The sequence below is a fragment of the Pezoporus occidentalis genome, unplaced genomic scaffold (assembly GCF_034315485.1).
Source record: "Pezoporus occidentalis ecotype Australia unplaced genomic scaffold, CSIRO_AGI_Poc_V1 ctg97, whole genome shotgun sequence".
Lineage (NCBI taxonomy): Eukaryota > Metazoa > Chordata > Aves > Psittaciformes > Psittacidae > Pezoporus > Pezoporus occidentalis.
Window position 1 is genome coordinate 1,554,644 of NW_026916336.1, and position 460,222 is coordinate 2,014,865.

At 43.1% G+C, this 460,222-nt stretch overlaps 13 protein-coding genes and 3 long non-coding RNA genes across 51 annotated transcripts; 8 read left to right on the forward strand and 8 right to left on the reverse strand.

Annotated features, from left to right (window-relative positions):
- Positions 1-6,938: 6,938 nt before the first annotated feature.
- Positions 6,939-15,723, reverse strand: LOC134157512 (uncharacterized). Its single transcript, XR_009962348.1, has 3 exons — positions 15,636-15,723; positions 15,137-15,526; positions 6,939-7,422 (listed from the first exon to the last, which is right to left on the reverse strand). It is a non-coding gene; the product is annotated as an uncharacterized LOC134157512 (long non-coding RNA).
- A 9,293-nt stretch (positions 15,724-25,016) lies between these two features.
- Positions 25,017-43,186, forward strand: KY (kyphoscoliosis peptidase). Its single transcript, XM_062606593.1, has 12 exons — positions 25,017-25,243; positions 26,214-26,276; positions 28,424-28,486; positions 30,484-30,558; positions 30,685-30,726; positions 31,398-31,448; positions 32,483-32,565; positions 32,930-33,038; positions 35,354-35,471; positions 39,973-40,161; positions 40,739-40,929; positions 42,014-43,186. The coding sequence occupies exons 1-12, from the start codon at positions 25,111-25,113 to the stop codon at positions 42,910-42,912; spliced, it is 2,016 nt and encodes a 671-aa protein (XP_062462577.1). The 5' UTR covers positions 25,017-25,110; the 3' UTR covers positions 42,913-43,186.
- A 4,599-nt stretch (positions 43,187-47,785) lies between these two features.
- Positions 47,786-73,315, reverse strand: CEP63 (centrosomal protein 63). Of its 2 annotated transcripts, XM_062606503.1 has the most exons (14): positions 70,323-71,585; positions 68,512-68,692; positions 66,545-66,640; positions 64,179-64,304; positions 63,183-63,296; positions 60,541-60,774; positions 57,624-57,769; positions 56,708-56,842; positions 55,965-56,079; positions 53,799-53,996; positions 53,278-53,364; positions 51,255-51,454; positions 50,376-50,682; positions 47,786-48,315 (listed from the first exon to the last, which is right to left on the reverse strand). In XM_062606503.1, exons 1-14 carry the CDS (start codon positions 70,364-70,366, stop codon positions 48,157-48,159), a joined length of 2,142 nt encoding a protein of 713 aa, XP_062462487.1. In that variant the 5' UTR covers positions 70,367-71,585; the 3' UTR covers positions 47,786-48,156. The 2 variants fall into 2 exon arrangements, with proteins under 2 accessions (XP_062462487.1, XP_062462486.1); XM_062606502.1 differs by lacking the exons at positions 47,786-48,315; positions 50,376-50,682; positions 51,255-51,454 and adding an exon at positions 73,229-73,315 and having other exon boundaries at positions 53,069-53,364; positions 70,323-70,459.
- On the forward strand, positions 73,245-77,081 carry ANAPC13 (anaphase promoting complex subunit 13). Its single transcript, XM_062606506.1, has 3 exons — positions 73,245-73,326; positions 74,363-74,488; positions 76,638-77,081. Exons 2-3 carry the CDS (start codon positions 74,390-74,392, stop codon positions 76,761-76,763), a joined length of 225 nt encoding a protein of 74 aa, XP_062462490.1. The 5' UTR covers positions 73,245-73,326; positions 74,363-74,389; the 3' UTR covers positions 76,764-77,081.
- On the reverse strand, positions 74,889-78,323 carry LOC134157509 (uncharacterized). Its single transcript, XR_009962347.1, has 3 exons — positions 78,256-78,323; positions 77,646-77,801; positions 74,889-76,194 (listed from the first exon to the last, which is right to left on the reverse strand). It is a non-coding gene; the product is annotated as an uncharacterized LOC134157509 (long non-coding RNA).
- Positions 78,020-92,503, forward strand: LIPH (lipase H). The gene is made up of 10 exons (XM_062606504.1): positions 78,020-79,405; positions 83,243-83,610; positions 84,288-84,396; positions 84,499-84,600; positions 85,567-85,656; positions 86,665-86,832; positions 87,745-87,840; positions 88,824-88,935; positions 90,422-90,595; positions 92,152-92,503. The coding sequence occupies exons 1-10, from the start codon at positions 79,354-79,356 to the stop codon at positions 92,222-92,224; spliced, it is 1,344 nt and encodes a 447-aa protein (XP_062462488.1). The 5' UTR covers positions 78,020-79,353; the 3' UTR covers positions 92,225-92,503.
- On the forward strand, positions 92,495-94,758 carry TMEM41A (transmembrane protein 41A). Its single transcript, XM_062606505.1, has 5 exons — positions 92,495-92,648; positions 92,724-92,877; positions 93,051-93,212; positions 93,864-94,002; positions 94,321-94,758. Exons 1-5 carry the CDS (start codon positions 92,551-92,553, stop codon positions 94,539-94,541), a joined length of 774 nt encoding a protein of 257 aa, XP_062462489.1. The 5' UTR covers positions 92,495-92,550; the 3' UTR covers positions 94,542-94,758.
- Positions 94,759-96,085: 1,327 nt separating this feature from the next.
- MAP3K13 (mitogen-activated protein kinase kinase kinase 13) lies at positions 96,086-175,854 on the reverse strand. Of its 6 annotated transcripts, none has more exons than XM_062606507.1 (17): positions 175,726-175,854; positions 167,332-167,420; positions 146,360-146,505; positions 122,808-123,382; positions 116,350-116,533; positions 115,713-115,904; positions 114,905-115,063; positions 111,760-111,918; positions 109,633-109,741; positions 108,565-108,674; positions 107,253-107,369; positions 106,590-106,727; positions 104,893-105,637; positions 103,431-103,501; positions 100,657-100,954; positions 99,889-99,986; positions 96,086-99,800 (listed from the first exon to the last, which is right to left on the reverse strand). In XM_062606507.1, the coding sequence occupies exons 4-17, from the start codon at positions 123,307-123,309 to the stop codon at positions 99,764-99,766; spliced, it is 2,919 nt and encodes a 972-aa protein (XP_062462491.1). In that variant the 5' UTR covers positions 123,310-123,382; positions 146,360-146,505; positions 167,332-167,420; positions 175,726-175,854; the 3' UTR covers positions 96,086-99,763. The 6 variants fall into 6 exon arrangements, with proteins under 6 accessions (XP_062462491.1, XP_062462492.1, XP_062462494.1 ...); XM_062606508.1 differs by lacking the exon at positions 175,726-175,854 and adding an exon at positions 174,327-174,345; XM_062606510.1 differs by lacking the exon at positions 146,360-146,505.
- A 7,456-nt stretch (positions 175,855-183,310) lies between these two features.
- EHHADH (enoyl-CoA hydratase and 3-hydroxyacyl CoA dehydrogenase) lies at positions 183,311-209,254 on the forward strand. The gene is made up of 7 exons (XM_062606560.1): positions 183,311-183,424; positions 190,764-190,867; positions 191,234-191,406; positions 192,788-192,899; positions 193,185-193,289; positions 199,045-199,386; positions 206,756-209,254. Exons 1-7 carry the CDS (start codon positions 183,351-183,353, stop codon positions 208,024-208,026), a joined length of 2,181 nt encoding a protein of 726 aa, XP_062462544.1. The 5' UTR covers positions 183,311-183,350; the 3' UTR covers positions 208,027-209,254.
- LOC134157534 (uncharacterized) lies at positions 193,298-194,758 on the forward strand. 2 transcript variants are annotated; one of them, XR_009962362.1, is made up of 2 exons: positions 193,298-194,075; positions 194,225-194,758. It is a non-coding gene; the product is annotated as an uncharacterized LOC134157534 (long non-coding RNA). The 2 variants fall into 2 exon arrangements; XR_009962361.1 differs by having other exon boundaries at positions 194,230-194,758.
- Positions 209,255-213,589: 4,335 nt separating the features above from the next.
- CUNH3orf70 (chromosome unknown C3orf70 homolog) lies at positions 213,590-234,763 on the forward strand. The gene is made up of 2 exons (XM_062606461.1): positions 213,590-213,950; positions 231,556-234,763. Exons 1-2 carry the CDS (start codon positions 213,773-213,775, stop codon positions 232,110-232,112), a joined length of 735 nt encoding a protein of 244 aa, XP_062462445.1. The 5' UTR covers positions 213,590-213,772; the 3' UTR covers positions 232,113-234,763.
- A 675-nt stretch (positions 234,764-235,438) lies between these two features.
- On the reverse strand, positions 235,439-311,438 carry VPS8 (VPS8 subunit of CORVET complex). Of its 4 annotated transcripts, none has more exons than XM_062606457.1 (45): positions 311,228-311,438; positions 310,467-310,535; positions 308,275-308,405; positions 306,157-306,250; positions 305,104-305,136; positions 303,658-303,707; positions 297,467-297,602; positions 296,191-296,277; positions 295,337-295,404; positions 294,566-294,719; positions 294,404-294,463; positions 293,446-293,553; positions 291,933-292,013; positions 290,658-290,828; positions 288,566-288,640; positions 287,646-287,681; positions 286,712-286,802; positions 285,578-285,624; positions 284,609-284,698; positions 284,175-284,221; positions 283,443-283,665; positions 283,084-283,173; positions 281,808-281,859; positions 281,499-281,541; positions 280,686-280,758; positions 277,375-277,494; positions 276,754-276,825; positions 274,035-274,154; positions 273,287-273,343; positions 272,809-272,891; positions 271,404-271,488; positions 270,294-270,392; positions 266,289-266,378; positions 265,780-265,826; positions 261,862-262,003; positions 261,077-261,166; positions 260,622-260,664; positions 259,755-259,858; positions 258,279-258,357; positions 256,726-256,808; positions 250,642-250,722; positions 249,108-249,277; positions 248,278-248,446; positions 236,767-236,847; positions 235,439-236,109 (listed from the first exon to the last, which is right to left on the reverse strand). In XM_062606457.1, the coding sequence occupies exons 1-45, from the start codon at positions 311,351-311,353 to the stop codon at positions 235,960-235,962; spliced, it is 4,200 nt and encodes a 1,399-aa protein (XP_062462441.1). In that variant the 5' UTR covers positions 311,354-311,438; the 3' UTR covers positions 235,439-235,959. The 4 variants fall into 4 exon arrangements, with proteins under 4 accessions (XP_062462441.1, XP_062462442.1, XP_062462443.1 ...); XM_062606458.1 differs by having other exon boundaries at positions 297,467-297,591; positions 303,653-303,707; XM_062606459.1 differs by lacking the exons at positions 295,337-295,404; positions 303,658-303,707; positions 305,104-305,136; ... (2 more) ...; positions 310,467-310,535; positions 311,228-311,438 and having other exon boundaries at positions 297,467-297,591.
- A 103-nt stretch (positions 311,439-311,541) lies between these two features.
- NME9 (NME/NM23 family member 9) lies at positions 311,542-319,353 on the reverse strand. 6 transcript variants are annotated; one of them, XM_062606465.1, is made up of 8 exons: positions 318,967-319,353; positions 318,620-318,745; positions 315,420-315,477; positions 314,711-314,814; positions 313,495-313,566; positions 313,006-313,122; positions 312,314-312,390; positions 311,542-311,620 (listed from the first exon to the last, which is right to left on the reverse strand). In XM_062606465.1, the coding sequence occupies exons 2-7, from the start codon at positions 318,650-318,652 to the stop codon at positions 312,319-312,321; spliced, it is 456 nt and encodes a 151-aa protein (XP_062462449.1). In that variant the 5' UTR covers positions 318,653-318,745; positions 318,967-319,353; the 3' UTR covers positions 311,542-311,620; positions 312,314-312,318. The 6 variants fall into 6 exon arrangements, with proteins under 6 accessions (XP_062462449.1, XP_062462447.1, XP_062462446.1 ...); XM_062606463.1 differs by having other exon boundaries at positions 318,881-318,982; XM_062606462.1 differs by lacking the exon at positions 318,967-319,353 and having other exon boundaries at positions 318,620-318,960.
- A 1,135-nt stretch (positions 319,354-320,488) lies between these two features.
- ARMC8 (armadillo repeat containing 8) lies at positions 320,489-388,306 on the reverse strand. 12 transcript variants are annotated; one of them, XM_062606526.1, is made up of 24 exons: positions 388,047-388,303; positions 385,599-385,675; positions 372,583-372,654; positions 366,077-366,163; positions 355,335-355,477; positions 355,137-355,234; positions 350,658-350,750; positions 346,173-346,232; positions 344,895-344,975; positions 341,957-342,032; positions 341,776-341,866; positions 338,198-338,258; positions 335,944-336,144; positions 335,051-335,146; positions 333,467-333,549; positions 333,094-333,175; positions 332,214-332,300; positions 331,261-331,353; positions 330,645-330,794; positions 328,840-328,935; positions 326,933-327,028; positions 326,365-326,437; positions 324,999-325,092; positions 320,489-323,104 (listed from the first exon to the last, which is right to left on the reverse strand). In XM_062606526.1, the coding sequence occupies exons 1-24, from the start codon at positions 388,089-388,091 to the stop codon at positions 323,071-323,073; spliced, it is 2,169 nt and encodes a 722-aa protein (XP_062462510.1). In that variant the 5' UTR covers positions 388,092-388,303; the 3' UTR covers positions 320,489-323,070. The 12 variants fall into 12 exon arrangements, 11 of the variants coding, with proteins under 11 accessions (XP_062462510.1, XP_062462513.1, XP_062462512.1 ...); XM_062606529.1 differs by lacking the exon at positions 328,840-328,935 and having other exon boundaries at positions 388,047-388,305; XM_062606528.1 differs by lacking the exon at positions 366,077-366,163 and having other exon boundaries at positions 388,047-388,302.
- A 1,634-nt stretch (positions 388,307-389,940) lies between these two features.
- On the reverse strand, positions 389,941-402,147 carry DBR1 (debranching RNA lariats 1). Of its 5 annotated transcripts, XM_062606545.1 has the most exons (10): positions 401,765-402,147; positions 401,583-401,653; positions 400,306-400,410; positions 398,557-398,652; positions 398,362-398,442; positions 396,997-397,082; positions 395,518-395,742; positions 394,577-394,657; positions 393,031-393,176; positions 389,941-392,487 (listed from the first exon to the last, which is right to left on the reverse strand). In XM_062606545.1, the coding sequence occupies exons 1-10, from the start codon at positions 402,145-402,147 to the stop codon at positions 391,809-391,811; spliced, it is 1,953 nt and encodes a 650-aa protein (XP_062462529.1). In that variant the 3' UTR covers positions 389,941-391,808. The 5 variants fall into 5 exon arrangements, with proteins under 5 accessions (XP_062462529.1, XP_062462530.1, XP_062462533.1 ...); XM_062606546.1 differs by lacking the exon at positions 400,306-400,410; XM_062606549.1 differs by lacking the exons at positions 401,583-401,653; positions 401,765-402,147 and adding an exon at positions 399,767-399,844 and having other exon boundaries at positions 398,528-398,652; positions 400,306-400,387.
- Positions 402,148-402,171: 24 nt separating this feature from the next.
- Positions 402,172-459,921, forward strand: PPP2R3A (protein phosphatase 2 regulatory subunit B''alpha). Of its 6 annotated transcripts, none has more exons than XM_062606540.1 (14): positions 402,172-402,304; positions 412,725-415,171; positions 429,462-429,722; positions 431,385-431,488; positions 432,916-433,018; positions 434,795-434,869; positions 440,057-440,143; positions 442,865-443,021; positions 444,860-444,908; positions 445,907-445,996; positions 446,983-447,158; positions 447,688-447,806; positions 450,721-450,827; positions 452,534-459,921. In XM_062606540.1, exons 2-14 carry the CDS (start codon positions 413,168-413,170, stop codon positions 452,547-452,549), a joined length of 3,348 nt encoding a protein of 1,115 aa, XP_062462524.1. In that variant the 5' UTR covers positions 402,172-402,304; positions 412,725-413,167; the 3' UTR covers positions 452,550-459,921. The 6 variants fall into 6 exon arrangements, with proteins under 6 accessions (XP_062462524.1, XP_062462522.1, XP_062462525.1 ...); XM_062606538.1 differs by having other exon boundaries at positions 455,174-459,921; XM_062606541.1 differs by having other exon boundaries at positions 456,864-459,921.
- Positions 459,922-460,222: the final 301 nt, after the last annotated feature.

Genomic DNA, 460,222 nt, shown 5'->3' on the forward strand with positions numbered 1-460,222 from the left:
TCTACGCCCCCTTCCTCTCCCTGCCCTTTCATTTCTCTCATCAAAGTTTCTTTTCATCTCCCACCTTCTTGCCTCGGGGGGCTATTGTTCACCTCTCGGCAGCCCACAGAGCCATGCTGCTGTGCTAGGAAGGGCTCTGCACCCAGCACGGAGCTGGGGAGCGGGCACCAGTGTGGTGCCTTTCCAGGGGGGAGCAAACACCAGCACCAAAGCGGCTCAAAGCGCCCCTGAGCCTCAGGAGCTCCCCATGAAACCAGCAGGGTTACAACAGGGTTATGTGGGATGAAGTGCCTCTCTGTCAGACAAGCACATGCATAGGAAGAGGAAGGCATGTAGTAAAGTATGTTTTAGCGCAGGCTCAAAACATTAAATCTGTGGGAGCCTACACGCCCACAAACTCAGGTTGTGTCAGCACAGTGAAGCACAGTGATCCTAAATGCAAAAGGAATAAATGAGGACAAATATCCCCCAGGATGGACGGGCAGACACAGCCAGAGGCGCAAAGGTTATCTCCAGATTACAGACGTGATACTCCCAACATTAAGGTGCAGAGACAGCACAACACGAGCAAGACCTGAGAGAGGGAGAAGAGATAACAGCTTGAGTGAAGCAACACTTTGCAGCCTCTTTGGCAACAGCAAAACCATCCCTTCATTTCAGATTAGCTGATTTTTGTGCCTGTTTAGTTTCTTCTAAAGGTCAGAACATCTGCACAGGTTTGTGTGAGTGTGCACGCGTGTGTTTGAAGCAAAACACTGACTCCTTTTGAGGCTATTCAGTGTTACATTCAGTTTATTCCCTTCATCTCTTATGAAGTAATTTGGGAAAATCTTTAAAATTGCTCACACTCAAAACCAAACTGTTCACTGAAATGTCTTTGTTTGGTTTTTAACTGTCCATTGTTCCTTGTACACAAGGGCATCACCAGGAGCCCCCAGACTAATACAAGCCTCCTTCATAGAATCATAAAATCGTTAGGGTTGGAAAGGACCTTAAGATCATCTAGTTCCAACCCCCCTGCCGTGGGCAGGGACACCTCACGCTAAACCATATCACCCAAGGCCTCATCCAACCTGGTCTTGAACACTGCCAGGGATGGAGCATTCACCACCTCCCTGGGCAACCTATTCCAGTGCCTCACCACCCTAACGGGAAAGAATTTCCTCCTTATATCCAATCTAAACTTCCCCTGTTTAAGTTTGAACCCGTTACCCCTTGTCCTATCATTACAGTCCCTAATGAAGAGTCCCTCCCCAGCATCCCTATAGGCCCCCTTCAGATACTGGAAGGCTGCTATGAGGTCTCCACGCAGCCTTCTCTTCTCCAGGCTGAACAGCCCCAACTTCCTCAGCCTGTCTTCATATGGAAGGTGCTCCAGTCCCCTGATCATCCTCGTGGCCCTTCTCTGGACTTGTTCCAACAGTTCCATGTCCTTTTTATGTTGAGGACACCAGAACTGCACACAATACTCCAGGTGAGGTCTCACAAGAGCAGAGTAGAGGGGCAGGATCACCTCCTTCGACCTGCTGGTTACACTCCTTTTGATGCAGCCCAGGATTTGGTTGGCTTTCTGGGCTGCAAGCACACACTGAAGCTGGCTCATGTTCATTTTCTCATCAACCAACACCCCCAAGTCCTTCTCCGCAGGGCTGCTCTGAATCTCTTCTCTGCCCAACCTGTAGCTGTGCCTGACCCAGGTGTAGGACCTTGCACTTGGCATGGTTAAACCTCATGAGGTTGGCATCAGCCCACCTCACAATCGTGTCGAGGTCCTTCTGGATGGCATTCCTTCCCTCCAGGGTATCAACCGAACCACACAGCTTGGTGTCATCGGCAAACTTGCTGAGGGCGCACTCAATCCCACTGTGCATGTCAGCGACAAAGATGTTGAACAAGACCGGTCCCAACATCGATCCCTGAGGAACATCACTCGTTACTGGTCTCCAGCCGGACATTGAGCCATTGACCACAACTCTGCGTGTGGCCATCCAGCCAGTTCTTTATCCACCGAGTGGTCCATCCATCAAATTGATGTCGCTCCAATTTAGAGACAAAGATGTCGTGTAGGACAGTGTCGAATGCTTTTCACAAGTCCAGGTAGATGACATCAACTGTTCTACCCCTGTCCATCAGTTCCGTAGCCCCATCATAGAAGGCCACCAAATTGGTCAGGCAGGATTTCCCCTTAGTGAAGCCATGCTGGCTGTCACCAAGCACCTTGTTGATTTTCATGTGCCTTAGCATGCCTTCCAGGAGAATCTGCTCCAAGATTTTGCCAGGCACAGAGGTGAGACTGACTGCTCTGTAATTCCCCGGGTCATCCATTTTGCCCTTCTTGAAAATGGGGGTTATATTTCCCTTTTTCCAGTCATCGGGAACTTCACCTGACTTCCATGATTTTTCAAATTTGATGGCCAGTGGCTTCGCAACTTCATTCACCAGCTCCTTCAGGACCCGCGGATGGATCTCATCAGGACCCATGGACTTGTGCACATTCAGATTTTTAAGATGGTCTCGAACCAGATCCTCTCCTACAGTGGGCCCACGGTCTTCGTTCTCACAGTCCCTGCATCTGCCTTCCAAGACTCGGGTGGTTTGGTCAGAGCCTTTGCCAGTGAAGACCGAGGCAAAGAAGTCATTCAGAACCTCAGCCTTCTCCAAATCCTGTGTAGCCAGTTCTCCCGAGAGCTTCCTGAGGGGGCCTACGTTGTCCCTAGTCTGTTTTTTTAGTTGCTATGTACCTGTAGAATCCCTTCCTGTTATCTTTAATACCTCTAGCTAAGTTTAATTCTAACTGAGGCTTAGCTTTCCTAACCTGGTCCCTAGCTTCCCGGACAACATCCCTGTACTCTTCCCAGGATGCCTGTCCTTGCTTCCACTTTTTATAAGCCTCTTTTTTTCATTTGAATTTTCCTCAGCAGCTCCTTATGCATCCAAGGAGGTCTCCTGGCCCTCCTGCTGCACTTCCTTCTGGTTGGGATGCAACACTCCTGAGCTTGTATTAGGTGATCCTGGAATATCAACCAAGAGTCTTGGGCCCCCCTGCCCCCTAGAGCTATATCCCATGGAACCTTACTAAGCAGGTTCCTGAAGAGGCAAAGTCTGCTCTTTTGAAGTCCAGGGCAGTGAGCTTACTGCACGCTCTTCCAACTGTCCTGAGGATCTCGAACTCAGCCATCTCATGATCACTGCATCCAAGGATGCCCTGGAGCCTCACATTTCCAACCAGCCCTTCCCTGTTGGTGAGCACAAGGTCAAGCATGGCACCTCTCCTTGTCAGCTCCTCTATTACTTGCAGAATGAAGTTGTCTTCCACGCAATCGAGGAACCTCCTGGATTGCTTGTGCCGGGCTGTACCGTCGTTCAGCAGATGTCAGGGTAGTTGAAGTCACCCATGAGAACAAGGGCCTGTGAGCGTGATGCTTTTCCTATCTGTCTATGGAGTGCTTCATCCACAGGCTCTCCTTGATCAGGCGGTCTGTAACAGATCCCCACAGTAATGTCTCCCATAGCTATATTCCCTTTAACCCTGACCCACAAACTCTCTGTTGACTGCTCACCTGTCCCCAGACAGAGTTCCATACTCTCCAGCCTATCCCTAACATAAAGGGCAACTCCCCCTCCCCGCCTGCCAGGCCTGTCTTTCCTAAAGAGCCTGTAACCTTCCATTCCAACACTTCCATTCAGTTCTTGGCTGCCTATCTCCGCCTTGTCCAAGAGAGATGAGGCTTTCCACACACATGGTGCTTTCTGCAGAGTCACATACACTGTGGGCTGACCCAAAGCCACCAGCAAAGCCCTGCTGTGCCATCCCAAGGGCAGTGCTCAACACAAACAGCCCACAGCTGGGAAAACATAGATGAAGAATGCAAGATGTGCTGGTTTGGAAGCTCAAGAGGGTTGATGCTGTGCAGAGACATTCCTCTTTTCAGCTAGAAGTGTCCCCTGCACTCAGCTCACAGCATGCCTACTTGCAAAGCATGCCCAAGCCCCACAGTCTCTGCCCTACTTGAGCTGCTCCAGCCCATATGGCTGGCAGCACACAGGCTAGACTGAACTGAGGCTTCTGGGACAAAAATACACTTTTTCCCCATCACACTGAATGCTGACATTTTGCCAGCATCCAAGCCCCCACAGCTGGTTGTAAATCATCCATCAATCACTAAATAAAACAACCCCAACCCTTTACCATCCCTCATCCCCACTAGCAAGCCAGGGCAACGCATGCCAGAGCATGGGGATGGGCACAATGCTGCTGCCTCAGGGCCAGGCAGCACCTTGGGGCTGACACACACCAGCCTTAACTATACCTACAGTTGTAAGAACTGCATAAATGTATGTATAAAATAACCTACTTAGCTCTTAAAATATAATAAAAATCAACAAGTTGAGAGCCACAGCACAACAGACAACCTTATCTGTGAGCCCTTTATTTTTATGATATATCCAAATATGATGATGCGATGAGCGGAATATACCAACTTGGGTAATTGGTGATGGCCTGAGCACATGTATGCACTGCTGATCTGGTTGCCTTAAAGTCTATGTATATTTACAGTGCCAGCTTGTTTGCATTTCTGATGATTTGAAACACTGAGAAGGTAATCAGCTCCTCTAGTGCATGCAATCAACTCCGCGGCATTCCTTGCTCTGTTGTGGGTGAAGCCACTAAGACTGTAATTTCGGAGCTGACAAACGCCATTAAGCTGTTAAACGGAGCAGGGGAAGGCTGCTGTTGGGACCAAGCACTGAGCTGCAAGGACACCGGGTGCTGCAGGGAGATGGAAGCAGTGAGGAGCAACACCAGGATCCAAGGCTGCCCAGCAACCATGATGGGACTGTGTTGACACTTGGAGGCTGGCTGCAATTTAAGTCTGAGCATTGGCTCAACTCTTTTCACTGGATGTTAGCATTCCCATTTCTTCACCTAAAATCCACTTGAGTAATCAGCCACAAAGCTAATGACTCGGGCCCCAAATCAGCAAAGTACTTGAGCACATGCTGAAGTCCCATTGAAAGAAATTAGACATAAGCAGACTCTTTGCTCCAAAGGGAGGGGGCTTTCTGTAAAAAGAAGTAAGAAGGAGGTTCCAAATAGGCGAAATATTCTATGGAAGCAATCCATGCTCACTTGAGTAACCTCCAAGCACCCTGCTCAGTGTTTGTAAGGACCCATCTGAAGCACGGGAAACCTACAGCCCTAGACCTGGCTTTATTTTATTGGCAGCCAAACTTGAATAGTCTTCAGAGGGTAGCCCTTGGACTTGCAGGCTGCTCCCAGATCATGTGCATCCCACACTCACGTGCTGCAAGAACACCTCCTGGTGTGCCCTGAAACAGCAGCCAGGGTGGGGAAGAAGGGATGAAGGGCACAGCATACACAGTCACCCAGGCAGGACCAGCATCTCTGCATGATGCCACACTGGGTTTCCCCAGCAAGCTGCAGACAGGCTCTGAGCACCACCAGTGATCAACAGGTTACAGCCCAGGGACCCCAAAACAAGCCCCCTCTTGTTATTGCAAGGATGAGTGCCCAAGCAGGACTGAGTGTGCACATTCCCACAGCCATGCTCCCACCCCGATGATCCCCCTCACACCTGCTTGCCAGTGGGTTCACAGAAACCCATCATCTCAGCCCCCCCAGCCTCCTCCCTCCCAGTCACGCTCTGAAGTGACGGGAAGAGCAGCGATCAAATTTCCCCATGCACCAGAGAACAGGAATAGCATTCACTCCTGCCAAGGACAACACCTCGCTCTGGCAGGTTGCACAGGTATCCACCCAGAGCAGTTGAAATCCAGCTATAACTTGCCTTAAATATGGAATCTTACAGCCTGACATGGTGTTAATGCATACATATCGATATTCATGCAGATCGGCAACCAACCTGATCAAAGGAGAAGGTTTCACTGGAAGTTTTCCAGCATCTGGATATCTTTATTGCAGTGAATTACTTAGGTCAAAGCCCTAACTTGTGTAAACTGGCACAGCTCTGCTGAAATCAATACCCTTACGCCAGTTTCTGCTACTTGATGAGGTGGCCTAGGATCTCTGTATTGGTTTTACTGTCTTCTGCCATCATCTGCTTAGTTCCCATTTCAGGGCCTCTTGCTGAAGTTTGTGAAGAAATACAGCCAGCAAGCACATATTCAGACTAAAACAAACTGTAAATAGGCCTCAGAGAGGGTAAAGAGCAGACACGCTGAAGTAGGTGGTGATTTGCTGGAGCCACTTGATGCTGAGTATCATGCTCAGCCCTCTGCTAGTCACCAAGAGAACTACTGAGCATACCCCAGCTCTTGGGAGCTAGTTCTGCTCAGAGATAACAGGGAGGCTTTTAGAAGTGATAACAAGGACTGAGATACTTGTTGGGTAGGCTGAGCAGAGCTGGTGCCTGGCTATAGCAGGATGTAGCTGAGAGCTTGTGCCAGGGCAGTTCCTGCATTCCAGCAAACTAAGAGGACTTGTGCCCTGCACCATCACAGTGGCTTCTGGTGCTCTGCTTTTTCCTTCATGGAGTAAAAAGGAAAATGCAACCCCATTCATTCAGCTAATCCATCCATAATAGCTCTAAGAAAACAGAGAGGCTGAACTTTTAGTTGACAATTTTTAAAAGATACTCAATACTTCTATTTTCAGCTCATTTTGGTTTTGCTTGCAGAATCCTGGGGAGAGGGTTAATTCTGCAAGTGAGAGGGTGCACCAGAACAGCTTTACTTGTAACTGAGTAGCTCAGTGGTGTTAGCTGTCTCAGGAAGGGTTTGCTTTCTTTAGGTCTCACAGTGCTTTGGAGATTACTCCTTGGTTTCCTGGAGATCCCCCTGTCTTCCCCTTAATCCATTCTAAAGAGGTGTCCAATAGAGGGCCAGCCTGAGACCAGGTGGACCAAGAGGCATTCATGCCCTTCCACATGCACAGAGCGCGAAAAGAAAGGAAAAAACCTTTTATTATAACAGCCTTTTGCAGAAAGTCAAAAGCAAAGTCATATCAGACACCTTTTACAGAGGCAACAGCAGCCAGAGGGGTAAAAGAGAAGGCCATGCTCGGCTTCTCTGGTGGGACTGGACCAGTTTACGTGCTAATCCCAGTGTGAGCAACCAGAGCTGTCTCCAGCCGGAGCCAGTTGTCTGACTTCAGCACTTGGCAGAGATGAACAGAGATCTGTAGCGCAGGCGCTGGCTGCCTGAAGCCATGGGCTGCTCGGTGTCAGCAAATGGAGCTAGATGGAAAAATAAATACAGAGAACATCTTGAATTTGGAGAGTGATTCCTGCACCACTACAGGGCTCAGCAATACCGCTGCCTTGGCTTTTTAGTGCCTGCAGCATGCTTTATGGTGTGGCCAATGGCAGGGAGGAAGCTGCCATCCCTCCCGCAGCTTGTGCAATGCCTGCAAGCTCAGGGATATTTCAGCATTTGTTGTCCCTGAAAAAGAAAAGAAAAAGCCCATAATTCTGAGGCCAAAGCAGAGAACTGACGGCAAAGAAGGGATTTTGGCAGGAAGGCACTGGAGGATGGTGCTGCGGATGGGTTATATTCTAGGGGATAGCAGCTCGATGCTCCCATGGAACAGCCAGTGCTGTCCTCGCTGACAGCCCAGGATCCAAGCATCCATCCCCAGATGCTTTTGGAAATGCCACCTGTATATGTGTAACATCATGACACTACATGCCGCTGTGACAGGGCTGGCAGTGCAGAGGGCACCAGTGGGGAGGGAGCGGGGGATGCGAGGCAGCGTACAGATCTAAATAAGGCCAGAGAAGTAAGGGCAGGATCATTTTAATCAGTTAAAGTTTCATTACCATGGATACCACAAGGGGGGAAACATTCCCTATAGGAAAGGGTGAAGCATGTACTTTCTTTTCCCAGATGGCAGGTCTTGCAGCCAGCCTCCCTGATGAAATGAAGCATGTCTGCATCCATGTCCCCTTCCTAACCCTCAGTTTTAGAACCTGTTGGTTAATTTTAGCCAGGTCATATCTGGGGATGTCTCAGGGGACTTCTGCTCCTATGCCTTCTAGGAAGTGGAGACGGAGAGCCGTGGACAGTCCCCCTCACAAATCCCACAGGGGAGATGCTGCTACCGCAGGACACAGAGTTCACTCATGCCCTCTGAGCAGTAGCTGCATAAGCATGTGTCCTTTATACCCATATATAGTTTAGGTTCAAGTGAAAACAAAGTAGAAATGGCTAAATACTAACCCTGATCCTCCTCCCAGCAATGCACTCAGCAAAGCCCCCCCTCCTTCCCTCCCCAGGGAGAGCCAGGCAGCAGGGAGTGCTCAATGGGGCACAGCACACTCTATTCTTTGGTCGATATTTCAGCCTGCAGATCAAAAGCCTCAATTTCCAGCCAGCTTCCCTAGAGGGCACAGGTAGTTAAGGCAGTACTTTCTCCCCTGCTCAACTTCCCATTTTTTTTGGAGAAAAGTGGCAGTGCTACTTGTTCAAAAGCTTATAATATCCTTTCAACCAAAAAAAAAGAGAATTAAAAATACTTCTGCTAGTGCAGCTGAATGGCCAAACCCCAGCCAAGCTCACTGAGCTCACTTCTCATTCAAACTTTACCTATTATCTTGTCCAGCTTGAACAGCACAGATTTACACACACCTAGCAGGGGTGTACCCCATTTCCACCCCCACCCCCCAGAAAAAAAAGGTCATTAGCATCAGCATTTCTGAGACCAGTTGAGACAGCTCTCTGCTTGGAAATAATCAAAGGCAGAAGCTGTTGGTGCCTTGGCACACCAGACACCTCATCCAGCCTCGTTTTGTGAGTCTGTGCTTTGCATCAGGGTAAACTCACTGCCACCTAAGCAGGTTGCTTCAGGGACAGCTACTTAAATAAGGCCAAGCAAATCAGCCATTGGAAATAACAGCTCTAGTGAGCCTCACACCTTCTCGTTCCAGTGAAGTGCTCATGAGCCGGTCAGTTCTCTCATGTGTTCGCTAGGGAAAACAGAATATACAGTTTTCCACAGCATGTGGCCTCAGGCCTTCCCAAGCATTTGCTGGCAAACCATGGCACTGGGTGCATCCACTCCGAACACAGCAGGTAAAACTTTTCTCTTTCTACAAGGACCCATGTCAGAGAACAGAAGGCTTTTCTCACTCCTTCTGAGGCAGGCAGGATTCTGGTATCACCCATGGACTCCAGCATCCCACACTGTCAGAGTGAGGAAGATTCTGGGTAAAACCCCTGTGTTTTAACTAAGCAGAATCACAGCGGTGATTGCTTCACTGTTTTTTCCTGGTCTATTCTGAATTTCAATTGGATTTGGGGCTGGAGGGACAGCAGCTTGGTCCTGCTCCTGTTGCAATCCCAGTGGCTCTCCCATGGCATGGGGGGATTAAATCAAATTACACATGGGCCAGGTGAGGAGTAGTGGGATTAGAAGGCAGCTATGATATTTCCCTTTTAAAGACCAGCAAGGCAGGGGATGGAAGCTAAGTGGCAATTGATCTGACTCCTGAAGAACAGCATTTCAAAGTAAATTGTTAAGGATGAACCAGTCATTGCCATTTACATTTCCCATGGTTGATAACAGGTTCCAGCTGCCCCAGAGACAGGAGAAACAGCACAGCCCACCTAGCAAAATGCCAAAGAGCACAAACCATCCCAGCAGCAGTATATTCATGGGTGGAAAAGACCCTTCCCAGACAGCTGGACAGAGCCAGTGCCCTGCCAAAGTACCTCTTGGAAATCTCCACCAAAAACCATGCCTGAGCCTCTTAACCATTCCCTCCACTGTCACAGTGGATTTGCTCCACTAAGTTAGGCAGCCCCAGGACTGGCTACCGGCATGTGCTTCAGCATGTCTGCAAGTACCAGGCTGGCCTCAGATCTGAGCCACAGAGTTCTCATAAGTATTAATAAACCTAGGTTCATCATCCTGACTTTAGCCACTGACCCAAAGCTGATGGGTCCCTTTTAGTATGGTGTACAGGCTGCTCTTACCTCTCTGCATGTGGACACCAAGTGGAAACTCAGAGAGATATCACCATGTTTTAAACCTGATAGATCGTGGCGCAAGCATCACCCTTCGCGCTTGTAACAGCCGTGCACCTCTCTGGGTGTCTGTGCGCAAAGACAGGCAATGTTATTTCCCGCGGCTCTCTTAACTGCTTATCGATCCCAGAGAGCCTCCAAATGGATTTCTGCAGCTAGCTATCATCCTCCATAGCCTGGGAGATCCCTTCTATATCATAAAGTAGACATCTCAGTTACAGCTTTATTTACTGCAAAAGAGCAATTAAGCCATCCCAATTCGATTTATGGCTAGCACAGATAACTCTTCTTAACACAGGCCAAGACCAGCTTAACTTTTGGATGCTTACCTCTTGCTAAGTGAAAGAAAAAACAAAAACCCAGCTTCATTTGTGCATTTTTTGCATCTCTAGCCCAAATTCAAGCCTCACCTGTGATCAATCATGTACAAGCTGGGAAAACATCCACTAGAAGTGCATTTAATAGATTTCCACTGTGTTCATTGCACAGTCACAAAGTCAGAGCTCAGCTCATCTAGCTTTATTTTCTGAAAGCTGCATCCTGAAGCTGGTATTCAGGACATGGTGGGTTTGATACCCAAAGCTATTTAAACATACAGCTTCATACCCAGGGCAGCACAACAAAGCCATGGGGCAATAAGGTACGTAAGGAGAAAGGCATACACAGCCAAGCCCAGGATGATGCTCCACTTTACATATGAGAAAGACACAGTCACCAGGGCAAGGCCACCCGACTGGGGATGCAGTGGCCCAGCCAAATGTCCAGCCAGTATGGCAGGGGGCTGGAAGCCAGGACATCCCTCCCAGCCCCTTCCTGACCCTCTCTGGGGGTGCACCGTGACAGTCATCACCCCAGCACACAAAGCCTCTTGTGGGTTTGAGCCTTAGCTGCTATTGCAACAGTTTTCAATGGATAATGTTCATGCTTTACAGCTTTACAGAAAAGAGCACTGAGATTGATACAGATCTGCACTTTATTAATTTTTCCAGCTACCAGCACTGAACTAATCCAGTTGGAGACTAATCTAATTTCTCAATAACGTGTAGATTTTCCACATTATCAAATTCATTTCTCATTACCCATTAGGGCAAGTGGAGTTTCCGTAGCAAGGTGGATACCTCAGCATCGCTGCGTAATGCTCCTTCCAATAATCCACTCGGCTAATGGATATCCTCTCTGGGTGAGAGTCTGTGGTATTTAAAGACATTCTCTTTTTAACTGATTTTATGTCTAGGCAGGACAGAGCATTAAGACTGGGGAGCCCAGGGTGAGCAGTAAATGTCTCAAGGTGCTGCTTTTGCTTAATCATACACTTAGAAAGGTTCTAAATAATACATAAATAAATAAAGATATCAACAATAATAGCCTGGCTATTTTTGAGCTAATCCTTGCAAACAAAAATGGGCTAGGCTCTGCATGCCAGCCCTGCTTTCCTGGTGCATTCACACATGTGCCTTCAGTCACAAAACCCCATCTCAGCCTGTACATTTGCACCACACTTTGCAGGTAAAGGGACCTGCTCCTTTGCCAGCTCATGTCAATAGTACTGCCACTGTGACTCAAGCTCACAGGTACAGAGATCAGCCCCAGCAGGAGTACATACTTCATCTCATTTCCTCCTTTTTCCATAAATCGTCCCATTTACCCTAAGGAAAGCAGACCTGCAACCTGTTTCACCAAGTCCCAGAAGCCGGAGGTTTGCTCTCATCCTCACCTGTATGGGAAACATCAGGCAGGTTTATATGCTCACTTGCCTGTTTGTTCTCGGACATAGCAAAGACAAGAAGGGAAAAAAAATAAGGACCCATGCCCTTTCTATTTGTTTCCCCTTCAGCACTTCAGACAATGTCTGAATGTTAATTTAACAACTTCTGGACAGGACAGTAGCCTTATTTAATGTATGGTGACAAATTAATTTACAAGGACAAGAAAAACAACCAAAGCCGTTCAGCATCTGAAATACAGCATTATTTCCTGCAGCATTAATTGGTGGCATCAGTACTGTGCAATTTGTTACTGGTGGCACATTTCTGTATGGCTTCATTTCCTTAAAAGCGTGGGAATTAATTAGGGCTTTGTGGCAGCATGGGACTGGCAGGCACCAAGCATAATGTGGGCAATCACCAGAGAGGCTTCCTCGCTGCACGTGTGCATTAAAGGTTAGCAAACCACTGGTGTAAATACCACAGCTCCCCTGACTTACGGGGATTCATTTACTCTGAGGCAGATGTGTTTACACCAGCTGAGCACTTGCACCCCTGTGTTTAAGCGCAGAACAAGAATTCACCTCTTCTAAGTGATATATGGCAATGTTTAATCATCGGTGTTTGTTTCTAAGTAGCAGGGTTACTGAGGCTGCCTTTTCCCAGTTAGCTGTTATCCTCAGTAATTTCTGCTGACAAGAAATTCAACCAGGCAGCTCCAGCGCTGAGATGTCACTGTCCCTTCTGCTGACACCATAATTGTATTTCACCTCCATTTCTTTTATATGCTGAGTAACTCCAAGGGGGAAAATAGAAGCACAGCCCATGCCATTCTGTCCAGGCGTCATCAGCAAACTTGCCGAGGGTGCGTCAATCCCACTGTCCATGTCACCAACAAAGATGTTGGACAGTGCTGGTCCCAATACTGACCCCTGAGGAACATCACTCGTCACTGTTCTCCACTGCAACATTGAGATGTTGACCACAATACTGTGAGTGCAACCATCCAGCCATTTCCTTATCCACCAAGTGGTCCTTCCATCAAATCCATGTCTCTCCAGTTTAGAGACAAGGATGTCATGCACAACAGTGTCAAATGCTTCTGCACAAGTCCAGGTCCAGAGGACAAGATCAATCTGTATTGGTGCTATGAGATGGATGAGGCTGGGGAGGGAGGATAAGGTGCTCCACAAGAAGATTCATGCTCCGCAAGTCAAAGAACATTGCAGGGCTGCAAAAAACAGAACTGTGGGCACGCTGCATGCCTGGAGAGCAGAGGCTCATCCTTACCTGGTTCCTCAGCAGAGGCTGAGGAGGCCACACTTATGGGCACAGCCAGCCCTGCTGCAGCTCCGAGAGCTGCATTGATGCCAGGTTCCTCACCGCATGCTTTGGGCTCCCCAACACTGCAGCAGAATTACTGCTGCTGGTGTCAGGCAACATTCCTTGAAAACACTAATCACCTTTTACCACTTCAAGTAGTGCAATACGCCATAAAACCAGGGCATAAGTTTGGCTGGAAGCTCATAAGACTCCCCAGCATGTGAGCAATGCTGGGGTTTGATAGCCCCGATGTACGGCTTGAGCACCAACAATTCAAACTCCATTTTGACTTCAACACATGGCCAGAAAAGCTTATAAATCAAAACATAGTGTGTCCAGGGGTCCTCTGACCTAGCACTGAAATTGGTTACCCCAAGAAAACCTTCCCATGTCTTCCAGTGGTTCAGAATTTATTCTAAAATTATGTATTTTATACATATGCATTAGATATTTATATAAACCTGACCTTTAAAGAGCTGCCCTGAGCACTACATATAAACCAAATATAAAATATTTCAACCAACAGCTTCAAGATGACATGTGGGTAAAATTCAGGGCTGGGGAAAGGAGAAAAGAGGCAGGCTCTAAAAATCGAATACTGCAGAAAAATGTGCTTCTAACCTTGGCTCTGCACCAGGTTCACGAGATGTGTCACCCCCAGACCTCGGTCCTCACTCTCCAAGACACAGGCATGAGCTCAGATGACCTATTTAAGGTATGCTGAGATCCCAGAGGACAAAAACTAGAGATGCAATGGTGACATTTAGCTGCCCAAATCCTAAATAACTAATGAACACTCTGGGGGCTGGTCAGCAAAAGCAGTAAAGTTGTAAGAATTCAGGAAAAAATACTCAGTTTCATACTTTCTCATGGGCCTTGTTTAAAAGACCTTTCCTACAGGTAACCTGATAACCCTGTCATCAAACCTTCACTAAAGCAGATCAGAAACAACTTGAGTCTCCAAGTCATAGCTGATGACTAGTGGCAGTGCATCTCCTAACACAGGGCTTGCAGTATTAACATTTACAAAATCACAAGACCCTGACGCTAAGTCTCCTGACCTTTAAGTCAACTAGATTCAGATTTCTTTTTTCTTTCACTCTCACTGCACTTTTGGGATGGATTTAGGGAACATTGCAAGGAGTCACCATCACCCATTTCTTCTGACATTTACATTTCTGGTCCCCTAAATTCAGGTACTGTAAGCACTGATTTATTCTTCAATAGTTCTTTTCAATTGGTGCATTTTGATAATCCCTGGATTTAGGCCAATTCATGAAAGATTTTAGAGCTTGGTTGAAATATATCTCCCTTTGAAACTCAGTCTGACCCAAACCAGCATTAAACAGGTCCTGAAGGTTGTCCAAATTGGCTCACAAAGAAAACCTCTTTCCACTGAGCTAGGAGTGACCTTATGCATTTTACAGGTCACAAGGAAAGGAGAAGGACTAAGATTCAAAGAGAGGATAATAGAAAATTCCCTAACACTGAGCCTGCACCATGGCCCTAGGTGTGCAATACGAGAGCAGTCCTTATTCAATCCTTTTGCCACATTTCTGCCTTTGATAACACATTCCCCTGGAAAGTGAAAACCAAGTTCAGAGAAAGCTTTGCACTGGACTGCATTTATGTGGTTGGCTAAAATAAAAAAGCAGAGTCAGGTGTTTGATGGCTGCTCTATGGCACTGAGTGAAAGCCCTGCTTCTTTCTTTTGCATTGCTAAGGTGTGCATTGTAGATAAAAGTCCCATTTCTGACTGAGGCACTCACTGCTGCTCCCATTAGTGAAAGAACTGGGTCTGCTCCTGCTCTGCCCCGTCTTGCTCACCACCACAGGATGACTCTTGGCTTTACTGGCTGCCATGAGCAAGTGGGAACCCCTGACATCCCTTCTCCGTGTTGCAAACAGGCACCAAAACTCACGCAATCCTCCTGCCCACTTTTGGCGACTCCAGCTTTCTGCCTCGCTGGCTGCTGCCCTGTGAGCCTTTTGGCTCAGCAAGGCTGGATGGAGGTGAAGGCACAGTGACACTGTAAGCCAGCTCAGCATGGCCCAGCACAGCTTAGCAACACCCAACCGCCTCAGCTGGCTCTATTTGTACATACAGATAAATATACATTAGACAGAGCTGAAAAGACAGAGTCAGCTCCTCTCTGAGGTCCTTCAGCTCCTGTTACCAACAGATCCCCCACGCTCTGTGGCACGCACGCTCTTTATAGCAGCCATCAGCCTGGCACAGCATAGAGCAGATGGTCATAACGACTTGGCCCACGGCCGCTGTCAGCCCCCAGCTCCTTGCCTCACATGATGTTCAATGGGCCACCTGGGCCTCCTGCATGCCTGTGGGGCCGGGCAGGACACAGTGCAACCGGGGACAATGCTGCAGCAGTTGCTGGCATGGCAGGGGTTAACACCGGATGGTCCCAGAAATTATTGGCTCATGCTGCCCTGGCATCTCCACCTACCACTGATGATACTGCTCCTGCTCGGGGTAGCTGTGGGCAGAAATTGGCAGGGAGAGATGCTCTGAGCAACACTGAATGGCAGAGAGAATGCAGGACCTCCGGCTAAACCTCAAAAGTCTTATTACCACCCATTAATTACCTGCTCTTGGTGCTCATTGCTGATGCAGCTTCATCCTGCTGATGTGGCCGCACAAAGGTCCCCAGGAAGCGTCCACTGCCACTGTTTGCACCTAAGACGAGGGCACAAGGGGTAGCGTGCGGCACATGGCCAGCTCTGCAGGAGAGAGGCAGCAACAGCAGGGGCAGAAACCACATGCTTTACCCCTCAAAGCACATGTATTACCCCCAAAGGTGTAAGGAGACAAGGGGCAGCCTGGGCACAGCCACAACCCATCACCTCCATGGGGCTGGGGACATGGGCAAGAGACAGGTCTTCCAGCTTGGCTGTAGGGAGCCTTGGGCAGGAAGAAACCATGTGCAGAGACTGGCTTTGTGCATTGGTCAGGTGTTTCCCCCACAGCTGGAGGTTTTGCACTGTCACCAGTAAACTGTTGTTTGTTTTTCAGCCAAGAACAATAGCCATTCCAGGAGGCTCCATGAGAGAGCCCTCGTGGTACTGGTAAAGCAGGGGCCCAGCAATGTACTGGTTGCAGGGAGTTAGTGCAGTGTCAGTACAGCCCTGAGCACGTGAGACCCTGCAGAGCTTCTCCTCCAAACTTTGCTTGGAGGAGCCCCACTCAGCGAGCAGCCGGGCTGCACAAGTCCATAAAGAGGAGAGGCAGCAGCGCTCCAACTTCCTGGCACTCGGGGAATCTTCCTGGATCACATTACATTCATGTGTCCTTGGCTCATCTCTGTACAGTTGAAAAACACTGTAAGGGGAGACAGTTAATTGAGACAGAGCAAACCCCAAGGTAACAGTTCCTCTCCATTATGCTCAACTGGAGACCTGCTGCTTTAACCAAACCAGCCTATTTGCTTCTGGAGATGATCCTCAGCTTGCATTAGTTTGTGGGTCAGGATCAGAGGGACCGTGCTGCCTGCTAAAGCTTCACATTGCTCCCAAGGAGCAGTCAGTTCCCTAAGATTTTGGCTTAGCAAATTAACTAGAGTCAAGGAAGGAATTAACAGTGATGCTACCCTGAGCTGACACTGAAGCAGGGTGATGAGGATGGTGGTGAGGCGGTGTCACTGCGATGACACTCAGTGTTTACTCCACTGGTGATGCATGTCACAACCTGCGCTGTGTTTGCCTGCAGCATGAAAGGCTCCCGGTCCATGGCGGAGATGTTCCTAGGCACTGCCACAACACAAATAAATAACAGTAGTAATACTCGGGATGAGGGGAAAGCTCTTATCTGACCCAGGAGGACAGGGCATGCTGCTGGCACCCACACCGCGCTGGACATTACTGGTGCAAACTGCTCCAAACACCATCTGCACTGTGCACAGCCCTCATGTGCAACACCCAGGAGCGCTTATCTTACCTTTTTAATGGATGCTTGTTTAAAGGGATGCTTTCAGAGCAATGAAGATGCTTTGTCACTTCAGCAAAGTGATTTCCCTTGTTGAACAGGGAGCAGTGCTTGTGTCCTCAGCTCTGCAGGGTAGTCACAGGGGCTGAGTCTTCTTTTGTTTGAATGCTAAAGCAGACAGGCACAGAAATGAGGAAAACAAGACATGCCTTTGGCACAAAGGGGCACAGGCTCCTAACACAGCCCTGACCTGAGGGGTAGGGAGCAGGCAGAAGGCTCTTATTTTACCTTTCTAGAAGTATGTCAATATTACATGGCATAGCAAAGTATTTTTGGAAAGGAAAAAAAAGCAAAAGAAAATTAAGAAAGGAAAAAAAAACCAAGAGAAAATTAAGAAAGAAACAAAACAAGCAAAAAAACCCCAAACATACAAAAAAAAACAAAACCACAAACAAAAAAACCCGAACATATAAAAAACCCAAACAAACCTATTCTTGCTAAGCAATGACTGGTATTCTTCCCACCCAGTTTGGCTGCACTGAACCTAAGCACATCTACTCTTGCCTTTAGTCATGATATGTGTCCTTGGCTGGATGAACAGGGAAAGGAGGGTGGTTGGTACGCACCAGCTCATCTTTGAAAGAGCCAAATTACAGGCTTTGCTGAGCACAGTGGCTGTTTCAGCACTATGGTAAACCTGGGACTTCTCTGGGCAATCTGAAGGAGCTGGCAGGAGAGAGAAGGCAAAGCAGAGCATCATTCCTGGGGTAACAGCCCATGCACACTTCTTCCCCAAAGCTCAGGCTTAGCAGGAGCCTCCAGGAATTGAGCCCATCACATTTCCAATAGGAAAGCAGAGTGAACAGCACTGTCCTTGCAAGCGTCTCAATGACACGAATAATGTGCCACAGAGCTAAGAGGGACAAATGGTAAATCTCCAGCTAAGACAATGATAATGGAAGTACAGAAGTGAAAAATCATTACCTGAGTCTGCTCTGGAGCTATCCTGAGGGACCCCCGTAGGCTTTCTGGGTTAATTTAACCCTTTGGTTCTCATTCCAATATTCAGGCTGATGTGCTGTGCACTGACTGTGCTCAGTCAGGTTTTTCCCATTTCTTCACCAAAACAACTTTCTCCTTCTCCAAACAAAGCACCATGCACCTCACCAGACCAGCAGCATCATGCCATTTGGTGCTCAGCTTCCCTAAACTATGCAAGCAGAACAAAAAGCATAATGTTATTTCTAGCCAGCTGCTCAAGGAAAGAGCCTAATAATGATTCTCCTATTTCTAACAGCTCACATTGGTGAGGTGGGAGCAGTGACTGGACAAGAGAGCCCAGCTCCACAGGTAAGCTCATTCCCTCCCAAGTAGGGAAGTCTTTCCTGACTGCTTTTTGGACTCCTGGAGTGGAAGGGAACTATTTCAGCCCTGCTAACATTGCTTAGTGTGCCCCAGCATCCTGCCAGCTCTCTGAAAAGTTAGAGATGCCCATCAAGCATCTCCATGGCAACCCCAGAATGCTCATTCCAGCCAGGACCAGTGTCCGTGTCAGAGCTGCAGGTTGCCAAGTTCATCTTCCTCCTTCTGGAAGGGCAATGGGAACCAAGAGGGTATCTGCTTCCTCTTGGTGAGCTACCAGGCTGATGGGAAGCAGTGCACCAGACGCCTGGGGGGCATTGACCTGAAGAACTGACCAACCAGCTCCTCCGAGCTGGTAGCAAAACGCCTTGCAAAGCATGAAGATATGGGCTGGAGGACTCTCAGCTATACAATCTCTGCCAGACACAGAGTCATAGAATTGCTTGTGTTGGGAGGGACATGCACAGCACAAGAGCCAGAATTTCAGAGGAGGGACATGTTGGGAAAGCCAGCCTGCCCCAGGGAAGAGACCCACTTCATATTTACTACTGGTTTAAGTAGAAATAATGTTTTCTACCCACCCACCCTCATGTCTTCATTTATGTCTCATAAAACATTTGTAAGTGTACTACCCATCCCAGATGCATTTTGTATTGCACATTAACCCCACTTGTCTGAGAGCAATTTTATGGTAAGTGGTTAACAATAAAGCACGTCGCCCAAGGGCATGGCTAACTCATAATTCACGTTACTGGGACACCTTAACAAATGATCCCCAAGCCCTCTGCAGGGTACCCACAGGCTAACACAGACTGTCCCTGGAAAAGCTGAAAGAGCCATTTTGAGAGGTGGTCTTGTGGTGGTTGGGAGAGGACAAAACCTCAACCAGCAGAAGCCAGGAAAGCTCACTGGCCTCCCAGAAAGGTCAGGGGCATTGCACTTGCCCCCACTGCCTTCAAAGCCTCAGTTATTTGAAGATCACAAAAGGATCAGTGCCTTAATGACCACACACAGCCTGACCAGAAGCACTCTCCTCATCTAGAAACACCAGCAACAACACATAAGCCAAGCAGCATGCTGAAGGTCAATATATCCATGCTTGGACAGACAAGACAACATAGCTCTGCAGCCCTGGCAACCTCTGGTGGTGAATATCCTGCCAAGAGCACCCCTCCTTCCCTTCCTCCAGCAGCCCTGTGTGCTGGGGACAGAGGTTGCTTTGCCTTCAGCTGCTGGTGCTGCAGGCAGAGAATCCAGCCACCATGCAAGACAAGGAGGAGCAGCCTGCCAGAGCAACCACAAGTGGCTGAGGACACAGGGCCACCCCTCCAGACCTCTGCCACAGGGCATCAACATTGGGTTTTTCATTTTTAAGAAAACTTAGCTAAACTTCTGCTGACTCTTCAGTTCCTGAAGGCTTGGTCTTCAAGGAGCAGTGATCATCACGGCTGTATTGGTTTTCACTGAAAAAGAAGGGAAAGTAGCAGAAACCTTCTATTTGCAGTCCTCTCTCTGAGCACAGGGATGTGACACTCATATTCCCTGAGCCACAGCTCTGCTTCTCACCCTGCTCCCCACTCATCATATGGCTGCTTCCAGCATCGCTGTGTGGGCAACCAGGGCAAAGCTGTCCACACACTCCGCAGTGCAATGAGTGCTGTGCTGTACCACTGGCCAGATGCCAACCAGGCTTGGCTTTTATGAACCAGCAATCCCATCCAAGATGCTTTACCTACTGCCAGAGGCTCATCCACCTGGGGACAGCTATTTCTCCCAGGCAGGTAGACTCAAGCTTCAAAGCATCGCCCCCAGCATGTCTCTTCCTGGGGGTCATGGCATTCAATTCAGTTCTGCAGCAGCCCTCATTGTCTCCCTGCAAACTGAATACGTCCTTGACCTCTCCTTACAGGACTTTCCCAGCCATCAATTAGCTTCCCCGTTGTGTGGATACCAGGAAACTGAATACATGGTTTTATAGTTCAGTGGAAAGTTCTGCTGCTGTCTTAAATCATAAAGCACAGCTGCTGACACAGCAGAAGCTGCAAAATGAACAGAGCATCTGAGCAAGCTGTGGTTTGGAAGCCGCTGGGAGGAGAACAAGTCTTGCAGCTCTGCTGGAGGCAGGAAGAAAGGACAGGCAGGCCAAAAGAGTAGATTAAAACTCATCAGAATGCAATTGTAATGCATTATACAACATGAACGCGTCCTGGTGTTCCAAAGTTAACTTGCAATTGAGAGAGAAAATGGCAGCTGAGATTCAGTGTCTACAAATGCAAAGTAAAGCCAGGGGAGGGGGGGGAAGAGGAAAAAAACCACCTCCAAATATATACGCACACAATAATGGGCTCTAAATGAGCTATTCTGAGTTGGGAGACAGATCTTGGGAGTCTATGTGGATAGTTCTGTGAAAACACCCGCCCATGGTGAGTGAACAAAGGAAAGCTAATGCTGGGAAAGCACTTGAACAGGAAGGGCACGGAGAGCAAGACAGGAATCACTGGTATGCGTGCACATGGAGCAGCATGTCTAGCCCTGGTCCTCCATCTCAAAAGGGGTACAGTAGAACTTACAAGGGCACAGAAGAGGAGCAGCAGCAACAGAGAACAACTCCTGCACAAAGGCTCTGAAGCTTGGAGGTGACTGCTTATGGATGGCGCAAGTAGGAGAAACCAGGATATTATTTGTCAGAACCCAAGAACCAGTAAGTATCAAATGGAAGGCAAAAGTTTTAAAGCAGTGAGTATAGCCAGTTACCAAAGGTGTCATCAAGGGCATGTTGCCTGGGTTATTGCTGCGTCCAGCTCTGGAGGGATGTGGAGTTGTCGAAACAAGTCCAGAGGAGTCCATGAAGATGCTCCAAGGGCTGGAGCAGTTCTGCTCTGGAGACAGGCTGAGAGAGCTGGGCTGGTTCAGCCTGGAGAAGAGAAGGCTCCTTAAGGGGAGACCTTAGAGCAGCTGCCAGTGCATAAAGGGGCTACAAGAAATCTTGTCAAATGCCTGATGAGGGCATGGAGTGACAGGACAAGGGGGAATGGCTTTAAACTGACAGAGGGGAGACTGAGACACTAGAAAGTTCTTCCCTGTGAGGGTGCTGAGGCGCTGGCACAGGGTGCCCAGAGAAGCTGTGGCTGCCCCATCCCTGGCAGTGTTCAAGGCCAGGTTGGACAGGGCTTGGAGCAACCTGGTCTAGTGGAAGGTGTCCCTGCCCATGGCAGGGGAACTTGAACTAGATGAGCTTCAAGATCCCTTCAACCCAAACCATTCCATGATTCTGTGTTAGTTCCAAACTAAGTTAAAGGGTCTGACATTCATCTGTAGGTGACCTTGACATTGGCCCAGGCCTTCCTCTCCAGACAGCGGAGAAGATCCTGTACCACCAGGGTGTAAGCCATTGCCTCCAAGCTAGCCAGGTCAACAGAACGTACCCTGTCTGCACCGAGGAGAAGGCAGCCCTAGCACTTTTTCCAGGTGCAGACATCTACAGCAGTCTTGGAAAAGCATTTAGGTCTCCTCACCCATGGCCCTAGCAGGACCGAGGCTTCCAGCAGCCACCCTTCAGCACAGGGCATCTTCCCACCACATCTTCTCCTGGAGCGTTTATGGACCACAGTGAAGGCAAAACACCTGCAGAAGAGTTTAAATGCTTTCCCAGGGAACACAGCCTGCAATTTTCCCTTCTACCCAATGGGATTCAAATAATCTAATTCTTCCTCTACATCTGTACAGTCTCACTCTCCCCCAGATCACCCCTGGAGAAATGACAGCCATGTGGTAAATACCTGTAATCATGACACTCTGATAGCTTCTCTTGTTCTCCGGCCATTAATTCATCTCCCTGGGACTTAGGTGAATATTTTAAACCCTACAGCAAATTCAAAGGGCTTCCTTTATTTTAAAATCAACACAGCAATAAAAGGCTTTCTCCTTTTCCTCCTCAAAATGTAAATTATGGTGGTTTTATAAGGTTCAAAAATATCCTTACACACAGACAGATGCTGCTGGTTGTGACCCTATCTCAGGCCAGTGACAGGCTTTCTATGCATGAGAAACCACATGGACATATAAACCTCTCAAATAAGGAGAGCTTGCTGCTGCAAGGGGGAGGTGGCAGCACCCACCCCAAGCAAAGCCTTTGCCTTCATGCTCATGGCACTGTCATAAAAGCACAATCAGAAACCTTCCCTTTCCCCTCTCAAGGTACCCTTTTGTTCAGAAAAAAATAGAATACAAGAACTGAAAATGCAAAAGAGCCCTCCAAAACCAGCCACCTTCTCCCTGGTATCGTTATTTCTAGAAAGCAGAAACTTCCTGCAAATGTTTCCATTGTGCTGGAAGCACATTTTGCCTGAATTTAAAGCAATGAGGCTATCAGAAGAAAGACAACGGCATGGTGCTGGGGAAGCTGGGCCAGGAGCAGCCAGTTCACCATTAGGAGAAAGAAAATAAGGCTCTAGTACTTTTTTACATCCCACCAGGAAGGAAAACACCAGCAGCAACCACCACGTGCTCAGCTGTGGAGGCTCCAGCTCAGAGCTGCCAGGGAAGAAATGCATCAGCTTAACATCAGCTGGTGCCACCACATGTACTTGGATGTCTGCACTGAGTTCAGCTTGTGTTCTCAGTGTGACTTGGGTTGCACCACTGAAACCTTCTTCTACCAATGTCCCCAGCCACAGCTTTATTCTTTCTTGTCACTGAGCCACCACCTTGCTGGAACTGGAGAGGAATGAGGTTAAGAGCAGACCTGGAGGAGCAGCAAGCTGCTTTGCTGGAGGAGCAAGGCCAGGACATGCAGGGAAATCACTGCGGATAGCAGGCAGTAGCAGAGTAAGTGGGATGGTGGGAAGAAGCATTTGTTGGAGCAGAGCTTGGTACAGGACCTGTGCAACACCAGAATCAGGATTGAGCCATGCCAATGAGTGATTTAGGAGATCAGAGTGTCCCACCTGGGAAGATGAGGTAGAAGGGACCTGCAGGAAGAAGGGCTGCACCTTGGATGAGTGGCTGGGGCAATGGGGAGGAAAGGGTGCTCCTCGCTGGGCACACAGGCAGAGAGATGGGACTGGTGACAGGTGAGAAGGGGTGCTAAAGGCCAGCGGGCAGATGGAGAAACTGTGATTAGAAAGTCACTCCAGCCATAAATCCTGGGACCTGAACAGGAGACGGGCAAGCCCCAGATGGCTTGGAAAGTCTGTCTGGCAGAGCCCAGCACGCCTCAGGGTGCATCTGTCCTTCCTCCTCCTCCTCTTCAGGTTTAACCACCTACAGCTAGCTCCTTATAGCCAGAGCTGAACCAGGCACCCCTAGTGAACCTAAAGCAACTCAAATACATGAACTATAGAGCAAAATCACTACCTAAACCCCTACAACATTATCCACCCCCAGCACAGGACTCCTGCTGCATTATTGGGGGTTACATTCAATGTCTCATCCCTGACGATCCTCTCTTGGCAGGGATGCTGCAGGCACCATCCAGGGCATCACAGTGTGTGCAAGGCCATATAAATGTGCACCAGCAAGGGTGAATGGAGGAAGGCTCCCCACAGCCACATAGGCTATTTCTGGTTACACTGAGGAGCTGTTTAGGGCTGGATTTGCAGGCAAGCACGGGGCCAGACCGGCTGTCCGTGCTTTGGAAGGGGCTCAGGAACAGAAAAGGGCCAGGAGATGGGGAGGGAACAGGATTTATATAGAGATCCACTGGGAAAAACCATGTCTCCAAACACAAGTAACCTAACACCAAGCAGTAGTATCAGCTCCTGCACACAGACCCCGGACAACAACTCTGGCTGTGGGCTGGGGAGAAGAACCCTCCAGCCCCAAAAGCACCCTTGACACCTGCATAAAGGCACCTTGCTCGTGCCAAGCACCCAAGCCCCCTCCTCTGCCAGCAGAGCCTCCTGTGCCCCCAGAGCCCTTCCCAACACTGCTGAGAGCCCTTCAGCCCGCAGGTGCTGTTGCTCCCTGAGGACCACCGGCCAAGCCGGGCCAGCGGCCAGCAGTAAAATTAGAACGTGTGTCCCTGCCAGCCCCTTCTGCGAGCTGCAGGGACCAGCTGAGCCCCGCTGCGAACCCGCACTGCAGCCCTTCTTGTACCCCATTTTCTTAGCTGGGAGAGTACATTAGCTGGCTTCCTTGGGACACAGCATGGATTGCACCCTGCAACTCGCTTTGCTGCTGACACTGTGCGCAACCAGCAACGCTGTGAAGGCTGATCGTCCCCATCACATGAGGCTGGTCATGCCCCGTTTCTAGCCCCTTTTCCCCCACTGCAGCTGCTGCCCTCATCCTGCAGCGGTTATTATTTACACTCCTAAGTATCCCTCCAGTGTCAGCCGGGGCAGAGGATCAAAAGAGAAAGCCTTTTAAGGATTTCTGCCAGAGCTGGAAAGCAAATCCCCCCCAGCCAACAGTGCTGATGGGGGATTTGAGTGTAGACAAGTGTTTAAAGCCAAAAAGGGCATCGAGAAGGGAGGGGGAGCTGGGGCACTCTCTGAAACCAGACACACACACAACTCCCCCCCACACCGAAACCAAGCTCTTTCCTCTGCTTTAGGAAACGGATCCCTCCCGTGATTTCCTTTCAAAGGTGACCAGTAACCTCTTCATTAGGGTTGGCTTTGGCAGGGCTCTCATGGTGCAGTTGGCAGGGCCAGCCCGCCGGTGCTGCGGCTTGGGGGGGGAGAGCACTCGCCTTTCCCCAAGGGTGGAAAATAAACAGGGCAGCTCGCAGCAGCGGCAGCTCGGCGACAGGACCAGCACCCTGGCCATGCTCTGATGGGTACCATGGACTTTAAGACAGATCCAAGCGCGGTAACCATCAATTTGCTGCTTATCGTCCACCCTGAGGAGGCAGTGAGCAAGCAGAAAGGGCAGAAGGAGAGGCCAACAGACAACGACGGAAGCACAGGTAACCTCCGTTTGGTGCCAGGGAGGGTAGGGCAGTGTGTGTCTCAGACAGTGAACTGAAGCAGCAGCTTTGGAGCATGCATTGGACTTCCCCCCAGTCCCACCACCCTTCTCCTCTTTTCCTTTGCAGATGTGCTGCAAAGCCCTAGACTTCAAGCTCTGCCCGTAGAAACCCAGTGTGCCTTCCCTGGTCCTGATGCAGGACAGTCCTTGCTTGTGTAACACTGCATGTCGCGCTCTGTGCATGCAACCCATGGTGCAGGAGGTGACATACACACAGATACTAAACCAAGGGCCATGTTTGCACCTTGCTTTGCCATGCCCTGAGGTGCCTCCACAGCCTCTGTGGCTGTGCAAAGGGAACAGGGTGAGAGCTCTGCAGTTTCACCCCAGAGCAGTGCCTACTACACCGGAGTACAGGGGCAAAGCTGTTGGAAGCATGTCCAGGCTTTGTCTCCAGGGATGACTGCCCTGAGCCATTTATAGCTACAGTTTGAGACAGTGTCCCTGTCCCTCCAGGGGATGTTCCAAAAAGCTAAGGCTGTGCTCTGCAACTGTGGGGGGACCCTCTCAGCAGAAATAAAAGGAGAAAAAGGAGCACTCCTGCTCTAAAACACTGTTGAAAACCTAGGTTTGCAGACAATCAGTTCCAGGCTAACAAGGGCAGGCAAAGCTAACGCAGAGGTTGTGTTTATGCTTCATCTAACATAGCATCCACCGCATACCCAAAGAAGAGCAAACCCTATCAAAACAACTTAGGCCTAGAATTATGCTCTTTCTTCCTCCTGGTATTTCCTATTCTAGCAACAGGGGCTGCAACAAATGCTGCAGACAAGACAGGGAAGGTGGAATCCTGGTAGATCAGCTGGAATGATGGGTTACATGAAAGGCTTGGGTGTGCTTGGCCTCCAGGCAGTGCCAGAACCTCCCTGCAGGAGGACAGCCTATGATCTCACCTTTATGTTTTATAGGTCTGCAGGATGATGGAAATGGAAACAGCAGGTCACAGCCACCTCAGGGGAGAGACCTTAACGGTATGATGTCTTCTCACTCTACTGATAAACTAACCACAGCACACAAAACCCATCTGCAAGCTTTTAGCACCCAGCTGTGCCTCTAGAACATAAACATGCTTGAAACAGCTCATCCCTTTCCAGAGCTTTGAGGGGCTTCAACGGAGACAAGCAGAGGGCATCAGGCCTTGTACCCTGGGAAGCATCCCCTCCTCTGCCCCATGGCCAGGATGCACGTGAGTGGCACCGCAGAGCCCTATGCAAGCAGACATGCAGCTCAGCCCTACTTCAGGTGCTCAGAGCTCTTGCATTTCACAGTCAGCTGATGACAAGGTAAATTCAGTGCCCTAAATCACTCAGGCTGCAGATAGAGCTTCCAGAGTCTTCCCCAGCACTCACACAGCTCAAGCAGGGTCTGGGGTGTGCAAGAAACCTTTCAATGCATCTATTCACCAATCCTTTCTCCATCTCCCCTGCTCACCTTGCTGAGTGCAAGGCAAGTTGATTGCTATCCAGGAATGATGTGGCTGTTAGTCTTGAGTGTTCCCCTGCCAATTCCTCACCCATCTGCCCTGAAACAGTTCAGAAGGAACATCTGAAAATGCTACCCCAGGCTGCACACAGCCAGGCTGCAGGACTGCAATGCAACGGGACAGAGCAGCTCCCAGGAAAGGAAATCAGACCATCTGACTTGCTTTCTTGGTAGCCTAAGCCTAACGGTGTGTCTAGCAGAGAAAGACAGAGGGCGAAGGTAGGGCAAAGGTAATTCTCATGGTACCAGTGGATTCTAGTTATACAGAACAGGAGCTCTGTTTCCACGGGCCAAGCAATAGCAGCATACAAAAGCCACGGCTGTGCCCTGTACTATGCTCAACAGGAGCCCTGATCAAAGCCCCTCTGAAATCAGCAGTGGCTGGATGGTTCTCACAGACTGTGAGCAGCAACATTTCATGGCAAGATACACCTCTGGGTTTGTCTTTTTACAAATCTGATAGTCTCAGACACCAGGTAACAAAAACCTCCACTCTGGGAAGCAGATAAATATTCAACACTCTATGCTCCTCTGTCACACTCAACAGGGTCTGCAACCAGAGCTGCAGAGCACAAGTCAAAGCCTCCATTACGAGAGAATGGTATCAGTCTTTTACCACCCTGAACTAACGTTAAGAGTATTTAGTATGCATATGGAAAATCTACCCTTACAGCTCTACCTAAGGCACAATCTAAATCCCTGCGAGGATTACTAAGGAATTCCTACACTGGAGAAGCAAGCAGAGCTTTTGCTCCTCTAGCACCGGAGGGGTTAATAAATTCCCCTTTAATCAGCTGTGTTAGCATCTTGATGAAACCTCTGATACCACAGAGCAGCTGGTGCTGCCGCAGTATTTACAAACTGGATGACATAAGCCTCGTCCCAGCCTCACTGAGGCAAACAGGCTGCAGCCCTGCATTGTGCCACAGAACCCCATCCTTGTCCCAGCCACAAGGTACAGATGATATCCGGCCTTCGGGACTAGCCATGGTCTCCTTGCTCTGGTCTCTGGTGGCTGGCAGGACAGTGATCCCACGACACTTTGAGAAGAGAGCAAGGGATCACCTTGGCCAGTGTCCACCGCAAGGCTGGAACATCCAGCCCTGGCATCTGCTGCCTGCCCTGGCGTGTCAGTGGAGCCCAGGGGAGCGGACCTGTGCTGCCTGCAGCTGCATAGATCTCCACACTTCCCTCTGCTCCAAGGACCCCAGGGCTAGCTGGCGTAGCTGAGATGGTCAGGGGCTCCCAGAGCACAGAGGGGAGAGGTGAGTATGAGGATGAGATAATGACAACCACAATGCTCCCTCTCAGGGACCAAATCACCTCCAAGCCTTCTTGTGCTGCCCTTCCCTCCCACCCACCTCCCCAAACAGTGACCTGCTGGTCTAAAACCCCTAACTCCTCACCCTGAGCAGCAGCACCCACTCCAGCCCTTCCTGGTCTGGAGCATCCCTCTGGAGTGAGGCCAGGCACCCCAGGACCCTGACCAATTGGGCATCAAAGCTGGAGAATAAGGTCAAACTCCTTGTGTCATTACTTACTTGGCTGCTGAGCAAAGGCACAGATTTAATCAATTTCCACACCAGGCACCTCCACTGTCTTCAAGGCGCTGAAATGTTTTTCTTTGTGCAACCAGGCTGTCATGTCTCCAAGGAGCCCTGCAAGCAGACACAAGCCCTTACTTCATACTCCAATGAAGGTAAGTGGTATCCCAAAGGATATCAGTTTTTAAGAGCAGGGCTCCAGTGAGTTCTCTGTCAAGTTTTTGCTGTAATAAACCAACCTCAGAATGTCCCCAAAGAGGGGAAGAGCCCTACCCTGACAATTTTGTGATCTTAAGCCTGAGGAATTAAAAGTTCCAAAATCCCTGGAGAATCCTCAGGTCTTTCAGTGTGGGTGCATGGAGGTGGATCCTGAAGCACCAGGGGTCCCATCAACCCCCTTGACATAGAATAGGTGTAATCGGAAAGCATGGTAAGAACATAAAGCTGCTAATGTCAGATATCCCAGTGCTGATGGAAGGGTGCAAAGGCTGGGAAATAATTTTGGTAGAATAGCTTGAGATGATTGCAGAAGTCCTTTCATAAGGACTTGCAAGGAGCCATCCCTGCACTAGAACAGGGGCACTGCTGAGCCAGCTGGATCCCAAGGCACTTGCTGGCAAAGAACCACAGAGAAGGAGGAGAAGAACCAGTGTTTCTTTATGAGAGATATCTTGATTAGGAACAGTAAAATAAGTCATAAAATCTGCAGTAAGCATTTCATAGCATTAGTTTTCAAAGCAATGGATGTAGCACTTTGGAAAATTTCCATGGAATTACAGTTCTAGTCATTTGGTCAATGCCTTTTAAGCTAACTAGAAGGTGGCATTCCTTGCCATTAAATTTGTTTCTTGAAAAAGTAGAATCTTAATTTATGGGGAAAAATGGAGGAGGTGGAAGTTGGCAACAAAACCCAGAAACCCCAAACCAAAAAATAATCTTGGGAAACAAACAAAAAAAAAAAGACTCCTGAAAATATAAAAATCCTAAGGAAATGATACCATTTGCACAAAGGCATCCCTTTGAGAAGCAATTTCATTTTACCTTTGAGTTAACTGACAAAATACAGCAGCCAGCTCTAGTCTTGCCATCCCAATACCTGCAGTCATCACAGACTTAGAGTCAAGCTCTAGAATTTAAAAGGAGGGGTTTTACAGGTTTCTGGCTTTCTGTTTTGTGGGCTTAAAGGACATGGAACCTTCCTGCATAATCACAGGGGATGCTTAACTTCTACTGAAGTTAAATGCCATGGAAAAACTTCGTGCTGAAAGTGCAGATTCCCCCTAATTAGCTGGTTCCAAGAGCTGGCTTTCAAGGAAAACCACAAATGTCATGAGACTTTTGATAACATTGGTAACATATGTGGTTGGACGGCAGCCCCAAGCGCATTAACATCTTGACCTTCAGTCTCCAAAGCAGCCTCTGTCTGATCCAAAACAGGGAGCCGACGAGTGCACTGAGTTCCCCAGGGAGCCTCGGTGGTTGCAAAGCCTCCTGAAATGCTTGCCCAAAAGAATGTAGTCTCTTTCAGTAAGTTCAGGTAATTCCTTCAAGACAATTCCAAACTTCTTCCCTTGTACTTCCCTTTGTGAAACTTTAAACACAAGACCCCCAGCTTTCCAGTGAGGTTGCTCTATAGCATCATGGCATGCAGAGTGCAAGCCTCAGCCTGGACCTGGACTCTGCCTCTGACAGGGAATGGCCCTTTCCAAGCATTTTAATATCACAAGTCAAACCATTTTCATAGCTCTGAGCCATTTTTTTGTTTGATTCCAAGAAAAATCAATGAAAGAAATTAAGTCTCCGATTACCGTATCTCCATCAATAGTTATTTAATATGGTGATAAACGCGGGGTTTTTAAGCTGCCACATAATCCTCACTGAGGACCTCTGCTTTATTTATGATCCCCTTTATCACCTGTGAGGCTCTTATGGGCTGTCTTGTGTTTTTTGAGAGCTACAAATTACACCAGAGGCGACCCCAGGCTTTCTGAGTGCACAGTTTATCTTATGGGTGCTTTGTTTTGCCTGGAAACCCAAGTGTTTTGATACCTTCACAGTCACCAACTTAAGAGTCAGCTCTTAAGTCTTCCCCTCTCCTCCACGTCTGGGTTAGTTTTGCCTTTCTTAGGGAGTCTGTCATCGTTTCTTGCAGGAACCCAAATGACAGTGGAGATTCATCCCAAGGACACCACCCCACAACTCTTCAAGAAACTCTCCTTTGGAAAAGGTACAGCCTGGGTTTTCCATCCTAACAAAGCAGGCCAAGGGTGGGAGGGCAAAGGGGCTGCATCCTTCCCTTTGCATCCGGGGTGGGTGTTGGGGTGATTGCACTAACCATGCTGGGGTATTGCAGGTCCCTGGAGGCTGCCCAGACTGAGAGGTCAGGACAACAAAGGTGAGTCACTGCTCTACCACAGCACGTATCTCACCTAGGAGAAGACACGGGTCCCTTCTCCCCATGGAGCCTGAGGCTCTTTAGAGGATGCCAACCCCTGTACCCACTCTCCCTGCAGGGCAGATGCTGCTGGACCCTGGGTTTTGAGGAACGAAATCCTTCTTCTCCTAGGGCAGGGGGGGTCTTCTCCTCCAGCCCTGCGATAATGAAGGTGGTGACAGTCAGGCCCACAGCATCCCTCAGCAATCCTGCAGTTGCCACAGAGCTCTCTGCAGGGTGATCATCTGACAGCTCTGGAGCTCAGCGCTCCCTTCTTCCCTGCCTGGGGGGTGTTTGGCTGCGTGGTGGGCAGGGGGTTTGATGTCCCCAGCCCTCTGGCTAGAACAGGAGATGCCTGACTGCTGGGGAATGTGGCCTCTGCAGAGCCACAGGACTGCAGGGAGAGGACACAGCCCACCGCGGTTCAGGCAGCTTGCTTCATCCCACTCCCCTCCACACACGCGCTCTGCAGGGTGTTGACATCCATACCAAATGCAAGAGAACAAGGCAAAGAAAAGCCTCAACTTCAGCTTTTCCCACCCAGTCCTGCTCCCCAGAATCACTTATTTCTGTTTGTCTTTTCCCACCTGCCAACAACTGCTCATCTCCCTTTCCCTTCTCCACTGTGCCAGGTTTCCAAAGGACTGAAGCCCCGCGGCCGCCAGGGAAAAAGGACCTGCATGGTAACACTCAGTTGTCCCCGTACCACTGGCACAATGGGCACAATGCAAGGCAGCCCTAGATAGGGAGCCCATCACTCCTAGGAACATGGCTTGCCCTGCCTCAATACTAGACTGAAGCACACTGGCAAGGGATTTACTTTATATTGCCACAATTAGCGTTCCGCTTCCCAACCCTCCGTTCATTGGGTCAGTGGATGGGGAGAGCTTGGGGTATATCAGAAGAGCAGGGCTTATGTTAACAAAACACCTTTACAAGTCAGGAACAGACCTTCTGGCCACCTCCCCAGTAGGACAGAGCCCTGTTTGAGGGTGATGGGGAAGCAGTGGGTGATGAATACAGATCTCGGAAGTACTGCTGGCTTTTCAGCTAGGATAGGGTGGAACTGGATGAGCTTTAAGGTCCCTTCCAATCCAAACCATACCATAATTCTATGAGAAGTTAGTAACCCTTTGTTCACACCAAGTAGAATCAGGAGCCTGGAGCCTGCAAAGATGCAGACAGAGAGGTAGACACAGCAGTTTCAGTCCAGCCGCTTCCTGTGTTATATTTCTCATGTGCTTGAATTTGTGCAGAATTTTCCACCCAAAATACTCATCTCTATCAGCAAAACTGCTGCAGAAACCAGCTCTTTTGTGGGTTTTGTTTGGTTTTGTTTGTTTTTTCTTTTTTGGAAGGTCACACTTTTGCCAGGTCTTTCACCATGCAGATTTTCCCTGATGCTTCTGCATTTTTTCTCCTAAATATAATATCCTGGGATTTTCTATGCTGTTGTACAGTGCCAAAGACAGGGGGGCACCTCCCACTCCAGCATTGTCCAGATTACACCAGACTAGACAGGATGGCTCCTGCTTTCCATGCAGCTGGCAGGGACCTTCTGCAAATGCCCTCATGTCCTCTGCTCCCTAAGCACCTGCTGATGGATCCCTCCACGGGTCAGGCAGGAGCTCTACAGCATCCACTTATTCAAGCATACAGCCAGGAAAAATACCCCCTCCCTCCCTTTCCGAGACAACAACAACTCATTTCTTCCCAGCATATCCATGGGACAAATCCTCTCTGAAGTCCATGCCAGTAGATCTGCAGCAATTTGAGAAGCTGGATGCCTACGCATTAAAAGTAAGTCTCTCTTTTGCCTCTGTCCTCCCCCTCAGCTCCCCTCTGGGGATGATCTTTGAAACCCAGCTATCAGCACTAACACCAGCTTAGCCTGAGATACTGGGGCCAGTGCCTCGGAACCTCCCAATTTCCTTAGAAAGATCAGCAATGTAGATCCCACTCTAGGGGGGGAAACTATGATCAAAAATACTTCCTCAAACATATAATACAGCTCTGTATTTCTATGTTAAGGAAGCTTGAGTCAGATCAGTCTCCCAGCAGGAGGGTTCTCACTAGCTTTAAAAGAATAAGGACGTGGGGAGGAAGGGAGTTGTACCATAGCCATTTCTTCACCATGCTTGCAATGATTCCCCCTCTCAAACAGGTAAACGTCAAGAACAGCGTAGAAGAACTGGTTAAAGCCCTGCTTAAACAAGCCCGGACTGATCTGGAAAAAGTCCGAGCCATATGGATGTGGATATGCCATCACATAGGTAGGTTTTGATCTTCAGTTGAAAAGATAAGGCTGTTGCTATCAGGCCTGTTACACCACCATTGTGGTTGACTATACATCCTGTGGGTTAGCTTCACGGGGTGGGTATGAGGGAGGAAGGTTTTCTGTATGTATTTATCCAGAAATGTATTCAGAGGTTGTCTCACCCGATACATCCAACAGAGATATCTCACATCTCTGTCTCCATAGTCCCTCTCCCAGCACTGACGGGCTCTATGAGGTTTTGTGTGTAAATGATTTCATTCCACATGGTGAATCTGTAACTCCTACCCAACTCATCCAAAAGTGTAACCATAAAAGTCCCTATGAACTCGATGAGCTTGAAGGTCCTTTCCAACCCAAACCATTCCATGATTCTATGACAGTCTGATGGCTGTCCTGCTGCACCTTTGCCCCTGTGTTTTGTGGATACATGCTGTGGTGCAGTTTCTAGCTGGTACCTTAACTGCATTCATCCTGTTGACACATCCATCACTCGTGTCAGTGCAGCACACTGGAGAGGCCAGCCTTGGTAAAACATGCTGTCATCTGTGTGACTGCCATTCCTGCCTGTACAGGCACCTATTCAATCCTGATGACAACTGCAATGACCCAGTGATATACATACACAAAAATGTTTGTTTCCCATTAACTCCTGGGGATGGAGGGGGAAAGCACAGCTATTCCTCTCCTCACCTCTTCAGCATCCTGATGGGCTTTTGGTGAGGTGCAATTCTCTGGCTGAAGCTGCCACCTGACAGAGAGCAGTGGAGCAATTTGGGAAACACTGGCCTAATCTCACACCCACTGCAGTCAGCAGAGCCTTGCCAGCAGCTGCATGGTTAGCATAGTGAGGTCAACCCCGAGCAGCTTTAATCTTCCCCTGCACTACGCAGGCTGCTGATTTCCTGAAACCCAGCATTTGACTCATCCCAGCACTGCTGACCATTCAGCCTTTACTCTGTTAACTCATTTCTGCCTGCCACTGCCTGGGCTGGGTCCTGCTCAGGGCAGATGGTCTGCTTTGAGCTGGTCCGTTTACACATGCATGGCAGGTGTCTGATCCCTGACAGGTAGGCTGCAAAAATCTTCACAGGTTTTTTCACCATCTCAGCCCCAGTTCTCCTTCATCCCTGCAGAAACTGACCCCCATTTACGGGTATGGGAAATAAACACAGTGCTAGGGATGTAAACTGGTGAGCAAAACCTCAGTGTGTCTATCCTAGAAGAGCACTGATTATATAAACTCTTACCTTGGATGGATTTTAAGTGAGAGCACTGCTCTCTGGGTATTAATTCCCACCCAGTTCAACTCCCTGCCTCTGATGGACTGTTACCTCCATGAAGCAGCAGCACTAAAAGAAACGTTAGCAACCATTTCCAGCATGAATATGGAGCCACACGCAGCCAGATATCCCTCCATACCCCTCAGAGTGCCCTGCAGCTTTGCTGGTGGCCCAGTGAAGAGCCCCAGTGGAGAAAGCCAGCCCTTCCCTACAGCCCCACAGGCTGACCCACAGGCAGCTGCCATCTGAGCCCTTCACATACAAGCCAAGCAGCCGCAGCATTTCATCAAAGCACAAATACAGCATGTTGCCAGCTTTCTTTTCCTCTCCCACAGCATTAAAAGGAGGATAAATCAGCTGATGCAGCATTCCTTAGAGCTTTGTCAGAAAAATATGTTCGTATTTTAAGAGGTTACGGACATGGCCAAGGTTGGTCAGTATTGAATTAACCTTCCCAGGCCAGTTCCTCAAGCTCTGCCTGAAGAAACCCCTCTGTGCCACTTTTCTGTATTCATTCAAAGTACTTAAGATTTCCTACACTTCCAGGTATTGATATGACTCACTTGCATCAAGTCATTTCAGGTATTTCTCGATGAGTTACTTCACAGGTATTTTTAATACAAATTGCTTGTAAAGAGTGCAAAACGTTCAGCGTCTTCCTTTGACAGTAACAGCAGTCCAACTCCTCCTAATGCGGAGCACTCTGGCTTTTACCGGGAGCTCCTCAGATGATAGATCCCCCTGCACAAGTGCCACCCCTGGGGAGACTCTCTGTAAAAAAGCAGAGTTCTCCTCTCATTTCAATTCAACTGCTGAACCCAGGCTTAAAACAAACTGTGAGGAGAGATAAGACTTTGTCCCTCTCCCCCCAACCACCATCCACAGCATCCTTGTGCAGCACATGCCATGGCTCATTTCCCCTTGCTCATGCTCATGGAGATGAAAAGCAATCCAAGTGTGGCTCCCACTACCCATCGATTCCATTGCCTCAGGCTTTTGGATGAACCTTTGTCTGTGTTCCTTCCCGCAGAATACGACGTAGTGGGCTACCATAACAAAAGCCAGCTGTCAAGCAAGCCCATAGATGTGCTTCAGATGGGGAAGAGCATTTGTGAGGGATACGCTGGGCTCTTTGAACACATGTGCAGGTAAATTAAGTTCAGAAACATTCAATGCCAGGGAGAGTTAATATTCATTGTCATCGCTGTGCCTCTTCTGTCTGCCTTTGCATTGACTGATGTGACTCTAAGCAGGATGTAGAACTTTAGCTTTCAAATACATGCTGTGGAAAACCAGCAAGCCCCAGAAAGGTCAATTTTGCCTCCTCCTCCACTCCCTCCACCCTCCCTCCCCAGCATAATTTACTTTGTGCCATCTGCTGAGCTTCGCGTTGCATTAACATAATGGCAGATGAAAACACTGAGCTAATTCAGTTAGAAGAAGCTGTGTTTTTCCTTTGATATCTGTATGTGAAGGTTAAAAGCATGGCAAGACTTAAACAAGGAGTATTGTCTCCAGCATGCTCCCACGCAAGTGGTAGGCACAGGCCCAAAAGGAGCTCCCCCAAAACCTTCTGGAGATGCCCTCTCCCCTCCATTACCAAAGCACCATCTCACACTTACCACACTGTTTTATGCCGTCAATCTCAAGGTCCATCACCCTGGAGGCCAACATTGCAGTTTCCATTTTATAGCTACGTGGGCATTTAGTGACTAAAATCCATTCTCCTGCCTACAAAACTGTGTTGGCTTCACTGGGGATCCAGTGGGGTTTCCCCCACAAAGCAGGATTTACAATCACAAAGCCATTTCATGGAAAAGGCAGCCCTTTCTTCAGTGGGGAGCACAGTGCCTTGCATGTGAACAGAGCATAAATCCCTTCTCCCTCATTTTTTCTCCAACCCAGTAAAGGAAAGAGGTGGCCTTTGTGCAAGGCAACCCTCAAGCACCACAGCAAGAAGCAGCACCTCACCTCTCACAGCTCTATGCAGTAGTTCAGCTTAGATTAGCAAAGGCCGTGAGGGTGCTTGTCAAGTTTGGGACCAGCCTTATGTAGAAGGGATGTCCAAGGGGAGAAAACTGGACCTGACAATTCAGAGACACAAGGTTGGAAAGGTCTTCCTAACACCAGAAAGCAATGGTGTGCTTTCCTAAGGGCATGGGCTTGCAAGGTGGCTCTCCTAGGGAGCACCCTCTCAGCAGAGCAGCTGCCATGTACAAGATAGCTTTGGGAAAAATTAAAGACCAGTTACTAACTGCCATGTGTAAGTTAACAATTGGCTTTCCACAACATCCAACAAAACTTGGGAAGGTTTTCACCATGAAACAAACAAAATAAACAGGGAAAAGGACAGATCTATAAAGAAATACCATGCCAGACTCTAAAGTGGTGAATGCTTCCAACCAGTGACATATCCCTCGATACTGCATCTTGCTTTCTGAACAGTAACATAAAGAAATAGGGTAATGAAGTATGAATTTATAACTGCATCTTATGAAACAGTTATTAGCACTTAGAAGTGGGAAAAATTTGCATCTGTTCATTAAAAAGCATATGTTTCATTCATTAACAAATCTTTCCAAGGATATTTTTTCCTATTGAAAGGCTCGGTTGATTTACTCTTAATTCTGCAGTTCCACGTCGATTATGCATTTCGTGATTTGGGAAACCTCCCAGTCATCCAAGCCTATCGCTTTTTCAAATATTAGCTAGATGTTTAGCTCCTTTCCTTGCAAAATTGTAACCAAAGACAACAACGCTTTCCTGCAAGGGGATCTCCTCATTGCTGCTTCTTGTGCACTGTTCAAGTCTGATGCTGAGTCTAGGCATAAAAGCAAGAGCAAAGGTTTGCAAGAGCCAAGATTTTGAGGGAAAAAGGCCTTTTAAAGTGCCCTTTCTTTCTAGCTCCCACTGAGGCAACTTAAAAAACTCAATTTACCAGTCACCAGTAATTCCCCCAATACTCATGGTGGTCAATGGCTGACACCGGCCGAGTCCCACTATGTCCTTACTCATAATTAGTCTGCAAATTATCCAGGTTTCACATCCTCTTGCTTTTCCTGTTTACTACAGTCAGTAGCCTTCCTTCTTTTTAGGCACGCTGTACACTTACGTAATACAAGTATAAACCATTCTGTCTCCCTCTGGAGAAGCCAGACTTGCCTTTTAAGATGAAATCATCAAAGTCAATCTGAAATCAAAGGGAAAAAGGTGCCGTTGAATTCCAATGACACCTATAGCAAGATCCAGATTATTTCCCTACTCTTTTTGGGGCAGAAAAGCAACTTAGCTTTTAACCTCTGTGCTGCACCAAGCAGATGTTGCCAACTGTTTCCAAACTCAGTTGTTCCAGTCCACCTTGTATTTAGGTTATCTGCTGCCATCACATTGCCACTTCAAGCATTTCTGGAGATATTCTCAATCTTTCCTTTCCCTGGTTAATTTATATGCATAAAGTAATTTAAATGAGAACAGAGAGATGATCACTCTTTTAACTAGTACAGGATTGCTCTTTTACAGGATGTTTAGAACAAACTCTTCCTGTTGCTTTGCGTATGTTAACTGTGAGAGTACAGAGAGAACGAAAGGCAGAACTTGCCCCTTAATGTTCTCACCAAACATCCCAGCTAACAGGAATGTCTAGAGAAGCCTAGAAGGATTAGATGCCAAATCCCCATGAAATTAGTGGGAATTTGGTATTTAGCTCTTGTTAGGCCCCTTGGAAACTCCTAGGATCAAATCTTCCTTGAAGATCCCAGGATCCCAGTCTCAGTTACATCATGTAAATCCAAGCTCTCACCAGTCTTGTCAGAGGAGTTGCTCCAGTTACCACCCAGCTCCACGTTAGAATTTGGCTCACAGGCGGCTGCTGGCTGGCAGGGACTTTATAGACCACCCATGACACCAGGTTTCTCAATGGCATTCCTTCCAGCCTGGCCACGTTCACTCTGAATACCTCCTGTGACAGGCACTGCCTCGCTCACACTACAAACAGCCCACGCTCTATGAGAGCTGGATTGAACGCTCCCTCCTCTTCTTTGCTGGCCATCTTCAGCAGGGATGGGGTCCTGCCATGTTTCTCCTCTCTATGGGTTGTCTTCTCTCTGCAGACTACACAGCTGGCTCTCAATCAACCCTTTGCAGCAGTGATTCTACCCTTTTACACTCTTTCTTAAAGAATTTTGGAAAGAATATAAGAATACTCTTCAAGAGTATCAAATAACTAAGTAGTACAAAGACATCCAGGTTTAGAGCTTAGTAAATCCTATGAGAAGCTGAAGTTGCCACCTTCCCTTTAAACCAGCATCATCTGTGTAAAGAAAGCAGTCCTCCCTGCAAGCACTGCTGCACTGCCAATTACCTGATGCAATGATAACAGATACTGCCAGTATCTGTTATCAGACCTCGACTTCCACAACCATGCTAATTATCTTCCCCATAAATACCACTTTTCCTCTGAGTTAAACCCACATTATGCAGACAGCCTTGCTCTTGAAGCATGCACAGTTTATTACTTTAGGTAGTTGATCCATTTAATGTACCTTTCAATGAAGAAGAAAAATGTCAATACCATCCTACATGAAAGACAATCCTCTAAGCAAAGCAGTTTTAGATTAATGCTGAAATACGACACCAATGATAAAATCCTATCAACAGCAGATAGCTTATTACATGGTGCTTATTTAAGTCTTATTTACACTTCAACACAGGTATTCATTATATTTCTTTCAAAAGAGACCAATCATTTGTACCCTGGGCAAGCACAAGCTCACTCTTTAAGGAAACTAAATCAGCATTCACGGTCCCATGAGGTCTAAGATACCTTAGCGGGTGTCAAACACCAGGCCTGCCACCAAAGAGAGAACACAAGCATGAACAGGCGCACTTTTAATTTCTAATTACACAGGCTAATTGTGGACAGCTTCAAAGGGATTCCACTGAGTAAGAAGGCAGAGAGCAATTAAGCACACTTCATCTCTGTCATCCTCCTCTAATAACGCTGAATTGATGGTGCATCAGGCAAAAAGAGAGAGAATATGCAAAACCTGGAAAAGGAAAGCCCCTTCCTCCAGTGGGATGCTCTCTCAAAGTCCCTGTGCAAAGACTACAAGAAAACAAACGGCCCCTACCCAACACCTTGGCATCATCACCTTGGGTCACTCTTGCATGCCCACCCCATATGAAGCCATTCACTAGCACAGCTGAGAAAAGCAGTCTTTACATGATGTCAGTGGTAAAGGGGAGAACTCGCCTGTCTCTGGATGTGCTGACAGGCTGCTATGGGAAGGCAGTTAGAGGAAAGCTGTACGAAGTACAGAGATTCCGCCAACAAGAAAAGTAGAGGGGCCCAGCTAACAGCAAGCTTTCCAAAGCATGAAGAAGCACAGTAACCTAGGCATTTAGCACAGCGTCTGTCACCACGAGCAGAAGCTGGAGTTTTCAAAGAACACAAGCACACTTGGACATATAAAACCCTTAACTCCCTTGGGACTCAGCTGTAAGGAAGCACCCGAGGAGCTGATGGAGCTGGTCCATTTGACTACAGGATTGAAGTTCTGTAGGCCTTGCCCCTCCTTTTGTCCTTCCACAAAAGTACACCAACAGGTTTAAAACAGAAGTCTCCTGCTGCATCTTACTGTTTCCTTTTAGTATTGCAGGAATCCAGTGCATGAAGCTATCGGGACACTCTAAGGGGAATGGGTATAAGATGGGACAGACCTTTACAGGGGACTCTGACCATACCTGGAATGCTGTTTATCTTGATGGAAGGTGGCATTTACTCGATAGCACCTGGGGAAGTGGTGCTGTTGATGACTCTTTCACCAAGTTCACCTTCAGGTAAAGAACCATCCTCTATGTTAATACATAACAAACCTACCACAAAGGCAGAAGGAAAGCTGATGGGTTTGGCCCACCAAGCAGTGACAAATATTAGGTCTCACAGCAAGACCCAAACCCCTGAGCAAAGTATTGAGGTTGCCTATACAAGGGATGGAGCATGTACCTGTAGAAAGGCAGTGACTCTGAGCAACAAACTGTAACTGCTAAAAGTGACCTTGTTTTGTGCATCACACCCTCAGTTTACACAATAGTAGCTGTCACTTGATTCATAGCCTTCACCTGCCTGAGAGTGGGTGCCTCAAACAACAAGCAGTGCCTCCCTCTGCAGAAGCCCATGGTTGCAGAGGGTAGTGCAGACACCCTGGTTTTATACAAAAGCTCTGCATTTGCCCTGGAAATGGAAGATCAAAGATCAGGTTCCTTCTCTGCCCAGGAAATTTCAAGCCCACCAATCTCAGTTTCTCAGCAGCCCAAAACATTCCAACTTGCTCCTGCTGAAACCACCACCACTGCGCAGGGGAAGAATTAACTATTTATAATAACTCATTTTCCTTTAATCCCTTCTTTCTTCCAGATACAATGAGTTTTATTTTCTGACTCACCCAGCCCTGTTCATTAACAATCACTTCCCAGACAACAGTAACTGGCAGCTTCTTAAACCAGCCCTGACGCTGAAAGACTTTGAGAACAACATGCTGCACAACAGCAACTTTTACATGTTGGGCCTGCTGACAGCACACCCGGAGACGGCTGTCATCCAAACAGGTAACAACACTCTGGGAGGGAACCTGCAGAGCATCCTCCTTTATGTAGCCCCGCTTCCTCCACACTCTGTTGTGCATGCAGCACATTACATTTCCATCTTGGTTCTGGCAAGCAGAGTGCACTCAAAGCACTTGGGGCAGAGGCGGGTATGTTGTATTCGTTTTGGTTTGATTTGTTGGGGTTTTGGGTTTCTGTTGTTATTGTTGTCCAAGCCACGAAAATCTGTAGTAGCCGCTGGGTCTAAAAGAAAGCCTCAGTCAGCAGCTGAAGCTGAACTACTCTATCAATCGGCATCAGCAGTGTAAAATTAGAAGTATTGCCATTATATAGTGGCAACTCTGGCTTGGAAAAAAAAAAAAAAAAAAGAGATTAAAGCCTTTTACAGTGTTCCATAAGTTTGAATTAGTGAACAACACATAAAGGGGCACTTCTATGCGGCATCCTGAGTAAGTCCACAGCAGCCCTTTCCACATAAAACTATTCAGGTAACACTATAGAACTACAGGGCCCACATTTAAGATCCCTTCCCAAGATTTTTCAAGAGAACTGCAGGAATTCAACTATATCACAAATGCTAAGAACATAGAGTTAAAACTTGAAGGCAGCAGCATTTTAGGACTTCATGTTGTCTTCAAGCTGTTTGGGAACAGGCTCATAGGGAGGTAGATTATCTCCTATCTACATAATGGAGGGTTCCTGCACTTTTCTCTGAAGCTTCTTGGAACAGCTACTAGACTAGTAATGGTACTAATCACATCTAATTAAGCCCTTCTCGAGGACACAAGCTGACAGTACTTTCAGTTATATTAACTATTCTATAGGACCGCAGTGCATATCAAATATAGCGTGTATCAAAATAGGATGAATGCACATCTCTAAAACAAAGGCCACTTTTCACTTCATTCTTTTTGAGACACTGGCCTAAGCAGACAGGTGACAAGCTATGACCTGGCAATTGCAGCTCTTTATTTCATTATTAGTGAAGCAGCAATTTACTGGGACAGATTAGTCCCCCCAGAACACAGTGCACATGGAAAAATGTACTGAAACTCCTATGCAGTTTCTTTTCTTTTGTATTTCATAGTCAATGGAAAAGCCTCTGTATCAGTGGATTGCCGCTCTGCCACACTATTCACGTTTAAGCTGAAGGGAACAGATGAACATGGTTTAATGACTTTGAAAAAACACGGAATGAAGCTGGATCTCTATCCACAGAAGACAGGGAGTCACAAGCTGCAGATCTTTGCCAAGTCCTCCAAAGCCTCAGATGTCTACAACTGCGTGTTAGAGTATGTGGTAGAGTGCAAGTCTGTGGACAAGGCCATGCGCTTCCCAAAGGACCTACATCAGCCTGTTGGACCCAGCTGGTTCACGGAGCGGCAAGGGTTCCTAAGGCCATCCCACCCCGACCCCATCATTCACACCAATGATGGGCGGTGTTCTGTCACCTTCACCCTGGGCAAAGACATAAGCGTCTTGGCCTCTCTGCACTGTGATAGCAGCAGCCTGACAGAGGACATGGGAAGGCGGCACATCATGCAAATCCATCGTGGGAACCAGATTGAGTTGAAGATCCATCTCCCCCACGCAGGGAACTTTGTTCTGAAAATCTATGCCAGGAAAAAGTCAGATCCCGGCAATTACGACTATATCTTCAACTACCTCATCACCTGCCTGAACACTGAAGTGAAGTGGCCAGCTTTCCCTCAGAGTTACAGCAAGTGGGTGGAAGACTATGAAATACTGGAGCCGCTCTCCGGCTTGCTGCCAGCCAATCGCAATGTTCAGTTTAAACTCAAAATGCACGGGATAGCAAAGGTGCTAGTTCAAGCTGAGAACGCTTACCCCCTCACCCAGAGCAGAGGCTACTGGGAGGGAACCTGCAACACCTCAGGATGCAGAGAGGTGTTTGTGATGGTGCACGAGAACGCCAACCACAGCTTTTATTCACATGTCCTGAAATACGAAGTTGAGAGCCAGTAACACCCCTTCCTTGTTCTTTCACCGACCTGCATGAACCAACCTTTCCAACATGCCCAAAACCAACACAGCTTTAGAAGATTGCTCATTCTCTCAATCAGACCTGTTCTTTCAAATGAATACAGGACAACACTTGCAGGCTTTTGCAAGACCATGGGCTCAAAAGTTTAAAGAAGCAGAAAATCCTGTTAAGAAGGGAGCAGCAGAGGAAGAAATGAAATGAAACCCTCACCTATGTTTCAGCAATACTGCCCAGGCAAACACTTTGAAGAAAACAAATATCTGGCCATAGGTCATTCTGTGCCAGCAGTGGTTGCTGGCTTCCAAGTTATGGACCATCAGAAAAGTCTTACAATGGCTACTCCAAGAAGAATCCACCTAGTTACAGGGCAGGATGAAGAAAGTACACCCTGGTTTTGAGCAGCAATATTGGACACAGGGAACTTCAGGATATTTAAACCAAGTTTCTGTTTATCTTCAGACAAGCTGCAAAATACAGCGCAGGAGAGACAAGCATTAAGAAGAAGATACAACATGAAGTTTTCTTGTGCACTTCATTGTCTTACAAATTTAAGCAATACTGCGAAATTACTTTTTACACTGACTCTTAAATACAATAAACAAAATCATTTTTACCTTTTTATATTAGAGTATGTGAATTGTAAACACTTTTTCTGTGATATCAGCACTATTATCATATCTCAAGAATATAGGTGTTTCCATAACTAAAACAACAGTAAAGTGGAGAATAAAGTTCTCAAACGAAATCACTCCTTACTCCAACTTGTCTATGCAACACTGCAACTGAAAAACCAAAGGTGTTATGTGGAATAGCTGGCTGAGTGAGATTATTATCATGTAAAAACCTACTTGGTGCTGTACTCTTGGAAAACCCCTACATGCACAAGGCAAAGGTGGTCGTCTAGCGAATCTCACCACAAGTACACATCAAAAGATCAAGCAACGCTTTTGTAACCGACTGAGATGTCTGTATTAGCATGGCCCGAGAGATACTATGTTTGAGCTTGAATTTACAATAAACCTGTTATGTTTTTGCATTCTGTTTCATTGACCACACGATACGAATCCCTCTTCACAAAGCTGCTGCATTTTCCACACAAAGTATGGGTGCTGTTCCCACGATTCTCTTCTTCTCAGCAAGCGGGTGGCAGTTCTACACGATAGCAAAGGGCTGCCCAGATGCAGCAGGCTCACTGCCTCCACATCCCTCCTACTTAACTTCCTCTACCTCAACACCCAGGATTGAGTCCCCATTTTAAGTTGAGTGAGTATCTGGAGCTGTATTCAAGTAGCAGAACTCCCAGTGGGGATGCAGGCTACTGCAGACACAAGTTGCAAGTACAAACACAAGACGTAAGCTAATAAAGCTTACTCTAGTATGCCAGGAGTACAGCAATGCTGTAGGGTCTTTTTGTACTTGGAGACCAGGAGGCTCCATATGTGACATAAAAGTAGGTTTTAACTCCTTCTCCAAACAGCTGAGTGTCTTTGCCCTCAAAAACTGGCAGCAGCAGCAGCTCCTCCCTGCAGGAACACTAACAAGCCTTGTAGCCCAGCAGGCATCTGCTCCCTGGACAGCAACACATACTGAACAGCACAGATGCAGACGCAAGAAAGACTTAGGGATTTTTTGATTGACTGGGACCTTGAAGGCTAAAGCAAGCCTTGTCCATAAGCACAGACAGCCCTGGCTTATTCTGGCGCCTAGCAGAAGAATTCTTTCTTCTTAGACCCCATTTTTTCCACATCAAGGAGGACACATTTCAGCAATTTACAGGTCAAGCTGATACAGTCAAATATGTCACCTTCTTACAATGGGAAGATAAGGCCGTACCCCAGAGTTTAGGAGCTAAAGAAAACTACTTTTTCCACATAATAGAGCCAAGGATATCAAACTATATACACCTTTTATGCAAACAAATACTTGATGTTCACTTACATGCATATAAACAGGCACAACTATTGGGCAGCTATAGTAAAGCCTCTCTGAAGGATGACACCAGGATGAATGCAGTTGTGCTCCTCCTCTCAAAGACTCCCTGTTGCAAGGTCTCTCTCAGCCCACGTGCTCTATTTCCATATCCAAAAGGCTGAGGAGTCGGGGGTGGAAATTATCCCAGGGGAGTAGAGAGAACAGTTTATACACTTTTGCCTCCTACCTAGTAAGATCTCCAGTATTCTCCCCTACACAGCACTGCAGACCCCAGGCACCTGCAATTACACACATCATACAGGCACAAACTCATTTAACCTCTCATAGTAAAGACTGACCCAATGTACTGTCACACCCATGGAAGAACATGTGTAGTACGCTGATGAAAGAGCCTGCAACAGCCTCCTACTTTTTTGATGCTAGGCTGGTCCCAACAGAAGCACTGAAAGTCAAGTTCCACATTTTTGTTTCAAAGAGGAAACAAACGTCTGCCTCAGCCCTGCAAATGTGTGAGAAATTTTTTAGTGTTATCGAAGACATGAGTTCAAAGACATAAAAAAAAGAACCCTCTACAGCTTCATTAATTATAAAGCTTCCAGGACCAGGTGATTATTCCAAGGGATGTTTGACACTGCAAAGGCAGAGAACACCCAAGAAACCCTGCAGCCCTAGATAAAAGCATCTCAGAAGTCTGTGCTTGTTATGACATCTCCCTCCAGGATAAACAAGCCTTTTTCCTCCCAATCATATAAAAAAATGCACATTCTTCACTGCAGCCAAGACTCTTAACACCAGGAGAACATCACTGGAACAGACTTCGTTATCTCAGCACTACCAGCTCTCCCATTTCAGTCAGAGCTCTCCTTTGGCAGGCCTTCAGACTGAACAGGTTTTGTAATCCTTACCCCACCAAGAGGTGCAATTACTTAGCACTATGAATTCAGGTCACTCAGTTTTGCAAACATCTTGTTTCTCAGGGAAGGTAAATAAACTATGTGTAGAACAAGCTCTTCTCTCAGGCAAGTACATCTCTGCACTTCCATCTACCCACAAGCTAACTTCCTCACCCATGGAACAAATCTGGTTAGCATACAACCAGATGCTCTGCTGTTTCCATGTTGTCTGTTAGAAAGGCAGGTGAGTAAAAATAAGTAATGCAGAGAAACTGTTCAACTCATCACACCGCCCTGCTCAACCTCTGTTCTCTCCTGTTGTCTGAGCACAGCACCTCCAGAAACAGCAGGCACACAGCAATCCATGGCACTCTGCTTCTGCAAAGAGAGAAGGTGGCACAGACAGGGTACATACACCAGCACAGAGAAGTAATTCAGCAGCTGCCCTGTTGCAAATTTTACTCTTTTGATCACTTTAGATCAAATCTTGACATCATACTCCCTGAATGGAGGTGCTTATTACATGTATTAGAAGTCGACAAATACTGTAGGGTTACAGCTGCTAATTAAACAAATGGATCATCTGCAGTTTCGCTCTTCACTTCTGCCAACATGAAATGCCAAGTATCTCTAAAAGCAAGGAATACGAAAGCAAACATCACTAACGACCCAAAACATCTTCTGAACTTCTGGAAACTCTTCGTGCATGATGCAACTCAGTAACTTATTTAAAAAATCTTCAAGAAATATGGTTTGTAAAGTATCATTTAAAATATGGTATTGCTGTCACCACTGAAGGACAAGGGGAATCCCTAAGAGTTCCAGCATACCACACTCAGTGGACCTATAGTTTCACCCTGCGAGAGAAAGCAAGTTTGATCTATCCTATTTTGCTGTCCAGCTTTTGTCAAAAAACCCCATGACCAGCAACCCCTTACTTGAGATCTGCATAGTTAAGGTAGACATTCCAAAAACACTTGCCTGTGGACAGCTCTGGAGAGGAACCAAGGCCAGTGCTGCAAAACACACAACCAGAGTTTATTTCCAGTTGTGGGCAGCTCAAACCTTCATGACAAAGACTGCACAATGAGAATCCAGACTGGATCTGAAGGTTTTATCCTTCTGGAGTTAGAAGGACTTCATTCAAATGGCTTTGAACTCTGGAATGCAGAACTGCTTGACCAAGTGCAATTCCATTTTCTGGCATGCTGAAGAGGCTGCAGTCTGCAGACAGGCATCACCTTTACTGAACTCATCTGTCTAATCGCATGGCTGGGTTTTGCATGCATATGTTGGTTTTGATTCCTGTTTCTTGACAGCATTAAGACAAGATGAAACTGATGGAAAGGAACAGGAAACTTACAGACATGGACAAGGGGTGTCTCTGTTCCTAGATTTACCCATACAAAAGTTGTAAAGGCTCAGCCAGAGAACTGCAGAGTGCACCTGGAAGATTGAGTCCATAGGAACAGGTTCCGTTCACTCATTAAAAACTTCCTTTCCTTGAAGGACTGAATATATTCCTCTGAACAGGCCACAGATGCATTTTAAGAAAGCATTTCAACTTGACTGGATAGCATCTGAAACTGCCTAGATTCAAAACAGGCTGATACCAGCTTACACAGCAGCTGCAACTACATCTGCCATCCAGATGAATCTCACTTGTTTGCAGGTTTCCTCCCATTCAATTTCATTTCCAGTTCCAGCTACTCTCTTTTATAAGAACTATGTCCATAATAAGAATTCAGGCATTCATTCCGCAGCTATTTTGTAGTACTTCAAGCAATGTGCAAGGCAAGATAAAGACACCAAATACTACACAAACAGTAAAAGGAAGAAGTTGGAAGAACCAGGAAATACTATGAAATTCCACTAAGGGGAAATTAGCTGGAGAAAATATAGGTAGCCTAAAGGAAACACGAATTATATTACATGCTCTTTGAAGAAGATGTTGATTAAAGTTCCTGAGAAAAGGCAAGATAAGCCACAAGAGATTTACTCTGTATATCTGCATGAACAAGAAAAGAGGTGGAGTTTTAATTCTCTTTTATTTCAATGCTTTTAACATGTATAAAATATACTTAAAATACTTTACATTAAAATTAGCAAATAGTTTGCTTCTAAAAAAACACCACTATGTCTTTATGAGTGCACAAACACAACTGATGCACCTTTCTGACCTACAGCAAGCTATCTAAAGCGTTTGTGGGGTAGTATCGTCCATGAGATGAAACGTTAGAAAGGAGTTTCCTTTCCTCAATATCCATCCTGCTGATTCAGCTCAAAGTGAGAGATGCAGCCTCTCACTCTAGCTCCAATGGCACCTAGTTTATAGGTAACCTTCCCAGTCACAGTTTGGAACTATGTAAGCATACAAGCACTCAAATTCAGTAAGAAGCATTATTCCTGGTGTCCAAATTGTCTCACTATCTTTTCACTCTCCTTTTTCAGCTCCTCAACGTGAGCATTTAGGCACTCCAAGATGTGCTGGGATCTCAGTTCTTCCTCTTCCAAGTATCTTGCAGCTATCGATCCAACTGAAGCTGTAGGCAGGGGGTACTAAAAGGGAAACAAAAGGACACCACGCATTCTTTCATTCCAAGTTTCAGCAGAAATACTACTGATCCACTAACCATACCAACAAATATGCCTCTAAAGGGCTCTTGTGTCATTTCTCTTATTAGGCAGACTATGCACCCAGATTTCATGCTTTTATCATAGGTAAATGTCCCTCCCAACAGTCTCCAACCAACAGCAAAAGCCTCCCAATTCCACAAAGGAAGTACAGACCAAACTCCCATGGCAAAGGCAGCTCACTGAACACTTCAGTTCAGCCAGCAATGGTCAATAAACTACCCCAGATTCTTTTCTTTACAGTCAAGAACTATTCCTGCTACTCGCATCACTTAACCACAAGATCTTAACTTACAAAAATAAGACTGTAAACTAGGCTTAATTTATGAGTTGATGAAGAGAAGCTTCCTGCACAGGGCCTGGCAGGTGAATTATAAAGTTACTAAGGGGCTGCTTTCCATTACAGAAATCTTGCCTTAGTGTCTTGGCAAGAGAACAACATAACTGGTTATTTCCAACTGGAGTCTTATGGGTTTTTTTTGATCTTTTATCAACAGCCAAGAACAAAGGAACACAGAAAATAGGCTGTAGATAACAAGCAAATCTCTCCTACCCCACTACTGTCTGCTGACTAGAAATCTCTTTAATAAGTTCCTGGTAATTAGCTCTCTTAATTCTCCTCTCGATGTTAAAGGAACTGATTTAAAGACACTGGAGCCTGATCATGAGCAAGGAATCCCAATCAACACCAAGAGAAATAACCTGCATTTCCTTACAAACCTTATTTCTACCTCTCAGAACAAGAAGTAACACATTCTTTTCTACCAAACATCAAGTCCAAGAGCTCCTCAGGCCCTTAAGTGGAACTGTTTGCCCTTCATTTCTAATCCTGCAACCTGAAGAGTTTCCATTTGGAATATTACAGGTCCCTAAGCTCCCAACATGTGTTTTCTGGACATGCCACCAAGCTAATTTAGTCTTGAAATAATCAAGACCTATTCTTGGTAGTAACCCTCACCAAGATCTACAAATCTGACAAGTCTCCACTTATCTGTGCACCAGCCTTGCTCTTCTCCGATCTCCCCACAAAATTAACTGTTGTCACTGCTAACAACACACAACCAGAGGAGAAAAGACTGCTATAGGAACACATCTGGAGCAAGGTCCAGTACTCGGGATTCTCCCCTCCCTGAACTACTACAGTCCTGTCTCACTCAGAGTATGACAATCACTCTTGCTATCCCTCTTCCATTCCCCTCCCTGCACAGGTCAGCATACAGCCTGGTCATTACAGTGGGTACTAGGATAAATGGTCTTAAACACTAAGGAAGAAGTGATTGAGTCCAAGTTTCCTATATCTTGGGCAGCTGAGCTGAGGTAAAAGAGCAGATAAGGTGCCAACACTGCTCTCTACTTAAAAAGGTATGATTAGTGACTGAGAAAAATAATAGCTTCCCCTTTTGCAGTGAAGCACTGATTTCAAGCTTTCCTGTCAGCCAGCATAAGTGGTTCTAAGTTCAGTGTGCTGACTACTGCAGTCCCATACAGAGGGGTCAAACTCACCCCATGCATTACAGTGAACATAAACGCGCATGCAGCACTAGCTTTCAGATTCACCCAGAAATTCTTATGTTGAAATACTCGGCACTCTGTATCCCCCTCTGAGCCTCTACCAAGCCAAAAGCTGAAGGAGAATTCTGAAGTGGCATAAGCAGGTAATGGTACATGCTGTGCATGATGTACAGCACCAGGACAGAGAACACCATGAGCTTCTGGATTTAGCTTAGCAATTACACCAAACCCAAAGCCCTTCCCCAGAGACTTCTGAAGAATAACCACATGGCTCTCATTGTCCAAGTATTACCCACCCAGCAGTGGTTTCTCCTCCCTATTTAATGTTTGATATATGCTTACAGAATCACTCATATCATGCAGCCAGATTGTACATTCAAAAACCTGGCTCCTTTTGCCAGGCAAGAGCCCAGCTATATCCTCAGCTGTCCAACAGCAACCAGCTCACCTCTGTTGTCTGTACAATGACTTACCAGGGGCACAGATTCTCTCTGATGATTTGAGATGGACTGCTGAGATGCTTCATCTGCAAAATCTTTGTTCCCATCCAGCACATGGAACAAAGAAACCATTCCTGGCAAGATGCCCAAAGAATGTGACTCCATGGAGTTCTTCCTGCTGGTCTGGGTGGGAAGTTCACCCATCTCAGGGGTCACAGTTCTTATTTCATCAGTCCCACACCTCTGGAGCTCCCCTTGATGATGCTGAACAGATCCACCAGGCTGGCGATGTGCTCTCTCTGCTTGTTCGTTATGTTTGTGCTGTGCTTCCTGAGTTGTCCTGGAAGGCAGGTTTGAACACGTAACTGTTTGACAGTTCGCCTCTTAGCAGCTGAACTTTAGCAAACACTTGCACAGAGATAACAATCAACATACAGGTTACTAATAGCCCTAACAATCCACAAACTGGCTGCTGTTTCCATAGCAGTTCCAGATGCTCATTCAGCATCTACAGAGTCATTTCTCATTCTTCTGCTATTGTAGATGCCACAAACTACAGTCTGTACATGCCAGTAATGCAAAAGAATGGAGCACAGCTACCTGGGCCACAAGTAACTCCTTCACCAAATAGGGCACATGCTGCTCTTCAATCAAAGAAAAAGGCAAAGGCAGTCAAAAGATAGTTAAATGCTAGCTAGCTTTGCAGAACACGAACCAGCTGGGACTAAAAGCTACTGCACTACTTAAAGCATAAAGGCAGATTCCAAAACACTCCTTGTGTTCTCCCACACATACTATATGCTGGAGATAGATACTATACATAAAGCATGTCATTAAAACCCCACACATCCCTATGTCTCTGTTCTCCTCCATAATAAGGAAGCAGCATCCTGCGATTAATGCAACACTCACCTGTGCTGCACATCCTTGGCCTCAGACTCTCCCCCTTGCATCTGCTGAGGGGTGCCCTCAGGTTCATCCTGGCATACCTGCCAAGGGAGCTCCAGTTTCCCTCTGGCCTCTGCAAGATCCTTCCGCAACTGCTGGTTCTCAGATTTTAACTTCTTTATTTCAGCAGCATAGTCTTCAGTGAGTGTTCTGACATCTTTTTCCTGATAGACAGAGAAAGGCTGAAGCTGAAACTTCTGATTTGCAAAACACCATAGTCAAATCCAGAGCAAAGGCTGTCAAGCGATTCCTTCAGGCATATTCTCTAATGTCAATTCTGACTGGCAAGATTTTCAAGGGTTTCATAAGAGTAGATCAATTATATATGCCTTGTTGTGTTTGCATCCAGACAAGCTGTGCTGATCTGCCTAGGAAAGGAAGTTTCTCTCACCACTGGATGCTTTTGAACACACGAAAATATAGACTGAGAATAGGTCACAGATACCTCCCTCTGGCCTTGGGATAATGAGAAAGACTACATCACCTCGAGTTCTCCTCCAGCTGTATATTCTCAGATTCCCCACCTAGCTAGAGGTGCAAGCCCCTCAGTCAAAGCTGGGAACACTCAGGTGGCACCCCAATAAACTGTCTCAATCTGAGCAACACTCCAGGTAACAGAGTAGCAGGTTTCTCATAGAGGCTGAAGAAACACATAGCCCAGTGGCTAAATATGCAAGCAAAGATGTTTGCAAGAACGTTTCTAGATCCCTTCACTCAAATTAGCAAAGGCCTATGGCAGTAGTTACAGAAGGCCGTGCATATACCTCTCCACCTGGGATGACCCATATTCCCTTGGAAACTGTCACCAGTTAAAGAGAATTTACTTGTGTTTTCTTTTTGGAACTCTGAACGAATTGCTTTTCCCGGTCTCCTTACCAGTGGATATAATTTCCATTGTTTCTACTCCTGCAACAGTCCTGCTTTCATTTTGCCAATTCTATTCAATTTAGATGCATTATCATCACTGCTGTATCTAAGGACTTTCCAAATGTGCATTAGAAGAACCTGGCCTAGATCTTCTTTTGCACTGTGCTATGAAGTTTTCGGTAAGTCAGGCAGGCAAAAGCTCACTCAGCACTTCAAGCAGAAAGTAATGGGCCTTAGGTCATTCTAGTCTCAAATCAGCCATTCAGAAAGCTTTGGGTTTTTCTCTATCTCACCAGCCACAAGTTTTCATTCAACACTATCCCCAAGAACCTGGCACATTTGGCAATCACCCCAAACTAATACGAAGAGCTGAGTATTTCCCTCCCACAGACTGACAGGATAAAACCTCTGACATTATATTCCCATCAGGTTTTCAGCTGTCTGAATCCAGTCCTTTCCCTCATAAGGCATCCATTTTTGTTTATGTGAGACAGAACTTGCAAACTAGATGTCTCTTGCTTCCTGCAGGCACTAAAATGAATCACCTTCAAGGTATTATTCTGAGAAGACTGAACCTCTTCCATTGGGGCTCCACTTCTCCCCTATGGACAAAGTGACCTCACCTAGCGACAGTGCCTCTTCTCAGTGCACTGTCCCAAAGCATCCAGCCCATATTCCCAGCCTGCAACCTCCCTGTAGAGTGCAAAGGACAGCCCTGTTGAATGGCTCCTCACCAGCAGGGAAACATGCTCTCACCCCAGAAACTGCAAGGACCACAGCAGTTACAGCTCTGAGACAGAGCAAAAGGATATCACAGATTTAGAATCAGGAGTGAAATGGCATAAAATGGAAACGTAACAAAATGTACTAAAAAAAAAAAAAAAAAACACTGACCAGACCCCATGGAGAAGAAACTGAGAAGATGGCTCTGTTTGTGAAGTTTTCCTCACTACTCTCTGACCAAATAAGATGCTCAGTGTTTCTGTGCCTTAATTGCTCAGAAATTTTAAAGTTCACTGAACTGTACCAAGCATTTTGAGAAGCCTGGGCGAAGATTACTGTTCCCTGGTAGGGAAAACACAATACTAGCCCCTTCCCATCTTTGGTGCCCCATGCATACTTCTAGTATACCGCACTCTGCTTTTTTCAGCATCTCTGAGAGATGACGGTTTTCCAGCCTCAAGGTTTCCAGCTGGACCAGAATTACCTGAGGGGACAGAGGCAAACAACAAGCTCACAATAAAGAACACAACACATGCCCGCAACACCCTACAGGCATTTCGCACCCTCAATTCAAGCACAAGTACAAAGCAAGTTTTGGGCTGTTAGTTCTACACAGACCCTATAGAGAAAGCCATGCAAATAACCAGTCATTTACTTTAATTTCCAAAGATGTCATCATGAGACCTAGTAAACATAAGCCATCTCAAAGAATTCCGATGGATTGTCAGTTACTGGCTGGAAAAGACATAACAAGACAGATTCAGTGACCGCCATAAATTTGGAGGTTTCATCAGAAGGGTCTCAAAGTCTTTGTCCAAAGGCTGAAAAGGGAGCTATTAACATAACTAAAAGCTAGGATAGTATTCCAACCTTCATATCCCTTAAAGAGACAGCATAAAAGTCTTTTGCCTTTTTTACCCTGTGTTCCACTGCTTTCCTCTCTGCTCTTTCAATCTCTGTTCTCAGCCGTTGTTCTAGGTCTGATGTGGAGCCACTTGCAGACGCAATTGTGATGTCTCGCTGGTGTAACTCTTGTGTCAGCCTGGAGATTTCCCTTTTCATCCCTTCTAGCTCACTGCTGTGAGTCTGCTCAGCTTGAGAGAGCTGCTCTTTCAGCTGGAGGAAGATATGCACACACCACCCATAACTTTTAAAAGATGTTTCAGCAAAAAAGCAAAAGTATTGCACATGGTTATGTGAAATCTAAGTATTGGAAACAAAAAGCGCTATGTAACAAGCAATCTGTGCAAGCTTGTCCTTCTTGATTGACAACTACCTCATCACAAACCTTTTCCACACTGTAAACTGCCAACTGGGACACCGTATCAGTTACATGCTGTGGAGCACTCAAGAAGACCCATAACTGATCAAATCACAGTCTGTTTAGCTCACCATTTACCCTCCACGGCCAACAACAGATACCCAAAGGTTTACCATCACTGGACAAGCACAGTAACACTTCCATAACATAACTTTGCAATGTGCCATTCTGCCTTCCTGAGGCAGAGATGGTATCTTTAAATAGCTCTAGCCAGACTTTTCTTCCTTGAATTTCTCCTAAGCCTTTTGAATCAATATTAGCTTGTAGCAACTAAAGCTACCATGGCAAACTTCCATAAGCTAGCTATGCACAGGGTAAAAATACACCTCTTTGTTTTTGTAACTCCATTTGATGACCACTGGTCCCTGCATTATGAGAGAATAATCATTCCCTATTTACTTTGCACATGACAGGCATTTTATTTTTAGTATATTCAATCTCATATATCTCTTTTCTAATCTGGTAAATCCTATTCCATTCAGCTGTTCCTTGTATAAAAACATCCCATGCCATCCTTTCGGTCATCTTTTTCCATCTCTGATCTTCTTTTATACAATCTTTTTTGAGATGGCAGACCTGCACTGCATACAATATGCTGGTAAGCACACTGTATATTTATTCAGTGACAGAACAACAACATAGCATAATTTCTTCCCTAGCATTCCATTAGCCAGAAATATTAACTACCCAAAACACCAGGATTTTTCTAAGAATTACAAGCATTTTAGCAAAGTGAACCAGATGATCTCTGCCTAGCCATGTAAATACTATACATATAGTGATTTATCTCCATGTCACCCCAATGCCTCCCAAGCATATAAAACAGAACCATAATAAATCTCCCTTTCCTTCCCAGCAGCCTGTAGGAGACTCATTTATTGTGGGGTTGTTTAAATGTGCAACCAGGCACACATCTCCAACAAGACCTGCACCTCTGTACATTCAGAATAAAGGATTAAAAGACTTTCAGCGAAGTGAAGTTTTTCACTCAGGCCAATGAGGTTTCTACTCTAACCAGGCTCCAGTGAAGTCTCCTATCCTAATTTATCTTGACCATTATTAAAAGTCAAGCTTTTTGGAAGGCTATGACATTTTACAAGGTCCTGTCATGACAGGACAAGGGGAATGGCTTCAAGCTGACAGAGAGAAGATGTAGGTGAGATCTTTGGCAGAAATTCTTCCCTGTGAGGGTGCTGAGGCGCTGGCACAGGTGCCCAGAGAAGCTGTGGCTGCCCCATCCCTGGCAGTGCTCAAGGCCAGGCTGGACAGGGATTGGAGCAACCTGGTCTAGTGGAAGGTGTCCCTGCCCATGGCAGGGGGGTTGGAAATGGATGAGCTTTAAGGTCCCTTCGAATCCAAGCCATTCTGTGAAAACCCATTCACCCCCTCTTCTTCACTCTGTTGGGATCCTGTATTAGGTTCAAACTTGGCATTCCAGGCCTTAATTTCTTTGCATACTTGTCCCTCCAGCACTAATTCAAGTATCTCCACACTGTAGAGAAGTGCTGCATGACACAGAGGCAGGCCTGAGAGATGCTCATGAAGTAAGCCACAAAGCCAAGAACCTCTAAACCTATCCTCTCAAGTCCACCTTTGGCAGACCTCCTCCTTACCCTTCAGCATACCACAGCCTCCATAAGACTCCCAGCCTTTGGTCCCATTTGGAGCTTTGCTAACCATACACTACTGAGACACATGACACACAGAAGAACAGCTGACTCCACAAGTGCTTTTCCCACTCTCCAGGAACAAAGCAGCATTACCTTTTTAATCTCTGCCTTTGACTCAGTATGGTGCTCTTCCATTGACTGCAGCTCTTTGATATTCTCATCCAGCTCTTCGCTCAGCTGTACACACCTTGCATTTGAAGACACCAGGCTGGGTGCCAAATGTAAAACTACAGATTAGAATACCCCAAGGAGGAGGACATGGTCAGAGAAACTTTGATCTTTCAAGCAGCCTCCTATATCCGTCATAACAGAAACTGGACTCTTAACCTAGAACTTCCTACCAATCCTTTGGTTTTGTTTACCAAATCATTTCAAAAGAGATCAGGAAACTGATATAACAGATAATAGCTGTTTCTTGTTTGTTTCTTTACCATACTAAGATTACAAACTTCCCCTGCAAACGTTAGTCTGAAAGCCACAAACTCAGAAAGGAAGACTTGTTTATAATTCTTTTTTCACAGGAAGGTTTAGATCTGGTTCTTACCAGCTGACTAACAAAGACTCCTTAATCTATTAGGAATGAAGGTGCTAAGCCTAAGCAAGCCAGAACATGGAGAACACCCACAGTGTGCAGTGAAAAGCAGCCAACCAATTAGCAAAACAGCCTCACTATTAAACTGCAAAATGAATAGCTTTTGATTTCTTTAGCCTTTTTATATTTAAAATAAGACTATAAAAATCAGCGGGACTGGTTAACTTAATGAATACAATATATTAGCTGTTGTATTATTATCTGAATTTTACTGCACATTCACTGGAAGCAAGCAGTCAACTACCTGCTCTCAAGATGAGTCACCTCTGACTGCAAGTGCTGCTCCTTCTCCTGGGCAATATCCAGCTGCAGTAGTATATGCTCCAGCTCTAGCCCCGGAGAAGACAATTGTTTCTCTTGCAAACGCTCTTCCAAGGCCCTAAGCAGAAACAGGAACTTTAATCTCAGCACAGAAATACTATGTCTGAGTTCACAGGGAATATAATCACTAATTTTTCTGGAATTCTCTGAAAAATATGCAAAACCTAACAGTAGGTGACACCTGTGTGTATCGTGAATATGCAAACATACCTGCCGGATGACAGCCCCCTGTTTAAATTCAGGCTGATTGAAAAAGATTACATCCTTTTGTGATGGCCTCCCTGCCCCAGACAGTCTCCCTGACATTAGCAGACATGCAGCCTGCAAGAAACAGTGTGGCTGTTAGGTAACATAAGCCAAAAGTTTTGACACAGCCATCAGAACAGCATGTTGTCAGCGCAGAAGGCCAAGATGATTCTGTCACACAGGTTGTTACCTTATCAATACCCTAACCTGACAACATTAAATCGCTGAGAACTTTTACTTATGTTAATAAGCACATGACCAAATCTTGACAGGCCTCCAGCACTTGACTAAAAATGCCTGGGGAAAGCAAAAGAAATAAAAATCAAAAGCCCTATGCTGCCTCCAGAAACCTAGCTGAGCAGAAAGCTGATTCCTTGACACTCTTCACTGAGTATCAGTTGATTTCAAAAGCAATGCAATTTGGCAAATGCTGCAAGGAAGCACAGCACTTGTGAGAAACTACAGTATATCATTCTATAGATCAACCAATACAGACCCAGCTGTATGAAAATACTTCTACCATCTTCAGTGGGAGATCCTGAACTATAAATTTGGATCCAAGAGCATGAACACCAGTGAGGCACAGATGCTACCTGATCAGGAGTTCTTTTGTGCAAAGAGTTTCCGTCGCCCTGGCCAGCTCACTCTGTAACTGTTCCTGGTGCAGCTTGGAGCTGTCAATGAAATCTTCTTGAGACTGCAAGGTGGCTCTAAGTTCCATCTTCTCATCCTGTAGCACCTGCATGGGAGGAAGAAGGAATGACTGTTGCAAGATGGACCAGCAAAATCAGTCTGCTGTAATGCACTGAGAGGTTGACCAGATTTTTAAGGAATCCTTGGAAATACTGCAGAGCACAACATGGGTGCAAAGGCAGCTTTGAGGCCAATCAGGAACTTTACAAAAGCTCTAGAAAGAGACAAGAGCTCTGGGATGAAGAGCCTTCCTGCTACTTCTCACAGCATTGCTTTATATTTGATCAAGAAGAGCCTGTGGATGAAGCATTCTATAGACAGATAGGAAAAGCCTCACGCTCACAGGCCCTTGTTCTCATGGGTGACTTCAACTACCCTGACATCTGCTGAACGACGGTACGGCCCGGCACAAGCAATCCAGGAGGTTCCTCGATTGTGTGGAAGACAACTTCCTTCTGCAAGTAAGAGGAGCCGACAAGGAGAGGTGCCATGCTTGACCTCGTGCTCACCAACAGGGAAGGGCTCGTTGGAAATGTGACGCTCCAGGGCTGCCTTGGATGCAGCGATCACGAGATGGTCGAATTCGAGATCCTCAGGACAGTGAGAAGAGTGTGCAGCAAGCTCACTGCCCTGGACGTCAAAAGAGCAGACTTCAGCCTCTTCAGGAACCTGCTTCGGAAGGTTCCATGGGATACAGCTCTAGGGGGCAGGGGGGCCCAAGACTCTTGGTTGATATTCCAGGATCACCTAATACAAGCTCAGGAGTGTTGCATCCCAACCAGAAGGAAGTGCAGCAGGAGGGCCAGGAGACCTCCTTGGATGTATAAGGAGCTGCTGAGGAAAATTCAAATGAAAAAAGGAGGCTTATAAAAGGTGGAAGCAAGGACAGGCATCCTGGGAAGAGTACAGGGATGTCGTCCAGGAAACTAGGGACCAGGTCAGGAAAGATAAGGCCCAGTTAGAATTAAACTTGGCTAGGGATGTTAAGGCTAACAGGAAGGGATTCTACAGGTACATAGCAACTAAAAAACAGACTAGGGACAACATAGGCCCCCTCTGGAAGCTCTCGGGAGAACTGGCTACACAGGATTTGGAGAAGGCTGAGGTTCTGAATGACTTCTTTGCCTCGGTCTTCACTGGCAAAGGCTCTGACCAAACCACCCGAGTCTTGGAAAGCAGATGCAGGGACTGTGAGAATGAAGACCGTGGGCCCACTGTAGGAGAGGATCTGGTTCGAGACCATCTTAAAAATCTGAATGTGCACAAGTCCATGGGTCCTGATGAGATCCATCTGCGGGTCCTGAAGGAGCTGGAGAATGAAGTTACAAAGCCGCTGGCCATCATATTTGAGAAATCATGGCAGTCAGGTGAAGTTCCCAATGACTGGAAAAAGGGAAATATAACCCCCATTTTCAAGAAGGGGAAAATGGATGACCCAGGGAATTACAGAGCAGTCAGTCTCACCTCTGTGCCTGGCAAAATCTTGGAGCAGATTCTCCCGGAAGGCATGCTAAGGCACATGAAAATCAACAAGGTGCTTGGTGACAGCCAGCATGGCTTCACTAAGGGGAAATCCTGCCTGACCAATTTGGTGGCCTTCTATGATGGGGCTACAGAACTGATGGACAGGGGTAGAACAGTTGATGTCATCTACCTGGACTTGTGAAAAGTGTTCGACACTGTCCCACATGACATCCTTGTCTCTAAATTGGAGAGACATCAATTTGATGGATGGACCACTCAGTGGATAAAGAAGTTGTGGTGAATGGCTCAATGTCCGGCTGGAGACCAGTAACGAGTGGTGTCCCTCAGGGATCGGTGTTGGGACCGCTCTTGTTCAAAATCTTTGTCATTGACATGGACAGTGGGATTGAGTGTGCCCTCACCACGTTTGCCGATGACACCAAGCTGTGTGGTTCGGTTGATACGCTGGAGGGAAGGAATGCCATCCAGAAGGACCTCGACACGATTGTGAGGTGGGCTGATGGCAACCTCATGAGGTTTAACCATGTCAAGTGCAAGGTCCTACACCTGGGTCGGAGCAATCCCAGGCACAGCTACAGGTTGGGCAGAGAAGAGATTCAGAGCAGCCCTGCGGAGAAGGACTTGGGGGTGTTGGTTGATGAGAAAATGAACATGGGCTGGCAGCGTGCACTTGCAGCCCAGAAAGACAACCAAATCCTGGGCTGCATCAAAAGGAGTGTGACCAGCAGGTCAAAGGAGGTGATCCTGCCCCTCTACTCTGCTCTTGTGAGACCTCACCTGGAGTATTGTGTGCAGTTCTGGTGTCCTCAACATAAAAAGGACATGGAACTGTTGGAACAAGTCCAGAGAAGGGCCACGAGGATGATCAGGGGACTGGAGCACCTCCCGTATGAAGATAGGCTGAGAGAGTTGGGGCTGTTCAGCCTGGAGAAGAGAAGGCTGCGTGGAGACCTCACAGCAGCCTTCCAGTATCTGAAGGGGGCCTATAGGGACGCTGGGGACGGACTCTTCATTAGGGACAGTAGTGACAGGACAAGGGGTAACGGGTTCAAACTTAAACAGGGGAAGTTTAGATTGGATATAAGGAGGAAATTCTTTCCTGTTAGGGTGGTGAGGCACTGGAATGGGTTGCCCAGGGAGGTTGTGAATGCTCCATCTCTGACAGCGTTCAAGGCCAGACTGGACAAAGCCTTGGGTGAGATGGTTTAGTGTGAGGTGTCCCTGCCCATGGCAGGGGGGCTGGAACTAGACGATCTTAAGATCCTTTCCAACCCTAACTATTCTATGATTCTATGATTCTATATTCCATTTCCTAACAGCTCCTCCACTGACCTCCAACATTTTCTTGGATTGCCTTAACTCTTCTTGAACTCGTTGCTGATCTTCCAGAATCATCCGATTGTTTTTGGTCAGGTCATCCACCCTCATATTCAGCCTCTCCACCTCCAGCTCATTGGCACAGATAGCATCATTTGCCCTCTCCAGCTTGCTGGTTAAATGCTGGATTTCCGATCGGCTGGCCAGCTCCACAGACTCCAGAATCTGCTTCCGATTGGCAAGCTGAGTCTGCAGAGAGCAATTGGTTTGCGTTAAAGCTGAACTACAGAAAACACTGCATATCAAAACTACATTCAAAACAACTACCCATTTCTTTGTGTAACACTACCTTGCAGGGAATTAGGGGAGTTACAATGGGTAAAACTTCTGAGGGCAAACAGAATTCATTCAAAGAAAAAAAGGAAGAGGGAAAGGAGGAATCTCCAATTCCAAAAGGGGTGAAAGAGAATTTGGGTAGAGAGGATGTCAAATCACTCAAGTTCTCTGAGTATGAGCTATCTCAGAACAAATCTAACTACTACTTTTTTGCTCCTTAACCTAAGGCTAGACCAGGACAAAGGGCAGTATGTAAGAAGGTTTGTAAATACCATACACAAGTAGAGATTGTTAACAGATTGTTAATTCCACACCAGGATAAAAAGCAGCTCTTGGTGCACAGGGGAAAAAACAAACCCACAACCATCACATAGACCCAAAAACCAAACTGCCTGTAACAGTCAATTATCTTTTGCTTTATGCAGTAAATATCTGGTTCTAACAGCTTGCGAGAATGCTCACTTTGAATGTGTCATTGTTTTAATGGCAGACAAAAAAAGTTACAAGGAACATATGACTAGCAAACAATACATGCTCTATTATTTATAGGCACAATATTTCATAGCATTTCTTTCCATGTAGCTAGCTGGTGAAATTTAATAAGCTAGCTCTCATATAAAGCTTCCAAGAATATTCATTTCATATACTCCCTTTCTGTATAGTACCTTATAATTTTTAAAGGCTGAAACAAAATATTTGAGCACTCTTTTACTCCCAATTTTTAAGAGTACCAATTCCTTCCAGCTTCAGAATCACCAGATGCCTTGATTTATTGCCTGACACGTAATGCCTCGTAACTGAGAAAACTATAGGAACTGTGCATTTGGAAGACTATCATACAATTTTGATTACAGCCTTTTCATTATTTGAATAGTCATGACAGAAAATGTAACCAGGAGGGGCAAGAGTTTAAAGCACAGCCTTTCTCCACCCAAGAAAAAGGAGTACTAGACTACCTGAATATTTATTTCTGCATTAAGAAAATATTTAAGCTATCTCTTATTTCCAACCACAGAATATGCAGGATAGCCCAGAATTCCAAGTTTCCCATGTTGGCTTTCGAACCTGCAGGTGCTACAGCAGTAAGAATGCCAGGCTTCCCAAAGCTGAATTGAAAGATATGAGGGGAAGCCAGCTGAAAGTAAAGAAAGGGGAAGTACTCCATGGTCACAGATCTCAGCTTGACCTTGTGCCAGAAAAAAAAAAATCAAGCATACAAAACGCACAGAAACATCCAAGGCAAAAATTTAGCACTTTCATGTTTGTCTTTTCAAAGAAATTGAGGATTCAGGCAGTCTGCTCACAGTACCTCTGCACCAAAGTCATCTGCACCACTCAGGAAAATCTCCCCAAATCCCTCTTTTTCTGCTGCACAGTAAGAAGAGTTCCTCTGCACTCCAGTTACCAGCCTGCACTCCAAGGACACATCTGTTCTCAAACAATTGAGCTATCAATGATACAAAGACAGCAGAGCAGCAAGACCTTCCGCTTAAGGACTCTCTGCATTTGTAGATCTACCAGTGTCAGCCTCTCACAAAGCCGCTGTCAGAGTCAGCTTCAATCCTGTCATCACAAACTTCCTCCTTGCAGGAGCTCCCACTCAAGAGCAACTCAGGAGCCCATTAAGTGTAAAGCCCCCAGCAAGAGCTTCTTATCAGTGTCTGCTGTGATTGTGTCAGTGTGACTTCACAGCTGTGCTCTAGGTCAATTCATCTTGCTCTGCTTCAGCAATACTAACTCACTGAATGATTAGCTTTTCAGGAACTGCAGTCCCACTACTTCTTGTTTTTAAGAGACATAGAAAAAGAAACATAAAAGAGACATAAGAAAGAGAAAGGGGGGCTGGAGGGAGGGGCTGAAAACTGCTATTACTGCAGTACTTTGCAGAAGTAAGTGCCTGTTGTAGGGGAGGACTATCTTCCAACATCATCCTCTGAGCTGGACCCACAAGGTACATACTTAGCAACTGGCAGGTGCACAGCTTTGAACTAGGTGACATGATGTAACAACTATTTTAAAGTGTCACGTGCTGTGGTCTCTGCCTCCAAGTGAAAGCTTCACCCTACTATCTTCTCTACTAATTGGAGGGATGGTAGGGAGAACTGCAGAAGGTTGATCCAATCTCTGTTGACAGACTCCAGATCTTTTTTTCCACACAGCACTTATACAAGTAAACCTTATTCCACCAGGACATTAAAAGTCATTTCAATAGCAACTTAAACTGGATTCAAGCCTGAGAGTTTTCATTAGACTCTCCACCTTCCCCCCTCCCTTCTGCTGCCACAAACAAAACAAAAACTTTCAGCAGATATTAACTGTACCTGAATGAGCTCAGACTGCTCAGCCAAAGCCTTCCTCTGTGCTTCCAGTGATGCCACCTGCTGCTGGTAAAGCAAGCGCTGTTTCTCCCAGTCAAGTGATTTTTGCCGAAACTCCTGCAAGGACAGCAGGGGTGGGTTGGAGCAGTATGTCCATGCAGTTGACAAGAAGACCCCCTTCTAGTTCATATCTGCGTTTGCTTTCCCTCTCCACCATATCCTCATGCACCTTTCCCCACAGCAGGGAAACCATTAGCTAGTCATTTGATGCAACAACTCAGCAGTACAAAACCCCCCTCATACTGTGCTTGCTGTATTTCTTCCCCCCCCCGAGTTAAAGCATCAGTGTCAGTTATTGCTGTTTACAAATGTTAAGTGCTAAAAGATTCATGGCTAATTTCATGGATTTGCTGTCAGAGGTTTAACAACTGGCTTTAGCTTCCAAAACATGCTGCTACTGAAATCACCAAGATGACAAGTATGAATTACAGAATTTTAATGCTAATCTCTGCTCCAGAAATTGGACACTACATCAGTGCGTTTGTGTGTTTGACACTACAGTCAGATGTGTTTGTTGGCCACATCTTCAGGGCACAGTAGAAGAAAATTGAGTGCGGTTGAGCTCCGTGTAGCAGGAAGATTAAAAGATGAGACAGAGTTGAGAAGTGTGACACATAGCTCCCTCCTCCTCAAAGAAGTGAGATGACAACCTCACCACACTGGAATTCATTCCATTCACATAATTAATTACTCTTCCAGCACCTTCTTCCTTTTATTTAGTCTAAAAACAGCAGCACAGTCTATCCTGTGTTCTGAGTGCAGTGCAGGAAATCACCTTTATTACACAACCAGTTGAGAAGAGCTACACCTTGAGTAGAGAGGGAGTACTTCTTAAGCAGGATTAACAGTCCTCTTCCTAGGTGACTATTGAGTCACCATTGAAGCCCAGTCAGTTAACGCATACAAACTCCGGTTAGCACTTGCTTTTTCACTACATACCTCCAGCTTCCTGGTCAGTCGGCTTATTTCAAAATGGTCCTCCCCTTGTCCCTTGCTAGCTTCTCCTCTAGCTTCTCTTAGCTGTTTCTTCTGCAGCTTCTCATAGCTCCTCCTCAGCCTAGACAACTGCAAAGTGAAAGAGCCAACTTTGTTTGAGGCCTCAAGGCAAGAATTAAACAGCAATTTAAAGGAAGGCACACAAAATGGCTTCACACAAGCAATTCCCCTAATCAAGGCCACACAGCTTGCAAGTGAAGACTTCTAGATGTATAATGAGCCTATTATACCAACAGAACTGAAAAATACGCCAATTTGTATCAGGGTAGCAAGATGCCATTGAAGTCATGATATCAGCAGCTCTAGTTAGACCTCTGTCTTAGCACTATTAAAACACGACTGTAATATTGATAAGATGGAGGTTTACATGTAACTGTTACTGCAGCAAGAGCATGGTACCCCTCTCTCTGGCTCCCAGCCACAGTAATTGCAGGTAGTACCTGTGATTGCTCTCTTCATACAGAGGAGCATGTCACACCACACATGGGGTGGGGGGTAGTTCTACCCAGAGATACAGTTTCTTATGTGATTAAAACACACTTGTGAAGCTCAGGTGGGAAACGGAACTCTTCTGCTCAGTGGGAGAAGGAAGATTTGAGAATTGCCATTATACATAATATTAACACTACTTCATGTGTTATTTTCTACTTAGATACACTATGTATTTCACAATGAGTGCAGAATGCCAACAGAAAATATCACACCTATGCCTACTGCTAGAATGCCAAAGTCATATCAGAAGCAGGAATGAGAAGAAAACTCTTGACATTTAAATGACCTGCTGTGCAAATAAGCACTTGCAACTTGTATGGAATTTTCCATCTGATAAGCTCTCCCAAATCAACTATAAAATAAAAAGTTTCCATATAGCCACATGGATTTGAGAAGTCACCATTCCAATTTTACTTGATGGAGAAAGCTTAGTCCACGGATGACAAGAAGGACCATGAGAAGAAAAAGCATCTCAATCAAGACCTCATGAACTGGTCACAAAAGGTTCTCCAGTGCCCTGAGTCAGCAAACTACTTAAGCATGTTCCATGGGAATGGACAGACATACAGGCTTAGAGTTAATATACCAACATCTTTTGCTAAACACAACAGATTACAGAGATGGTTGAAAGAATAAACCTGTGAGTTGGACACTGTACCTGTAATTTTACAGTTAATGGTGGTAAACCGAGACCACAAGAATTTTCCCCAACAGTACTAAGAATAGAAGACTGAGGAATATTGGAGCTTAATGTCTTCCACATTAGTACTGTGTGGGTAATACAACAACACATTGCAATTCTGACCACAACACACACACTGTATTTTAGCCTTAGCAATTCAGGCAGACCTGCCAATGCAACTCAGCTTTGCTTTGCAGCTTATTCACAATACCAGTGGGAATGCCTAGTGAATGAAGGCTGTTAGTCATACTGAATAGTAAGGTGTTTTAAATAAGGACAGATGGCTTCTGTCATCAAAGCTGAGACTACCAAATTAGTTTAACTTATGCCTTATAGTGAGCATGAACTAGGCACAACCTTCCAGAGAAAACAGGTCAGTGCTCTACTAGCTGCTCATGCCATTTAACTCCCTGCTACTGACAAGCAAATGGAGGCAGGCAAAGAGTTAAGGCATAAACATGGAATGCTGTTATACCACCTGCAGGACATTCCTCATGCACCACCATGGAGTGAATAAGAAGCTTTTTGAGATGAAAGCTATTAAAAAATATTTTCTAGTTATACTTAGTTTTTATTAAGTGTATTAAGATTAATATGCCTTGAGAGAACAAAATCTTTACCAACAAAATCAGAGTCAATGGAGGCAAAAAGAAGACAAGCTACGTTCCATTCTTATTTCTTGATCTCATATGATCCAGACCAGCTACACCACCACCCCTTTTTAATGTCATAAAATGCTGAACGAGCAAAATGCTGCTTCCTGTACCCATGGCAACTTCAGAATAAGCACAATGGTGACTAGGGTGGATGAACACAGGACATTTTTGCAGTAAACTTCTGCAGATGTCTAACAGATGAAAACTCCAACACCACATCTGCTACACATCTCTACTCCAAGAGCTTTCTGTTTGCCACCAAGTTCCTCCAAAGCACAAAAAATGGGTCTAATGAAGCATAAAAATATTACTTTGCCTGTATTCAATGCTCTTTTTTTCTTTTTCTAAGAACATAAAAATTAAGAGTGGGAAGTTTTAAAACCATGGCATTAAATAAAAGTAATACCACAAAGTGTATCACCCATTACATTTTATATCAACTGGGAACTAAAACCCAGTCTTTTCTTTTTGCAACTCACCTCCTCCTGAAATTTCTTCAGCTGTTGTTCATATTCTCTAGCCATGTCCAGTTTGGCCTTTTCCATGTCTTCTACCTGGTGACGCAACATGTCAACCTGAATAAAGAGTTAAAAAGCGAATAAATACAATACAACTGGACCTTATTGTCAGTAGGTACTAGGATCAGTTTTGATTTCATAAATATAAATTACAGTAGGAGTGGGGACTATTAAAGGATCCTAATTCTGTTAGCAATTGCACCTTTCAGTGGGGTCACTCACTATGAATCAGATTAAGTCTATGCCTAAATCTTTGGTAGGCTACAGGCAGAACTGTTTGTGTTCTGGCCTCGTTTTGAGCTAGTTTCTGGCTTTCATTTTTTGAGGATGAAACCTACAGTTTTGGCTTGCATCAAAAAGCTATTGCTATCTGGTATTTTCATCAAATTCCTTACAAGCATGAATTATGATTTCAAGCTATCTATCAAGAGAAAGGATGGCCATGTCATTACCTTAAAAAGCTCAGGTGAAGCAAAGATTCGACATAACACATGGCAATGAGAGGAACAAAGTAAAAATAGGGCTCTGAAACTCATGGGGAAGATTTCTCTTCCATTGATTCAAGTGCTCCTGTGACTCTTGTCTTCCTTCTTTCCCCCCCCCCACCTGTTTCCCATCCCCAACTATGAGTGGGCACCTTTCTAACTGCAGGTCCAAAGGACAGCAAGCGAGCAAACACAGAAAATTCATGAGTGTATTCAGAAGTGTGAATATACTCCAGCAGTGACTTTACCCATAGTCTACAGTTCAGTTTTTAAATCAATGTTTGCCTGTGGTGGTAAGAAATATTTCAACAGTGTCTTGAGAAAACACAATTGATAATAACAACGATAACCTACATGATAAAAAACACCGTTCTTGCAAGTGTCCTGTGGCATGACTGCAGATTTAATAACTCTGTAGCAAAGACATTCATCCCAAAACTTACTGTGCAGACCAGTAGTAGCACCTGACCCTATCAACAAGAAACTATAGCTTTCTTAACCCACTGCTGCTACAACCTATCACACTACCAAAAGCTACACAGCAGTACTTGAGTAATTTTGAGGATGTAACATAGATGCACAGGCACCAAGAAAACCCAACTACTTGTGCAGTTATCAGCTGGCTTTCAACCCAAGAAGTCAAAGCAACTTCACAGAGTTGCCAAAAACACAGTTTGTAGTACAGAGTCTGCCAAAATAAATGACACAGCAGCTATAAATAGAAGGACAAATTTTAAGTGCTTTCAGAAAATGTCAATGTGGCTAGATCTTAAGATACAGCCACCCAGACTCCTGCTGATTTCCTCTGATCCAAGAAAAGATACATCACTTCATTTGCACAAGTGCAAGTTTATGGTCCTCATCCTGTGCAAAATCGTCACTTACTGGTACTTCTCCGTCAATACAGAAATTTTTGCAGTTGCCCTAGGCCTTTAAAGGCTACAAAATCTTGGGCTGCAAAAAATAGCCCTTGGAGAATCAACCAGCAATATCTTGCTGTAGTTCACACCACCAAATGACTGCAGGTTGCTGGGCTGTCCATTACTGCTATAGCCAGATTCTGGGTTCTCTCCAGAAACTCTGACAATTCAATCTGTGGGTTTCCACCAACCCTTAGGGAGTTGATCACTTGACTTTGATTGAATTATGAATCAGACACCTTGCTCCTACAGGCTCCTTTGTAAATGCTGTTCCTGATTTCCAACTATGAGACAGGCTCCTGTTTCACTTAGCACAGCTATTTGCCAAAGTGAAATTTAAATATTAAAGAAAAAAAAAACAAACCTCACAACCAAAAATACGACCCCAAACTAACGAAACAATCCCAAAACACATGCCCATTCAAAGGCAAACTCTTAAAATCCGGGTTCAGTCATTATATTGCAGTACAGTATGTAAAACACACAGGCTGATACCAATCAGAACAGTATGGACCTAAGGTACCTCCTTATACTTTTCCTGCAGAGCCACCCTGGCAGAGGAAAGTTCCTGCTCCCGAACACTCAGGCAAGCTTCCAAAGCCTGTGTCTGTCCTTCCCATTCAGTTTTCTTGTGAGCCACCATAATGTCAATCTGCTTCATCAGCTCTTGCAGCTCAGCCTCACAGGAAGTCAAGAACCCACCACTGGAAAAGAAGAGGTTGAAGTCACAAAGCAGGCACCAACCAACACAGGCCCAGTGTCCCATCCCAACAAAGTCAGCAGAATAAACTGACTTGCACCAAGGGACCAACTCTGCATTTGCAGTGTTCTGACCTCTATGAAATTAGCCGGCAGAGAAATACATTTAATACTTGCTTTAATCCCATTCTCCAATGCAGCATCTCACACGTTATGTTCATATCTCTGGGCAGAGATCTAAATTTGATAATGGCCAACAAAGAATACTTGTGAAATCCCAGCAAGAACAAATGACCTACACACTTTAAATGTAGGGGGTTTGTCTTCTACACAGAGAACATTACAAGCACCTATAAACACTCCTCTCTGTCTCAGTACTATGCATTATCTAAGTAAACTGGAGCATGCTTTATCCATTTTTTATTTGCCTTAATTGCTCTCCAGGCAGAGGCGTTTTATACCAAGTTTCAGTCAACACAGAATTCTTAGAGCCAACCTATCAGCTCCTGAAAACAGAAGCTTATCACAAATGCAGACAAAGCCCTGAGTAGAGGCGGCTGGATGACAACACGATAATGAAGAATAAACCATTTGCAATCCATTGGGAGAGTATGCTCCCTAGCTACCCTGCACTTTCTAATTTGGTACAGTAATTATTGAAGCTAATTCAACTAACTCCTCTAAAACTTCACCAGCTGCTAAGCCAGGGCCAATATTAAGGCTGCAATGTACAGCCCTAGAGGCCGGTGAACTCCATGATGATCTGTACCCCTTTAATTTGCCTGTCAAACAGGAAGCACTGAAAAGAAATGGAAATCAATAGGTTAAGGAATTGAAATTTCTCTGTTCTCCCAGAGCATATGCACACTTCACAAGTTAGCAGTTTTTTGGGAAAGAAATATCTCTTAAAGGAGCTAAAATCAGTTAAAGTTCACTCTGTCCCGTGAGTTAACCAAAAATTAGCAGCTATTATGCAGAGCAGTATTTCCTTCACAGCATCTGCTAACATAAAGTTAAGTCTAAACTTGATTTCTGCAAACAGCTCTCTACCAGTAAACTTGTCACGTTCTCAAAGATGACTATGAAAATAGCATCAGTGACATTTGCTTAACACACCAAACATTTTATTTCCATTACTGGCACTACAGTCACTCTCAGAGATCCAAAAGTCTAAGACAGAACATTAAGGATTCTTCAGAGATGAATGGGACTCTGCAATTTCAACACAAGCAGGAAATAATCAGATGTTTTCAATAAAAAAAGGTAACAGTCATGTCCCATTAACCTTGCAAGGCTGTTTTATTCACACTTTTGATTACTACTGCTCCTGCCGTTGGATGGTAAGAAGAGTTCACAGCAAGAAAAACAAAAAAAGGGAGGTAGGGTTTTCAGGAAGATGTAAAACTAAATTAAGACTATAATAACTAACAAGGGATTATTGCAAAGCCAGCTAACTCAGTGACTTTGCTTCTGCACCAGCTGAAGGCCACTGCACCAGTGTTTATCCACCATCATGCGCTAGTGGACAAATTCCAAAGCCCTTACTTAAGCAATGGAAGTCTTGTCTGATACCACAGGATTTGATTCCAAATAAGAAGGAATGTTAATACTTCAATGATACTGTCACATACATACCTCCCCTGCCCATTTCTTTGCATTCCTTCCAGCAAAGCCTCCATCACTAAATCCTGGTGACTTTAGCAGCTAGGAACATACACAACTGCAGTGGTCACCCATCGCAGTGTAGGAAACAAGGCTACTTCTCCATCCTGCTGCAGAACAAGCAGAAGCCCACAGATAAGTTTGAAAAATTACAGTTAGCACACAATTTCAGGTGAGGAAAAGAATGGTCATCTTCATGAACCTGCAAGCCAAGTTATCTGCCAAACAAAGGAAACCAGATTTTTCTAGCAAACCCAGCATTATCAAACTGCAGTAATAGAACTGTGTGATCTAATAAATGGAATAACTCAGCAGCAGTGAAAGAGAAGCTGCACTTCAGCAAATGGGCAAATTCAATCCCCTGGGACTGACAGATCTCCTGACTCCTATATGCACTTGGGAACTTCCAAATGGGCCAGCCCAAGACCTACCACTGACAGGGACATTCGTCAGTCAAGGGAAAAACCATAAGTGGCAGTAAGGATATATCCATAAATTAGATCTCTCCTGGGTCTCTTTTGACAGACTAGGCTAAAGAGACTCCCTATAGTGATGAGTTCTGAATGCAAGCTCATGATCACATTCAGAATGCATCACTAGTTCATATGGTTGTGAGGATTTTCTTTTAAGATAGCACTAACCCTTTAAAAATTCATGTGGTGCCCTAAGATATGAAAATAAGTTGCAGAGGTTTTCAGTAGCAGTACATTGTCTTAGTCAAAAATGACATTCTTTACGTCACAAACATGTATGCAGGCACACAGAAGTTTCATGTATTTGTGAAGCAAGAAAGGTTTACGTTGAAGGCAAAAATGGGGAACAAAAGAGTTACGATTTATTTCAGTGGCTCCTACATGAAACTGTGGCTCTAACAGAAAAAATGGTTATACTTTTGTACCTGAGGGTACAAAACTACACTTCAGTTTCAGTCTGTGGAGGTATTCACACAATCTTGTTTTCAAAACATCTGTGCACTTTCTCAAGTATTTAGAGATGGAACCTCACAGCATCTTTCCTCAAAGATCAATATGGCATTATTAAGCAATCAACAAAAGGGGCAGCAGGTCACAGAAACTGAGACCTTCGGAAGCACAGACTCAGTTTTGCTTCCTTTCACTTCCATCAGAGCTTCTATCCTGCTCCCACAGCTTTTTAAACCCATTCAGAGAATCAAGCCTGTCTCCTGCTAGGAATTCAGCTGTATTTAAACCACATACAGAAAATACATACTTCACTGAGGAAAAAAAAAATAACCCCTATCCCTACACTGATAGCGTTTTGTCTCTCTTTGGTCCTGCCTGCACTTAAGAAAACTTTAATCCATATGCAGAACATGTTTGCTGTACTGCTGATGGCAAGAGCTGCTGAGGAGAGGAGATGAGCAAATCCCCTGAGCTGCTGACAGCTGTCCAAGAGAGCTCTCCAGGTGCCAAGAGCAGACATTAGCCAGTTGCTGTTTCATTCTAAGCACCCCTACTTAGAATCAGTTTTCAGTGGGTAGCAGAGAGATTTCACTGTCCACTACAGAGATGTTCTGCTAAAATTCAGAAAGGAAATCCAGAGAGAAATCCAGGTCCTTTACCAGCAGCTCCTTCCACGAGAAGCTAGGATCAGTTCAACACTGAAAGCTTTAATGCTACAAGGAGCCAGACGGCATCCCCTTTTGCTTCTGCTAGGCTTTAAGCAGGGTCCCCAAGGTAAGACACCTGAATCTGCCAGCCCTGCATACTTGCCAGCCCATCTGGGTTTGGGAGAAGAGCCTCAAAATCTGACACCTCTGAACAGTTATGCTACGCAGAATCATGGAATGGTTTGGGTTGGAAAGGGCCTTAAGGCTCATCCAGTTCCAACCCCTGCCATGGGCAGGGACACCTTCCACTAGACCAGGTTGTTCCAAGCCCCATCCAACCTGGCCTTGAACACTGCCAGGGATGGGCAGCCACAGTAAAAACCCCCTCTCCAGATTTCTTGTGAGCCCCTTTATGTACTGGCAGCTGCTCTAAGGTCTCACCAGAGCCTTCTCTTCTCCAGGCTGAACCAGCCCAGCTCTCTCAGCCTGTCTCAGAGCAGAGCTGCTCCAGCCCTCGCAGTATTTCTGTGGCCTCCTCTGGACTCTCTCCAACAGCTCCACATCCCCCTTGTGTTGTTGCCTCAGAGCTGGATTCAGGCCTGCATGGGGGGGTCTCACCAGAGCACAGCAGAGGCAAAGAATCCCCTCCCTCGACCTGCTGGTCACACTGCTGGGGATGCAGCATAGAACATGGGAGGTTTGTGGGCTTAAGCACACACTGCTGGGTCATGGAGTGCTTCTTGTCAGTGAACACCCCCAAGTCCTCCTCTAGGCTGTTCTCTATCCACTCATCAGGTTTAAGTCGCTATTATATCCTGACCTCCCAAGCTTGCAAGTCACTATGTGCACGTTACAGGCAACTGAGTGAAGACCCCACACGGACACCAGAGGACGAAACAATCTGCCATCAACTACAGGTGAAGCAAGAAGAGCTGGCCCGTTACTTCTGAAATTGACATAAAAGTATTTGAAAAACAAACCAACCCAAAACAAACAAACAAAGCAAAACAAAAAACGTTTAAAACCCAACAATTCACGAACGCATCACATCCACTGAGTCGAGCGCACTCCGGCCCGCAGGCCCCCGCTCCCCAGGGAGAATCCCCCGCCCGTCCCGCGGGGCCGACCTGCGCTCCGGGCTCCCCGGGAGGCCCCGGCCTCTGATCAGCGATGGGGCCTCGCCGCGAGGGGCCACGGTCCAGCGGCGGCCCCTACCGACTGTGTCCGCGGCCCGCCCGCCATCGGGCCGGCACGGCGCCTCCCCGCCACCAGCGCCCGCCCCCCCTCCCTCCCAGCACCGCTGACCTACCGGCGCAGCCAAGCCGCGGCCTCGGCGGCTGGAGGCCGCTACGCCTGCGCAGGGTCCGCGCCTGCGCACTGCCGCGCCGCCGAGCCGGAATGGGCAGGGTATGGGGGAATGGGCCGCGGTGGTCGGGGAGCGGTGGGGCTGGAGGGGCGGTGGGGAACAGAGAGGTCTCCCCCGGGAGCGGGGCGGGGGGGGCCGGGGCCTTATCGCACTGCACCGGTCGTCTGTGCTCCCTTCGGGGCCGCCTCGCTGATTGTAGAGGCGAGGCCTGTGCAACATACAGCTCTGGAGCCAGGCATGGCCGCGGGGCTCCTGCACCCCCCGAGACACCCGGGTTCGGTACCCTCCAGCCCTGGCTGTTGCCCCGAGTGCCTGCGGGGACGTGTTAAAGAGGACAGAGTAGTAACAAAATGATGACAGGAAACCCCTGGAGTGATAACAGTGGCTGAGGGGGAAGGCAGGTCTCTCTTGCCCACAGAAGCTGTGGCTGCCCCATCCCTGGCAGTGTTCAAGGCCAGGCTGGACGGGGCTTGGAGCCGCCTGGTCCAGTGGAAGGTGTCTCTGCCTGTGGCAGGGGGTGGGAACTGAATGAGCTTTGAGGTCAAATTCCAACCTAAACCGTTCTTAATTCTCTGATTTTTCTCGTTTCACCAATTTCCTGGCTGTACGGGTTTGTCAGTATTTTGGGTGCCTTTGTTCTGACTTTCCCAGACTCACAAAGGTGTGGATGAGTTACAGCACTGAGCAGGGACAGAAAGTGAGCAGGCACCAAACACAAGCAACAGTTCTGTGCAGAGTAAGAGGGGACAGGGAAGCTCTAGGTCCTTAAGCTTACCCAAAAGAGATTTCTGAGGGTCGGCAACTATAAACATATGTAAATCTATAATTAATAATAAGAGGCTAGTTTTCGATATGCATTAGAGATGAATGTATGTATCTGCAGTTCAGTTTGATAGTGTGCTTTCCAGGTGTAGTTCTCCTGTGTTATAACCACATAGCCCTTTTTCAGTGGATTAGGAAAATCAAGGTTTTCCATAAAAGCTTAATAGAAATTGGATCAGAACTGGAGCAAGCCTGTACTCCAACTACTTGGTTAGAGATGTGGTTGTTAGCAGTACTGCCTGCTTTGTGTCACAGATTTAGCTGTCCTCACCTTCTACAACGATGGACAGTGAAGTGCTAAGGGATGGCAGAATCCTGGATTTGATCGACGATGCATGGAGGGAAGATAAATTACCGTACGAGGATGTAGCTATCCCTGTGGTAGGTGAACTGCTCTTATCAATCACAGTTAAGGCTGATGTGTTTATCACAGCCACTTCCAAGAAACAGCACAAAGAGTATTGCTCGTGGTACAGCTTATGTGTGCAAAAGATTCCCAGGATAGATGTGACTCACTCATGTCCTGTATGCCAGTCATTCCTGTGGGCATACAAGGATGTGGATGTTTCTCTCCCCCACTCCCCTGTGGGGAAAAATCTCACAACTTGAGTGTTCTTCCCATGGCACAATTCTCGGTTTGGCACCAGGGAGAAGCAGAAGTGCCTTTTCTCTGTGTTTCCCCTTCCTGTTGCTAGTGTTTGAAGTGGTTTCCCAGTTGGTTAGTAGAACAGAGGAACAGTCACATGCTGAGAGTCTTGGTTACTCTTTATTTTCTGAAATTCCATTTTAAAAAGCCAAAATTTTCTCAGATATCTTCCTAAACAGTCTATTCAGATACAGTGTTTCTGTGGCCAGTTCAAGGGTAGTAGTGAACAAACTGGCATCTGTAGTATGACTCGTTTGTAGCACTGCATCCAATGCATGGCACCTGTCTTTTCATCCAATGTACAGCTTGTTGTACAGCTACAAGACCAGAGAGGTGCAGCTGGAAAAAGGTTACTTCTGATCCCATAAAGCCCACAACTGAAACTTCAGATCTCCCACAATGACACCTTTCCTTAGCCATCTTGAAACTACCAGGGCAGTGGGAGATATCCGAGGAGTTTCCTTTTCCTTGTTCTCTCTGGTACACAAGCTTTGCCCTGGCTAGCATTCACAAAGCAGTCATGCTAAGGTCACAGGGACTTGATAGGCTGCTAGTTTCTAGAGAGACATTTCCACATTGCTGGTGACATAGCTCAAGCTTTAGCCCTTACACTGCTGCATTTTCAGAGAGGGCAAGGAGCAGCTACACACCTCCAAAATCCATATATACAGCATACAAGTTATATCCTGCCAAGATTTGGGCTTGAGGGAATGATCTTGGAGAGCTGTGATTCTCAGATACAGGAGCCCAAACCCCTCTTTGCTTGGACTAACCTTTATTAGACAGGCTAATAATTACAAACTTGTTCCTTGCTGACAGTTGCCTTTACCCTGTGCCCAAACATTGCTGTGTCTTTCCTTACAGTCATTTCTTGAGCTACTTACAGTCACATACAGAAGGCAGCCTCAAAGCAGGAAGCTTCATTAAATAACAATGGAAAGAAAGGACTGGCTGTGGATATAAAGATCCCCAGGGATAGGATTGGCTCTGATCACATAGAAAAACCAGCACAAAATCACAGATTTACTCAGTGGTATTGTCAAGGAGCAAATAGAATGGCTGCAGAGTGGTATTTGAGCCTGTCCTGAGCATCTGATCGTAGTGCTCACTTGAGAGATTCCTATGAACTCAAAGGGGCTCAAACCATATGCTGCTTTCAAAACTGAAACGTTTTATTGAGCTCATGCTGGGGTTTCCAGAGATCTAGAACTCCCAATTCTTGCCCAAGTGGTATCTAGCAGAAACAACAAGCACTCCTTATGACTGCACCAATACATCAGCGCAGAGAACAAATAATATGAGGGAGGAAAATGAAATCTCAGTTAAACTGTACCTCCTTCTTACTGTGTTGTGAGCAGCTCTATGTTGCACCTGACTTCTACTACTGATACAGCACAGCCACACCTGAGTTCTGAATGCAGAAAGAGGAAGGATTTCTCACCTGCCATAGGAAAGTAACATATTACAGAACCACTTGTCTTAATAAGAGCTATAATAAATACAGTATCTGTATGCTTGGCAACAGCAGAAGAAACACATTGGAAACAAACAATAGAATAATTGCATTATACTATTATTATTTTGCATTTGCTGTATATTCTCCTTCACTGCATGTGCAGTCGGAGTATATAGCAACACCCCAGGGGCCTGGAAAACCAATTTACCTTTCAGATTAAGCACCATATTCATGTGAAGAGAATATTGTTCACAACTGGGCTTAGTAATATTTTTAAGTGGCTCAGTATGTATGATATGTATTGTTCAGATACACCCTCTGGTCTTGTTTGTGGATTTGTGTATTTACCCATATGAAGTCTTAGTAACCTACTCCTTTCAGGAAGTGTATTATGTGTGAAATGCAGTGTATCTCTGTTTGGTTCTCAGAATGAGCTTCCTGAACCTGAGCAAGACAATGGTGGAACAACTGAGTCTGTGAAAGAGCAAGAAATGAAGTGGACAGATTTGGCTCTCCAGTATCTCCATGAAAATGTTCCTCCCACGGGAAACTAGTGAATCAGTGAGATTTCATGCTGTGGATGCATGAATGCAATATAAAGAATATTTTTCAGCTGACCATCGCTGTCAAAGGCTTCTCTAAGGAAGAAACAGCACTTCTGAAAAAGCCTCAAACAGTGGCCACACACAGTTTAAAATGCTTCTGTAATAAGTGTGAAATAACAGTGGCTGCCTGACACCTCAGAGCTAATATAAAAAATGTTTCTCTTATGTAAAATTATTTCCTATCTTCTGTTAAATTGTTCTTAAGTTGGTGCCAGTTTCAATCTTAAATGTTTTCTACATGTAATAAAAGAAGTTGTTTTTACTGTCTCAAGTTGGTTTTGATTTCAAAACTCACAATGGGATCATTTCTGACTGAAGGTTTATGTCCCAAGAAGTATTCCTGTGTGTTCTGTGGTGAGAGTTCAGTGTACAAAACCCAATATCCCTAAGTCAGTTGTTACCATCTTTAACGAGTGTGTGGCTGAGGAAGGTTGCGTGGGGCAGGCATGACAGATTGGTCAACAGGATTCAAGAGCTGGAAGTAACTTGTAAACATATGTGGTTATTTGAACGCCTCATCTCATGGTTTGATGGCGGTGGTAATACTGGCATTTCCAGTGCTGACATGCTGGGTATGTTTGCCAGTACATGTACTGCAAACAGACAGTCTGATTTGTGCTAAAAAAATAGCATATTTTTGAGTAGTTACTCAAAATCATTGTCTTTTGAGGGAAGATTGAGGCTGACAAGGAAGAGCCTGCCAGTCCCAGTGTACCACCTATTGAATTGATAGCCACTTGGATGTGCTATCTCAGATGGGAAATAGAAATCTGAGGAAAACAATGGGGAAAAGAAACAAGCAGGCCTTAGCTTGAGGCAATAAATTGTTACCTCTTTTTGTGCTGAGAAGAAAGGCAATGCCTTCTTGATTTCTTCCTCTCATTTTATCTCTGACTCTGACATGTCTTTTGCAATAGGTAAAAGCCTTCTGTTCATCTTGCCTGTTTCACTGTTGGACCAATTCCTTCACATCATTGGCAGAACTTGCTAAGGAGCAAATATTTTGACAGAGTTTAGGATTACTGGTAGAGGTGAGAAAGGAACTGGAAGGAAAACAATATTCCAAGTTACTTTCTTTTGCCAGTGCATCAGAAAAAGCACTTCCCTGGATCCTGCAGCTTTCACTCCAGTGTTTTTGGTGTCTTTTCTCAATGTGTAACCTCTTCAAAATAACATGGCTTTTGCCTGTGTGATTACCAAATGGCATCATAGCACATGTCCTGTAAGACTGATTGCTGAACTGCATGAGGATGGAGAGCTCAAGGTGCTTGTGAAGCAAACATGTATGTTACTGGGCTTGCACCCGTGGCTGCAGCGTAACCTGTGCCTGCACCAGGGAAGCAGCAGGCACTTGTCTGAACAAGAAAGAGCAGCAGCCAGCCAGCAGGCAGAGCTAAGGATTAACCCAAGAATTAGCAAAGTCAAAATGCTTAATACATACAGCAGGGACCAAAGAAACAGTTATGCCACTGGGAACTCTAAGAGTTCAGTTCCTCACTGGATCATCACCGGGGGAAAGTAAGCAGAGCCTGTGCTTAATGAGGTGTTTCTGATCCTCCCCATGTTCCCTGTCCCTGGTCTGTGTTAGAAGAATTTGCTAAGGAAACATTAGGAAAAGCTACCACATAGCTTCTACACAGCAGCCATCCCTGCTCTCCGCTCCCCTCTCACCTCTTAACAAACTTCCCACCACCTCATGTTTCCAATTCTGCCACTAGATCTTCCAGCTCCAGCTTCAGACTTCCTTTCCTGCCCGACAGTGGTCTTTACATCTGTCATCTTCCTGCCATCCAGCACGGGAAAAAGAAAACCCTTTCTTACTTAAATTAGAGCTGGATTCATGAGGTTCCAGCAGGTCTGCAGGAAAATATGGATCTGGTGAGGGTGCCAGATGTAGTGTCATCCAACACAGCAGTCACTTGACAGCCCAGTGGAGACCCAGACTGTCTCAAACTGGTACCTTCTCTTGGTCACACCATAGTGCTGTGCCTCCTGCTTGAGGTGACAGGGTCTCATAGGTTAGAAGGGATGCTGGGCCAGAGTGCTCAGCACAGCTGGAGGGATGTGGGAGAGTATGAATCCTACAATGTAGGGCCCTGTGAAACCAGGCGCTTGCCCTGCCCAGATGCTTATCACACTTGCAGTGACACACAGGTTCTCCACTGCCTATTGACATTCTTTGCAACAGACAGACATGCAATAATTCCCTTAGTTTCAACACCTGTAGTCAAATTGCTGCTTACAGTGATACCAAACCATTTGTGTCTTGGATTAGTCATTTCCCAGGGCAAACTAGATTTAAAATAAGGAGACCTGGTAAAATACAAGGTGCCCCACCTTTTTCAGAAGAAGCTTTAGTTGTATAACTAAAGACTGGTCTTCATTTCTTGGCTGGTAACTTCCTCCTTTCACCACACCTACGGTTACTGGCAGGGAAAAAAAAGAGAGCAAACTGTTGTCAGAGACAGAAGATACGTGCCAAAGAAATTGTGGGATCCTTCAAACCTTTTACCTGCAGAAGTTCCATGTGGGAATCCATATGCTGAGGCTGTGCGTTGTGTTGATCTACCTTTTGTATGCGGTGAAAACAGGTAAGAAACCAACCATTTGTTTTCAATGTTTCTGTCAAATATAACACGCTTTCTGTGCTTTGCAGAAGCATGAATATATCTACTCTCTGCATTACAGTTACTGCGTAGGGTTTTTCACCAGCATTATTTATTCTGGCAAAGCAAATTATACGGGTTACATGAATGTAGTCAGCTCTAAGAGTTCCAAATATAAAACCAGCAGTCATTTTTATTATCTTTTCCTCCCTTTGCAAACATTCCTCTTATATAAGTACTATCCATCCACACTGAAAATGTCATTTGAAATCTTCAGAGAAGAGTGATTTCTTCTCAGCAGTGTCTGATATGACAGACGCAAAGGATGAATTACCATTCGTGAACATAAGCTTCATTTGATATCCTCACAGCCCTACCAAGAATCAACCTGTGTAACAATAAACAAATGTACTGCCTTGTGCTACCATACTCATGGGAGCAAGTCAAGTTATAGCTCTCTGCTTTATAGGAAAAAGATAGGATTAAAGAAACCCTAGAAGAATTCTTGTAAATAATAACTTGTATTTCTGGGTTCTCTGGAGTAATCCTGGGGTCGCATTTTGCTTGGTTTGTTAAATATGCTTTAGGAAATGTAGTCGTAAGAGGTGGAAAAAAGGCACCAAGGAAACCCAGTGAGATACTGAAGACCAGTTTAAGAGGTAGAGGGCATGCTCCCCCTTTGGAAAAGTGATAGAAACATTCACTCATGCTACTGGGATTTGCTGTATGGTAGTGAAATGTGCTTAAAGCTGAAGGCTCATTATTGATGCACAGGACAAATCTGTTGGAACACATTGTAAAGAGCCCAGGCAAGGTGACAGTGTTTTCAGTGTCAGTGAAACTGCAGGCAGGCACAGAAGCAGCAACATGCTTATCTGAGATCCATGCAAAGCATTGACTGGGAGAGCAGCCCCCTTCACAGGCTCTTTGTGGAAATACAGTCTTCCAAGGACCACAGCTAGGACAACTGCAAATCTGACCCTCTGAAGTGAAAATCTGTTGGAACTTCACTTTGCAAGAGGACAGACCGGTGGAGTTAAAAAATTCAGCTGCTATTCTATTCATGCAGACAGCCTCCAGATCACAGCCCTGAAAATGCCACTATTGCAAACCCTGCCTGTGCGCAGGGTGAGCATCCTGGACAGATACATCCAGGGCAGAAGAACATCCAGGACAGAAGGAAGAAAAAGCCTGGTTCTGAAGCTACATACATATATAATGTGGTTCTGAAGTTACACATATATATATAGATATATTCATATTCATATATGTAACTTCAGAACTTCAGAATCCTGCTGCATTAGCACCTCTGAGGCTGATCTCAAGCTTGTGAGGAAACTAGTGTTTGCCATCCTATTTTACACACCAGAAAACTGAGCAGACAGAGGAAAGTGAATTGCCTGAGGCTGTTCAGCAAGCTAATGGCCTAGACAGGGCTGGAAGCTAGTTAATGGGACACTGAGTTAATTGTCACATTTATTCACCTTTCCTTGAGGGAAGAGGACTGTTGGACATGGGTTAAGTACAGTGGTCTGTTTCCACCTCACTTACTTGCTTGCAGAGTTAAGCTCAATCAGCCTCTTGTCCATCAGAGAAATCATGCTGGAGTTTCAAAGACAATTCCAGCCATTTGGGTAGGATTCGCTGTGCTTATCAGCATGAAGAGCAAATCCAGGATCACTGGCGGTCCTCATGTGTCAGCTTTTGTAACACATGGTGGATGAGTCTGGGATATGCACCAGCCTGCCTGAAGAGAAGCTGGCAGGTTTCCCCCCACTATTAGCACTGATCTGATTTTGTTAATCAAAATAGTACAAATCTAACAGACTTGGTGCAGATATAACAAGGCTTTTCAAACAGTTCCTGTGTTAGGTATTAGCAAATGCTGATCAGATCCTTAAAACCTCCTCTTCAGCAGAAGGTTTGGGCTGTTCTGGTGACAAACATAGCGCTCCTGTGGGCAAGTCTCAGCACAATGCAGGAGATACAGAAACAAATGAAGCAATCAGTGCGATCTTGCACCATGTAGAAGTAATTCTTGCCTGCATTTCTGCCTGTACTCCTACAGCTTCAGCGGTGGTAAAGACGACTAACAAGACTATATAAAAATACCATAGAATAAAACAATGGTTATTAATGAAAAAGAAATATTGTATTATTTATGTGGCAGTAGCACCTAAAGGACAGTCGCTGAGAATCACTGTGAATGCTGGTGTATAGCAGCAAAAAATGATGCCTTTTCTCTGCTAGCTACTTTGAGATCTCCATGTGAGCAGTGTCACAGGGGAGCTCTTACTGCTGCTTCTCTGGAGCATCTTAGCACTGTAAGAGCAAGGTGAGAGCAAGCTGCTCAGGAGACAGCCATGCAGGTCACCTTTACTCTTGCAGGCAGGACCCAGAGTCCCACTGCCCCTGTGAGCCCTGATTGAAGCATTACAGAGGCAGAACACCCTCAATTCAAAGGCCACTGATTTCAACTGAGGTTCACTGGGCCTGGCTGAGGGCTCATTTTCTACCACTCCTCTCCCACTTAGTCATATTTTACCGTAGGCTTTATACAGGAAGGACTCCATGGGTTTCTAGCGCTAAAATTTATTTCTGAATTTATGGTAGCAATTTAAAATATCCAGTTGGACTTAACTGCAACATACTTCCAGCCTATTAACTTTTATTTCTGGAGCTCCTGGGAATTCTACAAAGTAATTAGCAGAACTATGGCAACTGAGCAATCATTTTATGTGCTGGGCACATAGCATTTATATCACTCTTACGCTTCTGATTTCCATAGGAGGAGAACAAGGAAAGTTGCTCATAGAAACTGTGAGAGTTTCATCATTTAGAAATTGAAATGCACAGAGCAATGGAGATTTGCTCGAGCTCAATTAGCTTACAGCTGTGGGGTTTCTAAACCCTTCTACCTACTGCACAGCCCTTCAAACAACAAAGCTCAGGAAGATTTCTCTAGCAACTGCAGCCTGAACAGTTAATTGCAGCCCAGGCTGTATGTGTGAGAGACTCACTCTCCCACAGGGTTCTTCAATCAGATTAAGGGGATTTGCAGAAAAGGACTGTGACGCAGGAAGAGGCTACAAAACCTGAGAGAGCCTTCATAAGCAGTGTCTGTCTGGAGACAGTTACTCCATTCCCTCCCAGTGCCCTGCTGGAGATAGCATTGGACTCTGAAGGCTCAGCTGGTGTTCTGCTGGAAAAGCAAGGAACAAAGACAGGCTTTCAAATGGCAGAGGCCATCCCATAAAGCAGCACTTACATAAATCTCAGTTACTCTTCAGCTGTGTATGAAACAGTATCAGTACCGTATCTCATGCGGTCAAAGGGTGTCCCATTTTGCAGTCTGAAACAGCAGGCTGCATCTGCAAACACAAATGAAGGACTGAGCTGTCCCTCACAACAGCAAGATCCTCTGCAGCTTGTCAGCTCCAGTTACAAACAAACCATGAAGGTATCTCTTTACTCTAGAAGCCGTCCGGAGCACCTGGGTCTGCTCTCAAACCAATACAACAATTGGTTGTCAGTCTCTAATTTTTTTCCTCACACCAGAGGGATTCTTGGAGAGAGTATATGCCATCTCCCAGATGCTAGTGGAAGCAGGACTGTGCTGCTCCAAGATGGTACACCTGCTGTCTTTGTTCCAACATGACAAGAAAGCCTAAGGTTCAGGGTAGCTCCAGCCATGAACATGATGGAGAGGAAAGAGGTAGCTCACAACATATATTCCTGTGCCTGTGCAGGCTGGCAGGAAGAAGGGATCAAAGCAAATGCATTGGTGCTAACCTCAGGATTGCCCCACTGTGCTCTTTTCAGATCCCGAGGAGACATGCCCTGCATTCACAACTCTCAGCATCGGCAATGCTTTGGTAGGGACACACCTGAACGTGAAGCTGCTGCTCTACACCAGACAGAACCCAACCTGTGCTGAAAAGCTCAATTCACCAGCCTCCAAGTATCTAGATGTGACCAAGAAAACTACCTTCATCATCCATGGGTACCGATTCACAGGCTCTGCCCCCGTCTGGATCCCAGACTTGGTGCACCTCCTGCTTTCTGTAGAAGACATGAATGTCATCGTTGTGGACTGGAACCATGGGGCAACAACTCTCATCTACAGCCATGCTTCCAGAAACTGCAAAAGAGTTGCTGAGATTCTGAAGAAACTGATTGATGAGACGTTGGTAAGTTGAACACTCACACTATGATACAGTCATTAAGGCACCGTATGGAGAGGGCACAAAGGAAGTGGTTAAAACAGCAGCAGTTCTGGGAAAATAAACTCCTAAAAGGAAATATATTAATTTTTTCGAAGTGCAGCTGTACTTGCAGTGCCAAACTCTACCCTCAGTCTTGGTACAATGGTATTTTGTTGCAATATTCAGTTTATATAAAAAAAAAAAACTCTACAGATATGTTTTCCCATACATAGAAACTCTATTTCCACTTAATGTATGTCCAAAAGTAAGCTTGTGGGCATCCACTAGAGTTTGCAACTCCTCTAAGATGTTGCACAGGTACAGACAATGATGACACTGGAATTCTTGCAGGAACTACATGTGGGGCTAATGGAATCGTTCTCATGGGGCTGATGAATATTCTCTCCTTCCATACTTGTAGTCACTGCCACAGTAAAATACAACCATTGCCTGAGCAGCTCTCATCACAGCTCTGTCAGATGTGGGCCTCAAACATGAGCGCTGGTGGTACTGTGGGATCATCAAAGGGGGAATATTCACAGAATGGAACACACCAAGGGAGAATGTGGGAAAAGTAGCGAGATACATTTACATTCCTTCTAATACTGTTTGTGCCTTTCATGTGCCTAAAATCTGTGACCACGAGTACTTTTAAATCTCAGATTGATGGAGCATCCCTTAACTCCATGCACATGATAGGAGTGAGCCTGGGAGCACACATCTCTGGCTTTGTGGGGCAGCTGTTTGATGGTGCACTTGGAAGAATCACGGGTAAGCTCTTCCTCCTGTCAGTCCTTTTGCCGCAAGGATAGCTGTTCACCATGACCACAGTCAGTGCTCAAGTGACACCAAGTGCCTGGCTTTGTGTTGCAGGTCTTGACCCAGCAGGCCCATTGTACCGAGGAAAACCACCCAGTGAGAGGCTGGACCCTACAGATGCACAGTTTGTTGATGTCATTCATTCAGACACGGATGGTACCTGATATTTGTCCTCTTTACCATAACAAAGAAACCTAGAGGCTGATAGGGAGCATGGAAAGCAGGGGCTCTGGTAGGCAGCAGTGATCCTTGCTCCCCTATCCCAGGAGAGCAGCAGTCTCCTTCAGTGGTGCTGTGAAGGGCTCTGTGTCCCTGCCTTGTCCTCACTGTCATCAGCACTCCCTCGGGAGCTGCTGTTTTATTTGCATTTCAAACATGCCGCAGGTTTATAGCAATTACAACCTCATGGCCCGTGAATAGCAAGGACTTAGGCACTGGTGCAGCAGTCCCCTGTTGAGACCAGCACACAGTCCTGCCGGAGCAGTTCCCCACTAACCTCACACTGGGGGGTCATCCCAAAAGCTAGTCACACCGCTGAATGCCTTGCATAGCAGATCAATTATTCCCAACCCAGTGGCTCCCTGCACTCTTCATCCCACCTCCCATAGGCTAAACCCTCCTCCAGGGTGAATCTGGAATCTCCTCCAGCCCTCTCCTTTCCCAGCCGGTGCACAGCACATCTCCAAACCCACAGCCAGGGCAGCAGTGCAATGCAAGCCCTCCGCTCTGCTCACACTGGCATCCGGACCCACTGGGCTCGGCTTTCCGACCTCATCTTCTCCCAGCCCTTCCAAGAACTCAGACTTCAGCAGCACAGTGATACACAGTGTTTCACATCCCTTTTCCTCTCCCACACACAATGACACAAAAAGCCAGAGTTTGTACTGTCGCATGCACTGACTTATTTTAGGTATTTGATAGCATTGCTAAGCTGACACAGCTGGGTCACAACCATTTGGCCTGCTGCCTAAACAGATGAATGACATTAATATTCCTGCACAGGCAGGCATCCTAAAGCTAAATAACTATTTTTTTCCCCCTAGTTGTTTTCTTATGTTTCCTTCTTCTGCATTTTATGATTCAATATTCCCACCCCACACCTCTCATATTTTCTTTTATCAGGACTAGGTTACAGAGAAGCATTAGGCCACATTGACTTCTACCCCAACGGTGGGACCGACCAGCCTGGCTGCCCACTGACAATATTTTCTGGTAATTCATTCTGCCTTGAATTGCACAAACACTGACAGAAAGAGAGGAGAAGGACAGAGAAACATCATCATTGCTTAGAAAATACATGAAGCCCAATTCTGGGAAAACCATAACAGCAGTCTCTTCCCAGCACTGACGTGGCCCAGAGATGGAAGAGGGGGTTAGCTGATGTGTATCAGGAAGCCATACGAATCAGGATTAATCCTGTTCTGTCACAAATGCAAATAGGATAATTGTCCATACACTGAGTTATAAGGTGGATTTGTGCCTTTATTTTGTGAATATATTTAGAAAACCTGTGGGGTTATTATTATTATTACTACTAATAACAATATTATTATTACTTCTTAGAACACACACAAACTCCAAAGACAAGCAATAGCAAGAACCTGTTCAGAAAACAGGTTCAAGATGAATGGGGTTATAATGACCCCAATGCCCCATTCTTGGCAGTGACAGGCAGTGCAGTCTGGAAGGCAGAGGCCTGGTCTTGAGTGCAAGAAAGCTTTTACCCTTTCCAGCCTGGCAGCAATGGTTTTGTGGAAGTTGGGTGAAGAAGGTACCTCATGGAAGAAAAGGCAGTAATGTGAACTCAACCCTTTCAAGACCCAAAAGGATCTGCATAGAAAACAAACCTGAAACAAATATCCATAGGAAATATGGATTTTTTTTTTTAATGGGAATGAGGCTTCACCCATTTTGCTGCTCATGCAACACCTCATTTTATTTGTTATGTCTTTCTAAAGAGTTTTTTACACCAAAAAGAAGAGAACACCTGACACTGAATAGTGTCTACAGCTGGATCCTCTGAAATTGCACCAGTAGACACAGGCAGAGCTGAGTGCACTCAAAGGGAGAGGCCAGTGCCCACTTAGTGTTCTGCCACAGCCCCATGCAATCTGCTGTTCAGGCTGGTCAGTGATTGTCCCTTTTAGCTAGTGCATTGATGCTGTTTTCCGGAAGCACGAGGGTTGCTAACAAAATGTTTCTTCCCTGTGTATGATTAAGGATTGCAGTATTTTAAATGTGACCACCAGAGGTCTGTTTTCCTGTTCATGTCATCCCTGAAACAGAGCTGCAATATCACGGCGTACCCGTGTGACTCCTACAGGAATTACCGGAATGGCAAGTGTGCCAGCTGCAAAACCTTCTGGCCTATGTCGTGCCCCATCCTAGGTGAGGATCCAGGGAATGTAAATACATCCTGAACACACGTGTCTGACAGAGCTGCTCACTGTTACTGAGACTTGGAGTGTGACAAGTGTTTTGCTGAAGGGCTAACACCACATGGTGCTTTGCGAAAGCATGTCAGTTATTCCCGCTGAAGCTGTTGAGACGGTGTCTCACTGACATCTGCAGGGCCACAAACCTCTGCTGCAGGCAAAACAGGCCTGAGAAACGTCCCTGCTCTTTGTGCAGTCACATCACACTACAGTCTAGAACACAATGCACGTGTAAAGGATTCTAGAACTGGAAAAGCCAAAACAAGATGGGATCTTTACACAAAAGTCTCAGAAACAATGAATTAAGGTCCATTAGTTGCAGAGTTTGAGGGATAGGGACATGTTCTTACTACAACAGAATCTTTTCTAAGAAATCTTCAGCTCCACAAAGCCCTCTTGACTGTAAAAGGAATGGCAGTGGGATGGACAAAGGGTATTCTGGGTGTTTGACCCACAGAGGTGTCCCAGCCTGGATGTGACAGGCTGCCATTTCTGAAATGCTGATGTTAAACCCCCTGACAGTTCCAGAAATGAGCTCACAAAAAAGGGGATGATTTTCATTCTGCACTGCAAAATGAAATCCTTTTTGACCATGGATGGTCATCAGATGTGGAAAAAAGACTGACCTTAAAATAAGCATTGAGCAGTAACCAGGCATATTTAGACACTCAGCTGGCTTTAGTTACACAAGTCAAACCCAGCCCTGGTACAAGTCTGCAGAGCCCAGGAGCATGTGTCACAGCACCACCTCACAGCTGGCAAGCAATATGCTATTTCTTAAATACTTGCTTTGTTACTTTCAGCAATTTAGTTGCTTACATACCTGTGCAGTAACTCTGTTTCCTCTACAAACTGTCATCTATAGGTTATTATGCCCATGAGTGGAAAAGCTATTTAACACAACAGAGCCATCCAGTGACAAGTATGTTTTTTGATACGGCAGACAAAGAGCCATTCTGCAGTAAGTGACTAAGATTTCTGAGATCGTTTTTCTCTGCGTATTGCCTCCTTCCACAGCAGCTGAGCAGGGACGTTTAGTTGCAATTGGCATCATAGGCAGCATTTTAGAAGCAAAGGCAGCAGCTGCTGGGTAGAATTGTGTCCATCTGCAGCCTTGCCATTACGTTCTTTATCTGCAAACCTGCCCGGTGCTGTGGAAAGCCAGTTGCTTGCTAGAGATGTGTTAAGAACAGGCTCATCTTGCTTACGGTGCTAGGAAATTTGCTGAGAACACGCAAATGAAACATGAAAGGGTAGTTCCTAAGCTGTGTTTCAAAACAACACACCACAAGGTGTGGTGCAAGGAAAAGTTGTGTGGGAACAATGGGAGTCAAAGGCATGCTCTGAGCTGAACAGGTGAAAGAGCTACCATGGACAAAAGCAAAAGGCACAGGGAAAGGGCCCAGGCAAGGGAGAATTGGTGTAAAAAAAGGTTTCCCCAAGATTTCTCCTCATCTCAGTGGCCACCAACATACCAAGCCACGGGCAGGGATTATGGCTGGTCAGCAAGTGAATTCTGTGACTGACAGAGCAGAGGAAAGAACAGACAATTCTGCTCTAAGACGGAGAAGACAAATGAAAGATGGTAAAAAAGAAATGAAGGGGTTCAGGAGTGGACATTCAGAGGCAGACAGGACAAAGAAAAGGCAATCTGAAAATGAATGAAGAAGGCAGGGAGTGAGAGGGCGTGTGCTGAAAGGCCATCTTGCATGCCATTTGTGTAACCCTTGCTGCAGGGCTTTCCCACATCTCTTAATATTTCTGTTAGCAATCTCTGCAAAGGGAGGTGGAAAAAGGGATGGAGAAAGAGGTTTTAGAGATGAACTGAATGGGAAGAAGTCATCCTCTGACTGCAGTTCAGCTCCAGACAGGCACAGAGCTGGGCTGGAAAGCAGAGCAAGCATGCAGACTCTGACCAAGCTTGTGCTCTCTCTCTCTCCTCAGTTTATCACTACTTTGTGGATATAACTACATGGAACAAAGACACCAGAAGAGGCACCTTCAGCATTGTACTAGCTGATGAAACTGGGAAGGAGGCAGAATCTAAAGTTAACCCGTAAGTCTTACCCATCTATGGTCCGTAAATGTTAGCAAACCACTTGGTATGACTTGCATATGCGAGGAGGCAAGATACCCTCCTCTCATTTCCCTGCTGATCCTTGGCGGGGTACATGCCTTAGGGCTTTCCTGGCCCTACGCAATCCTCACAGGCTTCCCTGCCGCAGAGCAGCTGACAGCCCAGGCATTTGGTTTGGGCTCTTCTCAGTCGTCTAAAGGACTGAAGTGGACAATCTCAGCCAGGGGCACAGCTGTCCTGCACTTCCACTAAAGCAGGAGGAAAAAACACATCTCCCCCTCTTTCCTTCCCCTTCCAGGGAGTATTCCGTTGCAGCTCTGCGTGCCCAAGACAGCTGGGATGAACCTGAGCCTGACTATGTAACACCCAAATCAATTCATTTCACTTGGAGAGGCAAATTAATGACTGGTGCTTATGTTGACATACAAATTCCCAATTGATCATAACACGCTTCAGTCAAACAAGTCCTGCTCAACTAGTTTTCTCTATCTGTATACTCTCTCAGCCATATCTGCTTGCACTGGAGCAATCTGCATAGCTCCCTGGGGCTGCACAACAGGACCAGCGAGTGTGTGGCAGCCCACCAGGCAGCTTGCCTACGCACACACGCATCGGAAACACCTTTGGCAGGTTAAAACCTGCCCTGTTGTGTCAGACTGCTAAAACTTCTCAACAAGACCAGGCATTTTGAGCATTGCAACCAGGATACACTTCCATCACAACTGCACTCTTCACCTTCCTAAGGGAAAACTTTAAACAATGGCCATACAACCAGAGATATAAAGAATGTGTTGTGTGGTCATGGCCACGGTTGTGCTGCTTCTGCACCAAGACAGGTTCCGTTTTCATGCATATATCAAAGTGGAACTGGCCATCCTGTCAAACCCCAGCCCTGCAAGTTTTCATGTCTCTAAGCCTGTGCTTAAAGCTGGATTACTTTCCATTCATTCCACTCAACACTGCACTGTTTCACAGATGCTTCTGCTGCATTTGCCGGAAGAGACCTACCAGAAATTTAGCTAGGGGCATTAATACCCCCAAGGTACAGTCTTCCATTTGTAGAGCTTCCTCAGCCATACAGTGTTGTTACAAACAGATGTCTATATACAGCAATGTATTCTCCAGACTCCACAAGTGACTCAGTGTTCAGGTCTGCACACACAGCCAGGTACAAACATCATTCGAGTCTGGGCCACTTGGATTCAAAACAGCATCACAGTGGGGATTCTGGTTTGGGACCAGAGCAAATGACATCAGACCTCTGTGTCCCCACTCTCACCCCGAATAACTGAGTGCAAAAGTGGCTGAGCAGGTTCACACCTGGAGACCTGAATTTCCTGTAAATCAGAAGCTGATTGTGAGTTCAGTCCTCACCCCAGCACTGTTCCTAATATCACACTGAATGTATTACAAGTGGTGCTATTCCCTTAGTGACTCTCCAACACCTTGTCTGCTTTATCTTTAGAGAAGTTTCAGCCTTTCAGCGTTACAACCAAATCACTTTGCTAGTCGGATTTGACCAGGATTTTGAAAATATAGAAAGGATTTCCCTGACGTTTTCCACAGGATCTGTCATTGGCCCAAAATTCAAACTCAGGATTCTCCAAATGAGGTTCCGGTCACTTACAAATCCAGAAAGGTAAGCAGAGGTTTAGAAGCCATTGCAGACTGGACAGAAGTGAATCAATCTCCCACATTCCTGGCCTGGCTAAGTCTGTCCAGAAGAATTAGTTTTATTTCACATTTCACTCTTGTACACCTGCCTTGGGAATAAATGCTGTCTTTAGTGCCTACACACAAATCCCATAGGTGAGCATGCACCTGAACACAGACTTTGTCTTATTGTACTGAACACATGTACTTAGTGGCCCAACTCTGATGTGGCCTGACCTTTGTACCTTTGGTCAGGAAAACAACTGTTGAGAAGCTGCCCGGACGTGAACTCTAGACTGCAGGTAAATCTAATACAGATATCCAGTCCCAAATACACATTTTATAACCCAGCCAATTTCTAAGTCCAGCCAAGCAGGGAGATTAATTTACTCCTGGAATTCCAGGAAGTGGGAGCTGCTTGCCGCTATGCCCTAACGCACTGACTACCGTCCACATCGTGAGGCACCTGCCAGGTTATTTGCAGATGAGACCTCTACAGCTGCTTCAGTCACCTCTGCTCTGGAGTCCTACCCTTAAGCTTCCCTGATTTCTAGGGCACCTTTGCAGGATGGGATCTCTACCTGAGCTCAGCAAGTACATAATCTCTTAGGTTGACCCTATGTTGCTATGTGAACATCAATCCATACCATGCTTTAAATTTGGGTTAAACAAGGATTGCATATCACAGAGTGAGGAGGGTGAAGCAAAAACAAAAGGACAGGGCTGCGGAACATGTTTGCTTGCAGATGATGAAGGTCAGCTTATCTTAGCCTTGCAATAAGGAAAAGATGGTGTATATACCTAATAAGCAAAGTCCTTCTGCAGCTCCCCCTTGCTGACACTCACTTTCTCCTGTTCCCTATCTCCACAGTCACTTCCAGCCCAAGAGCCACATACAACCTTTTAAAAAGCAGGTGCAAATGCCCTAACCTTTCATCAGAGGCTGTCTAGTGTCTCCTAGGCGGAGCTGCTACAGACTATGAGCACAGTTACATGACTGTTTTAACACCATTATGTGTCGCTGTCACATGGAGGGATGTCCTGCCCTGTCTTTTTCTTACTTCAGTGCTAATTAACAATGCTCACGTGGCCCCAGGTGAAACCGTAAGTGTTTCCACTGTTTTTTGGCTGGTCTAGCTCTAAGCCAGATCAATGCCTGGTCCCAGCTCCAAGTGCCAGCACAATCCCTAACATTGGCACCAGGGAATTGGTGCGCTGGAAGGACCACCCTGCTCAGGGAGCACACAAGTGTAGACTGGCTCAGAGGGAACCATGAACTCCACAGCCTCAGTTTGCTTGCTGACTTTTGTGTTGCTTTTTCCACAAGGAAATGCCAAAGATAACAAAGAACAGAATGATCAAGGTATCCCTGACATCGGTAAGGCTTGAACTCAACCTCACTTTAGGTGGAATTCAAGCTAGCTGTCCTGAGAACATGACCGATTAAATGTGAGCCTCCAGCATGCTGGGAGACTTGACTGGGAGGTGATACAAGAAAGGCTGATCTTTCACTTTCTGGCTTGCATTACTGTGTTTATGCAGACCACAGCTGTGCAGGTACGACCTTGTGCTGATGGAGAACACCAAACACACCTTCAAGCCTATCCCATGCTGAGGTAGGAGCTAAGACCTGCATGTGTCACATCTGACGGTGACAGCCGTTCACAGCCGTCTGGGGACTCACCCGAAAGCTCCACGGCACCTCCTGCGGAGACCAGACGACAGCGCGGCAGGGCACTTGTATCAATGACCTGATTTATAAACGGGGCTGTGGAACTGACACAAGAAACACGAGGTCCTGCCGTGCTTCTGGGATTCGGGACCGCCTTTGTGCCCCGGGGAGGAGGCGGGTCCCTCGGGGCGGCCGCGCTGCGCTCCGCCCCGCGCCTGCGCGGCGTGTGAGGCCGCACCGCACCGCACGGCGCCGCAGCGCACCGCGGGATGTGGCGGCGGCTGGCGGGGCTGCTGCTCGCCTTCGCGGCCGCCACGGCCGGGTTGTGGCTGCTGTCGTCGCGGCTGAGCGCCGGGCAGGCGCGCAGGTGGGTACGGCGGGGGTGATGCGGGTCTGCGCCCCGGCGTTCCCCGTGCTCTTCCTTCCCATCCTTCCCCTCCAGGCCACTGCGGTTCCCGTCGGACCTGGAGGAGCTGCGGGAGTTGGCCGAGGCGCTGCGGGACTACGAGCGGCAGCACCGGGGCGCGGCGCTGGCCTTGTTTTGCGCCGCGTACCTCTACAAGCAGAGCTTCGCCATCCCGGGCTCCAGCCTCCTGGTACGGGAGCGGGGCGGGGGGGCTTGCAGGGCGGGAGCCGGTACCAACCTCTTAGAGGAGCCCTGTGCCCGCAGCTGGTGCTGGGTGAGGAACAGGGCTATCGCCTGAAGGCAGCGGGTGTGAGGGCACACGCGTTTGTCCCGTCCGGCTCTCAGTCTGTTGTGCCCCGGCAGAACGTCCTGGCTGGAGCGCTGTTCGGGCCGTGGACCGGGCTGGTGCTGTGCTCAGCCCTAACGTCTGTGGGAGCGACCTTCTGCTACCTGATCTCTGCCGCGTTCGGGAAGCAGCTCATCGTCTACTACTTTCCTGACAAAGTGGCTCTGCTGCAAGGAAAGGTAAGAACGGGGCTGGCTGTGCAGACACGCAGAGCAGCCCCTGGTTGAGGCTGCCTTGTGGGCTGACTTTGTGAAACAATGAAAGCACATAGGTCTGTAAGAGACCTCTGGCACAACCTAAGAGCAGATTGCTTTCTTGGGAGCAAGCCTGATTGCAAAGAGGGTGCATGGAAAATCCCAGATCCTCCCAAAAAAATCCCAGACTGGTTTGGTTTGGAAAGGACCTTAAAGCTCATCCAGTTCCAACCCCCTGCCACAGCAGGGACACCTTCCACTAGACCAGGCTGCTCCAAGTCCCATCCAACCTGGCCTTGAGCACTGCCAGGGATCAAAAGTAACATCAAATGGATTGGCTGGGAAGCCCCTATGCTCCAGAGCTGCCTCTTGCCCATTTTGTGCTACGTTGTACAGCTCGAGGTGGTTCTGCCATTGACTTCCTGATGTCATGCAGGTTACAGCCCATTTTCACCACTTGAATGGAAGGGGCTGCCTTATCATTAGGCACACATACATACATAAATTTGATGCTTTTCATCAGTTCTGGACTGGTGTAATGGCATGTTAGAAGAAAACTTCACTTTAGTATTGTTGCCATTCAGATATTACTTGTGTCTGAAGGGCAGAAATAATTTGGAACGTTTCTCTTGGCAGGTAGAAGAGAACAGGAGCTGCTTATTTTTCTTCTTGTTGTTCCTGAGGCTGTTCCCCATGACACCAAACTGGTTTCTGAATCTCTCAGCTCCCATTTTAAACATCCCTGTGTCCCAGTTCTTCTTCTCTGTCCTCATTGGTAAGGCCTGGGGAGACTGTCTGAGGGGGTAGTGTGACACTGCCTGTCTCCTCATCATCAAGCCTTGGGCAGTACACTGGGCTCTGGAAGGCAGAGCACCAGGGTCATAGCTGGGACTCTGCCCCATTGAACTGTTTGCCTTTGTGCTGCCCTTACACTTGGAGGTCTTGAGCATTTTACAGATACCAGTGGAGAAAGAACCCCATTCTTTCCATTATGAACACAGACTCCTGTGTCTGGCCTTGGGCAAGGGTGTACTTGAGATAATTTTACGTAGGTGCGATGCTAACAGGGTTTTTTCTGCTCTGATTCTTTCAGGTCTTACCCCGTATAATTTCATCTGTGTGCAGACAGGAGCCATTCTGTCACAAATCACCTCTTTGGATGCCATTTTCTCCTGGGACACATTGCTCAAACTGCTCGCAATGGCTGTGGCAGCACTGATACCAGGGACCCTTATCAAGAAGTACAGCAAGAAGCGCTTGAAGCTGGATGACAACAAGCACACTCAGATACTCAACGGCAAAAAGAGCTTGTGATGGCCCAGGTGCCCCAGATGTTGGGGCCTCACAACAGGTCTCTGTCTCGGGGGCTATATTCTGCATGCTCTGTGCCAGCGTGGACCAAGGACAATTGCAGTTTTTAAATCATTTTTCTTGTCAAAGAGGAGGTATAAGGATCTTTATTTTTAATTAATGTTTTAACTGTGCATGTATCTGCACGGAGAGCACTATACAGGGGCTCTGTGAATACTTCGGTTAATGTGCCTGTTTTGTTTAAATTGGCCTGTGCCTCCAGCGTGCCTGAGGATATTGACAACCCCCTGCAAATGTATCAGCACGGGGATGAAAAACAGGGAGTATTAGCATCCCATGAGGAAGGCAAATCAGAACCCCTTAGTTCCTCCCGGCTCTTGAACAGAGGGAGCCCACCACACTCTCCCTCCCATGTCAAGACAGGCTTCCACTGGGCTCCCATCCTTCCCTCCAAATCCAGCTCCATAAGCCCAGCTTGTCTCACTGGTGTGACTGATGTGGCAGCAGACAGCTGGGTTTCTGCCCAGCCTCATCCCTTGGCGCTTGGGAGGCCACAGCACATAGGGCTGTGTCAAGCTGCAACAGCAGCTAGTTTGCAGCAGCATTTCCCAGCTCTAGGCAGGCCCTGCTCCCTCCTCCCCCTGTCCTCTCCAAACCCATATTTGTTCAGCATTTTTGGCCTGAAATGAAAAATCATGCACTTCTGTGCTGTTAGGTACAGTAGTACAAGGACCAAGTTGAGAAGAAAGTAATCATGTTTCTGCACCTTCTGTAGGAGAGCTTGCACAGTTGTAAAAGACTTTTCCTCTATCATTCAGATGTTAAGTGCACCCTGCAGCAAAATCATTCAGGATTTGGGACCAGCTGTGAGCTGCTGGTATGTACCATTCATATGTCAGAACTCAGGAGATTGCTTCTGTCAGTGGCTGCTACTCCCCACAAAGTCTAAGGGTGGGGGGAAGAAATAAAGAACTTGATGTGCCCAGCTGGCAGTACCTTTAAAACCTACACATTTGTTCATGTGTAACTAGAAGGTTTCCAAATAAGCAGGTTAAGTCTTTGTTCCATTGCTGAAGGTCATATTATCTTATTAGATACTCTGCTTCTGGGGTTTTGGTATTTGCACCTCCTTGCTCTACTCTTCATGAGTCTGCCCTCCACTCAGAGGATAAAGTAAACTTTCTGGCATGGAAGAGGGCAGATGGGAGCACTCAGGAAGATGAGACAGTGAATGCTTCATCCCCACCAGTAGGGCTGAAACTGAGTGGGACAGCAAGGTTCCCAGGATGAAAAGTCATGGCTGCAGATTCAGTCCCCAGTTCACATTGCAAAAAAATCACTCATTTGACAAGAGCAAAAGCCAATGCTTTCGTGCACGGATAGGCTACATGTGTCCAACCAAGGCTTCCCTGCTACTTGGAGCTCCTGGTAGTTCCAGTTGAGCTGTGTTCAGAGATACGTAACAATTAGTTATTAAAAGGCTTCATGACATTGTCCCAAAGTACACAAGAAACCATTCCCACATCACCAAACCAGCCTGAGAAGCATTGAAGTACACTGGCTTTTTATTCCATGCATTGTTTGCTTTGATAGTCATTCTTGTTTCCATCACTGTACACTGTTCAATACAAAAAAAAAAAAAAGTCAAGTTTGTATCAGGAATCCACAGAGCAGGGAGGAGGGAGATGAACACTACTGGACAGGGCCAAGATGAAATGGTTACTTAGAACACGACAGTGGGGAACGCAACATTCAGCTCTGAGAGAAAATCTAGGCTAGTGTTCAGGAGCTGTCAGCAGCCGTGAGAACTGGATCAGGGTAGTCAGGATGCTGAAAAAGGAACCTACAGTTTACTTCTGCCCTGCAAATACAGTGTTGCTGAGAGGAGAAAGCAGGCTGACTTACACCTCTCAGCCCCATACCCTGCTAGGGGAGAACATGTGAGGAACCGCAGCAGAAGTGCCCATACAGCAACATGGAGATCATGTCTATGTGCAGATCTAGGGAGGTTTCATTAAGGAAAATGCCTATATAACCCCCTGAAAAACTGCCAAGAATGCAGGGGAATGCTCAGCCACTCCTGCCTGCACACAGCCAAGGGCATGGGATGTGCGCAGCGGGAGCCTGGGATTACGTCTCCATGGGTACAGTGTTATGTGTTTAGGCAAGGGGGGGATGCCCTAGTGGCAGTCCCAAAGGGACACTGCATAGTAGGCAGCAGTTGGGATGAGCGACACTGGACTGCAACAACGCAATGACTGGGGCATGTAAAGAAACTAGAGCTAAGTGTGGCAGCAGATAACCTGAAGGGTTCAGCTCTGCTTTTCCGGGCTGCAGAATGGGCCAGTGTCCCCAGGCAAGGATGGGGAGGAATCAGCACACACCTGGGACCACCTGGCCCAGAAGGGTCCCAAAATCCCACACATCAAAGTTTCTCTGCACGCCCAGAGGAATTTCATTATATGGTGGAAGAGGGCTAAGCAGAGACCACAGCTACCAAAACCCCTCTGGGATCTTTGTTAGGGACTGAATCATTGCAGACAAGTCCCTGCACAGAGACTCTGACAGGCCTGAGCTGGAGGCAGCTCTCCTTTGGCTGTAAGGCTGCCCTAGGACACCAGTGCTGCCCCGGCTGGGAATAGCCCTGCCTGCTGGAGCTCAAGAAGCCTGTCAAATCTGAGCAGCAGAGTGTCTCCAGGGGCATAAGGTCTGGCATCTTCTGCTGTGGGGGACATTTGATGGCAGTTCTCAACCTCTGTATGCAATTGTTCAGTCTCTCTCTTTGTGTGCGTAGGTTAAGTGCACACAGTTCTCCATTGCTAAATTCCTGCACCCCGGCCTCTAGCCTCCTGAGTGACCATCTGCACCACCTATTCCACACCAAAATCACACACACACCATGACAGCTAAGCCTTCCACCTCCTCCTGCCGCTGGCCAATAAACAGAGAACATCTGGGGGAGAAATGAGGGATGAGAAGAGTGAGGAAACAAGAAACAAGCCAGGAAAGAGCTTCACTCCCCAATGGCATTCTGCTTCCACCCAGAGCTGAGTATTGCTGCTGCACGCAGGTATGAGCTGGTTGCTCCCTCTCCAGCAACCTCTTTGGTCCGACACGGATAATCCACCATGTGGATCCACTGCTGGCCACCCCAATCTCGTACCTGCTGCCCAGAGCAACTGCCCTCCTCTCTGCTTGTCCTTTTGAGTGCTCTTGCCAGGGATCTTGTTCATTTTGTGACCAGTTCAGAAGCCACTCACTCCCTGATCACCATTCCCCATGAGATCAGGAGCTGTCAACTCTACCAGCAAAATGAGCACATTGCAGCATTAACCACGAGGAGTACCATGAGGCTGACTGCATCCACCTCTCAGAACAGCCTTGACAGGTTCTCTGGCCCGGTGTAACAGCATCCTTAGAAACCACGAGAGGCAGCCACTACTGACAGCTGCTGAGACCAGCTCTGCTCCCATTCCCCCCCAGCTACCAGGGAGAAGGTAACATCACACAAACAGATTACAATTGTGCTAGCAGTGAAGCCAACCTTCTGATCTACAGAAATGATAATAAATAATAAAATAACATCATAACTTAAGATCTGTGTGTAGTCCAGCTACAAAAATTTAAAAATATGGGATAATTTAAACTCATACAATACTGCTCTCTGTATAAGTAAGACATTTTCCTTCACTTTGCCATGAGGCTATAAATTACCACAGTTAAATTCAAACCAGTATTTTAACATAAAATGTAAACAAACAAAGCAACAAAAGTACCTGTCCATGGTCCATTCCTGCCGTTCAGCTCAGGCTGGTGTGCCAGTCTGCAGAGCAGCACCCAGCACGCTAGGAAGGGCAGAGTGAAAGCTCTTGCAGGGCAACATCAGCTAAAGGGGTAGGGGGGGAATCGTGCTCTATCGTTTTGTTCTCTTTAAATATTGTTTTAGAAGAGTAGTGTTTGAAGGGAAGGCACTATGAGTTCTATCAGAAAACAAATTTTTCTCATCTGCCAATGCCTCGGCCTGTCACATAGCAGTACTATTCTCACTTTCACCTGCAGAGTTTCAGCTTAAAGGAGAAACAGAGGCCTCAGGGTACACCTGAGACACAGCTGTGACACAGCTACCATGGAGATTCCCTGTGCAACCCGTTTTGCACAAAGCCTGACATGAAGGGCAGGCAGCTGTTAATGCTTTCAAGAATGTACAGTGAATAAGGAGACAGAGCAGGGCTGATGCTCTTAACCTAGGCCAGTGATTCCCAGTCTTCCCCCTCAACGCACAGCTCTCTGCTGGTTATTGATGCTGTTGTAGGTGAGAGACTGCTTCTCCAAGTCCAGCACAGGCATCTCCAGTTTCCTCCCCAGAAGAGTGCTCAGGCTCTGCAGAATGTGCTTTCCACGGTTTGCAAGTTCTTGCTTTTCCAACACTGATTTGATTGATTATTTTGACTGACTGAAACAGACAGGAGGTAAGAGAAGGAAGTAAACTGGGAAATGGCACACTGCATCTGAAAGAGGTTTCCCTGCTCAACTGGAGATCGACATTGCCAGAGTGAAGCAAGGACGATGTTAAGAAGTGCTCTTATACCAATTCTCGAGAGGACGAGGTTAGAATACATTTGCAGGGTCTCACAACAAAATGCTGATTAAAAAAAGAAACTAAAAATCTTTAAAATAAAACCCACTATTACATTCCTGGGGATGTATCAACTCAGAAGATCCTGGAAGTTAGCACCTCGGTACCAATATTCTCCAGGAACACGTCCAACCTTCTGATTAAAAATGACCCAGCTGGTTATACTGAATACGCTTTGTTCACAGGTTACCCTATACTAAGGTCTTTTTATGCTTCCTCATTTGGTAAGACTGAGTGGTTTAGTTTTCTTGATCTGTTCTCCAATCTTCAGGGCCATGAGGCCTGGTCCCCTGTGAAAGCAGCAAGAGAAGCCCCTCACGTCTGTACACATAGCTGTCCAGGCAGGACTCCCAGGATGTTTCTCTGTAATGTGCTTGCTTTCTGAACTTAATTTTTTTGCAACAAGTCTGTGTGTCTATAAATACAATCCACTCTTTACAGTAAAAAGTGTTAAAATGTCAAAAAAATAAATATCCATGTTACAGTAACTAGATTATTCAATAAAATACATCCCTGCCATTCTTGATTGAAATGCTCAAAGAGAATTAATTTCATTTGGACATTTTCCAGAGATTCGGGTTATTGCAAATCACTCCTGGGGTGGGAAGGAGAAGCATCTTCTCTTCCTGTAAAGTGTGATGAAGGGGAATGAAGTGGAATCTCAGGGAAATCAAAATGCCAGTATCAGGAAGCTTTGGGGGAGATCTGTTTTACCAAGTAGCAGAGCTGCAGGGCTTATTGGTCCTGACTGTGGCATCAGAACACTCCCCTTCAGAAGAGTCACAGTCTGATTCTCCAAACTGTGCTGGGTTCTGCAAAGCAAAAGGAAAAGTGGAGACCTGAGCAACATTCCTGCACCGCAGATCAACCACACCATCCCAACCTGTCACAGCAGACAGGCAAAGGTCACCACCAGCAGAGAGATTAGCAGCACACAGGAGATAACAACAGTGCACAATCACCCTGCCAAAGGTCACTTGTCTCAACAAGGGTACAGCAGAAAAGTATCTGGTCAGAGCATTACCAAGGACACATGGAGTTATGAGAAGATAGCACAGCAGGCTCTGCCCTACCCCTCCCAAATACTTGGCAGACAGTAAAAGGATGAAAATCATTCTAGCTTCGCCAGCAAGACTGCCAATGGGTAAGCTTGAGGCAAACAGTTTATATCCATTCCATTTCATTATCTATGTACTATTTTTATTCCACTTAATGCAACTGCAAACCTGATGGCCTCCCAGCATCATGCTCATCTTGACCAGGAAATTTTGTACAGGTTGCTTTGTGCTACTTTTTCCCCCAGCTACTCATCTGGCCAGTTATAAGAAAGACCTATTTAAGCAGTTGCTTTTCTATAGTACATCTACCACAGCATTTCTTAGACAGTCACCCAAATTTCTGGCCTTTGGATTCATTTCCATAACATTTATGGGGGTTTTTACTCAACAGAAAGAAGAGGGGAGAACTAAACTTACAACTCACCTCACAGCTGTGTTCATCTGCACAAAGTTTGCCCAGAGACATCTGAGTCTTGACTCTCCGCACTGCACACTCTTTGTCTGAAAGCCCATCAGACTGGGTAGAGATTTCAATGGGGATCTCTGGAGTCTGGGACAACATGTCCTCCAGCTTCTCAGCCAGCTCATCTTCCAGCTTGGCTGCCACCTCATCCGGACTGTTTGAATGATCACTTGTGTTCCCCTCCTCTCCATCTGACACAGAGAAGTTCTCCGAGCTGAAGGTTGAGTAGGACTGGCAGCTACTGATGCAGCGGTGAGGTCTGCAAACCAGGAAAGTAGATCAGCATGCAGCTTGTATCACAGTATCTCTGACTGCAGAGAGTTTCCCAGGTGCTGTGCTTGGCTATTCTGTTATACCTGGTCTTGACAGACTCCACTGCTGGTGCCTGTTCAGCCCTTGGTGAGCTTTTCCCCAGGAGCACACTGCCAGCCAGAACAGTTACAGCTTCTCAGTGGGCAGGTTTCCACACGTGCTCTCACTGAACAGAGTAAGAATGAGCTAGAGAGCCAGCACAGCCTTACAGTTCAAATATCAGGAACTCTGTTTCTGACATGTAGCAAGAGCAGCCCTCTTTTGGAACATATATCACAATCTAACCCCTCACAGCATTAGTAGTGCAGTGAATGCAGAGTGGCTGCTACATTCTACACAGGTTTCCCCACCAAAATTCTCGTCCTCCTTTCTGAAGCATGACATGCAGAGCAGAGTTTTGCACCTGTACTTTTAACTGGCATCTTCAGCACAACATGAACAGGGCTTCCCTGCTGTAACAGGCAGCCTGGGCTGCTCAATCCCCTTCTCCCTAGAAGACATCACTCAGGCACAGCACATGCAATACTGCCTGGTTGCTTCTCCACACTGGGCTGAGGACTTGATGCTTCCAAAAACATCTTTGAGCAAACAAGCTTCTATCCCTTTCCAGGGGATAGAAGGCTTCACATCAACTCTCTGAGAGTCTCTTCCCACTCTAAGAACACTCCTGCAGCTGCATCATAACTGATCTGCAAGGCTGGCAGCAAGAGCTCTGCAAAGTGCGGGGCTGCCTTTCTTATCTTGAAGCTATGGAAACCTACCACTGTTTGAATGATGTAGTTCAATATCTGCATCTTTAAAATTCATATGTTTCTATTCTGGCTTGTCTGCTACATGTTCATACTAGCTGATCTGCTCTGGAGCATAGTCTTCTTTAACAGTCCTTTGTCCTAAAGCAAGACTGTACTTTAATATACAAACCTAAACTGTATTAGGTTTCAAGCTAATTCAGTTGGGAAAAACAGTGATCTCAACAGCCAGGCTAGAATTTAGATATGTGCACTCGAAAGTCCTCAGTTACCTGAATGTGGAAATTGCTTCATACCAGGATTGAACAGTAATAGCACAAATTATCAGTTGGCTGATCATGCCAGGAGACCCACAACAGGTCATCACATTGAATTTAGGAAAGGCAATTTGTCTTCCAAGTTAGTAAATCACAGAAGTGGCAACTATCACACAAGGACTGTATGAGTGAGCAAGCTCCTCTAGTTCAGTGTTGTCTTTGACCCTAGGCAGGAAGACATAATCTGGGTAAAGTATGACAAAACAGAGCATGCAGACAGAGCCTGCTTTCTCCTGGCATATCTTCTTGGTTTGTATCACTCAGCAAATCTAACTTCTGAGCTGAAGATCAAACCTGCAGTGCCAATAGACACCAATGGATCTATACTCCATAAATTTAGCACTTATTCTTGTTTATGTTTTGATTTCCACAGCATACCTAGACAAAGAGCTCCACATATGAAAGCACTTTCTTTTTTTCATTTTAAGCCCCCGTTTGCTTCATGAAATGTCTCTAACACAAACCGTATCGTTGTTTGTCCATTTTTTCCACATCAATTACAATTTCATGCACCTCCAGTACCATCTCCCCTCCTGCTAGACAAGTATTTTTCATGGACGTAATCTCTTTTTTTCTATGGAAACCACCTCTAACCATTCTTGTCAGACATTCTCAGTACCTTTTCAAGTTTTACCATGGTCTTTGAGCTGGGGCAATGCAGTTGGCATTCAGGAGTCAAGCTGCGTGATGTGCTGTGAATGTACACAACAGCAGATACAATTTTATTTTCTTCTCTGCTTTCTTCCTAACAGCCTTTAACCTGTTTGCCCACTGTATCACTTCTGCACTTCAAGCAGCTGCTTTCATAAAGCCACAGCACCAATTCTATGATCTATTTCCTGAGCACAGGACTGTAAAGCCCACTATTACATAGGCTTCAGTAAGAATGCCCCTGCAAGTCTTATTTTACAAGCAACACCATCAAATTTGATCTCCCTTGTTGTCACCTAGCTCTTCAATCCTACTTGAACTCAACGACAAAGGTGCTGGAGTCTGCTCCACTGCAGCAACAGTTAATAAACATTTGAGAGAGCCCACAAAGGGTCCCAACATTCAGGAAGCCTGAATCTGGTGAAACAGATGTAGCAGCTTATTATTACAGGCTGAATAATGTCATCAAGTGTGATCCAACTGTGCTATAAAAAGCCTGCAGAAGAAAGGCTGTGCTGAAGATACCACCTCAGAACAGGCTGAAAACAGCGAGCGAACATGGGGGAAAAACAGTGTGGACGGGACACACTGAACGCAGTTCTATTCTTTTGTCAGCGCCTCTTACAGTTTCAGTCCTGGTGCTACAACAGTTCTCCTCCTGAATTTTGTCCCAACAGAGACTGATTAGAGTGAATTCACCTTTTACCTTTGTCTACGAGGGAACTCCACTTCACTGTCTACTTCGCCCTCTTCCTCTTCTGAAGAGTCATCACCACTCTGGCAGAAAACAAGGACAGGAATGGTATCATTTTGGTGAAAGAACAAACATGCAACTACATGGTTGCCCTTTGGTCCTCCAGGACAAAGTCACAGTGTCAGCAGCCTGCAACAAGAGGAAAATAACCTGCACATCAGTGAAAACTGGCTCAGGCATCTTCTCACCAGGAAATCCAGCAGTCTTCATGCTGCCATTTCTGAATTTGGAGTGACTGGCTTTGAAATACACTGGAGTACTTCAGCAGGTATTGAGTACATAACATTCCAGATTTTTACAGAAGCAAATTAAGTAGTTAATACCATTCTGAAACCCACATAAATTACTGAGGTTATCTAGCACTCTCGGCTTTACAACGTCAACCCTCTTCTGCATGAGCCCACCATGGAGCAGGACGGGGGATGACATAGCCTTTGCTGGTGTGTTTCACCATCTAGGAAAACTTGAGTTTTGTTCCATTCTCTGCCTCAGCAATCAGAGCCCTTTATTCTCCTTTTCTCATCCAAATCCACCTCCTGCGCTCTTAGTTTTTGCAGCCTTGTCCTAGCCTACCCAACCTGCCAACCCTTCATTCAGAATCAGTCTCTTATTTCATCCCATCCCATTGTAATGTGAGGTCCTCCTCCCTTCATTCATGACGCAAACCACACTCTTGGTCTCATCCTCCTTTTCCTTCAGTTTTACACCCAGACCCAGTTTTCCTACTCTTTGAACTCACTCAGACTGGTTCCTACTTCTCTCACCACCTGGTGGATGGAAGCAGGAAGAATGAACTGTTTCTGTACAACTGTGCTGTAACATCTTTTCGAACTCCTGCAAAACCTTCACAAACACACAAGAACTATGACTTTCAGTCAAGGAGATAGTTTCTGGCAGGTGCAGCAAAAGGCATGTCCCCAAGATGATGGCAAACGTTGAATTCCTGTTCCAAGACACAGCAGTGCTACAGATTCTCAATGAAACTGTTACAGGATATTTAACATCTCCAAAACAATGCAGTTACCCCCTCCTTTGTTTTGAGAAAGGCTTGAAAACATTTTGAGACAGTTGCAACAACAAAAATTCAGTAGACTAAGTTTCAGCTCAAACAAAAACTCACTGAATTGCAAGTAACAGACCTAGGCCCTATCAAAACCCCATTTGACAGCCCTCATTATTAGCAGTATGCTCCAATATGCCTACAGTACTTCTGACATTAAATGCATGTCCAGATCACAAAGTGAAGTTCAGATAGGCATTATTTCTTTAAGATGAAGTTGTACATATAACTCTACTGCTATGTGCACGGGCAACATGGCTTTGCTACTATCCTATATCCAGACACCTCCTTTTGGTGGAGAGGGAAAAGAGGAACAAACTTCGGATTTTCTAAATCACTATGTTTTGTCCTTACCTTCTGAAGGGGTCTTGGTTTGCAAGGTAGCACTGAGGAAGCCATGTGCTGAGGAGTACCTAGGGCAGATGCTGACTTACAGCTGTCAAAGCCCTCTTCATCCATCTTCTCAATGAACTGAGCGTTTTCATATAGGGAAACGGATGTTGGTGATTGAGAATGGCTCATCCCTGTTTCAACAGATGACATCTGCACCTGACCACTGTCCTCTTCCCTGCACTCTAGACAGGAATTATATGGATCTGTTTTGCAACACTCCCAATGATCAGCTTTGCTTTCGTTGCTCTCCAGGTTCCTTCGGCAATCTGCTTCCATGGCAGCAGAGATGAGGTCAGGGCTAGAACCAGACATCCGCCTTTGCGCATGGTTACTGAGAGGGCTCCGCAGCGCTGCTGCAGGGCCGAAGTACCTTAAGTTGTTTGCACAATTGGCAATATCTTGTCCGTGGGCATGAAGCCGTGAGTGATGGCCATGTGGATGGCTGTGGCCAGGTTGCTGTGGTAGGCTGGAGTGATGAGAAGGATTATGAGGTGGAGGAGGAGGTGCATCGTCTTGCACTGGCTGGTTTTTCAAGATCCCTGCAAATTCATTGTAGCTGCCTTTGCTGTTCCCTCGGCGGTGACGTGGCTTACTGCGGTAGCGGCTTTTGCCACTCAGCGTGGACATTTTGGGACTTCCTGAGACTGGTGAGCCATTGGATGCTGCTTCTGTGCTGGGTATGCCCTCTGACTTCAGTAGATCTGGCCTGGGAGACAGTCAGCAGAAGTTATTCATTAAACCACACTCAGACATGACATCAGCTTGGAGTCAAGATGAAGAGGCAGCTGTAGCCATAAGCACACCCCACTTTTTAAAATCTACAGGCTACCCTCTTATTCAGCTGTTTGACTTGTGCATTTTAGGTTTATTTAATTCTCTCCACTCAATGTCCTTTCTGTTCAGCTTATGCTCTACACTTTTTTCTTGGTGATTTTTCCAATATATGCCACATACTCTCCTTTTTCCACTCTTATTTTGATGTTCTGTTCCCAAAATAGCTCCTTCCTAAGACCTTGGTGCAGGGCACGTCTTTTACTATGCACTCAGCATGGTAGGATCCCAATCTGCTCATGGTTACCAGCCTGCTCATTTCAGAAGCATGTGTGGCTATTATTTCAGAGTGATTATTTACTGTTAATCAGGACTCTCTAACTTCTGGAAATCCCAGAAAATAAAGAAGAATAAGATAGAAAGCTCCCATTAAAAAAAAAAAAAAAAAAAAATCACTTACTGAAAGTCATGCAAAAGAGACACAGCTGAAGAAGACAGCATGAATTCCCAAATCTCTCATCCCAGTTTAATTCCTCAGTAATGAAACCATCCTCTCTGAGGACTGGTTTATTCCCACAATTCCTTACCCCGCTTAGAAATTTGAGACAATACATTAGACACCTCCTGTCAAAGCAACATCATCTGCAAAAAAATTATATGGGCCAAACAGCTCCAGAAAGCTGCCCAGGTAGAAGGGACGACAGAATTCATTCCTTCTACCTTCAGATAATTAAACAGATGTGGTTCTGAGGATCAGATCACGCCCAAGAGTGAACATCCCTTTGGCCTGTTCTTTGTTGTCATCAGACTCAAAGGCAAGTAAGCTGCCTGCTTATCTCAGAGGGGATCTACTGCTGGTTCCCGGCACAGGGCTAGGTTGCTCTTACCGTTTAGTCTGGCTGCCTGGTTTATGGGAGACCCCTTTCCTCTTCATCAGCTTCTCCACCGTATTGGGGTGGATTATTGGTCTAACTGGGTGGCGTTTATAAGTCCCAGGGTATTTCTTTTCTACTGCTTGTTCCCTCCTGAAACACAGGGAAGAAAACCAAACCCCATAAAACAGATCAATTCTCTCTTTATCCAAGTGCAGCTCCTGCACGGCAGAAGCACAGCTCCACTGCGAGCACACTGTGTGCCTGTTTCTCAGCTATGGCTGGGTGCAACACAACATGCAGCATGAAAGGGTACAATCCTTTTCTATATACTCTCTGCAGAGATCAGGCAGTTGGAACAGGGCCCTAGCACACAGTCCTGAAACAACACTGCTTTTTTCTTTACAAAGGGGCCAAAGGATGCCAGCATCACAAGGGAAAGGTGCCTTTCTCCCAGTCAGTGGACACTGGGTAAAGATATGTGCACTAAGTGGTCTGCAGTAATCTCCTCTTAAGGGGCCTCTCTCTGCTTGTCAGCTCTTCACTTACCCTGTGAGCTTGTCGGGGGCACTAAATCTACAAGTACCACTGTGCAGTTTAGATGTAAAGCACTCGTTTTTTGATCCTGTATGCATACTGCCACATGCATGGCATGCCATTAGGCCTAGAAATACATACTTTATGAGCTCCTTCTCACGGACCTCCAGCTGCAGCATAATAGCACTGAGCTCCATGTATAAGTTATTGGCTCGTTCCAGTTTCCTCTCATAGTGTTCACGGATATCTAGTGCATGTCTGAAAAACAGAAAAGTTGTTATTCCACAGTTCACAGACCAAGAGAGGAGGATAAGTATAGGTGCTTTAGGAAAAAAACTTTTAAAAGCTCAATTTTCCAGCTGTATTGCACTGAACCTCAGATAGAGGTAACAGTGAACAATAACTAAGAGCTTGATACAGCAATGAATCATTGTGTGACTTAGAAAGCATTTCAGTCTTGAAAGAGTGGCAACACTTCTCACTAGAGAAGCTGGAAATGCCTCACATGCGTCCTTTGGCCAAGCCCTGAACATCCTGTTTGCACAGAGAAGGGGCTAAATCAGCTTCTAAAGAAACAGGGAAAGAAGTCATCCCTTTGTATTTCACAAAAAGCAGTATTACCCTATAACTACTATATAGCTGCAGAAGACATCTTGACCCACAGCTGAAAGATGTGACTATCAAAAGCTCCCTAGGGCTAGGGAACACTCATCAACAACTACATAAAACTGCTAAACAAGGTTTTCTTTAGACTCTCAAGTTTGACATAGAACTGCTACTCAGTGGTTCATGTTTCTCTGTCACAACTACACTGCAAATGTTATCACAGAAGATAACACTTTCTTAAATAAACATTCCGCTTTCATTGTTAAGCTGGTGTAATGTTCAAAACGAATTTCAGTAGGCTGGTAAATTGGAGTGTGCTCACTTCTCTGGAAATAACTAATCCAAAGAAAGTACCAGGGCAGAGACAGCTCACAGCAAACTGCAAGATGTGTTTTCCACCGAGATGGATGTACAGGCTTGAGTGCTGTCAACACACACATCAAAACTCAGGCAGAAACATTCTGTGGTAAACACACAGGCCTTTGCACATCTTGCCTGGAGCAAACTGCTCGGACTGCCCAAAAGCAGGCAGAGTTTCTACTGTTCTGTTCTCTCTCTCTCTCTCTCTCACTAGATTCCCATCTGCCAAGCAGCGCTCAAGGCCTAGGGCACGTCCATGGGAACTTCAGTTTCTGGACTCACAAGGAATTTAGGCTGCCCAAATTTATACCATCAGGAATACTGCATTCTGTTTTGAGGTCATCAGTAAAAGAGGAGCATGAAAACATTTGGGGGCTAGAGCACATGCCCTGTGAAGAGAAGCTGAGGGAGCTGGGCTCATTTAGCTGGAGAAGAGAAGGGCTGGGTGGGAAAAGTGAGCAGTAAACATAAAAGTCTGTCAACAGACCTCAGCTCTTCTCTTCGACGACGAATCAATTCTTCATCTAGCCGGTGGATACAAGTTCCTTCACTTTTAATTTTCTCAAAATGTTTCTTCACTTCTTCTCTCCATTCAGCCTAGGAAAGCAATTTACTTTTAGGTATTTACAATGAATTGGGAACCCTAGCTGCACCAAAGAAACACTCTCGGGCAACATTCTTTGTGTCTGCAGAAAATTACAGGTTTGGGTTGAAAACATGTTTCTGGTAATTCAACTATTTGGGTAACAACATTGCAGCATGTTCAGCTTTTTCTAATGGTGTTTTCATTTGTGCTCCAATTAGTTTAAAATATAACTGCATTTTTTAAAATATATATTTTTAAGAATTCCTAAAGCTCTTTTCATCTTAACACAACATTTTGTCCCTTTTGCCATTTAAAGTAAACATAAAGGCTTATGATTTGGAAAGCTGTATTCATAACAATGACTGTCATTAGGGTGATACCAGCTCTGTTTTCCCCTTAAAGCCCTGGTGCTTGCAGGTTGAATAAATACACCTGCTTCCTCACATAAACCCTAACACCATATAGATCCTCTCTACTGGAGGCAAGGTTTCATTCTCATTCCCTCCTTGGAAGTAGACAATAGCACACTGGGTAGGACTCAGAGGAATCTTTGAGAACATACTTTCAAATCTTTTCTGGAAGTCCCAGAATCCCTTCACTGCCCTGTAACAGCTCTTTGTTCCACTGGCTGCCTGCTCATCTTCACTATGAATGCAATGGTTCCGCTCTCAGCAGTCTCATGGTCTCCTGTACAACAGTACTGGGAGAACAGCTGGGAGCAGAACATCTAAAGTCAGCAGTCTGAGGGAGAAGTGAATGAGACAATGCTGAGTTTCTGACTCACGTCAGCAGCTGTCTTAGTTTGCGAAAGTTTGGGGAAAAGATTTTCAAATACTCATCAGTTTGCTTCTCCCTAGGAGTCAAACTGAAATCACGGATCCAGATTTCTGCTGTATTCAGTGCAGCCTCTGAAATCAGATCCTTGGAGCTAACTCTTGTACTCATGGGCTACAGCCATTCTACAGTTACCTGCGATTTGAAATAGGTTTCCTGAGGAGTAGCCAGCACATCAGCAGATGCAATATCCAGGTGCATCAGTGTTTGCCGGAAAGAGGGACGATTCCGGGGCTTGCTCTGCCTGAAGCAAAACAAATACCCAAGCATTAGGTGAGGTTAATACTGCTAGCTTCTCTTACCACTCCAAAGGCTTTCTCACTAGACCATGTTTTCTGTATTGTGTGGCTGACAGATTAGAGCAAAGGAGATTTTGTAGCTTTCTCTTTTTCTGAATATGAGTTGCTTTATAATCATCTTTGGTTTGTGATGATCTATTCTGAAGACACACAGAGATGAAAATCATCTAAAATAGAAAAATGTGTTTACAAAGTAGAAGATAGGATACAAACTGAAACTGTTCCTAACTTGTTTGTCAAGACCAAACAGGTGTAAATTCACTATCATGGTAATTTCCAAATTTTCGAATGGTAATACTCAATCTAGTAGAGATGATAATTTACATTCAACTAAACAGGGTGTTTATAAACACCAATGTCTCTATGTTGCCACATAGTACATGCCTGAGCCTACAAGTATTGTAATGCACTAAACATCTAAGATCACATTCAAGTACAAAAGCATTTGTATCTTTGAGAAAAAACACCAGCACTTGAGCTTCAGGACCAAACCCACCAGGACTTGTTGCATGGATTCGGTGCCCAGGACAAAAAAAAAACAGCTTCTACAGATTACCTACTCCCACTAGGTGGAGGTAAAAGTGTATGTACTCGGTGTTGGGAGCCTGCCTTTTGCAGCCATGCCTAGAAGCACAGCCAGGCAGAGCAGTCTCAGCACAGATCCTGCAACAGCATGACCTGCTGCAGCTCAGGGTCGGGGGGTAAGCAGTCACCTGAAAAGATCCATAAAAGCTCTCACCTATTTTTCCCTTTGTGCCATCAAAAGGATGGCTGGTAAAATTCATGGAGTGGGAAAACGCTGAAGACCCCTTACACTCCATGTCAAATCCAATTACAAGGACAAAGAATTTTCCATATCTATCCCTGTAAAATACCAGTTCCATAAAGAAAGCTTTAATTTCTCTTCGTCCAGTTTAAAACCCAGTCACTTACAAGGGGGTTTCAGAGTGAAAAAATCATTTCCTTTAACCCTGGAGGCAGCCTATAGAAATTTTACCCCTACTCTCCTTCTATCTCCTTTTCTCTTTGCACAGAGCTACCTTTTATCACCTACTTTGCTACAACAAAGCACCCACCTCTGTGAAGGCTACTAAAGATGACCTTTATGCTGCCTGACCTTGTATCATAGAATTAACTAGGGTGGAAAAGAACTTTAAGATCATCGAGTCTAACCTTTATTCCAGGACTGCCAAGAGCACCACTGAATCATGTCACTAAGGCCCTCATCTGCACGGTCTGTGAACACTTCCAGGGACTGTGACTACCACTGCCCTGGGCAGACTGTTCCAATGTCTGACCACCCTTTTGGTGAAGAAATTTTTCCCAATATACAATCTAAACCTCCCCCGCTGCAACTTGAGGCCATTTCCTCTTGTCCTATCACTTGTTACTTCAGAGAAGAGACCAGCCACCTCCTCTCTCTGTCCTCCTTTCAGGTAGCTGTAGAGAGAGATAAGTTCCCTTCCTTTTCTCCAGCCTAAAACCCCCCAGTTCCCTCAGCCATTCCTTATAAGACATGTGCTTCCAGACCCTCCATCAGCTCTTCTCTGGACTCCAAATCCTGATTCACACTGGTCAGCCAACTCAGAAGTAATCATCACCCTGCTGGGGCTCCCATCAAGTTCTACTCCCCCATTTCCCTCCTGTTGAATTCCTTCCCCCTCACTAGCCTGTCTCAACAGCATCCCCCACTCCCTCCCCCACCCATCTGCCCAGCAAACCAGACAGGTTGCTTCCTGCTTCCCCTAAGCAACAAACATCCTCCTGGAGTCCAAGCCTGCTGCCACAAGGATGCAGAATCAAAACGTTAAAACTTACTGCTCTCATGACAAGTGTGAGAGTATTCAAGAGCCCTCTGCTCTGGGCTCAACACCCTGACTCTGGTTTCACTGGTTTTACTGGGAGTCTCGCAAGAGCAGGGAGCCAGCCCTGGGTCTGTGCAGTGTGGGGTTCAGGCTCTTACCAAGTCTGCTTCATGAGGATTTTGAAACCATCTGGGCAGGTAGAAGGGACTGGAAGGTGCAGGCTGTTGCTGCCCACACCCCAAATGATGGCCGAAGAGTCCACATCCTTGTAGGGTATCTCTCCTGTAAGCAGCTCCCACAAAACTACCCCAAACGACCTGATGAAGAAATAAATCAGGATAAAAGCTTCTGTGTGAATTCAATTTAACAGAAACACATGGAGCTTGAAAAAAAAACTCCACTGTTTGATCTGAAATTGCAAGTAGGTGCAAGTGTGTTTACATACTAATTTTTACCAAAGAGTACCTATTTCACCTACCAGGTAACTCTTCCTCCTCTGCCCCAGCACTGGGCTGAACACCAAATCACACTGGTTTTCACCCACCCTTCCCTACTTGTGAGATTTTAAAGAACCTGAAAGCACATTTTCTGCACAGATTAAAGCTCACTCCTGGTAAATGAAAAGGAAAGTTAGCTTTCCTCAGATAGACTTTTGACTATTCTTATTGTTAAGAACAGTTATTCTGTTGTTCTACTAGTTACTCGGTTATTTCTAACTGGTAAGTGTCTTACAGAGAAAACACAAAGGTTTTCTGTTGTTTTTTTTTTTTTAAACACTTCAACTTTGTTTTCCCTAGACAAAAGCTCCCTCTGCTGTTACAGATACTCCTAGGTGAGTTTCGCAGGCTTGAGACTCAGCGCTACAACTACTGCAACATAGAAACTAAGAAGCAAATGCAACATGTCTAAGTGACAGTATCATAAGCATATGCAGTCTCATCCAGTATTTATTTTGTGCTGAAGAAAGGTAGGCTGAAAGGTGAAAAAAATAATTAAGAGAACTCTTCCTGGAAAAGAGCCTCCTATTACAAGAACTGAAAGGCAAAGGTGAAGAAACTCCCTCTGTTTCTCTTCCTTAGATCAACAGGGACCAAAACCTAAATTTATAACAGGAAACAGCTACTTGGTTTATTTACAATCTTCACTCAGTAAAACACCAAAGACATCTCAAACCAGTCAATAAGGAAGTAATCAAAATGCTGCTGAGAGCCAACACCACTCTTACTGTACGTAAACAACCACCTACGATGCAAGCTGAGGTACAGCCCTCTCAATTTCAAACCCAGATATATCACCTTACCTGCCTGCCCCATCCATCTGTGGGACACCAGCCCTGCCAAGCTTGCTTCACCAGGTGAAAAGTGAGAAGTGAGTTTCTGGCTTGTACTAATATCAAGTTGCTTTTAGCAAGTACAGATGAACCGACTGGGTCTGGACAACCAGTCAGGAAACAGAACTTCATGTGAAAAATGCTGCACTTCCAAAGCCCATCGGCTTCAAATCTTGGGGGGGGAGAAGGACCAAAAAGCAAATCTGAACATTTTTTCCCTCAAAACATTTTCCCCTGGGCTGCAGGAAAGCATACGGGACAAACTATGAGGACACCCTATCTGGTTTCAGCTTTGTTATGATTAAGAACTGACAAAGGATTTGTTTATGATTAAGACAAAGGATTTTCAAGACTCCTGGTAAGATTATAGATGTCTTTATTTTTTTAGCATGCTGTTAAAGAGGAAAGAGAGCAGACATATATAAGCAGCTCAGGAGCTGTTCTCATTTGTTGTCAGCATTCATGAACATCACTTTTACTCATATTGGAGATGGAACGGATATCAAGGAGGAGTTTGAGCAATTGTGACTGCAGCGAACTCAAGAAGAACTTGCACCAAAGAACCTATAGCTTTGCAACAAGAAGCAACATCTCTAAGTCACTGAGGAAAGGAGGAAGGGAGGGCCCTGATCTTCAACACAGCAAGCACGTGGTTTTTATTGCACATGGTACTCCACACAATATTCCTTAACCTAAGCCACTCTAAAGGACAGAAAGATGAGAGTGGAAATCCAGCACTATGCCTCCTCATGAGCCTGTGATTCAAAGGAAGGAGCCTCAAAAGACAAATGGCAAGTGTATTTTCTTTCCAAAACTACCCATGAGTTTCTCCTTGAAGTGCTGGCTCTGCTAAAGCCTGCTACATCCACATAAAATGAACATACAAAACACTGTGGGTGCAAGAAGATCTGTATACTGAAGATTACAAGACTTTCCCTGTCCCTTCAGGAAATCTTAACTTAAAGTCATGACCTAGCTCTGAGCTACAACACCAGCAGCAGCCTGCTGTGTGACTCCACTTGCACTCTGAACCACCCATGCCTTTGACCTGCAGCTTCATGCTGCATGAGGGAGATGACAGCATTTGAAGCTGAAAAAACACAAGAAAGAAAATTCATCTCGGCTAGCAAGCAGGGAAAGGGCATCCACCCTGGCTACTGACATTCAGCATGCAGAAATAACAAGGCAGAAACATAGTTGCAGTTCCCTTGAGGATCCCAAATGCTGTGAAGAGGAGCTCCAAAGGAGCTCCAGGGCTGAGTCCTCTCTCAAGCATGGTTAATAGCATGGAGATCTGAACCTTTCCTGTGTTCCCTTGTACACAGGACATTTCATGAGGGATAGAAAGAGGCATTCAAAAAACTCTTACGATATATCCTGGTTTCATTCCTCTCAGTCCCAGCGTTAGGGGTTAGATTGACTGGACTATAATCCTGTGGCTGTACATACAACAGGAGAGACCAGTATAAGGAAGGCAAAAGCTGGCTGGACCCTTCAAGCCAGCAGAGTAGAGGGCTACCTTCAGCTCAAGCGTGGCCCTAAAGAGGGTAGAAAGCAAGTGAAAAAAAATCTGGCTGCAGAAGTTGAGGTGGCTTCTGAGCACCAGGAGTGGAAGAAAGCTCTGGCCTGAATAATGACGCAGGGAAGAGCTGTTGCATTTGCTTACTGCAAGACACGGATAGTCTGCACTGAGTCTCGCTAGGTATCTTCAGATCTCAACACACAGCTTTTACACATGTATGTCATTTCTCTTCCCATTATAGCCATTATAGCTCATTCCATTACAGTTCAATAACAGAGTTCAGTGCACTAGGGAGGTGGAAAAAAAGAATAATCTACCACAGAGCAAACTGTCCCCATGCTTAGGATGAGAAAAGAGCACTGAATATGTAAAGTGCTAGGAAACCAAGTGGCTTTTAAAACCTTGGCCAGGAAACAGAAGGTGAAGATACTTAAATGTTAATACTACTCACCAGATATCCACCTTTTCAGAGACGGGCTCATTGCGTATCACCTCTGGGGCCATCCAAGCCACAGTTCCCGCAAAAGACATTTTGGTACTTTTATCACTGAGTTCTTTAGATGTACCAAAATCTGAAATTTTTACTGCATCTGTGTGTGTAACTAAAACACTAGAGAGAGGAGAGGGAAGAAAAAACAAAACCAAGAGAAATCAGCGTTTACACTGGGAGAAAAATCCCTTCTTCATCAACACAGTTGATATGGGCACCCTGTTCACAACTGCAGTACCAGAAGAAAGACTATGCATTTTCAGCAATGAAAACACTCACTTTCTTTGGGGCAGTTGTGTTTTGTGCCTCAAATGCATTTCTAAATGTGACTAGTCAAAAATCAATCTTGATAAAATTGCAAATTAACAAGTCACTGAAGAGCCACTGTATCTGGGGACATTTGAGAATTGCAGTAAAGCTGTCCTTTGAACCACACTTTAAAGCATCTAAAAGTATGCTCTTAACACACTGTCACAGTCATGTTATAGGCTAAAGAAGTGATAAACGTCTAGGGAATAAGAATATAAGCAGACAGATAGTTTTAGTCAGACAGCAACAGAGAAATGAAAAAGATGGGTTAAAAAAAAAAACAGGGAGATAACAAAAGAGCAAATAAGAAGGAAAAATAAAAAAGCAGAAAACAACAGAATATCCCATTTTCAAAAAGGAAAAAAAGTAATGGGGATTTTGACCTAACTTTAAATTATTCCTCAAGGAAAACAAAAAAGACAACCACAACTGGAGGATGTTCAAGTAGCTAGAGTCTCACTTTGGTGACTTGAGGTCTCGATGGATGATTTTGTGAAGGTGCAGATAATTCATCCCACTTGCGATCCCTGTGGACCAATCCACAAGCAGCCGAGGGGTGACTTTCCGCCCTGCTCGCAGGACTTCGTAGAGCTGTCCATGTGCACAGTACTCCATGATAATACAGTAGCATGGGGCTTGAGTGCAAACTCCCCTGTCAAAGGAAACACACAGCTAGTGAGGACCACAGTAAAAGTCCCAGAGCAGCTCTCAAAGGTGGCAGCCAAAGGGCAGGAGAGTAGCCTATTCAGTCTGCCTGGCCAAGGCTCTGCTAACAGCTCTCCTTCCTGAACAGGAAGGGGAATGTTCCTGCATGCTTTGGACAGGAGAAAGCTCATTTATGACAGGGATGGGTTTCCTTTAACTTTCACACCACGCGGATTTGTAGGGTTCACTGCATGCAAAGTACAGCATTAGGTGAGAATGGTGTCCACAGCTTTGTTTTCACCAAAATGTGTGACAACTGAAGAGGAAGGATGACCACCCATCTTTTTCTATAGACAGCTTAGTTCCTGGGTTTTAAAAACCTTAGTCAGGATACATAACCAAATAGCTCTTCCCGTGATAAAGGTATATTTCTAACAAGTTTCATAACCTACTTGAATGCAATGATGTTCGGATGTTTGAGTTTCCGCAAGTGCTTGATATCCGTTTCATTCTGATCTCTCACTTTCTTGATGGCCACCTCCTCCGCCCGGAATTTGCCCAGGAAGACAGCTCCCTGTGCACCACTGCCCAGCCACTGCAGCTCCGAGATCTCCTCAAATGGGACCTCCCATGTATCTAGGCACAGGCAAGCAAAGGGGATAAAAGATCAAGACCACACAAATGTTCTGCTTTAAGATCACACCAGGACAGCACCTACCATCTCCCATGCTAAATCTCAAAGGTGGACTTTTTTGGAGGTAGTAGACGGCATCTCCTCCCATTAGAGGTACAGCTGAGGCATGCACCACACACACTCACCCCCAGCATCCCTTTCATCTAGCTCCTCTCCCCCACCTTCCCCACCACAGTCACGCCCAGCCTGCTCCTTCCCATTCTCCCACCTGCTTTTTCAACAGAGCTCACCACCACCGCTAACCACTCAGGTGAGCTGCTTCCACTTAGCAGGCAGCAATTTAATGTACCAGGGACACTGGATTAACAATTTAGGGAGGACTGCTCCAAAACTGAACGAGGATGGTATCTCTTATGAAGTACTTGACTCCGTTGAGATGAGAAGACATATTTAATATTCACAACCGACAGAAAAAATATTGAGGATTGTCCATCCCTCACCCAAGATAGGGCAAAAATAGAAAATAAAAGTCAGAGATAGAAAGTTATAAACCACAGACCAGCAACCACCAAGTTACCCAACACAAAGCACATTAATCACCACTACCAGTCACAGAAACAGGCCTTTCCCGCACCAACATTGGGTATATCAGTGTCAAATAGGCTAAAAAATCTTAAGTGATTTTTACTCTTAGCACCCAAATGCCTCTTCAGAGGATACTGCCAGAGTTGTCCAGAGGCACTATATAAACTGTTTCAAGACAGCTGTGCCCATCAGAACAAAAAGCCTTGTTGGCTGGGAGTCACCTTGAAATTACCTTAACATACCCCAAACAGCAAGATAAAAGGCAGGCAATGGTTTATTTACTGTAACTCAATAAATGTCTAAGTTAAGAGAATAAATTATTTAGCAGCAAAACCAACAAGCAACCCTCTGATTTCCGAAATAAAAGCAAGTTGCACCTGTACAGATCCCTCTTTCAGATGTTTACAAAGATGTGTCTTCTTGTTTCATACAGTTTCCAAGCCATTGGGGTGTTCCCAGGACTGTAACTGGGATGATGCAGAAGTGTCCCTTTTAGCTACTGTCACCACTGAAGGGAAAGTTATATACCAAACTGCCTCTGGACTGATCTCAATTCACATCTTCCCCTGAGATCATTCCTGCAGCAGTCAGCCACTAGCTGGATGTCTCCTGCCAAATGCCTGGTCTCCAAGCATGGCCAGGGAAAGACATAGGCTCCCATCTGGAGCCAGATCCCAGCACTCTGCTCACTGAGCTAGAAAAAAACATGTTTATCTACAGCAAAAATTTCCTTCAACTTGGCAGGGCAAAGTTCAGTCCTCAGCAAGTTTCCTCACAGACACAAATCTATTTCTCATACTGATACATCCACTTGCAACCTTACATCATATACAAATATTAAGAGTGCATGCAGCTCTCAACTGAAAAAGCATTAGAACTAACCAACCCCAGTAACCATGGACTGGGCATGGATTATCCCTATCCTCAGTTTTCCATAATGACACTGTGAAGGTGATATTGTGTACCAGGCAACTTCTCTAAGGCACCCAAAGCATGGGAGTAGTGATGGGTAACTATATTGCTGTCACCTAGGAGCCCTAATTTGCTCTTAATATTACCTATTAACCTCTGCAATGAGAAAGGCTGAGGAAGACTGTAAACAAAGTAAGTGCAAGTTCATGCACTTCTTCCTGCAAAGCCATCTGTCATCTTGTGTTTATTCAGTAAGACAGATACTTTCCCATATCCCTCTCACACCCTGATCATCAGGGGCACGATTCAGGGAAGGGGATTCAGTGCAGCAACAACCAGTGAAACATGGTACATCTTAGGGAATTTTAAGAAGAAAAAAGAGCCAAATTATATGGAACATCAAACGCAACAGTAAGACAAAAGTAAAATTAAAACACCTCCACTGAATAGGAGCATGTTCCTACATTACAAGGCTGCCAGCATCAGCGATTTCATTGGGACCCATAACATAGCAGGCACTGAAAAGCTTCCTAAAGAAAGTGATGCTGGTGGAGAAAAGCACTGGACTGCGTTCAGTTGAAAACCAGGGTTTGAGAGCATTTCCTACTACAACCCAAACCCACCTACTAAAATATGTAAATTACCCTGCATATGTGCTCCCTATGGCTGCCTGGGACCACCCTCAAGGCCAACAGGCTGACAAGGGTCAGAAAGACAAAGTTAGTCTTATCAGCCCTGCAGAGGGGCAATGGGCAAGGCTGGAAAAGGGAGGACTCAACACACCACCAGGTGAATACAGATGAAAGTTGAGAGCATGCACATCACCCAGACAGCAGGTCTAAAGCTCTGCCCACTGCCTGTATGGATCTGTTCTGAACAGCCCACAACACCTTGAAGCAAAGACTGGTGAATTATTGCTGTCCCATCTACACAGCAGGTACAATGAGAAACTGAGATCTCTGTCACCTCAACCAACAGCTCGAAACAGAAACGGACATGCATAAACCAGCTGCAATAACTTGGGTGCCTGGCTATGATAATTCACCATAGTTATGTCAAAGAGCCTGTCCAGAAGAGTAACACCTCAGATGATCAGCAGGGTGACTAGGAAACACATCTGGACACACTAATCAAGACCAGGCTGCACCAGCAGCCTTGTTCAAAAAAGACCATTACCATTGCTTGCCTAAACATCCTTTGAGATTGCACAGACCTTGAATACAGCACTCCTCTTCCACCAGCATACGACAGATGAAGTTGCCTCCTGCCAGGATGGAGCAGTTTTTATTCCAGACTCTTCTGGGCCTAAAGAGAACTGTGGGATACCTCCCCTAAATAAATTAAAGTGTAATAGAAGCAGGAATTACGCAAGAGCTTGTGTTTCTAAGGTGATTAAGAGCCATTTGAGTATAATGATGGGAATCTGTTTCCCATGGGGAAGAAACACAGGAGCAGCCTGAGCCAATCTACTTGAAGCAAATTTTGCCATTTGCCAGCGCTGGCTGCTCACCAGCACTGGCGTTTTGACAAGAAGCATCTAGGGTTTACAAAAACCCCCACAAACACAAGCACACTTTGTAAAGCACCTCACTGCCCAGGTTGACACAAAAACACACACACTGGTGGTAAACACATAACTTGTGAAAGGGAAGGTGAAAGCAGCTCCTGAAGACAGATTCTTAACCCAAAGGAAATAGCTTGGTAGTCTAATGAGTCTGTAAAAACGCAAGTCAATATAAAGTGCTAGAGTCCCAACAATCCAAATTAAATAACTGGTAGACACAAATTAAAGAACAAAGTATATCTTCCTGAAAGCACTCACCAACAGCCTTCAGAAATCAGGGTAAACAACTGGAAAACATCATCAGGAGTGATTTTATGGGTCAAACACAAAATACTTAAAACTCAGATAATCAACCTACAGCCACTGAACAATACAGAAGCAAACACTCCCTGCAGGAATAACTGCTCACCGAGCAGACAGAGCATTTAACAGCAGCAACTGGCACTGCTTCGTCAAACAGTGGACCACCCTGCAGCAAATGCCAGTTGGCCAAAGCTCTGCCCAGTGTGGGTCCTCAAGGGGAGCACAGAAATGCATTCCTTCTGATGACCACCTCAGGTGTTGAGAAGCAAACTCAAGTACTAATTTCAACACAAAGATAATTTGGAATCTTGAAAAAGTTGTTCTTATCTTTACCCCATTCACCAAGTTACAAGCCAAGCCTTTCTGGGCAATACGGACTCAAGTATCAGACACCTGCAAAGGGCATGAAACCTATTTATATTCTGCTACTTGCAACCACACCACAACCTCACAGACACCACATCCTAAAGTCTGGGCCTGCAGGAGATCCAAAGCAAGTGAGCAGGGATGCCAGCAAGCAGCACAAACTACTAGGAAGCATCTGCAGGCAATGTGAAGTCCCCCACGGCTTCAGGTCCAAACTGGTCTCCCACCCCAGCTGCTGATTCAGGCCAACATAAAGGATTGCTCCTGGATAAGGCTTAAAGTATTTGTTTCATGAAAAGGGGAAAAAAAAAATAAAAAAAATCACCTGCACAGATCGGTGGCACCAGCCCAAAGCTGTAAATAAACTCCCATGGGAATGAAAGGCTACCACAAGCCTCCATTTACTGCTGAAAGAGCCAGAGACATTTCCTCAGCCTGTCCCCTCCAAGTGCATAGCACGTGCACAAACACAAACCTTGCAATGCCGACAGCAAACTCAAAGCATCCATGAGTCTATGGCTCTGAACATGTGACGACACTGAGAACAGCAAGATACTTATGTGTGCACAAATTGGAGCTCTGCATGTACCCTCCAAACACAACAATGCTCTCAGCTGCTCCGTTTCATTAGTTAGCATGTCAATCTTTTTTATTAGTTACTTTCACACAAAAGAAAGTGTCCCATGTGAGCCATTCAAAGCACATATTAAACTGTGATCTCCCATGCACCTGCTGTCCCAATTATACATGAAATACAAGCTTTTCATCTCACAGGTAGCTTTCCTGAAGCTACCCATCTAAGCCCACAGGCACAGGCAAGCACTCCACAGCAGGCAGCAGGGAACACTGACCAGGTGAGATAGTGCCTGTATGGAACAGTCACAGAGCTGCTGGAAGCAGCCAATGTAACTCTGTATCTGTAAACTATTCAAGGAAAGTTTTAGCTTCACTTAAAACCATGAGCATCCAAACCAAAGCAGTATAACACAGGCATATTGACACCACACCTCCTTTGAATGCTATCCAACGGCTCTGAAGTTTCTTTTCCTTCACAAGGGAGACTCCCCAGCCAGATGCAGTCTCTTCCAAAACTCACCACATCTGACTCCACATACTGTGCAATCCCCCCAGTAAGTGCTAATTCCCCAAGGAGTTTTCAGTCACTTTTTTTATTTATAGACTCAACCATGCGTGACATGCTGATTTTACAACATGCAGACAAAACTTCGAACCAACTTTGCCAAAGGATGTCAAAATCAAGTCAACTCTTGCTGAGCACACAGAATCATAGAATGGTGTGGACTCGAAGACACCTTAAAGATTATTCAGTTCCAGCCCCCTGCCACAGGCAGGGACACCTTCCACTAGACCAGGCTGTTCAAAGCCCTGTGCAACCTGGCCTTAAAAACTGCCAGGGATGGGGCAGCCACAGCTTCTCTGGGCACCCTGTGCCAGCGCCTCAGCACCCTCATAGGGAAAAGCTTCTGCCTAAGGTCTAATCTCACCCTCCCCTCTGTCAAGTTAAAGCCATTCCCCCTTGTTCTGTCCCTACAGGCCCTTGTAAAAAGCCCCAACATGTCATTTTACAGCTCTGTTCCTTCGTATTAGGAACTGTTCCTTCATATTAGGAACTGTTCCCCTACTCTGGGGCTTAGATATGAATCACTCAGATGGGTTTTCTAATCACGTATCTTACGATTTGCCTATCCAGGAAACTATTTGGTTAATACCGAGTCATGATCACGGCAATACAGGAGAATTCTACCCCATGGATTACAATGGTGGCCAGGCTGTTCCCATTTATAAGCCTCAACCATTTTGGCTCCTTAATTCTTATGACAGCTTGTTCTCTCCCCATCTGCCACTTCCCTCCCCCTTGTGCTAGGGGAGAAATTAGACACCAAAGGCAAAGCATACTCTGCTCTTTAGCTTTCAGTAACCCCTAAAGATATATGTATGCCACTGACTGGGACAGCACTTATTCCCAAACTAAACTTATACATGTATACATCTAAGTGAAAAATATATAAATGTTAAAGGACATATTTCTGGCATAATAAGTACCAAATGATATTTTAAAGAATAAAATTACTCCTGAACAAAAGTTCATGTAATATGCCCACAGAGAAATAGTACTGCTATTCAGTGATCAGCTGGAGATAGCCTTCACACATCCGTACAGGAATACAAATGCCTTCATCAATGTTTTTCATCTGGCATGAAAAAAAAGAAGATATGAAGTAGCTGTCTTCAACACAAGTATTTCTGATCCTCACTTACACAAATACTCGGTTCAGATTCAGACCTTGTTACAATGGTCCAAGGCATGGTTCAGAACAGGCAATTGTTTCTGAGTTCATTACAAGCTTTCTTTGCTACAAATGATAGCCTTTGGCTATACAGTGCAGGAGTTCTCTTTGCAAACCCGTATTAGGGCTACACAAGACAAAAAGTGGTCACATGAGAAGTTTAGGAAAAGCCATGGGTTGCTCTTCTCACCTTCACACATTCCCCCTAAAGCAATAAAGGTTTGCTTCCCTACTTACCTTGCTGTTGCAGTTTGTAGTCTGTGGAGTATGCCTTGCCTATGATGTTCCACACAGGCCGCAGACAACCAAAAAGTCCCTCAAGAAACCCACCGCTCCCACTGCCTGATCTGTTGAACTGGACTTTAACATCATCCGCTCCACTGTTGCTCTCTCCATCCATAGTGTTCCTGTTGCCCTGAGGAATGGCTGTTTCAGACTCATCCTGCTCTCGCAGCTGCAGCACACTGTTCTCAAATTGGTCCCTAGAGTCCTCGCTGATGCTGGTCAGCACTGCTGCAGTGACCGGGCTGCTCACATTTTCAATGAGGTCTGCCTGCAGTAAGCCCTTCTCACGCACATCCTCTATGAGCTCCGGGGATGGGTGGTTTCCAGCAGGTGCATGTTCATCATGTAACCTACTAAAGTCTTTGTCTTCACAGAAAGCTTTACTGATCGAGTTTGGAGAGGAAGACAAGCTCAGGCGCTCCTGAGTACTGGCCATGATGCAGTGAGTGTGCATCAAGGAGATGGTCTGAGCTGGTACTTAGAGAATGAGTACAACATAATTCAGATGTGACACATGGAGCCAGTACCTGAAACGAGAGGACGAAGAGCAACTTTCACATTTTCAGGTAAGTATTCTCACTAAGTGCACTTTCACCGAGGCGAGCTGATAATTAACCAGACATTCCAGACAACTGCTGATAGTTAGTAATTACTGCCCTGAAAGAAGTAAATAAATTATTCCAACAGAAACTCCACTCAGACTATAGTCTTGGTAACTCACGACATGAATTACTTTGTAAAAAAACACCACAAGTTTTAAACAAAGGCCTAAAGGTCAAAACCATGAAAATGTGTTTGCAGTAAAGACCTATTTCTTCATGGTTAACCATGGTTACAGCATTTATCAGACTCAAGCTGAGCCCCAGATGTTTCCCCGCTCAGGTATGGTTGAGTCCAGTCACTGTTTCTGGGTCTGGCACAGTCCACAAGTTCAGGATTCCTCTTCAAACCCTTGAGACAAGGCATTAGAAAACCAAAGCACAGTGACAAAAGTACCTTGAGTCCACCAAGAGATGGTTTGGAGCTGTCCCTTCAGAGCACCACCTAGTTATAACCATACTGGTCCTTTATTTTAATCCTTTCAAGTTCAAGGTAGCAAGGTAAGTTACACTCTCTGACCATGTAAATGTCACTCTCCTGAACAACTAAGACTCGGAGAGCTTACGGGAACAATCTTCTCTGATCTCCCTCCTTCAACAAGCCTGAAGAGCATCTCCTCACATTGCTCTCTGCTTTCTTCATGCATGAAATTCCTGGTAGGTTGCATATCAGAGCTGGTGTCCCATTTAAAAAGTTTCCCCATCTCTTGCTACATGCTCCACTGAAAGATCCTTTTTCCACTATCCAGCATAGCACCAAATTTCTACAGTGCCAGGGGTCACACTGCAAAAGCTGCCCACAGCCAAAGCACATTCCTGGGGTACAGCCACTTCTGAAATAAGAGTCTCTAGTTTTGCACCAGGAGTAATCAAGCACCTTCAGCCTGTAGCACAAAACACAGTTCAATTTAGAGTTCCATATGAGGTTGAAAGGGAGGAAAAAACCTAGCATTAACAGAAACTACTTTGTTAAAAAGCAAGCTCAGTTACACTGGTGCAAAGTCCCAGGATCTGCAAACAGCCACTGAAAGGAAGAAAGAGGTGGCCAGACAGCCCACAGCCAATTGAAAGGGAACAGCTCAGCCCCATAACTTCTCAAGATGAGGTCACTACAGAGATGAGAGATAAATCCCTCAGCCAGGTGTATGAGAAGCTTACGCCCTGGGCTTCAGTCCCTCTCTGACAGCAGAAGCAGCAAATGGGAACAGCCAGGAGCCTCTTATGTTCCCATATTTCTGCCTGATCACACCGGATATGCATAAAGCTTTATTAGAACATTGTTTAGCCTGTAAACTTTGTTCTTTGAAGGGAAACAAAACAGCAAGTGAGACAAAAACTGCAGCACAGTCCATACTAGTAAAGGAGCTGAGTTAGACTAGCACGGAAAGTTCAAGAGTTGGTTATTCCTGGCCTACCTGTAACCAGCACTACAGTAATCGATTCCCAGCACGGGAAGCTGTAGGGTGACTACACTAGTGTGGGTATGGTTACCTGTAGTAGCAATTACATGATCACAGATTTTGTTGTTGATAGAAAGAACAGCAAGAAGTTTCAGATCTGAACAGAATTTAAGACCTAAAGAGATATCAAACCAACTCTAATCCAGCATTTGTGAGCACTGCCCCTGCTCATTTCCAAAAGTCTGAGACAGGAGATTCTTTGAACAAAAATAATGAGACCAGTGTTCCTACAGAGAAATCTGCTTTGCATGCCATCTTGTTAAGCAACATAAATAAAACAGCAGTCAGTTTTCCCTGCAAGAAAGCTTAGAGTAAGAGGCGAAACAAGAATCTGAGGTAATGGTGTCATGAAGTATCTCAAATTTAAACAGATGGTAATTGCATTAAGGACTAAATCAGACTTAAAGGATAAAATTGTTTTGTTGTTACATGACTCTCAGAGTACACTAACTGTCTAGGATTTGGCTTTTAGCTTTCTATGTAGTTTTCAGACTTGGGAATGTTTGTGTAGATTTAACAGGGAAAGAACAGCTTCTCCTGTACATATTCCGTATTTTCCTAGTTTCTAAATGGATTATCAGCAGCATGTGTGTCTCCTCCTCTCCCCATGCATTTCTCAGTATTGCCTGGAAAGTTAAGCCCCTCTCTTCCATCCTGCTCCTGAAGCACCACAACATATATATATTCTGCTGCTAATAGCTACTAGACCACCCTGACCCTCAAGTTCACTTCTACTCTGATATCATTTGCCCTAGAGAAAACTACTTTCCCCCCATGACTGGGGCTCAGTCCAGGGCTCACAAGTGTACAGAGATCCCTCTCTTCGATTTCAATAAAAAGATCAGGTTTAGGAAATCTTGGATGTTCCAAATAAAAAGTCTTTAAGCACAGTGCCCTGCCGCATTATGTGCCACTGTGTGTGCTTCATGAGAAGAGGAGGCATGCAAAAGTTACACAATTATTTCCAAATTGTCATGGTACAGCCTTACTGAGGTACTTGCATCAGCAGCCTGAGTTTTCAGAGGTTTTGAGAGCATGAGACAGCAGCCTTCATTTGAAAATAACTTCATATCAAGACAACTTGAAGCGGTTCAGATATGTTGGGGGGGAGGGTAGAAGGCAGCTTCTGCCACAACGCATGGATGCTGACTTATTGAGGAAATTTAATTTTTTTAATTATCTTCCATTACAGTAAAGTCTACAATGTGCAGCCTCTTGTCTTAGCAAAGTCTGATCTAACACAGACAAATAAGGTTGTCTTTGACCTTGCCATCTCTTCAAGCAAGGGATGAAGAACATGTATCAAGCTTTACCGTCATGCCTCCCCTACTCTTTTGGTGAGAGTACCAAAGATATGGCTGATTGTGTTCATGTTGAACTCCTCCCAATAAAATAAATCTTAGTTTCATTCGATGCAAAGAAAACATTTTCTTGAAAGTTTAAAGTTTCTCTATAAATAGACTGTTTCTCAGCTGGAATGTTTATGACCTGTATGTGCTTCCTTAACTTTTACAGTGAAGACTGTAGTGAAGCAGTGTTCTATCTTTGCACTGTTTCTGCTGTAGCAGTCTTCAAGTCAAAAGCTGAGCACTGTGTGTGGAGGAATATTGTGTGCTTATTGAAGAAACTCAGATTTCACAATGTGCTGCTGCAAAAGCAGACTTCAAGGCAGACTCTGAACTATTTTGATGAGTTCATGCACTCTGAAGCTAACGAATTTATAAGGAAATTAGAGGCTCGGTGTAATTTTGCATGGCTACAACTTCTTGTAAATTATTCCATTTCCAGGGCAAAGCATTCTTCCAGGCAAACTCCCACCGTACCCAGACAAAAGGAGCACAAAGTGCACCTCTTCCAGTAAGAGCTGAAACTGTACCTCAATACATCAGACAGCCTGAACTGCAGTTCAAAACTATTAGGAAAGTGACAGCTTACCCAAATCAGCACCAGAGCAGGTGAGTAAGTTCTCACAATGCATTTTGCTTGATACTGTGTCTGCCAGTAAGTGTTCTCACACACACACAGAAACCAAAGCCCGCTATTTATGAGTGTGTCAAAGCAATGGTCAGGTTTGAAGACATGTGGCATGGGCCACAATGGAAGTTTATCCTTTAAAGAGCTGTGCTAAAAATAGAGCAACAAATCACAATTCCAGACACAGCATGCCAACAGACTGTATGCTGTAAAGGTTGCATAAGTACAAAGCGGTTGCCGCTCAGTTTCCTAATAGCACTAATGTCTAGTAATATTATTTTCTTTGAAGCATTAGTTTCTATATTACCCAGTCAAGCATATTCTATGCTTGCACTTCCAATATACAAAGGAAATAAAAGCAACTGTCTGATCCACGATTAAGGGCTGAAAAACAGCAGCTGGCAGAAACTAACCAGCTGATAAATGGCAAATATCAAGGACAGAATAAATTCCTGTCCATATCACTATTTGCATTTGAGCTCTGAAGTTCCCTGGATTTTTCCTGGTACTCAGTGTGATTTCCTTCTGGCTCCATTAGGTACAGCAAGGTAACAACAAACACCTTTCTGCACTGGTAAACGTGCAATTTACGTGTGTATCATCTCAAGACTACTGCAATACTCCTGGCTTAGGACAATACTTAAAACTGTTCTAGAATCTAACAAAAATACAAACAGCATGCTTATAAAGTGTATTTATCTTGCTACACAGATCCTGCAGCTCTGTTACCCTGCCCTTTGTGATTATTTCTCCATATCTACAAGGAATTTTTACAACAAGTTGACACCCAGTCCTCTTCCATCTCTTGACCTTCCACACTGTACAATGTCAGCACAGGAAAGCACTCAGAGTTGCTGAGCTGGCAAGTACCACCGTTTGCTGTCTCTTCTGACCTTTGTGTTTTGAAATCACATGATTTTATTACAAAGGATTCCAATAAACTCTCTTTTTCTGGTCTCCTGGTGAGGAAAGTGCTGTATGAGTGGATCTCATACTCCTCTTATGCTGCACTTTTATGGTTTTACAGTACTTGGAATATGTGTTTTGCATGGTTGTGTTGAACACAAACCATAATAGCAGATTTACTACTAGAGAATAAGTTACACATCATCAAAATGCAGCCTCTTTGTTTTCAGAGATTTTGGTTTAGGTTTCTGATTGGGATTTTTTTCTTTCCCTTCTCCAGGAAGGGGAATAGCTTGGGGTTTTTTAAAACAACCAACCTCTTGATCTCAAGATGCATTGCTCCTTCAAGGAAGCATGTTTCTTCCACATCACGACATAGATCCCACCTCTCGCCTGCATGAATGCTCAGCCACAATACAGCATCATTTTTAAATATTATAATTATGACACTGTCCAAGCATAATTAAACTATTACAAAACAGTTAAAAATGCTTCACCGGACCCACTTGAGATTTTCTGTCACTACACAGCTCTGAACACATCTGCACATATACCTTAACCCACTCTACAAGAAAACAGCAGATTTACCTGGGAATCCTCCAGTGTTATAACACTGGCTTTTTTGTGCTTTACCTTGCTCTTTCTTGTTGTCAAATAAATACTACATTACTCTGTCCCTCCTGCAGAATGCTAGCTGGAATATGTACTTCAAATTCCTTTCTCCAGTAATTATTTGGATGCCACTTCAACATAAGGTGAGTAACTTTCACAGATATCAAAATCATCACCTGAGCTATGTAGTAGCAAATGCTTAGGGTCCACAGCTATCAGGATCACTCTAAAATGTAAACAGAATATTTTAACATGACCATGGGCATTAAGCACACGAGAGCACAGACATGTAACTGCTGTATGTAGCTATGTCCATATTATCACAACAGAAGCTTGAATTCATGTGTCTACTGATGTAAATTAGCCTTTATTTAATATAGCCTAAGTTAGGGAGACATAATTTTTGGCAAAAAGTTATTTTACAATTGTAACATACTTTTGTCTGTCTCTGTGTCAGTGAGAAAGAGAATTATGTCTAGCTTTCTGATCTGAACCCTTTCTGACAATGACAAAAATAGTACAGTCTACCAGCCAAGAAATATTCATAATGGCTGAATTCAAGCTCTCCGCACAAAGCCAAAGCCAGCTGGAGGCTTGATATGCACCTTACCTATTCCAACTAAGCCTGTTAGAGCAGAAATAAGTGGCACCTAGACTACAGAATAAGAAGAAACCATACCACACCACAATGACAGGTTCATCTATCCCTATTTCCAGTCTCCAAAACCTAAGGAAAGGATCTGCATGCAGCAAAACCTCACTAGTGCAGTGCCATCCATGATCTGCAGCTCACTGACTTCTCCATCAGCAGCACACAGGGGTATTTTTACATTCTTTAGCCCACAGAGTATTGTTCCTGTGCAAATGTGTCACAGAATTTTTTTAACCAGAACACTTTGGCAACCACTGTGCTGTGGCAAGGAGTTCTGTAGCCTAACTGTATGATGCATAAGGTAATACCAACTATACTCCTCTTTGTACCTCTCATCCAGTTCCTTTCTTCAAACCACCAGTTGGTCATTGTTTCAATGACACCTGAACCCTTACTTATCTTCTCAGTGCCAGCTGTGATTTTATGAACTCTCATTCTCCACTCCAACATCTTTTCTCAAGTTTAAAAATCCCCACTCTACCTTCTCATTCACCATATGAAAGCTGCTCTGTATCTTTAATCACCTCTCTACATACTTTCCATTTCTCCTACTCCCCCAACTGTAACTTACATCACTGTAAGGGGATACAAGACCACAGAGAGAATCCCCAATGTGGGCACACCACAGGAACGTACAAAGGCATAACGATCATTTTTGTTCTTTGTTGCTTTCCTAACTATTCCTCTAATGCTGCTTGGTGTTTAAGCATACTGAGCTAACTTCTATGGATCTTTTACAACCTTAAAACCTCTCTCCTGAGCAGTAAAAGCTAGGTCAGAGACCAGTTTCTACATATAGGGTGCTAAGATTAAATTGTATTTAATCAACAATAAATCTGACTGATGTTTTATCATACAAGCTCACAAGAGCTTTCCAGTACTCTCTGCCATTCTCTTACATGTTTATTATCCTCAACACCTTACTACTGTAGTCTCACAGCCTAAATGCTCCTGCTTCAGAATATTCCTACAATATCGAGTCAAGGGATGAAAAGGTGGATAAAGTATGAATAGTGTCATCAAAGCAGAGCCATATGACAGTTGCTTTTAGAGAAAAATGTTTCAAAGTTGATTTATACCTGCTTAGTTTCTGTAAGAGCCTCCGGTAAGTATTCTTGCCAAAATCCCAACAGATTGTATCAACCAGGTCCCCTTTTCTTACATGCTCTTGACTCCTCCAAAGGAATTTAATAGATTTACCTTAACAGAATTGTGTTGACTGTTATCCCCCACATGAAACGTGTGCATCTGCACTGGCTCTCAGCATAGGAATGGATTTCTACCTCCACAAACACTAGGCAAATATTTAACTAGGAAATCCTTCAACACACAAATTTGTAGGGGGTGGAGAAGTGGTGCTTGAATTGGAAAAAGAAATCAAGCACCTACTTCTATTTTCAGCACAAGGAACAAACAGAGCAGGGGGGGGAAACAAAATCACCTCTGCAAACAACACAGACAAAGAACCAAACTGCCCCCCCTCATGTTTCAGGAGACCTCTTCAACTGATTTCAATGGAAGCAAGCTGGATTCCCATTCCACCTGCTAGCCATCTACGCAAGGTGCAGTTTGGGAACTAAGCACCTTACGTAACTGCGTATTTTCAGCCCTACATACATAAATGCTTCCTCTATCATGCAGAAGATATTTTTGGATCTGCTAAAATGCTACTGTGTTCTTCCAGGGCTTTGCATTCTTCTGCTCAGAAATTGCATAATCTGATGCCATAGGAAATAAGTGATGTTGCATAATGATTCTTCTATTCACTGCAGGATTTTGGTGCTCCACGTTTCTGGGGCACAGCGGGCCTTCTCTGTGTTCCTGACTTTAGGTCCTTGGTTTTTGAAGGACAATCCATCAGCTACATGCCTTTGGGAGGCGGAGGGTAAAAAACTAAGGACCACCTTACACTGCATTGTTACAAGAATTTCTCTTCACAAAAGTCAGTTTAACTCTGTACACTCATTTGCTACTTCTGTTTTCCCTCACCCTGGTTGTTTGCATGCCTTGAGCTATGACCATACATAAAGCACAGGGAGTTTCATATACAATGTCCTGAAGTCTAATTGTCCATAGATACCCTCCATCACAGCCTCATCAATACTATAGTAAAACATTTAGCTTGCATAAAAGACAGACTAAACTCTGATTAGCTTTTCATACTACTGAATTATGATTGGAATCTGCTCAAAATTTAGAAATGACCTTAAGTTACATTCTCCTCTTTCATCTTTCCAGCTGTCTTCATAGTATGAAACAACATTTAAAGTCCAGTCACAGACTTCAGGCTCGGCTCTGCTCTTTTCTTCTCTTCATCCTTCAGAATTCTGCACTTTTTTCTTACTTCATTCAAAAGCCACATTATTTTACTAAATAACAATAATAGGTTAAGGGATTTAAATTCAAATATTTTAAAACTACAAATCCCAGGAAAATCTCAAAGTTAAGTTCACAGACACTTCACAGCCTCATTGACATTGCCACATGAAGCCATTAAAATGCTCCAGTACTACCAGTGAACAGTACCTTGTAATTTTCCCCACTTTCAGAACTGAAACATCATATTTTCCTCCAAGGAATAGCATTAAGATTAATTAATGTCTGAAAGACCTTTGAGGATGAAGATCAATATCAAAGTGCTATTTTCAGGAATCCAGTGAATGAATCAAGCTCTCACTTTAATTCATGTGAGGCATCCGCCTGGTCTCAGGTAAACTCACTCACACGCTTGTTCTTGTTTTTGTAGTAGATATGAATTATTCAGTACTTGCAAAGCACACACAGCTACACACATAAGCTTCTCAGCACTAACAACTTACATGCTTCATACCTAGTACTAAAGTAATAAATAACTTTTCATAAAAGTACAAAAATTACTGGGGTACATGCACTGCTTTGGCCTCTATCAAAACTATACGAGAGAGTGTGTGCACCTGATGCAAAGGGGACAGTTGAAATCCAGCTGGCAGATCTCTCAGATGAGAAATGACAGTAGTATTAAGTTGCATTTAGCAAGCTCCATACATGAGCAAAGAGGATTACTCCTTGATAGAGAAGCAAGCACAATGACTTGCTCAGGAGCCTCTATTAAGCCTGTATTACTGACACAGCGTTAAGGGGTTAGAGCAACATCTGAGAGGCGTGATCCTCTTCTTAGGCCACTAGAGCTTTACATGATGGTAACACGATCAAGACAGCACACACAAAACATGGTCATGGGCTGAGAAACCGTAGAGGAGCCTCCAGAGGCCTGATATCACATGTGCCACCCAACACCCTGCAGAAACCTTCTTCCAAAGCAGCACTCAGCCCCTTGGCTCTTGGCTCACCCCTAAATACACCACATTTAGCTACAGTTGATAACCCAACATTTGAGAATCTCCTCAGACAGATAAGGATGGTGAGGTTTGATTTTCTGTGTTTCAGCAGGAAAGTCACATGTCTACAGCTGCATCCCTGGTTCTGGTGCCCTCCTGAGATATCAGAGTAAGGGGTTGGGGACAGAAACGGACAAACATGCTAGGAGTTAATAAAATGTCCAATGCAGAGAGACCTCCATTCCACTATGCTGAAGCCCAGCTTCCCACCCACACCCCATCAAGACTTTCTCCTTCCTTCCCTTACAGCACCTCTCACACTGAGTTAGCAAGAAGAAACAGAACAATTACAGGGTCACAGGAGGATTATAAAACCCATGTGCTTCACACCAGAAAGCTATTCTTCACCCTGGCCTACACCCAACTGTTGCTAATGTTTTTGAACCCACTCCAACAACCAACTTTTCAGTTGAAGCAGCAAACAGAGAAAGAGAACAGAGGTCAAAATGCTTGTTGAGTATTTACAGGGGTGGGAGTAAGTACACACAGCGTTTCTGTTCCCAGCCCACCTTGGTATTCCTGACGCAGCTGCCAATTTATCATTCAAAACTCAATCCAAAGTGGATTGTGTTTTAGGTGAAATATTTACTTCCTTCTCCCCAGGAGAGGAGAGTGATTTGCTGTAATGTCACAAACTCAGCAGCCTGAGCCCCTGCACAGGACATATTTGCCAAGGAGGGATAAAGAAATCCCCAAACAAACCACCAAACAAGAAGCTGGCCACAGCTTGCTGAAGTGCCAGCTGTCCAAGAGCTTCAGCCCTCTCTGAGGTTGCAGAGGTAATATTTGCCTCAGGTGACACATTCTGATTCAGTAATGGCTGAGAAACTCGCTGGCAGCTGTAAGGCACTAAGTCTGCTGCTGCTGTTTTCCTCCAAACACAGGACCTCAGGTGAGAGCTTGGCTACAATGCTTTATGCACATCAAGGTGTGGCCACCTTTCCCTGCCTACCCCGGCCCCAAGGACCACTGCTGAAGAGGAACCTGCACTGATTTTAATCTGCTCATATGATCAATGTCAAACTTCTTTAGTTTGATATATAGAAGCTTTATTTTAAAACTACCATCTTAAGAAGTCCTGCTATTTGAAATCAAATCCACACATCAAGACTGCAGAAAACCTGGAATGGGTACCAGATATGGACAACTCCAGTCCAATCAGTCACCATCTCACATTTGTCGTTAAGAAAGTCATGAGAACATAGGAAATAACTGTAAACCCTGCCACTGCTTAGAGCAGAACCATTTTCTAATAACTACTAATTGTGAAACAGCTTACTTAGGAAGAGATTGTCCAATAAATCACTAGTCAATTTTCTGATCCACTGGAGATAAGCCATTTACCAAACCTTTACAATAGGAAACAAAAGAGGAAGGTTAAAAATGCAACCAAAAAAACCCAAACCCAAACATTCTTAAACACAAGTTCACATACAGCTGAGAAGTTTAAGAGTCTCTACCATATATTCTGTGCTAGAAGTTATTTCCTAATTCCAGGCACAGGGGTCAAAACGAATGCCAGCTATAAATTTAACTATCAGGCAGCAAGGGACAAAGACAAATCTGAATGACAGAACCATTCCAGATCAAAGAATCAGACTGGCGGACCAAAATACAGGAAACAAAACTGGTGGTAAAGCAAAACAAACAAACAAAAACCACTACCACATCAAAATCAGGATTTATTTGTGTTTCACAGCTGAGCTCTACTACAGAAACAGAGGTTCAAAGGGTTGCCTCTCTCTGCAAACAAAAACCCTCATACATTTGGGGACACAACAAAAAGGATAGTAACAAAAACTTTCAAAGCACTGGCAACTTTCACCTCCACGTTCTAGGCCATCCCAGGATGTCTGTGGCTACACACACACACCCACACACACTGTGACAAGTGCCCACACTGGGAAGTCAGACTGGCGGACTCTTTGCACTTTACCTCAGCCATTTGTTTTTTATTTCAAATATTCCCATAATTTCTCCTTCAAAACTATCAATCTAAATATATTCCTCCAGATTCTTCTGTTGAACAGACTATTAGTAAAAATCGGTATATCGAAACACATAGGCCTGATGTCATCTTTCTCCAGATCAACTTAAAATACCCAGTTTTTCATTTACATGAGAGGCATGTGGCTTGCTGTGATGAAGCTATTGCAGTATTTAAACCACCCCCCCAAAACAGAAAAAAAAGAGCATCTGCACCCACTTCATGGGAAGAAAACATGACATCATGCCCCATTAAGCTAAGCAAGAATATGACAAATCTTGCCCCAGTGAACAGTATCCTTTACTCCTAGCTTCCTCATCTATTAGGAAAATGAGAGCTAAAAATCATGTGTTCAGCACAAAAGAGACAGCTCAAACTCCTATTTTCAATAATAATAATGGAACAAATTCCTACCCGGCTGATAGGAAGAAAACCACATCTCTTCTTCATCTCAAAAATAAAATTCAGTTATTGATTACTGTAATACAACAGAGGAATTGTTTGATTAGACCACAAGGGGAAAAAAATTATGATTGCCTAGAAGGCAAAAAATACAGTTCTGCTTCTTGATATTATCTTCAGCAATTCTTATGTCATTCCCTGTATATTCCATATATATCCATTCTCCATTGCCATTCCCTTCCCCTTTAAAAGGGGGGCACAAGAAGATAACGTGCAAAATTGCAACTGAAAAATGTCTAGCACACCGACACGCAAAAGGACAGGCCAGCTATCAGATCTATGTGCACTGATGGATAAATCCAGGTTTATGTTTCCTGCTCCCTTCTTTCAGCATCATTTTTTCCCCAGCCCTTTCACATCACAAATGCAACATCCATCTGTCCTTCTGATATAAATGGTGAAAGGGTAAAGCTGACCATTAAACACACACACACACAAACCCACATGCTTAATGAGAAAAAGACATTTTCATCTAGGTACTCACAAGGATGAAGATTCCCAATGTGATGCTCCATTTTCTTGTTTTAAAAAAGATGGAAGGCAAAAAAAAAAAAAAGAAGAAAAAAAGAAAAAAAAAAAGGAAAGGAAGTGTTGCAAAATAAAAGGAAATTCCACCCACACAACCCTGCAGCCTGCTGCAAAGAAGCACCGAAGCGTGCTGACGTCAGGATTCATGAATGGATGTAAATCGGGCTGTTCCCAGATTCGGTGAGCGGGAGCAGGGAGCAGGGGGGCAGCCAATCGGCGTGGGCACCGCCGGCAGCCTTCTGCCACCACAGAGCTGGGTACCCACTATCCAGAGCCCAGCGCGGAGCCGCCCCAAGGGGCCAGGCCGTGGTGCTCCCCCACGAGCAGGAAGGGCTGCGATGTGCAGGAGAGGACACTGGAAACAAGTTGTTCATGACCCAAGTGAAGCTGTTGGGTAAAATGGCATCGCTGCTGCCATTCCACAGAGAGGAGCGGGTGAGGACATCCTCTAATGCCTTCAAGTCATTGCTCCAGTGAATCTCTGCCCCTCCGTACGGCTTGGATAACAACAGCCTATCAAATAACAGCCATCTGTTATATGAATCAAATGTATTTAGTAATCAGCAAAGGAGTTTATCATCTCACTGGCTGCTTGCAGGATTACAAACCCTGGGTGTTATTATTAAAATAACTAAATATAAGCATGTACCGGAGGAAGCTGCAGGGAGAACAATAGGAGGCTTGTGTTTGATTAGTGATGCAAAAGCACCAACAAAATAAAAATAGGAGCGCTAACAAAATCACGCATTCAGCTCTCCTCAAACGTTCCCAACAGTGGGCAGACAAGCTCACAACATTGCACACATTCAGAAACAAGAACTGGAGCATGTACAGTTTCACGCTTACAGCTACGTAATAAATGATGGGTACAACATAACCACAGAGCAGCCTACCAGCCATTTTCATTTCATTTTCAATTCCATACCAATGGACATACTTAAAACTGCACAGCAGATGTAAGGAGGCAGGGTGTCATTTTGGGACACTCAAATAGATGGCAATGTCGTGGTGAATGCACAAGAACAGCTATGATTAACTTGGACCTCGACAGGGTAAGAGCATGAGTTTTGCCTTATTTTTGTAGCTTTGAAATATGAGGGAAGGACTGGAGGGATGAGCATAACTAGGAATTAAGGTTAAGGTTTAAAGAAGAATGTAGGCTGTAAGATATGCAATTACACCACCCCAGGGTTTACCAGAATTCACCAATTTGGCCTTTAAAACTCAATCTAAACAATTATTGAGCCAGAATTTCCATACTTTCACCACCTCTTTTGCTAGCAAGTAGGAAGCAGTTATACCAAAATAGGATGTCCCAAAAAGCTACTCTGGTGGAGCACATCTCAGGAGAGCGTCTGAGAGAATCCCTCCTTTCCTTATGAAAACTGGGTAACATCCCAAAATAAACCAGGACTGGATGTAACAACACTGCAGATCTGGGTTTAGAAACCAAGGATTTTGTGCTATGTGAGTGATATCATGTGAGCCAGCACCAGTTATTCCAGTTTGTGTGAAGGGAGAAGGAGGGCAGGATGCAAAAGCCTTCCTGGAGGCCAATACAGCCACCCCTACGGAGACAATGCCTAGCTAAAAATGTATGTGTATGAGAAGATATGTGGGGTTTACATATATTAAGGCAGTAGTTTATATTTTTAATGCATATTTGACATGAAACAAGGAAAGGGACAGCCAGAGCAGTAGTTCTGCATGCAGTTCTTCTCCAGTTATGTTATGTCAAAAGATGCTGCCTGGGAGCTGTTGAACTTCTACATGTGCTTCTTTGCACATCTTCATGTATTAGTTGTACCATAGTGTATTATTCAATACTATCACCCACAAAAAAGTTGCAATGATGGAAATGCATCAGTGTGCTCTAAATTTGACAGCAGCCACAATAAATTGAGCTTTGATTTTGGACTTGGATTTTTTAATTGGGCTTTATAAAGCTGGCCAGAGAAAATTAAAATTAATGCAAATTTCTTGTTATCTACTTTGGAAGCCAAAGAAAGCACAAGTTAGCTTTAGTTGAAGAAATATCCACTGTTTAAGAACTAAAAGTCACAAAACACTAGGCATAAGATTTCTATCCAGGCAATACAACTGCAGACTGAGCACTACTATACAAAAGGAGAAGCAGACGTGCAGGTATGGTGAGACATCTCCTCTTCAAAGGCATCATTTCGCGTCACTATTTCAAACCCCAGTTGCACCAGGGTACTTAGACCTGCTCTGATTCCCTGCTTTCCTTTCCCTTCAGAGCCCAACACTGCTTTTAACTGCCATCACCACGGTGGCACAAGAACAACAGTTTCCAGATTTCCCTGGCATTTTCGGACCAGAAACAAAAATGTTAATGTACTCTCTTACCCTAAAGCAAAAAGGGGTAAGTTCAGGAACTAGAAGGGGGAGCACAGTACCACATGCAATAAGTGGAACAAAAAGAGAAATATTGCTATAGAACAAGAAAAGTCAGAATAAAAATAGAAAGGAAAATAATTTTTGGAGGATTACAACAGTTAATTGCAGTGACATTTAAAAAAAAACAACAACAACAACAAAAAAAAAAACAACAAAAAAACAATCACCCAGCTGGGGAAATAAGTGGGAACAAAACTCCAGGAAGACTCCAGCAGGAGAAAAGAGCTTGCACATACAACTCAGATTTTAATCCTCCATGGTGACTTGGTTCAACATACCAACACTCAATTTCATCTGTGTCTCAACAGCTCAGGTTAAAATCTCCAAACACAAAGGTCCTGAATGTAAAGCAAGCCAACTACTTTAACTTGTGATGGAAAAGGAAAAACAATCATTGGCCTAAAATTGGTGGCCGTCAAAAGATCATGTTGGTAGCCAAATAATATTAGCATTAGAAAACAGGATGGTTGCAACTGATTACATATTTTAACAGTACACATTACATAGTGCATTCAGTGGCAACTAAGTGGATCAGTATCACAAAGAGTAATTATTTTCCTCCTCCTCATTTAGACAAAACCACTAGTAGATGCAGGGAACTGTAGCTATCAGACACCCAAACACAATCCTGTGGGTAAGTTTAGCTCAGTATCAATGTGAAAATGGGAAAAAAGTACAAAGTACAGCAAGGATATTAAAGAAACCCCAAACTTCATGAGGGACCACACAAGTGCCAGTGAACAGTTCAGAGGCAGCAGGATTTCGGAAAGAATACATGAGTAACTAAGTAACTAGACCACTAAGAGACATAGTAGGTAAAAGTGGCAGTAAGGGGTGCAAAAAGGAAAGCTACAAGTAGCTAAAAAGTATCTGTTTGCCACTTTTGAAAAAGAAGATAATTAAGTGCTTTCAAGCCAATTAGCAACTCCAAGGAATGTTATACAGCATCTGCTAGACATAACGTTTCAAGTTGGCACATCATAGTAATTTCAGCCCAGTCCTAAAATAATCATTTAACAAGTTCTCCAACCCCCGTGACCTTCAATTTTAATACCCCTGAAAACTACTAAAATTGCAGAAGACTGAGAATAACAATATTGTGCCAATATTAAAAAGTAGCATACGTTTGCTATTTGTAGTCCTTGGTAACTTGATGCTGAATCCTGGGCAAAAATCCTAATAGCACCTCTGATTGGAAAAGTTCTGCTGCATCACAGCAAAGTCCCATTCATCCCAGTGTCCTGTCTCTGATGGTGACCAGTAACAGACACAAAGGGAAGCAAAGAAAAAAAAATCAAAGTAAATGCCTAACACTTACTGTTGCATATTCCACTAACAAAAGCAGAAAATTAGAAAAGCGATGAAAGTGACTCAAAGGCTAATTCCATAATCATGCATCAATAAGGCTGCTTAGAAACTTATCTGACACACACCTGAAGGTGCAAGAGGGACTCCACTGTAAAAGCTTTCTACCTAGATTAGTAAATAGGTGAGGTGAAACAGCAAATGATTCTCTAACAGGAGAAAGCCTAGGTAAATATTTGCACGGATAGGGTAGCTAGTGGGACATTTTACTGTCAAGTTCTAAAACTCCATGAAATCTTTGATCCGCTCTTCCAAACCTGTAGGCGTACATTCCTCTTCTGAATGTCCTAACCCTTAGCAGTGGGGTGGGCAACGGAAAGGAAAAGGATCATACTGAAACCTTTCACCATCAGATCTTCAGGCTTCTAACCAGGATCTCCCTGGATCTGGAACTTTGAGAAGTCCTCCCTGCACAGGCAGGTGAAGAGGAACTACAATTTGACAGGACCATCACCAAGAGTTAGGAGTCAAGAATTGTGACCAAAGGACAAAAAGACACTCAAAAAGCCCCAAATCTTTTGGCATGTGCAATACCATGAGAACAGGTGAGTTGTAATTTCAGCCAGGGCCATAACTATGAGCCCTGTTTTGAAAGGGAGTCCATTTACAACAGGACAGACATAGTGATTCCAGACCCTGGCTCTGCCTTGCTGCTCCTGTGGCAGCTAAACAGCCACCACCTGGAAGATGAACCCTACACCCATTAAGAGGCTGCCTTTGGAGTAGGATAAATCTAGGATGTACATTTGGGTGACCAAGTTGCTGCTCCACAGGCAATAGGACTATCCCTGGAACAAGGCTTGGACCCTTTCAGATCAGAAACATCAGAGCTTCCTCAGCTCACAAGACAGCATAATAAGTGAGCCATGATGAGAGGTTTACATCTGCTTAAAAATGAAAGCAGAGAGCTTGAGATGGCTGCAAACTCATAGATGTGCAATAGCTTGAGAGAAAGCTACCCGTATAGTCAACTGTCTGCCCAAAAGCTATTCAAACAAACTCACGGACACTTGTACCACCACCCTACAGTCTTCAAATGAAATTGTTACCAAATTCTGTGACTAAAGAGAGGCTTCTTACAACAAAAAGGTCATTCACACAGTTGCCAGTTGTTGGGGGTTTTCTGACTGAGTGTGCCCTGCAAGATATGATGGGTAGGAGCACATAAGACTATATGATGACTTCCTTTAACCTTGTATCGCCTTTATCAACACTCCAGGAACTAAGAGGGAAAAAAATTACACTAAAGGCACTAGAATGACAAGACAAAATGCGTTATCACAGAATGGTTTGGGTTGGAAGGGACCTTAAAGCTCATCCAGTTCCAACCCCCCACCATGGGCAGGGACACCCTCCACTAGAGCAGCTTGCTTGCTTCAAGCCCTGTCCAACCTGACCTTGAACACTGCCAGGGAAGGGGCAGCCACAGCTTCTCTGGGCAACCTGAGCCAGCACCTCACCACCCTCACAGGGAAGAATTTCTTCCTAATATATAATCTAAATCTCTCTTTCAGCTTAAAGTCATTAACGCCTTTCCTTCGTTAAGCCTGAGGCTGGTATACATTCTTTTTTAAGGAGTTTCCGGGTGATTTTCCCAGCACATCTACTCTTTCCAGAGGTGCCCTGATTTTCAGGTTCCTCACAAAGACAGAAGTCTGTGCAGTTTTAGGAAAAGGCATGCCACTACAACAAAAGCAACATGCACTGATAAGGCTGGGGAAGCTCAAAAGACTACCTTTGCAGATTTTTATCTTCCTGAAGGAAGATGGCCTGGTTCCACCATAAAGAAAAGCTCTGGAACTCCATCAGGAAAGAAAGCACTACTACAGAAGAGACATGACAGCCTATTTCCTTGCTGCTAAAAAGGCAGTTAATGCAGCAAGTGAACAACAGTCTTTCCAGATTTACAGTCATCATGGCCAGCTGGCAGGAAGCACAGAGGAGACACATAAAGCAGAACGTGCACATAGACAGCACCCTTGTGTCTGGGGAAGCTGCTAACTAAGGTGTTCCTCCTTGAGGGAAGTCTCTGACACCTGAAACTACATGGACTCTGGCCACGTGCTTTCCCTTAGTCAGGGGTGTGTGAGGGCACTTCATTTATCTCTTTCCAAGCTCCCCATCTGTTTGTGCAAAACCTGTTGGAATTTCATTATCTTAAAACCTCCATCTCTAACATGTGGTTGAAATCAGACAATGGGCTGTACAATTATCAAGGAGAGGATGAACAAACAGGAAGTCAGCCTGAATACAGATAGTCAGGAGTAGGGTAATACAACTAGAAAAATGAAAAATGTGTTTCTCTGCTGTTTTTTTTCCTCTAGAAATCATTTGCAGAATCATTAGCAGAGGCCATGTGAAAAAAGCAGATCTATTTGTTCTAGAGAACATGCCAAAATGAAGTCTTCCGTAACAATAATTGACTCTAGTAGAATTGTCAGCAGTGAGAAATACTGCAAGTAAAAATAAGTATGCATAATTAGCTGTTCTAAGGGACACATTTAAAGCCAACTGAGCTACAGCCACCTTTCCTCTCCCAGGTTAGGAGCCTGCAAAAGAAATGAGAGACCTGACAACGAAGCCTCAATATTAGTGCCATCTGGAAAGAAAAGTCCTGTAATTTATGTTATTCCCATAAAACAACATATTCCTATAAAAAGGCATGCATAAATGGGAAGCTATTGCAGGGAGGAATTAATGAAACTGAAGAAGTGATTAAAAAATGTGGTACAATTCCCTAAGGTCAAGTTCTGTTCAGAGGAAAAAAAATCACCTGAATAAATATAGAATCAGCTGCTGAGCAGCTGGTGTGTAGATAAGGATTCAAGGTAGAGAGGATCACAGACTGAGCACAAATTATGAATACCAAGTTGTCACAAACAAGGCAACTTCTATCCTTTGAAGAAGCAGAAATTCCCAATCTACTTAGTTTTTATAAGGCCTTTGGTAAAGTCCATTTATGGGTCAGGCTTGTCAAGAAAGAGAGAAACCATGCCAGAAGTACAAGAAGACAGTAAGGAGAGCTATGAGGGATGAGTGAGCTAACTCACTGGGGTTACTCCATCTGAACAGAGTAAAAAAAGAAGCTAAGATTGAGGTATGATGTATTCTTTAAAGATAAAAACCAGTTTCTGCAAAGAAAGAGGAAATCTATCCTCCACATCTGTGCTGAGTAGGAAGAGCACTGGACCCAAAATGCAACAAGAAAAATTTACCTAGGCCACTAGAAGAACTTTTCTAAATGGTAAACAGTGAAAACAGCAGCTCAAGGAAGTCACACTGCCTCCCACTATGAGGTAAAAGAAAAATCATCTTAAGAACTGCCCAGTAATAGTGATGATGATTTAATGCAAAAGGTCAAGATGATCTTTTGGAACCTTTCAGGCCTCTTCTATGAAGATATCAAAATACTGAAAGCTTTGCAGCAAGACCAGAAGCTAAAAAATTAATCTGATCTTTTGCAGTATAAGGTCTTGCCAAATTAAATCCTTCATCCTTGTTACTGTTACACAACCTCTCTGAGGAATATTATTCAGATTTCTACCAAAAAAAAAAACAACAAAAAAACCACCATCCTACAAAAACTGCTGACAGCAGAATTCAAGCATTTGTAAGTCAGAGACTGCCAGAATTAGGCACTATATTTAGTACTAACAGTCTTCTCTGTAGTCCTGTGATACAATTCTTTCAGGAACAGTGGATCAGCTTTACATAAATATTCTCAAGACAAATAAAACCAGCTGAGCATCTTCCTCCAAGACTAGCATCAGTCACGAGGCTATCAGTAGCTTTTGCTTCAGAGCTTTCTGCTTGTCTTTCCTCTATCGCAAAAAAACCTGTTCTGTTCCGCTGCTGCTAAATGCAGACCCTAAAAGAATCCTCTTGATTCTTGACACAGAATTACTCGTTTCATGAAGTTATGACAACACCTTATACAGTTACAATCATGATTAACAGATTTTTAGTCCAGAATATTCAGATAGAGAACATTAAACTTGTTGGCAGTGGTGATTTTGATCAATGTTGGACAATGCAGCAAGATGTAGAAGGCACCCCAAATCAGGACTCTTTCAGGAGACACTGTATGAGATACTGAACACTTGCTTTCTGAATTAAGTCACAGAACTGACTTTAAGGGACAAGCAAATTTAAACAGCCTTCATCAAAAGGGCACATAAAAGTTAGCTGATTTCCTAATACTCCAACCAACTCAATCAAATCGTCAGCATTGCAATGCACAGGTTTTGCCTATCCAGGGAAAATAAGCACCACATTAGTGAAGTCAAGTAATGGCTAAGAGAGAAAGCATGAGAGGCACGTTCAAAAACATGTCAGCTGAAGCATTAACCCCAAGACCTTCCAGGACAACCCTTTCACAAGAGTGGTTTATAACCTATAGGCCTCCATAAACAGAGTGAAAAAAGTGACTGCACTTCTTTTCAAGCAGACAGATGTGAGCCTGCTCAAGCTCTAATTTCCCCCTTATTAATAAGAAAAGGTTTACAGGATACACATGTATACTTTTCACAAAAAATTAATATACTGGAGGAAAGAACCATGACAAGCTACATAATTAGAAGCTTGCCTGGTTCAGTTGCTCTCCCATTACATACCATCTATAAATGTCAGACCCCCTTACAAGCCACACTTTCTATCCTTAAGCCACCTCTATTACACTGCTGCTATGCATATGGCACTGCAATATAGAGTGCCTTGTCTATTAACTGAAAAAAATAAGCTAAATAAGAAGCAGCAATGCCAATGAAGTAACTGATGAAGTGTCGTTGATGAAGAAAGGACAGGGTAGCTCATGCAACTAATTGCTTTCATTGAGATGAAACCACATTCACATCAAGGGAGAATTCAATTCTTCAGTAAAATACTTCACCTTATTTATAGCTCTTAATGAGAGACAGCTAAAGTCTAAATATATGGATGCTCTACCTCTACAGCACCCACCACTCCTCATAGAACAGATAAAAATTGACAGCTTTTATATTAAGAAATTAATCCCAAAATGTAGCTCTATCTCATTTCTTCTTGCAACCCCACTCAAAAGTGGCTCAGACACCTCTTAAAACTTACATAGCTGTAGCCTTCTCTGCATGAAGTTATCTCCTTATGACAAAGATCATACAACCATAAGAATATTTACAGAACAAAACCATTTTTAGTCTCCTTAAGCGAAGCACATAAATGTTTTCTTCTATTATGCATATATCCATTCACTAACTGAAGAAAACTTTACACGATTTTACAGTTAGAGACAAGGATAAGAGATTTTTCAGCTAACATCTATAAAGAAAACAAGAAACAATTTTTTAAAAATATTCCTCTAAACTTAATTCCCAAAAGATTACAGAATTTTTATACGTTTTGCTCCTTTTCAGTTCTTTACAGAGATATATGAACATTTGCTAACTAACAAATTTTGCAATACATAAAATAGGTGTAGTTAAACTAAAAAACCCACATTCAACAGGTGGTATATTCCTTGAAAGAGCAATATCCATAACACAGGAAGTGTCCTGCTAACACCAACAGTGATCTCCGTTACAAAAAATATTACAAGCTCACACTGATACATTAGACTATTAGAGAATATGAGACAAAGAAAGAAACCTCGAGCCATTTACATCATGTTTCAAAAGTGCCAGCAGACCACAGTGACTCACTCAGAGGGCAAAGAGAAAGAACAGTACACTTGAAGGACAACAGCCCTCTTAAAGCCCCTAACCTGTGTCCTAAGTGGTCGCTCTATCATGCCCAAGGGTGCTCTTACATGGCTGGCCACTCCTCAGAAAATGAAATTTTCTGGATCCACCTGCCTGAGCCTGGACTCCTTTTCAGTTAAAACTTTTTGCCACAGATCTTGCAGGAAGTTCCTTGAAGAAAAGAGCCAAGTTTTCTTAGACTATGAACTAGAATGTTTTCCATAAGGGAAACTCAGAGGGAGTAGGTCAGTCAGACTAGAAATAGGAAGGGTTTATATAGACCCCCCCTGCCTGCTTCGCCTTGTTCCCAGGCTTCCATTTGGCCCTCAATGTTCCAATTGCAGCAAACTCTGCCCAGTGCTGTCTGATCCCTAGGGAAGTTTGTCATCACCTCTGAGAACTGCTTCTCAGTGTTACCCTACACGAGTGGCAGACTCCTGGCTGCCTACTGCATCTCTCACTCCCTGCCTCTTCCTTGCACTGCTCAGCCTCCCACAGCTCCTCTCCTGAAGCTAAACCTGGCTGCTCCCCGATAGTAGTCACCTCCTCCGTGATGCAGGCTCTTTCTTCCCAAAGACAGACAGCACAACTGTGAACAGAAGTACAAAACAAATTCTGTCTACCGCAGAAGTGCCAAGCTACTTTTAATGAATCCCCCCCTTTACTATAACAAAATGGGCTGGGAGCTTGCTAAAGCACATCCCTGATCATGGCTGATAATTGCCAAAGGGAAGTATCAGAGGTAGGACACCAGATGTGCACAAGCTCTGTACTACCTATAGCAACAGACATCAGACACAGAATCAGCACGAGAGCCAGCTAAACAAAGTATCTACTCAGAGCACTCACCTCCAATAGCAAAGTCTGATACTACTCCAGACATTTGACATCATTTTTGAATCATGAACAGCTGCCTGAAAACAAATAGCTAAAACCATTGAGTTCTTACCTCACTAAACCAATAACCTGCTCAGATTTCAAAATGAACCACAACACTGCATTTTCTGGAGCTTTGCTGGTGTCTCCACTCTAGCTACAAGAGCCTGGATTCCTGTAAGGATATCTGCATTCTCCAGCCAGTCACCAAAGGACAATGAAAAATATCAAAATTATCCCCTCTCAGAATTAATAAACCTGAATTAAGAGATTCAAACGCTTTCAAAGTCCAAGTTATATTTAAAAAAATCTGAACACTGTAAGATTAACTTCAATCTACAGAAACACCTCTTTGGCACTTGCCCACATCTGAACTGGATCCCATTAGGTGTCTGCAATTGAGCTATGGACACAGTATAACATGAGAAGAGGTGAACTCACCTCATTCCCTAACCTCAAAAGGAAAGCATACCTAAAATTTAAGGACAACTGCAGGAGTGAGTATGTTACCGCTTCATGCCTTCTCCAGCTTCTGACTGGTTACTACAGTTTAAATGTCAACAACTGCTGATACCTGATCATTTTTCCAGATGCACTGAAAGCCCATGTCCTCTTGGCTTACTGCACACGTGCTTCCTCTTCAAGTCAGATAAATCAAGCTGTTCTCTGAAGTTGCACCATAGGTAATGTTTAGGACAATCCAGCACCGAAATCTTCTCCCTAGAAAGAACAAGAAAACTCAAAATCCTACTACCAAAGATGCACTTAAATAAATGCTCCTAAGATCAACCTGAAACATCCCATTAGCACAGCCTGATGTTACTTGGCACATTAAAACGCAGCAGAAAACATCCCAAATTAAGTAGGCACATTCAAAAAAGAGGCTTGGAGTAGAAAAATGCCTCAAAACATTTAGTACATCCTTTCTAAGCACAGGCATACACTCTCTAATCCTTTTGTGGCACAATTTTAATCTAAATTAAGCAAGCAGCTCCAGTAAAAGAGCTCAAGGCTTTCCTTATTACAAATTACACCATTCAGGATTGGATTAGACTTCAAAATAACATGCTTCAAGATAATCTGCTAATGATTTTTCGCACTTAGTGTTTTACCTGAACTCCACATTATTTGTTTTCTCCCTTTCAAGCAAATTTTAGGAAAAGCATAGGTTATTACAGTCCTCCTATGTATATACAACTCATAATACCATTATTCCTCTTGCTATCAGAAATATGCAAGCAAAGAGACAACGAATACTGAGACCGCCAACCCTGAGCCTACTGCATCTTCTTCCCACTCCTCAAAAATCTACAAGGCTACAAAGACTAAAGCCAGTTATGCATAAAATTAAAGATAATCAACACCTTTAAATTACGCAACTGGCTAATGCTAGTCTTTAATGCAAAACACTAAACTAACTGATCTTAAGTAAGGATTACCTCTACCCTCAAACATTGCTTTCCATATATCCTTAATCATCATGGACACAACAAGGCTACTACAACACTGAAGAAGGGATTCAGTAATACCAGCACAACTGTTTTGCCAGCATGAAGAGACTTTAGACAACATAAGCTGAGTGGCCTTGCAAAAATATAGGCACTATCTGCCTCATGTGATCCAACTGGTCTCAAAACCACTCCCCAAGTTTGGGAAGTTTAGTGTATTTCTATTTTGCAGAAGAAGGAGCAAGCATTGCTCATTCCCCTAACACGTTAACACTGCATACTTTGATTTAACCCAAGATTAACTTTCAGGATTATTTAATAAATTATGGAGGAAACAAGAAGGGGATGTATAACACCAGTCCTCAGCAAGAAAGAAGGTGCCACCAGCACTCTTGTATGGGAGACAGCAATGACTATCAGTGGGAGCTGGTTTTATTCTTAGGGGTCCCTCCCACAGAGCAATCCACCCCACACTCTTCACAACTTTTTCTGATATTCTTTTATTCTCATACATTAAATTATCAGCAGTCACACCTTCTGAAACAGTCACTTTCAATGGTAGCAGGAAAACAATCTCAGAAGGAGTTAGGACTTGGTCATTACAATTATACACACAATTTAAGAGAATAACAGTTACACTCTGTTACAGGAAAGAAATGTGAAGATCTGCAGTTGAGAAAAAACAGTTCACAATTACAGAAGATGAATAATTTCTATTGAATATGCCTTAAAAACTACTAACCGAGGAGTAATGAAAACAAGTCCTACAAACCAAATCCCTGTCACTCATAGCTCAGCCCAGCACACATTTGCTGGTTTTCTACCAAGAACACTAAGTCTTGTCACCACTGCCATTTTATTTTAATCTGTATTAGTTCTCTTACCTTCTCTAATTTGCCACACAACCAGGAAAGGTAATTACACATTCCCAGTAGGAAGTCAAGGTTAGGCTACATACACTGTATTTGGGAATAGAAAGAGGGACATAGAAATATTCTTTGCAGGAGAAACTACTGACCTGCAGCCGCTATTGCCCCATATTAACCGTTTATTTACAGACTAATTTCCAGGTCAATCACTTTCCTGGAAGCAATACATCAATATTGGCAATGACAGATACACAACTGTAGTGAATCTGTTCATCCATTTACACTGCTCCACCATCAGGAGCAGAAGGTATTTCCACCAATGCATTAAAGCCTCTTGCTGTGCCTTCATACTGCGTTACCTAAAGCAAGTGACAATGCTCCTCAGGGAGGACTTCACCCATTTTAGTCAGCAGTTTGCAGAGAACAAGCAAATCTCCAAATGAGATAAGCCAGCCCAGCTCTGGTGTGCACTGCCTGAAGTTGAAACCACTGGCCACCAGCACCAGCACTATTCTAGTAGGAGCTGGTGCCCAAGTAGTTTTACAAAAGCACACAGCCAGCAGCTCGGTGGCACCAGTAGAGCAGCCTCACAGACGCATCCTGAGATCAAGATGGGGATACAACAGAGAAACATAAGAGACGTGCTATCCAAATTCCTTACAAGTGTAGACATTTGACCACTCCAAAGCAGATGAACATGTATATACATTGTTACAGATCACATCACTTAGCAAACACACCCAGAAATTGGGAACATAGCACATAGATACGTAGTTTAATTCCTAATGAGCACACCACTGAGAAGTGTATTTATTAAGCAGTTAAGAACTCCTTCCTGATAAGGAGGTAAGGAGGGATTACTTTAAGATAAAACCCAGAGTAAATATACATATACTTTAACAGGTTTATTTGACAAACTTCAGAGTTTATAATTTTTATCTATTAAAAACAGAAATACTTGCCTTTGTTTGTAATAAAATTACATGACTCTATGAAATCAATTTTAGAAAGCTCCCAAAAGCCAGTAATTACAATTTTTACCACTGCTTTAAGACAGGAATGGTGCATGTAAACAAACCAAGGTTTATTTTCTTGCTTAGAAAAAAAAACCAAATACTGTAAGTAGATACTATAGATGAAACAATAATACAGACTTGAAGATCAAAAACACACACAAAAAAAAAGAGTGTATTTGATTACACTATAGTTTTAAACATAGCTTGCTTGCATATATAGAAAACAGCACATAAAATTAGAGAGATGTTCATAAAACCACGAGACACCAGATGCCCGAAGTTGGCAGAATGCCACTGGAATAAATTATTGAATTTCATACTAAAAATGCAGCCTTCTGAGGCCAGGTTTTCAAACACCATTTGATAACTGGTAGCAAAGGTAGGAGCTGACAGGCCCATAGATGAGAAAGGGTTTCTGGGGCTGGAGGACCTTCACCACCACATGAGTTTAGCTCTTCCTGCACTTTCATTTGCCACCAGCTTTTGTAGTATTCTATTGGCTTTCAACAGATGCTGTCTAGATTTGCCCTTAGAGATTTTATGCATCTATATGCTAATACAGAAGACAGCATGGTGTATCACAGATTTAACCTCTTAAGAATGCATAAATGTACGTACCAACTTACTTAATAATTATTAATAGTAGAAACTATTAATGTGAATAGAACAAACAAAATCCAAATGAATGCAATACAGAATTCATACCAACCAGAAACTGAGTTACAAAACATAACCCATTAATTGGATTCTTCCTCTTTAACATAATCACAGTGGATCCAAGGAATTCTTTCAATGTGGTATTTCTCATACTAACAAAATATCAGCAGAATTCTGAACTTGTATTCAAACAGTAATCCCTGCAGATGGATTTTGTTTAAAGAACTGACAGGAAAAAAAAACATTCTTTGCTCCAAAACTCTTCTACTTGTGGTAAAAAACAAGCTGTACTGAAATCAAATAGTTCTTTCTTAGATATACTTCCATTATGTTCTCTGATATTCTCTTCCCTTATAATCTATCTTGTATTCTGTTACATTATCTTCTCTTACATTCTCTCCTCTTACATTCTCTTCCCTTCTCTTACACTCTTTTCTAGTTTACTCTCTTATAAGAGAATAAAAGTGAAAAGAATACCAAAGACCAGAGAATACAAGAGTTTCTGAGAGTTTCTGAGAAGAGACTGTGAGATAACACAAGAGATTCTAAGACAATCTAAGAGAACCCGAGAGATTCTAAGAGAACCTAAGAGAAGACATCCCAAGAGATCCCAAGAGAACCAAATTTAAGAAAAGAGAACATAAGAGATTATTAGAGACTATTAAAAAAGAGAACATACGAGAGAACATAAGAGACTATTAGAGAAGAGAATACTGAAGAAGGGAATCTAAGAGAACCTAGGGGAAGAGAGAGAACCTAGGGGAAGAGAGAGAACCTAGGGGAAGAGAGAGAACCTAGGGGAAGAGAGAGAACCTAGGGGAAGAGAGAGAACCTAGGGGAAGAGAGAGAACCTAGGGGAAGAGAGAGAACCTAGGGGAAGAGAGAGAACCTAGGGGAAGAGAGAGAACCTAGGGGAAGAGAGAGAACCTAGGGGAAGAGAGAGAACCTAGGGGAAGAGAGAGAACCTAGGGGAAGAGAGAGAACCTAGGGGAAGAGAGAGAACCTAGGGGAAGAGAGAGAACCTAGGGGAAGAGAGAGAACCTAGGGGAAGAGAGAGAACCTAGGGGAAGAGAGAGAACCTAGGGGAAGAGAGAGAACCTAGAGAGAGAGAACCTAGGGGAAGAGAGAGAACCTAGGGGAAGAGAGAGAACCTAGGGGAAGAGAGAGAACCTAGGGGAAGAGAGAGAACCTAGGGGAAGAGAGAGAACCTAGGGGAAGAGAGAGAACCTAGGGGAAGAGAGAGAACCTAGGGGAAGAGAGAGAACCTAGGGGAAGAGAGAGAACCTAGGGGAAGAGAGAGAACCTAGGGGAAGAGAGAGAACCTAGGGGAAGAGAGAGAACCTAGGGGAAGAGAGAGAACCTAGGGGAAGAGAGAGAACCTAGGGGAAGAGAGAGAACCTAGGGGAAGAGAGAGAACCTAGGGGAAGAGAGAGAACCTAGGGGAAGAGAGAGAACCTAGGGGAAGAGAGAGAACCTAGGGGAAGAGAGAGAACCTAGGGGACCCTTGGGGACGAGAATCTTAGGGAAGAGAATCTAAGGAAAAAGGGAAATACAACCCCCATTTTCAAGACGGGGAAAATGGATGACCTGGGGAATTACAGACCAGTCAGTCTCACCTCTGTGCCTGGCAAAATCTTGGAGCAGATTCTCCTGGAAGGCATGCTAAGGCACATGAAAATCAACAAGGTGCTTGGTGACAGCCAGCATGGCTTCACTAAGGGGAAATCCTGCCTGACCAATTTGGTGGCCTTCTATGATGGGGCTACAGAACTGATGGACAGGGGTAGAACAGCTGATGTCATCTACCTGGACTTGTGCAAAGCGTTCGACACTGTCCCACATGACATCTTGTCTCTAAATTGGAGCGACATCAATTTGATGGATGGACCACTCGGTGGATAAAGAACTGGCTGGATGGCCGCACACAAAGAGTTGTGGTGAATGGCTCAATGTCCGGCTGGAGACCAGTAATGAGTGGCGTCCGTCAGGATTGGTGTTGGGACCGGTCTTGTTCAACATCTTTGTTGCTGACATGGACAGTGGGATTGAGTGCGCCCTCACCAAGTTTGCCGATGACACCAAGCTGCGTGGTTCGGTTGATACACTGGAGGGAAGGAATGCCATCCAGAGGGACCTTGACACGCTTGTGAGGTGGGCTGATGACAACCTCATGAAGTTTAACCATGCCAAGTGCAAGGTCCTACACCTGGGTCAGAGAAATCCCAGGCACAGCTACAGGTTGGGCAAAGAAGAGATTGAGAGCAGCCCTAAGGAGAAGGACTTGGGGGTGTTGGTTGATGAGAAAATGAGCATGAGCCAGCTTCAGTGTGCGCTTGCAGCCCAGAAAGCCAACCAAATCCTGGGCTGCATCAAAAGAAGCATGACCAGCAGGTCGAAGGAGGTGATCCTGCCCCTCTGCTCTACTCTTGTGAGACCTTACCTGGAGTATTGTGTGCAGTTCTGGTGTCCTCAACATAAAAAGGACAGGGAACTGTTGGAACAAGTCCAGAGAAGGGCCATGAGGATGATCAGGGGACTGAGGATGAAGACAGGCTGAGAAAGTTGGGGCTGTTCAGCCTGGAGAAGAGAAGGCTACGTGGAGACCTCACAGCAGCCTTCCACTATCTGAAGGCGGCCTATAGGGATACTGGGGAGGGACTTCATTAGGGACTGTACTGATAGGATAAGGGGTAACAGGTTCAAACTTAAACAGGTGAAGTTTAGATTGGATGTAAGGAAGAAGTTCTTTACTGTGAGGGTTGTGAGGCACTGGAATGGGTTGCCCAAGGAAGTTGTGAATGCTCCATCCCTGGCGGTGTTCAAGGCCAGGCTGGACAGAGCCTTGGTTGACACGAGATCAGACTGATGCTGTGATGCCCAATGACCACATCTCTGCACACAGAAGTCAAAAGAGCCCACATGTGCACCTTGTCTTCCTACCCTCCAGTGTGCCACAGCCACACTGCCTTTTGGAGAGACTGGCCTTAAAGCAAATGATTATAGCAATAACACAATCAGAACAATCAACTGGAAACAATGCACTTCTCCCACAAAGCCTCCACAGGTACTTCAGTGGCCTACTTGCTCTGTGCTGTTAAGTGTGCTGGAAGCCACTTATGTATAAACAACTGTACACATTGCACATTTCATTTACACAGTATGCTCCCAGCAAACCAGCAGGCAGTAGCATCTCAGAGGCTGTGCTCCTATGAGCTTACTGCCAACTGGGCCACAGTCAATGTGTAGACACCAGTGATCTAGAGCTGAGAGGAGATGCTGGGCCAGCCAAATTAGACTTCAAGGTGCACACTGACAATTTAGATACTACGTGAAAGGATCAAGCAGATCTTGCAACGCATTTATTATAGCAAAAGCTAGAATAATGCCATTCAAGCCGATACTGAAATTGGAAGAATTCAGTTATTTCTGAGGTATTGGGCCTTTGTACTAGACTTTCGGCAGAGACAATGGTGTTACAAGCATGGCAGCTCCAAGGAGTGATGCTCTGAGAGGCTTGTCAAACATACAAGGGAATGGCTTTCAAATTGGGCAGGTAAAAGCAGGCTCAGGATCTGGCCAGGACTTTAAGCCTCTGTGAGCATACTCAGCTCATTTGGCTGCAAGTCCCCTTATTTTCTCAGGTCCCCTCTATCTCTATCCTGTGCAACTTAAATATCTAGTCTGGTTTGATAGGAGAACTCATTCTCTCCACCACCTTTGTGCTAATAGCATCCAGGGTCTTCAGATCTATTAGGTGATATGACTAATACCTGCCATCTGTTCATTGTTACCTTCCTTCTCTCCTCTCCTGAATAGGAGTCATCAGTGAAGAGCTTGTTCTACTCAATCTATTTTAGGAGCGTGGGCTTTTAGCATCCGTGGAGCACTGTTCTAAGCTAAAAGTTAAACCAAAGAAGTAGACCATGCTCTTGCATGTCCTGTAAAAGTCTCTGACTAGGCTCAGGAACAACTCTGTTTTCTGTAAGTTATCTTCACTCCCAGTGTGCCCAACAAACAGAACTATTGCTCAGGTTTCAAGCCACAGAGCAGCCTGCAAATAAGATGCAAGCCTCAGAAGGTATTCTACTGCTCTCTGCAAAAACCAAGTCTGTCAACACAGGTTACAGCATCAGCAGGTAACATGCTGCAGCACTGTTACCTGGTTTGAGGAATTAGGAGCTCTTGATCAATTACACCAGCTTGGTACAGACCACTGAAAATGAAAATAGGTACAAATAACTGAGGCCAGATTTCTGCCCATCAGACTTGGGCGAAATCTTCCAGCTCACAGGGAATATTAAGCAATACTTATACCAACAGCTGTTCCCCATAAGCTATGGTTAAGGGAAAAAAACAAGCTGAACACAAAAAGGGAAGGTGGGCTTGTAAGGAGAGAGGCCCGTGGAGGATAACTTCAATGTATTTCTTGCAGGAGCTGTTTCGAAGTGCAGGGAAAATAATCACCACACCGTAGGAAGCCTGGAACACTGAGGAGTCTCTGGCCCCATAAATGTTTAATTTGAGCAAAGTAGCAGATTCATAGTAAGCATAGTTCTGCCACAGCTGAATTGCACACTCCTGCTTTGAGTTCTTAATGACACAAAGGTTAAAACTAAGTATAAAAATAGGAGAAAAAGAACAGGGAGATTTTTATCCCTGGGACTACAGATGCAGTGTGCACAAGCCAGCAATTTACTCAGCTCTCTCTCTTTGCTACTGCACAATGCAGTAGCAACATATACAGAGCCCTGAAGTAGGTACCTTGATTTCACAGCTTTGACAGTTTGACCCAGTGCTTGGGATAACATCACCTGAGAACACGGGCCATGGCACCACACCTTAGAAACCAGCAAATGCTCCAATTAAAGGTATCATGCTGCCTGTTACAAAAACTGCAAAACTATAGAACCAGAGTGAAGATGTATGTGGAAATACAGATGAAAATGAACCCACAAGGCCCTGGGAGCAGAAGAGGGACTTACCTGGAACTGTTCCACCAGAAGAAGGAGGGATTTCCCCCCTGTGCTGTTACCCTTGCAAATAAAACCCATCATCTTCTTCAGTTATTCCCATCCCACCCTAAACAATAAGCTCAGACTGGTTAAATAAATGTGAGAGGAGAAAAGTTGCTAATTATGTGTTTCTTCTTGCCTAAAATGCAAGAAGATCCTAAAAAAGAAGTTAATTCATTCCATGACCTCATGAGATGTCCACCTTTATTTTTCTTCCCTTTCCTGCTCTTTACTTTAACCAGACTGTCACCTGATCACCATTATCTGCTTCTTTTCCCTCCACCTTCAGAGGAGCGTATTTTCTGTCCCTATTTATACCTTTCTCATCACAGACTTAATTCTTTTTCCTTCTACACACACTTGCTGCAACTCATACAACTACCTCTCTCTCCTCCACATACCTAGTCTTCCTCCCCATTTCCAATCCTCAAGACATATACGGCTTCACTAAAATCAAGTGCATAAGTTCAATTAGACCCAGGTTTTTCTCCAGCAGCATAACCATATCTTATTAGAGTTATGTCACTTATCCCAAGCCAGCTCTCCATAAGTACTGAGTGGACAAGCACCATCAGGAGCAGGAAAAACCTGTGCTTAGCTTTCCTTATTCCCAGGATGAGAGCATCAAAAGCTGATAACACTGGAAAACTAGGAAATAGCAAACAGAAAATGCTATGGAGCCTGTTAAAATCTGTTCAGCCTCTGGAAACCCTCCACAGAAGTGCAGATTTTCTCTTTTTAAAGTACGAATAGAGTCAAAAACACATACACTACTATTCGCATATTTTGTAATCTCCTCAGGATTTGCAGTATATTTTAGAAAGTAACCATGAGTTTCAGAAGCAGTTCCAAGAAGTAGTTTTATTTCCTGAAGCAGTGGAAAAAAAGCAGAGGAAGAAACAGAAATCACTGCAATTAGCTGCTGGCAACAAACTTGCAAAGCCAAGACAGCACCCTGGGCTCTTCCATACACACCTCAGGTAGGAACATATTACCACTGATAAAGCCAGACCTTTAGAGCAATTTTCACTGATGGCTGCTCTGGATTTTTGGCTTCCCAAAAAATGATGTCACGTGGCATTTCTCCTTGCAGAACACTGACCTTTGCAGGCCTCTGGAAGAAGAAGAAAATCCAATACTAAAAAGATACAGATGACAACTAATGTGCTGGTGTGCCGTGCTACTCCAATGACAGAAAACATTAAATATTTGCATTAACATACTATGATATATTCTACTGTGATTGCAATCTTCTGTTCTTATGAGAAACACTCACTCTGAATACAAGACAGATGGTACTAAGTAAGCAAAACAGTTGTTCTGTAGCTTATCAAACACTGGTCAATGACCTCACGATCACACAAAGGTTGCAGAAAGCAGAACCTTCCAAAGATGCAGTTAATGGACAGACTCATGAAACACCTTCTGGAGACTCAGCCTTAGTCATACTTTGTGACTTTAAACTACAAGGAGGATCCCTCCTCACTAGGATCAAGGTGACCATGGGGACTTGAGGGTACTGATTGATGGCTGCTGAACATGAGCCAGCTTGTGCCCAGGCAGCCAAGAAGGCCAACAGCATTCTGGCCTGTATCAGCAATAGCGTAGCCAGCAGGGCCAGAGCAGTGATCATCCCCTGTACTGGGCACTGGTGAGGCTGCACCTCAAATCCTGTGTTCAGTTCTGGGCCACTCACTACAAGAGAGACATTGAGGCGCTGGAGCAAGTCCAGAAAAGGATAACGGAGCTGGTGCAGGGCCTGGAGCACAAGTGTGATGAGGAACGGCTGAGGGACCTGGAGGTGCTTAGTCTGGAGGAGAGAAGGCTTAGGGGGGACCTTATAGCTCTCTATAACTACCTGACAGAAGGATGGAGGCAGGAGGCGCTCATCTCTTCTCCCAACTAACAAGCAATAGTACAAGAGGTAACAGCCTCAAGCTGCACCAGGGGAGGTTTAGACTGGATATTAGGAAAAATTTCTTCACCAAGAGGGTGATCAGGAACAGGCTGCTCAGGGCAGTGGTAGTCACTGTCCCTGCAAGTGTTCAGAAACCACTGTAGATGAGACCCCCAGTGACATGGCTTAGTGGTGGTCTTGGCAGACCTGGGATAAAGGTTGGATTTGATGATTTTAAAGGTATTTTCCAATTGAGTTGATTCTATGATTACTCCCCAGATCAAGAACCTGTTTCAGAAAAAAGCATAGATACACCAAGAAGTTTAAGACACTGCTATGTAAAACCACCTGCAGCATTTCATGTGCAACCAGTAAAACTAACAACCGCCACCACCACTGCTGTATTGTACATCTCATTTCTCACTGAAGAGCCAAAAGGAAGCCTCCCTCCATCTGCAGCTGACAACAGCAGCCGTAGATCTGTTCTTCTAGAACAGAACTGGCTGTAAATATTGGCTGGAAACATTTATTCCCACTAGGGAGTGGTTACAGTCCTTAACTGTTGCCAGCAGCTGGGGTCTGGGGAGTCTTTCCTGTGCCAAGCAGCAGAGAAAACAAAATAAACAGAAAATGACTGCACCTTGAATATACCACAATACCTGAACTTATGTGGCCTAAAAGGGGCCCCTGCACTTGCATTTAGGCTGGAGAGACTGAAAGCAAAAACATATTTTAGAACAGCTATAGTCAACCACTTAAGCAAAATTACTGAAAAGGCGCTCTGTCCTTTATGTCACAGATTGAAAGGTGAGAAAACACCACATAAAGGTATGGGACCAAAACATCAGAGGTGAATGGCAGACCTGTAGACCTGCACGTGGACAGTGATCCTAGTCAAGACTTTTCTATCACTTTTACAACACTGACAAAGTTCACTCCATAAATACAACCCCAGCTTGCCAGAAATGCATTACTGACTGAGCACAGTTAATAAAATACACAGCATGAACAGCGAATACAGATTAAACAATGTTCTATGTGAAGTTCAGCCACATCACTGTAGACTGTCAGATACTTTTCTCCATCTTCTTCAAACAGAAAGAGTTCAGGAGTTCCCTGAAGTTCTTCATAAGCAATGCTTCACACCAGCTGATCGATATAAACCCATTTTTGAACAGAAAAGAGAAAAAAAAAAAAAGCTCTATTATGGGACATTTTTTTCTACTCCTATAAGGTATCTGTGTAAGCTGTGTTGCAAACCTGAAGGTCAAAGCTTCACGCTGATTTGTTGACTGTCCCTGGGAAGACCAAGAAAATCGTAAAAGGAATACCCAGAAAGAAGGCCAAAGAACAACTCAGTATGGCTTGTATAGACTACACCGAAGTTTCCTCGTGACAAGATTTCTGGCCAGGATATAAACATGAAATAATCCTTGAGAAACTATCTTGTTCATATGCTGAAGAATTGTTAGCCATTATATAGGAAGATGACAAGGTGAATTTATAACCTGGTAAACTTTAAGCCTGAAGAGATGGAGAGCAATAGGAGGTGGTCTTTGTTACCAAAGTCTTTGCTATTGCAGATTCAGTACAGATTTTCTTGCTCCAGGCAATCACTTGATCTCACGTGATTACCAGAAAGACCAAATTCTACTTCAGAGGTTGAACAAAACTCAGGAATCGTTTTGTCTCAAAAAACATCTTGGAAACATGAAGCAATCAGAATGATGTAGCTTTTTTTGTCCTGCTCGGTGTCCAAGGTAACAAAGGTAATCAAGACAAAGGCACAAAATAAGACCGACTGTTGATGGTTAGTGTCCAATACAGGTATGATTTTTCTAGGTTGGATTTTGTGAATATAATCATCTGAAATGACATAAAGGACAATTTTCTTTAGCACATCTGAAGTGCTTGCTGAGAAGAAAAGAACCCTTAATGCTCACTTCTGTATCCCCTTTCGGTTTACCTTGTATCTTCCTCTTCTAGAAACCAGTTGATCAAACTTTTTCACATGCTTTCTCACATGCTTCATTGGAAGCATTACAGATACAGCCTTGTTGCTCTGAACATTTCAAAAGCAAGTGTGTGTTAAGGATAATGAATCTCAGCTACATAAGTATTTTAATCTGAGGATGCCAGAAACTAACCCTTAATGTTGAAAAATGTAGATCAGAGACAGTAAGAGAGGGGACTTCACATTTACTCAAGTGTGAGAACAGTTATTCATGCTCCAGATAGATCATCAGTTCAGAATGAGGAAACACAGGCAGTGGAATTCTGTTCCCTAGGAGCTATAAGATGTCCTGCAAGCCTAAACACACTGGTGTATCTTCTTGTTCTGCTAACAGCATGACAGACCAACAGTCCACACAGGTAAGAGGCAAGAGTTAGCTATGAAGGTACGGCTACTGATTACCCAGGATTATCCTTTTTCCCAAATTCATAGCTTCAAACATCAGCCAGACTGCTGATAGGAGAATAATGAGACAGCACTATCAGAAATCATTCCTGAAGTTCAATCCTCAAGCACAGTGGTGAGCTCCTTGCAAAGAAGAGTAGAGCAGAACATCTTTTCCTTTAGCAAAGAGCCCCATTTATTCTAACAAATAGTTTTTTTGATTGTCAACTTGATTGTTAGACTAGAAGACTAACAGCCAAGAAGCCTAACGGTTACTGGTCATGGCTGCTGAGCAAAGAGCCTTCATGTATGCAGCTGTTTATGGGACTGTTGTCTAATACCTGGCTTTCTACATAACGCCCTTTCATTCCTTCCAGTTGTCCTGTTACTCTTGCACTTCAAGAAGAGACTAGAAATTGTGCTTACTGAATAATTCCCAGTAAATCACTCCAGGTTGTTTCAATGAGAAGGTTAAAAGGTTAAAGATAACTCTCACACAAGGCCACCTTCCAAGATTCTGGTTCTTGGAATATGCTGCTCAGAAACTTTTTTTCTACTGCAGTATCACAATCAAATATCTTAAGACAGGACAAAAGGAAAATATAATACCTTAGGAAAAAGAGGTGAGAATAGTACATGAAAAAGTACTTGATGTCAATCCTTCAAACATTTAAGTATTAGCTAAACAGTGACAGGGGTTTATGAGAGTTTCTTAGCTGCTGTACCTTCCCAGCTCCCAGCATCAGGGGAAGCAAAGCCATCAGCTGATGGTAAGTCCCCTGTGTAGCCAGTGTGGCACAATCAGGTTGAAGAGAAACAACTCTTAATGGCTCAAGCATCAGGCTTGATAACAAAGAAGCCTTTCATGACAAACAGACAGGTCAAAGAACAGATTCCTTTGACCTACATGTCCTACTGCAAACAGTAACACAGTTTGCCTTTTTTCTTTTTCTTTTTGTTTAAAGCACCAGGAAGAGTGAAAAATCGGTCCTAATGCACTTACAAACCTTGGCAACATTAGCCTGTTTTCTCTGATAACTGCTACTCACCCTTTTCCATGCTAACTTCTGGTAAATTTGTATGCTCTCCCCTCTCACTAGCAAGAGTGAGAGCTGACACTTCCTTCACGCTTCCCCCCCCCTTGTTGAAACCTTACTTCCACTGCTCTAATAGTTCTTGACTTAACTAGGACAAGGAATATTATTCTGGGCTTCTCTGTCCTAGCAGTTAGTCTACTCTGTATTAACCATCCAGAGCACTAAAAAAGTCATACTGAAGCCCCAGGCAACCATTCTAACACTGCCTTAAATTTGTGGTTTAGTAAAACTGCCTAATTTTACTGGACTTATATAGCCATTTATTTTTATACACACACACACACACTTCAGTGCTAATTAAATTCAGAAAATTCTCTTCTCTGCTACACGAAATGAAGTTCATTTAACAGCATTTGTTCCAAGAAGTCCCAGTGAGTTAAATTTCTATCCAACCTTAAAACATAGCTATTTCTTGGGTAATACTTTTTTTTCCATCCTTTTAAGCAATATGCAGAAGCATTTATAATACTTAAGAACAGGCATCGTAGTAAATATTACACTCTAATACAAGACAGAATTGTACCCACAAGTTTTAATCTAGGCTAGCACATCCAGCCACCCAAACAAAGAGGAATTTCTAAGTAGGCAGGGTATACTACCATTGCACCATTTTCAGTTTTTAAGGATGCAAAATGTTTCTGTACAACCCCAGTTTTCACAGAAATGTAATTAAAAATTTGATTTGACTCATCTGTAGCAGCAACAGTTTCATACTACAACATGTATACCTCTGAAGGTAATAGCTCCTGTCAGTAAACCAAAATCATAGAGTCTCAGAATCACAGAATGGTTTGGGTTGGAATGGACCTTAAGATCATCTATTTCCAACCCCTCCCACAGGCAGGGATACCTTCCATTAGACCAGGCTGCTCAAAGCCCCGTCCAACCTGGCCTGAAATGAAATTAAAACCTGCAGTGGCGCACATCTTAACTTCGTGACAGAGCCTTGCTATTTCTGGTGCAGGAACAATAAAATGGAGTTTTCTTTTATATACTGCAAGAAAGCAAATCCCTTGCATTTTTCAGATGGCACTTCCTATAAACTGCCACTCATTTTAACTCCAAGACACAACATGCTAGATACATGTATTAATACTTACTGGAAGAAAAGTGCCCACAGAAAAGGCTTTCCTTTGAGTCACTTTATCTAAGTTTTGAAACTCTTCTATCAGGTAAAATGAAGATAGGTTTCAACTTCCTGGAGTCTGTGCCTGGAATAACCAACCATAATTGAGAGTCACCGCTAAATTATGCTGTTCAGGTTCTCAGTGTACAAGACTCCCTCATTCACAAGCAAGGAATTAAGCACCAGCTAAAGACTGGTATCAGTACAGGGCAGAGCAAATAAAGATACCGGCATTATCACTTTTCAGGTAAGTTAGACAGTGCAAGCACAGCTGACCAGAAATATACAGTGGAGAAGCAGGAATGTATCAAAGCAGAAGCAGTTCTTGCTAGACCTGAAATAATACACACAGAGAATACAATATCCTCTGCTACAGCTGCAAAATTTGGCAAAGTAAACATTATGCTTCTTAACCATCATCTCGGGAAAAAACAACCCATTTAAAAGCACACAGCTCAGTTCTTCAAATATAACAGAAAAATACAAAGTAGCACCAGAGACACAATCAAGTTTTGGGTGGTAAACTACGCACACTCAGTTTTCACTTCCTAAATGACAATGGATAATTATTTTTCTTAACCTCAGTAGTGTTGTGTCACGCAGTGTTTACAGAAAACATAATTTCTCGTGTTGGTAGATGACATAACAGCTGAGATAGCCTGCACTTGCCTTCACAGGCTGTGACTTTAATTGAGGCATACTAGAATACATTAATAACACTTTTTGAAAGACCAATATCGGCTTCATTTATTTTTATAAAGCCTTTCCCTGCCCTCATTTTCACTGACTACACATGTCAGAGCAAGGTCAAAATAGCTTAATTTCCTTCTGCACTGGACAAAGAGGCATGAAGAAGAGCCAGTAAATTTAGCATCTTTCATTTTCACTGTGGCTTAAGGAAGAACAGAAGGAATTTATTAGCATCAGATTGACTCCAGCATAACCTGGCTGCTTTTATCAAGGTTGCATAAATTAAAAAGCTAAAACCAAAACTCCACTTTGCTTGAGGTAAAAAAGATGCATCAACCCAAGGGCAGCATTTAGATTTCAAGGAAAAATAAATCTTGGTAGCAGATACGAGAACAGTTGAGCACTTTTCCACTATTTCAACATAACAAATAATGCAATGCTTACGCATCAGAGAATGGGGACCGAGTCAAGTGCTAAAAGAACTAAGTTTGCCATGTACCTCACTGGTAAATACTAAACTTCTCCTTTACTTGAGAGCACCGAGCAAATGTTATTTTAATGAAAAACATAATTCTGTTTAAAAATGGCAAACGCAATGTGCTTGAGAAGCAGGATCTTTGTATGTGGTAAAGCAACATGCAGACAAGTAGTGCCACCTGGCAAATCTACAGTTACTTGAATGATGCACCTCTTTCATGCCAATCAATATTTAATCATTACAACAATCATAATGTAATCAAACTCTTTTTTTTTTTAATATATCCACAGAATATTTAAATGTAGGAAAAAAAAAAATCATAAAAATAGAATTGTTGTACTTGGGAAGCTGGAAGAAACACCAAAGGAATCTGAAGTGGTACCTCCTTTTCCCCTCCAAAGACTTTTCCAGTTTATTCCCTTAACTAAATGACAGCTTAATATGCTCTGCTTAGCACACAAAAAAAAAAAAAAAAAAAAAGGTATTTTCTTATAGCAGACCTTAACAGAAGAAAAGCTTGTGGTGACTTTCAGCCTGGACACTTGCTAAGTAAAGTGGGTTGCAGACTCCTTTTGGCACAGTGAGGTCTCAGATCAGGAATTCCTATAGTTTTGTTCATGGAAAGTTAATGAAAGTGCAGCAGCTGTGTAAAACAGCTCTAAGAACAGCAAGCCTCAGGCTAATACTGATAGTACAGCCTCCTGTGCCATTACGTGAATCCTATCAGTCCACAGAGGTAATATTTCACATCCAGTTGCAGTAAAACAAATGGTCCCCAGCACAGCAAATGAAACATCTGAAAAAGTCTATGTACATCTAGTAACTAAGTTGTCAAATCCACCACTGTAATACTGACAACAGCTATAAATTCAATGTGGGGATGAACGTGATGGATTTTCCTCTAGGAAACTTGGTGTGTCTCAAGCTACTTAACACTACTTATGCAACTGAGTTGCATCTATCGTGCTTTCAGTTTAAACATGAAACCCTCATGATCTCCAGTAAAAAAAAAAAAAAAAAGAGATAATCCCATAATTAGTTGGACTTCTTTAAGCAACTCTAGAGATGGCTGGGAGCACTGCCCTTAGCAGAAGGGGATAAGCAAAGGAATATCTAAAAGTTGACGCGGTTCTCATCCACAGCTCTAGTGGCCTGGAGAGCTCCCCCAAAACAGTCTCAGTCATCCAACACTCAAAACATTCCTTACGCCCAAGAGTAAGATGGCACCTGATTCTGCCTGGGCAGTACCATCCAGTTTGTGCATCTGCCCAAAGTTCAAATTGTCCATATTTAGTCAAGATTCAGGTTAAATTGGTAGCAAATTTTTCTCCCAATGAGGCAAGAATTTAATCCAGAAACACCAAGGCATTTTTCACATCCATAAGGCCACAAGCGATGACACAGCTAGGACAGACAGGCAAGGGAAAAAAACTAACAGTCTACTTAGGATAAAAGCCTGTTACAGTCTAATCCATATGAAAAACAGACAAGGCCTCAGCAAAACCCAGTGGTTACACAATATCTGAAGGGTACACATGGGAAGCCAGTCTTACAGTACCTCAGTGAGCCAGTGGATGTCTCATAGACCATATCCTATTCCTTGCCATGTCTATTTCTTCCCAAGTAGAGTTGCCCAGTCAGCTCAAACACTCGGAGCGCTCTGTACCCCAATTTAAGCTGCAAATACCCTCTTTGAGGAGACAGCAACACATCATCATCACTCAGGCACCCTTTGGCTGCAGTAGCTGCCAGAGAAGCACAGACCTCCACTCCTAAAGCCCTCTCTGCAGCAGCCAGCAGTACTTAAAAGCAATCAAGCAGGAGTGAACTGCTGAAACCTCCTGCCCTAGTAACAGCCCTGAATACAGTGCACTTTGCTGCTCCCATGGGAGGCCAGAGATGCACTTCCTCCTGTGCCCTGTCCTGCAGGAGGGATGCAATCAGAGCAGGCATCAGATCCAGCTTGCAGGCCATCTGGCAAACCACAATGCTGCCTCTGATCAAGAGGAGGCTTCAAGCCAAGAATTAGTACCAACTGTTTTACTGGAAACATCTCCAAACATTTTCCAGCTACCTAACAAGGCTGGAACAGCTACTAGTTCCAATGGAGGCATCTCTTTACAACTACATGCTGTGAGAAGACCCTGCGCTGAGAAGATCTGCTGGGGTTGTGATAGCAGCTTAGAAATCAGCAAGGAACAGGAATAAGTACTCAGAGCAGACAGTATCAGGAATACCAGTACTGCCTGATTATTTACTTAATGACTCATACGGAGGAGGATACATCCATTAGAATTACTGACCAGTATGCAAACAGGTAATAAAAGAGCTTATGAAATCACTGGGAGCTCAGCCTTTCCTGACCTCAGAGAACAAAGAAGCCTTATAATAGCCAAGTATCTTCTTTTCACTCTCCGTCTTTCTTTACCCTGTTGCACAATCTTTCTCCACAGATTAAAGTTACACTTTTCACCAAATGTGAAAGCAGAAGAAAGAGGAAAGAGCAAAAGGTATTTCTGTTCATCTACATCAATAGAAAAGTACAGACTATGCCAGCATAAATATATCCAAGTGAGATTCCTTAGTTTTCCAGATTTTTTTTTTTTTTTTTTGGCAAAAGGGTTCACAGGTGACATTTTTACCTTGAAAACATGAAGAGCATGTGGCTTAACTATAGACTTCTGCAATCAAGCATCACAAGAACTTTTTAATACTGGAGATTAATATACAGATGCTGATTCGTGCAGAAGTCACAGACTGCACTTAGACATACTTCCCCCCCCAAAAAAAGCCAACTAAAAATCATTATACACATACATAACCATTTACAGCCTCTTTACATATCAGAAACACATAATGTAGAAGAAACTATGACACTCCAAGACCTGCAGGCATGTTTTGAATGTGTAGACTGCAAACACAAGACAGGGGAAAAAAATGGCTATTTTTTCATATAGATGGAAAACAACTAACATATGCTCTTGAAATACATAGTACTTTTTCACAGCACTAGCTTCCACATTATTAAGTGGGAAGTGTGAAACATCAATAGCAAGTTCCTATTTAAAGGCCTGCAGGAGTTCTCAGTGTCTAAATATATATAACAATACCAACCCAAAATCCAGTTATGCCAGTTCACAAAGATACTCAGTTGACCTCAGTTTATACTTCTGTACACTTCAGTATTACTTTTCCCCACACACTGTTGCAAGGAACACCCAGGGCAACACACTTTCACTTAATGAAAAACAGATCAGAAGCAAAGATGCTGATTCCAAAACATGGACCCAGTATTGCAGATCGCTTTCCTCCAGAACTAATCTTACATAAAAATTCCCATGGCTCTAATGTATATAAATTAAGTTACTCAAACATGTTCCCAAAAATTCCCACAGCTCATCCTCTTGAATCTGAAGAGGACACTTGCAAAACATAGACAACTAGTCAATGCAAGAGAACCTTTTAGAACTTGGTAACACTCTGGTTTGGGGATTTTGGGTTTCCATCATTTTTATGCAAAATTGTGCAGATTATACCAGAAACCAAATAGCACAAATTATTATGAACAGTATTTCTCTCTCCAGATACAAGTTTTTTCTTCCTCAAGTAGTAAAGCCCCCTGACCCTGCATCCTTCCTACCTCTGTCAAGTACTACAGTTATGAGAGGCTCATCAGCACTACCAAATATACAAATATTTAAGAAACTCACATGGATAATGAGACACAGCTTAAATTTGCAAAACACATGGAATGAGAGTTCAGTGTAGGCTGAATTTCTACAAGGCCCTTTCTTCTCACACCAAAAGGGATTTATACACAACAGGCCTGTGACTCCACTGCTGAACACTTTAGAACAATTTCTGCACAGACAGAATGACAACTGACAACCCCCCAGAGCTATTTTTCACCACTTGCATCTCTCTATTAGCTCTGAGTCCATAGGTATCAGGTTGCTCATACCAAAATACAGAAAAATTAAAAAAGTAACCAACAGAAAAGCACATTTATTAGCCTAATTAAAAATCAGAACTAATGTTGCTGAAGAGGCAAACTTAGGCATACCTAAGCTCATGGCTTCTTCTTGTATGTTCTTCATTAAAGTGACAGTAAATGCTAAAACAAGATATTTTAAACCTCAACTGTTTGCCTCAGAAATCCTGGTTTTATTTGAATGTTGAGTGCAGGACTCGTGTGACATTTCCCATTTTGACTTCTGTTATTAGAGGATTTAAAAACAATACCACACAGCCACTGCCTACAGCCCCGATGGGCTGAGTAGAAAAATAACATAAAAGATATCAAGAACTCTACGAAATATAATTTTTATTTCATTTAATTCAAGCTTTATGCTCTTTACTTTGGGGAAATTAACCTACCATCTTTAATAGTAAGCACTCTTCTTCAGCTACTCTGAATGCTGATAGCATCAACTGAGGTACAACTGGAACAGAACTTGAAAATGCCTAACGTGATTTAATATATTCACCAAAGTAAACAAAAGTTTGCCTCCCAAACTGAACTTGCTCATCCTGCAAATGAAACTCCTGAGTTTCCTCCACTCACCAAAAAATATCCATGTTCCCACTGGCTCACCTCTTTCACTGAGTACTCCAGCTTTTTCAAGATCTTTCAAATCAGTGATAATCAATAGCTATGGTAGAAAATGTTACCTACTTCCTACATATTTCTCCCAGTGATAAAATACGTATTTTCACAAGCACGCTTCTATGGGGTGTGCCAGCCCAGAAAGGCAGCTGCACACTAAGCTGAAACGAGGACAGATCTACCTTCAGGAAAACTGATGGTCAAGGGCCAAGGCACTGGGCAGCTCATCTGTCACATGCAAAGCCTACTCACCTTCAATACATGGCTTATTTTGGAAGATGTAACGGTCCATCAGTTTTAGTCATTAGCCGTCTTTGGTCTTCCTCTCAGAAACTGGTATTCTGGAGATAGAAGAAAAACTTCAACTTAAAATACAGCACTCTCAGGAAAAATTGTATGCTACACAAACATTGCATTTTTCCTGCTTTTTACAAGGCACACTCTAAATTCACCCAAAACCAATTTGACAGATCAAGTCACTGAATTGCTAGGTTGTCTTATCTCAAAGAAGGTGGTGAGGGCTTCTTTCTTCACCCCTGCAACTCTCACAGCTTACACATTTACTATCTACATTAGAGTTTAAAGCTGCACAGGTGCCAGAACTGAGAATTATGCTGCGTTATCAAAAGTCCCTTTTCACCTTGTCTGCTACATTTTACATACTGACATATATTCACTACACTTAGGTTTATCTCACAAGCACTGAGCTTTTCTGCTGAATTTTTCCAAGGTTCCCTTGATAATAGTTTAGCTTCCTTAACCTCACTAGAGACACTGGTTTCCAACTATGCAGCACAATCAGGGCCACTTCTTAGTCTGCTTTGAGAACTTCCACGGATTATGATATATGTTTGGAAAATAAGGCTGAAAAGGCAAAACAAAAGCACTAGGATTGTAAATGAGCAAATGCCACACTAGAAATAAATTCCCTAGGAGGCCCATTTTGCAGCCAAAATAATTAGATCACTAGCAAGAATCATCCTGAGCAGGTAGCTGGTGTGTTATGATATTAACCAAGGTCATGTGCCTCTCACATCACAGTTTTTAAAATGATTCCTCCCCTGAAAACTTAACCCTAGGGCTCCATCCAAATTAAGTATTCACTGTTGATGTACATCGGTTCAAACTGAATCAAAGCATGCCAGAGTCTGTCAAGAGCTGACCGCCCAAGGAAAGGCAGTGTGCGTCTAAGTGAGAGAAGGCCACATCTGAGAGCCACCTATACTCTGTGACTGCTGCTGCTGGGTGTTCAGAGACAACTGCCAACTGTTGTCTGTTACTGTTTACTGTTATCCCACAGTAAAAGTTTATTAAATATGCAAACATTAATGGAATTGGACTAGCAGCTACTTAGGCAGATAAAATTTCAACACAGTGTGTCCTGCAGTTCCTGTTACCAGTATTCTGCCCTTTTGGAAGTGCCTGTGAAAGAGTCAACTCTACTTAAGGGAGTAAAACTCTCTATCTCTTTCAGATCATTCAGGTCACATTCTCCAAGGCTCCTAAGAGCCAGGAAGCTTAGGAAAAGACATATATCTCCCAATAATTACAGCTCAGTATATACTATTCTCACTTGTCTGCTTGCGATACACAGTCTCCCCAACACTTTTTTTTCCCCTTTGGCCCTATCTGCAGGACAGGTCCCAAACCACTCTGCAGGCTTACAGGTATAAAGATTTTGCATATATCCCAAATTCACAGTTCTTGTCACCTTGCTGCTGGAGTTTGAGAGAACTACAAAGAGAGAAGTACAGTTTCATACAGACAATTTAGATTTAAGATTATATATAGATTGATGAAAACCAGCCACTTAAAAACAACTCTGCTGAGTAGAGCTCTGCTTGGAGTGACTCTTTCTAAAAACAAGTGTCAGAGTCCTCCATGCAAACAACAATCTCAATACAATTTGTTCCACAAAATGCAGTTTCATTCCTGGATGACTCTGCAAAATCCCAGTGCTTGGTCAGTACCTCAGCAAACCTTCAGGTTTTGCTGTAGAGTGAGATCAGACTTGGAAATGTTCTTCACTAATACTATCAGCATAATCTGAGCTAGCCCAGGAGGGAAAGGAGGACTCATTACACAAAGCATAAACACACTCCTAAGAGTCTCTAATACACCTCCATGTGACTCTGGCAATAGCCCTTGCTTCCTCAGTAGTAGTTTCAAAGAATATATGGAAGATTTAATCCTCTAATCATTAAATAAAAAAAAAAGTCTTCTCCCAACACACAGGTGTGGTATAGCACCTCTGCCTCGGAGATGGGAAGTTTCAGAAACAAAGACTGAAATGAAATCTTATGGAGCAACCTGGAAAAAGCATAATTTGCCAGGAAAGAAATGAAATTAAGGAGTACGATGCACTGCAACCTCCAAAGTAAAGAGTGAATTCATTGACTGCAAGAAGGGGAAACTGTCCGTTCGGGTGAGCAGGTTCTTTACTACCATCTTTCCTGATACTGAGACAGTTGGGTACTAGAAAAATGTGGGCCATTTTAAGTGTCAAGAACCACCCAGCTTATGCAAAGCAATGCAAATCTGAAGTTACTGGTTTCTTTCATTCCTGCAACCACAGGGGCCAACCACAAAATAGAAGGCTCAAGGATGCCTTGACCAGGAGGGAATCAACAAAATCAAATATCTGTTATCTGCTGCAACACAAGGCATCACGTGTCACAGAACCTTGAGCAGCAGCCAATTTGGAGTCCACAATAGCATTCCACTCCATGAATCAGGAAGCCTGGGCTTAGATTTAGTTTTTTTGAGAAAACTGTTGGAAATGAAGGCAAAGAGATCAACTTTCTGAACAGGGCACTGATCAAATCTCACACTCAGAGTCTGGAGAATGACCTTTGCTGCTTAAGTGTGCTCAGAACCACAGGAAAGCATCCAGCTCATCAGTAAGCTTGAGGTGCTCGTCCCGAGGTCAGCTGTTCCCTGACAAAGGAAAGGAAAATCCATACAAATCCTTTAATCTCTTAGGGACATCATGATGATCCTTTCTGTTACAACTTGTATATTCTGGCCCTAGACATAGATGAAAAAAAAAAAACCCTGAAAACTTTCCCTATGGTTCCAAGCACCAGGAATTTTCTATAAAGATTTCTCCTCAGTCAACTGCCTCGGTCAGCTTACTGAGCTCCTGAACTTGACTGCACTAAGCAGCACCCATCAACAGCTTGGATCCTCTCTCCCCAGAGAGCTCTTGCCCTCCAGGAATGGGCTATAGATAAATGAATACAAAAAAATAATACTTCATTGAACAAAGGTGCTGGCTGTGAGCTACTGCCCATCAGACTGCAAGAGGAGTCTCTAATCACAAGATCACATCAAATCAGTTAACCAGCATCACTATTTCCTCCCATTACAGACAGATAAGCACATCGAAACTACAGGACATTGTGCAGGAATGTAAACGACACATTAAAAAAGCTCTCTATTTGTAAGTGAACCAGGAAGGTCGAAGTACTCTGTATCAGCTATAAAACATATTAACCTTCACTTAGGAAGATATGAAGGGAGAGAAGTCCTCCCAGCAACCCTATGAGTACAGCAACTTTTAAACGTTCTCATTTCTAAAGGGGTGTTGCAATACCACTGAGCAACACCGTGAACTTTAGCATTCAGGTTGTTATAGGGAAAACAGGTAGAAAACAAATGATGCTAAGGAAAACTCAGAAATCAATCTGCTACCTGCTGAGGCCCATGGCACCACCAGCATGAGACCCCACCACTGTTTTCTCCACCTCTGCCAATATTCAGGTGCTTGGCTGATCTGAAGCCAGCAGCAGCACTGGATACACAGCACCAGTGAGAAACTGCTCTTCAAAGGATAAAAAAGTAGTCCAGAAACAGAAAGGAAATTCCACCTCCTTTAGCACTAAGCTATCTTGTCACAGACCAAAGGCCAAAACTGTAATGGCCATAGCACCAGGCACCAAATAAGACAGTGAGATTGCAACCTGACGAGCCAGGCTGGTACAGTGATCCAGAGCTGCAGACACCAAGGGCATTGACCATTATCTATGAGTCATGGGGCAAATCTCTTGAGCTAAGACAGGAGCAGTCATAACTCACAAGCCTCTTAAATGCGGACAACGTGTTTCCTGACAACCATAACCAGTCAAGGGAGTTAAATGAACATTTTCTGGCCAACTTGCTGCTGGATGACCCCACTAACACTTCTTGGCAGAAGACAGGATCCTCTCTGACAGAACCACCACCAACAGCTGATCCAGCACAGTGAGACCAAAGCTGACATTGCTGTACTTGCCTTTGCTTGGCTGTGAGGTTAGATGGGCTGACCACCTTCTCCCCGAGGGAACTCCAAAAATAGCATTCACTAACTCAAGGGAGTCCACGCCTGAATAAACCACAGGCAGAGGTCTTTGTTCACAGCTCACACCACAGCAGTAACTCACTCAGTAGATGGATACAAGGAGAAACATAGGTCACACATGCAGAGAAAAAGAGATATCCATACTTCAAAGATATCATAGATCTTGTTTTCAGGGTCACGAAATAAACATCCATTAAAATAGCCTGCAAGTGCTGGTGTACAGCTCAATATGAGATAGATGGGCCAAGGGAAAAACATGATTCATTAGAAAGTAAAGAAGTTGTTGGTTATTTTCCCCACTAAATTGCCCAATGAATCACTAAAGAAAAATCTTTGTGATGTAACTATTCAGACTTACATAAAGAACACTCGTAATTAGCTCTTCAAGTAATCCTCTGACCACCACCTGGAGTTCAGCCTAAACCTTGACCTCACTCACACCAAACATCCGTGCATCTTTGAAACACACCCAACAGCGAATCCCATCACACTAAATTCATGAAGTGGAAAAAGCTGACAGAAGTATTAAAACTTGAAATATCTTTCACTTCATGGGCTCTACACAAACAGCTCTATAAATCCATGTTCCAGAATATCCAGAATAAGCAAAGAGCAATTCACCCCTGTCACATTTAGGGAAATGGTTTCAAAAGGACTAAGAGGCAGGATTTATTAACCCAATCCTACATGTAAAAGAAAACATTTCTTCCACCAAAACCTTAGTTTACAGCAAAAAAAGTCAACATATGACATACTCAACCTTATTGCAATAACACAGGAGAAAAGTCTCCCTAGAACTAGATTCTGACAGGAAACTAGACTTAACAAAGATATTAAATCACTTATTCCCCCACCCACCTATAAACAGCTCAAAATATATTACTATTAAAGGATGCAGAAATTCCTTCATCTAAAGCACCACAGATGTCTGGGTTTTTTTTTTTCTTTTCGCTAACAACCTCCTGATTAGTATGAAACTCCTATTCCCACAGACAAATGAGAAAGACTAAGATGCCTCCCACCTACAAAGCCTCTCAGCTAGAAAAAAAAATTAGTTTTCCATAATATACAACTGTGTTGCATGCCGAGCTCCCCACAGCAAAGCATTCAAGACTGATACATGCCACAGCACCAAAGAAAAACTATCTCCTTAGCTCCAGAGGAATTCTGTTTTCAATAAAGTTTAGCAAGCAGATTTTAGACCTTTGTAAGAAAGCCCACAACAGCAAGGGAAGAGGCATGAAGCAGGCCAAAAATACTGAACCAGTTATGCTTAGTTCATATCTGAATCTGCAAGAAGGAGAAATGTTTATTTTTTCAAGGCATCATGTGTACATAAAACACAAAGAGCCTTCTGTACTGAGAGACATGGTCCCAGAGACAGACCTCCTGACAGCTGGCCTACTGGCACACTGGTACTTTTCAGTAAAAATAAGAACAAGATGAGAAAGGACCACCAGGGCTGGCACCAATGATGAGACCCCAAAGTCTAGATATTTCACTATCAACAGAGAAACAGAAAAGGACTGTCACCACCCCCAGGTACAAAATTTACTACCTACTCATGTAATGCAGCAGAAACTAACATGGGGCATGAATATATTACAGGAAGGTTGCCGAGCCTCCTCTGCAATCATTAGCTGTCTCTGTGCACAGCTAGGCTGGCTTCAGTTTGGTAGGGGGTAATTTTAAGTCGTTGCCATCTTTGCCACAATACCCTTCTCTTGGCAGCAGCTTCAGCAAGGGTTACACAAGACCAAAGTCCTACACAGCAAGTCAATATTTAACTTAAGCACTGTACTGTTGAGACCCACCTAAAATATTTGATAAAGTAACTTATTAAATCTTACACTATCTTTTCTAACAAACAATAATAAGGAGCAATTTATCTTCTAGTTGTAAAGATAAATTCAACAACAAAAGCAGTTAGATCCAGCTTTAGCAACTTTAATAAGGGACCTAATAGAAAACGTTTCCATGAAAGGAGATCAAAACAATACAACATATATACTGCAGAACAGGTTCAAGGCAGGGGCAGAAGCCACAGTACAAAAATCATTTAAAACAAAACCACAGTGAGTTCTGGAAAGTCAGCACTTTTTCCAAGAAGTAGCATTTTAACACTGCAATTAAAGCCATTAAACTATGTCACAAAGGCATATATAAAACTCCTGGACATTACAAGGAGAATTCATTCTCCCTAAATAGCTGAATAAAATCTATGAGCTGCTGTACTAACGTGGACTTTAAAACAGTACAATAAATAGAACACTGGGTTGTTGTTTTTTTTCTTTTCAGGATGATTCTTCTTAATCTTAGTGAAGCTAACCAAATCATTTATATCCCTAAAATGTCTTAGCATGCACCTGATGCAAAGTTTTGCTAATAGTCTTATCTTTTATCATCTTAATGGACAAAAATTTAGCTGATGTCAGAAACAGCTGTTAAAATACAGTTCAGACCAAAACTGAGCAACTGAGAGTAACTTCCCATTTGCTACATCCATTTCAATTCTTTATCCACCTCTTTCCTGTGCCTAATGTGATCTCTTTATACATTGCTAGTACTCCTATCCTTACACTTAGGAGAAACTCCTTTTGTTCTCTGAACATCTGTTTTAGTGATGATTCCAGTGGAGTAATCACCACAGGCAAAGTCCTAAAAGCTCTCCAGTTCTACATGTCTAATCCTTCACATTTAACAGTCTGGTCATCAAGCAAAAGTAAACTTTTTCAGGAAACAACATAAATATGAAAGTCTGGAGTGGGGGGGGCTGAGATTTTTAGTCACATCATAAAATAAGGAGACAGTATCACACAGCTGTCAGCTAAAAAAGTACCAAACCAAAACAACAACCACCACAAAAAGCCACACAAAAAACCCAGCCACCAACACTAGGCCAGCTCACCTGTGCAGGGAAGTGCAGCCCCAGGGAACATTTTCACAAGCAGCTCAACTGATTTTGCCCCATGACACTGCCTAATGGGCGGACCTGCCTCTCCCTGTTACATACACTCCATTAGTACAGATACACAGCTCCATCGGTTCACTTGCTGTATGGTGCTAACTGCTGGTCGGTTTAGCAGAGGAATCCAGCCAACCACACAACCACTTGCACCTGCACAAGAGAGGCAATGGAAATAGGCAGAGAGCTGGAAAAGAGGTGCACAGGGCCACTCTTCTGAGCGGGAACATAATCTTAAACCTGATCTCCTGAAATTCCACACCTCATGGTACCTATAGTTATGTACACATAGAAGTCAGCTTTCACATCTCAAATGCCTCCTTGGCACAATCAGATCAGGACTCTAATCCAACTCAGAGTGAATGCAGAAAGCATTTACCTTATGTTTTCACTCTGCTTTGAGAGCAAGATCAGTCTGTTAAGACCAGTCTATCTCTGAACTACTAAAGCTAGAGGATAAAAGAACAACTGCAAATGAAGTCACAACAAGGTCTTAGCAATTTCCAGCAGCAAAACTCCCACAAAGCTGAAACGAGAAAGGAGTCTGACAGGGTCCTATCCATTTCCTCTACATGCTTCGTTTTCATTGTGCTACATTTGCAAGTGTTACTTCTATCCATTTCCATTCTCTTAGCAAAAATAAGCTAGAGGTACTAGGTTCTGCCATGGGAACTGCTTCTTCACACAAGACAGCAAGACGCTGTCTTCCTTCAGTTTTAAGCACTGCAATTCTTACCAGCTATCCCTTTGTTTCACTCCATTGAGCTAAGCCAAAGATAGTCTAAGCAGTGCACCTGCTAAAGCCATCCCTTTCACTCTTCCAACCTCCTGCCAGGTGACAGAAGCACAGAAATTACTTACACTTTCCTTTTTTTTTTATGTCAGCAGCCCCTGGGACGTTTCGCTCAGACAGGATTACAACAGTACACCAGACACCATGGTCTTAACTCAGTAACGATCTACCTCCGATCCCCTCCGAAGAGCTACTTAAACGCTTCCTCCTTCCCGGGAAGAGGAGATAATACCCTGCGATTGTTCATCTGTCTCAAAATAAGCATTACCAACACCTTGCCTCATTATAAGGCTGAGAAACAGCTACTGCCACAGATATCACTGTTTCTTTTAAATACTAAAACCTCCTTTTTTTAATATGCCACTCAACACAGGACAAATCCTGTCTCGACGCGTGCGAAGCAGAAGCGAACCCAGCGGGTTGCGCTCAGTGCCCCTAGGGAGTCCCGAGAGGAGAGGCACCCAACGCTCCGACAGCGCTCAGGTGTCTGGAGGGGCGACCTCAGCAGCGACCCTGAGGGCCCTGCCCGTACCGCCCTCCCCGCGTTACCTGGGCACCGCGTCCGGCGCCGGTAACACCGCCCGGCTCCGCACCGCGCCGGCCTCGCCTCCGCAGCGTCACTTCCGAAGAGGGGCAGGACCGCAACACCTTCCTCTCCGCCCCGCCGCGGTTCGCTGGGCGCGCAGGCGCAGGAGGCCTCCTGCGCCTGCGCGCCCAGCGAACCGCGGCGGGGCGGTGGGTCCCTGAAGCACCGCGGTGTGCCCGAGAGGCTCCCGCATGAGGCTCCGCGGTCCCGTAGCAGTGGGGAATCCCTGCTGCCGAGGATCGGGCCTCTCGGACAATGGACGGGCCCCAGCCAGGCGTGTTCTCGGCAGCCAGTTTAGTCACCTGTGTGGGCTGACGTGGAAAACAGTGCCCGAATTCGTGGCTGAGTGCAAGTAGGGCAGGCAAACCACAAAATTCTTGTAACCTCAGGTTTCCCCTGTTACCCCAATAGTCATAATTTTTCATCCAGTTCTTACAGAAACCCGGACTGGTTTGGGTTAAAGGGACCTTAAAGCTTATCCAGTTCCAACCCCCTGCCATGGGCGGGGACACCTTCCACTAGACCAGGTTGCTCCAAGCCCTTGTGTCCAACCTGGCTTTGAACACTGCCAGGGATGGGGCAGCCACAGCTTCTCTGGGCACCCTGTGCCAGCGCCTCAGCACCCTCACAGGGAAGAGCTTCTGCCTAAAATCTCATGTCAATCTCCTCACTGTCAGGATAAAGCCATTCCCCCTTGTCTTGTCACTGCAGGCCCTTGTCAAAAGCCCCTCTCCAGATTTCTTGTAGCCCCTTCATGCACTGGCAGCTACTCTAAGGTCTCACCAGAGCCTTCTCTTCTCCAGGCTGAACCAGCCCAGCTCTCTCAGCCTGTCTCCAGAGCAGAACTGCTCCAGCCCTCGCAGTATCTCTGTGGCCTCCTCTGGACTCTCTCCAACAGCTCCACATCCCCCTTGTGTTGTTGCCCCAGAGCTGGATTCAGGACTGCAGGAGAGGTCTCACCAGAGCACAGCAGAGAGGGAGAATCCCCTCCCTCGACCTGCTGGTCACACTGCTGGGGATGCAGCACAGAACATGGGAGGTTTCTGGGCTCAAACACACACTGCTGGGTCATGGAGCACTTCTTGTCAACACCCTCAAGTCCCTCTCAGGCCTGCTCTCAATCCAGTTTCTGTCCAGCCTGTATTGCCCCATCCATTACACCATTACAGAGGTGACAGCAAGCATCCATAGCTCGCTGGTGTCACAGGTTTTTGGATAAAGTCCTGTATTGCTTTTGGTGACACCATCTACTGCAAACCAGCACATGCAGTACAAATAATTAAAATAAATAAATACAAAAGGCAGCAATACCTCTATGACAGCACTAAGTGCTTGTGTTTGCTGGCATTTTAAAAATCCTGGAACATGTCCCCCACTTCTAGTTCTCACCCAGCAGAAATCATAACAGCCACATCAATTTCCATGGTAAGTAATGAGGAACCATCGCTGCAGTTCACTCTGCTGTCTTACTGCATATCAATCCAAGAAAAAGGTCTCCCTACGTGCACAGGCAATACCACGGCTTGCCAGGAGGTGTTGCTTTGAAACCACTCAAATATCGGAGCTTAAAAATCATGAAATGGGCTTGGACTCTTAAAAATAGCTGACTGACACTTTGTTCTGGCAGGGAGAAATCACGATCCTCCATTTGAAATGATAATTTTTCTTTAAGAGTATTTAAATCTGAAATGCACAGAGTAGTTTGGAGGGAAACAAATGCTGAACAGGCAACCTACTCGATGGGAAATAGTACTGGTTTGACCATTGCTAACAAATATGTTAAACCAGCTTTATGTATGTAAAACTGTCTGGCTTTGTCTTTGCAGGTCTGGATGTTAATATATATCTTAACAGACCTGATGTGGTGGGGAGTTTTAGAGGGGTAACTCTTGTTTTCAAGACGCCAGGGAGTATACTAAAGTCTCAATAAGACAAATAGTCATGCTGCTCAGCTGTGTCACTGCACTCTCCACACCTGCAAACATACCTCTTTAAAGAAAATTAGCTTTTTTTTCAAAGGGGAGTGTGCAGTTTTGGATATATAACTGTTCTGTGCCTACAGCCCTGTTTCCAAGTGCATTTAACAGTGACAAAATTAGTTATTCATTTAATTATGCCCAGCCTCTGTCTAGAAGACAGAACAGGAGGAGAAGTTTCCAAGCCATTTGAAACCTTTCTTGCTAAAGGAAAAACTGCCTCAAAGGATACCCAGCAAGGAGATATTTTCAAATATGTCTTTATCACATCAAGCTAAAATGACCTTCATGGCTAAAACAAGCTGAAGCTCTTCAGCAGAAATTTAAACTCTAGATTGGATGATATTTCACAGCCCACAGTATGCCTTGTTGTGTAGACATAGTTATCACACTTACTCCAGCTGTGCCTTTCAAAGAGCTATACATGCCAGCCCTGAGGCAATGAACTCCAGCTCACTGAGGCTCTGGAAGGCTGTTTTTGGAGACAGATTACAAAAGGACCTTAGAAGAGGAGGTCACCTAAGTGTGTGTATAACCAAAGGAGCCTTTGAAAACTATTTTATGATCAAATGTTTACCAATATTGGGTTTTAGCACAGTTTAAGGTATTACCCAGGATCAGAGAACAGCATGCCAGATGAAAGATTACAGATGTGAGGAGATCCACAGCTCTTTTTACAACAAATAATTTCTTTTAAATAAATATATATAATATATAAAATTTGAAAGTCATAACTGTAAAAGGGAAAGCAGAAAACAGTTGTTGGTGAATTTAACTGGCCTCTACAAGCCATTGTTTTCAACAGCAGAGTGTAAATCAAGTCTGGTGTTTGGACCCACTGCTGTCAAGAACAAGTAAGTTTTCAGAGCTCCCACACTTCCCAGCACCATGACCACGAGTTTTACCACAAAACCTCAGCACGGATTCTGCAGCTAGTTAGAACTTCCATATTCCTCAGACATAATTTCAGCAGAAATACTTCTACAGCTGGAACACCACTGCAGACCCTCCTTTTCAAATGCCTCTGGGGTCAGGAATTGACATGTTTTGTGCAACTAGTCAGATAATAATTTTCCAGAAATTGTTGTTCTGTGTGAATAGGTTTATAGGAAATCAAGCTGCATCTTCTGAAACACCTTGCAGCAATGATATACTAGAATAAAAAATAAGCTGAGCCTCCTATAAATAAAGCACTTGTTCGTATCCTTCACTTCCTGATGATTCCTAAGGCTGATGATCCCAGGAGACCTGACAGACTCTTGTTGCTCTGGCTCAGGAAGAAGCAGGATTCTTTTCCTTTTATCACAGCACATTCTGAGGGGTGTGGAAGACAAAGCACAACATTCACATTCCTTGAAATCATAGAATCATAGAATGGTTAGGGTTGGAAAAGACCTTAAGATCATCTAGTTACAACCTCCCTACCATGGGCAAGGACACCTCACTCTAAACCATATCACTCAAGCTACGTCCAGCCTAGTCTTGAACACTGCCAGGGATGGAGCATTCACAACCTCCCTGGGCAACCTATTCCAATGCCTCACCACCCTAACAGGAAAGAATTTCCTCCTTATACCCAATCTAAACTTCCCCTGTTTAAGTTTGAACCCGTTACCCCTTGTCCTGTCACTACAGTCCCTAATGAAGAGCCCCTCCCCAGCATCCCTATAGCTCCCCTTCAGATACTGGAAGGCTGCTGTGAGGTCTCCACGCAGCCTTCTCTTCTCCAGGCTGAACAGCCCCAACTTCCTCAGCCTGTCTTCATACAGGAGGTGCTCCAGTCCCCTGATCATCCTCATGGCCCTCCTCTGGACTTGTTCCAACAGTTCCATGTCCTTTTTATGTTGAGGACACCAGAACTGCACACAATACTCCAGGTGAGGTCTCACAAGAGCAGAGTAGAGGGGCAGGATCACCTCCTTCAACCTGCTGGTCACGCTCCTTTTGATGCAGCCCAGGATTTGGTTGGCTTTCTGGGCTGCAAGCGCACACTGAAGCCGGCTCATGTTCATTTTCTCATCAACCAACACCCCCAAGTCCTTCTCCTTAGGGCTGCTCTCAATCTCTTCTCTGCCCAACCTGTAGCTGTGCCTGGGATTGCTCTGACCCAGGTGTAGGACCTTGCACTTGGCATGGTTAAACTTCATGAGGCTGGCATTAGCCCACCTCACAATTGTGTCAAGGTCCCTCTGGTTGGCATTCCTTCCTTCCAGCGTATCAACTGAACCACACAGCTTGGTGTCATCGGCAAACTTGCTGAGGGTGCACTCAATCCCACTGTCCATGTCAGCGACAAAGATGTTGAACAAGACCGGTCCCAACACCGATCCCTGAGGTACACTACTCGTTACTGGCCTCCAGCCGGACATTGAGCCATTGACCACAACTCTTTGCGTGAGGCCATCCAGCCAGTTCTTTATCCACCGAGTGGTCCTTTGGTGAATAATCCTTCACTTTCACTTCTAATAATGGAGTTTCTAAGGATTTAATATTGCCATTTTGAGAAGCCTTGCCTTTCTCCAGAGCTGGAATGGGCCCCAGGTATATGTACATATAATAATACAATAATACATATAATAATACATAATATGTATTATTGTGTACAGTTCTGGTGTCCTCAATGTAAAAAGGACATGGAACTGTTGGAACAAGTCCAGAGAAGGACCACGAGGATAATCAGGGGACTGAAGCACCTCCCGTATGAAGACAGGCTGAGAAAGTTGGGGCTGTTCAGCCTGGAGAAGAGAAGGCTGCGTGGAGACCTCACAGCAGCCTTCCAGTATCTGAAGGGGGCCTATAGGGATACTGGGGAGGGACTCTTCATTAGGGACTGTAGTGATAGGACAAGGGGTAACGGGTTAAAACTTAAACAGGGGAAGTTTAGATTGGGTATAAGGAGGAAGTTCTTTACTGTAAGGGTGGTGAGGTACTGGAATGGGTTGCTAAGGAAGTGAATGCTCCATCCCTGGAGGTGCTCAAGGCCACACTGGACAGAGCCTTGGGTGACATGGTTTAGTGTGAGGCATCCTTGTCCATGGCAGGGGGGCTGGAACTTGATGATCTTAAGGTCCTTTCCAACCCAAATTATTCTATGATTCTATATTTACTGAGCATTATTCTCTACTACACAGTAGTCAAAAGCCCAGTAATCAAACGGATGACAAAACTGGACAACCGCAGAGGAATATCCATGACCTACCTGCCTTGTCCTGTTGAAAGCAAGCCTTTCATTACTCCTCAAACTTTCTTACACAAAGTTAAGCCTCTGTCATAATCATAGTTCACTTCAGAAGTGGCATCAGCTAGTACAGACAGCTAGTACAGCTATCCCCTAGAAGAGGATGAAGACATGAGCAACTTTAGACAGTCACTTTTAGTTATATTTCTCTTCATATAGCAAGATATCATTTCTTTTGGCAGGCCTAGGGCTAGAGGAAGATTCCACAATGTCTTGTGGTTTCACAGTCAACAGCTGCCAGGCAGGGAAGAGCCCTGCCCCTTGCAGAACGGCTTTAGGAATAGAAGCACTGTACAAGAATAGAAATATAGAAAAAATAGAAACCTGTACAAGCTTTTGGTGAATTGCTCAAAAGCTTATAAAAAAGAAGCTTAACCATCTTGATTACATTTTGTCAAGGTTAAGTGCACCAACTGGCTCTGCAACCGCAATCCCCTCCCATGGTTGCCTATGCTCAAGATCATCTCTGATACAGCAGACCTGCATTGGCTTGGATCAGACTGTGAGAGTTAAAAACAGGAAGGAGCCTAATCTGGGACCTATGCCCATGTACTCACCTTCTCCTTTGGACTGAGAGTTGCATTTAAGCTCAGGCCTTTGCACTTGGTCCTGTACAATTCAGCACAGGACAAAGCTCTGAAGACTTTAATTTCCTTTGCTGTATACATTTAAACACACTTCTTCTCATTACCAAACTCCATTTGTCTTTAAGGAGAAAAAAGCATATATGGCTTACAACAATAAACCTGACACTTTTACTGGAGCTTTGCCACAATTTTTTAAATCTTTCTTTTTTTTCTTTTTCTTTTTTTTTTTTTCCCTGTGAAATGTCTTTTCCTGAGACCTGTTTTCTTCTGTGTTTATTCGTGCTCAGAAGTGCCCTGTTTTGTCACTACTACAGCAGTTGTGTTATAAAAGGACAAGTAAAATAAAGCTGTAAATAATAAACAGAAAGTACAACTCAAGAGTGATCTTTGATTTTATTACAGTTAATAAAAACACACCAGGCCAGTTAGCCCTCCAAGGAACAGTTTACCTATTTTTATAAACTCCCCAAACACACTGTTTTACAAGCGAATTGCAGAGTATTGTCCCTGGTTTTGGTTGTTGTGTTGGGTTTGGGTTTTTTTTACATAACAAGTGACAGAAGAGCTGCAGGGATCCATCACAACAGCAGTAACAATAAAGGCAGCAGTTGCTATGAGTGAAGACTACATGTTCATACAGACTTTTCCATAGACATAAATCAAGTTCTAAAATTATCTACACCTATTCCAGACCAGGGGAAGGAGCTGTAGCCATTCTGCCCCATGGCTGACTTTTAAAGGCCAAGAGATAGAAAAGAGAGATTGTAGAGACATAAAAACGTTTCAAGCAAAGATCACATTCCACAGCAAGCTAGGACAAAATACACCTCACCCCATAGACTGAACCAACAGCCTACAGTCCATAGGGAAAGACAGGCCTCATTACACACTCATACCTGTGAGCACCATGTGTGGTTGATGGCTTTTTTTCCGCAGGAGTTACTGGGGGATTCATGCTGTTCTGTGATCAACTCTGATGTGTCTCTTACCCAGCACTGTGAGAGCACAGACTGGAAGCATCCTTGTGTTTTCTGCATTGCTTCTGGAATAGCTGCATAGGGGATGGTCACAGGGCAGGACAACCAGACACCAGTAGATCCATGTAAAAAGTCATTCAACAGCCAGGAATTTTCCCTCCAAAGAACCTTCTTTCTCCCTAAAATTACTTTTTTTTTGTGTGAAGGACATATTTTGTAATATTAGAAACAACTTATTTATTTGTTTATTTATTTCCCCCTACCTTCTAGGTTGTTACAAACTGGTATTTTTCTGAGTAAGATTTTACAATGTGTCAGAGCTGACTATATCATAGAATCACAGAATAGTTTGGGTTGGAAGGGGCCTTAAAGCTCATCCAGTTCCAACCCCCTGCCACGGGCAGGGACACCTTCCACTAGGCCAGGTTGCTCCAAGCCCCGTCCAACCTGGCCTTGAACACTGCCAGGGATGGGGCAGCCACACCTTCTCTGGGCACCTGTGCCAGCACCTCAGCACCCTCACAGGGAAGAGCTTCTTCCTAATAACCAGCCTAAATCTCCCCGCTGCACTAAACTGAGTGTTGCAAAGGTAATGGCCGAGGAGACCGTGGCTACGTAACTCGAAGGAAAGTGCACACTAAACCCCGGGCAGAGCCACCGGGTCCCTGCGGGCCAGGGCCGCGCCGCCGCTGGGTTGGGAGCAGCATCGGGCGCTGTGGGCGTCCCTGGCCTGGCTGAGGGCGGAGCCCGGCCAGGGTGATGTACCCGGGCGGCGTGCCCGGGCGGCGGGGACAGGGAGGAGAGTTCGTCATGGCGCAGTACACGAGGGGTGCTGCCTCCGTGGCCGTCATCCGGCTCCGCAACCCGCCTGTCAACGCGCTGAGGTAACGCCGGGCGCCTGCCATTTCCTGCGGCGGCCGGTCCCGCCGCTCCTCGCCTGGGCAGGGGCCATGGGTATGGAGCGGCCGCAGGCTCGGTCCTGTGGCTGGCCCTCCCGTGGTGAGAGGGGTGGGGGGTTCTCTGACTGACTTCATCTTGTCCTAACGGCCCGCCTCTCCTTGTCGGTGTGAGGCCCCTCCTGGCCGCAGGGCAGGCACCCCTGAAAGCCTCTGACGAGCGGCTTCAAACACCACTCGGGTACCTGCTTCAGAGAGAGCTTAGATCTCCCTTGGCAGAAACCATGCTGAACTTTTCCATGACTTCTGCACTTTGTAATGATTTCTAGTCGGCTTCGGTTGTTTTTTTTTCAAGGAGGGTGTCAGGCTCACCAGTCTGTACTTTCTGTCATCCTCCCTGGAAGCTGTTCGAAAGCTCAGTGTGTTTCTCGTCTTTAAACATCAAGATGATGTTTCCAGCAAAAAATCGCACTCAGCAGTGTTAGCAGTTCAGCTGCTTCACCCTGACATTCCTTCAGAGCTCGTAGGTGAAAACCAGCCTTTCCTCACCCGTTTGCTACTGTTGTAGTTGCCTGCCCCACATGCTCCATGTACCGGCTTGGCAAGTCCCTGCGCTATCCAAGTGAGCACAGAGGTTAGGACAAAGGGCTTCGTAGGTAACAGACATGGTTCAGCAAGAGGATCTGGCACCAGGATTAAACCGTGGTTAAAGGCTATCAGAAGCGAAGACAGTTCATTTGCTGTTTAAAAATGATTAAGGAATTGACCTCTAAATACTGATCTTGGTCAAGAAAGGGCTCAAGTGATTTCAAACATGAGTCAGTGACAAGACAAACACCAATCTATAGGAGCGTCTGAAATTGTAGTTTTTCATGTGCTTTGAAAAGAACAAACATGATTTTTTTTATTTTACATTATTTCTTGTAATGTGCATTTTAGTTTATTTAGTTCTGAGTAGCACATAGATCCTTTCTAAGCAGCTGTAGTTGAAGAGCTGTTCTGCAACAGTGACCATAGTGTCTATTCAATGTATATTCACAAGCCCCAAAAAAGTCCTCTGCATTGATGCTCAACTTGTAAGCAGAAAGTTTGTTAAAGAGAAGCCAAAACAGACAACAGCATGAATAGGAAATGCAACTTGCTCTTCTGTAGCAAGCTACATTGTTCTGCTGTAACTGGCAACGCTTACCCCCTGGTTGCAACACATTTACAAGGGAAATAAGATCATTTTTCACGTGCTGAGATAATTATGATGAGAAAACAAACTTGGAGTGATTTGATGAGATTGGCTGAACTGAATCCCAGAACTGCAGGGTGCAAGAAATCCCTTGGACCTCCTGTGCCCAAGACCAGCCTAAGAAAACTTCCAGGCTGTGCCCACAATAAACTTTCCATCCTTACCAGGAAAAACTGAAATGCAGAGATAAAGAATCATAAAATCACTTAGGTTGGAAAAAACCTTTAAGATCATCAAGTGCAACTGTTAACAGTAACATATATGTGCTTAAGGAACCTCAACTCTGCCTCTTTTGAGAAATCCTGGAGAGGACACGAAAGTTGCCTTCTGCCTTCAAACAGCAACAGCATGCAGCTGTGCAACAGCCTCTTCAGAACAGACCCCTGCCTCTCCTACCCGTTACTCTTCAACTCTCAGTGACCTCACAGCAGGGTTCAATTCTGACAAACCAAGGGTAACAGACGGTGTGGTCCTGGTCCTGTCCCCCAACCCCAGGAGAGAGAAGGAAGAGCTTGGCAGACTTCAGATTCATTAAAAAGGCAGTTTCCATTGAGTGCTGTACCTTCAATCCCCCCCCCCAGACATATCGTGATGCCCACACACTTTTATCTGCTGACAGTCCCACAGCACAAAGGCCCCAGAGAGACCCAAGTACTTACTGCACCCAGTAGGCTCATTCCCTTGTTATGAGCTCTGTAGCACCATAGCACAACCTAAGGTAGGACTGTGTCATGCTGTGCCATGTGTCCTCACAGCTTCTGCTCTGCTAGCATTGGTGCTCCTGGGGCTGGCAGCAAGCAAATGTGGCTGAACACCAGCAGGCTGGTTTAGATTGGTTTTCAGCCAGTCTAACTCTCGCCGTCAGCTCCTTGTGCAATTGCACAAGGAGCATGGCTGGCACAAGGGACTGAGTAGGAGTACGTGGGGAAGGCTGGGAGCCTGCACAGCGTGTATTTAAAACAGGTAAGCTGCTATGAAACTATAACATGATACACGCCTGTGGTCTTTGATCATGTCAGGGTAATACCTGTTTTAGAAGGTATCCATAATTATCTCATACTGGCCATCCGGTAGTTTTTAGCTGAGACCTGGGTATAGCTAGGAAAGGTAGAGTACTCTGATCCTTGTGTGTTCCTCCTGCTGCTGCATACTTTATGTACTGGACAGTAGGGGAGCAGGTTTGTGATTGCTGTTGGAAATGTCTGACTAGGTAGGTGATAGCCGGCAGTGAAAGCTACAGACAGGAGCCATTTCCTGCAATCCTGAAAATTTAATTTCACAGCAGGCACAGATGCTTTCTAAAATGCTGGTGAGGTTTTGCTGCTGTACTCAAACCTCACCTGTCTCTCCCCATTCTTTGTGGTGCTGTTTTCCCAGCCCCAGGCCATCACACTGGCCATTAGTACTTAATATCCACCGATGGGTAGGAATTAGCTTTCTCATGTCTGACACCATCCACTGCTGTGCAAATACCTCCAGGGCATACGCTCCTGAGGAGCATATGCTGACTTGTGAATCTACAGCAAATTTGGCTCCCAGATTGACTCCTCTCCAAGCTGATCTTTCCCTCCACCAGCAGAGGTGGCATGTGCCAAATGTGATTTGTTTGGAGGTGTTTTTTTAAACTAGTTTGGAGAAGTTTAGTATTCAGAGATCTGCATTTATGAGACCATGGCATAGAGAGGAGAGATTTAGATATATCAAGAACTGGGAAATTTTGGGGAACAGATATGCAAGACTTGTAGGAGAAAGGACCAGCCACACCTTATTAACAGAGGCAGGCTGCTGCACTGAAAATGAAGAAGGGTGTGGAAGAGGATTTCAACACTTGAGCTGGCAAGTGTAGAAAAGCTCCAGAGCTGAAAAGATGGGACATGGGATAGGAAGTGTATGTGAGATTATATAAAGTGTAACAGTGTAACAGTCATGACTGGAAAAGGCTTTCCCTGGCTGCCAGAATTGTCCTTCTGACCCCAGATCAGCATAATGATCAGAACATACAAAGGAGATAAGAGAAGCTGCAACTTCAGATAGGTTGCAGTGATGTGTGATAACCTGTGTTGGACTGGATCAGCATCTCATCAGGATGAGATGCAGAAAGAAAATTCTTAGATGGAGTACATGTCTGCTTCCTAGAACAACTATTCTAAAACCCCACAGAAAGGATGTCATTCTGGGTTTGGCCTTAATTTACGTGCATGACTCCATTCAAGCCAACTACTACACAGCTGGATCTGAAGCTGAGGGAAGAGAGAGCAGACCAGGTAAATCCAGCACAGGAGTACTCAATTTCAAGAAGAGAATTATGTGAATACCTATCAGTTAGTTCAAACAGAAACACTGCAAGAAGCTGTCCAACAGACAAGAAGCCTGCAACAAGGGTGGAGGGTGGATTGATGTTTGGGTTTGGATTTTGGAGGGGGTGTGAAAGTTTATTAGAAGCCCAGGCAAACTGTTCAGCCAGTAAATGATCCAGTAGAAGTCCTCCATGGCTTGATGAGAAAGCTGAGACAAATAAGGAAAAAGTTTTTTTTTTAAGAAGTGGAAAGCTTACTCAAATGAGGAGGACAAAAAAGCCTGTAAAACTTGACAGGAGAAATGCAAACTGGAAAATAAGACTAGAAAAATATGAAAACTGGATCAAAACATGCTAAAAAACAGTAGCAAAAATTCTTCAAATAAAAAAATATAACCCAGGACAAGCTTACAGGATGCTGAGATCAAAACTGGCAATTACAGCTCAGGGAAGGGAGCCTTAGCTTTGATAGTTATGTGATCAGCTCAATGTGCTGGGGTAGCCTGAAAAGACCACAGAATATTGGCCACCATTGGAAGCAAAGCAGAGGACATCCCTTTTCTGAAATATTAACCATCTTAACTGTTCTGTGTAGTTCTGGATTTTGCACTTGCAGACAGATATAGGGACAAACCAAAAAGGGACAGCCAAGGGGGATGGTTCACTGCATGAAGCAAGTGGACTGAAAAAGCTGAGAGTCTTCAGTTTGGAGAGGAAAAAGGTGTGGGAGAATAAGGTCAAGGTTTACAAAATCACGAAGAAAGTAAATAAATCAAAGGCAACCAAATCCTGCAGCAGTTGTACTAGGGGACTAGGGGTATTTGATTAAACTAGTAGGAGATTGTTTTAAAACAGATAATACAGAGCTTGCTGCCACAGCAGCCTGTGGAGACAGATGGATCAGCAGAATCAGAAAGGGATTAGGCAAATTCATGGACAGCAGGTGTATGAGGGGTGCTGAAAAGAACGTGCATAGGCGTATGCAGCAACATTCCCAATGCAGTGATTGTGGATGTTAGGGGAAGTGCAAGAGGAAAGGACCACACCTGCATGTTTTCCATAGATAGCATTTTCTACTGTTGGATTCGTCTCACTTCTTTAAAGGTGACTAAGTAAATTTTTTTAATTCCTTTAAAATTACTCTTTTTTTCCTTTTTTTTTTATTTTTTAATGAAAGTAATTCATTTCAAACATTCACAAGTCCTATCTAAAATCTGAAATTACTCAGGTAAATAATAAAACCTTGTTACAAATTTTGCACATCATCACTGCAATGAGATTTATGCAAAATAAAAGCATGGTGTGGTCACTTACAAGAATATTTTCTTACCCTGGTGTGCAGATGTTCTTTAACAGCACCTGAGGTTTGTTTCTGATAACTAGCACTGAATCATCTTGGCAGAATCACTTTTCTTGCAGCCAGAATGGTATACATGGGGGAGCTGGTTTTATAAAGTGTAATGACATTTCATAATGGTTTTCCCTTTAAGCTTCCAGCCTCTAGGTGAATTTGGTATTTCTGGGGCCTGGCCCTCCACTGGTGCAAAAATAGACCTCTAAGAGCAGCAAGCACTGGGTGCAGCCTGTGGGTCCTTGTCAAATAGCAGCAGCCACTGCACTTGATATTCCAAAGGGAGATAAAATCCAAAATTTTAATACGTATTTTTTTCTCCCACAGAATATGAAACCATATATTAGAATTGGAAAGGCTTTCATATTCTGTTACACAGAACTATATGCACTGGAAGGACCTTTACCAGGTCACCTAACAGTTTTTCTTTGTCATGGCCAAATTATTCTCATTTTAAGTTTCAGCTTTCAGAACCGTTACTAATGCTAGACCTCAGAGTTGTCTTTGATGTCTGGATGAAGCAGTTGATACATAGAATCATAGAATAGTTAGGGTTGGAAAGGACCTTAAGATCACCTAGTTCCAACCCCCCTGCCATGGACAGGGACACCTCGCACTAAACCATCTCACCCAAGGCCCTGTACAACCTGGCCTAGAACCCTGCCAGGGATGGAGCATTCACAGCTTCCCTGGGCAACCCATTCCAGTGCTTGACCACCTTTACAGTAAAGAACTTCCTCTTTATATCCAATATAATCTTCCCCTGTTTAATAATAAGTCTCTAGCTGTCAGGTCTCAGGGCTCCCACTGATCCTTCTGTGTAGCATGGCCTTTACCAGGCAGCAGCTGATGTTGGACACCTCCCTACAGCCAACAGCCTTGATTAATAGACTTTGCTAACAGCTTCTCTTTATTTTTGATTTTGAAGGAGGAATATGCTGATGTTGTCTGGCAGGATCCAACACAGCTGGCTTACAGGACATTTCGCAGGCTCCCTAGATTTTCCTTTTCAGTCTGTGGATTTCCACTTACATGCTGCAAGCTTTTGCACATACGTATGTGCAAATATGTGATAACCCACCCTGGACACTCCTAGAAGCATTACACTTAGGTACAGTGATGGGTTTTTTTATCTACTTCATGACAAGCTTCCTTTTTAGATTAAATGCCTTCAGACATATTAAAATCATGCATAAACTAAGTATGTGTCAGGCCTTCCTATCAGTTCATTTTAATTAACACTCCTCCTTCCACTGGGCACCAACAGAACTCTGCTCCCTTTGCGTCAGCTACCAAGCTTGTGCTTATGGTAGCAACCAAGCTTATGCAACCAAGCTGGGCTTATGGTTTGCAGAAGATGTAAGAGCAGAAGCTGTATTTATAAAGGACTGGCAAGCATCAGTGATATTCCACAGCTTCCAGCTCCTTGTGGCTCGGATTTTCTGAATCAGATCTACATATATAGTATTTATTCACATGTGCACACAGGAAAGTCACACAAACTATATATACACTTACATACAAGTGTGTGTTTATGATACACACACAATTTGCATTAATATTTCTACTAATAAAGTGTTAGGTCTTAATGCTTCTATTTTTACCTACCATCGTCTTTATTGTCACTGTCTTCTAAAACAGGCTATACTCTCCATGTCCATCCATCCCACACATGTACACATAAATTAGTTTCTAAGCTTCAAAAGTGAGGTGAGCATGAAGTCAGGTCAGATTTTTTGAATACCTGATCTGTAAAAATACTATTTATACTTTTACTATTCCATTTTGAAGCTTGTTGTTAATTCTTTGCTGGCCATATTCCCTTCTTGTGTCTGTGGAAATATATTCAGTGAGACAAAAGAAGACATTTTATGTAGTGTTTTAGGCCCAAATTCACTTTGTCAAGATCCCACACAACTCTAAGTCTGGACCTATAAACAGATCCACAAGGTAGAAAGCATTATAATCATCAGCATAGCACCAACTCTGTGTCAGGTGTTTGGAAGATGATAACTTTTTATCCCTGGAGCTTCTTTCCCTTTTTAAAAAAGTCTTAGATTGTCAGTTGTTTAGCATTAATTAACTTTAAATTATGCTAAACTGTTTTCCTGAAAATCTAAATGTTTAATTCATAAAGGTATTTTCAAAATAACATTTCCCTGTGCTGCTTACTTTTGAAACAGCAACGTCATAGTCAGAAGATGACCCTCCAGGAGGTAAATGACAGGTCAGCAGTAATAAACTTGTTGGATTTTGGCACTTGGCTGTAAAGTAAGTGGGGAACTAATGAAAGGATTCACACAGAGAAGCTGTGGCAGAAGGCAGGCTAGGGGAGAGATATGCTCGGACATACAGCTCATTTTCACTGGAACGGTGTTTATGACAGACCTCTTGGAAGGGTAAGGTACTCAACTGTTACTCACCAAATCTCTAATTCTTTCAGTTTGACAGTTCTCCAGGCATTAGAGGATGGCCTGAAGAAAGCAGATGCAGATCCTTCAGTGAAAGCTGTTACGATTTGTGGCGAAAATGGGAAATTCAGTGCAGGTACAACATGTTCCATCAAATACAGCCTGAGAAAAAGAGGAGACACCCACTGTGTCTGAAGATTCTTTGCTTCATAACACTGCTGATAGAAGTCCTGATTAGGCTGGAAATGGCCACAGGACAGTGAGCTTTTTCTATTCTGCTCTGCCACAATTGACATGGGGCACATAACAAGCTGGCTCAAGGAGCTGGGGTTTCTTGAAGGTGGTCCCAAAAGGGGCTGATTCCTGTTAATCACTCTCCTGCAAACAGCCTCCTTTGCAAGGACTTGATCATCTGTGAGCAATTCTGATTGCACAGGGGGACAGACTGTTCCACTCACTGCCTTGCCCACTAATTTTTCTTCATGTCTCTATTCTAATTTAGGAGCTGACATTCAAGGATTTTCTTCTCCAAGGAGCCATGGTACTTTCTTGGGCCCCATCGTGTCTCTCATAGAAAGGAGTGAGAAGCCTGTGGTGGCTGCCATCGAAGGCATTGCCTTGGGAGGAGGCCTGGAGATAACACTTGGCTGTCACTATCGGATTGCACATGTGAAGGTAACACACACTGTGAAACAGAGAGGCTGGTGAAGGCGTCAGGAGCCATGTACGTATGGCTATGGACAGGGTGGGGCAGCATACCTTTCCTGGGATCATCTGCCTGGAGAAGTGGAGCTTTATAGCTACAGGATACAGGTCTGCATGGTCAGACGTTCTTCACCTACAGTATCCCCTTTGACATGCTTTACTATATAACTAACTTCAAGTCATTTCTAAATATAAAATTGATCTGTAACTAATACAGTAAGACAGCAGCATAGAAACTCCAGTAACTGAGTCTTAAGTTGCCCTAGGTCTCAGGAGTTATTGTCTATATTCTGATTTAGATGGCTGTATCTTACTGGCTCATACAGTGTGACTTTCTCTTACTTATTTCTTTTAACCCAGCCATGTGAATTTTGCATTTCTTTCTGCTAGTGGCCTAGTTTCAATAGGTAATTGAAACAGAGAGCACACAGCATTTACAGTTTGATTGCCTAAGCTCTTGGCCCTCAAGGAGCACTCTGACCAAAAGACAGTTTTACAAGTCTTTTGAGGAATGAACCATTTTGGGGGAGTTTGTTTTCTTGGAACCCTTCATTCAAGATTTGGGAATGCTGAGCTACCTTTTAGCAGTGCATGGTATCCCTGTAGAGACTCTTCACTGATAGGGCCATCCCCTCGCTCTTGCAATGTAAATCACTGTTTCTCCATGACAGTGTAGGTTGCTGTAACAGCATAAAGAGGTAGTCTGCATCACCTTATATGCCATCCAAGGTGTGTACCACAAGTAGTGGTCTTAAAATGACTCCACATCTCTTAGGAGCTCAATGGGAAATATGCAAGCTATTTTTTTTTTTTAAATGAAACAACAAAATCTAGATAGATTTTTAAGAGAAGACTCCACCTTACTGCTGCCCCAGCTTCTCTGCCATTACTAACCTTTAAGTGCACAAAGAACCATTTGAAGGAAGATTAGGGAAGGGTTCAATACCAATTTTCCTTTACTAAACTTCCAAGAATTAGAGCAGGGAGGTATAGTTAAATCAGAGTGCTCACCAGCATTTGGTAACAACTTGAAAGTATTAGTTTACATGTGTCAATCTGGGGGATGCTGTTGGCCTCACAGCTGTCCTCCAGTGCTGCACTAGCGCACATACATCCCCTGAAAATTGGTGTCTTTCCTGTGCATTTGTACACAGGTTGTTGAAATGGTCGTGTGGGCTTTTGTCTTAATGTCTTGTGTGGCAAAAAGCAAGGATGAAGTTTCTACGTAGAAGTTTTGAGGCTTCTTAAAGGAGCGATGTGTGAATCAGATTTGCTTGTCTTTCCTCTATTCTGCTCAGTTTGTAGTGATCACTCTTTCTAATCAGATTTGTTGTTGAATTTGACATTTTAGGCACAGTTGGGTTTACCAGAGGTCACCCTTGGGTTACTTCCAGGTGCTGAAGGCACTCAGCGACTTCCCAGACTGATTGGGGTACCAGCTGCTCTGGATATAATCACTACAGGTAAATTACTATGCCTCAGCCTTGCTCTGTATATAGGAATATAGTCATATCACCAGCTTGGTCTAAGAAACATGAATTTCTTCTATCTGTGTAGCTGCTTAGGTTGAAATTCAGCCAGCTTCCACTAATGATGGGCTAAGGGATGGATGCACACGCTTCTGAGGCATGTAGTTAGTAATGCATTTTATGTACCTGATAATAAACATGTCTAATATTTAAAGCCAGCTACACATTTATTGCCCATCATGCCCCACTGTAGTCACCTTATTTCTCTTTTTATCACAGGAAGACATATTCCTGCAACTGAAGCACTGAAACTGGGCTTGGTTGATGAAGTTGTGGAAGAAAACACAGTTGAGGCAGCAATTCGCTTGGCAAACAAAGTGATTGGTGAGGAAACAATTGTAGCAATGCCAAGAAATAATTGGTGACGTTTCAGGGATGGAGAGACTCAGAACAAAGCCCATCAGTTTGTTCCAATCTATATGCTCCATTCACTAAGTTTTGGCATCCATGTAAGATAGAATTAATTGCAGAATTTGTTTTCTTTTGTCTGAAGTGGAAAAATTAGATGCTGGAGAGCCGCAGGAATTCAAGTGAGGATACAGAAAATAGATATATATCAAGTCCTCCTGCTTCTTGATTATATAGCCAAACTCACATGTCCCTCTGGGCTGCTGCACTCCACTGATTTGGGGGAGTATGAGCTCTTTCCATATATAGTTTGGATCACATCTGGTACTGCATGTATTCTGGTTGCACCATCAATAATGGCTGATCAGAAATAACTTTCTCCCTCTAGTGAAGGGGCTAGCACATCCTCAGCCCAACTTCATGAGCTATGAGTCCGGAAGGGACTCTCCCTAATGCTTAAACTGCTGTGTAAGAAAATGGCCTGTGGAGATGGGAGGGTTGTGGAGAGAGATATCCCCCCACCCTTAGAAATTACAAAATCAAATTCACTGGAGTTGACACAAGAAGAGGAACATTCCTTGTGCAACATGAGGAGAATCACTTTGAGAGGAAACAGGATATTTTTCCACTACTACCCTTCCTTGTACCTTTGGAAACAAACCACTGACTTCCATCAGGATTTCATTTGGAGCTCTGCCACAATGACATGCTTGCATGGTATTTTGGGGCTTCATTTTTAGTGCAGATTTGATGACGTAAGCAGTCCTCTTTTCTCTTATATATATTGAGACTATTTAAATATAATTCTTTATAAAGAGATGAGTGATGTGCTTCACTATGGCTTCTAGGAAAAACAAAGATACTTTGGTTCACTGATTTTGAATGAGAGCTGTTTCTCCATCTGTTGGGAGAGCAGTGAAATATTGCTACTCTTCTAGGCAAATGAACCCAACAAACAGTGTTACCTTTGATGTACCCTCTGGGCTTCTCAATGATGCCCTACATAAAATCTGTACCAGTACTGATGGCAGCGGCAGTATATCATAAAATGAGTAATGGATACATTGCTAGAGCTGCAAACCAGCAAGAACTCTGGATTTCAACAAATGCCATGTGAAATTGGGTGAAATTTAGATATTTGTATGCTTATTTCTTCTGTGACAGACATTGTGCAGTGGTTGACAACTACAAAAGTCAACTTGGCCTTAAAGGACAGCCTCAGGGTTGAATCACCACTATTCCTCAGTGTAACTTTCTTTCTGGAACTTATGCCCGCTACCACTACTGGCAAATTCCTCTTCTGTAGCTTCATCTTCACTGTGAATTGTCACTACCAAGAAAAGATCCTGAGAATTGTATAAGCATTCAAGGAACTTAGCTGGATGTTCAGCAGGTGACCTGTCCCAATCTTACTCAATATTAGTGGTAAATTTTCTATCTGTTTATTGCTAGTTTGAGTTACTCTAGTTAAAATGAGTAATGTCACTTGAAGGTGCTTCACATCACACTGTATACGAGCTCCAACAGGACTTTAAAAATGCTTTCAGACTCCTTCCAAAACCTTTACTGGAATTGGCAGTATGTGCTTTAATAGTGAAAATGCTGAAAAGTCAGCTAGTCTTTACTTCTTTCCTGCCTGGAAAGTTTCTCATTAGACCTTGCAGAAGGCCATGAAAAGTTTTGATTCACAGTTTAGCCTCAGGTTACCTGATGATTTGAAAGAATGTTATACCCAAAGTCTGTATGTTCCTTTTGATTCATTCCTAGCTTTGGCCTTTGCCAAAAGTTAATAGAATTATCCTGCCATACAAATGCAAACTTTTCTTTCTCCACATCAAGCAGAAGAGACTACAGGCTTGCATAGCTGGTCTGGGTTTTGTTCACATTATGCTCTGGTTTGATTGAACGTTTTTCAGATAATCTTAGTGTAACCACACAGTTGCATTAAAAAAAAGCCATCACCGAAGCCCACTGTCTTTGTAGGGCATGCAGCATTTTGTTTCCAAGTATCTCTTACTTTCTTTTTTTCAACATGAGGCTAACAACTGCTGGCAGAGCAGTTTGGCTAAATAACTGGCTTTGTTACCAATGAAATTTCTGTTCCTGGGGAGGCTGTACTGCAAGAGAAGTCTCAAAGAGTCAGTTCAGAAATTCTTTTCTCTTAAATCTTTCTCAGCACTGGAGCTGCAGTATCTCATAGCAAGAGAGCCAGCTCAATTGACTGGCCTTACTAAAGCAAGGGTCCTTGATTATTGGTTTGATATGCAGTTGACAGAGCTACCTTTACAGTAGGTATGCTGGGAAAACATCTTCATCCTTGCATTTTTAGAGGTTGTTCCTAATGAGGAACACCTTCAAAAGGAATTTGTAAACAAACCTGAATAAGAGGTTGTAGGGATACACAAATACAATTATGAATTCTAATTGAAATTCTTCATTGAAAAACAGTGATTATAAATTGCAGATAGGAAGCAAGCAAGTGTTCCTGGCCTTCTTCAGGCCGACTGGCCTCTTTTTCACTTCTGAAGGGATTTTTTAGAAGGAATAGACAGGAGCTAAATCCTTGGAGACAAGGAGAATGTTCTTTCATTTGATGTGCTTGGTAATTGCTGCTCTAATTCAAAGCTGCATTACAGAATTTATCCACCTGATGGCATCACAAAATTGAAGAATTGCTGTAATTGCTTGTGGTAGGCAGTAGCTTGCAGCTTACACTGGCCACCTCTTTCTGTAGTCTTCCTCAGCTGGAGGAGAAACTGGCTGATGATCTGCCACACAGCACCCTTCTTTGAGGCTCTCCCTTCATATATAATCATGCCTTGCTTTCTGACCACATCTGCTGATTGACCTTTAGCATCTTTCTCAGAGTGCAAAGGTATCAATGGCTTGCACCAAAGAGCCAAGGAAAATCAGTTCAATTTAGACTAGCTCAGGCCCCATGAGTATTAAACTGTGCATGGAAAGATGACTGAGTTCCTTACTGTAAGCCACCTAGGAGTAACTGTGGAAGAAGCGTGTGTTTCTTCTGAGCCTCATAGAACCCAAAGGAGTAACAGATAGTGCTGTTAGGTAACTGCATGCTTTAAATGGAGCCTGATGGAGAAAGGCTTTCAGTTACCATTGCAAGGGAATATGCATAATACAAGACATTTTAATCTCTCTCCAGGGCTCATGATTCTGGCTGCCACCCTCTTTAGCCTGAAGGTCTAGCAAAGTGCCCCTTTGACACAACCAGAGCTTGTGAAATGTCTGACAAACTGGACTGTTCTCTTCAGGCCTGAGACCACTCTAAGCCTGAGGAGCAGGGTTCCAGTCTCAGCTTTGTTTCTGAAATTAACAAGCAGTTCACTGTGCCAAGACCACCATTAGGCTAACCCAGTCTCTTGCATGGGAAGTCCTAGAATACCCCAGAGGTTTACAACTCTGGGATAATGGGGGGGAGCGGTTTATTGCTTAAATAGCACAGTATTTGATAGCTTACATGTTGCTTTCACTGATAGAAATGTTACAGACTTGATGTGCCCTTTGTGACATCTGCACTACAAGCCCTAGTAAAACAAAGCGTCTGTGCTAGCTCCTGTGCATGGATGATGCTTTTCCCTGCAGCACAGATGTTTGATACTGTTCACATTCCTGCTGCTTTGATTTCAGCAATCAAGCTGCACATGTCCCACACTGATCTCTTCTTCCCAGATTTGGATACAGATAATTTTTTTCCTGTTCATAAATGTCCTTGACTCTTGATTGATGTCTTGATTGCAGAAGCATAGACACTGCATGGAGATGCTGCAGAAATACTTGGCAAAACCTTATTTGGCTTGCAACTAATAAGGGTTGTATTACAGGACCCTGAGGAGTGTTACTTTTCTTTTTTACCCTGAGGAATTGCCTCATGTCTCCCATCACTATTTGTGCTTACAAGCAGTATTTACTATCTGAAGACAAAGCTTAAAGGCTTCCAGTAGTATTCCTTTTTTACTGGTCCTTTCCATATGAGAGATGTCCTATGAAGACCCTTGATCTATCCAGTCTTAAGTGGCTTTCCAGTCATGAGATCTGCTTTCTGGGATAAACTCAAGATTTCCTCATGATGAAATGAAACCCACTATTTACGTCCTAAAGAAAGGACTGTGGATAAAGAGCATTTCTAGGCTAAAAACACAAATTCAAGCGAGAAACAAAGAATTCCAAAATGAAGGAACATTATCCTGACTAAATCCTGCAACACTGGCAGATACAAATTATATTCACTGTCAATTTGAAAGCATTTTTATGAACTGTGATTAAAAGGGAAGCTACTTACACAGTGAGGATTCATATTTATGTTCTCTAAAAGGCATAATTAAAAAGCCTGAGTTCTGAAGACCATTATTTCAGGAAATCAGTGTCTCGGCTCATTTAGGAAACTCATATTTCTGTTTCTCTCAAACATAACTCAGTTTTGGAGGAAGACCTAGGGTCAGGACATGTTCTTTGAGTAACTATGATTGCAGTGCTGCCATTATTCCAGTTTTTCAGCATCCTCTGTATGATTTCCTGCTCCCAGATCTTTTGCTGATATACTGGAACTCTGGAACTTTCCTAATTCAGACAATAGGAAGAAAAAGGAGCTGGATGCAATATGCCACCTTTGAAGGAAGTGTTCTTCTGTTGCAGAGCTCCTCTAAGAAGCTAGGGCAATGAGGCTGTATAGCAGAGAGCTTCTCAGCATAAGGTTCTCACTAGGGGGGTCCATCCAGCACCCTTCTTTGATGGCAGTCCTGGGTGCTTCTGAGAGCAGAACTGCAGCAGTCAGTGCAATAACGTTGCTACACAGTTCACAGTTCAGATGTGGCTGTGATGACAAAATTGTCTCTATAAAAATGTTGGGATATTAAGGGGATACGTCCTGAATTTCTGCTCTTGTTTCTCCATGGTCTTTACTGAGGCAAGCTGCCATTAAGAGCATAGGAACAGCCTGAGTATAGACAGATCAGAGATCTTGTAGCAAGCATCAAGGTTTGCACTTCTGAAGAAGATGGAGAAGACTTTGGCCTCTGAAATGTAACTAAATTCTCTCAATTAAAATCCTTTCTAGGTATCACCATAGCAACCTCTGTCTGTAATGAGACTCACATATTTATGTGGCCGCTTGATTCACCCCTTGCTGACACAGAGGCATGAACTCTCCCTTGTTATTCATTTGTTCCCCAACTCACACTAGGTGAGCTCTTGGTTAGTCCCAAAGTGAATAGAAAGACTCCTGAAGTCAGTGTCTATTTCCCAGTCTCTTATAAATGCCTGGGTCAGGACACTGGCTGGAATCCATCTGGCTAGCAAAGTCCATTCGGCACCGAGTACTAAACAATACTGCAGGAAAACTTTAGTTCTGAAGCTAATGGAGCAATATGAATGTGGCAGCTGGGACTGTGCAGTAAGAGAGCTGGAGAAGTAGAGGCACTCTGTATAGCTGAGAAAAAGGAGAGAATTACTTCTTTGAAATTGAAATCTTGCTTTTTTGAAGTCTGAGAAAGGACTTGAAAAATTGCAATTGTCACAGCAAACAGAAGGCTAAAGAGGAATGACAAACACTTTAGTTCTAGACCCAGATCACTGTGCCATGCAAGCCCCATTGGAGTGGGCTGATGAGGAATAGGCAAACTGCATTCTCAGTCTATGTAGAAACACCTGAACATCCATAGTCTTCCAGATCTGGATGCTTTGGTCCATAACTCAATTTCTCTACCCCCAGGCCAGCCACTGGGACCCCACAGGCTCAGCCTGAAGCCAGTTCCAAAACTGCCCAACATGGAAGCGTTTCTCCGTGAAGCTCTTCTGAAGGTGAAGAAACGGGCCCACGGGTGTCTGGCTCCAGAGCTGTGCTTCCAGGCAGTCAGAGCTGCCACAGAACAGCCTTTTGCAGATGGAGTCCGGAAGGAGCGAGAGCTGTTTAACATCCTGCTGACCTCAGGCCAGGCACAAGCACTGCAGTATGCTTTCTTTGCCGAAAGATCAACGCAGAAGTGGACGACACCCAGTGGAGCTTCTTGGAAAAGTGCTTCCCCTCAGCCCATCCGCAAAGCAGCTGTGATAGGTAAGGGAATGGGAAAGCTGAGTAGCTGCTAATTTAAGAGTTGAAGGGAAGTGGGATGAATATAATTGGGCTTTACTCATGGCAGAAGGCTGAAGTGGGATTCCCTAGTGATCATTTGCCAAAGTCACTGGTACCCATCACAGGCAAAGATGCTCCATAGGTGCAAGGCTGGAATTCGTTACTGCATTGATAAGCTCAGAAATTCAGATAGCAAGTCACATCCTACTAGACTGTTATCTGATGCCTGTTCTTTCAGCTTCATCTGGACCATAAGCAGTCTGTTCCCTTTAAAATACTGCTGTGCTAGTCCCGGCTTTGTTCCACATTATAAGCAGGTTTGCTCAAAATTCTTCTCCTCGTAGTCTAGGTCTGTACTGCAAGTGCGTATGCAGAGTCTCTCTCAGGGATGTATTAACACAAAAACATTTTGACAGCTGTATTTTAAGAAGATTTCATCTCACTGGGATCCACTCCTGCCATTTTGTAGCCCAGCAAGATAATGCCTTCATTAATTTTTTATAAGAGCAATTTAAATAAAACCTTTGATGCACTGCTGAGATTAAAAAAAATACTATCTTTCAGCTCTGCCTGTTGATAGTAGCACTCAAAAAATCGTTAGACAAGTAATGGAGCATTTGGAAAACATCCATTCTGGTTTAGAGAAAGCTCACCAGATAACACAGCTCTTTCCTGGGTGCTTCCCAGGTCTCTCTTGCCCTTCAACATGAACTCTAATATGAGCTTTGACAGTTCATTTCAAACCACAAAATTTTTTTTTTTTTTCTTTTTAAAAGTTCCCATCTCTTCATTAGCTGCCATATTGTATTTTTAATCAAAATGGTGTTTAAACATTGGTCCACCATTCTTGTGAGAAGGATCCATGACTCTTACAGCATTTAGGTAAAGAAAGAGTCATGAATTATTGCCATGTTTATCATATGGCTTGAAGAGCATAGCACTTCAGACACATGAAATCCCAGACATGTCAGTCCTGCAACATGTGCTTTGGCAGGAAGGGCTTGTGGTGGAGTTTTGTAGGAATGCTGAGGTGACCAGAACGGGGATTCTCTGCTACATCCTGATAAACCATGGCAGAAAATACATTTGCAGAGTCAGAGTGACCATTTAGCCAAAAGGGCTGTTTAGATCCTATCTGCTTATGTTGGTGGTGTAACTGAGCTAGAGGGAATTCTGTGGAGAAATGCAGGCAGGTTTCTGAATTCTGGTCTGAAATTGTGCCAAACTCTACCCCCAATTTCAGTGGTTTTGTAGCTGGTTACAAACAATGCTCAATTTAACACATACATTTTGCAGAATAAGTAAACTAAGTGCTTTGATACTTTTGCTGCAGAGTATGATCTGTCACACTGTGAGCATTTTCAGGACTCTGAACTTGCCCTAATTTTTCAGCACTACATAAAACACACACAGCCAAAGTGGGAACAGTATTCCAGGAATAATTATGCTAAGACCAGGTACCAATATGTTTCTTCCTTTTTTCTACTTAGTATGCTAAAGGTAACAGCCAACTTTCATATTAGCGATGTACAATACATCCTGTTAATTAACTACTGACAGGAAGCAGCTGCACACCAGGGATGGGGAGCCAGTGGCAATAACACCTCCAAGGGGGACAGAACCATAGAACCTTTGAAGCTGAATGTCTTGTTGTGCAACCTCTCATCTCAAATAGGACCATCTAGAGCCAGTTGCCCAGGACCATGTCTAAACAGCTTTTGAATATCTCCAAGGATGCAACCTCTATGGGCAGACTGTGCCAGTGCTCAGTCACCCCGCATTAAAAAAAAAGATGTTCAGATAGAAGCTCACATGTTTCAGTTCATACCCATTGCCTGTCACTAAGAACCACTGAAAAGAGTCTGGCTCTTTACACCTTCCCTTCAGGTATTTGTATACATTGATGAGATTCCTCAAGCCTTCCTTAGGCTGGTGTCACAGCTCTTCAGCCTTTCCTCATGAGACACTCTTCAATCCCTTAATTATCTTAGTGACCCTTTACTGAACTAACTCCAAAAGCTCCAAATTACTCTTGTACTGGGAGCCCAGAACTGGGCACAGTACTCCAAGTACAGTCTCACCAGTGCTAAGAGGGGTACAAGGATCATATCCCTCAACCCGCCACTAAGGCTTCTCCTAAACCAGCCTAGTATACCATTGGTCTTTTTTGCCACAAGAACATATTGCTGCTTATAGTCAACTTGGTGTCCCCCAGGATCCCCAGATCCTTTTGTGCAGAGCTGCTTTTCAGAGAGTCAGCCCACACCATACATTGGTGCATAGGAAAACTACTTCCTTCCAAAGTCAAGGGCTTTGCACTTCCCCTTGCTGAACTTCTTGAAGTTCCTATCAACCCATTTCTCCCTCTGGATGACAGCACAACCCACTGCTGTATCAATTATTTACAATAGCTGAGCAGAATCAAGCAGGGCAGATCCAGAGACCATGGCCAGTATCTAGTAGAAGTATAGATGATCAAACAAAGCTCACGTGATGGTACAGGTCCGAGGCAAAGTTGAGAAGCCAGTGTGCAAGCTGAGATCTGGCTCAACAGTATCTGTAGCCTCCACACCCACAGTGAGGCACCAGAACTCTTCCAGCATATCTTAAGAAAGGAGCAAAGGTCTGGGTCTGAGCTTAAATAGATCTCTGATGCCCGTGGGCCATGCTTCACCTGGGTGAAGGCTCCAGGTGTAGCTGGTCAGGGTCATTAAAGTTTGTCAGTGCACTGAGGGCCTTGACACTTACCAAGAATCCTAATGCCCTTTCTGAATCACTGCTTATAGTTATAGCTGGCTTTGTTTATGCTATACTATTTATGCTATGTTCATGTTATACTTTATTTGATAGGTGACTTCTCCTATTTTCGAGGTTATTGATCACCTCCTTTTAACTCTGAATCCCACACCATATTGTCACTGCTTTGTGTCACTCCTTTCTTCCACCTGTGCTTTTTCCCCTCCCCTTAGAAAGTTTTCCTCCTGTTTTCCTTTTGAGATCATTGAAATTGCAAGTCTGTTAGTGACAGGTGTAGAATATGCCAGCACAATTGGATTTTGTCTTTCAGGATGCTGTAACAAAAAGCCATTCTCCAGCCAGTACCATTCTGTACAGTATCTCATGACTTTACATTCTGGATCTTAAATACATTCTTGAAGCATCAAAAATCAAAATCTTAGGGATGGTTTTTGAGAGACTAACACCTTTTGAAACAGTGTGGCTCATCTGTGCAGGTACTGAGCCTACCTATGTGATCCAGGGCCTCTCTATTTTTACTGCAGAGAAGGGGAGTCAGAGAAAAATGTCGCATAAATTTTGTCTAGTCAGAAATCACACAGACCCCATTTTCCAATAGACAGTGCTGTGCTGTTTCACTAAGACCATGTTGCATTATGTTGCTGCTTCCATCTTTTTTCACTGCACGATGGGAAGCAACTGCAAAAATCACACTGACTTCCTCCTCCTTTGGTACATTTTCATATGCCTAGGGGACCTAGAGTGTGGAAGCAGTGCCATGAATTCCAGGGGAGCCTTGCGTTGTGGTTCTTCTGCCTTTCTAATATCAGCAAGAACTTGCTGGAGGGAGCTGGCCCATGGCTTGCCAACCATGTCTTAATGTAGATTCAGCATCAAGGATGATCTATTATTTCTGTGGGCATACTTGATACACAGCATTGATGATGAACTGGCAACCATCCCTGTGCAGTGCGTGCTTCCCAGTAGCTGCCTTTGTCTGCAGTTTGCTTGCTGAAAGATTTCTAAGTGGGTAACACCCAGTTATATGGTTTCCCTCCTGCTCTTAGCCTAGCTGTCTTTGAATGTCTTCAGCCACCTGCAGTATCACCTACTTCACTTGCTGCTTCTTGTTCTAAACTCTTGGCTCTCATCTCTTTCCACCTTCTCTGGTTCCTTCTCTTGCAGAAGCAGAGCTCTTCTCTGTCCCTTCTCCTGTCCCATAGCTCCCTGCTTGCCATGAGTATCCCATTATTTCTGCTTGAAATTAATACCCTGAAACAGAGAAAGAAGCACTTTGCAGCAGCAGCCTGCAGCAGTCCACCACTGCCAACTGCTCATTGTTGTTTTTATCAGGAAAACTGGAACAGTCTTTGCATATTTTTACCAATCTATGAAGTACTATTTCCACAGCCTGGCATTGTAAAGTCCAAATATTCATTATAGTTCAGAATATGTTTTTCTCTAGTGTGTGTGACTGTACGTGAGTTGCTTTGTACATATTTGCAGATCTTTTGGTTTGAAATTTGTCTTTCCAGTCCTTCAATTAATTTTGCATGATTTTTTGTACTCTGAGTACCTCATGTGACAGATCAATAATTAACAGTTATTATTCACTCAGCTTGTCTAGCAAGTGGATTTGTCATCTCCAGATTTGGCCTGAAATTGCATGAGTTCAACTGTGGTTTTATTTATGTGTCAAAGCTACATTTCACAACAAAAGACCAAATGCAGGATGGCTAGACACTGTTTTTTCCTGAAGTGGTTTTCAGTCTTCCTTTGAAAGATGTGCCTTGCGCATGGAAGAGGGCACAGCTCTGAAAACTGTTCCCTGCATGAAAGATAATAATATAGGGGTGTTTTTTTATGGTTTGGGAGAAGAGAAAGCGCTACTGAGTAAGAAAATGGAACATATAGTAGCAGTTCTGCAGTAGTTCCTGTGTGATCTGAGCTGAGCATGTGACATTTCCCTTTCTCTTTCTTCTGTAGCCTTCTACACATCTAAGTCCCAGAGATTCCCCACCATTTTTTTCTGCTCTAATATATGCTTCCCCAAGATAACTTGACTTTAAAAAATTCAAAAGGGGAGTCCTCTGAAATGCTTCTTTCCCTGCTGCATATCCAAATCACTCCTTAGCTTTATAGCCCAGTTTTAGAAAATATTTCCATGGGAGTCATGCTGTGCAGACTCTAATGTAACAAAACCCTTGGAGCTTTCATTACTCTCTCTGCCAGCTTCATTAAATGTCATTTCATACATGCCACTGAAGAGTTATGTTGTAAGTAAGTTGAGAGACAGCATTTCTAGGTCAGAAACAAGCTTGGCAAGCTCGTATCTTATCTATAAGCCTGTTCCTGTGGCCTAGAAAATGAAGTACTACAAGCATATATTCCTGTCTATCATTGGATGGCTAAAACCTAGGTGGGAGTACTCATACTACATACGGATGGAACCAAATGGTTAGCACCACTGCAGAACTTAGGCTGGAGAACCTCTGCTTATGGAAGAGGTTTGGATTTAGGAAGAAGCAAAGTGTTCATATTGTGAGAGAACTGCTGAGATTTCAGTCATGGAATTGACACAAAGAGGAACAGGAGTTGATAAGGCCGAGGATGTGTGCATTATCTGTTTACAAGAGCTTGGAAAGCCTAGGGGGAAAGCCTAGGGAGAAACCCGAGGTCTCCACCCTGGAAAGTAAGAGACTTCAAAAGGGAGCCATGTCAAACTACAAACACTTTAGCTTGCTATCTAAAGAGAGCCTTAAAGAGGGGACTGGGCTTGGTGTGTGTACACGAGGTGGTGACTTACCCTCCTGCACTCTCTGAGAAGAAAGCAGCTCATGTAGCTCACCAACGACGGGGAAAAAAGCTCTCTCATGAACTGTACCTACCATGTCTAAGGCTTTGAGTACTGAGCACAGTGAGAGGAGCTAAGTGTTTGGGTTTTTCAGGTCAGCAAAGCATGGACACTGAAATACGAAGGACTGATTTATGTTACTCTAGTTTTATTTTCAAATCAGTTTTTAGTAGTAATTGATTATGAAGTAACAAATCTAATTTCCTAGCAAGAAACTTCAGCATTTGCTTGGCAGTGTAATTGCTTATAAGCAGGCTGCCAGGTATTGATGTCTTATTGTGGCTAAGCAGGGAATGTTTTAATGCCTTGTGTGTACACATGCTGAGGGTGGACAGAACTAAACCAAGGGTGTGTGGCTTGCAGGAAAACCCACCTTGTTTGAACTTGGTTGTTGGAACTTGCTTAGATGATGACATAATTTCAGCTCATCTTTACAAAGCTGCTTAGACAATTTTTTTAATCCCTTTGTTTCTGTTTATTTGTTTAGCTGACTTCATTTGTAAACCTGGGATTAAAAATATAATCATTTTTACGGAATTATAACAAACCTCTGCTTTGTTTGTTGCTTTATTTAGGATAGTCATAATCCTCCCATTCAGATGCTTTGCACTTTTAAAACTAGTGAAATTGTGCTGGCTTTCTCTCACTAGTTTGTATTAACTTAGTCCAAAAAGCCTCCATCACTGGAGAGCAGGATAAATAGTGTGGGTCATGTATCACAGGAAAGTGTAAGCATGCAGCTTCATTTAATGTAACAGAGGGCAGAGCTGGTGGAAGGGCCCAGAAGGGGTGAAGGGATCAAGCCACTAAACTCCACACTGGTTTTCCTGGGGTATGAGCTCGTAGCAGTACATTTATGGATCTTGGAGAAAAAAAGTACACCTTGAATGGATGTTCAGTTACAGGAATTCTGGGCAAGCACCTGAACTGTGTGATTGGACAAGGCAGACTGTGTCTTTGAGAATCTTCAAAGTTGGGAATGGCCTGTGTTGGAGGACTTGTCCTCCTAGTGCCCGTGGGCCCAGTGGGGGGCCCAGTGGGCAGAGATGCCTGATAATACAGTGCAAACAGTAAGCAAAAGGCTACTGATGTTCCAGAGGGATTAAAAAGGAGATAGGAGATAGAAGATTTTGAAATCTGGATGAAGAACACTGTGTTGCTTCCATCCCATTTGACCTGGCAAGGAGAAACATAAACGACACTAGAGACAAAGTTTAGTGCAGATCACTGTAGCAGGGCCTTTACAGAAATAGCAGATGAATTTTCTTTGCTTCAAAGATCACACAGTGAAGTGCAGAGGGAGAAGAGGAGAGAAGCAAAGAGGAAGCTTGGAAGGAGGAGGGAGAAACCAATTGTCTAAGCTTTGCTGATATCAAATGCTCTGTATGGGGTGTATTTGCTTACACTAATTTTCTGTGAGTGCCTATAAGGGACCATCTCACACGAACTCAGAGGCACTGGTAACCTCAGGGTTGTGAAACTGCCTGCTAGAAGTTCGTAAAAGGGTTGAAGCTGAAACTCAGGTCTCCTGTCTTTGATCCCTAGGTTCTTACTCTTAACTAATGCTGGTTTCTCTAGGTGTAAAACCTTGAGAGGAGAAGACACGTATCACATGTTCTGCACACACTGGAATGTGTGCATAGTCTTCCACATAGGCTTCCACATCTTATCCTGGAGATAGACAGGAAATACCACTGTCAAGTGATTAATTGTAACATTTTCTATTCATAGTCTCTGATTCTGTCTCACTTTTATCCTTAGGGCTGGGAACAATGGGCCGAGGCATTGTGACCTGTCTTGTTAAAGCAAACATCCCTGTGGTAGCCCTGGAGCAGGACCTGAAGTATCTGAACATGGGAAGAAAAGCTGTGATGCTCCTTTTGGACCATGAGGCTATGAAAATGGAGCAGAGTGCCAAAACCCTGGATTTCCATAACCCTGCACGTCTCCAGTTCACTGTGAATTTTGATGCGCTGCGTGATGTAGATCTAGTCATTGAGGCTGTGTTTGAGAATATGGCACTAAAGAAGGAAATATTCCACGAGCTGTCCAGAATCTGCAAGCCAGGGGCCTTTCTGTGTACAAACACATCAGCCCTGAACATTGATGAGATAGCTTCTGCCACGAGCCGCCCGCAGCAGGTCATTGGCATGCACTTCTTCTCCCCTGCTCATGTGATGAGGCTATTAGAAATAGTATATGGCCATCACACATCCCCCACCACCATTGCTACTGCTATGCAGCTAGCCAAAGCACTGAAAAAAGTTGGTGTGGTGGTAGGGAATTGTTTTGGATTTGTTGGGAATCGAATGATGTTTCCATATGTACAACAGGCAGTTTTTCTTTTAGAGGAAGGAGGCAGCCCAGAAGCAGTAGATCAGGTTCTTGAAGATTTTGGCTTTAAGATAGGACCTTTCCGAATGTCTGATCTTGCTGGGCTGGATGTGGGCTGGAGGTCTCGAAAGGACCAGGGCCTCACTGGGGCCTCACTGCCTCCAGGAACTCCTGCCCGCCAGCGGCACGGCCATCGCTACAGCCCACTGCCTGATCTGCTGTGTGAGAATGGCAGGTTTGGCCAGAAAACTGGAAAAGGCTGGTATCAGTATGAAAAGGCTGGGGGCAGGGTAGCCAAGCCAGATCCATGGCTTCACAACTTTCTGTCCCAGTACAGAGATACCCATCACATCAAGACCCACTTTATAGACCAGGAAGAAATCCTGGAGCGCTGTTTGTTTGCCCTCATCAATGAAGGGTTTAACGTTCTGGCTGAGGGAATAGCATCACACCCAGAACACCTGGATATAATTTATATCAATGGCTATGGGTGGCCAAAACACAGGGGTGGTCCCATGTTCTATGCTTCCACCGTTGGGCTCCCTTGCGTTCTGGCTAAGCTGCAGAAATACTCCAAGGCCCACCCTGATGTTCCTGAACTACAGCCCAGTGCCTTTCTAAAAAAGCTGGTAGCTATGGGGAACCCTCCCCTCAAAGAGTGGATGTCCTACCTCAGCCGCCAGAGCAACAAGCTGTGATTTCACTGATGCTTGCTATACACATTCAATGGAGGCCGATCTCATGAAACAGATGCTGTAATTGCACTGTCTTTTCCAATCAAAACCAAAGTGCTATATGCTCATAAACAATGTCACTGGCCTTCATGGGCATTTGCAGAGAATAGTTTGGCCAATGATTGCTTTCAGTTCCCCTCTTGCTGCAGGTAGCCACTGCCATCACCCACCCTTCCTTCTCAGCACCAGCCTCACCCACCTTTGCACATCGCTGTGTAAATGCCCCTCTTATTTTGTTCTGCCTTCAGGCCTTCACAGATGTACATCTCTTCTAGTCTGTGGAAGTGAGGGAGCAGCATCCACAGCCTACAAAACAAATAACTGTGGGAGGCAAGAGAGAGGTGATCACAGTTCACCCAAGACCAGCTGATCTACTGGATCCTGTCTTAAATCTACTTCCCAGTTTGTTCAGGTCTTTCCTGTGCAGCCCACCGCCACTGGATTCCCTGGCTCTCTCCCAGAGAGCCAGCTGGAGGCTGTTGCCTTCCTGCTGCTGGGAGAGAGATGGCACAAGGGGTGCAGCATGAAGAGATGAAGTCAAATGAATTGGAGAGAACATGTTTGGGCAGAGAGAAAGGGGCAGGGCTGGTACTGTCCCTCTTCCTTGCTGCAGAGGAGATCCTAATAAATGACACAGAAACCACAAACACATTGACCTGACTAACCTGTCCTGTGGTGTTGGCTCACAACTGGCCTTCTGCATCCAGAATCCATCCTCCATCTTCATTATCCCCACCTGACTTTGTCCAAGCAGAAACATCTTCTGGCATCTCTTTAGATGTGGCTATGTGTTGGATCACTCTCCCCATCTTGCCTGCCTACAGTTACCAGGTCTTGGGGATCAGCATGCTCTAGTTGACCAGACTGAGACATGGCATGGTACTTACCGGGTTTCTACAAGAGCAGAGGACATGCTGAGAAGTGCATGGCTCAAGAGCTGTGCAGGCAGAAACATTGCTGCAGACAGGCAGGGAGGTGGCAGGTCTCAATCAGAGAGTAGAGCAGGGTGAAAGTGTGCCAGACTCACTCCAGGCTTGATACTCTGGGACAAAATCTCCCATTTCTATGTCTAGTGAATGTATCTTCCACAGATGGGTTGTGTGGGGAATAGGTTGGTGTGGATTCTCTTCTCGGGGACGTTGGATGTTTAACTTTTGCTTTTTATTTTAATAAAACTGCTTTAAATATCTAATGACAGATTATAAGGTATCATATGGGATAGCTGTTCTTTTTTCTCCATCGCTTCTCTACATGGTAGAGTTAGATATTTTTCCCATTTGTGGAGGAGTTTGCATCTGAAAAGGCTGCATGCTTTTTTTTTTTCCTAAATAGGTCTTATTTTACCCTTTATCTGCCCCTGTCCTTCAGTGGGCGAGGGTACGAAATTGAGGGCAGGAAACCTCTCAGAAGTCACAAGCCAAACCAAGTGCCTTTTTTCCAGGGAGGATTTTCCTCCAGGACCAGAGAAAGTGATAACTCCAGGCTCAGCAAAGAGCTGTGGTTTCCTCTGAATCACTTGTGTGCCACAGCCGAGAGCAGCCCAGCATTTGCTGAAAGGTGAAGCACTACTTCCATGCAAGCAGGCTCCGCGTGACATGTTACACAACAGCACTGGCTGGTGCTGGTGGCTGTCATGTCATCCACAGGACAGCTCTGGACACGATGTGCTGCCCAGGCTAACATCCTCTCTCCAGTCTCTCACGCTGTAGTGCTCACCTGGGCTGGAGATGAGTTGGGAAAGGGCAATTCCCCTTACAGCAGGATCAGGCTCTGGAGGAGGGGGCATGCCCTTTCTCTGTTGGAGATATGCTGGTCTCAGGATATTGAGACCCACCAGCCCTGTGGCCAGAATGCTTCTCCTCACCTGCAGCACTTTTGTACTGGTGCATTTGATGTACCCATTCCCCTTCTCATCTACCCTGAAATTACTGAGAATAGAGGCTGTTCACTCTAGTAATGTCTCTCCTGACAGAAGCTCATTTGTAAATTCATATTGATCAAAGCAGCACAGCATTGATCGTCCTGTCCAGCCATCGGTGACGTTGCTGCGCTGAGAGGTTGCATTTGTAGCTTTGAGAGGGCGGGCACGAGGTTCGCTGCTGATGGCAGGAGTGTGTGGCAGTCCTGCTCCACTGGCCTGCTCCCCTGCCCTCAGCCCTGCAGGGCAGTGCCCATGCTCTGCAGCCTGATTCCAAGCCCTAGGTGTCTGCTGACAGGCAATCTAATCAGAAAGCACCAGCCTATCCATGAGCTTCTTGGGTAAGTTGTTAAAATAACCGCCTTGCAAAGTCCCTGACTGGCTCAAATATGCAGTGATACCAGAAATATGAGTGACACGTTTCTTCATTTAACAGGGAGAAAACACAGCCCCGCGCAGAGAGGACTTCATAACCTCTTGGTACAGGATTAGTTTTCCCAGCTGTCTTTTTAAACCAGCTAACTAGTTTCACTCAGTGAGAAAATACCTGTTAAAGATGCTTTCCGGATAAAACCATCTCTGCTACATCCCTAAAACCATCCAGAGCCAGGAATGTCACTTGTTGCAAGTCTGACCATTCTAAGCTATGTGAGCATGAACTGAGGCAGTGCAGTTGTTGGTGACACACAGTGCAAGCTGGCTGTAGTTCATTCTTAATCTTGGGGACCTGCTTCTACTTTCATGTGAGTGTCTGGCTGCACATCTAAGCTTTCTGCATAGCGGGGTTGCCAGCTTTCAGTGCTGAGGATATTTGGTTCCAGCCCTGCAAGTACCTATGGTCTCCTCCATGCAGCTGCAAAATTGTTAGATGTCTTTAATTAAGCCAGTGAACTCTGCCAGTGCAGCAGATGCCTCCATTAACTGCTCAACCACAGGCATTTTGTGAAACAGTAAAGAATGGGAGTGCACCAAAGGAGAGAATTGCTTTAGCTTTGATCACCATCCCCTGCAGCATTGGGTCTTCAAAGGGAGGCAAAAAGCTCCCTGCCTTATGGTGTGCTAAGAAGCACTGTCCTGCAGTGTGTGTCCGAATTGGCTGTGGCTCTTGAGGTTTGTCAGAAGCGTATACACCATTTCTGTAACCCATTTCATTTCTTTTTAACAGAAAGTGATCTTACAGCCCACAGACTAGGTCTGGGAGCAGCTCAGAAGGTGAAACAGCAGTAGAGAGGGAGACCTCCACACCAGCACATAGAAGAGACAGTTCTCCTTCGGCCAGGGGTCTCGTGGGAGCTCAGCTGCATCCTCTCTTTGCTGCTGGGGACTCCAGGGAACAGGACAACAACAGGACAATGTCAAAGAAACACCTGATTTCGCAGTCAGTTTCTTCTTGGCTTGCAAACAGCTGAGCAAGGTCCTGAATGTGTACAGATTTCAGTGGGATTTTGGCAAAACAAAGGTAAGCCTTGAGAATTTATTTGGAAAACTCACTTTCCAGTGCAATTAACCCTGGAGGAATTTAAAATCCATAGGCCTGTGAAGTTCCCTCAGTCCTGATGATCGGTTTGAGGAAGGTTCAAAGCCCCTGCTCTGTGCAGCTAGGCAACCATCTCCTGCCCAGTTAGGCTAGTTTCATGGGTCCCTGCAGCCCTCAGCCAGCTCTGATTGCTTTTATCCCAGCAATCAAAACCAGCCCCAGAAACATCCATTTAGCCTGTGCAGAGATCTCCCTTGAACCATGGGCAGCCAGCCTGCTGAGAGGGAGAGGCTGCAGCCCCCACTTGCACATCCCAAGGGCGTAAGCTGGGATGCAGCTGTGTATGCCCAGGGCTCACCTAGCACTGAGATACTGCAGGAGGGAGTGAAAGACTCCCTGAAACCATGCAAGAGCAGGAAGGGCAGCAGCAGACCAGGTATGTGCTGACTGCCCATGTGCGTTGCATTGAAAGGAGGCTGGTATACCGCAGGTGAGCATTCCAGCCTTCCCACTCTGGGGCTCAGTTCAGAAGGGACCAGCAGGACTGTTTTGTGCAGCCTCCCTTGTGACACAGGCCAGAGACTTCCCCACCCAATGAGCCCTCCATTTAACCATCCAGCCGATTAAACTCCATCCTCCAGCTCCTTTGCTTTGGGGGGAAAAGAGTGCTGTGGGTGTGCAGCATGAGTGCTGCGTACATCCATACAGCTAACGAGTTCAGCAGCCTGACTGAGGGTAGAGTAGTGCATGGGTTAGGAGCTGCTCAATTGTATGTGTTGTTTTGGTGGGTCTCAGCCTTGTGGCTCAGAATTGGTACAAGCAGTGAAACGTCCCAGGGCCAGCAGCACTGCAGGGAGCTGGTCTGTGCTGCCAGGCAGGGACGATGGCCAGAGGCCAAAGTCTCAGTGCATCTCTCTGCCCTGTAGTTATGATCCATATTCCTTGTTTTTACCCATGAAGCACATAGCTGATCACAGCAATACACCTGCAGCTTGATTGTTCTTCAGCTCTTTTGGTTGGCAAGAAGCAAATGATTCTCTCAGTGCATCTTCAGGAGGGGGGACACCATGGGGACACCTCTGGGATCTATCCCAAGGATAGACCCCAAAGGAACTGTCTGGGAATATTCTGGAGAACACATGAGTATTTTTTCACTACTTCTGGCAAAGAGCTATCGGGTGTTGTACAAAGATAAATGACTATGAAACTGACAGGTCTGCTCTAACAGAAAGCTGAATTCAACTCTCCTACTACTGAGCAGAGGGGCAACAAAACCAGTTTACTTTCAAACATGACAGGGGAACAAGCCCACCACTACACTTAGGAAACCAAATCATGTTGCCCCTGCTCAAGATAAATCGAAACTTTAATACTGGCCTGAAGATATGATTGTCAGAGAATAACAATACACTTCCATTATTAATCAAAATTGTATCTACCGATATTTTACAGAAATGGAAGACAAAGGTTATCTGTTTTAAAATTACTGCATGCATAGAAAGAAATAGTTTCCTCATTAGATGACCTGAGAATAAGTAGCAAGAAGAATAAAACAACAACTGCCTCTGCCACAGCCCACGTGTACAGCTCAGTCTCCTGGCTCGTTGACTCGCAGGGGTGATCTTTGTCCATGCCATCTGGTAAAATCGCCAAGTGCCACACACTTGGAACACTCAGATCACTTGTACCTGGTCACATAATCGAGCCTGCTTGCCTCCTTCTCGTGCTCCTTGGAGGCTGCTGTTCAGATGCAGAGATGCCTGGATATCATTTAACATGACAGGCAGGGTCCAGATTGGAGCTCTTCACGCCCTACCATGGCAGAGGCAAGCAAGGGATGGATGCTCCATGAGCTAAGTGCCTGGCACCGTGGCCTGCCGGCATTGCTCACCTCTGCTGGGAGCCAGGCTGGCCCAGCCAGGATTGGTCTCTACCGGCGCACGTGTGCTCCTGCACCTACAGGAGACCTTTGAAAATCAGGTAAATCTCACAGCGGGTCCAAGCTCACTGCGGCAGGTGCTCTCCGTGTAACCCCCGTGCGCAGGGCGGCCCCCGAGCTCACAGCCTGGGCTCCCCAGGGTTACCGGTCCCGGCTGCGGGCGGTGCTGAAGGACGGGCGGAGCCGGCGGGGCGGGGCGGCCGGGCCCTGCCCGCGGCGCTGTCCCCCGCGGCGCTGGGCGGGCGGGCGGTCCCCGCTGCGGCTCGGCGCCTTCTCCTCCTACTCTTCCTTCTCCTCCTCCTCCACCTCCTTCTTTTCCTTCTCCTCCTCCTGCTGGCCGCTGCGGCGCGGGGGCTGCGGGCGGAGCGGCGGCGCCATGAGCGGGGCGGCGGCGGCGGCGAAGAGCGAGAAGCTGGACGAGGCTCAGGCGCTGGCCCGCAGCTGCGCGGGCAGACCCGACTTCCAGCCCTGCGACGGGCTCTCGCTCTGCGCCACGCACAGCCACGGCCGCTGCTTCCGCCTGCACTGGTGCTGCCACCTCGGATGGTGCCACTGTGAGTGAGTGTGAGCGACCCTACCGCGCGGCCCCAACGGTCCCCGTGCGCCGCGCTGACCGGGGCCCGCCTCACCGCCCCGTCCCGTCCAGTCCAGTCCCCCCCCCACCCCCAGCTGCCCCTGCCTGCTTCCCGGCCGCAGTGGGGACCCCGGCGTTGAGGCTGATGTGGTGGGACCCCGAACTTGGGGCGGCGGCGGGGCTCGAGAGCTGCCTCAGGGCCTGGCGTCCGGACACCCCTCAGAGCTGCTGTGGCACCCCGCTGGTGCTGCATACCGCTGTCCTCATGGAGCGGGCGTTCACTAGCGTTCACTTCGTTCTCGGGTCTAACTGCCTTATTTTTGCAGGTTTAAAAACCCTTCTGAGTAGAGAAGTGCTTTAGGGTATCTGTGTAACAGTGACTGCTTTAAAACCCGGCGTTGATCCGACTCTGTTGAAAAGGCGCCCGACCAGTTTAATATCTGTATTCAGGTACTAATGTGTATAGTAATGGAGGCTGGGATTGAGCTGTAGATGTCCAAACATAGTTTGATGAATAATTAATCACATATAGCGTTGAAGAGCAGGCTTTTCAAACAGTGGGTCGATATGAGGTCAGGAAGTGGTGGTGGAGATGTGTACTTAGGTCGTACTGTGTTTTGGAGATCTTAAAGCCTGAATGGTTGGGGTTAATGTTGGACACTTATGTGAGGGTTGCTTGGTGCTGCTGAAGGTATCCCTTGACTCCTGGCATCCCCTTTTTTTAGAGTCTGTCGCCATCTCTCCTTGTAGTTTAATTGCCTACATGGATTCCCTCTCACATACACACCCCTGATGGGGAAAAGCCACCTTTTATTTGGAGCTTCTATTGGAATTAAATACACATTCTAGGAATTTTGCCTTGATTTGGGGTTCATTTGAAATCACTTCAGAAAAATGGCTTTTTTTGCTGCCTGTGCCCTGAAATGAGTACTGTGTGGTGGCACAAGTGGCCACAAGTCACCTGCTGCACAGGGACAGGGATGTCTCACTGGCACTTCATAGATAACACGAAGGCCCTCAAGTTGTGACCTAGATACACTCTTTTCCAAAACGTCTCTGGTCTCAGTTGTGGTCACCATCAAGATAGATGAGCATATACACATGCTGGAGTACAGAATCAGAGCTCAAAATGGTGTTGATAAACTGGTGGTGTTACCTGAAATCAATTGGGGATCATCTTGGGAAGGGGAAACCAAATGCAGAGCTGGGAACATCAGGAGAAGTAACATTGTGGAGAAGGATCTGGGGATTAAGGTGGATCGCAAACTCAGTGTGCGTCAGCAGCAGGAGGCCTTTGTGGTAAAAATCCCAAACCAGAACCCGAGCCTTCACTTGGGGATGCATTAACAGGAGCATTGCAAGCTTGCAATTTAATTAGTCTCTTCAGCTCAGCAGTGATGAAACCAGACTGATGAGCTTGGTTTTGAGCATTGCACTTCAAAAAGCTGTCGGAGAATTGGGGAGGTTCTGTAGGAGATCAGCTTAGAAAATATGATTTACAGCAGGGTGCAAAAGCAAAGGGGTTTCTTTTGTGGTAAAAGACTGATGGAGGGAGGGAAGAGGAGCTTTGCAAAGTGTAAAAGGTGGCCTTGCAAAGAAAGCTGTGTTCTAGTCCTCTGCGCAGACTTAGTAAATAACCAGTTACCACTTACCTGTGGCAAGAAAAATGTAGGTTTGGATATTGGAAAATATTTTAACTAGGAAAAGAAATGAATCAATAGAACAGGGTACTTAAAGTGAGAAATCACGGTCTTTGAAAGCCTTTAAAGAAGGCTTAGACTGGTGTCTTTTACGAGTTGCTTGGAGCTGATTCCCTCTTGGAAGGACCACACAAGATCGTATCCAACCCTGAGCTTCCGTGGGGCAATCACAAGATTTAAATGTAATTAAAGCTTTTGTAAGAAGTACGGACTTCCTTCTTAATTCCTCCTGTATGACTAAGGAAACTTTGAGATATATTTGCCCCATGAAACTATTTTAAATGAGGTCTTTTCTTGTTTAATCTTCTGACAGTGATGAAGACGTGCTCCTTGCCTCCTTATGTCCTCGCGTACTTTCAGAGCTAAGGATCGCTTTGTATCCTGCTCCTGCAGAATGAGTTGAGTTGGACTTAAAAGGAGTGAGAATGAGGCCCATAATGGAAAATCATATAGAAGTCAGAGATGTAATTAAACAGTGTTGGGAGTTATCTTCCATATAGTACTGTAATATTGACTTGGGAATTCTCAGAGGGTTCTTGAAAGTGGTTTTCTGTGACTCTTAAGAGCTGTATTGGGGTACAGGAAGCTCTACATCAATTAAAAAGACCTTTGAAGTATTATTTTCCATCAGTGTCCGAGGTCCTGGAGAATGTCAACTCGGTTAAAGTGCACTTACACTGAAAAATTACAAAAACTCACCACCACTACGGTGAGTAGATTGTCTTCTCATGTGTATTCAGGATTACATCTGCTTACTTCAATGACAGAGGCAATTTAGTGTTGCAGAGCCACTAGGCTATAGAAGTAATAATTGAGAAAGAACCTAGTCTGAATTCCCCAAAGCCATTTTTGTTGGCATGCTCTGAAGTGAACAGTACTTTAAGGGCTCTCTTTACCTCTGATGTTTCTTTCTCCATAAAATGGCAATAATAGCTGGCGGGCAAAATTACAGAGACTGTTGTGTATCCAAACAGCTCCAAGAACCTCAAATGCTGTGGGTACCTGTATGACTTCTGTGTCTAAGCCTGGGAGTTTGTTTCAGGTCATTTTCAGTCAGTTTTGGGCTTGGTGAGTAGCAGATTTCCCTCTGAGATGGGAGATGGTTTTCTAGTGTGCCCCTGTGCCTGGGGAGCTCTGAACCCAACTAAAATCTGGAAGCAGGCACACACAAGATGTGCAGCGCCAGTGGGCCTGGAGAGGCTGCAGGAGTGAGGACTGGCAGGATGCGTAGGGTGTCACTGCCTGGCTCTGTGGGCATCAGGGATCCGGGAAAGCAGGCAGCACCCTGTATCCTGCTGCAGCAGGTATCTACAGCATCATTCCCCTCTGTGCTGCCAGACATCTATCTATACACTCCTGTCTCCATGTGGAAGCAGGATGAGGGCTTAAGCCTTCTGACTCCTCTTTCCCATCGGGAAGAAGGTGTTTTGGCTTCAGCCCCTAAGTTTGTCCATTTACACGTTTCTCTTGCTTGTGCTGTGCCCTTTCAGTCTATCCCTGCGTGCATTCCCCTTGCCAGGGTGACAGTCCCCCGTACACCTTCCTCCCCTTCCCTGTGACAGCCTTTTGAGGTTTTGTTTATTAGATGCAGGTTAGAGCCTTAAATTACTCAGATCTACTTTTTCCAGAAGTCAGAGAAAACATGCGCCAGAGGCAGGTCTGCAGCAAGGCACCTGCCTTCCTTTCCTCACCTCTGGATTTCTGCTGCAGCTCTGATTTGCACTGACGCTGTCTGTGAGGCTGCTGGCCGTGTAGTGGCGCCAGCTTCTGTCAGAAGGGCTCAAATCCTTGGGGTTACATCTGTACTGACAGCAGGGCTTTGACTGATTTTACTTCCTAAGAACTAGCCCACCAGAGAAAGCACCACACTTGATACAAGATTGGCTTCATCACTGGACAGTGCAAAATAGGGTGTTCTGTTGCAACTGTATTAATTTCTTAATTTGAATTTCTTGCATTATGTTAAAATACTGTGTAAAACTCAGTACGTTATGTTGCAGTTATCAAGAATATGTCATGAATAATGGTTCCACAACACTCGTTTCGCAGCAATATAATACTATCAACAGATAGTAATTCTGCTACCTTGTATTAGCCTTTCCATGATCAGCATCAAAAAAGCAGGCTTTTAGTTACTTAAATCCTCTTACATATATTAAAAATAAATGCAGCAAATGAATTTCAATTTGCCACTTCTGTGAGATTCGGCTGTTGGGACCATTTACAAGGAAACAAACTGATCATGGATGAAAGCTGTGAGTCTCCTTTGGGTGGTCAGAAAGGGGAAAAAAAAACAGTTGTTAGGCTCAGAAGTGTAAATTGTTGTGACAGTAGAGGTTTCAAAAAACAGGAGTGCTCCCCTGCCCTTGTGTTTTGCTAAGTGGTGTGTAGCAGTTGGAGGTCTGCCTTGAAATAGCTTCCTGCTCCCTGGAATGCATCACGTAATTATGGGACTGTTATGCCCCGAGTTTAGATCCAGACCTGGCAGTTTCTGCATGAGGTCAGGCAGGCTTGGCAGGAAATCCAAGAAACTGTCATTCCTTGGCCAAGAGAACATGGTTTTATATGATGGGTGGCACACCGTGGAGGGCTTGTGTTTTCTGAGTAAGGAGAGGAGGACTTACCTGATATTGGCTGTGCCAGCACATATTCTGGGGATGCAGAATGCAAATATACTTGAATTGCTTGTTCATCTGCCAACTGAGCAGGAAGCCCAGGATTTCTCTTCATTCTCAGGGCAAGCTCCATTGCTTCCTCACTGTGTCTGGTTTAGAGGCATCTGCAAGTCCCCTGGAGGTGCACCAGCCAGTTGTAGTTTTGGGTCTGCAGTCAGTCTCTGCTGTGTGTTTGAGTGGGGAGAGGTGATTAACAATCTCCCACAGCTGCTGGCCAGGGAATGAAGCAAATCAGTCACTGCACCTGGGTGTACTCTGAGCAGATACTTGTTCCGTACATTCTTTTTTGCTTGAAATACCAGTGGTTTTCTTTGGTAACATTTTTAAAATTGAAAAAAAAAGAAATTAAAAAAATAGTTTTGTTGTCCCTCTCCATTGAGGCCAGCCTTGGTTATACCTCTTCCAGAGAGAAAGATGTGCTCTCAAATGTCACATCACATCTCTTTGCTGTCCTCTGGCAGCGTGCACACGCTAGTTCCATGCACCAGGTGCTGGTATTTTCCCCTGCTATGCAAGGATGTGTGCAGAATTTAGGTAGCTCTGCACACCAGTAGCTTTTCTGTGGTGTCTCTACCACCTCTCAAGCAACAGAAGCGATCAGCAGGGGCTTTGACAATCTTTGAAGCCCATGTAATTATTCAGACCCCAGTCTGCCTATGGGAACTGTAAGCAGGGAATCAGCAAGGCAGCCTTTAAGTTTCCTGCAACAGATCACTGGTAAGAGAGCTAAAATGGTTATTGAAGGTATTCAAGTGTGCCATGACAGAGGTGGAGGGGGGAGGGAGGGTCTAAAGAGGGGCTGTGTCTGCCTGCCAGTGAGTTTCTGTTGGAGAAGTTCATGTCAGTTCATGTTAGAGAAGCAGCTACTGCCCTGGAGAGGGATCCTAAAATGAGCTCTGGGGTGCTCTGTAGCACTGCACACATTGTAGATCTCCAAAAGCCTTGCTTGTGTCCTGGAGGGGGTTTCTTTATATTGGCTTTTTGGTGGCTCTCTGCCACATCCAGGAGAGAGCAGAAGGGCAGTAGTGTACCAGTGCTTCACTTGTGTCTCTGCAACAGGTAATGCAGGCTGGAGCTTACTGGAAATAGCTAGCGTGGCACTTGTGGTGGCAACTTGAATTTCTAGCAGTGCCCTTCTACAGGGAAAAACTACATCCTGATGATTGAGTTGTTGGATAAACATGAAAGGGGAGTTGTAACATGCTTATCTTCTAAATTCTGAACCTGAATATTTGGAGCATATCATACATTTTTCTTTGTGGGAAACTGTCTAAAGGAATGGAGTAGTGGGACTAGGAACTGGAGCTGGGTGTTCTCTGAAAACTGGACCTGAGGGTTCTCTGAAAACATGGTTTGTCTTGATGAGAGGATGATTACAAGTCACAGGAGATACAGGCTTTTTTCATTTGCTTTTGCTGTGAAAAGGATTTGAACATACATCCAGTTTAAGCGTGTGTATGTGGACAAAATGTTTGTGCACAAGCAAGGCATTATGCTGAGCACCAGGCAAGAGCCACAGAAAGGTGGATTTTTCCGCTTGTAATGGGAAAAGGCTTTTAATGAGGATTTGATGCCTGTGGCTGTGCAAGATCTTCTCTTCACCTGTATTTTGAAGAGCTATGATGTCCCAGCTTCATTTCACTAAGCTGTACATAATGAAGGAGAGAATGTCAGCTTAATATATTCTGAAGTGTTACTCTAAGGGAAAACACTTATCCACCAGTTTTGATGGGTGCACCATTCTGGACCTGGATGGCATTTTGTTGCTGTGCTTTTAGTTATAATCTGCAGTTCACAGTATGAATGTACTATTGATGCTGTGTCTCTGAAAGAGAAACCACAGGTGTAGATTCATCATACCCTGTGGGAACATCAGTGCCTTTAAAAGAACCTGCTGACATTAATTTTGAAATCCTTACTATAATGCAGTTATGTATTATAGTAAGGAGACATACATGTTCTATTACTATTAATAAAACCCCTGATACCACTTAAGAGGAATAGACCACAAGAAAATCCTTGAGTTCAAGTTACTTGCTGTAAGTACACCCTGTAGGACTAAATCTTCTATGTTTCATACAGGCTTGAATAGAAATCACTGCACTTCTTTCTCCAAAAGACCTGAGAAAAAGAGGCCTTGTGTACCAAAACACTTCCTGCCAGCCAAAAACTCTTGTTTGTCATGCATGACTGTGAGGCTGTGTTTTGTAATCTGTCCATCCATCTGAAGAGCGTGATGCACAAATTATTATGTCTGCTTGCCCAAAACTCAATGATCTGCTAGTAAGAGCCTCTGAGATTTACAGCTAAATGACCCTTCTCTATAGTTGCTTGAAAGGTTAACCCACTGTTTTCATAAAGCCTGCTCAGGACCACCCTAAAATGACAAGTCTCTGGATGTTTCCTCCGAGAAGCAATTCCAAAAGAAAAGTTAATTATCATTGCATCCTGTCAGCTGGTGTGGTTGCCTTGTGAATTCAGGGCACTCTAAAAGGCTTCTTGGTGAAGGCAGCGCCTCTGCTCCTGCTCGGAGATCTTCATTCTAGTAAAAGGTTTCAGGCACTTTTCTCACTGCAAAGTAACAGCTCAAAGATAACATTTGTATTGGAGTACAATGCCTGTGGCAAGTGTGTGGCTTCCTTCCTGGACTCTGTAGGTGAGGAAATCTGTTTGCCAGCTTGAATCTGTGAACGTGCTTACTCCAAGCGCCTAAATGCAGAAGTGTGTAACTGCAGTGCCTTCTAACATATTATCCTTGCTCTCGTGGTTATTGATGGAAGTGTCTTGAACTGCAGCCCGTGGTCATACCCTTGCATTGCCCTATGAGACAAAACTGAGTCGCAAGATTGTAATCTTCATGGCTTCCATCCTGCAGGTCTGCGGAGCTGACAGTGTGCTCAGGTTTGCTGGAAGCACTGAAAAGGGCTTTCAGGTACTTGGCACAGGACCTTGAATTTCCAGGCAGCACCTGTGTACTCATCAAGCATGTTTTGTTGCTGCTCCTGTTGATGCAACCAGCAGAGCTGGGCTTGTAAAGGATGCAGATCTTGGGGTGGTTTTATGTAATGGCTCTCAATTTAACCAATGTTGCCTTATGCTTCATGACTCATGTCAAGTCTTGGTAACTTAGTTCTGCACACTGATAAGGCTATACCAGAAATTCTTGTTTTTCTAAAGGACAAAAAGCAAAATGCTTTACTTATAAACATTGTAAGATGTTTCAGAATGATAACTGTGACAGTGTGGGCTTAGCTGTTGATGGATGGCACAAGCTTATATTAATATAAAAACCTGGTTAACGGTAAATTGAATTCCAGGTAGTGCATATATATATGTATATATGTACCTCTCTCTCTCTGCATATAAGGTGACCCTGTTTTAGTGTGTTGTGGTTTTTATTCCAGCACCTTCATGGATTCATCTTCCCACAACATACAGAGTATGTTTTCATGACAGCTTTGATTCTGCCACTGATCAGTTTTTATGTATGACTGATCACAGAATTCAAGAAGTGCAGTTGGTGCAATTTGGAGATGTTTTTGCCAGTAGCTGAGTTTATTCACGTAGATGGAAGTCAAAGACCTACTGGGAAAGTAAAATCTGATTGCTTGGCAACTGGGCCTTGTTTTTAGTATACCCATACTTTAATTTAGGCAACATAACAGTTGGAATTCGTACATAACCTATGTTGTAAAACAGTTTCAACAAGAGGCATGCATTTGTATTCTTGTCCTCACTGGTGGCTGTGGAACTTGAGAGCCCACACATGTGCTCTCAAAACTGCTTGTTTTGCTTGTGTACTTGCACCCAGCCCTGAGATACTCTCCCTGCTGTGCCCAGTGAGAGCATGTTCTGCTGTTGTCCCTCTCACTGCTTGATGCATGACACTGGTGCTGGAGCACACCTGCAGCAGTTTCAGGCAGGGTGCTTGTCTGCTTCATGCTGTGTAGCTGCCTGTGTTGTTGGCATTTCAGTGCTTTGCTGATCCTGAGCCACATTGCAGATGTTTGCACTCACAAGTGCCACTTGTCCCTGGTGAAAGCTTCAGACCATGAGGTGTGCCAGGGTGGACTGATCTACTCTTGCAACCTTTCTGCAGTCCACCATTTGCCTGCCTATAGGCAGGGCAGGCAAAAAGAGACACATTTTTCCTTGTTTTTCTTACCCTGTGCCACTAGACCTTAGCATTCCTCAGCTGGTCTTGTGAGATCTTGGCTCTCTGAGTATGAAACCAAGTGCAGTGCTCTTACCTCTCTGCTAGTGTTTTCTCCCACCTGAGTCGTGCAGCTGCTTTGCCTGCCATTTGCCCTCAGTAGCACTGTGTGACATGTGGCCCTCCTCCTCCTCTCCTCCAGTGGTGGCACTTCATCTGTTTGCTCATGCAGAATGTTGCTGGAGCCCATACCCCCTAAGGGAACAGTTGGTATCCATACCTACACACATCAGTTCCATGTGGTGATATATTTTGGGTGCAAGCCAGGAGAGCAGCCCTTTAAATTCTCCAGAAATGGGTTCTGTAATAGAAACATGAAAAATGGTTTGAAGTATGAATGGCAATGTGTGTAGATAGGCAGCAGAAAAAGGAATAGTATGGGGGTTAAAAGAATGGCCTGTACTGATAATAAGGACACTGTTACCCTCAGTGAAGTTAAAGAATGTGTTGTTTGTCAAGCCAAGAAAGCTTGGGCTCTGGTAAGGCCACTGCACAGCAGGAAACCCAGCACTCTGACATGAGGAAGGCAGCAGCATAGGTACAGCACACCACATATGCCGTTGTTTCTCCTGTCAGCCCACCAGAAGAACAGGCTGTAGCCATAAAGGTGTGCCTGTTCCAAGCTGCAAAAGCCAATCTCCTGACTCAGTTGTCCGTCCAGGCTGTCTCCTGTGGGTGCAGAGTACGGGTCTTTCTTGCATGGTACAGTCCTTTGGAGAGGACTTGAAGAACCCATGAACTGTTCTGCTTATTTGAGAATTCACAGTTTGAGAATACCAGTCCCATGGTATACAGGGGCTCATGGGTGCCCCTCTGCGGTATGTACTGCACACCTGAACGAGCCTGTAACTTGTTTCCCTAGTGCCTGTGATTTCTCTATAGCAGGAAATGCCTTCGTTTTCTAGGTAGCTTCTGACACTGATCTATGCTGATCAGTTACCATATCAGCACACTGTCTGTCTGCATGAAAATGATGGGATGCTGAAGCTTGAGCAGATGGTGCACAGGGATGGTTTTGCAGAATAAATATTTAGCACTAAGCTTTTTTTTTTTTTTTTCTATTTTTTGTACTGATTTTTTTAGGAAAATGTAGCATAACTTGAAGGACAAATCTTTTCAGGGAAATGTGCAAACGTGGCTGTTCTCCCCTTTATGGCACTTCTCATGGGTACTGAAATGAAACAGCTCCTTTCAGGGCACACGTGTGGTGTGCATTGTTGTTCACTGGGTGTCAATATTCTGTTCCCTCACAATGGTTAATAAGCAAATGTGTCCCCTTCAAGAGGGTTTATAGCTACGTGAAACATTTCCCAAGCTCTCTGGGTTGCTTTTTCTCTAACTCCGGTAAATTCATGCAAGCAATGAGAGGAAAGAGCAGGGATGACAGAAGAAAGCTGCAGGGTCTGTTTGCATTTAAGAGTTACCTGCTCTAAAGGGAGGTGCACAGAAAAACCTCAAAGGCTTAGACAGCTCACAGCATGTACCGTCATGATCCTCTCTGTATTTAAAACAGATCAAGACAAAAGGGCATTAAAATACAAATTTGATGAAGAAAAACTTTCCGTTCCCCCCTTCTCCCCTTCTTGGTTTCTTGTGAAAAGCTTATGGCTCATCAAGTCAAGGGCTGTCACAGATGTTTCTGCTATTCAGCAATGAGAGGGAACACCTCTCAGTCACCCGAGAACTGGCAACTGTTCAAAATCACCACTGTAGAAACACTGCTAGACCAATTCTTTTCTGTGCTTGGATGAGGTTGGGAATGGGATGGATTTGTTAGTGCTCTGAAGTAGGTGATTCTGTGCAAAGGTGCTGTTTGTGATGATACACTTCAGTTAGGTCAGAGTCTGCTAATGTTTCCTGGTATATTTCCAGGCTGCTAAGGTCCTGTTGCATGACTTCTTTTTCATTTATGGTGATGGTAGGGTAACTGGTGTTCCTTTGCAGAGCTGGATTGTATCCTTGGAGTCTCTTTTATGGTCACTTATTATGCCTTCCAGCTATTCAAGAAGTACTGGAAACATGCAGGATGTTCCGTTTGCCTTCCCCACACTAGAAATTTGTTTGAACAAATTCAGTGCATTTTCAAAGTTCTTTAGAAGAAGCTCAGGGCAAGGTATCACTTCCATTAAGGTATTGCATATCTTCATCTACAAGGCTCCTTCCACGTTGACAAACACTTCAGTTATGCTTCATTATGGCCACCAATAGCACAGTTCAGCTCTAGTTGATCTTGCACTTTAAATCTGGCAGTGCCTGTGTCCTGAAATTTTCTTTTCCTCTGGTGGCTTATTCTCTGTCTCATGTTCCTAATACAGCCCATAATGTTTTGCTACATATGCCATGATGGCTATTCCATACGATACAAAGAAATGGAAACTGGGTTAGGGTGGGCTTTTTTTTAACATGTGACATCTGTAAATGTAGTCCAGGGTTTCTCCTTCCATTTGTTCTCTCCCCTCTGGAAGAGCTATTACTATGCTCTATGCAAAGTGTAATTTGAAGCTATTATAGTCCTTGGTGAATATTTATAGTTAGGGTAATCTTTGTTTGCAAAGGTTTGTTGTTCCAAGCTGTGCATATAAGTGGAGAGAGAAAGAGGGAGAAAGGCCAGAGGCAGTCATTTTATCCTCTGTTGCAGCCTGCGGGGATGGAAGGCAGTATCCCAGTGTAACTCAGACCACTATCACACTTCTCTGCTGAATACTTCTGAACAAAAGGTGTAGTAGGTACTTTAAGCAGGTTTAGGGTGCGGAGTGTCCTTCAGTATACATCTCTGGACTGTGGGCAGTGAGCTTTGCTTTACCCTGTAGAAGATGAAAACCATCCCTCTGACTTTCTGCTTTGTCAGTGTTGAAATGAAACCTGCTTCCTTCCCTTGTACGGGCTGGGTCCGACCGTGGGCCAGTCTGGCACGGCAGAACTGTCTGCCACCAGTGCCACCCACCGCCACGGGGAGCTTGGAAAACCAGCTGGGTGTTTGACAGTTTATACATGGTCCTTGGGCTACAGTGCCAATCCAGGCAGCAACACAGGACTCCAGCTTGTAGCTGTCATCACCTGCGAGACAACTTCATTCAGATGTCAGAGGGGTGTGCTTCCAGTCAGCTTTTCCTGAAGAAACAGACTTGCCTCTCCTGCCACTCTGATGACATAAGAAACAACTCCCACTGGAATAATGTTTTGGAGTTGTCCATCTTTTGCTGTGCAGAGAGCTAGAGCTCAAGAAGCTGATCTCCAAAGTCTCCCCACGCAGAGAAATGTGGAAGAGCAGCCTTGCCATGAACTCTCCTTGGAGTAATGCAGAATCCCTCCAAGCTAACACTGTCTCCTCTTATACATACATGATTAATACTTGCTTTGCATTCACTCCTTCAAAGCTGTGAAGTATCTAATTAGTTTGGGGTTTTTTCCATGTTTTTCATAGTGGGACCAATTTCCCCTCCCACATAAGCTGATCTGTTTTGGCAGGGTTCTGTGTGGCAATACAAGATCCTTGCAGGGCTGGAGTAAGAATCACAGCTGACTGCAATGGAAGATCACTGATGCCATTAGAAAGGTATAGGTTCAAGCAGAAAATAGTGACCAACATTTAACAATCAGCTCTCTGCTCTCAAACCATGGGCACCACCTCCATAGGCCTTTTGCATACCCTTACCCAGTGGGAACAACCAGCTGCCCAAATATCAGCCCATGTGCTTTGCCCTGCCTTTGAAGCCACTGCTTCATCCTCTCCAAAGCACACACCGCAGCCAAAGGCAGTGGAATCTCCACTGGGGTTAGAGCTGGTTCTCCCCCAGTGTCTGTTGGTTAGATGCTTTCACCACAAGCACCCAGCTCAGGTGCATGGGAGCAGTTCCTCAGCCATGCTGGTCGAAGTGAGCCAGGTTATGTTAAATAGCGTACGGTCAGCAGGTCTTTGTTAACCTTGCTGCTTTTTGGAGAGTAAATGAGCTGACAGATTGGAGGGTGTAGAAGTACTTGTCCAAGCACCTGTAGAGGAAAGAATATGTATGAAAAAAAGCTTTTATGTTTCAGTTAAAAGATGCCTAGATGTCTTGCATGCAAACAAATATACACAATACATATCACTGACTTAGACTCATAAGACCCTCAGCTATCTTTCACCATTTCCTAAAGCGCAGTACACTTCATGGTGTTATGGGCAAAATATCCTCCAAGGTAGCATTCTGAGAGGGAAAAACTGAGGTTTGTGATGAGAAACCTCGCTGCTGAATAATGGATTTAGTATGGTCTTTTTAACATGCCAAACATGTTAATGAGTGCCAGAGGTAAACTGGAACACCAGGATGAAGGGAAGTGGAGACTAAAATCTTCAAGCAGCACCTCTGCTTATTTCATGGTTAAGTTGCTTTGTATTAGCCATGGAAATTGCTGCTGTGCCTGTTCAGTGAGGATGCATGCAGACTGCTCAATTAGCAAAAAACCCAGAAATGACCTCATGGCTCGCTTCTGAAGGCGGGTATGTATTTATGGTTTTGTAAGCAGGAACACTATAATACAGCTTCCAATCAATCAACCATATAGTTCTGGTAATCAAAGCCACAAACAGGCTTTAAATAGATAGTACATGGAAGTATGTGTCTGCTTTTGGGGATAAACAGTTTTCCGTGGTGCAGGGGTTTGCTGGAGATCTGCAGGTCATGATAGAGCTTACTGCTCTGCTGGGTTCTGCCTTAACGTGCTGGCAGGTGGCACTGGGGGCATGGAGGCATGGCTCTGGTGAACAGCCTCCATCCGGTTTGGCAATAAAAATCCTATTCCTGTGAACAGACAAGCAGGGAGATAAGCACTGCCCAGAACTTACTTCCTTGGGCACAGTGAATAGTGGTTTTGCAGTTAAGTATTGCCATTAGTGTGTGCTAATTTGGTTTTTAGGCTTTCACAAGGGTCAGCTGAATCATGAAGAAATGGAAAAAAGAATCAGTCCATTTTAATTGTGCTCCAATGGCTCTAACTGTGTGACTGGGATCCAAGAGGTGCAGTGTTTATGGCGGGTAACAGTTCACCAGTACATAACAGCAGCAAGTGTAGATACTGGTGCAGGCAGGCACAACAGTTCAGTGTAGCCTACGTACCTGCTTCTTGTTGCCTCATATTTCATTATCTCATCTGTTAGCATATGACTGTCGTGGGTAATTGAGACTTAACCATGATGAGAGTTTTGTCAGAGCCTCGTTTCACACGTTTCCTGTTAAACGCCCAGGAGAGGAATGGGCTGTTTTTCACCCTGAGCCTTTTTGCCATAGTGGTGGAACTGCAGAGCCAGAACTACCGCTTCCCCACAGCGGCTGTTGCAGTGCTCGAGAACTTCCCAAACTTGTGCACATGCAGCAAACTGCTTCTCACAGGAGCTGCAGTTTAATTTTGGACACGTGTTCAGCACGTGCAGAGTTTTTCCTCCACTGAATTACCATCTTCCGCGTAGGCAGCGGTGGCAGGTGACCCAGGAAACAGCTTGCAGCGCAGTGTCTAGTCTGACATCTGGATTTGTACAAGACGCTGTAATTTACGGGAGCATTCATCAGTACAGCTCAACTGCAGAGTTCTTCAACTGACTTGGTTGGAATAAGTAGGCAATCAATTACATGCTAGCATATTGAAAGGAATGCCTCGGAATAGGTGCCCAAAACACTATTTTATCATACACTTTTGCCAGCTGTTTGAAGTCAGCAGAAATACTTTTCTTGATTTCAGTGAGAGTTCAATCAGACTGTTATTTTTTCATACAAATATTAAAAGAACTTTGGGGCTCATGCTTTTGGATAATTTTCTGGGAAAAGCTCGCAAGCTGCAGGGGCAGAGGCACATCTTATTTTTAAGTTTCTGCATTTATTTTTCATTGGCTGTATCATGGCTGATGCATTTACACACATTATGTAGGCTAAAGAGTTGTAACGGAGGCTGCAATCACAGCTTTGTCCGTGATTCAGTCTGACAGTCCCAGCTGTGAGTACGAGCACCCCTTAAAGAGATCTGATCCTGTTCTAAACCACAAGTTTAATCTGAAATAAACTTGGCCCTAAAACAAGCTAAAACTTAACAAACTTGTACCAGAATTCTAAGGAAATGTAGAAATAAATTCCTGGAGAAAAACTTGTTTTTTCCATTGGGCAATGCCTGGTTTACCCTGGCAGAGCTTGTCCTTGGAACATGAGGAAACTTTGAGCTGTTCCAAGGTCACACACATGGAGATCCCAAATCCTCTGTTAACAGAGTAGCAGCTGTTTTCTTCTACCTTGAAATTAGTGCCAGCAGGGCAATTTTGAAACACACAGAGGACTACCTCATGCTGGTGCAATGGTAAAACAAGCAGCTGAGCTCCCAGGTAACACCTCATCTGCCCCTGCCCCTGCCCCTGCTTCTTTTGGGGAAAAGTCAAGCTGATGAATCAAAGATTCATCATTCCATGTCCACGCTTGGCTTAAACCCCCTGCTTTCTCCCCCACACTGCCTCCCAGCCTTCTGCCAGCACATGGTGGCTATTTTAAGTGGAAAAATATAACCCTGTTGTACAGATACCTTTTTTACTTGAGCTTGTTAAAAACCTTCACCAGCGCCATCCATGGATGCTTCAAGTAGAGGTGGCACAAAACTGAGTTGAGAATTTTTTTATCACTCGCTGTCAATGGAAGAGAATAGGAGCCCACACAGGAGCACTCCAGATAGAGGAATAAATATAGCATTGTGGTTTTAGGCAAGGGTAGGCTGCATTTCAGTTTCCATGAGCTGAATGCTAGGCATTCCAGCCAGCAGCACACTAATTCGTCATCTGCATTGCTTTGCAAGAAAAGAGCATCTTTAATGGCCATTAATTCCAAAGAAGGATTTCTGGAGAGCAGTGCATGGCAGGAAGCCGTGGGCTGCTGCTGTTACAGTGGGTCTGCCCACCTGCCCCCAAGGCAGTGACTACCAGTACTGAAATATCTGTGATGCTGCTCCAAAGGGCACCAGAGGAATAAGGGCCCTGCTCTGCCTGCGGTTGAAGTGTTCAGTTGTTTGATGCAGGCACTTAATTCCTCTGAGTCACACTGAGTTTTGTCTCTAGACGATGGTATGTTGGAAAAGATGGGAAGTGGAGAGGATGGCTTTGTATTTTCTGTCATCCAGCCACAAACAGGAGGGAAAAAAGCATCTTTTATTTTCACTGAGCTTTTCCGTGAGCTCCGTTAACAATTATCATTCCACAGCTTGTAAGAAAGAAGTGCTTGATGAGGTATTCAAGGGGAGCTGGTCAGATCTGTTCATGAAATGTTCTTTTCCCCTGCACACCCACTGCTGCCGTCTCACTGCTCTCATTCTGGCTGGTCTCCAGGGCTGGGCTGTTCTCAGCATGGCTGGTTCCTGTGAGCCCACTTCCAGTGTCGGCTTCCTCACAGCACGCTCCCCTTGGCTCTGTGCTCTCTGTGAAGCTTCCTCTGTTCTCCCCATCCTGCAGCAATGGGAGGTTATGTCGTAGCAGAGGGACGTGGCTGATGCCACACGAGCCATTTCCCTTCCAACACCAATAGTGCAGCAAGGGTGGGAAAAGCCTTCCCAGCGCTCCAGGCTTCCCCACTGATGTGCCGGAGCAGGGCTGGCAAAGCACAGGCTGTGCGTGGGCCCTGGCGCAGCCAGCCAGCACCCCGGAGGCTGCTGCAGCCAAGAGCTGGGATCCCTCAGCCTATCCCAGGGCTTTCACCCTGCTGCAGGGGCACTGGCTGCAGTCAGAGCTCTTCCCACGTCTGGGAAGGACTCCCAGGCTGAGGATGGGATTTGTTTATGGCAGAGAGGAACAGCAAGGAGGGCAAGCAATCCCTTCCTGGAGGAAAGTCCTTCTCTAGTGCTGCTGTCCCAGGCCACGCTCAGCCTCCCTGAGTGGAAACGCAATCACTGCTCCGATTTTCCAGAGGAATGGGTAATTCAGGGGAGAAGGGCTGCACCTACCTCTGAGCTGCAAGCACAGGAATGCGTGGCAGGTCTCATCACGGCACAGCCCAACTCATTAACGTGGCTTTCTGCCCCTTACCTGGAGAGCTTCAGTGCTGTGGTACTTTTCTGCCTTGGCAAAGCATTTGAACTTGTGCATCAAAACTCCTCCTCGAGCCCCAGTACTTGTAGGTCTTCTGGAAATCTGTGCTGTCACAGTGTATGAGCCCCTAGAGAGACATGAATCTTGCAGAGGCTTCATGCAAATAAAACGCAGCATTTACAGGCTTAGGCGTTGCCTCAGGTTCTCAGTTTTTCTTAACAAAGTACTGATTTTCTACTCTTTTATTTCTTTCTTTACTAAAAGATGTTCAGTTCACACTTGTTTCAGCTCTAGAAAATCAACATAATCCTATTTTGTTACTACTTAAGCAGACAATCAGGATGCCAAAAGCATTTCTGTGGCTTGAGAATTCCCTTATTTTCTGCTTTAAAGTTCTAATTGGAATCATGTATGAATCTCTGGTTTATAATATGGAAAACCATAACTGAGTCCCCAGAAAAAGAATGGGAAACACATGCAGGGAGACTTGGTGTAATTTTGAATAATAATAATATAATAAAATCTTGAGCATTATAGCAAAGATATGAGCTCAAACTGCTCTGTGTTCGGTGAAAAAAACAAACCAAAGTCTGAGCATCTTTTCAGTTCTTGTCCCCCTCGAAAGGGGTGCTGTCAGCCTTGCCATCTGTCCCACCTCAAAGCTATGGAGCTGTGCCCCTGCAGTTAATTTTCCAGAGTTAAGTGATGTCCTGCAGCTGTGTTCAAAGCAGGGGCAGGGAGAGAAGTAGGACTGCGTAAGGACAATTGTGCTTATGCACAGTATTAAGCATCAGAGAATCCATACCAGGAGAGGACTAAGGACCCTGAGGCCATTGCAAACAGAGCAGCTGCTGAGCACAGGGAACCGCTGGTTGTTCTTAATGGCCAAAGGCAAGCATCATGTCATCAGTTTGTTTCTGACTTAAAGATAATGATCTTTAAGTGCTGCTTTTCTGTTTTCCCCGCAGGTAAATATGTCTATCAGCCCATGACACCCGTAGAGCAGCTTCCCAGCACTGAAATACCCATTCGTCCTCGGGAGTCTACAAACACCATCCAGATCTCTGTGTCGCTCACCGAACACTTCCTGAAGTTCGCCCCGGTCTTCCAGCCCCCTCTGCCCCCTGACTCCCCGCAGTTCTGCACCATCGCAGACCTCTTCATTGACAATTACCGCGTGAAATGCATCAACGGGAAGATGTGCTACGTGCAGAGGCAGCCTCCCCCCGTGCCCCACAAGATAAAGCCTGAGGAAGTCCCTGTTCGCAATGCCTTAATCACAAAAGAGAGCAATACACCAAAACCAGATCACTGCTCGTCCCCTTCCAGCTCTGAGGACTCTGGGATCAATGCGGTGGGGGTTCACTACATGGAGTCGTGTGATGAGGACACGGAGGGGGTGGCTGAGCTAAGTTCAGAAGAAGATTACAGCCCGGATAGCAGCTGGGAACCAGATGAATGCCCGCTCCTGTCACCCTCGCAGTGCGAGATGGAGGTGATTGAGACTATAGAAACCACTGTGTGATCCAACAAGTTGGTATCAGATCAGTCCAGTTCCCACTCAGTAATGTTGCTTTTGTAGTATTTCTATTTTCTGTTTTCTCTGACAATCCTTTTTTTCCAGTGCACTTGATATTTCAGATTCCTCATGGGAGTGCAGTCACAGGACATGCATATTGGTGAACTAGTAGCAGCCTGAGCATGTTCTCTGAGCATGTTCACTGAGCGTGTTCTCGGCCTGATCAGATCTCCCAAGTCTGCACGTAAGGTAGTGATAGATCTTAAGACTTTTATAGCTGAAACAGGCCCTTTTCTTGGTCTGGGTTACATCATATACTACTTCCCATCCAAGGATGTGCCACTCGAGATGTTTCCATCTGTCAGGATGTTTGCAATGGGCCTCCAAAGCACAGAGGGTGAGCTGGTGCAGCACGCCTGCAAGCAGCAAAACCAAGTAGCCCTTATCCTTTCTCCAATAGCTATGTGAGGTGCCGCAACCAGAGGCTCTGTCCATCTCCCTGTCCTTGCGCATTGTCCATCCTCTTTGTGCTGGTGCGATCCTTCTCGCAGGCCATTGGCACCACTCTTCCAGCAGGTTGGTATGGCAGGCTACAGAACGCACAAAGTGCCTCCAACTTCACTACAGGCTATGCACCGAGCATCTGCTGAGTTAGGTCAGGCTCTGGAATCTCCTGAGAAGGCAACTGTTGCCCCAGAGGGGGATTGGTTGCCTGGATCCCACTGGTCCCTTTTCTCTACAAGGATTTCAGGAAGGGGATCTGGCTTTCACAGCTTAGCAGGAGAGGGAGCAGGCAGAGATGAAGCGTGGCCATCTAAATACTACCGTGCTAGACTGGGTGCGAAACAATTGGCAAAGGAAGTGACTACCTCCAAACACACAAAATCCACCCTCGGCTCTGCCTGCTGCTCTCTGCTGTGCTGTTTGGTGCCGGACACGTGCACTCAGGACCAAACGGCCTCAGGGCCTGCATCTGCCTGAATAACAACAGAACTTTACACAAGTAGTTATCAGCCACACCACTGTGTCGGCAGAGCTTGGGGACTGGAGGTGCCCAGGGGAGGTGGCCCAGGGGCTCAGGAGTGTGCACACTTGTTAAAATACAGCCTAAGGTTGTTCTAGCAGAGAGAGGAAGCTTCGGCTCCTGCTCCTTTGCACCCAGTTCAGGAGCAGGCCCTGAGCAAGGGGTTCCTCAACCCGCAGGTTGAGAGCAAACTGTCTCACTGTGGGCTGGTTTCAGCCCTGCTTGATGAAACAACAATGTCCTTCTGGTTTCAGCGAGCTGGAATCGGTTGGAGTCAGTAATAACTGTGTTTTCAACAGCATCACTGAACTTCTTGGTGTATTTGCTGTTTACCTTTCAGAAGTCATTGGTGAATATAAGGCTGTATAAATGTGTACAGTTTAGTGGTTGATACTAGATTATAGTCCATGTTCAAGGGTGGCTCATCGCTCTCACTGTATCCTGACAATGTACTACTAATTTTATACACTTTGTAATCAGTATCTTTAGGAAGCGTTTAGGCAACAGTGTGTGTGTGTGCACATGCGCGTGTGCTCGGAGTTTACCATTAATGGTTATAAAGTAATACTGTACTTTTTAGACTAACACTTTCAGACAAAAATAATAGGGTTTATAGTTTTGATGACTTAACATAAAGAAGTGCAGTGCTTGTTAAATGAGGAACTTGGGTCATTGCATGAACAGATAACATCCTCACAAAGCACCTGGAAATACTCTGGTTTTAATGAGGGCATTTAAATGAAGGCCGTAGGAAAACTGAATAGGATTTATTTATTTTTTAAGGGCAGGGTTGTCTTTCTTGGTTAACTGAGGTTTCTAGCAACGTTTTAGTGTCTTTTGACCATTCAGACACATTCCATAGGTAGAAGGAAGCATTATGTATAAACCTATGACATTTACTCATATTTAATCTTTCAATTGTAATCTGAGTGGAGCATTGGAAAAGCTCACTCTTGTGCCTGGCCTGCCTGAGCTTTCTTCCAGAGGCAGCTCCTCCTTCCCGGGAGGATGGGTTGGGCTGGATGTTCCCAAAGGACTATGGGCAGTGAGGACAGGGTCTCCTCACCCCTCTCGCTGTGGGTGCCAAGCACAGGGAGGGTCACCATGACCCTCTGGCTTGGCATGAGCTCACCTTGTTGTTAAGCAAGCAGGAGCCGCCTCCTCCTGCTGTCAGGGGGCACCGGCTGTGAGCGCAGTGAAATGACGTTGGGTGTCGATGACCAAGACTTACCGTGGGGTCCTGTGGTCTTGCAGGTTTGTATGACTGTTGTCAGGATACGTTCTTTACTAACTGTAAGTAATTAGCAATATTCACAAGCTGTGAGTGTCTCCTACCCAGGATTTGTTCAGATGTCTTAAGCACAATAAGCTGCCTCTTCCCTCTGTACCTGTAAAACGTCAGTGGAGCAGCCTCGTGTGGGACGGTGTTTCGTCAGCCAGCACGGTGGCCCGTGTGTCACCGTGCTCCATCGCACACCCCAGTTCAGAAACACGCTCGCACAGAAACGTGGTTTCTTTTCTTTGCACAAACACGGGCGTACGTGTGCTGTAAGAGACGTGCCCTGGGCTCATGCTCCATGCTGCCAGGGAGAGGTGTGTATATTTCTCTTTAATAAAATACTAAGCAACTGGAGCTCTGCTTGTCCTAACTGTGTGTTTGCCACACCAGAGGGAAACATTCTCATGTTTCCAGTAAAGGAAAAGCCAGGGGAAAGACGGCAGGGAAAAGAGCTGCAAGCCTAGGCTGAGGTCTGCCAGCAGCCCCTTGACTTACCTCTGGGTGAGTAGGCCTACATACGCCTGCATGCTGGGAACATCAGCCTGGGGCACCATGCTGTAGTTCTTGATGCTTGGGGTGAAGGTGAGCACACGGTGCCCCAGGGTGCACAGCAATAATGCTCCTCTCCAGCTGTGGGCTCTGCACAACTGCCAGCGCTTCTGTTTTCCTTGGAGGCAGCAGCGCTGCCCCGTATTCCTGCTGGGACCCTAAGGGTATGGTACCCTGAAACATCCAAGTGAACAAGGGGACAGGAAAGATAATGATCACCAGACCAATAACACACATGGCTGGGGCAGGAGGTGATATAGCATAGAAACACCACTGCTATTAGGTTGCAGCTGTGTGAGCAGCGTGACAAAGGTGGTGCATCTTTCTCTATCAGAGTTCAGCAGCAACTGCACTAAGAAAACAGGAGCCAGCAGCACTGCCAGAGCACAGACCTCACCCACTTCCTGGGGCACAGTTCACACAAGAAAGTTCAACCAAGGGACTTTTAATGGATGTTTGTAGGTACACGCCACGTGCAGGTTGTTTGCTCACACATTCTCTGTGTTCTTCAGCCTTTTCCCATCTGCCTGTTCTGTGCCCTCAGACCCCTGACTGCTACCATGAGACAGTGAGTCAGGCCTTGCCAAAACAGCTGCTTTTACAAGTACTACAATTAAACCTCAGGTACAGTACCCATCCACAGAAACCACACAGCACCGTGGAACACGGGCTCTGGGCTTAGGACAGGCCATGCTCCTCCAGTGGAGTGGAGCTGGCTCAGTTACTTGGCCAAGTTGCCACCGCTGCCATGAGCCTCTGGGTCAGTGCAGGTAGCCCAGCACTGCACGGTGCTTTGGCACACTTGCTTTTGCCCCCAGAGTTCCCCCCAGGGCTGCCTCAGGCACCCACAAACCCACCAGAGCCCAGCAAGACTCCACACAGCACAGAGGGTCCTAGGAAAGGTGGGAGAGGGTGGAAAGTCCAGCGTTGTGATGGAAAAGCTTCCCAGCACCAAGACCTGAAACCAACCATAGCCTTGCTGGGGCTGGGGGCAGCAAGTGTTAGTCTTCAGCCAGCGGAGGGGGAGCCAGATGGAGTTGGAAGTTCTCGTTCTGGAAGACACTGCTGGTGGTTGGGTCACTGTGGGAGATGCTGAGCAGCCCGTGCTTCTCACTGCTGTGGCCACGGGACAGCTCTGTCAGGAGAGCCAGCTGCAAGGCAAAGCCCATATACATCACCCACTGCACAGCAGCACTCGTGCAACCACAAAACCTTAACATCTGTAGAGAAAAGGGCCCAGGGTATATATGGTACGTAGTAACCCTGCAGAACTCCGTGCAGGACAACTTCAAAACAACCTGAAGGTTGTTTTAACGTTACCTAATTGAAAACAATCCCAGAAAGAGCTGGAAATAAAATACCAACAGCTGCAGCCACAACAGGCAGGAGGCACAAGGAAAATGCAGGGGACAGGGGGAGCTGCACTTCCCTTGAGACAACACGGGGGGCAGGAGGAGGGAACCTGGGTGATGGAAGGAGCCAGTGGCTGGAGAGGAGGTTATCTGCAAATCTAAGCGGATTTAAGAAACTTCACACCATTTGTCAGGCCCAGTCCCGAAGCCTGAGGCATTTCCATGGCTTCACTGCCAGTGAATTCCCCAGCTCTGTCAGAGACAGCGTGACTGCCTTGGGATGTGCAACAGCCAGCTCCCGGCACAGCAAACTGCCAGCACTATAGCACTAAACGAAACCCAAGAGAGAAGCCAAAGCCCATGCTGCTTTGTAGCACAAGTGTTAGTACCGGGCTTGACAACAAGCAAAATACCCTTTCCCAGTTGAAACCCAACGGAAGACAGGCGGGTACGTACCCTGGAGGTTCCTCGGTTGAGTCGGCAGAGCTGGTCAAAAGCTTGGATTTGCTGAGGATCCAACAGGGACTCTGAACTTGTCTGATAAAAGAGAGGGAGGAGGTTACGGAAATAACACACAACGAGATGCCAAGTTACTACACACAGAAATTCATCCCTGCTCCCATGCTTGGGCCTGGAGCAGCCGGTCTGCAGCCTGTTCAGGGGGGCTTTCATAGCCACCCTCCTCTGGCTTGAAGCCACTGTCTGGGAAAAAAATACCCTATTCTTGCTCAAAGAACAGAGATACGCTTACATCCACAATGACTTCTTGTTGAGGTCTGTAGCTGATGGCAGACAAACAGAACTCTGTTACCTTTGAGGAAAGGAAGACAAAAAAGAAAGGAAAAGGAGAAATGGAAAAAGAGAGAAAGAAATGGGACGGGAAAACTCCCCCACAGCCAGCTGGGGAGAGAAGTAATGGGTCTGCAGATGGGCAGCCTCTCCTGGGCTTTTCCCCAGGCAGCACCAGCTCCCCCCAGCCCTTTCCTGTCATCTGATAGTCTCCCCCAGCCCAGCTCAGCCTCCCTGCTGGGTCATGACACACTGTGATCAGGCACAGGCTGTGCATGGCTATTATGGGGAAGGATTACTGTGCCAATGACTAGTATCTACTAATGGTATCTCTTCTAAGGTCCATTTTTAACCTTAGTAGGATGTTACAGCCTAAAAGGTAGGAAACAAAGGGTGGGAAGGGGGCGAGGAGGCAAGGCAGCCTGTGCATCAGCGGCAGCCACATCCCCTGAGGAACTGGACACAAAGGACATCACGGTACTGCCCAGCAACGCCAGCATTTGCTGGGTACAAGGGCAAGCATCTCCCAGCAGTGCCAAGGCAGAACTGCAAACAGGGGGACCACAGCCTGCAACAAGAGCATTAACGCAAGGAGGGCTGCATACATACTCAAGCTGCTTTAAAAGGCATCATTAACATATCCCAGGGGGAGGTGACAGAGCATCACGGATCCTTGTAGGTTTGTTCCATTTTATCACATCACAATGTTTCTATTTTGAATGTTTCTGCTCATATTCCAAAGCAAAAGCATCATCAAGAACCTACAACAGAAGCCAAGGAGAACAGCCTCCCTCATGAGCAGCAATCTGGCATCTGTTGTCTCTGGCGATCTATTTTTAAGGGAACATTCAATGTTCATTCTCAAATATTTTCCCCAAAATAAATTTCCCAAGGGCTATTATCTCAAGATGCTGCAGTCCTACCAGTGCGTACTGACTGAAGCTGCATTTACTTTAAAGTCTCCTTGGCACTGGATCAAGCCCAACATGAAGAACTTGTATCACTGCCTTCAAGGAAGGTGATAACTGCAATGATGGCTGAATTCCTGATCCCAGGAAGGCAGAGGGGGCTTCACTGTTCTGCCTAAGCCAGGAGTTGGGACCATTCCCAGTCAGGAACAAGCTCCTTGGCTCCTACCAGCAGCCAGGCCCTTCTCCCAGGGATAGTGTTCTCTAGGGTTGCAGCACATTCATTTGCTTTCTACTTCTCATCCATTATCGCGTGTTTAAAGAGCACTTTCCAAAGCTCTGCGAAGATGACTCCCAGTCCTATCTGGGGAAATCAGCACATGCTGTAGTGATATGATGCTCTTCAGGGCACAGCTCCTGGCTCCCAAGCTCCTCTGGAAGAGCTCACCATCAGCTCTTCATAAGAGCCAGCAAGATTCAGCACACACCCTAGAAAGTACACCCAATAGTTACCCAAAGCCCAGGGTACTAAGGTACAGCTTTAAGGTACTCACCCCATGGTGAGAAGCACCCTATGTCCCAAGCAGAACCGAGCAGCCCTGCCCAAAGAGGGTGAGAAGCTGCAGTCTGCAGTGGATAAGTTCTGGTGGAAGAAGGAACAATGCTTTGCCAGAGATCCTCCATCACATGCTCCCCTTCGTACTCAGCTCCGAGGAAAGCACAGCCAGGACAGAACCTGGCCACTCACCTCTCCATCATGTGAATGTCCCAGAGGTGGCTCAGAGCTGGTGAGCCCAGGAATGCTCTGGGGAAAGAGGCACTGAACCCACAATGGCTGTCCTGAAACCTGAATCATTCCATTAACTCTCCTGAAGCCACGTACATCTTGCCTTTGAGGCGTTCATAGGTCTGAGGGGAATGTCTTAAGTGCAATCATTATGTTGGAAGCACCTGCTCAGCCTCACTTCTTCCCCCTCTGAGATATTCTTTATACATGTAAATAGCTATTTGCTAATCACCAATCAAGCAACCAATGTCCACATTCCCTGCACATATGGCATCGGCTTTGAACCAGAGAGCCTGTGACAGTGGGGGTCACGTATCTGCAGCTGCCAGGTTTTAAAGGGACTTCCCAAGGGACAGGCAGGTCAGTCTCACTTGGAAAAGAACAACAAAAAGCAAAGAGGGAATAAAAGAGTTACTGGGACCACAGGCACTCAAGGACAAGGAAAATGCAATGTAATTGGCCTCCCCTCTTCTGCTATCTCTTTACCACACATATGTAACTATCAATCAGACTGTTCTCCAGGCTGATGAGCTGAAATATCGCAGGCAATTCTTTCTGTTGTCATGGAAACAAGTGCTGTCAGGCCTTTTCCTTTTTTTAACTGTGTCACTAAAGGCATGTTTTCATTCAAGAGCTACAGGGAGGCTCCTGGAGTCCAGCATCAGGAGTCAGGCATTAGTGGAATCTACTCAGCTCACTCACCCCGCAACACAGCTTATGCCTCCAGTGCTGCTGCAGGGCCAGCCAGCTCGTCAGTGTCTACATCAGTACCAAGTGGTTCAGCACCTCCAAGCCATTTCCAGCCAAACCCTTCAGAAAGGGCTCAGGCTAGATTCAGAACCCAAGGGATGCAATTTATCCCCTTGAGGATCTGGGCCAGCAAGGAGAAGAAAGGTTCCTTTGTGTTTTACAGTTCTCACAGATCCCACCACTATAATGCTAATCTCCATTGCACATTTTGCTTGCACGCATTCCACCTCCTTCAGATAGTCACCACACAGCCCTCCTAAGCCTACAATTATCTGTAATTTAACAGCTACAAAATCCATCACCAGCTAGTGCCTAAGCAAAGCAGATTATACAGCAGTTGTAAGCAGAGGCACCATTAACAGTCATACCAAGAGACCCATCCAAGCGCTGCCTTCCAGAGCCACACCTTCCACAAAAGATACTGTCACATCAATTAGAGCATCAGAGCATCACATTACCCTGGAGGCAGCTCCAGAACATGGTGTGGATGCAGCCAGAAGTCCTGGGGAAGGTTTTGGGATTCCTGGGAGTAAAACCAAAATCCACCTCCCTCATTTACAGAGCCAAATCCATAGGCAACAGATGCCAAGTCCACCTTTTGCCATTCCTCTCCTGTGGCTGGACACCTATTCCATCATGGCTCAAGTAGCCTTACAAAAAGGTACCTCAGTTCAGATTTTTAATAAGCCAATTCATGTAAACCCAAGTATATCTACCTCTTTTTCACAGAAAAAGGACCTGCTGTTTTCATGGTGCCCCCAAGAACATGGAGCAGTCAACCAAAAAGAGAGCAAGGCAGGTAGCTGCTCTGACCCAAAGTCACTAGAATGACACTGACGTTACAGAATTGTTACTGGAGTTTGGCAAAACCTCAGGACACCCCTTGCAGGGCACAAGCTGCCTGCTGCAGACCTCTGCAGAGCTACTGCAGCATAAAGCACCACTGCTGCGGGACAGATGCTGACTGGAGGCAGGAAGTCTTGCAAGTCCCTCTGGGCAGTGCCCTCTTTGGCACTGACTTGCCAAAGCCTTCCCTCAGCACTGCAGCAGCAGCACTCTGTCACACAGGCCCGTGCTACAGCTCTGTCCTCTGATGTCTATGGCAGCAGAACAGGAAAGCAGATGTCTCTTATTTCTACTTGAACTTAGCTAAACTTCAGGAGCAAACCTCCTACTCAAGGCAAAGGATAGGACAGGATTCTTTGTGGTTTAATAAACTCGCTGCTGCTGCTGCAACATGAGATGCTGCTGCAACATGAGATACTGCAGTGACCGAAGAGAGAGGAAGAACTGTCTGTATTAAATACCAGAAGCACACTGGCATACCTCCATTCTCCCTCTGCTAGGCTGTTCAGCAGCTCACGCCTGCAGCGGGCACTGTTGGAATATTCCTTTGGACTCCTGCTGATGCCTTCAGCCAAAAGAGCAGTAACACTGCTCAGGATTAATTAATCCAACAGAAAACACACATCTCACTGGACAGACAGCATGGCCCAGCAGATGAGATTCTTATTTATAATGTAGCAGGCTTCAAGGGCAGCATGGCACATGGATTAACCATTACATAAAGATGAAGTGGAACAGACTGATCTCAATTCAGTGCCGGAACCCAAGAGGACAGAGTGCCATGAATGAAGGCAAATAATTCTTTTTCTAAATGTGAGCTAAGAGGTTGCTGCACAGCATCCCACAAGAGCCAACCACAGAAGACAAGAGGTGCAGAGTTCTCTCAATGGCATGAGACTGGGGAGGGAAAGAGAAGGCAAAGACATAAAGGACAAAGCCCTACTTGGTGTACAAAGGATTAGTGACCGCTCCTGCCAGAGGTTTACTGATAACATGACCCCAAACCTTATAGAAAATCCAAGTGGACACCTCTTCTATCAGTTCCCTTCATAGCTCCTGACACCTGTGTAGCAACCTGCTATTGCTGTTTAACAGGGAAGTTTATAACATGCTTACAAACAACTCTGGCCTTGGGAGCTCAGCTGCAGCTGCCCAAGCCTGTCTACGCTCAACTCCCATACAGGATGCCATTTTCATTGTGCCACGTGAAGGTAAAGGAACGGGTAAGAAGGTGGGACATGGAAACTGCAGCTTTCCATTTTAGGTATTTACAAGAGACAGATGCTCATCTGCCACCTGCATTCCTGAAAGCTGCCCTCCGAAACAGCCAGTGACACCCTCAGCTACAGCAAACACCACTGAAACAGCCATAATTCCCTCTCATACCCTCCCAACTGTGTACTACAAACTGAACCAAACCTTCAGCTTCTACTTATTTTGCTCCCCTCCTTCAGAGGAATATCAGAAGAAAGGAGTCATCTGCCATCACCTTAACCATTTGGCCTTTTAGTTATTGCTCAGCTTGGAATGGGCAGCAATCACCCCCTCCAGCAGCAGCAGCAAGCACAGCACCACAGGTAGGTCACTGGGCCTCTCCACTCTGTGCTGAGTCTGGAAAAGCAGCCTCTCCTGGCAGATGGGAAGTCACACATTTTCTTTCCCGGCTGTGCTCCAAGGCAGATCTGTGAAGATAGACTGAAAGCTTGCGATTGCACAGAGAGGACATGCAATGAGCTCTGCTGGTTCCTTGGAGAGCAGAGACGTAACTGTCAAGCACTGTGCTAAGCTACATAGAACTATTGGCAACAGGGACTGATGCAGTTAGTGGGAATATCAACAGGCTGCAGCAGCCCAGCATCTGTTACTATCTTATCGTATCACAGAATGGTTTGGGTTGGAAGGGACCTTAAAGCTCATCAAACCCATCCAACCTGGCCTTGAACACCTTCAGGGATGGGGCAGCCACAGCTTCTCTGGGCACCTGCGCCAGCGCCTCAGCACCCTCACAGGGAAGAACTTCTTCCTTACATTTATCTCAATCTCCCCTCTGTCAGGTTAAAGCCATTCCCCCTTGTCCTGGCCCTACAGGCCCCTGTCCAAAGTCCCTCTCCAGGTTTCTTGTTGGCCCCTTTAGGCACAGGAGCTGCTCCAAGGTCTCCCCTTAAGGAGCCTTCTCTTCTCCAGGCTGAACCAGCCCAGCTCTCTCAGCCTGCCTCCAGAGCAGAGCTGCTCCAGCCCTCACAGCATCTCCATGGCATCTGGACTCACTCCAACAGCTCCATGTCCCTCTTGTGTTGTTGTCCCCAGAGCTGGATGCAGGACTGTGGGGGGGTGGGGGGGTGGTGTGTGACTCAGCACAACAGAGGGGAGAATCCCCTCCCTTGACCTGCTGGTCACACTCCTTTTGATGCCGATTTACATGAGTCTGTCCTACAGATCCTTCTAGATATTAAATGTTTCAATAAAAGGGAGGAAATTTTCATCAAACCATGATGAAAATGAGATGCAAAGTAAAGCAAGGATTACCCACTGAAATTTTGCCATCTTTTCTCTTAACCACGACACAGCACTTCTCCAGGTGAGCCCAGGAGCACAGGGCAGCCAGTCTCACTGGGCTTCACTTCAGGGAGTATGAAAGTCAGCTGTCTCTGCATCGTGTTAGCCTCTCATGAGTCCTAGAGGGCAACACTTTGAATTGTAGGCAGTAAAAAGGAGATTTCTGCCAGACTACAGACTGCTATAGGAAGGAAGGGGTCTGATTTTCTAAAACAAAAACCAAATCAAACACAAACCAACAACAACGGCAACAAAACCAGCACCAAAACCCAAAGAAAACAAACAAACCAACCTCAAACACCCAAACCAACTGAACAAGAAATTTAACACCCCCCAGTATGAAAAGTCCAAGAAAACAGTTTTGATTTAAAAGCTGTTAAAGGAGAATTATGATTTTGAAATGAGTCTTCTAAATGTGTGGTTTATTTTCCATTTCAGCTGTGGTGCCAGTCCTCCTCTAGTTAAGGCTCCCACGCTCCATTTTCTCTTACCAAATCACTTGTTTTTCCAATACATTACAAGAAATCTTATAGCACAGATGTTCTGCTGATGAGAAGCCAACAATACAAAGTGTCTCTAGTTCCTCCCTCACATGGATTTTCCTATGCATTGTTGAAGAAGGAGTCTGCCACCAAAGCCACCTCCAAAGCCAAAGGACTGGGTATTTTCTCAGTTAATATGGATGTGGGAATATTATCTATGGAGGAGAATGCATAATCTTGTAACTGTTTAAAATGCTAATTACTGGCTTGGTGCCATTGGGGGGCAGGGGGGGAAAGCATCACACTTGGGCATTTTAAAAGTTATAGAGTCCTTGGAAAAATCTTGCTGTTGCTGGGATTCAAGCTATAACTGATGCTCACCGGTGCACTGAAAACAGTGAAACCGGCTCTGTCTCTGACTGAGAGGGGTCATGTAACATTTGACTAGCTCTAAAGTAAGTACTGACAAAAAAAGAAGTCCTAAACCTTCATTCTTACCCCATACGAAGTGCACAGACATGCTGCAGAGGGACATTTAACATCTCAGGTAAGTGATGCACCATGGTACCAACTCCTCACAGGTGGAAGTGAGTCACGAAGCTCTGGGTTGGGTGGAAGGCTGTGTCCCAAATTGGGGTGCTGGTGGTAGGCACAGAACAGAGCTCAAAGGTGGAGTGTGACAAAGTGGATTAACTATGGATCACATTCATTGTCCATCCTGGTGTGACTTGACAGGACTAAACTTCATCTGGAAAGCCCTAACAACAGTGCCCTTAGAACTCAGGCACAATCTCAAACTGAGAATAACCAGAGCATGTCAGCTTAGGGGCTCATGGCATGTTCTGCAGAGCTCACGGCCCAAGAGCCAAAACCGTGTGCCTCTGTGATGCCTAGTATATAGGCTAGCAGAATAAATGGAAAACACAAACTAGCTCACTGAAACGAGGCAAATTAGTTTTGGAGATCAATGACTAAGATACCAGGAGTATTTCACTTAAGTATTTAGGCAGAAGCCCAGCTACTGTGCTTTCACTTAACAGGCCTCAGCTAACTTCAAACACTGTAACGTAAAACCTGCACATTTTAAATCAGATTTGAAAACCACACCACAAACACACATGCTTTCATTTCTTTTAACATTCATTTATGGTATGGTATCAGGTAGGAAGGACAGGAAAGATAACAGATGATCAGTTTAGACCCAGAAAATTTCCCTTGGGAAGACAGCAACGCTTAGGGCATAACAGAGGAAGCACAAACTTTTGGTAGCAAAACCAGAAAAAGTCCCTTTGCCCTAGTGATAGGAGAAGGGGGAATGGCTTTATGCTGAGAAAGGGTAGATTTAGATAAGATATAAGGAAGAGGTTCTTCCCTATAAGGATGGTGAGGCCCTGGCACAGGTTTCCCAGAGAAGCTGTGGCTGCCCCATCCCTGACAAGTGTTCAAGACCAGACAGGACAGGGCTTGAGGCAACCCGCTTTAGTGGAAGGTGTCCCTGCCTTTGGCAGGGAGTTGGAACTGGATGAGCCTTCCAACCCAAACCAGTCTGTGTGATTCTATTCTGCTTCACTGGAGCAGAATGTCTCAAGCACTCATCACAGCAATGCTCCATTTAAGTAAGTGCTATCACCAGATTCAATAATGGTTCAGTGCTGCCTCGTGCCATCTCTCCACCTCCTCCAGTTTCAAGGCAATTGCTACAAAAGTCATGCATGCAAAGCAGGGACAGAGAAAACACTGTCTGTTGCGCTGTCGTTTCACATACAAATCTCAACAGCATTGCAAAATTCCAACTGACAGTCTTTGTTTCAGCAGAGCAGAACTGGTACTACGAAATGCACTCCAGATGCTCACTGGCATTTCTCAGTATGAATCTATTCCTAATTCAAGGCTTGCTGAGAAAATAAATGCCTAAACAGATTTCACTAGCAGAGAAGGGGGGTATGTGTGTGTGTGCAAAAAACAACCCACATTAGATTTTGCCAACAGACAGACTAAGCTTTCAGGGTCTTCAAAGTGCTTGCAAAAGAATACCCTCCCCACATATCTATGCACAGAATGTCCGGAAGCTTTGGAGCTGGCTCTCCAGGGTCTAGGGAAGGCAGGGCTGGAAGCACTACTTTGTTAGTGTAACCTCCCTCTGGGATTTCCTGTTCCTTGTTTGCAGGAACACCAGCTGTGGAAGCAAGAACAGCTTGACCAACAGAGACCTCTTGGTCTGCCCAGTGCCAGCAGAGTTCAGAGACAATGCAGAGAAGCCCTTCACCAGAGAACTGCAGCACCAAAAGGCTGAACAGACATTGTGACAAACAGGAATAAACCCTTTCTGCACCTAGGGTGGTACCAGCGACCATGGCTATCTTGGACACAGGCTGAGGACCGTTGGGAACACACAAACGGGGAGGGGAAGGAGCCCCTTCCTTCAGTTCCTTTGCTTACCTGCATCTATCTCCAGTATCTTGCATCATCCACTAGGTTACTATAGAAAATGCACCTTTCAAACAGACCTTAATTCTGCACAGAGCCGTGTCATTTCAAAACATGGGGGCTCAGCTGTTTTTCATGCTTTATTCTCTGCTTATATTTGAGACTGAGTAAGACCAAACCCTGCCACACCAGCAGGCAACAGCCTTCCCCCAGCACCCAGTTCTGTGCTCCACAGGACCCTCCTCACCCTCCTGCTTTCATCTCCAGTGCAGCCAGGCAACACCGCATCCATCTCCTCCACCTAGCATTCCCAGCACTTCCTCCCCAGAAGGAAAGGCCTGTTCTGTAACGCAGATCACTGCCTGGCCAGCTGAATTGTTATAGAGGGTTAACGAACACCACTGAGCAGCAATTGTTGAGCAAACAAACTTCCCAGAGAAGCTAGAGATTTTACTCTCGATTGCCAAGTCTAAATATATTGAGCTTTTTAAAGACCTGACTGCGCAACAGTTTAATCACATGCAAGTACAACAGTTAAATATTATAATGTATGAGTAACATCGCAAACTTGGAGAGGATCTGGGACATCAGGAGGTGGGGGGCTTGAAGCAGTGTTCAGGCTCCACTGAGACAGAGCCAAGCTCTGCTGGGTCGGCTGCATGCCGCAGGAAGTGATGGGCTTCTCTGCCAAGAGCACATGACAGACAGCAGGGAAGCATCCAGCACTCTCAGATGGTCTGGCACAGACATTTTCTAGGTAGTGCTAGGTGATCTGTGCTGTAGCCTGCTTTCTTCCCCATCCAGTCTCTCCATGCCTCCCTTTATGCTGCAGTCCCAACCAGCCCCTCACTTTTACAGACAGAGCAGTTAAATAAACTGATAATATGCTTGTCCCAATGATTCCGGTGTCATCTGGAATTTCCCACTTTATTCTGCTCTGGGGTATGTCCAGGCTGGTATTAAAGGGGAGACACAGGTGTTCCCTGACTGACCAGCCCATGGGAAACTCAGTGATAACCAAGTTTTAAGGCACTGGTACAAAATGTCAGGCACTTTAACGATGAATGTAGTTTTAGTACTTAGTTCTGCCTTTAGCTTCTGAAGTTAAACCTGGTCTGTCAAACCCATTTGCACACATTCCTTTGGAGATCTCTAGAAGGTAAAATATGGGGCTGCTGAATCTGGCGAGCTTTAGAGCCAGCATCGATACTTCACTGTAGCAAGACGGTACATAAAGTGACGAGCATTTCTAAGCAGGCTGTTGGGACAACAGTTGGTTTTATAATCTCCTGGGAAAGCTGTTCTTTCTGCCACCATATGAGAAACTAACACAAGTTGACTGCAACGATTGCATTGTGCTCCATACGTTCCTCAGAGATTACTTTCCCCCCAAGTCTCCCTTCAAGCAGGAAGTTTCTGGCTTTGTTAATACAGAAGCTGATGGAAGTTGACTAATGCTGTTAGCCATCTTTTGATTGGAACTGATTTGGCAGAAATTGAAATAATCTGCTCAAAGAAAACTAAAGTACTACTATAAAAACATACTCCAAGATTGAATTACTCTGGTTTCAGAAGTGGAAAAACACAGCTTTGCATGCATCTGTGCAGTGACAAATGCATAAAGTACCTTGAGGCATTTAGGAACAAACCTTCACCAGTGACTGCCTTTGCAGGAATGTTGGGCAAAGGGGTTCAGCTCCCCATGGTGCAATACCCCTAAAACACATCCCAACAAGCTACCTGCCATGTTTGCTTACAATCCACAGTACCACAGAAGCATGCATATTGAGACTGGACTTCTTTTCGCATTAGCGATGGTGAAAAAATTCTTGCACACAAATATGGACAATAAACACAAACTAATTATCTCCTCCCTCACCCAAATCCAGCTGTATCTGTCTTGTTTACACACAAGCTTCTTAAAACATTGTGCAAGCACTTAATGAGTGGGATCAATTCCAGATCTTTTACCCAGAGCCAGGTTATCTGTCAGGAAGATAGAATGGAGGCTCCACGATCCAGCCACAAGCAACGTGACAGCTTTTAATACAAGTTTTATATAAAAGGCACCTAAAAATAGTTTGAAAGGAACTGTCCCCAGTGGCCCACCCCAGGCTCTCACAAACAAGAAGCAGCAGTGGATGCATCTAGCGGGCTATCAGCTGCAAGCATCCAGCTCCCCTTCAGGCTGGTTAGTAGTTCCCAGACCTTCTGGATGAACACATATCAATTACTTCCACAGCTCTGTATACCCACACCAAAACAAAATGACATTCATAAATGTGACTAGTTAGCTGCTGATACTGTTTGAGAGTTACTGATCATGGGTTTGTCTGGAAGCAAAGACAGACACGACAATGAAGTGACAAAGCCTCTAAGCACTGCTTGATGTTTACTTGAGGAACTGCCTCACAAACCTTACCTGTGCCAAGGGTGCTCCACTTCCTTTTTTTAGCTCTGAGAAGCTCTCGCTCAGTTTTCCTCCCTTGTTACTTGAGTTGCACTTGTAGCATATCCACCTCATCAGGCCTTTAGTTACTGTCCCACACTCTTTACTCAACAGACACAGCGAATGGTACAAGTGGCCACAGCTGTAGAAGAGAAAAGTTTTGCTAGGTCCTTGAAAGAAGGGTGACACAACCTGACAGCTCTACACTGTGGAAGAGAAATCATACTCAGTGGAAAACAAGGCTGCTTATATGTAAATACAGCTCAGTAGTATATACACTCCCTTCATACCTCCACCTCCTCCTGCAATATTTCTAGACTTGCAAAGGTAACAGTAGATGTCCATTTGCTGATACAGCTACAGATCATAATACCAAGGTAATAGTGATCTTATTTAACAGCCACCTGGCCACAGACAGGAATATCAGAGATTCCAACTAGGGACAGAGTCAGACCTGCAGTAGATCCAAGATGTACAAATACAGGCAAGGGAACCCCAGGTGCTGCAATTGTACACGTTGTATTTCTGGGAGAGATGACTGATAACCTGACAGCTTACTGAACAGCTCTCACTGAATTGTAAGACAATTCTTTCCAGCAGAGACAGAGCTGGCTGCATGTAAAGAAGGCTGGCTCTGATAAGTTTGATTAGCCAGCCTATTTACAGTGCAAGGGAGCAGGGAGGGATACATGCTCACAGGAATACACAGGATTACTTGTGCAAGTCAAAAGACCAGTAGTTGTTTGTGCCTTTTACAGCTGCTAACATGATCACAGCTGTGACCCTATACCCCTTAACTTTACCTGAAAACAATGATTTCATCAGCAGTTTCTTGCCTTCTTTTGTACTGCTGTAGACAAATGCAGCAGTAATCCTGCTTTGGGGTAAGCCCTCTAGTGACAGAAGCTCTTAGATTACACAGGGACCAGTGGAGATCATGGTTGAGAAGATTCGTAGTTGTCTCTAGAAGGGTCTGTGTGGAAGATAATATATAGAATAACTAGGTCATTTTGTCACCTCCAGACTGCAGAAACTTTATAGTTATTGATTCTTCACAACAAGCAGCTTAGCAGATCACTAACAGCAAAACCAACCCAACAAAATTGCTTCTCTTTATGTATTCTAGCCATTGTCCTCAAAATTGTCCTTTTACCACATGTGCATGGAGGCAATACCCTTTCAGTCATAAATGGGTCTTCTACTGATTTTTGTCAAAGACCATTAAGAGATACATGGTAAGCTCATTTTGTCATCTTCCATAGCAGACCCTCCCTTTACCCCCCCCCACCTGGTAAGCCACTGCTTACATCCCCCATTTTAGGGGAAAAGTGCTGATAAAAATCAAAGCCCGAATGCACTGCCACAATAAAATATGAAAACCACACAGAACTTCTCATCTGCTAGATCTTCCCAACTCAGATTTCCATTCCTGAAGGTCAAAAGCAAAATATCCTTGGTTTTTAGCAGTCAGTGCTTTTTTCAGCAACAACAGGTATCAGGCAGTGGTGCTCTGTTCTGTGATCTATGAGTGCTCTGTCGCAGCAACTCAGAAAACATTACAGAGGTTGCACCAGCTGTACATGCAGCCTGTACCAGACAACTGCCAGGCAACAACAGAAGACCTGTCATGCTGCTCAGAGCAGTCCTTTACCAAGAACCCAAACAGAGATAATGGCTTTTTATGTTCAGTCCTTCACAGTAAAGCTATTTCCCATTTTATTGTTCAATTGCATGCTCCTGCATGGAGGCCTGAGCCATAGCTTGGATGGTAGTGCCATATGGTAGGCAGGATGAGGGAGGGTGAGTTTGGAAGAAGACTCTACATTCTGTTATAGGGAAAGAGAGTTTTAAAAACTGTTGAAGTTTGGACACTGCCTGAGATTTGAGACTGGACAAAGGAAGGCAGGAATGAGACAAAGGTGAAATCTCATCAGGTGACAAAGGAAGTGCAGCATTGCCGTTGGGAAGTGGCAAAGCAGCCCAATTAAAAAAGCTTTTATTTAAAACCACATAAAAAGACAAAACATACTGGGCTTTAGCTTCTAAATCCCTAACTGCAGGATGAGCTGGAGAAAAAGCAGATGTTTATCCTTTCAGTACATTAAACAGAAAACTGAACTACAGGGGTGTTCACCATGTACTTGTCAGCCCCTTCACTTGCAATCTGTTTGTGAGCAATGCAAACTCATTCCCCTTCCCCCAATCACACAAACATGTCACTTTCACATCCATTTGCTTTCCTTTGCAGAGAGAAATGGAAAATAGAGTAGAGGGCTAGATAGCTAAAAGTAATCCCAATACACAGCAGTGGACAGAGCAAAAATGCATGCAACTTACTTGTTCATAGTTAAAAGTGTCCAGCATTCCCAGGACAAGTCCTTGAATTTCTCCAAGTTTCCCTTTTCCATAAACTGGATCCTGCATGAAGAAATGAAAAGCAGCAGTTGAATCACAGGATGTGATCATTTTGGCTTTTTTTTTCCCCCTCCAGGTTGGCATTGCAAACAGGCACACGGGCAAAGCATTGGAAGAGGGGAGAGGGAGAGACTTCTGCAATGTCCTCCCCTCCTGCCAGGCCCCATTGCACAACAAGAGAGCAGGCTTCTGCTAATGGGTGTATTGGACCATGCCAGAAAATACCTCTGCCCAGCAACTAGCACAGCCAGAGTTTGCCAACAGCTCCTAGTGTCCACCAGCACTAGGGTCTCCTGAGCAGAACTGACCCTGAAAATCTCTCCACACAGTTGCAGAGGTGCCAGCCCCTACCAATGTGCAGTGTGGTATCATTTCCAACATGCATGTGCCAGGAACAGCTTCCTCCTATTTGCCTTTACAGCAACAGCATGATTGGACTAGAAAACTGCACAGTTTCACTGAGGAAGATGCCCTGCAAGCTGTTGGCTAACCAGCTGGGATCCAGCCCATCTTTGTGTCCTTAACATAAACAGCATGGAAAAGGTGCCAGGTTAGTAGCAGGATCTGCCACTGACTATTGCAGTGGTACTGATCCACATTGTGTAGCCCTGTGGCCTCAAAAGTCTGATGCACAGAAAAGCAAAGCTTGGTCCTCCCCACCCCAAACTGGCACCAGTGAGGCACACACATGCCTATAATCAAAACAAGCCTATTCAGGAACACCTCAAAAGAGGATCAGGGGAATTCATCTTTGTGTAACACGCAAATCCCTGAGGCTGACAGCCAGTCATTGAATTAGACAAGAAAAAAACTACTTTGCCCTGCTGGGAAGTAGGGAAGGATAGTGGGGGAGGCCTTCTTTCAAGAAGCTGACTGATGGAATAGGCAAGACACTAGCAAAAATAGACTGGCAAGATGTGAAACTAACGAGAGAGTAGAAAAGTGATGAAGACACAATGGAAACAGAAACAGAAGGAGTTGGATGAACAAGCTCTAGATGAAATGAATGAGAAAAAGAGCAAGGCTATTCCATGCTGGAACTGAGAGCAAGGGAGAGAAAGGAGAACCAAGAGTGCAAAAGCAAGTTGACAAATATGACTAAAGTAGCATAGAAGTTACACTGCAAGATACCCAGAGAGATCACCAAATCAGTAATAGAAAGTAAGTCACACAATTTTTGAACAACAGCCTTCAGAGGAAATGTGACAGGCAGAAACGCCAATGTTCAAGCCTAAATAAAAACAACACTGAGTGATAAAGGAAATAGCATTTGAGATACCTCCTCCAACCCTCAGTCTCCCAGCCCTTCCGGCTCACTCCCAACATCCTCATGACGTGCTGTGGTATGGAATACCTCTTTGGTCAATATAGCATGAGGCTCACAAAGTCCTTGGCCAAACCAAAACATCCTTGTTATAGCTCTGTTCCCGAGCTGAAAGTCAAAACACTGCACTGCACCAGCTACCAAGAAGGGGAAAAATGACTGCTACTGCTGAACCCAGGACAAGTCAAAATCAGCTCTAGCTTTGGAATATACAAAAGAGCTCAATATACTGCAGAAGCTACTGTTTAACTAGGTGAACAGTACAGACACAAACACCAAGTTTTCTTTCTGCATGCATAATTTAAAAGCAACAACATAGAAAGTACACTACACTGAGTCACCATATGAATTATGGAGGGCAACAGGGAACTCAGGACATCCAACACAGCACGTACATGCTTCATAACATAGAGCAAGTTATTTTTGCATTCACCAGATACTTTTCTAAAGCTCTCAAGTATATGGCCAAGGAAACTCAAGCAGGTAACTCACAAAATGTACAGGTGCAACCATTTACATACAGATACTCAAATTTCTCAAGCCACAAGTGGACACGTTCAAAGCAACTTGTTTCTTGCCTGGGTAGAAATAAAGGAGGAAGAGAAGTTGTGAAGAAGAGAGAAGGAGAGCTGCCTACCACTTTGCAGAGGAGGAACCTTGAGTCTGAGGAGCAACTTTCAGTTCCTCATTTTTCTCAAGTCACACTAGATGATCACTTAAAAAATGGCAGGTAGGAAAAGAATGGACTTTTCTCTAAAGAGGAGGCATGTGGCCTAACAAAGTCTTATACCACGTGAAAGTGGTAGAGTTCATGCAGTTGTAATGATTTCTTCCAATTTGCTGGTTTCAGCCCACACAAAATTTACCCTCACAAGAACCCTGTGGGATCAATTACTTTCATGGAGGAATATGTTTCATTAATTTCACGTTATAAAATTTGTCTCCCTTTGGAACTTATGCACGCTCCAAATACACTGTATGAGATGGCACATTAGTAACAGTCAGTTGCACCAAGCCAGGAACAGATCACAGCTACAGCTTCCAAGCTGGTATTTCCCTGGGAACATGGCAACTCTCAGCATGCTAAACCAAAGCCAAACTTACTGCCCAGGAAAAGTCCACTAATCAGGAACAGCTGGCAGGTATCCAGATGCAAGCCAGAGGTGCTCATTCACTTTCAGCCAGTTCTGTCTCCTTTATTCCCAATTTTTTCCCAGGTCCAGGAAATAGCATTTTCTTTGCAAAAGCTCTTACAGAACTGTGCTAATAAATGCACTATGAACTCAGAAAACACATTCACTTGCAGCTTGTCCCATCTGGAAGGGGACAGAAGCAACTATTGTATCCAAAACTAATTCCCAGTATTGACCTTCAGGACTGGAAAGAAAAAAAAAAAGGCAGAGCCCTAAGCAGAGATGGAAAAAAAATCAAGCAAAAGCTTTCTGGATCTTACTGCTTCCAGTCTGGAACAGTTTTTAGAGATTCCTTCCTTCCTTCCCCACTTTGGGATTCCTACAGGTGGAGTTTAAGTTTCTGGCTTCTCCAGTTCTCTTTTTTGTAGGAGGCATCAGCTGCATCTACTTAGAAAGCATTCATGAAGGATTACAGCTTTGTATGGGAATTAACACTCAACCTTTCAGCCCTCTTCAGACAGCATTCACATCCTTAATGACATGGAATTTTTCTTAATGCTCAAGAGGATTCCTCTAGTATCTTCCCTAATAAGGTTATTTCAGATTTCTTATTTACAACTTTACAACTTTATTAAGGATGAGCAACTACATAACTGTATCAATTATTATTTCATGTGACTTCAATTCTATCAAGCTGAATCAATACACTGTAATAGGCAGATGAGAGGAGCCTGCCTATTTTCCGTGAGAGCTGTGGAGTCTGCTCATAGCCCTGTGCAAGGTGCCCTTCAGCAAAGCATTTTGGTTGCAAAGTTAACATTTGCATAAGGAATAATCTGTAAGGAATTAAGCGCAGAAGAGGAAGAAAAACAGCCTGCTAAAATTGGAATACTCTTAATTCCTTTTCAGAAAAGGCAAGATAATCTACCTCAGTTCACTGATGTCATCCACCTTAGAAAAAATCCCCCAGTTAATTCCTGGGCAGCTGCTCTACCTTCCAGGCCTGCAGCTCCAGTGCATCTATGCTCTACCACCAAGACTCGACCTCTTGGAACAGCTTTTGAGGTCATTTTTAGAAAAGCACTGCTTATAATTCTGAGTTCCACAGAAGTGCTTTGGGGGCTTGGGCAAGGCTATATGTCTCCAGGGCCCAGAAGAGCTGGTTTAAGAATTTTACTTAAGGTCACAGTTAAAGCGGCACATCAATAACAGTTTGAACAAGGCCCTGTGTACTGCTCAGAGCTAAGACAGAGCAGTTTGACACCAGAGTTCAGAATTTTACTCTTTTTCAGTGAGCAACTACATAGCTCTGCAAAAGGAATACCCACACAAATAAAGATCTTTCTAGCTGAGAATGCTGTGGACACAGAGTGTTTTGGGGAAACACCATGTATGCATGCCATGTTGTGATTCTTCCCGGCAGGGCAATTAAATGCCATTCCCAGATAATCCAAGGAAGCGGACTTCAGGGCACACTACACACAGAGGCAAAAATCCAGTGCTCCCAGCTGCCTAACATGGGGGGAGTTTCTCTCCTGATCCCAAGCATGGCAAAGGTTCAGAACCCCTGAACATTCGAGCTAGGCACTCAAAGACATGGCCTCAGAGTAAGACGCAGTCATCACCACTTCCGACATCATCTTCCCAGCTGAATTCCAAGCAACATTCTTCCAAGGGCCAAGCTGTGCATAAAAATAAAACCCAAAGAAAAACTCCTACGGGCATCCAGTCCAAGCCCTGAAGCGATAGTTTAATACAACACAGCTACACACAACCTAACGTGACCTAGAGCAGTGAATTCCCAGAAATACAGATACAAAGGTTGATGTAAACAGAAATCACACCTGTGCCAGGGGAGGTTTAGATTGGATATTAGGAAAAATTTCTTCAGAGAGGGTAATCAGGTATTGGAACAGGTTGCTCAGGGCAGGGGTGGAGTCACCTTCCCTGGAAGCATTCAAAAACCATGTAGGTGAAGCCCTTAGTGACATGGTTCAGTGGTGCTCTTGGCAGTCCTGGGTAATGGTTGGACTTGATGATCTTAAAGGTCTTTTCCAATCTAATTGATTTTATGATTCCATGAAATGTGTGATTTAAGCACAAGAATAAAGGGTTAAATGAATGGTGTGTTTTGTTAACAAAGGACACTGCCCAGCTGCAAAGCTGAGGACAGTGTCAAGCACTGAAAGCAGCAGACTGATAAGAGCCCAGCACAGACAAGATCTCAGTGGAAAACCCCATGTCCTAATATGAAGAGGATGACAAGTTCGTAGAATATCATTTTTCTGTTAGCCCAACAGGAGAACAGATTACAACCATGTGTTTCAAACCTAGGTTCCAAACAAGGGAAAACAAAATGTGCAGTTATCTGACCTATGATTTATGGAAGCCTAAGTGAGAATAAGAGGCAAAATTACACTTTATAACAGCCAGTAATACCTCCCAGATGTGTTATCTTCACAGTGGTCTCTGTTTTGCCCCTCACCCCATTCTGGTAATTCTCAACATAACCCAGGAAAGCCTTGCTGTCAACCTCCCCACTTATTCATTCACAGCTTCTGTATAATATCCTGCCTACATTAGACATCAAACAAAGCCCAATAGGAAACTGCATCTAACACCCCAGTTCAAACTAGATGAAATAAGTTATTGAAGAGCCATTAAGTTTGCTCGACACTTTCTACCTTTGATAAAACCACATTTCATTTGATCATGCTTTCTATCCATTCCTTTAGAACATGTTTCACTGTCTCTAACTGTGATTTTTTTCCAAAATCCAAAGTTGTGCATAATATTAAGATCAAACTAATAGGTTGTTAGAGCTGTGTGTTCACCTTGTGAAGCCTTACGACTTCTTCTACATTTTTTCTTATCTGTAATAGAAACTCTGAAGTCATTCAACACTTTCTCAACCTTTCAATCATTCTACTCTGCAATGCAGACAACTTTTTTAATTGGTTTCCTGCATTTCTCAAGGTTTGCTATTAAATCCCACCTCATCTTTTGTCTATTTTGCAAATTAACAAATCAAATCTGCTTGTGATCACTCAACCCGAGATCCCATTTTGAAATCAGCTCTTCTATAAAATGTTTGCTGCTGACAAATAATACATTGCACTGTCAATCAAAATGGCCTGGTTGTGATTTCTTTCTCTAAAGCCTATAAACTTTGCCTCAAAACTCTCCATCCCATAGCCTTAGCTAAATAACTTGCAACAAATTTAGTTCCAAGTTCTGAGAAATTCATAGTGCCTTTGTCCCTAAAACTGCCGAGTTTCAGTTCAAAGTAATTGCAACTTTTGAGATAATATTTTATTTGGTTTGCAGGTTACCTCAATTAACTTCTCACAGGTTTGTGTGTTCCCCCAAGTCTCCTTAGAGCATCAATCTCCCAGGTCTTTCTATCAGCTTTTCCAACTTATATCTCACCAACTTTCACTGAAATACTCTGAACTACACAAGTAGCTAATCTGATCTTTAGTGACCTGGATATTGCTCTTCCCAAGAACTGAGTGGCACAGTAAAAGCTTCTTCTCTTCACAAACTCACCTGTAGAATTCTCTGCAGAATTGAAGGAAGAGCAATAAATGCAGCCATGTTGTTCAGCACTTGCATTGTCAAACTCTTCAAAGCTGAAACACCACACATAAAAGCCACCAGCAGTTCATTAGGATTCAAGGAGTAAAGAGAGATCTATCTTACAGATTATAAGAGTTTCATTTCAGCTCATGTTTTCTCATTTGAAAACAACTTCCATCTTTTTATTTCTGCATGTTTTGCACTAAGCACACACGGCTTTCTGCATCAGAAAGTATAATTAAAAGGTTTCGATATCACAATGCCTCTCCATTCCCGTCCCACACCCCACCTACAGTAAATATTTTGAGACTGACTTTGCAGCACTGTCATCCACTTTTCCTACTGCTACCAAAACCCAGTTTGGATTCCTTGGCCATGTTATAGCCCCACAGACTCTAAAACTTCCTAGAATTGATCTTTGCATGAATCTTGTTCTTCGAATCCCCAAATTCCCCAAAGAGCCAGTACTCAGATATGCATGGACCCAGCAATTCAGCTTCTTTGTGGGGATAATTAGCCAGTTAGAGCAGCTTGAGAAGTATATACACTAGGAATAAAAACAAAATAGTTATGCAGGATCCAAGCGTATTATCCCCTCATCATTTCTCAGTCACTTCAGATGATTACTTTTCTGCAGGCATTAGCTCCCCAAAATAGATAATCTAGGGGACATTCTGAATTTAGAGGAAAAGATGAGTTGAGGGAAAAGGAGTGCTTTTTGGGGGGATTAATGATCTCTGCAAGACTACCCCCAGGGGTCCAGATGTAGCTAACCATCACTGCAAGGTAATAATGATGCAAAGAGGACAGACAACATGATAACCACCACACTTCCTTGTAATAGGCTGTGACCCTTAACCACACACAGCTATAATCAGTAGGAAGCATAATGCTGGAATGGACCAAAAGACATTATTCTGTGTCAAGACCACACTATCTAAGCTCATTTTTAACTAGTCTTAAGCTTTCCATAAAAGGAGGCTTTTCAAGGTATGCTGCTGACACCCACAATAGATTTAGGGCACTAGAACTGGAGCAGAGAATTTAGCTAGTGTATTCCAGTTTCACTGGTTTTATATACAATAGACAGGTACGGGGATAGTCATACAAAAAGGCTGGGCATGGAAGATGACAGTTTATTAAGTCAGAAGCTCATAAAGTGTAGACTGCAACCTACTTAAAACCTAGAAAGCCTTTGTATGTGCTGTGCACCTTGGCTTTTTCAAAGAGACCATCTTCAGTGGAACCAACTTACTTAGAGAATTTTATGGTAGGGTCCATTTTTCACTCAACAGAAAAGCCCAAAACCAACCAAACAAGAAGTACCTGACAGACAGCTGCAGCCTACCAAGCACCCAGCCTGAGCTCAGCCCTATAGTCACTGCAGTTGGGATCTGCTGCGAAACCAGAAAGTTAAGGAACTGAGTAACAAATCTGCTTTTCTTCTATTCAGTCAGGAGAGGATAACAGACGGCACACACATTTTCATTAATATCTGGGGTCACAAAAGCCAAAATACTTACATTCGGAGTAACGACACTGTGAAGAACCAGACAATTTCTGTGGGGACATCATAGCCTCTAGCAGGGGAAACCAGAGGGCCTGAAATAATTGAGTGCAAGGAAAAAAACATTAAGAACACAGAGTACTAAAAATGAACTGTGAGCAATGTGCAATCCATTTCCAAAGACTCAGTTACACATTCTGAAGAACACAACTACATTTCCCATGCTTGAAATGGAACAGAACTGAAGCATGTTAACATAACCTCAGAGCAAAGCACTTTGGGATCTGCTTTCAGTCTAGACTGCTCATCTTAGACCAAGATAGTGTTTGATGGAGGCCTACGCACAGAAGACCTTTGACTCCCGTTTCTCCCTCTTCTCCATTCTCATCTGTTTCTTACTCGAACTGTGACAACAATCTTCTTTTACTTCATTCAGTCCCCAACTACTTCTCCATGTGAGATGCAAACGCTCTGCTGTAGACACTGCTTACAGAAGAGGAAGCACAGTAAAGGGATCCCAGCTGGAAAGGGGTATCTAAATTCTGCAGGCAGTATACAGGAGTTGTGAAAACTCACATAAACTTGTAGTGGGGAAGCCAGTCCTTCATATGGTGACCAGAGTCAAATCTTATTTGGGCATCAACATTCCAGCAGGTGGAACAGGATCCAGAGTGAGAGCAAATTCTAACTCAAATCTATCCAACTAGGCAGGTGGGCTATAAGGATGCTGGGTGTGCACACAGACACCTCTTCAGTAAAACACAGCAGCTATCTGTTTCACAATAAAATAATTTAAAAGAAGAAACTGAGTGGGTCACCTCATACACTGGACAGAATCCTTGATTTCCAGACATGCCACCTCTTCAGACCCAGTAATAATATTCTCAGTTTTGAGTTCAGCTACATAAGTTATGCATAATCTTAGGAGTCACTGCCTTCTGTCACTAACGCTGGTAAAATGGAAACGCAACCACAGTACAAGGAAACAGGCAGACCCAGCTCTCTCTGTAGGAGCTCAAGCAAGCTCTATTGTCTCCACCCCTGAAAGAGCAGGCTGACATTACGTTCAGTATTTTTGAACATATTCGAAACAGCAGTATTCTGCAGTCACGGTGACAGCAGGATCAGCTTTGTGCCACCATAAAGTTGGCTCAAAGCTTATTATGCCTTCCTTAGTGTCTGATTGACATTCAAGCCAGAATTTCAACTAGAGCTAAAAAGGGGAAAGGATGTTGTCTCATCTGTGTGTCATCAGTGTTCACTGCTGACATGCACTTTATTTTGTGCTTCACCCTTACAAATGAGGATTTCTCTCTTGTGGGTCTAAAATCTGCAGCACTGCAAGAACACCACAAGGCGGAGGAAAACAATGACTGCTTGAGATATACCAGTATTTAATAGACAGGGAAAGAAATAAGTACGTGAAGAAAAAGGTTCAGGAGATGCAGAGGACTTTATTGATTTTAGTGATGCATTTTTTTTATTACCTTACCTCTCGCTGTTGCTGGTCTAAATTGTGTGAATTTCTCTGGCAAAGGGCAATTGTTTTCATTAAGGTATCTTCAATATTTTCTAGCAAGGTGAGTTCAGCTGAGCCTAAGTTTTGGGGGGGGGGGGAAAGAAATTGCAATTATAAACGCTGTTAAATATGTTAATTCCCAATCACTCTGCAAAATAAAATCATGCTGTTTATCTAAAGTCTGTTCACTACAGTGAGCAACTAAATTATAAAGACAGGTCCTGATTTTTAGCACTTTCCTGAGTAGCACAATAAATTTGCATTTCATGTAATCAAACAAGGAAGATCTTAGCTGTGGTTTAGGATACCAACAACAAATATGGAAACTGCATTTAATTAATTGTCCATGAGTCCATGGGCTAGTGAACAGCACACCTGTGCATATGCTTACTTTCTGTCAGCAGAACATTCTTATTTCTCTGAGAAGTTTGCCTCAAAAAAAGCAACTTCCAGATGTCTCTCATCGCTGTTCATATATAATGCCTGCTATAGCTCAGTAATGAGTTTGAATGGATTCTAACATAGGAAATATGTCTGGTAAGCCAGTAAGAGTACCAGTCACAACCAAAAAAGCTAAGAGGGCAGCTGACCACACACACACAAAAAAACCCCCATCCATCACAGCTTGTTCTAGATCTCCAGCAAGATCAGAGCAAGTGTAAGGAAGTGGCATCAGAATAACTACCAGAGCCATGTGAATATAAATTTAAGCAAATGTCGCTGCAGTAAGTAGACACCTGAGCCAGGATCTCATTATGCCAGGTGTCAGACATATGCACTTTACATTTTTGTATTTATCTCTTTCTAAGAGCAAATGGAATTTAACTTGATAACTCTTACTTTCATCATCTTGTGTAAGCATCAGCAACTTGCTCTGCAATCGCTGAAACAAAAGAGAGAACTTGGAACAGTAAACTTGCAGAATCTTGACAGAAGCATTTTTACAAGATGTGGTTACAAAGGCTCACCCTCATTTTCTTCCCCAGTATGACTAAACATAGCATAAATGTCTTCCAAATATGGAAAGGAAAACAGGAGCTGAAAGATGATTTTTTTGATTACCAAATTTCAGCATATGTTATGTCCTAGATGTTTAAAGATGTGCCAGAAAACGATATTGTTCTGCTGAGTCTGCAGACAACTCCTATTGTTATTTGACAAAAGGCAAATGCTTCCACGGATTCCAGTGGGAATAAATTAAGAAGCAATGACAACATCAAGCCATCATGCTGCTGGCATGTCATGCCATGCTGGTATGTCAAGAGTGCCACGTTCAGGATATCAGTGTACTGTACCTCAAGCATAACCAAAAAGGCACCATGGATATCTCCTTTCTTCTCCAGTAAATATGAAGAAGCTTCATGGAGCTGATGTTTCTGGGTTATCTGAGTTAAAAGGGAAAAAAAAACAAACAAACAAAAAAGGTAAATGTTTGTCTTGGGAAGCTTGCCAGTGTTTGTTTACTCCACAAGACAGTGACAACCAGATGGCCAGAAAGGAATGTCTTCCCATGTGTTCACAGGCACCTTACCCAGCCAGAGCAGCATGCCTACTTCCCATCATTACCAGCTCTGCTGGGTTTATTTCTCAACCTGCACTATTGCTACCATCAGCATTAAAATCTTTAAATAAAAATCTGTAAATCAAAATCAAGGACAGATTATCATCAAGATTTTCATAAAGGAAGGAAATGGTTGCTCTCCCAGCGCTAGTCAGATTTTGGTAGTTTTACTTTCCAAAAAACCCAGGCCCATGATTTCATACCTTCAATATATCAACCAACATTAACACAGCCAGCCTATATTCTGCAGTTACTTAGTAGCTTCAGAGCACTAATGGCCTTTTGCTTATTAGCCCTAAGACTAAACTCAGAAACAGTACATTAATTATAGCTAACCATGCTGCAGGAGAGCAGTTTAGCAGCTCGAAGGGACAAACAGCATTAGAAATGGAGTGGAAGAGTATCCAGGAGCTAAGCCACAAAGTAGGCTAAAGTACTTTTACAGTTCTATGATTCAACTGTAAAACAGCTGATATGAATGCTTCCCCTAGCCCTTGTCCTTATACTTGTCTTTCCTACCTGGATGGTTTCTTCCAATCTGCAGTATTCCAGAACTTTAAGTGTCTCCAAAACCTGGCCTGGGCTGTACTGACACAACAGCTCAATGAACTGCTCAGTGATGCTGGGTGATAAGTGTATCAGTTCTTGGTTAATACCTTCTCTGTAATAGAAAAGCCACAGGAGACTGAAGTCAAATTCCAGCTCAGAAATTTGGCTGGAAAGAGTAATTTCTTATTCAATCATGTGTTGTCTTTTTCTCCCTAACACAGATGCAAAAAATCTGTGGTTTTAAGAGAAAAATTACGCTTTTCCACTAGTTACTGGTGCTGGAGGTCTGTTAGCAGGTATTTCAGTTGTTTACAGCATATTCTATTGATGCTTCAGTATAAATTAGACAATCAAAGACCCCTTATAAGAAAGATATCAGCACAGACACATCTTCAGCAATTCTATTGGAAAGGGGTGCAAAGAACTCACCTAAATTCTTCCAGCACCTAGTATTCATGACTTGATGAGCAAACTGATCTTTCCCTTAATCATTTCACTCAAGAAATGCAGAGGAGAGAGAATGGAAAGAAACCTGGACATTCATAATGTTAAAAACTAAGCAACAGTCTTGAGACTTGCAGGTCCTGCAACGTGACTATGGTCATCTTCAACATAACCATGCCAACCATCTCCCCTGCCAGAATCTACATGCTCTTTTGTCCTGGGTTCAGCAGTAGCAGTCATTTTTTCTTCTTCTTGGTAGCTGGTGTAGTGCAGTGTTTTGACTTTCAGCTCGGGAACAGAGCTGATAACAAGCGATGTTTTGGTTTGGCCAGACTTTGTGGGCCTCATGCTCTGCCAGGGAGGAGGGGAAGCCAGGAGGAAGCAGAGACAGGACAGCTGACCCAAACTGACCAAAGAGGTATTCCATACCACAGCACGTCATGCCCAGGATGTAACTGGGAGTGAGCCGGGAGGGCCGGGAGACTGCAGGGTTGGAGGAGGTATCGGTCGGAGCTTGGTTGGGCCTGGGGGGGCGAGATTCTCTTCCCTTGTTATTTCCTTTATCATTATTATCATTGGTGGTAGCAGTAGTGATCTGTGTTATAAGTTACTAAACTGTTCTTATCTCAACCCGTGGGAGTTGCATTCTTTTCGATTCTCCTCTCCGTCCCTCCGGGAGCAGGGGGAGGGCAAGAAAGGGGGGGAAGTGAGTGAACGAGTTACCTGACTGGGTTTAAACCACGACATCTTTCCTAAAAGGAAGAGATAACCACTGGCTTCTCACAAAACCTAGCACAAGTGACCCTTGCAAGTGTCATGGAGAGCTAGTCAGTGAGAAGAGCCATCGTAACAGAACCTAAAAGTTTAGCTATCTGTTAGTACACTTATAGACCCAGAACACTGTGTTGCTAAGGAAGCTAATATGGGTGGTAAAATACACAAACATATACTGCAAACAGACATGCTTCACTGCGTTGTTTTTTTAGAGTTAAAAAACGGTAAGAGTTTAAAATGGAAATGTAGCAAAAGCTGTGAATAATGAGCTAAGCAATACCACATTCTCCATTTTCTGTGGTTGCTTGTAAGTTACAAACATATGGACATTTGGTTTTAATTTCCCCAGGCAATTCCTGTTAACCCTGTTTCCTCCCTTCCCCCTCCTTTAAAATAAATCTCTAGCTAAATTAAATGGGCCAAATTAATCCCTAATGCAATTCCACCAACCAGGATAGTTACACTAGTATGATGAGTCTTGTCCACATATGATCAAGCAATCATTCATTTGTGGTTGAGACATTAAAAGCTCATTTATTGCTCTAAGAATTTTGTTCAAAAAAAACATATAAGCACTTCAATTGACTTGAGAGACAGATGTTTTCAGGAGAATCTCATCACTGTCTTATGTATAGATATACTGAAAACTATACGTTTATGTGCAGATTAGGTCATGCATAGCAAGATTTCTCCCTCCGTCCATATCTCTCCCAGGATACAGTTCTGCTCATTTCAATAGGTCTTAGAAGCTGACAATCTCAAAGCACTGAAAACAGACCACAGGACCTGAAGTGTTATAAGAAACCCTGCAACACTCCAGCAATGTAGCATCTCTACAAAACACTTATTAGCAACACAGTTTAATAAATTAAACCTTGGGCTTCCAGACCTTCCTATCTATGGTGAGTCACTGCCACATGTGAATCCAAAATATTTAGTAGTATTTTGTTCATTTTTCTGTCCAACTGTCCAACTTATCTGTTGCTTATTGAGTATTCTGACATCTACAACCCAGTCAGTATGTGGTTTACCTCCATCACTTGCGGTGCTGAACACAGAATCACAAAATGGTTTGGGTCAGAAGGGACTTTAAAGTTCTAACCCCTCTGCCATGGGAAGAGGCACCTTTCACTAGACCAGGTTGCTCAAAGTCCCATCCAGCCTGGTCTTACCATATCTTACTGCAGTGCAGAGAATTAGTTGATTTTGGAACTCAGAGGGAAAAAGGAACTTTCCTAAGACACATATGGCCCAACAAGCCAAGCCACGTGGCCTCATGCAACTTACTGAACATCAGTCTTTGGGGCAAAAGTGGAGATCTTTCAAAAGATCAGATACAGAAAACTGCTTCCTATCACTGGCTTGAACGTGCATGTGTTGCTTTTGATTACAAAATAACTACAGGAGAAATGACTATATTTAGCTCTAAATGTGGTAGAGTTAAATTAGATACATTTATTGCTCAGAGATTATGGAAGCCACTCCATGCATAAAATTAAAATCCAGGTTAATTACTACCTTCACTGGGTCTCACTTGCTGCAAGTGCTATCATAGCATAAACAAAGCCCTACTTTACATGCAGTTAAGGGATCATTTCTGCTTAACTATTCAAATTTTAAAAATTATTCCGTTACTAAGTCATCCCATTTCTCTTCTCTAAAACCCAACCAAGATATTTACTTGGCAAAATTCTAATTTTATTTTGACTTGTAAGAAAACAGGTATGGAAGTTAACACCTTCCATACAAACATGGTATGAAACTCAAAAAATAACAAAATAATGTGTCCTTTTTTAAAATTTACATCCTAGCAAAATCCCAAAAGTGGTTAATTCCAGGTTCTGGATTCCAAAGCACCCTTTTTATTTCAATTCAACAAGAACTGAAACATTGACATTTGAATTTAGACAGTATTACCTTTTCCTGCCCTTAATCTTCCTCATAAAGCACAATTAATTTGTAGCTAACTGACAAAACAAGACCTCTCCTTCAGCTGCATTAACAATTGCTTGAAAGCAATTGGTGCTGTGCAGATATAAATGTCTTACAAAATACACAAATAAAATCAAGGTCTTGTAGCATCTGAAACTGATTCAACAGAAAGAGAACACTCAGTGCTGAAATATTGAAAAGAACAGGAGCAGATGGAGCAAGCACGTAGTTAAAGAGAAGTTTGCAGTGAAATATGGCAGCAAGTCTGAAATAAGATAAAAATGAAAAATGCCAATAGACCAAAATGCTTTTCTATTTATGCTAAACTTGGGTCCCTTGGTCAAGTAATCAAATAGGTGGGTTGAGAACAGAAACTGCCATTTCTGAGAAAAGAAATGGCAGTTTCAGTCACAGGGTAACCATTTCACAGCCTTCCCAAAGAAGCTGTTACAGTAATGCCCAAACTCCCACCAGCATGGGGGACGTGTCACATTGCATGTACTGGAACCCACACCACTCCCCAGTTAGGAAGCCAGCAAGGGCTCTGCTAAAGGTTACTCCCCAGAACACTTATTTCTGGGCTACCCTACTTGACTTGGGGCAGTTAGAAGAACAAGTCACCTTTTCTAAGCCCTTATCTTGGCTGTAGGCTGTCTACTGATATACCATTTCAAAAGAATTTATTTTAACCCATGTTTTCAAGCTGTAGTTTGGAAGTGGTCCAATTTTCTTACATACCTTGGATCAAGGAGACTCCTCAGAAACTGAAAGAGTAAGAACTGGTCCTGTAAAACAGGAGGAGACAGAGTATTACTATTTTCAGTAATGTGCTATAAACCAGTGATTCCTGAATTATACCCATTGAAGAAGATACTGTTCACAGCTGGTGCCTGCTGAACAAGTTGGTTTAGGCATATGTCTTGTGTAAATACTCAGAGGATAAGTTTGCTGACAACAGCTCTCTTGGATCTTTGAGTACAAGTCATTACTGAACTCCAAACTAAAAACCGCATCGAGTGATGCAACCAGAAACCCAGAGGTCATACATTTTTTATGGCCAGAACTCTACAAACAGGCCAAATAATTTAAATTTAGCAATTCCTGCAGCTGAGTAGTTATCCAGCTATTTTTCTTCTGTTTATGACATAGCAACAACTTACTATTACTCTTAGCAATCATTCCCTTCAAGAATGGCATCCCCACTGTGGAGAAGCACCAGTATCAATCAATAAAGTCGGACACTTTACCTGAAGTTTTGCAATGATGCTCTCAATCTGCTCACTGAAGTGAATGGCTACCAAATCAGCTGCTTTACATGGGCTCAGCAACAGTAATTCCTTCAGAGAGAGAATCACAACAAAAATAATAACTTTTAATTTCATAGGCAGTGTAATTATGCAGTATCGCTGAGTCCATTCATACTGTAACTGCATCTTTGCCTACATGAAAGCTATAAAATTATGAATACCATCACACAAAAAGTTACTTTGAAAAACAAAACAACACATAGAAGGAAGGGTAGTTTTTAAGGCATTTTTGAAAGTCATGATTTTACTACATGACAGGCCTGCTAAGAATGCAAAACTCTTCACACCAATGAGACCACATCTGAGTCCTCAGGAAAGGAAATCTGACAACTGCCTTTCACCCCTGCCAATAAGACATTCCTAGTGTCAACTAAGAGCCAGCAGTAGAGAGGAAACAAAGCCCTCAGTTGACCCCGTTGTATGAACTCAGTTAGCATGAGTCGGGCTTCTCAGTTAGCATAAGTAGAGCTTCAGTTAGCATAAGTAGAGCTTCTCTGTAAGTGGAAAAATACTAGGCCAGAGGGGAGGTTAGCCAGAGATAACTGTGGAGGAAATGAAATTGCAACGTTAGTGATGAAACTGCAATGTTAGCGATGTTAAGAACAGATGTTAAGGACAAAAGACAGGACGTAAAACTGCAGTGTATGGATGTTGAGGTTAGTGCTAAACATAGGTAACTGTTGTAACTTGTATTAAGCAACTTTGCGTAAAGCCCAATCAGAAGCTTGTTGGCAAGGCATGTTAACCAATCAGCGTATAATCAATGTGCGGATTTGTGTATAAAAGATCAATTGCTTGATCACATTGATTGTCTCTGTGCTGTCCACGACTCCCGCGTCTACAGACCCTAGGGCATTTTTCAGTCAAATGGAAACAGTGCTTAACTGGTTTGAACTGAACAGAATCAGAAGTTTATAAGCAGGTTTCCTGTAACTGTTAACTTCAACTGATACCTGTCCAGATGTAACAAAAAAAACAAAAACCCCACTAAACAATTTATTGTCACAAAAGGAAAAAAAAAAATCTTTTTAGATGCCTGTGGGTTTGCCTCCTGTCACGCTTGATCTAAAAGGCTTCATAACATACATGTTTACAAAACCCAGAACATGCAATTTTTGCTCATAATGCTTCCAAATGCATCCGTATTTCCAAATATATGAGAAGCAACTGCTTCAAACCACATTGGCTACCTAGTAACCATTTCCAAAAGCCCCTGCTTACACCTACAGAGGGGAAAACATTGCTTTACTAAACAAAACCAACTGTCACAGTGGTAAAGAAAGAAGCATACATCTGGAATTAAAAAAAAACAATCTGAAAAAGTTACTTAGCACTAACGTGGTCTCCAGGCAGCTGTAGCAGCCACCAAATTCAGCCAATGTTAGGAGGAGACCAGGGTGAAGGGAAGAAAGCAAGCAACAAGGAAGAGTGTGACTACTCCACAAGCTCTTTAAGGAAGACCTATCATAGAAAATGTTTTTTTTTTTTGTGAGGTTTCCAAACTAAAATTTGTCTACTGTATTGTATATTAAACAGCCCTGTGGCGTCTGACCCCACAGATTTACTGCCTGAGCCACCACAGCTCTTAGTTGCTTCCCCAGCATTCAGAAGCACAACTCTTTCATCTCACAAGCCAGGGCAAAGGACCCAGAAGATCTTACCCACATCAGTTCAGAGGAATGCAGAAAGGATGTAGTGTGACTGCCCTAATTTGCTTCTCACTCTGAATAAACCCTCTCTGGGAGGCTGGACTGCTGAAGATAGGACTGACTGGCTGGAGGGAGATGACCCAGCCTCCCTGTAAGTGACTGCATCTCTTGAATCACTCTGACCTTCACAACCTGCCCCGGAGCTTGGGTTTTCATCCTCTCCCAGGCTTGGACAACTTGCAAACATGGTGGTAGAGGCAGACAGCCCTTAAAGGAAACAGGACTGACACAAGGCATGTAGGTCTGAGGACAGGAAGTGACCACCACAAACAGCACTATGATTGAAGAGAAGCCTTAGGCTTTATTTTCAAGATAAACATCAAGGGACAACAACTATGCAGGATGACAGAGAAAAGAAGTGGCACTGATCACAAACCCCACTTTCTGTCATACAGTCATCAAGGAAGCCTCTGTAGTTTCAACTAAAGAGTTCAGTTTGCTGCTTTCATACCTCAGCAGATGAAAGGTCAGTTGTTCCAAGACCTGAAATCACACCACTGCCCTAGTAAAATCTTATTTATTATTTTAAGTCTTCTGAATGTCTGAGAGCATGATTAATAAAACGGAAAATAACAAAAGCCCATAGCAGCCAATAAGCTGCTAAACCACATGAAATTGTATATACTATTCACCAATCCTGGGAAACAGAAGATGCCAAAAGGAAAGAGGGAGTTGATCTTAGTGACAACAACCAAGAAAGGTGACCAGCAGAACAGATTATCTGCCCAGCAGCTTTTTGGAGGAAACCGCAAAAAGCATAGGTAAAAGCACCTGGATGTTATCAAAATGGCTGATGGAACAGTGCAGGAAACCCTGTTTTTAAAGACAGTGACTTCAGAAAAGTACCAGCTCTGACAAGTTGGGCACTGGGCACTTTTGACACTGTATAATAATCAGAAGTAGCTCCAGACAGAGAAAACAAACAACTATCAGAAGCTTAACAAAACTGGTACAACACAATGAGAAACATCAGGAAGGGCAACCCAGGACATTTTTTATTTGTGCTGAGACACCCAAACATGGAACAGCAATAGTAAAGGCCTCAGACTGAAGAGCAAGGAGACCTACCTGCAATTTGACAGACACAAAATAAAGCTTACAGAGGGAGGGTGACTCACTCATAATGCCAAACAATTTGGGTTGTATATACCAGTACAAGCAGAGACAAAAGATGCAGTAGGACAACAAAGCAGACACAGGAAGCAGCACAGCAGACAGCAGTATGCTCAACTTGGAAAGCCCAGCATGGAACCACAGTTGCTCTGATTAGGTAGTAACAAGCCAGGCCAGCTCAGTCACAGCGCAACCATCATGCCAACAATTAGCACAGGCTCTGAAAGTGCATCTGGAGAGTGGGTGTGAGCTCACTGAACTGCACACCATACAGCTGGATTCACAAGATTTCTTTGTTTATTGTTTTTTAGTCGTTTTCCCTCTTGGCCCATTCTCCTCATTAGACACGCATTAGTGGGGACGCTGGCAGAGATCAAAAGTATTCTGTATCTTCCAAATGTGCCCAGTACTTTCTTTGTTCACCTCACAGGATACAGGCTTCCATGGCCCTTTTCTGCTAAGTAGCTGAGAAAGTGCATGACTGCTTGTTTTATAGACAGAGGTTCCTGGCTTATCTCCACATAAACCTTCAGGGGACTGACACTACTTTACAGGAACTAGAGATATTATGAATTTTCCATGTCTACTTACTGGACAATTGTTTCAGACACATCTCCATTCCCTGAAGGAAAGAGATCTTGAAGACATGGGGAAAATAACTAGCTAAAGAAGTCTAGCAACAGTGTGTGCCTTACAGTAGAAGTCACGTCTTCAAACAAGTTAGAAGTGCCAGGGTACCAAGGTTGAATGTTATTATCATTGTAACATAAGGAACTGGACACCACAGACCATGAGGTCAACAATGTCAGTGTCCTGTCCTTGCTGCTGCTCCATGCTCAGGAGATTAAAGACTTGCTAATGCATCCCTTCCCTGCTATACAGCACTCACTAACCATATTCCCCTGATAAAGTCCTATTATCAAAAGAGCAGGAAACCAAGGAAGCCATACTAAATCTAAGAGATGTTTTTATATTAATCTATGAGACTACTGAACCTTAAACTCAGAGCTCTCTAAACAGTTGTGATTCAACATTGTTACACTCCCACTGTCAGAACGGCACTAGGCAGATCCAACAGGAGTTAGCAGTAGCTGAATTACCATAGGTTTAGGATACACTGTACCTCTATATGTTCCAAAGCTTTCTGCCACACCGACTGCTTTTCTTCAGCGCTGTAGCCAGGCATGGACAGGATGTTGTGAATGTAGTTGAAAACTTCTTCCTGTAAGGCATAAAACCATAGATGGCATAGTATGTTCTGTAGCACCACTAACAGCATTAGATATTGCTATGGAAGTCTTAGGTGACCTCAGGACTAGTCCTCTCTTAGCAAGTCAGCATAAATTATCTCCAAGCAAAATTATACGTCCCTAAATAGTTTTTGAGGAACTGCTAGGATAAAAAAAAAGGCAAGAGGAACAGAACTGATGCTAAACATGTTAAGCACTGAGGTCAAAGAGAATTGTTTTTCCACTATTAAAAATGTCCCCCTCTTGCTCACAAGAGAAAAAGACAGGACATCACTCTTTAGCTAGGAGCATAGGCAGAGAAAAGTGTGCTCCATCAGAGGGTAAGTCAGTTTTCCCAGCATATTCCTGAATTGCTTTTCAACACTAGCCTGTCTCCCGGGTTCTGCTGCACTGTCGACAGCTCAGATGCTCTCTTGTGCCAGATTTTTTGATGATTTCACTATCACAACATATCTATTCTGACTCAGTCACCCACATAACTTTCAGCATAGTGGCTTTCCAAGGAGTTGGTAAGACCCCATTTGCCAACTTCTGCTGGTGCTAGGAAAGAGAATACCTCAAAAACTGTGGCAGATATGCAACTTGTGCACATGCAGAAGGTAAATGCAAAGAGGATTCCAAATTGCAAATTAAGGGCAGAGAAAGTCTGTACAGGGGGAGAAAAGCGAATTCTGGTGGCAGAAGCAAAGTAGTATTGTAGTTAGCAACATCTGCAATCAATCCCATCCTGAACTCAAGTTTTATGTATTAGCATTATTTAAATTTAAAAAGAAAACTCCAAAGCTTTAAAAAGAAAATCATCACCTCTCCAACACATGCATGAACAGAAAAAGCCTTAACTGTAACTAAGAATACTCAGCTGTAAAGGAGGACACTTACTAAGACAGAGAATTACAACAAAAGAGCAGGGCCCATTTACACTCCAGACAGCAGGGCAGGCTGCGCTGCTGTGAAGAAAGGTCAGAAGAACCAGATTTACTCACTTTTCTCACTGGATCACGCAGGTAACAGTCAATTATTTTGTCATAGCGAAGCTCTCGTTCATACATGAACTCGCAAATCTGATAGCTAAAATGAAAAATACTTTCTGCATTAGGAAAAACACACTCAGCTGAGTCATCAGAATAGAGGCAGGTAGCTCAGATCCAGCACAGTTTGGCAGCACTCAGATAATACAGCATGTTTCACAAAAGGCATCTGAAAGTATCTTACATCAAGGTTTTCAGTAGATACGTTGGGTGGCTCCAGTTTATATGTACCATTTGGTATCAACCACAGACTAATCAGCCTATCAATCTCCCTCTTTTGGAGAAATTATCATACAGAGTAAAGAAAACCGGAGTTACTAAGGTAAGGGACAGAGGAGAAAAATCCTTGAAGAAATCACGTTTCACAGGTTCTGCTGTTCTCAGATCATCTTTTGTTTCCATAAAACACTCAACTAAGCTAGGCCAATCCACAAGACTACTTTGAAGAAATACACTGAAAATGACTCAATAATGCGTGACACAGCTCTCTACTACCAAATTTTAATAAGCATCTTAAGTATTTTGAGACTTCAGATAAAAAAGGATGCAAATGAGGCAGAACAAGTAAAATGTCTGCTAAATAACATTACATTATAGGTCTTTCAGTCCTGAAACAAGAAGGAAAAAAAAAAAAATGCATTTCTTGAGTCTGATGAATTTGACCGAGTAACTCCTAGGACACACAGGAAAACAGGCATGGTAATCCCCACCACTGGACCTTCTAGCCCTCTCATCCTTTGTAGTATGGTGGATTAATTCACATAATACCCAGATTCAAGATTTGGCTGAAGATGCTCTCATTGGCTGACTCTGCTCTGGCATAAGAGACTCTTTCTAGGAGCGTAAAGCATCTAAAGGAGATGGTGGAAATTTTAAGCCTTTCCAGACATTGTGTTTGTCTCTCCTACTCAATTCTAAAATAAGTACCATGGGGGTGGCTCCAGACCCCTTCATGCTTTTAAATCCACCTGTGGGTCTCACCCCAATGAGTCATCTCCATCTGTCAGTGGTAGAGCATTCAAATATACAACTTTACCTTTGAACAAAGCCTGGGGTCTTGCATATAAAGTGCCAAAACTCATCAAGCCCCACAGAGCTTCATGCTGAAGGGTTTCCACAGCTCTACCCCCTCTTATCTTAACAATGCCTTCTGTAAGAACACCCAGTAGAGATAAGACAGAAAGACTGGGACTAAATATAAACATATTAGATGAAGCATATGTGAATGCACACAGAAAATCATCCCAAACACAGCTGCAAAGTAGGAACAAGAAATGTGGAGGAAAAAAGCTTTGCAGGAGATTTAAATCTCATACACAAGATTTAAAGGCAACATTCTATACTGCACATAGCAACTTACAATTCAGCTTTTTCTGCCATTTGGATAAGACGGCTCTCTTCAAACTGTACAATCCCTCCTGCCTGGAGCAATTCTAAAAGGACCTGCAGGTATTGAAGACCAGTTATTTGTATTGCTCTAGCAGCTGCCATTAAAAGTACACTGCTCCTGCTCCATTAAACTTTGTATTAACACAGAGCTTATTTCACAGACCTTTTTTAATTGTCTGTCCATTAGCTATGAAGGTCATAAGCTTTTCCAGGATTTTTTTTGCCTCTGTTCTTACTTGTCCAGCAGGCAATGCTGGGGTAGGATCCTCCTTCACTTCTGCTGTGTATACAGCACTGTCCAGTTCATCCATGCTGGTCATCTTTCCTATGCTAGGTGTCTGCTTTGGCATATGAAATTCAGCCAACATCCATTCCCAGGGAAGCCAAACTCTGCTCTACAGTTTGGTCATACTTGGTGCTTAAAGAAATGTTTCCTTGAAGGCTATTACCTGCTGCCTCTCTGAATGGCGGGAGTCATCATCTGGACTGCACAGAAATTCAAGGACCTGCACAAGAGTGTAGAAGTTAGCATGACCTAGGCCCACTTAGCATAGCTGTTAGCGTAAACTCAACAAGCAGATTGTGAGCATCAGTAGTGGAAAGAGCAAATCAGAACACAATGGTGCAATTTGAATGAACTATTCTTCTGTGAGGTACTCTCTACTTGGTCATGTAACTAAGGACACTTAGGAATACCGGAGCAATCAAGAACTGCTGAAAGACTCCAGGGAAGGAAACCCATGACTCTGCACCAGAATATAAAACCCAACTTTGGGGAACCCAGAGAATATAAAGAACTAGGGGACCCTGTGGCCCTGCCTTAGGCTACGTGCCAAACAACTGAAACCACTATGCTGACCCTCTTGACTCATCTCCTGGACTGAGCCATCTCTCTCCAGGAAAAGAGGAAATCATATAATTAATAAGTTTCATATATCTTTAATTAAAGTGTTTAATCCAAATCTATTTAGACTCCACAGAGCTTAAATTACGACAAAAGAAATATGGATCTTACTGTGTTTCTGTGGTCTCTTCTACTGTGCTTCTTCAAAACCACAGCAAAGTCCCAGCAAGATGCTACATGTTTTATAATGCACCAGTACTTCCAGAATTGCTTCAGTCTACAGCACTAGCCACACTTTCTGTAGTGCTGTGCCGTCTCTGGGATTTTTCCAACCTTCACAAAGGAATACTTGCCTGGTCAAAAAGTGTCCTGTTCACAAACAGTGTGTTGTTGGGTTTGGCAAGCTGACGGGCAAGGAAAGTAAAGAGACAGCCAACTTGAGATGGAGTGAAGTCAGAATTCTCCACCATGACCTGAGAAGCATTACAGAGAAAAGGGAAAAATAAAACCACAAGTGATAGATTCTGCAGCTGCAACAAGAAAACCCTGTACAGCCCGTGTGTCTCCTCCTGCCCTAGACATCTACACAATCTCCTGGTGTTAGTCCATCCTGAAGATCAAAAGGTAAGCCACCTTCCACAGCATTTACCTGTCTGACCTTAAGACAAACAGTGGATGTGCCCTTGCTAAATCACCTCTGTTCTAAAGCTGAAGAGGCTCAACCTTCTGTTGTGTACTTAAGGGAAGTATTCTTGTATGTCCCTGATTTTTGGGTGTGAAGGGCCTCCAAGCTCATGCTTATCTCCATCTCTGTAGTCTGCGCTGATCACTGGACATGTAACAGAGCTTCTGAGCAGAGAAATGTAACATGAGAAAAAAAGATTAAGAATTACAGAAGGGAAGAAAATAATCTGACTTCTAGCCCCTGACATCCACCTCTTCAACTGTGGTACGCAAAAGATCTGATCTAATGACTAAGAAACTCTAAAAACTAAAATGAGTAAAAACTGTAGGTTTGGAGAAAACTTTCTTTTCTCACATTAAATTAGCTGTTAGTTTATAAATATTTTGGAAAACTTCTAACTGTGCTAACTTGACTTGAAATTACAGAAAAAAGAACATCTAAGATTCACTACAAAAGGGATTTGAAACCCGACAAGTGCTTGTTACCCATCAGGCATGTAGCAAATGAGTGTGATGTGTCCTGACTTGGTGTCTCATACTTCTAAAAAAATCCTCATCACTAAGGGGATATGAAATGCCCCTGTTTGGAGAGTCACCCTCTAAAAGTACTGAGTTTAGCTGGGAGGAAATCAATCATCTGAACAATTCTGTCAGCTAAAATCTAAGAATTGCTCATAGCAAGGCCTAGACACAGAGCATTTCAGTTTATAACCTCATTCAGTTTAAGCTTGAGGGATACAATTGATTTCTTAAAGTGACCTAGAGCTCAAGATCATCATGAGCTATCATCATGGTTATCTTTCACAAGTAGAGGCAGACAGGCAAGACACATGGAGGTATTAAGTAGAGCTCTGCTTGAAACATCAGGTAGTGCTATAATTCTTTTTCATCTTCATTTTCTGTTTAAAAAGGCCATTTCCTACAGAAGCCTAATAATGCTAATAGCATTAAATATATGGCTCACTAAAACAATAGACATGTTTCTTCATTTTGGCTTTGTTTTTCACAAACTGGGTCCTCATTAGTCCCTGTGAACGTGAAAATACTGCACTTCTGAAATAGAGCAACCTTACAGAGGCTGCAGGCCAACCATGTGGATGTTCTAAAAGATAATATATTTGGCAAAGTTTAGATCTGCATTAGCAGAACATCTGTGTTGACCAAACAATTTTAGAAGTGCAGCTATTTCCTAAGAAGGTTTTTTTTTTTCTCAATTATAAAATTAAATAAAAAGTTCAAAGATTTTTTTATTTTCTTATCCAGAAGGACAGCAGATTCCAGACTAAGGGACCAACAGTTCTCATAACACCAAATTGTCTGTAGATGCATTTAATCCTGCAGCACTTCTCACAGTTGCCTTCCTTTCTGCCTCCAAGAGCAGGGTTGGTGGACATTTGCTACATGACCAGCAGCACAGAACAGGGCTGTAAACAGCTCCATCCAGCCTATGTAGTGCAACAGGAACACATTCCACAGTAGCTCCAGAACACAGCTGCAGTATGCCACCTCCTGCTGATGACAGCTAAAGACACAAAAAGTCATGGCCTAACCCAGCAGAGGGCTAACATCCTACTCAGGCAGAGTCACAAAAGTTCCCCCACAGTGGCATTATCTCAGCCCCTCCAGCACAGCCTGCTGCAGTAGTGCTATCACTGAACTCACTCACTGGTGCCCTTGCTCTCATCTATCAGTGACAAAAGTGACTGGTAAATGCTACTTATGATATGTTTATACATAAACAGCTTCCAAGTGGAGTTACTCATTATTAATGCTGACAGCTTAGAAGGGGAAAGCAAATGGCATTTGGCAGAGATAGGTTTTTAATGAGAACATTCATTGTTAAGGAACATGGTTTGCAGATGACAAGTGATTTCTAGAGCACCAGCCTGATAACTCTGACATTCCTCTTCTCTCCCATTTACTAAAGATAGGCCTGTCATTCTGTGTGTGTTACATCTCAAACACAACATTTACAGATAGAGGGAGCAGGATTTTATCAGAAGAGCACTGGCACCCTGCCAAGCTCAGGATTCCTAGGACCCTTTTTTCCTGTTCAGAAGGAATCAGGGAGTGGAATCAATAAGAAGCTTATCAAAATAAACTTAACAGTGCAGAAGAGAAATCTGACAATGAAGTACAACCCAGGTGAAATAACAGACAGGAAGGGAGACCTCTCTGTCACCATATTTAATGTGCATGAAACATCACTTTCAAATATCCAACTGACAGCCCTGGCTGAGGTTAATCCACACTCCAGCACATCACCTTCTTAGAGGTGTCATCCATAGCAGGATTGGGACACCTCATCCAAGTCACAGGCTTTGCTGCACAGTGTTGTACATAATCACTTAAACGTAAACACAGAGGTTAATTTTTAGGCACACTCACTTTCAGAAGTATGTCCACAATTCTCTGTTGATATTCCACAGCTTGCTTGTCATTCTTAAAGTCTTCAAAAGTCTGCATGAAGCAAAACACTGACACCTTGAGAAGAATGCTCTCTACTGCCAACCCCAGAAATACAAACAGACACAAAGAAACAGCCGTATCACAAAACTGGCAATGCTTTTAAATCCCTTCTGTGCATATCATGGAAGCAGGAGGTTCCAAGACAAGTTAGGTAAAAGTAAAAGGTCCAATAAACAGAGGAAATTTGGAAAGGAAGAAACATGAATCTTTATGCAGGAGAAAGATGTAGGTACTAAAATACTCTTTCCAAATGCATTATTCTTGTTTCACCTGTGCTTTAAAGATGGCTTCTGTTACCAGTCTTGACTGTACAACATCATGTTCATCAGTTTTTGCTTAAGGACATAAAGAACTACAATGATTTCCTCTGATGTCTTATAGAACACACACCAAACCTGTTCTTGCATCAAGCCAATAACTTCTGGTTTAGCTAAAGAATGAACTTTTTAAAAGGAATTTTAGAGATCATGCAACTATGACATAGATGAAGGAAGAACCGGGGTTGCATTTTTCTCTTCGAGGAGATCAGTGATCTCTTACCAGTGCAAGAACATTAAGGAATTCCCGAGTGTCGAAATGCAGCAAGGTACGAACATAAGGGTAGACCTCTTCATCCACAGATCCCTCAGTTGAATGCAGCCGGATGAGAAATTCAAAGACCTGCAATGAAAATTCAAACAGACACAGCAGGTTTCCTCTGAGTTTCAGAAAACTGATAGCACAAGCACAGGGAAAAGCAGCATCATTACCAGCTTTGCACTTAAGCTTTAAATCACTTTAGGAGCCCATCAGTGTTCTTACTTGAATGACGTTTTCTTCTGCTTGTTAGCAGGAAAAAAAGCTCCCCTCCTTAGACTCACTAACCAATTGAAGATCAATCAAAATCTAAGATCAAGCAAAAATTAAGGCTTATACTTGCAGACTGAAGCATATGAAATTAGGTAACTCCCTCCCCTTTTTAGCATCTTTCCTGGGAAGCTGTGCAACTCCTCCTTATCCAGGGCACAGCTCCTCTCCTTGTCATCTGTTCCCCTGGGAAGAGCCAGTCAATCTGCCTCCTCACTCTTATGCTCAAAGCTTTTGGTGCTGCAAAGACTGACTTCAGTGCTGCTCAATTTTGTCTCCTCCACTGACTTCATAGTTCCTGAAATATGAACATGTCTTTCAAAATGAAGGCAAACTCCTTTACTGAACCGCTGACAGAGGCATCCAGACCCTTCCTGGGAATGAAGAGGGCAGCAACAGCTCCAGTTGTCTCACAAGAGAGACACACTCACAAGAGACCTGGCTACCAGCAGAAAGAGAGCAGACTGACTAACACTCATGAATATGTATTAAAATACACACTGGGATCCCATGGAGAACTGTCAGGCAACATGCTCTTCCCAGTCATCCTCAGCAAATGCCATGCTCCTTTGACCACAGTGGCAGTGAAGCCAGAAGGAGTTATCAGCTTGACTTTCAGACCCACAGTCTTCCCTGCTGGCCTCCTTGAGCCTTCTATCCACCTTGCCAGCTATGAACAAGAAAATAAAACAACCCAGACTGTAGCTAGAGTGGATTCAAGCACCCAGACAGAAAGGTATCACTGAAGCCAAGTTCTCAGGAACAGTATCAGAGATCATAGAAAGGAGAGATTGATGGTTCTTCCCCAGAGCTACTGCTGCTGGGTGGGCTATCACTTCCCTTCAGGCTATGAGCCACGGTCCGTTGCTGTGCCAGCTCTACTCTGTGCAGTGGGCAACTTGGTAAGGACCATGAGAGAGGGCAACAGCTTAGTGCTTGATCCAGCAAGGGGGAGCAGACTGGTTTGCACACTGTGAGAAAAGGGTCTACAATAACCCAGAGCTACCACATACATACAGCTACAAACTCTGGATTAGGGAAAAAAACAAAACCCCAGACAACCAACAAACAAAATCAAAACACACAGCCACACTCAAAAACAAAACAAACAAACAAAAATTCTCCCAAAACCCCTCGAAACACCCAAAACCACCACACAACTAAAACACATTTGTTTTATTTTTCTGCAAAAAGAAAATGCAAAACAGAAGGTGCTTCTTCTCACTGAAATCCTGTAACTAAAGTGGAATGCTAGAGACCCCCCAAAAAAATTTTTGCAGTAAAACTGGCCAGAAACTCAGGAGTTTTATGAGCACAAAGTGATCAGGAGCATCCTGTTTTAAGAAATTGTCAGAGATGATTCTAAAGGAGTTAAGCTTTGCCTTAAGCCAAGCTTCAGACACAGTTTAAAAAGAAAGAAATAGTCCGCTTGAGGGCTTTGATGGAAATAATGGACCAGGAAAGGAGATTCACTTTGGCAGTGACCAAGCCAACTCTCATGACATGTAACCTGCATGTCTAGTCATGCTTTTGGCATAAGTTCACTGTTATTCTAGCTAGGTATTAATCCTTAGGTTAGTTTTATTATCATACTTATGATGAAGCCATTAAGAACATGCTCACACTTTCCTGAACAAATTATAAGGTGTATGCAATAGTACTTGTTTCCTCAAAACAACCTGTCAACAACTTGGGCAATCCACATGGAAAAGGTTATTTCTCCCAGTCGAAAGCTACTGGTGCAGAGTCAGAACAGTGTGATGAATCTAGCTCAGGCAAAAATTGTCCACTGAACAGGGCAGCAAAGAACAACACGAAGAGATGCAGCTCCAGAACCAAACCTTCTCCCCAAGGGGGACAGCAGGATAAGTCTGCACTGTCATGGGATAATAGCACACAGAAGCCTTAAAGCATTGGCTGCTGTTCCTACAGCACCCTGGAAAGATGACTGGAATATTAGGCCACCATTCTTCTTAGTGGGACTAGGCAGAACAACAAAGAACAAGAGATGGGTAGTCAGCCTTTGTTCAACCCAGAGCATGTAGAACAAACAGCTTTAGAGCCTATACACATAAAGACTTTTCTGAAGCAGTTAAGATTCTGTCTTGTAACCAGAATGGCTGGAAATGCTCAGGGCCAACTCTCCCAAACTAAGGTTTGCCAAGATGGGTGGATGAAAAGGAATTTAGTATCAACTTATTGCCTCTTAACCAGAGATGAAACAGACTGAGAACGCAGATGATCCTGAAGTCACCAAAAGACCAGAAAATATCAAGCCATGGGGTGCTTCATGATTTTTCTCAAAAGAAGGAAGAAACTGGCTACCTTTTAAGTTGTCTCAAAACAAGCTGTCTCTTTAGCTGACAACTATAGGAAAAGGGAATTGTACAAGGATGCAGTTTGGAACACTTGACTACAATACGCTCTTGACCTCAGCTGAATATCTGCAGTAATCACAAGGCTGGAAACTTATCTTCAGCAAATACAATGTTTTGATGAGCAGAGACAACCATGAACAAGTTTTAACAACAGTCAAACAGAGGAAGGAATATTTAGTTAATGTTCTTTGGTGTTACCTCCCTTTCTACTCCTGTCCATCCCACATTACATGCATTTGAAAAGAGGGAAGATCCCCATATTTGACATGTTATAGTCAAGTTTAGAAAGAAGAGACAGTGACAAATTTCTGGTAACTCTGTGGTAAAGAATAAGGAAAAAACAAAAACAAACCCAATCAAAATTAGTGCCACTAAGAACTCTTATGTTCCCACACCCCAATTTACAGTTGAAGGAAAAATACAAAGTTTAAATGTTCAGATTGCAACAACTGTTTGATTTAATTTCCTAAAAGTTTGTTTGGTATTTACAGTGGCACATACTTGTATCACAAGGTTAACAGCTACCAGACTGAGAATAGTTTTCTATCAGAATCCCATGAAATAAGACATATGTACCTTCTTTAAAAAACCTCATACAGGAAAGTTCCTTTCCAAAAGGTTGCTCACCTGATTTTTAACCAAAGGTACCAGATCTTCAGGAATATCACCCAATGGATATGCACGGCCTGCCAAGCAGCAGCTAAAGAAAAGGAGGGAAAAGGCATTTTTAAGACATCCTGACATTGAACAGATAATGAGTTAGTTTTCAGGATGCTTTTAAATCAAGCCAAGTTATTTTATGAATCATGAAAGCAAGCACTGCAGACTGCACTGCTCAATAAGCCAATCCACTGCATGAATTTGCATCCACGGTATGCTATTCCACAGCACAAAAGGAATGGAGAAACTCAGTATTTCTCACAAAAATCTTTAATCTTGCATTTTAGGAAGCTGGAGTAATGCAGACTCTAATGTTCACCATCTTGAGTAGATTCCAGAAAGAGAAATTCCCTAATTAATCATTACCATGCAATCTCAGAATGACTCCTGCAAATGACGAGCAACACAGAAAGCAGCAAGCAAAGCTATCCCAAAAGGCATGGTGGAAAGGGCTAAAACACAGCTTTTCAGGCTGCAAGTCCTTGTTCAAGGAGCACTGCGTCACACACAGGACAAAGAACATATTCTAACCAAGTTCTAAGATATGGTCTTGGCGTATCAGCAGTAATCTGAGCTATAAAGCCACCAACTTTACCCTACCTATCCACTCACACCAGGTGTAACAAGAAGTTACAGTAACTTCAAGTCAGCTGTACAAAGTAGCCATTGCTATTGCAATCACTCAGGCCTCCAAACACACTAAGATTCTGCAACTACAGCGAATTAAACAGTTGGTGTCACCACTAGGAAATGCCTCACACCCTTTCTAAAGGACCTTACCTTATATATACAAGCAGCTTGTTGCCCATTATCACCTGCTCATCTACAAAACAAGAATTATTTGTTACCTTTTCTTCACAAGACAACAGACAGCTGCAATTCTTTTTCCCAGCTGTTAGCAAAACATTTCATCTCATACACATGGAGAGTTTAACACACCATAAATAGTACTAGAAAACTTTTCTGTTCTCCAAGACACTTATGGGAGACACGCATTTCCTTCTTGCATCCCTCTGTTGGAAGTGACTAGAGATATTCAAAACATCAAATATCAAAACTAGAAACCTTTACAAAGAAAGAATTCCGTACCTGTGAGAGACTTCCCAGCATTCAGTGGAGAAGCAATAACTTTGAACAGCTTCTGCAACAAGAAAGAAGGCAGTGCTCAAGCAGCTGGAAAAGCTCAAAGCAAAGAATCCGTGTGGGTTTAAAGCAGAGGTCAATGGTGTATCTTCCCCACAGAAAGTCTGCTGTCTCAACATGTCTTACAGTTAAAAGGCTCAGGAGACACCAAGATGTGGCAAAGGATACTTTTCCCAGCTGATGTTAGAACATATGAGAAAAGAGCCCCAGAGAGTGCTCAGTTTGGGTATGTAGAATGAGGACTCATCTAAATACTTAGCTCTAGAAAGCAGAAAAAGTTATTTGTACTTGTACAGCTAGTGTTAGGTTTCCAGAAGTCCTTTTTAAATCATGAACACTTCAAAATTATCTTTCCTTTGAAAAATCAGATTATGTTGTAATTGCTAAAAATTGGGCAGTTTAAGGTTTTCACACTCAAATGGACCCAGCTCTCCTTTTCAGCACTACTGAGAAAATAGCAGTGCTTCCCTCATGAAACATACTGATGTTATAGCTATAGCCTTCAAGAGCAAGTGGTGTACCAGGCACATTTTCAGGATTACGAGCAGCAGCAGCAACAGGACCTCCAGTTACAGCATTACAGAGTCCTGTGCTTACTGTCAATAGATCACACCCAAAAGCTAAGAACAAAGCCTGCCCCAGTTCAAGGACTGTTTCTAGCCTTTTTTCTGAATTCTGTACACAGGTAAGTTCACCCTTTGTTTCCATTACTCTTTAATACATATTAATATACTATGGTGTCAGCAGAGGAAGAACAGGAAGAAAAAAATGCATGAGGTGTTCATACAAGCTCTCACACCTATACCCCTGTTAATCCTATTGTGTAAATACTGATGCTTTCTCAGCATGTCATGTCACATAGGCCAGGATCACCACAAGCAACAAAGCTGTTAGAAGACATCATCTTGTTTTTCTGCTGCTTTTGTTTCATGTTTGTTTCAGTAACACAACTAAATTTCCTGCTCTAACTTTGCAGAGCATTGCCACCTCAGCAGGGAAACTTGTGCTCTAAAGCATCGTAATTACAAACTGCTTTTCTCCTCTACTGCATCTAGTCAAATACACTGCATGTATCATGTGATTTCTCCCTTGAATTAAAAAGAACAAGAATATCTACACACTGAATGAGAAGATAATGCATTGGGTTTGAAATGCAGTTTCTCAGAAAGAACATGCGCTGAACACGCAGAAATCAACTCACTGCACTGAACATCTTTCCTACCTCCATGGGACTAATGTAGTCATTCATTCCACTGTTATAGACATAGATCATGGCATCATAGAGATGGTTTTCCCAGCATAGAAGAACTACCTGCAAGGCAAACAAATCATAATGGAGATATACAGCTGGTCTTAGCTCACAGTTTTCTTATTTCCAATTTGATCCGAGGGACACAGGGCTAAATTCTGTTACAAATTAGTGACCAAAAGGCATGAATGGCTTGGACTACATAAGTTTTGTCTGCTAAAAGGTGACACCTTTTTTTCCACATTCTAGGCTGTGCTTAAAAGCACAAGAAGTTTGCATCAGCAACTAGTGTATGCTGCCATCTTTTAGAGGAACTCAATACAAGAGCCCACCTGCTGTATGTCCAAGCTGGTGATATCCATATGCACAATGCAGGCTTCCAAATTTTCCAGCCTATTCTTGTCTTGGAAGTGAAGGAGCAAGTCTTTCATCACTTGAGGTGTGATTCCCATCAGCTTATCACTTAAGATATATGGCTCCAAGCACTCCAGAAAGATGCCTTTAGCTACAGAATTCTCACTCATCTTATCATATACCTGGTTAAATAATAAATCCCTAGGAGAAGAAAAGCATTTAGTTATCAAATAACCTTATTAAAATCTCCTTATCTGCTTTCTGAGGGCTCCAAATTAAACTCTAGTTTCCCTGTATTTATCAAACTCAGGAGCAGAATGCCCTGTTCAGCTTCTTTACTGATGCAAGTTACAGGTAGCTACACAGAACCAATCAGCTGTGGATGCTGCAGCAAGAAAACCTGCTGTCAGAGGGGAAATTACAACAAGAAGAAAATGTATCAGGGTGCCTTCTTAAGGTGATGGTGCGGGGGAAGCAGTTTGAAGCAAATTCTTCCTCAACACTTCAATGAAAATTTAAGACACTTTTTGAGTATTTAGTACCCTGACTTTAGTATCAGTTTTTCAGCATTTCTCTAAACTGTGACATGATATACGATATGACAATGACATTATACGATTCCTCTAAACCATGTGATATTATAGGAGACAGTACTCAGGACTACATGGATTTGGGAGACTTGGGAGACAGGCTTGCAAACTGAGACTTACGTGCGCTGGAGTACGAGACAATAATCAACTATGACAGGCACCACATCCTGAGAAAGAAACATAAAAAAGCTGTGGGGATTGGCAAAAATCCTGCCAAACAGCACAACCTACAGAGCACAAAATGAACCCTGGCCAATACAGAGCAGAATCAATGAGTTATTTGAATCAGCTGGTAGCTGGCACAGTTACAGGTTTTCCCATATGCTGTTTCATATGGAGAAAAACCTTAGTGACACTTCTGCAGAGGACAGAAAACATACAGGTTCTGCTCTGCTGCCTAGCCATAGCTAAGTCCTGATTTCACTAGTGCACACAATAGATGAGAGGGTTCAGGTGAACCACAGCAGTATTATTCAAAACTAGACAATTTTTGCAGCAAAGTCTGATTAAAAAATTTCAAGATCTGTACAAGAGAGTCCTCTAGAGCATCATACCTGAAAATGTTGCTCCATAACCTGGATTTTCCCTTGGTCAGGACATTTCTTCAAAGTCCGATCAGCATAATGGAGAAGTATTTCAACCATCTGAATTACAATAAACACGAAAATTCATTCAAATCCCAGACTAGAGGCCCTACTTGGTAGCACATTTAATAGACTGACTTGGAGGCTGGGGCAGCACTGTAAACTTTGTTGTCCCATTTTGGGTATAACCTACTGTGGGCAGGGAGAAGAGGCTGCCAGGAGACAATGGTATGACTGGCATAGAAGTGGCCTGGTGGGACACTGAAGGCCTACACTAACTGACACAGAAACCGGGCAGCCAGTCTGCCAGCAAATTTTCAGGCAGATGAACACATTTGGAAACACAAGACTCATGTGGGTCATGTTTTTACCCAAAGCTTAAGCTACAGTATCTTAAACAGCAAAACTTATTTACCTGCAAATAAAATATACGTGAAGAACATGTAAAGTTCTTCACAGTACAAGCTGAATAACTACTCCAATAACTGTGTATTTTTAAACATACTCTTCCCAGAAAAAGGTTCCTCTAACAACTGAGCAGGATCACTTGATGAGTTTATTCCATGTCCGTGTATACATGGAGCAAAGTTTGCATCTTGAGTCACCAAATAAGCTGCTACCTTGCTAACCAAAAGTCAGGAAACTCTGGAGTTACCTACAAAAAAAGTTTCTCTCCACTGTGAAGGGACCAGAGATCTCAAGGGCTGGATGATAATGTCAAGTTTTGATTTGCTAATGCTGCAGATTTTATCCCCACCTTTACCTAAAAGGTATTCCCAAGTCTCCTCTAAAATCCTGCTCACAATTTTAGCATAGGTGCACACGTACATGTTCTAGAGTTAGATGGATTAACTTTTGGAGGACAGAAACTTTCTTCCAGGAACACAGTATCACACCAGTATACATGAAAATCCACTTAGGAAGAGATCAGTGACTCACTCTGTCAGCAATCACTGCTTTCCGCTTGCTTGTGTCCCCAGACAAGCCTAGAAAGAATGAGGGAGGAAGGAAAACCATGAAGCTATTCTCATCTGAGGTACCAGCGGAAAGATAAAAATCCCACAGTTAAGATGCTAACACCACTACCCTTGAGATGCAGAGGTCAGGATATCTAAACATACGATTTCGTATTCTACTTGTAGCCCAATCTCCTGAAAAGCTTATTCTCCTAGTATAAAGACTGTTCCAGCACAGGAATGGCAAGAACAGATCTGAGTGCTGTTTAACACTGAGAAAACAATTACTGAGGGCTATCAAAGGCTGCGTACATGAGGCTAACTGCTGGATGACTTGATGCAAACAAGCTGAATTAAGTGCACTATAAGGGGAAAAAAAATTCTTACATGCCAACTCAAAAAGACAGTAATTCTTTGAATACTGAAAAACTCTCTGCTTAATTGTATTATAACCACTCATTAAAACAAGACACATTTTGATATACCAGCAATTTCACAGCAGGAGGATCTTATCCCAAGAACTTGAGTCTCATCTGTCAAAACCAGCAGAAGTTATTTGCTGAAAAGTTGATGTGTCCAGTCCAAATCAGACCATTCAAGTGGCAATTTCTGGCATAATTAACATGTTTATCATACCAAACTAAGTGCTCAAAAAGCATCCTCCTTCATTGGTGCCAAAGCAGTTCTTTCAGTCCGTATAGTCAGAGGTGACCTCAATGAAAGTCCCTGCTTGGCAGAACTAACACAACATCACACTGAAAATTACCTAAAGGTCATGCATGACCTTCAGTAATATTTTAGCAGGCTAGCTACTCAACACTGGATCCACCTCCTTAATGGAAAAGTGACAACAGACAGGAATCACAGAACAGACCAAGTCTAATTTTCATCTGAGAACAGCAGGCTGCTAAAGAGACTACGACTCTAAAAATGCTGAATCAATCCACATAAAGCTGTTGCTTCTGCCAAACCCAAAGCAACACGTCCTACTTTCTCTTCTTCAATTCAATTACCTTTTTCTCCACCCCAGAAAAGTGATTTCTGTACCTGCATAGGTTAAACTCTTCCACAGTGGTTTCAATTAAAAAATAATTAAAAAACCCAAACCCAAACTTACCTACCACAGCCTTTGCTTTCCCTTCATGAAAAGACCAAGCTAGAGCCAGGGCATCAGTGAGACACTCTTGTTTCAGAAGGTGGTCAACTCTCTAAAATGACAAGTAATACTGGAACTTAGTATTACAGAAAAGGCCAATTTATAATCAGCACTTCCCAGTGACACTGTGCATGGTGTTTGTAAGACCCTACCCAGAGCAGTGTGTGCCACAGTTCAAGAAACTGAGCAGAGAGGAGGTACAGAGAACAGAGATAGGAAAGAAGAAAGGAATGGAAAGATGCTCTTACAAAAGAATGATGAAGGAGCTTCATTTAGCCTTGCAAAACGAAATCTGAGAGAGAACATGCATACATCAAATAAACATAAGGTGAACTGAAAAGAACAACACAGGAACAAATAGGCATAAACGGATCACTAAGAACTTTAATGTGGAAACTGATGAGATTTCAGCTGTCAGAGAAATGACGTTAAAAAAAATACAATCTTCTATCAACAGAAACAAGGATCTAGAATCCAAGGAACTTTCTAGGTAGTCTGTGCTGGATTTTATGATGTAGCTCCTGCAGTAGCTGGAGACAAAATTCAGTGAGCCAGATTTCCTTCTGCTCCCATATACATATCTGGCAGACAGAAGGCTTACATTTACTCACTCCTTCAAAGTCATACATTGCACTAACTTTATCTTGTTAGCAGAAGCTGCCACATGGCAAGGCATTATGCCTTGCTTGGGAGAACAAGGTCTCCATTCAGCCTGCAAGTTTACACAAGCAGGAATCCCACAGCATCTCACCTTAGAAAGCAGTGTACCTGTGGTGCTGGCAGCACGTAGAAATCAGGAATCCTGAATACAGTGCTTGGAACATACTTCACAAATGCTCCCTCCCTCCTCTCAAGCAATTCATACCTAAGCTGTACAGTTTTCCTCTCAACGTACCTCTCTCCAGCTTCTCAATGTCATGACATGAACAGACTAGAAAAGAAAGGGAAAAAAATCATTTAGATGAAAGTAAGTAACACAATTCTCAAGCTCAGCATGGCAGGAATAAATTGGATGTTCATATTTAACAGAAAATAATGCCTCACATGGCCTTACAACCTGTATGTTCCAAGATATTGTCCCTCACTTCTTCCACTACTTCCACATGCTATCCCATAAGCCACCTCTTTTTCACAGACAGCCTGCACTGCATGACAGGGAAAGTGAACATGATATTCCTTTTATCATTTCATGCAACAGAGTCTAGTTTTCCCTGCTGTCTTATTTTCTTCTGTTTACTTACTAGTGCATTTAGGACAGAAAAATTGAAGCTTAGGACAGAGGAGTAATGTAATGCTAAGTCTACCCAGAAGTAGCATGAGCCAGGATGCTGTGAAACTATGACCATGTCTCATTTAGTGCATACCCTGGCTAAAACCAAATTATTGCACATTTCTTTAATCACACAACATGTAGTAGGACAAGGGGGAATGGCTTTAAATTGACAGAGGGGAGATTGAGATTAGACGTTAGGAAGAAATTCTTCCCTGTGAGGGTCGTGAGACAGTGGAACAGGTTGCCCAGAGAATCTGTGGCTGCCCCATCCCTGGCAGTGTTCGAGGCCAGGTTGAACAGAGCCTTGTGCAACCTGGTCTAGTGGAAGGTGACCCTGCTCATGGCAGGGGGTTAGAACTAGATGAGCTTTAAGATCTCTTCCAACCCAAACCAGTCCATGATTATGATGATTCTATATGCTCACAAAGAACCCATCCTTTACCCACATCTCCATAGAATAAAAAATTGCCTTTCTCCAGAAGATAAGCTACTATCAACAGTGAATGACCTGTATTTTTATTTAAAAATCCCCATATCTTTACCTTAGTTCCAAGGTAAAAGATCTGACCACCGCAGCTGCTGATGGACTGGTAACAAGCTTTCTCTCCAACCAGTGCCTACAGGGAGGAAAGTTATATGCAGGTAAAACTCCTTTTTGTTTTTGTAAAGTTTCCCAAGAACATATACATACACTTGAACTTCAGACACTTTGCAATTCAAAAATCAAAAAGAGGACTGGGAGAGAACAACACAGATTGCTGGGCAGCAGTAAGTAATAAAGTTCTGATGTCACTCCTTCCTGCTTGTGAATGCAGCTTAAAGCGCTTCTAAGCTCTTGTTGCCCAGAAAATATGACAGAATCATAAGGACCCTCAAGCATTGCTCTGTGTCTATCTTCAGAAGCAAAAAAAGTTATGGGGCTCTTCCCTTGCCATCTGCTTTTTCACAGATCTTCCTCAAGAGCAAATGTGTATGAGACACAGATGGAAAGAATACTGAAGTTGCTACAACAGGAGTTTGAATGCCAGTAACTAGTGTTCAAAAGGCACATTTATAATGTGAGAAATGGAGGATCACATCAAAATTAGAGATTTTACCCACGGGCAGTGCTTGCTTCCCACTCAGCTATATAGTTACACAGCGTAGTTATTTGTCCTGTGCTTTTCTCAGTATGGTCAGATAGCAAAGCTTCCTGGATCTCTTCCCACTGCTGAAAGGTGTGTCCATTCCAGGGACTTTCATTAAGTAGAGTTATTTTGTAGACTCGCAATAGCATTTTAACAGGCAGCACTTATCTGGGCCTGTTAGTTTGTCAAGCCACACATTTCTGGCTTTCAGGGTAATCACCAGAAGTCATCACAGGACACGTCAGAGCTTCTGGAACTGAGTACAAGATTATTCCACGTAATGACCTATACCGCCTTAGTGTCAATCTCTAGCTGTGCTCTGTAAGGTTGTGCCTGACAATTCCAGATGGCAGACGGTGATTGCTCATTCAGACTAGACTCCACCTTCTGAATCTTTCTTCCTCAATATGCAGCAGAAATAATGACAGCAATGCTATCATGGGAAGCAGATAAAGCAGTGAATGCCAGATAAGCAACATCTTTGTAGATCTAAAAGGCTGCAAAGACTTCTCCGTAGATTTGGCCATTCAGATTTGAAGAAGCACTCTTTTCTTTGCTGCTAAAGAAAACCGTGACAGAGAGGTCTTTCTTAAGAAAGTCTGCCATTCTGCACTGAAGGCACTTCTCCTTGGGCTTCTGGAGGCAAGTCATGACCATATGCTGGGTCTGAAATTGCTACAGACCCACGAGCCTTCTGCTAGTACTTTGGGCCAGCTAGTCTCACAGAGCTATAGCAGAATTGAATAGGAACCATCTTCTCCAGCTGTGGAATTTCAGAATCCCTAGGCTATCTCTGGGGAAGGAAGCACTGGGAGGTTGAATGCAAGGACAGAAGGACCTTTCCCACACACACTCTTGGCAAACTGTTTCCAAAACAGAAGCAGCCTTTATTCCATTGAAAGCAGTAACTTTTCCCACAACCATGACTTAAAAAAAATCCTCCACAATTCTATGGCAATACAAATACCACATCAAAGCAAGCTTGCTAAAGGCACATGTGAGTTACTGGAGATATCAGGAGGCACTGAAATTAACACCTACTTCAGAAATAAAACATGTCTAGACACCACAAGGGCCAGGGTGTAAAAAATAAATAACAAGCATGAAAATCAAAATAAATGAAAGATAAATAAACAAAAGAGGAAAAACCAGAAAACACGATGTTTGAAGTGTTGCAGCTTCAACGGCAGGGAACATGTACTGCACAGACACTGCTATAGCAGAGTATTTGGCACACAAAGTGGAAAAGCTTACAGGTATCTCTTGAAGAATAAAGTACAACAGCTTTTTTTCCTGTACAAAGTATTCCAAAGCTTGGCAACTTAAAAGCAGCTCCCCAAAAACATCAGTGCACAAAAGGAAACATGAGCTGTCTGTTAGTTTACCACATCAATACCATGTATGATTTTTGAGATACTTCAAAAAAGCTTTTTCCAAAGCTCCAGGCTTGTGCTTAGAGTATATCTGAAACAGAGCTACCTAACACAAGCAGACAATTTGTGCCTACCAGGGCTTCGCTGACATTGCCTCCCGTAGCCAGGGATTTGAAGTGGCTGCTGTTGTATACCAGCTGCACTTCTGAGATCTCTATGGTCTCCAGCTCCTCCTGTGTCTGACGATCTATAACATGCAGCTTCTCCACACTGTCCAGAAGCACAGCTGTCCGTGAGTTTATCCACTGAAAAAGCAACAAATCACAGATTTCAGCAACACACACACAATCAGGGGCAAACCAAACAGGCTCTGACCATATCCGTGAGTATCAATTGTGGAAGTTCTAGGATGGCAAGTCACTTCACAACAGCACCCACGCATAACTCCAAAGGTAAAGACTCCTTCTGGAGTACCAGCTTTTACATTGAGAAAAAATACAGGGAACCTTCTTACAGAAAACACCTGGAGACAAATGGCAACCCACCAGAGTTCTTGTGCTCCTGGTACACTATGCTCTAGCACGCTTTCTGTCCAAAGGTCTGAAAACCAAGACTACTACAACACCTCAGTGCCGGTTCTCAAGTCCCTTAAGAGGGAAATATGGCACCAGGACACATTCAAAAGAGAAATAGTACATCTAAGTTTAACTCAAAGCCTGTCATTCACATTCTGTGGCATTGACTTTAATGTTTGAAACCCTGCAAATAAAAAGACATTTTTTTACACCACTTTCACAATATTTTTTATAAACAGCCAAGCACATTTGTTCACAAACTTCCAAAAATTCCAAAAATCCAGCTGATGTGGATGTTTATCTTGGTATTTTGGCCTTTTACGTTTTACTCACTGTATTCTGTAAATGCGTTTTAGAATCAAACTATTTTTTTTGGTGTTGAAAGCATCAAGCAGTTTTGGTGCTTTAGCAAACAATCACATATGGAAACACCAGAATTTTATTGAGCCAATTACACAGAAGCTTGCTTTTTTTTTTTACTGAGAATACAGAATTAAAAAAACAAAAAAAAACTTTCTTGCCAGATTTTCTCTGGATCTTGAAAACATTTCCTCCAAAAGGCTAACCCTCTTTCCCAAGAAAAGGGAGTATAGTTGCCTCCCTGCTACTATTTTTTTATCTTTTAGCTATTACTTGCTATTTCATTTGTGCTGGTTTTCCACTGAGTCCCAAGTTTAGTGGCACTTCCATTAGTTAGGTCCAGGTAACACAGCCACTTCTTACGCTACATTTGTAAAGCCAATGGTATAGAACTAAGGGCTATTGAGATACATTTACAAGAAAACTAGTGCAAACCAGAAAAAAAAATAGCCATTCAATACTATTAAGACTCACAGTAAAGTTGATGAGGTCATAATGCAGATGAAGCTGCCTCTGCTTTGTGACATGTATTGCACCAGTATCATCTCTCTTCACCTAAAAGAGAAATTGGACAGGTCTGACTCAAACTCAAGAGACTCTTCAGCTCAACTTCTCTTGTCCCAGAGGGCATCACACCAGCTCCAGGAGCTCTGCTCAGACACATTGAGCATGCAGTAATAGCACACACACTTCTCAAATGAAGTGTGATGTCTCACTTTCAAAAGCACTCATGCAAGTGAGGAAAAGGAATGCTCTGAGCAGGGGACAGTAAAAATACACGCCCTTTGCTGGGCCAATTTTTAACCATTTATTTGTACTACAAGAGTTGAATATCGTAAACAAGTTGGCACTACATGTGTTCAAGGGATTATTCTCCTCAGTCCCATCTCAAGTATTATCTAAGGCAATTCAGTTTCTAAAAGGGGTGTAAGCCTCCAGTATTCAGACAGAGAGCACTAAAGGAGGACTGGTTCTCATTCACTGACTCCCAAGAGACCCAGCCCCATTGGAATACTGAATTGAAGGGAGATACTGCATGACAACTGCCAGTCAAGGGTTCTCGCAGCCCATGCAGGAACTAGTATATTTCCTGCTCATTAAATTACAGAATACTGATGTGAAACTGGCTTTAATTTATCATCATTAAAAAAAAAAAACATTCTGCAGACCAAGAAAAGGGTTTTTACATTTTGATAATTTGAAGTACAAGTGGGACCTGAATTCAAGAAACATGGCTACTGTTTAGTAACCTATAAGCAGAGCAGCACCATTGGCCATAGCTGAGCTGTGTATCTGTACAGAGGCTCATGCGATGACATGCACACCTCCAGCAAGACAGGCTTAAACATAAACATACATCCTTTTCTTTCTCCCCAGGTTTAGAGGGGAGAAAGAGGATTTAATCCAGACAACACAATGCCTGGGTGCTTGAGCAAAGCTTAAGGTCCAAGATGACAGCAGAGCTGGGAAACAAAATTAGCACTCTGAAGCCAAAATGCCAAATCCTCTGAAGCCTAGGTACTGCTCTTATAGTGAAATCAGACATGAAATCATCTTCAAACATATCTGCACGTGTAACTTCTGCAGATCTAAACAGGACAAGTAGCATGCTCTTAAGTCACATTCCAACAAGACCTGAATGCTGTTTTTTCCAGACTCGTGTTTTAAAGCAAAAAAATAAAATGGTATCTCAAATTCACATGATCTCCCTGAAAACAATTCACATTTTTCTACTTACAGCAGAAATAAGCTGCAAATCAACACTTCTGGAATGCATGTAGCTCATACCTCTAGATTCGCAGGGAAGGGCACCCCTGCTTGCTGAAGAGCAATGACCAACACGTTTGTCTTTCCAAGCTGGTTGCAAGCTGCAGACATCCTTAGCATGCACTGACATTACACTGACATTGAGACAGAGGCTCAGTCAAATGAATATGTGGATAAGCCATGATCATCTGAAAAGCAGCATAGAACATCCAAGGCTTACCAGAAGAAAGTGAACGACGTCTCCTCGACAAAACGCAAGCATTGGGTTCACAGAGTTCTGTACAGCCACAAAGTGCCACGCCAAAAGAGGGACACTAGAAGGGTCCATCTGTTAGACAAAAAGCACAGCCAGTATTTAAGGTACACAGGGCAGAACCTCAGTTTCAGGCCACATGCTGTTCATCAGCTGCTACTCACTGACTTTGCCATGTACACACATAGGCTGTAAAGCAATTTCCTGGTCTGCTGGCAGCTGAGCAGTAGCTTATGCTCTTTGATGCAGTCACACAGTTTAGGGGCAATGTGTATCTCTTGACAAAGTGGACAGCCAGTCAGAACAAAACCTGTGTCCTAGCTGTATAACGTAAATCCAATCTCACATGGACTGATGGACTACAACAAGCTGCAGCTTGGTAGCAGCCTTGACTCCATTCTCCCAATCTAGCATGTCCCACATCTTCCCCCAGGTGCTTTTCCAGGAGGAATTAAACCAGCAATTAGTGGAAGCACATAATCAAGAGTTCAGAAGACTATTCAGTGCTCTAATTCCACTTCGTTTCTGTCCCTCTGGTCAAGGGTTCTGTCATACTGTTCTCATGTAAAGCAACGGCCCCAGTCCAAGCTGACTTTAGCAATAACCAGGTGAACATCCCATCAGCGGGTGCATTCAGGCTGCAGCAGGGAAGACAAGAAGCTAGCAGTCTTCTACATTACTCCCTTCCTACTTATTGGAGAAATTCAGCATCTTTGCATAGGTACAGCTGGAAGCAGCCTTTTCACCTCCTTTCTCTCTACAAAAAGCACACATCAGACCAATAGATTATCACTGCAACTCTACAATGTAGAGTTTACTGCATGCTGATAAAGTAACAATACCAAAGACCTACTCTCAACCCCTTCACTCTAGAAACTGTTTGCAGCCATAATCAAAAAAGCAGGTCTTTGGCTTCATTACTCACACGACCATAGGGAAAGGTCATCCACACTTTCAGAGATGGCTTCAGGCCAATAACCAGTATCTTTAAGAAACATAGAAAGGCAAATTAAAATGTCTGAACATATACCAGCAAACCTCTCCTTTGCGATTTCTCACAGAAAACCTTCTGCAAGCAGCAAGTTACCTTTGTCAGGGAGGCCATAGCCAGCAGTGAATACTGGGTGATAGGATGGTCTCTCAGATCAACTTTTGCATGTAATGGTTCAATACAGCAAACTTCCCCTTTCGAGCCACTGAAGAGACATCGAGATTCACACGTTCTCACTCCCATAACCCTCCTGCAACGAAAAGAAATCAGCTTGGTGGCCAGCTATGAAGAAGAGATCAGCCCAACAGCCTCATGAAATCTCAAGAGCCATCCTTCGTAAATATTGTTTTTAAGAAGTCCTTTACACAACTCTAGATATCACTTTTAGTGTCACTAAAAGCAGTCACATAAGCTGCTCAACTATGGACAAGAATTACTTAAGATCTTACTTAAAAGTAAAGTTTTGGAAATTACAGGACATGATCAGATTCCCTTGACTGTCAATAGTTCCTCCTTGTCCTTCCTCCTCTTGAAGAGGCCATGAAGAAAACAAGCAGTTACTGCAGGGCAGTTCTCACTAATGAAATAAGTAAAACCAAGAGGCAGAACTTTTATGGCAACTACCAAGAGCCCACAAGGAATGCCAGGATTGATACTTTAATAACTTAGGCTATTCTTTGCTATTATACCGCCAGATAAAATCTTACTTCAGCTGTGAAACTGTACTGCAGTCCTAAATCACACCTTCAACATTCAGACAGTAGCATTACTTGTTCCAGGGGGAATTTTTTTGCTTGGGTTTTAAAAACTGTAACCTAGAATTATTTTCTTGTACTTTCTACAGGTACTTAAGAGTTATTGTCTTACTTAAATGACAGTTCAAATACGGAGCCTCCACTGTCATTGCAAATTGCAAGCGTCGGGTCATCTGTAAACTGAGGAGATAATTAGAAGTGTCACTAAGAAATAAACTACAGGCAGAAAAAAGAAAAAATGTATCTATTGCATTAGTAACAGCACCCAAAAGTACAAGCATTGTATCTACCAGAAAGACACTTTTGACATACAGAACTGAGATAATTACATGATGTGTGAGAAAAGTAAGGGAGAAGAATTTGTGTGATGCATCAAAGTCTCTGTTCTGACCAGACTGCCAAGGAGCATTATGCCCTGGTAGGAAAAGTCCACTTATAATGAAGACATGCACAAAATCAGATGTGAGTTTCTGTGCGTGACAACAACACTGTGATGAGCAAGAAGCCATAGATGATTCCTCTTCCAACACAAACATTCACAACAAGTTATTTGAAAAACTTGAAGTTTCTACACTCCCAACTCATTTAAGTTTAAAGTTGGCAAGTCACATATCCAGTTCAAACCACAGCAAATTTTAGAGAAGTGTATGCTAATAACTATTTCATCATAAATGTTGGCATCAGAGAGAGGAGTTAGAACAGACAACAACTGTTGTTTCTTATAGTACAACCCACAGCAGTACAATTATTTCAGCTCTCAAAACACTCAGTTTCTTTTTGAAATAGATTTTCTGCTCCTTTTTCTCACCTCCGGACACTATTACCATATAGCTCCTAGGTAGCTGCTCTAATCTATAAACCTGAAAGCTCTACACAAGGAAAGTCAACACAAATGACTGAACACAAATGTGTTTAAAAAAGTAACTAGTATAGAATCACAGAATGAGCACATGTAGTGTTTGTTACCTTGATATGCAGTATGGCTGTCCCTGGGGGGTGGGCATCTGTTATTGATCGCAGAAGCTTCCCACTGGCCAGATCCCACATTGTGATCTGCAAGCAGATTGTTGTCAGTACATATGTTTACTGCCAAGGGCCTCTCTTCACCACCTTACAAATTATTACATGGTAAACTTCTATATTCCCAATATCATCCCAGGTTAGTAGGGTCTTCCTATCAAGAAAAGTGATTTGAAATCTCTTCCTACCCTGTTCTTATAAGCAATTTACTTCTCTACTTATACTCTCACCACAAACCTTGTCACTCCCCTTCTCCTGCATTTGCTCAGCATGACAGATCAGGAAGGGGAAACAGCTTGGCTTGAGGTTGGATATTAAATTCAGGCAATTTAAATCAAACTTTTTATTGGAAATACTGTTTTATATGGTTCCATGTAACATCTATCAATGTTTCATAGACCAGATGTTTCAGAACTGCTCCTCCAAAATACTTTATATGAGTATCATTTAAAACTGGCCATTGGCTCTGCATGGATTAGATCTGTATTTCCACATCATCTGGAACAGTCCCTCATTTAGCCCTATCACAGGCACTGGAGCATGTTTTATCTAGAACGGATGTGAAAGCCAAAGAAGCAAAGGGAAATGAAACCAAAAGAAAAACAAAACAACCTTCTTTGTATTCCATGGTCCTCCCAGTTTTACCAAGTTAACTCTATCTATTTTGCTTTTGTTTCAGTCTTATAACTTTTGTTCAGGAATTGTTTTTTCTCCTTAAGTTCAGGGAAGGGCATAAAACTAGAACAGTAGTTCTTAAGGTATTAGTAAAAACTAACCTCGGGACTAGACACAGGTTTCAAGAAATTCAAGTCATTGCTACAGCAAAAACTAGCTTTACATTACAAAGCACAGATCTCAAAGTGACCTGGGAAGACTAAGTTGGGTGTCCTGTCATCGCACATTTCAGTTTATTAGGGTCAGGATTTATGTCACAACAAGCTGTGATTAACCAAATCCTTCACTGTATTCCGCATTACCCATTTCCTCCACAGAAACCTACCCCCAGTTAATTTGTCTGAGTCAGCTCGCTGGATGCAGGAACTGGCCAGCCAAAAACGCTCCAGACAGATCAAGCCACATACACTGCTTTCTCAACACAAAACCAACGAACAGCTACATACTGAATGTGCTTGGTTTGGAGCTATTGTCACCTCTGGATAGTCTCTCAGTAACAGCATGCAGAAGGGCAGGGCACTGGACCATCTCATCCTATGGGAATTACCTGTCCTTTTGCAAAGCCACACAGAAGCCTCGAGCAGTCATTGTTGATACTGAGAGCGGAGATAGCCCCATACTGGGCCCCAAGAGCAGTGCTGCCCAGACACAGCCGAAGAGCCTGGTTTTGATCTACAGCAGAAGTAAGAAATTAAAGAGAAAGAAAGAGCAATCATAAAATTTAACATCATGCAATTATTTACATTTACAATTCACTTGATTCACAGGCTTACAATTAAGTTCTTAAGAGTTTACAAGATGAGAGCACATGTTAGTACAGATATAGTGGGACACTCTTGCAGGGAAATACAAAAATTATAAATTATTTTAAAGCTACAAGACAGGCACAGGGAATATGGAAATGCAGGGGTACTAGAAAAATCAAAGCACTATGCAGCTTTCCTTTTATTGTTCTACAATGGTGCTTAAATTGCAGCAGTCTGATGCCAGGGAGCCACAGCAAACCACAGCACCTTCTGCTCCAGGGGCCAGGCAGAGTGTTTCAGCCACCACCTCTATTAACTAAGCATAAGGCAGTGGAAACACTTCAAACTTAAGGCCATCGCTCTGCACACAGCTCTCTTTAGTAGGATAAGATGGAAGCAGAAGCCATGTGATGGAAATAAAAATCATCCTTTGCCATGCTACTAAAAAACACCTTGACATCACTGTGACAAGGGTGTATATGGCATAGATTAGAATGAGTCAAAGAAGAAAAATCATAGAAAATTTGCATGGAAGCTCAGAAAACAGAGCTACAGCTGGAAAACAAGTTCCCCCAAGAGGTATTCTCCAGATGGTGTCCTTCAGGTCCCAAAGAAATAAATCCTCTTCCGGAGGTCTGGAATTACAGTTCATTTACCAAAAGGCCATCTCCTAACCATAGAAATATGTTTAAAAATAAGAAAAATACTGCTGCTTTTGCTGTTGAAGGTGAATTGCATTCTTTTCCTTCCACTTTAGTTTAAACCTGTCAGTAAGTCGATCAGTAACCTGTTTCCTGTAAAGCATGAAAAAGGAGAATCCTTCACAGCTTTCAAACAGAAAAGGGTAGCAGCTCCAGAATCACTACTGCTTTCAGTTCAGCCTGACATCTTAATATGCATACCCACATGAACTTTAAAGTCCATTTCCTTCTTCCCTCACCGTCATTTCAAAATAAACAAGACCCCCACCCCAAAATTAAATGCTTTGTATGACTCAAGTCATTTCTTCCTAAGAAGGAAGTGCCCACTGCTTGCCAGCGATGCATTTTTAGAGTTGAGAAATGATCACTTGGAAAGCTAATCCCACAGAAACCCACACCAGTACATCAAAAGATGACACATGGAGAAGCCATTAAATAAGATGGATGAAATTGCTTCCAAAGCAAAGCAAGACACCTGTATCAATACACTCATATTAATCAACTGGTAAAGTAGTAAAAATGGATAAAAGCAAAAGGTTATAAAAGCTGATCTAATGGTTTTCCAGATTAATATTATCAACTTTTAACTAAGGCACATTCAGGATTAGGCACAAAAAGCTTTTTCCAGGTGTTTGAAACAAAGGGGCTATCAACTGTCAAAAAAATGCTTTTCATTTTGCAATTCACATACAGCAAATTTTCAGTTGAAAAAAACTTCTGGCAGTAACTATTTGTGTTGCTGTCAAAGTCTGAAGTCAAATGAGATGGCACATTGATACAGCTCTACAAGTAAAGAATAAAAAGTTTGTGAATAGAAGTCACTTTCCAGCAGAAAGGAATACACATAGCACTCCAGAAGCTATTACTTCTCAGATCACCAGGTTTTAATCAAGATCTTTCCCTTGAGCCATGATTTTCATAAGTTTGAAAGGCCTGCTTTATGTCCTGCAGAATTACTTGGACGTTATAGGTCCTTTCCTCCCACCTTTATTAGGCACAGTGCCCATAAATGCTCTCCCAAGAGATATATCCCTCTTGGCTGGGGGATGGTGAGCTAATGGGTGAGCGCCTCACCCCCTGCCCTCAGCTTAAGCTATTGAAATGATTACTCAGAGCAAGCGTTAAGTCAGGAACCTGTGGTTACCACATCAGGGACCCACTGCTCCCTCCTCAGCAGCGTAACCCATGCACGAGCAGGACTTTTAGAAGTTGCTGTCTGCTTGCACAGATTTCACAATTTCTGGCTTGCTGCTCTCTGAACTGGGTTCCTTCTTCATAGTGGTCCCACTTGACAGCTCTCAGGCAGAAACAGATGGATTGTAATCTTTGTCCTGTCCCAAAATAATTCCTTTAAAACCAGCTATGGACCTGCTGCCCTAAGACATTATAAATAGCACATTTACCTGTTGCTCTGCTGATCTTGCCTGGAGAATTTGGAAGTGTGCAATGCACATGCATTCAATAACCAATTCCCAGAGCAGCCAGCAGTATCACCCACTGACTGATTACTGTACTGCCTTACTTGCTGCTTATCTGGTATTTTAAATTCTTGCATAGACAACATGCAAACTGGGCAAGACAGGAGTTGTTCATGCAGGGTACGTGCACAGTGCAATGTTACTGTACCTTTTCCTTTTCAGTCCACACAGAAAGGGCCAAAAGAGGAAAGAAAAAGCCAGAAATCAATATAAAAGGAAGGAGCAAAGTAACAAACAGCATATATGTGAAGTTCTTCAGAGAGAACCTTCAGATTTTGCTGACAGTGCTTCCTTTTACTAACATTTGCCCTTTTGGTTTATTCGAGTAACTGAGAGGATGCTGTGGCAGCTAGTGTTTTAAAATCAAGTGGTTTAAAAAGCATATGGAATCAGTGAAGAAAAATGAATTTATAAATTTGGACTTCACTGTATTGAAAAAAACCCAGACATCAGAGAGGAAATAAAACTGGAAGTTCACAGTGATGTAACTGGTAAAACTATTTTCAGCAGGTGTCACCACCCAGCCAATCAACTCCCCATTAACGTCAAAAAACATTCAAGGACAACAGTTCCCGAAGTCTAGATTTAATGCTGTCCTTAGGTGCTTTGGGTCTCCCAAGATATCATGTCATTCCCACAGCTCAACAAAGGCTCAAGACACTAAGTTTTACAGCCAACAGAGAAAATAAGTGGTTCCACACTAATCAGTACAAAGCTTAGCTATACAGACTTTTTCTGTCCAGAACATAAAGTCTCCATGAAAAATAACACATTTCAGTGACTTCTGTTTAAAGGATAGTTTTTGAGTAGTGTAAAAATCTCTTGATTTACTTTTACGTTACTTATAAGTAGTGTAAAAAGCTCTTCTAGAAGGATGGAGGAAAAAAAATCTGAAAATTATTTATTGCTTTAAGATCCCTTCCAACCCAAACCATTCTATGATTCTATATAACTAACAGCAGATACCACACATGGCAGATCAAGAGGTTTAGATGGGATGTTAGGTTGGGGGCTTTTGCCTCTACAAGATTATGTGGCCCTGGAGCAGGTTACTAGGAGTGTGCAAATGCATTTGCCTGTTGGGCAGTATTTTCCATCCGTAAGAGTTTTTCAAGACTTGGCCAGACAAAGTCAGGGCTGCCCTGACCCGATTATTGGTGACAGCACCAAACACAGGGTGACTGCAGGTCTCTAGAATCCCTTCCTACCAACACTTGTAGCACAAGATGTCAAAGAGTTGGCATCTAATCTAACAAGTCCACTAGAAAAGCATTCAAAAAAGCAGAATGAAAGCCACCCAAGAGTCCTCAAAATGACAAAGCAGAGACATCAAAAGGTACAGGTGGACTTAGGAAAAGACAAGCAAAATAGCTACATAAAGCAAAAATATAAGCAAGAAAAAATAATGGGTTAAAAGATGTGCTGGTGACACAATACTCAGAGAAATTTAAACGTCAGCAATGTTCAATCAGAAAACAGACCTACATTTTTGCAGGGAAAAAAAAAATTACGTTTCCATTGTACAGTATCAGCCATGCGCACAGCTTACAAAACTCAAGTAAATCTCATCTGCATTAACACACCTTGCAGAAAAATTTCTTCATGAAAAAAAAGTACAGAAATTGATCAATCTACAGGCATAAACTGCTGGTTTAAATGACAGACTAAACCCAAGCCAGAACACTAATCCTCAACCTTTGTGCACAACAAGGACTTATGCAGCCATATCCTGCAAGGATTTCTCTCTTTGCAGATAGTTCTGAGAGCACTGCGGTCAACACCCCAGGTTTTAGTTACAGAACTGAAAGAATTTAGCAGAGAATGGAAGCGTCCAGCCTCCTTCAGCCCTTAACTAATGCTTCATCACCCTGATGGCAAAAAATTTCATCAGAGCTTCCCATGCTGCAGCTTGTATCCACTGCCTCTTACCTAACACCACGGACCACTGAGAAGGGTCTAAGCCTCTCTTGTCTATACCTTTCCATTAGGTAGTAGAAGATACGATATTCCCTTAGTCACCTTCTCACCAAATTTTCTCAGACTTTCTTCATGCATCATGCGCTTCAGCCCCACAGTAATCTTGGTGAACCCTCTCCACTGGGCTCACTCACTGCAGTACATACAAGTCTTCCTTGTACTGAGCAGTCCAAAACTGTACCCAGTACTTCAGATGTGATCTTAAAAGTGCAGAATAGAGGCAAGTATTCATTTTTTAGAACCTGCTGAATGCACTTGTGATAATACAGCCCAGCACATAGCTGTATAAACAATAACTTTGTATGTTTCAATAGATCAGAAAGCTTTAAAGGCCCTGTTGCAAGTATGCAGAGAAGTTCTTCAAAGCACAGACATTTATTTTAATTTATTTTAATTTATTTTAATAAAAGCCAACTAGTGGAGAGCTTGCATTGCTCCAAGTTTCCTAAAGGCCACAAAATGAACCAAATAACTACAGACTATACAGCCTTGCAAATATCATGGATAAAACAACAGTAAACATGTTGGTCCAGTCATCAAAGAAAACTAGCATTGAGCAAAACAAGCAAACCTTACAAAATACATAACCCAAAATAAGACAGCATACTAAGCATCCTGGACATTCAGGCATTCAGTGGCCCACTCTGTTAAACAGGGCTTGATGCAGAAATAATCACGACAAAGGTAAGAATGACCGTTCCTCTTTGCATGCTTATATGGAGTGTTACAGCCCCTTCTGCAGTGTAAAATGCTAAAAATAATTGCTCTCTATTATGACACTTGCAGAGAATAATTTCTTGTTTAAAAGGTTACTGACTTCAGAGTGTCTGCAAATAGAGGCACAACAGGAAAATCAGAGTAAATATGTGTTCCATAGCAGTGGTATTGGAGATCTCCATTTATCAGACAAATTCTAGGAAAACCACAAAGATGTACAACTAAAACCTCTGTAATATCATGTACTGACTGTAGCAGGTAAGTAGTTTTTTACATACAGATTAAGCACATCATGTAATCGTTTCAATACTGGTAAGCAAATGGCATCAAATAGTTTTCAAATCACCCAGAAAGGTGAGTTTTACACTGTCTGTCTTTCCCATCCTTCTGTTGTACCCTGTCCCTCATAACTTTTGGTCTCTTGAATAGTTTAAGCCAACTTCAAAAGAAAAGCAAAGAAGATAATGAAATTTCTAAACCTGCTGCATAAACAAAAGGCACAGAACCCCAATGTGACAGGAGCAATTCAGGATCTGTTCTTGCTCAGCTGGCAAGCTGGATACACAAAGGCACAAGCTCAGAAACCTTTTAAAGAAAGTTTGGTGTTAAGAGGAAGGAAATAATAACTGAATGAAGGGACACAGAAGTGACTGGTGCAGGGGAAAGTCAGGGAAGGAGAAACCTATGATGCAAGCCTGCAGGTACCATGGGTCAGAAGTTTCACTTCCATAAGAATGCATTTTTGTTTCCCTAATTCTGGCAGCCAGTATGCCATAAGTAAGATAAATACTGTGTGAGATGATGGTTGCAAACTGGTTCTGGTTTCTTCCACATGTAAACAGAGTAATTTATATTTAAAAAAACAAAAGACTCTAAATTGTCACAGAGCTAAATATTTCAATGTGCCAATCCCCAACGGAGCAGAAGAAATATGCAAATATAGAATATTACATGTGCTTCATTTCTTTCAGTAAAGAAAATCCCATTTAGCACAAGCAGAACACACTACAAGAAATCCACGCTGCAATTCTAATTCAGGCTGGGCTTTTCTTCCTTGTGCTTGGGTTTAAGATCATTAAAACGCAAAAAACTCAAGACATTATTTTAAACTTACCAAAGATGAGTGCTAACCCATGGGAAGTCCCCACTGCGATCAGATTTGATGCTGCCTGAAACAGTCATGCAGAAGGATTAAAAGTAGATGAAATGTCAGTGACAAATCCACCACTTAAACTCTTTCTACATTCATGCGAAGTTTGCCAAAAAAGGGGACGATTCAGAAGGTTACAGACAGAACCATTTTCTAATTTGTGACAAGCAATTCCTATGTGAAAGCTAGAGAAGTATTGCACCTAAACAACCATCACATGCATTTTCTCATGTTCAGAGGGCTGCCATTTCCTCTGCTGTTTGAAATTCAAATGCTCAGAGTGATACCCACAGTGAAGTATCTTCTCCGTAAAGGTAGACTCACTCTTTTGCTATGGTAGCCGAGTCTAAATACCCAGAAGGTTTTTCTCACTCAGCTGTTTATACCCACATCTGAACTCTCCCACAACCCTGGGCAGTGCTGGTCCCCTGAAGAGACAGTCCACTGCAAGCCCAGAGACTCCAGCTTCATACCATGGGGAATTAAACATAGTTCCAAGGTCCTACTGCACTTGCAAACCTGCACCAAATTAAATAAAATTTAATAGAAACACATGATGCTGTAGATATATTAATGTTGTTCTACTTCATGTTTCTTAGCAAGTGTAAGTCAGATTAAAAATATTAAGCACTTTAACATATGGAGTATGTAAGTACGGGTTTTTATCCCATGTGCACGAGTGTGCTTCCACTTTTGCTGTGCAACCTTCTGCCTTAGATGTGACATTTTTTGTTTTTCTTTTTTAAAGAAAATATCTTATTTCTTTTGGACTGCTGCAACTAAGCACATCTTTAGTTTCTTCCTAAAACATTAAAACTCATTTCACAGGGACAGAACAAATACTTGCTGTATTTCACCTCCTTAAAATAATTCTCTTCTCCTTTAACTACAGACACTTCAGGATTTTAATTAGCACACTTGACTTCAGAAGTTTAATGCAAATTGCTAAGCAGGAGTATCTTTCAGACAGGGTTTTAGTGAAATTTGATGTTTTAAGAGCTGTAGAGATTTTGAGCCCATCACTTTTTATGAGCACTTCAGTTTAAGCTTCTCTAAAAACTTTTTAGGAGTCAAAGCAATAACTGGCAAAGAAGAAATAGCTAGGGAAATGTAATGTGTTCAACAGATGAACACTTACTCTATGGGGAAGGGTTAGGTACTCAACTAACAAGCCCTAGTGATGACATGAAAATGGGGAGAGTGTGGGGACTGATCAGCAGAGAAGCAGCTGGACAGTTAATAAAGGTTGCACTGTCCCCAGTAACTAGATGCTTCATGCTGCTTCTCCCACCCCTCATATCTGAAAATTTTCAATAAGGCTAAGAAGGCAGATGCCTTTATCAGCTGTCTTAAATTATTGCTTTAACAAACTTGCATGGAAACTAACTACAGCTGAAAATTGCTAGAGTACTTACAATTGCAGTGGGCAAGCCAGCATCCACTTTGTCCTAAAAAAACAGGAGAAGTCATGAGTTAAGAGAGACAGAACTTCCAGCTCCATGCATATGTCTCATAATTAGAACCACAAAATGCAGAAAAAACACCAAGTTGCATTTTAATAGTCCCACCAAGGCAGAGAGTGCTGAGGGAGGGAACCACTGGCTAGAAATACCCAGAAGCAATGATAAAGTGCACAGAAGTGGAGAGAAAGTAGAATATCCTGTAATTCCGTATGGAAGTTATTGTGTCCTTCTCAAAACAATCTAATCTTAATAACAGTTCTCAGTATTCTCTCTGTACACAGCATAGTCATCGTCTGCAAAACTACTCCCCCCTTCACTCTCAAGCACACCTTCTTAGCTCCGCATGCAGGTGGCTCTCCCACACCTCCATCAACCTGAATAACAGTCAGCAGCAGCACACCACAGAGACTCTGGTCACACAGCCATCACACACTCTACAGATGAGTCACTTCTAACAGGCCTACCCTTGCATGCTTTAGAAATCGTATGCTTAACAAATCACCACCTTAGCTGTAATCTGGGACAGTCAGTTTTCCCCTGGCAGTACAATCTACAGAGCAGCTCTACTGCACCTGTGACTAAAGCGCAATCACAGACACAGGAACATGCAAACCCCCTCCTCACTCCACTCAGAGGAGTATAGTCTGTCCCTGCTGCAGGCATTAAGCAAACCTTTTTCCAGCATCTTCAAGCAAGCAGACCAACAACACTGCTATCATTTTATATTAACATTTCCCATCAAGTTTAATGATACCTAGCAACATAAACCAGTGTTAAATAGGATCTTCTGTATTTCTACCATATTACTGCTGCAGTAAGAGTCAGCTACTGCCCTATTCTCTACAGCTAGGGATTACTAGCTAGTAAGTTATGTACTAAACATCTTGGTATTATCCAAACCCAATAGTAGGCGGAGGGAGGAGACTGCACGTATATTCTCTTTCACACCAGAAGTTACTTTTTTTTATTCTTAATGGTTGCAAACCAGGAGAAAAGGACACTTACTGCTGCAGACACTATTTGGGCAGAAATTCCCTTCAGAAGTGAGAGCCGTATAACTGATCCATGGAGTGAGAGAGAATCTGGGAGCTTTTTCTTCCTAAGGAAATGAGATATAAACCAAATGTATTAGAGCAGTATAAAAGTTTGTGACTTCGCCTAAACCACAGCTAAACCAGAAGGTAAATCCTGCATGCAGTTTCCATTCCTGTTCTCAGGGCCTACACACACAGAATGAAATGGGCATGAGGTTATTAGCAAAGCCTGCTATGTACCACTGTGCCTGCATAAAATAGGTTTTTATCTCATCACCCACGGGATAAAAGAAAAAAAAAAACAGTTATTAAAAAAAATTTCAAGCACGTATCTGCAAACCTTAGATTTATTAATAAAGCCTGAAAGCAACATTTTCGCTCTTTAATTAATCTTCCAGTAAGTCAGGAAGTTTCAGCTTTTAAAGGTGAGTATACAAGGAACATACACAGTTGGAAAAGACTCATTAATAGAATATAAACCCCTAGGAAAACTGAAGGCATGCTTAAGGTATAACATTCAATTAAAACCCAGATGATCTGCTATGAAAGGTTAAGTGTTTCTGCTTATGGAGAAAACGTCTTTACAAAGTAACTAGTCTAAGTGGGACAGTTATTTCTAAGGAGCATTGGTATACTGTAGCATACACAGCAGAAGAAAAATCCCCAAGGAAGTTGCAGTTTTGTTACCAAGTACACACCACCCCAAAGGCAGATTTCCAAAACTAACACACAAACATTTGGTTCTTATCTCTCCAGAGGTGCACAAGTAAGTAGCTAACATGTAAGAGGGCTAGAAGGATGCCAGAGAGGGACTCTTCATCTGGGACTGTAGTGATCGGACCAGGGGTGATGGGTTCAAACTTAAACAGAGGAGATTTAGGTTAGATATAAGGAAGAAATTTTTCCCTGTGAGGGTGCTGAGGTGCTGGCACAAGGTGCCCAGAGAAGCTGTGGCTGCCCCATCCCTGGCAGTGTTCAAGGCCAGGTTGGACAGGGCTTGGAGCAACCTGGTCTTGTGGAAGGTGTCCCTGCCCGTTGGAACTGCATGGGCTGGAACTGGATGATCTCAAGGTCCTTTCAAACCCAAATCATGTATGACTCTGTGTAGGAAATATGCTAATAGCTTATATTATGGCTAAGGACACATAAACATGGCAACTAGCTTCATCCAAAGATGACGGTAACACTCCCAGGTTTTTCTGCCCACTTTCTATGTGAAAATGTCTAAGCCACTCCAGGTAACATTTCCCTCAACAGGAACCATCTTATTGGAAAAAAGAAAGGAGTCAGTACACCACTACATGCAACCATAAGCCATGACACTTAAAAGTGTTTCTATTCTATGCAATTACTCATGCAACAATCACATCTTCACACAGCACATACAGCATCCTGAGTGGCTCAGGATGTATGATGAGGCCATCATTTGAGTAATTAATGAAACGAGTCAGCAGTATTATAACTAATTATCACTTTCTGGGCTGCTCTTAGATGTCAAGATTAGCATTCCATTGACAGGAGTGACAGAAGTTCACTTGACTTTTCAAAATACCCACCAGCTATTTGCAGACTCTGGCATTCACCAGAAACACCTCCAAAAGATTTTCTTTAAAGTCATCGTGGTTCAGTGTTTGAAAGATTCCATTAAAATTCAGAGAAATTTAAATAGTCCATCTCCCATTAAATGCATTTATTTAGCTAAACAGGTGAGCCCTCAGTACAAAACTAAATCCCATGTTTGACTACTTGATCTTGCAGGAGTAACTGTGTTCTGCCAAAAGCAGCTTCACTGGAGCCCCTGCAGCTTTCCTGCGGGACTTCAGCATTGGATGTAACAGCACAAGACAAAATCTATCCATGCAATTAAAGGGTTACTACTCAAGTAACAGACAACTTGCATGCTCAAAGCAATGCTCAGGGAGGAGGCAGCAGGAAGTTGCCTTAGGAAGTTTCAACTGCTCTTAGCTTTAGATTGTCCTTCTACCCACTCCAAAAAAAAAAAAAAAAAAAAAAAGGAATTTTTTTAATGGATATAAGCAGTATCCCTTCAAAAATCATTTATCTTCCCAGGGTATAAGTCCTGCAATACCTTTTCAGGTGCGTCCGGTCCCCACTGTCAGAGCTTGCTACAGAAGATGTGTCATAGGAGTGTGTATCTGTGTTATCAATGTTCAAGAGAAAGGGATCCTCCAAAATGAAAGACTCTTCTTCATCATCAGTCTGAAGGAAGAGAATCAACGCAGCTTATTACACATTCAAAATACAAAACACCCAAACTGGAACATTAGCAAAACAGCATCAAGTTAAGCAGAAAACTCGAGGAGATGACAAGATAGTCTTACATGTAAAGAACAGAACTACGCATTATTTTAAGAGACCAATTCTGTCCAAAAAATGGTTTCCAGAATTCACAATAAACACAGAAGTGGACTGGAGAGTCAGTCAACTGATCTTTCTTGCCCAGATACTATCTACTCCATCAGAACTTCAACTGACCTTTAACTAAGCTGTTCTCGAAAGTCTCCAATTGCAGAGAGAAGGCCTAGAATTATCATCATCTGCTCCAGCTCTTCACCAAGTGGTGGCTAAGAGTCTAGCAATCCCTCTGGCTGACATGAGGGTTGATTTTGCTCTCTTCTGTGCTCTTGCTGGTGATAACCTTCCCTCTTCTCTCTCAGGCTTAGCCTGAAATTTTTTTGGACAGTATGTTTTAAACAACCACTCTCCCTGATGTCTTCTAAATTCCATACAGTTCACATTGCTCTCAAAGCACAGAGACAAAGAGAACAGCCCCACCTAATGCTAAATGTACAGGGAATAGAGCAGGTACACCTCAGCTGTCTTACAGCTGGCAGTCCTGTGCCCATTAAAGTGCTCCTTTTTCCAGTGTAGCTGTATACCTTTTTGGCTCAGTCTCCACTAAAACCCTTTCTGGAAGGTGCTCTGCCAATTATTCCATCCCATATGTACTGAGATAAATAGCAGTGAAGTCAGACTTTGGATTTGTTTGCACTAAACTACATTTTCTTTGTGATTTCCTCTCAAGTTCAAGATTTGGATTCTACTCCTCTGCATCGCCTTACAGTTTGGTAATACCCAAATCCAGTAAGTTCCTTCTGCCTTCATCATCCAAGGCATCTGCGGAAACAGGACATACCTCTGTACACTGCCCCTTCTACTATTCTTCTCATTCCCAGACTGTATCTCCTTGGGACTCCTTACACATGCATCTTTAATACAGCTTTTAAAAAGACCTGTCACTTCTCCCAGGCTTCTTTTCCCTTTATACTGGGTTCCTAGGAGGTCCAACCACAATTTCTTCAGTTTGCTAAAACACTTGTTTTCTTAAAAATTTATCTTTACTTCCATGCCCTTCTTCTTATTAGTAAGGATCATGTACTCATGTTGCTATTGTAAAAGAAGTACTGAATGGGGATATAAACAAGACAGAATCGGCTCTCCTCTGCAAGGTACTACAACAGCCGACATCAGATGTTGAGACAGTTCGGAGGGCTACATACACGAAATTTACAATATAAATGGAGTTGTGAAGAACCCAGCTCTCATCTCCTCTCGCAATTTAAGAACTACCCAAAAATCTCTGCATTTATTTCTAGCCAAAAAGAAGTTGCTTGATGACCCTGACCTTTAATAGACTTTAATAGTTTTTAGGTGACTGTCCAAAGCCACAGGTTAACATGTTAAATTTGATGAAAACACTTTATATATACCTAACCAGGGGGTACAAGAAACTTGGAGAGGGGCTTCTGACAAGGGCCTGTATGGACAGGACAGGGGGAATGGCTTTAACCTGACAGAGGGGAGATTGAGATGAGGCATTAGGAAAAAATTTTTCCCTGTGAGGGTGCTGAGGTGCTGGCACAGGGTGCCCAGAGAAGCTGTGGCTGCCCCATCCCTGGCAGTGTTCAAGGCAAGGTTGGACAGGGCTTGGAGCAACCTGGCCTAGTGGAAGGTGTCCCTGCCCATGGCAGGGGGTTGGAACTGGATGAACTTTCAGATTCCTTCCAGCACAAACCATTGTCTGATTCTATGTTTCAGCCGCAGATATTCTGATTAAAAAAACCCACTCCAAACATATTACAAACTGTACAGCAATCAGTCAACTGAGCACATGTTTTGTCAGGTATCAGGAAATTAGTAAGTTATACAGTTTTATTTCCCACAAAAAACACAACATGAGAAGAGCCACAGGAGTATGTGCTGCCTCATCTTAGCTCCTCCCTGTCTTGGAGCCGGTTGCATTTCCAATGGATCACTCACCTCGTTCAAGATGCTCTCCAGTGTTGGAGGGGTATCAACTTGAGGAATGTCGAATTCTTTATCATCAATCTGTACATCAGAAACCACAGACCGAGTTTAAATTGCCTACTCCAATTTCCAAACTCATTTCTAACTAAAGAAAAACAAACCCAAAAAGCAGCTATGTATGCACTCCTTCCAACCAGAGCCTGCCCAGAAAGGCACTATACACACTGCAGTTTCTCCTATTAGAAATGCAGTCTCTGAAACCTGGCATTGCAGGACTAAACAAGAAGTATTTAGCATCTAAAATAGAAAATAGTTATATAGTGGCCAGATCTGTCAATCTGACAGATGTCAAAATCCTTTTTCTATTTGTAAAGATCGCTACCAATGTCACGCTGTCTTTCTAATACCGACAGACATGAGTACACAAGATTCTTTTTTTCCTGACTGCTTACTAACGGGAAAAACGCATAGTTTTCTCAAAAATAAAGGCACTTTAACCAGATGTTTGCATAACTGAACAGCAAGCTTTGCTATAGCAGTGAACTAGCGCAGCACTTGCGTCCTGCTCACCCACCTAACTTCTGCAGCCCTGTCCCCACAGACCCTCCCCGCATGGCTGCCTCAGGGGGCTCGCAGCCGCCAGCGCCGAGCGGAAGGGAGGGAGCGGCCGGGCCTCAGCCGCGGCGGCCTCCCTCAGACTGCTTGTCCCTGAAGGAGGTAGGAAGCGCCCCGGCAGGCGGAGATCTGCGCCCGAGCACAACATCGCGACGCACCAGCTCGCTGCGGCAGTCCAGCTCGCGCTCGAGCTCCGCCACGCTCAGCCGATGTACAGGCGGCTCCGGGCACGGGTCGGCCTCCGCTCCCGTGGGGCAGGCACCCTGCTCCGGCGCCGCGTCCATCACCGGGCCTGCGAGCACCGCGGCGGTCACAGCGCCAGGCCGGCACCGGCGGAACTCGAACCCGCGTCCGGAGACGCCCCCTCCCTGCGCAGGCGCAGCCCGGCGAGGCCACCTTCCCAGGTGCCGGCCTTAAAGGGGCCGAGGTGCCTGCGCTATCGAGAAAGAGACAGAGAACGGCGGTGGTGGTGTCGCATAAAATCCATGTGTTTATTGGGAAATCCCACGTCTGCTCCACGACAACGGCTGGGAATCAACAGGTGCCTTAGCCTCCGAGGGAAGGAAAGGGGAAAAAAGTTAGTAATAGGTAAAGAAATGAGAGATCAAAATTCATTACATCCCTTCCAGACCCACGGTGCCTTAGCTAAAGCCCAGTGGGTTTTGCTGCAATTCCCAGCATTTTGGGAGCCAGCACGTGGTGTGTGCAGCGGCAAACTGCAGCTGCGTCCCAGCAAAGCCAAAGCAAGTGTCACTGTAGGTTAGAAGTCTGGTGAGAGACAAAAGCCTTTGGGAATATGTGGCTAATTTTAGACAAGGCAAGAGCTGGTGTAATAAGATTTGGTGCCCAAACGTGTTTTCTTCTAAAAGCCACTTGGAACAGCTGAGCAGCATGTGCAGCTAGTTCAGTATTTGTTATTAAAGACAGAAGAAAGCCCTCACCAAGCTCAGGGGAAAGGTCAGTACTGACAAATGTAGTTTAAACCATTGGAAGGATAAATAGTTCAATGGTATCAGGCACCTAAGCTACCTTGCTTTCTTATTTGTGCCTACAAAGACTGTTTCAAGGTGATATATCCTGAGTATTGCTCTGTTAGAGAGTGGGGAAGAGCACGTGGTGCCCATTTGGAGGAATGTCCCCTCCAGCACTCAAGGAGCAGCAGCAGCTGAATCATCATTTAGGGTTCCAGCTTTAGCAAATGCAGATACTAAGGGCAAAAAAGAGCATCCTACAGCTGTACCTACCTGACCTATTTAGCCTTCCACTGTTCCTGAAGAACAGCCACTTTTCCCTCTTCTTTGGAGAAGGCTCTGTCTTGTACCTAGCAGTAAGAGCATGTGCATAAGCAAGGAACATCCTGAGCATCCTCTTACCCTCTAGGAGAGCATCTGCCAGGCAGGTCCCCACTTTCCACCTCAGCAGCCCAGACAGGGCTTTGAGCAACCTAATCTAGTGGAAGGTGTCCCTGCCCGTGGCAGGGGGTTGGAACTGGATGAGCTTTAAAGTCCCTTCCAACCCAAACCAGTCTGGGGTTCTACTATAGAGACCTGCTAGAGATGCTGAAATTAGAAACTGATTTGGAAGGCAGCTTTAAGGAATACCATAAATGCTATGGGTAGGTGAAGAGGTGAAAAGAAGTCACAGCAGAGTTTCCCTTTCATCCTCTAGAGCCGGATGATACGCACTCCTTTTACCTCTTGTCAAGAGCACCGAAGTTTTAAAAACTGCAGTCATCCTATCCAGGTTCCTTCACCTAGGTAGGCTCCACAGGCTTGTGAATGCTCAAACAATGTAGTAACTGGATTTCAGAGTCAGTTCAGACAAAAGGACAGGATTTTTGCAGAGAAGTGACTCCGCTTTAGAGCTATGCTGGCAATGGGGAACTGAACCTTTTCTCTGGCGTGCACATCTACAGGTAAAGGATTTATTGACTTACTACCACACGCTGTCCTCCATGTTCTAAAACCTTCCTTTCCACAGCCAGCTGTTCAAGGATGGTCTTCTGCAGCAATGGTGCATTTGCTCCTCTTACTGCAGCTACTAATTCTCCTCCCTGAAAGGTGTGAAATCTGTCAGTATGTGCTCCAGTTGTGCCCTCTGAGCTCTAGAAATCACCACAGCAGCACATCATGTATGGTATTATGTACCAGTCCCTCCACCCTAACAGAGCTGCTCTGCTCTTTATTATTATTATTAGCTTATTAGCTTCTTTGTCATTATTACATTATTCTGTTTCTTCGTGGTAAACTCTGGCTGTGTGTTGTTATCCATGTAGCACTTGATCACCAGCAGATACTGGCATATACAGAGCAAATAAAATTGTCCTGCACACACATGAAAGAAGAGTATCCCTCAAAACAGTTGTTCCCACTGGTAAGTCATGTTTATTGCTATACAACTACTGTAAAAAAATATTTTCACTCACTGCATAAAACAGAAAGACAGGCTCGCATTTTCCTCTGTATTTTTCCAGACTGTCAATGGAATCAACTTCAGCCTAAAATGAATGGAAAATAAAACAGGTGTTTCTAGAAAAGCATTTCTGCTTTGGAGGAATACCCATGTTAACCGCCTGGACTCAGGCATCCCCAGCTGGCTGGCACACATCCCCCACATAGAGCAGAACAGCTCCACATCCCATTCTTATGGGGCAAAATGACACTCTTCAGAGCCAGGGCGACAACCAACTCCCAGCTCACGATCAGTGATGAGAAGCCAGCAGATTTCACTCACAGCTCTTGTGGGGCAGGGACATCTATCTCATAGCAGCTTACCCTAGCAAATCCCAGAGAAAAAGCCTGAAAGAGTGAAATCAGGCCCTTTTGTCTACAGAGAGTTAGAGAAGAGACTGGAGGAGCTGTGGTGGCAGCAGCAGCAGTAGGCTGCATAGAGTCCTGGGCAGAAGCTTCTATGAGAAACCTCATTGCCCATGGCTGTCGGCAAGTAAAAGCTGGCCTTCAGCAAGGAAAGGCATTTAAAGGCAGAATCACAGCATGGTTGAGATAGGGAGGGACTTCTGAAGGGCTCTAGTCCAAGGCCAAGACTCTGCCTCACAGCAGGGCTAGTCTGAATGCAATAGGAGGTTTCTCAAGACTGTGTTAATTTTGAGAATCTCCAAGAATCAGTGCTCCATAGCCTCTCTGGGAACTAATCCCAGTGTCCAGCCACTCCTACACTGAATTAATACTTTTTCCTTCTATCTACTTGTATTTTTCCCTGCTGCAACTTGATCCTGTTGCTCTTTTGCTGCGCATCATTGTGAAGTGCCTGTCTCTGCCTTCTCTATTTATACCCTACTAGACATCTGTATCTTAAGTGTTCTCCAGGGTGAAAAAACCCAGCTCCTTCAGACTCTCCCTGTACATCAGAAGGACATGCATGTTAATGATTCTCTTTAGCATTACTTGCTTAAACAGAAATCTGAAAAGTACAGAACACTTGAAGCTTGAAAATTCTTATTGATCTGGATTCTTACTGATGTAGCCAAGTGTCTGTATTTGGCAGGCTCATTCTCACAAGCTGGAACTCCTGGACTGTTACAATTTTAGCTCAATATTGGAAAGATAAAATGGCTTTAGCCTTTAGCTACAAGCTGTTTTCAGGGGACTAGGTCTTTTAAGCAGTGCCAAATTAGTCCTTACCACAGCAAAATGCAGGAGATCACTGCCAACTTCATTCCTTATTTTTTGGAAAAGATCCACTACTGTTTTGCATGGACCACACCAGGCTTGATACGCATCAACAACTGCAAGCAGAAAAATTAGTAAGAATGAGGTCAAAATGGGTCAGTTTAGACACAGACCATTAAGTTGGTTTCGGCATTTTTCCACTTTGCAACATAAGCATTTGGAAGGGCATTGCAGAAGGGTGCCAGTGCAGTAAGAAGAATCTTGAAAACCTCTGAGGACTGAAGTCTTCTTTGGTGACCTCTGGAGCACCACCCTGGGGAAGATCAGCCTCATGTCCAATCAGAATTTCCCAAGCTGCAACTTGTGGCTGTTGCTCCTAGACTTCTGTCTAGAGTGTGGCAAGACCCCTGTTGAATGCTAGAAAGGCTATAGATTCAATTCTGAAGTAGAAACTATTATCCTCTGTCAGGCTTCAAATGCTAGATCTGAGAATCAAATCACATTATAAATAAACAAGCTAATAACAGTAATATAGAGGAGTCTTTAGAGGGAACATTGACATGTCCCTCATAAATGATGAGGGCTACAACCTCCAGCTAGTCACACCTCTATTAGCATATTTCTTTCATTCAGGGCCAGAGTAGAGGAACTGACTCCTGATAGTACTGGTGTCTTTTTAACACAGAACAAAAGCAATCTATTATATTGATCAAACCCTTACCAATGAGTCCTTTGAGACACAGCATTTCTTCCCAAAGCTCCTGGCTATTGATGTTAATCTGTGTGAAAATTTAAAAACACAGTAAAAGCAATGGTAAGTCATCACCCTGACTGCTGCAAACATCTTGACAAATCACTTCAAGCTTGCCTGATGTTACCTGAGCACTCAAAACTCTTTTTGACTGCAATTCTTTCACCTTTGACCAGATAGGCAAGGCCAAGCTGTGCTAGAAAGTGTGTGGAAGACCTCAGAGAAAAAGCAGCTGAGAAGTCAGATATTCTCACACCCAAACTCTCATTCGTTCCTCCTTTCCACATGCTCTTGCTACTACCTGATGCCAGCTCCAAGACAGCCATCAGTAAGCCAGCTAACTCTAGAAAAGCTTATTAGAGACTCACAAGAACCAAGGAAAGACAGATAGAAACGGTAACAGCATCCAGCCAACAGCAAGCCTTCCCCTCTTTAGTGGCAGCAATTACTTGAACAGCCTGGTTACCTGGGGGCCCCACACTCTGCAGTGAGACTAAGTCACCTCCTGTTCTGAGGGGTGACTGGGGATGTGGTCCCTTGCAACCCAACAGGACCTCTGGATGGCTGACCAGAGCCCCAGTTTATCCTACCAGGCTGTGCTATGGCACAAGAGGGAAGGTCTGAAATACCTGTACAACCTCAGGTTTTTCCTGGCACCCTCCTGCTTTTATGGCAACAAAAGTCTTTCTGGGGCCATGCAGCAAGATCTGAAAGCATGGAAGGGCTCCAGATATTCCTCCTGTGCCTTGGCTTATCATACAGCCCTGCAAATGTGCTGCTACCAGGAAGAACAGCAAGGCAGCAGGTCTCGGAGACCCTGAGCTCCCTACCACAGCACTTTGCTACAGGAGAAACACAAAGAGCTACTTTGCTTTCACTTAAATGGAAGTCTGATATGTAATGATGTTTTAACACAGGCTAGCAACTAACACAGTTTAAAGCCACTGGCAAATAACTGGACCAGTTCTCTGCAGGCTGCCTGGGTCACGCAACACAGGCTTGGAGGAGAGCCACACACAGACACCACTAGGTTGCAGAGACCTCCTATCAGAGCCAGCATGGTGCTCAAAAGCAGTGCAAGGTTGTGGCCTGGGCTAACCTGAGCATTCAGAGTGCTACTTCAACATGCTCATCTCCAGCACACATCCTACTTTCCTCACACCTATTTCAGACCCCGTTCTCATCCCATTTTACAAGGGATGAGAATGATGATTCTCCACAAGCAGTTTCTCACCTTACCTGCACACATGCTATGCTACTTCCTTAAGATGTTTCAGATGTTTCTTGATAAACTAGTAAATACACAGCTTTCACAATGTCTGGTCACTAGAGGGTGATCTGAGCTCATCATGTCCTTACCTGAATTACCAGCTGCTACTTAAAGACTTCCAAAACATAGTGAACAATAGATTTAGGCTGGAAGAGGTCTATGGAGTCCTTAGTCTAATCCACTGCTCAAAGGTCAGTATTAGAGCAGATTGCTCAGGAACTTACCCAGTCAAGGATGCCCTAGACAACCCCATATTGTGCCATATGCTATTTTATCCCATGTTTCCTGTTATTAGAAAGTATCTTCAGCATCTTCCCTATCTTACAGGACTTGTCCTGTAGTATGTACTTAGAAAAACACAGTAAAAAAAAAAAAAAAAAAAAAAAAAAGAGCTCCTTGAGAAATATAAGATCTGGTTTTGTTCATCCTGAACAATGAGGATTCCTAATAACTTTCACAGTTGGCATCATTAACCCTAACTACATTTAGTCTACATTGGAAGACAGTAAGTTTCAGTAAGACCAGTGATTTTACAATAACTAGCACCAACATTTCTAAAATTGCAAAGAATACTAAGAGTGGAAACTCCAGTGCAAATTAAATGGCCTCATACAGACTTCCAGAGTCCAGCATCTCCCAGAGAATGGCGAGTTGGTCCAACACCTCCATCCGTTCTCTTTAACACATGTCCCCAAGCCTACTTTTATTCAGAGAACACCTGCAGAATTAAGTAATGTAATGATTCCAGTTACCTCTAGTGCTGGGACCACCCTCGGAGTGTTTCACAGAACATTATTGAATTCAAATGATTTCAGATAATAATTTGTGATAACGAGTTAAAGCCTGAGTTGAACTGATAGACTGAGGTACCCTTCAAAGTGCTTTGCTAATTTCGATGCCCTGAGGTTGCTAGGACTTGGCTCTTCTCTAATACAACCAGAACCTTTCCAGGACATCACATTATGTCTTACACAAAGTTCAGCTTTCATCTGCAGATGTGATCATATTTTTGCAAATCTAGACCTAGCTTTCCCTTAGTTGCAAAAGTTGCAAAGCCTGCTTGATGTTTTCTGCATGGCACAGGAATACAGCTGGACAAACAGCAGGGGAAAGCAGTTTTACCTTAACAGTGATCCTTTCTGTCTTATAGAAATGCTCACATTTGCACTCCATGCTTTCCAGTTTTAACAGTGAATAAACAAGGTTATAGAGACCATAATCTCCTTCCATATTTCTCTCTTGCAAAGACTGAGCTTTTTTTTCAAAATTATAAGACCTTCATAACTACTTTCGTTTTTTTTTTCAATGTCTTTGCATATGAAACTATTCTCATAAATACTCTCTCCCCTATGCAGGTAATTATAATGCATCATTAGGTCACTTGTGCAGTGTAAACAGGAAGAAATTCATCTACTCACCATTGTGAAATAGATTTTTCAGCCTTTGAATTTTTTCTTGTACCTCCTAACTTTTCCTCCTTTACAGTGATTTTTCTAAGTATGTGAACTGGTCAGATGCTCAGTGACAATTGCCCTTCAGGAGAAATGCTCCCTCCCCCAGTTCCCTACTTCTGAATGGCTTCTGAACCATTGTCCCATGAAACACAGATGCATTTTGATCTATGAAAGCAGCCAAACATGTGCCAGCTCTTAACAGCTCTGGAATACAACCTGCAGCCCCATAGCAACCTCCCTCTGCACACCATAGCACTGATCCTGAGGACAGGTTTGACTTGCCATGTTTTCCCATACTTCCTACCTGCCTTCAGGAAGGTTTTTCCACCCCAGAAACCTCACAGCAGGGCTTTGCCAGGAGAATCTGAAATATCCCAAGACCGAACTTCATCCTTTGCACATACTATGAGTTTAAAAGACACTTTAAAAGCCTGGCTCCTACTGACCTGCAGTACTACTTCCTTCTTCTTTGCAGCCATCCTTCTGCAGGAACAAGGGTCTTCTGAGCAGCAGTCCCAAGTGCAAAGCACTGCAGATGTCCTCTAATTACATGAATCCAGTTGCTGTTCAATCTGCACCACAGAGAAAGCTTTTTACGTGTCTTTGCTCCTCCAACCCACCACATACAGCCTGACAACCCTGCCCTTTTGGAAGGGAGCAGTGTTGGCTCAGCAGTGTCCAAAGCCTGGACACAGCTTTGCTCACACCCTTTTCACAGAGGCAGGGTGCTGCTGCTAGCCCGAACTTGCCGTTTGCTTTCAGCAGCCTGTGCCCACACAGGGCCCATCAGTACCTGCGCAGCAGCTGGCAGCACCCCAACGCTGCTATGGCAGCACCCCAACGCTGCTATGGCAGCACCCCAACGCTGCTATGGCAGCACCCCAACGCTGCTATGGCAGCCATGGCAATGCCAGGGGGAGCGGAAGCCAAGCCCAGCCCGCCCCACTCTCTTATCGAAATCCCCTGCAGACAGGAAGTTCAGCTCGGTCTTCTCGAATTCCCACTCATGCAGCAGCAGCTGCAGTTGGAGCCTCTCTGCCTTCCCTTTGTCTGTCAAACCTGCCCAGCTCCCCACAGCCCTGCCTAGAACCCAGGAGAGGCGATGAGCTGCTGGCCCTACTCCAAAGGCAGCTCAGGTTTTGAAGGTTGGTTGGTTTTAACCTTATTTTCAGTGAGAGGCCAGTGCTGTGCCCAGCACACCCCAGGACGATGTGCTTTTGAGCACGGCTGCTGCTGAACTCGTGCTCAACTCGTCCCTTCACATGCCTGGGGGGGGGTCACTGGGCTCCAGATGCAGACACATAATGTCTGGTAGCCTGGTCCTCCAGCTGCCCAAGGTCCCTGCTGCTTGAGGATTTGGCTTTTGGCACGTCAGCTCTCCTAGTGCCCCTGGCAACTTAAGGTGACATTGTCTAGTACCTGCAGGGGACATGGTTCTGCTGAACGTCGGCAGGGGCTCCCCTGCCTCCAGCACCAGCTCAGCAGAGCAAACTGCACCCTGGATGCCCCCTGCATCTTTCTTTTTGTAGGAATAAGCCTTCAGTAAAGTCCAGATGATTTTAACCGCTACTGAAATTTTGCATGTTTACACATATGTGCTTACACTTTAGGATTACCAAAGACACGCCTGTTAAACCCATTTTCTGGTCTTCAAGAATCTACTCTCATTCACCTCAATTATTCCTTCCTCTGCCTGTTCTGTCACTGCTTCAGCACTTTCGTGGAGGTGCAGCACCTAATGCAATTAGATCTACTGCAGGTTTAAGTCTGCAAGAACAAGTTTTAAAAAATCAGATGTTTTCCTTAAGAATATATTGGCACAATATGCTTTTAAGCAGATCATTTGGCTTCTTTCATAACTAAAATGCAAATCTGTGATATAAACAACAGCCAAATAAGTCTCATTTGACTTTCTGAGTGGGAGAGACCACTACCCTGACAACTAGCATGCCAAACTATTAGTTTCTTTTAACACATGTAACCTTTGAGAGAAGCACTACTGCTGCTGGACACTGATACACAGACTTGACATACTTATCGAAATTAAGACTGCTTTTTAAAAGAGAAATGGCACAAGAACAGCAGAAATCCTGGTGATTGGTATTATGCCAACTTGAAGAACTTTGCTTTGGTTCTGCAAGCAAATACATAAGTAACTCATAAGATGCTGTTACCTAAATGAAGTCGGTAAAGATCTGGCTGACCAGCAAACAAGTTTGTTCCCACTGTGAATCTCAGGCTAGCAACTGTCAGTCTGCAGAGAAGCTGGCACAGAAAGCTGAGGTTTCTCCATGAAGCTGAGAAAAATCTAGATGTTCTGGTAAAGTTCTTTTATTTACAGTATTCTTTTTGTACATACCTATAGCGACATCAAAAATTATTCACAAAGCTTAACTGAATGTAAAAATGTTCTCATCCAACAGTTTGTCCTACCAATATCTGTGGAAAATGCCAACTGCTCTCATGCAGAAACACGATTGTCTGAGCACTGGTTTTTACTGTTTCTGGAAGAATTTTAGGAAACCACCTTGAAACATGTACAGAGATACTTACCTTCTTCTGAACACCTTTAGGCACCGGAATGTTATAGAAGCAAACTCAGATTTGTTTTTAGAAACATGAACTGGGGGAGGATGAGAAGAGGTATGTAAAAACTTGAGCTCCTAAACACACATAGCAGGAGTGCAAATGTGGAAGTCAGATGCATGCTGTACAGTTCTGTGTTTACAATATCTGCTTTTGGAAGGTCTTTTTCCCCACGTCAAGCAAAAAAATCTATTTGATTGACTTTTGTGAAGAAGACTTCACTTCTGAGATACTGGTATTGATCAAGTTCTCACATATTTTTACTTTTGCTTTTGTTCAGCCCCCAACGTCCATCATGGAAAATTTGCAGAAGGACATTAAAAAACTGCCAGTCACTTACTGCAATGTCTAGGAAAAAAGTGTCAGGTGCTCACTTTTATTTGTCTTTCAAGGATGGAAGAAGTTACATGAAATGCATATATTGTCCTTTGCAACCAAGTGATAACAGTTATCTGATACATAGCACATTCAAATTCCAGGCCAAACTGTTGTCACATTTTCTGACACAAGTAGTTACCTTGGAAAAAAGTAAGGCTATCACAATGTGACCTTCTGATTAGAAATAAAAGACTAAGATACTTATCAAAATTGGTTAGCAAAGTTACAGACCTCTCTTCTTGCTGCAGCCTTTCTGAAGTTGAGTGTAACAAAAGGAAGATTTGGTTTAAGACATCGGCTGCTACCTTTAGTGTGCTAGTTAGTGCTATGTAAATACAGTGCTTGGAGATTCTGACTACTAGAACTATGGTCTAAACTGAAATCAGAAAGTGGACACAGGAAGAAAGCAAGAACCCTGAACTGCATGAAGGAGAGCTCCTTGCTGCCCGCCTTTGTTCCTATGTATATTTGACTGGGGTCTCATCAGATTCCAGCCTAACCTTACACAGTCGTCTTTTTCTGTATTTTTTTTCTCCACACTTACAGGCATAATTTCAGGAACTTATGAACAATCTAGGCTTCTGAATGCAGTAAAATCCCATCACTTATTATCCAGGTATCCAAATCCATGCAAGTGTGTATATCTGCATATATACAGAAAATCTGTAGCAACATTACTCAACTAAAAATAAAACAAAACAAAACCCAAACCCCCCAAAACCAAACCACCAAACCCAATTTTTCCATCCCTTCCCCAACTTAATGCACCCAGCTGATCTTTCACTGAAGTAATTTGTAAGTCACTTCATTATATCTGGAGGCAAAGGATGCAGAACAAAAGCAATCCCTTAATCACTGCTTGCCAGCTCCTTCTGGCCTCTTGAAAGTACAACTTCTGCAATATAGTGTTTGCTCTACTGCTATTCATGATTAGCAAAAAAAAAAAAAAAAAAAAAAATCACCAGTGAAATAAGCCAATCCTTCAGCAATTATCTGAGCAAGTTCTTGGCTACTAAAGCAATAGCTTATGCCTGCCAATATTGCCGCCACCTGTTCCTTTCCAGACAAGTCAACAGTCATGCAAACTCTGAAGTATGAGCTTTTCTTCTGAAAACCAAAGAAACCCAAAGCAATCCAGTTCACCCATTCCATGGATTTGAGCATGTCATCAGTACCAGGTGACCTTGTACGGTAGCAAAAACCTCTTGGACCTCATGAGTACAGAATGCACTGCTTATAATTTAGGGTCTACTATCTCACTCTACTTTTCTTTTTAAAAAGGAAGTATAATGTAAGTTAAGCTGAAGTTCAGAAATGCATATATTTTACTTAAAAACATTCATCTGCTCAAAATTCAAAATAAACTTTATGGGATACAACAGTTTGGTTTTTCTTTTTAAATAACATTTCATTCAAACTGTATATAATTCATTGAAGTATTCATACAGCAAACAATGGTTAATCCTTGAAAACCTGTAGAAAAAGATTTTCACACACACACAAAAAAAAGGAAAAACGAAACTGAGGTCTCACACTCGCACACATTCACCCAAGCACACATTCGAGCACATCCTCGCACATCCACACACAGGCTGCAGCAAAAGCAGAAAATTGTAGGCCCAAAAGGAAGGTGATGACTGATTGTTCTATCCGGAAGTCCAGGTAGCTCAGGGAAAAAAAAAAAAAAAAACAACCAAAACCCCAGAAAATACCAAAACAACCCCCCAGGAGTCCTCTGAGTAAAGAAACTACCTCAAGAAAATTCTCAAGTGCACTGGAGACCTGATCATTTAAACTGTTTCTGCAAAGCAGCTCCCTGCACCTGAGAAAAACGCAGCCCAAGGTGACTTGTGCAAATACAAGGAGTCAGGAATATCTCCTGTTATTCCTTAAGTAGACATGAGGGGTGTCCATAGATTCAGTTAGTCTTTGATCATGCAAGATACTGCTGGAGTGCTGTCTTCGCCCTGCAATAAAGGAACAACCTGTCAGTTATTGGGGTTTGGCTTTATCAGCAACAGCTTTATGTACAAGACTGTACAAGACATACAGGATGAACGAGTGAGGTAAAAGGAAGCCGCACAGCTGCCTCCTTCAGTTTGGAAGGATCGAGCCCATGGTGCAGAAGTGTTCTGCATGGGCTGTAACCATTTATGAATCCACCCTGCATCTAAGAATAACATGGTCTATCCAAGTATATAGATGCTCAGCCCAACTGAGCAACTTTTAAGCATGGTGGGGCTCAAGATGTATATTGAACCTCGTTATCAACACACCTTAAGAGCAGTAATTGTGAAAAATAGTTACTTTTCTGAAATACATATGTACCATGAAAAGTAGGTCTTTGACCTGGGAAATGAAAGAGGTGTCATAACTCAGAACATATTACAAGCAAATTAGTCTTGTCAGGAATGCCATCCCTGACATATAATGTATGTTGAAACATACCATGATGTGAAAGGGAGAAAAGAACCAACAGTCACTGTAATACTGGAATTTATGTAATCTAACATTGTGCAACATTCTGTTAAGAAAAAAACACCTCCCAGAAGTCCAGGGTTACAGTTTCATAATAATCACTTCAGTTAATTCAGTGTTTCCTATCACCTGAAGTGAGCAGCTTTGCTCTTCTTTTGTCTCCCACACTTCCCAGCCATGCTATCATGATCCTGACAGACTTTCCTAAGATCCAATACAACTCAGTGACTCTGAGGAAGATCACTTATTTTTTTCTTCCAAGTTTCCTGCTGCCCTTGCAAGCTGTATCAGCTCATCATGAGGGCTGATGAGGCTGAGTTTGGACAGGGTAAACATCCAAACATCTCAGGTAAACCTGGGAGCAGGTGGCCAGAAGAAACAGGAGACACTGTCTTGGGACAGTGCTAAGCACAAGCAGCTTTGTGTGTCTTAAAAACACGTCTTACATGTTGACAAGCAAGGCCCATTTACCAGGAGGTATTTTTACTGGTAGAAGTTTTATTCCTATTTCTCACTGTTTGAAAACCTTATTTAATTATTCCATAACTTTCTGTAAGCCTGCTTGTTGATATCTATTTGCTGCTGGTTATCACCTTCAATAGTGATACTTCATCACAGACTTTTAAGCAGAAGTCCTAACTTTACTACAAAGTTGTCCAAGAATGCTAAGAGTATCTTCCATAGAAACAAGAAACCGAAATCTAAAGATTTTTAAATACTGTACAGTTTTGAGTTGTCTGTGTATGACCTCTTCCGAAAAACAGGTCATCTCCTTTAGTTCATGAAAGAAGTATGGGTCATTACTAACTGTAGATCAGATAACTGCAAAAAGTTACCATAAAAAACCAGAAACTTTCATTAGCTATTTTGGTTATTTGAAGAAGTTAGATGATCTGTGTAGATACTCTGAGTGACAGAACAGGTATGTGAAAACTTACTGTTGAGCTTAGTTAGTTTAAAAGAATTTGAGATCAACAACAGTGCTGATCCTGTATTACCTTTTTAATTCAGTGTTAGGTGATTGCTCACTATTGTTGCAATCCTCTGGAACTTTGTTAGTAACCCAAGGTTTACACAAATATTTGTGTATCAGTGAGGTATCAGTGAGATTTCAGAGAGGACTTTCCACTGGTTTAGAAGACCTTATGTGTAGTTATTTTATACTATTGAGAACTGCAGTAAAATTTGCTACTCCTGAGCAATACAAAACCTGTTCCTTAAGTACTCGTCATTATTTCTTTCTATACCATAAAACTTAGTGCAATAATAAACAGCTTTTTTTCTGGGGATTTTTTTTTTAATAATCAAGATATTAAAAAAAAATCTTAATAAAAGCAAAGATTTCCCTCTAATCATCTTTTTTGATGTCTTCTTTATACTCACTTGTCACACAGATTTGGATCTGATGACTGACTCAATTTATGTAGAATATCTACTATTCCCATGTCTCGTAGTTTATCTTGGCGTTCTTGTGAACCTACAATGATAAATCACATTGTTGGGAACACCACCAAAAATAAATGTCTACAGAACAGAAGAAAGGAGTGGTTGTAGAAACCAGCTTAAAGGAGGGGTATGGAACACAGTTCAGCTAGAACACAGCAACGGAAAAACTTCACTGCAGCTACTTCCCAAAGGAGTTGTAGTTTCTTTTTTTTGTACTCTTGGTGCATATATTTAAAGAAAATAAAATGTTGAAGGCAAAAATCTGAACACATTTTATCCTAAAGTAAGAAGCTTGACTTTAGTTGGTTTATTCTCATCTCTCTGATTTGGATGGAGAAAACATTTAATTGGAGGTGCGTTTCTGAGTCTGTCTTGTAGCACTGTACAATTCCAGTATAATCAGCAGAAAGCCATCAGGAACACAGCTGTTATCTGTCGAGTATCAAACACTGAGTGAAGTTCTGTGATCTGAGAGATGTGGAATAAAGTACATAGTTGAGGTGGGGACAGGGAAGACACTAATCAAAGCCAAGTAGAGACACTAACTTCTTTGCTAAAGAGCAGCACAGCCAACTTGAGGGTTTTGAAATCATCCACCTCAAAGTCCTCCTCCCAGATTCACCATTCCACAAAGCATACCACCTCCCACCACTCCTTCCCTTGCCATTTCTTCTAGCTCCACACTGCTGACTCCACCTCCCCTCTCCGCCCCTCAACACAAACACATGTATTTTTCTCTGCAGCAGCAACCTTCAGCTCTCTCCTGGTTATTTTTCACTGTTCCAGGCCATGACTCTTTACCAAATGCCTTCCCCATTCCTTCCAGTTCCAACCACAAGTCTTTTGACTGGTTTCGGAGTCTCACCACTCAACCCATTCAAACCATACATACTGGGGAAAACTTCTCTGCAACAAACCCCAGGCTGATCCTCTCCAGTAAGCCTGTTTCCTCCAACAAATAGTTTTCACAACCCTTTTGAGACTTGGAAGCTCTCACTTCACTACAACTGTTTACAGCTATTACAGAAATGCTATAGGCAGAAACCTTCCACCATGTGCCTCTCATCAACTCCGATTTATTGACAGTCTTGTGACTCTTCTTCCTGCCCCACAACAGCTCTCTACACTTTCCTCAATGGCCTCTTGACCACTCTCACTTATTCTGTGTTATACCTATAATGATGTCTCCTTTTATGCTTTGGATCCCACTGCATTGTGCACTGCAAATAGTGATCACTATGCAATATTAACCTTTCAATCAGGATAGTAACTTGTATATGCATTAATAGTGAGGCTTTCTTACCTTCTTCTTCATTCCATATGAGATTAGATATACAGAACATGGCAGCAAGCTGAAGTTTAGCATTTGAATGACTCTAAATATAGAAAAACATTACTCAAATTTAGAATAAATTCAGAAATCCTCAGAGTTACATTTTTGCATTCATCCTGTAATAAATAAGGTAGCAAAGTAGGGACTAATTCTTATCTAATTCTTATCTAAAAATTCTCTCAGAGATAGTGCCATAACATAAGGCTCTTGAGTAGCTTTAAATCACATCCTTCCAAATATTTATTGGGGTCTACAGGAAATGCCTTTTCTAAGATCATGATGCTTTTTCCAGGTGTGTTAGAAGCACTGCTTAAGTCACTGTAACATTCTTATGGGAAATAACCACGGACTTTTCCTTTTTATCAGATCCTCAGTATGCCTGCCATATAGAACTGCACTACATTATTCCTTAAACAAAACTGGGTATATGAAAGTTAAGTGCATGATACTGAATAATTTACACACCAAAATGCTAAGTACCCTTTTTTTCATTCCTGCAAAAGATCAACATAAAACCTTTCAGAGAAATTTTCCATACCATGTAATATTTGATTTTCTGCAGGATGTCATCATTGGTCATAATCAGTTCTTTTGCTGTTGTCCCATCTGCTATATTGGCAAGTATACATAATGTCTGAAAGACAGAAAAACTCTTATTTGGCCACAGATCACATCCCATGATTTATACAGTTTCCCTGACAGCTTTGTACTTGTGACAAACAATTTCTTTAATTAGTTTTAATATCTTTAATCTGGAGTTTTCAGCTTGCATACATCTGGGGCCAATGCCAGAGTTAACAGCCGTGGATGAACAGCCCTGGCAAAAAACCCAGTCATTGCCATTTTAAAATAAAAAGCAATAGTCACTAAAGTTTTACTCATTGAAATGAATTAAGTCTCTCATAGAAATAAGCAGCATATAAAAAATTAAATATACTGGAAAATTAAGCAGTCTATTCTGTATCAGTGGCTAGGGAAAAAACCTGATCCAGAACAACCAAACTAACATATCCATCTAGTTCTTCAGGCCAGAAAAGGAAAAAACAGACCTATATTCTGATCTGGCAGAGTAATAACTTGTTGTTAACAAATCTAATCACACATTTTGCCTGCAGAAATAATTGAAACTATTAATGCATCTGGTTATTTCTTGCAAATCAGAGGAGCAATCCTACAGAACACCCATGAAGCACCTAGGCCCATTTTGGAACTACATGCACAAAGCATTAAGACTTGAGCAGGCATCTTTGCTTGCTCTCAGGAGGCACTGGGAAATGCTCTAAAAATTCTTTCCCAAAGAGCTGTGGCAGAACTTAACCATCCTTTCTGGACATACAGGGATAACTTCAGAGGACACCAGAGAATGATTAGCACTGGTATGACGCCTGTGTGTACACTCTATTCATGTCAGCAGTAGCAGAGATTTATTATTTCCAAGCTGCTAACTACACACTGCTGAACAAGTCAGCCAGTAAGTACTGTCCTGCTAGAAGTATGGTCTCTCGTGTGCAGACAGGCAGTGTTGCATAGATGACTTGACCCGTCTGGATTTAGCTCAGTGACTTCACACTCAGATGCAATGCTGTTTGCTACCAGTACCCATCCTAAGCCAAAACAATCCTCTGGAATCACCCACAGTTTCTCGCTGTCCCCATTCTTCATCACCACATGCTTTGTATAGGGAAGAAACAGGGTTCTCCAACTGTCTTGTCTGTCAGAAGAGTTAATCAGCCAAACTCTGCCCATCTATCCTCTTGCTTTAGCACACCCACAGCAGGAATTCCTGTCTGCTGGCCCCCTTATGCAGCCACCAAGCCAGAGACGCTTTTCCCTACTCCCTTTCCTCCTGCACACTGCTTTTCTTAAAGCTTTATTTTTTGTAGGCATGTCCTTCCTCACTTTCTCCTGGGCTACACCAGCATGCTCTTTTCCCTGCTAGCGCTTCTCCTCTCATTGCTGCTGGCTCCTGCAGGCACCCAAAAGTAGGTGAGTTACCCAGTCTCCCAGCAGATCATACATAACTGCCAGCAAGGCAGGTGATGATGGTATTCTTCCTTACTGCCTGCTCCTGTGACTGCTATAGGAGGAAATAACCATAATGCTTTCCCCAGCACAACATACTGGCTTCTTTATCTTCCATTGTTCCTACTGTCACTTTTCTGCTACTGCAATTGCCTTAAATTTAATTCTTTTGCTCTCACATACAGTGCCCTTCTCTTTACCAAACCTACATTGAAAAAAATACTTTTAATTCAATTCAAACACATTTGTAATAATTCATTATAAAAAACAATGTTCTTGTAGGTAAAGTTATTAATTTCCCAGATCTCAGTAAAATATTCACATCATAATCCCAAACAAAAATGACATGTTGAGAAAAGTAAGCCTTCTCAGCCATTTCTTACATTTTATTCCACCAAGGCACCATGAAACAAAAAAGGATACCTGTTCTTTGACTTCTATATTGTGCTCCCCTTCCAGAATGAGGGTCACTGCTTGCATGATTTGCTTCCCATGAGTGCTCATGATATGATCTATGTGCTGCCAAAGCAATGATGAAATACAATCAGTGTAACTTTCCAGACAAAGAAGGGGCATTCCTACTTGAATTACTTTAAGAGTAACAACACTGCACAAAGGCCCTAGCTCCTAGTGAGATCTCCCAAAACCAAGAACTTCTTACAGCAGAAACACTTCATAATATTCCTCTTCATCTGAAGCCTGGTCTTGTTTGAGAGAGCATGATATGGGCCTTGGTTCTGATTTCACTGTAACCTGCAGAAAAGACACTGGTTTCTCAGTTGTATGGAGGCCAGTCTGAAGACTAAATCCTGCTGGACTCGAGCTCTAAGTATGATGCTGCAGTTAGAAGGAAACACTTCTCTTCTGATAACAGGGGGTATCAGAGAGGGGTAAGAAAACTGTTGTTTCTTAACAGCTACTCTTACTGGCAATCTGTGACCAGATCAGATATCCATATTTTAAAAGTCTGACAGGGTTCAGAGAAATAAGCTATATGTTACTTATCACCCAGGAAAACTGTCTCAAGAGACTTAACAAGTAAAAGCTCATTTGATCACAGACTATAAACACTTACACTAGAATAAGCCTGATCATTAGGAGTAACAGAAAAAGATGAAACTAGGCCTACTGGATTAACAGATACCAAAACTCAAGAGTGGCAGCACCAGAGATTACCAGTACATGGCACACTACAATTTTTTTAAGACATTAGGGATTCTCATAGGACTTCCTAAAATTGCTAATAATGAGACTTCATTCAAAAGCTGCTGGATGAGTTACTCCGGAGTGAGTTTTGGGTAGAGAATGAGAATGGCTGGTTCTGGCTCTAAGACATACTATAGAAAGGAGGTGAAGCTAGTGAAGAAAGCCTTCAGTGATAAATGAGACTCTGCTGTCAAGAGCTCAGGGTGAATTTAATGAATGGTTATTAAATATCCTTTCACATTAAGACAGAGCTAATTTTCTATGAAGCGCATTGAGACTCAACGAGTACAAATATCAGAAGATTTTTTGCAGTGACCTTTTTATGGTAGAAACACAATACGTGATAAATGCACAGTAGAGGCTTCGTGGTTTTTTTCCCCCACAAAAATGTTGGCTTGCCAAATGTTTGTTGCATGTTTTCCCTCTGTTCTTCACAGGGGATTACCCCTTTCTTTTCCTCCACCAATATCTCTTTCTCCCTGTCAAAAACAATTCACGGGCTTACATTTTCAAACCATTTTATTTCAGTGTGTAAAATGAACGTATGTATTTTGTAAGTGCACAGTCCCACAGTCAAACTCAAAAAGCCAGTACTATCGATACAATTGGATAAGAGCAGAAATGTATCAGGTGTCAAGAAAGAAGAAACACAGATACCCTTAAGATATGTACCTCTCCACACATTGACTCAACAGTGCAATCTTGTTGTTCTGGACAAGTTTCACAAAGACTGTTAAAAAAATTCTTTTGCTGAAAGTTAAATGCAATGGAATTTAATATTAAACATAACCATCTAGCTCCATACTTGATAATAAATACAGAGTTTGAGTGGATGCAGAGAATTCTTTCAAGTATTTTCTTACATTGATTTGTATATTTAGTTACAGATACTTGGATAAAGCCTCAATTTTAGCAAAATATCTAATATTAAAAAGACAAATAACTTGTCTTTCAAAGAAGTGTTGTAATATCTGAAAGTTTTATCAGCTTTCAGAAGAAGGTCTGTCTGCAGCTCTACTTACTGGGCGTGTAGATAGAAGATTCCTGAGCAGTCCCAAAGTTTTCATCAGAACATTTACATCGGAGTCAGAAAGCAACTGGAATAACTGCTCTGTACTCAGACCTCGTAAGATGTCTGATTTGATCTTCTGTTCTGCTTGAAACGCCATATTCTGAAAGAGAGAAATTGGTTTTGCTTGATTTTGTCTTAACTTAAATTTGAGCTTTCACTCTTGTAGCAGACAATTATCTGCAAGCATGTATCTTTCCTAAATTAAGCTTGCAAAGGTTCTAATTTATGAGCAACTGCTACACAGTGAACTGAATTTCCACACATCATTACAGCTGACCTGGTTATTTTAACTACTTTTATTTGTCCCCTGGCATGCTACCGACACTACTTCAGACACTAAACTGTTTCCCTGAATAATGTGGGCAACCAAACTTATATCAGAACTGAAGAGCTTATTTTATTTTACAGACTAATTGATGAAGTGTTCCAAGCTGATACTGTTCTCCAGTAGTAGTAGGGTAGAAAGACAAGCCAGATTTCAGTTACGATGAGTTCTTTACGTTACATTCACAAACTTTTTAAAAAGCAAAATCAGAAGTCGTATTTCATCAGTGTGATCTACTTACCATTAAAGCCCAAATGCCATTCACTCGCAAGGCAAGATTTTCACTCTGTGTTAAACTACATAGAAGTTCTATGGCTCCTGATTCTAAAATAGGCTAAAATGAAAAGGGAAAAGGAAAAAACAAACAAACAAACAAACAAAACTTTAAAACATTACTTTGACTAACTACATATCTATACAAGCATAAATATATACAAAGACATGAACCATGTATCCCAATAGAAAATCACATTATTTCAAGCCATTCTGAAGTGGAAACACTAAGCCAACTCTGATCTGCAGTACGAACAAGAAAGCCATGGGCCAATGAACTGTCCTTGGCATTATTTCAGTTAATTTTCTATCTCACAGACATGACTAAAGCCACCAAGATCAATTATAAAACCAGTGTAATCCCAACTGCCTTGTAGGAGCCCACATATACCACAACCTTGCGAGAGTTTTCTGTAATTAATATTTAAGACTTGAACTGTTCCACTGCTATCAAGTATTGATACGTATGAAGTGCACAAAATACAGACATCACAGAACTCAAGAACAGATCCTGTACTGTTCACTCAAGAACAATAAAACCCACAAGACTCAGCTTTGCCAGCATTTTCAAGATTACAGCAGTAATTCTCTAAGACAATGAATGGATCATAGTGCCAATGATCAGTTTGTCGTCTTCTTGCTTCTGAGTTTTTTAGATAATACTGTTTTACAAGTCAAAACCTCCACAATTTCATGTCTACTTCTTTGAGACATTTAACTATTCAACCATGTTTAACTGTCACAACACTTTAAACAGAGTTTTATTCACAAGCTATCAGTAGTACACTCTGCCTAACCTTACAGCTCTGTAATGTTTCACAAGCAGTGGCTACCAATTAAAATACATTATACAATGGTTCTATAAGCATAAAAGGTAACTTTTGTCTATTACTACCTTCTTGTTTCTGCATAAATACTGACCTCCTTGCTTGGAGAGAATTCCAGAAGAAGATTGCATAGAGTAGAAGATGCTACTACGAGAATTTCATTTGGAGCATTCTGTAAAACCTGCAGTTATAAGGGGGAGAGTGAGGAATTTCTGTTAACTGGTAGGATAAAGAAGGAATAATTTTCAAATGGAATACTAGTAATCATGCTGCATTCTGATATTCCATACTTTAGGAGACACTTTGATGCTAGTAGTGCAGATCCAGACAGTGCTCATTCAACTCAGTGTGATGATACACATTATATGACAAGCTGGAGAAATGCAAAGTTATTTCACAGAAGCCAGATTTGAGAGCTTTCAGGCCAAATTAAAAAGAAATCAGTAGCAGCAGATTCCCACTCTGCAAAGCATGTATGTGCTGGCAGTTGTAATTTAGCTCTGCAGCCAATCTCTCAGCAGAGAGCAGGCTGTGTCCTGTAGTGCACCTCTGTGCCATGGTTTACAGAAAAGCAGATGAAACTCCAGGAGGAGCCTCCTCAACACTTCCGTACCTTGTGCAAAGCACAACAGGGTAAACTTCCTCCTGACTATCTTTTCAGGAAAGCATGTAGCCTGCAACAAGTTACACTCTCTTATCTGTGCCCAGATCTCCAGCAGGACCCATACATGCCACTCTTAAAATGAGCATCTCTTTTGCATGTTCTGAAAAAGCTCAGTAAGGAAATAGTCATTTGAGATAAAACCGCTTCTCCACAGTCCTCTTCACTGCTGCTTGGCTTTTCTTAATTTACTACTCCTAATTAGGAGATCATGGGATTTTGATTTCTGGGTAATTTCTATTATGATTCTACAGAAAGGCATGCAAATAGAACAGACACCATAGTATTTGAGACTTGACTTTTCTTTACTTACCTTCATTAAAGGTTTCCATACAGCATGATCCTGAAAACTTGTCCTGAGCTGCTGTACGGAACGGGACAAACTGTGCAAACATCTGTACAGGAAAATAAACTGTCATTGTGAAACATACATGCCACATGTACCATACTGTAACGTTGCTTCTACAAAAAGATTCATCTTAGAATTTGGGATGTAGTAGACTGTAAATAGCAAAAAACCCCAATTGTACTATTCCAGGATAACCCCCTCCCTCCCCCAGTGAATATGCCAACAACAGAAATAACTTCAAATTAGCTTTTAAAAATTTAACGGAACTTCTAACTAACAAGTGCAGCACTGGCTTTTGGCCAGACAAGTATCTGTATGAATCAGAAAAGCCTCCTACCTGACTGCAGCTAATCGCACCTTGATACTAGATTCAGACAAGCCATTAACAATACGATCCATCATATTTTCGGTCTCAATGATCTGGAACAAAAAGGGTTATGAATGGTGTATGAACAAAGTAATATGAATACTTATGGTTTGTTGGTTTTTTTTGTCTGCAACATTTGAAATACCGCATATAAAAAACGTAGCTAAAACCAGCAAGCCATATTCTCTTCCCAGATTAGGTGGAAAGCAGCGTGTATCTGCACACAATTTAGAAAAAAAAAATTTACATTCTATGCCCCACTACTGCTTTAAATTACTTTATTAATCATCAAGGAACAAGAGGGTCTTTTATATATATACACACACATATATGAATTACCCTTAAAGTCATACTAAAGCAAAAGAGAGCACATGTGACTGCACACAATATATACAAACTACAGAGTAGAGATATGTTGTAGAGCTATCTGGAAAAAAATACATGGTAGTTCATCTGCCACATTTAGACATGGCCAGCACAAGCACTCAGGACTAGGATAAAATGGAACTTGTACCAAGATGAAAGATGGCTTTTCTATAATCAGTCAACTTGGTCATGTACACACCCCTACCACTTAGTAAAACAAAGCTTTGACTGTAAAAGAAGGATCCTTACTATTAAGTAAAGAAGTTAATCCTGCAACAAAACAGAAGCTTATGGGTTTGAATTCTGGAGATCCTGAATGGATCACTCCCCAGTGATGAATCTTCCTGTGAGTTATCTTTTCAACACTGTTTTCCTGCCTCCTTCATGTCCAGATCCTTCTTCTTTCTGTTTTCCCCCCTTAACTAGCAAGTAAACTCAGGAAATTCTCCTGCCCTTGCCACGTTTAATATAGCAACTCCATGCTTAATTCTAAAATAAATTTTGCTTTTAATTATTCATTGTTTAATTTCCCCACCACTTTCCAAATAAATTTTTAACTATAAGTGCTCCAATCATCCCATCTCTTTACTGTGATGTTTGAATACAGTCTGCTTTCCTTCATACCAACTGCTTTGCTATGACACTGCAAGCCCCCTTGGTCGCTTCAGAATCATGGAACAAGTTTTGAATTTGTTTACCAATATAATTAGGCCTTTCCAGGGGTTACCTAAAACCAAACCAAAACAAAACCAACCCCACAAACAAACTAAACCCCCAAAACCCCCAACATTTCTTTTATAATAGGATATATGACAACAGAGGTATATTCTGTCCCTCAGATCATAGGCTTTAGAAATTACTCATATGCCACAATATTTCTTATGAGTAGCAAGGGCCATAACATGTTGAAAAACAGGTTATTGTGAGAATCTAGTTCATCCCTGTAAAGATGCTTACATAAATAACCTTTACTTTTGTATTTTATGATGACAAGACATTAATGTTTCTTCAAGTACCATGCAAAGAAAGTGCAATCTGGACATTTATATTAATGTCAGAGAAAGAAATCCTTCTCATTTCAACCTATTTACATCACAGTGAATAAAAAAACAAACCAAAGGGCTGGAAAGGGTGCAAATTCTTTCAGCTACATCTTTGCCCAAGTGCTAACATTTTTCAGAGGCTCACCTTTTTTCTGATATCTTCGTCATTTGCTCCCAGGGAAGCATAGAGCTTGAAAGCAGCTTGGCGCAGTTCATGGGCATGCTTCAAATCATGGTCAAGCTGTTTAAATAAAGCACAGATACCTAATTTAGACACTGAAAAATTACAGGTGTGATGTTCTTATCTTTTTGTAAGTTAATGCTTAGCTACTGGGCTTTTGTCTACCACACCATGGGCAGCCAGAAACACAAATGAACCAATGTTCCATTAGCTGATGTCCACATTTACCAACTGAATACAGTAACTGAAGAATATGGTTGATTTCTCTGCTGAGTTACAGATAAGTCAACTTAAACAATTGAGGCCAAAACAGTTCTGTAAAATTATGACTCCATCCAGACCATATTCAGGCAGAACATATTCTTTTTTACCCAACAGAAAGAAGGCAGACTTAAGAAAAAAAAAAAAGAAAAAAAAAAAAGGAGAGAATCAAGGGAATTTTTATCAAGAGAACTGTGTTCAAGGCCAGGCTGGACAGGGCTTAGAGCAACCTGGTCTAGTGGAAGATGTCCCTGCCCATGGCAAGGGGATGAACTTTAAGGTCCCTTCCAATCCAAACCATTCCAAAAGCAGCCAAAAGCAACCAAAGCCAGTCTTCTAAAGTCACATGACATCCATATTAAGGTGGATATTAACTTCTGACTTCTGCTGCAAAGATAACTCAGCAGGGTACAGACTTTCTAGGAGGTTTCTGGAAGGTTATATGCATCAAGAATCAAGTCCTTCTGGGCTTCTGGTCACTTTTCTGTTGAGGAACTCTGAATAAGGTTTAAATAGAATTAAAAAAATATCCTGAGCCCATTTATTGTTGGTTTTGCACATTTTTCAAAGCTTCAGAACTGGGTAAGGAAACATACCCTCTTGATATCAGTGATTGCACTCACTGAGCTGGGATACTTGAAGTAGTCAGCAAGCATGACAATGAGGTGGTCAGTAATGCTGGCAATTCTCTGGAGCTCCACATCTGTTTCAATCAAATAGGCCAGTGTTTCTGCTCCTTCTACTCGCTCCTCCAGAAGTCTTTCCTTACTACACATTCGAACCAAACACGGCAAAGTCTGAAAAGTTAAAAACCAAAACACAAACAAAAAACACCAACCACCATTGTTTAGTGCAGCTACATTCATAAAGAAGCTCACACACACAAAAAAAGAAAAAAACAGCTATCCTAGAGCAATTCTCAACAATGTTCTTTAGAGTTCTGCTTTCGAACAAAAAGATTTTAGAGGTTTTAAAAACACACTGAGCAATTGTTCAGGCATTACAAAGTTTACAGGAGGCTACTTACAATCAACTTCTCATGCAATCAAAATTATACAATGCTTAGAAGTGACCATGGTCAAAGTTTCACAAAAGTTGGGGGGGATGGAGTGGAAAATCCTCTCAAAAGTTCATATTTGCACAGGTTTATTCTTATTATACACAAGAACCAAAAGTACCTAAGCTGTACTCAAGAAGTACTTGACCACTCCTGCCCTTCTGCAACCTAGGACTGACTAAGGACAATGCAGTCAAAAACAATCTCAGGGCTTCTTTGACCCACACTGGCTCCTAGTAGTAGGGAAGGGAGGACTACTCCTAACTAGCATATTTGGTCAAGCAGAAATGAAGTCCACTTGGAATCCAGGTCCATTCTGCCTTATTCTGACATTCCCCCTAGGCTGGTTACACTCACATGGCAGCATTTTTGTCATCCCTTCTCTATTTTATATAGTAAAACCAATCAATTCGTTCTTTACCTGAAGCTCAATAAAAAGCACTTAATAGTGGAAAGATCAGTTCTTCAGTGGTTGGGACTCTGTTCACTTAAGTCTCACCAAATAGAAGTATGAACATGGATGAAGAGTAACATCAAGGTTTTTGCTTGTGTAACTCCACCAATTTCAACAGAATTACACTAGTAGAAAATTTTTCTGAGAGTTATATTTTTGGGGACCTGAAATAACATCTATCCATTGATCGTTCAAATAATTAAATAGATTAGTACCTCATCTCCACTCCACAGGTAAGGAAGCAGAATTACAGGACTTGCCTACATTTAGTAAAAAAAAAAAAATAGATGCTACCACAAGGATTACCATTTAGGTTGTGCATCTTGTACCTAATCAGATGAGCCAAAACACATTCTCCCTGCATATCTGCCACTTAAGACACCAGATAAGACTTTCAGCCTGAGCAGTTGAAAACTTGTTCTAACAGCACAGACACACCTAAAGACCTTCTGCTTCCTTAGGAAGTCTTCCAGAACTCTTTAAAAGAGAAAACAGCTGCTGAGGGTTGGTAAATTTAAGCAGCCCTGGGAAATCACCTCATTCCAAAAGTGAGATTTCTAAGACCTCAGCAAGTTTGTTCAAAGTTTGCCTTAAAAGCCTTCAGGTGTTTAATTATTACTATACTTTCTAATCAGTAAATTTAGATCTGCACCATTATGATTTAAATATCATCAGTTTCTATTACCAGGCTGGCATAAGATATATTAAAAACATGAGGCAAGCATAAATAAATTAATGAAAGTTGAACATAAGCTCTCAAAATTGATATTTAGGTTGAGTAAGGAAAAAAAAGTGGAATTCCACATCTAAATCACAAAGATAACCTAATTCCCAACTCCTTCCAAGGTCAAGCATTGTGAAAGCTGAGAAATCACCTGCTCATGACAGACTCCAGATTGTGCAAGTATTTTGACTATAGCCATATAAAACAAGCTATTGGAAGACAAACCAGTGCCTTGTTCATATACAGAGACCAAGGCAGTAATGTTGTTTCCAAGTTTCTTTCCAAGGATATTGAAATGATTACAAATCTCAGATGGATGTGTGTAAAACTCATATTTATTCTTGGTTACTGACCTTTTAGTATGTGCTTTTATTAAAAGCTTCTTAAAAAAGCTTTTAATAAAAGCTTTTTGCTTAATGCTTAAAAACATAAAGGGAAACTAGGGAAATAATCTTTTAAATAAATAAAAACAAACAAACAAACAAACATGAGAGCTTGGTGCTTTGAAGCCTTTGGTATAACAGATTTTGTGCTACGTCTTATATCAGACATGAAACCAGGATAGCCCTACATGAGAAAAAACATTTTAAACAGAAAACTGTTTAACCAGCTCACCTTAAGAACGATGCAAGAATCATCTGTTCGTATTGCTCCAGCTCTGCACATGGAAGTAAGGCTGTAACAACACAACAAAACATACATTCAGCTATCATTGTTCTTATGCACTTAAGATATTGCAGAACAACCAACTGTACTAACAAGATATACTCCCCTTTGCTCTACCATTGATTTAAATACATTTGTGCTTACTAGACTTGAGCACACAAACTACTACAGGTGTATTTTTTAGCAGATTTCTAGTACAGGACATCATGCTGGAGCACCTATTAATACATACACCACACACTGGTTCAAAAAAGGTCTAACCATCAAACTCAACTGATTCACAGATCCCTTTTACCAACAGACTCCCCCCCCTCCCGCCCCAAATTAACAACATACCTTAAAATAAAGGAGCAATATACATAGACATGTGGGTGCACTTAAACAATTGGGGAAGAATCTATACAGGGTTGGTACATTGTCAGCTTAGTCAGAAACCCTTCAAGCTTTGCATTACCTTAGGAGATGTGCTATTGTGATGCTTGTCCACAGGCATGCCTTAAGCTCTACAGAAATAAGCACTTCCTTGCTAATGATGAGCCCAATTAAGTCTCTTGCCTCTGAACTAAACCACCATTTGCTCTTTGTTAGACAACTTAGTGGACATGACAACTCCAAGGTCTCAAACTACAGTGCTGACACACAACATCAGACTAACAAGTTAAGTTGCTCTGTTATTTTACCTGCACACCTGCTAGAAGCTACCAGAAACGCAAAGTAGTTCACTCACCACTAAAAGTGGTTTACATTTAAGTGGCTTATAGTTTCTACCTGCTCTGCTACAAGGACGTAGAATGAAGATAGATGGTAACTACTCTGCATTCACTACAGGAAGTCGAGTACCTTTTGATTCAGCTTTGAACTAAATCATTGTAACTGGCTTTTATCACCACAGTTGAGGTTAAAAAAATAACAGAATTTCAGTAAAGGTGACTTAAAAGTAACATGTTTCAACTCTCAACTGGGCAGGTCAAAAGTGTACATAGAGTCCATTATAACTGCTCAGCTAAGGAACAGTAATAAGCTAACGTACTGTAACTATTGTGTTTCACTGCATTCCTGAGCTCCTTCCAAGTGCCTAAAGAAAGTTCTTTCACCTCTTAGAAGGTATCATCACTGATCCTTTTCCAAACAACTATCAGTTGACAGACAAAGCTAACATCCCATAATCAAAAGTCTTTTTAGATATTATTTGTCAGAAGATAAAAGGCTTGACTGTTAGCATAGAGATAATTTTATAAACTTTACTGTGCAAGCCCTGTAGCTGACAGCAGAAACTACTCCTTTTCACACCTGAACAATCAGGAGAAAAGCGCTTGTCTTGCAGTTGCCATTTAGTACAGCCAAACCCTATTTGCCAGACAAAGTAGCTCTATTTCAAACTTGAAATAATTTAAAGTATGTTCACTTCAGGTAAAATATGCTTGGCTTAGCTGGAAGCAATTCCAGTAATTTTACTAGAGAAGGTTACTGCTGCACTCATAGCTGCAAATCACTCTCCCAAGAGGCTTCCTGTTCTTCCCTCTGTGCCAACACTGCTGCTCAAGTGAAGGATATTTACTCCATTTCAATCAAGAGGTATTAACTTGATATTAGTCTTCCAGGTCTACTTCAATTGTTGAAAATCAAACAAAACTTCCTAAGATAGCCTTGTATGTTTTTATACACAAATACATAAAACACCAAGCAGGAGTTAAGTCTAATTTAAAAGCAGAGAAAAGAGGACCTATGACAATTTCCCCTACTACTCCTATTACAAAAAAAGAAAAGAGAGAGACTGACTTGAAGGGAATTAAGCAGGGAATGGACTTATAGAAGAAAAGCCAATAGGTCTTTGCAAGACCCCAGGACTGTTGTGAAACTGAGGTCTTGAGTGCTCTTCTAAGAAGGATGACTGCCCATGGACTAATCAGAAACCCAATCTGAAACTCAAGATTCTAGCTTGTCTTCCATTTCCCTGCAATCTACTTTTCACTACGTCATTTCTTCTATGCTTCCAAAGGTCCATGTGAGCCAAAGTACTGAAAAGCAACAGCAAAAGATGGGACTATCTACCCAACTCCTTCCAATTTGAAGCAGATCAGTAAAGAACACCAACAGACCTGAAAGCATTCATCCCAGAATCAGTAAAAGCAACCAACAGACCTAGGAGCATTCCTCCCAGAACAAGGAGAGAGTCCAGAGCCAGAACAATTTGTTTAACTCCAACCTGCCTTCATGACTTAAGAAATAATCTAATAATTCTTTATGTATACTTTAAATTCTCAAAGAAACATCAATCAGAACTGAGACTGCTACAACACAGTTAATTTAACTTGCCTTCTTCACTAAGACCCACCTAGCAAAACCAGCTTGCATAGACTAATTGTGGTTAGAAGGGAGCACAGGAGGCCCCAGATGGACATCCCACATTGAGCAGGATTACCTACCCCCCCCCCCCCCCCACATACACACCTCTACAGCTTCTTCCACGAATGGGTTAAGTCATCATAACCTGGAAACATTATGAAAGAAGTCACCCTACCTACCCTACATGTTCTTCACACAGAATCTTGAGATCTTACACTGAGACAAGTGCCAATGAAATTGTATGGTGAACTGAACCAGACAACTCACTGATCCAGGTCAAAAGCTAAAACAATAATCAAACAATATATCATCAGTGTCCAAACTGTTGAGTTATGTTTAATTTTAGCGGTTTACAGCAATGGGTAGTTTTATCTCTTCAACTGCCTGAAAGAATTTATTCCATTATTATCAACACAAGGAAAAGGGTCTTAAAGAGAGTCAATTCCCAGCTTATGAAGTGAGTATAACCCTAGTGTTGCTGTTACAGAACTTGATCACATTTTGTCACAGGGTAGAAAGTCATCATGAATATGAACACATAGACATGTGCCCACACTAGAAGGGAAAGTTTGATTTGAACTATAAAATTAATTGATAACATTAATGCTGCTGTACGAGCACAAGAAGCTTAAAGAATAATCTATTTTAATTAAAACATTTGGCAATAATGCCTACCTCTGCTCTATCATCATCTTAGTGCAGATAGCTCTCAACAAACCACAGCCCTAGTTACCCAAGTGAGTCCTCTAAACAGTGTTGCAACAAGGACTTTAAATTACACTACATGGTGATATTTCAGTATTATACTTTGTAAGGAGTATGTACATTATGTAAGGACTATATACATTGAGTATATACATTGCATTGACCATAGCCTATTCAAAGCAAAATCCAATTTACTTATGAAAACTGCAGTTCAGCTTAACAAAATTCATATATCTGAATACACATTCCTGACAAAACTGCAGCTCAGCAACCTTTTTTCCTGTTTATGTACAGCAAAGTGAAAGTTACGCTATAAAGATCATTAGATAAGAACCACTTATTCAAGGATTAAGTTGATGCAAAAGAATAATTATTCCTAAGATTTCAGATCACATTACTATGCAACAAGCAAAAAGCAAACAGTTAAAAAGTATGAAATTGCATACTATTTCATTCTAATTCCTGATGAAAATTACCATTTGGCTGATGTGAGCTGCATTTCAATAGGCTTGTCCCTTTGTAACATCTTCACAAAAATTTGTGGTAACAATTCTCCATCAACTGACACTGAAAGCAAGGAAAGAGAACTCCAAGTCATTCTAATTCAGCCAGTTAATAAAATGAACGTCAAATAAGCAACAGCAGCATTATGCTTACCATTTACAAGTGTCATTGATACCTGTGGGTTTTCAAAGGCTAGAACTGAGAAGCATTTCAATGCTTGCATTCGAACCTGTGTAAAAACATAATATGTGAACTATAAATGTAAATGCTAATTTAAAATTAATTTTATAATATCTAATCACAGCTGCAGTAAAATCTCTTCTCAGTAGTAGTGAGATCTTAAGTGAGGAGGAACAGATAAGAGGCTACCTGGCTTCAGAACAAAAGCTTTGACAACACTTCCATTTACTTTTCAGACAATCTAATGAATACAGCCTATGCTTCAAATCAGCAGGAAGCGGACTGTGTATTGAAAAAGCACTGAAAAAAAATCAGACCCATATTCCTGCCAGGTGGAAGTCAGGGAGGGGTGGGGTGGTAAAGGTTCTAATGAGAACAATAAAGTCTAGCTGGAAGTTACTTGTTTTATAAAATACTGTTTTATTAAATACATTAAAATTACTACAGCGACTACTTTCTTTGCTAGTAAAGACTACTTAAGGGCAATTAGTTTGTAGTTACATGAGAAAGAGAAGGCAAGCATTTGGGAAAATATGTAAATGTGGTCTTGAAAATGTTATCTGTAATGCTGCTGTAAAAGCGTAGTCCCTTCGTGTTAGACATCTCACCAGTGGTGAAGATGCACATTTGTAATGATGCAACACATGGGAAAGATACTTATGCAATCAGCTGGCTATGGGACAATCTCAGAACCAAAGGAAAAGAGTTTCTTGAAAAAAAGCAGCCAAACCTCTTGGCAGACCAAGACAAACTCTTCTAGTGGGGACTGAAATCCCATTTTGAGAGTTTCTGCTGTTTACTGATGTGGTCCTATTGCCTAACTCATCTGAGATACCTTGCTTTGCTTTACTGTAAGTATTGCAAAATAGTCAATGGCAAACAATGATAGGACAAGGGGTAATGGGTACAAACTGGAACACAAGAGGTTCCATTTAAACTTGAGAAGAAACTTCTTCTCAGTGAGGGTGACGGAACACTGGAACAGGCTGCCCAGGGAGGTTGTGGAGTCTCCTTCCCTGGAGACATTCAAAACCTGCCTGGACACATTCCTGTGTAACATTATCTAGGTGTTCCTGCTCCGGCAGGGGGATTGGACTAGATGGTCTTTCGAGGACCCTTCCAATCTCTAGCATACTGTGATACTGTGTAATTAGAAATACATGCTGACCTTCCTGTTAAATTCTTACTTGACTGAATATTAAGAAACTGGATATAAAAGCATGAGAATGAGATGGCTTGTATTCTGCAAAAATGTATCAGTTACATGAGAAGTCTGAGAATGTTTAATTACTGCAGAACACTAAGAATGCAGCTAGAACTACAAGGAAGCTATTAATCCCCCAAGTATGAAAGTGTATGAAGAGCAGTTCAGTATGTGCACTGGGAATTTAAAGGCCTCGCCAAACTAGCAAAGAAGGAAATAAAGAGTACGTATCTCTCCAGTAAGGTAGGACTAAAAATATGCACTTTAATGCAATGCTACGTGTATCTTGTTGTGAAAAAACAACTTGGAAAACTTCACCTTGCTCCAATTTCTTTATTTTCAAGCAGCTCTTTGAAAAACTTAGGGAAGATTCAAAGCCAAAAAGCTGTTAGAATAGGTTGCAACCCAAACATAGCTTGAAAAATTTACTTTAAGCTACAGGATAAAAAACGTTAGCTAATGAGAGAAAGAGTAAAATTTTGCCTTATCATGGTGAAAACTATTTAGTACAGAGAGACAGAAGATAGAAATTTATCAGTTCCTCTAACAAAATATTGAACACACACTTCCTACTGGATTTATTAAAAAAAATAAAGCAAAACCGCAAACCAAACAAAAAGCACCACACAGGAGATTAACAAGCCCCTGGAACAGAGCACCAAACCTCCCTTCACTTTAAGTTCTCATTTAAAGAGTTTTTCCTGCTGAAAGATACTTTATCAGGAATGTTCTGCATTAGGCAGGAGATCAAAATAAACAAGCACAATTATCTCCTCCAACCTCAATTAACCAGCAATCAGCCTACTTTCAACAAAATAAAAATGGCACGATAACATACCAGGTATACTGTATGAGAGATTTTAGTAAAAATAACTCAAGATAAATTTGGATACATTGAAGTGTTTCTTATTTTCAGAACTGAGACATTCATACTTGGAGGGGAATAACTGATAGATTCATAAGAAAGTCCTTGAAAGTTCAGCTCCTGAGACATCATAGGACTGGCTTCAGATTTAAAATTATCTGCGTAGCAGACATCTGCTAGCCCTAAAAACCCAACACTACACAGAAGAGCCTCAGAAAGCATTTTATGCACTCAAAACATTTTATTAAGTCATCTACAGCAGACTACTAAGGCTGTGCTCAGGATCTGAAAATTTGGCCTTAGACTTCAAAGATCTAGTTGACCCTCCAAGTTACAGCTAGAGTATGATGCCTTTCTCTAGAGGCAGTACTTTCAGATAGTCCAGGATGGACTTGCAAAATGCAAAGGACAATGGAGTTGAGACTTCGGAAATTCAGCGAGCACAAACCACAGGTAGTCAGCAGCCTCCACACATTACATGTGCATGCTTTCGCAGGTGTGACTTCTGTTTAGGACAGCTCACATTTGCTTCTCATTGTCTAAATTTGTTTTTCTTAACTACTGTTCAGCAAATCAGACCGTATTTATTGGATTGCCAAGTGACTGTTCTCCTTTGGATGAATGACAGATAGCTTTGTTTTAATTAATTGTGTTTTAACTTCACAGAGCACTCCAAATCAGTCTCATTTTGCTAGAAATCCATGTAAGTAAAACCAACTTTTATCCTAGTAATACATATTATACCTGTTTAGAGTTCATATGCACAGACATAATTTTTATAATCCTCATTTGGATTCCTTTCATAAATATATGCAAAACATGGAATAATTTTAACGTCTTACTTTGTAGGAGGTGGAGATTAATAGATGTGCGATATTCTGAACAGCTCCATGGTTAAATAAGATTGTCTGGTGATCTGGACCCTTCAAGGGAAAACATACAACATGATTTACTTGATTTACTTTTTTTAACAAACATGGAAGAGGCTTCCACTATCTACAACTTACTGTTAAGTATTAAAGGTAGATATATTAACATTTACATCGTAATCAGCTGGCATATCAACTTTTTTTTAAATAAAGGAGTACAACTCTTTATTTTTATAGCATTTGTCATTTTCCAGTAATCATTTCCACTCTTTTCAATAAGCAATGAAATTAGTTGTCACAACTGAAAAAACTTTAGAGTTATAGAAAATGTCAGAAAAATAGAGTATTTATATTTCTATTCTTTCTATTGGAAACAACTGAAAGCTCCCGATTTTCTCTGAAAGTTTTATCAATTACCCTCAGTTACTAACATCTTCATTGGCAGTATTAAGTATTTTCAACAATTTTAAGTTAATTTTTAATTCTGAAACTGTTTCCTGAATGTGGTAGTGCTTTGAGATTGACATTCTCCTCCTACAGATTACTTTAGTTTCAAACATATTTAGTCATAAACCTAGTCAGCCACCATTCATTTATTGTCTTCAAGATCTAAGCTGGCAACGGCTGATACATCAATATTTTTCCAAGATTTAAAAAGCATCTGGAGTTAAACAGATACTGGATTTTGCAGTAGAAAGGTCTCAGAACTTCTGTAGTATGACAAAGCTTGATGAGGCTGGAAAAAACATGAAGTCTCAGTAGGACCTGTAACCCTCAATAGTCTCTTGTGAAATCTGATCTGTGACTTACAAACATCTCTTCAGAAGTAGCTTCACAACTCTAGTCATCTTTGCATTAAGTACGAGCTACGCGCAATTTAAATCCAGCTTTTGGAATGTGACAGCATTAATTATACCTTGATGCATTTTTCTTGACTAATCTGCAAGTGAAGAAAGTTATCCTCACTTGCTCTTTTGTTCAAACCCAGCTGAGTTTATGTGCACATCTAAACATCCTAGTAGGCATGAGTGGTGCTTTATTTTCACATTTGAAAAACGGCTGAAATCAGATTCCTCTTACAGTCAAAATAACATTTTATAACATCCCTTACTCTAAGGAAAAAAGCATAAAATTACTTTAGATGTAACATATCTGGTGCTTTAAGAGATGCTTCAGCTGCTACTGCCACCAAGAGCTTTCTATCAAAAAATGCAATTAAAACAGCATGGTTGAAGTAGGAAAACAACTTACATTGGCACACAGAAGTGGCTGAGGCAATGATTTAAAGCCGCAGCTATGCCAGTGTTGAAGCTGAAGAACAGACATTAAAATATGTGAAAAAAAAAGAATGAAATTAAAGTAAAAGAATTCATATTGACCTACACAGTTTTAGTAATTTACAAGTATTAGTTACTTTTCAATGAGATGCAGATGGTAAATTCTGTGCAAACAGGACAAATGCGTTTCAGAGTTGACACCTAGGTGTATTCTCATTTGCATACGGCTAGATGAACAAGAAAATACCTAAGCTGTACACACTGTGTTTGCACACACCAATCCTGCTTCTTTTAATTCACAACCAGGTTAATCACTAACACACAAATAGGGACAGCTTCAAATTTAAATGTGAAAACTTGAGAATATGATGTATCATTTCCAAGCAGCTTAGGCACCAATTTAATAGCAAGACCTTCCACTTTTGTATCTTTTTGCATATACCGACAGAGTTCCAGGAGCCAGTCCTACTAGAGTGATCTTTTAACTCCAAATATGATTGAATGCCATAATATTTTGGGAACAGAAATCATACTGCTTGCATGATTTTCCACCATAAAAATGTCAATTTTCAAGAAAACAGTAGAGCAGAATAATGTAACAATTAATTCCATAATGACATTTTAAAAGCAGGTATCTAAATGCAAATGTACCTTGGTTCAGGAATCCAGCACCAGGCCTAAGATCACGTAAGAAAACATTCTCAGAACAGGCTTGGGAGGAAGCTGCCTTGATTACAGGCTGTATCCTGGATCTTTCCCAGACACAAGATTTTAATTTTCAACTGGTGGTGAAATTACTACTTATACAGAGATGTCACCACATTCAAATATAAGTTCCAGAACTATCTTTCCAATTATTCAAACAACATGTTTCCAAATGCACCTTATGTTTTTAATTTGACCATTAGAATAGTAAAGCTTACCTACCCATATCACTTTCTCTGAAAAGAAATTAAGTGCAATAGAGAGAAACTTAAAAAGTAAATTTTGACTTGCATTTTAGCTTACTGTGTACATCAACCTCTTTTTTTTTTTTTTTATTTGCTTATATGTTGATAGAATCCTGTCTCTGTATGTTAAGGACGTCATCTGCTCCCCCTGTAAATCAACACTTTCCCTTGCTTAGGATGACTCTTCTCCGAGGACAATGTTTTTCATTAGTTAATTAAAGTGCAGTGAGACACTATAAAATAAGCAGTAAAACCAGAAAACAGCAGCAATACGCTAGCAACCTGAGTTAAGGACTGCCTAGCTCAAGAGAACAGATCTGAGCTTTTCCAGGGATATTTGAGCAGGCAAGAAAGAAAGAAACCCGAGAAGCCCAACCAAACAAGATTCTGGCAAGGAAGAGGAAGAAATAGATGCACAAGATCTAAGCAGAGAACAGTATGCAGGGAAAAGGAGGGTAGGAGCTATGATACATCAGTATTAGTTTAATGAATGAATGTACTAAAACAAGGAAAAAGAAAAACATTAATACCTCTTATATGCTAAGCCTTACCTAAATACTAAAGATTATATTAACTTACTTCTGGAAAAAGTTAGAAAAGTTCTTTCACTCATGCCCTTTTGGGGGGAAGCTGAGGTCTTCTTTAAAAATGTACTAAATACTAAAACTTCAGTATTTCAGTTTTCTTCTTCAAATTATAAGAATGTACATTGCCTATCCGTATAAATCACAAAATTCCCTGCAAATTCTGCTTCACTGTATTAGATGCATTTTGTTATGGGTAATGGTTGGACTTTATGATCTTAAGAAGTCTTTTCCAACCTACTTGATCCTATGAAAATACAATAATTGACTTTGATAATCAGACCTGAAACCCAAGAGCTAAACAACAAAGAAAACAAACATTTCAGATTTTTGCTGAACAGCTGCGTTTGCCTGGGCAAGAAAGAAATAAATGAGTTCTTGACCAATTTAACATTTGTGATGATCTGGTTACTCAACCTCAAATATTTTTGTTAAGTAGCACATGTTTATTCTGTAAATGCAACTATTTTCTAATACTCTTTTCATGTGCATTCATGTTCCTATCTGTTCACACAATCATCTTTCTCTTTCCAAAAACTTGATTATTCAAAACATTCACTGTAAAATTTGCTCAAGAGATATTTGAGGGGTGGAGGAGGCATTAAAAACCTCAGTGAGTACAGTGAGTTTATAAGATCTTCTTTACCCTACTCCTGTTAAGTAATTCATTTGGAAAAAGACGATAATAACAGTTTTCGTGTTGGATTAATTATGTGGAGTTACTCAGCAGTCCTCACACAGCCAACAGTGTTTATACTGCTACAGAGCTAACTCCTGATTGTATGAACTGACTTCTATACCACCCAATAAGCAGTCCTGTGTTATTTTTCTTGTAAGCCAGCATGGTCCATTTTTTCACCTGTTCCAGCTACTAAGGAGACTTTCAAGGGCTTGAAAGATGCCTCAACTGTACTTTTCTTCTTAAAATACCAATTTCTTTTTGGCTGGATGGCTGCACGTAGAGTTGCGGTCAATGGCATGGTGTCCAAGTGGAGACCAGTGATGAATGGTGTTCCTCAGGGGTCCATATTGGGACCAGCGTCATTTAACATCTTTGCCAGTGACATGGACAGTGAGACTGATGCACCCTCAGCATGTATGCTGATGACACCAAGCTGTGTGGTGTGACTGACATGCTGGAGGGAACGGATGCCATCCAGAGAGACCTGGACAGGCTGGAGAAGTGGGACCGTATGAACATCACAAAGTTCAACAAGGCCAAGTGCAAGGTCCTGCACCTGGGCTGGGAAAATACCAAGCAAAACACAGGTTGCACAGATACTGGATGGAGCAGCCCTGAGGCGGTGTTGGTTGACGAGAAGCTCCCCATGAGCCATCAGTGTGCACCTGAGCCCAGAAACCACCCATGTTCTCGGCTGCATCCCCAGCAGTGCGACCAGCAGGTTGAGGGAGGGGATTCTCTCCCTCTGCTGTGCTCTGGGAACACACGCACATGCACACACACACACACACACACACAGTCCTGCATCCAGCTCTGGGGGCAAAAATACAAGAGGGATGTGGAGCTGTTGGAGCGAGGTCAAAGGAGGCCATGGAGATGCTGCGAGGGCTGGAGCAGCTCTGCTCTGGAGGCAGGCTGAGAGAGCTGGGCTGGTTCAGCCTGGAGAAGAAAAGGCTCCAGGGAAACCTTAGAGCAGCTCCAGTGCCTAAAGGGGCTACAAGAAATCTGGAGAGGGGCTTTTGACAAGGGTCTGTAGGGACAGGACAATGGGGAATGGCTTTAACCTGACAGAGGGGAGATTGAGATTAGACATTAGGCAGTTCTTCCCTGTGAGAAGCTGAGGCGCTGGCACAGGTTGCCCAGAGAAGCTGTGGCTGCCCCATCCCTGGAGGTGTTCAAGGCCAGGCTGGACGGGGCTTGGAGCAATCTGCTTTAGTCGAAAGCATCCCTGCCTGTGTCAGGGGGCTGGAACTGGATGAGCTGTAAGGTCCCTTCCAACCCAAACTATTTCATAACTCTTTTTCCAGTATTACCTAGAGAACTGAACTTCCACAGTCCAGTGCAGGATTTTGTCTTCATGTTTTCTTTAAACAATTCCATAACTAGCAGCTGAGTTACATTTTTATATCACAGTAACTCTGCAGTTTTCAGCCTTTCAAAAGAAATGCAATTGGATGACTGTACATAAAGAATACTTAAGGTAGAGGAAAAAATAGTTTTAATGAAGGAATAATTCAGAGTTCCAGAAGACTCACAGTGATAAGGAAGGAAGAAATTTGAGGTAAATGCTTAAAAATCCATAAATTTTAGACAGTTTTAATTTGTTTGTCTGGGAGATAAATATGATGTATGATCTTTTAGCTTTAAACTGTTTCTACAAGGGAAAGATGCTGTACAAGTCTGATTTCCTACACTGAATTATTTTGATGCAGTTACTGTATAACTCATGGGTTTAGTAGATACCAGAGAAATACAACAATTAAAAAAAACAGTGGTGTATAGAAACATGGTGGGGGAGAAGGGGGAAGAAAAAAAACCCTCTGTGTTTGGAGTGGGTTTACTGCTGTTTTTAAATTAGTTTTCCCATATCAGTGGCATTGCACTACATAGCTGTAATGCACATGTATCTGGAGAAACCTGGTGGAGCTCAACTGAAAAGAGCATTTTACTTCCTCTCACCCTACAGCCTTCTAAAATTTGTACTGACAACAGTGAGGACTGAAACTTGCCTGCACCACTGACTTTATTTAGAAGCCAAAGGTACAAACACACACACTAGAAATAAAACACTTATTCACATATTTCATTTTACTGTGTGAACCCCAATGAATCTGTCAGCAAATCCAGAACGATAACAGTTAAGTCATTACTGTCCTAATGTTCCTGCCACAAAAGGCATTTTTCACAGCTTCTTATATGCCAAAAACACAAGTTACATAAAGAACATGTATTCTCTTTCTTACTTTGCAACAATGTGAGAAGATCTGACATATGTATTCTTGTGTGTATCGAGACCTACTGAGCAGTGCCATGAGGTGGGAGATAACTGTAGCATCCTGGAAACAAGTGAGAAAAGAAAATAGTATTAACACTGTATTTCAACATAGTTTCTTCACAGTTTGCTACTTAAAAAGAATACTCTTGATACTGTATTCAATTTTCTCCCTTCCATTTGCAAGGGCACAGGACAAGATCATTAAAATAGTACAGGAGAGACTTCAAGGCAAGAGTGACAGTTCTGAATTAAGTCTGCATGGAAAACATAACAGGTCAATGCAAGTTAGATATAAAACTTCTGGGATTTGTCTCCAGATTATTTACTTCATAAGACAGCAATGAAAGAATGGGGGGAAAGCCCAAAAACTTACTGACTGCAGATATGGTTACTGAAAGCAATTACTTCAGGAGTTGTGTTTGTATTTTCCCAGTACAAGTGTGATTTACTTACCTCTTCATTTCATGTCCAAGTACAAGAAAGCAGGGAGAGGAACAAGGTACCAGACTGAACCATGTACAGTCCACCATAAATTCTGTGGCACTCACTTTCTAACTGAATCACGTGATTCACTGACTGACTTTAAGTCAAACATACACAATAGGTGCTATTAGCATGTGTGATACTAATTCCAAATATATCAACTAAAGAAAAGTCATTATACTAAAGTTCCCTTCTGAAAACACATCCAGTTACTTAAGCTGTGTAGTATACCATGAAATTTTAAAGCTTTTAAGTTACTTTTACCAGTACATCCCGGTATGCAGGATGGCAGCAACTGGAATGGTGTTAAAAGAAATACTAGTCATTTTAGTTTGGAATAATGGTTAACTAAATTACTCCTATGAGAGAAAGGGCGTTGAATGCAAGAGTTGAACGACTGTGTGAGTCTTCCTTTACAAAGGATGTGTGCTATACTTTCCCTATACAAGCAAATCATACTCTTTGTTTTACCTGCAGAATGATGAATTGCAACCCTCTGACTAGGGAGAAGTGGATTAAAATTAGAGCAAAATCTTCATGCTCTTCAGCTGCTTTTACAGTAATGAAAGTAGCACCAGCCTGTTTTCATGACTACAGCTTCAGAGCTATACAGCTGTTTATGACAAGTTTTATTTCCGAGTTACTTGGGAAATCTTTAACCACACTTTTTTATATTAGCAAAATGAACGTATATAAGTCTCTCTTTTTTTTGTATACATTTTGAGGTCAGGCTAAGCTCTGCAGTATTTTTAAGTATTTTTATATATATATAATTTACCAGCTTATTTTAGAAAGCTTTGCTGCCAACAACCAGGCCTTCTTATTCTCCACAGAAAACAATAGACCAACAGAGCCAAAAAACACACGGAAAACAAAAACAAGTTGTTTCTACTGCTTGTTTCTCAATAACTGGGAAGGGTCAATACACAAAAGCCTCATTTGCCATTTCAACATCTTATAGAGAGATGTCCTGGAGCTCTTCCACGTCCACAAGCACGCTTACGCGCACAGGAAAAGCAAGGAACAAACTATTCTAAGCAGTATTCTTATTGTCTGGTTAACAGTAGCGCCATCTTCTACCTTTACACATCGCATATATAAAAATGCATCTATTTCTCTGGTTTCTTTGCAACTTCAGAACCCAAACGCCTGCAGGGAATTGGTTTAGTTGCAGGGTAATAGTGAAAATTAAATCTAAAACCATGTTGTAATAGCACTGATGGTGCTCTTGACTCCCTCTGACAGAAGTAAGCCTGCGGTGGTGTGTAAACTAAGTGGGCACTGTGTTTAGGCCATATGCCAAGCAGAACAGCAAATCTCCATGAAAAAGCAAACAGAAGCAGCTAAGAGGCCAAACTTGTTGTCAAGAAAGACATGGTACAAAGTCACAGCAGGTCCTAAGACTTCAAAGTGTCTCCTTTGAGTTACATCAAAACAAGCTGACAATGTACCCAGGATTCCTCTGTGGTTTAACACATTGAACCCATTAAAACAGATTCTTGCCATCATCTGTAAATCTCTGGCAGCTGAAGATATCAAGCCACAGTACTATCCAATATGTATGTGTGTATATATATGTATGTATGTATATATATACAGTATGTATATATGTATGTACAGCATACATATATATATGCTAAGAAGCTTATCACTGGTGAAGTGCATCTTACACAAAACAAACAAGAAGTCAGGAAGGCAGGAGGAAGAGAGACACCCCACAATTCAGAGGTAGTAAAATTTACAAAAAGGAGCTTCAAAATGCAAGATGCAGGACCTGACATCTGCAGGGAAATCACTGGTTATGTCATACGGCTTATTTAAAAAGGTGCAACTACAAGGATGAAAATGTTGGTCTAAGTTCTTCTCAGTTTTGGGAAAGTGGAATGTCTGCCCTAAATTTTTTATTAGACCTGTAATTACTTTTCTCAAATGGTGCCTTGTGGAACACAGTTTGCAGCAGTGGGGGCTGCGGCTATACCTTCCAAGAAACAGGAAAAGCACCCCTTCTTTTCAAGGGATTTTCATTCATTACTGTTCAAAGCACGGGTTTGGGTATTCCCACAAGAGAAGCAAAAAAGAAGCTAATGCACAGAAATTTTAAGCATGGCCATAAAATACTTAACATTCAGGTGTCCAACTGGAATGGGAGATTGGAAAATGGGTATTACACTTGAAAGTAAACATGGCACCCTCACCAGATGATCTTTTCCTGTAGCTGTGATTAAAGGACATCATGTCTGCCTGAATAAGGAACGGAGTAGCAGAATTCTGATGTCACTGCTATGAAGCAGAGAAACACAAAGGGTGAAATAGAAAATCCATTATCTTAGGCATATAGTTCCACAATGTTAGTGGTAATTTATATGATAATAGAGGTTCTTCCACATTTCTGTATATGCTCTTCCACTTCCTCTCCCTTCCAGATATCACATCTCTCCTCCAAACAGGGAGGAATTAACAGTCTCATTAAGCACTGATTCCCAAGAAGAGATATGGATTGTTAATGGAGACAATCATCTTAAGCCCTCACTTTGGACGCTTGAGTGCAGGAAGCAGATGCCCCTGCAATTATAAGCTCTTAGGGGCCAACCTGGGGGAATCTGGGAGCATAAAGTGGAGTCAAAGGAAGGAACTGAGAAACAAAGAGGAAACTCTCACATCACTCGTAAGGGGTGCCTCCAGCGGTCATACATTCAATCTGCAGATGGCTTCCTTGCTGAACAATCAAAAAAACAATTGGAAAAAGGCAATGAACAGCAGAGGACAAAGCTGGCCGATTACCTACACATACTAAATACAAGGGTAAGCTCTAAAGAGCTGCAGAAGGATTTCATGAGATGGACTACCTAGCAGATGAAATTCAGAACAGGTATGGTAAAACTGAGTTCATAGAAAACAAGTTTACATACCTATTTCTGCAATGAAAATGTAAGAAATCATTAGAAAAGAAATAGAGAACAAAGCCATCATTACAGTACTATGTAACAACTAGACAAAATCATGAGGAAAATCTGTTGAAGATTATTAATACACAGAAATTGTCTGTAGTAATGACAGAGACACCTGAACCACAGAGAAAGTACAAAATCAGAGGCCAGCTTCACTACAAGCATCAAGTCTTCCTCAGCAAGCAAGAGTCATTCCTTTGAGTGGTGGGACTAGGGTGGTTAGCATTATGGGCTTCCAATTGCCCTCAGAATTTGAACCTATTAACTGGCATCCAGTCAGCTGACCGGTGCACTGCTATCCTTTTCCTAACAGACTGCTGGTACAGTACAGTTCACATGCCAGAGCTTGCCTCATCCCTTACACTGGGACAAAAGAGAAGGGAAAAGTGCAAATCCCTTTTCCCCTCTTTCCAATTAAGAGATAGTGAGTTTCAGCAAGGCCTTTTGTGTCTAAGCTGCTAAAAGACAGCCTTACCTTCACTGGCTTTGCCCAGTCACCTTAACAAAGTCAGCACCAACCGGCCTATTGCTCACACGCTCCAAGCTGAACTTAAGATTATGAGTTCAACTGCTCATATGAGCATATTCCTGTCAGTTAAATGTAAATCACACATACATTAATGAAAAGAACAAGAGCGTTGAAGGTGAATCTTTTCCACATCAAGTGCTCAAACTAAGCAAGCACGCTCACAGCTGGAGTGGGAAGATAGCATCAATATTTTAAATTTCAGAAACTAACTTTTGCAAATATAACTGTGATAATGGTACCTGTAAATACCATTTAGAAACAGTTTTTACTCGTTAAGATTGCACACAAGCCTGAAAATTTTGGTGTGCTACTTTGTTGACCATCTCATATCAAATATTGCTACAAACATTGGCAAGACAGAGGCCTTAAACGTAGATGAGAAATACTAACACTGTTGGTCAAATAAGTCCTCATTACTACTGCAGACAGCAAGATCTTTCACTCCCAAATTTACAGGTTTTAAAAGGACAGTCATCTTGCAACTTACTGTATATAACAGATCTTCTGGAGTTACAGGGCTAATGAAAATAGTACGAAGACATCGCAAGCAAGCTTCAATAAACTTCAGATCTGGTGACAGCAATCCTACAAATACAAACAAAAACTACTATTCAGCTTCATTATCTTCGTTTATTTGAGTACTTTAGGAACATTCATTAACATAGATCCATTAAGTGGAAAGTACCTTGCAATAAGGCTGGGATAATATGGCAGTCTAGTAGGGATTTGACATTATTCTCTGTACCCATTGCGAGGCTTCCAAGGACCACGGCACATTCTGTTCTGAGTTCTGTGCTGGAGGTTTCTTGCTGAAGTAAATACAGCAACCTGGAAATAGAATTATTTATAAAGATAAATTCAGATTAAAGAGGACTTCTACATATGGAAAAAAAAAATTATCTGAATCCTGCTATGTAAAGAAGATGAAGGCTGAACTAAAGAGCAAGATGAACACCTTAGTCATGAGACCCTTTTTACACTGTGTGTTCCTACACAGGTTTTACTTGCTGTTATGGTACAGAGATATCACACTGGTGGTTCAGGTTTTTTTGTCCCCTAAAAAATGCAGTGTCACAGTACTAATATCCCAGACGAGGTCTTTCAGGATACCAGGAAGACTGCAAATTTCAATTAAAGGAAACGAGTCTGCAGTTTGACGTCAACGGGAAAGGGAACCTCATGAATCTCCCCTAACACCTAGGGACATTATTGCCTAGATGATGATCTTTGGCAGTGACTTCTTCTGGGTCCAGGTTCATATTAAATGCCATCATTAAGAATAAGCATGGGGTCCGAGAGTAATCCGAGTTTTGAACACTGAGGAATAATCATATAGAACATAAAGAAAGCACAGTAAAATTTTATATGCAGGAAGGCAGCTGAATTGTAGCTAAACAGGATCACTTCAAGCTTAAAACACATCTTGCCAAACTCATACTTTGGGTCTCAACCAATTTGGATTCTTCATACAGAATCAAGACAGCTAAAAGCCCCTTTGAACATATTTCAGATGACACATGTAGCACCTGAATCACAGCAGAGGTCCCCAATCACTTTCAGTCTAAATCTGAGTCATATAGAGAGTGACCAGATTCCTACTTCGCATCAGCAGAGAAGATAATCACTTAAAGATTCACATGGCTTACAAGCTGAAGATGAAAAGTGTTTAACTAAGGACACCCACACTACATACAAGTCTGAGCAAAACCGAAAGAGGTAAGATGACTTAAGAGGACACAGAGATACAATTCTCTCTGTATATGCAACATACACTGTCACTTTTCCAGATTCACTGAGCTAAGACAGAAATATTCTCAATTTAGTAACACACTACCCTATCTAGTTTCAAAAGGTCTCCCGTAAAGCCAGGCAACATACTAAACCCTTCTCTAGGAGCAAAAAGGAGCCACTGCTGAAAGAGAGAGTAGTAGTTACTGAGGTTGACAGATCCCTGAACAAAATACCCCAAAAGCTGACTTCCCCAATTAAAGGCAAGGGAAAAAGTAACCAGAAACACAAAACAAAAATGCAGTTTATTTACATGGGAATGGAAAAGGCCAACCAAGGGAATAGCAAGCAGCCCCACAACAGACAGTAACACAGAAGAGTATCTTTTAACACACATTCCAAGTGTTTTCCACTTATGTAAGGCAAAAATTGCTTCCACCACGTTTGAAAACTAAAGTAAAAGGCCACAGACATAACTATGGCATGCCACTGCAAGAAAGGCATGAGATGAAAGGTCTCCTCAATACCTATAAGCAGCCTCAATACCTATGAGCAGCACGTTCTTTACATAAAATTCATTGTATCCCAGGCAGCAGATAATTTCCCAATCTCTTAGAGAAAGAGAACAGCAAAATAATGCCCCACTATTCCCTAAGAATCTATTTAGATGAAAAATTCTGTGATTGCCAATCTGCTTTGCTAAACACAGGTTTGACAGCAGCCAGGAAGCAGAGGTATGCTAGTATCACTCAAAGCATACATGTACCCTTCCTGATTTCACGGTGGAAAAAAGCTCCAAAACATGAACACATACTAAGAAAATGAAATACAGTTTCTCCCTGAACACAAACAAAGCAGTTGAAATGTGGCACAAAATTAATGTGTGAGATGCAAGCAACCCCAAAAGCACAGACATCTTTTCTCCTTTCAACTTTCTTCATATTCAAAGGTTCAGACTGTCATAGGTTCAGAATGGCACAGATTTCCAGAGTCATTGATGTTTTCCTTAATCCACTTCTTCCAAAAAACTTACCAAAGGCACCCAGGTTCTTTGTCCCTTGCCATCTGATTATCTGAAAGGCCCCTTATTCCTGATATTTAGAAATCTCTAATTTTTTGTAGAAAGCGATTCCTGACTGATTTACATCCATTTCATATTGCATGGATATTATCCTTTAATTTGTGTATTTCTTCTCATTTCTTATTGACATAATGGTCCTGAGACACTTTGGCCCAGAGTGCCCACATGGCTCAGTGGAGTTGATCTGCTCATCCATTTATCTTCATTGTACCATTGCCTGTAATACTGACAGAGCAAGGTTTGTAAAGAAGATTTGTACAAACTCACAATTAACCGCACCTGTATAATGACCTTCTGGAAAAGTAACAAAAATCGTACTTACGCCAATTTAATTACATGTTTCTAAAGCTACAAATTCTGGTATGTACCCTTTGAACTATCAACTGCACTATGTTCAGGGTAAAGATTAGCGCTGCTTCTGAAAGGCTACAAACTAAGTAAAATACATAACCAATGTTATGCAAAAGCATTGCAAAGGAAAAAAAACATTCCACTTCTATTCCAAATGCGACAGAATAACCCTGCATCACTGTTACATCTTCACAGACAGCTGGTTTTGTTCTCTGCCGTCCAGATCAGGTAAGGATACACAGGAAGCAGAAACTCCTTTGATCGTGTACAAATGCAATGCAAGTGATCCCAGCTAAAATTCATCCTTGAAAAGGTGTTACATTTTTTTTCTGGACTCTGAGATATATGGAAAGCACACTCTCACCTACTACTCTAACTGTGACATTTGCCAATTATCAAGAAAAATCCATTAATGTAGAAAATAATTTGACATGAATTACCATGAGCAGATTAATTCATTTAGTGGAGTAACCTGTACAGCTGTTCTAACACCAAAGACTTGACATTTCTTGACCCTTTTAACTTACACACATACATTTTGTAAGCTAATGTTGCAGAACACTTCTCAACACGTTCTAACTCTACTATTAGAAACAGTTACGTATCTTCTATAATCTTTATCACTTCATTTCACCATAAAATTTAACACACACACACAATTTAAAAAGCTGGAAAATTTGACTTTAAAGAATTGGCAATTTAGAAAACTTCAATAAATAACCTGTTCCTTGTAACCAGAAATGTTCAAAGAACTATAGAATTATTTAGGTTGGAAAAAACATTTAATAGAGTCCAACCATTAACCCAGCACTGCCAAGTCCATCACTAAACCATGTCCTGAAGTGCCACATCTAAATATCTTCTAAATATATCCAGGAGTGGCAACTCCACCACCTCCCTAGGCAGCCTGTTCCAACGCTTAATAACCTTTCAGTGATGAAATTCTTCAGTCTGAACCTCCCCTGGAGCAGCTTGAGGCCATTATCTCTTGTCCTGTTGCTTGTTACTTGAGAGAAGGGGCCAACCCCCACCTCACTACAACCTCCTTTCAGGTATTTGTAGACAGTGATAAGGTCCCCCTGAGCCTTCTCTCCTCCAGACTAAACCAGTCCCAGTTCCCTCAGCCACTCCTCTTAAGACATATTCTAGAGCCTTCACCAGCTTGGTTACCATCCTTTGGGCATGCTCCAGCACCTCAATGCCATGTCCTAAAACACTTTAAAAAGGTATTTTTTACAAAGTCCAAAAGCACCCTAAATTCTGAAGGTTGTTCTCTTCCAAAGAAATTAATTGCTACTTTCTTTTCCATGAGCACTCTGCAGTTGGAACAGATGTTACAGCTATGTTAATGTTAAAGAGTGAAAATGAAACATGCTGACTATATAGTCTTTCTGTGTGTCTAAAATAGAAATCCTTAACTAAGCTTTATAATTAGTTAAGATGAAAATTTAAGTTCAGATTTTACACACAATACATTTTGGAACTATTAATGATATCTTTTTCTAGATCTTTAAAATATGCTTGTTTTTCAGATTAGGTTTTCCACAGAGCTAGATACCCATATTATAACATTTTCTGTGTCCTTCTTTAAAAAGAGAGCACTGATGGCAAGTAACATTGAAAACTAAGTAGTTAAATGACAAACTGTAAAACTACAAAAAATACAGTGACAAGAACTCATATAATTAATAAAGATGAAACTATCAATTAATAAATTACTGTTAAACATTAAAGACAAAGACCACATCCTTCTATTGTCAAAAGGAACACAGGGATAGCACACTAATGTACATCCTGGACTGGTTTGGGGTTTCCAAGGGTCTAATATAGACAAATTCAGTAAAGATATTTGTAATTCATTCCACCAATGTCAATATTAAGAAGTTAAAAAGGTAAAAAAATGGCACGTTCACGCAAGGGATAAGAGGAAAAGTCATCATTTGGATTTTTGAAATTTAAAAGATATTACTATGGTAATTGTCCACATTTTTTAAGAACATGACATCCCTACTTATCCTGGTTCTCTTATATCCAGCATTGCTCCTTAATCAGCCAGACTTATACTAAACCTGCAGAAATACTGGAACAAAGGCTCTGCTAGAACCACCATAACTCAGTTTTGTAGAGCCTGAGTGTTTCAGGAGGAATCAAAAGAACAGGTATTATAAAATAGCAAAAAGGTACTCATGCTCTTATTGACTCAGTTTTCAGCCTGTGATCCCACAGTAAAGCTCACTACAATGAGACACAAAATGAAATAAAGTTAATGGGAAGATCTTGCAACACCTTCATTAACATTAAGCCACTGTTTGAGGCTAAGTAGTTTAAAACACAGTATTTGGACTTTTGCAACCTTCTAGAAGGCTTCCCTATGCTATTTTCCTCTACTGCTGATGTAGAATAGAATTTCTTCCATTTGTCCCTGCAATTCTAATAACAATTAACTAATTAAGGCTTTTTTCTCAGATGTCAGTAATGGTATCCAGGCAATTGTATCTAAATGAGGTAGGGCAGTAAATCCATACAGAGAGACAATTCTATTAACTCCATGAACGCTTAGAAACCAAAAACAAGGTCAGCTGAAGGCATGATGTATTCTGAACAAGTGACTGGGATTCATCTAGGGAAAGCATAAAGGATTCTACGTGAAGTAGAAAACTTTCCAGGAAAGTAGCTGCTGAAAAAATGGGAACTATCATGGCTTGGCAAGGAAGATTCAAATTCAAACTTGCCTTTCTTTTTAAGACTGAGATAGATTTGGTGCATCCAAGTTGTGCACTGTAAAACAGACTCATACGATTTAGACCTCATCAATCCACTGTGAACACAGACCTCACAGTTAGCTAAAAATAGCAGAAATTTACTCTTTGACATTCCATCCCACTTACAAGTTGTCACAAAAATCTCTGCAGCTCTTAAAACACCTGGGAAGGAGACAAAACTCAGCACTTCATCAAGCCCCATAATCAAGGAAAAAGAGCTCAGGGCTACAGTTCCAAGTTATAGTGCCATGAATCTTGAGATACCTTATATCAAAGTATATGAATAAATAAGAGCTGTAATTCAAATCACGATTATCTGAATATGTATTAATAGTACCCCCACAAAGCAGATGAATGCACTATATGCTGGAATGGTCATGATTTCTTCTTATTCTGCCCTGGAAGATGCTTGTCTTTCAGTCCATTGCCAACAGGCCTGAAAAATATATAATGGAAACATGCAAAGAATATACAGCTGAAAGTACTACTGAGGCATATTCTTTTGTGTTAGCTTACAGAATATTGAATAACAAACAAGTTAATACATAAAGAGGTTGACCTCTGAACACATGGGAAGCCCCAGCTAATACTGATCACAAACTGTGAACTGAAGTATTAGAATAGGTCAAACGGGATAGGACAATTTACAGACTTTATTCAAACTGCCCATTTTAATGCATTCTAAGCATTGGTTTTCAAACAGTGTACAAGAAGCAATCACTGGCCACAGAATTTTCCAATGCAAGAACTAAATATCATTTTGAAAGTACACAGCTTAATTTCTGTAAAATATCTGAAATGACAAACAATGTTATGGATTCTTACACATTAGGACTCAAGAATGAGTTATTTTTATGACTGTTAGTCAAACAAATATATCCCAAACTGAGATGTCACATTCTCACTTCTGGACACAACAACTTAATTCAAAATCTCCAGAAGCTGGAGCCAAAGGGCCTGGGTTAATTCTACTACCAACCTACAAAGCAAAGATAACTGCTTCTGAAGAATTTCATACAAAGCAAACAGTACCTGTAACTTTTATTTTTTAAAGCCAAGTTAAGAAAACTAATGTTAGGACTCCGCTTTGAGCTATACTATTGAAAATGCTCTCACTACTTCAACATCTCTAAAAGAGATAGTAACACTAGCAGTCCCCTTCCATGCGAATTAGAGAGAAAAACCCTTCTGCACTAACACAAGCAGTAGGAAAGAAAGTTGCAAAGAAATCTTTCTCCTTTAGGAACAAAACAAGGAGTCTCAGGTCACAGCTCTAGTAATTTATTCTAATGCTTAATCTTATTTTTGTTCACTTAACTAAATCCAGTGTTGGAGCAGTACAATACCTACTGAGCTGTAAGCTCAGTCTGAATTAAAGAAGAAACAAAACAACATGGAGTAAATAAGGACTATGATCAAGTTTTTCCTCACCTTTCTCTTTAATGATCAATTTCATTTGAAAATAACTCTTGCTACTTTCCATTGAACTATTGCAGTCTGATTCACCTTTTTATAACATGAATGTTTTCATTCAGCATCTAACACTGTGTATCCCAACGTGCTACCAGATCTCTGAAGTTGTTCACATGCAGGCACTTTTAAAGTAACTTGAAGGATATTGAATTTGATACAGTATGGCTTCTTTCTGCTACTAGATAAAGAAAATCTCGCATCCAAGTGCATTTACACTGTCTGTATGAGCTAAATTATTCTATTTCCACCTCCAAGAAAACTCTGGAAGCCATTTAGCAAAAATAAAAACATCCTTTATTTGCAGCCATTTATACTAGAATATGTGGGATCAACACATAGCCCCTGAAGCCAAACAGGGCTTACATTTCACTAACAATACTCAAAGCTTTTTAACTTACACAGTGAATGACACTGATTCAGTTTAGTATTATTTAAAGTGTGACACAGGCTCAAAGATTTTACTACATCAGTTGCCTTCATCAAAGTAAGACTATTTTTGACATGATACAAGCTTTATAATAGGCATTATATAAAGCAACATCTTCATCCAGTCTTGCTTCAAGCACTCTACCACTCTGCTCAAGGCTGATGTAAGTTCACTGTTCATTCCATTTACCTTTGTAAACCATCAACATGCAAACTTCATTCCAAGTCTTCCAGAAGTTACTGTGTGAAAATACTCTGTGTTAAAACATCAGTGAATCAGCCAGCCTATGAGCACTATCTGAAAAACTACTGTTCATTTAGACCAACTCATTTTAAAAGGCTTTTGAATGAAAATACTAAGGAGTTTTAAAGCATAAAATACACTGTTTCAACTTCCCATTCAGCTGCATTTTGAAATTCTTTACTGTACACAAAACAGCTACACTACACTTTCACTCTGATATCACCATCCTGCACATGAAAGAGGATGTAAAGAATTTCTTCTTTACTGTACTGTACTTCTTACAAATTTGATTCTTACAGCTCCTTAGGAACAGATACGAGATATCCTAAAACTACCTTTTATATGAGGTTTTTAAGCTCACCCCCCCCCCCAAAAAAAAACAAAACAAACCACACTTTAAAAGGCGCCATTAGAAGGAGAGCTAATATTAACAACTTTTTTGCTAACAGAAAAGGCACTTAAGCAATACAGGGCTGCTCAGCTTTTAAACAAAACCATCTCTAATGCAATTCTGCTGACTGCAAATATTTGCCTTGACTCACATGTACTTCATAGCTGAATTACAATACTTTGTTCTAGTTACATATAACCCTCATGATGAGGGTTATTCCTCACAAAGAAACATATAATTACTTAAACAGGCTCTCACTTGCTTTGAGGAAAAAGCAGGGATAACCACAGGAAGCCTATTAGAGCCTCTGCTCTCCACTTCTTTCACCACTCTAAAAGCAAAGGAAGCCTTTAAAAATATCAGCATTGCAGATGAAGCTCCTTCATGTAAGCACACAAACCACTAGTTTTGGGCACAGATCCCTACCTTATGGAGCACATGACACAAAACCTCCAATTTTAAAGTCAACTGCAGCCAAGAACAGGACAAGGTGTCAGGAAAACAATGGCTCCTCAGGACTTCAGACAGATCACTTTGTTAATGTGCATGACAAACTTAGCAATACTGCGTCCAAAAGTACTGAGTTCTTGACAACTGGTAACATGCCAGAGATCGTGAATGTCTTAAAAGACGTGTGTAACTGATGATGAGTACAATTCTTATTTCCACCACCAGCAGTGGTCATGCAGCTCAAGTTGACCTGAAGGCATCACAATTTCTGCAGTCAGCAAGTCAATTAGGTAGGAACTGAGGATCATAGAACCAGAGCTGTGAGGAATCTTGACAGATCTTCTAGTCACTAACCTTGCTCCAAGGCAAAATTATCAGTCATTAAACTGCTCGCAGTTACTGTCTTGCTTTCAGTACTTCCATTGGTGGAGATTCACCACACACTGCCACCACCAGCAGCCTTTCAGCACTGCAAGGTGTAGGATGTACATACATTTCTCTGCTACTATGGTGCAGTCTCACTCTCTCTGTGCTCTTGTGTCCATTTTTCTTTTTAACTTAACAGAACAATGCTTTTTTTGTGAAAACTTTTGTTCAGTTTTTTTGTGATTACTGAGCTGAAGCAGTTTTCAGTGCAGCAACACTAACATCACCACAAGTGGTGGCAGGATATGATCAGAAGCAGAGAAGGATGGTTCTGTGAGAAGACACCTGTGAAATCAACTTGGCTTTTCACCTGCACCTTTACATAACACTGCCTAGGTCAGAGCCACCAAAGGCAGCTTCATTAGCATAACAAAGTCCTAATCCCAAGGCAACAGAAAGACGAGATGCACAAAAGATGCACTTCCACCAACAGAAGTTTTCACAAGAAAGGAATTGCTACCCAGCGCTGAGAGATGAGGGACAGGATTACTCCAGAAATACTAATTTTAGAGAAGACACCAAAGCAAAAATAAACAAAAAAGCTCAAAACACAGGCATGAAGCTTGAAGGCTCATTTGAACCTAAATCATCACCTCAACAGATAATGTTTAGAATGGAAGGTAGCATCAGGACAACAAAGTGCTAGCATGTTGCATATTTGGCAACCCTTCTCTAAGAAATAAACCCCCACTTGCAAAAAAAACGAGCTCCATCTCATGTCCATGCTGTTATCCTTATGGTTTCCCACTGAAACAGAACAAGTTGAAAAGGTGCCCACACTGGAAGGCAAGCTGGAGATCAGAAATGGAGTAGATCCTAGTATTTTCTGGCTTTGGACACAATCTTGCCAATAACTACTTTATAAAGATGTAACAAACTAGGAAGATCAAAATTATTTCCTCTATCACTAAACACACGAGGTCTCTCTTCTGGAGAAGAGATGATACACAACACATTTTTCTGCAGTTAAGAGAGATCTCGTGCCAAAACAATTCATATAATGATTATTGATAAACCAAAGGCTTTATTAGAACAATCAAGCCAACTCTTTGTCAGAAACATCAGTTTACAGTTTTAGAACAATTTGTTCCCTGCAGTATCAAATGACCAAGGGAAACGTAACAGATTCCTTGCCTTCTGTAAACTGCAGTTTCACTATCCTAAAAAGAGACTTTGATCCCTTTATTGGTAAGCACTTAAAATTTAGGGTAAATAGTTATAACACCCAAACCTCACATGCAAATTTGACATAGGTTTTTTTAGGCTGAAATTTATGCCTTTTTTTTTTGTTCCTCCAAGCTTGATTTCTGAACACTGTCTATTCCTGTTAGAAACAAAGATCCTACCACACATTTAGACAAGTTATCTGGCATATCAAAGTCCAGCTTATCACCCAAACCACAACAAATAATACTATTGACAGCTTCCTATCTGTCACTTCACTAACATTTCTAGAGCTGCTCTTTTTCTAGGCCTCAGACTTGAAATCTTTCTTCATGTCTGCAGGAGCTACTGCAGGCATGCTTCATCTCCTCAGGCTTAAGAATGCTTCGGGTTTTATTCTCTCTTTAACAAATGGTGCTGCACAGACACATTGACAGGAAGGAGTTGCCATTTCCTCTCCATAAAAGGGGTTCATCTTTCATGATGAGGTTTCTTCTCTCTCCTCCATGTTATAAAAGTAACTGGCTGCTCCCTTTTCCTCATACAAAAGCATGTAGTGAATCTAGAAACCTCCAAAGGTGCAGTTCTTCCTGTATTGGATCAAAATATACTTTTGTGTGTGTGTATATATATACGCACACACATATTGTATTTTACTGTACTGAATCCTAGGTTTGTATGATTTGGCAAAACAGGCAACCCTGCAATATTATTCACAGCTAATCAAGAAGAAAAATGCCCAGCTACTAAGGATTTTTTACCTTTTCAAAATTATTCATAGTAGAAACTGAAAGATATAAATCATCAGATATAGAAATAGTCACCTGCAGACAATTTACCAGTCACTCAGGTAACAGAGAATAAAAAAACCCCCAAAAAACCAAAACAACCAAAAAAAACAACCAAAACACAAGTTAAATGTTTCTCATACCAGTTTCCACCATTCATCAGCCCTTCCCACTTCACAATACCAGAACTTTTCCAACAGAAGAACTCTTTTTTGGTGGACACCTTAAGACTAGAAACCAGAAAACATTAAAAAAAAATAATAACCTGCCATCATTGCTAAACCTAATCACATCTGCCTACTAACCTAGACTGTAGTGAAACCTGATGGCCAAATTTGTTCCCTGAAACTGTTCAGCAGCTTTACTGCCCCAGACACAAACAAGAAAAAACCTTCTTTACCAAAGTTCAGTATCAGGTCCACAGAGCAGGGCATACCTCCCCAAAGGTGTTTTAGAGAATCAGTCTAAAGCCATTTTGGGATAGCACTAGGTTCAATACTGCTCTGCCTAATCCTAAACAGACAGTAATTAAAGAGATTTGCATGACACCAAGCACAACATATATTTGCACAAATACATCTTTCATGCATAATCTTAGCATATAAAGTTATAAATTAAGAAATTAAAGCTTTCATTAAAACCATACCCTCACTCATATGGGGAGGCTTCCTTATACTAGCTAATAATGGATTTTAGAGCGCAATATTCTCATGCAAGTACTAACACATTTTGTCTGTACAGGAGATGTTCTGTCAAGCAGTCCTACAGTTAAAAGATGGCCAGTCCTTTAGCAGTAGTGTTATAATAGGACACTAATTAAAACAACTTCTTGAGCAAGTGTCTGAATTCAAGGCTAACGCTAAGGAAAAAGTAGACACATAAAGGCAGTTTTTCATTAAATCAGGTTACAGAATCAAAGAGTAGATGATACTGGAAGTGATCTCTGGAGGTCACCTAGATCAATGCTCTGCTCAAAGCAGGGTCAGATAGAGTATTTGGCTAAGTATGTCAGCCATGAAGACAAGCTTTCCAGGACACAAAGTAATAGACATACTTTCTTTGTGTTAAACTAAAATTGTACTTACTATACGCACAAGCCTCTATATTCCTAAATACCCAAACACAGGCAGCTTCTTGCATCTTTTTTACATAAACAGTAAGTTAATTGTTTAACTAATAACATTATCTGACATGTGTCTAACTCCAAGAAAAGCTGAAAGCAACAGCATGCTTTTTCACCCTGCACTCCTGCAACTGCTCTCACAATAGTCAGCACCCCAGCATAAAAGTACTCCATTTGCAAGGGTGTTCTTCTGCTAAGCTCCATGCAGGATCATTAATATCATGGGTCACCTACGAATTTGTAATACCATGCATTTAAAGAATTGTTTGGGGTACTTGTGAGCTATGCAAAATCATCCTGCCTAAGTTTTCTTTTTAAGTCTCAAAACAAAAGTAAGACACACACAAACATTTCAAATTATATCAGTGATACACAAATTCCTCTACTTACTTATCAGCCCATCAGCTTTAAGTTTTCCAGATTTGCCAGCTAATAATGGACACAAAAATCATCTTTACAGATCCTTTTGCGTTTAATGTAGATACTAGCCTATATAAAATCCTTTTCCTTAGCTGACAGACTGGGATCTAACAGAACTTTCCAGTTAATAGACATCTTATCATCTTAGTGGGTTTCACAGTTGTCAAAGCAGCAGTCTTACTTTCTGTTAAACATTAAAAGAACACTGCCTGGAGGAATTTCAAAAGGAATGTCAAATTTCACGGATGTCCACATGGGTGTGTTTATGGCCCCAGAAACAACTTAAAACCCCAACAAATTTTTACTACCTTTCACTACCACACAATCTAACAGTATGCTTCGCAGAACTCAAATTTCAAATGATGGAATGGGTAAGAGTTCATCAGCTGCTCTACACGTCATTTCAAATGTGCTCCAAATAAATAAATAGATAGATAGATAGATAGATAGATAGATAAGTAAATAATTGAATAGATGAAAGCCACAGCAACAGTTAAACAGAATCCCTAATAGATTACTTTGGGAAAGGCGAAAATTAACTGTATAAAGGTTTTTGAGGTGAACCTACCTGGAGATTGGCCTTTAGCTTTTTCAGGAAGAAGTACACTACCATATTATAGCTCCAGACTTAAGCACTTCATAGAATCATAGAATAGCTACGGTTGGAAAGGACCCTAAGATCATCTAGTTCCAACCCCCCTGCCATGGGCAGGGACACCTCACACTAAACCATCTCACCCAAGGCTTCCAACCTGGCCTTGAACACCGCCAGGGATGGAGAATTCACAACCTCCCTGGGCATCCCATTCCCATGCCTTACCACCCTAACAGGAAAGAATTCCCTCCTTATATCCAATCTGAACTTCCCCTGTCTAAGTTTGAACCCATTACCCCTTGTCCTGTCACTACAGTCCCTAATGAAGAGTCTCTCCCCAGCATCGCTATAGGCCCCCTTCAGATACTGGAAGGCTGCTATGAGGTCTCCATGCAGCCTTCTCTTCTCCAGGCTGAACAGCCCCAACCTTCTCAGCCTATCTTCATATGAGAGGTGCTCCAGTGCCCTGATCATCCTCATGGCCCTCCTCTGGACTTGTTCCAACGGTTCCATGGCCTTTCTATGTTGACACCAGAACTGCACACAATACTCCAGGTGAGGTCCCACAAGAGCAGAGTAAAGGGGTAGGATCACCTCCTCTGACCTGCTGGTCACGCTCCTTTTGATGCAGCCCTGGATTTGGTTGGCTTTCTGGGCTGCAAGTGCACACTGCCAGCTCATGTTCAGTTTCTCATTGACCAGCACCCCCAAGTCTTTCTTATGCCTTAAAACTCTGGAGAACAATCAACTGGAAGTTAGAAAATCATTTTGTTAAATGACAAGAATGATTTAATGTTTTTTGTTATAGGACTTGGATGGTAAAGTTGAAGATCTGATTTAAAAACCTCTGTATTCATTTTGGAGCAAAGGAGTAACTGAAGCTCTTAATGAGAAACTAGCTCTGAAGTGAATTAGACTTTAAATATTAAACTCTTAGTAATAATTAGATAGTCAATAACTTGATTCAGTGAACATTCGTGATGTAATAGCACAGGTCAGAGCTTTAACAGGCAACCACAACACACAGGAAGACAAAGCTTTGTTCTGATGACTGGAACTTAATACTGTCTTCTCTACACTCTGCCACCCACCAGATGAAGGGAGGAAATATGTCACAAGCTTGAAAGGGCCAACTGTTGACTGTGTAACCAACCACTGAATGCCATCTCTTTCAGGGTACCAAAAAGTAGTCCGCAGACTTGCAAAACAGTTATCAAGAACTTACTCATGTGTTCATTTCATGGAATGTTCTTCTTTTTCAATTCCACCTCTATAAGCCAGAGGCTTTAGACTGTTTACTGCAGAATTCAGAAAGCGCTGTCAAGCGATAACTTCTGCCTACAACAGAACCTAAACTACTCACTAGCTCAGTGGCCTTAAAATGTAGCTGATGTGCAGCTCATGGGAAAGCTCATAAAGAAGGCCTCAAGGTACCACAGAGCAGGGAGGGAAAAACTACTTTTTTCGGAAGTTATGTCAAAGAATGGTGAGACTTCTGGGTGGTCCTAGTAACCACTTCTGTGAGTCTCTAGTTCCTTCTGCATTCCTCTATGCCTTATGTGTTACTAAGTGGCAACGAACATGGTGACATTTCTACCCTCTACTACAAACTCCACCACAAAGGGGCTTCAATTACAATTCAGATTATTGGGAGCCAGCAGCACTTCAGATTAACTGCTACTAGAGGGAAGTTGTTTCATTGAATCAGAAGTCCCACCAAGATGACTTCGTAAAGAAAATTTCCTTTGAGCTGAGGACTTAATCATCTTCCTGAGATTTGAGAGTCAAGAGCAACTGACAAAAAACTTCAATTACTGATCCTGTATTCTGAAGAGCTTTCTAATTATGTTCATAGGCACAAGAGCAGCAGTATTAAATTGCCAAGTGAATGAGCACACCAACAATTAGTACAGACTTTCTCATTCTCTGCTAGCTGTGATGTAGAGTAGAAGGGGAAAAAAAAAAACTAGAAAATTGAAGGACAATACAGGTAGTAAACTGTTTTTAGGCAAGGCTATTTTTGGCCTGCCACTGAAGGAACTTGGTATATCATGGCATTAAAATACCCGTTTTCCCCCTGAACTTCAGAAATTTTGTTTTCTGGCATTGCTACTAAAAAAGTAACGGTTTCAAAAAGTAAAATTTTTGCAGTCCTGACAGAGGTGCCCAAGGCCAGCATTTCCTGAGAATGTAAAGGAGTAACTCTCATTCTGTAGCAAGGAAGACATACAGAACATAATTTCTTAAGAAAGAAAACCCACATACAGGTTGTTGCATTTATATTCTTAACATCCAGGACCATGTTTTTGTACATCCATCTGTACAGTTCATTACAATTCTTAAGTCCCCCTTCTAGTCCACTGGCCTAGAAATGACAAGAGATTCAGCTACACTACCCTGCCATTTTCTTCCTGTACAGATATTCAAAGGACTTTGCATTTCTTTCCGACCAAGTAGCAGTCAGATATTTCAAAATAGGGATATTTCAAACCTACCAGTAGTATTTCAACCAATTTTAACAAGATTCCTAGACTAGTTTCCAAATCCCATATGAATTTGTTCTAATATCTGAACATACTGTTTTCTTTCTCAGTAAGTGACAGAAATCTGAAGGGGTTCTTTGGGTCTAAAGGGTCTCTTCTGAAAGCTTGGTGGAGAAATACTTTGGGAAGAAAAGAGAAGCACGAAATGTGTAAACAAGAAGTTGAGCTACAGGACAAAGCAGCAGTAGAACTCTAACAATCCCCATGCCATTACAGAAAAGACTCAGCTTCCCTTGGGAGACCACAATCTAACACTGTGAAAACTGTTCTCATTAACTTTGCAGAGGAGACTTAAAACACTAGCTTGCTTAACTCCTATTCTTATTGAGGGAAAGGTTTGACTTTGCAATTGGAATTCCAGAGGTTCGCATTCTCTAAGGGCTTCAGTGGCCATTTCACAAATTATAAAGTATCCAAAGCACCAATGAATTCCTACCACTTTGTTAGAGAGAACAACAAAAGGAGCTCTCTAACCTATAATCTAAGCCTGTCAACACAGGGAATTCTAAAGCTTTCAGAAAGGTACTTGGGAGTAGATGATGATGCCACTTAAGTTTTAGCCAGTGAGAATCAATCCTCTTTTCTCACTATAACCCAGCCAATTTAGCATCATTTACACCTCTAGTCTGAAAAGCCTTGGCATTAGAATTACTTCCATTTGAGGATAACTTGTACTGAAGTGAGGACAAGCATGATAGTTTTAACCTTTTAAGATTTTCCAAATCCAGTCATTTATCTGCAGTTACAGATTAACCATATAATTTACCTGGACAGCCAGAAGGCATTAACAGAAAAAGCCCATTTGGATTTTCATTACTGGGCATAGAACAAGTAACAGCAGAAAGCAGGATAACTGAAAGAACATGAAGTCCTACGAAATTTAAGAACAGGCAGATTCTAGATTTGGAAGCTAGAGATCTGTCACTTTCAAAATGGGAACCACAAGAATCAAAAACAGTTGCAAGAATCCCTTAGGGCATGTTAATGAAAAAAAAAAATAAATCCCTTAATCGATGCATAATGAACAAATGTCCACTTTGATCTTTTCCTCTCATGTGAAGTCTTCTCTGCACCTGTTTATATTTGGTCAAAACAGAAGATAATTCAGCAGGTTTTTTACAGGGGGGTTTCCTCACAGCTAATCCTTAGAGAACTTTAAGGACAAGCCTTAACACAAACTCAATCTGTAAATAAGAAGGTATTTCCTGCAAATAAGACATTTTTAACAAGCCAGAAGCTTTCTGAAGCAGGACAGTTTTGGGACTTAGTTACCATTTAAGCAAACAGATCATAGGGGGTCCCATACTCCTAGCACTAGTACATTGCTCCATGTTTTCCTTCTCCATTGCTGCAAATTGTTGGGAGAAAGAAGCCTGGAGGAGAAGAGGTGTGAAATGAAAACTGGAGTGAGCAATCCAGTAGATAAAGTTACCTGTTAAATCTGTACTAGTGGAATCAGGATCCAGAAAACATTAACATCAGCTGAAGCAGTAATTCAGCAATAAAGTATGATCAATGGTTTTTAGTCCACTGAAGCAGATAGAGAAGACAAGCAAATTATCTCAGATGGCTTTCAGTATTTTTAAATTATTTTTTAACATAACCTTACACATTTTCACTTGTGAACTCACCAGGCAATTGGCTAAAGAACAGGATTAAGATACAACCACTTTCATTCACCATTAATATCCATGTCAGAAATCAGATTTCATTCCTGAGCTGAAAAAGTTTAATAAAAATCACCAAGACTTCTTTACAGAATTCTATAAAATTCTAAATTAAAAGCATTACTCAGCAGCTTGTTCTGTAATACATGAGTTCAACATTTCAAGTTTCTCTTACTCACATTAAAGAAAGTATGCAGTCAACTACAAACAAAAGTTAAAGCAAAAAAAGTGCCTGTGATCTAAGGATCATTATTCCAGATCTGTTGTGAATCAGTGAAAAGGAGAGTAGCAAAGGACATACCTTGGAACTGCTCCCAAAACAATCAAGTTGGCTTTTTGTTTGTTGTTTCCAATTACAGCATTTTTCATATCTCTGTAAATCCAGAAAGAAAAACAAACCCTGGTAAATTATGCTGAGGTACTGAGGGCTTAAACTATAGAACTTACTATTTCCATGAAGGCTTATCAGGTAGTCTTCCACATGTCCACGCTGCACCTACAGGACTGGGGAGTGCTTTAGGGCAGAGTTTCCACAGCCCACACATGAATACCCCAGAGCTCTGGGATTCTATTACATCCCAGTTTACACGAGTAAGCAAAACCCCAAACTCTCTCACATGCACGCCAGACACTAAGAAGTCTCATTATTGAGGAAAACTAGATATACTGGTTCTTTGTGCCCATATATTCAACTAGACTTCCAAAATAAAACCCCCACTATTGGCTGGGAAAGCAGGTGTGGGTAATTTGAAGTATTAACTGAATATTCTACTGGGTGCAGGAAAAAACAAGCTGGAAATGAAAAAAATTAAGAAAAAAAGGGGGGGGGGGAAGGAAAAAAAAGAACTATCACCAGTCTCCAGAGACCAGGCTTTCACTCTCCTCTTCACCACAGGCTTCCTTTAATGAATTTCAGCAGGACACCTAAATATCTATATGCCAAAATCCCAGGTGTAAAGTGCAAACAAAGACATTTTCCTGTCTTGGTGTTACTGCAAGGTTAAATATATTAAAGACGCTCATACTATGGTAAAGGAACAAGGGAAGCATTTTCGGAAGAGGACACTGGTAGCATATACTAAGAAGTTCTGTGAAAATGTGCAATTTGCAACTGTGTTGTTCAGAAAACTGCTACTGTATCTTAAAAACCACCACTGCCTTTTAAAGATCTATGAACAACCAGAGCAACTTATGGCCAGGTTCAGAAAAATAAAGATTACACACTTCCAGGAATCTTCCTAGCTGTAGGGATATTTATAAGAGCAGAAAACAAAACCAGTCCAAATTCAGATAATTCTTTATCAACAAGTAACAAAGCAATATTTATTATTATAGTGTTTGTAGTCACAAAACTGGTAAGTAAATCACTGGCTAACTATGTCCATCATTCAAGTCATTTGGGAGCTTCAGTGATTGCTTTAAGTGAGTATATTTGCCTGCCACTATATCACTCTTTCACCTGTTATCTGCAAATCTTAAGAGATTTAGAGTAGTCTTGTTCTTTAAGATCTATCTGGCCCTGCATGAACACTACATATACCTCAGGTACCCACTGAACATGCCAATTCCACTGCAATAAGGAGTTGTCCCAAGTGTTAAACTCACTCCATTAGAGCTATAAAGAACTCTTTAGCCAAGGCAGCCAATATCTAGACTGGCATAAGCAGAACCTTTATAAACCTCAATTAGTAAAAAGTAATTGCCCGTTCCTCCTGACTTATGTCTCCGTGTGACTCACTTTCCCATTGCAGTTATCCAGCCACAGAATAGTGCTCTAGGAATCTTAAGCAAATGGAAGCTGTCCAAGTTTGGCTAGTGATCTTGCAGCTCCAACAGGTGAGCAGCATTAAAAGCAGGTGAACACTGCAGTTTTACGTATGTCAACGCAGGCAGAGTCAGGAAACCACTTGACTCGTTGAGTGAGCCCTTACTTCAGGGGAATCTGCCTGTACACCACAGCTTAATGCAGCTGAGCATCAGCATAAAATGCTGGACCTTCTGTTGTAGCTACTGTAAGTTTGGTAACTACACCGCAAGACAGGAGGAAAGGAGAAGGAGCAAGATCAGAAGACAGGCTAAGCTGGAAGGAAGCCCAAGAAAGTTTAAGGAATGGACTTGAAACTTCCACTAACCTCAGAAACAGTACCTCAGTGGTTTCTGTGCTGAATGATTGACATGAAAGTATCCTGGTCATTTTGAAAGGCTTTTAAAATACAAGAGACAGTCCCAAACAGTGGCAGAAACAATCATCAGATGTCTCAAAGGAATGGAAACTGTATCAAAAGATGCGCGAGGTCCAGGCACTAAAGTGAGTGCTCAAGCCACTCTTAAGACTTTTAAAAAGGCTACCTCTCCCTGTTATCTGTAAGACACCAGCTCCCAAAGTCATCAGAAAGGCTGCATCATGCCATGCATTCATGAAGGCATCCTGAGAAGCTAAAGAAAAGGCACTTGCCAAGCACTCTGAAGAACTGACAGATTTTGGTGACATTTTTATGGCCGGCTCAAGTGATTTTACACACTATTTTGTGTTATACAAAAGAACAAACCCACTACCAAACTTTGGTGACTCCTGCACCAGCTCCACAGTAGAATGGCTTGATAACCTTTCAACCATTTATTATGTCTTAAGTAGGGCCTAGACAATTTGATTGAGACACCCCTTCAGAAGTGGCAGGAACATGGACAACTTCCATAACACTCAAACTCAGAGGTCACAGTCCTCATCTGTAAACAATCCAGATGAGTTTCTACATCCTAGTTCACAAAGTTCCTCAGAAAGGTAGACAAGAAATATCACAAGCTTGAGACTTCTGACAAATCCAAAACATGTACATCTGACCACTTCAACTTGCAAACAAGTAAAATACCTTCAAGTTGGTGATTAAAAACTGTCAGAGAGAGACCAGCAAAGATCACCATGTTTGCATGCATTATGCCTTGGCACTCGCAAGTTCCATGCCACACTTATCTCTTCAAATTTGCCTTACAGAAACGAACCTACTCAATAACAAAGAAGCAGGTGGATATGGAAACCAAGAATATCCTTAAAATGCCACAATCCAATGTAGAATAACAGTAGAGGATTCCTCCCCCTCATTCCTGTTTACTATAAAAAAATAATTATGTGATTCCACATTACATTTGAAGGACATTTCCCTCATCAGGAAGCTAATCTCCTTAAGAATCAAAGAAGTACCAGGTACTGTCCCAGTGTACATGGTCCTTGGTGAATCATGAACCTTGGAAAAACTGAGGAAAAATCCCTTATTTGAAAACATCATCTCCAACAAGTTTGAGCTTGACTGATTTCAGATCCAAGACAATGTGAAATTAATTCAAGGAGAAAAAGCAGTAAAGATCACTATCTTCTATAAGAGGTAACAAAGAAACCTCAGAAATCTGTAGTTCAAAACTGGATACCCACTCTACTTCTGAATGTCATGCACACTGCTCATACCTCCCTGATGGGTGAAAAGGAGTCCTCGACATGAGGAAAAAGGAAACATTAGAAAAAAGGTAAGAACCTCAAAAGAACAATTAGTCGATGGTGATTCTAGGCCTAATCTGAGAGAAGGCCGTGATCCAGAAATGGGATATACACAGGCTTTCTTCCAATGATCAGCTCCAAGTTCTCAGGTAGGTTATCAATACTGCCACGCAAAAGCACATTGTGAACAGCTTCAGAAGAAAAATGCAGATATCCCTAGTGTCTCAGCCTCACAAAGGTGCCTTTCTATAGCCAAAAGTCAAACCATGCAGCTTTCATACGACAGAGGTCTTAAGATGTATTTGAGGTTGTTTTTGTGTTCAATCTTCTAGTTTAGAATCAAACTATACTCATAGAGCAAAATAACCTGAATTACAATAATTTTAATGTATAGGTTTAAAATCTGATAGCTGATATTTATGCCTACGTTTACTATAATACAATAAAGTAATTCATATTATTTTTCAAACAGGATAATATAGGCTGCCAGAAGTAAAATATGGCAAAGAGATCCTAGCTAAGCACTCGGAAATATTGTTTCCTCTTCTGCTGAACCAGCTTTTTCCACCTCTTATTGCTTATGAAAAATAAGAATATAGTTTTATCAGTTCAATCCTGTGACCACTCAGTTTTAAATTATGAAACCAACTACAGGCTGGAAAAGCAGAACAGCAGAACAACACATTTTCTTCCCACAAACTCGGCGGGGGGGGTGTGTGTGTCAAGAGATTATCAGGTGAGGTTTATCAGCTTGAAATCTTCTGGAACATAGTAACCCAGAAGCAATCAGATCAATTAAATACCTATATATAAAATGCAATGCATGCTAGATTCGTAAGTGTATTAGCGCAGTAGGAGTGTTTAAAATAAAGTAGCTTAGGAGTACATTAAAATCACCCCACCCTAATTTCCATACACATGCAGCTCGACAAGAGTTACAAGAGGAACTAATCTGCCAATTGTGTATTAAGTTGATATGTTTTTATTCTGATGCTTCATGTGCCATCGTTTAAAGGCACCAGCTCTAGCTCACTTTAGATAAGCAAAAAGCAGTATTAAATAAAACAACCTGTGAGTAAAATACAAGGTTTGAGTTTTAATGATTCTAGCAAATAAGAAAAATAGTATTATGACATGTCTCCGTCCTGAGAAAATGAGCATTTTAGTCTGTCCATGTAAGTTATTACTGCAGAAGCAGCTTAAGGTGCTGAACCTTTTTCTAAGCAGAAATCACTGAAGTTCAACTTTCCCATGAAGTTGATCTAGTTCAGGGCTCCTCCCATCGTAAGTGTCCGTCCAGTACTTAAGTGTTCAGTTTTCTGACATGGTATGAGCCAGCCTCCAGTGGAGAAAGGACAGACCTCTAAAGCATTCCCAGAAGACCTCAAACCTGCCCCTCTTCTGCAAAAAGAGCACAAGAAAGCAACACGGATACACGGACTCCTCAATGACATTTGTTTTTTACCTAGATTTTTAAATACAGTAAATCAAGCACAAATACACGAAATATTAACTTTCTGATAGGAAGCCCTGGAGCCCGTGTCACTTTCCAGCAAAGCAAACCAGAAGAACTTGAAACAAGCTAGTGTAACTTACTAAGGAAGCAGCAACAGGAACTACACAGAAGAGGGGGAAATAAACAGCCTGCATGATATTTTCTCATGTCTTTTGAAAATAGAGTAAGTAACCACATTTAAGAGGTTCCTAGACAGAGAACAAACTTGAGATGAACAATCACAGAAGGAAAAGCAGTCCTAGATGCTTCCAAGTCAATGTTTTCACCTTTAGTATGAAATTACGTATTTACAAGGGATTCCAAGAACATTACGCACACAGAGGAAGCATCTAAAACAATGCACTGGCAGACCAAAAGATTTATCTACCAGAGGCTGGTCAAAATTATGAACAATAGAACGAACAAAAACCATCATTTTGAACAGGATTTCAAAAACTCAAACTGCAACTATATGAAAAGCTGAGGTACTGGGAGCTGATACAAGGACATAGCTCAAAAAGAAACTTGTTTGCCCCAACCTCAGCATGGTTTCTAGGTTCCAGTATCATGTAAGCCAATAGTACCTGGGCAGACTGGACTCGCATAAGAAGCTAACTGTACAGCTTTGACAATTATGCTCTCTGTAGCTTTCACCTCCTTTTCTTTCTCCCTTCCACCCACTCTCCCATTTTTATGGGCAGATGCAAAAACAATGAGCAATGGAAATTAATGACAAATTTTGCATGTTAAAATATGTCCATACTTATTTTGACAGAATTCGTTTCCCAGATGGACATCTGTTAATTACCAAAAAACCAACTTGTTTTCTACCCTTTTAGCAGGGAGCATGTTTGTACTAACATGATTACTAGTCCAACCAAGTGAATAAAAATGTTAACAACTCCTGCCAACTAAAGCAAACCACAGAAATCATAAATCAGCTTATTTTTAAGGTTAATCATCAGGTTGGGAAGAAAGGTTTCCAGATTTCTGATCTCATTCAGAAAAAAAAATAGCACATGGAGACACTGTTACTCAATGTTTTCCAGTTTTAACACTTAGAAATTGCTACACAATTAATATACAGTGCAAACTAAACAAACTCAATGTTCAAACAAGGAAACCCTAAAATCCATGGTTGTTCCCAATCTTAATTCTGTACTCTCAGACACTGCATAAAATCAAAGTACTGTAGAAAAACAGCAGATGGCTATAATTACAGCAATGCAGAACACTAAATGTAACATAGATAATGCCAAAAGTGACTGTTTAATCCAGCTTATCCAGATCACAATGTCACAGAAACCACTCGAACTCCTACCTGAAGTCTCCTCTTTGGAGAGACAACTTACCTTATAATAAGTTTTCTTGCCAAGGAAAGTCTACTAAATACAAAGGTCAGCTATTTGAACGATCCATAACTGTAGTTAGAAACATCTACACTTTACTCCTACCCTGAATCTACCCAGGTTTCCAGTACTCGTCTTACTATATGTGTAAGACTGAAGAAACCTCACATATCAAATCTCTACTTCCATATAAGAACTTACATCAGCCAATTCACATCCTAGGCTTCTATATAAAGCTTAACAACTTCAGCTCTCCATGTCTTTGGCTGCAGTTTCAACCCAAGTTCCTTTCAAATCTCTAGGCTGATTGACAAAACAGGAGATGCTGCTTTGCCCACGTGTCTCTTAAGCATGTTTTATTGCCTCATCCTTTACACTAAGCCTTAAAATTGTGTTACAAGTTGCATGATCAATAATAAAAATGGCGTACTCAATTTTAAGAATGATGTAGCTCAAATTTAAAATGCTGAATTCAGTGAAGGATGGGAGTTTAGCTTTTATTATGTAAACTTTTTAAACTAAAAAAAAACCCAACCATAAAAAACATAGCTGGAACTCTATATATCAGCATTTCATGTTCAGATTCAATATCCATTATTTAAATAAACTAGGTCATAACAGCACACAATTATCCAAAGAGAGGTGTGGGGAAAACAGCTGCAGTTCAGAACTCTGGGAAACTGAGATATCTCCTGCTCTGTGACATCAGGTCAGCAAAACACTTTTTTAACCATCTCAAAACAGACAAACCACACAGAAAGAACAGCCTTCACGCTGTTGCTTCAGGTGAATGAGCCAGACCACCAAATGTAACTGTTACTTTTTTGTGTCTCCATCTTCCCCCAAGGGTATTTCCCCTCCCTTGACGAAGCAGTGCCTTCAGGATTTAGCAGTATATCCCACAGTTGAAGCAAAAATTAAATGAAACTTCATTAAGAGGCATCCTGCAATGCTCCATTCTTGTAGCACTAGTATACATTCACTGTTGCTGGGTTTAATGTTATTTTCATCCATTCTCCCACTTTAAGACCACCATTCTGTATCTAATGAATGTTATCCACCAAAAGTCATTCACATAGAGAACTCAAGTTTCATTCAGTACAAGAAAACACCTTAAAGTGGCCCTCTAGCACCTGCTTAGCTATTCTCAGGAATGAGCTTGTAATAGTGTATGACACAATGTCCACTTCTGCTTACGCCAGCAGTCACTGAAGGATCACAAAAACCTGTTCATATGACACAGCTACTACCTGCTAGATTATGATCTATTTCTAACATGAAAGTACAATCTCAGATTTTTAGCTCCAAATAGCTGTCAGTTAAGATGATCTACTGGCATTCATTTGCCACAAACTCAGACGTCGAAACTTTTGTGACCAATACTCACTTGATTTTCTCCAGCTACATCAGCTAGGTCTGACAGAAGTTGCTTTTCCTCTCTCATCCTACGTACAGCCTCAAACCATCACAACAACAGCAGTACTCTGGCATCCAGGGGATTTGGGAGAAAAATGGCTTCATGCCCTTCCGAAATGCAGCACTGAAGCACATTTATTAATCATCAATTCTCTCTCACAGGCTCACAGTGGCAAATGCAAGCTTGAAATATTAAACAACCCCATTAGACTGAAAACTGCAAGCCAAATGGAATAAGGATAACTAATCTCCCAAAGTTTAGACCACCTCTAAATATTAGAGCAAGAGATAAAGAACAATTTGCTTGCAAAAAAATAGGATTGTACATTCGTACCTTTTGCTGCATGATAAAGAAAGCACAAGAGCAGGAGAGTATCTTACTCTACGACCCTTCCTATTGCATCTTCCTCTCTTTACCTACCCTATTCTTCTGTTTGACTCTACAAAACCCATTATATTGAAAATTACTCTTCACAGAGCACTACGTAATTCTCAAATGATGCTTGAGGCCTTTCAATTTCATCTTCTCTCATTCTGAAAAGCTTGTCTAGCTATTAGATTCCTCAGCTTACCTCTTGAAAGGGAGAAAAAAAAAACAACAAATGGAGTAGAGCTCCCAGCACTCTCTCAGCATCACTTAAACCTGCTCAAAGTTCCGTCAGGTCCTGCAACCTAAAGAACAAGCTTTCCATTTCTAAGCCACAAGGAGCCTACCCTGCACTTCATAAAGTACCAACAGAGGACATTCAGGAGCCTCTTCCCTCAATACATGAATGACACTGCACAAAAACAGTGCTTAAAAAAATTGCATCACTTGTTCTAAGCCAATCAGACCTCAAAGTTCCCTTTTGCATCTGTAAGAATATGTATTTACTACAGAGTACTGTCTAGGAGATAAAAGAATCAGTCAAAAATATAGGCAGAATGTATCAGGAGCAACCCTCTAAGGACCACTCTGTTTCCACAAGGCCATTCTGGCGAAAACTGAAGCAAAAGAACATGCAAAGAACAAAGCATGGCTCCTGCAGAAAATTTAGGTTCAGAAGTGCCCATTGAGACTGGAAATGTGATTGCATATGTTTGGGATACACAATGTGTAAACAAGTCCTGTTCATTATTTACTGTTAAAAGATTTGTTTAACAGGACATGAAAAACAAGAGGCAGAAGTAGCATCTTCACAACTGTCTGAAGGAGGTACCTGCTGCTTCATTAGAGCCAAGACAAGAATTTCTTCTCTTCCCACTCCATGAAGCTGCCTCTTATATTTCACACAACCTTCCCTGAAGGCACGTGTGGAACACTGCACTGATGCCCTTGTTCCAATTGCTATAGGTGAGAAATACAAGACACTATTATACAGTCAATATTAAACACATGCCTGGAACTTTTTAATTTTTTTTTCTCAAAACCAAGAACACACAAATGAAAAAAGTTGTATGTCAAAACCACACACAATTTGAGGTGTTCCTAATTCATTTCAAAGCAACCAACCACTAAAGAGACATAAAACAGGTTCCGCAAAAGCAGGGTGGGTTTGGGCTTTTTTCTCTGGTTTGTGACTACCTTGAAGAAGGCAAAAACCATCAGGCAGTACAACGCATTTTCAGTCAAATGCAATACAAGTCCACTGTCCCTTAGAGGTACTTTTAACACATACCTAACTTTGCATCCAAGTTTCCAACTGACATCCAATGTCAGTTTCAGTCTTCAAAACACTAAGCGTAATCACTAACCACTGCAGTGCTGTCAATATTTTAGGGTCTCCAGGGACCCTAAAAACATAACTGTCGGATTCAAAGCCATCCACAAGTTCTTACCCATAAACCAGCTATCATACTTTTATTATCAACTACACAAATTCTCAATCACTCAAAATCATACTGTGCAGAAAGCATCTATAATTCCAATCAAATACACTGCACAGATCTGTACCAGTGCTCCCACCACATGCTCCCTGGGAAAAAGGAAGATGCTGTCAGACATTTGGAAATTGGTTCTTCAGTACCAAGTGCTACTTCTATAGTATGTTTACCTCATTTTTCTGAGAAAGAAAATGCTCACACAAGTTTGGAAAATGCTTATCTAATAACTGCAGCTGGCTGGATAAGCACACTCATAAAGAACAGAAACAGCAGTAGCACAGGAATTCTCAGTGCATCAAAGATGATTATTTACAAGCCTTAAAAGATGACATCCTCTGACTGCTGACAAACAGCCTGATGAGAAACAGTTGGGACCTTGAGTAAGCTAGATTTGTCAGAAAGAATGCTCTTTTCAACACCAGCCCTTGAGATGGACTTAAACAGCTCTTCATAAAATGATAGGTTGCCTCTTTGAAGACATCAGGTAAATGTAAGCACAACAAGAAGTCTCTCAAAGAAGCCCCAGACCAGCAAATAAATTAGAGGACAAAAATTGGTATTAGTCTTGCATCTGAACAATGTGGTTCTGAGCTTAAGAGCAGATGAAAAGCAAATTACAGTCTAAAGATCACCACCCAGAACTGTTTAAATGAAATACTGCTGCACACAGAGCACAGGATAATGTTGTAGCAACTATTTTGGGAAAAATTAAACTCTTCCAACAATGCAGAAATTTACAGAGCTATGTTCTGCTCCCCTGACAATAACAGCAAGATATTTTAAGAGAACACAGTATTTAATCCCCTACAGTATCTGGTTGAGGTAATCTATGCGCTGTCAACACTAACATATTCAATAGCTGCACACCTGACACTAATGCTGACCTTGCAGAATGCAGTCAAAGCATACTTGAGAAAACCTGAACTGTAAAACAGTATGTAGAAGGTGAAAAGTTTAGAAGACCACTCAAGGAGTCACAAAGTAAAGCTGGAAAGACCTTCCAGGCATAAGTATGGCCACAATGTAGATTTACAGAATAAAGCTAGTATACTAAGTTCCATTTATAGAAACAGTAAATAGAAAGGTAAATACATACACTGCCAGACAGATGTGGGTATGAAGATGTGGGCCTGGCACACTTTAAATAGTTTGCTACCACAATCAGTAAGAGGTAGCAGCCACCTTTGTAAGAATCTCAACATTTCCAATCCAGAACTGAAATTGATTTACTGGCAGGTACACACAACTCTGCCCTTCCTATCTACTATCAATACCCAGATGAACACGATAGAAACAATGTGAACAGAAGTTCTGCAGGAAACTTGTTATCTGGAAATAAAGATCAATGGAACCACATACAGCAGCACTGGACAAAAGCGAAATGGTTTCTCAGTTTTCCCTTGAGGAGAAAAAGGAAAAAGCTCCTAGCCAGGTAAGACTTCACTGACTGGACAGAAGATTCTGAACACCACCTCTCTGACAATTCATGAGAAAGAAAGGAAAAGATGATATTTAATCTTTTAAATACTTTCAGAATGCGTAAATAAAAGCTTTCTCAAGTTACAAGATGACAACTGGACTGGCATGATTTTCAAGTTCAGGAAGCATTTAGCTATATTCTACCTTTATCAAACCATCAGAAGATGGTTTTCATTGAAATTAAAAGGATGCAATTAAAAAAGCCCCAAACCTAAGTTCATTCAACTGTCTTTAACACCATATGAAAAACATGAGTATTGTTAACTGAAACCAACCTGCAAAACCAAAGTCTCTTAAGACAGCCTATTTTCTGATCCTTGATATTCATACTGTTCCATCAATCAAAATCAAAATCTAGGTCATCAGTATTTTCAGCCAGGATGCAGGGATGTAACCCAAAAAACACCCACAGCACATCTTAGGAACCAAAGATTTCCAGCAAATTATGCACAATATCTAGTAAGGCTTCTGACAGACACTTCTGGTAGAACTTTAATCCTCTTCTACCCCACCTCCTAAATACCAGTTCATTCCAAATTCAATCTCTTCAGATACCCTGAAGCCAAAAGAAGTGCAAAGCAGTATCTTTCTGCCCAAAGGAAATCTTGGCCTTAGAGCCATTTTTAATACATACACTATTCTAAACTCTATTTTTAGATATACACTTTTCTAAACTGGAATGTTTCACACTCATCCACCGATATTCCAAAAGTCACTAATCTATCACAGAGGATTTGCTCAGTCTCAGGAAAGATACGCTCTCAAAACTAGGGTTTTGACCAGAGCATCACAAATATGGTTTACCCAAATCTGCCATTTGAAAGCTACTGTGAAATATATTGGTATTTTCTTGTCTTGAAATGCAAGAAAAACATCTCAGCATAGAACCCACTGACATCTATGGACAAGATGAAGAATTTCAGATGTTAGCCAAGACAAAGATACTGCTCAAAACTTCTGTTTCTGGGAAATCAGTTATACTTCAAAAGACAGGGAAGGGATTACCAAAGGTTGTGGGTTCCAGTCCTTGGACAAGAAAGGAGAGCAGGGAGGAAGCACCACCCAAGGCTCGGACATTTGACAAGGAGAAAAGAGGGTCTCAGTCAACCCACCTGGATATAAGGTGAGGCACATCCTTGCCTCTGGGACCATCACACAAGCCCTTACAAGCAGTGAACTAAAAGTCACGGGTAGAAGCAAAACCAGACTCTCCTACAGCAGAGTTAAGAAGCTGTACATAGTTACAGTGGAGTACCACCAGTTTTTATACAGGTAAGGGGGCATTTCAACCAATGAAGTTCCCAGGACAGTTTCATGTATTTTGTGTTTTCCATGTATTTCAAAGGGACACCAATTCTGGTATGTTGCCCCTGGGACACCATCTGGAATAATTTTTTTCACCTCCTACTGGTAAACACCTCACACTGTCCTAAGCAACACAACCAACACTCTTGGCTTTTTGATCCACTTGGTTCTTCAATGTCTTCTGGCTAGATAGCCACAGCCAGCAAGTTACTGGTAGGCCTGAAAAGGTCTGGTTTTACCACCAAGAGTCTGTCCTGGGCAAGGACTTGTTTGCCACGTTATATGTGGTTACAATAAAAAGCTTATAGCCCAAGGACAGCTAGAAAACAACTAGATCTTTGCACCAGTTCTACTACCTATTCAACAGGGCAAGTCTTCTACTCACTCCTTCAGTGATTACCCCTTATCACTGGCACACAGCAGAGCACTGAAATATAATTTGCATCCAAATTAATTTCTATGGAAGCATTTTCTTTCAGCCTGCACTTCCCATCAGTAAGACAGAGGCCATACATTAAAAAAAGAAAAGACAAGAAAAGAAAAGAAAACATTCAGGCACAGCAGCAGGGGAAAGAATAAGAGGCAGGTACACTGGCTTGGCAGTGGAATAAGAGTTTCAGTAGACCTGGAAGAAGAATAATGGGTGACCAAAAGGAAGAAATGTACCCAAATAAAATTCTGAATGTCCACAGAACATTTAACCTCATTTCTGGCAACTGGAAGGCTCTTATGAACCATATGCAATTCAGAGTGACAGTCTGCTTCAACAACGCTGTCACTTTCGCATTAAAACTTTTCCAACAAGATTTCTCAAAAAAAGATAGGAAGAACTTCTGGCCCTTGACATAAAATTCTAGTGCAATTCAAGTAAACCTAGCCTATGCACAACCAACAGCCCAAGGGTGTTTCAGATGACTTACATGACACCTTGCAGGACTTTCTGAGGATCAAGGTCGAATAATCTATCAACATAGTGGCGGCTACTCGCTGTTACCTCCTGTGGAGACAGGAAAAAAAAAGTAATGCTTTAAATATTTCATATCAATTAATTACATTAGATATTAGGAAGAGGTTCTTCCTTTTGAGGGTGCTGAGGCACTAACCCAGGTTGCCCAGAGAAGCTGTGGCTTCCCCAATCCCTGGCAGTGTTCAGGGCCAGGTTGGATGATCTTGGAGCAACCTGGTCTAGTGGAAGATATCCCTGCCCATGGCAGAGATTTGGAATTATGAGCTTTAAGGTCCCTTCCAACCCAAACAAGTCTGAGATTATATCATATAATGGCAGACAACCAGAAATGGCTAACACAGCAGCAAGTTTACAAAATCTATCAGGCAAGATAGCAGCAAAACCACAGAATCATATTTAACTGTGTAGTATGTTACTGCTGGGCAACACTCACGCAAAGAATTAAGCTTGTGTTGAAGTGTGATTTAAAGATGATATACGTAATATACATAACATGTTATGATTCAAAGCAAGTTAACAGTGTCAGCTGTGAACAAGACATGCAAAAAGCATCTACTTCAGTTACATTAAATTCCAATTTTATTATGTTTAATTACTACATAGAAAAAACACGAATTCCTGAAAGAAAGCTTTAAGAGCAGTTAATGCTGCTCAAGAAGAACACACACAAACAAGCTCCTGAAAATAAGGAAACCTGTATGAAGGCATTTTTCTGTAACTGACTTTAACATGACATATGTACACAATTCAGAAACTGTCCTTCTATACAGCGTCCCACACAGCTCCAACAGAGACAGCAGCAAAACATTCTCTGTAATTCCCACAGCTACTTTGTAAAACAAAGTGAACTCTCCTCTCAGCAACAGGACCATGCTTGTAAGCTAAACATTTACGCACCAATGAATTGTTATTCCCTTTGAGAAGATCCAAAGTTGCACATGACAAGCGTTCCAAAAAATAAGGGTGGGAAAGGGGAAGGGAATTTTCCCTCCAGGTTCTCAGGAACATGTGCCAGGGTGCTTTTCCATTATGGCTTGGTTTTTTTTTCTTTTTGCCAGCTCAACTTTTCATTAGGCTTTTCATATATTTTTTCCTTCTGAATTTTCCCTGAAAGAAGCTATAAGGGAACTGACAACCCCTCCTTGCTTTTGCAAGTATCTACTCTCAAGCTGAATCTGCTCCTGCTTCCCCACCCAGATGTCAGAAGCACCATCAGCATCTTGCCTGTAGTCTCAAAGAGAATCATCTAGAGGTAGCAATGCTTCTCTGACTCCAGAAAAACTATTTAATTATGCAAAATGAATTCTACAGCTTCATAGTCACTGTGTAATGAAAGTATTTTCTAACAAAAGCAGTAGACTTTGATCTACCTGATCTATGTATTTATACACAAAATTCTTCTAGACTTCAGAGATCCCACTGTTTTCTGTTTCTAAAATACCCTAGCTTTCACCCTATCAACTATTATGTTTGCAATATGTAGAAGAGCTTTCGTATCCAGGCAAACAAGTTTTTCAAGTAGTCCCCCAAAAAACCTACCAACATCAGCAGTTTCAAGGTTCTAATAACCACTAAGAAATAATAAGGGAAGAAACAGCCCCAAAATTCAGTTCTTTTAAGCAGCATCTACACTACATCTTTTGCATTGTTACTCCCAGGTAGCAGAACCCTGATGAGCAGCAGGACTGGGCTAGCAGCACCGTCAGTTCTACTTACTCTCAGCTTCCCCAAGGAAGCTACCGGCAGTTGTCAGACCCTCCTGCCACACCAGCGCCCTGCCCACAGATGCAACCCATCAGCCTCCTCCCTTCAGCACAGGCCACGCCGGGAGATCCCCAGTAGCTTCTACGAGAGGATTAGCGTTTCGCCACCAAAACACCACCCACATGCTCCGCCAGCCCGCCGAGCCTGGGAGAGACCCTGCCTCAGCTCTGCCCTGCCGCAGCCGCGCTGTTTCAGCGCAAAACAATGTCAGCGAAGCCTCTTTTTGCTGAATCGGAGCTTCGGGGGGCTGGAGGAAAGACTGGCAAAAACATTTACAGGAGAGCAACTGAACAGCCTAAGTCGTGTCATGAGGTAAAACACGTTCAGAAGACCCGGCACCTTTAGCCAGAACAGGAACGCACTCCTCTGAAAAAGAGAGAATGCCGTTCTGAAGAGAAGTCTCCCTCTCTCGAGAAGTTGTTGCCACAGGGGATGACGGGGTACACGCCACACAAGAGAACGAGCGCCCTACCGACCCCCGCGCCACCCTTGCGGCCCACCACAGCCCGCGGGCCCCCCCAGTCACCCCCGCTACCGTACAAAGGGGCCGGTCAGGTGCCGGAAGGCCGGCCCCCCTCAGCAAAGGCCAAGGTCAGGCCGAGGAGCGCAGCGGCGGCGCAGGCCCCGCGGCACTCACCGAGAGGACGCTCATGCGGAGCGGCGCCTCCAGCACGCACGCCATCTTGGCGGACGCAGCAGCAGCTCCGGCGGCGGCGCCCTCACGCTCGCGCGCGCGCCGCTGCCGCCACCGGCGGGCACGGCCTCATGGCGGAGCGCAGCACAGCGCCGCCGGGCGGGAGGAGAGCGGCGGGGGGAAAGGAGGCGGAGCTCCGCGGCCTCCCGCGCGGCGAATCGGCCGACGCTGACACCACGCTCCCTTCCGGCGGCCCACCGCCAGCCCGCATGCGCCGGCCGTGGCCCGTCCCGCCCTGGGCGGGAACCGCGCGAGGACGCTGCCGGCGCGAGCGTGGCCGTGAGGGAGAGGCCGAGGGGCCTCAGCGCGGGCTGCTCTCGCAGCACCGAAATGGGCACGATGCGGTACACAGTCACAGCCCGACCTTATCGCGATCAACCGAGTGTAGCTTCAGCTACCTGGAATGGAAATCACGGAATTCGGTAGGCCCTCCTGTCGCCCTGCCCCTGCCTGTGTGGAGCTCCTGGGACTTAATGAGCGTGAACAGGGCGTGTGCCTGCGGTTCATCCACAGAGCTGGAGCGTTAGGAGAACCGGTTACTCTGGCAGCATCTTCATCTGGGACACGGGCATGGCACACACTTTCCCAGGCTCTGCCTTGCTGCACAGAAACTAAAAGGTTTAGGAACTTTAGGTTTGGTCATAGCTTTTTTTGCTTTCATGGATCTTTTAGTTTGGGGGTTTTGTAGAAAACGCCTCAAACACCCACAACTTCACGCAGTAAGATCTGATATTTTTGTATTAGCACCCCTGTATTTCACCTCTTGTGGCACAGAGGTTCCAATTCTATCAACCATTGCTCCTGAAAGCAGAATTAAGGGGGCAGCAGGTAGGATAGTAAAAGGCACAAAGGTCAGGTTAACTTCTGCTGTTGGAAGTTAAACACAGGCTTGCCAGCTGTTAGAAATGGCAGAGGAGAATGGGAGCACAATAGCTCAGGATGCTGTCACACACTGACTTTAATACTTGAATTAAGAGAAAAAAATGATGAAGCTTTGAACAAAACACCTGTGCTGGTCTGGAATAAAACAGGTGAACACTTTTCTCAGGCACTTTGTAGGGAATAGCACATATAATTTTAGACTAAGTGCAAGTTGCTCATGCTGAAAAACGCTGTGGTACAAGAGAGAGATCTTGACAGAGAATTTCTCAATTTACTCAAGAAACAAAATTTCTCACAAAAATTTGAAAAGTTCTCAAAATCCTCTAAAGCTTCTTTTTGAAGAGGGCTGAAGCATCTGGGTCTTAAAAGCTGAATAAACTTTGTCAGCCTTCCCTGGTGTTTTTTGTAATTTGTGGAGTACTTGATATTCACTGGAGATGCTTCAAGTTCAGAGCTTCAACTGAATTCTACATGCAGCAAAGGATCTTGCTGACAGGGAAAGCCCATCATGGACAAAAGCTCAGTAGGGGAGGACACTTCAGACTGCAAAGAGGGTGTGAACAACTGCAAGAAAGGGCACAGTGACATTATACAGATCACACACGATTTGTTCTCAAAAACAGGTTAACTATATTTACCAGCTAAACTCTGCTCAATGGATGCTGAAATACTGTATTAAAATATATTTAAATATTCAAAAATCATTATCTTGTCAAAGCCTCCTGCTTTATGGAAAGCAGAAACACATATCAGAAAGGGGGGGGGCGGACGGGACAGACACGACAGGGACGGGACATGGGACAACACTCAACAGAACAGTTTGTTTTTAAAACATCAAATAAGACTAAAAAGTCTATCTATTACATGTAACATAAATCTACTCCAGTTCACAGGCAATCTGACAGCTGAATACTACACCCGGATATCTTGTGAGACTTTCCAAGTTCGCAACACATTTTATGCTTAAAATATTTTATTTCCAATATAGTCTTCAGATCATGAGGCATGCTTAAAATTTTAGCACTGCAGACTCAAGACCCTTAAAGATAGTTAAGTATCTACAGTAATGTCGCTAATAATTCACAACTGCTTTAGATAACCTGAGGGTTACACCAAACACTTCCAGTTTTTCCATCACATCTTAGTACAGTTCTCTTTGGTGGGTGTTCTGAGAGATAAGCAGGCACAGACAGACAGAGGAGGAGTATTAAAAGGGCTCAACTAATCATTTAGTAAACAAGATAACATCCTCTGGAAGAAAGCCCAGGATGTTAGTAGCCACCAGTATAAAGCTGTTAATTGAAGGTGGAGAACATTAATTTTGCCATTTAATAGCCCCTGAATACTTACACATATTTAGTTTTCACAGTGAACTGCTGACAGGAGAGGAACCAAGATGAATCCCACAATGCAGAAAGACAAAGTCTTGCCCTTAGTCTTTCCCTGCAACATAACTCACACTCACCAATCCATTTCACTTATTTCTCCCTGTCCAGTTCCCTTTTCCTGTCAGGATGCTTTTTTCTCTCCACAGTGCCTGTGCCTCAGAGGAGCAAAAGCACACAGGAGCTATTTGTGCTCTCAAGGGCAGCAGTCATAAGGAAGCCACACTGTCTGGACTCCAAAACCTCAGCACAGCACACCAGCAGTATTTGATAGGAAGACTAGCGAGTGTAAAGACATACGCTTGAAAACGTTGTCTTTTCATTAATTCAGTAAGTTTTGTTATCCTTGGCCTTGTAGGCCAGAAGAGTGTAATCAGTTTGCTAATAATTCAGGACAAACTGGAACAGTAAACAGAAAACTCCCAAGAGGGTCCCTCTTCTGGCAGCTCCTGTCTTCCCTCAGCTGAAGTTTGTGAAGGTATTGTGGAAGATCGCAAATCCAGTGGTAAGAATATGGCAAGTCACAAACTGCTGAAGAGAAGTGACAGGTGAAACCCCAGGCTAATGACAATGGTAGGCATTATTGTCTCAAGCAACTAATAATTATAAACATCAACCACCTTATCTGAAACCAGCCTTAATTAAGGCGAGACAGTGATGATGTCCATGTTTAGGAAGCTCTTCATCCTAACTACTTGCATTTTAATTTCAAGACATTGTTTTCAAGTTTTAGGAAACAGCACACAAGTGAGTTTTTGAGAAGGGATGCACTTTTCCATGGTCCACATAAAACTGCCATGCTTCAAATTAAGAGACGTTGTTCTCTATCAAACAGTAAGTAAAAGCCTATACTGGACAACAGACATTGTTTTGTTTATGACATTTTTCTGTGGCATGAATATCATCAGAAACAAAAATCTTCACTCTTCTATTGCTGTTTTGTAATCAAGGGAATTCTATTTTCAAATTTAGTTCATGGAGTTATTGCATATGCTACTTTGTATTAAAAGTTCAGTATAAAACAAAAGCAGTAAAATCAAATCATTCAGTCTTGTAAGTCAGACATCCTCCTACTTTGACTTGAGTTATAATTTAAGATTCCTTTTCTTGTTAAACAGACATGGTGAATTCTTACATAGCAGTACAGTGAAAGATATGTAGTATACACTAATAACCAAGAACTGAAGCAAAATCAGGTGATTATACATAAGCTTTAAATCCTTTGACAAAGTACTTTCTTGGAAAAGTCTGCTTCTGACTTAGATGTTCAATCCAGATAAATCTTCTTCCTTGTAAGAGGTACACAGAGCCTCTTCAGCTTAAGAAAGTAATATCAATAAGATCAAGTAACATTAAAAGCATGAGTAGTCCACAACAGTTCTTGCCATCTTCCCATAAAAAGGCAGGGTGAGAACTTAGTTATACATCATATGAAGTATTATTCTGTTTTATCTTCATCCTCTGCAGCATAAATAGCTTGATTCCTTCTCTTAATTTTTTTAATGCCAGTGTTCCCATTTTCACTACCACAAATGCGCTTTAATGGTCTCTCACTTAAGCTCTTCTCTTCCACCTGCTTACTCACACCAGATTTCTCCAGTTCCTCATTAGTGGAGTCCATAGCATCATCAGATGATACTGCCATGGAGTCTGGCATGATCCGGATGTCAGAAAAACTTGCAGAAAAGTCAGGAGGATGGTCAGGAGAAGGATCAACGGAACATGTACTCAAGTCTTCATCACCACCTTCTTCATCCAGCATTATTTCATCTGGATTAATGGATGAAAGTCCAGAATTATCTGTACTATATTCACTGGGTTCCTCTGCTGACCCAGTACTGTCCATCTCCTCTTCCTCCTCCTCTTCTTCATATTCACCTCGTACTGAGCCCTCATCTTTAGCTTGCTGGATCCTGTCATTGATGTCAGTGAGACCAAACCGGGCACAAAACTCAGTGGTCTGTGGATTGATGGTATGAACTGGTTCCACATGTTTTTGGGGCTTCCTGGGATCATAACAAGCAGCTGTCAATGTGAAGTTACAAGGGATTTTGAGGTTATGATTCATCTCTTCTAACACCTCTTTGATGGCTTCTTCTGATGCACTGTAGTCCCACCTAAATAAATGTATAAAGCTTAAACAAGCGTGGCTAATCAAAACCTATTTCCTGCTCCCGCTGCAAAGAGAATCTTTATAAAATGGATAAAGAATTCATCTTGCAATAGACACCTAATTCCTCAAATGATTTTTCAGTTAAGTACATTACCTTTGGAAAATATTAACATTCCCCTCTCCCCATTTTTGTATTATGTCACCCTTGTGTACTGAGGCACCCAAGAAACATTATCCCACCCACCCTCATAATCCAGCCTGATTTTCAGTCTCACAGTGTAACTGTCAGGATGATCAGCCACCATGTATATTTCACTCCTCAAACGGTTGTGTCTAAGTTTGCAAAACAAAACTAACTACCCCTGCAGAGCAGCAAAGAAGTCATATACTCTAGAGTACAGCTCTTGTCAAAATCCCCTTTGCTCTCCAAGGCATTTAGCAGGACCTACAGGCATTACAAGCTGCAGAACAAGAAACACAATTCTAAGGTAAGTTTGCTTCCAGTTCAGCAGAAATCACCCTTTTGTCTGTTTTGCATGCAACTTACTTTCCATGAAGGCCATTCTTTTCAGGCATATTCCATGAGCTCTGAGTCACATTAACAAGACTGTTGGTGGCCTTGAGGATTGCAATCCACTCAGCATCATACTCCAGCGAATCACCTGCACTAGGATCATGTTCTATGTCTATTATCTGTTTACAAAAACCACAAAAACACATGAGGTGAGTTATTTCCCTTGGCACCAGAAACTGATTAAAGTTTCAAGTGTTACTTGCATGGTTTACAGTTTTAATTAAGTTTCAAGAACACTGAGATAGTGATCTCAAACAAGTCCTCTCAGTTAGTCCTAAAGTTTACAGCAATAAAGGGCTAAGAAAGGACAATCAGCAATAGTAAAAAAAGCATTACTGTATTTTACCTTACAAGCAACTAAAGCAGAACATCCTCCTCCCCACTGCCACAGCTACTGGACAGTTATGGAACTTGGAAAACAGAATTTGCCTACTCTTGAAATTCATACCACCTTCTAGGCAAATATATAATCAAGAATTGATAGCAACAGTCACTCTGCTGTATAAACAAAAAAGAGATACACTTTAAACCAGAGCTACATACAGCTGAATCACCATGCTGCTGGAGGCAGTATTACTCCAGATCAGTTTTGCTACAGGAGTCTAAGTCTGGACTAGCACCCCAGTGTACCTTTGCATAGCAAAAGCTCATCCTCTCTCTATCCTTCAAAGGTAGCTACTAGGGCAAATGGATACCACCACACATCCAAAAGACAGATAATGAACCATCTTCCCTTAAGCTAAAGGAAGATCACTGAAATACTTCACTGCATTTGAAGAACACGTTGCCAGCAGCTCCCTTTCGTAACAGAAGATTTTACATACATCCATATGAGATTTTACAGATGACACCCCAAGCAGCACAAGCCACAAACATGAACATTGTTTTGCTCATAGTTTGGCAGTTGTATTAAGAATTCCCACAACCCAGACCTCCTACTTGTCCACTGCCCTTCCTAGCCAAGATATGCACTAAACAAAAAGAAGCAGAACCATTCTCATAGGAAGCCACAGCAATTCCTGCTGGAATTAAGAAAACTGAAAGAAAATTACAATATTCAGCTTAGGACTCAATCCTGTCTGCATTCATGAGTCCAGAGGCAGAGGCCTTAACTTACCCAGACTAAACTGTAAAAGAAGAAAAGCCCCAGGATGGGCTTTCTTTTTAGGTTTGACATCTGGGGAGGGGTGGGACCAAACAAAAAAAAAAAAACAAAACCCAAACACCGTAAGAGAAGATTCAATTCAGGTTAAAGTAGGGCTACTCCTCCAGTTAAGTGTTTGTTCTAAGGTGGAAAGAAACAATAGGAATAAGCAAGCACCACACGTGCATGACAGGACACAAGGTTTGCTTATTTTAACACTATACAAAGAGCATTCTATACATGGACCATTCCTAGTTTCTTTCCAATTCCTCCATTAATCAGAACTATTCTTATGCTTGTACCCAGGAACACCACTTAGCAGTCCAGATAAGTGAGGCACTTCAAAAGTGATAACCCACTGCACAAAGTCATCACCTGCAGAAAGTCTCTGTGTGGCAGGCATTTATCCAGAGCCAAAAACTTTGTTGCTTTTGGTAGCTCTTCTTTGGAATTTGTCTAGGAAACAAATGGTGTTAACACAGTCATTACCATTTCTGTGAAATTTGACCATTCTAAACAAGTTATATAGAGAGATTCAACGGCATACTGTATACAGAAGATGACTTTCTGAAAATCAGCATGGGACTGTAAGAAAGAGATGGTGGGACAAAGACAGACTTTATGTGAAGTCTAACAGGAAGCCAGATGCAAATGACAGCAATAGAAAGCAAGGGCCATACTTCATCCTTAACCCAGGCAGCTGAGCACACATAGCCTTGAAGCAAAAAGAAAAGCCTTAACATAATTTGAAACAGACTTGTTGAGAATAGGTCTAGAATTACAGATTTACAGCTAAATAATCTGCAAATAGGAATAGCGTGTCACACCACTTTCAGGAATAACTCAAACCAAGAGAAGCTGCAACCTACAGGGGGTGTCTTTTGGCTTTACCCAGGCCACCAGACAACTTAACCTGCCAAGCCTTACTACAGGTATCCTCCCATCACCAGTTAACTGCTCTCTTCTTGTTCAGTTGCTTCTCTATAACCTTGTTTTATAGTTGTCTCCTTCCTCAGTGAAGTGTTAAAAAAGACTGATTCTCTATAAACTTTATCAGTTTCAAGTGCAGTAATGTTAGCTGTTTCACATTGTCCCTGAAGAAGATTAGGTACTTCCACCACTGATTTATAACATCTCTTTAACTTACATAGCTCAGTAGTCTTAAAACCTCTTAATGTTTTGCAGCTTAAGCTGAGCTTTAATAACTGAGCAAAAATATTAAGAAGTTGCTTTTCTGGACATGATTACCTGCATTGGAATTCTAAATGTGCTTGGGATATATACATTTCTGATACTTCCCCCACCACTCCCTTTACCTGGTGTTGCATAAAAGCTGCAAATTTAACATGAAGATGTGCTGAGAACCAGTAGGTGGGTTTCAGATGCTGCAGAAGCTCTGAGGCAGCAGGGCTTCCTAACGTGTTGTTCTCCACTTCTTGTCGGAAGAAAGACTTCATCTTAAGAAGCTGTTTCTTGTTCCCATAGTGATAGATGCTCCTTGGCCAATCATGTGACATAAATATATCAATTGGACGCTTTAACTGTCAAGCCAAAATGCATATAATATAAATAAAACACATATGGTAACTTTCAAAATTACACAGCACAAGATGGAACACGTGTAACATGTTCTACCTCAGATCAATGCAGAGATAGCTGTGACAATAGCCTCACTTTCAAAGCAAGGAAGCACACCACTGAGCCCCATCTTTCAGGTGGCCTTTGCAGTTGTCGAGGGACTCTAGTCTCCATGGTGTGTACTGCACTTTCTTGAGACAGTCAGCTGTGGTTTATATATACTGCCTTATAAAAGAGATCATATCATCACAGTAAGTGTCAGGCACTCTGAAGGAGACTCTTATAAATTACAGTTATAGAGCAAATTCTCTACCCACAATCAAAGGAATCTTCTTCCTCCTGAAAATTTTTAAACAGCTTTGTTTAAAAGGGATAATGGCTAAGCCATTTCTCCTCAAAGGAAGCACCCTCTGAAGTCTAATCTAAATCCAAATCCAACTAATAAGAAACTTCGAATGACAGCAAACCTTTGTCGTATGTGCAGCATTGCTGCATCTACTGAACACTTAAGTGTGCAACTGCAACCTGAATAACCATTCACAAGATGCTTATAAATACATGTATTTACACAACTTAAGCCAAAGGGAGTAGCCCTTCTGACAAAGCAGGGAGTAGGCAACAGCTCAAAACTAAAGCTAATCTGTCTTTTGAACTTCTCACCCTGGAGTCAAAAATAGTTCAGCCATAGAAACCTGGTATCTGCTTATTCAGCTGGTTCAATTTTGATTAGTTAACTTTTCACCAACCATCTCGCATGTTAGACAAGGCAGCACTCCATCTTCCTAAAGCTAACATAAGAGAGGAGTATAGCTGGAGTACCTTCCATTCTGTGAATTTTAATTAAATTTAATTAAAACAAAATCACTCCTGCCTGTGCCAATTCAGATCAAATATGCACTGCCACACAAAGCTTTAGAAGAATAACTGTCCCTGGAAGTGTTCAAAAACCATGTAGATTAGGCCCTTAGTGACATGGTTTAGTGGTGGACTCGGCAGTGGTGGGGAACAATTGGGCTGGATGATTTTAAAGGTCTTTTCCAACCTAGCTGATTCTAATAACATCCAGCATGAAATGGCCTGTCCAGATTAGCTAGGAGATATTGGTAAGATTTGCTATCCAATAGTGTATTTGTTCAGAGTAGCTTTAGCATTTTACTTCTAAATTAATGACAACTATTTACCACTGTTTAAAAAAAAAAAAAAGATTTTTCACTAACCTGCTTGAGTTTGAAGACTTCAATATTCCTCACATGGTAAGCACTTCTGATTGTTTGCTGGTTATATGGCGGACACTCAAAGTGGCCTGAAACGTTTGGGAAAAGGAAGAGTAGTTGCCCAAATTGATAGTTGCCTCCTAATGCTATTGAAAGCTAACTTCTTGGGGTTACGTAGACACCTAGAGCAATCCCAAATACAAGGCTGCCAATCAAAGGAGACACTGTATTTCCTTTACACAAGGCTTACACCAGCAGGTGTTGCACACAGCAAGCCTCTGTGAGTGGTTAGTGACCAGAACATAACTTAGGACCTAACAACTCAAAAAGAGGTAGAAACCAAAAGATCACAAAGCAATGCATGAGTACTGACTCAGGCCACTGAGGCTGTGATCTTTTCGTGTTTCTTCAAGATTGCTACTGTCAATCATGAAACTACATCTTAACAGATTCAGCAGCAGTTTGTACATGTCTGTAATTGCCCACAGGCACCACAGGATCTGGAAGTGCAAACACATACCCTGCCAAAAGAGACGGAGTCTCCAACTTTCCCTCAGGACAAGAAACCCGAATGCCTACCAGAGCTCCCATGGACTCTTAAGAATGAACAGAAAAATTCCTTTTCTAGTAGTCAGCACTATTGTCGACAAAGCCTAATTTCCCCATGCAACACCCAGCATATCAAGCAGGTATGCTTGATAACAAATTTAGGTAGCATTAACAAATATCTGACAGAATCATGTTTTCTCTGAAGCACTGTATTACTAAACATAATATTACTGGACAAGAAATCGTAAGTAAGAGAGTACTATTTAATGTGTTGAGGAGATCAGAAAGGCTAAACTATCTTCTATTTGATATGAATGTATAGATTCATATCAGCTAGATATGAATCTATGATTCAGCTAGATATCTTCTAGGTGATACCAGATATCATCTGTACAATGATGGAGACCCTTCCAAGGAATAACTTGAATATACATACATATAACCAGGAGGAACCAATCCCGAGATGCACCAACACTAAGCCTCAGTCCATTTGTACAATATCATACTTATTAATTGACTGTTTCACACAAGGAAAACGAAACAGTCTTGTATTGCATGCTAAAAGGTCACTACCATAGAAAAAACAAGACTATTCCAACAACAACATTTAAAAGGTGCATTGCTTCCTGCTGTGTCACCACACAGCTACCGACTCATCTACCACCTCCGGAAAAATCTGTGTGTTGAGCCAAGAAAGGCTTCCATCATAAGAGTCAGTCTAGAAGAGAGGAGGCACAGACAGACCCACACATGACAGCTCGGGCCTAGTGCTTCCCTCCCGGCTACCCACTCAGCGAGGCCCGCTCTGTCCAGCCATACCTTTCCGGTAGTCGTGCGACTTGAAGATGCCGGAGATGCCGCCAATCCTCACTCCGCGATACCGCACAACACCCGCGTAACCTAGGAGAGACGGGAGCGCGGCTTGTCACGGCGGAGATGGGGCAGGGCGAAGGGCTGGGGGGAAAACGGCTCTGGGAAACCCTACCGAGGTAGTAGATGTTGGGCGCCACCCACCCGCCGTAGGGCAGCTCCTGCAAGTGGTTGGATGCCTCGTGGTTCCCACCAATGAACACCGTGAGGACCGGGGCCTTCTTCTCGCCGGAGTAGTACCTGAGGAGAAACGACAGATGCTGTAGCAGGGTGGGCCGTGTCGGGCCCCGGTGGGACGAGGCCAGGCCGGGCGGCGCTCACCGGTAGAAGGTCTGCATATGGCGGTACTTGGCGGGCACAGCCATGCAGTGCAGGTCGGCCTCGTTGCGCACGGCCTGGAAGTCGCCGCAGCAGAGCAGGAGGTCGGGCCGCACATTGTGCCGCCGCTGCAGCAGCTCCAGTGTCTCGTACATCTTGTCCAGGGCGCCATGGCAGCACCCCGCGACCGCCACCTTCATCGCCGCCGCCCCGCCACCGCGCACGCGCCGCGCGCGCCTACCTCGTCACCACTCTCGTCACCAACTACGTCACGAACCACCGCCCTCCCCGGTGCCGGCACCGTGGCAGAGCTCGGTAGGTGAGACCGGTCCCCCCAGCCCGTGTAGAAGCCACGGCCTCGGGTGCCCAGGCCCGCCAAAGCCGCCCCAAGCTCGCCGGCTGTCACGCTGGCCTAGGGAATGTAGCGCTGAGCTCCCCGTCTCTCTCCCTAACAGCCGCGGGGAAGAGTCACACCGCTGGCAGGTGGGACTTGCACAAAGGGGAGGGGGGAACTGCCCCGGCACAACGAACCGTAATCGGTCAGAAACGCCTGTTACACGCAACCGAGCTTCGCGAACCCGCGATGCCTTCTGCAACGGGGCAGGGGGTCCCGCAGAGGGAACGCTGCTTAGCTCGCAAACCACCACGCAGCTCTCTCCGCAGGCACAGCCGGTGAGTGCAGCCCACACTACCTGCCAGCTTAGCAGGGAAGCTGCAAGGCTTCACTTGGTTCTCATTGCATGGCACAAGAACAACGAGCAAAGATGTTGGTGGAGCAGCAACAGAGCAAGCAGTAGCTGTGCATGCTTTTGCCTGGCATTTGTGCCAATAAAAGGCAGGCTTTGGGCTTGCAAAGGACATGGCATTCCTTCAGTGTTTGTCCTGCCACTTCAGCACTAAGCAAGCATATTTTCAGCATATTCAAGCACTGGCTTCTTGTAACTTCCTAACATAGGACAGGAGCAGTCAATACCTTTACCAGGGCAATGGGGCACAACACAGGGCAAAAAAATCAGGCATCTCCCATTTTACTCACAGAATGTCAGGCTCCCTCATTTGGAAAGCAGTGGTTTCTTTGGTTTTAAGGGCAGTGAACTGGATCATAGGGTGGTACCTGTGTGTCACAAAATAAACCCACTCCAGATATTTTCCACTGTTCTGGTTTGCTGGTTTTGGGTTTTCTGAAGCAGTCTTGAGGGATGGAGCAAAATTACAAGAACATAATTAAGCATGAACTTGCTACTGCTTACCCTGTAATCATGAAACCAAGCAAACATTCCTGTTCCCCTACCATAGCAAGTATTACATAATGATCCCCCTTTTGATACTAAGAAAATATGAGTGTTCTCTGATACATGTCATAATTTCACAATCTCAGGTTACTGTGTGTTCTTTGGGACTCTCATCCAAGCCCAGCTGAAGTGAAGGGGAAAGTTCCTCTGGCTTTTAACACACACACACACACACACACACACACACACACACACACACACACACAGGGTCTCCAGGGTAAAAGCATACACAGGAGCAGTCCTGGGTGCATGAAACTCGTTCACTAATTTTGCTGACACCCACCTGGGTGTGCTGTGAGAATCTGGTCAGCCCCACACATCTGCTGGGAAGGTTTTACAGGTTCTCTGGGAGACAGCCGCAGCCCCTCCAATTTACATCTCAGACTTGCTGAAAGGGAATGGGTGAAAGACAGAAAAGGTCCATGAGTCTCTGGAAATCACCCTCCCCAACATATGCTATCTCAGGGAGCAGATGCTTCTCCTGCCTACCCAAATTCATCTCCAGTCAGTCAAGATAAGATGATACTGCAATTTTAATTCCCGGATTTGTTAGCTTGCCTCATTTCTCATACTCCATGTGCCACTTATCCCAAGTAAATTGGTACACAGTAAAGTCTGTAAGGGTTGTTTGGTTAGTTGGCTTTTTCTAGTAGCCGTGCTACTATTTACAGGGTAAGTAGCAGCAAGTTAATGTTTAACTGTGTTACTGTAATTCTGTCCAGTCCTTCAAGAATGTGAAGGTCCTTCACCCCTGTGACTGAAGCGCAGTCCTCTTCCACTCCATTGTCTAGCTATGGATTGGGCTTTGCAGTCATAGTCCCTTGGCCAGAACTGCTCATGCAGGTCTCTTATCTTTGCATGTCCCGTCCTCCAGCAGAGGACCCTCACTTCTTGGATGTGACCAAATGCACACCCTGTCCTGCGCAACAGGTGAAGGAACTGTGAGGCCAAGAGGGAAGAGTCCCAGCAGATCAGTGGATGCTTTGGATAGGAGGTATTTGCCTTTTTGGCCTGACAAGTAATGATTTTTTCTTGAGTTAACTATGATAATTTAGTGATGTGGAAGTAATTAAGATTTCCTCTCCAGAGAAAAGAGGAAGAATGAAAGGCATCCTAAGGGGCAGTGGATGACAGGATTGCTTCCCTCGTCTCCCAGAACAGAATGAAAGATGTTCTTGGAGATTTTCCTCCCAAGTGCTTTGTGACGCTTTTAGAAGATATTAAAGGATTTCCAGCACATTTAGAAGATACTAAAATGAAGAGGAATAGCAAAAAGGAGACATCTGTTTCAGACTTTTGGGGAGGAATAGCGTGGCTGAGAAGGAATGTATGAGGGAGAAGTGCTAGGAGGCAGTAGTGTACATGTTGGTGAAGAAGAGGAATATAAAATGGAGGCACAGGAGACATACCTGTTGCGTTCCAGCTGGGATTTTAAGGTGTCCGTGTAAGCTGCGAGGGAGCATGGGGTAGCACGTTGGTGTGCATGTGTGCGACTGAAGAAAGAGGCTGCTGCAACTAAGCAAGAGCTTGTGAGGTTGGCCTAAACATCACAAGGCTTACCTGCAGCTGTGTTCCGGTGTCGCTGGGCACCTCCTCCTGCAGTACTGGGAGTTGCAACGTAAAACCACGACCTGCAGCGTAGCAAAACACACTGTCAACACAAGCACCACTCGGGGCCTCGCCATTGAGGCCCTTCCAATTGCATTTTGGCTTTTTTGCCTCTTAATTTTTCTAATTTTTACCTTTTCTCGGAGGCACTCATCACGCTGCTTTGCTGGCGGACACTACTAATGGCCTCCAGCCAAAGGAGGCTGAAAACCCGATGAAGCCAACAGATGAAGCAACGGTGTATTGCCGGATTTCCCGAGTGGCCGAGACACAACACAAGCCACCGCCCGAGGACGCTAAGTCCCGGTACACCGGGGTCCCGCCCGGCCGGCGCTGTGGTACAGGCGCTCAGGCGAAGGGCCCCCATCGCGCTCCCCTCCTCACACCCGGCGGCTGTGGGGAGAAGGAGGGGCGGAGCAAGGCGCATGCACGCGCGCGGGGGGAGCGGCGTTCTCCCGCCTCCTCCTTCTCCTCTCCCCTCAGCGCGGGCAGCGCCATTCCGCCGCCGCCCCCTCATAGCCCGGCCTCGACCTGAACGCCCGCGGCCCTCCCGCCGCGCCTCTGGGGCGGGGTCCCCCCAGCTGCGCGGAAGGGGCTGGACGGGGCGGGCGGTGAGAGCGTGCCCAGCGGCGGGAGCAGAGGCTTCGGCATGGGACGGGGCGCTGCCCCGACGGGTAGGTGTGGTGCGGCGCCTGCGGGGCCGCTGAGGGGGGGACAACGACGCGGAGGTGAGGTGGGGTCGAGCGGTCGCTGGCTCTCCCTGGTTGAGGACAGCGGTTGCTCCCCTCAGGGCCCGGTGGCAGGTGCTAGGCGGGCCCTCGGGGTGGGGGGCGCCGGTGTGTTGTGTGTCGGTGGCGAACCGTCCCGTTGTCGGTGCCGGTGCTGGTGCTGACAGGGTATGTCGGGAAGCTGCGGGCCGCGCCGGGGGCTGTGGGGAGCGGCGCTGCTGACGGGCCGCTTCTGGGAGTGCGGCCGGAACAGATGGGCTGAGCCGCGGTTGTGGGGAGCGGTGGCTGGATGGAGATACCAGGTAGTACAGAGGTTGAAGGGTGCAGAAATACTTCTCGCATCGCACGCGTTTTAGACGTGAGCGCCAGTACGAGGTGGTGGTGTGGAAAGCGAGGCTATAAATTGTCTGAAATTGTTTTGACAATGTGCTGAGAGGCATAACGGCTTTTTAGCACAGTGGTCTGGGTGTAGTTTCCAGTTCGGGATGGCCCGAAGCTGTTAGTTGTTGTAAAGCAGGTGGTTAACACCGTTGAAGGATCGTCTCTACTTAGGCTGTTCTCTTTTTCGGTGAATGCTTGCTACTTGCTGCAGGACCCTGTGTGTCTGGACCTTTGTCTTCAGTGCAGCCGTTAATACATGAAAGTAGGGCTATCTTTTCTATGCTTTATGAAGTATTTTTTCGTGAGCAAGAAGGGAACAGCGTGGGCACAAGGCTCCTCGGTTTGTGGGTAGGCAAATCCAGGATTAAGTTGGGCATAAACTTGTAAAACTGAGATTGAACAACTAATGGAATTATTTACTGAAGTACATATTCCTAACGTAGTGATACTTTCTGAAGGTTATCACACTGCACTGTCTCAAGTAATGTAAATGTTTTTAAGGCTGGTGCTAATTTTATTACCTCTTCTCCACACTAGAGAAGCAGCCCTGGAAGATGTGCTTTTATGTGCCCCCATTTTCCCTGTAAAGGCAGGCTAGCAGTGCAAAGAGCTCAAGAGGTAAATAGTCCCACAGTTGTTTGCTGTTGAAGTGAAAGGCTGGGTAAGTTCTTGGTGGTGGTGTCATGGCATTACCTCACATGATCTGCTACCAGCTTCAGGAAATAAATCCAAGCATTTACTTATGATAGCCACCTCTTGTCTTGATTTTCCTGTGAATCTGTCAAGCTTGGTAGGTCTGCTCTCACAGGTTACATGTGGGGAGGTTATTTCTGTGACAGCTTTGAAGAAATTGTCAGTATTGCTGGATTTCTCTCAGTTGTGTAAAATTACCTATTAAATGGCTGTTGTATTCTGAGAAGTTGAAGCAAGAGAGAGTGGTGGGTTGCTTTTTGGTGTTGCTTTGGTTTTGTGGTTTTTTTTTTGTTTTGGAGGTGTTTCCAGTATTTATGTATCTGGAAATAGTAACATTGTATATCAGCTGAGACTGATTTACGTTTGACTTCATATAAAATAAAAAAGTTGTTCTCTGATGGCACATAGCCAGTTTCCATTACCTAGACCATTGCAACCACTGTCATGTGTCATCCTATTTTGTACTCGTAATTTGCAGAGCAGTGCAGTGTTAAAGGTAGCTACGGGCAAAGTGGCTCAAGTTCAGAAGCAGAGTGCAGAGATTCACTGGTAAAGCATCTACTTCATTTCCTTCAGCTGCAACCTGTGGAGCAGGTGAAGCATATTGTGGCTCAGGCACTTCAGAAATCTCTGTAGTGGAGCCATGTGGTCTAAGACTCATTGCTGCTATCCCTGGAGGTGTAAATATGATGCCGCACAGTGGAATTTGTTTTCATTTTAGTTCTTTCCTCCTTGTAAAAGAGGGGGAAAAAAAACCGCAAAACCCAGAACCTTTCTCCATCCTTCAAACAATACCTCTGAGTTACGTGCATGTTGATCCAGCACAGAGGTTGCTGTGCAATCTTGCTTCACTTCCTTTATATAAATGTTTTCAGTACTGTTTTTACTTGAATGATTGCATGCTGTTCTTCCCCATAAGACTAGGTTTTCTTCTGTTAGCCTGAACTGGACTTTTCTGAAGACTAAATTAGAGTTTAGATCATGAGCTCCAATGCTGGCAAAAACTGGATGGCAAAGTAGAACTGTGGGAGTTTTCTCATTCATAATTAAGGTAGCTAAGTGCTGTCTTTAAGAACTGGTTTAATTTGTGTGATGGGACAAGCTTCTACCAGACTTCACTGTTGTATTTCCTGAGCTGTTTATGTCCTTGGACCTGATCTGTGGAATGTCTGATGTGCAGCTGAGCAGGTACTGTGCCTTGACCACATGAAACCTGCTGTCATGTCGCATACTTTGGAAAATCAGGCTTTGAGCACCAAAAACTGATGTATTCTCTTTGCAGCAATTCTTGCAAGGTAAAATGAGGATAGTAGTGGAAAGTAAGTTAATGATTAAGTAGCATGTAAATACTGTGCTGAAGGAAAAAAAAGAATTCTAATTCCAGGATTGTGTATGAATAGACTGCAGGGAGCAATACCTGAGGTCACACAGGTAACAGGCAAGCTTGTGAAAAATGACTAGTCGTTTTAAAGAATATTAGGATTCATGAATGTGAGCACAGCTGTTCACTCAAATTAAAATAAGGCAATCTTCACTTTTTTTTTTTTTGTTTTCTGGGTTTTGTGTGTATCATTTAGCTTTCTAACCTGTTTCTTTTTAAATACATGGGTTGGGGAGGGAGATAAAGTTGGGTTGGTTTTTGTTTGTTTTTTTTTTCTTGTTTGTTTTTTAAATGTCCCAGGTTAAAGATACGGGGGAAGCTACTTCCTCTGTCTTGCTGGGATGTTGGGCTAAAACACCTTTTCCTTGGTAGAGGAAATGTTAGAAAAGTTAACCCCCACTTAAGTTACGTGTTGCTTTGATGGTGCTGCTCTGTGCCTGTGGTGTGGCTTATCAAAGTTACAAGCAATAAAGGCTGTAGCAGTGCCAAACTTCTTGAATGCTAGGACACTTTGCACCTTTTGGCATAATTTGTTACGTTTCAACAGTTGCTCCTCTTCAGTGTGAGATGGAAAGCCGGCAGGAATGGGCTTGTGGAAGGTATGACTGGTGGAAATGACTGCTAGCTTTGTACTGCTGTGGTGATGCATCAGAGGAAAGGATGTGTGTGCAGCACAGAATTGCATCGCTTCTCTCCAGCTTGGCATTTCACTGTTCTCATTGCTGACCTGCTCAGGAGCTGGGGCCAGATATGGGCTGGGAACTGAGGCTACTTTGGAGAAATAGTATGTCACTTTAGACAGAAAGAACTTTACCAAAACTATTGACTGCATGAGGAAGTAAGTGAATAAAGAGCAACGAGATGCAGATAAGACACATAAGCCAAATAGGACAGCAGTGAGAAATGTATGTGTTCTGAATAGATTGGCAAGGAATGAAAACAAGTTTTGTTTTTTGTTATTAATTTAAAGATTTATTGTACTCTGTAGATCATTAGCAAATGGCTGGGCAGCTACGGAGGAGTTTTACCTAACTCAGAAATAAGTTTCCAAAGTGTGTTCAGGGAGTCTGTATATTGGAACCTCAGTATCAACAAAGGTTAAAAACTGAGGGAATGCTGCCTTGGACACAACTCTTCCTCTGTTATTTTAACAGTCTAATAAAATCACTTTGTGTAAAGTAGCTGGATACTGTTAACTCTAAATTAACTGTTTCCAGGGAAAATAAATGTAGCTTGCAAATATGAAGTTATCCCCTTCCATATAAGGATATAACCAGCCAAGAGATGCATTACTTAATCAAGATGGCTCTGACCCCTGCTCTGAGCATTGCTAATTACATGCTTTTGAAGCTGTTTCACCTCCTGTGTTTTCTGGTTGGTCACCTTAATTTCTGTCAGCGTGACAAAGCTCAGTTAGGGTTATACTTCCTACAGTGTGTTTTGTTGGGGTTTTTTGTTGTTTATTTTTACTTGCACCTTGCTAAGCTTCAACATGTATGTTAATGTATTTGGGCCTGATAAATGAGCTAAAATTAAATAGTAGCTTTAGAGAGGCATGGGAGTGGAACAAAAAATAGTTAGCAAGTTGTTTCTACTTAACAGACTGGTGTTGTGTGGAAAAATTGTGTGAGCTTTTACTCTCTTGCTGTCTCATCTGTAGAACTGGAAACCAGTCTCATGGGACACAAATTCCTGTCTGGTCAGTTTTTGCTCCAAGTCTCTGCAGAGGAAAAGTTGAAGAAAGATATTTCAGAAAAGTTGAAAAGGGTGAAATCGTTCTTGATATTATTAACTATTGTCTTCCCCAGCCAAGGCCCATAATGACAGGCTTTACAAGGCCCATACATCTGTCATCCCTAACAGTTTCTAGTATACTGATGTTCAAAGATCCTTCGTGCTGGTATTTGCGAAGGGTATAGAAGCACTGGAATATTAGAGAACCCTGTGACTTAACCTGAAGGAATGACACTGAATAATACAGCATTCACTAACTGCAAGTCAGTAGTTTAGAACAATAGTTTAGTGTCTGCTGCCAGGTTTGTTTTCTAAGAAGTGTAGACTAGACTATTGTTATTTATACAAGTATAAACCTTTTGAAGTGTTGGGCTTGCTTTACATCACTGCTACTACAAACATGGAGAGCTTGTATTTAAGTTACTGTTGGGAGATTATTTTTACGGTAAATCTACTGAAACAAGATTTCCTAATATAAAAATTGACTTCTTCAAATCTATACGGACTGCAGAGCAGTATTTATTCTGCCATAGACGGTGATTCTCAAGGTCATGTCTATTTGGAAGCCTGCCTTGATAAGTGTACCCATTGCAGTGACCTTCATGGTTCACTGCAAGAATGCTGAAGTCCAGCTTCAGATGGTAAAGGTAGATGGTCTGAAGCTATTCAACAGGAAGACGCAAGAGGTGAACGAGTATTCTGCCTTTTCTGGATTTTCAGAGAGCGTTCTTTGCTAATGCTTTTTAAATGAAATGATCTGCCATGGAGAAGGAGTGTAGGTTTTTCAGTAATTAATACCTGGTTAAAGTGTAGGAAGAGCTGTCAGCTTTTCTAGTGAAGAGTAATCACTAGTGGAATCTCATGGGGATCTGTGTTCAGGCTTGTGTTGCTCAACATAGTTATAAATGATCTGGAAGAGAGGCTGAGTATGAGGTGACAGTATATGCTGAAAATCACTAATCAGGGTAGCAGAAAAAAGAGGTGACTGGGGGTGCAGAATGTTCTCGCAGTACTTGCTTGTAGGTGAGTTGTATTTGATGCGAGTAGTTATAAAATTACATACACAGGGAGAAACAACTGTGTCTACATAGTGATGAGCTCTTAATCTGTGCCATTAAAGAAAGATCTTTTAAGTACTCCAGATAGTGCTCTGCAAAACTATGATCAGGAGTCAAAAAAAAAAAAAGAAAAGGGAGGGGGGAGGAGGAGCAAATAGGAATAATGGAGATCTCTAGGAAAATGAGAAGGAGCAAATCAGGATGCCAAGCTGTAGATCTGTTTTATGTTTCTCTAATGAATAACATACCCTCCTCAAAGTTAGGGGCAGACATTCTCCCCTCTCCAAAGAATTAGAGTAAGAATAGGGGAAGACAAAGAGGAGCATGATTGAAACAGCTTTTAGTAAGAAGAGTAGCCAAATAAACTGAAGCTTAGCCTGGAAAATACATGATTGGAAGTAGGATGGGTAAGAGGAGGGATTATGATAGTAATCTGCCACCATGGGAATATGAAGCAATTCTTTCCTGTTTATTTTGTCACCCAAATACAGCTAGAATTAGAGGGCATCGAGTGGTACCCCAGCAAAGATGGTAACCGCTGACAGAGGAGGTGTGAAAACATGACCTCTTGGTTCCCCAGAACCCTATTGGGTCTATGACATCCTTTGAGGCATTTCGGAGGTTTGCTGCATGTGTGCTTTTTAGGCTACTTCCTGCAGTACGTCATTGCACCTATGTCTTGTGCTGGAGGAGGAGGAGGTGAGGAGTCAGACCATATCTACCCTTTCAATGCCATTCATAATTTTATAGAAGAATAGATATTCTTCCAGAGTCATCTCTCTTCCAGTCTGAAATGCCTAGTCCTGCTCAGTCATTCCTGACAGACAACCTCCTCAGTTCCTTTGGATCATTGTTGTTACCCATCTCCCAGCCTTTCTTATGAGACTGTATGAAAAATTTAGTCTTTAAGAGTGAAAACCTTCCACTTGCATAGAGCATTCTATCATTAGGTAGCTTCCTGCACGTTTTACAAAGGACAGCACTATCATTGTTTCCCCTTGAAAGATGGGTTAACAAGAGGGACAGAATGCATGAATTAACCTAGGTGGCCATGAGAGCAGATGCTTTGGAATATATTATCTGAAAACAGTGAGGCTTGGAAGAGGGGGTTACTCTACAGTGATAATCTGTTCTGGATATTGTGCACGGTTTGGATTTCTACATCTCAAAGTGTGTAGTTGAACCAGAAGAGCTTATTAGAGGAGCAGTGTAAGTGATCAGAGGCACAAAGTGGCTTCTATACAAGAGCAACTGTGTAATCAAGGATTAATAATCCTGGAAAGGTGAAGACAGGGAGGATGTGGAATTCCATAGATTCAGGAATGCTGTGGATAATGTGCATACAGGTCTAGTGTTTGTGGTCTGTTTCAGTACAAGAACTTGACATACTGAAGCTGGTGAGTAACAGAATTGAAAGAGGCGGTATGTGATGGAAAGTCTTTTCAAAAGAAGTGAAGGGTTTCTGTTGAATCTGAGGGATGCCTAAGCACGTGGGAGGGAAATCCTTTGAAGGTTCCTAAGTACAGAGAAACCACATCCAGCTTCACAATTCTCATGAGCTGGAGAGAGTTGGAGGCTAGGAGAGCATGCCTAGGAAATACTGTATGTCTTATAATACTGTTACTTGAGCATTGGCATATTGATACTTTGTTTGGTAAACTGCAAACAAAAGTCACATATTTGTAAGTAAGAGGATGCGGTTATATGCTGGTTTTTGGCACCACAAGCTCCTGTAAGAGGGTAAGACCTGAGACCTGATTATGTAGCTAGGATAATGCTTCTGAAACTGTACTGATGACTGTCCAAATGGCAAAGCTGTTCTGTGTGTCTTTCTGTTTGTCCTTTGCAAGAATACCAAACAGGAGAGTTTGTCCGAACGCCTCTTCTACTAGAAACAAGCACACTTGCGTAGTGATCCTCATGCCATGCATTGGTGCAGAAAGGGCTAGTTTACCCCATAGTACGTTATGATGGTTTCTAGCTTGTGATTGCTAATAATGTTGTTGCTAGTGCTGGAGATAAGAGTTCAAGAAGTCTTTGCTGAATTTGAGACCTTCAGAGGTAGCAGGGGTCTGTCTAGTAGCTTTCGAGACTTCTGCTGACAAGTAAGACAGTCCCCATCCTAACAGATTTTCATTGTTCAGTTATTTAACTCCAACATAATCTTTGCATGAATAGAATTTCTTGTGTGTTTTATATAATAACCTTTTATATAATTAGTATCTGCAATAATTTTTTCCTTTGAAAAGTGATTCATGTCATCTTGCAGATAGGAAAGACATAAAGCATTATTCTGCAGTCATACAAGAAGCCCTATTCATTCACAGTTTGTATTGTGAAGCCAGTCCCATATCCTCGGGGTTGGAACTGGTTTTGTGGCAGCAGTCCTATTTACAGAATCTTTATACAGTATATCTGAACTGGGGGCTGTTCTAGAGCCCCAACTGGAATGAAATGCAGGCTGAAAAGAACGAAGTACGAATGTTTTTTCATGCAGTCAGTCTTTCCATTGTTGCTATTCATAACTAGTAGGTATTAGTCAGCAACTGAAAATCACAACAAAAGTCCATTCAAGCTAAGCTTGGGTTCAGGTTCCCCAGATGGTAACAGGAATACTCTCAGCTTAGGTTTTGTCTTGACTAGGTTTACATGCTGGATCATGTTTGGTGGATCACTGGAAAATAAAGCTACAATCTGTGCATGTGCTACCTTGGTCAAGCCAGGGGAAAAATAAGGAAAATAGTTTCTACTCTGTATCTATATGTATTTGTGCTGCCTATACAATAATAGGGTTTGGTTGGGGGGGCTTTGTAGTTCTTCTCTGTGTGTTTTTGTTGGGTTTTTTGGTCTTGCATAGTTGGAATGAAATACTCCAGCACCTTGAATAACCTTAGGGAGAAAATTACCCTTGGAGTTGTATAAAAAAGGAGATAGTGATTCTAATACCTTATTTCTCTAATTAAGGAATAACTTAATCAAGATGTATTTATTTCCCAAATTAGGTGTAAACCCAGACTGTTCTCTCCTGAAGACTACTAGTCTCTCCTTGCTGTGTGTGAGATGGAAGGAGCTCAGAGAAAATCCCACGCATTTTCAGAAGCAATATTAATTCTTCATCAGATCTTTTGTCCTGAAATACCCTACTTTCTCTAAATATTATTTAACTTTGATTTCAGGAAATGCCAGAAGGTTTGTTTGTAATTGATGAAGGCTCAGAAAAGGAAAAGCAGAAGACCTCTTACCCTGAATGTGTTAGAAGGCACTGTCAGGGAGTTGGTGGATCATTTAGACTTTTTGGAGGCTTAGAAGTATGGGTTTTCCTGTCTGAACAAAGCCCATTAAGTCATGTAAGATGAAAACATTGGGGAACCAACAGTACTTTTTCTTAACTGAGGCTCTGATTCAGCAGAGCATTTAGCACACCCCATAGTGAAGCCTGAGAGTCAGTGGCTGCAGGGTGTGGAGTCTTATTACCTGGGTTGATGCCTGATGGTAGAAGCACCCCGGGGTTTAAAAACGATTCTGTTTATGCTCTTTGTGCCCAGCACCCTGACTCACTGCTGTGGCTGGGGCACACCTCATAGCTCAGATCATCCCTCTGGAAGGCCCTCCCATGCCTATGGGGCTTTGGGGCAGTGCCAGTGGGCGTAGAGGGGAGCAGGACAGGCACAGAAGTGTACTGAGGAGCTGGCCCTGGCACAACATGCAACTTGGCCTGTGATGTTTGATAGGCAGGTGGCAGCCTGTTACAGATACCAGCGTGGTAGTTGGAGCAGTTAGTTCTTCACCTTGAATGCAAGCGTTTCAGTGCTTTATATAATCTAAACAAATAGGGAAGGTTTCTTTGCAGTGTGGAAATCTACCTAATTGTGATGAGCACACATGGCACACTACAAAGTCCATTGAATACTCTTGTCACTGCTGCTGAATTGCAAATTAAGACTTTAAAAATATGTAAAATGTGGAAGTTCAGCAGTCATCGGCTATCCTCAGTTCTTAATTACAACAGCACCAAACTCAGGAACTTCTCTTTTGTGTGATACATTTGTACAGCCTTATGAGCTAGGATAGGTGGGATATAACGTGCACGTAGGGCATTCCTTTCATCGGGTGCAGGTCTGGCCTTTCACTTGGTGCTAGATATTTACCTTTAAAAGCCACAAAATAAACCCATGTGATAATATGACTTAGCTGCGAGATAAGCATGTTTGATTAAGTGGTTTTCTGTTTGTACAGGAATATAGAGGATGCTCAGAATTTCATTGGGGTATTCTGATTATTGAAGTATTAAACACAGATGAAGCAATTACTAAAATATAAGCGTCTTAAACCTAGGATTTTCTATCTTTTTGTAACAAAGTTAAGCAGCTTTTGTGTTTTCTGGTGTACATCTAACTGATGAAGGGAAATGCAACTCAAAATGGCTGTGCTAAGTGTAAAACAGTCAATTCCTAGTTTTCACAGGCTTAACCTTTTTGCAAATGTTGCTTTCTGTTCTTGATGTCTACACAAAAAAGTGTAAAGTATGCTGCTATTCATGGGTTCTGAGAGAAAGGAAAAACAGTTATTCCTCCTTAAAATACTTTGCCATGGTCCCAGAGACCCTGGTGAAAGGCTAATGGAAGCCCATGTGCCCTTTGCTAAAGGCCATGCATTCTTAGGGGCATTCATCTACTTTGCTCCAGGCTGTTTGCAGCTTTTTATAATCCAGAGAATTTGGAAATCCTGAAAATACTTTTCTCCACTGCTCTTTGCCTTATCTTTAGAGCCTTGGAAAATTGAAGTCAGAAATTCATGTGATCCAAATGTTTTGCTCCATTAGAATTCAAGGTAATGTTTTCTTCAGTCTGTGGAGGAGAAAAAGCAAGTCTGAAAGAAATTAATGAGTGGTTAAAATAGAGCTGTTAAAATGGCAACACGCAGACAGCCTGTGTATAAATATAGGCTAGCTCCTCAGCAGTGTTCTTATATGGTAGATCTGAGTGAAGGAAAAATATCAGCCTACTCTTACTCTGTACAAGCTTGTGTGTTGGTTGTTACAGGCTGGTGCCATATGCTTGGTAGTAGACAAGGCTGCATATTACATGGAAATCATAATGACACCTTTTTTCTGTTGCAGGGACCTACCTTACCAGTGTGAGAGGGGAATCTCGGAAGCATACTGTGGATTTTTTGTCTGTACATGCTACTTGATCTATCTTTTATTGACCCACGCAAAAGTAGAGTCAAACAAAAATCATTGTCACTTCTGCCTAAGAACTGGCCGAATTTTATGACACCTGCTGGAGAAGCTTCCTGGACCATTAGAAATAGAGCAGCTTGTGCTGCATCTCTGGTCAGCAAAGCTTTATGCATGGAGTACAAAAATCAAGTTGCCTTACATTAAACCGTATGCAAGTTGCACTAATTGTCATAACTGTACTGCTGATACCACTCCAGACTTGGCATTTCCAAGTTTCTCATGTAGTTTGAGTGTTTCCAACTGACATTGGAATGTTTTTATCAAATCTGGTGTGGCTGTGAAAAGTTTATGTGTGGGGTGAACTTCTTCCTGTTAAGTTCATGGTAAATTTTGAAGCCTCACTTCCAAGTGTGATCTGTGCTATGGCAGCAACCTACAGGCTTATGGTCACTTCTGTGAACTGCTACAGCAGCGTGGTGATAGACCAGCACTTTCGGCACACTGTGCATTACTGCACAGGGACTTGCCAAGTGTTTAAGCAAGGGGTTACATGCATAGTTGCCCACCACAGTGTCTGCGCAGAGCTCAGTACCCAAGATACCAACCAAGACCATAAAATTCCTGTTCCTGAAAATGGACTTGCCTTGCCTGGAAATGAGGACTTTCACCAAATCCTCCCAAATAATCTAAGAATCAAAAAGGGGTCTTCAGTGCAAGCCTCCGGCAGTTTGAAAGACATTACTGGTGAGGCGATAAACCTTGCCAGTGGTAAAATAAAGGAATTCTCCTTTGAAAAGCTCAAAAACTCTTCCAGCCACGTGGCCTACAGAAAGGGAAGGAAGGTTCGCTCAGAATCCTTCAGCAGACGTTCATTTGATTTTGACTTGATTTGTGGGCATTTTGGCAACGATGAGAACTGCCCTCCATGTGGATTTTTGCAGAGTCCCTCACCTGTGGAGAAATGGCAGGAAAGCAGTGATGCTCCAGAAGTTACCATGAATAATCCTGTGGTTACCTTCTCGCCTCATTCCTTCTCTGAAGAAAACTTCATTACCCAGATTTTGGAAAAACACAAGCTAGATGGTGGTTCTGGTGGAGATATCAAGGTGTGCTTAGACATCTTGCTCAAGTGCTCAGAGGATCTGAAAAAGTGCACAGACATAATAAAACATTGCATCAAAAAGAAATCTGCAGACAGTGTTAGTGGAGGGAACAGCAATGACCCCCTGGCCAGTTCAGAAATGATATATATGAACCTGATGACAAGATTTTCTTCATACCTGAAAAAGCTACCTTTTGAGCTCAAGCACCCAGGACACAAGGAAGCTAGTGACTTAGCAGATCTGGTTAACTGTTTTCATGGCTTGCAGCAAACTCCCTTTCCCCCAGTATTTGGAGATGAGCAGCCACCTAGGTATGAAGATATTATTCAGCAGCCATCCTCAAGTGCACTTTCTCTCAGACCAGGTGGTCAGTGTGAGGTGACAAGCACCTCTCAGTCCATCCCAGCAAGTACTGTGACGTTTACCTCAAACTCACTTCATAGCATCCCACAGGAGAACAGTGAGAGAGCTGTGAAAGATGGTTGTGCTCTACCTCAGTTACCAGCCACAAGCCCTTCTGACTGCACATCCTCCGCTGAGGCTCTGTACATTGAGGAGGAGTATGATGGGGAAAGAACATTAGGGAAGACAAAGGCAGAGCAGAAAGGGGGCTGGGAGAGTTTAGAGCTCAGCTACCAGCTAGCTGGTGGTTCAGATCTAGCTGCCAATGCTAAAGCAGAATGTGCCAGCATGGGAGATGCTGAGCTTTCACACCCCTCTGAGAAAATCACTCATTTAAAACCAGCTTCAGATTCTGTATTGTGTGGTTCCCAAGCTGATGTGTCCAAAGGAGAACAGATGTGCAGTAAGATAGACAAGGATGAGATAGACAAACTGCTGCTGGACTTGGAGTGCTTCTCACAGAAAATGGAGCGTACTTTGAGGGAACCTTCTAAAAAGGAGAGTGAACCTGCCCATTTCCAGATGTTTGGCTGGCAGGGTAGGCAGGTACTACCTTTGTCTCTTGAACCTAAAAGTAAACCAGTTGACCCTGCTTCCCCTTTGTCAAAAATCATGGAAACCAATGGACATAAAATGGAAGAGGACGATAAAGCCCTCTTACTGCGTATCCTGGGAAGCATTGAGGACTTTGCCCAGGAGCTTGTGGAATTCCAGACAGGCAGGGGAAGCTTATCCAAGGAGCGGGAAGTGATGCAAATTCTTCAGGAAACTTTAACGACTTCTTCACAGTCCCTCCTAGCAGGGCAAAAATGCTGTGCTGGGATTGTCTCCAGAGACTCTGTCCCAGCTTCAATTCAGCAGGCCCCAGAAGTAATTAAGGTAAGAGAACCAAACCTTTGATGGGGTAGTGAGTAAAACAAACATGGGAAACATGTAGGGGCACACAGTTACCACTGTTAAATGATTCATTGTGCTTGGGATGCTGTAGTGTGGAATAACATGCTCAACCTGGCAGAAATGGAGCCTTTATTTAAATACAAATAAAAAAAGGAAATGAAACCCCCTAAGCAAACAAAGTATGCCATGACATGGTTTTACCCTTGAGCTTGTTCCTTTCCTGCTGGTAATCCTGTAGGCTGTTTGCTTGTGATTTAAATGGGTCCTATATAATAGCAAGTAGAAACTATTCCAGCTAGCTACTTTCTTCCTGGGAGCAGATACTGGATTAATGAGAACTGAATATTCTACCTCTGCCCTTCCCTGTCTCTGGGCAGGCCTTTGTTGTTCTCCTCATTTCTACTTCTAAGGAGAGAGATCCTCCATAGCACAAAGGTCAGAATCTAGGAGGATTTAATATACCTCTCCCTGTCCCTAGTGCATGTAGTCATCGTGGAGTCTGCTTTGCTTGTATCTCTCAAATAATGAGTAGCTTTTCCCAGGAAAAAGGGTCTTAATGGGAGCCTACTTTAGAGGGAAGCCACGGGTGTTTGTCCATCTTTTAATGCTTTTTATCTGACAAGTGCCAAGTTTTCAACACAACTTGGTGTCAAACTTCCTTCCAGGTGAACAGAAAGTATAGAGAGGGCTTCAGTTTCCAAAATTCACCTTTCATACAGGCACTTAAAAAGTGCCAAGGTTGGAAGTGTACTTTCACAGGTGCTTCCAGGGGAGCATGATGTATGTGTCTGCAAAACTGTCTGCTTTTCTGAAAATACAGGAGTTTGGTGCAATTTTGAAAGGCTGGAGTGTGTCCGACCCAAGATGACCACTGAGATCTTTTTAGACTGGGTTTTCTGAGTGTTTCTGATGTTTCTCTGCACATCTTTGCTTACAGAAAATGGTGAGCATAAGCTTGTCTGATATCTCCAGCAAGGGAAAAAGTCTTTTTCCCTTGAAGAGTGTAGAATTAAGAACCTGCAAAAGCTCTAAAGTGATCTCTTATAATAGCTATTCTTGCCTTGAATAATAATTTAGAATATTTTCTAACTTGTGAACTTCAAATAAAAATGTTTGACAGCGTGGCAGTGAGTTTGTGGCAGTTTTTCTGGAATTCTTGAAAGCTGGATGCATTTACACTGTTAAATAGCTTATCAATCTGGTCCCTTGCCAGCTTCTGTTTCCCTAATCGCCCACCTAGCCTGTGTGTTAGTTTGCTCCCAGCCTGCCTTCTTTGGACATAAAACATGCACCCATGCTACAGGAGCTCTTCTTTTCTGTGCAGCAGCACAAGCCTTGCTTTGTGTAGATGCCTAGAACCAAAGATCATAAGAGAAAATAACTCCCTTGAGGACCCAGAGGAGCTGGAGGGCGCCTGGGCTGAGCACTGTGCAGCATGGATGCAGCTGGTAAGCTTTGGAGGGAGTTAGCCCTTGGCAGAGTGGACAAAAGTCATCTGAACTGCTGCCTCTATACTTATTCTGAGGTTTGCTGTCATTTATAGTACAGATGTGGCCACACATCTGGCTGTGGTCACAAGGCCCTCTCTAGGTATAGCATCTAGGCAATATGCCCATGTTCCTCGATAACTCTGGATCTGCCGTGGAGCTCCATATGGATTCTGATTCAGTATTGCACATCTGTGCTTGAGTAAATAATATGTAAAGTATTTGTTGTATTTTATTAGGGCTCATAAAACTCTTATCAAATGGTTGCATGCACAAGCAAAACCCCAGAGATCCAGTGCCAATGAAAATGCAGTCCAGCTTTCATTTATGAAGGCTGTGACAGTTTTAATATGCCTCAAATCCTAAACGGTAAAAAAAGAGAGGGAGAGCTGCTTCAAACAGGACTGTTTTCTGGCTCAGTTGGCCTACTTATGCTGAAATCTGTGCTAATGTGTATCAGCAATAGACTTTATCATAAAACAAATTATGATTTTCCACAGAGAACAATAGAATTGCCTCTTCATTTTTTAAAGCCAAAATATTTAGAAACTCGGAAATGAATACTCAAGAAGTCCATCAACTTTACAGAGCACATAATGAATGCATCATGCTTCTTTCAGGCAGGCCAGGAAGTGTTACATACTTTGAGACTGTCCAACATTTCCCATTCTGAGGTTCAGTTTTCCATTGCTTATCTCTAAACCTCCAACTATTTGTTTTAACATTTCCTGTTCTGTGTGCCTGTCTTAAGCTGATTATTTTAATGTGTTGGTTTTGAAAGAAATAGTTGAGTAAAAACAGTTCAGTTGTCTAGTAGAGGCTAGCAAAGAGCCCAAGTGTTTATCTGTAGCTTTGTCTCTAGATAGAAAGGCAGTAAGGAGTCCTGGGTGGACTGGCAGGTGTGAGGGAGATAGGAAAAACTAGAACCAGTGAGTAGTGAGGAAGGTGGAGATGGGGCTGTTGGGATCATGAGACCTGAACTGCTGGAGTGCTAGTGTCAGGGTTTGGGGTCTTTTGGTTTTATTCTGTTTGGGGTTTGGTTGGTTGTTTTGGGGGTTCTTTTGGAAGGCAAAGAGTGCTACCTTTGGGGTAAACTGTTGTCTTACATAAAGTCCTTTGAAAAGTCAGTGGTAGATGGTTTTGACTTTAGCCTCTGTGTGCCCTTCGTCTACTGCCTGTACAGGATGGCTGATTTGACAAAGTATTTAAATCAGGTAATGTTTGCGGAATACTCTGAACTCTAGTGAAAATACCCTAGAAAAGTCTGTAAGGAACTACCCTGTTTGAGTAGTACAGGGCTCTGATGCAAGTCCTGCTCATGCATTTTATTTTAAGAGCTGTTAGATAAAGTTTGTAAATAACTTAGCAGAGACCAGGACCAGAGTTTGATACAAAAAGAGAGCTCTCTTTTTGTCTTTCTTCTGTTGAGTATATCTTCTCAAGAGATGTAGTAGTGAGATGGTGTAGTGAGCCAGAAAGCAGTCCTGCTTCCCATTTCTGTCTTCCCCCATGCCTCTACCTGCTGTTGCATGGTTCTGAATCTTTATGCCAACTCTGATACTTTGTGCAAGATAGAAATTATAGGTAGGTTTGTTTTCTGCCAGATTAGTAAATGGAATTGCTCACAGAGGTCAAATGGGTGATACAACCGTTTCTGGACAGAGAGGGTAGGTCTGAGAGCAGAGGGTTTACAGTTTGCAGGGTTGATAGATGGTATCAAACCATTTTGTCTAACTGCACTGTATCTGACTGAGATAGTAGAGCCGCAAGTCAAGTATCCAAGAGACCATTGCCTGCTGCCATGTTTCCTCTGAGCTGGCTCTAGGTAGCATCTGTCTAGTCCTGCCTCTCCTTAATGGCTGAGGTGGGTATTGCTGGGATCCTCAGAAGTGTTCTTAACTCACCGTGCTCTAGAACACTGTCCTGAGGCCAGGCACCTTCATTTTTTTTTTTTGTCAAAATGTCTATATTGCATGCTTAAACAGGTGGCGTGCATATGGCTCTGAGTGGAATTGAGTTTCGTAATCATATAAAGCTGAAGTTGACCTAGCAGCTTCATAATTCTGCCCCTTCAAAATGTTACTTCATAATTCTGTGTAACTTTTCATTCAGCAAATCTAATTATATGATTATGAAGGATCTTGTGTGGGGCAATTGACTCTAAAAAGTGGCTTCTATAACATCAGTGTGACTTCAGCTTTTTCAGGAAATAATCACATTTTCTCAAAATGCATCCAAAATATGATGTAAAACCACTTGTGGGAAATCAGCTTTCATCTCATGTATTACAAATTGTTTTCATCAAATATTTGTATCTGTCAAGCTTGCACACAGTCTGCATTCTTTTCAAACATCAATTATTCATTAATCTAAACCAAATAGTAAAAAAGGTGCTTTTTTTTTTTTTTTCTGCTTGGTAATAATTATTAAAAGAAATGAAAATAGGAAGTGAATCTTAGATCAAAGATGCTAGAGAAAAAAAAACAAAATGTTAAATTGGATGACTTGGGGAGATGCTCATGACGTGGGCACCTTGTAGTCAGGGACAGATACAGTCTCTGCTTGTGTGAAACTGATTTATCTTGAAGTAGACATCTAAAGGCAGGTGAAACAGTCTAGTGGTAGACATTGAGGTTTTTCAGCTTCATTGACTCTAAAACCAATAAAACACCACAATGTTGCTGGAAAAGTTTAACCAGTTTAGGAAGCAGTTGAAGCTGGTGCCCTTCTCAGCTGTGCAGAGTGCATTGAATTGTTGCAGCCAGGCTTTGGGGTACAGCTAAGTCCTGTGATGATCAAATCATACAAGTATTTTGGGACTAAGCCTCCAGCTTTAGGTGCAGGTGAGATTCTATGTTCTGGTGGCTAATGAAGGCAGTCTGACACCTCTTTAGATTTGACACCTCTAACCTTCACATTTTAAACTGGGTCAATTATAGTGAAAAGGAATTTCTTAAGTTTGACTTGGTTTCTTCAGTTGATCCATAGGCTGCTGGTATCAGACTTTTCTGCTGTGGATTTTGTCCAGTTGACTTTGAAACTGTTGATACAAGGTTCTTTTACAGTGAATTTCTCACAGTATTGTATATTTATGTTTTTATCTGTACCCACCTTATGTGTTTTGAAGGTAGGAAGTACTGTGCTAGGAACCTGCTGTAGTGCAAAACACTGGCATTCAGACACAGCAAGCCTTGCCTGCAATTTACTTGTCTTTTCCTAGGTTATCAGTACAAAAACCCCCAGACTTCCAGGATCTTTTGTGACTGGTTAATCTGTGAGTGTCAAGTATGTGGCTGATTTTTGGGGGGGTATTTTTAAGTAGTAGTTACATCTCTTTCATGCATCCATCTTTTAAAGTCCTCTGTAGCTGGTCTGGATGAAGCTGTAGGTACCAGAGGTTCTTCAGACAGCATTTCCTCTGCAGTCTGTAAAAGGAGTAGCAGTCTGTAGCTGGGTTAGAGTTCAGTTAAAGACAAAGTAAGTACACTTGCCACAAATGATTTAAAATGCCCCTTCTGACATGCTGCTATATATGTGCAGAACTCTCAGTACAGTGGAGCCTTGTGGACTCTTCAGGCATTGCCTTCATGTTTAGAAAAAACTTTCACAGTAAGGAAACAAAAATGTATTCCAAAGCTGTTGCACATGGATCTGTGTATCCTTCACTTGGTGGCAATTCCAGTTAAAACATTCCTGCCTGCTTTTTTTTTTTTTTTTTTTTTTTCTCCTATGGCTTCCTTTTCTTATTGTCATCATCATCCTACCACCCTGTTAGGCCATGTTCAGTTGCAGGGCGCACAGCAAAGTGGGCTGATGACATGGTAATAGCCTTGCAATTCTTGGGACTTGTAGCTGTGAAGATACATCTGGGATTAAAGATTTTCAGTTCCCAGGCTGCACAGTTCAGTGACCTGATGGGACCTGAACTATGATACATTCTTGTTCGAATCTTCTTTCGTAAAGAACTGGGCTCCCCAGCCTAGGTTTTGGGACCATGACCTGGTGATTGAGAAACGCAAGGAGAGAAAATCAATGGGGGGGGGGGGGGAGGGCTTGATACAGATTTACAAAGACATCAAAAAAGTATTTTTGTGAATGTCATCTGGGGAGTCTCTGTCTTTTAGTAAATAGCCTATTTAACTACACAAGAGCAAACCTGTGGTAAGAACAACCTTTTGTATTGGCTGTTCCTCTGTCCGCCTGTAATGCAGTAAGTCACATTAGGTGATGCTGCATTTGAATTAACTTTGGGCCTCCTACAGTAAATCAGGAAAAGGACATCAGAGGCACATATTGAACAAAAGCTTTCTGTTACTGAGGCCTAGTGAGACCTTTTCATTTCAAATGCAGTATGTTGGTGAAAGCAAGCCCTACTAGCTAGAAATGGGATGTTGTTCTGTGTTACTAAGCTTAGAAAGTAAACTGGCCATGTAGCTAGAATTTCTCAAGTCAAGTAGAGAAAACAGTTCATGGGACTAAGTGTTTGCTCATTCGGTGGAGTAAGAACTGGATTTAGACCTTTGTTCAGCACCATTGTCATGATAGGGGAGGGAGAACACACTTTTAACAAGTCTAGACAAAGTCTGAGCAAGAGTTTGAAGTCTGTTCGCTCAAAAGTTGTGCAGAGAAAGAGTAGACTATTGTCCACTGAGAAATGCTCTGCCTTTGCCTTGAGGGTTATGGGAAAAGTGAATAATGGTGCATTTTTGGTGTCTGTATGAAACCTTTTTCTTAAGAACTGCTTTAGAATGCCCGAGCTTATTATCCAAGATCATCATTATGTGCTTGCTTGGTGTTAAATAAAATTATCATTTGCCTTTTCCAAGCAAGAAGGAAAAGTTGATGTTTTTTAAAAATTGCAGCCTTTGGTCTGGAGTGGGAACTAATGTTGATCCTCTGCTTCACCACCTTGGAAGCAGGAACCTCAAACTGCTAGCATCATATAGGCACAGGCTTTGGCTGAGATCATGTGGTTTAACTCTAGCTGAGTCTGATACACGTTTACACCTAAACTTTCAACACTGAAGTGCATAAAGTAAGTACTATTGGGGAAGATGGTATATTTAGCCACTTCTGCAGTGCATCTAATTTTAGCACTCTTGGTAGTGGTGGTGGGTGCTTCCTTTCCCATATTACCCCTGGCCTATTACAAGCCAAGGACAGATTGTCTGTCATGTAGCCAGCAGGGAAATAGATTCTGTTGTAGATCATGTTTCTCAATTAAACTATTACAAGAAGGCAGAAGATCCTTGTGGTACTGAAAGATACTTCGAATATCAGTTAAAAAAGGGAGCTTTGGCTTCAGGAGTTGAGATAAAATCTCTAGATGTTGTCCTTGTGAAGAGAGAGAAGACATAGTATGTTGAAGCCACTTGGCATTTTTTGCATGTAAAAATCAAAACCAAGAAAGCAACGTGCTGGTCTTGACGTGGTCTCCTTCTGGAAAGGGCAGCATCTGCTTAGGAGCTGACCAGGATGATGATCAAAGAAAGTTCTCTGCGGAGGGACCCAGACTTGGGAGGGGAGCTAGCTTTCCTTGCGAAGGGCTGTGACTTCGTTCTTCCATCTCGATTCAAGAAGAGGCTGAAGTCATTCCAGCAGGCCCAGGTTTGAACGCTTGGCATTTCTTTTTTTCTTTCCCCCCTTTTTGTATTTTTTTCCTTGGATCAGAGAATCAGACTGTCCCCCCTCTAGGCATGTCTATTTGCAGAAAGCTATTTGCAGCTAGATACCAGCAGGTTTAAAAATAAACCTTCCAGGCTTAGATTGCAGAGTTAAGTGTCTGTAAACAAGGGGAAAAAATTAACAGCAAGGGCAGTGATTGAATAATAAGGAGAGGTAGTGTAAGACACTGAAGTCTTTTCTGTGTTTTTCTAAAACTCTTTGTGTGATTGCTCTGAATGCCTCCTGTTGCATGTGAAACAACCACAACATTCTGTTGTATTTAGTGGGTTATGCTCTCTACTGTACAAATCTGTGCACAGGGCAGCCTACCTGGCTTTGGCGTTTGTGATTTTACCAGCAAGGTGCTTCTTTGTGTTGTTTCCTGTAATCTGTGGGCTGGGGATGAAGGAGATCATAGAATCACTTAGGTTGGAAAAGGCCCTTAAGATCATGGGGATGTAGCCGCAGAACTGGAAACTGCACCACGGCTGTATGTCTTGGTCAACCCCAGCTGCTGTACTCAGTTTCTGGGACAACTGTCAAAAGATTGGGGTATTTTATGCTAGGACACCAAATGGTCATGTAGCCACCCCAGATTTACATTGTGTCCCAATATGCTGGAATCAGCTGATCTTGAGCTTCATCTATGTTTAAGTAATCAGTGACCCAGTAAGGAAGTTAAAAAGTTTAAATTCTGAGTGGTGCAGCTGTTTTCCAAAGAAACAGCTGTTAAAGTTGCTCCGGAGTATATTGTAGTGCTTTTGTTTTCGTGATTCCTGGTGACAGGCTAAAGTACATATGAGGTTAATTTCTGGAACATGTTTTTTTGCTCCCTAGAGGAGAATTGCATGAAGTAATAATGCGGAGTAATAACTTGGGTGTGGACCATGAGCAATTTAGGAGAGACTAACAAGAACCACTCAGCACAGTGAGGTTCACTCTCCAGAGCTGGCCTGATCACCTAAGGACATCATCAGGGAATGGATTGCAGGGGGAGATAAGATCTCCTGGTAGACCAGCTGGAAAACCTGACTAGCCTTCGGTATACAAGCCCTGTGCCTGGGCTGAAGTAGGAGCAGCACCTTCACTGCTAAATGCGTCAAGAATAGCTGCTCTGGGGCTACAGATCCAAGGCAAGTAAGTGAGTTAATGCAGTGGGCAGGCAGCTGAAAAAATAGTGCCTTCCTTTCTCTTACCTTTCTTCCAGTACTTGTTCCCTCTTGCTACTGTGTGTCACCCCCATCTTGCAGTGGGCCCCACAGGCCTTTCTATGAGCTGGCTTAACTCCTAACATGGTAAAATATCATCCAGCAAGTCTGTTTTCCTCCTTTTAGTGGGTTAAATTGGCTCACAGAGGGCAAGCTTGGGATCTGGCATTTAGTACACAGTGGCAGTGTACATTTGTGGTGCAGTGATAGGAGTTCTCCCACTTGGTAGAAGTGAGATGTTAAGTTTTGTGTCTTGTTGGGCTATACCTTATGGTTTGGGTTTATTAGTGTGAAGTGAGCCAAGAGTGGAGGTCATTTGTCTCACTAAGTAAAGAAAAAATGCTAGCAGGAGAAAAGGTAGTAAGGTGGTTGTAGGGAGCAGACAGATGTTTGTGGAACACATAGATGTTGGCCTGAAAGGCAAGGGAGAAGCTTTATTGTAAACCCATGTCTCAAGTACTGTAAATTTCAGGTTTTGTGCTCATCTCTTGCAGGACTATTTATGGAAGGATCAGAGAGCCTCCCATAGTAGTGTTGGTAGGAAGGAAGGTCTCTAATCCAAAATCTCACTTGCAGGAAAACTATTCCTAACACTAGGTCACATTAGCACTGGCTTTCTTCAAGTCTTGAAAACTCCCCAAGGATAGGGGTTCCCCTCACCCCTTTCCAATGACCTCTTGCAGGCTATAGTACCCTCAGTTAAATTCATCCTCCAGCCTAACCCTCCCAAGCTGCAGTTTATAGCTCTCGCCCCTTTTATACCATTTACCATTACTAAGTTTGGCTCCATCATCTCTACCTATACTTCAAATAGCTGTAGGCTGTGGTTATCCTGTCCCTTAGCTTTCATTTTGCCTGCCTAAACAGGCCCAGCCCCTCAGTGTCTCCTGCCGTTTGATACTGACCCTGACTGTCTCATTTGTCTTCTGTAGATCACTGTCTAGTCTCTCCCCATCCTTTCTGAACGCCCAGAACTGGTCACAGTAATGCTGATGCAGCCTCACTAGTGTCAGGCAGAGGAGGTGGTAAATTCCCATGTTCTTCTGGCACTACTTCTAGTGCAGTTTGCCTTATTTATAATTAGCCAGTGCTGCAGGCTCGTGTTCAGCCTAATGCACCTATTTCCCCCACATCTTTTTTCAGCAGAGAGGTTGCTCAGCCAGTGGGTCCCCAGCCTGAGGTGGTGCTTGGGATTGCTGTACTCAGGAGGAGAACTTGTCACCTTTACTAATGGAAGCAGTTGAACAGTTTGTCAAAGTCTCTCTGCCTGAGAGGCCTTTCATCATGGCAGCCTTCCCCTAGAGAAGTGTCATCTGCAAATCAGAACAGATGAGAATTGCAGTGGAGCTTCTGAGAGGAGTAGGGATTTATGCCCACTGTTGTCCTTCTGTCTGAATTAACACTGGTGGTTTTCTCTATGGAATTTTCAGGAAAGCATTTGGAGAGTGGGGTGAAGTATATCAGTTGTGGGAAGGGTAAGTGTAAGATCTATAGGCACGCCTGTCAGGCATGCGAGGCCTGTGTTTGCAAAACTCAACTGGATAAATCCATGAGGAACTTGGTCTAGCCATAGAGTTATCCCTGCGTCCCTTCTCACCTAAATCCTCTTGTGATTGTGTTGCTTAAGTAGAGTTTATTCTCAGTTTTGTTTTGCTACAGTTGAACTTTATTTCTGCAGGAGAGTTTACAATTCACAGTAGAAAACAGTCTATTCAGAAATGCATTTTCTCAGAGCCTCACTTTCTTGGGCTGTTTGGAGCCATTTGCAGATGAAACTTTGCTGTTCTTACTGTCCTTAGAGATGGGTGAGAGAGGCAGCGGATAAATACAATGAAGGGAAAGTGCTTCAGGGAAGGAAAGGAAGAGAAGGTCTCAGGCAATAGATACAAGTCAGCTTTGGAGAACTGATGATCTTTTGAGGATGGCTTATGTCCAGTTACCATCAGACTTCAGCAAGACAGGAACTATTAAAAAAAAAAATGGAAAGAGACATGAAGTCAGCAGTGTGGACTGCGAGAAACCAGGCTGAGTCACTGTCCCATAGAAGAGATGATTACAGAATCCAATTTGGAAGAAAAAAAACCTCAAGAAACTGCTAAATTTATTATCTAGAATCCTGTTGGAGCCTGGGGCCAGGAGGAAGGAGTAGAAAGTATCTGAGCATTTGATGTGATACTGCTTCCTGCTGCAGTTTTCTGCTGGGACTGGCAGAGGCTTATTCTCTGTGCTTTGTGTAGCTACAATGAGGCTGCAGTTCTGTCTGGTTTATTTATAATCCAGATGTCACTGTTTTAGTCTGTCCCTAAATAAATTATATGACTGGCAAAAGGTGTTATATGGTGGATAGAGAGAATTAAGGTAAATTACACTGCACTGTAGGGTAATATTTAAAAATGGGCTTTACTCTCGCCTTCCTATTTGGAAAAAAAAGAAAGCCCATTAGCTTTTCAGAACAAAGCTAAAAGATTATTATAGTATTTGTAGCTTCCATTCTTAGTTGCCCTTTCTGAAAATCCACATCTCTGTTAGAGGAATGTATTTGACTAAGCGAATAGCACTAAGTTTAACTTTTTGCAATGAGAAACTTTTTTTTCCCAAGGAATTGCCACAGAATTACCCCTTGTGTTGCTTTCTTTGTTGCTTGTTGGTTGGTTTTGTTTCCACAAACAGTTGTAATTGACTCCCTGCTGTGTCCAGAGTGGTTGACTTCTGGTTATACCATTTCCAGAATATTCACTTGCAAGATTGTTCTAAGGAATGGGATGCTCAGGAGCTAGCTGCTGCTGGTTTTTTCTTTATGTTGTAGAAAGCTCATTTCTTACATGAGAAGGAAGAAAACAAAGTTCAAAGGTTTTATTTCTATTTCTGAAATAGATTCTTCTGAAAAGAAGCTGTCTACAAGCAACGCTTCCACCTTGTTTGACTTGGACTGAGTAAGAGTTAGTGACTTAGTCTTATTGGGAAGGTCAGCTGCAAACCTGTGTCTGAACTGGCACCCTAGTTTGAAGCTTAGCATCATTCCCTCTATTTCTCCTATAGATATGTGACCTCGCTTGTGTTGTGGATCAGGAAATTAATGTAGATTCTGGACTCCTGACTTGTGGCTTGTGTGAGCTGGCACCGAGTATTGCTGACTTTGGCAGTACCTGGAGGTATCTGCTCAGCCTTTCAGAAGGTGGAGGCCAAAGCAAAGTGGAAGAGTTGTGTTACAGGATGATCAGCTCAAGTCTTGTGCCATATCAGGATGTATGTGGTATGCAGAAGAGGAGGAGAATGGCATAGTGCTGTCATGGTCTCTTGTACCCTAAGGGAGGGGGATATATTGTTCAAGTGAAGAGGTAGTGTCCATGGGGAGAACAATATGTTGGTTTGCTTCCTTTTGGTTTGTGGACCAGTTTGTTAAATTTGAATCACTTCTAGTTCATCACAGCCCTGACAGCTGGGAGTGCATGAGGGCACTGAAGAGAGTAGTGAGCAATAAACCTGTTTCTGAGGACAGACTCATGTTAGGTCCTATTATAGAAGTCAAGAGTCTGCAGTTGGCACCTTATTGTCTGTTCCAGCTTTGCATTGTTTGTATGAATATGGTACTGTAAGAGACCAGCAGGGATTTCCCTTCTGCTGGAATCCAGAAAGTGAAAACTAGTGAGTGCAGTCAGGTCTTGGCTGGAAAAGCCGCTAGCTAGGCAGGGCAGGCGGGGAAGGCAGATTGTAAAAGCAGAAGTGGTGGTGTGAGAGAGTTCTCCAAGTCCTAGCTTGGCTTAGACACCAAGGTCTGATTCATGAACGCACTATTTACCAGTCAGATGAAGACTTCTTGCAAAGGCCTGTCCTTGGGAGCTCTATTCACCCCTTGCTTTGCTTTCCTTTCTGAAGCAGCCATCCATGGGAAGGAGATGGATCTTCATCTACCTCTAATATGCAGCAGTGTCTGCTCTAGGGCCATGTGTTCCCTCTCCAGATACATTCAACGTGTCTGGGTTTTGCTTTTGTTACTATGGGTGTAGAGCAAAAGGAACCCAGGAGAAGTGTTGTCTTGTATTAGACTTGTGAGCTGCTGCTCACAGAGTGAACAACTGCCCCATCTTAACTCCTGCCACCATTTGAGATCACCTACCTGCATTGTCATACTATGAGACAGAGTAACCCGGGCTGATGCTTACCCTGTCCCACAGTTCTCTTCAGCCCTAGTAGTACTTTGAGCCTCAGACCTGGCCTGCTCCAGTGTCACTCAGGATCAGACACAAAGATGTGCAATATGTGAGGGAGTAGGAAAAGTCAAGGAAGATGGGAGGAAGAACAGATGGGCTTGTTCACCAAAGGTTAAGAGCTATACTGAGGGCTATACAGACTATGAGTACTCATCTTGATAGACTCAGAAATCCTGAAGGCTGAAAGTGATCTTCAGCTTTTCCTCTGTTGTTAAGACACAGGAGGACTTCAAGAAACTCAAGCTCCAGGCTAATGTGTTCTGTACAGAGCAGTTACACTATAAAAGTATGCTTTGGGTGGCATGTATGTGTGAGTGTTCCTGCAACTGAAATGGGACAGCATTTGGGAGAAGGAAGACTTCCTCCCCATTTAAAGAAAGATCAGTGAGGCAGCAGAGTGAAGATGGAATCCTTCCATCTCTCATTTCACAGGTCTCTGAAGAATGGGTTATGATATCCTCTAAGCTGCAAGTAAAAACAGCGGTTAGGGACACTTTCACACTCACTTCTTCACTTTCCTAAAAGTAAGCCCATGGTAAATTGAGATAGTCAGTATGTGTTAAGGAAAAACCTCCAAGTTCCTGGAAAATAAGGCAAAGAGTTTAGTCAGTTCATCATATACATTCTTCTGTATTTAGTGAACTTGGACTTGGCTACTTTATCCTAAAACCATTTTGTTTTGAAGCATTTAGAATAAACAAACTGAAAGTTGCAGCTGTGTTTACTTGACTACTCCCTTATTAGCCTCTTATCACATTTGTTGTAATATTAATAACAACTCTTGCATTTGAACCCTTGTGCAACAGACAAGCCTGTCGCCCTTTCCCAAGACAGTGTGTATTCATGGGGGAGTAGGAATTTGTCATCTCTTGGCATTCCAGCATCTGAATTCTCTTATACTGTGACTGCTTTTCTTAGTTTAAGAAGTGTTCTCTCCCTTGTCTGAAAAATTACCTATTTTAGGCTCTCATGATGTACTTAAATACAAATGCCATTTATGAGAATTCTTGATGTATAGCTAGAACTAGAAAGTTGCAGATTCCCATTAGAAAGGGGATCTAGTGGGATCACCACATCAGCCATATGTTTATTACAGACAGGAGAGGAGTGGTAGGCTCATAGAACTAATGAATAAAGAGGAGGTAGGCATAGGAAGAAAGACCACCCTCAAACAGGCACGCAGAAAGCCTACTTTCAGTTCCCTGTTTTCTCCTTGTTTCTCGCCAAACATTGTAGGTGCTGATTCAGTAATACCTTTGGGTGCTTTGCCTGCAAAAGGGTCCTTTTCAACTGGAGTTGAAAACATACCTTTTGCATTTTGCACTAGCTCTGTGTGCTATATCATGTGGGTGCCTAACAGCAAACTGCTGGCTACTCCTGATTCCTGATGTAAAAATTGATTTTCCAGTACTCAGTACCCTGAACAGAATCAGATCTTGGACTGTTAGGCATAGAATAAAAGGCTACATATATTAAATGCACAGAAGCTACATAAAAGCAGATGTGATGTGTCCTAAATTTGCCATGTTTGATATTGTGGAAACATTTTATTTGCTACTTAATATATGCGTTTTTATCCCTGTGCTATAATTTAGTTGTTGTTGGTTTCCAGTATCTTTCCAGTCGCTGGGAGCACAAACTAATTCCTCTTGCTCTGTGTGCCATGCTGTTAAAAAGTGTCTGTTTTTCATTATCTTTTCAGGTTCAAAGTAAACAAGAGAAGAAATCTGGAACTTCACCCCCAGTCTCTTTGAACTCTGCAGTTAGCTCTTGCACTGTTCTGCCTGTGAATAAAGCCACCAGCAGTACCCCTTTGTCCATAAACATTCCACGTTTCTACTTCCCTAAAGGACTTCCAAATGTCTGCACTAATCATGAAGAAACCATTGCCAGGATTGAAGAAGCCTTTACAGAGTTTGAAGACGAGAAAGCAAACATCTGTGAAATGGGGAAAATTGCTAAGGTAACTGTTCTCTAGGGTTTTAATTTTCTGAGAGACAGACTGAAACTAAAGCTAATAAAGTATCTCATAGCTGTTCTCATTTTTGGGGGGGAAGAACCAATATCCTTTTGCTCTGAATCATTTTGTTTAGATTAAGAAAATAGTAAACAAAAAGGAGCTCAATTTGATGTTTGCCACACCTGATGTGTATGCTCTTTCTCGCTTTGATTTGCAAAATGGCTCTTAGATTTCTTGCTAAGTGCAGATGGCATTTTTGTTTTTCTGTTCCTCCATAGTTATGCTCAGTAGATAGTAGAAACTTAGCCTCTTCAGGTAGTGCTAGCTAGCTGCTTTGTGATTAGCTGCCTCACTGATCTGGCCAGGATCTGTGTGTGCTCTTGCAGTGTTGCTTGAGAAGGCCATTTGCAGCCTACAGCCTCCTTGGACGCAGAAGAGAAAAACACTTAGCCCTCAGCCACTGAGATGTGTATACTCAATATCCGTAATTCAGGTGTCAGCAGACTTGGAGTAGCTACAGTCTGCTAATGAGTTCCTGGCTTCAGGGAACAAAATGCAGCACTTGTGTGGGAGCATGATGCAGATGGGTGGTTTTATTTTCCTTTCCTTCATCCATGGTTTTTAGTAATGCTGATCTAAAACTAGCAGTTGTCAGACACACTTCATATGTTCAGTTTGCCCTGAATGCATCTTTGGCACTGTAGATTGAGAAGTAAATGAAGGTTCTGTCAAAGAGGAGCCCTTTTCTTCCAAGAAGGAAGATTTTTCTGAAAGGAGAGACTGGGTTGGTATCTGTTTGTTGGTTTAAGGAATCCGGGGCATTATTTGTAAACTATCTCTGGAAAAAAAACAAACAAGTTCTTTGCTCAAGCAAAAAAAAAAACAAACAAAAACCCAAAACATTTGAAACTGATTTTTATGGCAAGACAGGTAACTGAGTGTGGCCTGTCATGTTCAAACTGAGAAAAGCAGGATGGTGATGTAGAAGAGACCTCTACCTTTCTGTCTGGTCTCTGCATCATCTGTCCCTATATGGATATACTCTGTGCTATTTAGCTATTGTAAGGCTTGTTTCTGTTCAGTGGGATTAGCAATGATGGTACAAGTTTCGAGGCTTTGAAAGAAATGCTACAAAAAAGCCCACTAAAGTAGCAGAAAGTAAATGGGCTGTTCTGGGTATAAGACACCACACCAAAAACTGTGAATTTTCACCTTCAGGCATTTAATCATTAATTGTCTATAATCAGGATTGAAGTTTCCTTGCTGTCAATAAGAAGTCAGCTCATATAGAATGGGTCATCCTTTTCTAAGGCAGGTCAGTGAGGCAGCTGGTATGAGTGCCCTTCTGGAAGGAGGTACCTGTTTTTTTCCACTGTGCCGGGTATCTTGCTGAGCGGTTCAGTCAGAGACGGAGCTTAAGAGCTTGATAGTCTCTGATCCATTTCCTAGCCTCACAGGACATTTTTCTCAGCTACTTAAAAAGGCAGAAAGTTTTTGTTGAATTCTGAACCTTGGCATACAGTAAAGAGCTTTTTGACCAACCTGTGTGCCTTACCACTTCCTTTCCCTTATGTAGAAGGGTCGATGATGAATTTGGTGTGTAAACAAGCAAGCTCCTCTGGTGATTGATATTGTATTCCTCTTTCTTCTGGTGTTTTATTACAGATATGTGGCTGCCCACTCTACTGGAAAGCACCTATGTTCCATGCATCAGGAGGAGAAAGGACAGGATGTGTACCTCTACACTCTTTTGTATCTATGTGGAGAAAGTGAGTATAGCAAATGCAGAGTTCTCTTTCTGGAATAAGAGCAGCCTACCATGAAAGTCTTTCTCGTACCCCTTTCCCCTCGCCCCCTTCTCTTTCCACCAGACTTTTCGTATCACTGTCTGTTCTTTAGAAGAAAATAAATGGCTTAAAAATCTCCATTGGCCTAGTTATTTTATATGCCAGCTGTATGCCTATAGTTGGCATATAAAATATATTAACATGCTCTCTAGAAATAAGTCAGCTATTCTGAGATAGCTGGTAGATGTCAGTGGATTTTGGATATATTTCTCTCAGGCCTTATGTGTGTGCTGCTACATTAATGCAACTGAGTGCTGTTTGGGAATGGGAAGAGGAGGCATGTAATAATGATCTAGGACAGGAAGAAGGAATGTAAAATCAGGAAGCATCATACAGGTGAAAACTCTGGGAGCTTTAATAGTTACTCCTTTCCTCAAGCATGCTGTGTAGTAAATCCTTGGGGTTTGACAGTCACTTCCATATATCTTTGTCAAGGCTTCTTTTTGAAATTGAGAGCTCTGGATATATTGTACTTGAAGTCAGAGCTGTGAGATGGAACAGGCTTACTCTTTTGCCTAACCTTTTTTTTCACTCCAGAACTATTCAGTCTATGTTGTGAAACACCTGAAAAATGTCTACATCTCATGTCTAGAGAGAGTTCTAATTTTTCACTTAATGATTTGCTCTTCAGATTCTTGAAGTAGCCTTTAACCCTGGACTCCCAAAGTATTTCCTGTGATAATATTGTCAAAACAGCTTCTAGTTACCCTGGCAAAATTTCAAAAATGTTTAGGGTGACTGTGATCAGTAAGTTTTCCTTAACATAGCCAACGTTTTTTCCTTCCTTAGGTTCTTCCAATTACTCTAAATTAATCCCTCATGAAACCACATATTTTCACTCCTCTGATTTTCACATCCTTCAGATATTTGCACACTGTGGTCATGCCCCTCTTCTGTATTCTCTTAACCACACCATTCCAAAGACAAGTTTTTCTCACTGTAATTGCTATAATGCAGCATTTTTAAAAGTCAGGTTACTTACTATATTGCTGTGAATCAAAGTAAGAACAGTCTTCAGTAAGAAACTGTTTACCACTGCAATGTTAACATGAAAAAAGCTACACTGGCTGGAAGTACCTTGGTGCTGCTGAAAGATATTGAAGAAAATGGGTGCTGGTAGCCTGAGGTCAATTTTGCATCACTCACAGTGTAGAAGTATGATGTAACGTAGAATTACAGAATGGTTTGGTTTGGAAGGAACCTCAAAAATCATCTAGTTCCAACCCCCCTGCCATGGGCAGGGACACCTTTCAAACATGTAATAAAGCACTTCATAATCAGTCTATAGTTCATTATTGTCCTGCAAAGTACTCCTGTGTGGTTGGAGTAACTTTTTCTCTCTCTTGTAGAATCCTATGTAACTGCCATGATGATGCATCCAGATTTACGTCCCTTTTAGCAAAGCCCAACTGTGACTACCTAGAACAGGAGGACTTCATCCCACTGCTTCAGGTACCTGCAACAGCTTGGCAGTGAAGGGATGGGGAAGCAAGCTGTGTTTATTTTGTAACTACTTCCATTTTCATGCCTTTAAACCTTTACAAAGGAGCTGCAGACCTTTGATTTAACAGCTCCTTGGTGAGGTTTATTTTGGAGTGAAATAGAAATAAGCATTTAAAGTGGACTGTTTTGCAAAAGTACCAACCAACTACATGTCTTGCTGTAGTCACTGAAGATTGTCAAAGCTTTATTTAGTCTCTTAGGATTAATATTTATCAGTATCTGGTAACCAGTCTGAAAATTGACCCATTTCCCTAAGTGGTTATTGGGGAAAATACATGGTGCTGTTGATAGTCAAGCACAACATAAAAGCTTATTAGGAAAGTTGTAAAAGTTGCTTGATAAGACCATTATGATTGAATTTGTGTAGTAAGACTCTCAGTTACAATATGTGGAAATCTCCAATTTTTTTTCAGTTCCAGTTGTTCTGTATATGCCTCTAAACCTGCTAGTGCACAAGTTTCAGTGCTGATTTATCATTTCCTAATATTTAGGCTAAGTGTGTGCATCCTGATTTAATTTCTTTTCCTCTTATTCCCATGTGATATTTTTAACAAAGCAAAGTATCATTCTTTAATTATTTGTGGCCATTTAGGCGGGTTCTGGATAGGTTTCTTCATGGTTTCTCTATAAATCGGGTCCATCTGCTCCTCAGATAATTTGTTGATGCTTTTTCTGAGCTTTCCCACATATCTGTAGGTTTCTCACGTTGTGTTGCCCTCTGTACAAAACGTCTGAGGAGATGCTGCTCTGGGGAAAGATTTTGTCTGCACTGAGTATTTCTGTGTCTCAAAACCAGGACTGTGATGGGTATATTTTCTCATGTTGCTTTTATCTTTTCTCCACTGGGCACGCTGCCTTTGCTGATTGCAGCTCTGCTTTTTAGCTACTGGTGCAATCAAAGGCATGTACAATCTTGTTTGTCAGTCAACCAGAGACTAGCAATATTACACCATCATATTAAACATCAAGTTAGACTGGCCAGTATTTGGTCATATCGCACCCCTAAGGGTACTGTGTCTGCTTTATCCCTTTGCCATGTTGTGCTATGGACAAGCAAAACTTTGAACACTCCTTTAAAGGGTAGAGGAGTCACACATAGAGATTACACAAATATTGATTCATACAGGATCTGAACTGATCGTTCATGGCCTGAGCAGTTTATCTATGGCTTTGGTCATGTATTTGACTTGCAAAAGGCTGATCTTGAGAAAGAGGCATTTCTAAAGTAGTTCAAGTTGGAAAAGCAGTGATCATATCTGTATGCATTCTAAGGCTCACAGGAGCTTTCATTGTTGTGGAGAACAAAAAAGGTAACTTTCTCAACCTGTAAAGGAATGTTTATTTCTGACATGTAGCTCTAATAAATGTTAATATCTTCAATGAATGGAAGAAAAAGGTCTTGGAAAGGAGGTAGTTGCATGGCCAACTAACTAATTTTTTGTCTCATTCAATGAAAATGATTTTTCATCTACTCACTAACTCTCTTCCTTTGTTTTTCTGTCCTTAAGTAAATCAAAATGGCCCAACAGGTGCGTATTGCCCAGAAAATGTATTCTACTTATAATACGAGAAGGTTATAGATAAAAGATGTCATTTTGGTTTTACCGTTAATGTTGCAAATACAGTTTCAAAAGTAAGCACAAGTATCGGTTTGTAAACCCAGTAACTTCTAAACATTAAAAGGAGAAGAAAATCTATTTCATTTTATTTGGTCTTATCTTGCAGGATGTGGTGGAAACGCATCCTGGCCTGACGTTCCTGAAGGATGCTCCGGAGTTCCATTCGCGGTATATTACGACGGTAGGCTGGCTCCTTTGATCTGCTATGATACCAACCCTCCCTTTGTGATTTGTCAGTTTCCATCAGTGAATCCTTGGGTTGTTTTTGTTGGTTTTTTTTTTAAAGGTGTTTTTAATATTATTGGCAATGAGTTATGTGAAGAATGGCTTCCAAAGGCAAAATGAATCTGCCTGTGTGTGCAAGAGGTTATTCAAAAGGTTAATAATGATTTTCTGGTCTTAAGCAAATCTATGAAAACATCTTCTTTGGCCTTTAATACTCATGAAAGAAAACGAGATGTCCTCATTTGGTGGAGATGTGGAAGGCTGTATGCTTGAAGATTTCTGTCACTCAGACCTAAAGAATCTGTGGTTGCTCTGTGGTACAAAGTATCCACTGCATTCAGTGGTCTCCTGACCAGTCTCCTGCCCCTTGCTCTTACCAGAAAGCCTATCAAGTCTGAGTCTTTGAGGTTTCTGCTGTTTGTTGTTGGGCTTTGTTCTGTAGTTTTGTTCCAATGTTGCAGTCAGCAGTTAGAATGTTACTTTACAGAATAAGTTGTACTTTCTCTAAGCCTTTAGCCTGTCTCATATTGAGTATAAACCTGGTAAAAAGTATAAATGATAGACCTGATGGGAGCTGTATCGCAGCAGGGCTTTAGATCTTAAGGCTTCTCCTATTTGCTTTGAGGTCTGCATGGGGGCCAGCTGCACCATGTACTGGCAGCTGAGAGATTACTGACAGACACAGGCTTGTTCCTGTCATTTAAAGCACTGATGGTGGAAAGACACTGTTTTTTTATGGGTTAACCTCGCTGTCACACTAATATTTTATGAAAATGTGTGACAAGAATCAATTCTAAATGTTTCAGATGCACTTGAACCTGACAGTGAACATCTGTGTATTATCAACATATTTAGTCCCTATGGAGCAAGGCAATAGATACATTAAGCATAGTAACTGGACAGAATAGGTATAACAGTGGCAAAGGGATTAGAGGCACATGAATGGGTGAGTGGAAGGTACCTGTGGCACGTGTACCCTTATATGTGTTGCTTAAAGTAAAGGTGAGAGCTGAGAGATTTAAGGTCATACTAGCATTGGTTTCTGACTGCAATATCAACCAGTTGCTCTTTGCTGGTGAGTGGGTCATGATACAGTGTCCTGTTGCTAGCTGTTTGCTGATGACAAAAGCATTTCTGTGCATCTGCCTTTCCTCTTCTCAAGTCATATGCTGTTTCCTGTATATTTCAGGGTCTAAATGAGGGAATAAAGGCAAGAAACAAAAATCTTTGTAGAGTAAGCCCTACATAATCACCCTTGCTGCACTTTTTGGACCTCATTGGGATGCAGTGCATGTTCTGATCTGAGAGACCAGCTGTGTGAAGCTGAGGTTCCACTCCAAGATAAGTGAAGTGCAGGCTGCTACTAAAAACAGCAGCACCTTTTTCTTCCTCTCCTTTTCCACAACTTCCCTTGTGCCTGGGCAAGGCCCTGTGTGACCGTCACAAAGCAGTCTCAGAACCAGACCATTCATGAGGATGTGAAGCTCCTTAGTGCTTCTTGATTGTGCTTGTCTCTCCACTGAAGAGTTGGAGCCTTCAGGCACTGTCACTCACAATACTCTGACAGAGGTGACTTCCTAGGCTTGCTCCCATGGAGACAGGAAACTTGTGTTTGCGTTGGAGTTGAATGCATATAGAAGCAAATCTTACAAAGCTGAGAAGTCCCTTTAGACTTCTCACATTGGCAGGCCAGTGCTGTTCCGGGTGTCTGTGCTAACAGACAAATACCTTCTGAGCTCAATGTTTGGCCTCGGACATATCACTGAGTTGGAGCAGAGTCAAGACACTGGGAGACAGACGGTCTGTTGGGTCAGGTTGTTGCCATGTGGAGTGGCAGTACTTGGCCCACTGCAGCAGTGGCTCTCCTCTGATACCAGGAGTTCCTATTTCTCACATCTCCTTTCACAGACAGTTTGGCACTTTTGTCTCTTCAATATTACAAAACTCAGTATTTCCACCAGGAGGTAATGAAGGAAACAGCTTTGTCCTTGGATTTTGGGACTACTTGGATCCTTTTGATTCCTTCAAGGTAGAGTGCCTTATACCTACTTACACTGACAGAATGCTATATTTGCTGCCAGTGCAAGAGTTTAAGTTTATTTTTGTGTTACAGAGAAGGGCTGTAAGGAGACTGACTTGTGTGTCCATTGCTGGATACAGCATCACTTGATTGAAATCACCTGGAGCATAAGCTAGCAGTCTAGTATGGGTAAGATGTGTACACATGCTTCTTTTTGCCTACCTCTGCATCTTTTAGAGGCGCCTTTTGGATACAATAAGCTGTAATTTACCTATATCAGTATCTGTGAGCTGTTGTATTGCCAGTATACTAAACTACTTGTGTTTGTTTCAACAGAGACAGACTCCTGAAGCTGGTGAAGATGGTGCGGAATATCATGTGGCATTTATTGGGAAATCTTTAAAATGTGACTTTTGGCAGAATGTTCAGACAACGCTCTGAGTTAGCACTGCATGCTGTTGTTGAAGAGCTGATTCAACTAAAAACAGCTTGGCAAAACATATTGGTTGTTGAAAAATGTTTTGGCTTATGCAGTATTACCAATGCGAATGTGTAAGGGGAGGGTTTAATAAAGTCTTATGGCTTTTTCCAGAAGTGGTATTGCTTTTGTTCTTCAATGGGAAAATGGGGGAAATGTCTATAACTCACCTATCAATGGTTTGGGTCCTGGAGGTAGATTACATGAGGATAATGGTTAAATAGGAAGGGATTCTCCCTTCCAAAGGCTGTTGTACTGAGTTTAGAATAAATAATCTTTCATGCTGGGAAAAATGAAACTAGTTTTGGCTTTCCGTAAGGTGTAAGGCTTGAACGCTGCAGATTATCTCAGGTTGTGTAACTGTGTTCTAGGATGTTTTCCAAATGCTATTTTTGACAGCTTAGTTTTCATAACCTGAAGAAGAGAGGTATTGACATTTTTCTACTGAAATATAGAAGAGAGGTATTGACATTTTTCTACTGAAATATACACTATGTAGTGTCTGTTGAAACTGGACCATTATTTGAATAATAAAGGATGCACTGAGTGACTTGCCGTGGTAAAAGATGAAAGAAGATTCCGTTTTACCTCTGAATGCTTTACCACTAAGTGAGGACAGCGCAGCTGGAACGTCTATATGAATATGATCTGATAAGGGAACTGTTTCTTAGATGTCATAAAGGGGGATATTTTGTCTTTCCTGAAGGCAGAGCAAAAAAATGCTGGTTAGGTGTCCCTTTTCTGATTCTTCGGATTGTTATTTTTGAGTCCTTGAAATGGTGTGAAAATGATGCATCTTGAGGAGTAGCTGCAGCATTGTCAGGTGTGATAATATGAGGTGAGACCCATTTCAGTCTCTGGGATCTTGTGCAATCTGGAAGTAAAGGCCAAACAAAGTACAATAATGTAGTCCAGAATGGCAGGGACTACCACAGGCATTCAAAAAGAAGCAAGCATACAGTTTTTTTTTCATTGTACTTAAGACCAGAAAAGATCATTGTAATTACCTAGTCTGACCTCTTGCATTATACAGGCTATAGGACATTACTCAATGACTCCTATAGTTAGGTTTTTCTGTTTGTTTTTAAATGAATTGATACCTAACTCCAGAAAGACATTCATCTTTGAAGTCTGGAGTGATAGTTGCAGCATTTCCTTAGGAGTGGTCCCAGTGGTTAATCAGTGGCAGGGTAAAAGTAATGCACTCTTATCTGTCTGGATTAGGCTGATCTCAGCTTCTAGTTATATATTTTGTGAGACCAAAAGTCCTCTTGCTATCCCACATCTCCACATGTAGGCTGTCAAGGACCAGAATAGTTACCAATAGGTGTCATGTTCATCTAATTTGAATTTATTAGTTCTCTCTCTTGAGGATGCATTTTAAGTCCTCAGATCATTCTTGTCGCTTTCAAAAATCAATTTGTGCTCATCAGCATTTACTGGCTTACTGATCTGTGTATCCCAAAGCAGACTGTTAGCAGCAATCTCATACTTGGTTCCAGATCCATTCTGGACTAAGAACCAGCACTTGTGTGACTGAGTCAAAAGTATGACCCTTAAACGGTGATTGCCTACTCAGAGCTAGTTGTAGTTATGAAACAAATCCATCCCATTTAATTTAACTGGCTTAATCTCTATAATGTCCATATTGTTGTGTAAAGTTAATTTGCATGTTGGAAAAGCATGCATTATTATTAAGGTTTACCAGGATTCTATAATAGTATGTCAACTTGATATTGGAGACATCAAAGGCTTGTTTGTATTTGGTTTCATCAGCAAGAACTCTATTCCATATCTTTCAGTGCTGATGGTCAAGTTAATTATATTTCTAATTTTTCTTGTTGAGTAAATTGTTGATTCCTCTGTTAAGTTTATTCTTGCATGTACTTGCTTGCTTGGTCACACATTACTTTTTCCCCGCTGTGATATTTGGCAAGCTAGGAAAGAGCAGGCTATTCAGGGTTCAGCTTACTTTCTTTAGGTGCTTGGGAGCATACTGTCTCTGACTATGAACTGTTTCCCTTGGGTTCTCAGAAGTCTGTGTATTTCCCCCCATGCTTTTTACTTTCACCAGAGGCAGATCAGTAAAGGAGACAAATGAGGCTGACACCTTCCTAAGATAAATGCAGAGAGATAATCCCAGTTGCTTACTTTCAATGGAGCCACAGAGAAGATGAGATACTGTTATAGACACAATAGGTCAGACATCAATTGTGGCTTTCATTTACATGTCCTGTTTCCTCTTCTAAAGTCCTGATTTTATTTTTGCTTGTGCAGAGCATTCAGTTGAGATCCATGCAAACTACAGTGCCTGAAACCTGAAAAACTATTTCAAAGTGATTTGTGAGCACTTTAAACGTATTTCCTGACATAAATAATGTATCTGCATGCTCAGATGTGTGAACTAAGATTGGTAAAAATATTTGCAAAGTCAAAATGGATAATACTGTTTCAGAAACACATGTGCCTTTCAGACTGCATGGGGAAATAAGGATAGTAGTAGCTACAAAAAAGACCACAAAGTGATTTTTCAGAAAGAATTTCCCTTAAGATGAGTGAATAAACAAAATAAAGTTTCTGCATTTATGTTCCCAAACTGGTATATTTCAGGAGTTGACTTCAAGAGCACTATTCATGTGTTACAGGTTATACAGAGAGTATTCTACACAGTCAACCGATCCTGGTCTGGGAAGATCACTCTAACAGAGCTGAGGAAAAGCAACTTCTTGCAAGTATGTTGGTTTCTGCCTGGATAAGATATGGAATGCATCAGACCTTTGTTCCTGTAGCTCTGTACTGTATAGCGAGGGAGCTGTGCCTGGGGTCTAGTGAGGTAGGCCCAATGCAAATGCTCAGGGCCAGGAGATGGCTGAAGGTAGTGGAGGAATTCTGTCTGAGTTGAGGTGAGAGAAGACCAGACAGGCTGAGAGAGTTGGGCTTGTTCAGCCTGAAGAGAAGGCTCTGAGGAGATCTTATTGCAGCCTTCCAATACCTGAAGAGGCCTAGAAGAAATCTGGAGAGGGACTTCTCATAAGTGCATGTAGTGACAGGACATGGGGGAGTGGCTTTAAAGTGACAGAGGGGAGATTTAGATTAGATACTGGGAAGAAATTTTTCCCTGTGAGGGTGCTGAGGTGCTGGCACAGGTTGCTCTGAGAAGCTGTGGCTGCCCCAGCCCTGGCAGTGTTCAAGGCCAGGTTGGATGGGGCTTGGAGCAAGCTGCTCTAGTGGAAGGTGTCCCTTCCCATGGCAGGGGGTTGGAACTGGATGAGCGTTAAGGTCCCTTCCAACCCAAACCACTCTGGGATTTTCTGACTGGAGTAGCCAAGAGTGCACTTGATGGAAGGTCAGGGGCGACTGTGCACCCACTCTAAACCTACATCAGGCAGATTGGCTCTTGGCTCCTGACCCAGCCAGAGAGGAAGGGAAGCAAGACACAGCAGTGCACTATTTTTAAGTGGCTCATTGAGCAGCCAGGAATAGCTGCTGGATTGCCTACAGTAGGTGGTGGGTAGGACAGCCAATTTCCTGACTTCCAGCCAGCAGTTAGCCCACTTGACAGTTGGTCAGGTATGTATCTCAGGAGCAGATCTCCACTTCTGCAGTAGACTCCTTCAGAAAAGTTAATAAATGAAGCTTGGTTCTTGTTACAATCCCTGTGATATGTTGTTATATTGGGCAGATGCTTCAGGATTTGGATATCTGTTCCCTGTGTACTTTGCCAAGAGAGTACCAGGTTAAAACTGTCTAAGGCTGCTGAAGTCCAGCCCAACCTAAAAGTCATTAGGCTGAAAGGTTAAGGACTCAGCTAAAGCAGTGAGGCTTCCCTATTGCATCCTATTCTCCCTTCCAGATATAGCATGCTGGCTTCCTCAAAAACCTCAAGCATGAATTCACACTCCTCCTTTGAGACATCATCTGCCCCACTAATCACATCAGCTAATGGAGACATCAGTGCTCTCTTGAATTGTTTCATGCCAGTCCAAGCTCTCTGATGCTAGTTCTTCCCTAGAGTCTGCTACAAACAAATCTTCTCAACTTATCCTGCATCTTTATTCACTCATTTTGTCCCTTTATGCACTCTTCCCATTTTTCTCCTTGCATATCTACTCTTTCATCTCCTGCTGCAGGGAAGTTCAGCTAAAGGAACTTAATTTTGCTTGGGCAGTTCTTTACTGTGTGTAGATGGCATATTTTGGCATGAGCTATGAAAGAAAAAAGAAAAAGCTATTGAAAAACCTCCCCAAGTGGTTATCACCTGCAGAGAAATGGAGAGACCAGTGAGGAATCTGAAGACTAGTGAGTGACTGATCAGAAGTTTTTAGACTTGAGAACCAGCAAGCCAGAACAGTACATATGGTAGTGCTTGAAACTTCACTGAACCTTGTGGATAGCAGGATGTTAGAGTTTTGCTGAGACTCAGTCGGGCTCCTTGAATGTCAAGATGACTGAAAGCTGATGTTAACTATCAGTACCTACATATAGTACAGCATCTGTTTTTGTGGTTATGGATAGGAGGGCCACTAAGCCTGCCTGCTTAGAGGCCCAACTTCCTGGGATAGAGCTCTTGGGCTGTGTTTCACCTCCTTCCCTCTGAGGGGCTGTGAGGGGAGGCCAGACTTACAGCTCACTGGAGTCTGTTAGCTTTTATATATTCCTGCAGCCATAATTTATTAGACAGGAAAGGTGGTCTGGTATCCTCTGCACTAGGAGAAGGGCAAGCAGGGAGTTGGCACTGGTAAATGTGATACCCTCATGAGAGGGAAGAGTAGACTTTGATGTGAAGTGGGAATGAAACAAGAAAGTTGTCTCTAAATGTTTTCTAACAAGCCATGCTAACAGATGTCATGGCTGGAAATCTGTCTAAGCTTCCCAGTTAAACCAGTCTAATTCCTGCCAGCTGCAGCCCAGGAAAATTAGTATGATTGGTTTGAGCTGCTTGGGGTCCATCCCTCCTTCCCCAGTTCAGGCATGAGTCTGAAGCAAGACTTGATTTTGCCTTTTGGGAGCCAGGCAAGGATGTGTGATGTGTAAAGATGGATCTCGGTTCTTGTGGAGAACTATGGACTTGCTGCTGTAAATGGCTCTAAGAGTCTTTGGTGCAGCTTAGAAATGTTCCACAAATAATGGATCCCAGCTGAGACAGCAGTTGTGTTATTTCTCTGCCTCACTTTTCACTTTAGCTGAAAATTAGCAGAAATTGTTCACAGGAGTGGCAGAAATATGGTGCATACATATACACACACACACTAACCAGGATAACTGAGCCAGATGCTCTGTAAGTGCCTCTTAAGGAATGAAGCAGCAAAATCTCCTACAGGGGAAAAAGGCTGTATTTTTGGATTAGCTCTTGGAGCTGTGTTCACCCAACTTCCCCAGAGGTTGGAGGACTTCAGCTGCTGAACTGCCTCTTTGTCTAGGTTTAACTTCCCACTTTATTTGTACTCTTTCAGACTCTTGCTCTCTTGGAAGAAGAGGATGACATAAATCAGATCACAGATTATTTCTCCTATGAGCACTTCTATGTTATATACTGTAAATTCTGGGAGCTGGACACTGACCATGATCTTTACATCAGCCAGAAGGATCTGGCTAGGTACAGTGATCAAGGTATGCTGCCTTTAAGCCATGGTGGGATAAAGGGGATGGATGAAAATAGAATGTTCCCACTAAAGAGTAAAGCCTAGCTTTAATTTGGTTGTTTTGATGCCTCAAAAAAAATCTAAATGGAGCCATCCATTTCTTACACAAATGCTGATTTACAGAGACAGTTGTAGGGGCTTAGACACAGACACATGCAGTACGAGTTATTTTCTTCATGAGCAGCTAGAGAGGGAGTTTCTGTTCAGGTGTGAGCCACTGCTAGAAGGGGAAGCTAATACCATGTCTTGAAGCTTGCTTATTATTTATTAAGGATTTTGCTGGAACTTGGAAGTAGGGACAAGGACAAACCCATATGAACTTCAGAGACTGCTGAAGTGCAGTCTCATTATGCATGAGAAATATTCCAGAGTTCAGCGAAGCTGTTAAGACTTTAGGATATAATTTCTTGGACAAGAGCTTGAGCTGTTGACCAGCACCTTTAATCCTGAAAACAAAGCTTTCTTGGATTCTTTTTGTAGTAGCTGCATCTTTGGGGAAAGTAGGTCTAGGACAGAAAATCAGATTTGGGAAAATGAGTTGTTTGGACACGTGACTGGCTGTGTCAGGAAAGGTGAATTATGTGGTGATCTGTTTTAGTATGTAGGGCTATAGGGAGCTGGGCGTGTGACAAGTTGTAAGGCATTGCTGGAGCTCTGGGATGGGGACGCTTTGTACAAGCCAAGATCATAGTGGGCTGAAGTAAGAAAGAAGTAAAGGGGTGTGAGAATGACAATGCTGTAGCGGTGTGCGTGTGTCAGTGGTGTGGTGGCTCATGTGTTCTGAGTGCAGATATTTATGGGAAGGCCATGGAGGTTCTGGGTGAGTGTGGCAGTCACAGGAGTCAGGAGCATTGATAATAGGGCTGGATGGGGTGAGGACGGATCTGACTTGGGGTGAGGATGGACCTGACTTAGGGTAAATGATATGGGAGACTTGGTCCCTGCTGGGAGGGTGGAGTGTGGGGATGAAGTATTTGTTGCACAAGAAGCTTGAGAGCACTGTGCACTGGGAAGCTGAAGACAGAAGGGGTGCTGTGGGCAGGGTGAAGGGAAGAAGCCATCAATTCAGTGCTACAGCAGCCTGTCAGCACTATACCGGGGGGGTATGAGGGGTGGTACAGGTTGAGTCTGCCTGGCTGGTGTGTCAGAAGTGTTCCAGGACTAGAGGACTGATGGAGAATGTGTAGAAGGAGCTAAGGTAGGGGTCTAAACAAAGGGTGTCAGCAGTCTAGGAAGGTATAGTCCTCAGGACTTCTTACTGCTTGGCTGTTGTGTCTCTGACGTAACAATCTATAGCACACGTTTCCTGAATGGCAAAGCCTTCCCATTCACCTAAAACTATGCTTGGTTTCCGTTGTGCTTCCCTGCAGCAGAAATGCCACAGCTTGTGCTCTGCAAAGAAGTGTTTTGTAGGGATTTAATGTGTGGTTTTTACTTGATAACTGAACTTCTTTTGCAATACACAGTGAAATAGTCTCCTATCATCAGGATTTGCTTATGTGAGAAATCCTACTGCAGCAAAGTAGGAGTAACAACACTGCCCATGTCCAAGAATCGAGACAAGACAGTTGCCATATCTGTGGGAAGATAATAGTGTTTGGGAGGGTACAAAAGCAGATACACTGCAAGAGTTATCTTTGGTTTTTACAAAATGCTGATAAAAAGAGACCATGAAGTGGTTAGACAGTATAGATAGAGCATTATTTCAGTAGTGGGAAATGGCTTTGTGTAGATGTAGCATAAACAACTGACTAGGTATTCCTGTGACCTGTAGTTTCATTTTCTCCATGTTTTCTTTGTTTCCAGCTTTATCGAACAGGATTATTGAGCGAATATTCAGCGGCGCTGTGGTGAGGTGAGGAATAGCATCCTGGCTGCGGGTGGAAGCAAAGGGAATTTCTGTCAGGCTGATTAGAAATGCAGGATACCCTCAGAAATCCCACTGATCAGAACGGTTTCCAACATGGTGCTGCAGCTGCCTGAAAATGGAGTGACACTTCTGAGTGTCTTAAGAAAATAAGTACAAAATTCCCATAGGATGACCACCTATAGACCTCATTGTGGAATAAGCTGGGCATAGCTGGAGGGAACATGGAAGCACTGTGTTTGTGCCCTGCAGTGGCACAGGGATAGCTGGAGAGCCCTGCTTTAAAGTCACTGAAAACTAAACAGCCCAGCACTTGTTGTGAGAGGGAATGTGGTAGATGAGCCTCAGCTCTGCAGTGACAGCAAGGCAGCAAGTGCTGTGCCTGTGGGGAAGCACACAAAGATGGGTGCTGCAGAGGGCATGGAGTACAGGCTAAATGGGTGACCATGCCCCATTTTCTCTTATCAATGATTTGGGGCGTTTGAAAAATGTGTTTGATAACATATAAAAGCAGGCTGAGGAAGTTGGGGCTGTTCAGCCTGGAGAAGAGAAGGCTGCATGGAGACCTCATAGCAGCCTTCCAGTATCTGAAGGGGGCCTATAGGGATGCTGGGGAGGGACTCTTCATTAGGAACTGTAGTGATAGGACAAGGGGTAACGGGTTAAAACTTAAACAGGGGAAGTTTAGATTGGATGTAAGGAGGAAATTCTTTCCTGTTAGGATGGTGAGGCATGGGAATAGGTTGCCCAGGGAGGTCGTGAATGCTCCATCCCTGGCAGTGTTGAAGACCAGGTTGGACAAGGCCTTGGGTGATATGGTTTAGTGTGAGGTGTCCCTGCCCATGGCAGGGGGCTTGGAACTAGATGATCTTAAGGTTTTTTCCAACCCTAACTATTCTATGATTCTGTGATCCTGAGTATTTAGGAGCCTGGTGGTTTGGTTTTGGGGTTTTTTTGTTTATTATTTTTCTTCATGTATGTTTCAGAGGCAACGAAGTTCAAAAGGAAGGCCGCATGAGTTACGCTGATTTTGTGTGGCTCCTGATTTCGGAGGAAGACAAAAGGAGTGCTACAAGGTCTGACTGATTTCTGTGTCTTAGTAAAAGCATTGATATGAGCAGATAAGAGTATACAAAACTTCTGTGACCTACTGCTTTCTACAAGAGATGGCAGCTTGGATTCCAGTGATTATTAAGAAGAAAGCAACTTACTGTCAATGTTTGATCAAATAATTTGCCTTTCTCTCAGAGAAATTGTGTAGAAGCAGAGTTTTCTTTTAAGTTTAAAGTGCCTTGGTAGTCATTAATCCCTTTGGTCACTCCATGGCATGAAACACTGGCTTTGAGGGTAAACCCATGATATGTTTCCAGCGGATGGGCGTGTTCCCTTCATATATGTAGTAAATGTGTAAGAAGGGTTTGTAGGAAAACTTTGCTGTGTCACTTTGTAGAACCTGCCTGTGTACGTGGTTTGTACAGCCACTGTGAGATTTGTGCAGAGCTGAACTAGATCTGCATGTGATTATGACAGAGATTCTTATGAGTGAAAATGAGAAGACAGCTTCATAAATGTTGGACTGCCCAGAGGTGAAGGGAGGATGTAGCGTGCAGCTGCCTCAAAGCATTGCCTTCTGTATGAAGGAGTAGAGAAAATAAGCGCATACCATGCCTGCCTCATCACTCACCAGGGTCACTTGGGCACAACCAGTGTCCTCAGTTTAGAGTTGGTTGTATTTAGCCAACATTTGCCACTGAATCAGAGAGAGACAAATGAGCCACTTGAGCTGCAGCACAGTGGACGCTTGCTACAGCTACCAGGTGAAGTACGTCATGAACATGGCTGTGCTCACAAGCTGCCTAGGAGGTTAACAGGAGATGCTCTTGAGTGTTGGCCTGTGTCTCGATTCTTCCCAAAAGGTATTTTTGTACCTCATTTTATGCCATCCTTTGTGCAGAAGAGGATTAGAGGATAAGAAAAGGGGAATGTGCATTGCTGCAATCTCTGCTGTACAGATTTCCTAGCGCAGTGCTGTGCTTTCACTAGACTTGTCTCTATTTCCTAGCATTGAGTACTGGTTTCGGTGCATGGACCTGGATGGGGATGGAGTGCTCTCCATGTATGAACTGGAGTACTTTTATGAGGAGCAGTGTGAGCGGATGGAAGTGATGGGCATAGAACCGCTGCCATTTCATGACTTGCTGTGTCAGATGCTTGATCTCGTTAAGCCAGAGAAGGAAGGTAAGTCCTGTTTAATGACAGTTTCCATCCTCTTAGATCTGTGATGAACTGAGAGAGTAATGTTACTGTGAAATCCATCTGTAAGTGCTAGAATCACAGGGCTGAAATTACTGCACAAGGTCAAAGTCTGAACACTGGCTATTGTCCCATGTTATGCATCAGGAGGTTTGAAATACTGAAACAAGAGACCTTGTGAATTAACTTGCTGGAACTGGAGCTACAAGTCTTGTATATTGCAGCTGTGGGAAGTGCTGACAGCTTAGATTATGAAACTGAACCATCCCCATTCACATTCTTTCATATTTCTCATGAATGTGAAAGACCTCCATATGTATGTGTGATACAAGCCTAATAAACATATACATTTATTGAATAGTGTTAAAATCCTTTACTGACTTGGGAAGAAATGTAATATTGTAGAATATCGGTGTTATAATTAAAACTTTTATGAGACTGACAAGGAACAGGTCCAGTCTCTCACTAAGTAAAAACTCAGTAGCACAATAATGTGGTTTTTTTTTTTCTGTAGGAAGAGTAACCCTGCGAGACTTGAAGAGGTGCAGAATGGCTCATGTATTCTACAACACCTTCTTCAATTTAGAGAAATATCTGGACAATGAACAGAGGGATCCTTTTGCAGTGCAAAAGGTATAAATCATCTTTATTTCTAAATACAGATTTCTAAAAAATCCCCATATATGCTACTGGGATGTAAGGGAAAATCCAGCTCAATATAAGAATACTTTTTCCCCAAGCAGGCCTGTCAGACACTGGAACAGGTTGCCCAGAGAGGCTGTGCAGCTTTTGTTCTGAGGTTTTCAGCATGTGACTGGACAAAGCCTTGAACCCCCTGATGTGACCTCATAGCAAATCCTGATTTGAGCAGAGGCTGGGACTAGACACCTCCTGGTTCTCATCCAACACAAGTTATACTACTACAGAAATACATTTTATATATATATATATATATGTTGTAGTATATATATATATTTTATATATATGTATTACTTGTATAATAGTAACACAAGTTATACTAATCTATATATATAGTTTTATACTACATATGTACATGTGTGTACATATATATATGTAGTTATGCTAATACAGTTCTGTGATTTGGTTACCATCACTGATCCTACTACACCAGCACTGGCAGTGCAGTGTGTAATTTTAGAGCGAATGACCAGAGTCTGCTGAGTTGCACTGATTCAATTCAGAGCAGGGTGGGTTCAGCTGCACTGGAAAGGAATCTGGTTGTTGTGGTTTAAGCCCAGCCACACAGCCTCTCACTCCCCCACTTCCTCCCCCTGCTCCCAAAGGGATGGGGAGGAGAATCGAAAGAATGTAACTCCCATGGGTTGAGATAAGAACAGTCCAGTAGCTAAGGTATAACACAAACCACTGCTGCTGCCACTAATAATAATGATAAAGGAAATAACAAGGGAAGAGAATACAACTGCTCACCACCTGCCGACCAATACCCAGCCTGACTGAGCAGTGATCTAGCCTTTCTGGGTAACTCCCCCGGTTTATATACTGGGCATGACGTGCTGTGGTATGGAATACTTCTTTGGTCAGTTTGTGTCAGGTGTCACGTCTCTGCTTCCTCCCGCCTTCCCCTCCTCCCTGGCAGAGCATGAAACTCACAAAGTCCTTGGTCAGGGTAAACATTACTTAGCAACAACTAAAAACATTGGTGTTATGAGCACTGTTCCCAGGCTGAAAGTCAAAAACACAGCACTGCACCAGCTACTAAGAAGGAATAAAATGGCTGCTACTGCTGAACCCAGGACAGTGGTTAACTCAGTTTGGAAAGGAGCTGTGAGATTCAGAACTTGAGATCCCATTTGTCTCTTTCCATCTCCCGTACACAGCTGTAGGCTACGTGTGAAGTTCATTAAACATCTGGGCTGGTGCCTGATCCTTAACACTAGCAATTTTCCCATAGCCTAAGCAGAACAGAAGAAACAGATCTTCTTTACAACACAGGGACTGACGCAGATGAGATGCCAGCTTCATGATTGGGTCACACATGTAGCGGACTAGATGGAAGCTTTGAATGTTGCAGATTGTGCCTGGCTGCAGTTATTCATCATCCTCTCTTCCCAAGCAGAGAAAATACAGGAGGAAATTGTGGCTGTTGTATTTTGAGGTTGTTGCTCACCACTGTGGGATGTTCAGAGACCTGAGTTTTGTCAGCTGTTGGTGTAAAGTCCCTCATTTCTGGCTCCCCTTGCACATCCAGTGAAACCAGATGTGACTACAGCTTAGAGACTATCTCCCAGAAGCCTCTTATCTGGTCAAAGTACAGTAAAGTGAAGGGGGTGCCAAAATTAACTCTGGTTCCCTCCCAGCTGTTCCCATGTAATCTGTAAGAACTTTTGTGGTTCCATGATCCAAGGCTTAAATATATCTCAGGCCAGAACCACCCTCTTTCTTTGTTTGTTTGCTTGCTTGCTTAAACTGGATCATCGTAAGAGCAGTCAAGCGGGCCCTGGGGGGTAACTTATTTTCCCTGTCCTATAGTAAATGGCAGAGAGACAGATGTTTATAATGATGTTGCTCTGATACCTTCTCACAGACTTAGTGTCCTGGTTTAACCCCAGCTGGGAGCTCAGCCCCACACAGCTGCTCACTCACTCCACCCCGGTGTGATGGGGGAAGAGAATCAGAAGAGTTAAAATGAGAAAACTCATGAGCTGAGATAAAGACAGGTTAATAGATAAACCAAAAGCCATACACGCAAGCAAAGCATACCAAGACAGGAAATTTATTCACTCCTTCCAGTGGCCAGGCAGGTGTTCAACCATCTCCAGGAAGGCAAATCTCCATCATGCCTAATTTGGGAAGACAAGCACTACCACTCCACATGTTCCTCCTTCTTCCCCCAGCTTTATATGCTGAGCACAATCCCATATTGTATGGAATATCCCTTGGGTCAGTTGAGGTCAGCTGTCCTGGCTGTGTCCCCTCCCAGCTTCTTGTTGGGGTGGTGTGAGGAGCAGAAAAGGCCTAGGTTCTGTGTCAGCACTGATTAGCAGTAATCAAAACATCCCTTAATTAACAACACTGTTTTCATCACAAATCCAAAACATAGTCTCATACTAGCTCCTGTGAAAATGAACTCTATCCCAGCCAAAACCAGGACACTTAGCAAATTGTGAAAATTTCCTCAAAACATCAGTTAAAATTTCATTAAAGATTTTAAATCACTAAGTTCTTTAACCAGTTACAAAGTGCACAGATGCAGGGCTTGCTGTGCTGGAGCAAAGAAAATGTGTGGTTCTTCATGTTCAGCATTTCTGAAAGGAAGTAGGCTGTTTGTTGGCAGCTCAGGTCAGCTTTATTGACTAAGTAATGTATTTTTTTTCACAGTCATTTATGGGCAGATGTTAAAATTAAGAGAACTTTAAGATAATTGTGAATCTTTCAGTTATAGGCAATTTTTGATTAGCTGTTTCTGTATAGTTGCTTACTGTTCCTAGCATTGCTGTTTGCAGTAGGTCTAAACATGTGAAACAGCTGTATGGACGTAGTGTGCTTGACTGTCTGATTTCTTTAGGACATTGAAAATGATGGCCCTGAACCCTCTGACTGGGACAGATATGCTGCCGAAGAGTATGAGATTCTTGTGGCTGAAGAGTCTGGGAATGAACAGTTGCAAGAAGGGTAAGCACAGGCATTGCTCTGCCCTTGAGATGCACTCCTTGGCTCCAGCTGAGGGTTAGTAGTTTGTGGATGCCATTTTTAACAGAGGTTTAGTGGACTTCCCATTTGAACTCAACACTGGAGCATGTGAAGCCTGAAACAGTGGCTCCAAATGCGGTATTGGTGAGGTTGTCACAATGGGCTGCTTTGTGGGCAGCCATTTGAATCAGCTGCACACGCTGTAGTAATGAAGAAGCTGGGGAAAAGGACAAAGCCTTTTTCTTTTTGCAACGATACAAATAAAGCAATCAAATTACTTTGGCTGGTCTTGGCCATGCATTGACCATGTCACGCTACCATAGATTAGAAGCTGGAGCTATGTTACATTAATTATACCAAGCAGAGATTTTCTTTATTCAAGTAATTTTACTTTTGTCAAACTCCATGCCTGCCAGCCTGTGCTCTTAGCTGTGTTTCAACATTCTAATTAATATGTTTGTTGAGATGTTTTCTTTAAAATACTGATGGTTTCTGCAGTAACTACAGACTTTTTTTGCAGCCTTCTATAAAATTATGGACAGATACTCCAGCTATCTTTAGAGTCAGTGAATTTAGACAGAGCAGTTGCTCCATAACTTTTCTGTGTACCAGGGCTTCCTGCAGAGGCTTTTGATGGAGACTCAGTACAATTGTCTTTTTGAGTTGCACTTGTGTTAATATATTCTGGAGAATATTTCTCTAAAGTCTCAAGGTTAATATAACAAACATCCAAAGAATGCTTACCCCATGTTAATCTTGCATGATTCAGGACTTCATCCATTCTTGAACAGTATTTGCTGAGTAATTAAAGTAAGAGTACTGAGAAGATTGCATACTTGTCAGATTTCCCCCACTGAAAACTGTTTGGGCTAACAGTAGCACCTACTAATTAGCCACAGAGATTTGCAATGCTGTTGAGAGCAGTGTTTCCCTTTCTCCCTATGATGTGCATCCGAACAGCTATGGGCTGTTCCCTCATCTCGTTTGAGCAGCCTTGCCTTTTTGTGGCCTTCACAATGCAATGAGGTAACATGGATGGAAGATAAAATTGCTGTATTCCGTGCAGCTGCTTTGCAACACCTGTGTCCTCAGCACAGGAAAGAAATAGGAATCTGCCATAAAAGCTTTGCAGGATCACGAATCCCCAGACTCACCAAAACCAGAGGAAAAGTGACACGTGATGTCAGATATTTGAAGTCTGTCAGAAACAGCTCTGTGTCTTCCTGTAAAAAGCATGTCAGCAACCTTGCTGCTTGCTTTTAAGAGCCCCTGGAAAGCTCTGTAGTCATGGCAGCAGGATTAGATCTCATTTGTGCAGCATAGCAACAGACCACACAGGAAAAAAGGAATGGAAAAGGAAAAACAAAGAGCTGGGTGCCCAGACAAATTTGCCAGAAACAGGCATTGAGTTTTTGCACATACATTATTTCTGCTGTCTTTTGAGGATGACAGAGGCAGGGAGTGGGGACAAAACCAAGACAATTTATGAGCTCTATGATACCAGAAGATTAGCTGACAAAATAAGGAAACTGATATTTGTCTTATTATTTGTATTAACATTTGAAAATAGCCATCATTGAGCAATCACAGACGAATTGGTGTGTACCACATTTGTGACGTAGCCTTGTTCGTAGTTTCTATGGATGGAAAGTTCTAAACCCAGTCAGTGTCTTTCTGGCTGTCTGCAGGCTTGCCCATGTGTGAGCACTGGTCCTGGAAGAGGAATCTCATCAAGACATAGTGGATACTCAGTGACTTCAAGGCTGCTGTGACTCTGTTGAGAGCTGTAGTCACCAAAAATAAGATGAGAAAGGAGTGGTCTTGCTCAAGACAATAATGAAGCATCATGTTCCACTGGAAGCTTAAGCTCATCTGAACACTTCTCAGCCATGCTCTGCTTTATACATCTGTGCATGAGATTCAGGGAAGAGAGTCTGTTCCCTGGTGAATGTACACACACATTGTTTGAAGGCAGAACCAATAGCTGAAGCTGACCAACACAAGCTTTTTGTGCAGATATAAGCATTTGTTTTGCAGAAGTCCTTTTTTGCAGTCCAGGCTACGGCCTGCCTAGCAGAAGTGGGCACCGTTTCGTTCACTGTTCCAGAAACCAGTTTCAACCAGCTGATATACATGGAAACCACAACTGATTTCATGTAAAGAGGTATTTCTTCATAGGAAGAGAAATAAGGAGGCAGAGGCCCTCTTATATCAGCTGCTGGTACAAGAGAATCCCCTTCACCTGAGCAACAAGGAGGGGGCACACAACAGGGCAATTCTGGTCCAAGGCAGGACAAAGACACAGAAGCAGATAAACGTAAATAAGGTTTAGGCAGCTCAGGCCATTTTTCTTGCCTCCCTGATGGCTGATGGCTCAGTTGCTTTCATGAACCTGGCAGTATAAGGGAAAGGGGTGAGAAGCACATCACTGAACCACCCAGTGGCAAAATGTGTGCTTGCTGGAAAGATGGACAAAGAAGTTCCTGGAGTATTTTGCCTTCTCTGAACAAACTAGAGTTGCCATGGCTGAGTCTTGAGGAATGGGTGTTCAGTCTGCACAAGTCCATATTTGTATTTATAGGACTGAAATTTTTAAACTGGCCTGGAAGGAGAGAAGGTGACTTATCTTTAGTGATAATCTTGTGGAAAAGCTGTCCTTTGGATGCTTCTTGGCCATAAAGGTGGGATTTTTTCAAAGATGGGAAAGGCAGGCATTGCTGAGACTTAAGGAGAAAAGAGTGAAGTGGAAAGGCAACTAACTTGGGAAAGGACAATAGGAAGCCCCTTTTAAAGCAGACATGAGAAGGTTTAGTCTAGAAGCAAAAGGCACTGGAAAGAAATAGTAGAATGGAGCTCCAAGGGCTGGTGTATGTGCAAGATAAACAATACAGGACAGAAGTCATATTTCACGTACAGAAGGAAGAAAGCTGACAGAAGTTGGTGAGATTGAAGGAAAAGGGGACACAGCAGGAACATCCCTAAGAACAGTGTTCAGATGGAAATAGAGGTTTCCTCAGCTGCATCATCTTTAACCAGGGAAACAGAGAAACCAAGGCACAGAGAGACATGCACAGTCCCTTCCCAGGTAAGGGTGCAGGAGGCAGAGCCATCCCAGCTCCCAGCAGGTACCACGGAAGCAAGAAGCGTGCACATTGTGTACTGACAATCTTTACATGCATGATCAGAACAGTTACTGGTGTAGGATCCAGACTGTTCTTTCTCCCACTTATGCAAGAATCCAGAAGGTGGCAGAATTAATAAGCAGGTGCTTTCCTTTATAGAAGAGATAACACTGTTGTCCAGGAAGATCTCTGCTGTTTGTCTCTTTTTCACATAGGGATCACCATACTATAGCACAGAATCCTCCCCACAGCAGGACATACACACTGACAGGCACCTGAGGATTTGCTCTGCCTGCATCTGAGTTACTGAAGGGAAGAGCAGCACAAGAAGCAGTACAGAGCTCTTTCTTGGCATCGTCCAAGGGGTATTGGAGGAGTTAACCTTTGTGCAGCACAGATTACCATGAAGAAACTAGAGTTATTCCTGTGCTTGCCATTGAAACATCTGCTGCAACATTTCCTTCATAAGCAGCATTGCTTTCAGAACAAAAGGAAGAATTTTAGTTTCTTGGGAGCCCTGAGAAACTAACCTGTAGTGTGCTGAGACTGAGCGCACTAAAAATGGTATTTCTCAGGAATAGGAATGGGATGAGAGACCTAAAGCAATATCCTCTGCTGCAGAGCACAGAACCCAGCCAGCCCGAAAAGAGTAACTGGCTGGAGCTGAGGATTCACAGCCGAACCTCCTCAGACCATAACTGCTAAGGCCTGGATGTTAAACTTGGAGTGAGAGAGGAATATAACAGAATGGCCACAATTGTTCATTTGTGGATGTCAAAACATACCCTAAGCCAGAAGATGTTTTGGAAACCAGGTGTTTCTGAGCAAGTCTGAGAAAGCCAACTCTCCCCTAGGGCCCTGATGCGTGGCTGGATGACTTTATTTCTATCCTGAACTACTAATGCTACTTGTGAGCTACTGACAGTTGTTACTGAAAGTGGATTTGAGTTTCAGAATGCTGAACACCGGTGAAAAGTTGTTCCAGAATTTAGGAATGAGGATGGATGGGAGCACAAACTCATGTCAGCTGTCAGAATACTGATTAATACCACGCTGTTTTCAGTGTCTTGTTAACCTGGACGAGGATATATATATTTTGCATGCAACTGTGTTTTAGCCAGCTGGTTTAGTAGCCACTGAAATAACTTACCTGAAAACACTTCCAGCAAAACGCAGCTTTTAAAGACATACCTTTTATCTTTGCAGATCATTTGAAGAAGACTATGACACAGATGAAGTTTTATCTCCCCCTGAAACTGGAGACAAGTCAGACAAACTAGCTGTTATCTCAGATCTCTCAGCATAGAGAAATGGAAGACATTTAATCAGTATCTTTCAAACTGGATAGTGTTCTGTCCCGAGACACTTAGGGATTTTTCTGAAGTCTGTCATTGGAGCAATGTGCTTTATTTTGTACACTGTAACTTGAGAACCCCTTTTCTTTTCCCGTGTAATTGCATTAAGGTAATTTCTATAAAAAGGCTTTTTACAATGTGTTATCATGCACGCTCATTAAAAATGGTGATTGCACCTTTTTTCATTTATATATAAATCCTGTTGTGTCCCCAAATGTGCAATAAATGCCAGCATCAAATGATTAACTGTAATAACTGCATGCGAGATCTACAGTGGTTGTTTTCCACTTCAGCCCTCTGCCATTCTGTCCCCTTGACTTTATACCAGGAGTGACAGAAGAGCTGCCAAATTCACTTAGTTTAAATGTATGTCTAGAAACCTTTTAAAACCAAGTCACAATGAAGTTCCCTTTCTTTCTCAGTGTCCTGGAAGCCAAGGCAACATGCCTCCACGTGGGGAGAGGGAAGTCTCCTGGTGTGCTTTAAACCACAAGCTCTTAGAGTTGATATTGGACATTATTTTACTTGTATGAATGTGTGGACAGTTAAAGCACTACATGATGTAATGTTTGTCTAAGAATCTGAGATACAGATAACATTTCTACATATTCTCCTCTGTCTAAGAGGATCTTCCTCAGGCTAGTGTTTTGTCTCTGGAGAAGTACCTTGTAGCATATTTACAAAACAAGACATGCTGCTCAGCTGGTATGCTGAAACTGCCATGTCTTGTGTGCACCAGTTCCATCCATTCCCTGTGTTCTCCTGCTCTCCTGTATTGCTAACCTGTAGCCTTCTCTAAGAGCCTAAGCTGAGATATAGTGAAGAAAAAAATCTAACCCTCATGTGCTATATTTCTGTCACCAGAGGGATCCTTTAACTAGTAAAAGAATTGGTCTGTAATACTTTCCACCCGTCTCAGAGAGAAAACTAATAAACTATTGCTTTAAGTGCAAAATTAACCTTACTTTCTTCATAGAATCACAACTGGTGGCTCTTGTAATAATAGCACATGTTCTGCTGCTGGAGATGTTTCTCCTTGCTGACTAGCAGCTGTCTATGATTCAGCACAGAGGTGATTATAACATATTCTTACCAGTTCTCAATTTTAGCCATCATATACACACAAGCAATATCTGGTACTTACCTTCTCCAGCTTGGGATAGGTTTCAGCTGTCATATTTTATTTTAACTGTCATAATTGTGCTCAAATATGTACTGCTTGGTTGGTGTGTATACACTGTATTTCCTCTTACCTCACTGTAAGACTATCAGACCATGCTTCCTCAGGACATTGCCTCCAGAATATGCAGGAGACAACTGCCAATGCCATGATGAGTTCTTCAAGCAGGCACCTCCTTACTAAAGCCAGAAGCCATCCAGTTAATAGAGAACTTGTGTATACACACACAGACTATTAGCTGGGTGTGTTTAGTATAAACACACTAGCACAATGGAACACTAATCCCTAGATGATACCCCTGAGTGTTAATAACCAAATAAGTAATTGGCTGATCACTACAATGCAGCTTTGACTTTTCCAGGAGCCTTTGAAGCACAATGCCTGCCTGCCAGTGTCCAGGTGGGATACACTGCTGCCTGGTGGAGGTTAGTGACTCTCCTCAGGATCGAATTCCAGAAAAGAGGAAGATTTCAATTGTACTGAGCTTGGAGATCTATTTTCTTTTTCCTGAACGAAGCTGCTGTTAAATCCAGAAGCATAAACACACACCCAGGATCCTGGATTTGATACTTGGGAAAATTCTGGATGCCCAGGTTATTAGGAAAGACACTGCAAGGTAACTTCCATTCCATAATAAAAGATGTAAGCAGGAGGGAGCACTCTAACCAAACTAGGATAAATCTCTACTAGGATAAGTCTCTTTGAATGTAGCAAGCACACGAGCAGCTCTGTTCAACACCAGGGTGCTGGAATCGCATCTCCATCATGACTATAAGCTTGAGGGGAAAAGCTTTACTGGGGCTGATTCTACAAAGGCCCAAACGCAGAAGAAACTAAGTCATGGGTGCAGAAATGAACATGGGATGGAAGTCATACAACTGCTAATTCTAACAAGCTCCATCCATGTTGTACCTTAAGGAACCCAGGCAAAGTAGTTCTTTGCTTTGCTTCACTGTCAAGGTCCAGAATGGCCTTTTAGCTTTTTACACCTCTCCAAAGACAAAATTCCTCAAAGGAACAAGAAGAACCTGACCCCATTCTAGGCTGAAATTGAACCTCCATGTTACGTCAGCATTGTTAGCTTTTAACTCCATAAGCAGCAGTACTGGAATGTCCAGTTTGCAAATTATGTACAGCCCCAATCCAGAGTAACTTGGTGATTGTCTCTTTAAGTTTTTAACCTGGGATAGCCCTTGTGCCTCAAAGAAAAGAAGCTCTCCTAATGCTGTTGTACAGATTAATAGATTAAGTCAGGTTGGAAGGGACCTCCATGTGTCTCTAGTCCACCTCCTCACTCAAAGACAGGACAGCTTCAATGTTAGAGCAAGTTTCTCAGGACCTCATCCAGCCAATTTCTGAAGATTCTCCAGAGATGGTGATCCTACAACCCTTCTGTGTATTACATTTCTTCCTCCTCCCTATGGGAGTTCAGAGATACATCCTTTTCCAGGAAGGACCTGTATTCCTGGGAATGCACAATTCCATTTTCACACTAGGAGGAAGTGGGATGAAGGACTTGAGGACTCACCTGTTGAGCAAGTGACACCCTATTCTCAAGCAGCAGATGTGTGCTGGGATGCAGACACAGCCCATGGTGGCCTGAACAGCTGGTACCCCAACATCCTTTGGTGCATCACTCTCTTAGTTTGGCATTTCTGTTCCTGCTGGGTTGTGCCTCAAGCGCACTGCTGCTGTTCCTGTTCACTCTGTTCACCCACTGCTTCAGGATACTTCGTCTTTCTCCCTGTATGCCTTTTGCAGATGGGCTTTACCTCAACCCATCAAATCAGTTCAGCTCTCCATCTCACACCACACCAGTCTGCCTGAACTTGTGCCTTTTTTTGGAAGAAGCTGGTAAAAATTGCCAGTTACCTTTTCAAGGTTTGACTTCAGTCAATTCAGACAAGCCTGTAGCTGCTCTGCTGAGCTCTTTGGTCCCCAAACCCAGGACCCTCTCTTCTACAAACAGAGGCTCATTGCTGCTATGACAAAGTGAAGTGATTCCAAACCCTGGTCATGCTTTGTACTACATCAACACAAAAAGCTAATCAAAGTAAAAAAAAAAAACAAACAACCCAACCCATTTTAAGCAAATGTTTTACCTTAAATGTGACTATAAAGATAAGCTATAGCCACCACTGCTAGCGTGTTATCAGTGAAAAACTGGCAGCAATTTGTATTATTTACTCCAAGAGCAGAAATCCATTCTCTCTCACAAATAACTTTGAAAATAACCACCATTCAGCAGCCACAGCTGAATTAAAGGAAATGGGTAAGTTAGCCCTGTCCACAGCTTCTCTGGGTGGAAGGTTTCCAAATCAGCAAGGTAAATTTGGGAGCTCCTGTCCTTTTCTTTCTGGGACAGTCCAGAAGAAGCTTCAGAGGTCAGCAAGCACTCCAGAATGAAGCAACCCAAGGATCACCACACAGAAACCTTGCAGGAGCCCACTTCACTCTGACTTTGCCTCCATCCCCAATTGCCAACACCACTTTAGATGTTGCATACTTTTAAAGAAGGACAGATCATGCAGTGCTCATTGTAAACCAGCTCAAGCTGAAGTCTTAGGAGCTGGATTCCTTTTTCCGTATGAATAGCCAGAAAAGCGAGTAAAATTCAGTTTTGCGTGATAAAAACAAAATACCCTTTTGTTAATTTGTTCTCTCTAGTTGTTCGCTTTTGCGTGGCTCAGTCCTGTGTCCTTACAAAACCCTTGCTCTTTCTCTGTGTATTTGCAAGTATTTTTTCTGCAGTACTAAGATTGGAGATACAGCTCAATACAACCACAGCTCCTGCTGCAGTGGTACTAGCTTGATTTTTCTTCTTCCAGAATCTCAGCAGTAACTGCCGCATGAGTTTTCCTCAGCAAACCTGGCACCGATAAAGGTCCCCTCCTGCGGCCTGCCACCGAGTGGCAGTGCTGCAAAACAGACGCGGATAGCAAAAGAAATTCCAGTCAGGCTCCAGCTTCCAGGAAACACTGCGGAAAACTTTCCTGATCTCCTGAACTAAGGATTTAAGAACGGTGACTCGAGATACTCTCACCAAGCCACGGTGCTTAGCTTTGGAAACAAAATAGGCCTGCAAGGCCACAAAAAGGCCACTAAAGTGTCATTTTAATGGTGGCTTTGGAGGACAGCATTTCTAAATCACAGTATCTTAGGTCTATGCAATCACAAATGAACCTCAGCAAAAGAGCATGAGCTACTGTAAGAAAAACATGCAAACAGTGCTTACCCTTGTGTTCTGAGCTCTTCCCTCTATCACTGGGTGATGGGTTTAGAAACAAATATTTAATAATAAAGGTTCTCATACTTTGTAAAAATAGTTTGGAGACATTTTGTGCTGGCATGGTTTGAACTTTGTATTTTTACTTTGTATTTTCTTCTTTTTTGGCAAATAAAAGACTTTGGAATTTAAAGTCCAAGCCCTGCTCAGTGGTGGGGCAGTGTTACTGTTCACTTCATCTCTAGCTACTGCCCAAAATTGCCCTCCTGGCTGTTGCTGAGCTCACACCATCCAGTTACCTGTCAGCAAGCCTGCCAAAGCCAAAATTCCAGGCTTGCTTCACAGAAATACTGGGGCAAAGCAGTGTGACCATTGTTAATAGTTAAGACCAAAGAAGCTGTGTTCACAACATTCTCAGTACCACTTTAAGTAATAGTTTGTACCTTTCAGAAGGAGTTTCATCAGCTGTGCCACATACTTGGAATTATTCTAAC

Bases quoted from the DNA above. Each gene is read 5' to 3' on its own strand.
- NME9 (XM_062606465.1), bottom strand. From the start codon at position 318,652: ATGGCTGCAAAGAAGAAGGAAGTAGTACTGCAG. The intron at 314,815-315,419 runs GTAAGGGTTTGA...TTCTGCTTGCAG, and splicing joins GTGTCTCAAAGGACTCATTG to TTGTTGATGCGTATCAAGCC. The intron at 312,391-313,005 runs GTAAGTCAATAA...TCTTACTGCTAG, and splicing joins ATGGAGGACAGCGTGTGGTA to GTACAAGACAGAGCCTTCTC.
- DBR1 (XM_062606545.1), bottom strand. From the start codon at position 402,147: ATGAGGGGGCGGCGGCGGAATGGCGCTGCCCGCGCTGAGGGGAGAGGA. The intron at 400,411-401,582 runs GTAAGCCTTGTG...ATTCCCTTTCAG, and splicing joins ACACCGGAACACAGCTGCAG to CAAGTCTGAGATGTAAATTG. The intron at 395,743-396,996 runs GTTAGTGAAAAA...TTGGCTTGACAG, and splicing joins AAGTCTTCAAACTCAAGCAG to TTAAAGCGTCCAATTGATAT.
- EHHADH (XM_062606560.1), top strand. From the start codon at position 183,351: ATGGCGCAGTACACGAGGGGTGCTGCCTCCGTGGCCGTCATCCGGCTC. The intron at 190,868-191,233 runs GTACAACATGTT...ATTCTAATTTAG, and splicing joins AAATGGGAAATTCAGTGCAG to GAGCTGACATTCAAGGATTT. The intron at 192,900-193,184 runs GTAAATTACTAT...TTTTTATCACAG, and splicing joins TCTGGATATAATCACTACAG to GAAGACATATTCCTGCAACT.
- CUNH3orf70 (XM_062606461.1), top strand. From the start codon at position 213,773: ATGAGCGGGGCGGCGGCGGCGGCGAAGAGCGAGAAGCTGGACGAGGCT. The intron at 213,951-231,555 runs GTGAGTGAGTGT...TTTTCCCCGCAG, and splicing joins CCACCTCGGATGGTGCCACT to GTAAATATGTCTATCAGCCC.
- ARMC8 (XM_062606526.1), bottom strand. From the start codon at position 388,091: ATGGCGTGCGTGCTGGAGGCGCCGCTCCGCATGAGCGTCCTCTCG. The intron at 342,033-344,894 runs GTAAGACGTTAA...GTTTTTACACAG, and splicing joins TAATCTCCACCTCCTACAAA to GTTCGAATGCAAGCATTGAA. The intron at 330,795-331,260 runs GTAAGTAGATCA...TCTCTCTTTCAG, and splicing joins ATGGCATTTGGGCTTTAATG to AATATGGCGTTTCAAGCAGA.
- CEP63 (XM_062606503.1), bottom strand. From the start codon at position 70,366: ATGGAGGCTTTGCTGGAAGGAATGCAAAGAAATGGGCAGGGGAG. The intron at 53,365-53,798 runs GTAAAAAAGGCA...CTGTCCCCTCAG, and splicing joins GGAAAGCAGTGGAACACAGG to GTAATTCTGGTCCAGCTGGA. The intron at 50,683-51,254 runs GTGAGTGTTGCA...CCTGCCTTCCAG, and splicing joins GCCAAGGATGTGCAGCACAG to GACAACTCAGGAAGCACAGC.
- TMEM41A (XM_062606505.1), top strand. From the start codon at position 92,551: ATGTGGCGGCGGCTGGCGGGGCTGCTGCTCGCCTTCGCGGCCGCCACG. The intron at 92,649-92,723 runs GTGGGTACGGCG...CTTCCCCTCCAG, and splicing joins AGCGCCGGGCAGGCGCGCAG to GCCACTGCGGTTCCCGTCGG. The intron at 92,878-93,050 runs GTACGGGAGCGG...GTGCCCCGGCAG, and splicing joins TCCCGGGCTCCAGCCTCCTG to AACGTCCTGGCTGGAGCGCT.
- PPP2R3A (XM_062606538.1), top strand. From the start codon at position 413,168: ATGGTAAATTTTGAAGCCTCACTTCCAAGTGTGATCTGTGCTATGGCA. The intron at 415,172-429,461 runs GTAAGAGAACCA...TTATCTTTTCAG, and splicing joins AGGCCCCAGAAGTAATTAAG to GTTCAAAGTAAACAAGAGAA. The intron at 450,828-455,173 runs GTAAGCACAGGC...TTATCTTTGCAG, and splicing joins AATGAACAGTTGCAAGAAGG to ATCATTTGAAGAAGACTATG.
- MAP3K13 (XM_062606510.1), bottom strand. From the start codon at position 123,309: ATGCACACTCACTGCATCATGGCCAGTACTCAGGAGCGCCTGAGCTTG. The intron at 107,370-108,564 runs GTCTGTTGACAG...TCTGTTTTTCAG, and splicing joins CGTCGAAGAGAAGAGCTGAG to ACATGCACTAGATATCCGTG. The intron at 100,955-103,430 runs GTAAAAGGTGAA...CCTGGTTTGCAG, and splicing joins GAGTTCCCTCGTAGACAAAG to ACCTCACCGCTGCATCAGTA.
- VPS8 (XM_062606457.1), bottom strand. From the start codon at position 311,353: ATGGACGCGGCGCCGGAGCAGGGTGCCTGCCCCACGGGAGCGGAGGCC. The intron at 271,489-272,808 runs GTAAGTTGCTAT...TTTTCATTTTAG, and splicing joins ATGGCAGAAAAAGCTGAATT to CTATCAGATTTGCGAGTTCA. The intron at 236,110-236,766 runs GTACGTACCCGC...TTTGCCTTGCAG, and splicing joins TCAACCGAGGAACCTCCAGG to CTGGCTCTCCTGACAGAGCT.
- LIPH (XM_062606504.1), top strand. From the start codon at position 79,354: ATGCTGAGGCTGTGCGTTGTGTTGATCTACCTTTTGTATGCGGTGAAA. The intron at 79,406-83,242 runs GTAAGAAACCAA...TGCTCTTTTCAG, and splicing joins TTTGTATGCGGTGAAAACAG to ATCCCGAGGAGACATGCCCT. The intron at 87,841-88,823 runs GTAAGTGACTAA...CTCTCTCCTCAG, and splicing joins AGACAAAGAGCCATTCTGCA to TTTATCACTACTTTGTGGAT.
- ANAPC13 (XM_062606506.1), top strand. From the start codon at position 74,390: ATGGACAGTGAAGTGCTAAGGGATGGCAGAATCCTGGATTTGATCGAC. The intron at 74,489-76,637 runs GTAGGTGAACTG...TTTGGTTCTCAG, and splicing joins AGGATGTAGCTATCCCTGTG to AATGAGCTTCCTGAACCTGA.
- KY (XM_062606593.1), top strand. From the start codon at position 25,111: ATGGGTACCATGGACTTTAAGACAGATCCAAGCGCGGTAACCATCAAT. The intron at 26,277-28,423 runs GTATGATGTCTT...TTGTGCAACCAG, and splicing joins TCAGGGGAGAGACCTTAACG to GCTGTCATGTCTCCAAGGAG. The intron at 32,566-32,929 runs GTAAGTCTCTCT...CCTCTCAAACAG, and splicing joins TGGATGCCTACGCATTAAAA to GTAAACGTCAAGAACAGCGT.